General features: G+C 44.0%; 4 protein-coding genes across 7 annotated transcripts; 1 reads left to right on the top strand and 3 right to left on the bottom strand.

The window, feature by feature from the left end:
* Positions 1-135,263: 135,263 nt before the first annotated feature.
* CRPPA (CDP-L-ribitol pyrophosphorylase A) lies at positions 135,264-356,007 on the bottom strand. Of its 3 annotated transcripts, XM_073676465.1 has the most exons (10): positions 355,743-356,005; positions 347,724-348,003; positions 313,083-313,232; positions 290,382-290,486; positions 281,581-281,626; positions 253,393-253,490; positions 234,541-234,633; positions 225,281-225,373; positions 213,837-213,962; positions 135,271-136,535 (listed from the first exon to the last, which is right to left on the bottom strand). In XM_073676465.1, exons 1-10 carry the CDS (start codon positions 355,877-355,879, stop codon positions 136,431-136,433), a joined length of 1,233 nt encoding a protein of 410 aa, XP_073532566.1. In that variant the 5' UTR covers positions 355,880-356,005; the 3' UTR covers positions 135,271-136,430. The 3 variants fall into 3 exon arrangements, with proteins under 3 accessions (XP_073532568.1, XP_073532567.1, XP_073532566.1); XM_073676467.1 differs by lacking the exon at positions 313,083-313,232 and having other exon boundaries at positions 135,264-136,535; positions 355,743-356,007; XM_073676466.1 differs by lacking the exon at positions 225,281-225,373 and having other exon boundaries at positions 135,265-136,535; positions 355,743-356,007.
* A 40,057-nt stretch (positions 356,008-396,064) lies between these two features.
* On the bottom strand, positions 396,065-411,225 carry SOSTDC1 (sclerostin domain containing 1). Its single transcript, XM_073677267.1, has 2 exons — positions 410,964-411,225; positions 396,065-397,953 (listed from the first exon to the last, which is right to left on the bottom strand). The coding sequence occupies exons 1-2, from the start codon at positions 411,163-411,165 to the stop codon at positions 397,514-397,516; spliced, it is 642 nt and encodes a 213-aa protein (XP_073533368.1). The 5' UTR covers positions 411,166-411,225; the 3' UTR covers positions 396,065-397,513.
* Positions 411,226-532,237: 121,012 nt separating this feature from the next.
* Positions 532,238-540,585, bottom strand: SYF2 (SYF2 pre-mRNA splicing factor). The gene is made up of 7 exons (XM_073677264.1): positions 540,448-540,585; positions 539,845-539,946; positions 534,868-534,993; positions 534,648-534,765; positions 534,404-534,494; positions 533,977-534,075; positions 532,238-532,550 (listed from the first exon to the last, which is right to left on the bottom strand). Exons 1-7 carry the CDS (start codon positions 540,478-540,480, stop codon positions 532,385-532,387), a joined length of 735 nt encoding a protein of 244 aa, XP_073533365.1. The 5' UTR covers positions 540,481-540,585; the 3' UTR covers positions 532,238-532,384.
* Positions 540,522-571,829, top strand: LRRC72 (leucine rich repeat containing 72). 2 transcript variants are annotated; one of them, XM_073677261.1, is made up of 9 exons: positions 540,553-540,625; positions 550,338-550,411; positions 554,432-554,501; positions 556,289-556,370; positions 558,671-558,784; positions 562,323-562,412; positions 563,693-563,845; positions 566,282-566,312; positions 571,373-571,829. In XM_073677261.1, the coding sequence occupies exons 1-9, from the start codon at positions 540,614-540,616 to the stop codon at positions 571,536-571,538; spliced, it is 792 nt and encodes a 263-aa protein (XP_073533362.1). In that variant the 5' UTR covers positions 540,553-540,613; the 3' UTR covers positions 571,539-571,829. The 2 variants fall into 2 exon arrangements, with proteins under 2 accessions (XP_073533364.1, XP_073533362.1); XM_073677263.1 differs by lacking the exons at positions 550,338-550,411; positions 554,432-554,501 and having other exon boundaries at positions 540,522-540,625.
* Positions 571,830-576,716: the final 4,887 nt, after the last annotated feature.

The raw sequence follows: 576,716 nt of genomic DNA, 5'->3' as shown, positions 1-576,716 counted from the left end.
ATTTTTTAAAATATCCTAAAGAATTTAGCTCAAAAAATGTATTTTATTTTACAAGATTAGTGTATTTTATTTGACTGCATTCTTTTGGAAAGCAATCTGTATGTCATGCACAATTTACGACAAAACACGAGGGTAGCGCCCAATTCTACAGACCTTAGATCTGCACCAGTCCTAATGGCATGAATTAAAAACTGACCAAAAATGAATCTACTAAAGTATTGTACCCAAAAAGGGATTAACATCTGTAGATAAATTATATAGATAAATGCTAATCATGACTGTCGCATGACTTGTAATCTGCCATCAGGAGCAGCTGTCATCTGTCAGCAGCTCTGCTTCCTATTGTCAAAATGAGCAGCTGTTATTTGAGAGTTCCTTCGATCTGAATGATTAGTAGGAGGTAGTGAGCACTCCTGCTAGTTTGGACGGCTTTACCGCATATCCTCTGCTGCCCACATTATTTTTATCTTGTGGCTAACGTTAATCATCCACTCTAGAAAAAGGAGCAGAAAATCCCTTTAAATATTTAGAATTTTGCAAGTAAGTTTCAAGATCTAAAAATTAAAAACTCAAATAAGACAGAGAAGAAAAGAAGTGAGTGGCGAATATAGGACTGGAAACCAAAGAAGAAGAAAGAGGCTGTTATTAGAAGAGAGCCACATAAGAAGACATCTGTATTTTAAATGACACATGGTAGTGGGAAGTTGCTACAGATTTAAAGGAGTGGTTCAGTGAAAACAAGCTGTCTATCCACAGGAGAAGTGATAGCTTATTGATCAGTGGGAGTCCGAGTGTCATTATGGGGAACTTTTATCCCCGTTAAAATGGAGCTGCAGTGCGCATTCTCAACAGCCATTCCAGGCATTCATTATGCTGCACTCAGCTTTTTGTGGCAGCCTCAACAGGAATGAATGGAGCAGCGGTCAGACATCCAGTGTCACACAAGGTGAGGGAAAGATTAAGTGCACAACGATGGGAAGAGGGGGAGGAAGCCCAAACACTAAGGAAAGGGGGGAGTGGAGACCCCTAGGCAGATCTGACAGTCACCATGACTCCCCTTATGTCCTTAAATAGGTTCCACACCTATCTCTGAGCAGGAAAGCTAATCCCTGACTGCCCCTAGTGATAGGCCCTAGATAGGGAAGGGACGGGGTGAGCACTAGTCAGCCCCAACTGCAACTAAAGACAATTAGGTAAACAGACAAGGGAAACACTTAGCTTGAGAAGACACCAGAGAGATCACGCCAACTATCCTCCAAGGGAACTCCAAGAAGACTCTAGCCGACTACTAGTACTTCAAGCCTGGACAGAGGAACATAGAGCTATCACGGGCAACTCTCTGGAGAGACTGAAGGTATTTAAATATCCAGCAAGGGTGTGTCAATTAGCAGCAGAAGGTGGAGGTCACTGCTAGGTCCTAGAGGGAGAAGGATATCACTATACTACAGAGATGAAAAGATCAAGAAGGTGCCTGCAGAGCCAAGCACAATGACCTTCTACAGCTGGATCCAGAACGACAGTCTGTCACACCTGACACACCCGTGACATCCAGACTGTACAACATTCTGTACTAAGGATAACAGTGCCCCATTGGGGATATAAATTTCTCATTCTGTTAATCGGTGGAGATCCCAGCAGTCGGACCGCCACCGATCAGTAAGTTTTCACCACTCCTTGATTTCACTGGACAAGCCCTTGAATCATGAGTGCTTCAAATTACACAACAATACAAGGATGAGAATAGAGGAGGGAGAAAAAAAGGAGAATAGTGGGAGAGAAGAAAAAAAGAGAGGAGGGAAGAGTGTAGAGCTGATGGAAAAGAAAGAGAGGGGAGAGTAGTAAATTGGAAAGCGAAGTGAAAATGTAGTGAAGCTGGAAAGTTCCCTGACCCACATGAATCCTTTACCCTACAGTTTCTTGATGGGACTCAAGCTAATTTTGGGTTATTTGTGAATATTTGTGATACATTGTGATGGTATCAGTCTACTTTCCTCATGCCAGTGTTTTCCCTTTCCAACTCTCGTCACTGACCCTCACACGATCACCTTTAAAAACAACACATCACTCAACCCTCCTTTAATAAACCTTCCTTACAAATTCCTCATTTCCTTTTCTTTCCCCTGTCTTATCAGATTTCCTTCCTTCAAACTCCCATTAGAAAAATACAGAATTATATAGTAAGTTAGTAACCAATCAGATTCCCTATTATCCTATGAAGAAAAACAACTACAATCTATGATGAGAATATAAAGAAGCAATCTTGATAAAACTGATACATAATGTTACACTGCAGGGTCTGAGGGGATCAGTCAGGAAACAGGGAGTCTATAGGTAAGGTATATATGATAACTGGCTCCAGACTACACATCCAGACGGCTGTTATAGGGGGGCTACAGACTACACATCCAGACTGCTGTTATAGGGGGGGCTCCAGACTACACATCCAGACTGCTGTTATAGGGGGGCTACAGACTACACATCCAGACGGCTGTTATAGGGGGCTCCAAACTATACATCCAGACTGCTGTTATAGGGGGCTCCAGACTACACATCCAGACGGCTGTTATAGGGGGCTCCAGACTATACATCCAGACGGCTGTTATAGGGGGCTCCAGACTACACATCCAGACGGCTGTTATAGGGGGCTCCAAACTATACATCCAGACTGCTGTTATAGGGGGCTCCAGACTACACATCCAGACGGCTGTTATAGGGGGCTCCAAACTATACATCCAGACTGCTGTTATAGGGGGCTCCAGACTACACATCCAGACTGCTGTTATAGGGGGGCTCCAAACTATACATCCAGACTGCTGTTATAGGGGGCTCCAAACTATACATCCAGACTGCTGTTATAGGGGGCTCCAGACTACACATCCAGACTGCTGTTATAGGGGGGCTCCAGACTATACATACAGACTGCTGTTATAGGGGGCTCCAGACTACACATCCAGACTGCTGTTATAGGGGGCTCCAAACTATACATCCAGACTGCTGTTTTAGGGGGGCTCCAGACTGCTGTTATAGGGGGCTCCAGACTACACATCCAGACTGCTGTTTTAGGGGGGCTCCAGACTGCTGTTATAGGGGGCTCCAGACTACACATCCAGACTGCTGTTATAGGGGGGCTCCAGACTACACATCCAGACTGCTGTTATAGGAGGCTCCAGACTATACATCCAGACTGCTGTTATAGGGGGGCTCCAGACTATACATACAGACGGCTGTTATAGATGGGCTTCAGACTACAAATCCAGACTGCTGTTATAGGGGGCTCCAGACTACACATCCAGACTGCTGTTATAGGGGGCTCCAGACTACACATCCAGACTGCTGTTATAGGGGGGCTCCAGACTACACATCCAGACTGCTGCTATAGGGGGCTCCAGACTACACATCCAGACTGCTGTTATAGGGGGCTCCAGACTACACATCCAGACTGATGTTATAGGGGGCTCCAGACTACACATCCAGACTGCTATTATAGGGGGGCTCCAGACTACACATCCAGACTGCTGTTATAGGGGGGCTCCTAACTACACATCCAGGCTGCTGTTATAGGGGGGCTCCATACTACACATCCAGACTGCTGTTATAGGGGGCTCCAGACTATACATCCAGACTGCTGCTATAGGGGGCTCCAGACTACACATCCAAACTGCTGTTATAGGGGGGCTACAGACTAAACATCCATACTGCTGTTGTAGGGGGGCTCCAGACTACACATCCAGACTGCTGTTATAGGGGGCTCCAGACTACACATCAAGACAGCTGTTATAGGGGGGCTCCAGAGTACACATCCAGACTGCTGTTATAGGGGGCTCCAGACTGCTGTTATAGGGGGCTCCAGACTGCTGTTATAGGGGGCTCCAGACTACACATCCAAACTGCTGTTATAGGGGGGCTCCAGACTACACATCCAGACTGCTGTTATAGGGGGGCTCCCGACTACAAATCCAGACTGCTGTTATAGGGAGGCTCATGACTACATATACGGACTGCTGTTATAGGGGGGCTGCAGACTACACATCCAAACTGCTGTTATAGGGGGCTCCAGACTACACATCCAAACTGATGTTATAAGGGGGCTCCAGACTACACATCCAGACTGCTGTTTTAGGGGGCTCCAGAATACACATCCAGACTGCTGTTATAGGGGGTCTACAGACTACACATCCAGACTGCTGTTTTAGGGGGCTCCAGAATACACATCCAGACTGCTGTTATAGGGGGTCTACAGACTACACATCCAAACTGCTGTTATAGGGGGCTCCAGACTACACATCCAAACTGATGTTATAAGGGGGCTCCAGACTACACATCCAAACTGCTGTTATAGGGGGGCTCCCGACTACAAATCCAGACTGCTGTTATAGGGAGGCTCATGACTACATATACGGACTGCTGTTATAGGGGGGCTGCAGACTACACATCCAAACTGCTGTTAAAGGGGGCTCCAGACTACACATCCAGACTGCTGTTTTAGGGGGCTCCAGAATACACATCCAGACTGCTGTTATAGGGGGTCTACAGACTACACATCCAGACTGCTGATATAGGGGACTCCAGACTACACATCCAGACTGCTGTTATAGGGGGCTCCAGACTACACATCCAGACTGCTGTTATAGGGGGCTCCAGACTACACATCCAAACTGATGTTATAAGGGGGCTCCAGACTACACATCCAGACTGCTGTTATAGGGGGGCTCCCGACTACAAATCCAGACTGCTGTTATAGGGAGGCTCATGACTACATATACGGACTGCTGTTATAGGGGGGCTGCAGACTACACATCCAAACTGCTGTTATAGGGGGCTCCAGACTACACATCCAAACTGATGTTATAAGGGGGCTCCAGACTACACATCCAGACTGCTGTTATAGGGGGTCTACAGACTACACATCCAGACTGCTGATATAGGGGACTCCAGACTACACATCCAGACTGCTGTTATAGGGGGCTCCAGACTACACATCCAGACTGCTGTTATAGGGGGCTCCAGACTACACATCCAGACTGCTGTTATAGGGGGTCTACAGACTACACATCCAGACTGCTGTTATAGGGGAGCTCCAGACGACGCATCCAGACTGCTGTTATAGGGGGGCTCCAGACTATACATACAGACTGCTGTTATATGGGGGCTCCAGACTAAACATCCAGACTGCTGTTATAGGGGGGCTCCAGACTACAAATCAAGACTGATGTTATAGGGGGCTCAAGACTACACATCCAGACTGCTGTTATGGGGGGCTCCAGACTACACATCCAGACTGCTGTTATAGAGGGCTCCAGACTACACATCCAGACTGCTGTTATAGGGGGCTCCAGACTACACATCCAGACTGCTGTTATAGGGGGCTCAAGACTACACATCCAGACTGCTGTTATAGGGGGCTCCAGATTACACATCCAGACTGCTGTTATAGGGGGCTCAAGACTACACATCCAGACTGCTGTTATAAAGGGCTCCAAACTATACATCCAGACTGCTGTTATAGGGGTCTCCAGACTATACATACAGGCTGCTGTTATAGGGGGGCTCCAGACTATACATACAGACGGCTGTTATAGATGGGCTCCAGACTACAAATCCAGACTGCTGTTATAGGGGGCTCCAGACTACACATCCAGACTGCTGTTATAGGGGGCTCCAGACTACACATCCAGACTGCTGTTATAGGGGGGCTCCAGACTACACATCCAGACTGCTGTTATAGGGGGCTCCAGACTACACATCCAGACTGCTGTTATAGGGGGCTCCAGACTACACATCCAGACTGATGTTATAGGGGGCTCCAGACTACACATCCAGACTGCTATTATAGGGGGGCTCCAGACTACACATCCAGACTGCTGTTATAGGGGGGCTCCTAACTACACATCCAGGCTGCTGTTATAGGGGGGCTCCATACTACACATCCAGACTGCTGTTATAGGGGGCTCCAGACTATACATCCAGACTGCTGCTATAGGGGGCTCCAGACTACACATCCAAACTGCTGTTATAGGGGGGCTACAGACTACACATCCATACTGCTGTTGTAGGGGGGCTCCAGACTACACATCCAGACTGCTGTTATAGGGGGCTCCAGACTACACATCAAGACAGCTGTTATAGGGGGGCTCCAGAGTACACATCCAGACTGCTGTTATAGGGGGCTCCAGACTGCTGTTATAGGGGGCTCCAGACTGCTGTTATAGGGGGCTCCAGACTACACATCCAAACTGCTGTTATAGGGGGGCTCCAGACTACACATCCAGACTGCTGTTATAGGGGGGCTCCCGACTACAAATCCAGACTGCTGTTATAGGGAGGCTCATGACTACATATACGGACTGCTGTTATAGGGGGGCTGCAGACTACACATCCAAACTGCTGTTATAGGGGGCTCCAGACTACACATCCAAACTGATGTTATAAGGGGGCTCCAGACTACACATCCAGACTGCTGTTTTAGGGGGCTCCAGAATACACATCCAGACTGCTGTTATAGGGGGTCTACAGACTACACATCCAGACTGCTGTTTTAGGGGGCTCCAGAATACACATCCAGACTGCTGTTATAGGGGGTCTACAGACTACACATCCAAACTGCTGTTATAGGGGGCTCCAGACTACACATCCAAACTGATGTTATAAGGGGGCTCCAGACTACACATCCAAACTGCTGTTATAGGGGGGCTCCCGACTACAAATCCAGACTGCTGTTATAGGGAGGCTCATGACTACATATACGGACTGCTGTTATAGGGGGGTTGCAGACTACACATCCAAACTGCTGTTATAGGGGGCTCCAGACTACACATCCAGACTGCTGTTTTAGGGGGCTCCAGAATACACATCCAGACTGCTGTTATAGGGGGTCTACAGACTACACATCCAGACTGCTGATATAGGGGACTCCAGACTACACATCCAGACTGCTGTTATAGGGGGCTCCAGACTACACATCCAGACTGCTGTTATAGGGGGCTCCAGACTACACATCCAAACTGATGTTATAAGGGGGCTCCAGACTACACATCCAGACTGCTGTTATAGGGGGGCTCCCGACTACAAATCCAGACTGCTGTTATAGGGAGGCTCATGACTACATATACGGACTGCTGTTATAGGGGGGCTGCAGACTACACATCCAAACTGCTGTTATAGGGGGCTCCAGACTACACATCCAAACTGATGTTATAAGGGGGCTCCAGACTACACATCCAGACTGCTGTTTTAGGGGGCTCCAGAATACACATCCAGACTGCTGTTATAGGGGGTCTACAGACTACACATCCAGACTGCTGATATAGGGGACTCCAGACTACACATCCAGACTGCTGTTATAGGGGGCTCCAGACTACACATCCAGACTGCTGTTATAGGGGGCTCCAGACTACACATCCAGACTGCTGTTATAGGGGGTCTACAGACTACACATCCAGACTGCTGTTATAGGGGAGCTCCAGACTACATATCCAAACTGCTGTTATAGGAGGGCTCCAGACTACGCATCCAGACTGCTGTTATAGGGGGGCTCCAGACTATACATACAGACTGCTGTTATATGGGGGCTCCAGACTAAACATCCAGACTGCTGTTATAGGGGGGCTCCAGACTACAAATCAAGACTGATGTTATAGGGGGCTCAAGACTACACATCCAGACTGCTGTTATGGGGGGCTCCAGACTACACATCCAGACTGCTGTTATAGGGGGCTCCAGACTACACATCCAGACTGCTGTTATAGAGGGCTCCAGACTACACATCCAGACTGCTGTTATAGAGGGCTCCAGACTAAACATCCAGACTGCTGTTATAGGGGGGCTCCAGACTACAAATCAAGACTGATGTTATAGGGGGCTCAAGACTACACATCCAGACTGCTGTTATGGGGGGCTCCAGACTACACATCCAGACTGCTGTTATAGAGGGCTCCAGACTACACATCCAGACTGCTGTTATAGGGGGCTCCAGACTACACATCCAGACTGCTGTTATAGGGGGCTCAAGACTACACATCCAGACTGCTGTTATAGGGGGCTCCAGATTACACATCCAGACTGCTGTTATAGGGGGCTCAAGACTACACATCCAGACTGCTGTTATGGGGGGCTCCCGACTACACATCCAGACTGCTGTTATAAAGGGCTCCAAACTATACATCCAGACTGCTGTTATAGGGGTCTCCAGACTATACATACAGGCTGCTGTTATAGGGAGGCTCCAGACTGCTGTTATAGGGGGCTCCAGACTATACATCCAGACTGCTGTTATAGGGGGGCTCCAGACTATACTTACAGACTGCTGTTATAGAGGGGCTCCAGACTACAAATCCAGACTTCTGTTATAGGGGGCTCCCGACTACACATCCAGACTGATGTTATAGGGGGCTCAAGACTATACATCCAGACTGCTGTTATAGGGGGCCCCAGACAACACATCCAGACTGCTGTTATAGGGGGCTCCAGACGACACATCCAGACTGCTGTTATAGGGGGCTCCAAACTGCACATCCAGACTGCTGTTATAGGGGGCTCCAGACTACACATCCAGACTGCTCTTATAGGGGGCTCCAGACTACACATCCAGACTGCTCTTATAGGGGGCTCCAGACTATACATCCAGACTGCTACTATAGGGGGCTCCAGACTACACATCCAAACTGCTGTTATAGGGGGGCTACAGACTACATATCCATACTGCTGTTATAGGGGGGCTCCAGACTACACATCCAGACTGCTGTTATAGGGGGGCTCCAGAGTACACATCCAAACTGCTGTTATAGGGGGCTCCCGACTACACATCCAGACTGCTGTTATAGGGGGGGCTCCAGACTACATATCCAGACTGCTGTAATAGGGGGGCTCCAGACTACATATCCAGACTGCTGTAATAGGGGGGCTCCAGACTACGCATCCAGACTGCTGTTATAGGGGGCTCCAGACTACTCATCCAGACTGCTGTTATAGGGGGCTCCAGACTACAAATCCAGACTGCTGTAATACGGGGGCTCCAGACTACACATCCAGACTGCTGTTATAGGGGGGCTGCAGATTATACATCCAGACTGCTGTTATAGGGGGGCTCCAGACTATACATACAGGCTGCTGTTTTATGGGGGCTCCAGACTATACATCCAGATTGCTGTTATAGGGGGGCTCCCGACTTCACATCCAGACTGCTGTTATAGGGGGGCTGCAGACTATACATTCAGACTGCTGTTATAGGGGGACTGTAGACTATACATCCAGACTGCTGTTATAGGGGGCTCCAGACTATACATCCAGACTGCTACTATAGGGGGCTCCAGACTACACATCCAAACTGCTGTTATAGGAGGGCTACAGACTACACATCCATACTGCTGTTATAGGGGGGCTCCAGACTACACATCCAGACTGCTGTTATAGGGGGCTCCAGACTACACATCAAAACTTCTGTTATAGTGGGCTCCAGACTACACATCCAGACTGCTGTTATAGGGGGGCTGCAGACTATACATCCAGACTGCTGTTATAGGGGGGCTACAGACTATACATACAGGCTGCTGTTTTATGGGGGCTCCAGACTATACATCCAGATTGCTGTTTTATATGGGGGCTCCCGACTTCACATCCAGACTGCTGTTATAGGGGGGCTGCAGACTATACATTCTGACTTCTGTTATAGGGGGGCTGTAGACTATACATCCAGACTGCTGTTATAGGGGGCTCCAGACTATACATCCAGACTGCTACTATAGGGGGCTCCAGACTACACATCCAAACTGCTGTTATAGGGGGGCTACAGACTACACATCCATACTGCTGTTATAGGGGGGCTCCAGACTACACATCCAGACGGCTGTTATAGGGGGCTCCAGACTACACATCCAGACTGCTGTTATAGGGGGGCTCCAGAGTACACATCCAGACTGCTGTTATAGGGGGGCTCCAGACTACACATCCAGACTGCTGTTATAGGGGGGCTCCAGACTACACATCCAGACTGCTGTTATATGGGGGCTCCAGACTACACATCCAGACTGCTGTTATAGGGGAGCTCCAGACTACACATCCAAACTGCTGTTATAGGGGGGCTCCAGACTACACATCCAGACTGCTGTTATAGGGGGGCTCCAGACTACATATCCAGACTGCTGTAATAGGGGGGCTCCAGACTACGCATCCAGACTGCTGTTATAGGGAGGCTCCAGATTACACATCCAGACTGCTGTTATAGGGGGCTCAAGACTACACATCCAGACTGCTGTTATGGGGGGCTCCCGACTACACATCCAGACTGCTGTTATAAAGGGCTCCAAACTATACATCCAGACTGCTGTTATAGGGGGGCTCCAGACTATACATACAGGCTGCTGTTATAGGGGGGCTCCAGACTACACATCCAGACTGCTGTTATAGGGGGCTCCAGACTATACATACAGACTGCTGTTATAGGGGGGCTCCAGACTATACTTACAGACTGCTGTTATAGAGGGGCTCCAGACTACAAATCCAGACTGCTGTTATAGGGGGCTCCCGACTACACATCCAGACTGATGTTATAGGGGGCTCAAGACTATACATCCAGACTGCTGTTATAGGGGGCCCCAGACAACACATACAGACTGACGTTATAGGGGGCCCCAGACAACACATCCAGACTGCTGTTATAGGGGGCTCCAGACGACACATCCAGACTGCTGTTATAGGGGGCTCCAAACTGCACATCCAGACTGCTGTTATAGGGGGCTCCAGACTACACATCCAGACTGCTCTTATAGGGGGCTCCAGACTACACATCCAGACTGCTCTTATAGGGGGCTCCAGACTACACATCCAAACTGTTGTTATAGGGGGGCTACAGACTACATATCCATACTGCTGTTATAGGGGTGCTCCAGACTACACATCCAGACTGCTGTTATAGGGGGCTCCAGACTACACATCAAAACTTCTGTTATAGTGGGCTCCAGACTACACATCCAGACTGCTGTTATAGGGGGCTCCCGACTACACATCCAGACTGCTGTTATAGGGGGGGCTCCAGACTACATATCCAGACTGCTGTAATAGGGGGGCTCCAGACTACATATCCAGACTGCTGTAAAAGGGGGGCTCCAGACTACGCATCCAGACTGCTGTTATAGGGGGGCTCCAGACTACACATCCAAACTGCTGTTATAGGGGGCTCCAGACTACTCATCCAGACTGCTGTTATAGGGGGCTCCAAACTACATATCCAGACTGCTGTAATACGGGGGCTCCAGACTACACATCCAGACTGCTGTTATAGGGGGGCTGCAGACTATACATCCAGACTGCTGTTATAGGGGGGCTCCAGACTATACATACAGGCTGCTGTTTTATGGGGGCTCCAGACTATACATCCAGATTGCTGTTATAGGGGGGCTCCCGACTTCACATCCAGACTGCTGTTATAGGGGGGCTGCAGACTATACATTCAGACTGCTGTTATAGGGGGGCTGTAGACTATACATCCAGACTGCTGTTATAGGGGGCTCCAGACTATACATCCAGACTGCTACTATAGGGGGCTCCAGACTACACATCCAAACTGCTGTTATAGGGGGGCTACAGACTACACATCCATACTGCTGTTATAGGGGGGCTCCAGACTACACATCCAGACTGCTATTATAGGGGGCTCCAGACTACACATCCAGACTGCTGTTATAGGGGGGCTGCAGACTATACATCCAGACTGCTGTTATAGGGGGGCTCCAGACTATACATACAGGCTGCTGTTTTATGGGGGCTCCAGACTATACATCCAGATTGCTGTTATAGGGGGGCTCCCGACTTCACATCCAGACTGCTGTTATAGGGGGGCTGCAGACTATACATTCAGACTGCTGTTATAGGGGGGCTGTAGACTATACATCCAGACTGCTGTTATAGGGGGCTCCAGACTATACATCCAGACTGCTACTATAGGGGGCTCCAGACTACACATCCAAACTGCTGTTATAGGGGGGCTACAGACTACACATCCATACTGCTGTTATAGGGGGGCTCCAGACTACACATCCAGACGGCTGTTATAGGGGGCTCCAGACTACACATCCAGACTGCTGTTATAGGGGGGCTCCAGAGTACACATCCAGACTGCTGTTATAGGGGGGCTCCAGACTACACATCCAGACTGCTGTTATAGGGGGGCTCCAGACTACACATCCAGACTGCTGTTTTAGGGGGGCTCCAGACTGCTGTTATAGGGGAGCTCCAGAGTACACATCCAAACTGCTGTTATAGGGGGGCTCCAGACTACACATCCAGACTGCTGTTATAGGGGGGCTCCAGACTACATATCCAGACTGCTGTAATAGGGGGGCTCCAGACTACGCATCCAGACTGCTGTTATAGGGAGGCTCCAGATTACACATCCAGACTGCTGTTATAGGGGGCTCAAGACTACACATCCAGACTGCTGTTATGGGAGGCTCCCGACTATACATCCAGACTGCTGTTATAGGGGGGCTCCAGACTATACATACAGGCTGCTGTTATAGGGGGGCTCCAGACTACACATCCAGACTGCTGTTATAGGGGCCTCCAGACTATACATACAGACTGCTGTTATAGGGGGGCTCCAGACTATACTTACAGACTGCTGTTATAGAGGGGCTCCAGACTACAAATCCAGACTGCTGTTATAGGGGGCTCCCGACTACACATCCAGACTGATGTTATAGGGGGCTCAAGACTATACATCCAGACTGCTGTTATAGGGGGCCCCAGACAACACATACAGACTGCTGTTATAGGGGCCCCAGACAACACATCCAGACTGCTGTTATAGGGGGCTCCAGACGACACATCCAGACTGCTGTTATAGGGGGCCCCAGACAACACATCCAGACTGCTGTTATAGGTTCCCCAGACAACACATCCAGACTGCTGTTATAGGGGGCTCCAGACGACACATCCAGACTGCTGTTATAGGAGGCTCCAAACTGCACATCCAGACTGCTGTTATAGGGGGCTCCAGACTACACATCCAGACTGCTCTTATAGGGGGCCCCAGACAACACATACAGACTGCCGTTATAGGGGGCCCCAGACAACACATCCAGACTGCTGTTATAGGGGCCCCAGACAACACATCCAGACTGCTGTTATAGGGGGGCTCCAGACGACACATCCAGACTGCTGTTATAGGGGGCTCCAAACTGCACATCCAGACTGCCGTTATAGGGGGCCCCAGACAACACATCCAGACTGCTGTTATAGGGGCCCCAGACAACACATCCAGACTGCTGTTATAGGGGGGCTCCAGACGACACATCCAGACTGCTGTTATAGGGGGCTCCAGACTACACATCCAGACTGCTCTTATAGGGGGCTCCAGACTATACATCCAGACTGCTACTATAGGGGGCTCCAGACTACACATCCAAACTGCTGTTATAGGGGGGCTACAGACTACACATCCATACTGCTGTTATAGGGGGGCTCCAGACTACACATCCAGACTGCTGTTATAGGGGGCTCCAGACTACACGTCAAAACTTCTGTTATAGTGGGCTCCAGACTACACATCCAGACTGCTGTTATAGGGGGGCTCCAGAGTACACTTCCAGACTGCTGTTATAGGGGGGCTCCAGACTACACATCCAGACTGCTGTTAAAGGGGGGCTCCAGACTACACATCCAGACTGCTGTTTTGGGGGGGCTCCAGACTGCTGTTATAGGGGGCTCCAGACTACACATCCAGACTGCTGTTATAGGGGAGCTCCAGACTACACATCCAGACTGCTGTTAAAGGGGAGCTCCAGACTACACATCCAAACTGCTGTTATAGGGGGGCTCCAGACTACACATCCAGACTGCTGTTATAGGGGGGCTCCAGACTACATATCCAGACTGCTGTAATAGGGGGGCTCCAGACTACACATCCAGACTGCTGTTATAGGGGGCTCCAGACTACACATCCAGACTGCTGTAATAGGGGGGTTCCAGACTACACATCCAGACTGCTGTTATAGGGAGGCTCCAGACTACACATCCAGACTGCTGTTATAGGGGGCTCCAGACTACACATCCAGACTGCTGTTATAGGGGGCTCCAGACTACACATCCAGACTGCTGATATAGGGGGCTCCAGACTACACATCCAGACTGCTGTTATAGGGGGGCTCCAGACTACACATCCAGACTGCTGTTATAGGGAGGCTCCAGACTACACATCCAGACTGCTGTTATAGGGGGCTCCAGACTACACATCCAGACTGCTGTTATAGGGGGCTCCAGACTACGCATCCAGACGGCTGTTATAGAGGGCTCCAGACTACACATCCAGACTGCTGTTATAGGGGGGCTGCAGACTATACATCCAGACTGCTGTTATAGGGGGGCTCCAGACTACACATCCAGACTGCTGTTATAGGGGGGCTGCAGACTATACATCCAGACTGCTGTTATAGGGGGGCTCCAGACTATACATACAGGCTGCTGTTATATGGGGGCTCCAGACTATACATCCAGATTGCTGTTATAGGGGGGCTCCCGACTACACATCCAGACTGCTGTTATAGGGGGGCTGCAGACTATACATCCAGACTGCTGTTATAGGGGGGCTGCAGACTATACATCCAGACTGCTGTTATAGGGGTCTCCAGACTATACATCCAGACTGCTACTATAGGGGGCTCCAGACTACACATCCAAACTGCTGTTATAGGGGGGCTACAGACTACACATCCATACTGCTGTTATAGGGGGGCTCCAGACTACACATTCAGACTGCTGTTATAGGGGGCTCCAGACTACACATCAAAACTTCTGTTATAGTGGGCTCCAGACTACACATCCAGACTGCTGTTATAGGGGGGCTCCAGACTACACATCCAGACTGCTGTTATAGGGGGGCTCCAGACTACACATCCAGACTGCTGTTTTAGGGGGGCTCCAGACTGCTGTTATAGGGGGCTCCAGACTACACATCCAGACTGCTGTTATAGGGGGCTCCAGACTATACATCCAGACTGCTGTTATAGGGGGGCTCCAGACTATACTTACAGACTGCTGTTATAGAGGGGCTCCAGACTACACATCCAGACTGATGTTATAGGGGGGCTCCCGACTACAAATCCAGACTGCTGTTATAGGGGGCTCCCGACTACACATCCAGACTGCTGTTATAGGGGGCTCCCGACTACACATCCAGACTGATGTTATAGGGGGGCTCCCGACTACAAATCCAGACTGCTGTTATAGGGGGCTCCCGACTACACATCCAGACTGCTGTTATAGGGGGCTCCAGACTACACATCCAGACTGCTCTTATAGGGGGCTCCAGACTACACATCCAGACTGCTCTTATAGGGGGCTCCAGACTATACATCCAGACTGCTACTATAGGGGGCTCCAGACTACACATCCAAACTGCTGTTATAGGGGGGCTACAGACTACACATCCATACTCCTGTTATAGGGGGGCTCCAGACTACACATCCAGACTGCTGTTATAGGGGAGCTCCAGAGTACACATCCAGACTGCTGTTATAGGGGGGCTCCAGAGTACACATCCAGACTGCTGTTATAGTGGGGCTCCAGACTACACATCCAGACTGCTGTTATAGGGGGGCTCCAGACTGCTGTTATAGGGGGCCCCAGACTACACATCCAGACTGCTGTTATAGGGGAGCTCCAGACTACAGATCCAGACTGCTGTTTTAGGGGGGCTCCAGACTGCTGTTATAGGGGGCTCCAGACTACACATCCAGACTGCTGTTATAGGGGAGCTCCAGACTACACATCCAGACTGCTGTTATAGGGGAGCTCCAGACTACACATCCAGACTGCTGTTATAGGGGGGCTCCAGACTACATATCCAGACTGCTGTAATAGGGGGGCTCCAGACTACACATCCAGACTGCTGTTATAGGGGGGCTCCAGACTACACATCCAGACTGCTGTTATAGGGGGCTCCAGACTACACATCCAGACTGCTGTTATAGGGGGCTCCAGACTACATATCCAGACTGCTGTAATAGGGGGGCTCCAGACTACGCATCCAGACTGCTGTTATAGGGGGGCTGCAGACTATACATCTAGACTGCTGTTATAGGGGGGCTCCAGACTATACATACAGGCTGCTGTTATATGGGGGCTCCAGACTATACATCCAGATTGCTGTTATAGGGGGGCTCCCGACTACACATCCAGACTGCTGTTATAGGGGGGCTGCAGACTATACATCCAGACTGCTGTTATAGGGGGGCTGCAGACTATACATCCAGACTGCTGTTATAGGGGGCTCCAGACTATACATCCAGACTGCTACTATAGGGGGCTCCAGACTACACATCCAAACTGCTGTTATAGGGGGGCTACAGACTACACATCCATACTGCTGTTATAGGGGGGCTCCAGACTACACATCCAGACTGCTGTTATAGGGGGCTCCAGACTACACATCAAAACTTCTGTTATAGTGGGCTCCAGACTACACATCCAGACTGCTGTTATAGGGGGGCTCCAGACTACACATCCAGACTGCTGTTATAGGGGAGCTCCAGACTACACATCCAAACTGCTGTTATAGGGGGGCTCCAGACTACACTTCCAGACTGCTGTTATAGGGGGGCTCCAGACTACATATCCAGACTGCTGTAATAGGGGGACTCCAGACTACACATCCAGACTGCTGTTATAGGGGGCTCCAGACTACACATCCAGACTGCTATTATAGGGATCTCCAGACTACACATCCAGACTGCTGTTATAGGGGGGCTGCAGACTATACATCCAGACTGCTGTTATAGGGGGGCTCCAGACTATACATACAGGCTGCTGTTATATGAGGGCTCCAGACTATACATCCAGATTGCTGTTATAGGGGGGCTCCCGACTACACATCCAGACTGCTGTTATAGGGGGGCTGCAGACTATACATCCAGACTGCTGTTATAGGGGGGCTGCAGACTATACATCCAGACTGCTGTTATAGGGGGGCTCCAGACTACACATCCAGACTGCTGTTATAGGGGGCTCCAGACTACACATCCAGACTGCTATTATAGGGGGGCTGCAGACTATACATCCAGACTGCTGTTATAGGGGGGCTCCAGACTATACATACAGGCTGCTGTTATATGGGGGCTCCAGACTATACATCCAGACTGCTGTTATAGGGGGGCTGCAGACTATACATCCAGACTGCTGTTATAGGGGGGCTGCAGACTATACATCCAGACTGCTGTTATATGGGGGCTGCAGACTATACATCCAGACTGCTGTTATAGGGGGACTCCAGACTATACATCCAGACTGCTGTTATAGGGGGGCTCCAGACTATACATACAGGCTGCTGTTATATGGGGGCTCCAGACTATACATCCAGACTGCTGTTATAGGGGGCTCCAGACTACACACCCAGACTGCTGTTATAAAGGGCTCCAAACTATACATCCAGACTGCTGTTATAGAGGGGCTCCAGACTATACATACAGGCTGCTGTTATAGGGGGGCTCCAGACTACACATCCAGACTGCTGTTATAGGGGGCTCCAGACTATACATACAGACTGCTGTTATAGGGGGGCTCCAGACTATACTTACAGACTGCTGTTATAGAGGGGCTCCAGACTACAAATCCAGACTGCTGTTATAGGGGGGCTCCAGACTATACTTACAGACTGCTGTTATAGGGGGGCTCCAGACTACACATCCAGACTGCTGTTATAGGGGGGCTCCAGACTACATATCCAGACTGCTGTAATAGGGGGGCTCCAGACTACACATCCAGACTGCTGTTATAGGGGGCTCCAGACTACACATCCAGACTGCTGTAATAGGGGGGCTCCAGACTACACATCCAGACTGCTGTTATAGGGAGGCTCCAGACTACACATCCAGACTGCTGTTATAGGGGGCTCCAGACTACACATCCAGACTGCTGTTATAGGGGGCTCCAGACTACACATCCAGACTGCTGTTATAGGGGGCTCCAGACTACACATCCAGACTGCTGTTATAGGGGGGCTCCAGACTACACATCCAGACTGCTGTTATAGGGAGGCTCCAGACTACACATCCAGACTGCTGTTATAGGGGGCTCCAGACTACACATCCAGACTGCTGTTATAGGGGGCTCCAGACTACGCATCCAGACGGCTGTTATAGAGGGCTCCAGACTACACATCCAGACTGCTGTTATAGGGGGGCTGCAGACTATACATCCAGACTGCTGTTATAGGGGGGCTCCAGACTACACATCCAGACTGCTGTTATAGGGGGGCTGCAGACTATACATCCAGACTGCTGTTATAGGGGGGCTCCAGACTATACATACAGGCTGCTGTTATATGGGGGCTCCAGACTATACATCCAGATTGCTGTTATAGGGGGGCTCCCGACTACACATCCAGACTGCTGTTATAGGGGGGCTGCAGACTATACATCCAGACTGCTGTTATAGGGGGGCTGCAGACTATACATCCAGACTGCTGTTATATGGGGGCTGCAGACTATACATCCAGACTGCTGTTATAGGGGGGCTCCAGACTACATATCCAGACTGCTGTTATAGGGAGGCTCCAGACTACACATCCAGACTGCTATTATAGGGATCTCCAGACTACACATCCAGACTGCTGTTATAGGGGGGCTGCAGACTATACATCCAGACTGCTGTTATAGGGGGGCTCCAGACTATACATACAGGCTGCTGCTATATGAGGGCTCCAGACTATACATCCAGATTGCTGTTATAGGGGGGCTCCCGACTACACATCCAGACTGCTGTTATAGGGGGGCTGCAGACTATACATCCAGACTGCTGTTATAGGGGGGCTGCAGACTATACATCCAGACTGCTGTTATAGGGGGGCTCCAGACTACACATCCAGACTGCTGTTATAGGGGGCTCCAGACTACACATCCAGACTGCTATTATAGGGGGGCTGCAGACTATACATCCAGACTGCTGTTATAGGGGGGCTCCAGACTATACATACAGGCTGCTGTTATATGGGGGCTCCAGACTATACATCCAGACTGCTGTTATAGGGGGGCTGCAGACTATACATCCAGACTGCTGTTATAGGGGGGCTGCAGACTATACATCCAGACTGCTGTTATATGGGGGCTGCAGACTATACATCCAGACTGCTGTTATAGGGGGACTCCAGACTATACATCCAGACTGCTGTTATAGGGGGGCTCCAGACTATACATACAGGCTGCTGTTATATGGGGGCTCCAGACTATACATCCAGACTGCTGTTATAGGGGGCTCCAGACTACACACCCAGACTGCTGTTATAAAGGGCTCCAAACTATACATCCAGACTGCTGTTATAGGGGGGCTCCAGACTATACATACAGGCTGCTGTTATAGGGGGGCTCCAGACTACACATCCAGACTGCTGTTATAGGGGGCTCCAGACTATACATACAGACTGCTGTTATAGGGGGGCTCCAGACTATACTTACAGACTGCTGTTATAGAGGGGCTCCAGACTACAAATCCAGACTGCTGTTATAGGGGGGCTCCAGACTATACTTACAGACTGCTGTTATAGGGGGGCTCCAGACTACACATCCAGACTGCTGTTATAGGGGGGCTCCAGACTACATATCCAGACTGCTGTAATAGGGGGGCTCCAGACTACACATCCAGACTGCTGTTATAGGGGGCTCCAGACTACACATCCAGACTGCTGTAATAGGGGGGCTCCAGACTACACATCCAGACTGCTGTTATAGGGAGGCTCCAGACTACACATCCAGACTGCTGTTATAGGGGGCTCCAGACTACACATCCAGACTGCTGTTATAGGGGGCTCCAGACTACACATCCAGACTGCTGTTATAGGGGGCTCCAGACTACACATCCAGACTGCTGTTATAGGGGGCTCCAGACTACGCATCCAGACGGCTGTTATAGAGGGCTCCAGACTACACATCCAGACTGCTGTTATAGGGGGGCTGCAGACTATACATCCAGACTGCTGTTATAGGGGGGCTCCAGACTACACATCCAGACTGCTGTTATAGGGGGGCTGCAGACTATACATCCAGACTGCTGTTATAGGGGGGCTCCAGACTATACATACAGGCTGCTGTTATATGGGGGCTCCAGACTATACATCCAGATTGCTGTTATAGGGGGGCTCCCGACTACACATCCAGACTGCTGTTATAGGGGGGCTGCAGACTATACATCCAGACTGCTGTTATAGGGGGGCTGCAGACTATACATCCAGACTGCTGTTATAGGGGTCTCCAGACTATACATCCAGACTGCTACTATAGGGGGCTCCAGACTACACATCCAAACTGCTGTTATAGGGGGGCTACAGACTACACATCCAGACTGCTGTTATAGGGGGGCTCCAGACTACACATTCAGACTGCTGTTATAGGGGGCTCCAGACTACACATCAAAACTTCTGTTATAGTGGGCTCCAGACTACACATCCAGACTGCTGTTATAGGGGGGCTCCAGACTACACATCCAGACTGCTGTTATAGGGGGGCTCCAGACTACACATCCAGACTGCTGTTTTAGGGGGGCTCCAGACTGCTGTTATAGGGGGCTCCAGACTACACATCCAGACTGCTGTTATAGGGGGCTCCAGACTATACATCCAGACTGCTGTTATAGGGGGGCTCCAGACTATACTTACAGACTGCTGTTATAGAGGGGCTCCAGACTACACATCCAGACTGATGTTATAGGGGGGCTCCCGACTACAAATCCAGACTGCTGTTATAGGGGGCTCCCGACTACACATCCAGACTGCTGTTATAGGGGGCTCCCGACTACACATCCAGACTGATGTTATAGGGGGGCTCCCGACTACAAATCCAGACTGCTGTTATAGGGGGCTCCCGACTACACATCCAGACTGCTGTTATAGGGGGCTCCAGACTACACATCCAGACTGCTCTTATAGGGGGCTCCAGACTACACATCCAGACTGCTCTTATAGGGGGCTCCAGACTATACATCCAGACTGCTACTATAGGGGGCTCCAGACTACACATCCAAACTGCTGTTATAGGGGGGCTACAGACTACACATACATACTCCTGTTATAGGGGGGCTCCAGACTACACATCCAGACTGCTGTTATAGGGGAGCTCCAGAGTACACATCCAGACTGCTGTTATAGGGGGGCTCCAGAGTACACATCCAGACTGCTGTTATAGGGGGGCTCCAGACTACACATCCAGACTGCTGTTATAGGGGGGCTCCAGACTGCTGTTATAGGGGGCTCCAGACTACACATCCAGACTGCTGTTATAGGGGAGCTCCAGACTACACATCCAGACTGCTGTTATAGGGGAGCTCCAGACTACACATCCAGACTGCTGTTATAGGGGGGCTCCAGACTACATATCCAGACTGCTGTAATAGGGGGGCTCCAGACTACACATCCAGACTGCTGTTATAGGGGGGTTCCAGACTACACATCCAGACTGCTGTTATAGGGGGCTCCAGACTACACATCCAGACTGCTGTTATAGGGGGCTCCAGACTACATATCCAGACTGCTGTAATAGGGGGGCTCCAGACTACGCATCCAGACTGCTGTTATAGGGGGGGTCTAGACTACACATCCAGACTGCTGTTATATTGGGGCTGCAGACTATACATCCAGACTGCTGTTATAGGGGGGCTCCAGACTATACATACAGGCTGCTGTTATATGGGGGCTCCAGACTATACATCCAGATTGCTGTTATAGGGGGGCTCCCGACTACACATCCAGACTGCTGTTATAGGGGGGCTGCAGACTATACATCCAGACTGCTGTTATAGGGGGGCTGCAGACTATACATCCAGACTGCTGTTATAGGGGGCTCCAGACTATACATCCAGACTGCTACTATAGGGGGCTCCAGACTACACATCCAAACTGCTGTTATAGGGGGGCTACAGACTACACATCCAGACTGCTGTTATAGGGGGGCTCCAGACTACACATCCAGACTGCTGTTATAGGGGGCTCCAGACTACACATCAAAACTTCTGTTATAGTGGGCTCCAGACTACACATCCAGACTGCTGTTATAGGGGGGCTCCAGACTACTCATCCAGACTGCTGTTATAGGGGAGCTCCAGACTACACATCCAAACTGCTGTTATAGGGGGGCTCCAGACTACACTTCCAGACTGCTGTTATAGGGGGGCTCCAGACTACACTTCCAGACTGCTGTTATAGGGGGGCTCCAGACTACACATCCAGACTGCTGTTATAGGGGGGCTCCAGACTACACATCCAGACTGCTGTTATAGGGGAGCTCCAGACTACACATCCAAACTGCTGTTATAGGGGGGCTCCAGACTACACTTCCAGACTGCTATTATAGGGATCTCCAGACTACACATCCAGACTGCTGTTATAGGGGGGCTCCAGACTACACATCCAGACTGCTGTTATAGGGGGGCTCCAGACTACACATCCAGACTGCTGTTATATGGGGACTCCAGACTACACATCCAGACTGCTGTTATAGGGGGCTCCAGACTACACATCCAGACTGCTATTATAGGGATCTCCAGACTACACATCCAGACTGCTGTTATAGGGGGGCTGCAGACTATACATCCAGACTGCTGTTATAGGGGGGCTCCAGACTATACATACAGGCTGCTGTTATATGAGGGCTCCAGACTATACATCCAGATTGCTGTTATAGGGGGGCTCCCGACTACACATCCAGACTGCTGTTATAGGGGGGCTGCAGACTATACATCCAGACTGCTGTTATAGGGGGGCTGCAGACTATACATCCAGACTGCTGTTATATGGGGGCTGCAGACTATACATCCAGACTGCTGTTATAGGGGGGCTCCAGACTACATATCCAGACTGCTGTTATAGGGAGGCTCCAGACTACACATCCAGACTGCTGTTATAGGGATCTCCAGACTACACATCCAGACTGCTGTTATAGGGGGGCTCCAGACTATACATACAGGCTGCTGTTATATGAGGGCTCCAGACTATACATCCAGATTGCTGTTATAGGGGGGCTCCCGACTACACATCCAGACTGCTGTTATAGGGGGGCTGCAGACTATACATCCAGACTGCTGTTATAGGGGGGCTCCAGACTATACATACAGGCTGCTGCTATATGAGGGCTCCAGACTATACATCCAGATTGCTGTTATAGGGGGGCTCCCGACTACACATCCAGACTGCTGTTATAGGGGGGCTGCAGACTATACATCCAGACTGCTGTTATAGGGGGGCTGCAGACTATACATCCAGACTGCTGTTATAGGGGGGCTCCAGACTACACATCCAGACTGCTGTTATAGGGGGCTCCAGACTACACATCCAGACTGCTATTATAGGGGGGCTGCAGACTATACATCCAGACTGCTGTTATAGGGGGGCTCCAGACTATACATACAGGCTGCTGTTATATGGGGGCTCCAGACTATACATCCAGACTGCTGTTATAGGGGGGCTGCAGACTATACATCCAGACTGCTGTTATAGGGGGGCTGCAGACTATACATCCAGACTGCTGTTATATGGGGGCTGCAGACTATACATCCAGACTGCTGTTATAGGGGGACTCCAGACTATACATCCAGACTGCTGTTATAGGGGGGCTCCAGACTATACATACAGGCTGCTGTTATATGGGGGCTCCAGACTATACATCCAGACTGCTGTTATAAAGGGCTCCAAACTATACATCCAGACTGCTGTTATAGGGGGGTTCCAGACTATACATACAGGCTGCTGTTATAGGGGGGCTCCAGACTACACATCCAGACTGCTGTTATAGGGGGCTCCAGACTATACATACAGACTGCTGTTATAGGGGGGCTCCAGACTATACTTACAGACTGCTGTTATAGAGGGGCTCCAGACTACAAATCCACACTGCTGTTATAGGGGGCTCCCGACTACACATCCAGACTGATGTTATAGGGGGCTCAAGACTATACATCCAGACTGCTGTTATAGGGGGCCCCAGACAACACATCCAGACTGCCGTTATAGGGGGCTCCAGACTATACATCCAGACTGCTGTTAAAGGGGGGCTCCAGACTGCAAATCCAGACTGCTGTTATAGGGGGACTCCAGACTACACATCCAGACTGCTGTTATAGGGGGTTCCAAACTGCACATCCAGACTGCTGTTATAGGGGGCTCCAGACTACACATCCAGACTGCTCTTATAGGGGGCTCCAGACTACACATCCAAACTGCTGTTATAGGGGGGCTACAGACTACACATCCATACTGCTGTTATAGGGGGGCTCCAGACTACACATCAAAACTTCTGTTATAGTGGGCTCCAGACTACACATCCAGACTGCTGTTATAGGGGGGCTACAGAGTACACATCCAGACTGCTGTTATAGGGGGGCTCCAGACTACACATCCAGACTGCTGTTAAAGGGGGGCTCCAGACTACACATTCAGACTGCTGTTTTAGGGGGGCTCCAGACTGCTGTTATAGGGGGCTCCAGACTACACATCCAGACTGCTGTTATAGGGCGGCTCCAGACTACACATCCAGACTGCTGTTATAGGGGGGCTCCAGACTACACATCCAGACTGCTGTTATAGGGGAGCTCCAGACTACACATCCAAACTGCTGTTATAGGGGGGCTCCAGACTACACATCCAGACTGCTGTTATAGGGGGGCTCCAGACTACATATCCAGACTGCTGTAATAGGGGGGCTCCAGACTACGCATCCAGACTGCTGTTATAGGGGGCTCCAGACTACACATCCAGACTGCTGTTATAGGGGGCTCCAGACTACGCATCCAGACGGCTGTTATAGAGGGCTCCAGACTACACATCCAGACTGCTGTTATAGGGGGGCTGCAGACTATACATCCAGACTGCTGTTATAGGGGGGCTCCAGACTATACATACAGGCTGCTGTTATATGGGGGCTCCAGACTATACATCCAGATTGCTGTTATAGGGGGGCTCCCGACTACACATCCAGACTGCTGTTATAGGGGGGCTGCAGACTATAAATCCAGACTGCTGTTATAGGGGGGCTGCAGACTATACATCCAGACTGCTGTTATAGGGGGCTCCAGACTATACATCCAGACTGCTGTTATAGGGGGGCTACAGACTACACATCCATACTGCTGTTATAGGGGGGCTCCAGACTACACATCCAGACTGCTGTTTTAGGGGGGCTCCAGACTGCTGTTATAGGGGGCTCCAGACTACACATCAAAACTTCTATTATAGTGGGCTCCAGACTACACATCCAGACTGCTGTTATAGGGGGGCTCCAGACTACACATCCAGACTGCTGTTATAGGGGGGCTCCAGACTACACATCCAGACTGCTGTTTTAGGGGGGCTCCAGACTGCTGTTATAGGGGGCTCCAGACTATACATCCAGACTGCTGTTATAGGGGGGCTCCAGACTATACTTACAGACTGCTGTTATAGAGGGGCTCCAGACTACAAATCCAGACTGCTGTTATAGGGGGCTCCCGACTACACATCCAGACTGATGTTATAGGGGGCTCAAGACTACACATCCAGACTGCTGTTATAGGGGGGCTCCCGACTACACATCCAGACTGCTGTTATAGGGGGCCCCAGACAACACATCCAGACTGCTGTTATAGGGGGCTCCAAACTGCACATCCAAACTGCTGTTATAGGGGGGCTACAGACTACACATCCATACTGCTGTTATAGGGGGGCTCCAGACTACACATCCAGACTGCTGTTATAGGGGGGCTACAGAGTACACATCCAGACTGCTGTTATAGGGGGGCTCCAGACTACACATCCAGACTGCTGTTAAAGGGGGGCTCCAGACTACACATTCAGACTGCTGTTTTAGGGGGGCTCCAGACTGCTGTTATAGGGGGCTCCAGACTACACATCCAGACTGCTGTTATAGGGCGGCTCCAGACTACACATCCAGACTGCTGTTATAGGGGGGCTCCAGACTACACATCCAGACTGCTGTTATAGGGGAGCTCCAGACTACACATCCAAACTGCTGTTATAGGGGGGCTCCAGACTACACATCCAGACTGCTGTTATAGGGGGGCTCCAGACTACATATCCAGACTGCTGTAATAGGGGGGCTCCAGACTACGCATCCAGACTGCTGTTATAGGGGGCTCCAGACTACACATCCAGACTGCTGTTATAGGGGGCTCCAGACTACGCATCCAGACGGCTGTTATAGAGGGCTCCAGACTACACATCCAGACTGCTGTTATAGGGGGCTCCAGACTATACATCCAGACTGCTGTTATAGGGGGACTCCAGACTACGCATCCAGACTGCTGTAATAGGGGGACTCCAGACTACGCATCCAGACTGCTGTTATAGGGGGGCTCCAGACTACACATCCAGACTGCTGTTATAGGGGGCTCCAGACTACGCATCCAGACTGCTGTTATAAGGGGGCTCCAGACTACACATCCAGACTGCTGTTATAGGGGGGCTGCAGACTATACATCCAGACTGCTGTTATAAGGGGGCTCCAGACTATACATACAGGCTGCTGTTATATGGGGGCTCCAGACTATACATCCAGATTGCTGTTATAGGGGGGCTCCCGACTACACATCCAGACTGCTGTTATAGGGGGGCTGCAGACTATACATCCAGACTGCTGTTATAGGGGGGCTGCAGACTATACATCCAGACTGCTGTTATAGGGGGGCTGCAGACTATACATCCAGACTGCTGTTATAGGGGGACTCCAGACTATACATCCAGACTGCTGTTATAGGGGGGCTCCAGACTATACATACAGGCTGCTGTTATATGGGGGCTCCAGACTATACATCCAGACTGCTGTTATAGGGGGCTCCAGACTACATATCCAGACTGCTGTAATAGGGGGGCTCCAGACTACGCATCCAGACTGCTGTTATAGGGGGGCTCCAGACTACACATCCAGACTGCTGTTATAGGGGGCTCCAGACTACACATCCAGACTGCTGTTATAGGGGGCTCCAGACTACATATCCAAACTGCTGTAATAGGGGGGCTCCAGACTACGCATCCAGACTGCTGTTATAGAGGACTCCAGACTACACATCCAAACTGCTGTTATAGGGGGGCTGCAGACTATACATCCAGACTGCTGTTATAGGGGGGCTCCAGACTATACATACAGGCTGCTGTTATATGGGGGCTCCAGACTATACATCCAGATTGCTGTTATAGGGGGGCTCCCGACTACACATCCAGACTGCTGTTATAGGGGGGCTGCAGACTATACATCCAGACTGCTGTTATAGGGGGGCTGCAGACTATACATCCAGACTGCTGTTATAGGGGGCTCCAGACTATACATCCAGACTGCTACTTTAGGGGGCTCCAGACTACACATCCAAACTGCTGTTATAGGGGGGCTACAGACTACACATCCATACTGCTGTTATAGGGGGGCTCCAGACTACACATCCAGACTGCTGTTATAGGGGGGCTCCAGACTATACATCCAGACTGCTGTTATAGGGGGGCTCCAGACTATACATACAGGCTGCTGTTATATGGGAGCTCCAGACTATACATCCAGATTGCTGTTATAGGGGTGCTCCAGACTACACATCCAGACTGCTGTTATAGGGGTGCTCCAGACTGCTGTTATAGGGGGCTCCAGACTACACATCCAGACTGCTGTTATAGGGGAGCTCCAGACTACACATCCAAACTGCTGTTATAGGGGGGCTCCAGACTACACATCCAGACTGCTGTTATAGGGGGGCTCCAGACTACATATCCAGACTGCTGTAATAGGGGGACTCCAGACTACGCATCCAGACTGCTGTTATAGGGAGGCTCCAGACTACACATCCAGACTGCTGTTATAGGGGGCTCCAGACTACACATCCAGACTGCTATTATAGGGATCTCCAGACTACACATCCAGACTGCTGTTATAGGGGGCTACAGACTATACATCCAGACTGCTGTTATAGGGGGGCTCCAGACTATACATACAGGCTGCTGTTATATGGGGGCTCCAGACTATACATCCAGATTGCTGTTATAGGGGGGCTCCCGACTACACATCCAGACTGCTGTTATAGGGGGGCTGCAGACTATACATCCAGACTGCTGTTATAGGGGGGCTGCAGACTATACATCCAGACTGCTGTTATAGGGGGACTCCAGACTATACATCCAGACTGCTGTTATAGGGGGGCTCCAGACTATACATACAGGCTGCTGTTATATGGGGGCTCCAGACTATACATCCAGACTGCTGTTATAGGGGGCTCCAGACTACACACCCAGACTGCTGTTATAGGGGGGCTCCAGACTATACATACAGGCTGCTGTTATAGGGGGCTCCAAACTATACATCCAGACTGCTGTTATAGGGGGGCTCCAGACTATACATACAGGCTGCTGTTATAGGGGGGCTCCAGACTACACATCCAGACTGCTGTTATAGGGGGCTCCAGACTATACATACAGACTGCTGTTATAGGGGGGCTCCAGACTATACTTACAGACTGCTGTTATAGAGGGGCTCCCGACTACACAACCAGACTGATGTTATAGGGGGCTCAAGACTATACATCCAGACTGCTGTTATAGGGGGCCCCAGACAACACATCCAGACTGCCGTTATAGGGGGCTCCAGACGACACATCCAGACTGCTGTTATAGGGGGTTCCAAACTGCACATCCAGACTGCTGTTATAGGGGGCTCCAGACTACACATCCAGACTGCTCTTATAGTGGGCTCCAGACTATACATCCAGACTGCTACTATAGGGGTCTCCAGACTACACATCCATACTGCTGTTATAGGGGGGCTCCAGACTACACATCCAGACTGCTGTTATAGGGGGCTCCAGACTACACATCAAAACTTCTGTTATAGTGGGCTCCAGACTACACATCCAGACTGCTGTTATAGGGGGGCTACAGAGTACACATCCAGACTGCTGTTATAGGGGGGCTCCAGACTACACATCCAGACTGCTGTTAAAGGGGGGCTCCAGACTACACATTCAGACTGCTGTTTTAGGGGGGCTCCAGACTGCTGTTATAGGGGGCTCCAGACTACACATCCAGACTGCTGTTATAGGGAGGCTCCAGACTACACATCCAGACTGCTGTTATAGGGGGGCTCCAGACTACACATCCAAACTGCTGTTATAGGGGGGCTCCAGACTACACATCCAGACGGCTGTTATAGGGGGGCTCCAGACTACGCATCCAGACTGCTGTTATAGGGAGGCTCCAGACTACACATCCAGACTGCTGTTATAGGGGGCTCCAGACTACACATCCAAACTGCTGTTATAGGGGGGCTCCAGACTACACATCCAAACTGCTGTTATAGGGGGGCTCCAGACTACACATCCAGACTGCTGTTATAGGGGGGCTCCAGACTACGCATCCAGACTGCTGTTATAGGGAGGCTCCAGACTACACATCCAGACTGCTGTTATAGGGGGCTCCAGACTACACATCCAGACTGCTGTTATAGGGGGGGGGCTCCAGACTACACATCCAGACTGCTGTTATAGGGGGGCTCCAGACTACGCATCCAGACGGCTGTTATAGAGGGCTCCAGACTACACATCCAGACTGCTGTTATAGGGGGGCTGCAGACTATACATCCAGACTGCTGTTATAGGGGGGCTCCAGACTATACATACAGGCTGCTGTTATATGGGGGCTCCAGACTATACATCCAGATTGCTGTTATAGGGGGGCTCCCGACTACACATCCAGACTGCTGTTATAGGGGGGCTGCAGACTATACATCCAGACTGCTGTTATAGGGGGGCTACAGACTATACATCCAGACTGCTACTATAGGGGGCTCCAGACTACACATCCAAACTGCTGTTATAGGGGGGCTACAGACTACACATCCATACTGCTGTTATAGGGGGCTCCAGACTACACATCCAAACTGCTGTTATAGGGGGGCTACAGACTACACATCCATACTGCTGTTATAGGGTGGCTCCAGACTACACATCAAAACTTCTGTTATAGTGGGCTCCAGACTACACATCCAGACTGCTGTTATAGTGGGGCTCCAGAGTACACATCCAGACTGCTCTTATAGGGGTGCTCCAGACTACACATCCAGACTGCTGTTATAGGGGGGCTCCAGACTACACATCCAGACTGCTGTTTTAGGGGGGCTCCAGACTGCTGTTATAGGGGGCTCCAGACTACACATCCAGACTGCTGTTATAGGGGGCTCCAGACTATACATCCAGACTGCTGTTATAGGGGGGCTCCAGACTATACTTACAGACTGCTGTTATCGAGGGGCTCCAGACTACAAATCCAGACTGCTGTTATAGGGGGCTCCCGACTACACATCCAGACTGATGTTATAGGGGGCTCAAGACTACACATCCAGACTGCTGTTATAGGGGGGCTCCCGACTACACATCCAGACTGCTGTTATAGGGGGCCCCAGACAACACATCCAGACTGCCGTTATAGTGGGCTCAAGACTACACATCCAGACTGCTGTTATAGGGAGGCATCAGGCTAAACATCCGGACTGCTGTTATAGGGGGGCTGCAGACGACACATCCAGACTGCTGTTATAGGGGGCTCCAAACTGCACATCCAGACTGCTGTTATAGGGGGCTCCAGACTACACATCCAGACTGCTCTTATAGGGGACTCCAGACTACACATCCAGACTGCTCTTATAGGGGGCTCCAGACTATACATCCAGACTGCTACTATAGGGGGGCTCCCGACTACACATCCAAACTGCTGTTATAGGGGGCCCCAGACAACACATCCAGACTGCCGTTATAGTGGGCTCAAGACTACACATCCAGACTGCTGTTATAGGGAGGCATCAGGCTAAACATCCGGACTGCTGTTATAGGGGGCTCCAGACGACACATCCAGACTGCTGTTATAGGGGGCTCCAAACTGCACATCCAGACTGCTGTTATAGGGGGCTCCAGACTACACATCCAGACTGCTCTTATAGGGGACTCCAGACTACACATCCAGACTGCTCTTATAGGGGGCTCCAGACTATACATCCAGACTGCTACTATAGGGGGCTACAGACTACACATCCATACTGCTGTTATAGGGGGGCTCCAGACTACACATCCAGACTGCTGTTATAGGGGGGCTCCAAAGTACACATCCAGACTGCTGTTATAGGGGGGCTCCAGAGTACACATCCAGACTGCTGTTATAGGGGGGCTCCAGACTACACATCCAGACTGCTGTTATAGGGGGGCTCCAGACTGCTGTTATAGGGGGCTCCAGACTACACATCCAGACTGCTGTTATAGGGGAGCTCCAGACTACATATCCAGACTGCTGTTTTAGGGGGGCTCCAGACTGCTGTTATAGGGGGCTCCAGACTACACATCCAGACTGCTGTTATAGGGGGGCTCCAGACTACATATCCAGACTGCTGTAATAGGGGGGCTCCAGACTACGCATCCAGACTGCTGTTATAGGGGGGCTCCAGACTAAACATCCAGACTGCTGTTATAGGGGGCTCCAGACTACACATCCAGACTGCAGTTATAGGGGGCTCCAGACTACATATCCAGACTGCTGTAATAGGGGGGCTCCAGACTACGCATCCAGACTGCTGTTATAGAGGACTCTAGACTACACATCCAGACTGCTGTTATAGGGGGGCTCCAGACTATACATACAGGCTGCAAATATATGGGGGCTCCAGACTATACATCCAGACTGCTGTTATAGGGGGCTCCAGACTACACATCCAGACTGCTGTTATAGGGGGGCTGCAGACTATACATCCAGACTGCTGTTATAGGGGGGCTGCAGACTATACATCCAGACTGCTGTTATAGGGGGGCTCCAGACTATACATACAGGCTGCTGTTATATGGGGGCTCCAGACTATACATCCAGATTGCTGTTATAGGGGGGCTCCCGACTACACATCCAGACTGCTGTTATAGGGGGGCTGCAGACTATACATCCAGACTGCTGTTATAGGGGGGCTGCAGACTATACATCCAGACTGCTGTTATAGGGGGCTCCAGACTATACATCCAGACTGCTACTTTAGGGGGCTCCAGACTACACATCCAGACTGCTGTTATAGGGGGGCTGCAGACTATACATCCAGACTGCTGTTATAGGGGGCTCCAGACTACACATCCAGACTGCTGTTATAGGGGGGCTCCAGACTACACATCCAGACTGCTGTTTTAGGGGGGCTCCAGACTGCTGTTATAGGGGGCTCCAGACTACACATCCAGACTGCTGTTATAGGGGAGCTCCAGACTACACATCCAAACTGCTGTTATAGGGGGGCTCCAGACTACACATCCAGACTGCTGTTATAGGGGGGCTCCAGACTACATATCCAGACTGCTGTAATAGGGGGACTCCAGACTACGCATCTGTAGCACCCTGAGGATTCGGCTGCTACAGGGGTATTGCACCTCAACCCAGAGGTGTGATATTCCACTCCCGGGTAAGGATGGAGTGTGGAACTGAGCTAGTAGGCTGCATGCACTACACACATCCCATTTCCGAGGAACAGACCGATGGTACTCCCACTAAAGAAATGTGCAGGTACGACAGTGTCTGTTCCTGGCTGGAGTGGGAGGGGGGTGGAACATCCCAGTAGTGTAGGGGCAGATAGGGGGAGCAGCCTGGGTAAAGTTAGGAGCTCATTGGGTGCTGGTCACCTGAGCTCACACATAGAGGGAGTATTTAAGGTGGGCACCATCTTAGATCAGAGTCAGTCAGCCACAGTCAGTCAGTCAGACAGTCTGTCTGAGAACCTGAGAAGCAGAGCAGAGGAGAAGAGAGAGAGACCCAGAGGCGCAGAGGGGACCCAAAGAGCCCATAAGAGAGCTAATAGGGTGAAGGGTCGGCAACAGGGTACCGGATCCCAAGCTGGCAGAGGCTACAGCACACCTTAGCCAGGAACCGGAGGTCGTGGGCAGGATCTGCCACGATCACCCACTAAATCCACCCGGAAGGCAGACCAAGAATAGGGTCAGGGAGCCCAGAGGAGGCTTGACCAACAAGAGGCCCGAGGGAGCCGGACTTAGGTGGATCCCTGGTGGGAACGGCCAGAAGAAGGGAGAGACAGAAAGGAGCTCAGGACCACACTCCGGAGTTGCCTGGGAGTTGACCGAGTCCAGGACCTGGTGGACGCAGCACGGCTTGGGTGGTCACTGCTGTACACAGTGACCCGAGCAACACCAGTAAGTAAAACCCTGGAACTGCATTTTATGCCTCTGAGTCTCCTTGCTGCACCTTCACAACCACCATCCTCCACGGCTGACCCCCTGAGGCTATACCCCTCCCGTTGGGGGTTATACTACCTAAGCTGCACTCACATCATCAGCCTCAGTGGACTCTGCTGCAGCGGCGGCCGTATTGACCGCAAATCAACGGGTGGCGTAGTCGACACAAAAGAACTCTAATAACATCTGTAGGACTGCCACACACTGAGTTTGACACCCTGGGCACGGACCGGGTCACAGCCACTCGGAGACTACAACCCCCATTTGATCCGGCTCCGGGTATCCCCTAAACAACACTGGCCCAGGGGGCGCGTCAACTTTGGCGTAGTCGGCAGGATCTCGTGCCCGCAACAACCGGGTACTGCGTGCCTGAAGAAAAGTTCACCGTTACCTTAAAAAGAAGTCTCCCGCCGGTTCCGGAGGGTCCCCGCCAACGGACCCCATCACAGGTCGTTTCCCGCCGGTTGTCCGCCATTTGCAGCTTTTTCCCGCCATCCATGGAGTTTCCCGCCACTGGGAGACGATTCCCGCCATTTCCAAAGATTTCCCGCCTTGGAAGAGCGGACGCCATTATGGGCGTGCCAGAGGGTGGCAAGAGGTCACCTCCCATCGTGGGCCAGGTCGAAGAATGGCGCCAAAAGCGGAAACCGCGCCCACCAACAGAGACTGTGATGCTGGAAGTGTCCATCAGCGTAAGAGAACTGCCCCTGGAACTGACAATCACAAAGTTGCCCCGGGACCACCCTCAATGTGGGCGGAGACAGAACAAGAGAACAAAGATGGGTGTCGCCTGGAGCAGTCTGGAGAGAGCGCACCCGGAGACAAGACGTCTGGAAGAGAGTCCAGAGAGAGCCTACCCGGAGATGGAGGGAGAGTCAGGCAGCACCGACCCAGTGGTCAGGAGCCTGTTGCAGGTCGCCACTCCAGAAGGCCTGCTGGAGATCCTAGCACAGCTCCCCCGAGACCGGGAGTGTGCACAGACCGCGTTGGAGGGCCTCGCACGGAGGATGGCCCGAGTGCAGCGGGAGACGTTGGCGGAGTGGAGCCGAGAGATGGCCCAGCAGGCTGGAACCCGCCAGCGAAGCACGCCACCTGAGACGAGGAGACAGACCGCCTCTGAGGATGGCGCAGGAGGAATGAAGGCAGGAGACGGCGCCGAGAAGGGAGCTGAACGGACGGAGGCAGGTAAAGGGGACGTCTCTACCCCGAGCCGGGAAACCGCGTGCCTGCCCCAGCTCCCCGTCGCAGAGCCCGAAATTCCCCCTGCCGTGCCCGTCGCTGCATCGTCACCGCCGCCGACTAGGCCTCAACCGGAAACCGCGGCCGCGACCCCTGTGACGTCACACGCCTCGACCTCGAGCGTGGCCAAGCAGGAAATACCACCGGCCTGGTCGCAAGGCCTAGTACCTCCGGGCGCCGCAATACCAACAGCGCCCCCTACCTCCGCGAAGCCACCGGCCTGGCCGCAGGGCCGAGTAACCACGGGCGCCGCCGTTCTTACGGTGCCCTTTGCCTTTAGGGTGCCCCAAGCCTGGTCGCAAGGCCTGGTCGACCCGGGCGCCGCTACCATCAACGCGCCCTCAACATCTAGAGTGCCGCACCTGGGTGAGGACCTGTTCGCCCAGCATACGTGCCCGGATGGGCAGCCCTTCATATGGCCACCGGAGTTTCACCATCCCCGACTCCGGAAAGAAAGACCCCTAGATGAGCCCCTGATTCCGGTTCCGAAGCCCGTCAGGAGGACCCAGCCCCCGCTAGAGGAGGCACAGTTTGAGTGGGACCCCACCGGAGAAGACCTCATGGGGTTCACTCAGGAGACTCGGGCGGCCGCAGCGGAGCGTGCAGAGTGCTGCCGCCAGCAGCTCGAGGTCTTCGAGAGGGAGCGGAGAGAGAGGCGGGTCCGGAAACAGCAAGCGCCGATAAGGAGCGCGGAGCAGAAGAGCCGGACCAGGAGGAAACCCCGTGCAGCTCATGGTCCCCGTGCCACCGGGACTGTGATAAAATTCAACATGCAGCATGGGTGGGGCTTCATTAGAGACCATCATACCCCCGGCCACGTCTTTGTGACCCGCAGAGACGTAGAAAGCCATCTGCCGGAGGGACACAGAGGTCGTGACCTGTACGTAGGGGACGAGGTCACCTTCACCCGGCACAAGTGTGCCAAAGGACCCTACGCCCTCCATGTGCATCGCCTGACGGAGGAGGAGCTGCGGTGTGAGGAGGAGCAAGAGGACCCGGACGGGTCTGAAACTGAAACCAACCAACAAGAAAGAGCAGGAGGACGCCGTCGTTGAAGTACGGTAGAGAGAGACTGTACATAGTTACCCGTCAGGGTATAAGAACTGTTGTAGTTAAAATATAGTCCCCGTTGGGACCAGCCAATTGAACTGAAACCCGTGTGTCCCTATTCCCACTGACCGAGGACTGAGAGCGGTCATTCCTCCCTAATACCTGGCCGAGGACTGAGAGCGGCCATATTTCCCTTGTATATAGTTGCGCTTCCTAAAGCGCCCCCTACCGGTTTTATAGGGAACTGTTTTATTCCAAGAGAGACTGTCGCACTTTACCCGGTCACAAGTTGCACCGTGACCGGAGGAACCAGAAACAAGAATGTTATATATGAAAAGTTTATTGCTGATGATATCTATATGATGTTTTCTATGTTTATGTTTATGAAAAAAATTGTATGTTTTGGATGTTTATATTTTACAGCCCGAGGACGTGCTGTGATTTACCAGGGGGGAATGTAGCACCCTGAGGATTCGGCTGCTACAGGGGTATTGCACCTCAACCCAGAGGTGTGATATTCCACTCCCGGGTAAGGATGGAGTGTGGAACTGAGCTAGTAGGCTGCATGCACTACACACATCCCATTTCCGAGGAACAGACCGATGGTACTCCCACTAGAGAAATGTGCAGGTACGACAGTGTCTGTTCCTGGCTGGAGTGGGAGGGGGGTGGAACATCCCAGTAGTGTAGGGGCAGATAGGGGGAGCAGCCTGGGTAAAGTTAGGAGCTCATTGGGTGCTGGTCACCTGAGCTCACACATAGAGGGAGTATTTAAGGTGGGCACCATCTTAGATCAGAGTCAGTCAGCCACAGTCAGTCAGTCAGACAGTCTGTCTGAGAACCTGAGAAGCAGAGCAGAGGAGAAGAGAGAGAGACCCAGAGGCGCAGAGGGGACCCCAAGAGCCCATAAGAGAGCTAATAGGGTGAAGGGTCGGCAACAGGGTACAGGATCCCAAGCTGGCAGAGGCTACAGCACACCTTAGCCAGGAACCGGAGGTCGTGGGCAGGATCTGCCACGATCACCCACTAAATCCACCCGGAAGGCAGACCAAGAATAGGGTCAGGGAGCCCAGAGGAGGCTTGACCAACAAGAGGCCCGAGGGAGCCGGACTTAGGTGGATCCCTGGTGGGAACGGCCAGAAGAAGGGAGAGACAGAAAGAAGCTCAGGACCACACTCCGGAGTTGCCTGGGAGTTGACCGAGTCCAGGACCTGGTGGACGCAGCACGGCTTGGGTGGTCACTGCTGTACACAGTGACCCGAGCAACACCAGTAAGTAAAACCCTGGAACTGCATTTTATGCCTCTGAGTCTCCTTGCTACACCTTCACAACCACCATCCTCCACGGCTGACCCCCTGAGGCTATACCCCTCCCGTTGGGGGTTATACTACCTAAGCTGCACTCACATCATCAGCCTCAGTGGACTCTGCTGCAGCGGCGGCCGTATTGACCGCAAATCAACGGGTGGCGTAGTCGACACAAAAGAACTCTAATAACATCTGTAGGACTGCCACACACTGAGTTTGACACCCTGGGCACGGACCGGGTCACAGCCACTCGGAGACTACAACCCCCATTTGATCCAGCTCCGGGTATCCCCTAAACAACACTGGCCCAGGGGGCGCGTCACATCCAGACTGCTGTTATAGGGGGGCTCCAGACTACACATCCAGACTGCTGTTATAGGGGGGGCTCCAGACTACACATCCAGACTGCTGTTATAGAGGGCTCCAGACTACACATCCAGACTGCTGTTATAGGGGGCTCCAGACTACACATCCAGACTGCTGTTATAGGGGGGCTCCAGAGTACACATCCAGACTGCTGTTATAGGGGGGCTCCAGACTACACATCCAGACTGCTGTTATAGGGGGGCTCCAGACTACACATCCAGACTGCTGTTTTAGGGGGGCTCCAGACTGCTGTTTTAGGGGGCTCCAGACTACACATCCAGACTGCTGTAATAGGGGGCTCCAGACTACACATCCAGACTGCTGTTTTAGGGGGCTCCAGACTACACATCCAGACTGCTGTTTTAGGGGGGCTCCAGACTGCTGTTATAGGGGGGCTCCAGACTACATATCCAGACTGCTGTAATAGGGGGCTCCAGACTACACATCCAGACTGCTGTTATAGGGGGGCTCCAGACTACATATCCAGACTGCTGTAATAGGGGGCTCCAGACTACGCATCCAGACTGCTGTTATAGGGGGGCTGCAGACTATACATCCAGACTGCTGTTATAGGGGGACTCCAGACTATACATCCAGACTGCTGTTATAGGGGGGCTCCAGACTATACATACAGGCTGCTGTTATATGGGGGCTCCAGACTATACATCCAGACTGCTGTTATAGGGGGCTCCAGACTACACACCCAGACTGCTGTTATAGGGGGGCTCCAGACTACACATCCAGACTGCTGTTATAGGGGGACTCCAGACTATACATCCAGACTACTGTTATAGGGGGTATCCAGACTACACATCCAGACTGCTGTTATATGGGGGCTCCAGACTATACATCCAGGCTGCTGTTATAGGGGGCTCCAGACTGCTGTTATAGGGGGCTCCAGACTACACATCCAGACTGCTGTTATAGGGGGCTCCAGACTACACATCCAGACTGCTGTTATAGGGGGCTCCCGACTACACATCCAGACTGCTGTTATAGGGGGGCTGCAGACTATACATCCAGACTGCTGTTATAGGGGGGCTGCAGACTATACATCCAGACTGCTGTTATAGGGGGGCTGCAGATTATACATCCAGACTGCTGTTATAGGGGGACTCCAGACTATACATCCAGACTGCTGTTATAGGGGGGCTCCAGACTATACATACAGGCTGCTGTTATATGGGGGCTCCAGACTATACATCCAGACTGCTGTTATAGGGGGCTCCAGACTACATATCCAGACTGCTGTAATAGGGGAGCTCCAGACTACGCATCCAGACTGTTGTTATAGGGGGGCTCCAGACTACACATCCAGACTGCTGTTATAGGGGGCTCCAGACTACACATCCAGACTGCTGTTATAGGGGGCTCCAGACTACATATCCAAACTGCTGTAATAGGGGGGCTCCAGACTACGCATCCAGACTGCTGTTATAGAGGACTCCAGACTACACATCCAGACTGCTGTTATAGGGGGGCTGCAGACTATACATCCAGACTGCAGTTATAGGGGGGCTCCAGACTATACATACAGGCTGCTGTTATATGGGGGCTCCAGACTATACATCCAGATTGCTGTTATAGGGGGGCTCCCGACTACACATCCAGACTGCTGTTATAGGGGGGCTGCAGACTATACATCCAGACTGCTGTTATAGGGGGGCTGCAGACTATACATCCAGACTGCTGTTATAGGGGGCTCCAGACTATACATCCAGACTGCTACTTTAGGGGGCTCCAGACTACACATCCAAACTGCTGTTATAGGGGGGCTACAGACTACACATCCATACTGCTGTTATAGGGGGGCTCCAGACTACACATCCAGACTGCTGTTATAGGGGGCTCCAGACTACACATCAAAACTTCTGTTATAGTGGGCTCCAGACTACACATCCAGACTGCTGTTATAGGGGGGCTCCAGAGTACACATCCAGACTGCTGTTATAGGGGGGCTCCAGACTACACATCCAGACTGCTGTTATAGGGGGGCTCCAGACTACACATCCAGACTGCTGTTTTAGGGGGGCTCCAGACTGCTGTTTTAGGGGGCTCCAGACTACACATCCAGACTGCTGTTATAGGGGGGCTCCAGACTACACATCCAGACTGCTGTTATAGGGGGGCTCCAGACTACACATCCAGACTGCTGTAATAGGGGGACTCCAGACTACGCATCCAGACTGCTGTTATAGGGAGGCTCCAGACTACACATCCAGACTGCTGTTATAGGGGGCTCCAGACTACGCATCCAGACTGCTGTTATAAGGGGGCTCCAGACTACACATCCAGACTGCTATTATAGGGATCTCCAGACTACACATCCAGACTGCTGTTATAGGGGGGCTGCAGACTACATATCCAGACTGCTGTTATAGGGTTCTCCAGACTACACATCCAGACTGCTGTTATAGGGGGGATCCAGACTATACATCCAGATTGCTGTTATAGGGGGGCTCCCGACTACACATCAAAACTTCTGTTATAGTGGGCTCCAGACTACACATCCAGACTGCTGTTATAGGGGGGCTCCAGACTACACATCCAGACTGCTGTTATAGGGGGGCTCCAGACTACACATCCAGACTGCTGTTTTAGGGGGGCTCCAGACTGCTGTTTTAGGGGGCTCTAGACTACACATCCAGACTGCTGTTATAGGGGGGCTCCAGACTACACATCCAGACTGTTGTTATAGGGGGGCTCCAGACTACATATCCAGACTGCTGTAATAGGGGGACTCCAGACTACGCATCCAGACTGCTGTTATAAGGGGGCTCCAGACTACACATCCAGACTGCTATTATAGGGATCTCCAGACTACACATCCAGACTGCTGTTATAGGGGGGCTGCAGACTATACATCCAGACTGCAGTTATAGGGGGGCACCAGACTACACATCCAGACTGCTCTTATAGGGGGGCTGCAGACTATACATCCAGACTGCTGTTATAGGGGGGCTGCAGACTATACATCCAGACTGCTGTTATAGGGGGGCTGCAGACTATACATCCAAACTGCTGTTATAGGGGGACTCCAGACTATACATCCAGACTGCTGTTATAGGGGGGCTCCAGACTATACATACAGGCTGCTGTTATATGGGGGCTCCAGACTATACATCCAGACTGCTGTTATAGGGGGCTCCAGACTACACACCCAGACTGCTGTTATAGGGGGGCTCCAGACTATACATCCAGACTGCTGTTATAGGGGGACCCCAGACTATACATCCAGACTACTGTTATAGGGGGTATCCAGACTACACATCCAGACTGCTGTTATAGGGGGACTCCAGACTATACATCCAGACTACTGTTATAGGGGGTATCCAGACTACACATCCAGACTGCTGTTATATGGGGGCTCCAGACTATACATCCAGGCTGCTGTTATAGGGGGCTCCAGACTCCTGTTATAGGGGGCTCCAGACTACACATCCAGACTGCTGTTATAGGGGGGCTCCAGACTACACATCCAGACTGCTGTTATAGAGGGGCTCCAGACTATACGTACAGGCTGCTGTTATATGGGGGCTCCAGACTATACATCCAGGCTGCTGTTATAGGGGGGCTCCAGACTACACATCCAGACTGCTGTTATAAGGGGGCTCCAGACTACACATCCAGACTGCTGTTATAGGGGGCTCCAGACTACACATCCAGACTGCTGTTATAGGGGGCTTCAGACTGCTGTTATAGGGGGCTCCAGTCTACACATCCAGACTGCTGTAATAGGGGGGCACCAGACTACGCATACAGACTGCTGTTATAGGGGGGCTCCAGAATGCACATCCAGACTGCTGTTATAGGGGGGCTCCAGACTACACATCCAGACTGCTGTTATAGGGGGCTCCAGACTACACATCCAGACTGCTGTTATAGGGGGCTCCAGACTGCTGTTATAGGGGGCTCCAGACTACACATCCAGACTGCTGTAATAGGGGGCACCAGACTACACATCCAGACTGCTGTTATAGGCAGGCTCCAGACTACACATCCAGACTGCTGTTATAGGGGGGCTCCAGACTACATATCCAGACTGCTGTTATAGGGGGGCTCCAGACTACATATCCAGGCTGCTGTTATAGGGGGGCTCCAGACTACACATCCAGACTGCTGTTATAGGGGGGCTCCAGACTACATATCCAGACTGCTGTTATAGGGGGGCTCCAGACTACATATCCAGACTGCTGTTATAGGGGGGCTCCAGACTACATATCCAGACTGCTGTTATAGGGGGGCTCCAGACTACATATCCAGACTGCTGTTATAGGGGGCTCCAGACTGCACATCCAGACTGCTGTTATAGGGGGCTCCAGACTACACATCCAGACTGCTGTTATAGGGGGCTCCAGACTGCTGTTATAGGGGGCTCCAGACTACACATCCAGACTGCTGTTATAGGGGGGCTCCAGACTATACATCCAGACTGCTGTTATAGCGGGCTCCAGACTATACATCCAGACTGCTGTTATAGGGGGCTCCAGACTACACATCCAGACTGCTGTTATAGGGGGGCTCCAGACTACACATCCAGACTGCTGTTATAGGGGGCTCCAGACTACACATCCAGACTGCTGTTATAGGGGGGCTCCAGACTATACATCCAGACTGCTGTTATAGGGGGCTCCAGACTATACATCCAGACTGCTGTTATAGGGGGCTCCAGACTATACATCCAGACTGCTGTTATAGGGGGACTCCAGACTATACATACAGGCTGCTGTTATATGGGGGCTCCAGACTATACATACAGGCTGCTATTATATAGGGGGCTCCAGACTATGCATTCAGACTGCTGTTATATGGGGGCTCCAGACTACATATCCAGACTGCTGTTATAGGGGTCCCCAGACTACACATCCAGAATGCTGTTATAGGGGGCTCCAGACTATAAATCCAGACTGCTGTTATAAGGGGGCTCCAGACTACACATCCAGACTGCTGTTATAGGGGGCTCCAGACTACACATCCAGAATGCTGTTATAGGGGGCTCCAGACTACACATCCAGACTGCTGTTTTAGGGGGCTCCAGACTACACATCCAGACTGCTGTTATAGGGGGCTACAGACTACACATCCAAACTGCTGTTATAGGGGGGCTCCAGACTATACATCCAGACTGCTGTTTTAGGGGGCTCCAGACTACACATCCAGACTGCTGTTATAGGGGGCTCCAGACTACACATCCAGACTGCTGTTATAGGGGGGCTCCAGACTATACATCCAGACTGCTGTTATAGGGGGCTCCAGACTATACATCCAGAATGCTGTTATAGGGGGCTCCAGACTATACATCCAGACTGCTGTTATAGGGGGACTCCAGACTATACATACAGGCTGCTGTTATATGGGGGCTCCAGACTATACATACAGGCTGCTATTATATAGGGGGCTCCAGACTATGCATTCAGACTGCTGTTATATGGGGGCTCCAGACTACATATCCAGACTGCTGTTATAGGGGTCCCCAGACTACACATCCAGAATGCTGTTATAGGGGGCTCCAGACTATAAATCCAGACTGCTGTTATAAGGGGGCTCCAGACTACACATCCAGACTGCTGTTATAGGGGGCTCCAGACTACACATCCAGAATGCTGTTATAGGGGGCTCCAGACTACACATCCAGACTGCTGTTTTAGGGGGCTCCAGACTACACATCCAAACTGCTGTTATAGGGGCTCCAGACTACACATCCAAACTGCTGTAATAGGGGGGCACCAGACTACGCATCCAGACTGCTGTTATAGGGGGGCTCCAGACTGCACATCCAGACTGCTGTTATAGGGGGCTCCAGACTACACATCCAGACTGGTGTTATAGGGGGCTCCAGACTACACATCCAGACTGGTGTTATAGGGGGCACCAGACTACGCATCCAGACTGGTGTTATAGGGGGCTCCAGACTACACATCCAGACTGCTGTTATAGGGGGCTCCAGACTACACATCCAGACTGCTGTTATAGGGGGCTCCAGACTACACATTCAGACTGCTGTTATAGGGGGGGCTCCAGACTGCACATCCAGACTGCTGTTATAGGGGGCTCCAGACTACACATCCAGACTGCTGTTATAGGGGGGGCTCCAGACTACACATCCAGACTGCTGTTATAGAGGGCTCCAGACTACACATCCAGACTGCTGTTATAGGGGGCTCCAGACTACACATCCAGACTGCTGTTATAGGGGGCTCCAGACTACACATCCAGACTGCTGTTATAGGGGGCTCCAGACTATACGTACAGGCTGCTGTTATAGAGGGCTCCAGACTACACATCCAGACTGCTGTTATAGGGGGGCTCCAGACTACATATCCAGGCTGCTGTTATAGGGGGGCTCCAGACTGCACATCCAGACTGCTGTTATAGGGGGCTCCAGACTACACATCCAGACTGCTGTTATAGGGGGCTCCAGACTACACATCCAGACTGCTGTTATAGGGGGCTCCAGACTACACATCCAGACTGCTGTTATAGGGGGGCTCCAGACTATACATCCAGACTGCTGTTATAGGGGGCTCCAGACTATACATCCAGACTGCTGTTATAGGGGGCTCCAGACTACACATCCAGACTGCTGTTATAGGGGGGCTCCAGACTACACACCCAGACTGCTGTTATAGGGGGCTCCAGACTACACATCCAGACTGCTGTTATAGGGGGGCTCCAGACTATACATCCAGACTGCTGTTATAGGGGGCTCCAGACTATACATCCAGACTGCTGTTATAGGGGGCTCCAGACTATACATCCAGACTGCTGTTATAGGGGGACTCCAGACTATACATACAGGCTGCTGTTATATGGGGGCTCCAGACTATACATACAGGCTGCTATTATATAGGGGGCTCCAGACTATGCATTCAGACTGCTGTTATATGGGGGCTCCAGACTACATATCCAGACTGCTGTTATAGGGGTCCCCAGACTACACATCCAGACTGCTGTTATAGGGGGGCTCCAGACTACACATCCAGACTGCTGTTATAGTGGGCTCCAGACTACACATCCAGAATGCTGTTATAGGGGGCTCCAGACTACACATCCAGACTGATGTTATAGGGGGCTCCAGACTACACATCCAGACTGCTGTTATAAAGGGGCTCCAGATTACACATCCAGAATTCTGTTATAGGGGGCTCCAGACTATACATCCAGACTGCTGTTATAGGGGGGCTCCAGACTACACTTCCAGACTGCTGTTATAGGGGGCTCCAGACTACACATCCAGAATGCTGTTATAGGGGGCTCCAGACTATACGTCCAGACTGCTGTTATAGGGGGGCTCCAGACTACACATCCAGAATGCTGTTATAGGGGGCTCCAGACTATACATCCAGACTGCTGTTATAGGGGGGCTCCAGACTACACATCCAGACTGCTGTAATAGGAGGGCTCCAGACTACACATCCAGACTGCTGTAATAGGGGGGCTCCAGACTACACATCCAGAATGCTGTAATAGAATCATAGAATCATAGAATGGTAGAGTTGGAAGGGACCTCCTGGGTCATCTGGTCCAACCCCCTGCTCAAAGCAGGATTCACTAGATCATCTCAGACAGATGTCTGTCCAGCCTCTGTTTGAAGACGTCCATTGAAGGGGAACTCACCACCTCTCGTGGCAGCCTGTTCCACTCATTAATCACCCTAACTGTCAAAAAGTTTTTTCTAATATCTAATCTGTGTCTCCTCCCATTTAGTTTCATCCCATTGCTTCTAGTCTTTCCTTGTGCAAATGAGAATAAAGATGATCCTTCTACAATGTGACAGCCCTTGACATATTTGTAGACAGCTATTAAGTCTCCTCTCAGTCTTCTTTTTTGCAAGCTAAACATTCCCAAATCCTACAACCGTTCCTCATAGGACATGGTTTGCAGACCAGTCACCATTCTGGTCGCTCTTCTCTGAACTTGCTCCAGTTTGTCGATGTCTTTTTTAAAATGTGGTGCCCAAAACTGTACACAGTATTCCAGATGAGGTCTGACCAAAGAGGAGTAAAGACCGATAATGACTTCACGTGATCTAGACTGTATGCTTCTGTTAATACATCCCAGAATTGTATTTGCCTTTTTTGCTGCTGCATCACACTGTTGACTCATGTTCAGTCTATGATCTATTAGTATACCTAAGTCTTTTTCACATGTACTGTTGCTTAGCTCTATTCCTCCCATTCTGTATATGCTTTTTTCATTTTTATTGCCCAGATGTAGTACTTTGCATTTTTCCCGGTTAAAAACCATTCTGTTGGTTGCTGCCCACTGCTCCAGTTTATTTAGGTCTTTTTGAATCCTCTCTCTCTCTTCTCTAGTATTAGCTATCCCTCCTAGCTTTGTGTCATCAGCAAATTTAATCAGTTTACCCTCAATTCCTTCATCTAAATCATTGATAAAGATGTTGAACAATACAGGTCCCAGGACGGAGCCCTGTGGTACCCCACTTGAGACATTCATCCAGCTGGATGTGAAGCCATTTACAACCACCCTTTGAGTCCGATCACTAAGCCAGTTATGAATCCACCTAACAGTTGCCTGGTCCATTGCATACTTGGTCATTTTTTCAATAAGGATGATGTGAGATACTTTGTCAAATGCTTTGCTGAAGTCAAGATATACTATATCTACAGCATTTCCCTGATCCACCCAGTCAGTGATTCTGTCATAGAAGGAAATTAAGTTAGTCTGACATGACTTGTTAGTTACAAACCCATGCTGACTCTGGTTAATCACTTCATTCTTATCCATGTACTTACATACATGTTGTTTAATAATTTGTTCAAAGATCTTTCCTGGTATAGAAGTCAGACTCACCGGCCTATAGTTCCCTGGGTCCACCTTCTTCCCCTTTTTGAAGATAGGAACAACATTTGCTCTTCTCCAGTCTTCTGGGACTTCTCCTGTTCTCCAAGAATTTTCAAAGATTATGGAGAGTGGTTCTAAAATTTCTTCTACAATCTCCTTCAGTACTCTGGGGTGTAATTCATCTGGACCTGGAGACTTGAACTCATTTATGTTAGCTAAATATTCCCTCACAATCTTTCTGTTTACTGATAACTTGGATTCCTCTATTCCTTTAAAAGGACAGTGAAGATCAGTTGATGTTACATTTTCTTTCTGAGAGAAAACAGATGCAAAATAGGAATTAAAAAGTTCGGCCTTCTCAACATCCTCTCTTACCATTTCTCCATTTTCATCCTGTAAAAATCCTATAGCATCTTTGACTTTTCTTTTACTTTTGACATACCCCCAAAATCCTTTTTTATTGCTTTTGACATCTCTTGCAAGCCTTAATTCATTGTCAGCTTTAGCTAACCTGATACGTGCCCTGCAGGATCTGCAGACTGCATTATAATCTTCTTTAGATATGCCTCCCTCTTTCCATTTAATAAACATTTCTTTCTTTCTTTTTAGCATGTGTTTAAGTTCTGTGTTCATCCATCCTGGTTTCCTTAAATGCTTCCCATTCTTCCTACTTTTCGGGATTGTTAACGATTGTGCTTTGAGAATCTCATTTTTAAAAATTTCCCATCCTTCCTGGACATTTTTGTCCTTAAGGACATCCAGCCATTGGATCCCTCCTATTCTCTTTCTGAGTCTCTTAAAATCTGCCTTTCTAAAATCTAACCTTGAAGTTTGAGTCTTCACATGTCTTCCTCCTCTAGTTATCCAAAATTCTATAATAGCATGATCGCTGCCTAGGGGGTTCCAGACTACACATCCAGACTGCTGTTATAGGGGAGCTCCAGACTACTCATCCAAACTGCTGTTATGGGGGGGCTCCAGACTACACATCCAGACTGTTGTTATAGGGGGGCTCCAGACTACATATCCAGACTGCTGTAATAGGGGGACTCCAGACTACGCATCCAGACTGCTGTTATAGGGGGCTCCAGACTACGCATCCAGACTGCTGTTATAAGGGGGCTCCAGACTACACATCCAGACTGCTATTATAGGGATCTCCAGACTACACATCCAGACTGCTGTTATAGGGGGGCTGCAGACTATACATCCAGACTGCAGTTATAGGGGGGCACCAGACTACACATCCAGACTGCTCTTATAGGGGGGCTGCAGACTATACATCCAGACTGCTGTTATAGGGGGGCTGCAGACTATACATCCAGACTGCTGTTATAGGGGGGCTGCAGACTATACATCCAGACTGCTGTTATAGGGGGACTCCAGACTATACATCCAGACTGCTGTTATAGGGGGGCTCCAGACTATACATACAGGCTGCTGTTATATGGGGGCTCCAGACTATACATCCAGACTGCTGTTATAGGGGGCTCCAGACTACACACCCAGACTGCTGTTATAGGGGGGCTCCAGACTATACATCCAGACTGCTGTTATAGGGGGACTCCAGACTATACATCCAGACTACTGTTATAGGGGGTATCCAGACTACACATCCAGACTGCTGTTATAGGGGAACTCCAGACTATACATCCAGACTACTGTTATAGGGGGTATCCAGACTACACATCCAGACTGCTGTTATATGGGGGCTCCAGACTATACATCCAGGCTGCTGTTATAGGGGGCTCCAGACTCCTGTTATAGGGGGCTCCAGACTACACATCCAGACTGCTGTTATAGGGGGGCTCCAGACTACACATCCAGACTGCTGTTATAGAGGGGCTCCAGACTATACGTACAGGCTGCTGTTATATGGGGGCTCCAGACTATACATCCAGGCTGCTGTTATAGGGGGGCTCCAGACTACACATCCAGACTGCTGTTATAAGGGGGCTCCAGACTACACATCCAGACTGCTGTTATAGGGGGCTCCAGACTACACATCCAGACTGCTGTTATAGGGGGCTTCAGACTGCTGTTATAGGGGGCTCCAGACTACACATCCAGACTGCTGTAATAGGGGGGCACCAGACTACGCATACAGACTGCTGTTATAGGGGGGCTCCAGAATGCACATCCAGACTGCTGTTATAGGGGGGCTCCAGACTACACATCCAGACTGCTGTTATAGGGGGCTCCAGACTACACATCCAGACTGCTGTTATAGGGGGCTCCAGACTGCTGTTATAGGGGGCTCCAGACTACACATCCAGACTGCTGTAATAGGGGGGCACCAGACTACACATCCAGACTGCTGTTATATGCAGGCTCCAGACTACACATCCAGACTGCTGTTATAGGGGGGCTCCAGACTACATATCCAGGCTGCTGTTATAGGGGGGCTCCAGACTGTACATCCAGACTGCTGTTATAGGGGGCTCCAGACTACACATCCAGACTGCTGTTATAGGGGGCTCCAGACTACACATCCAGACTGCTGTTATAGGGGGCTCCAGACTACACATCCAGACTGCTGTTATAGGGGGGCTCCAGACTATACATCCAGACTGCTGTTATAGGGGGCTCCAGACTATACATCCAGACTGCTGTTATAGGGGGCTCCAGACTACACATCCAGACTGCTGTTATAGGGGGGCTCCAGACTACACATCCAGACTGCTGTTATAGGGGGCTCCAGACTACACATCCAGACTGCTGTTATAGGGGGGCTCCAGACTATACATCCAGACTGCTGTTATAGGGGGCTCCAGACTATACATCCAGACTGCTGTTATAGGGGGCTCCAGACTATACATCCAGACTGCTGTTATAGGGGGACTCCAGACTATACATACAGGCTGCTGTTATATGGGGGCTCCAGACTATACATACAGGCTGCTATTATATAGGGGGCTCCAGACTATGCATTCAGACTGCTGTTATATGGGGGCTCCAGACTACATATCCAGACTGCTGTTATAGGGGTCCCCAGACTACACATCCAGAATGCTGTTATAGGGGGCTCCAGACTATACATCCAGACTGCTGTTATAAGGGGGCTCCAGACTACACATCCAGACTGCTGTTATAGGGGGCTCCAGACTACACATCCAGAATGCTGTTATAGGGGGCTCCAGACTACACATCCAGACTGCTGTTATAGGGGGCTCCAGACTACACATCCAGACTGCTGTTATAAAGGGGCTCCAGACTACACATCCAGTCTGCTGTTTTAGGGGGCTCCAGACTACACATCCAGACTGCTGTTATAGGGGGCTACAGACTACACATCCAAACTGCTGTTATAGGGGCTCCAGACTACACATCCAAACTGCTGTAATAGGGGGGCACCAGACTACGCATCCAGACTGCTGTTATAGGGGGGCTCCAGACTGCACATCCAGACTGCTGTTATAGGGGGCTCCAGACTACACATCCAGACTGGTGTTATAGGGGGCTCCAGACTACACATCCAGACTGGTGTTATAGGGGGCACCAGACTACGCATCCAGACTGGTGTTATAGGGGGCTCCAGACTACACATCCAGACTGCTGTTATAGGGGGCTCCAGACTACACATCCAGACTGCTGTTATAGGGGGCTCCAGACTACACATTCAGACTGCTGTTATAGGGGGGGCTCCAGACTGCACATCCAGACTGCTGTTATAGGGGGCTCCAGACTACACATCCAGACTGCTGTTATAGGGGGGGCTCCAGACTACACATCCAGACTGCTGTTATAGAGGGCTCCAGACTACACATCCAGACTGCTGTTATAGGGGGCTCCAGACTACACATCCAGACTGCTGTTATAGGGGGCTCCAGACTATACGTACAGGCTGCTGTTATAGAGGGCTCCAGACTACACATCCAGACTGCTGTTATAGGGGGGCTCCAGACTACATATCCAGGCTGCTGTTATAGGGGGGCTCCAGACTGCACATCCAGACTGCTGTTATAGGGGGCTCCAGACTACACATCCAGACTGCTGTTATAGGGGGCTCCAGACTACACATCCAGACTGCTGTTATAGGGGGGCTCCAGACTATACATCCAGACTGCTGTTATAGGGGGCTCCAGACTATACATCCAGACTGCTGTTATAGGGGGCTCCAGACTACACATCCAGACTGCTGTTATAGGGGGGCTCCAGACTACACATCCAGACTGCTGTTATAGGGGGCTCCAGACTACACATCCAGACTGCTGTTATAGGGGGGCTCCAGACTATACATCCAGACTGCTGTTATAGGGGGCTCCAGACTATACATCCAGACTGCTGTTATAGGGGGCTCCAGACTATACATCCAGACTGCTGTTATAGGGGGACTCCAGACTATACATACAGGCTGCTGTTATATGGGGGCTCCAGACTATACATACAGGCTGCTATTATATAGGGGGCTCCAGACTATGCATTCAGACTGCTGTTATATGGGGGCTCCAGACTACATATCCAGACTGCTGTTATAGGGGTCCCCAGACTACACATCCAGACTGCTGTTATAGGGGGGCTCCAGACTACACATCCAGACTGCTGTTATAGGGGGCTCCAGACTACACATCCAGAATGCTGTTATAGGGGGCTCCAGACTACACATCCAGACTGCTGTTATAGGGGGCTCCAGACTACACATCCAGACTGCTGTTATAAAGGGGCTCCAGATTACACATCCAGAATTCTGTTATAGGGGGCTCCAGACTATACATCCAGACTGCTGTTATAGGGGGGCTCCAGACTACACATCCAGACTGCTGTTATAGGGGGCTCCAGACTACACATCCAGAATGCTGTTATAGGGGGCTCCAGACTATACATCCAGACTGCTGTTATAGGGGGGCTCCAGACTACACATCCAGAATGCTGTTATAGGGGGCTCTAGACTATACATCCAGACTGCTGTTATAGGGGGGCTCCAGACTACACATCCAGACTGCTGTAATAGGGGGGCACCAGACTACACATCCAGACTGCTGTAATAGGGGGGCTCCAGACTACACATCCAGAATGCTGTAATAGAATCATAGAATCATAGAATGGTAGAGTTGGAAGGGACCTCCTGGGTCATCTGGTCCAACCCCCTGCTCAAAGCAGGATTCACTAGATCATCTCAGACAGATGTCTGTCCAGCCTCTGTTTGAAGACGTCCATTGAAGGGGAACTCACCACCTCTCGTGGCAGCCTGTTCCACTCATTAATCACCCTAACTGTCAAAAAGTTTTTTCTAATATCTAATCTGTGTCTCCTCCCATTTAGTTTCATCCCATTGCTTCTAGTCTTTCCTTGTGCAAATGAGAATAAAGATGATCCTTCTACAATGTGACAGCCCTTGACATATTTGTAGACAGCTATTAAGTCTCCTCTCAGTCTTCTTTTTTGCAAGCTAAACATTCCCAAATCCTGCAACCGTTCCTCATAGGACATGGTTTGCAGACCAGTCACCATTCTGGTCGCTCTTCTCTGAACTTGCTCCAGTTTGTCGATGTCTTTTTTAAAATGTGGTGCCCAAAACTGGACACAGTATTCCAGATGAGGTCTGACCAAAGAGGAGTAAAGACCGATAATGACTTCACGTGATCTAGACTGTATGCTTCTGTTAATACATCCCAGAATTGTATTTGCCTTTTTTGCTGCTGCATCACACTGTTGACTCATGTTCAGTCTATGATCTATTAGTATACCTAAGTCTTTTTCACATGTACTGTTGCTTAGCTCTATTCCTCCCATTCTGTATATGCTTTTTTCATTTTTATTGCCCAGATGTAGTACTTTGCATTTTTCCCGGTTAAAAACCATTCTGTTGGTTGCTGCCCACTGCTCCAGTTTATTTAGGTCTTTTTGAATCCTCTCTCTCTCTTCTCTAGTATTAGCTATCCCTCCTAGCTTTGTGTCATCAGCAAATTTAATCAGTTTACCCTCAATTCCTTCATCTAAATCATTGATAAAGATGTTGAACAATACAGGTCCCAGGACGGAGCCCTGTGGTACCCCACTTGAGACATTCATCCAGCTGGATGTGAAGCCATTTACAACCACCCTTTGAGTCCGATCACTAAGCCAGTTATGAATCCACCTAACAGTTGCCTGGTCCATTGCATACTTGGTCATTTTTTCAATAAGGATGATGTGAGATACTTTGTCAAATGCTTTGCTGAAGTCAAGATATACTATATCTACAGCATTTCCCTGATCCACCCAGTCAGTGATTCTGTCATAGTAGGAAATTAAGTTAGTCTGACATGACTTGTTAGTTACAAACCCATGCTGACTCTGGTTAATCACTTCATTCTTATCCATGTACTTACATACATGTTGTTTAATAATTTGTTCAAAGATCTTTCCTGGTATAGAAGTCAGACTCACCGGCCTATAGTTCCCTGGGTCCACCTTCTTCCCCTTTTTGAAGATAGGAACAACATTTGCTCTTCTCCAGTCTTCTGGGACTTCTCCTGTTCTCCAAGAATTTTCAAAGATTATGGAGAGTGGTTCTAAAATTTCTTCTACAATCTCCTTCAGTACTCTGGGGTGTAATTCATCTGGACCTGGAGACTTGAACTCATTTATGTTAGCTAAATATTCCCTCACAATCTTTCTGTTTACTGATAACTTGGATTCCTCTATTCCTTTAAAAGGACAGTGAAGATCAGTTGATGTTACATTTTCTTTCTGAGAGAAAACAGATGCAAAATAGGAATTAAAAAGTTCGGCCTTCTCAACATCCTCTCTTACCATTTCTCCATTTTCATCCTGTAAAAATCCTATAGCATCTTTGACTTTTCTTTTACTTTTGACATACCCCCAAAATCCTTTTTTATTGCTTTTGACATCTCTTGCAAGCCTTAATTCATTGTCAGCTTTAGCTAACCTGATACGTGCCCTGCAGGATCTGCAGACTGCATTATAATCTTCTTTAGATATGCCTCCCTCTTTCCATTTAATAAACATTTCTTTCTTTCTTTTTAGCATGTGTTTAAGTTCTGTGTTCATCCATCCTGGTTTCCTTAAATGCTTCCCATTCTTCCTACTTTTCGGGATTGTTAACGATTGTGCTTTGAGAATCTCATTTTTAAAAATTTCCCATCCTTCCTGGACATTTTTGTCCTTAAGGACATCCAGCCATTGGATCCCTCCTATTCTCTTTCTGAGTCACTTAAAATCTGCCTTTCTAAAATCTAACCTTGAAGTTTGAGTCTTCACATGTCTTCCTCCTCTAGTTATCCAAAATTCTATAATAGCATGATCGCTGCCTAGGGGGTTCCAGACTACACATCCAGACTGCTGTTATAGGGGAGCTCCAGACTACTCATCCAAACTGCTGTTATAGGGGGGCTCCAGACTACACATCCAGACTGTTGTTATAGGGGGGCTCCAGACTACATATCCAGACTGCTGTAATAGGGGGACTCCAGACTACGCATCCAGACTGCTGTTATAGGGGGCTCCAGACCACGCATCCAGACTGCTGTTATAAGGGGGCTCCAGACTACACATCCAGACTGCTATTATAGGGATCTCCAGACTACACATCCAGACTGCTGTTATAGGGGGGCTGCAGACTATACATCCAGACTGCAGTTATAGGGGGGCACCAGACTACACATCCAGACTGCTCTTATAGGGGGGCTGCAGACTATACATCCAGACTGCTGTTATAGGGGGGCTGCAGACTATACATCCAGACTGCTGTTATAGGGGGCTGCAGACTATACATCCAGACTGCTGTTATAGGGGGACTCCAGACTATACATCCAGACTGCTGTTATAGGGGGGCTCCAGACTATACATACAGGCTGCTGTTATATGGGGGCTCCAGACTATACATCCAGACTGCTGTTATAGGGGGCTCCAGACTACACACCCAGACTGCTGTTATAGGGGGGCTCCAGACTATACATCCAGACTGCTGTTATAGGGGGACTCCAGACTATACATCCAGACTACTGTTATAGAGGGTATCCAGACTACACATCCAGACTGCTGTTATAGGGGGACTCCAGACTATACATCCAGACTACTGTTATAGGGGGTATCCAGACTACACATCCAGACTGCTGTTATATGGGGGCTCCAGACTATACATCCAGGCTGCTGTTATAGGGGGCTCCAGACTCCTGTTATAGGGGGCTCCAGACTACACATCCAGACTGCTGTTATAGGGGGGCTCCAGACTACACATCCAGACTGCTGTTATAGAGGGGCTCCAGACTATACGTACAGGCTGCTGTTATATGGGGGCTCCAGACTATACATCCAGGCTGCTGTTATAGGGGGGCTCCAGACTACACATCCAGACTGCTGTTATAAGGGGGCTCCAGACTACACATCCAGACTGCTGTTATAGGGGGCTTCAGACTACACATCCAGACTGCTGTTATAGGGGGCTTCAGACTGCTGTTATAGGGGGCTCCAGACTACACATCCAGACTGCTGTAATAGGGGGGCACCAGACTACGCATACAGACTGCTGTTATAGGGGGGCTCCAGAATGCACATCCAGACTGCTGTTATAGGGGGGCTCCAGACTACACATCCAGACTGCTGTTATAGGGGGCTCCAGACTACACATCCAGACTGCTGTTATAGGGGGCTCCAGACTGCTGTTATAGGGGGCTCCAGACTACACATCCAGACTGCTGTAATAGGGGGGCACCAGACTACACATCCAGACTGCTGTTATAGGGGGGCTCCAGACTACATATCCAGGCTGCTGTTATAGGGGGGCTCCAGACTGCACATCCAGACTGCTGTTATAGGGGGCTCCAGACTACACATCCCGACTGCTGTTATAGGGGGCTCCAGACTACACATCCAGACTGCTGTTATAGGGGGCTCCAGACTACACATCCAGACTGCTGTTATAGGGGGGCTCCAGACTATACATCCAGACTGCTGTTATAGGGGGCTCCAGACTATACATCCAGACTGCTGTTATAGAGGGCTCCAGACTACACATCCAGACTGCTGTTATAGGGGGGCTCCAGACTACACATCCGGACTGCTGTTATAGGGGGCTCCAGACTACACATCCAGACTGCTGTTATAGGGGGGCTCCAGACTATACATCCAGACTGCTGTTATAGGGGGCTCCAGACTATACATCCAGACTGCTGTTATAGGGGGCTCCAGACTATACATCCAGACTGCTGTTATAGGGGGACTCCAGACTATACATACAGGCTGCTGTTATATGGGGGCTCCAGACTATACATACAGGCTGCTATTATATAGGGGGCTCCAGACTATGCATTCAGACTGCTGTTATATGGGGGCTCCAGACTACATATCCAGACTGCTGTTATAGGGGTCCCCAGACTACACATCCAGAATGCTGTTATAGGGGGCTCCAGACTATACATCCAGACTGCTGTTATAAGGGGGCTCCAGACTACACATCCAGACTGCTGTTATAGGGGGCTCCAGACTACACATCCAGAATGCTGTTATAGGGGGCTCCAGACTACACATCCAGACTGCTGTTATAGGGGGCTCCAGACTACACATCCAGACTGCTGTTATAAAGGGGCTCCAGACTACACATCCAGTCTGCTGTTTTAGGGGGCTCCAGACTACACATCCAGACTGCTGTTATAGGGGGCTACAGACTACACATCCAAACTGCTGTTATAGGGGCTCCAGACTACACATCCAAACTGCTGTAATAGGGGGGCACCAGACTACGCATCCAGACTGCTGTTATAGGGGGGCTCCAGACTGCACATCCAGACTGCTGTTATAGGGGGCTCCAGACTACACATCCAAACTGGTGTTATAGGGGGCTCCAGACTACACATCCAGACTGGTGTTATAGGGGGCACCAGACTACGCATCCAGACTGGTGTTATAGGGGGCTCCAGACTACACATCCAGACTGCTGTTATAGGGGGCTCCAGACTACACATCCAGACTGCTGTTATAGGGGGCTCCAGACTACACATTCAGACTGCTGTTATAGGGGGGGCTCCAGACTGCACATCCAGACTGCTGTTATAGGGGGCTCCAGACTACACATCCAGACTGCTGTTATAGGGGGGGCTCCAGACTACACATCCAGACTGCTGTTATAGAGGGCTCCAGACTACACATCCAGACTGCTGTTATAGGGGGCTCCAGACTACACATCCAGACTGCTGTTATAGGGGGCTCCAGACTACACATCCAGACTGCTGTTATAGGGGGCTCCAGACTATACGTACAGGCTGCTGTTATAGAGGGCTCCAGACTACACATCCAGACTGCTGTTATAGGGGGGCTCCAGACTACATATCCAGGCTGCTGTTATAGGGGGGCTCCAGACTGCACATCCAGACTGCTGTTATAGGGGGCTCCAGACTACACATCCAGACTGCTGTTATAGGGGGCTCCAGACTACACATCCAGACTGCTGTTATAGGGGGCTCCAGACTACACATCCAGACTGCTGTTATAGGGGGGCTCCAGACTATACATCCAGACTGCTGTTATAGGGGGCTCCAGACTATACATCCAGACTGCTGTTATAGGGGGCTCCAGACTACACATCCAGACTGCTGTTATAGGGGGGCTCCAGACTACACATCCAGACTGCTGTTATAGGGGGCTCCAGACTACACATCCAGACTGCTGTTATAGGGGGGCTCCAGACTATACATCCAGACTGCTGTTATAGGGGGCTCCAGACTATACATCCAGACTGCTGTTATAGGGGGCTCCAGACTATACATCCAGACTGCTGTTATAGGGGGACTCCAGACTATACATACAGGCTGCTGTTATATGGGGGCTCCAGACTATACATACAGGCTGCTATTATATAGGGGGCTCCAGACTATGCATTCAGACTGCTGTTATATGGGGGCTCCAGACTACATATCCAGACTGCTGTTATAGGGGTCCCCAGACTACACATCCAGAATGCTGTTATAGGGGGCTCCAGACTATACATCCAGACTGCTGTTATAGGGGGGCTCCAGACTACACATCCAGACTGCTGTTATAGGGGGCTCCAGACTACACATCCAGAATGCTGTTATAGCGGGCTCCAGACTACACATCCAGACTGCTGTTATAGGGGGCTCCAGACTACACATCCAGACTGCTGTTATAAAGGGGCTCCAGACTACACATCCAGAATTCTGTTATAGGGGGCTCCAGACTATACATCCAGACTGCTGTTATAGGGGGGCTCCAGACTACACATCCAGACTGCTGTTATAGGGGGCTCCAGACTACACATCCAGAATGCTGTTATAGGGGGCTCCAGACTATACATCCAGACTGCTGTTATAGGGGGGCTCCAGACTACACATCCAGAATGCTGTTATAGGGGGCTCCAGACTATACATCCAGACTGCTGTTATAGGGGGGCTCCAGACTACACATCCAGACTGCTGTAATAGGGGGGCACCAGACTACACATCCAGACTGCTGTAATAGGGGGGCTCCAGACTACACATCCAGAATGCTGTAATAGAATCATAGAATCCTAGAATGGTAGAGTTGGAAGGGACCTCCTGGGTCATCTGGTCCAACCCCCTGCTCAAAGCAGGATTCACTAGATCATCTCAGACAGATGTCTGTCCAGCCTCTGTTTGAAGACGTCCATTGAAGGGGAACTCACCACCTCTCGTGGCAGCCTGTTCCACTCATTAATCACCCTAACTGTCAAAAAGTTTTTTCTAATATCTAATCTGTGTCTCCTCCCATTTAGTTTCATCCCATTGCTTCTAGTCTTTCCTTGTGCAAATGAGAATAAAGATGATCCTTCTACAATGTGACAGCCCTTGACATATTTGTAGACAGCTATTAAGTCTCCTCTCAGTCTTCTTTTTTGCAAGCTAAACATTCCCAAATCCTGCAACCGTTCCTCATAGGACATGGTTTGCAGACCAGTCACCATTCTGGTCGCTCTTCTCTGAACTTGCTCCAGTTTGTCGATGTCTTTTTTAAAATGTGGTGCCCAAAACTGGACACAGTATTCCAGATGAGGTCTGACCAAAGAGGAGTAAAGACCGATAATGACTTCACGTGATCTAGACTGTATGCTTCTGTTAATACATCCCAGAATTGTATTTGCCTTTTTTGCTGCTGCATCACACTGTTGACTCATGTTCAGTCTATGATCTATTAGTATACCTAAGTCTTTTTCACATGTACTGTTGCTTAGCTCTATTCCTCCCATTCTGTATATGCTTTTTTCATTTTTATTGCCCAGATGTAGTACTTTGCATTTTTCCCGGTTAAAAACCATTCTGTTGGTTGCTGCCCACTGCTCCAGTTTATTTAGGTCTTTTTGAATCCTCTCTCTCTCTTCTCTAGTATTAGCTATCCCTCCTAGCTTTGTGTCATCAGCAAATTTAATCAGTTTACCCTCAATTCCTTCATCTAAATCATTGATAAAGATGTTGAACAATACAGGTCCCAGGACGGAGCCCTGTGGTACCCCACTTGAGACATTCATCCAGCTGGATGTGAAGCCATTTACAACCACCCTTTGAGTCCGATCACTAAGCCAGTTATGAATCCACCTAACAGTTGCCTGGTCCATTGCATACTTGGTCATTTTTTCAATAAGGATGATGTGAGATACTTTGTCAAATGCTTTGCTGAAGTCAAGATATACTATATCTACAGCATTTCCCTGATCCACCCAGTCAGTGATTCTGTCATAGAAGGAAATTAAGTTAGTCTGACATGACTTGTTAGTTACAAACCCATGCTGACTCTGGTTAATCACTTCATTCTTATCCATGTACTTACATACATGTTGTTTAATAATTTGTTCAAAGATCTTTCCTGGTATAGAAGTCAGACTCACCGGCCTATAGTTCCCTGGGTCCACCTTCTTCCCCTTTTTGAAGATAGGAACAACATTTGCTCTTCTCCAGTCTTCTGGGACTTCTCCTGTTCTCCAAGAATTTTCAAAGATTATGGAGAGTGGTTCTAAAATTTCTTCTACAATCTCCTTCAGTACTCTGGGGTGTAATTCATCTGGACCTGGAGACTTGAACTCATTTATGTTAGCTAAATATTCCCTCACAATCTTTCTGTTTACTGATAACTTGGATTCCTCTATTCCTTTAAAAGGACAGTGAAGATCAGTTGATGTTACATTTTCTTTCTGAGAGAAAACAGATGCAAAATAGGAATTAAAAAGTTCGGCCTTCTCAACATCCTCTCTTACCATTTCTCCATTTTCATCCTGTAAAAATCCTATAGCATCTTTGACTTTTCTTTTACTTTTGACATACTCCCAAAATCCTTTTTTATTGCTTTTGACATCTCTTGCAAGCCTTAATTCATTGTCAGCTTTAGCTAACCTGATACGTGCCCTGCAGGATCTGCAGACTGCATTATAATCTTCTTTAGATATGCCTCCCTCTTTCCATTTAATAAACATTTCTTTCTTTCTTTTTAGCATGTGTTTAAGTTCTGTGTTCATCCATCCTGGTTTCCTTAAATGCTTCCCATTCTTCCTACTTTTCGGGATTGTTAACGATTGTGCTTTGAGAATCTCATTTTTAAAAATTTCCCATCCTTCCTGGACATTTTTGTCCTTAAGGACATCCAGCCATTGGATCCCTCCTATTCTCTTTCTGAGTCTCTTAAAATCTGCCTTTCTAAAATCTAACCTTGAAGTTTGAGTTTTCACATGTCTTCCTCCTCTAGTTATCCAAAATTCTATAATAGCATGATCGCTGCCTAGGGGGTTCCAGACTACACATCCAGACTGCTGTTATAGGGGGCTCCAGACTACACATCCAGACTGCTGTTATAGGGGGCTCCAGACTTCACATCCAGACTGCTGTTATAGAGGGCTCCAGACTACACATCCATACTGCTTTTATAGGGGGGCTCCAGACTACACATCCAGACTGCTGTTATAGGGGGGCTCCAAAGTACACATCCAGACTGCTGTTATAGGGGGGCTCCAGAGTACACATCCAGACTGCTGTTATAGGGGGGCTCCAGACTACACATCCAGACTGCTGTTATAGGGGGGCTCCAGACTGCTGTTATAGGGGGCTCCAGACTACACATCCAGACTGCTGTTATAGGGGAGCTCCAGACTACACATCCAGACTGCTGTTTTAGGGGGGCTCCAGACTGCTGTTATAGGGGGCTCCAGACTACACATCCAGACTGCTGTTATAGGGGAGCTCCAGACTACACTTCCAGACTGCTGTTATAGGGGGGCTCCAGACTACATATCCAGACTGCTGTAATAGGGGGGCTCCAGACTACGCATCCAGACTGCTGTTATAGGGGGGCTCCAGACTAAACATCCAGACTGCTGTTATAGGGGGCTCCAGACTACACATCCAGACTGCTGTTATAGGGGGCTCCAGACTACATATCCAGACTGCTGTAATAGGGGGGCTCCAGACTACGCATCCAGACTGCTGTTATAGGGGGGCTGCAGACTATACATCCAGACTGCTGTTATAGGGGGGCTCCAGACTATACATACAGGCTGCTGTTATATGGGGGCTCCAGACTATACATCCAGATTGCTGTTATAGGGGGGCTCCCGACTACACATCCAGACTGCTGTTATAGGGGGGCTGCAGACTATACATCCAGACTGCTGTTATAGAGGGGCTGCAGACTATACATCCAGACTGCTGTTATAGGGGGCTCCAGACTACACATCCAAACTGCTGTTATAGGGGGGCTACAGACTACACATCCAGACTGCTGTTATAGGGGGCTCCAGATTACACATCCAGACTGCTGTTATAGGGGGGCTCCAGACTACACATCCAGACTGCTGTTTTAGGGGGGCTCCAGACTGCTGTTATAGGGGGCTCCAGACTACACATCCAGACTGCTGTTATAGGGGAGCTCCAGACTACACATCCAAACTGCTGTTATAGGGGGGCTCCAGACTACACATCCAGACTGCTGTTATAGGGGGGCTCCAGACTACATATCCAGACTGCTGTAATAGGGGGACTCCAGACTACGCATCCAGACTGCTGTTATAGGGGGGCTCCAGACTACACATCCAGACTGCTGTTATAGGGGGCTCCAGACTACGCATCCAGACTGCTGTTATAAGGGGGCTCCAGACTACACATCCAGACTGCTATTATAGGGATCTCCAGACTACACATCCAGACTGCTGTTATAGGGGGGCTCCAGACTATACATACAGGCTGCTGTTATATGGGGGCTCCAGACTATACATCCAGATTGCTGTTATAGGGGGGCTCCCGACTACACATCCAGACTGCTGTTATAGGGGGGCTGCAGACTATACATCCAGACTGCTGTTATAGGGGGGCTGCAGACTATACATCCAGACTGCTGTTATAGGGGGGCTGCAGACTATACATCCAGACTGCTGTTATAGGGGGACTCCAGACTATACATCCAGACTGCTGTTATAGGGGGGCTCCAGACTATACATACAGGCTGCTGTTATATGGGGGCTCCAGACTATACATCCAGACTGCTGTTATAGGGGGCTCCAGACTACATATCCAGACTGCTGTAATAGGGGGGCTCCAGACTACGCATCCAGGCTGCTGTTATAGGGGGGCTCCAGACTACACATCCAGACTGCTGTTATAGGGGGCTCCAGACTACACATCCAGACTGCTGTTATAGGGGGCTCCAGACTACATATCCAAACTGCTGTAATTGGGGGGCTGCAGACTATACATCCAGACTGCTGTTATAGGGGGGCTCCAGACTATACATACAGGCTGCTGTTATATGGGGGCTCCAGACTATACATCCAGATTGCTGTTATAGGGGGGCTCCCGACTACACATCCAGACTGCTGTTATAGGGGGGCTGCAGACTATACATCCAGACTGCTGTTATAGGGGGGCTGCAGACTATACATCCAGACTGCTGTTATAGGGGGCTCCAGACTATACATCCAGACTGCTACTTTAGGGGGCTCCAGACTACACATCCAAACTGCTGTTATAGGGGGGCTACAGACTACACATCCATACTGCTGTTATAGGGGGGCTCCAGACTACACATCCAGACTGCTGTTATAGGGGGCTCCAGACTACACATCAAAACTTCTGTTATAGTGGGCTCCAGACTGCTGTTATAGGGGGGCTACAGACTACACATCCAGACTGCTGTTATAGGGGGGATCCAGACTACACATCCAGACTGCTGTTATAGGGGGGCTCCAGAGTACACATTCAGACTGCTGTTATAGGGGGGCTCCAGACTACACATCCAGACTGCTGTTATAGGGGGGCTCCAGACTACACATCCAGACTGCTGTTTTAGGGGGGCTCCAGACTGCTGTTTTAGGGGGCTCTAGACTACACATCCAGACTGCTGTTATAGGGGAGCTCCAGACTACACATCCAAACTGCTGTTATAGGGGGGCTCCAGACTACACATCCAGACTGCTGTTATAGGGGGGCTCCAGACTACATATCCAGACTGCTGTAATAGGGGGACTCCAGACTACGCATCCAGACTGCTGTTATAGGGAGGCTCCAGACTACACATCCAGACTGCTGTTATAGGGGGCTCCAGACTACGCATCCAGACTGCTGTTATAGGGGGGCTCCAGACTATACATCCAGATTGCTGTTATAGGGGGGCTCCCGACTACACATCAAAACTTCTGTTATACGGGGGCTCCAGAGTACACATCCAGACTGCTGTTTTAGGGGGGCTCCAGACTACACATCCAGACTGCTGTTTTAGGGGGGCTCCAGACTACACATCCAGACTGCTGTTTTAGGGGGGCTCCAGACTGCTGTTTTAGGGGGCTCTAGACTACACATCCAGACTGCTGTTATAGGGGGCTCCAGACTACACATCCAGACTGCTGTTATAGGGGGCTCCAGACTACACATCCAGACTGCTGTTATAGGAGGCTCCAGACTACACATCCAGACTGCTGTTATAGGGGGCTCCAGACTACATATCCAGACTGCTGTTATAGGGGGGCTGCAGACTATACATCCAGACTGCTGTTATAGGGGGGCTCCAGACTATATATACAGGCTGCTGTTATATGGGGGCTCCAGACTATACATCCAGATTGCTGTTATAGGGGGGCTCCCGACTACACATCCAGACTGCTGTTATAGGGGGGCTGCAGACTATACATCCAGACTGCTGTTATAGGGGGGCTGCAGACTATACATCCATACTGCTACTATAGGGGGCTCCAGACTACACATCCAGACTGCTGTTATAGGGGGCTCCCGACTACACATCCAGACTGCTGTTATAGGGGGGCTGCAGACTATACATCCAGACTGCTGTTATAGGGGGGCTGCAGACTATACATCCAGACTGCTGTTATAGGGGGCTCCAGACTATACATCCATACTGCTACTATAGGGGGCTCCAGACTACACATCCAAACTGCTGTTATAGGGGGGCTACAGACTACACATCCATACTGCTGTTATAGGGGGCTCCAGACTACACATCCATACTGCTGTTATAGGGGGGCTCCAGACTACACATCCAGACTGCTGTTATAGGGGGCTCCAGACTACACATCAAAACTTCTGTTATAGTGGGCTCCAGACTACACATCCAGACTGCTGTTATAGGGGGGCTCCAGAGTACACATCCAGACTGCTGTTATAGGGGGGCTCCAGACTACACATCCAGACTGCTGTTTTAGGGGGGCTCCAGACTGCTGTTATAGGGGGCTCCAGACTACACATCCAGACTGCTGTTATAGGGGAGCTCCAGACTACACATCCAAACTGCTGTTATAGGGGGGCTCCAGACTACACATCCAGACTGCTGTTATAGGGGGGCTCCAGACTACACATCCAGACTGCTGTTATAGGGGGGCTCCAGACTACATATCCAGACTGCTGTAATAGGGGGACTCCAGACTACACATCCAGACTGCTGTTATAGGGGGGCTCCAGACTATACATCCAGACTGCTGTTATAGGGGGGCTCCAGACTACACATCCAAACTGCTGTTATATTGGGGCTCCAGACTACACATCCAGACTGCTGTTATAGGGGGGCTCCAGACTACACATCCAAACTGCTGTTATAGGGGGGCTCCAGACTACACATCCAGACTGCTGTTATAGGGGGGCTCCAGACTACATATCCAGACTGCTGTAATAGGGGGCTCCAGACTACACATCCAGACTGCTGTTATAGGGGGCTCCAGACTACACATCCAGACTGCTATTATAGGGATCTCCAGACTACACATCCAGACTGCTGTTATAGGGGGACTCCAGACTATACATCCAGATTGCTGTTATAGGGGGGCTCCCGACTACACATCCAGACTGCTGTTATAGGGGGGCTCCAGACTATACATCCAGACTGCTGTTATAGGGGGGCTCCAGACTATACATACAGGCTGCTGTTATATGGGGGCTCCAGACTATACATCCAGATTGCTGTTATAGGGGGGCTCCAGACTACACCTCCAGACTGCTGTTATAGGGGGGCTCCAGACTACACATCCAGACTGCTGTTTTAGGGGGGCTCCAGACTGCTGTTATAGGGGGCTCCAGACTACACATCCAGACTGCTGTTATAGGGGAGCTCCAGACTACACATCCAAACTGCTGTTATAGGGGGGCTCCAGACTACACATCCAGACTGCTGTTATAGGGGGGCTCCAGACTACATATCCAGACTGCTGTAATAGGGGGACTCCAGACTACGCATCCAGACTGCTGTTATAGGGAGGCTCCAGACTACACATCCAGACTGCTGTTATAGGGGGGCTGCAGACTATACATCCAGACTGCTGTTATAGGGGGGCTCCAGACTATACATCCAGACTGCTGTTATTGGGGGGCTGCAGACTATACATCCAGACTGCTGTTATAGGGGGACTCCAGACTATACATCCAGACTGCTGTTATAGGGGGGCTCCAGACTATACATACAGGCTGCTGTTATATGGGGGCTCCAGACTATACATCCAGACTGCTGTTATAGGGGGGCTCCCGACTACACATCCAGACTGCTGTTATAAAGGGCTCCAAACTATACATCCAGACTGCTGTTATAGGGGGGCTCCAGACTATACATACAGGCTGCTGTTATAGGGGGGCTCCAGACTACACATCCAGACTGCTGTTATAGGGGGCTCCAGACTATACATACAGACTGCTGTTATAGGGGGGCTCCAGACTATACTTACAGACTGCTGTTATAGGGGGGCTCCAGACTACACATCCAGACTGATGTTATGGGGGCTCAAGACTATACATCCAGACTGCTGTTATAGGGGGCCCCAGACAACACATCCAGACTGCCGTTATAGGGGGCTCAAGACTACACATCCAGACTGCTGTTATAGGGGGCTCCAGACGACACATCCAGACTGCTGTTATAGGGGGCTCCAGACTACACATCCAGACTGCTGTTATAGTGGGTTCCAAACTGCACATCCAGACAGCTGTTATAGGGGGCTCCAGACTACACATCCAGACTGCTCTTATAGGGGGCTCCAGACTATACATCCAGACTGCTACTATAGGGGGCTACAGACTACACATCCATACTGCTGTTATAGGGGGGCTCCAGACTACACATCCAGACTGCTGTTATAGGGGGCTCCAGACTACACATCAAAACTTCTGTTATAGTGGGCTCCAGACTACACATCCAGACTGCTGTTATAGGGGGGCTACAGAGTACACATCCAGACTGCTGTTATAGGGGGGCTCCAGACTACACATCCAGACTGCTGTTAAAGGGGGGCTCCAGACTACACATTCAGACTGCTGTTTTAGGGGGGCTCCAGACTGCTGTTATAGGGGGCTCCAGACTACACATCCAGACTGCTGTTATAGGGAGGCTCCAGACTACACATCCAGACTGCTGTTATAGGGGGGCTCCAGACTACACATCTAGACTGCTGTTATAGGGGAGCTCCAGACTACACATCCAGACTGCTGTTATAGGGGGGCTCCAGACTACATATCCAGACTGCTGTAATAGGGGGGCTCCAGACTACGCATCCAGACTGCTGTTATAGGGAGGCCCCAGACTACACATCCAGACTGCTGTTATAGGGGGCTCCAGACTACACATCCAGACTGCTGTTATAGGGGGCTCCAGACTACGCATCCAGACGGCTGTTATAGAGGGCTCCAGACTACACATCCAGACTGCTGTTATAGGGGGGCTGCAGACTATACATCCAGACTGCTGTTATAGGGGGGCTCCAGACTATACATACAGGCTGCTGTTATATGGGGGCTCCAGACTATACATCCAGATTGCTGTTATAGGGGGGCTCCCGACTACACATCCAGACTGCTGTTATAGGGGGGCTGCAGACTATACATCCAGACTGCTGTTATAGGGGGGCTGCAGACTATACATCCAGACTGCTGTTATAGGGGGCTCCAGACTATACATCCAGACTGCTACTATAGGGGGCTCCAGACTACACATCCAAACTGCTGTTATAGGGGGGCTACAGACTACACATCCATACTGCTGTTATAGGGGGGCTCCAGACTACACATCCAGACTGCTGTTATAGGGGGCTCCAGACTACACATCCAGACTGCTGTTATAGGGGAGCTCCAGACTACATATCCAGACTGCTGTTATAGGGGGGCTGCAGACTATACATCCAGACTGCTGTTATAGGGGGGCTCCAGACTATACATACAGGCTGCTGTTATATGGGGGCTCCAGACTATACATCCAGATTGCTGTTATAGGGGGGCTCCCGACTACACATCCAGACTGCTGTTATAGGGGGGCTGCAGACTATACATCCAGACTGCTGTTATAGGGGGGCTGCAGACTATACATCCAGACTGCTGTTATAGGGGGGCTCCAGACTATACATCCAGACTGCTACTATAGGGGGCTCCAGACTACACATCCAAACTGCTGTTATAGGGGGGCTACAGACTACACATCCATACTGCTGTTATAGGGGGGCTCCAGACTACACATCCAGACTGCTGTTATAGGGGGCTCCAGACTACACATCCAGACTGCTGTTATAGTGGGGCTCCAGAGTACACATCCAGACTGCTGTTATAGGGGGCTCCAGACTACATATCCAGACTGCTGTTATAGGGGGGCTCCAGACTACATATCCAGACTGCTACTATAGGGGGCTCCAGACTACACATCCAAACTGCTGTTATAGGGGGGCTCCAGACTACACATCCAGACTGCTCTTATAGGGGGCTCCAGACTATACATCCAGACTGCTACTATAGGGAGCTACAGACTACACATCCATACTGCTGTTATAGGGGGGCTCCAGACTACACATCCAGACTGCTGTTATAGGGGGGCTCCAAAGTACACATCCAGACTGCTGTTATAGGGGGGCTCCAGAGTACACATCCAGACTGCTGTTATAGGGGGGCTCCAGACCACACATCCAGACTGCTGTTATAGGGGGGCTCCAGACTGCTGTTATAGGGGGCTCCAGACTACACATCCAGACTGCTGTTATAGGGGAGCTCCAGACTACACATCCAGACTGCTGTTTTAGGGGGGCTCCAGACTGCTGTTATAGGGGGCTCCAGACTACACATCCAGACTGCTGTTATAGGGGAGCTCCAGACTACACATCCAGACTGCTGTTATATGGGGGCTCCAGACTACATATCCAGACTGCTGTAATAGGGGGGCTCCAGACTACGCATCCAGACTGCTGTTATAGGGGGGCTCCAGACTACGCATCCAGACTGCTGTTATAGGGGGGCTCCAGACTACACATCCAGACTGATGTTATAGGGGGCTCAAGACTATACATCCAGACTGCTGTTATAGGGGGCTCCAGACTACACATCCAGACTGCTGTTATAAAGGGGCTCCAGACTACACATCCAGAATTCTGTTATAGGGGGCTCCAGACTATACATCCAGACTGCTGTTATAGGGGGGCTCCAGACTACACATCCAGACTGCTGTTATAGGGGGCTCCAGACTACACATCCAGAATGCTGTTATAGGGGGCTCCAGACTATACATCCAGACTGCTGTTATAGGGGGGCTCCAGACTACACATCCAGAATGCTGTTATAGGGGGCTCCAGACTATACATCCAGACTGCTGTTATAGGGGGGCTCCAGACTACACATCCAGACTGCTGTAATAGGGGGGCACCAGACTACACATCCAGACTGCTGTAATAGGGGGGCTCCAGACTACACATCCAGAATGCTGTAATAGAATCATAGAATCCTAGAATGGTAGAGTTGGAAGGGACCTCCTGGGTCATCTGGTCCAACCCCCTGCTCAAAGCAGGATTCACTAGATCATCTCAGACAGATGTCTGTCCAGCCTCTGTTTGAAGACGTCCATTGAAGGGGAACTCACCACCTCTCGTGGCAGCCTGTTCCACTCATTAATCACCCTAACTGTCAAAAAGTTTTTTCTAATATCTAATCTGTGTCTCCTCCCATTTAGTTTCATCCCATTGCTTCTAGTCTTTCCTTGTGCAAATGAGAATAAAGATGATCCTTCTACAATGTGACAGCCCTTGACATATTTGTAGACAGCTATTAAGTCTCCTCTCAGTCTTCTTTTTTGCAAGCTAAACATTCCCAAATCCTGCAACCGTTCCTCATAGGACATGGTTTGCAGACCAGTCACCATTCTGGTCGCTCTTCTCTGAACTTGCTCCAGTTTGTCGATGTCTTTTTTAAAATGTGGTGCCCAAAACTGGACACAGTATTCCAGATGAGGTCTGACCAAAGAGGAGTAAAGACCGATAATGACTTCACGTGATCTAGACTGTATGCTTCTGTTAATACATCCCAGAATTGTATTTGCCTTTTTTGCTGCTGCATCACACTGTTGACTCATGTTCAGTCTATGATCTATTAGTATACCTAAGTCTTTTTCACATGTACTGTTGCTTAGCTCTATTCCTCCCATTCTGTATATGCTTTTTTCATTTTTATTGCCCAGATGTAGTACTTTGCATTTTTCCCGGTTAAAAACCATTCTGTTGGTTGCTGCCCACTGCTCCAGTTTATTTAGGTCTTTTTGAATCCTCTCTCTCTCTTCTCTAGTATTAGCTATCCCTCCTAGCTTTGTGTCATCAGCAAATTTAATCAGTTTACCCTCAATTCCTTCATCTAAATCATTGATAAAGATGTTGAACAATACAGGTCCCAGGACGGAGCCCTGTGGTACCCCACTTGAGACATTCATCCAGCTGGATGTGAAGCCATTTACAACCACCCTTTGAGTCCGATCACTAAGCCAGTTATGAATCCACCTAACAGTTGCCTGGTCCATTGCATACTTGGTCATTTTTTCAATAAGGATGATGTGAGATACTTTGTCAAATGCTTTGCTGAAGTCAAGATATACTATATCTACAGCATTTCCCTGATCCACCCAGTCAGTGATTCTGTCATAGAAGGAAATTAAGTTAGTCTGACATGACTTGTTAGTTACAAACCCATGCTGACTCTGGTTAATCACTTCATTCTTATCCATGTACTTACATACATGTTGTTTAATAATTTGTTCAAAGATCTTTCCTGGTATAGAAGTCAGACTCACCGGCCTATAGTTCCCTGGGTCCACCTTCTTCCCCTTTTTGAAGATAGGAACAACATTTGCTCTTCTCCAGTCTTCTGGGACTTCTCCTGTTCTCCAAGAATTTTCAAAGATTATGGAGAGTGGTTCTAAAATTTCTTCTACAATCTCCTTCAGTACTCTGGGGTGTAATTCATCTGGACCTGGAGACTTGAACTCATTTATGTTAGCTAAATATTCCCTCACAATCTTTCTGTTTACTGATAACTTGGATTCCTCTATTCCTTTAAAAGGACAGTGAAGATCAGTTGATGTTACATTTTCTTTCTGAGAGAAAACAGATGCAAAATAGGAATTAAAAAGTTCGGCCTTCTCAACATCCTCTCTTACCATTTCTCCATTTTCATCCTGTAAAAATCCTATAGCATCTTTGACTTTTCTTTTACTTTTGACATACTCCCAAAATCCTTTTTTATTGCTTTTGACATCTCTTGCAAGCCTTAATTCATTGTCAGCTTTAGCTAACCTGATACGTGCCCTGCAGGATCTGCAGACTGCATTATAATCTTCTTTAGATATGCCTCCCTCTTTCCATTTAATAAACATTTCTTTCTTTCTTTTTAGCATGTGTTTAAGTTCTGTGTTCATCCATCCTGGTTTCCTTAAATGCTTCCCATTCTTCCTACTTTTCGGGATTGTTAACGATTGTGCTTTGAGAATCTCATTTTTAAAAATTTCCCATCCTTCCTGGACATTTTTGTCCTTAAGGACATCCAGCCATTGGATCCCTCCTATTCTCTTTCTGAGTCTCTTAAAATCTGCCTTTCTAAAATCTAACCTTGAAGTTTGAGTTTTCACATGTCTTCCTCCTCTAGTTATCCAAAATTCTATAATAGCATGATCGCTGCCTAGGGGGTTCCAGACTACACATCCAGACTGCTGTTATAGGGGGCTCCAGACTACACATCCAGACTGCTGTTATAGGGGGCTCCAGACTTCACATCCAGACTGCTGTTATAGAGGGCTCCAGACTACACATCCATACTGCTTTTATAGGGGGGCTCCAGACTACACATCCAGACTGCTGTTATAGGGGGGCTCCAAAGTACACATCCAGACTGCTGTTATAGGGGGGCTCCAGAGTACACATCCAGACTGCTGTTATAGGGGGGCTCCAGACTACACATCCAGACTGCTGTTATAGGGGGGCTCCAGACTGCTGTTATAGGGGGCTCCAGACTACACATCCAGACTGCTGTTATAGGGGAGCTCCAGACTACACATCCAGACTGCTGTTTTAGGGGGGCTCCAGACTGCTGTTATAGGGGGCTCCAGACTACACATCCAGACTGCTGTTAGAGGGGAGCTCCAGACTACACTTCCAGACTGCTGTTATAGGGGGGCTCCAGACTACATATCCAGACTGCTGTAATAGGGGGGCTCCAGACTACGCATCCAGACTGCTGTTATAGGGGGGCTCCAGACTAAACATCCAGACTGCTGTTATAGGGGGCTCCAGACTACACATCCAGACTGCTGTTATAGGGGGCTCCAGACTACATATCCAGACTGCTGTAATAGGGGGGCTCCAGACTACGCATCCAGACTGCTGTTATAGGGGGGCTGCAGACTATACATCCAGACTGCTGTTATAGGGGGGCTCCAGACTATACATACAGGCTGCTGTTATATGGGGGCTCCAGACTATACATCCAGATTGCTGTTATAGGGGGGCTCCCGACTACACATCCAGACTGCTGTTATAGGGGGGCTGCAGACTATACATCCAGACTGCTGTTATAGAGGGGCTGCAGACTATACATCCAGACTGCTGTTATAGGGGGCTCCAGACTACACATCCAAACTGCTGTTATAGGGGGGCTACAGACTACACATCCAGACTGCTGTTATAGGGGGCTCCAGATTACACATCCAGACTGCTGTTATAGGGGGGCTCCAGACTACACATCCAGACTGCTGTTTTAGGGGGGCTCCAGACTGCTGTTATAGGGGGCTCCAGACTACACATCCAGACTGCTGTTATAGGGGAGCTCCAGACTACACATCCAAACTGCTGTTATAGGGGGGCTCCAGACTACACATCCAGACTGCTGTTATAGGGGGGCTCCAGACTACATATCCAGACTGCTGTAATAGGGGGACTCCAGACTACGCATCCAGACTGCTGTTATAGGGGGGCTCCAGACTACACATCCAGACTGCTGTTATAGGGGGCTCCAGACTACGCATCCAGACTGCTGTTATAAGGGGGCTCCAGACTACACATCCAGACTGCTATTATAGGGATCTCCAGACTACACATCCAGACTGCTGTTATAGGGGGGCTGCAGACTATACATCCAGACTGCTGTTATAAGGGGGCTCCAGACTATACATACAGGCTGCTGTTATATGGGGGCTCCAGACTATACATCCAGATTGCTGTTATAGGGGGGCTCCCGACTACACATCCAGACTGCTGTTATAGGGGGGCTGCAGACTATACATCCAGACTGCTGTTATAGGGGGGCTGCAGACTATACATCCAGACTGCTGTTATAGGGGGGCTGCAGACTATACATCCAGACTGCTGTTATAGGGGGACTCCAGACTATACATCCAGACTGCTGTTATAGGGGGGCTCCAGACTATACATACAGGCTGCTGTTATATGGGGGCTCCAGACTATACATCCAGACTGCTGTTATAGGGGGCTCCAGACTACATATCCAGACTGCTGTAATAGGGGGGCTCCAGACTACGCATCCAGACTGCTGTTATAGGGGGGCTCCAGACTACACATCCAGACTGCTGTTATAGGGGGCTCCAGACTACACATCCAGACTGCTGTTATAGGGGGCTCCAGACTACATATCCAAACTGCTGTAATTGGGGGGCTGCAGACTATACATCCAGACTGCTGTTATAGGGGGGCGCCAGACTATACATACAGGCTGCTGTTATATGGGGGCTCCAGACTATACATGCAGATTGCTGTTATAGGGGGGCTCCCGACTACACATCCAGACTGCTGTTATAGGGGGGCTGCAGACTATACATCCAGACTGCTGTTATAGGGGGGCTGCAGACTATACATCCAGACTGCTGTTATAGGGGGCTCCAGACTATACATCCAGACTGCTACTTTAGGGGGCTCCAGACTACACATCCAAACTGCTGTTATAGGGGGGCTACAGACTACACATCCATACTGCTGTTATAGGGGGGCTCCAGACTACACATCCAGACTGCTGTTATAGGGGGCTCCAGACTACACATCAAAACTTCTGTTATAGTGGGCTCCAGACTGCTGTTATAGGGGGGCTACAGACTACACATCCAGACTGCTGTTATAGGGGGGATCCAGACTACACATCCAGACTGCTGTTATAGGGGGGCTCCAGAGTACACATTCAGACTGCTGTTATAGGGGGGCTCCAGACTACACATCCAGACTGCTGTTATAGGGGGGCTCCAGACTACACATCCAGACTGCTGTTTTAGGGGGGCTCCAGACTGCTGTTTTAGGGGGCTCTAGACTACACATCCAGACTGCTGTTATAGGGGAGCTCCAGACTACACATCCAAACTGCTGTTATAGGGGGGCTCCAGACTACACATCCAGACTGCTGTTATAGGGGGGCTCCAGACTACATATCCAGACTGCTGTAATAGGGGGACTCCAGACTACGCATCCAGACTGCTGTTATAGGGAGGCTCCAGACTACACATCCAGACTGCTGTTATAGGGGGCTCCAGACTACGCATCCAGACTGCTGTTATAGGGGGGCTCCAGACTATACATCCAGATTGCTGTTATAGGGGGGCTCCCGACTACACATCAAAACTTCTGTTATAGGGGGGCTCCAGAGTACACATCCAGACTGCTGTTTTAGGGGGGCTCCAGACTACACATCCAGACTGCTGTTTTAGGGGGGCTCCAGACTACACATCCAGACTGCTGTTTTAGGGGGGCTCCAGACTGCTGTTTTAGGGGGCTCTAGACTACACATCCAGACTGCTGTTATAGGGGAGCTCCAGACTACACATCCAAACTGCTGTTATAGGGTGGCTCCAGACTACACATCCAGACTGCTGTTATAGGGGGGCTCCAGACTACATATCCAGACTGCTGTAATAGGGGGACTCCAGACTACGCATCCAGACTGCTGTTATAGGGAGGCTCCAGACTACACATCCAGACTGCTGTTATAGGGGGCTCCAGACTACGCATCCAGACTGCTGTTATAGGGGGCTCCAGACTACACATCCAGACTGCTGTTATAGGGGGCTCCAGACTACACATCCAGACTGCTGTTATAGGGGGGCACCAGACTACACATCCAGACTGCTATTATAGGGATCTCCAGACTACACATCCAGACTGCTGTTATAGGGGGGCTGCAGACTATACATCCAGACTGCTGTTATAGGGGGGCACCAGACTACACATCCAGACTGCTGTTATAGGGGCTCCAGACTACACATCCAGACTGCTGTTATAGGGGGCTCCAGACTACACATCCAGACTGCTGTTATAGGGGGCTCCAGACTACACATCCAGACTGCTGTTATAGGAGGCTCCAGACTACACATCCAGACTGCTGTTATAGGGGGCTCCAGACTACATATCCAGACTGCTGTTATAGGGGGGCTGCAGACTATACATCCAGACTGCTGTTATAGGGGGGCTCCAGACTATATATACAGGCTGCTGTTATATGGGGGCTCCAGACTATACATCCAGATTGCTGTTATAGGGGGGCTCCCGACTACACATCCAGACTGCTGTTATAGGGGGGCTGCAGACTATACATCCAGACTGCTGTTATAGGGGGGCTGCAGACTATACATCCATACTGCTACTATAGGGGGCTCCAGACTACACATCCAGACTGCTGTTATAGGGGGCTCCCGACTACACATCCAGACTGCTGTTATAGGGGGGCTGCAGACTATACATCCAGACTGCTGTTATAGGGGGGCTGCAGACTATACATCCAGACTGCTGTTATAGGGGGCTCCAGACTATACATCCATACTGCTACTATAGGGGGCTCCAGACTACACATCCAAACTGCTGTTATAGGGGGGCTACAGACTACACATCCATACTGCTGTTATAGGGGGCTCCAGACTACACATCCATACTGCTGTTATAGGGGGGCTCCAGACTACACATCCAGACTGCTGTTATAGGGGGCTCCAGACTACACATCAAAACTTCTGTTATAGTGGGCTCCAGACTACACATCCAGACTGCTGTTATAGGGGGGCTCCAGAGTACACATCCAGACTGCTGTTATAGGGGGGCTCCAGACTACACATCCAGACTGCTGTTTTAGGGGGGCTCCAGACTGCTGTTATAGGGGGCTCCAGACTACACATCCAGACTGCTGTTATAGGGGAGCTCCAGACTACACATCCAAACTGCTGTTATAGGGGGGCTCCAGACTACACATCCAGACTGCTGTTATAGGGGGGCTCCAGACTACACATCCAGACTGCTGTTATAGGGGGGCTCCAGACTACATATCCAGACTGCTGTAATAGGGGGACTCCAGACTACACATCCAGACTGCTGTTATAGGGGGGCTCCAGACTATACATCCAGACTGCTGTTATAGGGGGGCTCCAGACTACACATCCAAACTGCTGTTATATTGGGGCTCCAGACTACACATCCAGACTGCTGTTATAGGGGGGCTCCAGACTACACATCCAAACTGCTGTTATAGGGGGGCTCCAGACTACACATCCAGACTGCTGTTATAGGGGGGCTCCAGACTACATATCCAGACTGCTGTAATAGGGGGCTCCAGACTACACATCCAGACTGCTGTTATAGGGGGCTCCAGACTACACATCCAGACTGCTATTATAGGGATCTCCAGACTACACATCCAGACTGCTGTTATAGGGGGACTCCAGACTATACATCCAGATTGCTGTTATAGGGGGGCTCCCGACTACACATCCAGACTGCTGTTATAGGGGGGCTCCAGACTATACATCCAGACTGCTGTTATAGGGGGGCTCCAGACTATACATACAGGCTGCTGTTATATGGGTGCTCCAGACTATACATCCAGATTGCTGTTATAGGGGGGCTCCAGACTACACCTCCAGACTGCTGTTATAGGGGGGCTCCAGACTACACATCCAGACTGCTGTTTTAGGGGGGCTCCAGACTGCTGTTATAGGGGGCTCCAGACTACACATCCAGACTGCTGTTATAGGGGAGCTCCAGACTACACATCCAAACTGCTGTTATAGGGGGGCTCCAGACTACACATCCAGACTGCTGTTATAGGGGGGCTCCAGACTACATATCCAGACTGCTGTAATAGGGGGACTCCAGACTACGCATCCAGACTGCTGTTATAGGGAGGCTCCAGACTACACATCCAGACTGCTGTTATAGGGGGGCTGCAGACTATACATCCAGACTGCTGTTATAGGGGGGCTCCAGACTATACATACAGGCTGCTGTTGTATGGGGGCTCCAGACTATACATCCAGATTGCTGTTATAGGGGGGCTCCCGACTACACATCCAGACTGCTGTTATAGGGGGGCTGCAGACTATACATCCAGACTGCTGTTATTGGGGGGCTGCAGACTATACATCCAGACTGCTGTTATAGGGGGACTCCAGACTATACATCCAGACTGCTGTTATAGGGGGGCTCCAGACTATACATACAGGCTGCTGTTATATGGGGGCTCCAGACTATACATCCAGACTGCTGTTATAGGGGGGCTCCCGACTACACATCCAGACTGCTGTTATAAAGGGCTCCAAACTATACATCCAGACTGCTGTTATAGGGGGGCTCCAGACTATACATACAGGCTGCTGTTATAGGGGGGCTCCAGACTACACATCCAGACTGCTGTTATAGGGGGCTCCAGACTATACATACAGACTGCTGTTATAGGGGGGCTCCAGACTATACTTACAGACTGCTGTTATAGGGGGGCTCCAGACTACACATCCAGACTGATGTTATAGGGGGCTCAAGACTATACATCCAGACTGCTGTTATAGGGGGCCCCAGACAACACATCCAGACTGCCGTTATAGGGGGCTCAAGACTACACATCCAGACTGCTGTTATAGGGGGCTCCAGACGACACATCCAGACTGCTGTTATAGGGGGCTCCAGACTACACATCCAGACTGCTGTTATAGGGGGTTCCAAACTGCACATCCAGACAGCTGTTATAGGGGGCTCCAGACTACACATCCAGACTGCTCTTATAGGGGGCTCCAGACTATACATCCAGACTGCTACTATAGGGGGCTACAGACTACACATCCATACTGCTGTTATAGGGGGGCTCCAGACTACACATCCAGACTGCTGTTATAGGGGGCTCCAGACTACACATCAAAACTTCTGTTATAGTGGGCTCCAGACTACACATCCAGACTGCTGTTATAGGGGGGCTACAGAGTACACATCCAGACTGCTGTTATAGGGGGGCTCCAGACTACACATCCAGACTGCTGTTAAAGGGGGGCTCCAGACTACACATTCAGACTGCTGTTTTAGGGTGGCTCCAGACTGCTGTTATAGGGGGCTCCAGACTACACATCCAGACTGCTGTTATAGGGAGGCTCCAGACTACACATCCAGACTGCTGTTATAGGGGGGCTCCAGACTACACATCTAGACTGCTGTTATAGGGGAGCTCCAGACTACACATCCAGACTGCTGTTATAGGGGGGCTCCAGACTACATATCCAGACTGCTGTAATAGGGGGGCTCCAGACTACGCATCCAGACTGCTGTTATAGGGAGGCCCCAGACTACACATCCAGACTGCTGTTATAGGGGGCTCCAGACTACACATCCAGACTGCTGTTATAGGGGGCTCCAGACTACGCATCCAGACGGCTGTTATAGAGGGCTCCAGACTACACATCCAGACTGCTGTTATAGGGGGGCTGCAGACTATACATCCAGACTGCTGTTATAGGGGGGCTCCAGACTATACATACAGGCTGCTGTTATATGGGGGCTCCAGACTATACATCCAGATTGCTGTTATAGGGGGGCTCCCGACTACACATCCAGACTGCTGTTATAGGGGGGCTGCAGACTATACATCCAGACTGCTGTTATAGGGGGGCTGCAGACTATACATCCAGACTGCTGTTATAGGGGGCTCCAGACTATACATCCAGACTGCTACTATAGGGGGCTCCAGACTACACATCCAAACTGCTGTTATAGGGGGGCTACAGACTACACATCCATACTGCTGTTATAGGGGGGCTCCAGACTACACATCCAGACTGCTGTTATAGGGGGCTCCAGACTACACATCCAGACTGCTGTTATAGGGGAGCTCCAGACTACATATCCAGACTGCTGTTATAGGGGGGCTGCAGACTATACATCCAGACTGCTGTTATAGGGGGGCTCCAGACTATACATACAGGCTGCTGTTATATGGGGGCTCCAGACTATACATCCAGATTGCTGTTATAGGGGGGCTCCCGACTACACATCCAGACTGCTGTTATAGGGGGGCTGCAGACTATACATCCAGACTGCTGTTATAGGGGGGCTGCAGACTATACATCCAGACTGCTGTTATAGGGGGCTCCAGACTATACATCCAGACTGCTACTATAGGGGGCTCCAGACTACACATCCAAACTGCTGTTATAGGGGGGCTACAGACTACACATCCATACTGCTGTTATAGGGGGGCTCCAGACTACACATCCAGACTGCTGTTATAGGGGGCTCCAGACTACACATCCAGACTGCTGTTATAGTGGGGCTCCAGAGTACACATCCAGACTGCTGTTATAGGGGGCTCCAGACTACATATCCAGACTGCTGTTATAGGGGGGCTCCAGACTACATATCCAGACTGCTGTTATAGGGGGGCTCCAGACTATACATCCAGACTGCTACTATAGGGGGCTCCAGACTACACATCCATACTGCTGTTATAGGGGGGCTCCAGACTACACATCCAAACTGCTGTTATAGGGGGGCTCCAGACTACACATCCAGACTGCTGTTTTAGGGGGGCTCCAGACTGCTGTTATAGGGGGCTCCAGACTACACATCCAGACTGCTGTTATAGGGGGCTCCAGACTATACATCCAGACTGCTGTTATAGGGGGGCTCCAGACTATACTTACAGACTGCTGTTATAGAGGGGCTCCAGACTACAAATCCAGACTGCTGTTATAGGGGGCTCCCGACTACACATCCAGACTGATGTTATAGGGGGCTCAAGACTACACATCCAGACTGCTGTTATAGGGGGGCTCCCGACTACACATCCAGACTGCTGTTATAGGGGGCCCCAGACAACACATCCAGACTGCCGTTATAGTGGGCTCAAGACTACACATCCAGACTGCTGTTATAGGGAGGCATCAGGCTAAACATCCGGACTGCTGTTATAGGGGGCTCCAGACGACACATCCAGACTGCTGTTATAGGGGGCTCCAGACTGCTGTTATAGGGGGCTCCAAACTGCACATCCAGACTGCTGTTATAGGGGGCTCCAGACTACACATCCAGACTGCTCTTATAGGGGACTCCAGACTACACATCCAGACTGCTCTTATAGGGGGCTCCAGACTATACATCCAGACTGCTACTATAGGGGGCTCCAGACTACACATCCAAACTGCTGTTATAGGGGGGCTCCAGACTACACATCCAGACTGCTCTTATAGGGGGCTCCAGACTATACATCCAGACTGCTACTATAGGGAGCTACAGACTACACATCCATACTGCTGTTATAGGGGGGCTCCAGACTACACATCCAGACTGCTGTTATAGGGGGGCTCCAAAGTACACATCCAGACTGCTGTTATAGGGGGGCTCCAGAGTACACATCCAGACTGCTGTTATAGGGGGGCTCCAGACTACACATCCAGACTGCTGTTATAGGGGGGCTCCAGACTGCTGTTATAGGGGGCTCCAGACTACACATCCAGACTGCTGTTATAGGGGAGCTCCAGACTACACATCCAGACTGCTGTTTTAGGGGGGCTCCAGACTGCTGTTATAGGGGGCTCCAGACTACACATCCAGACTGCTGTTATAGGGGAGCTCCAGACTACACATCCAGACTGCTGTTATATGGGGGCTCCAGACTACATATCCAGACTGCTGTAATAGGGGGGCTCCAGACTACGCATCCAGACTGCTGTTATAGGGGGGCTCCAGACTACGCATCCAGACTGCTGTTATAGGGGGGCTCCAGACTATACATCCAGACTGTTGTTATAGGGGGACTCCAGACTATACATCCAGACTGCAGTTATAGGGGGGCTCCAGACTATACATACAGGCTGCTGTTATATGGGGGCTCCAGACTATACATCCAGACTGCTGTTAAAGGGGGGCTCCAGACTACAAATCCAGACTGCTGTTATAGGGGGCTCCAGACTACACATCCAGACTGCTGTTATAGGGGGGCTCCAGACTATACATCCAGACTTATGTTATAGGGGTCTCCAGACTATACATCCAGACTGCTGTTATAGGGGGGCTCCAGACTATACGTACAGGCTGCTGTTATATGGGGGCTCCAGACTACACATCCAGACTGCTGTTAAAGGGGGCTCCAGATTACACATCCAGACTGCTGTTATAGGGGGCTCAAGACTACACATCCAGACTGCTGTTATGGGGGGCTCCAGACTATACATCCAGACTGCTGTTATAGGGGGCTCAAGACTATACATCCAGATTGCTGTTATAGGGGGGCTCCAGACTATACATCCAGACTGCTGTTATAGGGGGCTCAAGACTACACATCCAGACTGCTGTTATAGGGGGCTCAAGACTACACATCCAGACTGCTGTTATGGGGGGCTCCAGACTACACATCCAGATTTCTGTTATAATGGGCTCCCGACTACACATCCAGACTGCTGCTATAGGGGGGCTACAGACTACACATCCATACTGCTGTTATAGGGGGCTCCAGACTACACATCAAAACTTCTGTTATAGTGGGCTCTAGACTACACATCCAGACTGCTGTTATAGGGGGGGCTCCAGACTACACATCCAGACTGCTGTTATAGGGGGCTCCAGACTACACATCCAGACTGCTGTTATAGGGGGCTCCAGACTACACATCAAAACTTCTGTTATAGTGGGCTCTAGACTACACATCCAGACTGCTGTTATAGGGGGGGCTCCAGACTACACATCCAGACTGCTGTTTTAGGGGGGCTCCAGACTGCTGTTATAGGGGGCTCCAGACTACACATCCAAACTGCTGTTATAGGGGGGCTCCAGACTACACATCCAGACTGCTGTTATAGGGGGGCTCTAGACTACACATCCATATTCCTGTTATAGGGAGGCTCATGACTACACATACTGACTGCTGTTATAGGGGGCTCCAGACTACACATCCAAACTGCTGTTATAGGGGGCTCCAGACTACACATCCAGACTGCTGTTATAGGGGGGCTCCAGACTACACATCCAGACTACTGTTATAGGGGGGCTCCTAACTACACATCCAGGCTGCTGTTATAGGGGGGGTCTAGACTACACATCCAGACTGCTGTTATAGGGGGCTCCAGACTGCTGTTATAGGGGGCTCCAGACTACACATCCAAACTGCTGTTATAGGGGCTCCAGACTACGCATCCAGACTGCTGTTATAGGGGGGCTACAGACTACACATCCAGACTGCTGTTATAGGGGGGCTCCAGACTACACATCAGACTGCTGTTATAGGGGGCTCCAGACTACGCATCCAGACTGCTGTTATAGGGGGGCTCCAGACTACACATCCAGACTGCTGTTATAGGAGGGCTCCTAACTACACATCCAGGCTGCTGTTATAGGGGGGGTCTAGACTACACATCCAGACTGCTGTTATAGGGGGCTCCAGACTGCTGTTATAGGGGGCTCCAGACTACGCATCCAAACTGCTGTTATAGGGGGCTCCAGACTACGCATCCAGACTGCTGTTATAGGGGGGCTACAGACTACACATCCAGACTGCTGTTATAGGGGGGCTCCAGACTACACATCAGACTGCTGTTATAGGGGGCTCCAGACTACGCATCCAGACTGCTGTTATAGGGGGCTCCAGACTACGCATCCAGACTGCTGTTATAGGGGGCTCCAGACTACACATCAGACTGCTGTTATAGGGGGCTCCAGACTACGCATCCAGACTGTTGTTATAGGGGGACTCCAGACTATACATCCAGACTGCAGTTATAGGGGGGCTCCACACTATACATACAGGCTGCTGTTATATGGGGGCTCCAGACTATACATCCAGACTGCTGTTAAAGGGGGGCTCCAGACTGCAAATCCAGACTGCTGTTATAGGGGGCTCCAGACTACACATCCAGACTGCTGTTATAGGGGGGCTCCAGACTATACATCTAGACTGATGTTATAGGGGGACTCCAGATTATACATCCAGACTGCTGTTATAGGGGGGCTCCAGACTATACGTACAGGCTGCTGTTATATGGGGGCTCCAGACTACACATCCAGACTGCTGTTATAGGGGGCTCCAGACTACACATCCAGACTGCTGTTATAGGGGGCTCCAGACTACACATCAAAACTTCTGTTATAATGGGCTCCCGACTACACATCCAGACTGCTGTTATAGGGGGCTCAAGACTACACATCCAGACTGCTGTTATAGGGGGCTCCAGACTACACATCCAGACTTCTGTTATAATGGGCTCCAGACTACACATCCAGACTGCTGTTATAGGGGGCTCCAGACTACACATCCAGACTGCTGTTATAGGGGGCTCCAGACTACACATCCAGACTGTTGTTATAGGGGGCTCCAGACTACACATCCAGACTGCTGTTATAGGGGGCTCCAGACTACACATCCAGACTGCTGTTATAGGGGGGCTCCAGAGTACACATCCAGACTGCTGTTATAGGGGGCTCCAGACTACACATCCAGACTGCTGTTTTAGAGGGGCTCGAGACTGCTGTTATAGGGGGCTCCAGACTACTTATCCAAACTGCTGTTATAGGGGGGCTCCAGACTACACATACTGACTGCTGTTATAGGGGGCTCCAGACTACACATCCAAACTGCTGTTATAGGGTGCTCCAGACTACACAACCAGACTGCTGTTATAGGGGGCTCCAGACTACACATCCAGACTGCTGTTATAGGGGGGCTCCTAACTACACATCCAGGCTGCTGTTATAGGGGGGCTCTAGACTACACATCCAGACTGCTGTTATAGGGGGCTCCAGACTACACATCCAGACTGCTGTTATAGGGGGCTCCAGACTGCTGTTATAGGGGGCTCCAGACTACACATCCAGACTGCTGTTATAGGGGGCACCAGACTACACATCCAAACTGCTGTTATAGGGGCTCCAGACTACACATCCAGACTGTTGTTATAGGGGGCTCCAGACTACACATCCAGACTGCGGTTATAGGGGGCTCCAGACTTCACATCCAGACTGCTGTTATAGGGGGGCTCCAGACTACACATCCAGACTGCTGTTATAGGGGGCTCCAGACTACACATTCAGACTGCTGTTATAGGGGGGTTCCAGACTACACATCCAGACTGCTGTTATAGGGGGCTCCAGACTACACATCCAGACTGCTGTTATAGGGGGGCTCCAGACTACACATCCAGACTGCTGTTATAGGGGGGCTCCAGACTACACATCCAGACTGCTGTTATAGGGGGGCTCCAGACTACACATCCAGACTGCTGTTATAGGGGGCTACAGACTACACATCCAGACTGCTGTTATAGGGGGGCTCCAGACTATACATCCAGACTGCTGTTATAGTGGTCTCCAGACTACACATCCAGACTGCTTTTATAGGGGGGTTCCAGACTACACATCCAGACTGCTGTTATAGGGGGCTCCAGACTACACATCCAGACTGCTGTTATAGGGGGGCTCCAGACTACACATCCAGACTGCTGTTATAGTGGTCTCCAGACTACACATCCAGACTGCTGGTATAGGGGGGCTCCAGAGTACACATCCAGACTGCTGTTAAAGGGGGCTCCAGACTACACATCCAGACTGCTGTTATAGGGGGGCTCCAGACTACACATCCAGACTGCTGTTATAGTGGTCTCCAGACTACACATCCAGACTGCTGGTATAGGGGGGCTCCAGAGTACACATCCAGACTGCTGTTAAAGGGGAGACCCAGACTATACATCCAGACTATATAGGGGGGTTCCAGACTACACATCCAGACTGCTGTTATAGGGGGCTCCAGACTACACATCCAGACTGCTATTATAGGGGGGCTCCAGACTACACATCCAGACTGCTTTTATAGGGGGGCTCCAGACTACACATCCAGACTGCTTTTATAGGGGGGCTCCAGACTACACATCCAGACTGCTTTTATAGGGGGGCTCCAGACTACACATCCAGACTGCTGATATAGTGGGTACTCCAGACTATATATCCAGACTGATGTTCTAGAGTAAATTCCAGGAAAGGTAAAAAGAAAAATATCAAGGAGAGATGGGCGCCACGTGACATAATGCAAATTCACAATGGATACTTTTCAATATTAGTAGAGCATTTATTTGTTTTAAAGGCAAACTTCCTTCTTTATCAGGCCAGTCCAATCTTGATAAGCATATATACAGGTAGTAAAAGGCAGTATCTTGCTATGTGTCATAATGCCTCAAAATAGCCAAAATAGACAGAGTCACAGCTGGCCCTATTCCTGACTGTGTTTACCACCTTACTGTGAAAAGCTGAGTAGATAAGAGGCACCTCACATCCTGCTGCATGTGACATTGTACTTGAGGGTCCCCAACAGCACTAAGGTGCCAATGAACATGTAGATAATGCAGTTCTTCGTACATCTCTTGTTGCATCATTATGAGTGTTTTTTTCAAAGAGAACTGTGAGGGGATCACATCGTTGACTCCACAGTTGTATTTACTGACAAATTTAGAATCCTCTTCAAAGAACCTCTGTAGGCGATAGGCAACCCCTATCAGCTGCCAAAGGCAAATTTCAAAGCAACAAAAACTCATTTTTACCTGTTGATTGGTATAATCAGTCACCACTTTATGCCGTTCGTACAGATGCTCCAATATATGTAGCATTGAATACAATTGCATTCCAATGTTGAAAATCAGGCGGTGCTCAGGCTGAACATTAGGTCTTTGCAAAGTCTTGAGTGCGTCCTACGCTATGTAAAAATGTATGAAATGCCAAGACACTCTCCTGGCCTTGGCTAACACCCTTTTCAAGTGGGTCGATTTCTTTAAGAAATTTTGCACAGTCAAATATTAGAACCTGTGTAATTCAGGGAGCACTAGTTACTTTTCCCAAAGGTAGTGCAGCCACAATGATTCAGCTATCCAGAGTAAGATTGGCTACTTGAAGCAGAGGAGCAACTCCTCCACTGCATGGCTTTTGTTACCTGAGCTCAAACTGAAAAACAGCTTGGCAGCACTTAAGCTTGCAAAAATGAGAAGACTACAGGCCCCGTCACACATAACGAGATCGCTAGCGAGATCGTTATTACGTCACGGTTTTGGGATCGTTGGAGAGTCGTTTCGTGATTGCTGGGGAGCTGTCAAACATGCTGAACTTCCCAACGATTTCGGCCGCCCCAGCGATCTAACTAACGATCTTGGCGGTCGTTGGGACGCTTTCAAACAGCAGCTATTTCAACGATCCACACCTTGATAGGGACTGTACTGTGTCACAAAGGCGTGCATAAAATCACTTTTCCGCGCCTCCTCACCTCTGCAAAATCAGGACTCAGTCGAATGAACGGATATCAACAGCCCGGAGAATTCTGCTAGGATCTGCAATCCAGCACGAGGTCAGAAACAAAGGATGGAATCGCTATTCTGTTGCCTTCTTTATGCACGGCGGAAAATGAGAACGCTGTAGCGACCACCAATCGGGGACGAGGGGCGCGGAAAAGTCCAATTTATGCACGCCTACGTGTCTCAGTTCTGAATCGCTAACGAGGTCGTTGATAAGGTGTCAAATACAGCGATGCACACTGCCCAGCGGAGCGCAACGACCCAGGAATGGTCCAGGAAGCTTTGTAACGATCAGCGATCTCACAGCAGGGGCCTGATCGTTGCTACCTGTCAGACATAACGAGATCGCTATTGCTTCGCAAAAACCGTGACGTATCAACGATCTCGCTAGCGATCTCGTTATGTGTGACGGGGCCTTAAGGGAGGAAAATGGGTACAATGCTGTGCCCTGTTATTGTTGTGGATGGGGGTCATGTCCATTGAGTAGGACTATGTATAGGAGTAGGAGAAGGTAGATAAGTGCCACTTGACATTCAAACACCACTTATTGTCCAATCATGGAGGCTTCATCACCTGGATGCAGTGGTGCATTGCTGCCACTGGAAACATTGACCCAGTGGGTTTTGAATGACATGTATCTTCCCTGTCCATAATATCTTTTCCACATATAAACAGTGCAGTGTACGTACATTCGAACTCTATGAAAAGTCTAGAGTGTGAGCCACATTGTCCTGCGTGTAAGAGCACAGAGAGAGCATTCCTTTCTGAGAGAAATAATGGTGGCCATATACCTTCCCGTGAGTTTTCAAAAAGCAGCACTAAGTGGTACGACAGTGACCGCACCACCAGCAGCTTGATAGTGAGAGTTAAATTGACAGTTGCCTGGGACTGTATGGTGGTTTCCTGGCCACACAACCAGGTATGGATGTGTGAAGGTACGGAGGAAAAGGAGTATTTGGAGTCCAACAAGCAGTAGAGGATGATGATGCCGACCAGGGAGTATTTGAAGATGCCAGAAACATGACTACAAGCGAAAGGAGTAGGACAGCTTGATCCATGCTCATATTTCTGAATAGATTTCTTTTCTCATAAAAGCACTTGCCACCACCCTGACCAGAGCTTTCAGGACTTTTCTATAAACATTAGTAGGCCCAAAGCTGACCGCAGAAGAAACAGATGTGCCCCAGGAAGATCTTTTGGCTGGATATCAGCTGTGGTCTTTATCACCAATGACATCACCCTCCTCCTTACTCAATCTGACATCACCCCAATATGGTTCCTATGTCTTGTCAACCAAACAATCATCATCTCCATCATCATCCCTGGCAATCGTCTCAGTGGGGAAGCGTCCCGAGCTCCTTGCCCCTCACCCTATTGATTCATACCTCAAGATTTGCCCTGACTCAAATTGCCATTACCACATCAGCAGACACTGTCAATTCCCCTACCAACACAGCTATAGAGGACCAACACAGCTAGGAGCTTGAATCATGTCCTCCATCTCCTCCGTTCCTATCTCAATAAATCAACTGGAAGAAGTTGTTATTCTGAAATATTTTCCCCAGAGTGCTTTGGCTTAGGAGACTAAAGGGCAGAAAAAAAACAACTGCACTCATCTTCACTACTGCAGTTGTACAATACACATTATCTGTAGACATTTTTCAGTTTTATAACTTTCTCTATTTATCTCTAATGCTAAATTATGAGTTGCGACGTCCTCTCACTATCCAGATTCACCCTCAAATGGCTGCTGCATTCCCTGTGTTGGCTTTTATGCAGGCCATGATAGTTCTGTTCTGTTATATTAAATATAATAACTTATATTTATATTCAGCAAAATTATTATGTATTATAGATTTGATTGTTATGTTGTGGCTTAGTCTCGGTTCCTGCTTTGTCAAGAGAAATGGTCACAAATTGACCTGCAGGCTGCTCTATTTTCCAATAATAGATCCCAATATAAGTCAGGTCTGATGGGTGCTGCTGACAGATTCAGAACAGCATTAAAACTTTCAGTATAAACGAAATCCACAATTCAGATGTGAACAGAACCTTATGTTATTATTAGGTTATTTTACCTTATGACGTGTTACATTGTATTATATTACATTTAATTCTATTAGATTAAAATTACATTATTGGGTATTTGATATATTATTTTATTCTGTATTCTAGCATTTTACATTAGATTGGGTCATATTATTTCTTATTGTGCTGTTTTGGTATATTAGGTTATGTCTTACTAAATTGTGTTAAATCATATAATATCGTGTGTTGCATTATGACTTACACTGTGTTATATTATGTTATATTGTATTACTTTATATTGTGTAAAAGTATATATGACATTATGTTATGTTGCATTATATTATATGTGTTATATTACATTAGATGGTGTCACATTATGACAAATACTGTCTCTCTTAATAATATTGTGTTATATTCTAATACTTTATTGCATTATGACTCATGATGTATGTTGTTATGTTGCATTATATTATATTACACTATTTTGTATTGTCTTATGACTTATTACGCTATATCTAGATGTGTTCATGGCCAGTAGTCCGTTTCCGCTGGATCAGAGCCCTGCTGACCTCATTCTATTTGCTGGAATCTCATCACTGAGGAGGACAGACCTCCATTCCAGCCTCCATTGTTCTTGCTCTGCACAATCATTGCCTTTGAGATCGGTGGTGTAAGATCAATGGAGCACCTGTAGCTGGACGTCCGGCTTGTAGCCCAATGTCGTCTTCTGATGGTTTGTGTAAACCATGTTTGAAGCCTTGATATGTGACGTCCAATTTTACTTGCTGTACAAAATGGATCACTCCACTATGCATTATTTTTCGAATGTGCGTAACACTAAGAAGAGTCCTTCAAGAGGGAATGACACACCACTCCTGGGATTATGGTGTGCGGGGGGATAATGTACAGTAGTCAGGCCCCTCTACACTTCAGGTGCACTAACAGAACATTAATTCGGTTATGGAACCAGTGTTACCGCAATTTCTCCAAAGAGTCACAAGAGCCATTTTTCAATCAACGTCATGCTACTGGTGCTGGTGCTACTGTGATCATCCTGAGCGGCATAACCATCCGACAATGACCTGCGGCATCTCCGGACTTGCCTCCCATCGAGCACATCTGGGACGTCATTGGTCGGTGATTACATGGGAGCTGCCAGCAGCGGATTTTGATGATTTGACTAATTGCATTCAGCGGCAGAACCTTCCTCAGATAACCATTAATAATCCCAGTGATAGCAGCCGAGGCCGGAGGTGCTCAGACCCCAGACTGAATAAATCAGGATGTTTTGAAAATTTTGTTTCCATATTTATATCATTTCCAGATCAGTAACGTCTCCATCCTGTGATTTCCATCTATCCACGACTTTTCCTTCTTAGTGCTGTAATTTCAATTTTAAGAAGTATATTATACTAGCTATTGAACCCGTGCTACACCCGGGTGGCGAGCAATTTTATTGGTATATGGTCTCCCATGCTGGTATGTGCTGCCCCCCTCCTGGTATTTGTGCTGCCCCCCTCCTGTCCCCACCATCCCATCCTGGTATGCATGGCACCTCTCATCCCCATTCTGGTATGCATGGCACCCCTCATCCCTATCCTGTAATGCATGGCACCCCTCATCCCCAATCCTGGTATGTGTGGCACCCCTCACCCCCAATCCTGGTATGCGTGGCACCCCTCACCCCCAATTCTGGTATGCGTGGCACCCCTCACCCCCAATCTTGGTATGCATGGCACCCCTCATCCCTATCCTGGTATGCATGGTACCCCATCCCTCACCCCCCAATCCTGGTATGCGTGATACCCACTCACCCCCCTAATCCTGGTATGTGTGATACCCCTCACCCCCCCAACCCTCTTATGTGTGATACCCCTCACCCCCCCAATCCTGGTATGTGTGGTACCCCTCATCCCCCCAATCCTGGTATGTGTGATACCCCTCATCCCCCCAATCCTGGTATGTGTGATACCCCTCACCCCCCCAATCTTGGTATGTGTGATACCCCTCACTCCCCAATCCTGAGATGTGTGGTACCCCTCACCCCCCAATCCTGGGATGTGTGGTACCCCTCACCCCCCCAATCCTGGTATGCATGGTACCCCTCACCCCCAATCCTTGTATGCGTGGTACCCCTCACCCCCAAATCCTGGTATGCGTGGTCCTCTCACCCCCCAATCCTGGTATATGCATGGTACCCCTCGCCCCACAATTGTGGTATATGCATGGTCCCCTCACCCCACAATTGTGGTATATGCATGGTCCCCTCACCCCTTAATCCTGGTATGTATGGTTCCCTCACCCCACAATCCTGGTATGTGTGGTCCCCTCACCCACCAATCCTGGTATATTGATGGTCCCCTCACCCCCCAATCCTGGTATGCATGGTACCCCTCGCCCCACAATTGTGGTATATGCATGGTCCCCTCACCCCTTAATCCTGGTATGTATGGTTCCCTCACCCTACAATCCTGGTATGTCTGGTACGCCTCACCCCCCCAATCCTGGTATGTATGGCCCCCTCACCCTGCAATCCTGGTATGCATAGTCCCCTCACCCCACAATCCTGGTATGTGTGGCCCCCTCATCCCTTTCACACTGTACAGACATACAAAAAAAAATAAACAGTTATACTCACTTTTCTTCCCTGTGCTCCAGCGATGCTACGTCCTGTTCTGCCGGAGGCCGGGGGAGGAGTGCGGCGTCGGAACACAGCGCTGTCTGGCGCCATTTTGCTGAAGACACACTGTAAATGTGTCTTCAGTAAAATGGTGCCGGACAGTGCTATGCGCATGCGCCGATCCGACGCCTCACTCCTGCCCCGGTCTCCGGCAAAGAGAGGCGCAGTGGCAACACTCCTCCCGGTCAGGTAAGTATGTAAGTATGGCGCCGAGATCGCGGTATGTGTTCAGTGCCTACGCATACCGTGATCTCCGGCGCCATACACTCCTCTTACCTGTAACGGCTGGATGCGGTCTTCTGTCTGGAGCCAGACTGTGTGTCACGCATGCGCAGTCTATAGAGGCTTCAGACAGAGATACGCATCCCCGGTTATATTATAGATTATTGTGCTTTGTTTAATTACTTATTTCCAGATTAGGTTACATTATTGTATATTGCATTATGACTTGTGCTGTTGTATGCTACATTGTTATATTACATTTTTGTATACTGCATTATTATGACTTATATTGTATATTACATTATGGCTTATTATGCTGTTATGTGTTTTATTGTTATATTATATTATCGTATATTACATTAAGACTTATTATGCGGTTATGTGTTTTATTGTTATATTCCATTATTGTATATTACTTTATGACTCATTATGATGTATGTTATATTACGTTATCATGTCTTAACATATGAAACGTTACATTGTTATTATCTTCCTTTATTGTGTATTGTTCTGACTTCTACTATATCGCGTTATGTTTTGCCTTATTTTATGTCACATTACATTATTTATTGTTGCTTTTTATACTTTTATAAACCAACTTCCTCCCCCAATGTTTCACTCTGGATTTAATGACCATAATACCGACACCGAAGAAAAAGGGATCCGAAAGCAAAAAAAAACCACAAAACCTTCGGGCCACCCTGACTGCAGATCATATCCCTGTTGTTTTTAAGATGCCGGCTCAGATTGGGATTGACCGCGTTGTCGGCCGCTTAGAAGGAAGTGGTCAATTTCGAGACCCTACTTATCTGTGCTCCTAACGAGAGAAAACACCTCACAAGTGGAACTGTGGCTGCTCCGGCCGAGCAAATGTGGGAAAGATTAATGCGGCATGTAAAACAAATCACTCCTGGAGTCAGCTGAGAGGGCGGCCATTAAAAGCTCGAAAGTCAGAAGGACTTTAGTGAAAGGGATTTGGTAATATACACTCAACACGTGTTCTCCTGCTGCAGGCTGCGGGGTGTTTAGAAATCCTAATGGTCCGTGAACGTAAATTCTTTCAAGACCTTTTAAAGGCGCAGATGTTTCTTAAGAACCCACTTTAAACGAGGATCTGACACGGATTAAAGGCGAGTGCGCCTCTGAAACCGATCGCGCTCGGACCCGCCGTTTAATGACGGTCATGTCGTGGTGTTAATTTTGTTTCACGCGCCGCTAGATCCGTTACATCATTAGGGACTGTCGCTGCCGCGGATTGTACGCCGATACTTCTGAAAAATGGAAACATTTTATCCCATAATGGTGCAATGCATTGTGGGAATAGTAGGCAACAAAGGTCAGTTAAGGTCATAGTTTTTTTTAGCTGCGTGGGACCCTTAAGGTCAACAACTTATTTTGGCTCCATACTAAGAGACTCAGAAATGATCGTATCTGACGTAAAGGGATTGTCCAAAACAGATATGATAAATATATTATCACTGAGGGTCCCACAGTTGGGACCCCCATTTATCTAAAAACTGTATGTATTACTGAGCATGTGCAAACCCTGCACTATTCACTGTCGCACATGCTCAGTACCTCTTTATTTACACAGATTTTGGGCACTCGTTTTCAGGGTCAATGAGGGTCTAAGGAGCTGGATCTCCAACAATTATACACAGATACTTTTTACCCCAATGTATACCCTAATACCGCCATATAGTGCCCAAAGAATACCATATTAAACCGCCATACAGTATCTAAATAATAATACTGCCATATAGTCCCCACATAAGACTTCCTGGAGGAATGGATCACTGAATTATTACCCATTTTGGAGCTACAATGGCGGGTACATTGATTGTCAGATACTTATTTTATGAAATAGGTATAATTAAAAAATAGCTGTAATAAAAAAAAAAAAAGATTTCACCCAAGAAGACGACCAATACATTTACTGGAGATGTTTCTCCTCTTCAATAGAAAATTCTTAAACCCTGAAAATGTTCCCTTTTCTGCTCCATTGCATCCCAGAAGCAAGGCTTTTTTCTATTGCCATTGATCTTCTATTTATATATTTTTAAATCATCTTTTTACTCATAATATAGTCGAGATTTTTAAATATTCTTTTTTATTTTAGATCATTCTCCAAACTCTATAAATTACATGTTATCTTAGGGTACTAAAAGTAACTTTTTTGTCTTGTGTTTTTAGCTCTATCTTTCTTTATCATTGTCTTAATTCTATACTGTTTTACTTGTCAAACTCCAATAATTTAACTTTATTTATTTGGAGGGGGTGGGGGCTTTTTTTATTTATTATTATTATTAGTTTTGAGTGTTTATTTAATTTTTATTTTGACATTTTTTATATTATAATCCATTACAATTCCTATGCATTTCAATCAAGTAAAAATTGTCATTTTATTTTTATTTTTTTCAATAAATAATGAAAATAAGAAACTTTGTAATATAGCTTATTTTTCTCTTCCGCGACTGATCTTTCATTCTCAAAATTCTCAATTCATGGGTAAATCTGACTGCAGTGAATAAAGATTACAAAGATAGTAGTTGATAGTTGGTGCTCATAAAGTTCTATGGAAAACTGTAACTATTGTTTCAGCAGAATGTCTGTGTCTGCCTCTAGCTCCTCCCCAGAATATCTGTGTCTGCCTCTAGCTCCTCCCCAGAATGTCTGTGTCTGCCTCCAGCTACTCCCTACAATGTCTGTGTCTGCCTCTAGCTCCTCCCAAGAATGTCGATGTCTGCCTCTAGTTCCTCCCTAGAATGTCTGTGTCTGCCTCTAGCCCCTCCCTAGAATGTCTGTGTCTGCCTCCAGCTACTCCCTACAATGTCTGTGTCTGCCTCTAGCTCCTCCCCAGAATGTCTGTGTCTGCCTCCAGCTACTCCCTACAATGTCTGTGTCTGCCTCTAGCTCCTCCCAAGAATGTCGATGTCTGCCTCTAGTTCCTCCCTAGAATGTCTGTGTCTGCCTCTAGCTCCTCCCTAGAATGTCTGTGTCTGCCTCTAGCTCCTCCCCAGAATGTAGGTGTCTGCCTCTAGTTCCTCCCTAGAATGTCTGTGTCTGCCTCTAGCTCCTCCCTAGAATGTCTGTGTCTGCCTCTAGCTCCTCCCCAGAATGTAGGTGTCTGCCTCTAGCTCCTCCCAAGAATGTCTGTGTCTGCCTCTAGCTCCACCCTAGAATGTCTGTGTCTGCCTCTAGCTCCTCCCTAGAATGTCTGTGTCTGCCTCTAGCTCCTTCCTAGAATGTCTGTGTCTGCCTCTAGCTCCTCCCCAGAATGTCTGTGTCTGCCTCTAGCTCCTCCCTAGAATGTCTGTATCTGCCCCAGCTCCTCCCTAGAATGCCTGTGTCGGCCTCTAGCTCCTTCCGAGAATGTCTGTGTCTGCCCCAGCTCCTCCCTAGAATGTAGGTGTCTGCCTCTAGCTCCTTCCTAGAATGTCTGTGTCTGCCTCTAGCTCCTCCCCAGAATGTATGTGTCTGCCTCTAGCTCCTCCCTAGAATGTCTGTGTCTGCCTCTAGCTCCTCCCTAGAATGTCTGTGTCTGCCTCTAGCTCCTCCCTAGAATGTCTGCGTCTGCCTGTAGCTCCTCCCTAGAATGCCTGTGTCTGCCTCTAGCTCCTCCCTAGAATGTCTGTGTCTGCCTCTAGCTCCTCCCTAGAATGTCTGTGTCTGCCTCTAGCTCCTCCCTAGAATGTCTGTGTCTGCCTCTAGCTCCTCCCAAGAATGTCTGCGTCTGCCTCTAGCTCCTCCCTAGAATGTCTGTGTCTGCCTCTAGCTTCTCCCTAGAATGTCTGTGCCTGCCTCTAGCTCCTCCCTAGAATGTCTGTGTCTGCCTCTAGCTCCTCCCCAGAATGTATGTTTCTGCCTCTAGCTCCTCCCTAGAATGTCTGTGTCTGCCTCTAGCTCCTCCCTAGAATGTCTGTGTCTGCCTCTAGCTCCTCCCTAGAATGTCTGTGTCTGCCTGTAGCTCCTCCCTAGAATGTCTGTGTCTGCCTCTAGCTCCTCCCCAGAATGTATGTGTCTGCCTCTAGCTCCTCCCTAGAATGTATGTGTCTGCCTCTAGCTCCTCCCTAGAATGTATGTGTCTGCCTCTAGCTCCTCCCTAGAATGTCTGTGTCTGCCTCTAGCTCCTCCCTAGAATGTCTGTGTCTGCCTCTAGCTCCTCCCTACAAAGTCTGTGTCTGCCTCTAGCTCCTCCCTACAATGTCTGTGTCTGCCTCTAGCTCCTCCCTACAAAGTCTGTGTCTGCCTCTAGCTCCTCCCTAGAATGTCTATGTCTGCCTCTAGCTCCTCAGTCTCCATAGAATTTTAAAAGCACCAACTGTCATCTCCTATATCAGTAATGGAAAAATCTCTCTTCACTGTATGCAGATTTTACCCATGAATTTAGAGTAAAATATCAGTCTAGGAGGAGAAAGAAGCAGATTTCTCAGATAAGATACACTACAAAGTTGCTTATTTTTCTTTGATCACGGTCATTGATGAAGTACTGCAGCCCCATCCAGTGGGTGATCATATCAGCCAACGTTTGTCATCACAGTACCATGAACGAACAGCGAAGTAAGTTAATTCACAAACTACAATTGTAATTAATAAAATCGTTACATTTTTAGATTTCAATTAGAATTTGCTAAATGAGAAAAAAAAATCAGAAGGAACGTCAAACATAAAGCGTTAAATCGCACCGGGGACTAAAAGGACTACAAATCTCAGCAGTCTCCTCTCCCTCGGGCACTGAACAGCTGGAACGCCGGGCGTTGTGAAGTCTGCTTCTCGATGACATGAAAAGAATGAAATGTATTTCAGGGGAAAAGGTTTTGAAATTTGAATGGAAAATGAATTCTGCCTGATGTTGTAGCCCGGGGGCAACGCGAGTGAAACAAAGCATTGTTCTGGGGGGCTGGTGATCGTCCCCCTACACCTGCCTAATGCATTTTCCATAGCTACAAATGTCAAAGTGATCAGCGGTGCGTCCCGGGCGGAGTGACGGCCACGCTCGCTGGGTTTTTTCATGACCAAATTGGACCATAAATGATGAAAAAAAGGTCAGGGAGGAAGTATGGTGAACACTGCGAGGTGAAAGAGGAAACTGCTAATAGCCACAAAGAGGGTTAAATCAAAGTACCTGTTTGTCGTATCCACTTACCAGCCCCGTGAATTACACGTCGGCCCCGCGCTAAGAAATAGCACCTCCTAATTCCTTTCATCTCCGCTACCAAACCCAAGGAACAGAGGCAAGAAAAATGTTCCCCCGCCCGGAAAATGAAAAATATGGATTTAAAGGGAATGTATCACCCAGATTGCTAATTAGAAACAGACACTGAAACATGTTTCCTTTTTATTTCCTGATTGTAGATTCTCTTATTCTTTTTTTTGGGACATGATGATTATGGGACGTCCATCTTTCATGTTAACAACAATATTAACAGGTTTACTTTACAGCAGCCTCATGCGAATCTGTAGTCTGGAGAAGGCTTATTGACTTCTATGGGAGAGTGATGTGAGTATGCTTAGTGACCTGCGCAGAGGTCATTGTGCAGAGAGGGGGGAAGAAGTGAGCTGTGACCTACTGCAAAACGCTAAATCCTGAGTTAACTGTATATACTGTAGGTTTTATCCTGTCATTGTCCTGCCTGTGATGATAATCATTTCTAATGGGGGAAGTGTTGTGGGCAATGCTTTGTGATCTATACAGCGAAAACGGTGCAGGGAGGAGGAGGAGGTGAGTTATAAAATCTCCTCTTGTGAATGGTGGGTTCTGTGTTATCTACTGTATGCAGAGGTGTTCTCAGTCATTATACAGGAGGAGGAGGTGAGCTGTGATATCACCTATTGTGAATGGTGGATCCTGTGTTATCTACTGTATATAGAGGTGTTCTCAGTCATTGTACAGGAGGAGGAGGTGAGCTGTGACATCACCTATTGTGAATGGTGGATCCTGTGTTATCTACTGTATATAGAGGTGTTCTCAGTCATTGTACAGGAGGAGGAGGAAGTGAGCTGTGACATCACCTATTGTGAATGGTGGATCATGTGTTATCTACTGTATATAGAGGTGTTCCCAGTCATTGTAAAGGAGGAGGAGGAAGTGAGCTGTGACATCACCTATTGTAAATGGTGGATCCTGTGTTATCTACTGTATATAGAGGTGTTATCAGTCATTGTACAGGAGGAGGAGGAAGTGCGCTGTGACATCATCTACGCTGAATGGTGGATCCCACATTATCTGCTGTATATAGAGGTGTTCTCAGTCATTGTACAGGAGGAGGTGAGCTGTGACATCACCTATTGTGAATGGTGGATCCTGTGTTATTTACTCTATATAGAGGTGTTATCAGTCATTATACAGGAGGAGGTGAGCTGTGACATCACCTATTGTGAATGGTGGATCCTGTGTTATTTACTCTATATAGAGGTGTTATCAGTCATTATACAGGAGGAGGTGAGCTGTGACATCACCTAATGTGAATGGTGGATCCTGTGTTATTTACGGTATATAGAAGTGTTAGTCATTGTACAGGAGGCGGAGGTGAGCTGTGACATCACCTATTTTGAATGGTGGATCCTGTGTTATCTACTGTATATAGAGGTGTTCTCAGTCATTGTACAGGAGGAGGAGGTGAGCTGTGACATCACCTATTGTGAATGGTGGATCCTGTGTTATTTATTGTATATAGAGGTGTTATCAGTCATTGTACAGGAGGAGGAGGTGAGCTGTGATATCACCTATTGTTAATGGTTGATCCTGTGTTATCTACTGTATATAGAGGTGTTATCAGTCATTGTACAGGAGGAGGAGGAGGTGAGCTGTGACATCACCTATTGTGAATGGTGGATCCTGTGTTATCTACTGTATATAGAGGTATTCTCAGTCATTTTACAGGAAGAGGAAGAGGTAAGCTGTGACATCACCTATTGGGAATGGTAGATCCTGTGTTATCTACTGTATATAGAAGTATCAGACATTGTATAGGAGGGGAGGAGGTGAGCTGTGACATCACCTATTGTGATTTACCCCTATTGTGATTTATTGCTCTTACCTCTATATAGGCAATAACTGTCATTGTATCCTGCCTGTAATGATAATGAGATAACTGTGGAGAAATTATCATTACAGAACAGAAAGTGTTAGCTATTATGAGCCTCAGAGTGAAAACTGCATGACTTCAGGATTAATCCCATAGAATCTCCTCATTTTGCTTTTGGAAACACCCCCTTTTCTAATTGATGATCCACTTAACCCTATAACGACTGCTTCTACGGCTGTTAATGACACTATAGAATAAGACCTGTGCGGTGTCCTGTGCAGATGGGTTTACACCCAGTATGTGCAGTATGTTCTCCCCAACTTACTTTAGTCTCCAAATAGAAATAATAGGGAAGTAACAAATAATGATTATTGAGGACTGTCTCCATTGCAGAGATATGAATATTGGGGTGTGTAGCGATCTAATTTTTTGGGGGAAATAGATTTTCGGCGTCTTGGCGAAGGGACAGGTGTGACGCATTCTCTCTCATCTTCATGGGGCAGCTAGAACGCCTCCAACTTAATAACGGTCCAATAGATGATGCGAACCATCTCATGTTTGATCCATATGTAAAATCACAATAAAGAATATGATGCCAATATGCAACACTGGAGACCTTCAGAAGTGAAGATATCTTGTAAGTTGGGGGATCTCATAAAATCCTGAAGTATTGAGAACATCCCACAAACAGCCCCCACATGAGGTCATCAAGAGGAGATGTGTGGGGGTAGCACTGAGCTAATAAAAATGAAAGTTTGGGTCTCTGTCTTTGTCAATCCTTGGAAGACATAGTTCACTGGGAAGGTTCTGTCCATTTTCTCAATCGGAGTGCTTCCCTTTGCTAAGCTCTGAGCCATTTCCGTGACCAGGTTTAGTAATTTTCTTTTGTTATTTATTATTATTTTATGTAATTGTATATCTTGTATTTTTTGTTCCCATTTTTTTTCATCTTGTATATTTTGTTATAAACACTGCCTATCTTTCTGGATTAAATGTAGAATTTAGTAGCTCTGTACCTCTTGCTCTGTAAACCGGATCCCTGAAGCCATACGCTATCTGTAAGAGGTATGTATATATATATATATATATATATATATATATATATTCCATGCTTTGTAATCGGTGGTATTTATACCATACGCTCACTGTGAGTTCCCCAATAACTGGCCTTGTAGTGGAAGCAGCCGTGGCCTCGTCCGATTGCGTAATTGCCCTGATGACTGGAGGAGCGAATTTGCGTTCCGGTGACAAAGTGGTAATATTTATGGGAGTGGCGTGAACCCCCCCGGCTGTGTATCCTTGACAATTAGTGGCAGCGGTGAGATCTGCGTGATTTTCTCCACTGCGTTCTCCTTTCTGATAGGGGTATTCAGAGCCCCATTCTCGAGATTGCCAAAAGTCCCAACTGTCAGACGCACAGTAATCAGTAAGTTATCCTCTATCATGTGGATAAGGGGACAACTTCATATAGTATAACAAACCTTTTAATTGCTGTTTTATTATTTAGGCACTAAAAAAACTGTATTTAATTTATGCACTAAACAGCAGTAAAAACTGTATGGTATTCTATGGCGGCATTACGTGGACACTATAAAGGAACGCATTCAACATAGGAAAGAATTGGGGAACGTGTGCTGCTGCATTGTGCTGTTACTTTATCACAGTGCGGTGTTTGGGCAGTATTACTGTTCATTTCTTTCCATAATCATGCTTTCCATCTGAGCCCATAAAAGCCCTGAGTATATACGTCTCATTGTCAAGAAAGTCCGAATTTCATACTTTGGCTTGATCTCCTGGGCAAGATAAGAAGAAGGATTTCAGATATCCCCTCAAGCAGACAACAGAATGAAAGAAAGAAAGATCTGCGGTTAGATAATTTAAGATTTATAGTTTGTGGCTTACAGAAAATATATTACATGAATGTTTTATGTTTTTGAGATTGATGACAACTCTGATAACGTAAAAAAACTAAACATAGGAGTCAGAGACGTTTCCTCCAAACAGAAGAATCACAAAGTGTCTCCCAGGAATAAAACTAACTTACTGTCAGACTAAGAAGTGCTCAAGTCTATGTTCATCCTACGTACACACAATGATTATGTCTTCACTCCGTATGTCACATAACAGCAACGACAATGTAACTACAGAGCAAAAAGGAGCATACAATGTCTAGGGTCAGAACTGTCAGATACAAGAATATAACTACTATAATACTACCCCCTATGTACAAGAATATAACTACTATAATACTGCCCCCTATGTACAAGAATATAACTACTATAATACTGCCCCCTATGTACAAGAATATAACTACTATAATACTGCCCCCTATGTACAAGAATATAACTACTATAATACTGCTCCTATGTACAAGAATATAACTACTATAATACTGCTCCTATATACAAGAATATAACTACTATAATACTGCCCCTATGTACAAGAATATAACTACTATAATACTGCCCCTATGTACAAGAACATAACTACAATAATACTGCCCCCTATGTACAAGAATATAACTACTATAATACTGCCCCTATGTACAAGAATATAACTACTATAATACTGCCTCCTATGTGCAAGAATATAACTACTATAATACTGCCCCTATGTACAAGAATATAACTACTATAATACTGCCCCTTATGTACAAGAATATAACTATTATAATACTGCCCCTATGTACAAGAATACGACTACTATAATACTGCCCCCTATGTACAAGAATATAACTACTATAATACTGCCCCTATGTACAAGAATATAACTACTATAATACTGCTCCTATGTACAAGAATATAACTACTATAATACTGCCCCCTATGTACAAGAATATAACTACTATAATATTACCCCTATGTAAAAGAATATAACTACTATAATACTGCCTCTATGTACAAGAATATAACTACTATAATACTGTCCCCTATGTACAAGAATATAACTACTATAATACTGCCTCCTATGTACAAGAATATAACTATTATAATACTGTCCACTATGTACAAGAATATAACTACTATAATACTACCCCTATGTACAAGAATATAACTACTATAATACTGCTCCTATGGACAAGAATATCACTACTATAATGCTGCTCCTATGTACAAGAATATCACTACTATAATACTGCCCCCTATGTACAAGAATATAACTACTATAATACTGTCCCCTATGTACAAGAATATAACTACTATAATACTGCTCCCTATGTATAAGAATATAACTACTATAATACTGCCCCCTATGTACAAGAATATAACTACTATAATACTGCTCCTATGTACAAGAATATAACTACTATAATACTGCTCCATGTACAAGAATATAACTACTATAATACTGCCCCCTATGTACAAGAATATAACTACTATAATACTGCCTCCTATTTACAAGAATATAACTACTATAATACTGCTCCTATGTAGAAGAATATAACTACTATAATGCTGCCCCTATGTAGAAGAATATAACTACTTTAATACTGCCCCCTAGGTACAAGAATATAACTACTATAATACTGCCCCTATGTACAAGAATATAACTACTATAATACTGCCCCTATATACAAGAATATAACTACTATAATACTGCCCCTATGTACAAGAATATATCTACTATAATACTGCCCCTATGTACAAGAATAACTACTATAATACTGCCCCCTATGTACAAGAATATAACTACTATAATACTGCCCCCTATGTACAAGAATATAACTACTATAATACTGCCCCCTGTGTACAAGAATATAACTACTATAATACTGCTCCTATGTACAAGAATATAACAACTATAATACTACCCCTATGTACAATAATATAACTACTATAATACTGCTCCTGTGTACAAGAATATAACTACTATAATACTGCCCCCTATGTACAAGAATATAACTACTATAATGCTGCCCCCTATGTACAAGAATATAACTACTATAATACTGCTCCTATGTACAAGAATATAACAACTATAATACTACCCCTATGTACAATAATATAACTACTATAATACTGCCCCTATGTACAAGAATATAACTACTATAATACTGCCCCCTATGTACAAGAATATAACTACTATAATACTGCTCCCTATGTATAAGAATATAACTACTATAATACTGCCACCTATGTACAAGAATATAACTACTATAATACTGCTCCATGTACAAGAATATAACTACTATAATACTGCCCCTATGTACAAGAATATAACTACTATAATACTGCCCCCTATGTACACAAATATAACTAGAATAATACTGCTCCTATGTACAAGAATATAACTACTATAATACTGCTCCTATGTACAAGAATATAACTACTATAATACTGCTCCTATGTACAAGAATAAAACTACTATAATACTGCTCCTATGTACAAGAATATAACTACTATAATACTGCTCCTATGTACAAGAATATAAATACTATAATACTGCTCCTATGTACAAGATTATAACTACTATAATACTGCCCTCTATGTACAAGAGTATAACTACTATAATACTGCCTCCTATGTACAAGAATATAACTACTATAATACTGTCCCTCTTTGATAAGAATATAACTACTATCTGTATTTGTATAGTGAGGGATTCTATACTCTTCTTCTGGTGTGGTCGTATGTCCTCTGGTGTCTTCAGTCATTGACCTGTTAGTAGTAATTTGCTTTATGATCCACATTAATGGGAAATCGTAATTATCTCGGTTCTGTCTTTAGTGACATCAGGAAGCTGCAGTTACAGAAATTGTTTCCTGACACTAATTCTTCAGAAGTTTAATTTCCCAGTGAAGGAAACTCTGACGTCTGTAGGGAAAGTTGTATAATACCAATTACGGTTCTGTATGGAGGATCGTGCCTCTCCGACCGTCACAATAAATGCCTCACTGTAACCTATGCAGATAACACATTGCACTGTACAGACATTCGCTATATCCTCCGTAACTCTCCACCCATCCAATCAAGCAGGTCTTTCGGGGTGTTCCTAGTATGCTGCAGGTCTTGTCAATGTTTCGGGTATACAGCAGGTGTTGGGTGTTCTCGGTATATGGCAGTTCTTGTGAGGTGTTCCTAGTAAATAGCAGGTCTTGTGGGGTGTTCCTGCTATACATCAAGTCTTGTAGGGTGTTCCCAGTATACGAAGGGTCTTGTGGAGTGTTTAAAGCTTACGGCGGGTCTTGTGGGGCATTCCCAGTTAACATCAGGAATTGTGGGGTGTTCCCGGTATATGGCAGCTCTTGTGAGGTGTTCTCGGCATACAGCAGGTCTTGTTGGGTGTTTCATGTATTAGGCAGGTCTTATGGGGTGTTCCAAGTATACAGCAGGTCTTGTGAGTTGTCCATGGTGTACAGCAGGTCCCGAGGAGTGTTTACGGCAAGTCATGTGGTTTACGGCAGGTCTTGTGGGGTGTTTCTGGTATATGGCAGATCTTGTGGGGTGTTCCTGCTATACAGAAAGTCTTGTGAGGTGTTCTTGGTATACAGCAAGTCTTGTGGGGTGTTCCCAGTATATGGCAGGTCTTGTCGGGTGTTTCCAGTATATGGCAGTTCACATGGGGAGTTCCATACATAAAGAAGGTCTTGTGGGGTGATTCTGGTATACGGCATGTATTGTGGGGTGTTCCAGGCATACAGCAGGTCTTGTGGGGTGTTCTCAGTTTACGGCAGGTCTTGTGGAGTGTTCCCAGTATAAGGCAGGTCTTGCAGAGTGTTCCCAATTTATGGCATGCCTTGTGGGGTGTTCCCGGTTCCTGGTATACAGCAGGTGTTGTGAAGTGTTCCCGCTGTAAATTGCAGTTCTTGAGGAACATTTTTAGTATATGGCAGGTGTTGTGGGGTTTTCTCAGTATATGGCAGGACTTGTAGTGTATTCCCAGTACATGGCAGGTTTTGTGGGGTGTTCCTGGTATACGGCAAGTGTTGTGGGGTGTTCCCGGTATACGACAGGTCTTGTGGGGTGTTCCCGGTATACGGCGGGTTTTGTGGGGTGTTCTCAGTATACGGCAGGTCTTGTGGGTTGTTCCCAGTATACGGAAGTTCTTGTGGGATGTTCTCGGTATACAGCAGGTCTTGTGGGGTGTTCTGAGTATATGGCAGGTCTTGTGGGGTGTTATTGGTATACGGCAGGTCTTGTGGGGTGTTCTTGGTATACAGAAGGTCTTGTGGGGTGTTACCGGTATACGGAAGGTCTTGTGGGGTGTTCCCGGTATACGGCAGGTCTTGTGGGGTGTTCCCGGTATACGACAGGTCTTGTGGGGTGTTCCCGCTATATGGCGGGTTTTGTGGGGTGTTCTCAGTATACGGCAGGTCTTGTGGGTTGTTCCCAGTATACGGAAGTTCTTGTGGGATGTTCCCAGTATACGGAAGTTCTTGTGGGATGTTCTCGGTATACAGCAGGCCTTGTGGGGTGTTCCCGGTATACGGAAGGTCTTGTGGGGTGTTCCCGGTATACGGAAGGTCTTGTGGGGTGTTCCCGGTATACAGCAGATGTTGTGGAGTGTTCCCGCTGTAGATTGCAGGCCTTGAGGAGCATTTTCAGTATATGGCAGGTGTTGTGGGGTTTTCTCAGTATATGGCAGGACTTGTAGGGTGTTCCCAGTACATGGCAGGTGTTGCAGGGTGTTCCAAGTATACGCAAGGTCGTGCTTTCCTGAAATATAATAGGTCTTGTGGGGTGTTTCTGGTTTGCAGCAGTAAGTACTTATCAAAAGTGATCCAAAGTAGGAGAACCAGTCAAATGGCAGCGAAGCACATGGAGAGTGAAAGCTAGTGTGTCTGGCTCGATCTCATAGAAATGCGACCACAGGATAAAATGCTGGAAATGTTACTGCTGGCTAAGTCAGAACAGGGTCTGAATACTCAGAGGATCATCGGCCTCGGGAAGAGATGGCAGCACGAAGCACTATAGAAAGAAGATGAGCCGGCAGCCATGTTCTGCTGAAATATTTAGCTCCTTCATGGCAGTGATGTTTCCCCATGGCAATGCCTCTTTCAGACGAATAGCCTATGCGATGCAAATGGTGCCACTGGTTTGGTCTTACTGATGGTGGCATCAGCCATAGTAAAATATGGAGACGATGTTTGTAGAGTTGGGATATTGCCATGTTCAGGGGTGCAGCTATACGTGATGCAATTAGTAGCACCCGAATCCAGGAGCCGTGTATTACGTAAGAGGTCTCCGATAAATGGCTCGTGGTGGGTGAGGAGCCTACTGCAGATTTTGCATTTTATCCTAAGAGCCTGCCTCTGGATATTGCTAAAATAATACTGTCAAGTTCCTTTAAGAAGTTAATATTATGTATAAGAAACAGATATGGAGGACGGCTCCCACACCAATGACGGATCTGCAGTTTAGTCCACATAGAAGATGACGGTATAATCAGACATGAAGTTTCCCACACTTGTCAGATAATTAATCACAGAGCAGAGTTATAAGCTCGGAGCGCAGCTCTCGGGGTCCGCTACAGCGTGAAATTCAGAAGGCCCCATTAACCTGGGGAGACATTGTGGAAAAAGTGAGTTTCCTTGTGCCATCTAGCGGCCATGTGCAGAAAAGCAAATGATCTATTGAGTTTCTAAATTGTCAGATGCAATGTGTTTCTGTCACTCGGCAGCGCACACCTATGATCATCCGGTATCTGGTCATATGTGAGGACGACTCCATGGAGCAGACATGTCCGTAGACTGCAGAGTCTAATAAGGACACAACTCACTGCTAACCCTGTGGGGGAGATATCCCGAAATCCTGACAGGACTCTTACTAAGAAGCTACTGAGTCTGGTGCTGCTTATGGGGTCACTCACTGACTACATGGACAAAAATGTCCCCACCACATCCGCCGCCAGGAGCTTCTCTGACCTCCCATCCTACATCCATAGACATTATTATGGCGTCACCCCTCTACAGGTATAACGGCTCCGCTCTTCTGGGAAGGATTTCTACAAGATTTTGGAGACGTCTGTGGGAATTATTCCCCCTCCATGCAGAAGAGCATTTCTGAAGTCAGACCCTGATGTTGGGGGGTCCGGGCTCACAATCTTCATTATAGGATGGGGCTGAGGTCTGGGTTCTGCACTGGGCTCAATCATGGGGGGCAGATAAGGGTTTTTCCCAAAACTGTTCCCACAAAGCTGAAGCTACAATTGTCCACAATGTCTTGTGCTGAAGTATAAAGATTTCCCATCGCCGAAACTAAGGGTCCAATGCTGACCCCTGATAACAGCCCATAGCATTATCCTCCTCCACCTTCAGCACAGCGGCACAATGCAGTCAGGAGGAAACGTCCTCCTAGAATCACCAATCCCAGACTCCTCCATTAGACGCAGATAGAGAATTGAGATCCGTCACTGCACAGAACACATCTCCTCCAGAGTCCAGTGGTGGTGGCTTTACACCACTCCATCCGACGCTCTGCATTGTGCTTGGTGATGTACGGCTGCATGCAGCTGCTCGGCCATGAAGCTCCCGGCGGGGGTGCAGTGTTTGTACTGATACCAGAAGCGGTCTGGACTCTGCAGTTATGGGGTCAGCAGAGCGGCGGTGACTTTTCTGCCCTCTGTTCCCCGCTCTGTAATGTTACGGGGTCTCCACTTCCTGGCTGAGTCGCTGCGGTTCCTTCCACTCCTCATTAATCTCACTCACAGGTGATGGGGGAAGATCCAGGAGGATAAATGTCATGGACGGACTTGTTACCCCGGTGGCTCCTAGTACAGGACTGCGGAGGTATCAGTGAGCTCCGCACCACCAGCGGTTCCAACACAAATGGTTGTATAGACAGATTTGGGCACTGAATATTGGACACTCCCTGTCTGACACTGTTTATGGAGGTTTTCTGCGGCTGTACAGAGGTGACACTTGTGTTTATAGAGAAACTTTCTAACAGCTGGTGGCCCGCTCCAACAGGCAATGTTAATGGAATAATGGCCAGTATTTCAGGGTGGGATTATGCCCATTATGGGAGGACTATTTTAATAAGCATATTATATTTTTTGTTTGGTTACATTTCTTAACTGAAACAATCAGAACAAAAAAAAATAAATAAAAAGTAATTAAAAGTCTAAATTGGCCACGTCCAGAAGGGTTTACGAGCGAGTCTGTTTTCTCAAAGCTCTTTTATGGGTATTTTTTTTTGGATTTCGAAGCCATATCCTGGATATTGTTTAAGAAAACAGGGAAGACACATTCTCATGGACAAGTTTAGGTCTTTCCATAATAATAAAATGTCGGCTGAGGTCAGAAAGGTCCATTGAGGTCCAAGAAGAAGTGAATAACAAGGATGACTTCATTCCTCGCAATCTATTAATAATCCACAGAAGCCGATTTTCCTTCTTATTTCTGAAACAATATTATGTTTGGCTTCCGTTCATCGATACTTAATATTTGTTTTTGGTATCCAGGAAGATGGAGCCAGCGGGTGTGAATCTGTTTCCCTACCTTCAGAGAATGTAATCTGTTCATCGGGATCGCTGACATGATGAATGAGGTTTTTAACAAGGCTGAGAAGAACTACCGGATTATTAACCTGTGTACTCAGATTAATTACTCACAAATTTACATTATAACGCCTGCTGAAGGCGAGACTGAGCAATGATCCCAAATGCATCGTGTCTTAAGACCCAAAACGCGTCAGTATTGTTGGACGACTTTAGTTTAACTGTACATGGGTGAATGGCAATGCTATCAACCTAAAACGAGCGGTATTATTTTTTATCTTGTTCAACTTTTCCCTCCTTGAGTTACACTGTATTTGGGGGAATCAAAAGAAATGTGAAACCTGAAATGCGTGGTGTCCAAATTTATTTCGTTCAACTTTTACCTTTCCCCTTGAGTCTCACTTCAGTAGAAGTCAATGTTAATTTTTTACCATTCCCTTTGAGTCTCACTTCAGTAGACGTCAATGTCAAATCTACATGCAAGTACATAAAATATTCTTCAACTATATAAACAGTAAGAAAGTCAAAAATGATAGTGTTGGACCCCTCAAAAACCAACGCCTTCTTCTCTACAGTATTTGACAGATAACATGATCAGGGAGACCAGAAATTCTCCATGAATTGTCACCTACTTAACCCAGCAGGAAGTACGTTGCCACCCCCCGAAACACTAAAGTAGACAAATCCCTGGGCCCGGGTGGCAGACACCCCCGAGTACTGCAGGAATTAAGTACCGTGATAGACAGACCATCATTTTTAGTATTCAGATTCCATAATAACAGGGTCTGTACCTCAGGACGGACGCAGAGCAAGTGTGGTGCCAATATTCAAAAAGGGGACAAAATCTCAGTCTGGAAATTATAGGCCGGGAAGTTTAAACTCTACTGTGGGTAAAATCCTTGAGGGTTTCCTAAGAGACGCTATCCTGGAGGATCTCAATACGAATAACATCATCATGACCCAACATCAGCATGGGTTTATGAGGGATCGGTTCTGCCAAACTAATTTGATCAGCTTCTATGAGGAGGTAAGTTCCAGGCTGGATAAGGGAAATGCAGTGGATGTTGTCTATCTAGAATTTCAAATGTGTTTGATACGATGCCACATTGGTACATAAAATGAGAATAATGAGACTAGGGGAAAATAAGTGTAACTGGGTTAACAACTGGATCAGTGACAGGAAACAAAGGGTGGCTATTAATGGAACACAATTGGATTGGGTCACAATTAACAGTGGTTTACATGGGTCAGCATTGGGCCCTCTTCTTTTAACATACTTATTAATGATCTTGTAGAGAAAATACAGAGTAGGAATTCAATATTTGAAGATGATACTAAACTCTGCAGGATAGTCAACATAGAGGAAGATAACCTAATATTACAGAGGAATTCATATAAGCTGCAGGCTTGGGCTGAGAAATGGCAACTGAAGTTTAATGCAGATAAATGTAAGGTTATGCACTTGGGCAGAGGAAATAAAATGTATAATTATATACTAAATAGTAAAACTCTGGGTACAACTGTCACAGAAAAAGACTTGGATGAACTCAACTAAGATGACTAAAATATAAAAAAAAAGTTTAAAAACAAATATAAAGTATAACAAATTGAATCACTACTTTTCACTCTTTAAGAAAATAAACAAAATAATTAAAAAAAAACATATTTGGTATCGCATTGTTCTTTAAAATCCGATCTATCAAAGTATTACATTCTGGAACCTATACAGTAAACACCTTAAAGCAAATAATAAATAGATGGAAATGGAAAAATTGTCATTTTACAGTTACCAAAACTCACACAAAAATGCAAAAAAAATGTATACCAAAATGTTACCAATAAAAACGTCTGGTCATAGGCAAGACCTCACACAGCTCCATTAATAAACAGATAAAAAAAAAAGTTATGGGTCTCAGAAAATGGTGACCCAAATCAAATAGAATTTTTTTCTTTTACAATTTTTTTTTTTATTTTATAACATTTTCATATATATTTTTTTTTTATCATTTAAATAAAAATAAAAACAATATAGTTTGGAATCGGTGTAATTGTACTGACCTGCAAAATTATATTGCCAGGCTATTTTCACCACACAGTGAATGATATAAACCGCTATAAAAAAAAAAAAATAAAAGGCGGGATTGTTTTTTTTTTCATCATTTCACTGCACTCGGAGTTTTTTTTTCGTACATTATATGGTGGTGTAATTCAAAAGTACGGCTTCTGCCGGAATAAAAAAGCCCCTCATATGGCTATATGGTCGGAAGAATAAACACATTACTGCTTTATAAAGAAGGGAAGAAAAAGCAAAAATTAAAATTATTGACCATGGCAGGAAGGGAAGTGTAGAAATTCTAGAAAAAAAAAAAAATTGCCTCTCCTGATAATATTAAGATATTATCATTTTTGCAGTATCATTATTCGACTATCATAGTTATCATTTACAAATACGAAAAAATTAAAAAAAAAAATATTTTAATAGAAAGCTAATAGATTTTTATTACTATGTATAATTAGAATATTAAATTATAACATTATATCAATAATAACAGTCTCATCAATAACTCTTAGAATGATTATAACATTTGCAAGTTTTTACACTTTATAATTGGAGAAATTAGATTACCTCTGGTTTTATTTTGTGGCCGGTATTTTTGGTTCGATTTTTTTTTGCCACTTTTTTTTTCCATCATTATTCCTAAATCTTGACCATTTCGATCCCATCGATCACAAGTGAGGAAACATATAATGACGTCAGCCACGACTTGACAATATTAATTATTTTTGCACTATTTCTTCTTTTTTTTTTTTTTTTATGACCTTTTTGATTTTTCTCAACTTTTTAGAATTTTTTTTACCAGTAACTTGGAAACCAAAAAAAAAAAAAAAAATTTGGACTTTCTACTAAATATTCAACAATAACCGCAACTCGACTGTCTGCGTAAAAACAGGAAGCGGGATTTCCCCAGGCAGCTACTTTTCCTTATGAGAAAACCAGCTGGTACTATCCATTTACACGCAGCTCCTGGAGACGAGCCCGAGAGGATGCACAGTGTGACCTAAAATATGTTCATTTTGTTTTTTGACATTTCTTAATGGGTGTTCCACAAAAGTCGACATATCCCCCATTGTCTTCTAGAAATTTATCATATACTGAACAGCAGCCATAATAACCGCACTCGGCATTTACCTGGGACTTACCCCCCTCTTAATCATCCCCAGGGTCCTGCAGTTACTGGAGGGATTGTAAAAATAGATCTTAAATTTTCCAGAAGTGACTGTCGTTGCCCACCTGGCACAGCCCACAGCAAGAAACCTTACTTAACCCCTTAAAGGGAATGTATCATGATCGTATGTCCCAAGGGGTTTTCTTATATAATAGATGTAACTAGTCTGTTTTGTTTTTTTACTTTTTTTTAATTACTTTTTAAGAAAGATTTGAAAAATGACCATAATTTATAATTTTCCATATTTTCCACTAATGACCACCAGGGGGAGCCAAAGTGGATAAAAAAAAGTAAAAAGCAAGTTGCCTTAAATTTGGCCAGATGGGACATTCTCTAACCCCCCCCCCCGGGTGCCATACATTTTGGGTATATGTACACAGAAATATTAGGTTTAGTGACTGTCCCATTCATCTGAATTGAGGTTGCATAAATCCATGCACCTGCTGCGGAAATAATGGATCATCATAGAACTGATCTTTAATTGCAAAATATTTTTGCAACAAATCAGCCATGTGTGAATTCATCTGTAGAGCGCTGGCGTCTACGTTGTCGGTGCCCAGAATACAGCAAACAATCAAAGGGTCAACAAAAAGTTAAAAAAAAGAGTTCAAAACATAAAACAATCCACAGTAAAAATAATAAGAATCAAATAAAAAAAAAACAACACACAAATGTTTTCCACTCTATAAAAAGCTTTCAATTGGAAAACAAATTATATTAAAGAACATCACTACCAACGAATTATTGGATAGGTCCAACTACAAATTTTCTAGTGAAAGGGAATTACAACAGCGCCATATACTGTGTAGTGGCCAAAAAATGCATTACAAGCACAGAGGGGGGTTTTTTTTTTGTTAGTTTTTGCTTAAAAATATTTTTTCGATCCATTTTCATATCAAATTTTTCACCATTTGCCTCCCGTTGCCTCTGGCTGCAAGAATGAGTTAACTTAGAATCCATCAGTGAGCTCTGACAGTCTGACAACATAGTTTGTAACTCTTATCCATCTTCTTCTGAGCTCTTCTCAGCTGATTTTTGACCGCAGACCACCTCAAAGTTTAATCTGTTGGGAAACAAAAAGGCTATAAAAGCCAAACGGTGCAAAATATTTAATGGAACCCAACTGCAAAAAAAAAAGGTTTTTTTGATCCCCAAATATATTTTAGTAAATAAAATTATACCCAATGCTGGACACCCCTTGAAGAAGCATGCAGTACTATTCACGGCCACAACGCAATGTATTGAATATGCCTTGGTGGTAATGCCAGGAGTCAGATCCTCATATTCTGCTATTGACAAGCTATCGTAAGGATTAAGCGTTATTGGTAAAGTCCTGGGAAAACACTTTAAATAGAGTGAATGTTTCAGTAGGTAAAAAAGCTGGGTGACAATCTACCAACAGCGAGAGCAAGACGGCGGGTCATCCAGTGCTCCCAGCCATGTAATGGCTAAGGAGGGGGGAGGGGTGATCAGATTAGCCTGGGGTGTATCACTAAGGTTTGGGGAGCCCCCCGGCGCTGTGGTTTGCAGACATCTGCTTAACATGTGTTGTCAGGTTTCGTATTTTAACTGCTTGTCTTATAAAATTGACATAAAGTCGTCCCAGAGCGGAGATCCCGCGGCGTGTCACCGGGAGAGATCCTCGAGTGCAAACCCTTGCTGCGCGGTGATCTGGGTCCTGTACAGCCGCACCTCACTACAATCTCCAACAAGAAGGGGGGCCCTGAAGAAAAGCAAAGAAAGACGTGGAAATGACATTAATATGACACTGGCTGCATTACTTATAGGGCACGTCCGCTGTAGAAAACCCATTATTATTAATATCCTGAGAAGGAATTCTGCGTTATCGGAATTTAGAATCTTCGGAATATTTCAAGACACTTTACTCATCTGGAGGACTCAACCTGTCCTTACATTACACTTACAATCCACTGATTTCATTAGGAGCTGTGTAATACCTAATTTTCTCCTGTGGTGGCGCTGCAGTAGAATTTAACACTTGCCGCCATATTTGCATGCTGATCAGTGGTGCAGCTGTCACAGCAGGATATCTCCGAGCTTATTTTTAAGTGATAGATCCTTCTAAGGATGATGGATTGAAAAAGAAAAGAAAAAAATAAACTCAGACAAACGGCAGAAAGTGAAACACCTCCAGCTTTTCATCAATTCGTGCAAAACTAAACCATCCATCAGAATAACATCCAACGCCGATGCATTCATGATGTGTCACAGAAATACGTTTCTGTTAGAGGAGGCAGAGGATAAACAGCGCTGTAAGGGGCCGTCAGGAATCAGCGCGCTCAGTGACACATTGTGGGAAAAGTAGGATCTGGGGTAAAAACTAATACTGAACAAATTAGGATACATAGATAATAGATACAAAGGAAATAAACAAAAGAGAAATCTAAATCCCGTCCCCTCCATCATCAGTATCTGGTGACCGCCCGTCGCCTCCATCATCAGTATCTGGTGACCGCCCGTCGCCTCCATCATCAATATCTGGTGACCGCCCGTCGCCTGCATCATCAGTATCTGGTGACCGCCCGTCACCTCCATCATCAGTATCTGGTGACCGCCAATCCCCTCCATCATCAGTATCTGGTGATAGCTCGTCGCCTCCATCATCAGTATCTGGTGACCGCCCGTCCCCTCCATCATCAGTATCTGGTGACCGCCAATCCCCTCCATCATCAGAATCTGGTGACCACCTGTCGCCTTCATCACTTCTTCTCATCACTTGTACACAGGATTCAAAGGATCTCTGCAGGAGATTGTTCCAAACATTTCATCTTGGAGACCTGACCCCAGATCTTCTGGGTATGAGGCTTGTGCGGATCCTTCTAGTCTCTTCATCTGATCCCAGACAGATGGGATGATGTGAGATCAGGGCTCTGTGGGGCCAGATCATCACCCCCAAATTTGTTTTTCCTTCAAATCACACGTCATTCACCATGGCAAGACAGAGCACAAGCAAAAAGACACAAGGTAGTTATACTGCATCAGCAAGATCTCTCCCAGGCAAAGATTTCACAGCACACATTGGTTTCGGGAAGTACTTTTCAAGGTTTGTAGAAGAAAAAAATTAGCAACATTGAGAACCCTAAACGCAGTGGTCGGCCAAGGAAACTTAGTGTAGCAGATGAAAGACTCATCTTGCTTAACTCCCTTTAAAATTGGAAGATGGCCAGCAGTGCAATCAGCTCAGAACTGGCAGCAAAGAGTGGGACCGGCTACAACCATCTATTGTTCGGAAGAGTAAGGATAGAAATGGTCTTCACAGAAGATCTGCAGACAAAAATCCAGACCTTCCACATAGAAACAAGGCCAAGCAACTCAATTATGCATGAAAACAAAGGAACAAGGGCACCGAAAAATGGCAGCAAGTCTTTGGACTGATGGGTCAAAATGTGAAATATTTGGCTGCAACAGAAGTTTTTTTGCTGATGCACTGGAGAGCGGCACAGTAATGAGGGTCTGCAGGAACCGCATGGTGGAGGGTCCTGCAGGTTTGTGGCTGTACTTCAACAAATGGAGTTGGAGTTTGGTCAGGCCGATACTTATTCATCACGTAATAGCATCAGGGAAGTGTCTTATTGGCTGCAAATTTATTCTGCAGCCGTACAACGACCCCCAACATCCAGTCAGTGTCTGTAGTTACGAGGAGTCCTGGGAGTGATGATCCAGCCCTACAGATCCCTGATCTCACATCATCCCCTCTATCTGGGATCACATGAAGTGACAAAAGGATCCACACAAGCCTCATACACAGAAGATCTGGGGTCAGGTCTCCAAGATGTTTGGAACAAAACTGTGTACAAGTGACAAGAAGAAGTGATGGAGGAGACGGGTAGTCATCAAATTTTGTTGGGATTTACATTACTCTTTTATTCGTTCACTTTGCACTTAGATTTAAATATAAATCATGGGCAGCATGGTGGCTCAGTGGTTACCACTGTACAGTGGCTCAGTGGTTAGCACTGATGCTTTAGAGTTTATATCTTCTCCCTGTGTTTGCGAGGGTTTCCTCCAGGATTACTGTATTTTTGTTATCTAATTTTGGAGTGCTGCCCCTTTCTTTAATTGTTGGTTAGATAAATATAAGTAATGAACACTCAGCCTGGATGCAGATTTGCATTATTAATATCATGTGACCTGTGTCGTTTTTGTCCTCATGTTTCGTGTTCTATATTTCTGCCATGGATTTTACAGCTTCTCCTTATTTACCTGCAAAATTACCGAATTAGCGACCTGAACCTTGTATTATTATAACGAACTCGTGGCCTGTAACTCTCATCACTGCCATCAGGAAAATAACCTCAAATTACCTGCAGATAATAAACCCGCTGTCCCCTGCGAGACAGGGCACACAAAAGAGTTAAATCTTCATGGCTACTCTCCATTATTTGGAAGGTATGTTTCTTCTGCATACATCCTTATGGCTGATGGGAAATCATATTGTTTACCTAGGACATACAGTAGGTCTGACGATCTATGCCTTGGCCAGTGCAGCTGTAAGGAGCAAAAGTGCCACCTAGTGGTGCAGATACAGATTGAACACCACAATTCACAATTGTAGCAAAATGTGTTCCTCAAAACTGTGGGCAATTTGTCCCTTCTATTTTCAATGCATCTGTGTCAGGGGGAACCAAATTAAAATGAGAAAATAGAGCAGTCTAAGTGACTTGGAACGAGGCCTGGGCATCGGTGCTAGACAGGCTGGTATTTTGCAAAGTGCGGACCTTGAGAGCTTTTTTCTGGAGATTGGTTTGATAAAAGAAACACATAAAAAAAAAACAATCCTGTGGATAGAAACAGTTCACTGAAAGGGATCAGAGGGGGACGTGAAAAATCGTCCTGATGAAAGGATCGTAGAAGGAGAAACAGAATCAGAGGAGGAGGTAAAGAATTGTTTAGATGACAGGATCAGAGGAGGAGGTAAAGAATTGTTCTGATGAAAGGATCAGAGAAAAATGTGAAGAAATGTTGTCGTTAAAGGATCCGAGGAGGTTGTAAAGAATCATTCTGAAGAAGTGTGTCACAGGAGGTGTGACGACACAGCATTTATTTTTAATTATGCCAGATGTATTATTCAGTAGGTCAAGAGGCATGAGTCATTGTTCATATCAGTCTACATGTTGACTCTTGTTGTATGTTTACTTGTTGCATGTTGATTTGTTGAATGCCTCCTGATTACCTATTGGATCAGCCCCACGCAGTTTATCATTCTAATAACATTGGAGGACAAAGACACAGGTTAATTGAACAATCAATGTTTGTTAATATGTTGAATGCCTTCTAATTATTCATTGTACCAGCCCTGCAGTTTATTATCCTACCAACCTTGGAAGACAAAATATTCAGGTTAATTGAACACTCAAAAAATGAGAGATTACTTCCTCTTACCTTCTCACAATCATCTGGAAGAATGCCCTGTGGAATATAAAAGGGGAATGGCCCTCTGCTTCCAGTGAGACTCTAGAGGACAGCAGCCAAGGAACCATGGCACCAACTAGTGGAATATAGATCTTTTCCACTGCCCATCACTGAACCCATGAAGACGTTTGGAGTACCGAGGTTGGGACATTCCTCAATGTACTCTGTCAGTTTCCTAAGCTTGCCGCTACCTTCTCTCTTTAGGTGCCCGCCAAAAGCGGGGTGCTACTGGTTGGTGTAGTTGGCCCTGGAAACCCCAAAGTCACAGATGTTCTAATTACTGGCGAGCCATCCGAAGTATGGGGCTCTGTCATTTGCTGTCACGGGTGTGTCCGAGGTGACAGTCGCCCAGCAGTGGCTTGCAGGAGATCTCTACATTTGGCATTGCAGACAGTTTCTTAGATAAGAGGCTGTCTTTAGGACCGAGTGGCTATCTCTCTCTTGCTAATTAGCTCTCTGGCCTGGGTGTATATATACCTGGTGTGTCTGAGAGGGAGTCGCCGGCTATATCCATTTCTACTTGTGAAGCTTAGCAGGAGCAGTACTTCCTTCGTCCTCTCTGGAGCTTGAGGCTGTGTGCTTATTTGGAGTTCATCTAAAGCTAAGCCATTTCCCCTGTTTTGTCCAACCTTGCTGTCTATAGAGTTTAGTGGAGGTTGACTAGTGTTCATCTCCTTCCATCCCTAGCCATAGCCATACGCCAGGGAGAGTAGGGCGAGGTACTCGTGCGGCGATTGCTGAGGAGGCAATATAGGGACGATAGTTGAGACAGGGTGATGCTAGACCAGACTAGGAGGTCTCCACTTCCCCCCTTTCCCTAGTGTCTGGGCTCCCTTTCACTTTTCCCTCTGTGTTGGACTAAGTCTTTCCCACACCTGGCGTGACATTATAGCCGGCCAAGGACGTTTTGAAAAGGAAAAAAAAAGGGAACTGACATTTTGTTTTGTTTTATCTTTGTGTGTTTTTGGGCGTGCAGATTTTTTTTTCCGTTCTCCCTTGGTATGGGTTCAGTTGCAGAGCTCGCAGAGTGGCTGCGCTGTCTGTCTCTGAAGGTGACTGACCTCCGCTGTGAGGTTCAGCGGCAGCATCAGCAGCTACAGGTCGCTAATGAGTGGGTCTCTGCAGGTAGGCCGGCCCAGCCTGAACCCAAGGTTGCCCTTCCGGACAGATTTTCAGGAGGTAGGGACAAGTATTTTGTGTTTAAGGAGGCATGCAAATTGTATTTTAAACTTTGTCCCTATTCCTCCAGTAATGAGGAGCAACGGGTTAGTATTGTGATCTCTCTATTGCAGGGCGATCCTCAGTCATGGGCGTTTTTGTTACCGCATAACTCAGTTTGTCTCCAATCGGTGGAGAGGTTTTTCGGAGCTTTGGCCCTCATCTATGATGACCCTGAATGAGTCGCCTTGGCTGAGTCTAGGCAATGTCGCCTTCAGCAGGGGATTCGGCCAGTGTAAACATACAGTTTGGAATTCCGTAGAGGGGCAACGGATTCCAAATGGAATGACTCAGCCCTTAAAAGTCAATTTTGTGAGGGGCTTACTGAAAGGTTGAAAGCTGCCTTGGCTGTATATGAAACCCCTCAGTCCTTGGAGGCGGCCATGTCTTTGGCCAAATGTCTTGATAGACGCCTTCGGGATAGACGGGTGCGACCACCTTCTTCGGGGCCTTCTTGTGGGGGATTTATACCTCTGCCAGGGGAGCGGTCTGGGGGTGTACCAGTACTGGGGGAGGTGGAGGAACCCATGCAGTTAGGGGGTGTCTCTACATCATACATCTCCCTGGAGATTCGCAAGAAAAAAGGCATTTGTTTTTTTTGTGGGAAAAAGGGACACTTTGTTGGGACTTGTCCTTCAATTGCTAAACAAAAGGAGACTTGTGGCCAAACTGCAGTTCCCGCTTTGTCCTGACAGCAGAGGTGGTGCTAGAGAGAAAAATCGAAAAAAATTCTGTGTTTGTTGACAATGGAGCCGGGGTCAGCATGGTTGATGTTGAATTTGTGAAAACTCATGGTCTTGCTTGCTGTGCTTTAGCTGAACCTATTCCCATCTTTGCCATTGACTCGGCGCCACTTGCACAGAAAGCATTTACTCAGATTGTACATAATGTAAAACTGAGGGTTTGCTATGTTCTGGACAATCATCCTACTCCGATTGTTTTGGGTATACCTCGGCTTCTTAAACATAATTGGTTGGTGAATTGGCAAACAGGGGAGATTATTGAATGGAGAGATTACTGCCATGAGAACTGTCTAGATATTTCCATTGCTGCTGTCTCTATGGAGTTTCTGCCTGCTTTTCTGTCTGGTTTTCAGGACATTTTTTCTGAGAGGGGGTGTCAGGATTTGCCTCCTCATCGTGCTTATGACTGTCCTATTAACCTGACTCCCGGAGCTAAACTACTGAAGTCCAGACTGTATAATCTTTCTGGCCCTGAGAGACAAGCCATGAAGGATTTCATTGTGGAAAGTCTGGAGAAGGGACACATCAGACCCTCATTTTCACACATGGCGGCAGGGTTCTTCTTTGTGAAGAAAAAAGATGGTGGTCTACGTCCCTGTTTAGATTTCCATGAATTAAATCAAATTACCATCCAAGATCCATACCCTCTTCCTCTGATTCCTGATTTTTTCAGCCAGGTTGTGGGAGCTAAGGTATTCTCCAAGTTGGATTTAAGGGGAGCCTACAACCTGGTTAGAATCAGAGAAGGGGACGAATGGAAGACAGCGTTCAATACTCCGGAAGGACATTTCGATAGTCTGGTTATGCCTTTTGGTTTGACCAATGCATTCCAGCATTTCATAAATTATATTTTCCATCATTTGGTGGGGAGGTTTGTGGTGGTCTATCTTTATGATATTTTGGTTTACTCACCTGATTTTGAGACTTCTTGGGGTCTTGTTAAGTAAGTGCTCCAGATATTAAGGGATAACAAATTTTATGCCAAACTAGAAAAATGTGTTTTCGCTGTTCAGGAGGTGCAGTTTTTGGGGTACTTGTTGTCATCTGCAGGTATTCAGATGGATTCGGAGAAGATCCGTGCAGTTCTTGACTGGGAACGTCCTGAGAACCTGAAGGCTCTACAACATTTTCTGGGCTTTACTAATTTTTACAGGAAATTCATCCAAAATTACTCTGTTATAGTGAAACCACTTACTGACATGACTAAAATGGGGTCTGATTTTTCCAAGTGGTCGGATGCTTCCCTCCAGGCTTTTTCTTCCTTAAAGAATCATTTTGCCACTGCACCTATACTCAGTCAACCCGATGTTTCGCAACCCTTTATTGTGGAGGTCGATGCTTCGGATGTTGGGGTTGGGGCTGTGTTGTCTCAGGGTTCGTCCCCCGGTAAATGGCGTCCATGCGCCTTCTTTTCTAAAAAAATTGTCTTCGTCTGAGAGAAATTATGGCGTGGTTAATAGGGAACTTTTGGCTATCAAATTGGCATTCGAGGAATTGCAGCATTGGTTGGAGGGGGTTGTCCATCCTATTACTGTTATTATTGACCATAAGAACCTGTCTTATCTCCAGTCAGCTAAACGTCTCAACCCTAGGCAAGCCAGATGGTCCCTGTTTTTTACTAGGTTCAATTTTGTTGTCACTTTTCGTCCAGGGGTCAAAAATGTCAAGGTTGATGCTTTGTCCCGGAGCTTCCCTGGTGGTGGTGACCATGAGAACCCTTCCCCGATATTACAGAAAGGGGTAGTCATTTCGGCGGCTCTTTATCCTGAACTGGAGGGTGAGGTGTTGGAGGCTCCGGGGGACACTCCTGCCTCCTGCCCTTCAGGAAAGTTATTTGTACCATCTGATCTGCGCCGCAAAGTAATCAAGGAACATCATAACTCTGTGCTTGCTGGGCATCCAGGTGGTAAGGCAACCGCGGACCTCCTCTCTCGTCGTTTTTGGTGGTCGGGGTTGCATCGGGAGGTGATTGAACATGTAGCTGCTTGTAGTATTTGCGTGCGTTCTAAGGTTTCGCATACCCGTCCGTCTTGTACTTTTCTTCCACTACCTATCCCTAGTTTCTGCAAGCAAAATGGTGATTTTGGTGGTAGTAGATAGGTTCAGTAAAATGGTTCACTTTGTCACATTACCTGCACTTCCCAATGCCAAGACACTTGCTCAGGTGTTCATAAATGAGATTATGAAGCTTCATGGGGTTCCCTCTGATGTGGTGTCTGATCGGGGGACCCAGTTTGTTTCCAAGTTCTGGAAGGCATTCTGTTTTCGACTAGGGGTGCAGCTGTCCTTTTCCTCTGCCTTCCACCCTCAGTCGAATGGTCAGACCGAGCGGGTCAATCAGAACTTGGAGACCTACCTCAGGTGTTTCGTCTCCGAAAATCAGGAGGATTGGGCATCCTACTTACCGCTGGCAGAATTTGCCATTAATAATCATTGTCAAGAATCCTCTGGCAGGTCACCGTTCTTCGGTGCATACGGTTATCATCCACAGTTTGGTACCTTCAGTGGGGGAGGAGCTTCAGGAGTTCCTGAGGAGGATCGGTTTGCTTCGTCGCTCTACTCAGTATGGCAGGGCGTTTTGTGTAATTTAAAGACCATGGGAGACAGGTATAAAAGTATGGCTGACAGAAAACGCTTGCCAGGTCTGGACCTGAACGTGAATGATTTTGTGTGGTTGTCTAAAAGGAATATAAGATTAAAGGTTCCTTCTTAGAAGCTGGGACCTAGATTTATTGGTCCCTATAAAATAATCACCATCATTAACCCAGCAGCGTATCGTCTTGAACTTCCTCAGGCCCTTAAGTTCCACAATGTGTTCCACAGGTCCTTACTCAAAAAGGTATGTGGAACCACTTGAGCCCTCACCTCTACCACGGCCCCCAATGATGGTTGATGGTAATCTGGAGTTTCAGATTTTGAGCATTGTAGATTCTCATCTCCAACGTCGTTCTCTACAATACTTGGTGCACTGGAAAGGCTATGGTCCAGAGGAGAGGATGTGGGTTTCAGCGTCAGAGGTGAACACTCCAAGATTGGTTCGCTTATTCCACACCTCTTTTCCTGAGAAACCCAGTCCTGAGTGTCCGGAGGCCACTCGTAGAGGGGGGTACTGTCACGGTGTGTCAGAGGTGACAGTCGGCCTGCAGTGGCTTGCAGGAGATCTCTACGTTTGGCATTGCAGACAGTTTCTTATATAAGAGGCTGTCTTTAGGACCGAGTGGCTACCTCTCTTTGCTAATTAGCTCTCTGGCCTGGGTGTATATATACCTGGTGTGTCTGAGAGGGAGTCGCCGGCTATATGCATTTCTACTTGTGAAGCTTAGCAGGAGCAGTACTTCGTCCTCTCTGGAGCTTGAGGCCGTGTGCTTATTTGGAGTTCATCTAAAGCTAAGCCATTTCCCCTGCTTTGTCCACCCTTTTTGTCTATAGAGTTTAGTGGAGGTTGACTAGTGCTCATCTCCTTCCATCCCTAGCCGTAGCCATATGCCAGGGAGAGTAGGGCGAGGCACACGTGCAGCGATTACTGAAGAGGCAATATAGGGACAATAGTTGAGAAAGGGTGACGCTCGACCAGACTAGGAGGTCTCCACTTCCTCCTTTTCCCTAGAGTCTGGGCTACCTTTCCCTTTTCCCTCTGTGTTGCACTAAGTCTTCCCCACACCTGGTGTGACATTTGTGTACTTGCTGGGACTGTACAATATGTTATTGACTGTTGGTAATCCAATAAAGTATTACCACACTGTGTTACACATACCCTGAGTTGTTGGAGTAGTGTTCTGCCAACGGGGAATGAGTATGGGCGTTCAACCAGGCCAGCGGACGAGAGCACCCAGACTACCGTGTCTCCACACTTGGTGGCAGCGGTGGGATACTACTCAGCCCGGATGTTCTGGGGGAGCTGAAGGGGACTGGTGTTCATAGACAGTCCAAGGGCTCCACAACCAGGGAGGCAGATAGACAGACCCAGAAGATTATTTGTGAGGCATAAACAGCAGGTTTCGGACGCCACCATGTCCATCCCCACCAGTTATACAGCTTCAACAGGAAACGCCAACTACAGGAGCTGTGCCAGCTTCGACAGATCGAATACCGGGCCACCGATATTTGGTTGGATTTAATCCAGGAATTTGACCTTTGGGATGCACAGAACGCCATGGAGCACGATGAGGTTGATCAAGAGAAATTGAACTGCTTTCCAAATCAAGGATCCAGTGGTAATCTGGAATCAAATACCCAGTCCCAAGAAGCACAAATCCAGGAATTGTTGATCGCATTAAGACACCAAGCCTCAAGTGGGGAAAGGTCTTGTGTTAGGGAGTCAGTTTTCGGAGTACCGGTATCCCTGCTGCCAACACCGGACCTTACCTCCATGATGGCCTACGGCCAAGGAAATCATTTCCGTTACAGAGACGTGCCAGTGTTTAATGAGTCAACATAGAGGTTGATGAACATGTGCAAAGCTATGAGACCCTGATGCTGATGCACCAGGTACCCACAGCGGATTGGGCCAAATACCTGTGCACTAGTTTGACTGGCCAGGCACAGGATGCTGTCCAGTCGCTTGGGCCACGAGACTGCCTGGACTATTAAGGACAACCTACTGGCCCTTTTTAAGATCACCTCTGATAGATATTGTACCAAGTTCCTGACTTTGTCTAGACAGGGGGCCAATGTAGAATTTGGCAGTTAACTCCGGCGGCACTGCAACTGCTGGCTCGAAGGTCAGGCTTCCCACTCCGCTGCTGCCCTCCGGGACATAATCATGCTCGAGCAACTAATGGAGAAAATGGCAGCAGAAAAACAAGAGTGGGTAGCCGGCCAGAAGCCCAACACTCCAGAGCAAGCAGCCCGATTGGCCCACAAGTTTACAGCCAATTGACCCCACTGGAGACCCAATATGCCCACCGATCAAAGGAGACCCCTCAAGCCAGTATTCGAGCGGCCACCAACCATTCGAGCAGGACTATCCCGCTGCCCAGCAGCAACCCCACTAGGACAAAAGTTTACAAACAGGACACGTGATTTGCCCACCGCACGGCACTGTTAAATGTGTGGGCCCCTTGGACACACGGCCAAAGATTGTCTACAGGGCCAGGGACTAGTGATGAGCGAGTATGTTCTGTTAACCCTTTCGCCGAGTATGCTCGGGCGAGCACCGAGTAGTTACAGCTGCTCGGTGATATGTTTGAATCACTCCCGTGCGCATGATTTGCGACTGTTTGACAGTTTTAATACATGTGAGGAATGTGTAAGAAATAGACATTCCTCATATGTATTAAAACTGTCAAACAGTCGCAAATCATGCCCACGGGAGTGATTCAAACATAACATCGAGCAGCTGTAACTACTCGGTGCTCGCCCGAGCATACTCGGCGAAAGGGTTAACAGAACATACTCGCTCATCACTACCAGGGACCCATGCCTGGAGCCAGTCTGCCGGCCCAGCTGGTCAACGTCTGCCTAGACGAGCCATCAGGTCCAATGGACGCTACCCATGGGATACACAAGCAGCGGATGAAGTGATGTAGCCTGTCCACACGTGGGAAATATACCATCCAATGTACGGGAGGAGTTGGAGGAGTTGTTCCATCAGTACGGTCGGATCTATATCGAGCTGAAGAATCGCGGGGGAAGCAGTGCAGCACCGTTCATCTTCATCAGCTTCCAGGATCCGTGGGATGCAGAAGACGCCATGTTTGGATGCAATGGAACACAGTTCCCAAATCAGGGATCAGGGGGAAGATATGGAGGACCCTGCAGGAGGAACAGACCGCCATCCCGGCAAACTGAATACAGAGTCTTCGTCTCAGGGCTTCCCCCATCATATGAGAGTAGCTGGAGATGTCTCCTATGCTGATGTACACAAGGATGGAATGAGGATTGTGGAGATTATTTCCAAGGAAGACATGGAATATGCTTTGAGGAAACTGGATGATACAAAGTATCGTTCTCATGAAGGTGAAACCTCTTACATTCGTGTTTGTGCTGAAAGAAATGTCGATCAACTGTCCCCAAGAAGAGGATGATTGGAAGCCTATCATGTCTGGCAGCCCTGTCAACAGTGACCCACTACAGGATCCAGCAGTCTCCGGGGCTAATTAAGAAGAGGGAGGAATGTGACGACACAGCATTTATTCTTAATTATGCCTGATGTATTATTCAGTAGGTCAAGAGACATGAGCCAATGTTCATATGAGCACGCACATTCACATTTTTTTTTGTACGTTAACTTGTATGCTAATATGTTTAATGCCTGCAGATTACCCATGGTACTAGCCCTGCAGTTTATTATCCTACCAACCTTAGAGGACAAAATATGCAGGATAATTGAACAGTCGAACAATGAGGGATTACCTCCTCCCACCTTGCAACAATCCTGTGGAAGAATGCCCTTTAGAAAATAAAAGGTGGATCTGCTTCAGTTTCCAGTGAGACGCAACAGGACAGCAGCCAAGGAACCATGGCACCAACTGGTGGATTACAGATCTGCTCCACTGCCCATCAATGAACCCATGAAGATGTTTGGAGTAACGAGGTTGAGAGAATCAGGTCACCTGGCCACATACCTCAATGTACTCTATCAGCTTCCTAAGCTTGCAGCTACCTCCTCTCAGTAGGTGCCCACCGAAAGTTGGGTGCTACAGGTTGGGGTAGTTGGCCCTGGACGCCCCGAAGTCGCAGATGTTCTAATTCCTGGCGAGCCAGCAGAAGGGTGAAACGGTCATTTGCACCATCTTATGTACTTGCTGGGACTGTATTATATGTTATTGACTGTTGGTGACCCAATAAAGTATTACCACACTGTGTTACCCATACCCTGTGTTGTCGGAGTAGTACTCTGGCCACGGGGAAGGAGTACAGGCATTCAGTGGGATGAGCCCTGGTCCATTCGGTCTTTCTAAAGACAGACAGGCCGGTGGACGAAACACCCACTGACCCTCATGCCTCCACAGGAGGATTCAACAATATTATCATTGTAATGAAAGGACGACCAGTACCAGTGCTATCACTGTGGAATGGAAACAAAAAGTCTAACTCTACAAGATTGTACGTGGAGAGGAGATCCTCGGTCCATGGCTGAGCTGAATATCAGGTTATATACTTGGACATAGGAGCAGTATTATAGTAGTTATATTCTTGTACATAGGGGCAGTATTATAGTAGTTATATTCCTGTACATAGGGGCAGTATTATAGTAGTTATATTCTTGTATAAAGGAGCAGTATTATAGTAGTTATATTCTTGTATATAGGAGCAGTATTATAGTAGTTATATTCTTGTACATAGTAGGCAGTATTATAGTAGTTATATTCTTGTACATAGGGGCAGTATTATAGTAGTTATATTTTTGTACATAGGGAGGAGTATGATAGTAGTTATATTCTTATACATAGGGAGGAGTATGATAGTAGTTATATTCTTGTACATAGGGAGGAGTATGATAGTAGTTATATTCTTGTACATAGGGGCAGTATTATAGTAGTTATATTCTTGTACATAGAGGGCAGTATTATAGTAGTTATATTCTTGTACATAGGAGCAGTATTATAGTAGTTATATTCTTGTACATAGGGGCAGTATTATAGTAGTTATATTCTTGTACCTAGGAGCATTATTATAGTAGTTATATTCTTGTACATAGGAGCAGTATTATAGTAGTTATATTATTGTACATAGGGGCAGTATTACAGTAGCTATATTCTTGTACATAGGGGCAGTATTATAGTAGTTATATTCTTGTACCTAGGAGCATTTTTATAGTAGTTATATTCTTGTACATAGGGGCAGTATTATAGTAGTTATATTCTTGTACATAGGAGCAGTATGATAGTAGTTATATTCTTGTACATAGGGAGGAGTATGATAGTAGTTATATTCTTGTACATAGGGGCAGTATTATAGTAGTTATATTCTTGTACATAAGGGCAGTATTATAGTAGTTATATTCTTGTACATAGGGGCAGTATTATAGTAGTTATATTCTTGTACATAGGGGGCAGTATTATAGTAGTTATATTCTTGTACATAGGGGGCAGTATTATAGTAGTTATATTCTTGTACATAGGGGCAGTATTATAGTAGTTATATTCTTGTACCTAGGAGCAGTATTATAGTAGTTATATTCTTGTACATAGGGGCAGTATTATAGTAGTTATATTCTTGTACATAAGGGCAGTATTATAGTAGTTATATTCTTGTACATAGGGGCAGTATTATAGTAGTTATATTCTTGTACATAGGGGGCAGTATTATAGTAGTTATATTCTTGTACATAGGGGCAGTATTACAGTAGCTATATTCTTGTACATAGGGGCAGTATTATAGTAGTTATATTCTTGTACCTAGGAGCATTTTTATAGTAGTTATATTCTTGTACATAGGGGGCAGTATTATAGTAGTTATATTCTTGTACATAGGGGGCAGTATTATAGTAGTTATATTCTTGTACATAGGAGCAGTATTATAGTAGTTATATTCTTGTACATAGGGGGCAGTATTATAGTAGTTATATTCTTGTACATAGGGGGCAGTATTATAGTAGTTATATTCTTGTACATAGGGGGCAGTATTATAGTAGTTATATTCTTGTACATAGGGGCAGTATTATAGTAGTTATATTCTTGTACCTAGGAGCAGTATTATAGTAGTTATATTCTTGTACATAGGAGGAGTATGATAGTAGTTATATTCTTGTACATAGGAGGAGTATGATAGTAGTTATATTCTTGTACCTAGGAGCAGTATTATAGTAGGTATATTCTTGTACCTAGGAGCATTATTATAGTAGTTATATTCTTGTACCTAGGAGCAGTATTATAGTAGTTATATTCTTGTACATAGGGGAAGTATTATAGTAGTTATATTCTTGTACATAGGAGCAGTATTATAGTAGTGATATTCTTGTACATAGGAGCAGTATGATAGTAGTTATATTCTTGTACATAGGGAGGAGTATGATAGTAGTTATATTCTTGTACATAGGGGCAGTATTATAGTAGTTATATTCTTGTACATACGGGCAGTATTATAGTAGTTATATTCTTGTACCTAGGAGCAGTATTATAGTAGTTATATTCTTGTACCTAGGAGCATTATTATAGTAGTTATATTCTTGTACATAAGAGGAGTATGATAATATTTATATTCTTGTACCTAGGAGCAGTATTATAGTAGGTATATTCTTGTACCTAGGAGCATTATTATAGTAGTTATATTCTTGTACATAGGCGCAGAATTCTAGTAGTTATATTCTTGTACATAGGGAGGAGTATGATAGTAGTTATATTCTTGTACATAGGGGCAGTATTATAGTAGTTATATTCTTGTATATAGGGGGCAGTATTATAGTAGTTATATTCTTGTACATAGGGGGCAGTATTATAGTAGCTATATTCTTGTACATAGGGGGCAGCATTATAGTAGTTATATTCTTGTACATAGGGACAGAATTATAGTAGTTATATTCTTGTACCTAGGAGCAGTATTATAGTAGTTATATTCTTGTACCTAGGAGCATTATTATAGTAGTTATATTCTTGTACATAGGAGCAGTATTATAGTAGTTATATTATTGTACATAGGAGCAGTATTATAGTATTTATATTCTTGTACATAGGAGCAGTATTATAGTAGTTATATTCTTGCACATAGGGGCTATTATAGTAGTTATATTCTTGTATATAGGAGCAGTATTATAGTAGTTATATTCTCGTATATAGGGACAGTATTATAGTAGTTATATTCTTGTATATAGGAGCAGTATAATAGTAGTTATACTCTTGTACATAAGGGCAGTATTATAGTAGTTATATTCTTGTACATAAGGGCAGTATTATAGTAGCTATATTCTTGTACATACGAGCAGTATTATAGTAGTTATATTATTGTACATAGGAGCAGTATTATAGTATTTATATTCTTGTACATAGGAGCAGTATTATAGCAGTTATATTCTTGTACATAGGGGCAGTATTATAGTAGTTATATTCTTGTATATAGGAGCATTATTATAGTAGTTATATTCTTGTACATAGGCGCAGTATTCTAGTAGTTATATTCTTGTACATAGGGAGGAGTATGATAGTAGTTATATTCTTGTACATAGGGGCAGTATTATAGTAGTTATATTCTTGTATATAGGGGGCAGTATTATAGTAGTTAAATTCTTGTATATAGGGGGCAGTATTATAGTAGCTATATTCTTGTACATAGGGGGCAGTATTATAGTAGTTATATTCTTGTACCTATGAGCAGTATTATAGTAGTTATATTCTTATACCTAGGAGCAGTATAATAGTAGTTATATTCTTGTACATAGAGGCAGTATTATAGTAGTTATATTCTTGTACATAGGAGCAGTATAATAGTAGTTATACTCTTGTACAAAGGGGCAGTATTATAGTAGTTATATTCTTGTACATAGGGGGCAGTATTATAGTAGTTATATTCTTGTATATAGGAGCAGTATTATAGTAGTTATATTCTTGTACATAGGGGCAGTATTATAGTAGTTATATTCTTGTACATAGGAGCAGTATAATAGTAGTTATACTCTTGTACAAAGGGGCAGTATTATAGTAGTTATATTCTTGTACATAGGGGGCAGTATTATAGTAGTTATATTCTTGTATATAGGAGCAGTATAATAGTAGTTATACTCTTGTACAAAGGGGCAGTATTATAGTAGTTATATTCTTCTACATAGGGGCAGTATTATAGTAGTTCTATTCTTGTACCTAGGAGCATTATTATAGTAGTTATATTCTTGTACATAGGAGCAGAATTATAGTAGTTATATTATTGTACATAGGGGCAGTATTATAGTAGTTATATTCTTGTACATAGGGGCAGTATTATAGGAGTTATATTCTTGTAACTAGGAGCATTTTTATAGTAGTTATATCCTTGTACATAGGAGCAGTATTATAGTAGTGATATTCTTGTACATAGGAGCAGTATGATAGTAGTTATATTCTTGTACATAGGGAGGAGTATTATAGCAGTTATATTCTTGTACATAGGGGCAGTATTATAGTAATTATATTCTTGTACATAGGGGCAGTATTATAGTAGTTATATTCTTGTACATAGGGGCAGTATTATAGTAGTTATATTCTTGTACATAGGAGCAGTATAATAGTAGTTATACTCTTGTACAAAGGGGCAGTATTATAGTAGTTATATTCTTGTACATAGGGGGCAGTATTATAGTAGTTAGATTCTTGGATATAGGAGCAGTATAATAGTAGTTATACTCTTGTACAAAGGGGCAGTATTATAGTAGTTATATTCTTGTACATAGGAGCAGTATTATAGTAGTTCTATTCTTGTACCTAGGAGCATTATTATAGTAGTTATATTCTTGTATATAGGAGCAGTATAATAGTAGTTATATTATTGTACATAGGAGCAGTATTATAGTAGCTATATTCTTGGACATAGGAGGAGTATGATAGTAGTTATATTCTTGTACCTAGGAGCAGTATTATAGTAGGTATATTCTTGTACCTAGGAGCATTATTATAGTAGTTATATTCTTGTACATAGGCGCAGTATTCTAGTAGTTATATTCTTGTACATAGGGAGGAGTATGATAGTAGTTATATTCTTGTACATAGGGGCAGTATTATAGTAGGTATATTCTTGTACCTAGGAGCATTATTATAGTAGTTATATTCTTGTACATAGGGGGCAGTATTATAGTAGCTATATTCTTGTACATAGGGGCAGTATTATAGTAGCTATATTCTTGTACATAGGGGCAGTATTATAGTAGTTATATTCTTGTACCTAGGAGCAGTATTATAGTAGGTATATTCTTGTACCTAGGAGCATTATTATAGTAGTTATATTCTTGTACATAGGCGCAGTATTCTAGTAGTTATATTCTTGTACATAGGGAGGAGTATGATAGTAGTTATATTCTTGTACATAGGGGCAGTATTATAGTAGTTATATTCTTGCATATAGGGGGCAGTATTATAGTAGTTATATTCTTGTACACAGGGAGCAGTATTATAGTAGTTATATTCTTGTACATAGGAGCAGTATTATAGTAGTTATATTCTTGTACCTAGGAGCAGTATTATAGTAGTTATATTCTTGTACCTAGGAGCAGTATTATATTAGTTATATTCTTATACCTAGGAGCAGTATAATAGTAGTTATATTCTTGTACATAGGCGCAGTATTATAGTAGTTATATTCTTGTACATGGGAGCAGTTTGATAGTAGTTATATTCTTGTACATAGGGGCAGCATTATAGTAGTTATATTCTTGTACATAGGAGCAGTATGATAGTAGTTATATTCTTGTACATAGGGGGCAGTATTATAGTAGTTATATTCTTGTATATAGGAGCAGTATAATAGTAGTTATACTCTTGTACAAAGGGGCAGTATTATAGTAGTTATATTCTTGTACATAGGGGCATTATTATAGTAGTTCTATTCTTGTACCTTGGTGCATTATTATAGTAGTTATATTCTTGTATATAGGAGCAGTATAATAGTAGTTATACTCTTGTACAAAGGGGCAGTATTATAGTAGTTATATTCTTGTACATAGGGGCAGTATTATAGTAGTTCTATTCTTGTACCTAGGAGCATTATTATAGTAGTTATATTCTTGTACATAGGAGCAGAATTATAGTAGTTATATTATTGTACATAGGGGCAGTATTATAGTAGTTATATTCTTGTACATAGGCGCAGTATTATAGGAGTTATATTCTTGTACCTAGGAGCATTTTTATAGTAGTTATATCCTTGTACATAGGAGCAGTATTATAGTAGTGATATTCTTGTACATAGGAGCAGTATGATAGTAGTTATATTCTTGTACATAGGGAGGAGTATTATAGCAGTTATATTCTTGTACATAGGGGCAGTATTATAGTAATTATATTCTTGTACATAGGGGCAGTATTATAGTAGTTATATTCTTGTACATAGGGGACAGTATTATAGTAGTTATATTCTTGTACATAGGGGCAGTATTATAGTGTTATATTCTTGTACATAGGAACAGTATTATAGTAGTTATATTCTTGTACATAGGGGCAGTATTATAGTAGTTATATTCTTGAACATAGGGAGCAGTATTATAGTAGTTATATTCTTGTACATAGGGGCAGTATTATAGTAGTTATATTCTTGCACATAGGGGCAGTATTATAGTAGGTATATTCTTGTACATAGGGGCAGTATTATAGTAGTTATATTCTTGCACATAGGGGCAGTATTATAGTAGGTATATTCTTGTACATAGGGGCAGTATTATAGTAGGTATATTCTTATACATAGGGGCAGTAGTATAGTAGGTATATTCTTGTACATAGGGGCAGTATTATAGTAGGTATATTTTTGTACATAGGGGGCAGTATTATAGTAGTTATATTCTTGTACATAGAGGACAGTATTATAGTAGTTATATTCTTGTACATAGGAGCAGTATAATAGTAGTTATATTCTTGTACATAGGGGGCAGTATTATTGTAGTTATATTCTTGTACATAGGAGCAGTATTATAGTAGTTATATTCTTGTACATAGGGGGCAGTATTATAGTAGTTATATTCTTGTACATAGAGGACAGTATTATAGTAGTTATATTCTTGTACATAGGAGCAGTATAATAGTAGTTACATTATATTGTACATAGAGGCCGTTTATAGTAATTATATTCTTGCACTTACTCAAATCCTTTCTGGTGTACTTCCAGGGGCTTGATGGGAGCAGTAGTTTGCAAAACACAACTTGTCCAATGTCTGAAATCATGTAGGAATTATTACTGATGCTACTATGAAAATATTAATTGTATCCCGAACTGCTGACTAAAGCAAAGAGGACTTCAATCCTGATATTGATGTAACCATCCCCCCAGGGCCGGAATCAGCACCCGGCGCACCTGGGCAAATGCCGGGGCCCTGAACAGGCAGAGGGGCCCACTGGCGGTCGCGCACCCCGCTGGGCTATGGGCGGAGGAGAGCGGTGTCAGCGCCCGCCCTTCCCCCCTGCTTGCTCAGGGCCCCGGCAGCCAGATACTTACCTCTCCCCGTGCCTCCGCAGATCCGCTGTCTTCCTGGTCTGCGCTCCCTGTGACGTCTTTCCACCGGGCGCTCCCCTGAGCCGTCACAGGGAGCGCAGAGCAGGAAGACGCCGGCAACGCTGGAGTCCGGACCCGAGCAGCGGGCAGCAGGTAGCAGGTGAGAAGGAGGGAGGTGAGTATTTGATTTTTTTTTAATTTTTTTTTTAATGTATGGAGGCATGGGGCAGTATAACGAGAAGGGAGGGGGGTGGCATCCTCTATGGAGCATTATAAAGAGAGGGGGGGCATCCTGCATGGGGCATTATAAAGAGAGGGGGAGGGGCATCCTCCATGGAGCATTATAAAGAGAGGGGGGGGCATCCTGCATGGGGCATTATAAAGAGAGGGGGGGACATCCTGCATGGAGCATTTTAAAGAGAGGGGGAGGGGCATCCTCCATGGAGCATTATAAAGAGAGGGGGGGGGGCATCCTGCATGGGGCATTATAAAGAGAGGGGGGGACATCCTGCATGGAGCATTATAAAGAGAGGGGGAGGGGCATCCTCCATGGAGCATTTTAAAGAGAGGGGGAGGGGCATCCTCCATGGGGCATTATAAAGAGAGGGGGAGGGGCATCCTGCATGGAGCATTATAAAGAGAGGGGGGGCATCCTGCATGGGGCATTATAAAGAGAGGGGGGGGGCATCCTGCATGGGGCATTATAAAGAGAGGGGGTGACATCCTGCATGGGGCATTATAAAGAGAGGGGGGGGCATCCTGCATGGGGCATTATAAAGAGAGGGGGTGACATCCTGCATGGGGCATTATAAGGTGGGGAACAGCCTGCATGGGGCATTATAAAGGGGGGGGGGCAGCCTGCATAGTGCATTATGTGGGGGGGGAACAGCCTGCATGGAGCATTATATGGGGGCCAGTATCCTGTATGGAGCGTTATAAGGGGACCGGTATCCTGTATGGAGCATTATAAGGGGACCGGTATCCTGTATGGAGCGTTATATGGGGGCCAGTATCCTGTATGGAGTTTTATAAGGGGACCAGTATCCTGTATGGAGCGTTATATGGGGGCCAGTATCCTGTATGGAGCTTTATAAGGGGACCAGTATCCTGTATGGAACGTTATATGGGGGCCAGTATTCTGTATGGAGCCTTATATGGGGCCAGTATTCCTTATGGAGCCTTATATGGAGGCAAGTATTCCGTATGGAGCCTTATATGGGGGCCAGTATTCCATATGGGGCCTTATATGGGGGCCAGTATTCCGTATGGAGCCTTATATGGGGGCCAGTATTCTGTATGGAGCCTTATATGGGGGCCAGTATTCCGTATGGAGCCTTATATGGGGGCCAGTATTCCGTATGGAGCCTTATATGGGGGCCAGTATTCCGTATGGAGCCTTATATGGGGGCCAGTATTCTGTATGGAGCCTTATATGGGGGCCAGTATTCCGCATGGAGCCTTATATGGGGGTCAGTATTCCGCATGAAGCCTTATATGGGGGCCAGTATTCCGTATGGGGCCTTATATGGGGGCCAGTATTCTGTATGGAGCCTTATATGGGGGCCAGTATTCCGCATGGAGCCTTATATGGGGGTCAGTATTCCGCATGAAGCCTTATATGGGGGCCAGTATTCCGTATGGAGCCTTATATGGGGGCCAGTATTCTGTATGGAGCCTTATATGGGGCCAGTATTCCTTATGGAGCCTTATATGGAGGCAAGTATTCCGTATGGAGCCTTATATGGGGGCCAGTATTCCATATGGGGCCTTATATGGGGGCCAGTATTCCGTATGGAGCCTTATATGGGGGCCAGTATTCTGTATGGAGCCTTATATGGGGGCCAGTATTCCGTATGGAGCCTTATATGGGGGCCAGTATTCCGTATGGAGCCTTATATGGGGGCCAGTATTCCGTATGGAGCCTTATATGGGGGCCAGTATTCTGTATGGAGCCTTATATGGGGGCCAGTATTCCGCATGGAGCCTTATATGGGGGTCAGTATTCCGCATGAAGCCTTATATGGGGGCCAGTATTCCGTATGGGGCCTTATATGGGGGCCAGTATTCTGTATGGAGCCTTATATGGGGGCCAGTATTCCGCATGGAGCCTTATATGGGGGTCAGTATTCCGCATGAAGCCTTATATGGGGGCCAGTATTCCATATGGAGCCTTATATGGGGGCCAGTATTCTGTATGGAGCCTTATATGGGGGCCAGTATTCCGTATGGGGCCTTATATGGGGGCCAGTATTCCGTATGGAGCCTTATATGGGGGCCAGTATTCCGCATGGAGCCTTATATGGGGGTCAGTATTCCGCATGAAGCCTTATATGGGGGCCAGTATTCCGTATGGAGCCTTATATGGGGGCCAGTATTCTGTATGGAGCCTTATATGGGGGCCAGTATTCCGTATGGAGCCTTATATGGGGGCCAGTATTCTGTATGGAGCCTTATATGGGGGCCAGTATTCCGTATGGAGCCTTATATGGGGGCCAGTATTCTGTATGGAGCCTTATATGGGGGCCAGTATTCCGCATGGAGCCTTATATGGGGGTCAGTATTCCGCATGAAGCCTTATATGGGGGCCAGTATTCCGTATGGAGCCTTATATGGGGGCCAGTATTCTGTATGGAGCCTTATATGGGGGCCAGTATTCCGTATGGGGCCTTATATGGGGGCCAGTATTCCTTATGGGGCCTTATATGGGGGCCAGTATTCCATATGGGGCCTTATATGGGGGCCAGTATTCCGTATGAAGCCTTATATGGGGGCCAGTATTCTGTATGAAGCGTTATATGGGGGCCAGTATTCCGTATGGAGCCTTATATGGGGGCCAGTATTCTGTATGGAGTGTTATATGGGGGCCAGTATTCTGTATGGAGTGTTATATGGGGGCCAGTGTCCTGTATGGAGCATTTTATGGGGGCCAGTATTCTGTATGGAGCATTTTATGGGGGCCAGTATTCCGTATGGAGCCTTATATGGGGGCCAGTATTCTGTACGGAGTGTTATATGGGGGCCAGTATTCTGTATGGAGCGTTATATGGGGGCCAGTGTCCTGTATGGAGCATTTTATGGGGGCCAGTATACTGTGTGGAGCGATTCGCCGGTTTCTGAGCTATTGTGGAATTTACAATAGATATCACTCATGTAATGTAAGAAGTGAAATCTTTGCATTGTACTATATATATATATATATATATATTTCTCCGCCGTATCTGTGCATCATGAATCGTGGTATGTGTTAAAGGGGCCACTGAGACTCTTTCGCCCGGGGCCCAGAAAAACCTTGAGCCGGCCCTGCATCCCCCCCTTCAAAGCAGAGAAGAAGTTGCTCTTGCGTGATTCTCCATGTATGTCTATAGGAAGTATATATTGTAGATTAGTAAATGTGTTCAGTAATTTTGACACTTCCCATAGACTATAACAGAAATGTAACCATTTATATTGTGTTCTGGATACTTTACTGTAAATTCAGATGGCTGAAGTTCCAAAACATCCCCCTAGATGGAGCTGTAGCACTATTCTTCCATCACCCCATTCAATGATGGCATCAGTGTAAATCATGCCTGGGCCCTTTAAATACATCCCATAACCATATATATCACTTTTCAGGTTGCTGACACATTTCAGGAGGATCAAAAAAAAAAAGATTTGCACGGCCTTACAAACAAAGAACAATTGGAGGAAAAACGTTTTGGAGCCAAACTCTGGAAGGTAGAATAAAGGGATCATTTACCCACCAATTACAAGGGGATATCTTTGATCTGGTGCTAGGACCAGCCACTCCCAAATCAATTACAGACGGCAGGCGTCCTTCCCACTGCTCCACCTACGGTAATAGACCCACTGACCTTATTTCCATCGTTCCTCTGTTGATCACAGGTTTATGGGCAGACACATTTTAAAGCTCCATAACCTCAAAAGGCACAAGAACAGGAAAGAGGGGGAGGGCATCACGTAAATTTTTACGTTTTTTTTTTTTTATTTCCATACCCCCATTAAAAATGAAGCTTTTATCTGGTCTTATACTCCAGTCACATCCAAAGCTGCATTAAAAAATTCAGTCGATTGCCCTTTGGAATCTGTCAACGACTGTGCTGACGGACACGCCCCTGCACTGCCGAGAACTGCAGATCAGATACATTAATGTCCACAATTGTAGCAAATCTGTGGGTTTTTAGTTTGCAGATTGATTATAAACACAAAAGGATTTAAAGGGGTTGTCCAGAATTAGAAAAAAAAAGGGTTGCTTTCTTTCGCAAACAGCTTCATTGAAATTAATGGTGTTGTGCTGCAATACCACACACAACCCAGTGGTAATATCATCTTCATTGATGGATACCGATGGATAGATCTTGTAAAAACAAACATTTTTGGAATTTACTACTTCTGAAAATTTGCAGCCGTTCTTGAGATATTAGCATTTTTCTTTACAGCTCGTTTCCTAGGAGACCGACCACCACTGCTGCTGTTTTTTGTTGGAGCGGACTGATACCTACGTCCAGTTTGCTTAAAACTGAAGCTTGCCCGGGGGATGAGGAGGTCACAGCGTACTCCAGCGATCCTATCCAGCTTCAAAAAGTCAATAGACAAGCTTGTAAACACTGCACATGTTTTGCGGTCTAGCAAAAGTGGTCGGTCTCCAAGGCAACGAGCTGTAAACAAAAAGAAAAGCGTTGATATCTCAAGAAAGGATGAAAATTTTAACAAACGGTAAATTGCAAAATTGCTTGTGTTTACGAGCTCTATCCAACAATATCTATGAAGATGGGAAATAACCCCTTGACCGTAATTGATGTTGTAAAAACTTAATTTATTTTGCAAATCTTGAACTCTATTCACACCCAGAGCTGCATTCCAAATTCTGCAACATGCAGTTGATCATGCACAAAAACATTCTGCTACATCTGGACTTTATTTGAAGGGTTTATGTCTCTTTTTATAAATTAACCCACATAGCCAATCTTTGTTGATCGGTGGGGAACTGATTGCCGGGAGCGATCCTCAGGATGGAGGGGCCGATATATAAAATATTTGGGCTGTTTATTGGTACCATGTGTGTGTAGGTGATATCAGTAGCTCGGGTTATATCGCTGCACTATTATAAGAGGACAGCGTTAAGGCTCCTCTCACGACATTGTTCCTCCTGTTCCACGAGGTTTTTTTCACGCGACCATTACTTGACCGATGAGCGCCGGGTTCCTGTCCGTGATCAGTGCACTGATGATTGCAGAGGCCTGACGGGCGCCATCTTCAAGCTGCGACTGTTCCTGTGAAGATTAAAAAGGGAAAATATAAGTTTGAAGTTATTTTCTTCTGGAAACAGCGAACCCCCCCCACCACCCCTGTCTGTTGGTTGTGACTGGTATTAATGCTCATCTCCATTACAGTGAATGGAACCTAGCTGCAATACCGCACACCACCTGTGGACAAATGTGGCGCCATCTGTTAGAAACTAACAGCAGCAGCAAAACTGTTTCACTGTAGATCAGACTGGAAAGAAATGTAATAAACCCCCAGCTACAGCATGGTATAAAGGGAAGCCCCTCCAATACTAAACCACCTAGAATACTGTAACCATGAAACCACCTTCATGAGCATTAAATATTAACCTTTAACCAGTCCACAGCTCTGAGCCTATGGAATATTAGCTCATAACAATCCCGCATGGACAATGGATAATAGATGGTAACCCATTAAACGTAGCCATTACTACCCTAGGCCTCCCAAAATATTATATTCTAACCTCTTACCATCCTGGACCTCCAGTGATATTAGAAAGATATTAACCTTTCTCAACCTCAAAGGATGTAACATATCTATAAATATATCAAACCAACTTATTAGATACTAACCCATATCCACCCTAGATCTCCAGGGATATTAGCTACTAACCCATAACCACCTTAAATTTCCAGGAATAGTAGATACTAACTAGTGATGAGCGAGCATGCTCGCTACTGCTCGCCCGAGCATCTCACTGCTCGAGATGTCCCCTCGAACTCGGGTCCCCTCCCTGCATGTTTGCAGCTCTTTAGAGAGCCAATGAACATACAGGGATTGCCTGCCATGCTCTGTAATGCCGCAGCCATGTTGGTTGTGGGCATTACAGTGATTGGCTGGCCACACAGCGTCATCAGGTCTATATCAGACCTGGCGCCGCCATGCTCGTCACAGTCACTCCGGAATCAGACAGTGTAGGGAGAGGTGCTGCTGAGCTAGGGAGAGATTTGATCGTGTATTAGGTAGTGTAGGGAGAAAAACTGTACATTACACATATCCATCTTAACAAACAGTCCTTCTGAGGACTAATCCATCTGCAGAGATATCAGGCAGGCAGTGTATATAGGCAGGCAGGCAGGGTATATAGCAGACTGAAGTGCATATAGCACAAGAGGTTCCATTCCAGTTCTGCCTTCTGCCGCCGTTAGATATTTCTATACAAAGGCCCAGGTCTCAGGGGCCAGGAATACTTTTCTTTGGATCTTAATCCTCATTATTTGCTTAAAAAGCAATCCAGAGAACACCATTTTTCTGCGCCATTTGCTTGTTGGCACTGCAGAATACAGCCAGGTCCTTTCCATATTACAGCGCTAAAAATCGAGCTATTTAAAACTGTGGTTTCTCCGTCACACGGATCACATATACGTTGTCAGAAAATACTGCCATTTCTGGCCTCCATTAAAAATTTCCTTTAGTGTGTCAGTGAAGCAATTCACAGCAGTTTGCTGTTCAAACTACTTACCTACAGGCCAGGTATTTAAAACTGTGTTTTTTCTGTCACACGAATCACATATAAGTTCACTCCAAACTCAGTCATTTGTAGTGAGCGTGGGAGATACTGTCCTCCATTTAAAATGGGGAAGGCACGTGGCAAGGGACCAGGAACCGGACGTGATGGTGATGGTGCATGCAGAGGCCGAGGACAAGGCGGAGGGCAAGCCGAAATTGTGCCACAACAAACACCCACATCTTCTTGCCTGACCTTCCTGTCCCAATTTCTAGGGGACCGCAGCACACCACTATTGAACCCAGAGCTGTGTCAAAAGGTTGTTGGTGGCAGATAATACTTCCAGTCACTTAGCCACCACCACCACCACCCTGTCTTCCACACGGTCAAGTCTCAGTAGCCGTGAGTCTGGACCGCATATTCCTCACCCTGATCCTCCTTTCTCCCACCATGCTGAGTACCCAGAGACAACTGATCCCACACTTGGACACTCTGAAGAGCTGTTCACTTTTCCATTTATAGATTCGGGCCTCTCGCCCGGTCCACTTGAAGCGGGGCAAGAAGAGATCACATGTAGCGATGTCGAAATATTTGAGCAGCCACGGTCACACGAAGGCGGCGGTGGGAAAGTGTCACAAGAGGTGGACGATGATGAGACACAATTGCCAGAAAGTCAGGAGGAGGACCAGGGTGCTGAAGTGGAAGACGAGGTGGTGGATGATATAGTAACTGACCCAACCTGGCAGGAGGACATGCAGAGCGAGGACAGCAGCACACAGGGGAGGGGGAGGAAGAGCACCCCAACAGGCAGGAAGAAGCAGTGTGGTGGCCGCAGACAGAAGGCAGGCAACCATTCCACATTACACCAACACGAAGGAAGTTGCCAGTACAACTGTTAGGTCTTCCCGAGTCTGGTTGTTTTTTAAAGACTCTGCCGATAACTCCAAAAAGGCCATTTGCACCACCTGCCAGGCCAGCATCAGCAGGGGTGGCAAAACGACCAGCCTGACCACCACCAGCATGATCAGGCACAAGGCAGCAAAGTACCCGACTTTGTGGGCTGAACCCCAGGGTCCAGGAACAGTGTCTGCGGGTGGCACCATTGCTTCTTCCGCTGTTGTGCATGCAAGCCAATCCCCTGTCCATGGTGCATGCGAAGACGCCTCCTGCCCTGCACCTGTCGTTGCACACTCTCAAGTAGCAGCATCAGGAAGCATGTCCATGTACTTGTCCCAGCGCAGCTTTCAGTTGTCCATGCCCCAGTCCTTGGAACGCAAGCGCAAATATGCAGCCAACGCCCCACAGGCCACACTACTAAATTCTTACATTTCACGACTGCTTGCGCTCAAAATGTTGCCTTTTAGGCTCGTGGAGACGGAAGCATTCCGCAACCTGATGGCGGCGGCCGTCCCTCGGTACTCGGTCCCCAGCCGCCACTATTTCTCCCGGTGTGCCGTCCCCGCATTACACAAGCACGTGTCCCAAAACATTAGCCGTGCTCTCAACAACGCAGTTACCGGTAAAGTCCACCTAACCACGGACACGTGGACAAGTGCTTGTGGGCAGGGACGGTACATCTCGCTGACGGCACACTGGGTTAACATAGTGGAAGCCGGGACCCAGTAGGACCTTGGGACAGAACACGTCCTCCCGACGCCAAGGATTGCGGGCCCTAGGTCAATCAGGGTTGCCCCCACGGTCTACAGCTCCTGCACCTCATCCTCCTCCTCCGAAATGACCACATCAGTCACAAGCTAGAAGCACTGCAGCACTGCCTCGGCCAAGCGGCAACAGGCTGTGCTGAAGCTAATATGCTGAGCTGAAAAACCGCACAATGCTGAAGAGTTGTGGACAGTTCTGAAAGAGCAGGCAGATCTGTGGCTCACACCACTGAACCTACAGCCAGGCATGGTCATGTGTGACAATGGCCGGAACCTGGTGGCGGCTCTGAGGCAAGGCGAGCTCATACACGTACCATGCATGGCCCATATGCTTAACCTCGTGGTTCAGCGGTTTCTCAAATCCTACCCAGAGCGGCCAGATCTGCTTGTTAAAGTACGCCGCCTGTGTGCCCATTTTAGAAAGTCAGCTACAGCTTCCGCCGCCCTTGCAGTGTTTCAGTAGCGCTTGCAGCTTCCGGCTCACAGACTGGTGTGTGATATCCCCACGCATTGGAACTCTACACTGCAGATGTTGGGAAGGATTTGTGAGCAGAAGAGGGCAGTTGTTGAGTACCAGCATCAACAAGGCCATCGGTATTCAGTTCAGACTCCACACATAAGACCTCAGGAGTGGACATGGATGTCAACATATGTACCATCCTCCAAAACTTTGAGGACTCCACCAAGATGGTGAGCGGCGATGACGCCATAATTAGCATCATCATCCCACTTCTCTGTCTTCTGAAAAGCTCTCTGCTCACAATCAAAGAGGATGCATTGCAGGCGGAGCACGATGAGATGGAGCAAGGAACCATACAGGGTGATTACACACAGCCAAGCCTCATCTCATCCCAACGTGGATTGGGTGACAATGAGGAAGAGGAGGAGGAGGAGGAAGGACAGGAGCTAGTTTCATGCACTATAGATGGTACTACCTGCACAGCTGTCATACCGTCTCTTCAGCGTGGATGGCCAGAGGACAGAGAAGAGGAGGAGAGCATGGTCAGTCATCCTCTTGGTGAGGACACAGAAGTCTTGCCTGTTAGTAGTCTGGCACGCATGGCTGAGTTTATGTTACGCTGCCTTTCCCATGACCCTCGCGTTCTCAAAATTTTGGGTGACAGTCATTACTGGTTGGTGACACTTCTAGACCCACGCTACAAGAAGAACTTTATATCTCTTATTCCTGAGGCGGACAGGTCTACAAAAATGGGGCTGTACCAGAAGGCCCTTGTTGAGGAACTATTAAAAAAATTCTCATCTGAAAACGCTGGCGGCAGAGGGCACACTTCGTTGGACAACCAAGGAGTACAGGCGAGAGAGACACAACTTCAATCCAGCAGAGGCAGGGGAACACTGTCAAAGTTCTGGGAGAGTTTTCTCAGACCCTCCCATCGCACAGGCCCTGAGGTGCGGGGTACTCTCACAAGGAGTGCAACATTTGGGAAGATGCTGAGGGATTACCTTGCCGACCGTACCAACGTCCTCCGTGATTCCTCTGTGCCTTATAATTATTGGGTATCCAAGCTGGATACATGGAATGAACTGGCTCTCTAGGCCTTGGAGGTCCTGGTCTGCCCTGCCATCAGCATTTTATCAGAGATGGTTTTTAGTGCCGCTGGTGGAATTATAACTGATAAGCGCATCCGCCTGTCAACTGAAAACTCTGACAGGCTGACTCTTATAAAAATGAACAAAGGCTGGATTGGGCCAGACTTCTCAACACCACCGAATAATAGCAGCGTAACATAAACTCAAATCCAGTGTCTTTTCTTGGGAGGTGTATTCCCATGCACCTTTTCATACCCACACATGGGTATACGTTTCCTGATTTGGTCTATTTGCTCTTGTCCTCCTCCTTCTCCTCATCCTCCACCACCATATCACCAGGGTGACCGTGGTCCGTGATGCAACACCCACATCATTTTTTTAAAGGGTGTTTATGATGCCCGTGAAATTTTTTTTTTATACAGTATGTTAATGTATACCACCCAGGGGTAAATGTTTGTCAGCCCATACACTTAGTGCATGGGCATTACAAGTATAGGAGGCCAGCTCCTTTCTAATGGGAACATTTTTTTATGAGGCCCTCCTCCACGTCTCTTCCAAGGAGCATTGAACTGCCTCCAAATTTTTGGCAGCCCTTGCATTCACTGCATAGGCCAACACTATGGGAGACTCTCTCCTTTCTAATGGGAATTTGTCGTTACTGTGGCCCTGCTCTGTGTGTCTTTAAATTCTTAGTGGGGTTTTTCCCAAATTTTGGCAGCCCTTGCAGTCACAGCATGGGCATTACCACTTATAGGAGACCCGCTCCTTTATAATGGGAACATTTTTTTTACTGAGACCCTCCTCTATGTCTCTTCAAAGGGGTATTGGGTTGAGTCCAAATTTTTGGCAGCCCTTGCAGTCACTGGATATGCAATAACAGTGTAGGAGACCCACTTGTTAATAATGGGAACAACAAAGCATAACCGGCTGATGGCTCTCTAACAATAGCTAGGGCCGACTGCTGGCCTTTTAAGTATAGTAAGGGCCGTCTGATGTCCCTGTAAAAATAGGCTTTATGACTTTCAGAGTCCCTCCATCATAAATAAAAAAGGATGTGTCTGATGATGTGTCACACACCACATTGCCAGATAAGGTTGTAAAATGTTAAAATGACATTTCCCGGTGAATGCATTTGTCTTAAAAAATAACGTAAAAAAACAAAACAATAGGATCTTTCTTTAGTATAAAAAACAGCGTCACCAATTTAACCTCAATGTAATCACATTGTTCAGCTCATGCACCTCCTCCTCCATCTCCGAAATTACCACATCAGTCACAAGCTGACAGCACTGCAGCACTGCCTTGGCCAAGCGGCAACAGGCTGTGCTGAAGATAACATGCTTAATGCTTAGGTGACAAACCGCCCAGCGCTGCAGAGTTGCTGAAAGCTGTAACACAGCAGCCTGATCTGTGGCTCTCACCGCTGAACATACAGCCAGGCATGGTCGTGTGCGACAATGGGCGGAACCTGGTGACGGAGAAATGACAGCCGGGGTAGATACGGTTTCCCTCTATGCCAGTCCTTTCACCGAGCTAAAGAATATGGCTGTGGTGAAATACAACTCCCACTGAGAAGCGGTTTCAGATTGAAAAACATTGTGCCCACCAGAGGATTTGATTCTGAGGGCTTATCTTTCTCACCCGCTCAAGAGCCCGATAGCAGCTGCAAAGTTAGCGCTATCATGAACTCTCCTGATGGAGAAGCCAGGGCCCACCAGAGGATTCTCTGGTGGGACCGTACAACCCTGCCAAGAAGCAGTCCTGGCTAAGAAAAGTGTGTGGGAAGGTTCCCGGACACTCTATGGCTGCTTTTTTACTGAGGAGGAAACACACGCAAACACGGGGAGAACATACAAAGTCCTTGCAGATGTTGTCCTTGCTGGGATTTGAACCCAGGATCCCAGCGCTGCAAGACTTTAGTGCTAACCACTGATCCAATGTGCTGCCGTTCACCCTCTAATATCTAACAGGCTGGAGAAACTTGCACCTACTGCCACTCTATCTTCAGCTCCTTTGTGAGAAAATGTATTTGGGCAGCCACTCAGTCTACCAAATAAAATTCCTGAGAAGGAAATTGGGGATAGCTTCGCTACTGGTACTGGGGGCAGTGCTAATACCATGGTGTTGTACCATAGTTTGCGGTAAATATTCCAGGCTGGTAGGAGGCAAGCAAATTCCCACAGAAAAGTGCCAGCAGTAATGTTCAGGCCACATTTCAAGTGCAAGCAGCTTTAGAGGACTTCCTGGGAGAAATGACACGCAGGGTAGATACGGTTTCCATCTATGGCAGTCCTTTCACCGAGCTAAATACAACTCTTAGCAAAAAAAAAGCTGTGGACTGGCTCCGTACCGTCCCTGGCCACATTCACCTGTCCACGTGTTTGTGGTTAGGCAGTCCTTCCCAGTAAGTGCACTGGGGAGGGCACGGGTAATGTTGTGGGACCCGTGCTTGTGGAAGGCGGAAGCGATACCGGGAAATATAGTGGCGGCTGGGGACAGAGTATGGACACCAAGCCGCCGCCGGCATGAGGTTGTGAAAAGCTTCCGCTTCCACGAGCTTAAAAGGCCATATTTCAAGTGTAAAAAGCTGCTCAGAAATCTGGCAGTTTAGTGTTGCGGCCTGTGGGTGGGTGGGTGGCTGGCTGCATACTTGCACTTGCATTCCAAGTAACAGAAAACTAAGCAGATGGTGGCCTCTGTCATCATCATGGCCTCACCTCGGCACTATGAACTCTCCTGAAGGAGAAGCCAGGGCCCGTCGGAGGAGTCTCCGGTTCTCTGGTGGGCCCGTCCAACCCTGCCGAAAAGCAGCCCTGGCTAAGAAAAGTGTGGGGGAAGGTTCCCGGACACTCTATGGCTGCTTTTTTAATGTGGATCAGCCATGCTTATGCATGTTATTTCTCAAAACGCATTACAGATCAGGCCATTGTCCAACTCTGTATTCAAGAAATTAAATGCGCAAAGAAAGATGTGTGTGTGTCAAAGCACCACCGACAAGTGCCAGCTGATGTTGGACGGGCTGCCATTGCTTCTGCAACAAGCTCAATTACAGGACTTCCTGGGAGAAATGACACGCAGGGTAGACAGGGTTTCCCTCTATGCCAGTCCTTTCACCGAGCTAAATACAACTCTCAGCAAAAAAAGCTGTGGACTGGCTCCGCACAGTCCCTGGCCACATTCACCTGTCCAGGTGTTTGTGGTTAGGCGGTCCTTCCCAGTAAGTGCACTGGGGAGGGCTCGGGTAATGTTGTGGGACCCGAGCTTGTGGAAGGCGGAGGCGATGCTGGGAAATATAGTGGCGGCTATAGTGGCGGCTGGGGACCGAGTATGGACACCCGGCCGCCGCCGGCATGAGGTTATGAAAAGCTTCCGCCTCCACGAGCCTAAAAGGCCACATTTCAAGTGCAAGCAGCTGTCAAAAATTTGGCAGTATAGTATTGCAGCCTGTGGGTGGGTGGCTGGCTGCATACTTGCACTTGCATTCCAAGGAATGGGGTAGGGACAACTGAACGCTGCAGTGGGACAAGGACGTGGACGGTGATTGTTGCAAGTCTGCAACGACAGGTGCATGGCGGGAGGCATCTTCGCATGCGCCAAGGATCACTTATGATGGGCACACTTTTAGGCAGTGACCTGGCAGTCAGAGATGCTTCCAGAGGTCTTCCCCATGCTGTTCCCATGTCTTTTCAGCACTGTATGCATGTGTCACACACCAGATAAGGTTGTAAAATGTTAAAATGACATTTCCTGGTGAATGCATTTGTCTTGGTTGAAAGCAATTCAAAAGTGCAAAAACGCATCAAAAATGCTACATGTGAACATAGCCCAAGGTGTGGAGGAGTATTTTTGTTTTTGGTTATTTATTTTGCCTTATATACAAGTCATTACCCTGGAAAGGATGTTCCTTAACATATTTCCCAGGAAAATCCATTTTGGTTTCGTCTTTGTATCTTTTGTGAGTCCATAAAAGTGGTGGAATACTCTGACCACGTTGCTGACAACTGTGATATGGGAGTCAGAAATGCTTCCAGGGGTCTTCCCCATGCTGTCCCCATGTCATTTGAGCACTGTTCCCATCGATTTGGTCAATTTTTAGGCCCTCTGCAGACCGCCAGGGGGAGCCACCTGAAAAATGCTCGAGTTTCCCATAGACTTACATTGGGCTCGTTGCTCGGGTCGAGCAACCGAGTATTCCAATTTGCTCGACCCGAGCAACGAGTATCCGAGCATTTTAGTGCTCGCTCATCACTAATACTAACCCATAAGCACCTTAGATCTGCAGGATATTAGAAACTAACCCATAACCACGCTAGATCTTCAGGCATATTAGATACTAACCCATAACCACCCTCGATCTCCAGGATATTTGATACTAACCCATAACCACCCTAGATCTTCAGGGATATTAGATACTAACCCATAACCACCCTAGATCTCCAGGAATATTAGATACTAACCCATAACCACCTTAGACCTCTGGGGATATTAGAAACTAACCCATAACCACCTTAGATCTCCAGAATATTAGTTACTAACCCATAACCACCCTAGATCTCCAGGATATTTGATACTGACCCATAACCACCCTAGATCTTCAGGGATATTAGAAACTAACCCAAAACCACCCTAGATCTTCAGGGATATTAGAAACTAACCCATAACCACCCTAGATCTTCAGGGATATTAGAAACTAACCCATAACCACCCTAGATCTTCAGGGATATTAGATACTAACCCATAACCACCCTAGATCTCCAGGATATTTGATACTAACCCATAACCACCCTAGATCTCCAGGCATATTAGATACTAACCCATAACCACCCTATATCTTCAGGGATATTAGATACTAACTACCCTAATCTCCAAAGAGAAGATATAACCCAGGTTTTCAAGCTTTCTTATCTTCTCTACGAAGAGAATGGAATAGGAGGAGTCGACAAAGAATTTATTTGGCTACAGAGCAAAACGATCAGACCACTGACTTCCGACCCCCCGATTCTCTTCTCCCTGCTGTCCTCTGTTGAGGGAAAGTAAGGAGACCCCTCTTTAACAATACTCACCTGGTCTCATTGAAATTGTGAGGTTTGGAGAACTTTTTTCTAATGAGTATGGAGGCCTCCAGTAACACATATTTCTATCAGCCCCTTGATGTGAGATATTAAACACTCTAGAACAGAGCTCACATCCCAGAATCAGTGACAGAAAATGAAAGGAAACGACCTAACATAAAAAGCTGAAATAATAGTGAAGAATAGGAGACATTTTCCAAAAGTCTCAGGTTTGATGCCTCTTTTCCTTTGTGCAGCCCCTCAGAGCGCACTCATATCTGACCTCCTAAATTGTTTCCACATTTATCTATAAATCCCACAGTCCCGACTACAATCATCCTGTATGAACTGCGCACCATGAGAGTAGTAGTGTTATTGTATATGCTGCTCTATTGACCTTCCTAGCTCCAGACGAGCTGCAGAAGAGATGGCCGTTATTCAGAGGGGACATGTATCTAAGGGCAATGTTCTTCTGGGAGCAAAGAAACAAAGCATAATATTATTGTGTCCACAGTGAAGTCAGACATTGACTGGCGGCTCTGGTGAGGGTTGTACTCCTTCGGCTGGTTACACTGATCCTTGGTAACAAGAGTCCTACACTTATTCTGCTGTACACTTTCATTGCAAGATGAAATCTCTGCAGAATAGAGCGCGAACTTCCACTGACCAACCTTTCTATCCACTGCAGCTTTCTATCAGACAAATGGAGAACTGATTGCTATATAATTGTACTAAAGAATAAATCAGCGTCTGATAAGGATCTATTCATAACCAGAAACATAAACAGATCCCCATCTATTCTTCAATGCAATCATAACATATAACACTCACAGCTCCCATACAAAGTTCTAGTTTTCCCATAGAGATACATAACACATTTCTGGCTACTTGCAGCCACCACTAGGGGGAGCTCCTTGTATACAGAGATATATGAAAAGATTCTGTCTGCAGCCAACACTAAGGGGAGCTCCCTGTATACAGAGATACATGATAAGATTCTATCTGCAGCCACCACTAGGGGGAGCTCCCTGTATACAGAGATACATGATAAGATTCTATCTGCAGCCACCACTAGGGGGAGCTCCCTGTATACAGAGACACATGATAAGATTCTGTCTGCAGCCACCACTAGGGGGGAGCTCCCTGTATGCAGAGATAGAGGATAAGATCCTGTCTGCAGCCACCACTAGGGGGAGCTCCCTGTATACAGAGATACATGATAAGATCCTGTCTGCAGCCACCACTAGAGGGAGCACCCTGTATACAGAGATCCATGATAAGATTCTGTCTGCAGCCACCACTAGGGGGAGCTCCCTGTATATAGAGATACATGATAAGATCCTGTCTGCAGCCACCACTAGGGGGAGCTCCCTGTATACAGAGATACATGATAAGATTCTGTCTGCAGCCACCACTAGGGGGAGCTCCCTGTATACAGAGATACATGATAAGATTCTGTCTGCAGCCACCACTAGAGGGAGCACCCTGTATACAGAGATCCATGATAAGATTCTGTCTGCAGCCACCACTAGGGGGAGCTCCCTGTATACAGAGATACATGATAAGATTCTGTCTGCAGCCACCACTAGGAGGAGCTCCCTGTATACAGAGGTACATAATAAGATTCTGTCTGCAGCCACCACTAGGGGGAGCTCCCTGTATACAGAGATACATGATAAGATTCTGTCTGCAGCCACCACTAGGGGGAGCTTCCTGTATACAGAGATACATAAGATTCTGTCTGCAGCCACCACTAGGGGGAGCTCCCTGTATACAGAGATACATGATAAGATCCTGTCTGTAGCCACCACTAGGTGGAGCTCCCTGTATACAGAGATACATGATAAGATCCTGTCTGTAGTCACTACTAGGGGGAGCTCCATGTATACAGAGATACATGATAAGATCCTGTCTGCAGCCACCACTAGGGGGAGCTCCCTGTATACAGAGATACATAATAAGATTCTGTCTGCAGTCACCACTAGGGGGAGCTCCCTGTATACAGAGATACATGATAAGATTCTGTCTGTAGTCACTACTAGGGGGAGCTCCCTGTATACAGAGATACATGATAAGATCCTGTCTGCAGCCACCACTAGGGGGAGCTCCCTGTATACAGAGATACATAATAAGATCCTGTCTGTAGTCACTACTAGGGGGAGCTCCCTGTATACAGAGATACATGATAAGATCCTGTCTGCAGCCACCACTAGGGGGAGCTCCCTGTATACAGAGATACATAATAAGATTCTGTCTGCAGTCACCACTAGGGGGAGCTCCCTGTATACAGAGATACATGATAAGATTCTGTCTGCAGCCACCACTAGGGGGAGCTCCCTGTATACAGAGATACATGATAAGATGCTGCCTGCAGCCACCACTAGGGGGAGCTCCCAGTATACAGAGATACATGATAAGATTCTGTCTGCAGCCACCACTAGGGGAAGCTCCCTGTATACAGAGATACATGATAAGATGCTGCCTGCAGCCACCACTAGAGAGAGCTCCCTGTATACAGAGATACATGATAAGATTCTGTTTGCAGCCACCACTAGGGGAAACTCCCTATATACAGAGATACATGATAAGATTCTGTCTGCAGCCACCACTAGGGGGAGCTCCCTGTATACAGAGATACATGATAAGATCCTGTCTGTAGCCACCACTAGGGGGAGCTCCCTGTATACAGAGATACATGATAAGATGCTGCCTGCAGCCACCACTAGGAGGAGCTCCCTGTATACAGAGATACATGATAAGATCCTCTCTGCAGCCACCACTAGGGGGACCTCCCTGTATACAGAGATACATGATAAGATCCTGTCTGCAGCCACCACTAGGGGGAGTTCCCTGTATACAGAGATACATCATAAGATGCTGCCTGCAGCCACCACTAGGGGGAGCTCCCTGTATACAGAGATACATGATAAGATCCTGTCTGCAGCCACCACTAGAGAGAGCTCCCTGTATACAGAGATACATGATAAGATCCTCTCTGCAGCCACCACTAGGGGGAGCTCCCTGTATACAGAGATACATGATAAGATCCTGTCTGCAGCCACCACTAGGGGGAGTTCCCTGTATACAGAGATACATGATAAGATTCTGCCTGCAGCCACCACTAGGGGGAGCTCCCTGTATACAGAGATACATGATAAGATTATGTCTGCAGCCACCACTAGGGGGAGTTCCCTGTATACAGAGATACATGATAAGATTCTGTCTGCAGCCACCACTAGGGGGAGTTCCCTGTATACAGAGATACATGATAAGATTCTGCCTGCAGCCACCACTAGGGGGAGCTCCCTATATACATAAATCTGATAAGATTCTGTCATATGATAAATCAGAGGTATATATGCTATATATTACAATTACAGGCCACATGTCGTTTTCCTGTCACTCCTCATGTGTAGCTCTTAATTTTATAGCAATATAATTATGTCCAGGTCGCAGCACTGGCTGCCAGGAGGGGTTGGCGCAGTTTCTCACCATAAATAGTTTACTCATCTGGTGGTGTTATGACTTTACAGGCGGCCGTGTAAAACGGAGAACAGAAACAGACGCCTATTGTGATTTCACATCGAGCCACAAACAATTATCTTGCCTTTACCGACCACCCGCAATCTGGGGGGCCCCACCCCAACCCCTTATAATTGTACCAGGCCTATGTACTGCGCTAGGCGTCTTCTCGCAATATGTAAAGATCTCTCCGAAAATAAACTGACCTTGAAAGTCAACGCTTAGGACGGCAGGAGAAAGTGAAGGTTTAGGTTATAACACCCCCTGCACACTCGGCCCCCCATAACGTACACAGTGTCAGGGTCTGCATCGATTACAGGACGCAGACACAGAGCGGCTTTAATTGAATTTGTTGTTTTTTGTTGTTTTTTTTGCCTGTGAACATAGAAATAATATTTGACATATTAACTGGATACAAAGTTATATCTTCAAGATGTTGGAATGAACAAGAAACATGACAGACCGGCTGGAAATCAAGATGTCTGCGCTGTCTGGAGGGGGAGTGAGCGAGCACCATATTGCGCTGGATTTAACCCCTTAATTGAGAGCTGCAACTTTTTATATTTTTTCTTAATGACATGGTAATTTTATCCTGCAACACTCTGATTGTATGAATATGATATATTGGTTATTTTGGAAGGGGAGGTTTGAAAAATATTAACTTTATTACATCTCGTTTTATAGTCCAATGATTCTTCTTAATAGGGGTTTGTTATACCTGTCAATGGAAGACTGAGAGGTGGCCTATTAGGCCTTGACCTTGGCAGAAGACAGAAGAGTCCTTTCTTGCCGTTTAAGCTCATAATGTTGCAGCAATTGTTCAATCTGAATGTTACACACCTGTACCGGGTCCGGGCTCTGCTCCCTCCACCACAGTCCGCTAAACTGTTACCGGTCTTCCAGGATCTCTGCTACGTGTCCACCTGCGGCTTCCAGGAAGTCTCCTGTCCACTGGCGGCTTCCAGGACCTCTGCTGCCTATCTGCGGTTCCCAAGACCTCTGTGCGTGTTTGCCTGCGGCTTCCAAGACATCTCCTATCTGCTTGCGGCTTCCAAAGCCTCTGAAACCTGATCCCAGCCTTTCAAAACTTCTGGTACATGTCTGACTGTGGTTTCCAGGACGTCCCCTATCTTCTTGCTGCTTCCAGAACCTCTGAAACCTGTTCCCAGTCTTCCAAAACATCTGGTACGTGTTTGACTACACTTTCCAAGACGTCTCCTGGCCGCTTGCAGCTTCCAGGATCTCTGCTACCTGTTACCGGTCTTCTAGGATCTCTGCTACGTGTCCGCCTGCGGCTTCCAGGAAGTCTCCTGTCCACTGGCGGCTTCAAGGACCTCTGCAGCCTATCTGCGGTTCCCAAGACCTCTGTGCGTGTTTGCCTGCGGCTTCCAAGACGTCTCCTATCTGCTTGCGGCTTCCAGAGCCTCTGAAACCTGATCCCAACCTTTCAAAACTTCTGGTACATGTCTGACTGTGGTTTCCAGGACGTCCCCTATCTTCTTGCTGCTTCCAGAACCTCTGAAACCTGTTCCCAGTCTTCCAAAACATCTGGTACGTGTTTGACTACACTTTCCAAGACGTCTCCTGGCCGCTTGCAGCTTCCAGGATCTCTGCTACCTGTTACCGGTCTTCCAGGATCTCTGCTACGTGTCCGCCTGCGGCTTCCAGGAAGTCTCCTGTCCACTGGCGGCTTCAAGGACCTCTGCAGCCTATCTGCGGTTTCCAAGACCTCTGTGCGTGTTTGCCTGCGGCTTCCAAGACGTCTCCTATCTGCTTGCGGCTTCCAGAGCCTCTGAAACCTGCTCCCAGTCTTTCAAAACTTCTGGTACATGTCTGACTGGGGTTTCCAGGACGTCCCCTATCTTCTAGCTGCTTCCAGAATCTCTGAAATCTGTTCCCAGTCTTCCAACACATCTGGTACGTGTTCGACTACAGATTCCAAGACATCTCCTGGCCGCTTGCAGCTTCCAGGACCTCTGCTACCTGTTACCGGTCTTCCAGGATCTCTGCTACATGTCCATCTGTGGCTTCCAGAACATCTCCTGTCCGCTTGCGGCTTCCAGGACCTCGCCTACCTGTCTATGGTTTCAAGGACTTCTGCTACCTGTCTATGGTCTCCAGGACCTCTGCTACCTGTTTCCTGCGTGCCTCAACTGCCTGCTGCACTGATGCCAATGTATCAACTTGGACCTTGGGCTTTGAGGATCCACCTCACTTAGTGAGCCCTATAAAACTGAAGGCTTACATGGACTGATTCAATGACCAGGATTGGAGATAACTCTGAACCCGATCATTGAAGAAGATCTCTGTTGTTTCAAGAACTCTACATCAATACTACAAGTGCATATAAGTAACTTGGTAATAGATCTTATCAGAGAAATCTGCTTCTGTCTCCACTTAAGAGCCTCTTCTTCTTCCGCCTGCCTCCTTAACTTATCATTCACTAAATCAAATCAAATCAATACAACACAAGTAACCGAGGGATCAAATTACAGCTGCATAGTGATGTCCATACTGAGGAGAGGAGCAGAGACAGATAGATACAGATACTTAAATATAACTGCACCGGTCTGTGTGTAAGTGCTTTATCTCAGTCTGAAGCTGGATTCACAGCTACACTGCTCAGTACTGCTGCATAATGTCCTCCATGCTACTGTTAAAGTGTTTTCTCTCACTACAGTGCAGAATTCGCAGCCGAGTCCTCCTGTTGTATGTTCTAAATAGATGTAGAAATTTCTCAAAGGCGTCTTTGGGCCCCCACTAGCACCATGGCCCCTACGTCCCTATAGTCACTTCCCTCCTTTTTCCAAATCACCAGAGGGAATGCATCAATAAAAGCTTTCTACCTAAAAGTCCCGGAAGTTTATTCACTTTCTCCGAGCAGACTAAACATGATGGGAGTGATCCCCGCAGCCGGGCTCTCCACCTGTATCGAGTTTAAATAAAAACTACAAATTAAGAATTGACTAAATATTACAAAGACGAAGAAGAAATTGTGGAGCAGAGACCGTAAACCGTGATGTATACATAAGAAAAGGCTAAAGCCGGTTTCAAAAATTCCGGACATCTCTTATATATTAATCCAATTATCCAGAATATATAATTGTTCATCTCCATTCTGTTCTCACTTAAGCCGGATTAAAGGAATTTTGATATACCGTTGAGACAATGCTATAAAATACAGAGATATATTATCTCAGATTACTGGGAAATAACATAATCCTTAAAGGGATATTTCAGGAAAAATTCAGGAAACTCATGGGGAGGAGCATAACTTCTATGATAACATGCTGTTTATCTGAAGCCACCACCAGGGGGAGCTCACCATTCACTGTGCTATTATTTAATTTATGTATGCACAGTATGCAGTAAGCTCCCCCTATTGGTAGCAACACATTTCCATTAAACATTATTTTGCTTTTTAAAATGCACATATGAGGCGGAGTCAAGTATCTCGCCTGAATATATCTGGTACTGCATTACTATTGCCCCGAATAGCACCACCCAGATGACTAATAGCAGGTAATTTCCATACAGTGCATAGATGTTCATAACTATTTTACTCAATGTGAAATTATGCATGATGTTGAAGCCTATAAATGGTCCATTAATGCAGTAGTTGTGGTTTTGGGGGTAAAAAGCAAATGACAAGTTCCCTTTAAAGAGGCTAGTTTTGGCTCTAATTTATTCCCGCTGCTCGCCTGAGTATTCTGCTTTTTCCTTTTTTAAAATCTGCCATAAGATTCCAGAGATATGGGCAAATATTTATGATCTTTATCAAGGGGGTGGGACACAATAATAATGCAAAACAGCCTAAAGACATGCCCCTGCGGATCTTTGTGATACGCCCATGAGGAACTTTGTGAGCGAGACACACCCCTGAGGATCTTTGAGAGACACACCCCTGAGGATCTTTGTGAGACACGCCCCTGAGGATCTTTGTGAGGCACGCCCCTGGGGATCTTTGTGAGGCACGCCCCTGGGGATCTTTGTGAGGCACGCCCCTGGGGATATTTGTGATACGCCCATGAGGAACTTTGTGAGACACACCCCTGGGGATATTTGTGAGGCACGCCCCTGGGGATATTTGTGAAGCACGCCCCTGGGGATCTTTGTGAGACACACCCCTGAGCATCTTTGTGAGACACACCCCTGAGCATCTTTGTGAGGCACGCCCCTGAGGATCTTTGTGAGGCACGCCCCTGAGGATCTTTGTGAGGCACGCCCCTGAAGATTTTTGTGAGACACGCACCCTTATTAAAGGCCATAAAAATTTGCACTAAGTAAAAAGGTCCATAGCTCTGGCACCGTATGGTGGATTTTAAAACTGAAAAAAAGCTGAAAACTCAAGGAAGCAGCAGGAATTAGATAAGAGCCCCCCAAAAATTAGCCAATTTTCATCTTTAGAGGGGTAACTACAGGGATAGGTGATAACTACTAGATCGACTGAACTCAAAAAGGTATATGGAACCCCTCTTCTTGTGATCGGTAGTGATCAGACCACTCATACTCAAACTTTTTCTCTAACTTGATGAACAGGTGATACATTTTTATTATCGGACAACCCCTATTTCTCTATGTCTAAGCAGAGGATGTGGAGCTCAGTATCAGAACAGGGTTTTGACTGCTATGAAAAAAGTAAGAAATGAATCACAATTCACCAAAACCTAAATGTATAAGGGCAACATTCGCTAGTGTTGGATCTCCCCAGACTTGTTGACATCAGCCCTACTGGATCATGTCAGATTTCTGGAGCCTCGGACATGTGCTTTCTGTTAACCCGTGACAATCTGCATCCAGTTATCCGTTCGTCAGGTCGTTTTTCTTCGTGGCGGGGTCTTCTCTGCTCATAAAGTGTGGAGACGTCTTCACACGGACAACAGAGTCTTGTGTTAATTCACGTGAAAAGGATATGATACATGAAAGAGACCTACAGGCGACTACTATGTGGTTAGATGGGGGGCATCACACACAGATCCGGGGTCCACAGCACTAAATAACCAGGTACCTTTCCTTTAAAGCCAAAGATCTCCAGTAAATCACCAGCTCATATCCGACTATTCCAGACTTCCAAATAGCAAATCTACAAGTTGTTGCAGAAAGCTTTGGGATAGAATAGATATCAGCTACAATCTATGCCACGTTCTAACATGAATTATAATAAATTTGTCAGTAAATAGGTGGCCATGCAGTCTGCTAAGCACCATCGACTTTACAAATAAAGTGACTAAAGCAGATTAAAAATGGAAAAATATGCTAATTTTTGAGCTGCACTCACTGTTCAGCCACGGTGTACATACATTACATTACTGATCCTGAGTTACATCCTGTATTATACTCCAGAGCTGCACTCACTATTCTGCTTGTGCAGTCACTGTGTACATACATTACATTACATTACTGATCCAGAGTTACATCCTGTATTATACTCCAGAGCTGCACTCAATATTCTGCTTGTGCAGTCATTGTGTACATACATTACATTACTGATCCTGAGTTACATCCTGTATTATACTCCAGAGCTGCACTCACTACTCTGCTGGTGCAGTCACTGTGTACATACATTACATTACTGATCCTGAGTTACATCCTGTATTATACTCCAGAGCTGCACTCACTATTCTGCTGGTGCAGTCACTGTGTACATACATTACATTACTGATCCTGAGTTACATCCTGTATTATACTCCAGAGCTGCACTCACTATTCTGCTGGTGCAGTCACTGTGTACATACATTACATTACTGATCCTGAGTTACATCCTGTATTATACTCCAGAGCTGCACTCACTATTCTGCTTGTGCAGTCAGTGTGTACATACATTACATTACTGATCCTGTACTGATCCTGAGTTACCTCCTGTATTATACTCCAGAGCTGCACTCACTATTCTGCTGGTGCAGTCACTGTGTACATACATTACATTACTGATCCTGAGTTACATCCTGTATTATAATCCAGAGCTGCACTCACTATTCTGCTGGTGCAGTCACTGTGTACATACATTACATTACTGATCCTGTACTGATCCTGAGTTACATCCTGTATTATACTCCAGAGCTGCACTCACTATTCCGCTGATGCAGTCACTGTGCACATACATTACATTACTGATCCTGAGTTACATCCTGTATTATACTCCAGAGCTGCACTCACTTTTCTGCTGGTGCTGTCACTGTGTACATACATTACATTACTGATCCTGAGTTACATCCTGTATTATACTCCAGAGCTGCACTCACTATTCTGCTGGTGCAGTCACTGTGTACATACATTACTGATCCTGAGTTACATCCTGTATTATACTCCAGAGCTGCACTCACTATTCTGCTGGTGCAGTCACTGTGTACATACATTACATTACTGATCCTGAGTTACATCCTGTATTATACCCCAGAGCTGCACTCACTATTCTGCTGGTGCAGTCACTGTGTACATACATTACATTACTGATCCTGAGTTACCTCCTGTATTATACTCCAGAGCTGTGCTCACTATTCTGCTGGTACAGTCACTGTGTACATACATTACATTACTGATCCTGAGTTACATCCTGTATTATACCCCAGAGCTGCACTCACTATTCTGCTGGTGCAGTCACTGTGTACATACATTACATTACTGATCCTGAGTTACATCCTGTATTATACTCCAGAGCTGCACTCACTATTCTGCTGGTGCAGTCACTGTGTACATACATTACATTACTGATCCTGAGTTACATCCTGTATTATACTCCAGAGCTGCACTCACTATTCTGCTGGTGCAGTCACTGTGTACATACATTACATTACTGATCCTGAGTTACATCCTGTATTATACCCCAGAGCTGCACTCACTATTCTGCTGGTGCAGTCACTGTGTACATACATTACATTACTGATCCTGAGTTACATCCTGTATTATACTCCAGAGCTGCACTCACTATTCTGCTGGTGCAGTCACTGTGTACATACATTACATTACTGATCCTGAGTTACATCCTGTATTATACTCCAGAGCTGCACTCACTATTCTGCTGGTGCAGTCACTGTGTACATACATTACATTACTGATCCTGAGTTACATCCTGTATTATACTCCAGAGCTGCACTCACTATTCTGCTGGTGCAGTCACTGTCTTCCTTTTCCAGGACTTGATTCCTGTGACTTTTCTCCATGTGGATACAATTTTACAAAACACATGAACAGTTTAATATCTTCTAAATCTCAAACTTGAACTTTACCTGACCCTAAACATCAAACGAAATTTGGAGGTGACGTCAACCCTGAGACAGGACGCAGCCTCACCGCGATCAGACATTCTGGCAATAATGATCGGCCTAGAGCAATCTCATCAGTGCGGGGGCTTCTCGTTATACATCAGTCACTGTTTTCAGCTGTTTCAGGATCCCATGATATCTGCGGTCCCCCACCACTGCCACCAGTGACGCCACCAGTGACATAACTTTATGACGTGTGACATCGCCTTGTTGTACACTGAAGCCCACCCATGCCGTCCCTGAAGTTTTTCAAGATTTGCCCAAAAAATACCGGCCAAACAAAACATATCCTTGGAAGCAAAACTTAATGGAAGCGGCCAAAAAATGCTGAAGAGTTTGTTTTCTTGTCGCTGTTCACGCAACCGTGGGTTAATTGACGACCGTCCCTCGTGAATTTTTTGCATCCGGGGATGGGTTACCGTCCACGCTGGATCCTTTGTGGTTACGCTCGGTCTTAATACGCTCGTCGTACATCTCATTACTAGCAATTATGTGAAGTATTACTTCCTTAGAATTCCAATTTCTCAGGTGGAAGCAATTATATCATTCAAGGACCACCAAAAATGTATCCTGCAGAATCGGGGTTGTGCAGCCCTGGCCGGGAAGGAGCGAGAGCGGAATATTACTGTAAGCGAAAAGGAATGGTTTACCGGCGAGAGTTTATTTTATGGCGGCCGGAGTCGTACGTAAACCGATCGCGGCCCTATGCGTTTAAGTCAACAAAACAAATGATTGCCGTCTGCTGTGGCGACCCGAGATGTTTAAATAGGAAAGTAATAGGCTGTGACGGATATCTGGATTGTTGACATTGGGAATGGCCCTTTTAAAATGAAGAACAGATCTGAAGGTAGCGGAGTATCGGAAAATCTGAAACAGTACAGAAGTTGTGTTTCAGAGTCTACGATAAAAAACACCATATTTTCAGACATTTTTTATACTGCTAGGTCATTAGGTGCATGCGGATATTACAAATAAGGGCATCGAAAGCAGACAGGTGACCAGGAGACCAAAGACAGTGACTACAGGAAAGGTTCCTGAAATCCGACGGGTGACAAGGAGACCAAAGACTGTGACTACAGGAAAGATTCCTGAAAGCAGACGGGTGACCGGGAGACCAAAGACAGTGACTACAGGAAAGATTCCTGAAAGCAGACGGGTGACCGGGAGACCAAAGACAGTGACTACAGGAAAGGTTCCTGAAATCCGACGGGTGACAAGGAGACCAAAGACTGTGACTACAGGAAAGATTCCTGAAAGCAGACGGGTGACAAGGAGACCAAAGACTGTAACTACAGGAAAGATTCCTGAAAGCAGACGGGTGACCGGGAGACCAAAGACAGTGACTACAGGAAAGATTCCTGAAAGCAGACGGGTGACCGGGAGACCAAAGACAGTGACTACAGGAAAGATTCCTGAAAGCAGACGGGTGACCGGGAGACCAAAGACAGTGACTACAGGAAAGGTTCCTGTAAGCAGACGGGTGACCGGAAGACCAAAGACAGTGATTACGGGAAACGTTCCTGAAAGCCGACGGTTGACAGGGATACCAAAGACAGTGACTACAGGAAAGGTTCCCGTAAGCAGACGGGTAACCGGGAGACCAAAGACAGTGACTACGGGAAAGGTTCCTTAAAGCAGACAGGTGACCGGGAGACCAAAGACAGTGACTACAGGAAACGTTCCTGAAAGCAGACGGTTGACAGGGATACCAAAGACAGTGACTACAGGAAAGGTTTCCGTAAGCAGACGGGTAACCGGGAGACCATAGTCAGTGACTATAGGAAAGATTCCCGAAAGCCAATGGGTGACCGGGAGACCAAAGACAGTGACTACAGGAAAGGTTCCTGAAAGCAGACGGGTGACCGGGAGACCAAAGACAGTGACTACAGGAAAGATTCCTGAAAGCGGACGGGTGACCGGGAGACCAAAGACAGTGACTACAGGAAAGATTCCTGAAAGCGGACGGGTGACCGGGAGACCAAAGACTGTGACTACAGGAAAAATTCCTGTAAGCAGACGGGTGACCGGGAGACCAAAGACTGTGACTACAGGAAAGGTTCTTGTAAGCAGACAACTGTCCATAGCCCAAAATGGCTAAAAATAATACCTTCCAGAAAGTACACAATGAAAATTCCCATTCTTAGCAACAAGCAGAAATTTTGAAAAACATAAGGTCTAAGGGGTAGCGCTTCTCCTTATGGAGAGTGAGACCTCAGTCCAGAGCCTCTCACCTTGCCAAATCAGTTCTCATACTTTGCACTGACGAGGGCCAACAGCCCGAAACACCGTGTCTGCAAATTGAGATTCTGATTTGGCTTTTATCCCAAGTCATATTGCACAACTCGTTAAAGGGTCGATTGTGACTTGTAGGATCGCTACTTCCAATAGGTGGCGCTATAGAGTACAAGTCCTCTTTTTCTCTGAAGAGGCAATGCGCATGAAAAACAGAAGGAAATCAGAAACTTATAGAACTTTGCATTAGAAGATGATTCTGGGAAAGTTAGGAATACATTTTATGGTCGCCTGTTTTTTTTTTTGCATTTGATGTTCTTAAAGGGAAACGACGCTACATTCACCTGTATGCATCCAATCCTGCAATGTGTGGGATTATGATTTGCGGCTTTCATGGGAACGCCTTATTACATTGTCATCCCCAGCTGTGTTTATGTGATTCACTAACCATCCAGACCATTTCCATCTGTGGTAGGAGATGCTGCTGATGATGGAGGGCTCCACTCCGTATATTTTTCCTTTAAATCAAATGCAATCATAGATTTATTGACACAAAATTACGTTTTCTTGCCGGACATGTGGATCAATTTATATTTACCCAATAATGACACATAGTCACAGCAGCACAGAGTATTTCAGGAGAGGCGTGTCTTGGTCTTGAGGGCGATAACACATTAACACTTTTATAGTGGGAGGGTCAGCAGCACAGAGTATTTCAGGAGAGGCGTGTCTTGGATAACACATTAACACTTATATAGTGGGAGGGTCAGGGTGCATTGGACTTGGCTGTGGAGTAACATATATTCTTGGGTTATACCACCTATGAATCCCTGAGATACAAGTATTACTGCCCTGCCAGCAGGGGACGCTGACACCCTAGATAGCGAGGTATTGCCACGTCTGTAAAAATCTAATCTATCGAAAAACAGAAATAATTAGCCTCCACAGTAATCCATTTTGGCAGGCAGAGGGTACAGAAAGCCTAGTGGGTCATTTCTATGTCCTCAGGGCTGACTACTCACTGAGAAACCCGGTGCTTTATTCAAAGGGTTACTTTCATGTCGCTATAGAATAAGAGGTTAAAATGAATTAAATTAGTTAATTAAAGAGGGACGCATCACAGTATCAACCGTATATAGAGGTGCTATCAGTCATTGTACAGGAAGAGGAGGAGGTGAGCTGTGACGTCACCTATTGTGAATGGTGGATCCTGTGTTATCTACTGTATATAGAGGTGTTATCAGTCATTGTACAGGAGGAGGAGGTGAGCTGTGACATCACCTATTGTGAATGGTGGATCCTGTGTTATCTACTGTATATAGAGGTGTTATCAGTCACTGTACAGGAGGAGGAGGTGAGCTGTGACATCACCTATTGTGAATGGTGGATCCTGTGTTATCTACTGTATATAGAGGTGCTATCAGTCATTGTACAGGAGGAGGAGGAGGTGAGCTGTGATATCACCTATTGTGAATGGTGGATCCTGTGTTATCTACTGTATACAGAGGTGTTATCAGTCATTGTACAGAAGGAGGAGGTGAGCTGTGACATCACCTATTGTGATTGGTGGATCCTGTGTTACCTACTGTATACAGAGGTGTTATCAGTCATTGTACAGGAGGAGGAGGTGAGCTGTGACATTACCTATTGTGATTGGTGGATCCTGTGTTACCTACTTCCTCATACCCGGTAGATGCTGGTTGTGCTACATTGTTAGCATCTGCAAGGACCAGTTTAACCACTTAAATGATTGGAGAACCAATAGGTGAGAATGACCTGCTGAAGGCCCCTGTAACTGTCTTTATAGTTTGCTCTCAGTGGGAAAAACTAGATAATCCTGTAGTTATGATACATTTTAATGGCTAACAAAAATAAAATAAAATAAATGATGTTACAAGGCAAGCTTTCGGGACAACTTAGGTCCCTTCCTCAGGCACGGTACTCTTTACAGGTTTACAGTAGAACAGTGATTTTACTGAAAGGTACTAAAAAAAAAAAAAAAAGGTTAATATATATATGTTCCTCATATGGCTATAGGGATGGAAAAATAAAAAGGTTATGGCTTTTGGAAGTAGGGGAGGAAAAAACTAAAGTCATCTGATTGATGCTGCTGAGTCCGCAGGCAGGATGAATCAGATCCCGGCGGCGTATCAGAGAAAACATACTTTGAAGGTCCGGCCGCAGGATTACGCATCTTGACTTGTCTGACGCCGGTCCGCTGCGGCTTGATTGTGATTGATACAATTGCGCAATGTTACATGTGATCCCTTTTACTCTTTATGTCCCCGGACAATTTCTGTAGCATATTTGAAAAAAAAAAAAAAGTAAAAAAGTTCCGTATGTTTCCAACTTTACAAGTAAGATCTGGAAATAATTCAGCATAATCAGTTTGCAGCTGTTACTCAAATAATCCGACTGTAAATCCAAACAGCGGGCTTGAATCAATAGACACTTCTGCCACCTCTGAGGCCTCGTCTACAGTGGCTCCGACGTGCTGGGCCCGGGCCAAGAATCGATCTGGACTGAAGAAGTCCGAGGCGGCACCTACATAAATCACCCAGAGGGGGCCGACTCCTCTGATCTCCCCGTGGCTGAGGGGGTTTGGGGTCTTTCAAGTCGTAAGTTAGAACGTGAGGTTTTTTTCGGAGGGGCGACTCAGAACGACTTCTGCAGTTTGTCAACGGGATGAGAAAAATAAACCCAGGTTGAGTATAATTCCATATTTCCTGTGTTATATCCTCCTTTAGTATGTTCCCATATAGGACAGCAGCTTAGAAATGTGTTAGCACGCTCTATACATCTAACATGTGTCAGGAACCATAAGCAAAAGCCTGTAAAGGAGCTTAATTGCTGAGTATTAAATATTTAAGCGACTTTCTAATATACTTTGTGTTTTAGTTCTTCGCCGTCTTCAAGATCTCTGCTTGCTGTGAGAATCGTATACTTGTTCACTTCCAGAAAATTATCTGATGTAGTCCTACAGTCAAATAGCTGAGGAGTTACAGGGGAGGCAATCATCTGTGAGCCGAACACAGCAACAGCAGCAACAACAACAGCGGCAGCAGCAACAATAACAGCGGCAGCAGCAACAACAACAGCGGCAGCAGCAACAACAGCAGCAACAACAGCAGCAGCAACAACAGCAGCAACAACAGCAGCAACAACAGCAGCAACAACAGCAGCAACAACAGCAGCAGCAGCACACAGGGATCAGCTCTGACCTACACTCATACACTGCAGCGAGTTGTACTTGGTCCAGAAATTTTTTCAGCCTCTGCATACAACATGCAGAGATCCTGTAATAGTGAGCAATCAGCTATGGCACCAAACCACAGGACACCAGGGACTGGGGAACTAAACCACCAGACACCAGGAACTGAGGAACTAAACCACCAGACACCAGGAACTGGGGAACTAAACCACCAGACACCAGGAACTGGGGAACTAAACCACCAGACACCAGGAACTGGGACACCAAACCACCAGACACCAGGAACTGGGACACCAAACCACCAGACTCCTGGGACTGGGACACCAAACCACCAGACTCCTGGGACTGGGACACCAAACCACCAGACTCCTGGGACTGGGACACCAAACCACCAGACTCCTGGGACTGGGACACCAAACCACCAGACTCCTGGGACTGGGACACCAAACCACCAGACTCCTGGGACTGGGACACCAAACCACCAGACTCCTGGGACTGGGACACCAAACCACCAGACTCCTGGGACTGGGACACCAAACCACCAGACTCCTGGGACTGGGACACCAAACCACCAGACTCCTGGGACTGGGACACCAAACCACCAGACTCCTGGGACTGGGACACCAAACCACCAGACTCCTGGGACTGGGACACCAAACCACCAGACTCCTGGGACTGGGACACCAAACCACCAGACTCCTGGGACTGGGACACCAAACCACCAGACTCCTGGGACTGGGACACCAAACCACCAGACTCCTGGGACTGGGACACCAAACCACCAGACTCCTGGGACTGGGACACCAAACCACCAGACTCCTGGGACTGGGACACCAAACCACCAGACTCCTGGGACTGGGACACCAAACCACCAGACTCCTGGGACTGGGACACCAAACCACCAGACTCCTGGGACTGGGACACCAAACCACCAGACTCCTGGGACTGGGACACCAAACCACCAGACTCCTGGGACTGGGACACCAAACCACCAGACTCCTGGGACTGGGACACCAAACCACCAGACTCCTGGGACTGGGACACCAAACCACCAGACTCCTGGGACTGGGACACCAAACCACCAGACTCCTGGGACTGGGACACCAAACCACCAGACTCCTGGGACTGGGACACCAAACCACCAGACTCCTGGGACTGGGACACCAAACCACCAGACTCCTGGGTCTGGGACACCAAACCACCAGACTCCTGGGACTGGGACACTAAACCACCAGACTCCTGGGACACTAAACCACCAGACTCCTGGGACTGGGACACTAAACCACCAGACTCCTGGGACTGGGACACTAAACCACAGGACACCAAGGACTGGACAGTAAACCACAGGACACCAAGGACTGGACACTAAACCACAGGACACCAAGGACTGGACACTAAACCACAGGACACCAAGGACTGGACACTAAACCACAGGACACCAAGGACTGGACACTAAACCACAGGACACCAAGGACTGGACACTAAACCACAGGACACCAAGGACTGGACACTAAACCACAGGACACCAAGGACTGGACACTAAACCACAGGACACCAAGGACTGGACACTAAACCATAGGACATCAAGGACTGGACACTAAACTACAGGACATCAAGGACTGGACACTAAACTACAGAACACCAAGGACTGGACACTAAACCATAGGACACCAAGGACTGGACACTAAACCATAGGACACCAAGGACTGGACACTAAACCATAGGACACCAAGGACTGGACACTAAACCATAGGACACCAAGGACTGGACACTAAACTACAGGACACCAGGGACTGGGGCACTAAACCACCAGACACCAGAGACTGGGTCACTGAACACCCGACCATAGACAATGCATGTTTTATGGGCAGAGAAGTCACCGCCATACGTTCCGGCCATTATCAGGACGCGGATACACAATACGCCGATTATTCCCACTTACACATCGCTGTGTCATTTTGCCCCCCGCACACTGACAACCCTGGGGGCTATCACGCCAGCTATTGGTCGTTGTCACCCAGCAGCTGGGAAACGTCTGAAGAGAATATTAGAAGACGTCACATATCCTGAAGACGTTGTCGTGGATCAGTCCCAAGATGAGGAACAAAAGCTTATTATGTGCCGTCGGTGGAGAAGTACCGAACGCTCGGGGGCAGGAAGCAGCGACCGTTCTCCCCAATATATAAAGGAATGTGTGTCGTGTCCCTCAGGGGATGTGCGAACCTCCTAGGATCAGACAATTCTTCTATCTACATTTACTTTGGCACATATATTGTCCACTGTTATCTTGTTTTATACGCCAGTCAGAGCAGCATTCGTAATTCTGCTGATATTTGACAAAAGGAAAGTAACTCCTCTATCCCATCATGCTCTACCCTGCTGGGACTGGGAGGAATGGAGCATTCATCCCAATTTTTCCTGCATTTAGTTTTTGGGACATGAAGTATCTCTCAGGGGTAGTAGGTGGTATTCAGGAGATTCCTCCTCACCCTCTGATAGTAATTCCTGGCAGTCAATCATGCTCTCTATATACAGTAGATAACACAAGATCCACCATTCACAATAGGAGATGTCACAGCTCACCTCCTCCTCCTATACAATGACTGATAACACCTCTATATACAGTAGATGACACAGGATCCACCATTCACAATAGGAGAAGTCACAGCTCACCTCCTCCTCCTATACAATGACTGATAACACCTCTATATACATATGAGAAACAAACTGGCCAAATGCATAATATAAAACGACCCCCGGAGCTGAAAAAATTTATCAGACACCAGGTTCGTATTGCCTACTCGTGGATCAGATACAAAAAAGGAGACCAAGGAGAGCAATATGGCAAAACAGACAGCAATTTTATTCAAAAATAAGTTAACAGAGTGTAAAAAATCATGTGGAGATAACACAGCAATGAGGTAGATAACACAAGATCCACCATTCACAATAGGAGATGTCACAGCTCACCTCCTCCTCCTGTACAATGACTGATAATGTCACGCAAGGTGTGGGAAAGACTTAGTGCAACACAATGGGAAGAAGGAACTGGAGCCCAGACTTTAGGGAAAGGGGGAGTGGAGACCTCCTAGGCTGATCTACCATCACCCTGTCTCCACTAACGTCCCTATATTGGCTCTTCACCAATCGCCGCACACGAACCTCGCCCTGACTTTCCCTGGCGTTTGGCCCTGGCTAGGAAAGGGAGGGGGATGATCGCTAGTCGATCCCCACTGACAACTAAAAACAACAAAGGGGAACAAACAATGGAAGATAGCTTAGCTTTTAGTCTACTTCAAAGAGATAAACACCCGTCCTCATAGCTCCTGAGAGGAAGAAGTAAAGCACTTGCTCCGAGCCTTCACAAAGGGTAATGTGAGTATCGCTCGCACCTCCCTTTAGCAGACAGTAGGTATTTATACACCCAGGCCAGGGTGTTAATTAGCCAGAGGAAGGTAGCCGCTGGGTGCTAGAGAGACAGCTTCTAAGAAGGTGTCTGTAATGCCAAACATAGATTTCTCCTGCAACCAACTGCAGGGCGACTGTCTATCACTTCTGACACCCGTAACAGACAATAAATGTATATGCAGTAGATAACACAGGATTCACCATTCACAATATGTGATGTCACAGCTCACCTCCTCTTCCTGTACAATGACTGGTAACACCTCTATATATAGCTGATAACACAGGATCTACCATTCACATTAGGTGATATCACAGCTCACCTCTTCCTCCTCCTGTATAACGACTGACAACAAAGGATCCACCATTCACAATAGGTGATATCACAGCTCACCTCCTCCTCCTCCTACTGTATAATGACTGATAACACAGGATCCACCATTCACAATAGGTGATATCACTGCCCACCTCCTCCTTTGATGACAGCTTCCCATTGATGAGTCAAAAGAAAAAAAATGTAATTCAGATGTTTTTGAACACAGGTTTAGAATCTCTTATCATAAGCGATGAGCTTCCCATGGTGGGCTTATTATGTGGCTGGGCGTCCCTTGTTGGGCTTACTATGTGGCTGGGCGTCCCTTGTTGGGCTTACTATGTGGCTGGGCGTCCCTTGTTGGGCTTACTATGTGGCTGGGCGTCCCTTGTTGGGCTTACTATGTGGCTGGGCGCACCTTGTTGGGCCTACTATGTGGCTGGGCATCCCTTGTTGGGCTTACTATGTGGCTGGGCGTCCCTTGTTGGGCTTACTATGTGTTTGGGCGTCCCTTGTTGGGCTTACTATGTGGCTGGGCGTCCCTTGTTGGGCTTACTATGTGGCTGGGCTTCCCTTGTTGGGCTTACTATGTGGCTGGGCGTCCCTTGTTGGGCTTACTATGTGGCTGGGCGTCCCTTGTTGGGCTTACTATGTGGCTGGGCGTCCCTTGTTGGGCTTACTATGTGGCTGGGCGTCCCTTGTTGGGCTTACTATGTGGCTGGGCGTCCCTTGTTGGGCTTACTATGAGGCAGGGCGTCCCTTGTTGGGCTTACTATGAGGCTGGGTGTCCCTTGTTGGGCTTACTATGTGGCTTGGAGTACCTTGTTGGGCTTACTATGAGGCTGGGCGTCCCTTGTTGGGCTTACTATGTGGCTGGGCGTCCCTTGTTGGGGTTACTATGTGGCTGAGCGTCCCTTGTTGGGGTTACTATGTGGCTGGGCATCCCTTGTTGGGCTTACTATGTGGCTGGGCGTCCCTTGTTGGGCTTACTATGTGGCTGGGCGTCCCTTGTTGGGCTTACTATGTGGCTGGGCGTCCCTTGTTGGGCTTACTATGTGGCTGGGCGTCCCTTGTTGGGCTTACTATGTGGCTGGGCGTCCCTTGTTGGGCTTACTATGTGGCTGGGCGTCCCTTGTTGGGCTTACTATGTGGCTGGGCGTCCCTTGTTGGGCTTACTATGTGGCTGGGCGTCCCTTGTTGGGCTTACTATGTGGCTTGGCGACCCTTGTTGGGCTTACTATGTGGCTGGGCGTCCCTTCTTGGGCTTACTATGAGGCTGGGCGTCCCATGGTGGGCTTACTATGTGGCTGGGCATCCCTTGTTGGGCTTACTATGTGGCTGGGCGTCCCTTGTTGGGCTTACTATGTGGCTGGGCGTCCCTTGTTGGGCTTACTATGTGCCTGGGCGTCCCTTGTTGGGCTTACTATGTGCCTGAATGTCCCTTGTTGGGTCTACTATGTGGCTGGGCGTCCCTTGCTGGGCTTACTATGTGGCTTGGCGTCCTTTGTTGGGCTTACTATGAGGCTGGGCGTCCCATGGTGGGCTTACTATGTGGCTGGGCGTCCCTTGTTGGGCTTACTATGTGGCTTGGCGTCCCTTGTTGGGCTTACTATGTGGCTGGGCGTCCCTTGTTGGGCTTACTATGAGACTGGGCATCCCATGTTGGGCTTACTATGTGGCTGGGCGTCCCTTGTTGGGCTTACTATGAGACTGGGCATCCCATGTTGGGCTTACTATGTGGCTGGGCGTCCCTTGTTGGGCTTACTATGTGGCTGGGCGTCCCTTGTTGGGCTTACCATGTGGCTGGGCATCCCATGGTGGGCTTACTATGTGGCTGGGCGTCCCATGGTGGGCTTACTATGTGGCAAGGCGTCCCTTGTTGGGCTATGAGGCTGGGTGCCCCTTGTTGGGCTTACTATGTGGCTGGGCGTCCATTGTTGGGCTTACTATGTAGCTCGGCGTCCCTTGTTGGGCTTACTATGTAGCTCGGCGTCCCTTGTTGGGCTTACTATGTGGCTGGGCATCCATTGGTGGGCTTCCTATATGGCTGCCCATCACCCATTCTCAGTCAGACCCCAGGAGCATCATCAGACCTGAATGCCGTGCATTATGTGTGAAGACAGTGAAATTATCCCAAGAAACAAGTGCACAAAAGATCCTCAGAAGTAAAAACTAAAAAACAAAGTGTCTTGCATAAGCCGGTAATAAGACGTCTTCACTGACTACACAGGAGGCCATTGTGCGAGCACCGAGCTGGGAAAGGACTGAAGCAACCAAACGCCTGGAGCACCAGAGATCTTCAAAATTATTAATATCTATAGCATATTTTTTCTACTTTTAACAAGCCCCAAATCACCTGTAATAATATGTAAAGCCAACCTCCCACAGCTGCCTTCCTTTACCCACTGTCGACACCCACAGTTAGGTCTATGGGCTCCACAGTCCCCCCCAAAAGACAAACTATGTGAAGATAATTGTCTGCAAAAACAGAAGATGCTGCCAACTTTTCGAAGTGCCCGGTTAACATTTTTTTTTTTTACAAGACCGTTCGCCCTTTTGAAGGTCCTGTTTTCGGCCTTCCTGACTGTGCCCGTTGGATGCTAAGGCTCTTCTCCTGGCGAGGCATCTTGACGTCATGCACAGACAGGAAAGTCTCCGATTATGCTGTTTTCCAGGAGGTTCCTATAAGGTTTTGGTATTGTATGGGTTACTCTACAGCCATCTCCTTAATGCCTTTGGGCCACTTTTGTCATCATGTTGTAGGGTCAAACATTCGGGGGTAATGGCGGAGAGCGGGGTACCTGGTGGATCTCTCTAGAACAGTGATCCATAGCTCATAAATGTGGTTTATCCCTAACCTAAGAGAATATATGGGGAGGGGACGTCCTGATGAGACACAGTCTTTGAGAAAATGGTTTTACTTAAAGGGAATGTCCAGTGTAGAAAAAACGATTTTCATACAGCCTATTAGTAAATTCTGAGTTAATAAAGGGGGACATTTTCTGGATCCTTCTCTTTTGGCCAAAGTAACGAGCGGCTCCTGAGAGCTTGCCCTGTTCTGCATTACACATACTGTATAATAGAATATAAATGCACGCTGTGTAATATTTCATTCCCCCTGTGGAGGCACTGCAGAGAAATAGAACACTTATTAAAAGGTTTTCAGATAGATTAGGATATCACTGAGGATCCCAGCAGAGGAACACCGCCATCAGCCTATTGTGAAGGAAGCCTTGTAATAGATGGGGGTTGTCCAAAGCATAAAAAAAAAAACTTTAAAAGGCAAATTTAAAGGGCCAGTATTAGAGATGAGAAAATTGATTTGCAAGACCAGTGGCCACTTCAGTTGTCTATGGCCACCAGATGGGAGCCCTGCGAACAGCCCAGTCCCTAATGGAAACACCGGCTCCTCTTGTGAAGCACAAAGATACTGTATCCTGTAATAGGAGCCACCAGGGTAACAAGTCCATCCATGACATTTCTCCTCCTGGATCTTCCCCCATCACTAGTGAGTGATATTACTGAGGAGTGGAAGGAACCGCAGCAACTTAGCCACGAAGTGAAGACCCCATAACGTTACAGAGCGGGGGGTGAGTGCTGAGAAGCAGAGGGCAGAAAAGTCACCACCGCTCTGCTGACCCCATAACTGCAGAGTCCAGACCTCCTCGAGTATCAGCACAAACACTGTGCCCCCGCCGGGAGTTACATGGCCGAGCAGCTGCATGCAGCCGTACATCACCAAGCACAATGCCGAGCGTTGGATGGAGTGGTGTAAAGCCGCCACCACTGGACTCTGGAGGAGACGCGTTATGTGCAGTGACTGATCTCACTTCTCTATCAGCGTCTGTACAGATGGTGGGGGGGGGGGATACTATGAGCAGGGGTCGGCATTGGGCCCTTAGTTCCAGTGATGGGAAATCTTAATCTTCAGCACAAAACATTGTGGACAATTGTAGCTTCAGCTTTGTGGCAACAGTTTGGGGAAGACCCTTATGTGCCCCTCATGACTATGCCCAGAACACAAGCTCCATATAGACATGGAGGGGAGATGATGAGCGGCCGCACAGAGCCCGGACCTCAGCCCCATCCTATAATGGAGATTGTGAGCTCGGCCTCCCCCCAACATCAGGGTCTGACCCCACAAATGCTCTTTTGGATGAAGAGGCAAAAATTCCCACAGAAGTCCTCAAAATCTTGGAGAAATGCTTCCCAGAAGAGCGGGAGCCGTTATATCTGCAGAGGGCGACTCCATATTAATGTTTATGGACGTAGGATGGAAAGTCAGAGAAGCCTCTGGAGGTGGAGGGGGCACATACTTTTCTCTATATAGTGTATAAATATATATATCAGGCAGCAGTAGAAGGCCTGAAGGATGAAGCAATGAATTCCATGTAATCCTGTTATGCATGGATGACATCTTGCCTGTACGTTGAGATGGACAGGTAAACAGAAGGCTACGGTGGTCCTCACAAAGGATTACGCACCATTATGTTTACATTTCTCCGCCATTTAAATGCCAATCGCCTGATGAACGCAAAGAGAGGAAGAAAAGAAAAAAAAAAAAGAATCTGTAAGGAAAGTAAAGCTGTGAACATTTAGCAGAAATGCAGGTTTACACATGTCACTCTGGCACGAGACGTCAATGGCTTTTCAAGGGTTGCCCGCATCCTCCACCACTGTAAAAAGCCATCAGTGAAGGCATTCCAGAAAAAAAAATGCATAAACATTGTATAGATGGTAGAAGGTGGCCATGTCAGTTGTATATACTGCGCAAATAGCTGACAGATGGCAAGATGTCAGGAATATTATGTTAGGGAGTATTTATGTCACCCGTCAAGCGGCCGCAGCTCTGTCAAAGAGGGGGAAAAAAATGTACATTCCATATGGAGTTAGTCTCATGAAGCTGAAAATCATCTTCAAAGCCAAGATCTGCGGCTAATATGTTAGGCAATAGCAATTTCCGTGAATACCGGCACCATAGATGTCACCTATATGCCAAACTAAGAGTGTTACCTCCCGGCTTCCAGAAGTTGTCTTGACTAGCGCAGGCTGGAGACAAACAACTCTGAAAACCAATTTCTACCTTTTATCTTCTTGTCACGTCCAAAATATCTTTATCACTTGCATAGATATAGAAATAAATAAAATTATGTCTGCCTGTAGTGACCACTGTAGGGAGCTCAGGAGGCTTACTGCATACAGAAAGCCCCTCAGCTCCCGCTAGTGGTGGCTGAAGGTAGTAAGCTCTAAATCCACTGAATACACATAGATTAATTCAACTACCTGTAGCCACCACTAGAGGGAGCTCTGGAGCTTACTGTAAATTGTGTTACTATTGATGTTCAATGTATGTAATGAGCTCCAGAGCTCCCTCTAGTGGTGGCTTTAGATAGTAATCTCAAAATCCCCTGAATTCACATGGATTCATTTATCCCCCTGTAGCCACCACTAGAGGGAGCTCTGGAGCTCACTGTAAATTGTGCTACTATTGGTGATCAATGTACAAACTGTATGTAATGAGCTCCAGAGCTCCCTCTAGTGGTGGCTGAAGGAAGTAATCTCCAAATCCCCTGAATTCACATGGATTAATTTATCTACCTGTGGCCACGACTAGAGGGAGCTCTGGAGCTTACTGTATATTGTGCTACTATTGGTGATCAATGCATAAACTGTATGTAATGAGCTCCAGAGCTCCCTCTAGTGGTGACTGAAGGAAGTAATCTCCAAATCCCCTGAATTCACATGGATTAATTTATCTACCTGTGGCCACCACTAGAGGGAGCTCTGGAGCTTACTGTAAATTGTGCTATGATTGATGCTCAATGTATGTAGTGGGCTCCAGAGCTCCCTCTACTGGTGGCTGAAGGTAGTCAGAATGCTATCATTTAATTATATTCCTAATTAAAGCTATGTATTAAGAAAAACAAAAAACATGAGCATGATAATATATTGTGGTCAAATTTTGGATCCTATTAGATCTTAAAAAAAAAATCGAATGAGTGAATAATCCCTTTAAAGGGAATGATTCATGGTAGAGGTAAATTTTAATACAGGAAACCTTCAATTCGGAGCTGAATTTATAGCATAACTATAGCAGCTATAGAGATAATAGGGCCCAATAAACCCCTTATATTATAATGGACTCATGACAAAGTTTGCATTGAGGGCCCAAGAACCTCAACCCAGCTTTCCCAGAAGCAGATCTAAAGAAGATCTAAAAATACAGCTTACATGAAGGGACTTGAAATTCAGAAGGCTCCTGACTATGTGATATTTGTGAAATTTCATTTTACCATAGAATAAAATTAATATCAATATTTTTTGTTTTATTTTTAAACGACCCCCCCTCCCCCACCTCAACTTTCCTTCCTCCTAATTGACCTTCAGAATTGTAAATATCCTAATATCTCGCGGTATAAAGACATCTGGATATGGAAATTATTATAAATACCAGCATTAAAAACATCCGAGACGTCTCCCGGGGGCCCGTGTGTAGTTCTGTGGAGGGTCGGAGGATACGCCGAAGGTCTCCATCAATAAACACCATAATCCCAGGAATGTTGAGATTCGCCGATATCAGGTTTTCACAGCGCAAGTTTAGACTTTACTCATTAATTAAAAGAATGGTAAAAATCACTGCAGATAATGATGGACCGTGAAGATGCTTAGATAAAGGGCTCATATTTATCTGTCTATTCATCCATCTATTATCTATCTATCTACTGTATCTTCTATCTATTATCTATTATCTATCTATCTTCTATATATTATCTATCTATTATCTATCATCTATCTATCATCTATCATCTATCTATTATCTATCTATTATCTATCTATATATCTATCATCTATCTATTATCTATCATCTATCAATCATCTATTATCTATCATCTATTATCTATCTATTATCTATCTATCTATCTATTATCTATCATCTATTATCTATCATCTATTATCTATCATCTATCACCCAACTATTATCTATCCTTCCAACTATCCATTATCTATCTCATTTCTATGTATTTATTATCTATTTATGTATCATATATCTATCCTTTCATGTAGCTATCTTTCCATCTATCTATCTAGAGATAGAGAGATAAAAAATAAAAGCTGAACGTTTCCATGTACAGATGGGTGCAAAATCTCCAATGTTATTACCAAAACAAGCCAAGCCACTGTAGATAGATAGATAATAGAAAGATAGTAGATAAAAGATAGATGATAGATAATAGATAGATAATAGATAGATGATAGATAGATAATAGATAAATAATAGATAATAGATAGATAATAGATAGATAGATGATAGATAATAGATAGATGATAGATAGATAGCAGATAGATAATAGATAGATAATAGATAGATAGCAGATAGATAATAGATAGATAATAGATAGATAATAGATAGATAATAGATAGATGATAGATAGATAATACATAGATAATAGATAGATAGATGATAGATAATAGATAGATAATAGATAGATAGATGATAGATAATAGATAGATAATACATAGATAATAGATAGATAGATGATAGATAATACATAGATAATAGATAGATAGATGATAGATAATAGATAGATAATAGATAGATAGATGATAGATAATAGATAGATAATAGATAGATAATAGATAGATAATAGATAAATAATAGATAAATAATAGATAATAGATAGATAATAGATAGATAGAGGATAGATAATAGATAGATGATAGATAGATAGATGATAGATAATAGATAGATAATATATAGATAATAGATAGATGATAGATAGATAATACATAGATAATAGATAGATAGATGATAGATAATAGATAGATAATAGATAGATAGATAATAGATAGATAATAGATAATATAATAGATGATAGATAGATAGATAATACATAAATATATATAGATAGATAATGGATAGATAGATGATATCTACAGTGGGGAAAAAAAAGTATTTAGTCAGTCACCAATTGTGCCAGTTCTCCCAGTTAACATGAGAGAGGCCTGTAATTGACATCATAGGTCGACCTCAACTATGAGAGATGAACTTTTGTAATTGACCAAATACTTATTTTCCACCAAAATTTGAAAAAAAATGTCTTTCCAAATCAGACAATGTGATTTTCAGGATTTGTTTTCTCATTTTGTCTCTCATAGTTGAGGTCGACCTATGATGTCAATTACATGCCTCTCTCATCTTTTTAAGTGGGAGAACTTGCACAATTGGTGACTGACTAAATACTTTTTTTTCCCCACTGTAGATAGTGTAAGGCGGCGGTGTTCACACCGTGCAGTAACTGAGGCAGTGACCCAAGCAAGTCCAACATAAACAGCTTTTATTTCAGCAACTCACGGGTAAACAGAAAGTCCTCCGGTTCGCAACCGGGTTAACATGAGTCCATACACAACGGTTGCCGGGGACAACGGCTGCGCCAGGCCGCTCAGAGCCTGACAGGTGCAGAGCCTTCCCAGGCGGTGGTTCAGCCACCCTCAGTCCTGCTGAGCTTTCCTGCTGTGCTCCTAGCAGGTCCCAACATAGAACAACACTAATCCTTAGTGCAGGGGTTTTAAAGGACCTGTGGCAAGAGCCACTGGAAAACCCGGGTTGGAGGGAGGAGGCCGCCCCACTGCCTCCTGTGACCTTCTCCAAGAAATGAAGGCCCTGCCGGGTTTTACTAATCTACCTTAGCCAGGTAGCCTGACCAGGTCATTTTATTCCATGATACTTAAAGGTCATCACACTTACTTTAAGAGTTTATGATCCATGCAGAGTTTGTTAGTCTGTTTTTTTTGTTTGCTTGTTTTTTCCCTGCACTTTATGGTCTCCTGTTGTCTTTTAAGCTAGTGATTGATTGCCAACGAGTTAAATCTGTGTAGATCTAAGCAGATACGTCCCTATATATTGAGACTTAGTCTAGGGGCAGCATTTATGCGGGGGCATTTATGCATATAGCATTTATGCATACTTTATCGAAGTGCCATAATTTAGCAAAGTGCCCTGGCAGTTAGAAAATGGCAGTTGGACAGGGCAGGAGACATGCAAGACAAACAAATAAACTTGCTTCCAGGTCATGTTTTTGGAAAACAGTATTCACCATTTGTATCTGTGCCATTTATTTTCTGGTTGCTACAATCATCCACATTCACCGTTCTCCCACAAATGCGGCACACTTCATCCATATTAATCCCTCACTCCTCTCTTCTCCTATGTACAGTTGTCATGCTCTCTTCACAATGTTATACCACGCAGATCCATTCATTCTCACCATACAATGCAGGAAACGCTCTCACAAATCAATCAATCATCTGCTCACTCTCTGTATCTTCCTTCTATTAGTCGCAGGTGATATTTCTCCCAACCCAGGACCCTCCAGTTATAATAACACTAACTCTTTCCCTGTTACATTCAGAAACCCTGCTAATCTCATTAATATTCCCTGCATATCTTCTGTCTCATTCAACTGTGCCCTTTGGAATGCGCGCTCAGTTTGTAATAAACTCTCTTACATCCATGACTTTTTCCTCTCTAATTCCCTCAACCTTCTGGCTCTCACTGAAACCTGGATCCAGCAGTCGGACACCACCGCCGCTGCAGCTCTCTCCTATGGTGGCCTACATTTCTCTCATACCCCGCGACCTGACAACAGATCAGGGGGAGGTGTTGGTCTGCTTCTTTCAACAAAATGTACTTTTCAGGTTATCCCCCCTGTACCCTCCCTTATCTTCCAGTCTTTTGAGGCCCACACAGTCAGACTCTACCGGCCCTTCTCCCTGCGAGTGGCGGTTGTCTATCGCCCTCCAGGTCCCCCCCGTCAATTCCGGGATCACTTTGCTGCCTGGCTTCCAAACCTTCTATCCTGCGACATCCCCACGATAATCATGGGAGACCTTAACATCCCAATTGGCGATCCTCTTTCCCCATCTGCCACGCATCTTTTATCACTAACCTCCTCCTTCGGCCTTTCACAGCTTGCTAATTCTCCTACACATGAGGACGGGAACACATTGGACCTGATCTTCTCCCGGCTTTGCTCAGTACATGACTTTACTAACTCTCCCCTTCCACTCTCTGACCATAATCTTCTTTCATTCTCTGTCAAGAACTGTGACTCTACTCAAGACACTCCCACCGTCCACACTTATAGAAATTTAAGCGCCATTAACACCCAGAAATTTATAAAAAGGTTGCAATCATCATTGGCCCCAATCTCCTCCCTCTCATGTCCCGACTCTGCATTGAAGCATTATAATGAAATAACGCTATGCGCCCTGGATGAAGCCGCACCTCCTACACAAAGAAAAATTAGGCATAGACGGCGACAACCCTGGCACACACCTCAAACACGTCTTCTCCAGCGGTGTTCCAGGTGCGCTGAACGGCTGTGGAGAAAATCAAATCTGCCCGAAGATTTCCTCCATTATAAATTTATGCTGAAAACATATAACTCTGCCCTTCACCTCTCCAAACAAACCTACTTTAACAACCTCATCATCTCACTTTCCAATAATCCTAAACGACTCTTTGACACGTTTCATTCTCTCCTCAATCAAACAACACAGGCCCCGACCACTGACCTCAGCGCTGACGATCTAGCCAATTATTTCAAAGAAAAAATTGACCATATCCGACAGGAAATTTTCTCCCAATCCCCAAATGTTATGCATGCTCTCCCTCGCCACATTGTATCTTGCTCATTTTCTGACTTCGAACCAGTCACGGAAGATGAAGTGATCAGGCTCCTTGCATCTTCTCGCCCTACCACCTGCACCAGTGACCCTATTTCCTCACATCTCCTTCAGTCCCTTGCTCCAGCTGTCACCACTCACCTAACTAAAATTTTCAACCTCTCCCTCTCATCTGTTTCCCTCTTCTTTTAAACACGCCAGCATACAACCATTACTTAAAAAACCATCCCTTGACCACAACTGCACGGCCAACTACAGACCTGTTTCCAATCTTCCCTTTATCTCTAAACTCCTGGAACGCCTGGTCCTTTCCCGTCTAATCCGCTATCTCTCAGACAACTCTCTTCTTGACCCTTTACAATCTGGTTTCCGCTCTTTACATTCTACTGAAACTGCCCTCACTAAAGTCTCTAATGATCTACTAACAGCTAAATCTAATGGTCACTGCTCCCAGCTGATCTCCTGGATCTCTCTGCAGCATTTGACACTGTGGATCACCAGCTCCTCCTCACTATGCTCCGCACTATTGGCCTCAAGGACACTGTTCTCTCCTGGTTCTCCTCCTATCTCTCTGACCGCTCCTTCTCTGTGTCTTTCGCCGGCTCCTCCTCCTCTCTCCTTCCCCTTACTGTCGGGGTTCCTCAAGGATCAGTCCTAGGCCCCCTTCTTTTCTCCTTACACACCGCTCCTATTGGACAAAATCAGTAGATTCGGTTTTCAGTACCATCTCTATGCTGATGACACCCAATTCTACACCTCTGCTCCGGACATCACCCCTGCATTACTACAAAAGACCAGTGATTGTCTTTCTGCTGTGTCTAACATTATGTCCTCCCTCTACCTAAAACTGAATCTGTCAAAAACTGAACTACTCGTCTTTCCTCCCTCCACTAACCTACCTGTGCCTGATATTGCCATTTCCGTTTGTGGCTCAACCATTACTCCCCAGCAACAAGCCCGCTGTCTTGGGGTCATTTTTGACTCAGATCTTTCCTTCACTCCTCACATCAAATCACTCGCTCGTTCATGTCATCTACACCTCAAAAACATCTCAAGAATCAGGACTTTTCTCACCTTTGACTCGGCAAAAACTCTTTCTGTAGCTCTTATTCATTCTCGTCTTGACTATTGCAACGCTCTACTAACCGGTCTCCCTCTTACTAAACTCTCCCCTCTCCAATCCGTCCTGAACGCAGCAGCCAGGATCATATTCCTCACCAACCGCTACTCAGATGCCTCTTCCCTGTGCCAGTCATTGCATTGGTTGCCCATCCAATATAGAGTTCAATTTAAACTTATCACGCTTACCCACAAAGCGCTCCATGCTTCAGTACCCCCCTACATCTCCTCCCTTGTCTCAGTCTACCACCCTACACGTGCCCTCCGTTCTGCAAATGACTTGAAACTAAAATCCTCCATAATCCGAACTTCCCACTCCCGTCTCCAAGATTTCTCGCGTGCTGCGCCAATTCTTTGGAATGCACTACCCAGGACAGTTCGATTAATTCCCAATACCCACAGTTTTAAGCGAACCCTAAAAACCCATTTCTTTAGACTGGCGTATCGCCTAAACACACTCTGTCCATCCCAGCTTTCCCCCATATTAAAATCTTCTTCAACTTCGGGTTCAAACCAACCATGCACATAATAGCCTCGGCCAGGACTGCACACATACTGGCTGGCGACCAGTCCATGTATTATTATTTATCCTATTCAGTATATCAAGGCTGCATTATACAATATATGTACATTCTACCTTTTGTGTCTCCCCCATTTCCTCATAGACTGTAAGCTTGCGAGCAGCAGGTCCCTCACTCCTTTCGATATGAGATATACTTATTCTGCATTGTCTGTATATGTCCCCCCTAAAATTTGTAAAGTGCTGCAGAATATGTTGGCGCTATAAAAATAAACTATTATTATTATTATTGCTCACCTTCATTCCTGCATTGCAGCCGCAGCTGTGTCTGTGACTGCAATGCACTCCAATGGATTTAATAGGTCTCTGTACACATTCTGGGGGAGATATAACGTCCCTCGTATACGATCCCGGTCACTGCCTCACAATAGATAGATTGATAGATATTCTCAATAGCATTATCACATCAGAGGACAGGTTACAGCACACTTCTCTCCTGACATACTCTGTGCTGCTGACAGTGCCATGCATATGACCTTTGTCATGTCTGTCTTTTATTGGAGAGAGTTCCTTAGACTTAGTACAGTCCTGCTCATCGTTATTGGCCGCCATGAAGGTTAAGTACATAATGTGGAATATCTCCTGAATAAAATGAATCAAGTGAAACAGTTTTTTGTATAGAGACTCGTGTTAAATGCAAAAGAGCAAATGAGAAACAATAATTTACAACAAAAAACAATGGGAGGGAAAAACAGAAAAATCTAAAGCTGCTGTGTCTCTGGTATTGGCACCTTTACATTAACTTAGTATGGAAACACATTTTGACTCGCCTGTGGTAAATCACAAAAGAGATTCACCTGTGATTAATTGTCAGTGCCCATGTGACATGAATTAGCCAATGAATGATTACTTCAGTGTTTTAAAAAGCCACATGGTAGGCCCTGTTCCTTTGTCACAATGGTGAAGACAAAGGAGCTGTCTCAGTGAGGACATCAGAACTGATACTATTAGCAAACACAAGACTTCCAAAGGGTATAAGGCTATCTCCAAAGACCTTGGTATTCCAGTTTCAACAGTGCACAATGTTATTAAAGAACTTTACCAAGCATGGAACCATCAAGAATCTCCCTGGACGTGGAGAAAAGAGGTAAATTGACAAGAGATGTCTTTGAAGGTTGGTGCGAATGGTGGAAAAAACACCACATCAAACATCCAAAGACCTGAAGGCCAACCTAGAACAGTCTGGGGTCATGGTTTCGACAAGTACCATATGCCGCACACTAAACCAAGCAGAGCTTTATGGGCAAAGACCAAGGAAGAAACTATTGCTGAAGAAAAGACATAAAAAGGAACGACTGATCTGTGCCAAAGAGTACTTTGACAAACCACAATCCTTATAACAAAATGTTATGTCATTTTTGGCAATGAAAAGCAACAGTTTGTTTACAGACGGTGCAATGAAGCTTATAAGGAAAAGAACACCTTACCAACAGTTAAGCACGGTGGAGGATCCATAATGCTGTGGGGTTGCTTTCCAGTTTCTGGTACTGGAGGCCTTGACCGTATCACAGGAATCATGAAATCAGAGAATTATCAAGAGATTTTAGAGCGAAATGTCCTACCCAGTGTAAGAAAACTTGATTAGAGTCGAAGATCATGGGTCCTCCAGCAAGACAATGACCCAAAGCACACATCCAAAAGTACACAGGAATGGTTGAAAAAGAAAAAATAGACTTTTAATATGGCCAGCAATGAGTCCTGACCTCAATCCCATTGAAAATCTTTGGGGTGAGCTGAAATCTGCTGTTGGGAAAAAGAACCTGCAAACATTCAAGAGCTCGAACAAACTGCAAAGGAAGATGGGAGAAAATCCAGCTGAGAAGTGCAAGAAGCTTATAGATGGCTACAAGAAATGTCTGGAGGCTGTCAGCAATGCCAAAGGGTGGGCAACCAAGTATTAATTAGGGGTGCCTTTATTGCTGCACATGCTGTTTATTCTGTTTCTTCTTTGAAACAATGTTTTATTGTTGTATTACTTTGACCCACTAATTAAAAAATCCTGAGGATATAACTTTGGTGCATTTCCCTTTATTTCTGAAGAGATTGTAAAGTCTATGAAAAAAATGAAGGAGTACCAATAACGATGAACATGGCTGTATGTGCACACATTAAGTATTTGCAACAGAAATTTCTGCATCAAAAACACGCCTCTTGGCAAGAAAAACGCTGTGTAAAATAGGCAAATTTTTGATGCGTTTTTTCCTTATTCATTTGAATGAGTGAAAGACACTACAGAAACGCTGAAATAACTGACCGTCTGCCAATCTGCAAAGAAAATATAAGCAGCGTGTGCACGAGGTTTCAGAAATCTCATTCATTTTGCTAGTTCTGTAAACTGCAGACGTTTCTGCAGCAGATGCTTAATGTGTGCACAGAGCCTTAAAGGAGGGAGATTAAGCATTGGAAACCTGAGAGGCGGAGGGAGATGCTGCTGTAAGAATGGAGCCCCCGTCACATCCCCTTTAAGGGTCGATATATGCACTTGTCTTGGGTACCTGTCTGGTGGTCCACCCGGTATATAGTGAATATCCTGCCCATAGCTTTTGTGGCCGATATTGCCACGCCGTGCGCACGGTTTCATGTTTGGATTCATCCTGCAGGATCTCCCTTTATCTCTTCTTCTGTTTATTAAACATAATCTATAATCCAAGTATTTCCACCTGACGGCGGAGATGATGTAACCACAACCTGGGCCTGCCGCTGCAGCGCATCCTGTCTGTACACATACGCACCCTGACGCCGCGCCAAAGTCCTTGTCTGGTGTAGACAGGTGGCCGCAGAAATCTCCTACATTGGATACCTGACACGAAGATCTAAGATCAGACACAAACCACCAGGGATGGAGAAGGCAGAACAGGCCACTGCCTAGGGCCACAATGCCGAGCCTTCCCCCAAACAATGGATGTGGCCATGAAAAGTTGGACTTTGTAAAAGTCGAAAAATAGCAGCCCCCACCAACCAATCAGCTCAAAAACAAAGTTAAGAGGTCTCTATGGCTCCCCTCACATCTGCATGTGGTGTGAACCCCTGCCCCTGATCACCGGGCCACCTTCCACTGTTCACACATTCTTGGGATGTGGATACAGGTGAAACCTGCGCTTCAGCACGGGCTCCACTCTCTGCTTTATCTCCATACTGTATGTTACAGGCCGCTGGCAAACCAGATGTCAGGAGCACACACAGGGTGCAGGCGTATCGGCACAGGCGGGGTGATGACATCACTATACAGCATCACTGGGACTGATGACCTCACAGGACAGAAGCTCCTAAGGTTCATGCAAGTGTAAGATTTATACAAAGGAGCATTATTACTGTATAGAGGGTACAAAGGGGCATTATTACTACTAGGGGGGATTATTACTGTATAGAGGGTTCAAAGGCTCATTATTACTGCCAGAGGGGATTATTACTGTATAGAGGGTTCAAAGGGGCATTATTACTACTAGGGGGGATTATTACTATATAGAGGGTTCAAAGGTTCATTATTACTGCCAGAGGGGATTATTACTGTATAGAGGGTTCAAAGGTTCATTATTACTACTAGGGGGGATTATTACTGTATAGAGGGTTCAAAGGTTCATTATTACTGCCAGGGGGGATTATTACTGTCTAGAGAGTACAAAGGCTCATAATTACTACTAGGGGGGATTATTACTGTATAGAGGGTACAAAGGGGCATTATTACCACTAGGGGGGATTATTACTGTATAGAGGGTTCAAAGGTTCATTATTACTGCCAGAGGGGATTATTAATGTATAGAGGGTTCAAAGGGGCATTATTACTACTAAGGGGGATTATTACTGTATAGAGGGTTCAAAGGTTCATTATTACTGCCAGAGGGGATTATTACTGTATAGAGGGTTCAAAGGGGCATTATTACTACTAGGGGGGATTATTACTGTATAGAGGGTTCAAAGGTTCATTATTACTGCCAGAGGGGATTATTACTGTATAGAGGGTTCAAAGGGGCATTATTACTACTAGGGGGGATTATTACTGTATAGAGGGTTCGAAGGTTCATTATTACTGCCAGAGGGGATTATTACTGTCTAGAGGGTTCAAAGGTTCATTATTACTACTAGGGGGGATTATTACTGTCTAGAGGGTACAAAGGAGCATTATTACACACCTCCAGGCTGTGTAAGGTCTATTTGACCAAGAAGGAGAGTGATGGGGGGCTACGCCAGATGACCTGGCCTCCACAGTCACCAGACCTGAACCCAATCGAGATGGTTTGGGGTGAGCTGGACCGCAGAGTGAAGGCAAAAGGGCCAACAAGTGCTAAGCATCTCTGGGAACTCCTTCAAGATTGTTGGAAGACCATTTCCGGTGACTACCTCTTGAAGCTCATCAAGAGAATGCCAAGTGTGCGCAAAGCAGTCATCAAAACAAAAGGTGGCTACCATGAAGAACGTAGAATATAAGACATATTTTCAGTTGTTTCACACTTTTTTGGTAACTGTATAATTCCACATGTGTTAATTCATAGTTTTGATGCCTTCAGTGTGAATGTACAATTTTTATAGTCATGAAAATACAGAAAAATCTTTAAATGAGAAGGAGTGTCCAAACTTTTGGTCTGTACTGTATATACATACATATATGAGTATATACATTTTTGAGGATGGGGGACTAATATCTGGGGGACTCCTAGTATGAACTGTATAGGCTTAGATATAATGCTTAGCAAACTGTATCACACATGATTAGATTACATACAGAAGCTTAGCAAACAGATTATGAAAACCCACCGAACTGCTGCCCCTTCCCCGAATCTCCCCTCCAGTGATCACAGGTAACATGATTTCTCTGCTGCTCCAGACACAACATCCACAACACAGGGAAATATTGTTTCCGTCTCCACAGTCAGAGCCTGGGAATAAATCACAGGAAGCGAGAAGCAAGAAAAACACAACCCTGCATTATTATCACCTGACCGAGCTGTCGCTAAAGAGTGCAAGTAATGTAAAGAGCAAATCCAAGAATATTTTCTTACCGCCATTACATCGTACAAGAGTTAAATAAGATCCAAACGTGAGACTGCATTATCAAGTCCAAAAGGGGCAGCATTATAGTAGTTATATTCTTGTACATAGGGGTAGTATTATAGTAGTTATATTCTTGTACATAGGAGCAGTATTATAGTAGTTATATTCTTGTACATAGGGGGCAGTATTATAGTAGTTATATTCTTGTACATAGGTGCAGTATTATAGTAGTTATATTCTTGTACATAGGAGTCAGTATTATAGTAGTTATATTCTTGTATATAGGGGCAGTATTATAGTAGCTATATTCTTGTACATAGGGAGCAGTATTATAGCAGTTATATTCTTGTACATAGGAGCAGTATTATAGTAGTTATATTCTTGTACATAGGGAGCAGTATTATAGTAGCTATATTCCTGTACATAGGAGCAGTATTATAGTAGTTATATTCTTGTACATAGGGGCAGTATTATAGTAGTTATATTCTTGTACATAGGAGTCAGTATTATAGTAGTTATATTCTTGTATATAGGGGCAGTATTATAGTAGTTATATTCTTGTACATAGGAGCAGTATTATAGTAGTTATATTCTTGTACATAGGGGGCAGTATTATAGTAGTTATATTCTTGTGCATAGGGGCAGTATTATAGTAGTTATATTCTTGTACATAGGGAGCAGTATTATAGCAGTTATATTCTTGTACATAGGAGCAGTATTATAGTAGTTATATTCTTGTACATAGGAGTCAGTATTATAGTAGTTATATTCTTGTACATAGGGAGCAGTATTATAGCAGTTATATTCTTGTACATAGGAGCAGTATTATAGCAGTTATATTCTTGTACATAGGGAGCAGTATTATAGCAGTTATATTCTTGTACATAGGAGCAGTATTATAGTAGTTATATTCTTGTACATAGGGAGCAGTATTATAGTAGTTATATTCTTGTACATAGGAGTCAGTATTATAGTAGTTATATTCTTGTATATAGGAGTCAGTATTATAGTAGTTATATTCTTGTACATAGGGGCAGTATTATAGTAGTTATATTCTTGTACATAGGGGGCTGTATTATAGTAGTTATATTCTTGTACATAGGGGGCTGTATTATAGTAGTTATATTCTTGTACATAGGGACAGTATTATAGTAGTTCTATTCTTGTACATAGGAGTCAGTATTATAGTAGTTATATTCTTGTACATAGGAGTCAGTATTATAGTAGTTATATTCTTGTACATAGGGGCAGTATTATAGTAGTTATATTCTTGTACATAGGGGGCAGTATTATAGTAGTTATATTCCTGTACATAGGGACAGTATTATAGTAGTTATATTCCTGTACATAGGGACAGTATTATAGTAGTTATATTCTTGTACATAGGGGGCAGTATTATAGTAGTTATATTCTTGTACATAGGGGCAGTATTATAGTAGGTATATTCTTGTACATAGGAGCAGTATTATAGTAGTTATATTCTTGTACATAGGGGCAGTATTATAGTAGTTATGTTCTTGTACATAGGGGGCAGTATTATAGTAGTTATATTCTTGTACATAGGGGCAGTATTATAGTAGTTATGTTCTTGTACATAGGGGGCAGTATTATAGTAGTTATAATCTTGTACATAGGAACAGTATTATAGTAGTTATATTCTTGTACATAGGGGCAGTATTATAGTAGGTATATTCTTGTACATAGGAGCAGTATTATAGTAGTTATATTCTTGTACATAGGGGCAGTATTATAGTAGTTATATTCTTGTAAATAGGGGGCAGTATTATAGTAGTTATATTCTTGTACATAGGGAGCAGTATTATAGCAGTTATATTCTTGTACATAGGAGCAGTATTATAGCAGTTATATTCTTGTACATAGGGAGCAGTATTATAGCAGTTATATTCTTGTACATAGGAGCAGTATTATAGTAGTTATATTCTTGTACATAGGAGTCAGTATTATAGTAGTTATATTCTTGTACATAGGGAGCAGTATTATAGCAGTTATATTCTTGTACATAGGAGCAGTATTATAGCAGTTATATTCTTGTACATAGGGAGCAGTATTATAGCAGTTATATTCTTGTACATAGGAGCAGTATTATAGTAGTTATATTCTTGTACATAGGGAGCAGTATTATAGTAGTTATATTCTTGTACATAGGAGTCAGTATTATAGTAGTTATATTCTTGTATATAGGAGTCAGTATTATAGTAGTTATATTCTTGTACATAGGGGCAGTATTATAGTAGTTATATTCTTGTACATAGGGGGCTGTATTATAGTAGTTATATTCTTGTACATAGGGGGCTGTATTATAGTAGTTATATTCTTGTACATAGGGGCAGTATTATAGTAGTTCTATTCTTGTACATAGGAGTCAGTATTATAGTAGTTATATTCTTGTACATAGGAGTCAGTATTATAGTAGTTATATTCTTGTACATAGGGGCAGTATTATAGTAGTTATATTCTTGTACATAGGGGGCAGTATTATAGTAGTTATATTCCTGTACATAGGGACAGTATTATAGTAGTTATATTCTTGTTCATAGGAGCAGTATTATAGTAGTTATATTCTTGTACATAGGGAGCAGTATTATAGTAGTTATATTCTTGTACATAGGAGTCAGTATTATAGTAGTTATATTCTTGTACATAGGGAGCAGTATTATAGCAGTTATATTCTTGTACATAGGAGCAGTATTATAGCAGTTATATTCTTGTACATAGGGAGCAGTATTATAGCAGTTATATTCTTGTACATAGGAGCAGTATTATAGTAGTTATATTCTTGTACATAGGGAGCAGTATTATAGTAGTTATATTCTTGTACATAGGAGTCAGTATTATAGTAGTTATATTCTTGTATATAGGAGTCAGTATTATAGTAGTTATATTCTTGTACATAGGGGCAGTATTATAGTAGTTATATTCTTGTACATAGGGGGCTGTATTATAGTAGTTATATTCTTGTACATAGGGGGCTGTATTATAGTAGTTATATTCTTGTACATAGGGGCAGTATTATAGTAGTTCTATTCTTGTACATAGGAGTCAGTATTATAGTAGTTATATTCTTGTACATAGGAGTCAGTATTATAGTAGTTATATTCTTGTATATAGGGGCAGTATTATAGTAGTTATATTCTTGTACATAGGGGGCAGTATTATAGTAGTTATATTCCTGTACATAGGGACAGTATTATAGTAGTTATATTCTTGTACATAGGGGGCAGTATTATAGTAGTTATATTCTTGTACATAGGGGCAGTATTATAGTAGGTATATTCTTGTACATAGGAGCAGTATTATAGTAGTTATATTCTTGTACATAGGGGCAGTATTATAGTAGTTATATTCTTGTACATAGGGGGCAGTATTATAGTAGTTATATTCTTGTACATAGTGGCAGTATTATAGTAGTTATATTCTTGTACATAGGGGCAGTATTATAGTAGTTATTTTCTTGTACATAGGGGGCAGTATTATAGTAGTTATATTCCTGTACATAGGGACAGTATTATAGTAGTTATATTCTTGTACATAGGGGCAGTATTATAGTAGTTATGTTCTTGTACATAGGGGGCAGTATTATAGTAGTTATATTCTTGTACATAGGGGCAGTATTATAGTAGTTATGTTCTTGTACATAGGGGGCAGTATTATAGTAGTTATATTCTTGTACATAGGAACAGTATTATAGTAGTTATATTCTTGTACATAGGGGCAGTATTATAGTAGGTATATTCTTGTACATAGGAGCAGTATTATAGTAGTTATATTCTTGTACATAGGGGCAGTATTATAGTAGTTATATTCTTGTAAATAGGGGGCAGTATTATAATAGTTATATTCTTGTACATAGGAGCAGTATTAGAGTAGTTATATTCTTGCACATAGGAGCAGTATTATAGTAGTTATATTCTTGTACATACGAGCAGTATTATAGTAGTTATGTTCTTGTACATAGGGGCAGTATTACAGTAGTTATATTCTTGTACATAGGGGGCAGTATTATAGTAGTTATATTCCTGTACATAGGGACAGTATTATAGTAGTTAGATTCTTGTACATAGGGGGCAGTATTATAGTAGTTATATTCATGTACATAGGGGCAGTATTATAATAGGTATATTCTTGTACATAGGAGCAGTATTATAGTAGTTATATTCTTGTACACAGGGGCAGTATTATTGTAGTTATATTCTTGTACATAGGGGGCAGTATTATAGCAGTTATATTCCTGTACATAGGAGCAGCATTATAGTAGTTATATTCTTGTATATAGGGGACAGTATTATAGTAGTTATATTCTTGTACATAGGAGCAGTATTATAGTAGTTATATTCTTGTACTTAGGGGGTAGTATTATAGTAGTTATATTCTTGTACATAGGAGCAGTATTATAGTAGTTATATTCTTGTACATAGGAGCAGTATTATAATAGTTATATTCTTGTACATAGGAGCAGTATTATAGTAGTTATATTCTTGTACATAGGGGCAGTATTATAGTAGTTATATTCTTGTACATAGGAGCAGTATTATAATAGTTATATTCTTGTACATAGGGGCAGTATTATAGTAGTAGTATACTTGGACATCAGTACTTATTATTTATCTGATTGATTTACTGTGGTGTGAAAAAAATGTATGCCCCCTTCCTGATTTCTTATTCTTTTGTTTGTCACACTTAAATTTTTCAGATCACAAAACAAATTTAAATATTAGATAACACAAGTAAACACAAAATGCAGTTTTTAAATGAAGGTCTTTATTAGTAAGGGAAAAAGAAATCCAAACCTACAGGGCCCTGTGTGCAACAACTGCAATCAAGCGTTTGCAATAACTGGCAATGAGTGTTTACAACGCTCTGGAGGAATTTTGGCCACTTATCTTTGCAGAATTGTTGTAATTCAGCCACATTGGAGGGTTTCCGAGCATGAACCGCCTTTTTAAAATCATGCCACAGCATCTCAATCAGATTAAGGTCAGGACTTTGACTAGGCCACTGCAAAGTCTTAATTTTGTTTATCCTTAAGCCAGAGGTGGACTTGCTGGTGTGTTTTGAATCATTGTCCTGCTGCATAACCCAAGTGCGCTTCAGCTTGAGGTCACGAACAGATGGCAGGACATTCTACTTCAGGATTTTTTGGTTGACAGCAGAATTCATGGTTCCACTTACCACAGCAAGTCTTCCATATCCTGAAGCAGAAAAACAGCCCCAGACCATCACACTACCACCACCATATTTTACTGTTGGTATGTTGTTCCTTTTCTGAAATGCTGTGTTACTTCTGCACCAGATGTAATGGGACATACACCTTCCAAAAAGTTCAACTTTTGTCTCGTCAGTCCACAGAGTATTCTCCCAAAATTCTTGGCGAATATCAAGTTTTCTGGCAAAACTGAGACAAGCCTTTATGTTCTTTTTGCTCAACAGTGGTTTTCGTATTGGAGCTCTGCCATGCATGCCATTTTTGCTCAGTCTCTTTCACATGGTGGAGTCATGAACACTGACCTTAACTGAGGCAAGTGAAGTCAGCAGTTGTTTGGATGCTGTTGTGGGCTCTTTTGTGACGTCTTTGATGAGTCGTCGCTGTGCTCTTGGGGTAATTTTGGTCGGCCCGCCACTCCTGGGAAGGTTCACCACTGTTCCATGTTTTTGCCATTTGTGGATAATGGCTCTCACTGTGGTTTTGCTGGAGTCCCAAAGCTTTAGAAATGGCTTTATAACCTTTTCCAGACTGATAGATCCCAATTACTTTGTTTCTCATTTGTTCCTGAATTTCTTTGGATCGCAGCATGATGTCTAGCTTTTGAGGATCATTTGCTCTACTTCACTTTGTCAGGCAGGGCCTATTTAAGTGATTTCTTGATTGAGAACAGGGGTGGCAGTAATCAGGCCTGTGTGTGGCTAGGGAAATTAAAATCAGCTTCCCAAAGATGTGATAAACCACAGTTAATTTATGTTTTAGGAGGGGGGGGGGGTAATCACTTTTTCACACAGGTCCCTGTAGGTTTGGATTTCTTTTTCCTTAAAAAAATTGTATTTTGTGATTACTTGTGTTATCTCTGTCTAATATTTTAATTTGTTTAGTGACCCGAAACATTTAAGTGTGACAAACATGCAAAAGAATAAGAAATCAGGAAGGGGGCAAATACTTTTTCACACCACGGTAGCAGCTTTATTAGATGAATACATTGAGTTTCCGCTCTGGTATCTGTAATGAGCGCATTGATATAAATGGTATGTTTCGCTTCTCCAGCTGTTCTGCTTCTGTATAACTAAAGGCTGATGGAGAACACTAGACTATGGCGACGTTCTCAGGTCACATTGGTGGGAGCGCAATCATATCTACAAGCGTCTTGTACAAACACCGGGGAGGCAGACGGAAATACCACGTTTCCTTTGTTTGCCTGGTGATGTTGCCTGCACTAGTCTGGATTAGTTACATATGATAACAGGAGATGTTGTACTCAGGCCAAAATGCAAACAATTATTTTTGTGGACCCATTCATGGTCGCAGCTTTACCTGGGTATTCCTAAAGTTCACTTTCATTGTAACGTGTCTGATCAAATACTGAGTGTTTCAGAAGCCAACAATGGAGCCCATCACTCGGAGTGACGCGGTACTGATCTCTGCACATTCTGAAAAATGTCCAGAGAAAGATACTATTGGTCATTACCATGATAATAAAATAAAAATAAATTCTCAATTTCTACAGCCGTTTTCTATTTATATACTTAAATAATGTCCAATCCTATATACAGTACAGACCAAAAGTTTGGACACACCTTCTCATTTAAAGATTTTTCTGTGTTTTCATGACTATGAAAATTGTACATTCACACTGAAGGCATCAAAACTATGAATTACCACATGTGGAATTATATACTTAACAAAAAAGTGTGAAACAACTGAAAATATGTCTTATATTCTAGGTTCTTCAAAGTAGCCACCTTTTGCTTTGATGACTGCTTTGCACACTCTTGGCATTCTCTTGATGAGCTTCAAGAGGTAGTCACCGGAAATGGTCTTCCAACAATCTTGAAGGAGTTCCCAGAGATGCTTAGCACTTGTTGGCCCTTTTGCCTTCACTCTGCGGGCCAGCTCACCCCAAACCATCTCGATTGGGTTCAGGTCTGGTGACTGTGGAGGCCAGGTCATCTGGCGTAGCACCCCATCACTCTCCCTCTTGGTCAAATAGCCCTTGCACAGCCTGGAGGTGTGTTTGGGGTCATTGTCCTGTTGAAAAATAAATGATGGTCCAACTAAACGCAAACCGGATGGAATAGCATGCCGCTGCAAGATGCTGTGGTAGCCATGCTGGTTCAGTATGCCTTCAATTTTGAATAAATCCCCAACAGTGTCACCAGCAAAGCACCCCCACACCATCACACCTCCTCCTCCATGCTTCACGGAGAAATTGACATGCTGCGACTCGGAAACTCGCACCGCAGGTGATTTTGTGCAGCGCAAAAAAGACTGTACTGTACAACGCAGCGTTTTGGATGCAACGAAACTACGCTAGGTCCAGAACACCAGTGTTACTGATCGGGGGCAGGCAGCCTGAGAGCAGTTCTGGGGAATAGAGGACCATAATTCTCCACGTAGCGGGGGGGTTCCACATATATAGCTTTATGTATAGATACGCTATAATAGTCTGATATCAATTCACCCTATCAAATTTATTCTCAAAAGTGTCTTTATCCCCCAAAATAACAGTGAAAATATTAAAAAAATAATAAATAAATAAAAATTCAAAATAAACCTCCTCTTGACGAAAGCTAAGAAATGGCCACGGTGAAATGTCATCTGTCACCATTTACATGAGCAAATACACAAACACATTCCAGAAAATATGAAGTGATCCTGTGATCGTCAGTAGTAAACACCCGAGAGCCGGCTGTATAGACGAGGCTCCCGCCGAGCACGCCAACTTATCAACTGATACTAATTATGTGTTTGCTTTCTGTCTGTCCCCGCTACCTTGCTGGCATCCAGTTTTCCATTTTAGATTTCGTTTATATACATAAAATTCCAAAGAAAACTGATAAAATCTGTAACTCTATAAACTTCTTCCCGACAGTCTGAAAAGATGAAAAGGTGAATATGGTCCCAATGCTGAATATTGTACAGTTTATATATCAAAGAAATCTACAAAAAACTCCACTTACTTTGTAAATACACCATCTTGTTGATCACAGACACATTTTTTGTTATGTACTCCAGAGCTGCACTCACTATTCTGCAGTCACTGTGCACATAAATTACATTACTGATCCTGTACTGATCCTGAGTTACATCCTGTATTATACTCCAGAGCTGCACTCACTATTCTGCTGGTGCAGTCACTGTGTACATACAATACATTACTGATCCTGTACTGATCCTGAGTTACCTCCTGTATTATACCCCAGAGCTGCACTCACTATTCTGCTGGTGCAGTCACTGTGTACATACATTACATTACTGATCCTGAGTTACATCCTGTATTATACTCCAGAGCTGCACTCACTATTCTGCTGGTGCAGTCACTGTGTACACACATTACATTACTGATCCTGAGTTACATCCTGTATTATACTCCAGAGCTGCAATCACTATTCTGCTGCTGCAGTCACTGTGTACATACATTACATATCCTGTACTGATCCTGAGTTACATTCTGTATTATACCCCAGAGCTGCACTCACTATTCTGCTGGTGCAGTCACTGTGTACATACATTACATTACTGATCCTGAGTTACATCCTGTATTATACTCCAGAGCTGCACTCCCTGTTCTGCTGGTGCAGTCACTGTGTACATACATTACATTACTGATCCTGAGTTACATCCTGTATTATACTCCAGAGCTGCACTCCCTGTTCTGCTGGTGCAGTCACTGTGTACATACATTACATTACTGATCCTGAGTTACATCCTGTATTATACTCCAGAGCTGCACTCCCTGTTCTGCTGGTGAAGTCACTGTGTACATACATTACATTACTGATCCTGAGTTACATCCTGTATTATACTCCAGAGCTGCACTCCCTGTTCTGCTGGTGAAGTCACTGTGTACATACATTACATTACTGATCCTGAGTTACATCCTGTATTATACTCCAGTGCTGCACTCCCTGTTCTGCTGGTGAAGTCACTGTGTACATACATTACATTACTGATCCTGAGTTACATCCTGTATTATACTCCAGAGCTGCACTCCCTGTTCTGCTGGTGAAGTCACTGTGTACATACATTACATTACTGATCCTGAGTTACATCCTGTATTATACTCCAGAGCTGCGCTCACTATTCTGCTGGTGCAGTCACTGTGTACATACATTACATTACTGATCCTGAGTTACATCCTGTATTATACTCCAGAGCTGCACTCACTATTCTGCTGGTGCAGTCACTGTGTACATACATTACATTACTGATCCTGAGTTACATCCTGTATTATACTCCAGAGCTGCACTCACTATTCTGCTGGTGCAGTCACTGTGTACATACATTACATTACTGATCCTGAGTTACATCCTGTATTATACTCCAGAGCTGCACTCCCTGTTCTGCTGGTGAAGTCACTGTGTACATACAGTTTTGTCCAAAAGTTTTGAGACTGACAAAAATGTGGGTTTTCACAAACTCTGCATTATGATCAAAGGAATTGCAAAAAAAATTCAAACTCAGTCTTTGCACTGAGAATTCACTTAGGCTGTGTGCCCACTATGCGTTTTTCAAGCGTTTTTGAGGCGGAATTTCCACAACGAAAACGCTTAAAAAACGCTTGGTAATACGCCCCATGGTCCCCAATGATAATCCGCCTGTGCTGTGCACATGCTGTGGAAATTTCTGCTGTGGATTATCATTGCAGAAAAATCCACAGCGCGTCCATTAATTTTGCGGACACGCAGCGTAATCGCTGCCATTGACTTGCATTGAATCACTTAATATCCGCATCACTACATGTGCACAAGCAGGTATTATGCGATTCTATGTGCGGATGGTACCGGGGTCTGGAGAAGAGGAGACTCTCCACCGGACCCGGGTACCATAGTACCTGTAAAAAAAATTATTTAAAATAAAAAATAAAGATTATACTCACCTTCCGATGGCCCCCGGCCTCCGGTACAATGTGTCCGGTGTGTTGGGCGGCTTGCGGTAGTGTGAGGACCTGACATGACGTCATTGAGTCATGTGACAGGTCACGCAACCGCTGACGTCGGCAGTCGCGTGACCTGTCACATGACTCAATGACGTCATCGCAGGTCCTTCACACCACCGTGAGACACCAGGGAGACCGGAAGCATCGGAGAAGGAGACCGCGGGCCATCGGAAGGGGAGTATAATCTTTAATTTTTTACCATTCTTATTCTTTTTTTTTAACTATTACTTGGTCACACTATATATGCCGTTTGCATGCATTTATATAGTGTGACCAAGTTGTCAAGCACTTTCCAAGTGATCCTAAAATGCTTGGAAAGCGCTTGATAACCAGCATGCGGAAATGCATGTGAAGAACGCTTCACATCCGCATTTCCCTGGCAGGAAAAACGCATGTACAATCCGTATGCACAATCCGCATGCACAATCCGCATGCGTTTTTCCTGCCAGGGAGAAGCGGAAAAAATATGCAGCATTTCTGCATCGTGGAAATATAGCCTTAATCACAAAAAAAAAAAAATTCCACTGAAATTAACTTCTTACATCAATTCAGTGATCTTCTCTTTAGCACAGGAGAAAGTGTTAACGAGGACAAGGCAGCTGATCTCACTCTGTCATTCTGCTTGAATTATATGAAAATTATATGGTTGCTTTTAAAGGGGGTTGGTGCTTGAAATCAATGTATTCGTCTATCAACTATTTTACATCCAAAGAAAGACGTGCAGTCATCATTGATTTAGGGGCAATCTAACAAGCAGCAATGTCCTTGCCTTTAAAGCCTTTTTGATACATAAAAAAAACATTTATTGGATAATCAAGAAATTCAAAGAGAGAGGTTCAATTGCTGTGAAGAAGGATTCAGGGTGCCCAAGAAAGTCCAGCAAGTGCTTGGACCATCTCCCACAGAGGATTCAGCAACGGGATTGATTTATCAGCAGTGCAGAGTTTACTCAGGAATGGCAGCAGGCAAGAATCAATGGATATGCACAAATATAACCACTATAGTACTGATCCCATTATACAAGAATATAGCTACTATAATACTGCTCCTATGTACAAGAATATAACTACTATAATACTGCCCCTATGTACAAGAATATAACTACTATAATACTGCCCCCTATGTACAGGAATATAACTACTATAATACTGCTCCTATGTACAGGAATATAACTACTATAATACTGCTCCTATGTACAAGAATATAACTACTATAATACTGCCCCCTATGTACAAGAATATAACTACTATAATACTGTCCACTATGTACAAGAATATAACTACTATAATACTGCTCCTATATACAAGAATATAACTACTATAATACTGCTCCCTATGTACAAGAATATAACTACTATAATACTGCCCCCTATGTACAGGAATATAACTACTATAATACTGCTCCTATGTACAAGAATATAACTACTATAATACTGCCCCTATGTACAAGAATATAACTACTATAATACTGCTCCTATGTACAAGAATATAACTACTATAATACTGCCCCTATGTACAAGAATATAACTACTATAATACTGCCCCTATGTACAAGAATATAGCTACTATAATACTGCTCCTATGTACAAGAATATAACTACTATAATACTGCCCCTATGTACAAGAATATAACTACTATAATACTGCCCCCTATGTACAGGAATATAACTACTATAATACTGCTCCTATGTACAGGAATATAACTACTATAATACTGCTCCTATGTACAGGAATATAACTATTATAATACTGCTCCCTATGTACAAAAATATAACTACTATAATACTGCCCCCTATGTACAAGAATATAACTACTATAATACTGCCCCCCATGTACAAGAATATAACTACTATAATACTGCTCCTATGTACAAGAATATAACTACTATAAATACTTCTGTTATGTACAAGAATATAACTACTATAATACTGCCCCCTATGTACAAGAATATAACTACTATAATACTGCCCCCCTATGTACAAGAATATAACTACTATAATACTGCCCCCCATGTACAAGAATATAACTACTATAATACTGCTCCTATGTACAAGAATATAACTACTATAAATACTTCTGTTATGTACAAGAATATAACTACTATAATACTGCCCCCTATGTAAAAGAATATAACTACTATAATACTGCCCCCCTATGTACAAGAATATAACTACTATAATACTGCCCCTATGTACAAGAATATAACTACTATAATACTGCCCCTATGTACAAGAATATAACTACTATAATACTGCCCCCCTATGTGCAAGAATATAACTACTATAATACTGCCCCCTATGTACAAGAATATAACTACTATAATACTGCCCCCTATGTACAAGAATATAACTACTATAATACTGCCCCTATGTACAAGAATATAACTACTATAATACTGCCCCTATGTACAAGAATATAACTACTATAATACTGCCCCTATGTACAAGAATATAACTACTATAATACTGCCCCCTATGTACAAGAATATAACTACTATAATACTGCCCCCCTATGTACAAGAATATAACTACTATAATACTGCCCCCCATGTACAAGAATATAACTACTATAATACTGCTCCTATGTACAAGAATATAACTACTATAAATACTTCTGTTATGTACAAGAATATAACTACTATAATACTGCCCCCTATGTAAAAGAATATAACTACTATAATACTGCCCCCCTATGTACAAGAATATAACTACTATAATACTGCCCCTATGTACAAGAATATAACTACTATAATACTGCCCCTATGTACAAGAATATAACTACTATAATACTGCCCCCCTATGTACAAGAATATAACTACTATAAATACTTCTGTTATGTACAAGAATATAACTACTATAATACTGCCCCCTATGTAAAAGAATATAACTACTATAATACTGCCCCCCTATGTACAAGAATATAACTACTATAATACTGCCCCTATGTATAAGAATATAACCACTATAATACTGCCCCTATGTACAAGAATATAACTACTATAATACTGCCCCTATGTACAAGAATATAACTACTATAATACTGCCCCCTATGTACAAGAATATAACTACTATAATACTGCCCCCCTATGTACAAGAATATAACTACTATAATACTGCCCCTATGTACAAGAATATAACTACTATAATACTGCCCCTATGTACAAGAATATAACTACTATAATACTGCCCCCCTATGTGCAAGAATATAACCACTATAATACTGCCCCTATGTACAATAATATAACTACTATAATACTGCCCCTATGTACAAGAATATAACTACTATAATACTGCCCCCCTATGTACAAGAATATAACTACTATAATACTGCTCCTATGTACAAGAATATAACTACTATAATACTGCTCCTATGTACAAGAATATAACTACTATAATACTGCCTCCTATGTACAAGAATATAACTACTATAATACTGCCTCCTATGTACAAGAATATAACTACTATAATACTGCTCCTATGTACAAGAATATAACTACTATAATACTGCCCCTATGTACAAGAATATAACTACTATAATACTGCCCCCTATGTACAAGAACTAGCTATTGAACCCGTTCTACGTTCGGGTGGCGAGCATTTTTATTGGTACATTTTTCATTTTACTAATGGCGCCGGAGTCAGCATGTGCGCATACTGCGCTATCCTGCACCTTTTTTTTTTTAAAGACACTGTATGCCAATTCGCATATACAGTGTCTTCAATAAAATGGCGCCGTAGTGCGGTCTGCACAAGTGCTGACTCTGGCGCCTCACTGCGCAGGCGCCACCCATCCTGGCTTCGGACATAAGGACGCGTCCAGCATATATGAGATGTACTGAGAATACAGAGGGGTGTACTCACTTACGCTGAGTGCTGTATATATTACGTGCTGAGAATAGAGGGGGTGTACTCACTTACATTGAGTGCTGTATGTATAACGTACTGAGAATACAGGGGGGTGTGCTCACTTACACTGAGTGCTGTATATATAACGTACAGAGAATACAGTGGGGTGTACTCATGCTGGGCGCTGTATGCATAGAGTACTGAAAATACAGGGGGTGTACTCACTTACGCTGAGTGCTGTAGATGTACCGTACTGAGAATATGGGGGTGTAATCACTTACGCTGAGCGCTGTATATATAACGTGCTTAAAATACAAGGGGGTGTTCTCACTTACGCAGAGCGCTCTATGTATAACGTACTGAGAATACTGGGGGGTGTACTCACTTACGCTGAGTACTGTATATATAAATGTTAGGTATTCCACGGCGACGATACCGGGGAGATCACGCAATATCTAACCGTGCCTTCACTGTGTCACGGATTTCGTCCGGAATCGCGAGCACACGATCCAGACTACTCACTTCTTAGGTATCGGCAAGAGACCATATGGCGTCACACCTCTGGATTCCAACGCATGGAATATGTGTTTACGCCCTCCGTACGGTCACTGTCAGCTTCACGATAGCCCAATTAATATTATTATTCGCTGCCACCACCGTCCAGATATGAAATATAATACAGGCCTGGGCGGACGCCTGCGTTCTGGTAGCGTATATGGCTTCGGGGGAGGGAATGATTACAGGACAAAAGAAACAGAACTATTAAATTTTATATTTAATCCAAAAGGGAGGCAGTGTTTAGAAAAAATATATACAAGAATTTTACAAAGGAGACATTAAAATACATAAGCAGTTACACAAAATAATAAGGATTAAGGAAGAAACTTACTATACGATCACTGAGACTATTCAATATAGGTGGAGGAGGGGCTCCCCGATGTGATTAGACTGTTGTCAAACAGGATCCGTTGCTTATAGTCCTTATACCCATCTGGCAATGAATATTGATCAATCTTCCCTTGTCTCTTTTATGCCGAAGGGGAAGATCTGCCCACACACCCAGTGTGCTGACATCACAGGGGCTGGACTCCACCCTTCATGTTTGTATTAAAAACCTGTTTTTTGGGATAACTTATCGCTTGTTGATCCCAGAAGCCCAAAAGTGATACCATATTTTCAATTATGATTTTACCTTCATTTAGTTGACATAGTTGACGTGCTATTCTGGTGTTTTTGCGCTACAGCTTCACGGAGGGTTTTTCAGTGACAGAAAATATCCCTATCGTTCCCTAGCTGACCCTGACCCTAAAAATATGGGTCCCATCATTACCGGATGTATGGAACTTTAGTTATTCCATATTTTATATCGGCTCTGAAAATCATGCAGTCTTTGTTTAAACTCTCTTTGAGACTAAAAGAGCCACTTCCTCCTTCCTTCCATCTCTGCCCCTATGCTGGCAGGTGTCAATCTATCCCAGGTCTGTGTTAAGAGGAAATGCATTCATATGTTAAGTAGAGTAGGCTGTTGAGCTTCTTGCCCTGTTACTTGTATGCAGACAGCTGCGTGGATTGTCAGCTCTTGTCTCGTTACAAAAGATGGATAAGGGAGGGGTGAGGGGGGCTTCAGGAGAAGCAAGAAAGAATATGTTCAATTTTTCTCAATATCTTCCTAACAATAATGTACTGAGAATACAGGTGGGTGTATGGACGCTGAGTGCTGTATGAATAACATACTGAGAATACAGGGGGTGTACTCACACTGAGCGCTGTATATATAACGTACTGAGAATGCAGGTGGGTGTACTCACTTACGCTGAGTGCTGTATACATAACGTACTGAGAATACAGGGGGTGTACTCACTTACGCTGAGTGCTGTATACATAGCGTACTGAGAAAACAGAGGGTGTACTCACGATGAGCGCTGTATGTATAAAGTACAAAGAATACAGCAGGTTGTATTCACTTACGCTGGGCGCGGTATGTATAACGTACTGAGAATACAGAGGGGTGTACTCACTTACGCTGAACGCTGTATATATAACGTACTGAGAATACAGAGGGGTGTACTCACTTATGCTGAGCGCTGTATATATAACGTACTGAGAATACAGGGGGTGTACTTACTCTGAGCGCTGTATATATAACATACTGAGAAGACAGGGGAGTGTACTCACTTACGCTGAGCGCTGTAGATATTGTGTACTGATAATATGGGGGGTGTACTCACAAATTTGTCTCTCTCTCTCTCTCTCATCCTGGACATTATGTCGTTATTGCTCCACACTGAGCATGCCCAGTCTATAGAGGCAGATATAGCTATTATAATACTGCTCCTATATACAAAAATATAACTACTATAATACTGCCCCCTATGTACAAGAATATAACTACTATAATACTGCCCCTATGTATAAGAATATAACTACTATAATACTGCCCCCTATGTACAAGAATATAACTACTATAATACTGCCCCCTATGTACAAGAATATAACTACTATAATACTGCTCCTATGTACAAGAATATAACTACTATAATACTGCTCCTATGTACAAGAATATAACTACTATAATACTGCTTCTATGTATACGAATATAACTACTATAATACTGCCCCCTATGTACAAGAATATAACTACTATAATACTGCCCCTATGTACAAGAATATAACTACTATAATACTGCCCCTATGTACAAGAATATAACTACTATAATACTGCTCCTATGTACAAGAATATAACTACTATAATACTGCTTCTATGTATACGAATATAACTACTATAATACTGCCCCCTATGTACAAGAATATAACTACTATAATACTACCCCTATGTACAAGAATATAACTACTATAATACTGCCTCCTATGTACAAGAATATAACTACTATAATACTGCTCCTATGTACAAGAATATAACAACTATAATACTGCCCCTATGTACAGGAATATAACTACTATAATACTGCTCCTATGTACAAGAATATAACTACTATAATACTGCCTCCTATGTACAAGAATATAACTACTATAATACTGCCCCCTATGTACAGGAATATAACTACTATAATACTGCTCCTATGTACAAGAATATAACTACTATAATACTGCCCCTATGTACAAGAATATAACTACTATAATACTGCCCCTATGTACAAGAATATAACTACTATAATACTGCTCCTATGTACAAGAATATAACTACTATAATACTGCTTCTATGTATACGAATATAACTACTATAATACTGCCCCCTATGTACAAGAATATAACTACTATAATACTGCCCCTATGTACAAGAATATAACTACTATAATACTGCTCCTATGTACAAGAATATAACTACTATAATACTGCTTCTATGTATACGAATATAACTACTATAATACTGCCCCCTATGTACAAGAATATAACTACTATAATACTACCCCTATGTACAAGAATATAACTACTATAATACTGACCCCTATGTACAAGAATATAACTACTATAATACTGCCCCTATGTACAAGAATATAACTACTACAATACTGCCCCTATGTACAAGAATATAACTACTATAATTCCACCCCTATATAGAAAAATATAACTTTTTTCTTACTTTCTGTTGTACATTATGTTTTAATTCTCCACCATTTTCAATATATGTGTTTGTTGTCAGTGAATGAGGACTCTCCTCTCCAGTCGGAGGCAGTATCCCTTTTCCTAGCTCGTCCTTCTCTCAGCTGTGAAGTGGATGTAATTGTATCCAGTCTAGACAATCCTCTGTTAGGCCATGTGCACATGAAGCGTTTTTACGGAGTTTCCGCTGCGCTTTTTCCACTGCGAAAACGCTTGTTTACAGGTCTGCCAGCTATAGCAATGGTAATCCTGATGTGCTGTGCACATGATGCGGAAATTTCTGCTCAGGATTACCATTGCGGTAAAAACCGCAGCATGACCGTTTTTCCGCCCCAAACTCGCGCCCATTGAATTTAATTGAACCGCAGCAAATCCGCAGGTATAATCTCTATACCTGCGGATTTGCTGCGCTTCAATTAAAGCCAATAGCCGCGAATTTGCGGCGGAAAAACGGTGCGGGTGGTACCTGGGTCGGGAGAGGAGGACTACTACTCCTCTCATCTGACCGCCGCTCCCGCTGATATCAGCGGTAAATAAAGAATTAAAAAAGTAAAAATTAAAATAAAAAACAGTATACTCACCTGTCCGGTGCCCCCCGGTGTCCTCCTGGTCCTCGATCCCGGCGATGCTCTCCTCCCGGCGGACGGCGGTACACTGAGGGGAGCGTGCTCGCTCCCAGCAGTGTACTGCGCTGCCAGGACCTGAGGTCACGTGAGCGATCAACTGAATGTCCTCATGGTGGTGAGCTCACCGGGGCTGATCAGCTGATCTTCAGCTGATGAACCCCAGTGGCCTCCTGCAGAATGTATACTGATAGGGGTGATTTTACACTCCTGTCAGTATACAGTGCTGTATTCTACAGCAGTGACATCAGTGATTGCTGATGTCACTGCTTTAGAAGTGACCCGAATTGCCGAAGGACAATCGGTGTGATCGTGGACTGCGTCGTTGGCGGCGGACAGGTGAGGGATATGGTTGTTTGTTTTTTTTACTTTTTTTCAGAAGATCGATGGCTTCGAGGATAGAGTGCAATAAAAAAATTATTAAAACCATGTGTTTTTTATTTCATTAAAATACTTTATTCTGACAGTGTCTTTTATTGAAAAAGCGGCGAATACTTTACTACGCAGCTAGTAAAGTGGGCGTCTTATAGACACTTTCCATTACTAACTTGGACTTCACGTCAGCCGCCAATACAAGGCTGACGTGAACCCCAACTCCATTACCCCATTCGCCACCGCTACAGGGCAGTGGGAAGAACGGAGGCTAAGTGCCAGATTTGGCGCATCTTATGGATGCGCCATTTCTGGGACAGCTGAGGGATGATATTGATAGCCGGGTAGGGGGCTAGTATTCATGGCCCCTTCCCTGGCTATTAATATCAGTCCGCAGTTGTCGATTTAGCCTTTTCTGGTTAGATTTTATAGGGGGACCTCATGTCAATCTTTTTCTGGGGTCCCCCTGTAATCTAGCCAGTAAAGGCTAAACAAACAGCTGTGGTTTGATATTAATAGCCAGGGAACATTGTTGGCTAATGGCCCCTTCCCTGTCTACTAATATCAGCCCCCAGCGGTCGGCTTTCCCTCTGCTGGTTATAAAAATGACGCGGGAGCCCACGCCATTTTTTTTTTTTTTTAATTTAGGCTCTGTGCCCATGATCCGGACGTAGCAACGCTTTGGACGTATATTTTTTGCTGCGTCCAAAACATTGCATTCTATTGAACGCAGGTAAATCCACCTGTGTTCACTGAACCATGCGGATTTACCACACTCAATACACTCTGATGGTCAAATTTCTGTTGCGGAGACTAGCGACTCCACAACAGAATTTGACATGCTGCGGTCCTGAAAGACGCGCCCCATGTCAGTGTCCACGGGTGATCCGCAGCCTCATATGCACGCATAGTGAACATGGGATTTCTAGAGATCCCATCCACTATGCTGTAACATCTGGATGCTGCAGGTTTGACGCTGTATAAACACGCAGCGTCAAACCGGCAGCGGCTATTGATCGTGGCGACGTACCCAAACTCACCCGCAGCATGTCCATTTCTGTAGCGGACACGCTAGTCTCCGCTACAGATTTTGACCGATTAAAATGTCATTATATGCGGTGGATTCACATGTACCGACAACAAAAGTGCGGCATTAGAACAACGCGTTTTGGACGCTGCAAAAATACACTGCATCCAAAGCGCTGCTGAGTGCTGATCGGGGGGACGTAGCGGCTAACCAAACAGCTGTGAGCTGTTAATAATGGCTAGGGACCATGTTTGCAAAGGCACCTTCCTAGGCTAAAAATAGCAGCTCACAGCTGTAGTATATATTACATGAATGGAAATGCTAATGAGATTGGGTGAATGGGATTAGCTGACACCCAGCTCTTTTGTTTGGTGATGACAAGGTGTCAATCGGACCTTTTCATCACCAAATCTAATTAAAGTAAAGAGTTAAATAAACACACAGACACAGAGCAAACACTTTATTTGAAATACAACAGACACATTCTTCAATCATTTAAATTAATCAATATACTCACCCCAATTCTGAAGGTAATCCAAGGGTTTAAAAGCATTGTCCCACCAAATAACTTTATTTAGCTCCAAAAAGCATTCATTGATGTACAAAAATGCTTCAAAAACCGCATCAAAAAACAAGTCAAAAACGCCCGTTTTTTCCGCAGCGTTTTTCCTGCCAAGGAGATGCCGAAAAGCTCAGGAAATTTCTGCTTCAAAGCCTGACAGTGAGCACATAGCATAAAGTGAACATACTGGACTCCAGGCTGTTACACTAACAAACTGAAGACCTATGTGGAGCTGCTGCTGATGTATTTAGCTCAGAGCGTTGTCTACATCGTATATAGTTGAGCAGGACTAGCTACGTACAGATTTACTGCTTAGGAATGCAAACACTAGCGTCCTTAATGACTGGCAGAAAGCAGAGTTCTTGAGAAAGAAAAAGTATATTATAAAGTTGCAGAAAGTTTTATTTCTGAATTCATTGAACTTTATGTATTTAAAACTGAGAAATGCTTTGGAGACGATTGCCCCCCATTATACATTCTTCCATGTGGATGTTGGCACTCAGCTCCCGGTGAATTGATAAGGCTGCACCGGTTCAGCTCCCCCATTGTGTGCTGCCGCAGTTGCCCGTCTAATCTCCGCCGTGTCACCTTGCATTGTTCTGGAGCTGAATAAAGACTGGAAGGAAAGTAACGACTTGTGAAATCGAAAAATCTGAAGTTCTGCCAAAGGCAACAGTGAAACAAACGGCGTCACCTTGTGCCAGCGCCACACACGATGCAGAAAGTCTTCTCTATTCTCTGCGGATTTATACTTTGTTGCGCCATACAGTGACTGCGGCCATAAATACTGTAATAATGGGGTGGGTTGAGTCTCCTTTTGGGTCCTTTCCACTTACTGAGCGGCAGGAGAAAATAATTACGGTAAACACTAATTAGAGGGGATTATCCTGTTGCATGCAAACATTACACAGCCAAGAGAACAACACTGCGGGCTCTGTGTGGACCCCACATCTCTGTGTCATGCAGACGGGAAATGTGATGGAAGGTATCTGCAGCGGCCATGAACTAGCAGGACTAAGATATTCATCACCTATTCTTAGGACTGGAGAGCAATATCAGGTCCGCCATGATCACCTGTTAGCAGGTCCACGCTCGCTCTGCACACAGTGTAGTGGCTGTTCTCGGTAATGCAGCGTTCATCACATAAACTCAGCTCAGCAGATGGTATCACGCATAATAAACTTATACACAACTGCAATAAATATTAATCACTCCCTCTCTATTGTACATTCGGTTCATTAGCAAAATTTACAACTTTCCGCTGTTTACAATAAACAAATGAATCAAGAACAATGAGAACATAACGTTTTCTTCTAGGATTTCTTGATACTTTCCTGATTGAATCCATCTTGTCCTCCACATGCTGCAGGTTTCCAGTGTGAGAAGAAGCAAAGCAGCCGCAGAGCATTACCAAGCCCCCCCCGTCATAATTCACTGTATGCATCACCAAGCCACCACCATGCAAAATTGTAGACATCACTGAGTCCCTCTACGATTCACTGCAGGCATCACGGAGACATTACCATGCTTCACTGCATGCATCACTGAGACACCGCCATGCTTCACTGCAGGCATCACCAAGCCTCTACCATGCCTCACTGTAGGAATCACTAAGCAACCATCATGATTCACTGTAGGGAACACAGAGACCCTGCCGTGTTTCACTGTAGACAACACCGAGCCCCCACCATGCTTTATTATAGGGATCACTGAGCCCCTGCCATGCTTTACTATAGGCATCACTGAGCCCAAGTCATGCTTCACTGTAGGGAACACAGTAACCCCGCCGAGCTTCACTGTAGGCATCACCGAGCCCCCCACCATGCTTCACAGTAGACCTCAACAAGCCCCCGCCATGTTTCAGTGTAGGCATCATTGAGCCCCCGCCATGCTTTACTATAGGCATCACTGAACCCCAGGCATGCTTCACTATAGACATCAACAAGCTCTCGCCATGTTTCAGTGCAGGCATCACTGAGCCCCCACCATGCTTTACTATGAGCATCACCGAGGCCCCATCATGCTTCACTGTAGGGAACATATTATTATTAATTATTAGTAGTAGTAGTAGTAGTAGTATAGTGCCATTTATTCCATGGTGCTTTACATCTGAAACATAGAACCCCAGCCATGCTTCACAGTAGACAACAACAAGTCCCCGCCATGTTTCACTGCATGCATCACTGAGCCACCTCCATGCTTCACTGAAGACATCACTGAACCCCTCCAAGCTACACTGTAGGCATCACTGATCCCCAGCCATGTTTCACTGCAGGCATTATCGAGCCCCTGCCATACTTCACTGTAGGGTTCACTGAGCCCCAGCCATGCTTCACTGTAAGCATCACTGACGCCCCACCATGTTTCGGTACAGGCATCATCTAGCCCCTGCCATGCTTCTCTATAGGAATCACCGAGCAACCGCCGTGCTTCACTATAGACATAACTGGGCCCTTGCCATACTTCACAGTAGGAATTATCAAGCCCCCACCATGTGTCACTGTAAGGATCACTGAGCACCTGCCATGCTTCACTATAAGGATCACTGAGTCTTCGCCATGCTTCAGGCTATGTGCCCACGTTGCGGAAATGAAGCAGAAAATTTCTGCTTCATTTCCGCATGTCCTCTCCCGGAAAAACGCATGCGGAATTCCGCAAGCGTTTATCGCGCGTTTTCGACATGCGGAATTGCCTTGCGTTTTTTATTGCATTGCACAAGGCAATTCCGCATGCGGAAACGCAAAATTAATGAACATGCTGCGGATTTTTGAACACAGCATAAACGCTGCGGAAAAATCCGCAGCATGGGCATAGAACTTGCGGATTCTCATTGGGGACCATGGGATGCGGATTACCAAGCGTTTTACAAGCGTTTCCGCTGCGGAAAATCCGCAGCAAAAACGCTTGTAATCCGCAACGTGGGCACGCAGCCTTACTGTAGGAATCACTAAGCCTCCGCCATGCTTCACTGTAGGCATAACCAAGCCCCCACCATGTGTCAATGTAGGGATTACTGAACCTCAACCATGCTTCATGAAGCCGGAAGATGGGGGTTTAAAAAAGTTCTCCATTTTGGACACTTTCTACCTGTAACAAGAGTCCTTTGACAACAAGCAAATTAGAAAGTGATCCCAAGCAATAAACTGCAATCTACAGTATAGGATATCCCTGCACTGCCACCACGGGAGAAAGGAGGTAACGCACAGTGCCCATTTATATCACTGGGATGTCTGAGTAGTGAAGGATAGGACAGGTTCTCCAGGAGGGAGAGACGCTCTTAATATACACTCTCCACTATGGCCAAGAGAGGAGAGTGCTGAACAGGGGGCCCATTAGGGAATTCTGGGTTATCAACATGCATGCCCTTCAACCCATTATACAATGTGGAGTACAAGGAGGATCTGATATCGGATTATCTGCCACCGTAGTGATTCAGATAGAAGCCAAACTGATGTCATCCCGGCCGTCGCTGATGTGGCTGGTAGTTTGGTTTTTTCTTTGAAAGCTGCTGATTGACAATGAAAAACGAGCACTTTATGGCAGTCCGTCACCGCTGTTCACGAGCCGCAGGCTACGGAGCAGCCACAAGAGGAAATGTTATATAACGTACACAGGAGGAGTATATATGGGTACAGTCACCGCACCCCAACCACAGAAATCACCGAGTACCACAAATTAGAAAAAAGAGGATGTGGTAATAGGAGCTTAATATTACAAGTAACAAAACAATAAATGTCTGAATTTATCACATTTACACCAAAAGATCCAAGCTAATCGATTAATTTCTTAATATACTGCTCAAAAAAATAAAGGGAGCACTGAAATAACACATCCTAGATGTGAATGAATGAAATCTTCTCATTGAATACTTTGTTCTGTACAAAGTTGAATGTGCTGACAACAAAATCACACAAAAATCATCAATGGAAATCACATTTATTAACCAATGGAGGCCTGGATTTGGAGTCACCCCCAAAATTAAAGTGGAAAAACACACTACAGGCTGATCCAACTTTGATGTAATGTCCTTAAAACAGTTCAAAATGAGACTCAGTATTGTGTGTGGCCTCCACGTGCCTGTATGACCTCCCTACAACGCCTGGGCATGCTCCTGATGAGGCTGAGTATTGTGTGTGGCCTCCACGTGCCAGTATGACCTCCCTACAACGCCTGGGCATGCTCCTGATGAGGTTGAGTATTGTGTGTGGCCTCCACGTGCCTGTATGACCTCCCTACAACGCCTGGGCATGCTCCTGATGAGGCTGAGTATTGTGTGTGGCCTCCACGTGCCTGTATGACCTCCCTACAACGCCTGGGCATGCTCCTGATGAGGTTGAGTATTGTGTGTGGCCTCCACGTGCCAGTATGACCTCCCTACAACGCCTGGGCATGCTCCTGATGAGGCTGAGTATTGTGTGTGGCCTCCACGTGCCAGTATGACCTCCCTACAACGCCTGGGCATGCTCCTGATGAGGCTGAGTATTGTGTGTGGCCTTCACGTGCCTGTATGACCTCCCTACAACGCCTGGGCATGCTCCTGATGAGGCTGAGTATTGTGTGTGGCCTCCACGTGCCTGTATGACCTCCCTACAACGCCTGGGCATGCTCCTGATGAGGCTGAGTATTGTGTGTGGCCTCCACGTGCCTGTATGACCTCCCTACAACGCCTGGGCATGCTCCTGATGAGGCTGAGTATTGTGTGTGGCCTCCACGTGCCTGTATGACCTCCCTACAAAGCCTGGGCATGCTCCTGATGAGGCTGAGTATTGTGTGTGGCCTCCACATGCCTGTATGACCTCCCTACAACGCCTGGGCATGCTCCTGATGAGGCTGAGTATTGTGTGTGGCCTCCACGTGCCTGTATGACCTCCCTACAAAGCCTGGGCATGCTCCTGATGAGGCTGAGTATTGTGTGTGGCCTCCACATGCCTGTATGACCTCCCTACAACGCCTGGGCATGCTCCTGAGGAGGCTGAGTATTGTGTGTGGCCTCCACGCGCCTGTATGACCTCCCTACAACGCCTGGGCATGCTCCTGATGAGGCTGAGTATTGTGTGTGGCCTCCACATGCCTGTATGACCTCCCTACAACGCCTGGGCATGCTCCTGATGAGGCTCAGTATTGTGTGTGGCCTCCACGTGCCTGTATGACCTCCCTACAACGCCTGGGCATGCTCCTGAGGAGGCTGAGTATTGTGTGTGGCCTCCACGCGCCTGTATGACCTCCCTACAACGCCTGGGCATGCTCCTGATGAGGCTGAGTATTGTGTGTGGCCTCCACGTGCCTGTATGACCTCCCTACAACGCCTGGGCATGCTCCTGATGAGGCTGAGTATTGTGTGTGGCCTCCACATGCCTGTATGACCTCCCTACAACGCCTGGGCATGCTACTGATGAGGCTCAGTATTGTGTGTGGCCTCCACGTGCCTGTATGACCTCCCTACAACGCCTGGGCATGCTCCTGAGGAGGCTGAGTATTGTGTGTGGCCTCCACGCGCCTGTATGACCTCCCTACAACGCCTGGGCATGCTCCTGAGGAGGCTCAGTATTGTGTGTGGCCTCCACGTGCCTGTATGACCTCCCTACAACACCTTGGCATGCTCCTGATGAGGCTGAGTATTGTGTGTGGCCTCCACGTGCCTGTATGACCTCCCTACAACGCCTGGGCATGCTCCTGATGAGGCTCAGTATTGTGTGTGGCCTCCACGTGCCTGTATGACCTCCCTACAATGCCTGGGCATGCTCCTGATGAGGCTGAGTATTGTGTGTGGCCTCCACGTGCCTGTATGACCTCCCTACAACGCCTGGGCATGCTCCTGATGAGGCTGAGAATTGTGTGTGGCCTCCACGTGCCTGTATGACCTCCCTACAACGCCTGGGCATGCTCCTGATGAGGCTGAGTATTGTGTGTGGCCTCCACGCGCCTGTATGACCTCCCTACAACGCCTGGGCATGCTTCTGATGAGGCTCAGTATTGTGTGTGGCCTCCAAGTGCCTGTATGACCTCCCTACAACGCCTGAGCATGCTCCTGATGAGGCTGAGTATTGTGTGTGGCCTCCACGTGCCTGTATGACCTCCCTACAACGCCTGAGCATGCTCCTGATGAGGCTGAGTATTGTGTGTGGCCTCCACGTGCCTGTATGGCCTCCCTACAACGCCTGGGCATGCTCCTGATGAGGCTGAGTATTGTGTGTGGCCTCCACGTGCCTGTATGACCTCCCTACAACGCCTGGGCATGCTCATGATGAGGCTGAGTATTGTGTGTGGCCTCCATGTGCTTGTATGACCTCCCTACAATGCCTGGGCATGCTCCTGGTGAGGCTGCGGATGGTCTCCTGTGGGATCTCCTCCCAGACCTGGACTAAAGCATCCGCCAACTCCTGGACAGTCTGTGGTGCAACGTGACGTTGGTGGATGGAGCGAGACATGATGTCCCAGATGTGCTCAATCGGATTCAGGTCTGGGGAACGGGCAGCCAGTCCATAGCTTCAATGCCTTCATCTTGCAGGAACTGCTGACACACTCCAGCCACATGAGGTCTGGCATTGTCCTGCATTAGGAGGAACTCAGGGCCAACTGCACCAGCATATGGTCTCACAAGGGGTCTGAGGATCTCATCTCGGCACCTAATGGCAGTCAGGCTACCTCTGGCGAGCACATGGAGGGCTGTGCGGCCCCCAAAGAAATGCCACCCCACACCATTACTGACCCACTGCCAAACCGGTCATGCTGAAGGATGTTGCAGGCAGCAGATCGCTCTCCACGGTGTCTCCAGACTCTGTCACGTCTGTCACATGTGCTCAGTGTGAACCTGCTTTCATCTGTGAAGAGCACAGGGCGCCAGTGGCGACTTTGCCAATCCTGGTGTTCTGTGGCAAATGCCAAGCGTCCTGCACGGTGTTGGGCTGTGAGCACAACCCCATCTGTGGACGTTGGGCCCTCATACCACCCTCATGGAGTCGGTTTCTAACCGTTTGTGCAGACACATGCACATTTGTGGTCTGCTGGAGGTCATTTTGCAGGGCTCTGGCGGTGCTCCTCCTGTTCCTCCTTGCACAAAGGCGGAGGTAGAGGTCCCGCTGCTGGGTTGTTGCCCTCCTACGGCCCCCTCCACGTCTCCTGGTGTACTGGCCTGTCTCCTGGTAGCGCCTCCAGCCTCTGGACACTACGCTGACAGACACAGCAAACCTTCTTGCCACAGCTCGCATTAATGTGCCATCCTGGATGAGCTGCAATACCTGAGCAACTTCTGTGGGTTGTAGAGTCCGTCTCATGCTACCACGAGTGTGAAAGCACAACTAACATTCAAAAGTGACCAAAACATCAGCCAGAAAGCATTGGTACTGAGATGTGGTCTGTGGTCCCCACCTGCAGAACCACTCCTTTATTGAGGGTGTCTTGATAATTAACAATAATTTCCATCTATTCTCTATCCCATTTGCATAACAGCATGTGAAATTGATTGTCAATCAGTGTTGCTTCCTAAGTGGACAGTTTGATTTCACAGAAGTTTGATCTACTTGGAGTTATATTCAGTTGTTTAAGTGTTCCCTTTATTTTTTTGAGCAGTGTATATATACAGTACAGACCAAAAGTTTGGACACACCTTCTCATTTAAAGATTTTTCTGTATTTTCAAGACTATGAAAATTGTACATTCACACTGAAGGCATCAAAACTATGAATTAACACACGTGGAATTATATACTTAACAAAAAAGTGTGAAACAACTGAAAATATGTCTTATATTCTAGGTTCATCACAGTAGCCACCTTTTGCTTTGATGACTGCTTTGCACACTCTTGATGAGCTTCAAGAGGTAGTCACCGGAAATGGTTTTCACTTCACAGGTGTGCCCTGTCAGGTTTAATAAGTGGGATTTCTTGCCTTATAAATGGGGTTGGAACCATCAGTTGTGTTGTACAGAAGTCAGGTGGATACACAGCTGATAGTCCTACTGAATAGACTGTTAGAATTTGTATTATGGCAAGAAAAAAGCAGCTAAGTAAAGAAAAACGAGTGGCCATCATTACTTTAAGAAATGAAGGTCAGTCAGTGCGAAAAATTGGGCAAACTTTGAAGGTGTCCCCAAGTGCAGTTGCAAAAACCATCAAGCGCTACAAAGAAACTGGCTCACATGAGGTCCGCCCCAGGAAAGGAAGACCAAGAGTCACCTCTGCTTCTGAGGATAAGTTTATCCGAGTCACCAGCCTCAGAAATCGCAGGTTAACAGCAGCTCAGATTAGAGACCAGGTCAATGCCACACAGAGTTCTAGCAGCAGACACATCTCTACAACAACTGTTAAGAGGAGACTTTGTGCAGCAGGCCTTCATGGTAAAATAGCTGCTAGGAGACCACTGCTAAGGACAGGCAACAAGCAGAAGAGACTTGTTTGGGCTAAAGAACACAAGGAATGGACATTAGACCAGTGGAAATCTGTGCTTTGGTCTGATGAGTCCAAATTTGAGATCCTTGGTTCCAACCACCGTTTTTTTGTGCGACGCAGAAAAGGTGAACGGATGGACTCTACATGCCTGGTTCCCACCGTGAAGCATGGAGGAGGAGGTGTGATGGTGTGGGGGTGCTTTGCTGGTGACACTGTTGGGGATTTATTCAAAATTGAAGGCATACTGAACCAGCATGGCTACCACAGCATCTTGCAGCGGCATGCTATTCCATCCGGTTTGCGTTTAGTTGGACCATCATTTATTTTTCAACAGGACAATGACCCCAAACACACCTCCAGGCTGTGTAAGGGCTATTTGACCAAGAAGGAGAGTGATGGGGGGCTACGCCAGATGACCTGGCCTCCACAGTCACCAGACCTGAACCCAATCGAGATGGTTTGGGGTGAGCTGGACCGCAGAGTGAAGGCAAAAGGACCAACAAGTGCTAAGCAGCTCTGGGAACTCCTTCAAGATTGTTGAAAGACCATTTCCGGTGACTACCTCTTGAAGCTCATCAAGAGAATGCCAAGAGTGTGCAAAGCAGTCATCAAAGCAAAAGGTGGCTACTTTGAAGAACCTAGAATATAAGACATATTTTCAGTTGTTTCACACTTTTTTGTTAAGTATATAATTCCACATGTGGTAATTCATAGTTTTGATGCCTTCAGTGTGAATGTACAATTTTCAAAGTCATGAAAATACAGAAAAATCTTTAAATGAGAAGGTGTGTCCAAACTTTTGTTCTGTACTGTATATTTATAGTGGTCAGAGGGCGATTTATCTGATACAGAGCTTCAGATGCATCAAGATAAAGAATAAAACTCTGCCTGCAGCCACCACTAGGGGGAGCTCCCTGTATACAGAAATACATGATAAGATCATGTCTGCAGCCACCACTAGGGGGAGCTCCCTGTATACAGAGATACATGATAAGATCCTGTCTGCAGCCACGACTAGGGGAAGCTCCCTGAATACAGAGATACATGATAAGACTCTGTCTGCAGCCACCACTAGGGGGAGCTCCCAGTATACAGAGATATGGGATAAGATTCTGTCTGCAGCCACCACTAGGGGGACTTCCTGTATACAGAGATACATGATAAGATTCTGTCTGCAGTCACCACTAGGGGGAGCTCCCTGTATACAGAGATACATGATAAGATTCTGTCTGCAGCCACCACTAGGGGGAGCTCCCTGTATATAGAGATACATGATAAGATCCGGTCTGCAGTCACCACTAGGGGGAGCTCCCTGTATACAGAGATACATGATAAGATCCGGTCTGCAGCCACCACTAGGGGGAGCTCCCTGTATACAGAGATACATGATAAGATGCTGCCTGCAGTCACCACTAGGGGGAGCTCCCTGTATACAGAGATACATGATAAGATGAGAGAAATGTGACATTGTAATATCAGCCAGTAGCGGTTGTCACCCAATAATTATTTCCTGATTATAACACGTATCCTCTAAACATTTGTGGCTGTGAGCTGGATGCTGGTGGTTGTAGTTTTGCAACATCTGAAAAGTCACATGTTGAGGACCAACAAGTTAGAGTACAGGCGGAGCACAGGTGGAGCGGACCTCGGTGCTCTTACCTTGGAGAAGTTTACCAGTAGTCCATACAGTAGTATATCGGACTTTTGGGCTTCCTTTGCCAGTTTGCGCAGTTCACTCAGTTTCTGTATTTCGCTGCCACATTGTTCCGGAAAAGTCAGATGAACCTTATAAAAAAAAAAAAAAAAAAAAGAGAAAATCATACAAAAAATATCACAAAGCACCATGAAAAATCACATAAAATCAGTATAAGAGGATTATACCGCACTTCATACTAAATAAAATACTGCAGAACAAGCGCTGTTCTCCGGACTGATACCTTGTAACAAACTATCAGCTCAGTATAGTATCTGCCATCACTGGGGGTTCGACCTCTGGTCCCCCCACCGATCCTGAAAATGCAAGGTCCGCAGCATTATTTCATGGACACAGCCGACCCAATTCACCTGTATGGAGCCGCAATGTAACAATGGGCCAGGGAAGTCCCATGCGGAAGGTGCAAAATGCATAGGTCACTAAAGGGTCAAGTTTTAGAGGAGACCCCTTTAATTGAAGGTATGTGGTTGCTTCTGTACAGTCAGTCATAATGTATGAGGAATGGAGATTTGTAGGATTTTGGAAACACGGCGCTGGGGATCCGCTCTCAGCATCCGTCAGTCACATCTCTAGTAATTCCAGGCGTCAGGTCCACACTTGTGTGTACGACGGATATTTGTCCTGACACCGGGGAATGACAAGTCGTCATCTTCATAGCTGCGTTCACAAAAGGGAGATTGTTACCTGCTCTGCAGATAACCCCGTCTGTCCCCGGAGATCCCAGGAGGTGAAAATCTGCCCTGTACTCCAGGAAAACACTTCAATTGTGTCTTAGTTTTGTGTTAGTTTAAAACCCTTTAAATATCTTTATAAGTGTCCGAGCTCTGTCTTTCTCCTGCACAGACCTAAAGTTACATGATACCATTCCGCCTGCCTGCTTCCACCACTAGAGGGAGCTTACTGAAGACAGGTTTAATGATAGAAGTGCTCCCTCTAGTGGTGGATCCGGCAGAACATTTGTGACAGTTTTAGGGTATGTTCACACAGGGCGTTTTTTGGTGAAGTTTTTTTTTCTGCTGGAAAACCTGCTCTCTTGGCATAAAAGAAGTAGCGTCAAAACTGCAGGTGCAGAAGCATGAACACAGGTCACTAATGCAAGACATATGTGAAACTATATTAACCAGAATTACAAATGTACAGTGGGGGGAGGTGAATTGTTCAGGAATAGTTTACCTAAGACACTGGCAGTGCATTGAGTTTGTAGGACACTGTTTACTTCCACACTTTGGTATACCATTGAGTTGGTCAGGCATTGATCAATCTCACACCTTCGTCAGTCACAGATATTGTTCAATCTAACACCTTGGTCGGCCACATATATTGTTCAATCTGACACCTTGGTCGGCCACATATATTGTTCAATCTGACACCTTGGTCGGCCACATATATTGTTCAATCTGACACCTTGGTCGGCCACAGATACTGTTCAATCTGACACCTTGGTCGGCCACAGATACTGTTCAATCTCATACCTTGGTCGGCCAATGTTTACTTTGGACTCATTGCAAATGTAATTAAACTGTACTAATCCTAACTGTCATCTCAGGTGACCAAGACAAGATGGTTTAGGCTATGTGCACACGTTGAGTATTTGATTGCAAAAATTTCTGCCATGCTTCTGCATCTCTAGATATTTGTTGGCAGCAAAAACGCAACGGAAAAGACGGATTTTGGTAAGACCTTACCTGTAAAATCCTTTTCAGCGAAGGAAGGAAGGGAGACACAGTCATTACTAGTGGGTAGGCGGAGCCCACATAGGATAGAACACCTCAGATTAAAAAAGAGTGTTTTCCGGCCCCTCCAGCTTGGGCTCCTCCTACTCCAGCTCTCCAGTCCGTACACAAGCTAAGGAAGAGCAAATATCACCAGCGGAGCAACATAACCCCTTCTGAAGAACTTCAGAGAAAAAACAAGAGACAGGTTATGCATATAACAGAAAAACCACACAGTCCCAGGTACTACTCACTGGACCTGACCACTGCGATGAGCTGGCAATGCTGGAACAGAGCCTTAGCGCGCCGACCTCAGCCCAGATAATCGCTATCAGAGAAGGGTCACGCTGCATCTGAAAACACAACAACACACTTCTGCCATGGGAGGGAGCTGTGTCTCCCTTCCTTCCTTCGCTGAAAAGGATTTTACAGGTAAGGTCTTACCAAAATCCGTCTTTCAGCAGCAGATGGAAGGAAGGGAGACACAGTCATTACTAGTGGGACGTCCCAAAGCAGTCCAAAAATTAAGGGTGGAAAAAAAAAAACCAACAGAGGCAGAATCCCAACAACCTAGAAAAATGCGCAACTAGCGCTAAATACAAGTTAACGATAACTTAAACTACAGCCGCCTGCAGGACCCTACGTCCTAAGGCTGCATCAGCGGAAGCACTGACGTCCACCTTATAAAACTTTGTAAAAGTGTGGACGGAACGCCAGGTAGCCGCCCGGCAGAGTTGAGCTGCCGAGGCCCCTTGATGAAAAGCCCACGATGAACCCACAGCTCTTGTGGAGTGAGCTCGAATCTTAATTGGACAAGATTCGCCCTTGAGTCGGTAAGCCTTTAAAATGGCCGACCGAATCCATCGAGCTATAGTGTCCTTGGAAGCTCGTTGACCACGCCGACGACCTGCTGGAATCACAAACAGAGAGTCCGATTTCCGAAAACCTTGAGTAATAGACAAATAGAACTTCAAAGCCCGCACTAAATCCAATGAGTGCAAGGCCCGTTCCTTCGCATTCCTCGGTTCCGGACAGAGCGAGGGCAACACAATATCCTGGTTAACATGAAATTGTGACACCACCTTAGGTAGAAAGTCGCCCCGTGTGCGAAGCACCACACGATCCGGGAGAAACTCCAGAAAAGGAGGCGAGCAAGAAAGAGCCGCCAGTTCAGAAACCCTTCTCAAAGAGGTGACTGCCACTAAAAAGGCAACCTTCCAAGAAAGCAAAGAAAGGCTAACGGAGTCCATAGGCTCAAAAGGCCCATGTTGAAGAGCCTCCAAGACCAGAGTGAGCCGCCAAGGGGACACAAGCGCCTTCCGCGGCGGAAACTGACGGGTTACCCCGCGAAAAAAGGAACGAACGTCCCTACGCGAGGCGACAGCCTTCCGAAACAGCAAGGACAAAGCAGAAACCTGACCCCTCAGAGTGCTAACTGCCAAACCCTTGTCCAGGCCATACTGCAAAAAGGCCAACAAATTGGGAATGGAAAAAATCCTCGGGTTCCTTGAAGAACCCGAACACCATGAAAAGAAGGCCTCCCAAGTCTTGTGATAGATCCTAGAAGTGGCAGGACCCCTGGCAGCTCGCAGAGTGGCAATGACTTCGGCTGAAAAACCTTGACGAGTCAAGATTTCGGTCTCAAGAGCCACGCCGTCAAACGCAGAGACTTCAGGTCCGGATGACGAACGGGCCCTTGGGTTAACAGGTCCGGGCGAAGAGGGAGAGGAAGTGGAGGCGCAGCCAGAAGCGACACCAGCGTCGAGAACCACGTCCTCCTTGGCCAGTCTGGGGCTACTAACATAGCCGGGACTCTTTCCAGTCTGATCCGACGCAACACCAGAGGAAGTAAGGATATCGGCGGGAACACATAGATTAGCTCGAATTGGTCCCACGGAGCCACCAGAGCATCCACCGCCACAGCCTTCGGGTCCTTGTACCTGGACATGAACGTCGGTAACTTGGTGTTGAACTTTGATGCCATTAAATCCACTTGAGGAGTTCCCCAACGGGAGCACAGCTGTGCAAAAATTTCTGGGTGAAGACTCCATTCTCCGGGATCCACCTTCTCGCGACTGAGGAAGTCCGCCGTGATATTCTGAACTCCCGGAATGTGAACCGCAGAGATGGCTGGCACCTTGGCCTCGGCCCATACCAGGATCCGAGACACTTCCATCATGAGCCTGGAGCTCCTCGTGACCGACCACCTCGGAAGGAGGAAGGACTTCCCCAGGGATAATGCTTCCGGACGTAACCACCATTCTAGAGACTCTCGCACCCTGTGGGAGATGATGACACTGCGATCCAGCGAAGCCTGTGATCGATCCCAACGGTTCAGAATAAGCATTTGAAGAGTCCTGGAATGAAATTGGGCAAACGGAAGTGCCTCCATTGACGCCACCATCAAACCCAAAAGGCGCATACACCTTCGAAGGGACATTGCTGTCGAAGACTTCATAACCTGTACATGTCGAAGAAGAGTTGCTTGCTTGTCTGGAGGCAGGGACACCACTGCTCGTACCGTGTCGAAATGCATCCCCAAAAACAGGATTGACTGCGACGGTTCCAGAGACGACTTCTTCCAATTGACCAGCCACCCGAAGTCCTCCAGGAGCTGAAGGGATAAATTGCGAGCCGTCACCGCCTCCTCCTTTGAGGACGCCACAATCAAAAGGTCGTCTAGGTAGGGAAGAACCGTAACCCCCTGTCTTCGAAGGATCGCCATGAGAGGTGCCAGAATTTTCGTAAAAACTCTGGGCGCCGAGGCCAACCCGAATGGTAGGGCCACAAACTGGAAATGGTCCTGACCTATGGCAAAACGAAGGAAGCGTTGGTGGGCCCTTCCGACGGGAACATGCAAATAAGCGTCGCGAATGTCGATTGACACCAAAAAGTCGTTCTGCGACAGGGCCGCCACAACCGAGCGAAGCGACTCCATGCGGAATTTCCGGGTGCGGACATGCCGATTCAATCTTTTGAGATCCAGAATGGGGCGAAATTTGCCCTCCTTTTTGGGGACCACAAAGAGGTTTGAATAAAACCCTCTTCCCCGATCCTCCGGCGGAACCGGTACCACCACACCCTTCAGCAGAAGGGAATCGACCTCCTGCCGTAGAGCGGCAACTAGCTCGGGCTCTGACGGAATGCGAGATCGGCAAAACCTGTCCGGGGGTCGAGAAAGAAACTCTATGAAGTAGCCTGCTGACACAACCCGCGTCACCCAGGCGTCCGAAACGCGGGACGCCCAAGTCGATTCGAATTGGAGCAGGCGACCCCCCACTCGAGAGCCCTCGAGTGAAAACCTGGCGTCAATCCGCCTTAGCGGGCTTTTTGACAGCTTCCCGCTTGTCTTGACGGAAGCTCTGTTTCCAGGGAGTGCGGGATTTCTGAGAAGCCTTTTTTCCTGAAAAAGAGGGACGACCCGATCCCCAAGAGGGCTGACCGGACCGTCCCCTGAACCGAAAGGGCCGCCGACTACTACCGGCACTAGGCCTGCCCGACGCAGAAGCCACAGTTCTTCGCTGTGGTAAGGCCGCTTCTTTTGCCTTTGCCTTGACAATCAGCTCCGTGAGGTCAGATCCAAATAGCTGACCACCCTTGTAAGCTAAAGATAGCAAACCTTGCTTGGAAACCGCGTCCCCGGTCCACTGTCTGAGCCACAGTGCTCTTCTGACTGTGACCGCCGAGGATTGCGCCCTGGACAGCAGTGACGCGGTATCCAAACCTGCATCACTGCCATATCGGGCCGCATCCTCCAACAACTTGAAAAGCCCATCTACCTCGGATAGCGGGGATCCATCCTGCCACGCCGTCCGTAGACGGTCCAACCAGCTTAGGGAAGCTTTACAAGCACACATGGATCCTAGCACCCCTCTGAATCCATGACCCGCGGCCTCGTAGATGGATTTCGCCGCCATCTCCGTTTTTCTGTCCAGCGGATCCTGCAGACTCGCCTTCCCTTTAACAGGCAGTAATGAGGATTTGCTAAGCTGGGACAAAGGGACATCCACTTCAGGAGAAGGAATCCAATTATCAATCAACTCCGTGGAACACGGATACAGCGCCTCAAAAAAACGTGTTCCCTGAAAACGTTTATCTGGACACAGGCGTTCCTTCTCCACTGCCCCATTAAGCTCATCCAGAGATGGTAATGCCAAGCGCGACCTATGCGACTCCTGAAACATCCGGGCCGACTTACCAGGACGTCTAGTTACCTCCTCCGGAAACTGTAACGCCTCCCTCATGGCTCCAATAAAAGCCTCTGCACGGCCCAAAAAAGAGGCAGAGTGCCCCTGCCGATCCTCCTTAACCCAATTGGACATCTCCCCATCTGAGCTTGAAGGGGAACCCTCCATAACAGAGATCTCCGAGTCGCTGCGCGGGGAGGGCAGTACCGGCCTGTGGCGCTTCCTGCCATGAGAGGATCTAGCTGACACCCAATAACCTAGAAGGTCAGACAGGCCATCAATAGAACGAGTGAGGGCCTCCATTTTGACCACTGCCCCATCACCGAAACCCCCGACCGCTGCGCTTGACGCCGTCGAGGACTCCTGCGTGTCAGACACGCGTGACTGATCCTGTAGCGGACCTGGGAGACGGTCCGCACCTCCTGGACCCTGATCTGACATGCCCTCACACAGTATATGGCAGGTTAAGCCTGTCAGTAAGTAGGACAGTGTGGTTTCTTAAAAGAAAGCTGAAGGGTTAAAGCTCTTAAAGAGAGAGCTACCCCAGCTGACCCCCAATTAAGGGATAACCGCCTAATAAGGGGTTAATGTCGCAGACTCCCCACAACCTCTGTGAAATGAAAAGGATGTGCGAGCCCCAGACAAAAAAAGGAACCTCTATATGAGGTAATAGCCGCAGGACAGCACAGTCTGCCACCTTATTGTGCCTCAGAAAGGTGCCCTGCGCTGAGGGGGTGAGGGGTTAAGCTTCTGCCCTGACAGGCAGAAGCGACTCACCCAGCTGGCCGCGGTGCAGTGTTCCTTCGGTCTGTCGGGAGGAGAGGAGAGTGAGGAGCCCGATGGAAGCCGTTCAGTAATGGCCGCCGCGCTGTGAGGAGAGAGAAGCCGGAAGAGGAGGGGCAGGAGAAAACGCGCGCTCAGAGCGCTTCCTGCCCGCGAAAGACCGGGAAGGCGCGAAGCCACGCCCCCCGCCGGCTTCAAAAAAACGCGCGCGACTCCTCCGCTCTCCGCTCCTGCCCCGCTTCCATGTCCTGCAGGCATCCACCTGCGGATAAAAAAACACAAGTCACCACCTGAATACATGTAGCAGCAGCCGCTGAAGCACTCAAAACACATTAACATGCTGAGCACTCACCCAGCTGAGCGCCACAGGGACCCCCAGGGATTTGTGGCGCTGTGCCCAAGCTTCCCCCCAGGGCGGAGAACGCAGTGACCCCAGATGCACGGTTTGCGTCCCCGCCACGGAAGCATCCCTCATCCCCCGGGGCCGGCAGGGTTCTGCAGGGACCTCTCTCAAAGGGTTATGCAGATCCGCCAAGGGAGGGGTGGGGGTCCAGCAGCGCTGAGACCCCTGAGACCTCAAGACCACGGGGGTCCAAGTCTCTGTCCGATAAAAATAAAAAAATTTTCTGAGGAGCTGCTTCCAGCAGCGACCATCCTCTGTGACCTCAAATTTTAGACTGGAGAGCTGGAGTAGGAGGAGCCCAAGCTGGAGGGGCCGGACAACACTCTTTTTTAATCTGAGGTGTTCTATCCTATGTGGGCTCCGCCTACCCACTAGTAATGACTGTGTCTCCCTTCCTTCCATCTGCTGCTGAAATACGCATGTTTTTTGGTGCGTTTTTGCCATGCGTGTCAATAGTGAAAAACACAGGGCAAAACGCACAGAACTGACATGCTGTATATTATTTTCTGCACCAAATCTGCAAGTCACAAATACACAACGTGTGCATGACACTTCAGGTTTCTCATTCACTTTCCTGGCATCAGGTTTTGCCACAAATCCGGGCAGAAAAAAACGCAACAAAAACGAACAAAATCTGCAATGTGTGCACACAGCCTTAAACTTGGAAAAATCACAAGAATAAATGGGTTCCGCATCCTGCTGTACTTGCTTTTTTTCACTAAAATCGCTGCAAAACCTGATACCTGCATTTTTTGCACCACCCATTGCTTTCAAATTGGTGAAAAACTCTGCAAAAACGCTGAAAGAAGTGACGTGCTCTATTGTGCAAAAAAAACATGCAAAGCACAAAATACGGAGGACAAAAAAACCAAGCTGTGAGCATGAGATTTCTGAAATCTCATAGACTTCGCTGGTACTGCAAAACGTAGCTGAAAAACTGCCTTAAAAAACATCTAGTGTGAACATAGTCTTAAAATCATTTTAATAACTATTTTAATTGTGAAAAAGTTTGTAACTTTTTTTTCTTTTTTTTATGCGCCACTTATATGCAGCAGCACAAGATGGGGTCACGTTCTCCTGAGGATGTGGTCTGAGACGGGAGTACCCCATTAATCGTCATTTAACCTCCCACAATGCACTGCTCTCTGGTAGCGGAAAACCTGTAGAAAATTCTGAATTTCGCTTTAGGTGTGAGCAGAAAAGAAAACATCGTCTCATCGAGGATCGGTACAAGATCGGCAAAGTAAAAGATTTACAAACTGACTCATCTATTCGTGTAGGATTCTCCGGCGATTGTTATATCACGTGACGGAAAAAAAGTGAACTTCCCCTTTAAATTCTCACTGGAGTAGACGTTTGAGCCGCATCGCATTTCCATCACTTCCCAAGCGCCCCATCGAATAGCCAGATCACCAACCAATCATATTTGTGGGTCCCCATCTGCCCCACTCTGCATTGTCAGAGCAGTGGGGGTCCCAGTGTCCTAATTGCTTTCTCTGCTGCAAGTCATTAATGATGGCGGTAATGGATAATATTCAGAGGAGACATGTGCACGGACTGAACATCCTCACTGACTGGAGAGGCCGGAGGAGCGCAGGGCATGCAGGCAGGAGAGGGTAAAAGGGGCATCTCGAGCTAAAGCCAATGGGGGCTCTCATATTAGAAAAGGTCTCAAATACTGATCTCCTATCCATAGGTCGGTGTCGGACACCAAGGATCCCCTCCGATCAGTGAATACCCCGTGAATGAGGGGCTGATTAATCCTGCTTTTCTCTTGGGCACCCAACAGTTGCCCAGTCCCGAATATTGGGGGTCCCTTGTCCTCCGCGTGAATGGAGCGATAGCCTGCCTATGTGACCATTGTCCATTCACTTCTACGGGTCTAAAGGACCATTCACTTCTACAGGAGTGGTGGCGTGCGAGCGTGACCCTCCTTCTATCATTCCCACATGCAGATGGTGAATGTAGCGGTGGTCCCGCATGCGCACTACTGCTCCGTTCCCAAAAAGGGACTATTCTCAGGATCAGCGATCTGACCCCCACACTATCCAGGGAATGGCGGTCCCGTGCCCCCCCCCCCCCCCACGTAAAGAGAGCATAACCAACATGCATACTTCTTCGTCCAGACGGGACCCCTTTTTACAGGATCGGTGTGGGACCCTCCACCAATTATATAATATGTATTGTGATGAACAAACAAATCAGTGCCGAATGACGACTTCAGCTCTGCTACATCTGGAATTAAATCCGCGCTTGCTCCAGTAATAGGCAGGAGGTAAGCGAACCTTACACACGGGGTTTTACACTTTTGCAGAATCTCCCGCTGGCCGAGCCCATTGGGGCTGCTGAGGATTATGCGTGTTTTGAGCACAGCACTAAGCCCCTTCTTGCTTTTTTTTTTTTTTTTTTTCTTTTCCCAGACTTACAAGATGCAAAATATTTCTCCGCTCAGGTACAAATTACAGGTCGCCCCGCAGAACAATCGCTGAGATCTGCAGCCAAATTACCGATCAGATTCCTTGAAGACTTTACCAGCTGCCAATCAGGGAAACTCCCAGATACGTGGGAATACGAGGATCCCCGAGGGGCCCAATTAAAGTGAACGCCCCAGACACATGTAGAATTAATATCTATGTCTAGATGGGTCTGCGGGGACAAGCTTCCACAGGCAGCGCTCCGGAGGGATGATTGACAGCTGCAGCCCTCCCTACTTGTCAGCGGTACCCTCAGACGTTGCACAAGAGCTTTCCTGGAGGGGATCTTCGGTGCGAAGTGTCTTATCCCACCACTTTCCCTTGTCATTCCACCATCGCGCTAATGAATGCTCCGAGTAATCCGAAAAAAAGGTTTCCCCATAAAAATTTAATGGGATGAAATTTAAAGGGAAGCTGTCAATACAGAATCCATTGTAACCTGCGGCCCCCGAAAGTCTGACTCCACTACTTTTCTGCCAAAATTTCAGTAATTTTCTACTTAAAGTGATATTCCAACGTCAGTAACCGGCAGGACAGAGGAGATCAGACGGTGACTATATGATATTTCTTTGTTTTCTTTACCACACTGGGGCCATAGGTAAAATATCACTAGGGGTCTAACATCTGGGACCCCCAGAGAGTGTGTGAGTGAAGGGGCCGCAGCGCTGCTTGGCACAAGATGTTCCTGACCACCTGCTGCACTCAAGTGAAGGACACGGTCGGCTGAGTCAGCACTTCACTCTCAGGAGGTCGGACCCCCCTCAGTGATCATTAAATGATTGCCATAAGAAGTGAATAACCCTGTGGTTTAAACATTCTCCCGCCATAAAGTCCATGGACACTTATAAACTATTCATATTCCTGCTGAAACATTTCTATCATCTCTGGATGTTAGCGCTGCCTTTTTCAGGCAATTCTGTGTCCAATACCTCGATGATTAGTTTCAGCCATGTACATCTTAAATGTGGTATGCGTGCCTAAAATGATGCGTTTTCAGGACACACTTAAAACTGTGGATGTTGGGAAGTAATTGCCAAGGGTAGCCCATTCTAGAAAGCCGCTGCAGCACGAGAGGAGTATCACAGCTGAGAGTGGGATGTCTGGATTATAGATGATATAATTAGCAGAATGGAAAAGATAAGTATACGGATAACATAGATGAGAGAGATGTAGGGCGGTGCAGCACTGTGGAGAGGACAGGTAGGGTGGTAGACAGATAAGGAGGAGATGTAGGGCAGTGTAGCACTGTGGAGAGGACAGGTAGGGTGGTAGACAGATGAAGATCAGATGTAGGGTGGTGCAGCAAGGTGAAGAGGACGAATATGGTGATAGAGAGGAGGAGGAGATGCAGGGTGGGGCAGCACGGTGGAGAGGATGGTTAGGGTGGTACACAGAGTTGAGGAGGAGAGGTAGGGTGGTGCAACATTGTGGACAGGATGGGTAGGGTGATAGAGATAAGGAGGAGATGTAGGGAGGTGTCGCACTGTGGACAGGATGGGAAGGGTGGTAGACAGATGAGGAGTAGATGTAGGGCCGTGAAGAACTGTGGAGAGGACAGATAAGGTGGTATACAGAGATGAGGAAGAGGAGATGTAGGGCGGTGCAGAACTGTGGAGAAGATGTGTAGGGTGGTAGACTGAGATGAGGAGGAGATGTAGGACGGTGCAGCACTGTGGAGAGGACAGGCAGGGTGGTAGATAGAGAGGAAGTGGAGATGTAGGGCGGTGCAGCACTGTGGCAGGTTTGTAAGATCGATCTACGATTCCATCATTTTTGCAAGAAGACACAAAATGGTATGAAATATTTCCTGATGGCTTTATAGGTACTTACTGACACCACTACAGACTGATAGTAGGCACCGGCGTGAACTGCTTGAAGTAAATCGATGAGTTTATGAGATTCTGCGAAACCTGAATCCTTCACCTTTAAGTGAAAAATGATAAAATTCACTCAAACGTAAGTAAAAAAAAAAAAAGGAGAAATCACAGAAGAAAAGTTTGTGCCCAGGAGCTTCATACTGCACCTTTGTGAGCAGAACGTCATCAAAATCCAACTCTTCTGTCACACAGGACTTCAAAAAGTGATGTGTGTATGTGAGTAAGTGATGTGTAGGTTCTGCAGTGGATGCAGCAAAGTAATGTATAACACGAGTCTCGGCTGCTACAGATCCGGTCTGTAAGTGACTGAAAAGTAGCTTCACCCCCTATTTGTGGAAGAGGTTCTGCTGCAGCAGGGGCAGGTATTCAAAACTACAAGCGTGCAAGGGAAGCTCCAGCAGAGATAGACACAAGGCATCCATATAGTTTAAGCTGTCCCAATTCCCAATGCCCTAATAGTACTATGCACAAATACAGAGCCATAATGTATCAATAAAGGGCCATAATGCACCAATACAGAGCCATAATGCATCAATACAGGGCCATAATGCATCAATACAGGGCCATAATGTATCAATACAGGGCCATAATGTATCAATAAAGGGCCATAATGCATCAATACAGAGCCATAATGCACCAATACAGAGCCATAATGTATCAATACAGAGCCATAATGTATCAATACAGAGCCATAATGTATCAATAAAGGGCCATAATGCACCAATACAGAGCCATAATGTATCAATACAAAGCCATAATGTATCAATACAGGGCCATAATGTATCAATACAGAGCCATAATGCACCAATACAGGGCCATAATGCATCAATACAGAGCCATAATGCACCAATACAGAGCCATAATGCATCAATACAGAGCCATAATGCATCAATACGGAGCCATAATGTATCAATACAGAGCCATAATGTATCAATACAGAGCCATAATGTATCAATAAAGGGCCATAATGCACCAATACAGAGCCATAATGCATCAATACACAGCCATAATGTATCAATACAGAGCCATAATGTATCAATACAGAGCCATAATGTATCAATACAGAGCCAGAATGCACCAATACAGAGCCAGAATGCACCAATACAGGGCCATAATGCACCAATACAGAGCCATAATGCACCAATACAGAGCCATAATGCACCAATACAGAGCCATAATGCACCAATACAGAGCCATAATGTATCAATACAGAGCCATAATGCACCAATACAGGGCCATAATGCATCAATACAGAGCCATAATGCATCAATACAGAGCCATAATGCACCAATACAGGGCCATAATGCATCAATACAGAGCCATAATGTATCAATACAGAGCCTTAATGCACCAATACAGAGCCATAATGTATCAATACAAAGCCATAATGTATCAATACAGAGCCATAATGTATCAATACAGGGCCATAATGCACCAATACAGAGCCATAATGCACCAATACAGAGCCATAATGCACCAATACAGAGCCATAATGTATCAATACAGAGCCATAATGCACCAATACAGAGCCATAATGCATCAATACAGAGCCATAATGTATCAATACAGAGCCATAATGTATCAATACAGAGCCATAATGTATCAATACAGAGCCAGAATGCACCAATACAGGGCCATAATGCACCAATACAGGGCCATAATACACCAATACAGAGCCATAATGCACCAATACAGAGCCATAATGCACCAATACAGAGCCATAATGTATCAATACAGAGCCATAATGCACCAATACAGGGCCATAATGCATCAATACAGAGCCATAATGCATCAATACAGAGCCATAATGCACCAATACAGGGCCATAATGCATCAATACAGAGCCATAATGTATCAATACAGAGCCTTAATGCACCAATACAGAGCCATAATGCATCAATACAAAGCCATAATGTATCAATACAGAGCCATAATGTATCAATACAGGGCCATAATGCACCAATACAGAGCCATAATGCACCAATACAGAGCCATAATGCACCAATACAGAGCCATAATGTATCAAAACAGAGCCATAATGCACCAATACAGAGCCATAATGCATCAATACAGAGCCATAATGTATCAATACAAAGCCATAATGTATCAATACAGAGCCATAATGTATCAATACAGAGCCATAATGTATCAATACAGAGCCATAATGCATCAATACAAAGCCATAATGCATCAATACAGAGCCATAATGTATCAATACAGAGCCATAATGCACCAATACAGAGCCATAATGCATCAATACAGAGCCATAATGCATCAATACAAAGCCATACTGTATCAATACAAAGCCATAATGTATCAATACAGAGCCATAATGTATCAATACAGAGCCAGAATGTATCAATACAGAGCCATAATGCATCAATACAGAGCCATAATGCACCAATACAGAGCCTTAATGCACCAATACAGAGCCATAATGCACCAATACAGAGCCATAATGTATCAATACAGAGCCATAATGTATCAATACAGGGCCATAATGCACCAATACAGGGCCATAATGCACCAATACAGAGCCATAATGCATCAATACAGAGCCATAATGCATCAATACAGAGCCATAATGCATCAATACAGAGCCATAATGCACCAATACAGAGCCATAATGCATCAATACAGAGCCATAATGTATCAATACAGAGCCATAATGTATCAATACAGAGCCATAATGTATCAATACAGAGCCATAATGCATCAATACAAAGCCATAATGTATCAATACAGAGCCATAATGTATCAATACAGGGCCATAATGCACCAATACAGGGCCATAATGCACCAATACAGAGCCATAATGCATCAATACAGAGCCATAATGCATCAATACAGAGCCATAATGCACCAATACAGAGCCATAATGCATCAATACAGAGCCATAATGCATCAATACAAAGCCATAATGTATCAATACAAAGCCATAATGTATCAATACAGAGCCATAATGCATCAATACAGGGCCATAATGCATCAATACAGGGCCATAATGCATCAATACAGAGCCATAATGTATCAATACAGAGCCATAATGTATCAATAAAGGGCCATAATGCATCAATACAGAGCCAGAATGTATCAATACAGAGCCATAATGCATCAATACAGAGCCATAATGCACCAATACAGAGCCTTAATGCACCAATACAGAGCCATAATGCACCAATACAGAGCCATAATGTATCAATACAGAGCCATAATGCATCAATACAGGGCCATAATGCACCAATACAGGGCCATAATGCACCAATACAGAGCCATAATGCATCAATACAGAGCCATAATGCATCAATACAGAGCCATAATGCATCAATACAGAGCCATAATGCACCAATACAGAGCCATAATGCATCAATACAGAGCCATAATGTATCAATACAGAGCCATAATGTATCAATACAGAGCCATAATGTATCAATACAGAGCCATAATGCATCAATACAAAGCCATAATGTATCAATACAGAGCCATAATGTATCAATACAGGGCCATAATGCACCAATACAGGGCCATAATGCACCAATACAGAGCCATAATGCATCAATACAGAGCCATAATGCATCAATACAGAGCCATAATGCACCAATACAGAGCCATAATGCATCAATACAGAGCCATAATGCATCAATACAAAGCCATAATGTATCAATACAGAGCCATAATGTATCAATACAGAGCCATAATGTATCAATAAAGGGCCATAATGCATCAATACAGAGCCATAATGCATCAATACAGGGCCATAATGCATCAATACAGGGCCATAATGCATCAATACAGGGCCATAATGCATCAATACAGAGCCATAATGTATCAATAAAGGGCCATAATGCACCAATACAGAGCCATAATGCACCAATACAGAGCCATAATGCATCAATACAGAGCCATAATGTATCAATAAAGGGCCATAATGCATCAATACAGAGCCATAATGCATCAATACAGAGCCATAATGCACCAATACAGAGCCACAATGTATCAATACAGAGCCACAATGCATCAATACAGAGCCATAATGCACCAATACAGAGCCATAATGCACCAATACAGAGCCATAATGTATCAATACAGAGCCATAATGCACCAATACAGAGCCATAATGCATCAATATAGAGCCATAGTGTATCAATACAGAGTCATAATGTATCAATACAGAGCCATAATGCATCAATAAAGGGCCATAATGTATCAATACAGAGCCATAATGTATCAATACAGAGCCAAAATGTATCAATAAAGGGCCATAATGCACCAATACAGAGCCATAATGTATCAATACAAAGCCATAATGTATCAATACGGGGCCATAATGTATCAATAAAGGGCCATAATGCACCAATACAGAGCCATAATGTATCAATACGGGGCCATAATGTATCAATACGGGGCCATAATGTATCAATACAGAGCCATAATGCACCAATACAGAGCCATAATGCATCAATACAGAGCCATAATGCATCAATACGGAGCCATAATGTATCAATACAGAGCCATAATGTATCAATACAGAGCCATAATGCACCAATACAGAGCCATAATGCATCAATACGGAGCCATAATGTATCAATACAGAGCCATAATGTATCAATACAGAGCCATAATGTATCAATAAAGGGCCATAATGCACCAATACAGAGCCATAATGCATCAATACAGAGCCATAATGCATCAATACACAGCCATAATGTATCAATACAGAGCCATAATGCATCAATACAGAGCCATAATGCACCAATACAGAGCCATAATGTATCAATACAGAGCCATAATGCACCAATACAGAGCCATAATGCATCAATACAGAGCCATAATGCATCAATACAGAGTCATAATGTATCAATACAGAGCCATAATGCATCAATAAAGGGCCATAATGTATCAATACAGAGCCATAATGTATCAATACAGAGCCATAATGTATCAATACAGAGCCAAAATGTATCAATAAAGGGCCATAATGCACAAATACAGAGCCATAATGTATCAATACAGAGCCATAATGTATCAATACAGGGCCATAATGTATCAATACAGGGCCATAATGTATCAATACAGAGCCATAATGCACCAATACAGGGCCATAATGCACCAATACAGGGCCATAATGCATCAATAAAGAGCCATAATGCACCAATACAGGGCCATAATGTATCAATACAGACCCATAACGTATCAATACAGAGCCATAATGCATCAATACAGAGCCATAATGTATCAATACAGAGCCAGAATGTATCAATACAGAGCCATAATGCACCAATACAGGGCCATAATGCACCAATACAGGGCCATAATGCACCAATACAGGGCCATAATGCACCAATACAGAGCCATAATGCACCAATACAGAGCCATAATGCACCAATACAGAGCCATAATGCACCAATACAGAGCCATAATGTATCAATACAGAGCCATAATGTATCAATAAAGGGCCATAATGCACCAATACAGAGCCATAATGCATCAATACAGAGCCATAATGTATCAATACAGAGCCATAATGTATCAATAAAGGGCCATAATGCATCAATACAGAGCCATAATGTATCAATACAGAGCCATAATGCACCAATACAGGGCCATAATGCATCAATACAGAGCCATAATGCATCAATACAGAGCCATAATGCACCAATACAGAGCCATAATGTATCAATAAAGGGCCATAATGCACCAATACAGAGCCATAATGCATCAATACAGAGCCATAATGTATCAATACAGAGCCATAATGTATCAATAAAGGGCCATAATGCATCAATACAGAGCCATAATGTATCAATACAGAGCCATAATGCACCAATACAGGGCCATAATGTATCAATACAGAGCCATAATGTATCAATAAAGGGCCATAATGCATCAATACAAAGCCATAATGTATCAATACAGAGCCATAATGTATCAATACAGAGCCATAATACATCAATACAGAGCCATATTACATCAATACAAAGCCATAATGTATCAATACAGAGCCATAATGTATCAATACAGGGCCATAATGCACCAATACAGAGCCATAATGCACCAATACAGAGCCATAATGCATCAATACAGAGCCATAATGTATCAATACAGAGCCATAATGCACCAATACAGAGCCATAATGCATCAATACAGAGCCATAATGCATCAATACAGAGCCATAATGCATCAATACAAAGCCATAATGCATCAATACAGAGCCATAATGCACCAATACAGGGCCATAATGCACCAATACAGGGCCATAATGCACCAATACAGAGCCATAATGCACCAATACAGAGCCATAATGCACCAATACAGAGCCATAATGCACCAATACAGAGCCATAATGTATCAATACAGAGCCATAATGTATCAATACAGAGCCATAATGTATCAATAAAGGGCCATAATGCACCAATACAGAGCCATAATGCATCAATACAGAGCCATAATGTATCAATACAGAGCCATAATGTATCAATAAAGGGCCATAATGCATCAATACAGAGCCATAATGTATCAATACAGAGCCATAATGCACCAATACAGGGCCATAATGCATCAATACAGAGCCATAATGCATCAATACAGAGCCATAATGCACCAATACAGAGCCATAATGTATCAATAAAGGGCCATAATGCACCAATACAGAGCCATAATACATCAATACAGAGCCATAATGTATCAATACAGAGCCATAATGTATCAATAAAGGGCCATAATGCATCAATACAGAGCCATAATGTATCAATACAGAGCCATAATGCACCAATACAGGGCCATAATGCATCAATACAGAGCCATAATGCATCAATACAGAGCCATAATGTATCAATACAGAGCCTTAATGCACCAATACAGAGCCATAATGTATCAATACAAAGCCATAATGTATCAATACAGAGCCATAATGTATCAATACAGGGCCATAATGCACCAATACAGAGCCATAATGCACCAATACAGAGCCATAATGCATCAATACAGAGCCATAATGTATCAATACAGAGCCATAATGTATCAATACAGAGCCATAATGCACCAATACAGAGCCATAATGCACCAATACAGAGCCATAATGTATCAATACAAAGCCATAATGTATCAATACAGAGCCATAATGTATCAATACAGAGCCATAATACATCAATACAGAGCCATAATACATCAATACAAAGCCATAATGTATCAATACAGAGCCATAATGTATCAATACAGGGCCATAATGCACCAATACAGAGCCATAATGCACCAATACAGAGCCATAATGCATCAATACAGAGCCATAATGTATCAATACAGAGCCATAATGCACCAATACAGAGCCATAATGCATCAATACAGAGCCATAATGCATCAATACAGAGCCATAATGCATCAATACAAAGCCATAATGCATCAATACAGAGCCATAATGTATCAATACAGAGCCATAATGCAGCAATACAGAGCCAGCTTCAATACTGCCTACTACTGTGCCATCTAGAAAGCCCCAAATATGAGAAAAACAATGTGTGTCTCAAAGAGTGTAAGCCCCTTATACAGTTGTGCTCAAAAGTTTACATACCCCAGCAGAATTTTTCCTTTCTTGGCCTTGTTTCAGAGAATATGAATGATAACAAAAAAAACTTTTTCTCCACTCATGGTTATTGGTTGGGTGAAGCCATTTATTGTCTTTTTAAATCTTAATGACAACCAAAAACATCCAAATGACCCTGATCAAAAGTTCACATACCCCAGTTCTTAATACCATGTATTGCCCCCTCTAACATCAATGACAGCTTGAAGTCTTTTGTGGTAGTTGTGGATGAGGTTCTTTATTTTCTCAAATGGTAAAGCTGCTCATTCTTCTTGGCAAAAAGCCTCCAGTTCCTGTAAATTCCTGGGCTGTCTAGCACGAACTGCGCGCTTAAGATCTCCCCAGAGTGGCTCAATGATATTGAGGTCAGGAGACTGAGATGGCCACTCCAGAACCTTCACTTTGTTCTGCTGTAGCCAAAGACAGGTCGACTTGGCCTTGTGTTTTCGATCGTTTTCATGTTGGAACGTCCAAGTACGTCCCATGCTCAGCTTCCGGGCTGATGAGTGCAAATTTGCCTCCAGTATTTGCTGATAATGTGCTGCATTCAGCTTTCCTTCATCTTTTACCAAGTTTCCTGTGCCTTTGTAGCTTACACATCCCCAAAACATCAGCAGTCCACCTCCGTGCTTTACTGTAGGAATGGTGTTCCTTTCATCATAGGCCTTGTGGACAAAATGTAACGGAAGTTTTGAGGCTTGTCTCTGTGCTGTTTGGCGTATTGTAGGCGAAATACTTTGTGGCATTTGCACAGTAATGGCTTTCTTCTGGCGACTCGACCATGCAGCCCATTTTTCTACAAGTGCCTCCTTATTGTGCATCTTGAAACAGCCACACCGCTAGTTTTCAGAGTGTCCTGAATTTCAGCTGATGTTATTTGTGGGTTTTTCTTTGCATCCCGAACAATATTCCTGGCAATTGTGGCCGAAATTATTGTTGGTCTTCCTGACCGTGGTTTGGTTTTTACAGAGCCCCTGATTTTCCATTTGTTAATCACAGTTTGAACGCTGCTGACTCGCATTATCAATTCCTTGGATATTTTTTTATATCCCTTTCCTGTATTATACAGTTCAACTACCTTTTCCCGCAGATCCGTTGACAATTCATTTGCTTTCCCCATGACTCACAATCCAGAAACGTCAGTGGCTGGATGAAAAATGCAAGAGTCTGTTTGGATCCCAGAAACTCACTCAGCTTTTATGCACACACACTGATTACAAGCAAGCAGGTCACAGGTGAGGATGTTACCTTTAGTAGCCATTCAAACCCATTTTTATCAAATTCTGTGCATGTTATCAGGCCAAAATCACCAAGGTATGTAAACTTTTGATCAGGGTCATTTGGATGTTTTTGGTTGTCATTAAGATTTAAACAGAGAAAACACAGTAGTTTGACAATAAACGGCTTCACCCAACCAATAACCTCGAGTGGAGAAAAAAAGTTTTTTTGTTATCATTCATATTCTCTGAAACAAGGCCAAGAAAGGGAAAATTCTGCCGGGGTATGTGAACTTTTGAGCACAACTGTAACGTGCCAGCCACACCTCAGCAAATTATATTGACATTTAGGGATGATTTTCTTCCTTTCTCTCCCATATATTCACAATCACAGCTGCACCCCCATATCGTGCTCACATTTATAGAGACGAAGTTGTAGCATTGTCCCCGCTGTATGTTCTGGATGTCCTGGACGGTTTTACACATCGATGAAGAAATCGCCTTTACGTGCTACAAAGAGAATAGAAATCGTGTTAATAAAAAAACTGATGAGAAGACAAAGACACAATGTAACAAGAGGCAAAGTAACAATTCATTGTTTTCTGTTATCAGCCATTTCACGCTGAGGGGTGACCGTAGAGTTCTGTAGTTCTTGGTATCACACATCTCCAGATCTGAGACCCTCCGTAGATGCCATTGATCACGGCTCGCTGCAATACGATTAATTGCTCATTTTAGGATTAAAATGTAACTAATTTATGGAAAAGTTTCTTAATATGATGCACTGCTGGTCAATGGAGGTCTCAGAAATAAAGCTGCAGCTGCCATACCGTTCAGAAACCCCTGTGATGTGGGTTTGTTACAATGTACATGGAAATTGGATCAGTCTGAGATACAAAGTGGCTCACAAAAGTAAAACTGTAACAAACGATCAGCTGTGTAAAGTGTCGGTTCAAAATTAATGTTTGCATTCAGCAAGAAGAGATTTGGAGAATAGTGGAGAAATAACCCACAAACTTTATAAGAAAGTTATAAAACTTTTCATCATACGATGAACTCTGGCCGTAGCCATCAATACAGACAGTGAAGACATGACCTTGATGAGCGAATGTCCTGGAGATGATTCCTGTGTGAGGTACAATATCACCGGCAGGGCAGACATCAGCAGGGGGCGCAGACTTAATCACTGAATATTTATAGGAGGCTGAGAGGAGAGGACATTCAGTGACCCAGATCCAAAAGCCCGAAATACTCCTGACAGATATGCAGAGTAATTCATCCATCTCCAACATCACTGACAGCTACTGTACATCTCCAGCAAGATGTATAGAGCGGGATCACAGATACACTGCCGTCATCCTCCCACTGAGAGAATATCAATGTCTCCAACAGATTCATAGAAATCACAGGAGAAGTTTGTAAGGAACAGAAAACTTTATCTGGGATGACATAAGATGCATTGCTAGTCACTAAAAGTATCACTATAATACTGCCTCTATGTACAGGAATATAACAACTATAATACTGCTCCTATGTACAAGAATATAACTACTATAATACTGCCTCTATGTACAGGAATATAACTACTATAATACTGCTCCTATGTACAAGAATATAACTACTATAATACTGCCTCTATGTACAGGAATATAACTACTATACTACTACCCCCTATGTACAAGAATATAACTACTATAATACTGTCCCTATGTACAAGAATAAAACTACTATAATACTGCCTCTATGTACAGGAATATAACTACTATACTACTACCCCCTATGTACAAGAATATAACCACTATAATACTGCCCCTATGTACAAGAATATAACTACTATAATACTGTCCCTATGTACAAGAATAAAACTACTATAATACTGCTCCCTATGTACCAGAATATAACTACTATAATACTGTTCCTATGTACAAGAATATAGCTACTATAATACTGCCCCTATGTACAAGAATATAACTACTATAATACTGCCCCCTATGTACAAGAATATAACTACTATAATACTGCCCCCTATGTACAAGAATATAACTACTATAATACTGCTCCTATGTACAAGAATATAACTACTATAATACTGCCCCCTATGTACAAGAATATAACTACTATAATACTGCCCCCTATGTACAAGAATATAACTACTATAATACTGCCCCTATGTACAAGAATATAACTAGTATAATACTGCCCCTATGTACAAGAATATAACTACTATAATACTGCCCCCTATGTACAAGAATATAGCTACTATAATACTGCCCCTATGTACAAGAATATAACTACTATAATACAGCTCATATGTACAAAAATATAACTACTATAATACTGCCCCCTATGTACAAGAATATAACTACTATATTACTGCCCCTATGTACAAGAATATAGCTACTATAATACTGCTCCTATGTACAAGAATATAACTACTATAATACAGCTCATATGTACAAAAATATAACTACTATAATACTGCCCCTATGTACAAGAATATAACTACTATATTACTGCCCCTATGTACAAGAATATAGCTACTATAATACTGCTCCCTATGTACAGGAATATAACTACTATAATACTGCCCCCTATGTACAAGAATATAACTACTATAATACTGCCCCTATTTACAAGAATATAACTACTATAATACTGCCCCCTATGTACAAGAATATAACTACTATAATACTGCCCCCTATGTACAAGAATATAACTACTATAATACAGCCCCTATGTACAAGAATATAACTACTATAATACTGTCCCTATGTACAAGAATATAACTACTATAATACTGTCCCTATGTACAAGAATATAACTACTATAATACTGCCCCTATGTACAAGAATATAACTACTATAATACTGCCCCCTATGTACAAGAATATCACTACTATAATACTGCCCCTATGTACAAGAATATAACTACTATAATACAGCTCAAATGTACAAAAATATAACTACTATAATACTGCTCATATGTACAAAAATATAACTACTATAATACTGCCCCTATGTACAAGAATATAACTACTATAATACTGCCCCTATGTACAAGAATATAACTACTATATTACTGCCCCTATGTACAAGAATATAGCTACTATAATACTGCCCCCTATGTACAAGAATATAACTACTATAATACTGCTCCCTATGTGCAAGAATATAACTACTATAATACTGCCCCTATGTACAAGAATATAACTACTATTATACTGCTCCTATGTACAAGAATATAACTACTATAATACTGCTCCTATGTACAATAATATAACTACTATAATACTGCCCCCTATGTATAAGAATATATCTACTATTATACTGCTCCTATGTACAGGAATATAACTACTATAATACTGCTCCTATGTACAAGAATATAACTACTATAATACTGCCTCTATGTACAGGAATATAACTACTATACTACTACCCCCTATGTACAAGAATATAACTACTATAATACTGTCCCTATGTACAAGAATATAACTACTATAATACTGTCCCTATGTACAAGAATAAAACTACTATAATACTGCTCCCTATGTACCAGAATATAACTACTATAATACTGCCTCTATGTACAGGAATATAACTACTATACTACTACCCCCTATGTACAAGAATATAACTACTATAATACTGCCTCTATGTACAGGAATATAACTACTATACTACTACCCCCTATGTACAAGAATATAACTACTATAATACTGCCCCTATGTACAAGAATATAACTACTATAATACTGTCCCTATGTACAAGAATAAAACTACTATAATACTGCTCCCTATGTACCAGAATATAACTACTATAATACTGCTCCTATGTACAAGAATATAGCTACTATAATACTGCCCCTATGTACAAGAATATAACTACTATAATACTGCCCCCTATGTACAAGAATATAACTACTATAATACTGCCCCCTATGTACAAGAATATAACTACTATAATACTGCCCCCTATGTACAAGAATATAACTACTATAATACTGCCCCCTATGTACAAGAATATAACTACTATAATACTGCTCCCTATGTACAAGAATATAACTACTATAATACTGCCCCTATGTACAAGAATATAACTAGTATAATACTGCCCCTATGTACAAGAATATAACTACTATAATACTGCCCCCTATGTACAAGAATATAGCTACTATAATACTGCCCCTATGTACAAGAATATAACTACTATAATACAGCTCATATGTACAAAAATATAACTACTATAATACTGCCCCCTATGTACAAGAATATAACTACTATATTACTGCCCCTATGTACAAGAATATAGCTACTATAATACTGCTCCTATGTACAAGAATATAACTACTATAATACAGCTCATATGTACAAAAATATAACTACTATAATACTGCCCCTATGTACAAGAATATAACTACTATATTACTGCCCCTATGTACAAGAATATAGCTACTATAATACTGCTCCCTATGTACAGGAATATAACTACTATAATACTGCTCCTATGTACAAGAATATAACTACTATAATACTGCCCCCTATGTACAAGAATATAACTACTATAATACTGCCCCTATTTACAAGAATATAACTACTATAATACTGCCCCCTATGTACAAGAATATAACTACTATAATACAGCTCATATGTACAAAAATATAACTACTATAATACTGCCCCCATGTACAAGAATATAACTACTATAATACTGCCCCTATGTACAAGAATATAACTACTATAATACTGCCCCTATGTACAAGAATATAACTACTATAATACTGCCCCCTATGTACAAGAATATCACTACTATAATACTGCCCCTATGTACAAGAATATAACTACTATAATACAGCTCAAATGTACAAAAATATAACTACTATAATACTGCTCATATGTACAAAAATATAACTACTATAATACTGCCCCTATGTACAAGAATATAACTACTATAATACTGCCCCTATGTACAAGAATATAACTACTATAATACTGCCCCTATGTACAAGAATATAACTACTATATTACTGCCCCTATGTACAAGAATATAGCTACTATAATACTGCCCCCTATGTACAAGAATATAACTACTATAATACTGCTCCCTATGTGCAAGAATATAACTACTATAATACTGCCCCTATGTACAAGAATATAACTACTATTATACTGCTCCTATGTACAAGAATATAACTACTATAATACTGCTCCTATGTACAATAATATAACTACTATAATACTGCCCCCTATGTATAAGAATATATCTACTATTATACTGCTCCTATGTACAAGAATATAACTACTATAATACTGCTCCTATGTACAAGAATATAACTACTATTATACTGCTACTATGTGCAAGAATATAACTACTATAATACTGCTCCTATGTACAAGAATTTGTTGTTTGTAAGGAACAGAAAACTTTATCTGGGATGACATAAGATGCATTGCTAGTCACTAAAAGTATCACTATAATACTGCCTCTATGCACAGGAATATAACTACTATACTACTACCCCCTATGTACAGGAATATAACTACTATAATACTGTCCCTATGTACAAGAATATAACTACTATAATACTGCTCCCTATGTACCAGAATATAACTACTATAATACTGCCCCCTATGTACAAGAATATAACTACTATAATACTGCCCCTATGTACAAGAATATAACTACTATAATACTGCCCCTATGTACAAGAATATAACTACTATAATACTGCCCCTATGTACAGGAATATAACTACTATAATACTGTCTCTATGTACAGGAATATAACTACTATAATACTGCACCTGTGTACAAGAATATAACTACTATAATACTGCCCCTATGTACAGGAATATAACTACTATAATACTGTCCCTATGTACAAGAATATAACTACTATAATACTGCCCCCTATGTACAAGAATATAACTACTATAATACTGCCCCCTATGTACAAGAATATAACTACTATAATACTGCCCCCATGTACAAGAATATAACTACTATAATACTGCCCCTACGTACAAGAATATAACTACTATAATACTGCCCCTATGTACAAGAATATAACTACTATAATACTGCCCCTATGTACAAGAATATAACTAGTATAATACTGCCCCTATGTACAAGAATATAACTACTATAATACTGCCCCCTATGTACAAGAATATAGCTACTATAATACTGCCCCCTATGTACAAGAATATAGCTACTATAATACTGCCCCTATGTACAAGAATATAACTACTATAATACAGCTCATATGTACAAAAAATATAACTACTATAATACTGCCCCTATGTACAAGAATATAGCTACTATAATACTGCTCCCTATGTACAGGAATATAACTACTATAATACTGCTCCTATGTACAAGAATATAACTACTATAATACTGCTCCTATGTACAAGAATATAACTACTATAATACTGCCCCTATGTACAAGAATATAACTACTATAATACTGCCCCTATTTACAAGAATATAACTACTATAATACTGCCCCCTATGTACAAGAATATAACTACTATAATACTGCTCCTATGTACAAGAATATAACTACTATAATACTGCTCCTATGTACAAGAATATAACTACTATAATACTGCCTCCCTATGTACAAGAATATAACTACTATAATACTGCCTCTATGTACAAGAATATAACTACTATAATACTGCCCCTATGTACAAGAATATAACTACTATAATACTGCCCCTATGTACAGGAATATAACTACTATAATACTGTCCGTATGTACAGGAATATAACTACTATAATACTGCCCCCTATGTACAAGACTATAACTACTATAATACTGCCTCTATGTACAAGAATATAACTACTATAATACTGCCCCTATGTACAAGAATATAACTACTATAATACTGCCCCTATGTACAAGAATATAACTACTATAATACTGCCCCTATGTACAAGAATATAACTACTATAATACTGTCCCCTATGTACAAGAATATAACTACTATAATACTGTCCGTATGTACAGGAATATAACTACTATAATACTGCACCTGTGGAGAAAACTATAGCCAGTATACTGTGGCCGGGATTACGAATACGAGCAGCAGAGAAGGGTAGCATTCCTATGGGTTATTGGTAATTCTGTTCAGTGTTTTTTTATCTTAAAATTTTATCTCCATTTCTGGATTTTGCAGCAGATCTAACACACGAGGATTTGATTTTCATTCTCAGCAACAGAAACGAACACGCTGCAGATATAACGATCACCTCCGCTCTCGTGGACGAGCTTTGTCACAGACACGACCGGCAGTCCACCGTACCAGAGCCCATGGCTTTGTCCCCGCACTCAGGTGTGCACAGGACGGATGTGGCTCGCGGTTGTCAGGCTCATTGTCTGCAGACTATTCTCCCCTGTTTGCCAATACAAGGTCTGTTCCACTTTCACTGTTGCGTGAAGCTGCACTTTAAAGAGGCGCGGTGGAGGATGAGGCAATGTAAGCCAATCCATTCAAGGGGTCACTTACTTTACACACACTGTTATAATCAAGTATAAGTAAGGATTTAGAAGAAAATGACATTGATTGGTTATTGTATTTCACAGCAGGATAGTTTTTCCTCTGGGAATTCTCTTTCCAGCGGGCGGAGTTCAGTTGCGTTGCCCGGAATGACGGTAATTAATGATCATTATGATCCAAGAGCATTTACAAAAATCGCTCCTATTGAGAAGCACCTTAGTAACATTTATGGGAAAGCTGAGTGACGACCAATAAAATGGGGTTCACTAATTTACCTCTGGAAAAATCGGTCCTTTTAAACTGATCAGCTGATTGAGGCGATCACAGCGCACGGGAATTTGCACAGCTCCGCACATTGTGTAGTGGCGGTAAATGCTACTGCAGCTCTCTCCCATATAAATGAATGGAGATACTATGCAGGGCCACAACATAACGTATAGAGCGCTGCACTCCACCCTCCTCCCACAGCGCTGTGATCCCCTCAATCAGATGATCAGTGGTTGTGCCGGGAGTCCGTCATTAATATTCAAGTCTCATTAAACACCTTCTAAGTAAGAAGCAATAAGACTGCGATCACAGCTGACAAGGGTTGTCTCCCAGCTCCAAAAACAACTCTTAAAGGGATAGTCACCTAGTTTTCCCAGACTTCTACAAATCTTATTAACCGAGTCAAATAGGAACAGGACAAGTACAGCTGCTTATCTTGCTATAGTAGGGAATACCCCTGTAAATATCAATAAGAATATAACTTAGGATATGTCATAATGCCAAGTATTGGCATGGCTGTAATTGTCTGGCACAACCCATGACCAGGCCTGTATAACCACCAGATAAGGGGTGGCGACGCTGCTCGAGTGAGGGGCAGCGTAAAATAAATAATTTTAAAAAACAACGTGCAGTGCCCCCTATTTTAATAACCAGCCAAGGAAAAGAAGGCAGCTGTCAGCTGGTCTTATTATGGTGGGAAGAGACCAATATCCATGGCCCTTCCCAACCTCTTAATATCAATCAACAGGTATCTGCTTTACAGTAGCTGGTTACTAAAAATAGGGGGGATTCCATGTCATTTTTTTGAGGGGGACTCCCCATTTTTAATAACCAGCAAAGGTAAAGAAGACAGCTGGGGGCTGATATTAATAGACTGGGAAGGTCCATAGATATTGGCATTCTCCCAGCATACAGCTGTCTGCTTTCCCTTGGCTGGTTTTTAAAAATAGGGGAGACCCCACAAGTACAGTAAAATACACACGCAAGGCACTGCTCTACTCCTTCACTTGGGCCTCCGCCTCCTGATTCAAGATTATTATTTTGAATTCTGTTATTTTAAGCAATTTCCCCATCCACATTTGCTTGCAGGGCAATTGTCCTGCTCATACCCTCATTTTGCTTCCTTTTTTCAGCCTCCTAGCCCTTACTACGACTATTTTACAGCACCAATGTTCGGGTCCCCATTGACTTATATGGGTTCGGGTCCGAGGTAAGTTCTGGTACGCGAACCAAACTTCGGACTAAAGTTAGGCATAACCCGAACTTCCCCAGGTCCGCATTACCTACTTGTAGGAATATCTAGTTATAGGAGTGTGTCACTACTTTTGAAAAGTTGACAGGTAATCAAATAAAGAAGTCATACTAAAATAGTGGAACTTTGCTGTTCACCCCCCCTGTTTTGTCTAGCTTCTTCTGTTTTTCTGTGCCAACCACCCCCTGCTTTGGCTAGCTTTTTCTGCTCTTCTGTGCTGTCCATCCCCTGCTTCAGCTAGCTTCCAGTGCTCTACTTTTCAGTCCACTCCCTGCTTCGATTAGCTTATTCTCCTCTTCAGTGCTGTCTACCACCTGCTTAAGCTAGTTTCTTCTCCTCTTCTGTGCGGTCCACCCCCTACTTCGTCTAGATTCTCCTACTCTTCTGTGCGGTCCACCCTCTGCTTTGGCTAGTTTCTTCTGCTCTGCTGTGCTGTCCACCCCCTGCTTTGGCTACCTTCTTCTGGTCTTCTATGTAATTCAATCAATTCTTTAGCTGGATTCTTCTGCTCTTCTGTGCGGTCCACCCTCTGCTTTGGCTCGCTTCTTCTGCTCTTTTGTGCTGTCCACCCCTGCTTTGGCTCGCTTCTTCTGCTCTTCTGTGCCATCCACCCCATGCTTTGGCTAGTTTCTTCTGCTCTCCTGTGCTGTCCACCCCATGCTTTGGCTCACTTCTTCTGCTCTTTTGTGCTGTCCACCCCTGCTTTGGCTCACTTCTTCTGCTCTTTTGTGCGGTCCACCCCATGCTTTGGCTAGTTTCTTCTGCTCTTCTGTGCCATCCACCCCATGCTTTGGCTAGTTTCTTCTGCTCTGCTGTGCTGTCCACCCCCTGCTTTGGCTACCTTCTTCTGGTCTTCTATGTCGTTCAATCAATTCTTTAGCTGGCTTCTTCTGCTCTTCTGTGCTGTTCACCCCTGCTTCAGGTATTTTATTAATTTTATTCACTTATTTAGCGCCATTAATTCCACAGCGCTTTACGGACATTATGGGCACTGTCCCCATTGGGGCTCACAATCTAAATTCCCTATCATTATGTCTTTGGAGTGTGGGAGGAAACTGAAGAACTCGGAGGAAACCCACGCAAACATGGGGAGAACATACAAACTCCTTGCAGATGTTGTCCTTGGTGGGATTTTAACCCAGGATCCCGCTGCTGCAAGGATACAGTTCTAACCACTGAGCCACCGTGCTGCCACAAGTAGCTTCTTCTGCGCTGATGACCCCCTGCTTTTGCTTGCTCCCTCTGCTCTTTAACGCATCAGGTTGCCATGGCAAACTAGCGCCCCCGTGACATGCTCCCAGACCATTTAGGAAGGCTCTTTATTCAAGTAGTTGGTGTTCACATCGCTACCATGGACCGCTTCATAAATATGACTGTATATTATGTGACAAACACAGCTACTGTATATCCCTTGCTATCTCTGCTACAAAGCTGCACAAGTTCTGTCTGGACTCTGTGGCAAACCAAGCTCAGCGGTATCACTAGGTAACTCTGCCTAACTGCTGAGCCAGTACTACCTTGGACTCTGTGACAAATTCAGCTCTGCTGTTTTGGTAAGTTAACTCTGCTATAAAGTTGGACAAGCTTTACCTTAAGACCTCCACTGTAACTTAGCTCTGCTTTTCTGGTGCTTCATTATTGAGTCGTTTCTTGTACATCAGTTGTTGTTACTTCTACTCTGCTTCATCAGTTCATGTGGTTCCAGCTCTGCTCATCCAGTTGCCATCCAGACTTTTCAGCCTCCGCTGTTCCAGCTGGACCGACCTGCTGCACCAACGTCATCTGTCCGTGCTACATTAAAACTTCTCATCAGGGCTAAGGGCTTCGAGTATCCACCTTACTAGGTGAGACATAACAAACCCTTTTAAGTCTGGAGGAAATACTCGGATACATTTTGTGAAGTTTAAACTAAAAAATGGTTGGATAGAAAAAAAACAACTTATTTACTGGGAATTTTTTTTGTTTTTGGGTGAAAGTTCCTTATTTGAGCCCCCAGGGCGTCCCGCACACAAGCTGTTATACATGTAACCTCACCGTCTTACGACTTCCTTTAGATACGAGCAAAAATCCCGTCTGGAATGTTCAAAAATGAGAGAAGACAAGTTAAGGTGTCACCTGCGCTGCAGAGCTTACGCCGTCACTGCGATCGCTGTCTGCACATAATTGGCGCCGTTGTCGTAATTGTTGAAAAACAAATAGCGGGTGTACGTGAGAGCGGAGGAAATATTAGAAAAAGATTAAGGAGCTGGCATGTTGAGTGGCTTAGGATGTCAATCACTTTTCTGCCAGAGGCACCATGGGTGGTTGAGACAAGGGGTCGGCCATTGTGTCTGCTCCGAACAGGAAGCGCTCGTCAAGGTGAATGAGTGACGCTATGAACTCACACTTAGGTCCTTGTTGCTCCACAATTCCATCCTCCCACTTTAAAGGCTCGGTAATCCAAAAAAAAAAAGTCTACAATTTGTTTTTTATTTTAAAAAAACATCCCTAATTTTCTGTAGACATTAGACCTTATGAAAGCCACCATACCTATATGAGAACACTGTGGGGAAAAACAAGGGTGCCATGACCCTAGGGTGGTATTCCACCTCCTCCCCCCCACCCCCCCGACCTTGTGGAAATGTTAAATTGTTGTTTCATGAGGACAACCCCAAGGCAAAATCAGCCACGCCAGAGGGTGCCGAGAGGCCCAAACATCTACATTTTCGAAGGAGTAGTTTCCAAAAAGAAAACAACCCCATTAAAAAATGGAAACCAAATGAACTGACTTATGCTACGTTTCGGGGCAACGTCCCAAAGGGCGACTTTCCCCCGAAACGTAGCCTAAGTCAGTGCATTTGGAACTGACTGCTTCGGTGTCTGCTACAGGTCCTGGAGTCAGGATCTCATATTGGAGGCATTTGTGCCAAAAGAAAATGTTTACAATTGCCAAACAAGGATTAAGGACATTTCATCTGTACATTGTAATAGATGAAATATGAAATGGTTATTGAAAATTGTACTAAAAGAAATTGCAAACAGTAAAAAGTTTTCTTTATAGCATATTAATGCTGTTACGAGTGCATTTTTTTCCCAATTTGCTACATTTTATGGATAAAAAGAATCCATGTGTGCACTCGTATCATTGACTACAATATATTAGCTTTCAAAAAAAAATTAGGATTTTGAACATTTTGGACTATGGGGTGCATTATACTATATGGAGGACTATGGGAAGTGCATTAATCTGTATGGAGGACTATGGGGAGTACATTATACTATATGGAGGACTATGGGGGTACATTATACTATATGGAGGACTATGGGAAGTGCATTATACTATATAGAGGACTATGGGGGTGCATTACACTATATGGAGAACTACTGGAAGTGCATTATACTGTATGGAGGACTATGGGAAGTGCATTATACTATATGGAGGAGTATGGGGAGTACATTATACTGTATGGAGAACTATGAGGAGTGAATTATACTATATGGAGGACTATGGGGAGTGCATTATACTGTATGGAGGACTATGCGAAGTGCATTACACTGTATGGAGGACTATGGGGACTGCATTATACTATATGGAGGCCTATGAGGAGTGCATTATACTATATAGAGGCCTATGGGGAGTGCATCATACTATATGGATGACTAAATTTTGTGTATTATACTATATGGAGGACTATACGGGTGCATTATATTGTATGGAGGACTATGGGGTGCATTATACTATATGAAGGACTATGAGAAGTGCATTATACTATATGGAGGACTATGAGGAGTGCATTATACTATATGGAGGCCTATTGGGAGTGTATTATACTATATGGAGGACGATGGGGTGCATTATACTATATGGAGGACTATGGGAAGTGCATTATACTGTATGGAGGACTATGGGGTGCATTATACTAGATGGAGAACTATGAGGAGTGAATTATACTATATGGAGGACTATGGGGAGTGCATTATACTGTATGGAGAACTATGAGGAGTGAATTATACTATATGGAGGACTATGGCGAGTGCATTATACTATATGGAGGACTATGGGGAGTGCATTATACTATATGGAGGACTATGGGGAGTGCATTATACTATATGGAGGACTATGGGGAGTGCATTATACTATATGGAGGACTATAAGAAGTGCATTATACTGTATGGAGGACTATGGGGTGCATTATACTATATGGAGAACTATGAGGAGTGAATTATACTATATGGAGGACTATGGGGAATGCCTTATACTATATGGAGGACTATGGGGAATGCATTATACTGTATGGAGGACTATGGGAAGTGCATTATACTGTATGGAGGGCTACGGGTAGCACATTATACTATAGAGAGGCCTATGGGGAGTGCATTTTACTATATGGAGGACTATGGGGGTGCATTATACTGTATGGAGGACTATGGGGGTGCATTATACTGTATGGAGGACTATGGGGGTGCATTATACTAAATGGAGGACTATGTGGAGTATATTATACTGTATGGAGGATTAAGGGAAGTGTATTATACTATATGGAGGACTATGGGAAGTGCACTATACTATATGGAGGACTATGGGGAGTGTATTATACTGTATGGAGGACTATGGGGTGCATTATACTATATGGAGGACTATGGGAAGTGCATTATACTATATGGAGGACTATGAGGAGTGTATTATACTGTATGGAGGACTAAGGGAGGTGCATTATACTGTATGGAGAACTAAGGGAGGTGAATTATACTATATGGATGACTATGGGAAGTGCACTATACTATATGGAGGACTACGGGGAGTGCATTATACTGTTTGGAGGACTATGGGGAGTGCATTATACTGTATGGAGGACTATGAGGAGTGCATTATACTATATAGAGGCCTATGGGAGTGCATTTTACTATATAGATGACTATATGTTGTGCATTGTACTATATGGAGGACTATGGGCTGTGCATTATACTATATGGAGGACTATGAGGAGTGCATTATACCATATACAGGCCTACGGGGAGTGCATTTTACTATATGGATGACTATATGCTGAGCATTGTACTATATGGAGGACTATGGGCTGTGCATTATACTATATGGAGGACTATGGGAAGTGCATTATACTGTATGGAGGACTATGGGAAGTGCATTATACTGTATGGTGGACTATGGGGTGCTTTATACTATATGGAGAACTATGACGAGTGAATTATACTATATGGAGGACTATGGGGAGTGCATTATACTGTATGGAGGACTATGCGAAGTGCATTACACTGTATGGAGGACTATGGGGACTGCATTATACCATTAGAAGGACTATGAGAAGTGCATTATACTATATGGAGGACTATGAGGAGTGCATTATACTATATAGAGGCCTATTGGGAGTGCATTATACTATATGGCGGACTATGGGAAGTGCATTATTCTGTATGGAGGACTATGGGGAGTACATTATACTATATGGAGGACTATGGGGGTGCATTATACTATATGGAGGACTATGGGAAGTGCATTATACTATATGGAGGACAATGGGGGTGCATTACACTATATGGAGAACTACTGGAAGTGCAGTATACTGTATGGAGGACTATGGGAAGTGCATTATACTGTATGGCAGACTATGGGGTGCTTTATACTATATGGAGAACTATGATGAGTGAATTATACTATATGGAGGACTATGGGGAGTACATTATACTGTATGGAGAACTATGAGGAGTGAATTATACTATATGGAGGACTATGGGGAGTGCATTATACTATATGGAGGACTACGCGAAGTGCATTACACTGTATGGAGGACTATGGGGACTGCATTATACTATATGGAGGCCTATGAGGAGTGCATTATACTATATAGAGGCCTATGGGGAGTGCATCATACTATATGGATGACTAAATGTTGTGTATTATACTATATGGAGGACTATACGGGTGCATTATACTATATGGAGGACTATGAGGAGTGCATTATTCCATATAGAGGCCTACGGGGAGTGCATTTTACTATATGGATGACTATATGCCGAGCATTGTACTATATGGAGGACTATGGGCTGTGCATTATACTATATGGAGGACTATGGGAAGTGCATTATACTGTATGGAGGACTATGGGGAGTGCATTATACTATATGGAGGACTATGGGAAGTGCATTATACTATATGGAGGACTATGGGGGTGCATTACACTATATGGATAACTACTGGAAGTGCATTATACTGTATGGAGGACTATGGGAAGTGCATTATACTGTATGGCGGACTATTGGGTGCATTATACTATATGGAGAACTATGAGGAGTGAATTATACTATATGGAGGATTATGGGAAGTGCATTATACTGTATGGAGGACTATTGGGTGCATTATACTATATGGAGAACTATGAGAAGTGAATTATACTATATGGAGGACTATGGGGAGTGCATTATACTGTATGGAGGACTATGAGAAGTGCATTATACTATATGGAGGACTATGAGGAGTGCATTATACTATATAGAGGCCTATTGGGAGTGCATTATACTATATGGCGGACTATGGGAAGTGCATTATACTGTATGGAGGACAATGGGAAATGCATTATACTATATGGAGGACTATGGGGTGCATTATACTATATGGAGAACTATGAGGAGTGAATTATACTATATGGAGGACTACGGGGAGTGCATTATACTATATGGAGGACTACGGGGAGTGCATTATACTATATGGAGGACTATGGGGAGTGCATTATACTATAGGGAGGACTATGGGGAGTGCATTATACTATAGGGAGGACTATGAGGAGTGCATTATACTATATGAAGGACTATGAGAAGTGCATTATACTGTATGGAGGACTATTGGGAGTGCCTTATACTATATGGAGGACTATTGGGAGTGCATTATACTGTATAGAGGACTATGGGAAGTGCATTATACTGTATGGAGGGCTATGGGTAGCGCACTGTACTATATGGAGGACTATGGGGGTGCATTATACTGTATGGAGGACTATGGGGGTGCATTATACTACATGGAGGACTATGGGAAGTGCATTATACTACATGGAGGACTATGGGAAGTGCATTATACTATATGGAGGACTATGGGGAGTGCATTGTACTATATGGAGGACTATGGGGGTGCATTATACTGTATGGAGGACTATGGGGGTGCATTATACTACATGGAGGACTATGGGAAGTGCATTATACTACATGGAGGACTATGGGAAGTGCATTATACTATATGGAGGACTATGGGGAGTATATTATACTGTATGGAGGATTAAGGGAAGTGTATTATACAGTATGGAGGACTATGGGGTGCATTATACTTTATGGAGGACTATGGGAAGTGCACTATACTATATGGAGGACTATGGGGAGTGTATTATACTGTATGGAGGACTATGGGGTGCATTATACTATATGGAGGACTATGGGAAGTGCATTATACTATATGCAGGACTATGAGGAGTGTATTATACTGTATGGAGGACTAAGGGAGGTGCATTATACTGTATGGAGAACTAAGGGAGGTGCATTATACGGTATGGAGGACTATGAGGAGTGCATTATACTATATAGAGGACTATGACGAGTGCATTATACTATATAGAGGCCTATGAGGAGTGCATTTTACTATATGGAGGACTGTATGTTGTGCATTGTACTATATGGAGGACTATGGGCTGTGCATTATACTATATGGAGGACTATGAGGAGTGCATTATACTATATAGAGGCCTACGGGGAGTGCATTTTACTATATGGATGACTACATGCTGTGCATTGTACTATATGGAGGACTACGGGCTATGTATTGTACTATATGGAGGACTACGGGCTATGCATTATACTATATGGAGGACTATGGGGAGTGCAGACTATGGGAAGTGCATTATACTGTATGGAGGACTATGGGGAATGCAATATACTATATACAGGACTATGAGGAGTGCATTATACTATATAGAGGCCTATGGGGAGTGCATTATACAATATGGATGACTATATGCTGTGCATTGTACTATATGGAGGACTACGGGGAGTGCATTATACTATATGGAGGACTATTGGGAGTGCATTATACTATATGGAGGACTATGGGGAGTGCATTATACTATATGGAGGACTATGGGGAGTGCATTATACTATATAGAGGCTTATTGGGAGTGCATTCTACTATATGGGTGACTATGGGGAGTGCATTATACTGTATGGAGGACTATGGGGAGTGCATTATACTGTATAGAGGCTTATGGGGAGTGCATTATACTATATGGAGGACTATGAGCTGTGCAGTATATTATATGGAGGACTATGGAATGCATTATACTATATGGAGGATTATGGGGAGTGCATTATACTTCTATGGGGCCCCATGACTTCTATGTACGCCCCTGGTGAGTATAACGGTTTATTTTTTTATACATTAAAAAACAGCACTAGAATGGGGGACATATATACCAGGATGGGGCTGATGAGAAAGGACATATACCAGGATGGGGCTGAGGAAAAGGGACAAATACCAGGATGGGGCTGATGACACGGGACATATTCCAGGATGGGGCTGAGGAGAAGGGACATATACCAGGATGGGGCTGAGGAGAAGGGACATATACCAGGATGGGGCTGAGGAGAAGGGACATATACCAGGATGGGGCTGATGAGAAGGGACATATACCAGGATGGGGCTGAGGAGAAGGGACATATACCAGGATGGGGCTGAGGAGAAGGGACATATACCAGGATGGGGCTGATGAGAAGGGACATATACCAGGATGGGGCTGAGGAGAAGGGACATATACCAGGATGGGGCTGAGGATAGTGGGACATATACCAGGATGGGGCTGAGGATAGTTGGAAATGAGAACTGAACAACTAAAATTTTCTGATTTGTGTCTTTCTCCAAAAATTTGCTAAAAAATAAATAACAAAACAATTTCACATAAAATGGTCTTTTTTTTTTGGTGGGGGGGGGGGGGGGGGGGGCGACAAGCAGTGTGATCACCGTTACAGCAGATTTAGGAATCTGCCCTTTAAAGTATTCAAGGGAAATGCTCCTAAAACTTGGAGAACGGGGGAAGTATCAGGACCAGTGATGAAATATTTCACATTCCACTCTGATTATCAGCATTAATGAGGGGTATGAGGCCTGCGGGCACAGCTACTCCTCTTTACAAGCGTATGTGAAGTGCAGCCGTCTCCGCCGAGCAGCGAGACCTCTACAAAGCTGATCGGTGAAACAAGTCTGACTTGTTATTTCAGATCAGATCGGCTCTCCAGATGCTGCACGACTACAGCTCCCAGGTTGCCCTGACATCCTGCAGTTGGAACATCCAATTGTTACATGGAGACTGTCAGCAAGCAGGGTATCGGATTTTATAAGGCCAGTGTTTGTCAGTGCATGTGGTGAGCTGTATCTGTGCAAGAGGATGGAGCATCACCCCTATAACGTATGAATGGTTCCAGTACTCGATTTTTCTACTTTCACATTACTGTGAAGATTTCTCTTGTTGCTACACAGAACCCATCAACAAGTAGGTGACATTGGATGCGGAATCTTCTATCATTGTTGGAGCTTTCTCTCTCCAGAAGTTACACAACTACAAGTGCCAGGGTGTCATGACAGCCTGCAGACTGTGTGTACAAAAAAAGAAACTGTCAGCAAGCAGGGTAGCAATGATAACAGATTTTAATAAATCAATGGTTTTCATTGCTTGCAAGTAGTTTTATTTGCAAAAAGTTGGAGTTACCCCTGTAAAGTATAAAGGGATGATACCCATTTTTTTTTATGAAAAATTACATAGAAACCATCAACAAGTAGGGAACACTTCATGTTGAATCCCCACTCCTCATTGCTGCAGACTACCCCTCTACAGATGTTGCAAAACTACAGTTCCCAGGATGCCTTTACACTCTGCAGACTGTGTGCAAAATATTCTACAGTTATATGGAAGCAGTCAACAAGCAGGGTAGCAATGATGATAGATTTGATTAAAGTCTGTGGTTTTCAGTAATTGCAAAGAGTTGTACTTGTACAAGTTTGGAGAATCACCCGTGTAAAGAATGACTGGTTATAGTATACTCTAGTTGCTACAAGGAAACCATCAGTAAGTAGGCATAATTCCTAGATTTAGGAGCCCTAGTTATTTAATACATAATAAACATCTACCACAAGAATATTTTTCGGACATGCTAAGAAAACTTTGACAAAATTTCCCAGAAAATGCAGTGAATGGGATGGGACCCGAGAAGGACCCGTTCACCTTTATGTGGGACTTTAGGTTTTCGTGAAGTCGAAATCCGACCTGCACCGCCTCCTCCTTCATATTAGTGATGATGCAGAGACGGTCAGAGATGCGATCTGCAGAGAACAAAAGAAAAGTAAAAAGTCAGCACACGTAGAAAAAATCCAAACATATAAAGGAATAGGGTGTACTAATATATGAAGCCCCCCTGGGAATAATCAGCAGTGAAAGTCACGGAGACTGGAACAAATCCTCCGACCAGAACGGCAGCAGATCTCCTGCCCGGTCTGAAAGACTCGTGAATAAAGGGGTCTACTCAAATAACACTACTCCATGTGACTTGTGAGGGCGCAGCACACATACAGGGGCTATGGAGAGCAGCTTTATTTAGGGGGCTTGGATTAGTTTGGGGGGTCTGTTCTGAGGCCTGTATTTATATGGGGTACTGGTATGGGGTTTAGTATTTGTATTAGATTAGGGGGGGTCTGGTCTGGGGTCTGTATTAATTTTGAGAGTCTGGTCTTTGGGATCTGTATTAGGTTATGGGGTCTGCTCTGGCATCTGTATTAGTTTGGAGCATCAAGTCTGGGTCCATTTAGCTAAGGGGGTCTGTATTAGTTTAGAGAGTCTGGTTTGGGGTCTGTTTTGTCTATTGGGTCTGGTCTAGGGTCAGTATTAGTTTATGGAGTTTAGTCTGGGGTCTATACTAAATTAGAGAGTCCAATCTGGGATCTGTTAGTTTACGGTGTCAGGTCTGGGGTCTGCACTAGTTTAGGGGGTCTGGTCTAGGGTCTGTATTAGTTTAGAGAGTCTGGTCTGGGGCCTGTATTTATTTAGGGATCTGGTCTGGGGCCTGTATTTATTTAGGGGGTCTGGTCTGGGGCCTGTATTTATTTAGGGGGTCTGGTCTGGGGTCTGTATTTATTTAGGGGGTCTGGTCTGGGGTCTGTATTTATTTAGGGGGTCTGGTCTGGGGTCTGTATTTATTTAGGGGGTCTAGTCTGGGGTCTGTATTTATTTAGGGGTCTGTATTTCTCTATTGGATATGGTCTAGGGTCTCCATTTGTTTAGGGTGTCCGGTTTGGAGTCTGTATTAGTTTACGGGGTCTGGTTTGCAGTCTATATTAATTAATGGGACTAGTCTGGGGTCTTTATTAATTGAGGGGTCTGGTCTGGGGTCTATATTACTTAATGGATCTGGTCTGGGGTGGTTATTAATGTACAAAACCTACAAAAGACAAAAGACAAAAATATATCTCATACCCTACCATCATTATATATAAATGTAAAGCAAAGTTGCATAATAAATATAGGGTACTTAGTGAACTATTTTTGATCAAAAAAAGTATACAAGCCGTCCCACCAGCGACAAGGTGACCCTAAATTGGGACGGTACCTATACTGCCTATATTAAAAACCTTACTGTATATCAAAGTTGAAGCAATGCATATAAAAGGGTAGACAAATAGGACCGGGTCCCAACTCCAGACCACCCAGGCCCGTGGTAAGCTACATATATACCAGTCAGCTCAACAAAGGGGATGCCACACCCTTAAATTGCACAGAATGCAAACAAGACAAAAAAAAAGGCAATGTGAACTGAGGTCTAAGATGGTAGACATGCAAGAAATAGGAGCATGGGTTATTAATGTGTCTGGTCTGGGATCTGTATTAATTGAGGGGTCTGGTCAGGGGGGTGTATTAGTTTAGGGGGGTTCTGGTCTGGGGTCTACATTAATTAATGGGTCAGGTCTGGGTTCTGTATTAATTAAGGGGTCTGGTCTGGGGTTTGCACTAGTTTAGGGGGTCTGGTCTAGGGACTGCATTAGTTTAGAGAATCTGATCTGGGGTCTATATTAAATAATGGGTCTGATCTGGGGTCTGTATTTATTTAGGGGCCTGTATTTCTCTAATGGGTCTGGTCTAGGGTCTGCATTAGTTTAGGGTGCCAGGTCTGGGGTCTGTATTAGTTTAAGGGGTCTGGTCTGCAGTCTATATTACTTAATTGATCTGGTCTGGAGTCTGTATTAGTTTAGGAAGTCTGGTCTGGGGTCTGTATTAATGTGTCTGGTCAGGGATCTGTATTAATTGAGGGGTCTGATCTGGGGTCTGTATTAATTGAGGGGTCTGGTCTGGGGTCTGTATTAATTGAGGGGTCTGGTCTGGGGTATATATTAACGGAGGTGTCTGGTCTGCGGTCTATTAGTTTATGGAGTCTGGTCTGGGGTCTGTATTAATTGAGGGGTCTGGTCTGGGGTCTGTATTAATTGAGGGGTCTGGTCTGGGGTCTGTATTAATTGAGGGGTCCGGTCTGGGGTATTAATTGAGGGGTCTGGTCTGGGGTGTGTATTAATTGAGGGGTCTGGTCTGGGGTCTGTACTAGTATAGGGGTTCATGTCTGGTGTCTACATTAATTAATGGGTTTGGTCTGGGGTCTGTATTAGTTGAGGCTGCTGGTCTGGGGTCTGTATTAGTCGAAGCCCCTGGTCTTGGGTCTGTATTAGTCGAGGCCCCTGGTCTGGGGTCTGTATTAGTCGAGGCCCCTGGTCTGGGGTCTGTATTAGTCGAGGCCCCTGGTCTGGGGTCTGTATTAGTCGAGGCCGCTGGTCTGGGGTCTGTATTAGTCGAGGCCGCTGGTCTGGGGTCTGTATTTGTCTACTGGGTCTGGTCTGGGGTCTGTATTAGTCGAGGCTGCTGGTCTGGGGTCTGTATTAGTCGAGGCCGCTGGTCTGGGGTCCGTATTAGTCGAGGCCGCTGGTCTGGGGTCCGTATTAGTCGAGGCCGCTGGTCTGGGGTCCGTATTAGTCGAGGCCGCTGGTCTGGGGTCCGTATTAGTCGAGGCCGCTGGTCTGGGGTCTGTATTAGGCAAGGCCGCTGGTCTGGGGTCTGTATTAGGCAAGGCCGCTGGTCTGGGGTCTGTATTTGTCTACTGGGTCTGGTCTGGTGTCTGTATTAGTCGAGGCCGCTGGTCTGGGGTCTGTATTAGTCGAGGCCGCTGGTCTGGGGTCCGTATTAGTCGAGGCCGCTGGTCTGGGGTCCGTATTAGTCGAGGCCGCTGGTCTGGGGTCCGTATTAGTCGAGGCCGCTGGTCTGGGGTCTGTATTAGTCGAGGCCGCTGGTCTGGGGTCTGTATTAGGCGAGGCCGCTGGTCTGGGGTCTGTATTTGTCTACTGGGTCTGGTCTGGTGTCTGTATTAGTCGAGGCCGCTGGTCTGGGGTCTGTATTAGTCGAGGCCGCTGGTCTGGGGTCCGTATTAGTCGAGGCCGCTGGTCTGGGGTCCGTATTAGTCGAGGCCGCTGGTCTGGGGTCCGTATTAGTCGAGGCCGCTGGTCTGGGGTCCGTATTTGTCTACTGGGTCTGGTCTGGTGTCTGTATTAGTCGAGGCCGCTGGTCTGGGGTCTGTATTAGTCGAGGCCGCTGGTCTGGGGTCTGTATTAGTCGAGGCCGCTGGTCTGGGGTCTGGTCTGATGAAAGGAATCAGGGTCGGTATTACATCAGGACTCGGCGTTTGTAGAAATCCATAGAAGAATTGTGCGGATTCTATTTTTTTTTTCAGTAACTCGATGGCTTTATTCTTAGATTTGATGGGGAAATGTCCCGTCTTTCCACACTTTTCTTAGGACTACTCTTCTCACCATTGTTGCTGCGTCCTATCACTTACACACATGAAGTGGGAGAAGAGTGAAGCTGTCAGGTACATTCAGCATTGAAGGATCTGTCCAGGAGAACCGCAGCCTACAATCCTGAGCGTATTCTGAATTTTCCCCGCCGAGACAAACCCCACTGATATCAGCAAACAAATATTACTCCTGTATCGCAGGGACTTGTTGAGCCCACCCAATGCCTGACATGCCCGGGCGTACAGCGGGCGAAGGTCCCGGCAATGCCTGCAGTAATATATTTATAAAGCATCAGGCACATTCCCCGTAACTTCCTCGATTAATCCCTGCAAACAATTCCGTGCTGAGCCCAGAGTCAACGTGGCCTCCTGTGACTCATGTCATTGCCTCTCGGCAGGAGAAAAGGCTGTATTTGTCTACTGGGTCTGGTCTGGTGTCTGTATTAGTCGAGGCCGCTGGTCTGGGGTCTGTATTAGTCGAAGCCCCTGGTCTTGGGTCTGTATTAGTCGAGGCCCCTGGTCTGGGGTCTGTATTAGTCGAGGCCCCTGGTCTGGGGTCTGTATTAGTCGAGGCCCCTGGTCTGGGGTCTGTATTAGTCGAGGCCGCTGGTCTGGGGTCTGTATTAGTCGAGGCCGCTGGTCTGGGGTCTGTATTTGTCTACTGGGTCTGGTCTGGGGTCTGTATTAGTCGAGGCTGCTGGTCTGGGGTCTGTATTAGTCGAGGCCGCTGGTCTGGGGTCCGTATTAGTCGAGGCCGCTGGTCTGGGGTCCGTATTAGTCGAGGCCGCTGGTCTGGGGTCCGTATTAGTCGAGGCCGCTGGTCTGGGGTCCGTATTAGTCGAGGCCGCTGGTCTGGGGTCTGTATTAGGCAAGGCCGCTGGTCTGGGGTCTGTATTAGGCAAGGCCGCTGGTCTGGGGTCTGTATTTGTCTACTGGGTCTGGTCTGGTGTCTGTATTAGTCGAGGCCGCTGGTCTGGGGTCTGTATTAGTCGAGGCCGCTGGTCTGGGGTCCGTATTAGTCGAGGCCGCTGGTCTGGGGTCCGTATTAGTCGAGGCCGCTGGTCTGGGGTCCGTATTAGTCGAGGCCGCTGGTCTGGGGTCTGTATTAGTCGAGGCCGCTGGTCTGGGGTCTGTATTAGGCGAGGCCGCTGGTCTGGGGTCTGTATTTGTCTACTGGGTCTGGTCTGGTGTCTGTATTAGTCGAGGCCGCTGGTCTGGGGTCTGTATTAGTCGAGGCCGCTGGTCTGGGGTCCGTATTAGTCGAGGCCGCTGGTCTGGGGTCCGTATTAGTCGAGGCCGCTGGTCTGGGGTCCGTATTAGTCGAGGCCGCTGGTCTGGGGTCCGTATTTGTCTACTGGGTCTGGTCTGGTGTCTGTATTAGTCGAGGCCGCTGGTCTGGGGTCTGTATTAGTCGAGGCCGCTGGTCTGGGGTCTGTATTAGTCGAGGCCGCTGGTCTGGGGTCTGGTCTGATGAAAGGAATCAGGGTCGGTATTACATCAGGACTCGGCGTTTGTAGAAATCCATAGAAGAATTGTGCGGATTCTATTTTTTTTTTCAGTAACTCGATGGCTTTATTCTTAGATTTGATGGGGAAATGTCCCGTCTTTCCACACTTTTCTTAGGACTACTCTTCTCACCATTGTTGCTGCGTCCTATCACTTACACACATGAAGTGGGAGAAGAGTGAAGCTGTCAGGTACATTCAGCATTGAAGGATCTGTCCAGGAGAACCGCAGCCTACAATCCTGAGCGTATTCTGAATTTTCCCCGCCGAGACAAACCCCACTGATATCAGCAAACAAATATTACTCCTGTATCGCAGGGACTTGTTGAGCCCACCCAATGCCTGACATGCCCGGGCGTACAGCGGGCGAAGGTCCCGGCAATGCCTGCAGTAATATATTTATAAAGCATCAGGCACATTCCCCGTAACTTCCTCGATTAATCCCTGCAAACAATTCCGTGCTGAGCCCAGAGTCAACGTGGCCTCCTGTGACTCATGTCATTGCCTCTCGGCAGGAGAAAAGGCAACATTGCAAACAAAGCCCAGCGCTTCCTCTTCTGTCCACACTTGCGGTGGTAGCGGCAGCGCCGTTCAGGACAAGTCACCGTCTGTGAACACAAACTATCTACATCCGCTTGGTGACCTCAAATGTGACTAAAAGAATAAAACCTGCAGAAATAAAGTCTGTAAGGACTAGAAGGCGGCTCTTCTATCATGGAAGTTAATGAAAATGCTCCATATCATCACCATGCAAGCTGCCTCTTCAGAGAGGAAGAGGACAAGAACTCTATAGCGCCACCTGTTGGAAGCAGCAATCCTACAAGTCACTATCGACCCTTTAAAGAGCCTCGCAATATGACTTAGAATAAAAGCCAAATCAGAATCTCAGTTTGCAGACACGGTGTTTCAGGCTATTGCTTCTCATCAGTGCAAAGTATGAGAACCGAGTTGGCTAGGTGAGAGGCTCTGGATTGAGGTCTAAGGGGTAACGTTTCTCCTTGTGGAGAGTGACATACCGGCCCTGGCATGCCAATCTAGGGAGGCTTATTCAGCGTGCCATGCTCCTCTGGGAAATTAAATATGCAAATTGCCTCTTCAGAGAGAGAGAGAAATAGAACTCTATAACGCCACCCATCACCTAGCCGAATCACTGATGAGGGGCAATACCCAGAAACACTGTGTCTGAAAATTGAGATTCTGATTTGGCTTTTATCCCAAGTCATATTGCACGACTCGTTAAAGGGTCGATAGTGACTTGTAGGATTGCTGCTTCCAACAGGTGGCGCTATAGAGTACTACTCCTCTTCCTCTCTGAGGAGGCAATTTCCATATTTAATTTCCCAGAGGAGCATTGCACGGCGAATAAGCCTCCTTACCTTGGCATGCCAGGGCCGGTATGTCAGTCACTCTCCACAAGGAGAAACGTTACCTCTTAGACCATATGATCACCAAAATTGATGTAGGAAAGAAGGAAGCTACATCAATAATGGCCCCCGTACACATTAGATAGAAGTTGGATGAAACTGACGATTTCAACCATATTGTTCGTTTCAACCGATGGCCGACCTACAAAAGTCCACCATCCTTCAAAAGATCGACTCGGACATGTTGGATTTTTTTTCTGGGCGATCACAAATACTGAATGTATCAGCAGTCGAATAAAATCCAACAGGCCCAATGTTGTTTAAGATGTTTTGCTTTTATTCCCGCTGACGAATGACGAATTCGTTGGCCCATTTTTTCTTGTGTGTATGGGGATCTTAACTCTCCCTCTTTGCTGAGATTGCATGCTGTGAGAGGGGAGGAAGAGAAGCTCTAAAGATAACTAAAAGTATCTTAAGGTGCCGATCACACGATTACAAGAGAACAACGCTCGTTAGTCGGGTAAAGTGATTTTTGAGCTTGCCTGAAAATCATCGTCCTCGGCAGCACATCGTCCTTTGGAGACAGGACTCGCGATGCCGATGGCAGTTATAAGGGATCAAACTCTTTGGTAGTTGGTACCGTTCACATAGGCAGGCAATGCAGTCAGGTCCAAAACAGGTGAAGTTTAATATCTCCATAAACTTCCAGAAAAGTCCAAACAAAACAGCCTTTTCTGAGCACAAAAGGTATAACAGAAACAAAACACAAAATAAACAGTCCATTTATAGCACACGCTCACCCATTTAGATGTCAGTCCATCACTCTCAGCCTCTGGAAGACTGAGCCACATAAACAAGGTCTTTCACCTTCCACACACAGACCCTTATGGAGCAGTTCAGCGGCCCTTTTACACCAGCTGCACCTCCTGGATTTGATGATGGGAACAACCTGTCCCGCACAGGTCTTCCAGCCATTCCTAAAACCTGGACCCAAAATCCAGGCCCATTAAAAACCCTGTCAGCACTATTAGTGCTGGAGGTTGTTCTCCAGCTAGGCACCTCAGTGACACAAACTCCTTCCAGGACTCGTCCGGCTGCAACCGTACATAGTCTATGCGCACTGAACAATTATAATAGATCGTATAGGGAGCATAGGTAATCACAGTCCGGCGGTATACACACAGTAAGTCGGCCCTCCTGACCAGAGCATGACAGCTGCATAGAAATACATGAAGCTGTCAAGCTCAGGTCACGAGAGCCGCCGGCCAGTCCAAGCATTGTGATGCGATCGTTGTCCATGTTATATGGCCATCTACCAAGACTTACCTTACGCATTTTCCCTCTACATTTTCTTTTTATCCGACGTTTGTGTATTGATTTAACACTCAAAATATTTGAAGCAGGAAAAGAAAAAAAAAAGAGAATTTGCATTTTTCCCTTAATAGAATAGTATCTCACTATCTACACCTGCAAAATCCAATGGGGCAAAATAATGGAATTCATAAATTGTGCATTTTACAGATCATTACACAACGCAATGTATCACTAATTCCAATAACGATTATTACACAGGAAAGGTGTGTGTCCGCATAATACTTTATTTCCAGCAAGGAGACTTGCTCGAATCCTACACTCTTGGGTGAATAGATACAGATAATCCCATCAGGATGTTCTCTCTATATAAACCTTGTAATTTCTACAGAAAATCCCATGGACAGGAAATAATTTTACTGATTCACAACAGAAATGATGTGATGACACAAGAATGACAAAGCCGCAGATACATCTCTAGTCTTAAATGTTGGATCCTTAATTCTTGCTTCTTTTTTGGGGATTTAGATATAAAAGCCATAGCCAAGATCTTTCTATCCAAGTCTTCTGATTTAAGTTAACAAGTTTAAATCTTCCTTTCAGAGTCTTCTCATTTACATTACTTAGATACAAGCCTTTCAGTCATTTACCTTACCAAGTCTAGATCTTTCTATCAGTTTTCAGATTTACATTTCTTACTCAAAAGCCTTTTATCGCAGTCCTCGGATTTACATTCCCATGTCAAGATCCTTCTAAAGTCTTCTGATTTCCGTTATCAAGTCAAGATCCTTCTAAATCATATGATTCATGGTAGTCCGTGTAAAACCTTCTCTCAATCTTCGAGTCAAGATCCTTCTATCCAAGTGGGATTAAGGTTCCCGAGTTGCAATCCTTTTATCTAAGTTTTCTGAGTTATCTAAACCAAGTGGAGATCTTTCCATTCAAGTCTTCTGAATTATGTTTCTGTGCCAAGGTCTGATTTACATTCCCAAGAGAGATCCAAATCATACCAAACTTGAGATCTTGCTAACTAAGTCTTGTGATTTTAATTTACGAGTTGAGATCCTTCTAGCCGAGTCTTCCATTTTTGTTACAGAGTTCAGATCCTTCTGTCCATGTCCTCTGAATTATGTTCCAAAGTAGAAATCCTTCTATCGATGCTGGATTTATGTTCCAAGTTGAGATGCTTTCTTCGGAATTTTCTGATTTATGTTCCTAAGTTTAGATCTTTCTATCCAAGCCTTACAATTCATGATATAGAGGCTAGATTTTTCCAACAGAGTTTTCTGAATTACGTGACTGAGTTGAGAGCCTTCTGTTCGAGTCTTCTGAATTACATTTTCAAGTCAGGATCCTTCTATTTTAGTCTTCTCATTTATGTTTCAGAGTTGAAATCCTTCTAATCAGAGTATTCTCATGTACATTCCTAAGTCAAGATGTTGCTATCAAAGTTTTCAGAGTTGCATTTCGGAGTTTAGATCTTTCTATCCAAGACCTCAGATTTACGTTACCAATTGAAGGTCCTTCTATCCGAGTTTTCGGAATTGTTTTACCAAGTCAAGGTTCTTCTATCCAAGTCTTTCGAATTGTATTACCAAATCAAGGTCCTTCTATCTGAGATCTCGGAATTGTTTTACCAAGTCAAGGTTCTTCTATCCAAGTCTTTCGAATTGTATTACCAAATCAAGGTCCTTCTATCTGAGTTCTCGGAATTGTATTACTAAGTCAAGGTCCTTCCATCGGAGTTTTTGGAATTGTATTACCAAATCAATGTCCCTCAATCCAAGTTTTCGGAATTGTATTATCAAGTCAAGGTCCTTTTATCCGAGTTTTCGGAACTAAATTACTAAGTCAAGGTTCTTCTATCCCAGTATACTTATTTACTTTACTGAGCAAGGAAAAAATTAAACTATAGGATTTCAGGTTCCTATAAAATGAACATTGGGAGGTATAGACCTGTATATCATCATCATGACAACATGACAAGCGTGCATGTGTTTCCATTAGGCAGAGGATAATAAGTCGTTGTCAGACTCCTCTTAAAATTTTTAACAAAGGTCAATTGTGTTAAATAAATGGAATGTAGACCAAAACAATGGCCGACCTTCGTCTAGTGGTATGATGAGCATAAAGTTTCCATTTCACAAGGGAGAGATCAAGTGAAACTATGTAAGGTGGCACGTTCATCTGGTATACTTCTGCTGGGTCTCTAGTGAGTTAGATACCTAAATATGAGAAGGAAGCTATATAAAATAATCTTTGACCAATACTCACCCTTCACCACTCCAGCATCATTGCCTGTTGTCCATGTCTCTACGCAAACGACATCGGATGAAAAATTTTTCATGGAACTCATCTAGTGCCAACTAGTGTTGAGCGAGCACTAAAATGCTCGGGTGCTCGAAGCTCGGGCCGAGCTCACTGTGATACTCGGGTGCTCGACCCGAGCAACGAGCCCAATGTTAGTGTATGGGAGACCCGAACATTTTTGCGGCGGCTCCCCCGGCAGTCTGTAGAAATCCTAAACAGTGCCCAAAACGATAGTGACAGTGCTCAAATGACATGGGGACAGCATGGGGATCGCCCCTGGAAGCATTTCTGACCCCCAGGTCACTGCTGTCAACAACGTGGTCAGAGGTATTAAGCCACTTTTACAGGCTCACAATAAAACGTTCAAAAACGAAAGTGAAAGTGCTTTCCTGTGAAATATGTTAACCCCTTAACGACCATGGGTCTTTCTGTTTTTGTGTTTTCTTTTTTTGCTCCCCTTCTTCCCAGAGCCAGAACTTTTTTAATTTTCGTTCAATATGGCCATGTGAGGGCTTATTTTTTGCGGGACGAGTTGTACTTTTAAACACCATCACTGGTTTTACCATATCGTGTGCTGGAAAATGGGAAAAAAATTCCAAGTGCAGTGAAACTGCAAAAAAATGCAATTGCACAGTTGTTTTTTGGGTCCTTTTTTTACCACGTTCACAGATTGCTAAAACTGACCTGCCATCATTATTTTCCAGGTCGTTACGAGTTCATAGACACCAAACATGTATAGGTTCTTTTTTATTTAAGTGGTGAAAAAAAAATCCAAAGCTTGCTAAAAAAACAAAAAAAAATGACGCCATTTTCCGAGACCCTTAGCTTCTCCATTTTTCGGGATCTGGGGCCAGGTGAGGGCTTATTTTTTGCGTGCCGGGCTGACGTTTTTATTGATACCATTTTGGGGTAGATCCGATGTTTTGATCGCCCGTTATTGCATTTTATTGCAAAGTTGTAGCGACCAAAAAAACTTAATTATGGCGTTTAAAATTTTTTTCTCGTTACGCCGTTTACTGATTGTATTAATTCTTCTTTTATATTGATAGATCGGGCGATTCTGAACGCGGCGATACCAAATATGTGTATGTGTTTTTTTTTTATATATATATATATATATATATATATTTTATTTTGAATGGGGCGAAAGGGGTGTGACTTAAACTTTTATATTTTTTTTTTTTTTTTTTTTAAACTTCTTTTTTTTTACACTTTCTGCTTCCTTCTATAGTCTCCAGAGGAGACTAGAAGCAGCAGTTGTCTGATTGCTTCTACTGCATATAAGCGATGAGCAGATCGCTTGTATGCAGGAGAAATGCTCACTTGCTATGAGCGCTGACCACTAGGTGGCGCTCATAGCAATTGAGACATGACAACCACAAACGTCTGCTGCAGACCCTGAGTTGTCATGCCCACCCATTGGTGACCTGCAATCACGTGAAGGGGTCACTGATGGGCGGGGCTTAGGACTCCCGGAAGCGCGAGTTAAATGCCACTGTCAGAGATTTAACATGTTAACAGCCGTGGGTGGATTGCGATTCCAATAATCAGCTGACATGTGCTCGCTTCAGTGCGGGCTCACCGCCGGAGCCCCCGCTGGACCGGCCTTCCCGACCTGGTGCGTACTATTACTGACCAGGTCGGAAAGGGGTTAAGGAACATCCTTTCCAGGGTAAAGACTTGTGTATAAGGTAAAATAAATAACCAAAAACAAAAATACTCCTCCACACCTTGGGCTATGTTCACAAGTAGCATTTTTTATGCGTTTTTGCACGTTTGTATTGCTTTCAACCGTGACAAATGCATTCACCGGGAAATGTAATTTTAACATTTTACAACCTTATCTGGCCATGTGTTGTGTGACACATGCATACAGTGCTAAAAAGACATGGGAACAGCATGGGGAAGACCCCTGGAAGCATCTCTGACACCCAGGTCACTGCCTAAAAGTGTGCCCATCAGAAGTGATCCTTGCCGCATCAGAAGATGCAGACTTGCAACTATCCCCGTGCAAGTCCTTGTCCCAGGGCAGTGTTCAATTGTACCTCCCCCATAACTTGCAATACAAGCGCAAGTATGCAGCCTGCCACCCACCCACCCCCAGGCTGCAATACCATACTGCTAGCTTGCTTGCACTTGAAATTGGGCCTTTTAGACATGTGGAGGTGGAATCTGGCCACCACGTCATGGCTGCGTCGGTAGCCTGGTATTCATACTCAGTTCCCAGCCGCCCCGCGACCGGGTGCCCACACACAGTCCCCAGCCGCGTGGGGGTGCCCGGGTGTCCATAAACGGTCCCCAGCCGCCCCTATTTGTCCCGGTGCGCCTTATACACAAGCGTGCATACCAAAACATTACCTGTGCCCTCCCCAAGTGAATGTGGCCAGGAATGGTCCATCTCACTGACGCCTTCACACTGGGTTAATATTGTGGAAGCCGGGACACAGTTGGACACTGGGATGCAACACGTCCTCCAGACATAGAGGATTGCGGGTCCTGGGTCAATCAGGCTTCAACACAAAGTTCAGAAGGTAGACAGCAGCAGTGGTCGGCCTCCTACACAACGAGTAAATTATTCATGATCATGAGGCCATCCACCTCCTTAGCTTTCTGTTCCTTGGAATGCAAGCGCATGTATGTAGTAGCAGCTAGGCCTGAGGTGGTCAGCGTTTTGGCGCATATTCTACCTCCTTCGAGGATTGCTGGATGTTTTCCTGCTACTATCCCAGTTCTATGACTCCCGTTAAAACAAAGCTTCAGGTGATGAATGATGGATGAGGTGGTGGCAAAGGAGAAAGAGCAGGAGGAACAGGGACCATTCACATCAATATCAGGCCAGCCAACCACACATGTCTTGTAGGATATGTTTCTGTACCAAAAGGAGAGGTTCAGCTACACAGTTATAAGGCATACAGTGAATGCAATGCCTACCAAAAATTTCAAGGCACTCCAAAGCCCCTTGGAAGTGACATGGAGGTCAGAGGGCCTTAACTAAACCGTTTTTTCCATTTATAGCAACTGGGTCTCCTGTACACTGTTGGCCTAAGCAGGGAATGGAAGGCTTTCCAAAAATTATTAGGCACTGCAATGCCCCTTGAAACAGACGTGGATTACAGCGTATTAAAAACCTTCTACCCATTATTGGGGAGTGGGTCTCCCTTAGTGTTCGCCTATGCATTGAAAAGCAAAAGCTGACAAAAATTAGGAGGAAATGCAATGCCCGTTGGAAGAGTCGTGGAGGTTAGAGGTAATTAAAAACAACAAGTCAATGCCCCTTGGAAGAGCTGTGGAGTTCAGAGTGGTTTAACAAGACAGTTTTAATGCCCCTTAGAAGAGACGTGGAGTTCAGAGTGGTTTAACAAGACAGTTTTAATGCCCCTTGGAAGAGATGTGGAGGTCACAGTAGCTTAACAAGATGGTTTTAATGCCCCTTGGAAGAGACGTGGAGTTCAGAGTGGTTTAACAAGACCGTTTTAATGCCCCTTGGAAGAGTGGTGGAGGTTACAGTGGAATAAAAAGACAATATCAATGCCCCGTGGAAGAGACGTGGAGGTCACAGTAGCTTAACAAGACGGTTTTAATGCCCCTTGGAAGAGTGGTGGAGGTCGCAGTGGAATAAAAAGACAATATCAATGCCCCTTGGAAGAGTGGTGGAGGTTACAGTGGAATAAAAAGACAATATCAACGCCCTGTGGAAGAGACGTGGAGGTCACAGTAGCTTAACAAGACGCTTTTAATGCCCCTTGGAAGAGTGGTGGAGGTCGCAGTGGAATAAAAAGACAATATTAACAACCCTTGGAAGAGACGTGGAGGTCACAGTAGCTTAACAAGACGATTTTAATGTCCCTTACAAGAGCCATGCAGTACAGCATATTAAAAACATTATTCCCATTATTGGGGAGTGGGTCTCCCATAGTCTTTGCCTATGCCTTCCAAGCAAAAGCTGCCAAAAATTAGGATAGAGGAACTTGCAATGCTGGCAACATGGACTACGGTCACTCTGGTGGTATAGTGGTCGTGGAGGCTGAGGATAAGGAGAAGAGCAAAAAACAGCCGAAATGAGGAAGCGTATACCCATGTGTGGGTGTGAAGCGATGCATGGGAATACACCTCCCGAAATAACACAGTGGATTTGACTTTATGTTACTCTGCTGTCATTTGGTGGTGATGAGAAGTCTGGCCCAATCCAGCCCTTGTTCATTTTGATAAGGGTCAGCTTGTCAGCATTGTCAGTTGACAGGCGAGTGCGCTGATCAGTTATAATTCCCCCAGCGGCACTAAAAACACGCTCCGATAACACGCTAGCGGCAGGGCAGGCCAGGACCTCCAATGCATACAGAGTGAGTTCATTCCAAGTGTCCAGCTTGGATACCCAATAATTAAAAGGCACAGAGGAATCACGGAGGACGCTGGTACGATCGGCAAGGTACTCCCTCACCATCTTTTGAAACTTTCCACTCCTTGTGAGAGTACCCCGCGCCTCAGGGCCTGTAAGCTGGGCGGGTGTCAGAAAACTGTCCCAGAACGTTGACAGTGTTCCCCTGCCTCTGCTGGATTGGAGTTGCATCTCTCTCGCCTGTACGCCTTGGTTGGGCAACGAACTGTGACCTCTGCCGCTAGCGTGTTCAGATGGGAATTCTTTTAAGAGTTCTGCAGCAAGGGCCTTCTGGTATTGCCCCATTTTTGTAGACCTCTCCACCTCAGGAATAAGAGAGTGCAAGTTCTCCTTGTAGCGGGGGTCTACAAGTGTCACCAACCAGTAATGACTGTCACCCAACATTTTGACAACTCGAGGGTCACGGTTAAGGCAGCGTAACATAAAGTCAGCCATGCGTGCCAGACTGGTAACTGGCAAGATTTCCGTGTCCTCACCAAGATGACGACTGACCATGCTCTCCTCCTCCTCCTCCTCTTCCTCCTCCCCCCTGCCCTCAGGCCACCCACGCTGAACCGACGGTATGACACTTGTACAGGTACTACCGTCTACAACGCATGATAGCAGCTCCTGTTCTTCCTCCTCCTCCTCTCCCTCATTGTCCCCCAATGCACGTTGGGATGAGATGAGGCTGGGCTGTGTGTAATCGCCCGCTAAGGCTTCTTGATCCATCTCATCATACTCTGGCTGCAATGCCTCCTCTTTAATTCTCTGCAGAGAGCGTTGCAAAAGACAGACAAGTGGGATGCTGACACTAATGATGGCGTCATCGCCACTCACCATCTTGGTGGCCTCCTCAAAGTTTGTCAGGATGGTACATATGTCAGACATCCAGGTCCACTCCTGAGGTCTTATGTGTGGAGTCTGACCTGAATATCGACGGCCTTGTTGATGCTGGTACTCCACAACTGCTCTCTTCTGCTCACAAATCCTTTGCAACATGTGGAGGGTAGAGTTCCAACGTGTGGGACAATCACACACCAGTCGGTGTGCCGGAAGCTGCAAACGCTGCTGCAACACAGCAAGGGTGGCGGAAGCTGTAGCCGACTTGCGAAAATGAGCTGACAGGTGGCGTACTTTCACGAGCAGATCTGGCAACTCGGGGTACGATTTAAGAAACCGCTGAACCACGAGGTTAAGCACATGAGCCAGGCATGGTACGTGTGTGATCTCACCTCGCCTCAGAGCCGCCACCAGGTTACGGCCATTGTCACACACGACCATGCCGGGATGTAGGCTCAGCTGTCTCAGCCACAGATCTGCCTGCTCTTTCACAGCTGTCCACAACTCACAAGCAGTGTGAGGTTTATCACCTAAGCTTATGAGTTTCAGCACAGCCTGTTGCCGCTTGGCGGAGGCAGTACTGCAATGCTTCCAGCTTGTAACTGATGTGGTGATATCTGAGATGGAGGCTGAACATGAGGAGGAGGAGGAGGAGGAGGATGCGCAGGAGCTGTACACTGTGGGGGCAACTCTGACTGACATAGGGCCCGCAATCCTCGGTGTGGGGAGGATGTGTTCCGTCCCAAGGTCCGACTGGGTCCCGGCTTCCACTATGTTTACCCAGTGTGCCGTCAGAGAGATGTACCGTCCCTGGCCACAAGCACTTGTCCACGTGTCCGTTGTCAGGTGGACTCTCCCAGTAACTGCGTTGTTGAGGGCACGGCAGATGCTTTGGGACACATAGTTACATAGTTTATAAGGCCGAAAAAAGACAAGCGTCCATCCAGTTCAGCCTATTTCTTGTGCACTGCTGCTATTCCGCAGCGTTGATCCAGGGGAAGGCAACAAAAAACCATGCGGTATAGGCCAATTTACATCATTGAGGAAAAATTCACTTCCCGACTCCAATCTGGCAGTCAGATTAAATCCCTGGATTAATTAACTATCACTAAGCATAAGATGTAATTTTATTGTTCTTAAGAAAGGCGTCCAGGCCTCTCTTGAACTCATTAAGTGAGTTGGACATCACCACTTCCTCTCCCAGAGAGTTCCAGAGTCTCACGGCTCTGACCGTAAAGAATCCCCTTCTATGCTGGTGCAGGAACCTCCTTTCCTCCAGACGCATAGTGTGCCCCCTCGTCTTTGTCACCATCCTTGGTATAAACAGGTCTTGGGTGAGATCTCTGTACTGCCCCCTCATGTATTTATACATGTTTATGAGGTCTCCCCTAAGCCTTCTCTTTTCCTACGTAAATAGGCCTAATTTTGACAACCTCTCTGGGTATTTTAGTCCCTCCATTCCCTTTATTACCTTAGTCGCCCTCCTTTGTACCCTCTCTAGGTCCAATATGTCTTTCCTGAGCACCGGAGCCCAGAACTGTGCACAATATTCTAAGTGCGGCCTTACCAGCGCTTTATACATAGGAAGAACAATGTTCTCATCATATGCCCCTATTCCTCTTCTGATGCATGCCATGACTCTATTTGCCTTCGCAGCTGCTGCCTGACATTGGGCACTCCAATTTAATTTGCTATTTACCAAGACGCCCAGGTCCTTCTCCATGTAAGATTTCCCCAACGGTTTCCCATTTAATATGTATGAGTGACTGCTGTTTTTCTTTCCCATGTGCATGACCTTACATTTATCAGCATTGAACCCCATTTGCCATTTTTTGGCCCAACTCCCCAATTTATCTAAATCCTCCTGTAGCTGTGCCCTATCCTCATCTGTATTAACTACTTTACAAAGTTTAGTATCATCTGCAAATATTGCTATTTTACTCTGGAACCCTTCCACTAGATCATTAATAAATATATTACATAATATAGGGCCCAAGACAGACCCTTGAGGCACCCCGCTAGTAACCCTGACACCCCCTGAGCTTACTCCATTGATAACCACCCTCTGCTTTCTATCACTCAGCCAGCTATTTACCCACTTGCACACATTATCCCCCAGACCAAGCATTCTCATTTTATATACCAACCTTTTGTGTGGCACGGTATCAAACGCTTTGGAGAAGTCAAGACACGTGCTTGTGTAGTGCGGGGATGGCACACCGGGCAAAATAGTGTCGGCTGGGGACCGAGTACCGAGGGACGGCCACCGCCATAAGATTGCGGAAGGATTCCGTCTCCACCAGCCTAAAAGGCAGCATTTCCAATGCAAGCAGTCGTGAAATGTGCGAATTTAGGACTGTGGCCTGTGGGGCGTTAGCTGCGAATTTCCGCTTTCGTTCAAAGGTCTGGGATATGGACAATTGAACGCTGCGGTGGGACGTGGACGTGGACGTTGATGCCGTTTCTTGAGAAACTGCCATAACAAGTGAAGACTGAGAGGAGGGGGCATCTTTGCATGCAGTATGGACAGGGGATTGCCTTGCACACACAACAGGGGGTTCTATTGCACGCACAACAGTGGAAGAAGCAGTGGTGACACCCGCTGACACTGGTCGTGGACCCTGGGTTTCGCCCCACAAAGTCGGGTGCTTTGCTGCCATGTGCCTGATCATGCTGGTGGTGGTCAGGCTGGTAGTTTTGTCACCCCTGCTGATGCTGGCATGGCAGGTGGTACATACGGCCTTTTTGGGGTTATCAGCAGAGTCTTTAAAAAAATTCCAGACTCTGGAAGACCTACCGCTTGTACTGCCAACGTCCCTCGTGTTGGTGTTACGGGAAACGGTTGCCCGCCTTCTGTGTGCGGCCACCACACTGCTTCTTCCTGCCTGTTGGGGTACTCTGCCTCCCTCCCCCTGTGTGCTGCTGGCCTCACTCTGCATGTCCTCCTTCCACATTGGGTCAGTTACTAGATCATCCACCACCTCCTCCTCTTCCACTTGCGCACCACGATCCTCCTCCTCACTTCCTGGCAATTGTGTCTCGTCATCGTCCACCTCTTGTGACAGATTGCCAACGTCGACTTCCTGTGGCCGTGGCTGTTCAAATATTTGGGCATCACAACATGGGATCTCCTCTTCCACCACTTCAAGCGTATCAGGCGAGGGGCCAAAATATGGAAATGGACCAGTGAACAGCTCTTCAGAGTGTCCAAGTGTGGGATCACTTGCTGTCTGACGACACTCGGCATGGTGGGAGGAAGGAGCATCAGGGTGAGGAGGAGTATGCGGTCGAGACTCACGGCTACTAAGAGTTGACCGTGTGGAAGACAGACCGGAGGTGGTGGTGCCCAGGTAACTGGAAGTATTGTCTGCTATCCAATTAATAACCTGTTCACACTGATCAGTTCTCAATACTGGTGTTGTTCTGTGCTTCCCTAGTAATTCGGTCAAGAAGTGGGAGCGAGAAGATGTGGCTGTTGGTTGTGGCACATTTTCACCTTGGCCACGGCCCATCCTCTGCACGAACCATTACCAGAACGTCCACTTCCACGTCCCTTGCCACACGCCTTGCCCATTGTAAATGAAGTAAAATAGCTTACACTTGCACTATCAATGGAAAAAGGGTAATAAAGAGTAGATTAGAACCGTGGAAGAGGAAAACCACAGTTATTGTTTACTGGGGTATACCACACTTTTTTAAATAGAGATATTTGCGGCTGAACAGTGAGCGACACACTAGAACTGCTTTTTTTTTTTTAGATACAAATGGCCCAAAATGGATAATACAGAGGTTTGAACCGTGGAAGTGCAAAACAACACTTCTGTTTCTCTAGCCTACACCAGACTATTTTCAACAGTTATATTTGTGTCTGAAAAATCAGAGACACGCTTTTTTTTTGGGGGGGGGGGTGGGGGGGACACACCAAAAGGTTAATAAGACGGGTATTTGTACAGTGTGAAGGAGGAAAAAAAAAGGAGGATTTAGATGGAAAAAAAAGGATTTTTCCTGGCCCCCGACACCTGGTGCTAAGTCCAGCAATTTCAGCAACAGGAGCACACAGGACTGTAATGCAGCGTTTGCTGGTATAACCACTGCGTCTCCTATACAGCCTGCCTGCCTGGTATCTGGGATGGATATTAGTCCTGAGAAGGACTGTTTGTTTGATCTGGCAGCCTTTACAGACCCTACACTAACTATTTCGCAGTTTATATCTCTCCCTAAATCAGCAGCGCTGTCCCTACACTGTCTAATCCGGAGCGACTGTGTCCAAGATGGCGGCGCCCGGTTTTAAATACTCGAGGTGACGCTGTGCGGCCAGCCAATCACTGTAATGCCCACAAACAACATGGCTGCGGCATTACAGTGACTGGCTGGCAATCCCTGCATGTTCATTGGCTCTGTAAAGAGCGCCAAACGTGCAGGGCGGAGAACCGAGCTCCCGCCCGAGTAACCCGGAAATGCTCGGTGCTCGCCGAACATCCCGAGTAGCGTGATGCTCGGGCGAGTACCGAGCAGTGTCGAGCATGTTCGCTCAACACTAGTGCCAACCAGTCTTCCTTATCCTAAATAAGACACCCAGAGATTTTGTGGAATGTCTCCCGAGAGATCAGATATAACAAAAAAAAAGACAGAAAATCCATAACAATGACCATGGTTTTGAAAAGGGATGTCCACAAGGTCATGTAAAGAAGGTGCGATATTCGGTGGTCCACAGACTTTTGGTCATATAATGTAACATTTCTCTACATTCCTATAAAAATTAGAAAAAAACCTTCAACCTTGTCAGGATTTCCACCACTTGAGAGTACATTGAGAGCACCTGGAAAACTTGGCTCTTTTTCAAATGACTATTCGTACACAGAGCGAGAATTGTTGTGTCAGGGGTCCGTCGCATCAATGTGTTCAATGCTTTTGTTTGTACATTTTACTTCTAAAAGCTTTCAGTCCGGGAAATGATACCTCTTGACTTGACTGCCAGGAGACTTGGACACCTGTGCTAAACACTCACTTTCTCTTAACCTTTATTTCCCAGCCTCAAGGATTACAGAGGTGACATAAAGCAACAGATGCCCTAAAGGAGTTCTGTGGTGCAAAAAAACGGGATCTTCTGTCAAATCAACCTTCTCTGCTAAGGGCCTTTCATGGAAATGAGAGAGGGAATCGTAAGAGACTGGTGCAGATGTTGTGTCTTGATTTACTTATTTACAAAAATGTAACAATACCAGCAGCAGAGCAGAGAAAACCAATTATGAAATTCCTCCGATGAAAGATATAAAGAATATGCCTTAGAATTTTAGGCATTTTGGAATAATAAGCTAAGAACTGAGCTTATTGGGTTATACAAATATTCAATTCAAGTGGGGCAAGGTCATTGTCTTCCTACAGGAAGTGGTGCAGAGTCATTGTCTTTTTACCAAAAGTGGTGCAGAGTCATTGTCTTTCTACCGAAAGTGGTGCAGGGTCATTGTCTTTCTAAAGGAAGTAGGGTAGGGTCATTGTCTTTCTTCAGGAAGTGGTTCAGGGTCAGTGTCTTCCTACAGGAAGTGGTGCAGGGTCATTGTCTTTCTACCGAAAGTGGTGCAGGGTCATTGTCTTTCTATAGGAAGTAGGGTAGGGTCATTGTCTTTCTACAGGAAGTAGGGTAGGGTCATTGTCTTTCTACAGGAAGTAGGGTAGGGTCATTGTCTTTCTACAGGAAGTAGGGTAGGGTCATTGTCTTTCTACAGGAAGTAGGGTAGGGTCATTGTCTTTCTACAGGAAGTAGGGTAGGGTCATTGTCTTTCTACAGGAAGTAGGGTAGGGTCATTGTCTTTCTACAGGAAGTAGGGTAGGGTCATTGTCTTTCTACAGGAAGTAGGGTAGGGTCATTGTATTTCTACAGGAAATGGGGCAGGGTCAGTGTCTTCCTACAGAAAGTGGGATGCGGCTTTATCTTCCTACAGAAAAAGGAGTGGATCTTTCTGTTGCTACAGGAAGTGGGGCAGGGTCAGTGTCTTCCTATAGGAAGTGGTGCAGAGTCATTGTCTTTCTACCGAAAGTGGTGCAGGGTCATTGTCTTTCTAAAGGAAGTAGGGTAGGGTCATTGTCTTTCTTCAGGAAGTGGTTCAGGGTCAGTGTCTTCCTACAGGAAGTGGTGCAGGGTCATTGTCTTCCTATAGGAAGTAGGGTAGGGTCATTGTCTTTCTACAGGAAGTAGGGTAGGGTCATGGTCTTTATTCAGGAAGTGGTGCAGGGTTAGTGTCTTCCTACAGGTAGTGGTGCAGGGTCATTGTCTTTCTACTGAAAGTGGTCCAGGGTCATTGTCTTTCTACATGAAGCAAGGTAGGGTCATTGTCTTTCTACAGGAAGTGGGGCAGGGTCAGTGTCTTACTACAGAAAGTGGGATGAGGCTTTATCTTCCTACAGAAAAAGGGGTGGATCTTTCTCTTGCTACAGGAAGTGGAGAGGGTCTTTCTTTTCCTAAAAGAATTGCAGTGGGTCTTTGTCTTTCTGCAGGAATTGGGGCAGATATTTGGGTGTGTGGGTGGGTCTTTCACTTGCTACAAAACGTAAACGTGGAGTGGGTCAATCTTTTCCTACAGGAAGTGGAGTGGATCTTTGTTTTCCTACAGAAAGCAGTTCAGGTATTTCCCTTCTTACAGGAAGTGGGGTGGGTCTTTACCTTGTTACAATGAGTGGGGAGGGTTTTTGTCTTCCTAAGGAAGTGGGGTCAAGTCTTTGCTTTCCTACAGAAAGTGAGGTGTGTCTTTGCCTTTCTACAGGAAGTTGGGCAGGATCTTTGTCTCTCAAGGAACTTAGGGCAGGTCTATGTCTCACAAAAGGAAGTGGGGCAGGTGTTTACCTCTACAGGAATTGGGAGCGGGGAGTTGTATTTCTATAGGAACTGGGAGCAGGTCTTTATCTCTGAGCTCATGCTATCCTACCTGTAAGATTACATACTGCATAACAGAGGTGGGTTTTCCGCTTGATACAGGCAGACAACTGGAGAATGGCATGCACCATGCAAGCGTGGATGTGAGGGAAAGGAAGTTCCAGCACATATAATACTGACAAAATGCTGGTGAAAAGGAACCGTCCACTGAAAAAAGTAAATATCTAGTTACAGAGCATGAGAATAGGACAGTTCCTGGATATATCAGATTGCTATGTGCACCAAAAGACGTTTTTTGGAGATAAGGGACAGTCATCCAGCTTTTTACTGATCCCACAAAAACAATGCGCACTCTTTTTCATTATTTGTACACCCCTGCCAGCTCCCAATGAATATCTTTCTGCTGCCCTCCATGTTACAATATATCACAACAGGAGGTCACTGCCATCTCTACCCTAATGGGAGGAGACCTGCAATGGACAACCATAATTGGGGAGAGCGGCAGTCTACTTTAGGAGCCACCTGTCGATGGTGAAGAGAGGACTGAAATCTTTATCAATGATGTGGGAGAAGCCACCCAATGGTACCAATAATGGTGGCATTTATGGGGAGACTGAACCACCCATACATTGTGAAGAACAATCCCCACACGACAGGGGTGGCTCCTGGTGACATTTAGGCACTTCTGGTGGTGTTGGGGGAGAGGCACATGATTTTGTGCTTCCTCCACTTTTGTGTGTGGTCAGATGGAAAGAGGGACATCACCTTTTGCTGTGGGGGGTGGTAGAGTGATTAAGGCCACTTCTCCCGGAAGCAGCATGGCTCAGCCATGATGAGAGCCGCACAGACATGAACCGATTGATGGCCACCGAAGACACCAAAAGTTGACCATTCAGGGAACCGATGCAACATTTTGAAATAAAACCAAATTGTAAAAATCATTTTAATCCAGAAATACATGTACTAAAATAAAAAAATACAATTACCAAGGGTTATTATTTATTCCCGTGCACTTCATCGGGCAGCAATGCCATCTCTGCGGCTGCGGTCTACGAGACCTCCTGGGAGAAACCTTTACGTGGCGGGACGTTGGCGTATGAAATGTTGATAGAATACAGTTTTTGGTGCTTTACACCCGAGGGGTTAAATTAAAGCCGGCGTGAAAGAGCTCCATGCGCCTAATCTGCTAACCAAATATGAAGGAGAATACCTTCCCCGATTGTATCCAGCTCCTCGCTGCTGTAGGTAAAAAAAATAGAATTATGTCGATCTTTCAAGCTCATAGCGAGTCAAGTAAGCATGAGAAGGAGCTGACGGGCCGATGACAAATGAACTGTCACTGGGCTCAATGCGCCTCTCTGACACCGGCTGTCACTCGGTGAACTCCACGTCTCCTCGCTGACTGTACCGCGTGCAGGGAAAGGTCACCCAACACTTATACAAACTTCCTCCACACTTCACACTCTTCCTCTACTGACATGTACCGACCTGCGCCAAAAACATCACATCTACCAGGAATATCTCAGCAAAAGCTTTAACCCTACAGGGAAATACTGGAAAATGAGGACCGGCAGGAAAAAGAACAGAACTTGGGTCCCTCTCCCCAACATGGGACTGTCACGGGTGTATCTAGTGTAACAGACAGTCGTTCTGGATCCGGCTGTAGAAGGTCACTGCGCTTGGCTTTGCAGACGCCTTCTTGATCCTTTCACTTCTGTAGTGTAGTGATATCCTTCTCCCTCTAGGACCTAGCAGTGACCTCCACCTTCTGCTAATTGACACACCCTTGCTGGATGTTTAAATACCTTCAGTCTCTCCAGAGAGTTGCCGGTGATAGCTCTATTTTTCTCTGTCTGCCTGAAGTATTAGTAGTCGGCTAGTGTCTTCTTGGAGTTCCCTTGGAGAATAGTTGGCGTGATCTCTCTGGTGTATTCTCAAGATAAGTGTATTCCCTTGTCTGTTTACCTGTTTGTCTTTAGTTGCAGTGAAGACTGACTAGTGCTCACCCTGTCCCCTCCCTACCTAGGGCCTATTGCTAGGGGCAGTCAGGGATTAGGTTTCCTGCTCTGCAACAGGTGCGGAACCAATTTAGGGGCATTAGGGGAGTCAGGATGATTGTCAGATCTGCCTAGGGGTCTCCACTCCCCCTTTCCCTAGTGTTTGGGCTTCCTACCCCACTTCCCTTTGTTGTGCAATGGTTCTTTCCTCACCTTGCGTGACAGGGACCCATCAGGAAGCAAGATCACCAACACACAATCTCCAACACCCAGGGGTTATAAGCCTCTTCGCCTACTCGCCTCTCCCCATTGAGAATACATGCCCGCCCGGCCTAAACAAGCATGAATATGTATGGGGAGGACGGGAAGAATAGCGGCTGGCTAAACAAGGAATATGGGCACAGACCTCTGAACCCCTTGTGTAGACAGAGTGTTAAAGGATCAAATTACTGCAGCCTGTCGTCACCACTAGAGGGAGTTGAAGAGCGCTCTGCATACGGCATAGATGGAATTAAAGGGGTAATGGCACAATTACAACATATCCTCTCCACAGAACAGATAAGTGTCCGATCTCTGGGAGTTCCACGGAAGGATACAAACAAGGTAATATCAAAGATTTTAGGTCACATGACAAATAAACCTACCATCTGTTGGCAAGAAGCAGAATTGTGAAGGCAGCTCTGCATGTGACTACACAGGCTGAGTCTCCATAAGGAAAACCAATACGTTCAAAGAAATAATTCAGAGATACCTCACCCGGCCAACAAAAATCATGCTCGGTACCGATGAGGTGAACCAACTCTGAAACAGTGCTGCCTACAGATGGGGTCTCTGGTTTGGTTGATATCCGTAGTCATGTCTCAATGTGTCAAACATTAAATAGCAGGAATCATGTCACAGCAGAATTGTGAATCCAGCTCTGGAGTGACTGGATTAGATAACATGATATATTGGCAGAAATGTGAATACAGCTCTGTAGTGACTTGTCTAGAAGACATAAAGTAATGGCAGAACTGTGCTGACAGCTCTGCGTCTGACTTAGTAAAAGATATGATGTAACAGCAGAACAGTGAATTCAGCTCTGGAGTGACTGGTTTAGAAGCCACCATGTAAGGCAGAATCGTGCTTACAGCTCTGAGTCTGAGTGAGTGCAAGATGTAATGAAACAGCTGAATTGAGAATGCAGCTCTGGGTGCACAGAATTAGAAGATATGATGTAACCGCAGAATTATAAATTTAGCTCTGAATGTAATTGGATTAGAAGATATGATGTGAATTGTGAATGCAGCTCAGAGTCTGAGAAGAAGAGATCCAACAGCAGAATTGTGAATGTAGCTCTGGATGTGACAAGAGAAGAAGATGTAACATGAAATCAGAAAAAAAATTAGTAACTTAAAAGAGATAACGAACCGAATAAAAATGTTATGTAACTGTGTGATGTTAAGTAAAACTAAGTTTGTGATCCATGTTGGCTAAGACTGAAAACCTCAAAAGAATCATGTTAAAAAAAAGCAACATAGAAAAAGCAGACCTACATTGATATTTAGATTAACAGCAAAGTAAAAGCAGGAATCATTCAGTATTCTACTTGTGAGTTGCAGGCAAAGGATAAAATATCAAAGTACAATAATCTCCTCCTTCAAGTAAAGGAAGCATCAAAGCATGAATAAAAAAACAGAGAAATGTAAAAGCACTAAAAGCATAAACCCCCCAGATGCAAAAAATATTTCGGAAGGGTTTAACAAAAAAATTCTAAAGTCTTCACAAATCCGGGAAATAACTGACAAATGTAAAAACAAAAGTCTGTCAAAGTGTAAAAGCGAACAAGACGCAGCCCTAGGACCTGACATTCCAGGTCACGGATTAGATGCACAACACACCAGTCAAAGCCAAACCACTGGAGACCAAGACTATAGGGGGCTGCAGCAGCAAGGAGAAAGCAAGAGCCAGAGGGAAAAGCAAGAGCCAGAGGGAAAAGCAAGAGCCAGAGGGAAAAGCAAGAGCCAGAGGGAAAAGCAAGAGCCAGAGGGAAAAGCAAGAGCCAGAGGGAAAAGGAAGTGCCAGAGGGAAAAGGAAGTGCCAGAGGGAAAAGGAAGTGCCAGAGGGAAAAGCAAGAGCCAGAGGGAAAAGCAAGAGCCAGAGGGAAAAGCAAGAGCCAGAGAGAAAAGGAAGAGCCAGAGAGAAAAGGAAGAGCCAGAGAGAAAAGGAAGAGCCAGAGGGAAAAGCAAGAGCCAGAGGGAAAAGCAAGAGCCAGAGGGAAAAGCAAGAGCCAGAGGGAAAAGCAAGAGCCAGAGGGAAAAGCAAGAGCCAGAGGGAAAAGCAAGAGCCAGAGGGAAAAGCAAGAGCCAGAGGGAAAAGCAAGAGCCAGAGGGAAAAGCAAGAGCCAGAGGGAAAAGCAAGAGCCAGAGGGAAAAGCAAGAGCCAGAGAGAAAAGCAAGGAGCAGAGGGAAAAGCAAGGAGCAGAGAGAAAAGCAAGAAGCAGAGGGAAAAGCAAGAGCCAGAGAGAAAAGCAAGGAGCAGAGGGAAAAGCAAGGAGCAGAGGGAAAAGCAAGGAGCAGAGGGAAAAGCAAGGAGCAGAGAGAAAAGGAAGAGCCAGAGAGAAAAGGAAGAGCCAGAGAGAAAAGGAAGAGCCAGAGAGAAAAGGAAGAGCCAGAGAGAAAAGGAAGAGCCAGAGAGAAAAGGAAGAGCCAGAGAGAAAAGGAAGAGCCAGAGAGAAAAGAAAGAGCCAGAGGGAAAAGCAAGACGCAGAGGGAAAAGCAAGACGCAGAGGGAAAAGCAAGACGCAGAGGGAAAAGCAAGACGCAGAGGGAAAAGCAAGACGCAGAGGGAAAAGCAAGACGCAGAGGGAAAAGCAAGACGCAGAGGGAAAAGCAAGACGCAGAGCGAAAAGCAAGACGCAGAGGGAAAAGCAAGACGCAGAGGGAAAAGCAAGACGCAGAGGGAAAAGCAAGACGCAGAGGGAAAAGCAAGACGCAGAGGGAAAAGCAAGAATACTGCCCCTATGTACAAGAATATAACTACTATAATACTGCTCCTATGTACAAGAATATAACTACTATAATACTGCCCCTATGTACAAGAATATAACTACTATAATACTGCCCCCTATGTACAAGAATATACCTACTATAATACTGCCCCCTATGTACAAGAATATAACTACTATAATACTGCCCCCTATGTACAAGAATATAACTACTATAATACTGCTCCTATGTACAAGAATATAACTACTATAATACTTCCCCCTATGTACAGGAATATAACTACTATAATACTGCCCCTATGTACAAGAATATAACTGCTATAATATTGCCCCTATGTACAAGAATATAACTACTATAATACTGCCCCCTATGTACAAGAATATAACTAGTATAATACTGCTCCTATGTACAAGAATATAACTACTATAATACTGCCCCCTATGTACAAGAATATAACTACTATAATACTGCTCCTATGTACAAGAATATAACTGCTATAATATTGCCCCTACGTACAAGAACTTATCTACTATAATACAGCCCCTATGTACAAGAATATAACTACTATAATACTGCTCCCTATGTACAAGAATATAACTACTATAATACTGCCCCCTATGTATAAGAATATAACTACAATAATACTGCCCCTATGTACAAGAATATAACTACTATAATACTGCCCATATGTACAAGAATATAACTACAATAATACTGCTCCTATGTACAAGAATATAACTACTATAATACTGCCCCTATGTACAAGAATATAACTACTATAATACTGCCCCTATGTACAAGAATATAACTACTATAATATTGCCCCTACGTACAAGAATATAACTACAATAATACTGCCCCTATGTACAAGAATATAACTACTATAATACTGCCCCTATGTACAAGAATATAACTACAATAATACTGCTCCCTATGTATTTATATAGCATATTCTCATGGGTCAGATTGATATATTAGAAGTCTGAAGCCCGTTGATAACCAGCAGTAAGTTACAGACACTTACCCTTAATGATCGATTCTGCCGCGTATAAATCCCGTTTATAGGTCACCTAGGAGACAAATAACCGGCATTAATTAAACGGAACAGGAATTATTAAAGTCAGTATTGCCCCACAGCAGCACCTTCTAATGTCAATGCCTTTTCCCAATGGTTATCTCCATGGGCTGTAAATCATTAAACAATGGAGCGACGAGTTACAATCATTCATTTCCAAAACCTTTTATTTGAGGAGCACTTATAACAGTGATGAAGAAGCAGCCGTGTTGTGGTGACGCGTTTGGTTCATTCTATGTACGAGATTCATAGGAGGCGTTATGTAACATTTCTATATATTATTATTTACTTACAGAATCTTAACAGTTATTTCTCGCTTTTCTAGTTTCACCTCTCGTCGTTACATTGAATGGGGATCTTAAAAATTGTTGCCAATGTAAAAAAAAAAAAGCCAAAAAGGGGTAAAAATTGTTTAAAAAATTAAAGAAAGTCTAGACACTTCACTGATTCCCCAGCAATTTTGTTCTTAGGACTACTGGGTCCCGGCGGGGTGGGCATTTCCTCAGTGTCAAGACAGAGAGCAGCAGGGACACAATGCGCGTCAGACCTGGAAAAGGAGAATTCTCATGTAAATTCTCACTTGTGATCATGATATCAGATATCACTGATGTCTCTTGTATAAGCGGGTGACAACCCCAAGTCTACTTAGCCTTATGTATTCCACTGCTGCCACTGAACCTCCTCCGGAGGAGTGGGCATTTCCTCAGTGTCAAGACAAAGAGCAGCAGGAACCCAGTGTGCGTCAGAACTGGAAAAGGAGAATTCTCACTTGTGATCAAGACATCGGATATCACTGATGTCTCTTGTATCAGGGGGGTGACAACCCCAAATCTTCTTAGTCTATGTATTCCGCTGCTGCCACTGAACCTCCGCCAGGCTGCTTACTGTAGATAATGTAGAGCCTCTAATTATCTAAGCCCCTCTCACTGGAGTTTGCACATTGCTTGTGACAGGCGACATGCTGCTGCGCAGGGCACAGTCTCCAGCCTCTCCTGTGCCTTAGATCTGCATCTGGGTCTGTTCAAAATTTGGAAAATTTGAAATTATCTATATCAATGTAACTCCACCCCTACGCAAAAGGCAAGGCATCATGGGACATCTATTTAACATATTAGATAGAATGTTAATTATTCTCTTTTCAAAAACTTACAAGTTAACATTGGGTAAATAGAAAACACTGTTTTGATGGTTTCAATGCAAATACCTTATCCATGAGGTGTTCATTTTTGTATCCACCCCTCTACCACCCTCTCTATCAGATATAATAACTAATAGACTTTAATTGACGGTGGCTATCAGTACTCCGGCACTTGGCTCTAAGCCCTGGCTAATGTCAAACATCACTTTTTTTGACTACTATAACCCTATGATCTATTTGGGGTTTGGTAAAGCAACCAATTCATGAAGATAAATTTGCATTTCTATTTCCCCAGGGTAAGTGTGGGCTGTCATGTGGACCTTAGAGGGCACTTACTGGGGAGACCCTGAATATACAACCCCCCTGTCTATTTACATTCTATGACGTTGAAGGTGTAAATATTACTGTCTATCACTTACACCCAGAGGTCAAATATCTGTACAGACCTAGTCTCACTCACCGCTGAGGGTTTGTTACTTTGTGCACTATTGACTTTTACAGGTCTCTACCGTACTAGGAGGCCCCTATGGAGTTGTGTACGTTTTGAGCTTTCCGGACACAAATCTCTGTTCAGTCCTAGTTTGTTACATTTTATCAGCAATGATACAATGTATCAGATTACATCAAAGTTGTCTGAATTGAATATAATTGTAACAAACTCTCAGCCGTGAAGTATAAAGGAGGAAATACACATAAATAAGAGTAAATTCTTGGCTGATCTGGGATTATAACCCCTAATCCCCGCTGTATCTCGCTCTGTTACTATGTATCTCTATGTATTACAGTCTGTGTGAGTCACGGCCACAATACACACGGGATCTACACGTAGCTGCACCACTATAAATGGTGGGATGGAAGGAGAACCTGGCAGGAAAAGCGCACTGACTAAGTGGCATGCTGCAGCTTGAGGTGCCATCTGCCATCACCCCAGACAAGAAAACTGGGGCAAATAAAGACACACCCCGTTACACAGCGCCAACCACTGAAGATTTATACTCCAGGACTTGGCAACACGTTGGATATATTCATAGAAATGAACTAAACTCGGTTTCTCTAAAACAGAGGGACAAATCCCCTGCGTAGACAGTCACATTATAATCTTCTGGCTGCCTGCAGTCACCACTAGGGGGAGCTCTCTGTATACTTTTTGTACGTTTTTTTTATAATTTGGCCAGGAAAGTAAAAAAGAGTAAACAGGAAGCAAGAGGTTAAATTACCATCCCCTGATCCACTGCCCGCATGTTTCCTAAGGAGCCTTATTCTGTGGTGCCATTAACACATGGAGCGGCAGAATAACGGCTGATCGGAGGAGCTGGCATCCTTATACCATGTGCTTGAGAAGTTTATGTTTATACACTTCTTTTTACTGTATAGAATAGAAAAGGACAATGTGACATTGCACATGGAGGAATACAGTGTATAATGGCAAATATGAGTGTCTCTCATTACAGGTCCCAACAAATACCTCTAATGGCAGGCTCCTATGTGATAGGAACAATGTCTAGACAGGGAAAATGAAAGAGTTAATGTCAGCATGTCCAGTGGTCTATGGCAGTGAAAAGGGTAATGATAAGATCACTGGTGATCTAGGGAAGTCAATGTCAGAATACCTGGTAACTGGATCTCTAGGGTGGTAAAAGGGTTATGTTAGGATTCCTGGTGAAGTAATCTTGGTAATCATGTAGCTCCCCCTAGTGGTGGATGCAGACAGAATCTTATCATGCACCTTTATATACAGGGAGCTCCCCCTAGTGGTGGCTGCAGACAGAATCTTATCATGTATCTCTGTATACAGGGAGCTCCCCCTAGTGGTGGATGCAGACAGAATCTTATCATGCACCTTTATATACAGGGAGCTCCCCCTAGTGGTGGCTGCAGACAGAATCTTATCATGTATCTCTGTATACAGGGAACTCCCCCTAGTGGTGGCTGCAGACAGAATCTTATCATGCATCTTTATATACAGGGAGCTCCTAATAGTGGTGGCTGCAGACAGGATCTTATCATGTATCTCTGTATACAGGGAGCTCCCCCTAGTGGTGGCTGCAGACAGAATCTTATCATGTATCTCTGTATACAGGGAGCTTCCCCTAGTGGTGGCTGCAGACAGATCTTATCATGTATCTCTGTATACAGGGAGCTCCCCCTAGTGGTGGCTGCAGACAGAATCTTATAATCTATCTCTGTATACAGGAAGCTCCCTCTAGTGGTGGCTGCAGACAGGATCTTATCATGTATCTCTGTATACAGGGAACTCCCTCTAGTGGTGGCTGCAGACAGGATCTTTTCATGTATCTCTGTATACAGGGAGCTCCCCCTAGTGGTGGCTGCAGACAGGATCTTATCATGTATCTCTGTATACAAGGAACTCCCTCTAGTGGTGGCTGCAGACAGAATCTTATCATATATCTCTGTATACAGGAAGCTCCCTCTAGTGGTGGCTGCAGACAGGATCTTATCATGTATCTCTGTATACAGGGAGCTCCCCCTAGTGGTGGCTGCAGACAGAATCTTATCATGTATCTCTGTATACAGGGAGCTCCCCCTAGTGGTGGCTGCAGACAGAATCTTATCATGTATCTCTGTATACAGGGTGATCCCCCTAGTGGTGGCAGATGATCTAGTGTGAATAAGGGCAACCATGAAATCCAACATGCCGATACTTTCTTCATAGAAATTAACTAAACTCGGTTTCTCTAAAACAGAGGGACAAATCCCTTGCGTAGACAGTCACATTATAATCTTCTGGCTGCCTGCAGTCACCACTAGGGGGAGCTCTCTGTATACTTTTTGTACGTTTTTTTTATAATTTGGCCAGGAAAGTAAAACAGAGTAAACAGGAAGCAAGAGGTTAAATTACCATCCCCTGATCCACTGCCCGCATGTTTCCTAAGGAGCCTTATTCTGTGGTGCCATTAACACATGGAGCGGCAGAATAACGGCTGATCGGAGGAGCTGGCATCCTTATACCATGTGCTTGAGAAGTTTATGTTTATACACTTCTTTTTACTGTATAGAATAGAAAAGGACAATGTGACATTGCACATGGAGGAATACAGTGTATAATGGCAAATATGAGTGTCTCTCATTACAGGTCCCAACAAATACCTCTAATGGCAGGCTCCTATGTGATAGGAACAATGTCTAGACAGGGAAAATGAAAGAGTTAATGTCAGCATGTCCAGTGGTCTATGGCAGTGAAAAGGGTAATGATAAGATCACTGGTGATCTAGGGAAGTCAATGTCAGAATACCTGGTAACTGGATCTCTAGGGTGGTAAAAGGGTTATGTTAGGATTCCTGGTGAAGTAATTTTGGTAATCATGTAGCTCCCCCTAGTGGTGGATGCAGACAGAATCTTATCATGCACCTTTATATACAGGGAGCTCCCCCTAGTGGTGGCTGCAGACAGAATCTTATCATGTATCTCTGTATACAGGGAGCTCCCCCTAGTGGTGGATGCAGACAGAATCTTATCATGCACCTTTATATACAGGGAGCTCCCCCTAGTGGTGGCTGCAGACAGAATCTTATCATGTATCTCTGTATACAGGGAACTCCCTCTAGTGGTGGCTGCAGACAGGATCTTTTCATGTGTCTCTGTATACAGGGAGCGCCCCCTAGTGGTGGCTGCAGACAGAATCTTATCATGTATCTCTGTAGACAGGGAGCTCCTCCCAGTGGTGGCTGCAGACAGGATCTTATCATGCATCTCTGTATACAGGGAGCTCCCCCTAGTGGTGTCTGCAGACAGAATCTTATCATGTATCTCTGTATACAAGGAACTCCCTCTAGTGGTGGCTGCAGACAGAATCTTATCATGCATCTTTATAAACAGGGAGCTCCTCCTAGTGGTGGCTGCAGACAGAATCTTATCATGTATCTCTGTATACAGGGAGCTCCCCCTAGTGGTGACTGCAGACAGAATCTTATCATGTATCTCTGTATACAGGGAGCTCCTCCCAGTGGTGGCTGCAGACAGGATCTTATCATGTATCTCTGTATACAGGGAGCTCCCCCTAGTGGTGGCTGCAGACAGAATCTTATCATGTATCTCTGTATACAGGGAGCTCCCCTAGTGGTGGCTGCAGACAGAATCTTATCATGTATCTCTGTATACAGGGAGCTCCCCCTAGTGGTGGCTGCAGACAGAATCTTATCATGTATCTCTGTATACAGGGAGCTCCCCCTAGTGGTGGCTGCAGACCGGATCTTATCATGTATCTCTGTATACAGGGACCCCCCCCTCTAGTGGTGGCTGCAGACAGAATCTTATCATGCATCTCTGTATACAGGGAGCTCCCCCTGGTGGTGACTGTAGACAGGATCTTATCATGTATCTCTGTATACAGGGAGCTCCCCCTAGTGGTGGCTGCAGACAGATCTTATCATGTATCTCTGTATATAGGGAGCTCCCCCTAGTGGTGGCTGCAGACAGAATCTTATCATGTACAGTACAGACCAAAAGTTTGGACACACCTTCTCATTTAAAGATTTTTCTGTATTTTCATGACTATGAAAATTGTACATTCACACTGAAGGCATCAAAACTATGAATTTACACATGTGGAATTCTATACTTAAAAAAGTGTGAAACAACTGAAAATATGTCTTATATTCTAGGTTCTTCAAAGTAGCCACCTTTTGCTTTGATGACTGCTTTGCACACTCTTGGCATTCTCTTGATGAGCTTCAAGAGGTAGTCACCGGAAATGGTTTTCACTTCACAGGTGTGCCCGGTCAGGTTTAATAAGTGGGATTTCTTGCCTTATAAATGGGGTTGGGACCATCAGTTGTGTTGTGCAGAAGTCTGGTGGATACACAGCTGATAGTCCTACTGAATAGACTGTTAGAATTTGTATTATGGCAAGAAAAAAGCAGCTAAGTAAAGAAAAATGGGTGTCCATCATTACTTTAAGAAATGAAGGTCAGTCAGTGCGAAAAATTGGGAAAACTTTGAAAGTGTCCCAAGTGCAGTTGCAAAAACCATCAAGCGCTACAAAGAAACTGGCTCACATGAGGACTGCCCCAGGAAAGGAAGACCAAGAGTCACCTCTGCTTCTGAGGATAAGTTTATCAGAGTTACCAGCCTCAGAAATCGCAGGTTAACCGCAGCTCAGATTAGAGACCAGGTCAATGCCACACAGAGTTCTAGCAGCAGACACATCTCTACAACAACTGTTAAGAGGAGACTTTGTGCAGCAGGCCTTCATGGTAAAATAGCTTCTAGGAAACCACTGCTAAGGACAGGCAACAAGCAGAAGAGACTTGTTTGGGCTAAAGAACACAAGGAATGGACAATTAGACCAGTGGAAGTCTGTGCTTTGGTCTGATGAGTCCAAATTTGAGATCTTTGGTTCCAACCACCGTGTCTTTGTGCGATGCAGAAAAGGTGAACGGATGGACTCTACATGCCTGGTTCCCACCGTGAAGCATGGAGGAGGAGGTGTGATGGTGTGGGGGTGCTTTGCTGGTGACACTGTTGGCAATTTATTCAAAATTGAAGACATACTGAACCAGCATGGCTACCACAGCATCTTGCAGCGGCATGCTATTCCATCCGGTTTGCGTTTAGTTGGACCATCATTTATTTTTCAACAGGACAATGACCCCAAGCACACCTCCAGGCTGTGTAAGGGCTATTTGCCCAAGAAGGAGAGTGCTGGGGGGCTACGCCAGATGACCTGGCCTCCACAGTCACCAGACCTGAACCCAATCGAGATGGTTTGGGGTGAGCTGGACCGCAGAGTGAAGGCAAAAGGGCCAACAAGTGCTAAGCATCTCTGGGAACTCCTTCAAGATTGTTGGAAGACCATTTCTGGTGACTACCTCTTGAAGCTTATCAAGAGAATGCCAAGTGTGCGCAAAGAAGTCATCAAAGCAAAAGGTGGCTAGTTTGAAGAACCTAGAATATAAGACATATTTTCAGTTGTTTCACACTTTTTTGTTAACTATATAATTCCACATAAAAATAACAAAAAAAAACCTGAAGGTCTGAACTGAAACATAAGTAGATGTGCATGCAAAATGTAAATGCATGTCCATAAGGGTTGCCGTGAAGTGGAGGGATGGCTTTCACATTATTTTGATCAAAATTATGTTAACTAAATACCCTTTATTATTTATCATTATTTTTGCACTGTGCGATTTTATACATTTACTTTCAGTTATTTGGGTATTTTTCTTGTCTTTTGTTTCTCTCTATATAATTCCACATGTGTTAATTCATAGGTTTGATGCCGTCAGTGTGAATGTACAATAATCATAGTCATGAAAATACAGAAAAATCTTTAAATGAGATGGTGTGTCCAAACTTTTGGTCTGTACTTTATCTCTGTATACAGGGAGCTTCCCCTAGTGGTGGCTGCAGACAGGATCTTATCATGTATCTCTGTATACAGGGAGTTCCCCCTAGTGGTGACTGCAGACAGAATCTTATCATGTATCTCTGTATACATGGAGCTCCCCCTAGTGGTGGCTGCAGACAGGATCTTATCATGTATCTCTGTATACAGGGAGCTCCCCCTAGTGGTGGCTGCAGACAGGATCTTATCATGTATCTCTGTATACAGGGAGCTCCCCCTAGTGGTGGCTGCAGACAGATCTGATCATGTATCTCTGTATACAGGGAGCGCCCCCTAGTGGTGGCTGCAGACAGATATTATCATGTATCTCTGTATACAGGGAGCTCCCCCTAGTGGTGGCTGCAGACAGGATCTTATCATGTATCTCTGTATACAGGGAGCTCCCCCTAGTGATGGCTGCAGACAGAATCTTATCATGTATCTCTGTATACAGGGAGCTCCCCCTAGTGGTGGCTGCAGACAGAATCTTATCATGTATCTCTGTATACAGGGTGATCCCCCTAGTGGTGGCAGATGATCTAGTGTGAATAAGGGCAACCATGAAATCCAACATGCCGATACTTTCTTTGCCGGTTGATAATCCGCTCCCAAAGTTATCTGGCAGCTGCTTATCTCTTTCCAACCTACATTGAATAATCATTGTGCATATGGTCCAAGTGGACATGTCTATTGGGGACTTGGTAAAGACGCGTAGCCAATATGCATAAAACTTCGGATGGTCTTGAAGGGCCATTGCTCTACATTTTGCAGCCTGATAACAGCACGTTGGTCACATATATGGATGTATCTAAAGTTATCATAAGTAGAGGTATGGGATACACATTAATAGCACACCATCATCAGAAATATTTCCAAATATCCATACTCCATCCCGTCTGTTTCAAAGTTCATTAACCCCATCACCCCCATCAAATAAACCATTTGACGTTGGGCTTCATCTAGTGAAGGAGTAGCTGGACAAAATGCACAGAAAACTTTCCTGAAGCGCTAGTTTCCAGATTCTGGCGGCGCCTCGGAGATTTGGCAAATGTTCCAGGAGTGTGGGAGGTCTTCACTTTTTTCCCCAGAGTGGACCCCCCCACCCCCCACCCCCCCATTACAATGTGTACAACCCTCCAGCCCAGGAGGGTGACACGGAAAGCAAGCTTGGCGGAGTTTGGGGGCCGGGTTACATAGTGTCAATGTCGCGGTCAAAGATTCCAAGTGTTACGTAAACTTTCACTGTCATGTAACGAGCGCCCTATTTACCTTCCACAGGTCGGGGGGTCCTTCCAGAAGTTTAGCCCTCGTCTTACTATAAGCCAAGGCCAAATGCAAGCATTCGGTGCCAAAATCCAGGTCATAGTCGGAGCACTGCAAGGGAGAGCAAACAAGTCAAACAATTAACAGTAATCCGCCCGTCTTCTGAGAACCTGCGCCATTTCTGTCTGGAAACAGTGAGCTGAGCAGACACCCACCCCCCAGGCTACAGAGACGCAGATTTACCTAAAGCTTCAACTTTACGAGGAGGTGAATGCCAGCGAGGTTTGCAGATTTTGGCAGCTTTGAGGCTGGGAGTTCACTGTTATTGATGGGTCGAGGTGAAGGGTTTGGCTGCTGCTTATATAGAGGTGTAAAACAATGAAAAACACCAGCACAATAGAAAACCTGACCTTGGCCCTTTCTCAGCAATCCAGTGATTAGTGAAGACATAGCAGAGCTGAGCTGGTGCAAAACCTCACCACTAATGATAACATCTGGGGCACCATTATCTATAAATCAGAAAATTATCTGTAACTATAAGTAAATGCAAAAAAGTATGTGGAGTGATGGTATCATGACATAGGGGGCAGTATTATAGTAGTTATATTCTTGTACATAGGAGCAGTATTATAGTAGTTATATTCTTGTACATAGGGGGCAGTATTATAGTAGTTATATTCTTGTACATAGGGGGCAGTATTATAGTAGTTATATTCTTGTACATAGGAGCAGTATTATAGTAGTTATATTCTTGTATATAGGAGCAGCATTATAGTAGTTATATTCTTGTACATAGGGGCAGTATTATAGTAGTTATATTCTTGTACATAGGGGGCAGTATTATAGTAGTTATATTCTTGTACATAGGGGGCAGTATTATAGTAGTTATATTCTTGTACATAGGGGCAGTATTATAGTAGTTATATTCTTGTACATAGGGGGCAGTATTATAGTAGTTATATTCTTGTACATAGGAGCAGTATTATAGTAGTTATATTCTTGTATATAGGAGCAGTATTATAGTAGTTATATTCTTGTACATAGGGGGCAGTATTATAGTAGTTATATTCTTGTACATAGGGGCAGTATTATAGTAGTTATATTCTTGTACATAGGAGCAGTCTTATAGTAGTTATATTCTTGTACATAGGGGCAGTATTATAGTAGTTATATTCTTGTACATAGGGGGCAGTATTATAGTAGTTATATTCTTGTACATAGGGGGCAGTATTATAGTAGTTATATTCTTGTACATAGGAGCAATATTATAGTAGTTATATTCTTGTATATAGGAGCAGTATTATAGTAGTTATATTCTTGTACAAAGGAGCAGTATTATAGTAGTTATATTCTTGTATATAGGAGCAGTATTATAGGAGTTATATTCTTGTACATAGGAGCAGTATTATAGTAGTTATATTCCTGTACATAGGGGCTGTATTATAGTAGTTATATTCTTGTACATAGGGAGCAGTATTATAGTAGTTATATTCTTGTACATAGGAGCAGTATTATAGTAGTTATATTCTTGTACATAGGAGCAGTATTATGGTAGTTATATTCTTGTACATAGGGGGCAGTATTATAGTAGTTATATTCTTGTATATAGGGGGCAGTATTATAGTAGTTACATTCTTGTACATAGGAGCAGTATTATAGTAGTTATATTCTTGTACATAGGGGGCAGTATTATAGTAGTTATATTCTTGTACATAGGAGCAGTATTATAGTAGTTATATTCTTGTACATAGGGGCAGTATTATAGTAGTTATATTCTTGTACATAGGGGGCAGTATTATAGTAGTTATATTCTTGTACATAGGAGCAGTATTATAGTAGTTATATTCTTTTACATAGGGGCAGTATTATAGTAGTTATATTCTTGCATTACACATCTAGTGAAATACATTACTGAATAAAGACACGTGTAATATTGATAGTCACCACCAGCAGGTTGAGATCTGAACTGTGACTACCATCCCGCCCATCTTAGAAATGTATAGGATGTTAGTGTTATCATTCCTTAGATAGTTGTATAGCAGGAAGAGTTCTCCAAATTTCTGTGTCTCTAGGACGAGTGATAGTTCCGCTTGTAGACAATTAAAGCCCTCATATTGTAGAAACTTTTCTTTTCATGGATGAGAGGAAGAGTGATCGGAAGCAGCCGGTCAGAGATTGAGGATCTGGGTGACTTGATTACTCCTAGGGTTATGATTTATCAGTAGGACACATTACAGGGACTGTATGACGGCATTTCTTACAATCCTTTGTCATTGATTGGCCTTCGCAGCCAAGTAACCTGAAATCAGTATGAAGGTTGTGGGTCCATCAGAGTTATGGTGACATATTTAAGTACTACGTCATCAAGGAAAACCAATTCAGGTAACAGAGGTACACGAAAATCTCTTTAATCTTGCATGAATAGGTCCTGAACAATGATGGTTGGACTCCGTGGTTTCCACCCATTACGGTCAGCGTGACTCCGCTCTGTGACACATTAGCGCTCTGCGGACTCTTTGTAATCTTGTTTCCGTTGATGAAACATTTCTCCACTTTCAAGCTTTAATGTTGATATGTCAACTCCGAGGTTCTTGTTTATGCTGCTCTGTATAGGAAGGAATTTTTTTTTTTTATCTGACAGCAAATTGCGTAACTGATGGGGGAAGATCATCAACAATGAAGAGGAGGAAGAAGAACGCGGATCGCTGCTCGTATCGAATTCCACATCTCCCAATCCTGCACACCTTCCCGCCCGATATAAAATAACATCCTGCTGGAAAGGGTAAATCAGTGAGCTGCGAACAGGCGCAAGTACAGGGTCCATCAGTAAGGTTTTATAGGCTGTCGTCATATTAGCCTCTTTTAAAGGGAAAGTGACATCAAAAAATGACCTTTTGTTTAAATCTGATTTTTAGGTCACTTTTTTATACATCATTATCTACAGTATATTGGGGAAAACAAATAGAAAATCATACATTTGTTTGTACACTACTCACTGGGCTAAATACTGGACTCATTCATACTTCTTGTACTTTCCACCAATCACATACACATAGACAAAGGCAACAATACAATAGCTCTGACTCACTGACTTCTACAGGACGATCAGGGTAAAGGTCATTGTGCTGGGAGTGGGTGGAGGTGAGCTGTGACATCGCCTATTGTGAATGGTGGATCCTGTGTTATCTACTGTATATAGAGGTGTTATCAGTCATTGTACAGGAGGAGGTGAGCTGTGATATCACCTATTGTGAATGGTGGATCCTGTGTTATCTACTGTATATAGAGGTGTTATCAGTCATTGTACAGGAGGAGGTGAGCTGTGACATCACCTATTGTGAATGGTGGATCCTGTGTTATCTACTGTATATAGAGGTGTTATCAGTCATTGTACAGGAGGAGGTGAGCTGTGATATCACCTATTGTGAATGGTGGATCCTGTGTTATCTACTGTATATAGAGGTGTTATCAGTCATTGTACAGGAGGTGGTGAGCTGTGACATCACCTATTGTGAATGGTGGATCCTGTGTTATCTACTGTATATAGAGGTGCTATCAGTCATTGTACAGGAGGAGGTGAGCTGTATAAAATGAAGCCAGTCATCAGCAGGTGAGATTAAGGGACAGTGCTGCTAATTCACTAAGAGGCGAGTTTCATTTTGTCTTTCAGGCTTCATAGAAATGCAGTGCCGGTTCGCACTGCTCCCACCTACCTTTCTTTATAGTCCCTACTCTACGACAATATGGGAGTCAATCAGCAGAAAAATCAGGTGTCAGGTATTTTTCTTCTGCGCCAAAACCATAATATATTAGTAATTGGTCTGAAGGGACATCTCCATGTTTGGCTCTATTCTGATATCTGGAGATGTACATACAGAACCAGTCAATAGATGTGACCAACTTCCAAACTGTAGGTTGTCCGCAGATCAAGTGATGACCGCCACGTACAATGAGGATTATCAAGATGATAGACCAACTATGCTCCCTCATCTCGGGGCATGAAGCAAGCTGGATTTTATAGCCGAGGGACTAACATTGCACTCTTATTTTGGGCCCTGGAATAAGCTGGATTTTAAAGCTGATGGATTAGCTTTGCCCTCTCTTTTCATGCCATGGGGTAAACTGCATTCTAAAAGTGATGTACCAACAACTGCTCTCTCATCTCAGGTCATGAAGTAAGCTGGATCCTAAAGTCGATGGACCAGCACTGCTCTCTCATCTCAGGTCATGAATTAAGCTGGATCCTAAAGTCAATGCACCAGAACTGCTCTCTCATCTCAGGTCATGAAGTAAGCTGGGTCCTAAAGTCGATGGACCAGCACTGCTCTCTCAGCTCAGGTCATGAAGTAAGCTGAATCCTAAAGTCGATGGACCTGCACTGCTCTTTCATCTCGGGTCATGAAGTAAGCTGGATTCTAAAGCCAATTGGCCAGCTTTGTCCTGACTTCTCAGGCCATGGGGTAAGCTGGATTCTAAGAGCAGATGGACCAGCATTGGTCAGCCATACAAGATATGGAGTAAGCTGTATTCTAAAGCCAATGGACGAGCATTGCTCTCTAATCTCATGCCATGGGTTAAGCTGGATTCAAAGAATGGGTGAACTAGCATTGCTCTCAGGCCATGGAATAAGCTGGATTCTAAAGCTGATGGAACAGCATTGCTCTTTCATTTCAAGTAATGGAGTAAGCTTTATTCTAAAGCCAATGGGCGAGCTTTGCCCTCTCTTATTAGGTCATGGGGTAAACTGGATTCTAAGAGCAGATGGACCAGCATTGCTCGCACATCTCAGGCCGTCGGTTAAGCTGGATTCTAAGAACAGGTGAATTAGCATGGCTGTCGGTCCATGGAATAAGTTGGATTCTAAAGCCGTTGGGTCAGTTTTGTGCTCTCATCTCAAGCAATAGAGACATGTAAAGCTGATGGACCAGAATTGCTCTCACATCTCAGGCCATGGAGTAAGTTGGATTCGAGATGCCGGTGAACTAACATTGCTCTCTCAGCTTGGGTCCTGGAGTAAGCTGGATTCTAAAGCCAATGGACCTGCATTGCTCTCATTACTCAGGCCCTGGAATAAGCTAGATTCTAAATCTAATGGACCAGCATTGATCTCTCATTTAAGCCATGGAGTAAGCTTGATTCTAAGAGCCCCTGGACCAGAATTGCTCTTTCTTATTTTGGGTCCTGGAGTAAGCTGGATTCCAAAGCTGATGGACCAGCATTGCTCTCTCATCTCGGGCCATGTAGCAAGCTGGATTCTAAGTCGATGAACTAGCATTGCTCTCATCTTGGGGCCTGGGTTAAGCTGCATTCTAAACCTGAAGAACCAGCATTGGTCTCCCATTTAAGCCTTGGAGTAAGCTGGATTCTAAAGCCAATGGACCAGCATTTCCCTCTCATCTCGGGCCATGGAATAAGCTGGATTCTAAGTCTATGGACCAACATTGCTCTCACATCTCAGAGCATGGAGTAAGCTGGATTCTAAAGCTGTGGATCCAGCATTACTCTCTCAACTTGGGCCCTGAAATAAACTGGATTCTAAAGCTGATGAACCAGCACTGGTCTCTCGTCTCAGGCCATGTAGCAAGCTAGATTCTAAGAGCCCGTGAACTAGCATTGTTCTCTCATATTGGGGCCTGAAGTAAGTTGCAATCTAAACCTGATGGACCAGCATTAATCTCCCAATTAAGCCATGGAGTAAGTTGGATTCTAAAGCCGATGGATGGCATTGGTCTCTCATCTCGGACCATGGAATAAACTGGATTTTAAGAGGCAGTGAACTACCACTGCCCTCTCATCTTGGGGCTTTGAGTAAGCTGGATTCAAAACATGATGGACCAGCAATGATCTCTCACTTAAGCCATTGAGTAAGCTGAATTCTAAAACCAAAAGGACCAGCATTGATCGCTCATCTTGGACCCTGAAATAAACTGGATTCTAAAGCTGATGGACCAGTATTGATCACTCATCTCAAGCCATGGAGCAAGCTGGATTCTAAGAGCCAGTGAACTAGCATTGTTCTCTCATCTTAGGGCCTGGAGTAAGCTGGATTCCAAACGTGATGGACCAGCATTGGTCTCCCATTTAAGCCATGGAGTAAGCTGGATTCTATTTGCTGTACATTACAGCTTCATTTCCAAATCGAGCTGTTGAAAGCCGACCCACGGAGAGGTCTTGTGAATCTGTGTGCGGTTTGTTTTTGTAGGGTACATTTTAAACTGCTTATGGCAAACATTCTTGAAGGCCGCCCTCCCTCCGCTTTCCCCTCCGCCCAACGACAGGACTTATTTAATATCCTGGATCAAGTCCTAGTGCCAACAAGCTAATCAAATACAGAGCTACTTAACAAGTCAAGTTTATACAACAGACCACCAATCGAGCTGGAAATTTGGTATCCATTATAACAACATTGCGAGGTTTTCGTTGGAGTTGGCAGCCGCTCCCGTGGCACATGTGTTTGCAGAACTAAGTTGTTTTTAAGATTTAGTTCTCCATTATCAAATTTCCAGGTTCTTAATTCTTCGGCGTACACATAGTTGGGGAGAGTATCTTTTTTTTTTTTTCTCCTCCCAAATCTGTCTGTTTATTTGCTGATAAAACCAGATATAACATGTGCGCCACTTGTTACGAGGAATTGAAACGTCTAATGCTGCACGGAAATATAAGCAAATGAATGCCCTGATGGGAAAAGAAGAGAAACAGTTCATTCCCCGGCCAGTAAATGGATATCAGGCTGTGATCCATGTGCAGGTAGAGCAGACTTTGCTGTATCTGTGTGTATATAAGGAACTAATTCCTGGCCATTATAGAACTTCCATCCTGCATTGTGCCAGTTTTCCCCTCTGTACGCGCTGTCTCTGAATTTTTTGCAGTGTCTGAACAGGGGTGAAAACTAGCCACTATTAAGTCTCCCATACACATCACACAGATATGAGGGATTCCTGCTCTGTCGTCTTTGTGTAGCACATGTTCAGAAGCACAGGCAGCATGGAGAACATTATACAGCACTACTTAGGAGGAAAAATGTGAATCCTGCACTAGAAATCAGCAGTATGGTTGTGTGTGTGTCTCTGCTGCTCTACTTCTCCCCGTTCCCTCTATAAAAACATTGTCATTTTATAAAGCAGTACTGAGCTGTGTAGCTGTGATCCAGCTATCGGCTGAAATAAAACACTTACTGAATGCATCATGGAAGAGATTTATACAGTAGTACTGAGCAGTATAGCTGTGAATCCAGCTTTAATGTGATCCCTCAATTGTCATATTATAAAGCAGCTCTGAGCAGCTTATTATACTCACTTACAGGGCGGTCCGGTCCGATGGGAATCGCTGGTCTTGATCCAGCGCCACTGCTCTTCTTGCTTCATGTGGATGTGACGTGCCTCCTGGGCCGTGGGGTACTCGGTAGCCATGCCGGTCGATGCTGGGGATTGTCATGGTGGCAGTGACCCGGTCCGTGACCCAGGGCGGCCAATTAAAGGAAAAGGTAAATAAAGTTTTTATAGATAATGTTTGTGACGCCACCTGTGGTATGCGGCTATATGGAGCCTCCGCTGCGGTGCAGATCCACTGGAGCTGATGATGACGCAACAGAGTTGGTTCAGCTCTCCACAGGCAGAGCTTAGCTCTAGGGCAGTAGATGGTGATTTTATGAGGTAGATGTTGCTGTGCGGTGTAGTGCAGGAGATGGCGCAGATAATGACCAGTCCACAGCTTAATGGCGGTGTCCTCTTATCTTTACTTGCGGTGGTTAGGCAGACCGGGGCACGGGTAATAGCTGGTAGTAGAGGTCCGGGCGGCCTGGGAGCAAGTTGGGGATCCACCTCGCCAGGTGAAGTTGTAGGCCTTCCCTCTGCGCTAATCTCTTTGGTCCTGCTGCTTGAAGCTATGCTGCGGCCCTCGTCCCTGAGTAAAACATCTTTTTCCTCACCCGTAAGGAAGGCCCGAGCTGCCTGCCATAAGTGTTGCTCCCACGTGGCAGTGCTGGGTCCTATGGTACTGCTGTGCCGCCGGGCGTCTGGTGGGGCCTGCAGTCTCCTGCCCTTTGGATTCTGCTGCTGGGCCTTCAGTGCCCCACAACCACGGACTCCGGTGTCCGGTTCCTTTGCGCTTCTCTCGTCTGGGGTGAGCTTATCCACAGCTCCCATCCCCAGGTCCTTCCTTGTCGCTCTCCTGTCTCCAACTCCTCTCAACCCACTCTTACTAACCTCACCTCCAGATTCCAGTTTGAAGGGAGGAGCTCCCCTTGCTGGTCTGGAGCCAGGAAAGTGTTGTATGCTGGTAAACCTGATTAGGGGATCCCTCTTTGCTTCCAGGCATGGCATCACCCCTTGTGAGGGAGGCAATGCCACTGTGGCAACGGGACTCCTGGGGTGCCACAGATGATGCGTTCTTCGTCATCCACACAGTGTCCTCGGCATTACACTCCCATTCAGGCACACTTCTCGGCGTTGCGGAGGGCAGAGCAAACAAGATATTGTAGTGCGCATGCGCCAGCACTCTTTGGCCTTTCCCCCGCACATGCGCATTACAGTACTTTGCACGGTTCTTGGCAGGGCAGAGAGATGCGCCTGCACAGAAGCGCGATGGAGGACACTGTGTGGACGACGTAGAACGCGTCATCTACACAAAGCAAGAAGAGAGGAGATGCTGGCTCAAGACCAGCGATGTCCATCGGACTGGACCGCCCTGTAGGTGAATATAATAAGAGATGTTTCTTGTTCTATGGAGAGCAAATTGGGGACATATAGTCAGTATTGTAGAATGTGGTCACAAGTTTCCTTTAAATCTGCTGCCCACTTGAGTAAATGGCTGCCAGAGCTTAATTCCCAGGATACAAAAGATTGGGGGCCGATTCATCAAGACTGGCGTAGTGCACACTTGCGTTGCGGCAATGTTGATGGAGTAGAAGAGGCTCCAAATTCTTTAGGAGGCAGATGTCATTTACTGTATCTGGTGCTTCTTCTGAGTGGCGTGCGCCTCCGTGCACCGCGTCAGAAGCGCAGAGTCCGTCAGTGACTGGAACAGCATTTTTGGAGTAAGAGAATTGCTGGTACTTTTCATGAATCGGACAGGGGTGGCCATGCCCAGTCCTGGCTCCTCCACAGTGCCAACCATTTCGGAGAAGCTGATCCAAAAGAGGTGTAAAAACACCAAAAGTCGGAAAATTTTTGTGCAACTCAAATTTCGTTGACTCCTCAAAAGCTGTTACTGCACTTTTGCAATGTAAAAGCTTTTATGAATCAGCCTCCCGAGTGTTTAAATAAAAAAATTCTCAAATTTGCGTTCCTCCAAAATCATCTGCTGGGGTAGAGGGAGTCAAGGACATCCATTCCCATCAGATAGTCGTGCACTCCCACCAAAATAATTAAAACAAAATAAAGTAAGGAATTTGCAAAAATACTCAATATATTTTTATCCGATTTAATTAGTTCCATACATCTGAGGGTGTTTCTGCAGCATGTGCATGATTTCTACAAGTTCTATTCAGATATTTGAGGCGGCAGCAGAATGTGAAATTTCTGCAACAAATCTGCCAAGTTTGGACTCTAAGGTTAAGTTGATCCTTGGCGAGAAAGAAAAAAAAAGTCTGATGGATGTGCCGCAAAATGGAATCCATGAAAATAAGTAGCACATTACAGGGAAAAAGAAATGTAGATTCAATACCAAATATAATGCATTAAATGTTTACTTTTTACTTAAGATGCGAGTCTCTTCCTTCACCCTTAGATATATCCCATTGTGTGCAAACATCTCTCTTGGAATTTTTGGAGCTCATTTCAGTCATGTGAAACGAGCCGCTTCCGATGACCTTCAGCCGACTATTGCCAGTTCACTTCCACCTGTCACTCAATTTCCATTTTTATCTCAAAATATGTCCCAAAAGGAATCAAGACGATTAAACTCCGCACCCAAAAGGTCAGAGAGGGAAAACATTTACATTTCAGTCATTTCTAATTTTTCATGTAATTCGTAAATAAGGCATAACATAACATGAAAAAATATAAAAAGCTATGTGTCTTGTCTGTAAGTTTACCCGTTAACAAGATGGGACAAGCAACTCTGCAAGTGACCGGTTATTAAAAATCATCTAATGTTCTCAAGAAAGGAGGGATTTGTTATTTTAGTGAGTACTGTTGGTTTCCTACATTACCGTCCACCTCTGGAGTCTATCAGTGGCAGCCAGTCTCCTAGGCAAGGAGTGCAATGCTTACTCTTTGGTCAGAGTGGCAATTTTTGTGATTGTGCCACTTCAAAAGGACAACATAAAATTTTGGAGAACTATTCTGATCAGAGGTATATATCAACATAATTAAATATGCCATAGTCTAGTGAGTGAGTGATCCATTTCTGGAACTTCTACTATTGTAGACCAACCATGTCCTCTGCTCTACTATTCAGCATTGCAGAAGAAAAGAGTCAAGATGACCATATAAGTGAAGCTATCCCCATAGTTAATGAAAGTTATTCAAACACATAGGAGTGATAGATAAATGGCGGCAACACAAAATGGTATCTTGGGTCACATGCAGCCCGTAGGTTGTGCACCCCTGCTTTACAGCATACAAGCACTGTTCTAATGCTGGCTGGATCACTGCCAGCTTTGGGGCTCGTTCACATCCAAGTCTTAAGTTTGGTTCCAGCTCAGTCCGAATTTCGTCTCAGCTCAGTCAGTTTCGTCCCAGCTCGGTCAGAGTTTCGTCCCAGCTAGGTCAGTTTCGTCCCAGCTTGGTCAGTTTCGTCCCAGCTCGGTCAGTTTCGTCCCAGCTCGGTCAGTTTCGTCCCAGCTTGGTCAGTTTCGTCCCAGCTTGGTCAGTTTCGTCCCAGCTCGGTCAGTTTCGTCCCAGCTCGGTCAGTTTCGTCCCAGCTCGGTCCAAATTTCGTCCTAACTCCGCAGCTCGGTCCAAATTTTGTCCCAGCTCAGTTCCAACTTCGTTCCAACTCCGTTCCAACTCCGTTCCAACTCCGTTCCAACTCCGTTCGAGTGTTATCAGTTTTTCTCACACGAGTAAAAATAAAGTTTCTCCACCTTCTCCTAACAGTTTGTGAAAACTGGACTACACTGGACTATCCTTTTAGTTTTTGGCATAATATATGGCATATATTTACTTTGGGTCCAAATCATCATTTATGGGTTTTGTTTTTTTTATGAAGTCCCTTTTCTTTTTTGACTTGTGGTTTTCTTTGGAGGTTTTCTTTTTGAGCCAAATTCATCAAAATGGCGCAGGTCATTCATGAATTTTGCAAAGCCCAAAATTGTATTTTTTTTTTCTAACACTGATCATTTTTGCGACTTTTTAAAGTTAAAAAGTAGAAAAAGTTTTACAAAATGTTACAAAAAATGCAACATTTTTAGCTGGCACAATGAAAAAATTGTACCGGTGTCATCAGTGTTGTGCTTCCGTGGGTCCATTTTTACCATCATTGTGATCAATGTTTTTCATAGATGGAAAAAGAAGGAAATAAATTACAAAGCTTCTCCAATACTTTGCAATGGTAAACATGGATGGTACACGTGCTTTTCATGGACCCATAGACTGGTATTGGCCCTTGTCGGACATGTGAATAGCGCCCTAGATTATGATGGGTACGTGTAGTATCCGTGAAAAAAAACACATCCGTGCAACACAGACATCTGAATGAGGGTTAAAACATCTGGAAAAGCCACATTGACTTAATAAAAAATTAGAAAACTAACTTAAACCACAAAAAGACAACTTGAGAAAAGGTGCAAATCATTTGATGAATTTGTCGCAAATGACAAGGTCACTGATTGAAAGGTATCCACACCCAAAAAAACTGTTGAAAATGCACTGATGAATCGGGCTCGTAATATTTTTTTTTATTATTTATTGACCTTTTTGAAGGTGGTGAATATTGTGATTGGTGCATGGTCTCTATGACCAGTGGTTATCAAGTGTGCAAGAACCTCGGGGGGGGGGTGGGGGAAAGGGGTTAATGTTTAAGCCGGCTTCCAGGTACACCAGCTGTAGGAAGCCGCAGAAAACCATCAATGAATGGCTGATCGTGCAACAGATGGACTGGCCGGGCCGGCCAAAGCGAATGTTGCACTATGGTAGCAGCAGCTTTCCAAACAGTCAGGGACGATTCAAGGGTTTATCCTCTGCAGATTTACCGGTAACTCACTGCTTTATCTTCTGCCCTTCACTAATTCCCATGATCTGAGCAGAGCAGGAGTTGGCAGAACTTATTTCTGCGTTCCATCATGGGCGGAGGAGCCTTAGAAGTGACGCCTCTCACCCCACAAGCCTCCAAAATAGTCTCCACCTTTGCATTGCGAATGAAGAAACCTCCTGATAAATCGCTGATTTCCTGGAGGTTTCAGGCAGGTAAGGTGGACCCTAGAGATTTTCTGACAATTACGGGATGTCCTCCCTTACTCTAGAAAGTTCCCAAGTATATTGAACAATTTTTATTATTATTATTTAACAGCCGATCTCAAGCCATGGCGACTTGATGGATGAAAGATCTGTAGGAAGATGGCTCGATCTCAAGCCATGGCGACTTGATGGATGAAAGATCTGTAGGAAGATGGCTCGATCTCAAGCCATGGCGACTTGATGGATGAAAGATCTGTAGGAAGATGGCTCGATCTCAAGCCATGGCGACTTGATGGATGAAAGATCTGTAGGAAGATGGCTCGATCTCAAGCCATGGCGACTTGATGGATGAAAGATCTGTAGGAAGATGGCTCGATCTCAAGCCATGGAGACTTGATGGATTAAAGATCTGTAGGAAGATGGCTGGATCTCAAGCCATGGCGACTTGATGGATGAAAGATCTGTAGGAAGATGGCTCGATCTCAAGCCATGGCGACTTGATGGATGAAAGATCTGTAGGAAGATGGCTCGATCTCAAGCCATGGAGACTTGATGGATTAAAGATCTGTAGGAAGATGGCTCGATCTCAAGCCATGGCGACTTGATGGATGAAAGATCTGTAGGAAGATGGCTCGATCTCAAGCCATGGCGACTTGATGGATGAAAGATCTGTAGGAAGATGGATCTGGTGTAAGCCTAGGTAGGTCAACCAGAGTCTTCTCCGCCTTTATCTTGATAATATCAAGAAGCCATCGAGTTGCTGGTCTTCCTCTTTGCCTTATTCCTTCCGACCATGATGTCCTTCTCCAGTGATCGCTCTCTTCATATAAGGTGTCGAAAGTAGACAAGTCGTAGCTTGGTGATCTTTGCTTCCAGTGACATGTCTGGCTTGATTTGAACAATTAGGGCACAATATTTGGTCATGAACTTTTATGGCCGTTCCTACATATACTCCTATCCCAAATAGGGCTGGTAAAGCATCTACCACCTAAGACAACTATACAATTAATATTCCTTTGAAATTTCTACTTCCTGAACCATGATACCAACAGGAAAAAATTAGACTATAATTTACAGTAATTTTTGGATAAATATTTAATTAAAGGATAAGCTATAAATCTTCCTCTTCTTACCGGGACTTTATTATTTTATTTTCCTCCCTAAGAAAAGAGAACACACAAAAAAGTCAAATTTATTTTCTTTTTCCGGCATAATTTTGTTTTAAATCCCTTTGGGTTTACATAAGTACAAGCCTCACGATTCTCCTTTCTATCAGCAAGCCCGGCCTTGTCCCATTCTCATTGCGAGCAGCAGACACTCAAGAGAAAAAAAAGAAAACACGAACCCTATAACATCCAGTGTTCCGGTTTATGTATCTCTCACAATGGAAATACGGAAATGTAGGTTTTGTGGAACAAAATATGATGAGTGATCTGGAAATGATCGAGCCTGATTATTATTGTGCCTCTAAAAAGACAAAAACAGCCAGGACAAAAAAAAAAGTGCCTGTAGTATTAACAAACTTGAATAAATACTAGCGCAAAAATATCAAGAAAAATGGAGGGGAAAGAAATGGTTGAACAATTAAATCACTATTTAAACATAAAAAAAAATTAACATTCTTAAAAAGTATAAGTTATAAATATACTGTAAATATCCTGTATGTCATATTAAAAAAAGTTCTGAAAGTATAGTTTTAATCAAATATGTAAAAAAAAAAAAAAAATGGTGTATAGTTTTATTTTTTAATAAAAAAAATTATTTTCTCCATTTATGAGCCACTTCTCCCCCCCCCCCCGGCCTCCAGAACTCCTCATTCATTAAAAAAAAAAACTAAAATCAGTCCTCATTACAAGACAGATAGGTTACACCTGTCTATTGATGTTTCTGGAAAGGAAAAGGAGGAGGAAGAGCAGAAAGAGAGAGAGGCAGAGAGAGACACACATGGAACGCGCTGCGGTGGCTTCTAGGAAAGGTTATAGTAACAAAAGAGCTGGCACGTAGGGGGGAGACATCAAGTGTGAGAAGCCATTGTTTGACCTCTAGAAGGATCTGATGCCATCGCAGCACATTAAATTGGGCCATATGAAACAATTTGCTTCAAATCTAGATAGGGAGTCAGCAGCCATCAAAGTGCCTTCAAAACTTTACCATTGAGAAGTCACTGGCAACGGTTAAAGAAGGGTTCTACTGACAATAAGAAGAAAGTGAGTTGGAACAGTTTGACCTCCGTGATTTGGGACTTTCTGGCCAATCACTAAGTTGAGACTCTCATGAACACATGTCATGCTTACTGGCTGCTGCTGTATCGGATGGCAATGTTCGCCAACCCATGGGTGGGATAAGTCTCCCTGCTCCCTGACTGCGTTTTAATGAAAGTGGCTTAGTTCCCGTTGGTTTCCTTCTCTTTTCGAGGCTGCTTTCCCTTTTAGGTTATAAAATGTGGCCTCACTCCCTCTGTCTTGAAGAGCCTGCACATGCCAAAATTGCCAATACTGTCCAAAGTTCTGCTGACCCACGACTCCTAAAGGATTCTCCATCATTCCACTAAACTATAGGTTCATAAAGTTTGCGACTCTACAATGACTTGGTTTGTACCCTGAACCTATTTGTTGTCTGCCACCTACTTGACCACCATATTGAACAAACTCCGTCAGCCCTGCTAGTCTGACCACACGTCACATCTCCGCCTCGTAACTGAGAACATATGTACCGTGAGTCAAAGACACCTACGCAAAAGGGTTACACACCAAGTCCGTTACAATCTTAGGGTATGTGCACATGGCATCTTTTAGACGCCATCATACACGCATCATTTTTGAAGCAGAAGACTCTTCAGGAAAATCCCGACAGTGTTTTCCTTGAAGTATCTTCTTTGACAACTTTAGCATCGCTTTTGCGTCATTTTTGTTTTTTTCATATATATAAGATTGTGGAGGCTTCCAAACTGATGCCACCAGAAGGATCGACCGGTCACTTCTTTTAGCCACTTTGCGTCTTTTGAAGACTGAATCGGTTGGTTAAAAGAAGCTACCGAAGGCCGAACATATGGACAGCAATGTTGTTTTGAAATTGAGGCGAATTATGGTCATTCTTTTTACCATATTTTTAGCGCTTTTTTCAGGAGGGTTCCAGGCGGAATCCACCTGAAAGAGACGTCTTTTTGGGATTCACTACTTCCGAGTAGGCCTCGTGTCAAGAAGGAGGAAGGTGGTATTGTACTCGAAGGAGCAACGGGAAAGCTTTTACAAAAATGTACTGAACTTTGAATGCCCCGATCTTTGAAGACTGATTCATGAAAACGTATATTATTTGTGAAACTAGAAGAACTCCTCTTCTCTTAAGTCTATAGTGTCTAACTTTAGTATAAGTAATTACCCATTTTGATTCATAAACAAATTGAATTTTAAAACTATGAAAAGTATCACTTTCCTCCTTGTGGAAGCAAACTTTGTGAAGATGAATTGGAATTTTCTACACCTTTGAGAAGTACCGCAAGTAATTAGGGAAAAAAAAAAAGAAAAAAAAAAAACACTTAATAGTTAGGAACAAAATAAAAAAAAAAAAAATGTTTAAAAAGGGTGGAAAACGAATTATATCCAGTTAAATAATTCAGAGAAGTTAACAAATATGCTACAATTTTTTTGATTCTTGATTTTTTTTTTTTTGTTCACTACTTTTACAATAGAATTAGATTATCCTGAATTTTTATAGGATCCGAACGTTTTGTTTTGTACATTTCTTGGGATAAGATGGGAATGAAAGAATTATTATTAAAACTTTTTTTTTTTTTTTTTTTTTTTTTTTTAAATACCTCTGAAATTAAAATTAAATATAGCATAAAAAAGAAAAAAAAAAAAAGCAACTAAATATCAGATGTTCAGGGTCAATTTATCTCAAGGGACAAATAGGGAGGAAGCTCCCAATTAGCATATCTGAAATGAAAATCAGGTTTTTCAGACACTACTGTTTTTCCGGACTTTATAACCTATGGAATGCAGTCTGTATCCGATTAGACAAAACAAACAGTCTCCTAACATTGTCAGGCAGGAAGACAAGAAAGAGCAAGAGTCTGATGAGGAGAACTTGGAGGTTATTGGGATTGTGGCCGAGGAGTCCAGCTTAAAAAAAAAAAAAACTATGACAATTGTCCATTCATTGAACACACTTAGACGGTCGAGTCCGAGATGAATCGTCTACATGTTACACACTTCAAAGGGTCAATTCCAGACCCGTTTGACATAAAAAGGTCAAACTCGGCCCTATTTTCCAATTCTTCCATCCAGACCAGATATTTTTTAAAAAAAAATTGAATTTGATTTTTTTTATCAATTTTATTGAAATGACTATTTATAAACAATTTTTTTTTTAATTAGAATATATTTTCCAAAGACTGGAGTAAGCAACTTGACATTGGTTAAAGGGGATTGTCCAATCTGGGACATTTATAGGATGTCATCAGGACATTTATAGATGCGAGACATGCTCTCGTGGAATAGATAGGTGGCTCTCGATTTATTTCTACAGGTGCTTCGAAAATGGTCAGTGGTGGGGACCACATCTGTTGCACATTCATGAAATATTCTATTGATTGTTGATAAAGGTCTCAGATGGGACAACCCCTTTAATTTGTATTATTTGTGGACACATACGATATTGTATCGTATCGTATATTACTCCTCTCGACAGACCATAATCATGCATCTATCAAAGACTGACCAAACAGAAAACCAGGAGTATACAGGTGCAAGCTAATAGATCCACTTCCATATTCACGCATCATAGGCTCAATCCATCTTTTTTACCCCAACTTCTGAACTTCCAGCCTCGACTGCTATCACTGAGATCATTAATGGTCGTCTGAGAAAGGTTCTGCCAAAAATCATCAAGATCCGCTGTTGGCAGCTGCTGTGTAATTCGACCAATGATATCTCAGATGTGCTCAATGGGAGACAAGTCCGGAGACGCTGCAGCAATAGGAGCACGTTTATGCTTGCAGGCTGCTCACATGAGCACAAGCAACATGCGGCCTGGCGTTGTTATTTTGGAAGCCAGTTCCTGGGACACATTGGGAAAATCGCTGCACCACCGTTTCCACCACCAAATCAATGCAACACCGAGCTGATAGTGCACTTGGATGAAGACAATAAGGGTCCAGCTACTGTACACACAACATAATCCCGGGAGTAGGACCGGTGTGACGTTGCCTTATGGTCTCCAAACCAATCTCCGACTATCATCACATCTAAGACAAAAGCATCACTCATCGCTGAAGGGGACCAACGTCCACTCCAACCTCCGTTGCCATCTTGCTCTGCGACTTAATTGCCTTTGAGAGCAGTGGAAAGGAACATCTGCAGGAGGGACCATTGTTCTGGCCCTTCGCCACAAGAAATAGTGAATAAATCCAGATGTTTGTAAGAAAAATTCTTTCCCTTTTTTCATCATTCGCAGATCAGTAACAAGACTATCCATCCTGGGATTTCCATAATTCCACAACTTTTCCTTCTTGGTGTTGCAATTTCAATGTTGAGGTTGGGCATGATCGCTGGGGGGTCAGACCACTGGGACTCCTACAGTATGTAAATTCCTAATTAGGGATATTGATCCACAATCCAGGGATCCTTGGAGGCTAAAGAATTGCGCTGAACTTCACACAAACTCTACAAGAAGAAATATTCGGTACCATATTCGAGGTCTACAGAATAGGGACCAGTTGGCGATATGTAGCTTGCTAAGAACTCCAAGAGCAAAAGGAGAGATAAAGGAGAAAAGAAAGCCAAGGTATGGTCCTAAATGGCAAGTTGGACTATTAATATGAGGCAAAATAAAAAGAAGAGTGGGACGAAGGCAGAATCCAGAGATAAGGATAAGGTCCACGTAGGAATAAAACACAAACTATCTGAGCTAGAACGTACCTTTTATGCATGCATAAGTGTATGATAGCTGAGACCTCCACCAATCATGAGAATGGAGGTTCAAAAGTCCTCAGTTTCGATGGAGTGGTAGTGAGCATGTGCGACCACTTCTCCATTCACTGTCTATAGAAGTGATGGTCGCACATGCTCACTAACATATCTTTGAAGCAGGGGAATTTGTGCCTCATTTTATAGATTGGTGTTGGTCTCAGCATTCGGACCTTCATCGATTATACATTTATCATCTATCAATTGGATAAGTTAACCCTTTAAGAGTTCTCAGCTGAATCTTCTGTTTTTAACCTGTCGTGGCAATGTCATCGGAAGCAGAAAGATCTCTGGCAAGATCAAACAGGAGAGAGGAGAAGTGCTGGTGTTCAGAGAGGTGAGAAATACACCCCCATTTGGATTTTCACTCATGGAGGGGGGGCCCAAAAACCACTACAACCTACGATGTCACTGTGCAATGGACTTACATTCTACTTCCTCAGACAGTAGGATTAAAAGACTCATTAAAGTGTTAAAAGTAATTTCTGAAGTTCTCAACCAAAGCAACAAAACTTTTTTCGGTCCAGATTTCGAGTACACGAATGTGACTCATCCCAAGAATAAAAGTTTTCAATTATACCGGGAGATGTCAGAAAACATCAGGATTCGGGAAGATCAAAAAGGAAAGTGACTTTCTTTTTTGTAGACGATGTGGATGTGAGATTTCCCTTTAATACTCCTCATTACAATAATGCCCCCTATTTCCCCCCCTTTGAAGTCAGAAGCCTGCCATTTCTAGCAGACAATTGAATTAGATATTTTCGTTGCGACCTCAGCCATTTCTTAACTGGTTCCGTGTCCCTGTTGGTACAGTGTAAATGGCTTAATGTCACCGTGACCGTTTTCCCTGTACCAGAACCAGATGTATCACGGAGGAGATTATACGGGAGATCGCGCCTGTCCTTAAATAACACTGGAGATTTCGGCAACGGAAAAGAAAAACACTAATCCTTCTCCTAACTTGATGATTGCTGGTGGTCCCATCACTGGCAGTCCCATTGGCAATGGATGGAGAACAGGTGCACATGTTCGACTGCCCCCCCAACAGCACTGTTCTCAGGATGGAACCACCAACAATCAGCAAGTTACTCAACCCATAATCAATTAATAGAGAACGGGGGTCTGTCATTCATGATCTTAAACAATAAGCTAGATCAGAGAACAGCTAAAAAAAAAAAAAAAGGAGCGTCTGTCACTTCTGGAAGACCCGACACTTCCATGCATTTACGTAAACAGCCCATTGATTTTAGAGAAGCTATTTGTCATACTTAATTCCACCAGTGGTGGTGCTATAGAATAATTTATCACTTGCTGCTCGAGTCTCTAGCAGATTACAGCTGATCTCGGCGATCGCCTAATTTGACAGCAGGACAGTTTGCCATCGTGAAATTTTCAGACAGTCCGTTAACAAAAACGGATTATACAAAGTGTGCAACCACTTTAACAGACAAAGTAAATACTCAGGATATATGAGGGCTGTTCTGGTTAAAGAGGAACTCATGGGGCCGTCATAAAAACCCTTTCAAACTCTCATATTTGACATGCACTGATCGCTCGCTGCAGAGATCATTCGGTCTGGTCTTGGCTTCGACATTCAAGCACTGCACCGAAACAAGGACCCAACAAAAAAATCTGAACTTTTTGACAGACACCTTCTATGGGTGACCTCATCTGTCACGCACATTTAGGTCGCGAAAGGGTGCCAAGGGTGGGATTTTTGGTTTCCCTAAATGAACCATAAAAGAACTGAACTTTGCAAACCCTGCTTAAAAGTTAACGTCTTTATTTATTTTTTTTGGGTAGGGGGGGGTGTTACGGCTATGGAGGGGGAGGTATTTTTGCTTGTCTATGGGGTGGAACTTAAATTTCCCATCATGGGAAGATAAAGGGTTATGGATGACCTACCTTCATCAATATTAGATTGGTGGGGGTGTATCATGTGTCCTCCCTCACAGATGGCTGCTGGATGTCCAGGGTGTATGGAGCCAGAGCTCCAGGAAACAGAGCTGCAGTACCTGAGAATGACCACTACATGGTGTACTGAGCTGCGGTGTTCTGGCTCTATGCACCCCGTACATGCGGGCACCATGGGACCTGGTAATGGCTGATCCATGGAGGTGCAGAGTGTCCGACCACCACCGATCTGAGATTAATGACCTGTCCTAAAGCGTAGGTCATCACTATTTTAGGATTGGGCGACCCCTTTAAAATTTTGGTAGGGTATGGTGTACGGATAGCTTTGGCAATATCTGTCACAGGTGTGTCAGATGTAACGGAACAGCTGGTTGCAGAAGGTCACTTCGTTTGGCATTACAGACACCTTCTTAAATCTGTCTTACTTTAGGACCCAGTGACTACCTCCCTCCTGCTCTGTTTGACACCCTGCCCTGGATGTTTAAAAACTTTCAGTTTGTTGCAGGGAGGTGCCAGCGATATTCACATGTTACCTTGTGAAGGCTTGGAGCTATCGCAGCTGGCTTACTTCCACTCTGGTGCTTTGGAGGACGTTTGGTGTTATCTCTCTGGTGTCCGCTCAAGCTAAGTTTCTCCCCCCTGTGTTTGTCTCCCTTGTTGTCTTTAGTTTATAGTGGGGACTGACTAGTGCTCATCTCCCCTTCTCTATCCAGGGCCTAGCTCTAGGGATATACAAGGCTTCGGTATCCTGTTCGGCGATTGGGGAAGAATCAATATAGGGACAATAGTGGAGACAGGGTGATATCAGATCAGCCTAGAGGTCTCCACTCCCCCTTTCCCTAGTGTCTGGGCACTCTTCCCCTCATCCATTCGTGTTGCACTTTGTCTTACCTACACTGTGCGTTGACAATATCACTGGTATTTATCATGCACTGGATCGGGATGGCCGTGAGCAAGTATCATTTACCTCTGGACCACCAGGGATCGGTCTTGGCACTGGACTAGACACTGAGGCAGTAGCACTAGTTCTCTTCTATGGGGTCAAATCACCATCAATATCTACACCTTTCTCTTATCTATTTGTGAACATTGATATAGATGATTATTCCTTTAAAAAAAGGATGTTAAGTGGGTGAGGTCAGGGAAGAGCATGCTCATGTACTCGGCCCCTGTCCCCACTCCAGGGGGTTATTTATTTGCACTCTTTTTAATAGCGCTATGTAAAAGTTCTGTCTCCAAGACTCCTATTCAAAACTGCAGAACGACCCGACACATAAAACGTAAAGTTACATTCCTGGAGTTTACAGGGGCGATCATAAAACCCAACATCTGTATTAACCCCTTCCCGCCGTGGCCAATTTTAGTTTTAGCATTTTCATTTTTTTTGTTCTCTCCCCTTTTTTCAAGAGCCATAAGTTTTTATTCTCCAGGCGACATCGCCGCCGTACGAGGGCTTGTTGTAGTTTTGAATGACACCATTCATTTCACCATTTAATGTACTGAAAAAAAACAAAAAAAAAACAGGGGAATAAAAAATTCCAAATGAGGTGAAATGGTGAAAAAAAAAAGACAAACGCATTTCTGCCATTGTTTTTTAGGTTTTGTTTTTACTGTGTTCGTTATGCGATAAAATTATCTAAACAAAAAGATTCTACAGATCAGGATGATTGCAGCGATACCAAATGTGTTATAATAATATTATTATTATTATTATTAATAATAATAAATAAATTATTATTATTTTAATGCCTTAAAAAAAAATTCAGAACTTTGTTAAACAAAATAATATTTGGTTTCGGTCGCTATTTTCTGAGACCCATAACTTTTTTTTAACTGATGGGTACCTATAAAGGACTTTTTTTATTATTATTATTATATTTTATATTTATAATTATTTTTTTCAATTTTATATATTTTAAATAGATACTATGTTAACGGATGCAGTGATACCAAATATGTATATTACATGTATCAGAAAAGTCTTGATTTTTGAACTGGGGAAAATAGGGGATATTTTATTTAAGGAATTATTTATTTATTTATTTATTTACTTTAAAACTTTTTTTTTTTTTTTTTTTTTTTTTTTTTTTACATCTTACCATCATTTTTTAGTCCCCATAGGGAACTTGAACAAGTGATCATTTGATCGCTTGTTGTATGTCCAGCATTGCCGTAGTATATAGTGAAAATCACGGCCTCCTATGAAGCCCAGCTATGGGCTTCCATCGGCACCTTTCGATCACATCGCACAGCCGTCAACATACAGTTTGCAGCCCTTACAAAAAGTGAATAGTATATCGGTACTCTGCAGACCCGCACGCGACCCACCACTTTATTCTGAACACCCACAATGCAAAGCACTCCGCTAACAGGAAGCCGGTAGAATTATGAATGCAGCTCTGGCTGTGAGCAGAGTATAAGATACCGCAAGATGTCACCCGGAAATATACGGGAAAAGCATTGGCGGAGGTCAGATAATAAGCGCTCACCTGAAGATACGCTTTATAGATGACATCAAACAGAAAGGCTTGCGGCATTTCACTGGCTCTGTGCTTCGCCCGGTCCAGGGAGTGGTCTAAGCAGAAGTCTGCGGAAGGAGCGATAACCGTGGACACCAATGGTCGCACCGCCCCAGCGGCCTGCGGAGGAAGGGAGAACAGCAGTGACATTTATAAATATATTCATCCAACAGAAAGCTGGAAATGTCGCGCAATACGCAAAGGTAGCGGAGTCGAATTATATGCTAACTGCAGCTCATCTCCATTCCAATGAATGAGACTGAGCTGCAATACCGGTCACAGCCTACTGACAAGAGTGGCGTCATTTCTGAATCAGACTTGGTTTTAATTTTATTTATGACAACTCCGTAAGAGCTGTGATCCGGCAGCGTCCGTCTTTTTAGGCGTGCATGAAAGCGCGGTCTGCCACATTTTTGTGCATCTCTGAAAAGAAGGACACTGCTGGACAGAGGCCAGACGGAGTCCAGAGTAACTCAATATAGTGATTGGATACCTCGAGGTTTTCATCACTCGGAGAAAACGCCGATATAAGTGATCAGCGTAAAGCGCAGGATAAATGTGATCCAAAATGTTATATAAAATGCTCCCAATAAAAGCTTCAACTCAATCCACACAAAAAAGCAAATCCCCCACTCAGGTCCGTCAGGCTTCCACGTTACTGGTAGTACAAACGCTCTGGAAAAGCATTATGGCCCTTGCCGCCCAAAACAAATTCAGCAAATTCTGCGCTCCCAAATCCAAATGTCCCCCTCCTTTCTGAGCCCCACAGTGTGACTAAACCGCAGTTAGCGTCCACAAGTTTGACATTTCTGTAGCAATGAGAGCCTGCCTAATTTACAGGTGCATGTCTCCAGAAGCATGAGCTGGGCATAACGTATCGGTCACTACAACGCCCTGGTCACTACAACGCCCTGGTCACTACAACGGCAGTTTGCAATTTTCACTCAGTAACATCTACTGCTGCCTGTTTCTGGAAAACATCCATGGAGTCAAAATCGTCACTACACCAATAGATAAATTCACAAAGGGGTATAATTTCCAAAATGGGGTCCACTTGAGGTGGGATTCTGTTCTTCTAGCATTTAGGGGCTCTGTCTATGGAGTCCGCAAACTATTCTAGGAAAATCTGCGCTCTAGCAGGCCAATAGTGCTCTGTCCCTGCAGAGTCTCGCCATATGGCTAATCAGTACTATACAGCCACATATGGGGTATGTCTACAATCAGCAGAAATTGTGGGACAAATTTTGGTGCCATTTTTACCCATTCCCAGTGTGAAAATGTAAAAGCTGGGGCTAAAACAACATTTTGGTGGTAAAAATGTAATTATTTTTTCTTCACTGCCCAATGGTATAAAATGCTGTAACCCACCTGTGGTGTCAATATGATCACTGCACCCCTAGATGAATTCATTCAGGTGTAGTTTGTAAAATGGGGTCACTTATGGGGGGGGGGGTTCTGCTGTTCTGGCACCTTTGCGGCTCTCATAATGGGTCATGGCACCCTTAAATCAGTCCAGCAAAATCTGAACTCCAAAATGGCACTTATTCCCTCCTGAGCTTTGCACTGTGCATCAAAAGTTGTTTTTGACCAAATATGGGGTATTGGCGTACTCAGGAGAAATTGCACAAGTTTTAAGGTCCATTTTCTCCTGCTATTCTTGTGAAAATGAAAAAATTTGGGGCTAAAACAACATTTTTGTTTGAAAAATATATTTTTTCATTTTCACAGATCAACGTTGTAAAATTCAGTCAAGCACCTGTTCAAGTTGCTCACCAGAAGTCTAGATAAATTCCTTGAGGGGTCTAGTTTCCAAAATGCGGTCACTTGAGTGGGGGTTTCCACTGTTTAGGCACATCAGGGGCTCTCCAAATGGGACATGACACCCGCAGACCATTCCATCAAAGACTGCGTTCCAAAACGACACTCCTTCTCTTCAGAGTCCTCCCATGCACCCAAACAGTAGTTTTCCTTCACATATTGGGTATCGGTGTACTCAGGAGAAATTTCTCAATAAATTTTGGGGTCCATTTTTTCCTGTTACCTTTGTAAAAAATTGTGTCTAAAGTAAATTTTTTGTGAAAAAAAGTTAAATGTTCATTTTTTCCTTCCACATTCTATTAATTCCTGTGTAGGACCTAAAGGGTTAATAAACTTCTTAAATGTGATTTTGAGAACCTTGAGGGGTGCAGATTTTAGAATGGTGTCACTTTTGCATATTTTTTGTCATACAGACCCCCTCAAAGTCACTTCAAATGTGATGTGGTCCATAAAAAAAAAGGTTTTGTAAATTTTATTGTAAAAAAAAACAACAAACAAACAAATAGTCTCAGAATCACCAGGATCCAGAGTTATTACCCCATAAAGTGACACTGGTCAGAATTTAAAAAATTGGCCCGGTCAGGAAGGTGAAAACAGGCTCGGGGGTGAAAGAGTTATAAACTGCATTTTGTGGTTACTTGTATTATCTCTGTCTAATATTTACATTTGTTCTGTGATCTGAAACATTTAAGTGCAACAAACATGCAAAAGAATAAGAAATCAGGAAGGGGGCAAACACTTTTTCACACCATTGTACAGTACAGACCAAAAGTTTGGACACACCTTCTCATTTAAAGATTTTTCTGTATTTTCATGACTATGAAAATTGTACATTCACACTGAAGGCATCAAAACTATGAATTAACACATGTGGAATTATATACTTAACAAAAAAGTGTGAAACAACTGAAAATATGTCTTATATTCTAGGTTCTTCAAAGTAGCCACCTTTTTGCTTTGATGACTGCTTTGCACACTCTTGGCATTCTCTTGATGAGCTTCAAGAGGTAGTCACCGGAAATGGTCTTCCAACAATCTTGAAGGAGTTCCCAGAGATGCTTAGCACTTGTTGGCCCTTTTGCCTTCACTCTGCGGTCCAGCTCACCCCAAACCATCTCGATTGGGTTCAGGTCTGGTGACTGTGGAGGCCAGGTCATCTGGCGTAGCCCCCCATCACTCTATTTCTTGGTCAAATAGCCCTTACACAGCCTGGAGGTGTGTTTGGGGTCATTGTCCTGTTGAAAAATAAATGATGGTCCAAACCGGATGGAATAGCATGTCGCTGCAAGATGCTGTGGTAGCCATGTTGGTTCAGTATGCCTTCAATTTTGAATAAATCCCCAACAGTGTCACCAGCAAAGCACCCCCACACCATCACACCTCCTCCTCCATGCTTCACGGTGGGAACCAGGCATGTAGAGTCCATCCGTTCACCTTTTCTGCGTCGCACAAAGACACGGTGGTTGGAACCAAAGATCTCAAATTTGGACTCATCAGACCAAAGCACAGATTTCCACTGGTCTAATGTCCATTCCTTGTGTTCTTTAGCCCAAACAAGTCTCTTCTGCTTGTTGCCTGTCCTTAGCAGTGGTCTCCTAGCAGCTATTTTACCATGAAGGCCTGCTGCACAAAGTCACCTCTTAACAGTTGTTGTAGAGATGTGTCTGCTGCTAGAACTCTGTGTGGCATTGACCTGGTCTCTAATCTGAGCTGCTGTCAACCTGCGATTTCTGAGGCTGGTGACTCGGATAAACTTATCCTGAGAAGCAGAGGTGACTCTTGGTCTTCCTTTCCTGGGGCGGTCCTCATGTAAGCCAGTTTCTTTGTAGCTCTTGATGGTTTTTGCAAATGCACTTGGGGACACTTTCAAAGTTTGCCCAATTTTTCGGACTGACTGACCTTCATTTCTTAAAGTAATGATGGCCACTCGTTTTTCTTTACTTAGCTGCTTTTTTCTTGCCATAATACAAATTCTAACAGTCTATTCAGTAGGACTATCAGCTGTGTATCCACCTGACTTCTGCACAACACAACTGATGGTCCCAACCCCATTTATAAGGCAAGAAATCCCACTTATTAAACCTGACAGGGCACACCTGTGAAGTGAAAACCATTTCTGGTGACTACCTCTTGAAGCTCATCAAGAGAATGCCAAGAGTGTGCAAAGCAGTCATCAAAGCAAAAGGTGGCTACTTTGAAGAACCTAGAATATAAGACATATTTTCAGTTGTTTCACACTTTTTTGTTAAGTATATAATTCCACATGTGGTAATTCATAGTTTTGATGCCTTCAGTGTGAATGTACAATTTTCATAGTCATGAAAATACAGAAAAATCTTTAAATGAGAAGGTGCGTCCAAACTTTTGCTCTGTACTGTATATATATTTATATTTGGAATTAAGAGTCTCTTCCGATCCCCCATAAAGTGGTCTCGTTACCACTCAGTGTAAATAAGTCCAATACCGAGTGTATATAATTGTACTAATAGGTTTGCATCCCCCATCACGAAATTACTGAAAACTTCCAATCCGGTTATATAAAAATCAGCCAATAGAAATAATCAATGTTGTCATTGCCGCGATGATTGCTATGTTCCCTTCCAACAAATAAGAGTATGGAATCGCTTGTGCCGATGCAAAACAATAATAATTGCATCGTACGCTCAATTAATGCATCGTTACGTGGATTGCCCTTTTATTGAGGGGCTGCGTGTTGGGGGTGGGGAGGGGGGGCTCAGCGGCGCTCACTCATCACATACATTGTCAAGTGTTTATTTTCTTACATGGAATTAAGAACTAATAAGATGTTGGAGCGAATTCTGCACTGATCCGGAAGGCTACATTCCTTATTAGACGGAGAGTAAACAATGGAACTTTTGCTGATTGCTTTTCATCAACTTTTTTTGGGGGGGAAAAAAAGGATTCGTCATTAGATTTTTTTTTTTTTTTTTTAGTAGGGCAGTAACTTTAGCACTAGCGAGGGTGTATACAGCAAAAGTCAAAATTGTGCCACCCTAGGGGTGTAGAGCTAGGGTGGCACGAAGAGTTTATGCGCTCAGGATACTGGACTCGGTAATAAGTAAAATCCATTGGTTCCGGCCACTGATCAGCCTCATGGCAGCGTATGGATGAGGGGCTGTCCTGATGGGTCATTCTTCTATAAAAGATCTTATAGCAGGACCAGACTGTCATATTGGCTCTGTTGTACCCCTTTGAAGTGAAAAGTGGTCTGTAAGCACAAAATGACTAAAAAAACCAAGCACAGGCGCTCGGTGCACCATTGACATAGCCCAACAAATCATTGCTCCTTGCCACTTACTTATTTTGTATCTGCTTTCCGCTTCTTGATTGACCACTTTGGCTTTAGAAGAGCCATAGAAGGATGGAAATAAATATCACTAGATGGGAAAATACAATGAACCGATTGGCCTCATCAATGGTGCACCCAGCGCTTGTGTTTAGTTTGAACAGTCATTTAAGCCCCCGTCTCACATAGCGAGATCGCTAGCGAGATCGCTGCTGTATCACGGTTTTGGTGACGCAACAGCGACCTCACCAGCGATGTCGCTATGTGTGACGCTTTGCAGCAATCAGGCCCCTACTGTGAGGTCGCTTATCGCTGCAGAATGTCCTGGACCATTTTTTGGTCGTTGCCCTCCCGCTGGTCAGCACACATCGCTGTGTGTGACCAGCGGGACCAGCGATCAGGCTGGTAACCATGATAAACATCGGGTTACTAGGGGCACATGCACACTTAGTAACCCGCTGTTTATCATGGTTACCACTCTGCTATGGTGAGCGGTAACCTCCCGCTCACCGTAGCAGGCTCGTAACCATGATAAACAGAGGGTTACTAGGTGCGCGTGTGCCCCTAGTAACCCGATGTTTATCATGGTTACCAGCCTGCTCCTGCTTCAGCAGGCTGGTAACCAGGAGCAGGACATCGTGGAAAGATTCTTTCCACGATGTCGCTGCTCCCCTGATCGCTGGTGAGCCTGCCTGTTTGACAGCTCACCAGCGACCACATAGCGACACAGCAACGATCCCTGACAGGTCGTATCGGTGTCGTGATCGCTGTAGCGTCGCTAAGTGTGACGGGGCCTTTAGTTCTTCTGATAGACAGACTTTAAGCCCTTCACCTCTGAGCCTGTTTTCACCTTCATCATCAGGCCAAATTTTACAGTTCTGACCAGCGTCACTTTATGAGGTAATAACTCTGGAGCTTCAACGGATCCCACTGATTTGGAGATTGTTTTTTTTGTGACACAGTATGCTTTATGGTAGTGGTAAACTGAGGTTGATATTTTTTGCCTTTAATTTGTGAAAATATCGGAATTTCGTCAAAACTTCTGAAAAATTCCCAATTTTCTAACTTTTAATTCTTAGACGCTTAAAAGAGAGAGTTCTATCTCACAAAACAGTTAATAAATAACATTTCCCAAAATGTCTACTTTACATCAGTGCCATTTTTGAAAAACACATTTTTTGGGGGGTTAGGAAGTTAGAAGGGTTAAAAAATTTATCAGCAATTTCTCTTTCCAACAAAAAAAAAAAAAATTTACAAAACCAATTATTTTAGAGACCACATCACATTTGAAGTGACTTTGAGGGGTTTAGTTTTTAAAATGTCGCCTTTGGGTATTTTCTGCATTATAGGCCCTTCAAAGAGTTCAAAACCACATTCAAGAAGTTTATTCACCCACCAGGTGTTTCACGGGAATTAAAGCAATGTAGAAGAAAAACAATGAAAATTTTACTTCTTCTCACAAAAATGTTGTTTTAGCCAAAATTTGGCATTTTTACAAGGGTAACAGGAGAAAATGGACCATACAGTTTGTTCTGCAATTTCTCCCGAGTACGCCAATACCCCATATGTGAGGGAAAACTACTGTTTGGGCGCATGGCAGGGCTCAGAAAGGAAGAAGCGACAATTCAATTCTGAGGCACAATTTTGGCTGAAATAAACAGAGGACACCATGTCGCGTTCGGAGAGACCCAGACATGTCAAAACAGCTGAAACCCCCACCAATGATCCCATTTTGGTTGCTACACCTCTTCAGTTATGAAAAATTACCATAGTTTTCCACTAAAATGTTGCTTTGCCCCCTAGGTTTTTAATTTTCAAAATGGGATAATAGGAGAAATTCAACTGTACAATTTGTTACACAATTTCTCTTGTGTACACCGATACCCCATATGTGGTCAAAAAATACTTATAAAGGCACAGTGCAAAGCTCAGAAGGGAAGAGGCGCCATATTGAAGTTCAGCTTCGCTGGAATGGTTTGAGGGTGCCATGTCACATTGGCAGAGCCCCTGAAGTGCCAGAACAGCGGAACACCTCCATAAGTCACCCCATTTTACAAACTACACCTCTCCAATGAATTACTCTAGGGATGTAGTAAGCATGTTGGCACCAAATGTGCCTCACAGAATTTTCTACCATTGAGCGGTGAAGAAAGAATAATTACATTTTTACAAATAAAATTTTTTTTTAGCCCCAAGTTTTACATTTTTCTAAGAGCTAATATGAGAAATTGCACAACAAACTGTGAGGTTCATTTTTTCCTGAGAGCGCCAATACCCTGGATGTAATCGGAAATACTTTTCAGGCACAGTGCAAAGCTCAGAAGGGAAGGAGCGCCATATTATAGTGCAGATTTTACGGTGATGGTTTGAGGGAGCTATGACCCACTGGGAGAGCCCCTGAGGTGCCAGAACAGCAGAACAGAATCTCCCATAAGTGACCCTATTTTACAGACTACACCTCCCAATAAATTCATCTAGGGGTGCAGTGATCATATTGACACCGCGGGTGTGTCACAGAATTTTATACCATTGGGCAGTGAAGAAAAAATTATTATTTTTTTACCCAAAAATTTTTTTAGCCCCAGATTTAACATTCTCAGGGGGAAATGGGTAAAAATTGAGCAAATATTTGTCACACAAATAAACTCTGGGAGGTCGTGATGACTCATCGTGTGGGGAGAAGTCACGCAACAGAGGGGACCACAAGCCTCCCATGTGGCAACCCTTCCCCCGGCAAGCCAGGCATTTTATCTGACTGGTATGGCACCCAATTTTCCAACTCTGTGATAAACCTTACCATTCCTTTCTGCATTAACCTGGTATGTTTGTAAGCTGACCCTGCATGACCCCCGTTCACCACTTTTCTTTTCTTTATCATCAGCCTGTTTTACTTTGCCTGTCTTGGCCAGTCCCTACAGTGACATCTAGGAAGGCTGTCTTGGCCAGTCCCTACAGTGACATCTAGGAAGGCTGTCTTGGCCAGTCCCTAGAGTGACATCTAGGAAGGCTGTCTTGGCCAGTCCCTAGAGTGACATCTAGGAAGGCTGTCTTGGCCAGTCCCTAGAGTGACATCTAGGAAGGCTGTCTTGGCCAGTCCCTACAGTGACATCTAGGAAGGCTGTCTTGGCCAGTCCCTACAGTGACATCTAGGAAGGCTGTCTTGGCCAGACACTACTGAGACCCTTGGGAGGGCAGTCCTGGATAATAATTAGAGAGACCCTTGGGAAAGCTGTCTTGGACAGACACTACATACACCTTTGGGAAGGCTATCCTGGACAGTAATTACAGAGATATTTGGGAAGGCTGTCTTCGACAGGCATAAAATAGTTTTGAATGATGGCCTTTGACAGTCACACTACAGACATTGGTGAAGGCCATCTTCCACCATTACCATAAGAATGCGGACAGTGACCCAGATAGGAGACTCCCCAGGACTCTGGATGGAAAGCAGAGGAATCTCACTAAGGTAGCAGATCATGGAAGTACCTGCTCCATAATCTGTAGCACATTAAAGCTTTTCTTGCAAAAACACAATTAGTATTTGTTTCCACAGTGTCTTAAAGCCCAGAGGGAACGATAGTCTATTTGGCTATGTTTACCCCATGGGGGCTTTCTTCTCCTGCATGCTGATGGACGACTCTCCATGAGTCGGGGTTTTTATGTTACTGGTGCTTTTTGGGCCTTATCATATTTTCAATAAAAATTATGTTAAAATAGAGTAAATGTCTGCTTCAGTTGTTACAACTCTTATATAAGGTTAGCTTCATTTATCTTCCAAATTATTAATACTGCCATAAACAACTGTAGAAAACACTTGCAGCTTTGCTTGTCCTTCTCGGCAGCTCTCATGGACTTCAGAGGAGAGGGCGCCTCTCAAGAACGGACATTTCTCCCACTTACATTCCATGAGGGTCAGAGATGAGACTCGCACTTATCAGTAACTTCTGGAATATTCTGTAGAAATTCCATAAACGCCTAAGTGGCCTCCGTGGTTGCAATAAACTTTGCATAAATCATCAGTACACGTGAATGTAATAAACTTTTTAGTATATCACAGAGAAATCTCCTTCTTTCTCCACTTAGGAGCCTCTTCAGCCCACCCCCACTTTTATAATCAGAATTTATTCTAAAAAACTGTTTTGTTTCGATCAAACTAAGGTGGATTTCCAGCTCATTTAGGGATCACATTACAGCAACCTGGTGAAGTTTATGGAAAGGGAAGACAGTAGAAAAATAGAGAAGCAGAGACACAGACTGTTGTGTGCTGCAGCTCTTTCCTATTTTTCATCAATATTAATCTTATTTTCTATGGTCACAATGTTTGCCCAGGATATGTCCTATGGATAGAGATATATATATATATATATATATATATATATATATATATATATATATATATATATATATATATATATATATATATTATATATATATATATATATATATATATATATATATATATATATATATATATATATATATATATATATATATATATATATATATATATATATATATATATATATATACACACACATACACATACAGGCTCGGACTGGCCTGGCGGGGTGCCGGGAAATTTCCCGTTGGGCCCCGGGCCCCCTGCAGAGAAGACAGAAGAGAATAAAAAAAAATTTAAAAAGTGGTCGCGGGCCCTTTAAGGACGCGCGCACGCACTCTCACTGCCGCGATGCCCAGGACAGTAGCGGGAGGGGCCTGGGAGCAGGAGAGCCGAAGAGCAGAGCAGGGGCTGCACTGCAGCGTCACACTCAGCAGACAGCACGTCTGCTAAAAGTGACGTCACATCACGCCCTGCACTGCAGTCTCCCACATTAGGAGCGTGTCTGTACTGTACAGGTAGTGTAATATTTGTGGGTGTTTGTATGAATTTGATGAATTTGTGTGTATATGCCTGTGTGTGTGTGTGTGTGTATATATGTGTGTATGTATATGTGTGTGTGTGTGTGTGTGTGTGTGTGTGTGTGTGTGTGTGTGTGTGTGTGTGTGTGTGTGTGTGTATATGACGCGCCCCTGGGCCTGTGTCGCGCTGCGTTGCGCACGCGGGAGCTTACCCGGAGCCGGATCTGTTGAGGGTTGTAGTCTCGTGGCGGTGACCCGGTCCGTGCCCAGGGAGTCAAACTGAGCGGCGATATATCAGCGGTAGATGTTGGACGACTACGCCACCCGTTGAGTACAGCTAAGGAGCTGCTGCTGCAGGGCAGACCGCTGAGGCCGGTGGTAGGATTGTGCAGCGTGATAGTATAACCCCCAACGGGAGGGGTATGGCCTCAGGGCAGCCGACGTGGATGATGGAGGTAGCAGGAACCACTCGGAGACGGTACGGTGTAGTTCAGGGTCTTTACTGGTGACAAAGATAGACCCTCCCGGAGTACTGGCTAGCGATTGGGGCCTGGTCAGTCCTTGAGCAGATGGGATCTCCCCTGGCCAGGCGGAGTTGTAGGCCTCCCAAACTAACTGTACTCTTCTGGCTACCTTGCTAGAGGCGGGTATAAGTAGCCCACGTCCCTCAGTGTACCGTGTGGTGCTCACCCGTATGGCCGGTGACTCGGGGGCCGTCGGGTTTCTTGGCCAGAGGACCTGGAATCCCCTGCCTGACGGATTCTGCTGCTGGGTAGGAGTTAGTCCCCACAGCCTCGGACTCCGGGTCCGGTAAGAAATCTTCTCAGTCAGGGCGAGCTCTGCAGCTGCCAGCCCCTGACTCCTTGTAACACTGCTCCCACAGAGCTCCTGATGTTCTGTTCCTATCTTTGCTTCTTTTCTCTGTCTCTACTTCTTCTCTACTCACTAACCCTGCCTCAGCCCTAGGTTTATATAGGGGAAGTCCTTCCCCTCCCAGGACTGGGCAGGAGGTGTGGCATGCATAGGATCCCTGACCAAGAGACCTCCCACCTGCTCTCAGACGTAATATCTCTATCACTGTGGCAACCAGACCCCTGGGGTGTCACATTCCCCCCTAGTGAAATTTAGTACTCCGGGACTAAACATATTTTTAGAAAAACATAACAAGGTATAAACAAAAACAGTACAATAAAGAAAGACATTAGGATGGTCACGGCATGTCCGCAACCGGGTGCAGTCTTTGAAGAAAACAAAGGTGTCCATTTCACCAAAACAGGGAGACGTAACCAGGTAGGGGTCTGTCCTGCCCCGAGTCCTTAACAGTCTTTTAGTCCATCCTGGGTTACGCTCCAACTAATTGTACAAGGATTCCCAGTAAATCCACCAAGGACTCCTAAAAATAACTAGAAACACATAATTATTTACAAGTAACAGACAGGTGACCACAAATAAAACAATTTAAACACTTCAAATCCTCCAACGTGCGGGTAACTGGCCTCTAGTGGCCCTAGTGGACCTACGGAGCTGACTGTCTGGCCCTGAACTACAGGGTGTAGGAGCTGTCAAGGGTAAACTGGGCAGCTGTTTACGGGCTCTTTGGCTCACTAGGGATATGGCAGGCTCACTGCAAGCAGAGGGTTGATCCTCCTGATCTGCTGGTGTGGGGTCTTCTGCCTCCTGGACCGGCTGTTCTTCCAGCTCTACCTGTTGCTCCGTAGGTGCTTGGGATGCTGGTTGGAGGAAGGTGAGTACGGGTACCACAACTGCACCATTGACTTGAGTCCAAGACCGAGGGAAGTCTCCGAGCACAGTACTAACCATATCTTCCCTTTCCTCTACGGGTCGATGGTCTTCTTGTTCCTCTTCAGGGTTCCGTAGCTGTTCAGGACACTTCTTCAGGTGATCCCGGGATACAATGGCTGTGGTCTCCCCTCCGTCTTTACTGATGGTACAGACCTTCGGGTTCTCGTGGCTTGAGGGCAGTATGGTGTACGGGTCCTTCTCCCACTGGTCGTCCAACTTGTGGAGCCGTCTTTTACTCTTCAAGACCTGCTCTCCGGGCACCAGGGGAACAGCGGGAGCATACTGGTTGTAAGTTTTCTCTTGTCTCTCCCTAGCCTGACAGAGACTTCGCTCCACGCTCTCCTGTACTTTCCGGTACTGCTGCTGCCTCTCTGTGTCCCAGTCTGCTTCTGGTGAAGTGTCCTCGGGTGTCAGGACTCCCATTTCCAGGTCAACAGGTAACTTACCAGGTCTCGCCCTCATTAGGTAAGCCGGGGTACAGTTGGTGGAACCTACCGGGATGTGGTTGTATAGGTCCACCAGATCGGGCAGCTTCTCAGGCCACAGACTGCGTTCTTCCAGGGGCAAGGTTTTCAGAAGATCCATTACCACCTGGTTCATTTTCTCACAAAGTCCATTAGTTTGCGGATGATAGGGTGTCGTCCTTATCTTCCGGCAGCCATACAGATTGCAGAATTCCTGGAAGACCTCCGCTTCAAAGGCAGGTCCCTGGTCCGTCAGCACTTGGTCCGGGTACCCGTGTGGACGGCAGAAGTGCTGCTGGAAGGCTCTAGCTGCTGTTTGAGCCGTTAAGTCCTTGACGGGGACGACAACCAAGAACCGGGAGTAATGATCCACGATGGTTAACGCGTAGACGTAGCCACTTCTGCTTGGGGTCAGTTTTACATGATCCAAGGCTACCAGTTCCAACGGCTGCCGGGTGACGATGGACTGCAGGGGAGTCTTCTGGCTGGCACGGGCCTTCCTTCTTAGGTTGCACGGGCCACAGTCTCTGCACCACCTCTCGATAGTTCCCCTCATGCCTACCCAGTGGAACCGCCCGCGCAGCAGGAACTCCAACTTCTTCCATCCGAAGTGTCCAGCCCCGTCGTGGTATGCCTCCATCACCATGGCTGCGTCTCTTCGTGGCACCACTACTTGCCAGAATAGTTCATGCGTCCGGGAGTTAACCATTCTGCGGCACAACTTCCCCTTGTAAAGGAACAGTCGACTCTTCTCAGCCCACAGTTGTTTGGCTTCCTCCGGAGCGTCTGGGTCAAGGCGAGCCTCTGGCCGAGTCAGCATCTCCTTCACCAGTCGGACGGCAGGGTCACTGTCTTGCGTTTCCTCCCAGTTGTAGTGAGGCAAGGGGTTAAACGTAGCGGCTTGCTTACTCCTTACCCGATGGGAATACTGGATAGTCCCATGACGGTGGAACGCGGGGAGTTCGACTTCTTCCAGTCCCTCTGGATCTTCTCCTACGTCCGGTAGGTTTGGCATCCTGGACAGGGCGTCCGCGTTGGTATTGGAGCGTCCTGCCCGGTATTTGATTGTGAACTCGTAGTTGGACAGACGGGCCATCCATCTCTGCTCTAGGGCACCGAGTCTTGCCGTGTCCAGGTGTGTCAACGGGTTGTTATCCGTGTACACGACGAACCGGGAAGAAGCGAGGTAGTGCTTAAAGCGTTCGGTGACTGCCCACACCACTGCCAGGAACTCTAGCTTAAATGAGCTGTAATTCTCAGGGTTTCTTTCGGTGGGTCGCAGTTTTCGGCTGGCGTAAGCGATTACTCGCTCTTTCCCCTGCTGGATCTGGGACAGCACGGCTCCTAGCCCGATGTTACTTGCGTCGGTGTAGAGGATAAAGGGCTGGCTGTAATCCGGGTACGCCAGGATTTCATCCCCCGTGAGGGCCATCTTCAGCTGGCGGAAGGACTCTTCTTCCAACTTCTCCCATCTGAAGGGCGGCTTCTGGTTCTTGACCTTCCGGGACTGGCCTATCAGGAGGTCCTGCATAGGAGCTGCCTTTTTGGTGAAACCGGGGATGAACCTGCGGTAGTAGCCTACCAACCCGAGGAACTGCCGCACTTCCTTTACACTGGAGGGACTTGGCCATTCCTTAATTGCGGTGATCTTATCAGGGTCGGGAGCCACTCCGTCAGCGCTCACCACGTGTCCCAGGTACTGCACCTTTGGTTTCAGGAGGTGACACTTGGAGGGTTTCACCTTTAGGCCGTAGCTTGCCAGAGCTTCGAACACTTCCGCCAGGTGTTTCAGGTGGTCCTCATAAGTCTTAGAATATACGATGACATCGTCCAGGTACAACAGGACCGTCTCGAAGTTTCTGTGGCCCAGACAGCACTCCATTAATCGTTGGAAGGTTCCCGGTGCGTTGCAGAGTCCGAACGGCATACAGGTAAACTCGCTAAGTCCCATCGGGGTGGTGAATGCGGTCTTCTCCCGGTCCGCCTCTGCTACAGGAACCTGCCAGTACCCACTAGTGAGATCCAAGGTAGAGAAGAAGTTAGCAGATCTTAAAGCAGCCAAAGACTCCTCTATCCTTGGTAAGGGGTACGCATCCTTGTGTGTGATACGGTTGATTTTCCGGTAATCTACACACATCCTCATGGTGTTGTCTTTCTTTTTGACTAAGACTAGTGGAGCTGCCCAGGGGCTACAGCTATCCCTGATCACCCCAGCCTCCTTCATGTCTCTAAGCATCCCCTTGGCGTGTTGGTAGTGTGCAGGGGGTACGGGTCGGTATCTCTCCTTTATGGGAGGATGGTCTCCCGTGGGGATGTGGTGTTCTACCCCCTTGACTCGCCCGAAGTCTAACGGGTGTTTACTAAACACTCTCTCGTACTCTTGAACCACCCGATAGACTCCCTGTTTCTGGTGTGAGGGAGTGGAGTCAGTACCCAAATGTAGTTGCTGACACCAGTCCTCCATTGTTTTCTTAGAGCCGTTACCTTCCTCCGGGTGAGATGGAGGCAAGGGTTCCACAGATTGTATAGCATTTTGGTTAATGGTATATAATTTGGCTAGCGTGGCATACCGGGGCAGGTACACTTCCCTCTTCCCGATATTGATTATGCGAACGGGCACCCTCCCATGGCGTACATTAACCACCCCCCGTGCTGTCAAGATGGTGGGCCTACTGTCTGAGTAAACTGGTTCTACCATTGCCTGGTAATCTCTACCTCTCAGACCAATAGCTGCCCGGCACCAAATCATCATTTCACTTTTTGGGGGTATGGCAATAGGGAAAGGGTCACACATTCTCACGCTACCAATCTCACCGCCGGAGAGTTCCACCTGTTGCCGTCGCATCAGTGACCGGATCTCTTTTTGGAGCACTCGCTGCTCGCCGGAGCTGGCGTTCTTGGCAACCTGCTGTAAAAGGAAAATCACCTCTGCAAGACAATTTTCAATTACATTAGTTCCTAGAGTTATCTTTGGGTGACTCTCGTGTTTGTCAATGTCTACAATGATCAGTCCCTGTGCTGCCAGTTCGACTCTACCGATTTTAATGGTCACCTCTTTAAATCCAATCTGTGGCACGGGCTGACCATTGCTGGCGATGATACTCAAGTCGTCGTCAGGGTAGCGGGTGATATCCGAGTCATTCCAGTACTGCTTGAAGAGCACGTACGGGATGGTGGTGACCTGTGACCCGGTGCCCAGTAGGGCACTCATAGGAATGCCATCCAGTACCACGGGTAAGACTGGACGTCCTCCCACATATTTGTCGCGCCAGTTCGATGGGCCTGGTGATCTTTTTCCTGGGGGTTGGCCCTCTACCCCAGGTTGTGCCAGTTTAAAGGACAGTACCTTGCCATATGTCCGGGTTGATTGCAGCGGCGGCAGATGGGTCGTCCGTCCTCGTTGTATCGGTCGCTGGGTCTTCCTCTGGCCGGTGGGGTCCTCCTTGGTCGACGCCACGGGATGTCCTCCGGTCCGGATGCCAGCTGGATCTTCCCTGGAGTGGAAACCTGTAAAGACTGCACAGTTCGGGTTAGCGCAGCAACGCTTTTAGCTAGCTCTTGGACCTGATGGTGCAGGTCTGGAGCCGGGTCATTGTTCAAAGCCTGCGCATCAGCTCCCACAGGCCCTGCCGACAAGGGTGCCGCCTCCTGGTGGTAAGTGGTAGTGGGGCGTCTGTGGGTCACAACGCCACCTCGTGCCGGTTCTCGGAGCACCCGGATGGCTCTGTCCTTGAACTGTGCAAATCCCAGATGAGGGTCCTGTAAGGCCATTGCCCGCAACTGGGTTTGGTGGGCATTACAATATAAACCCTCTATAAATTGTTCAGTCAACAGCCTGTCCTCGTCTCCCACGCCGTCAGGGTCGGTCTGCTTAATGGCTCTCAGGGCCTCTTGTAGGTTCAGGGCATAGTCCCTTATACTCTCGTGTGCTCGCTGCTTGCACCCGTAGAATCTAAGCTTGATCTCGGCTGAGGTGCGGGTATCAAAGGTGTCCCTCAGCCGGGTTAGTATCCCTGCGACAGTCCTCCCCCCAGGTGGCCAGGACTTTACCTCCCTTCGGGCTGCCCCAGTTAATTGGGCCACCAGGATGCTCACTTTTTGCTCTTCTGTGAGGGGGTACACCTGGAAGAGGCTATCCAGCTTTTCTCTAAAGTCATGCAGGGTATGTGACTCCCCTGAGTACTGGGGTAGCCAGGCCGCTCCCGGGATATAGGGCATGGTGAAAGGCATGACTGCAGCAGCGGTGGCGCTGGCGGGGGTTGAGGCAGTGAAGCTCTCCTCCGTATCCGACATCCTCCTCCCCCCTAGTGGACCGTGGCCTACCTTGCGATGATCCTCTTCCGTAGGCCGCGGCTCCGCAGTAGATCGTCAGGGTTGAGGACCTTCCGTCGCGCTCCTGTGACGTCGGCGTCTGCTGGGCTCCTTCCAGGACCTTACGCGACGTCCGGACGTGAGGCGGGGCTTCAGTTCTCGCGCGCTTTCGGAGTCCACGCCCCTCTTCTTCCCGCGCGACGTCTTCAAGATGGCGTCCAACGGCGGGAAAACTCCACGGAAGGCGGGAAGAAGGCTGAAAATGGCGCCGGATGGCGGGAATCTTCACCGATGGCGGGAAGAAGGCTGAAGATGGCGGGAATCTTCACCACAGGTAAGTTTGAACAGTCTTTTTCAGGCACGCAGTACCCGGTGGTTGCGGGCACGATATCCTGCCGACTACGCCAAAAGTTGACGCGCCCCTGGGCCTGTGTCGCGCTGCGTTGCTCACGCGGGAGCTTACCCGGAGCCGGATCTGTTGAGGGTTGTAGTCTCGTGGCGGTGACCCGGTCCGTGCCCAGGGAGTCAAACTGAGCGGCGATGTATCAGCGGTAGATGTTGGACGACTACGCCACCCGTTGAGTACAGCTAAGGAGCTGCTGCTGCAGGGCAGACCGCTGAGGCCGGTGGTAGGATTGTGCAGCGTGATAGTATAACCCCCAACGGGAGGGGTATGGCCTCAGGGCAGCCGACGTGGATGATGGGGGTAGCAGGAACCACTCGGAGACGGTACGGTGTAGTTCAGGGTCTTTACTGGTGACAAAGATAGACCCTCCCGGAGTACTGGCTAGCGATTGGGGCCTGGTCAGTCCTTGAGCAGATGGGATCTCCCCTGGCCAGGCGGAGTTGTAGGCCTCCCAAACTAACTGTACTCTTCTGGCTACCTTGCTAGAGGCGGGTATAAGTAGCCCACGTCCCTCAGTGTACCGTGTGGTGCTCACCCGTATGGCCGGTGACTCGGGGCCGTCGGGTTTCTTGGCCAGAGGACCTGGAATCCCCTGCCTGACGGATTCTGCTGCTGGGTAGGAGTTAGTCCCCACAGCCTCGGACTCCGGGTCCGGTAAGAAATCTTCTCAGTCAGGGCGAGCTCTGCAGCTGCCAGCCCCTGACTCCTTGTAACACTGCTCCCACAGAGCTCCTGATGTTCTGTTCCTATCTTTGCTTCTTTTCTCTGTCTCTACTTCTTCTCTACTCACTAACCCTGCCTCAGCCCTAGGTTTATATAGGGGAAGTCCTTCCCCTCCCAGGACTGGGCAGGAGGTGTGGCATGCATAGGATCCCTGACCAAGAGACCTCCCACCTGCTCTCAGACGTAATATCTCTATCACTGTGGCAACCAGACCCCTGGGGTGTCACATATATATGCCTGTGTGTGTATATGCCTGTGTGTGTGTGTGAATTACCTAACAAACAGGCAATTCCTGCATGTGTTGCGTTGTCTACCGCCGCAAAACATGCTACCCCGGGGACTCGAGCATATTAGCAGAGCACTACAAGATACTCAGACAACACCCGAGCATGCTGGGATCACACCTTATCCGAAAACGCTCGCTCAGCACTAGTTGCCAGGTGCTGTTGCCATGTTAGTCATTCAATGAAGCTCAGCCTGAGGTTGGGCTCCATAGAAGTGTCACAATCAAGGTGCCGGACGTTATTGCAGCACCCTCACTTTGTAGTTAGCGGTGACTGTAAAGTCTCCCTCCTTGCACCGATCCTATGACAGGAAGCGAGTGGCGGCAGGGAGAATAAAACGTAATTTTCTCCGTGTAGCCAATGCTTTTCCAATAAGCCGTCTAACCAGGCTTTAAACCCTATTTACCTGCAGATTACCCCTATATCTGCAGATAAATAGCGTTTTTCAAGGTGACAAGTTACAATTAAAGGGACTCTGGCAGTACGGAATGACTGTTCGAACAAAGTCCTGCCGCTCAGTGCTTCACAGCGCGGCCAATCATGTAATTATAGTACATTATAGAAAAGCATAACAAGTAATAAAACAGTTTATGGTGGGCTGTAGTGTGGGCCCCTAGGGTCAGCTCCCCTGGTGGGCCCTAGGCACCCCAGTCCGACCCTGTATATATTATAATATATATATATATATATATATATATATATATATATATATATATATATATATATATATATATATATATATATATATATATATATATATATATATATATATATATATATATATATATATATATATATATATATATATATCTATATATCCATGGAGTAAGAAAAAGATGCCAACTTACCATTTGGAATTTATTTTAGCCCATTCTGCCCCAATTTTTTATTTTATTTTTACGACTATAGGACGATCTTGGTGTCAGTATTCCTGTTGCCTTTCTACAGTTTGACCACTAGTGGCTGCTATTGTTCACCTTAATAATTATGCTGGAATCCCACTCCTTACCACTGGAGGCTGCTGTTGTGTTCTGCAATTGCCCTTTACTAAGATGGCAGATTCTGAACCTTGGAATCCATCTTGTTTCCTGTTTGGGCCTACTTAAAGCCACATGGATTTCTCACTCACTGCTTGAGTATTGTGTCTAGCTGTTAGCTTAGTTCCAGTCTCAGCTCCTGAACATTCTTTTCCCAGACTGTTCTCATTCATCTACGGATTGTTCCCTACAACTCCTTTGCTATATCCAAGTACATCTATAACCGCTTGCTGTTCCTGCTCGTGCTCCTTCGGCAATTGCCCTTTACTAAGATGGCAGATTCTGAACCTTGGAATCCATCTTGTTTCCTGTTTGGGCCTACTTAAAGCCACATGGATTTCTCACTCACGGCTTGAGTATTGTGTCTAGCTATTAGTTTAGTTCCAGTTTCAGTTCCTGAACATTCTTTCCCAGACTGTTCCCTACAACTCCTGTTATATCCAAAGTACATCTATAAATCGCTTGCTGTTCCTGCTCATGCTCCTTTGGCCACTGGTTTCCAGCTGTACTACACCAGTATCGGAACATCTTGATGCCCAAAATCATCCCAAAAGGCATCTACACTTCTTCCTTAGCCGATGCAACCATGTCTCTAAATTTCAGAACTTCCTTCGTAATTTAATCTCCCATCTGTTATGCAATGTCCCCATCCCCCCAGTTTCCTCTTCTAAGCCCCCTTTAAATCCAGGTGTGCGAGGACGGACCATCTGCACCAGCAACTCGGCCCACGCCAAAAAAAAAAAAAAAAAAAAAGGATTATTCGGATGTGACAATGGGACTCATTGAGATGTGTTGCTTTATTGCACTTGCATCCTGTGAATCAACACTGATAGAGTGCGACGCTATCCTCGCAGCGACCTGCAGCTAAGTAAACTGTTGTGAGCACGCTCCATAGACGAGATTAACTTTATTTATTGTGAGAGCTGCGCCGGCCCCGACGGGTTATTTGTCACCGCTGGCACATTGCTGGGAGAAGTTTTGGGATCGTCAGCGTTCCTTCCTCTGACCTGTGTGGCGCTAATGATGGGTGTATTGTCTCCATTGTTGCTCCGGGGATGGCCGTATATACTGGTAGGTATTGACACAACCAGGGGAGGCATTCTCCACGCTCTGCATCATTAGCAATGATTTTCGGAGGAGATTACCTGTTTCTAAAAAGCCCCAACATCGCTGCGCTCTGTTATTAGAAGCTGTTGTGCAGGCCGGAGTCTCCTGCAAGAACCGACACGTTCCCCCCCTGCGCCCCGTCTAAGTACGATACCTCCGGCGCGCTGTAATTAAGACCTCGCTTTTCTACAAGACTCCAAAGTTTATAGTTTGGCCGTGTCAAAAATCCAATTTTATTTTTTTTCCCCCTCAATTTATAAGATTACAACTGTTTTTTTTTTTATGACTGATAATTTGCCATATATTGATATTTTAAGGCTTCATTTCATGTTGGAGGGCGTAAATCTGGGGATTTTGTGATGAACCATTGGTAGTTTTAAGATGAAAAAAATAAATATATTTTTTATTTTATTACATATATTTTTTAATTTCTTGGCCTATGTACATTTAAAATTTTTTTTTTTTTTTTTGGAGGAGAGATTTTTTTTTTTTTTTTTTTTTTTTTTTGAGTTTTATACAATAAAACTTCTATTGATCTGCTCCGCAAGAAATACCAGAACTGCTCCGAAAACTGGAGGTTCCTTAGACAGCTGCAGGCATTGGTGACATTTGTGCCTAAAATTGCTGAAAAAAGTCCTAAAAAAAAAAAGAAAACACGTACACATGGAACATGGTTTACTCCATTAAACAACCTGCAAGAGGCTTAGTTTCCGGTTTTTGGTCTCGTAAAATTCACAGTCAGATTATCAGACTCTCTAGATTATCTGCTGTTGGGATTAAATTAATTGTAACACTATAATAATACTAATAATGAAAATAATAAAAATATATTATATTATATATATATATATATATATATATATATATATATATAAAAATCCCTTTGTTATTTCCCTTGGTCCTATAAGTGCAATTCGAGCACAAAATTGCATATTGAATGGGACTGTCCGGGAGTTTGATATCGATGGCTTATTATTAAAAGTGTTAGCCCTGAACACAAAAATAATAAAAGTCCTGGATAAGAACTAACAGGCAGGTAGGTATTAAGTAAGCTGCACCTTCTCTTCCGTTCAGGGACATCACTGCAGACATCATGCTGATTGACATCTGGCTCCCCGCAGTTAGGTAACGGGGAGCTGGCTGTCAATCAGCACGACATCGGCAGAGGCGCCCCCTTGACATTGCAGAAGAGAAGACCACTCTGAGCCGGCAGAAAATGGCAATGTGCAGAACAGGCAAGAAGTTAGCAACTATCTGCTTTTTAGTTCTTAGCCCCATAAACAAAAATAATAAAAGTCCTGGATAACCCCTTTAAGGCAGGTCATCAATTCCAGGCCTGACACTCAGCATTCCCACCGATCAGCTGTTTGCAGGTCCTGCTGCAGCTGGATATACACATTGTACAGAGCCAGAACAGCTCAGCTAGTCGTTTCGGGACCGCAACTCAGCGCCTATTGAAGTGAATGTGATGTGAGCAGCAGTACCAAGAACGGCCACTACGCAGAGTGAGGAGCTGTGCTGTTTTGGTTCTACGCACTATGTACAATAAGCCGCCATGAGACCTGCAAACAGCTGATCAGTGGAGGTGCCCGACCACTACTCATCTGATATTGATAAACTATCCATAAGATAGATCCTTATCAAAGTCATGGACAACCCCTTTAACTCTGCTAATAACAGGAAGAAAAAAAATTCCAGGGTGGCAAAAAGCACTATGGATTTCATTCCCGAACAAGGAATTGCAATTCTGTAAAAATGCACACACCCTACCCAAGTATGGCGGTTGCACCCATCGGGTGATATTGCTCCTTTGCTGTTAGAAGCTTTTTTGTCCCTATTGATGGCAAAAGTGAAGAATACAAGAAAAAAAAAAGTGTCCTGAATGGGTTTTCTTTATTTTTACAATTTTTTTTATTTTTATTTTAATTTTATTTATTTTTTAATTTAGATCCCTACATTTGAAAGAATGAAAGAGATGGAAGTCATAGTTAGAGCTGCTAATGTCACCATCTTCAAGAAACTCTTTTTTTTTTTTTCCCCCTCCTTCGGTCGCCCCGATGGCCACGTGAAAAATCTAACCTACATCTGTCCCGTATGGACTCCAGCTGTCAGGCTACAAAAAATTCTCAGTCTAAAAAGGGGACATCCTGGAAGTGGATAATTAATTAAAAAAAAAAGAAGAGTCTTCCTGCAGTCTCACATATCCGGGGACTTGAGAAAATCCTAATATTTCCTTTTCTCTAGTGAACAGCAGACGCGGTTTGGTGGCCGTCTGGCTCTCACACCCGGATGCTCCATTCTGTTTCTTACAACTCTGCCCCGTTACTGGGCTGGAAATCCTACATTTTTCTCCTCTGCCTTCTTGGAATTCCACATTGTCAATTACCGAGGCAGGAAGTTTGTAGGTAATTATGTTTTGTTTGACTTGCAGAACGGTCCGCTCTACGCTTGCTTGCTCCCCTACACGGCGGGGCGGCTGGTGAAAGGGGGGAGATATTGTGCTCCATTGACACTGAACGCCATCTAACAGTCCTCATAATAATGGCGGCTGCTGCTGCTCAATTACGTTTCTCTATGGGGAAAAAAAAAAAAAAAAAAAGAGAAAACGACAAACAAAATGATCGTACTGCAGCGGAAAATCCGTCCTGTTTATCGGCACCGGAGCATGGCCAGAACAGCTGGATCTCCGCACATTGTTCATCAGCATTCCACAACAGGCGCGGGCCGTCAACGCCAATATTTACAGGGGTGGTCGACACGAGCAGCCCCTTCATATTTACCCCGAGTCCCCCCCACTAACGACCCTCCAATAATAAAATTGGGTTGAAAACTTACCTGATCAAACAAAAAAAAAACAAAACAGAGCCATCAAATGGTATCATAGAAAAAACAACACAACCTCGTTCCCTACTTTGGCAAATAAAAACAGAAGGAAAGCAAGCACGGTCTTGGTGCCCTCATCTTCCGCGAGCAAAGAAATCATCCATAGATGTCCATAAAGTAGTGTTTAAAATAATAGCAGTGTGTTCAAAAACATGAGTTCAGCACAAAATCTTTATCCTAGTTTTTATTTCCATCATTGGGGACATTGCACACTGTTTTCTAATTCAAAACATGGAGAAATGTAGATACTTTTTAATTACTTTACAGAAAATAGTAAAAAAAATGAACATCGGGCTGTTCTAAAAAAAATAGCAGCGTTTGCATTTGTCTTTACAAACTCACAATATGTATCTTTATTGAGGATTTAGCATTCCTGTGAATCACTAACCTAATATTTAGTTTTAGACCCAGTTTTTTAGAACTGCTTCACATCTATGTTGCATAGAGTCAACCAACTTCTGGCACCTGTCAATTGTCATTCCAGCCCAGGATGATTTGACTACATCCTACAATTTTTTGGCATTTGTCGGCTTTGTCTCAGAAACTGCATTTTCGATGTCACCCCACAAGTGTTCTATGAGATTAAGGTCCGGGGATTGGGCTGGCCACTCCATAACCTTAATTTTGTTGGACTAGAACCAAGATTTTGCTTGTTTACTGGTGCGTTTAGGGTCATTGTCTTGTTGAAACACCCATTTCAAGGGCATATGCTCTTCAGCGTAAGGCAAAATGACCTCTTGAAGTATTTTAATATATGCAAACTGGTCCATGATCCCTGGTATGCGGTAAATAGGTCCGGCACCATAGTAAGTGAAACATGCCCATTTCATGATGCTTCCACCATGATTCACTGTCTTCAGACTGTACTGTGGCTGAATGCAGAGTTTGGGGGTCGTCTGAAGAACTGTCTGCGGTCCTTGGACCCAAAAAGAACAATTTTTCTTTCATCAGTCCACAAAATGTTTCTCCATTTCTCTTTAGGCCAGTTGATGTGTTCTTTGACAAATTGTATCCACTTCAGTACATGTCTTTTTTTTTTTGTTTAACAGTGGAACTTTGCAGGAACTTCTTGCTAAGAGATTAGCTTCACACAGGCGTCTTCTAACTGTCACAGTACTCATAGGTAATGTGAGACTGTCTTTGATCATCCTGGAGCTGATCATTGGCTGAGCCTTTGCCATTCTGGCTATTCTTCCATCCATTTGAATGGTAGTCTTCTGTTTTCTTCCACGTCTCTCTGGTTTTGCTTTCCATTTTAAAGTATTTAAGATCATTTTAGCTGAACATCCTATCATTGTCTGCACTTCTTTATAAGTTTTACCTTCTCCAATCAACTTTTAAATCAAAGCACGCTGTTCTGAACAATGTCTTGAACGACCCATATTTCTCAGGCTTTCAAGGAGAAATACATGTACAACATGTGCTGGCTCCACCCTTAAATAAGGGCCACCTGATTCACGCCTGTTTCTTCACAGAATGATTGACCTCACTAACTGACCTCCACACTGCTATTATTTTGAACACTCCCACGTACAATTAATTATTCAAATACAAAGACTCAAAAACCTGCAGATCATGAATGCGGAGTCTGGTGGTTTTCTTAGAATCTACTGCACCAACTGGTAAATTGTTTGACATGTAGTAATATAATTTATACCAAAAAGAATGATTAATCTGGTTAGTCATATTGGACTGCTATTATTTTGAGCACTACTGTAAATTATGTGTAATAATGAGAAATGACACAGGGATAAAGTATTGAACACATGAAGAAAGAGAGGTGCAAAAATCCCTGGAAAGTCCGGACACCGGCTAAGATCATTATTTTTCACTAAGTGGCAGGATTGCTTTCTAATTACTATCAGCTCGTTCAATTGATGACCTATAAAAAAGGTGTCTCATTACCAAGGTGCCACACAAGAAACAACATGATGGTTAAGGGTATGTGCCCACGATCAGGCTATAGGAGCTCTTGGGACGCAGCATATGAATACGCTGCGTTCAAAGGGTTGCGTCCGATCACGCAGGTAAATTCGCATGTCTTCATTGAACGCATGCGGAGTTAACGCACCGAATACATTCTATTGGGGAAATTTCTGTTGCGGGGACCAGCATCTCCGCAAAACAGAAATTGACATCCTGTGGCTTGTAAATCCGCGCTGCCGGTGAGTTTATGCGGCGTCAAATAGAAGCACAGTGGGCATGGGATTTCTATAAATCCCATCCACTGTGCTTCTACTGTAAGAAGCAGCGCAGGTGAGCTGCATCCAAAAAGCTGCTACTACGGCTCGTGGACACACAGCATAAAACAGTGAGCCGTCTCAAGACCTTCACAACCTTATTGTTGCAAAACATACTGATGGCATTGGTTAACTCAACCTGCATGGCCCGTATGCACGCTCACCACGCAACCTGCATGGCCCGTATGCACCCTCACCACGCAACCTGCATGGCCCGTATGCACCCTCACCACGCAACCTGCATGGCCCGTATGCACCCTCACCACGCAACCTGCATGGCCCGTATGCACCCTCACCACGCAACCTGCATGGCCCGTATGCACCCTCACCACGCAACCTGCATGGCCCGTATGCACCCTCACCACGCAACCTGCATGGCCCGTATGCACCCTCACCACGCAACCTGCATGGCCCGTATGCACCCTCACCACGCAACCTGCATGGCCCGTATGCACCCTCACCACGCAACCTGCATGGCCCGTATGCACCCTCACCACGCAACCTGCATGGCCCGTATGCACCCTCACCACGCAACCTGCATGGCCCGTATGCACCCTCACCACGCAACCTGCATGGCCCGTATGCACCCTCACCACGCAACCTGCATGGCCCGTATGCACCCTCACCACGCAACCTGCATGGCCCGTATGCACCCTCACCACGCAACCTGCATGGCCCTTATGCACCCTCACCACGCAACCTGCATGGCCCTTATGCACCCTCACCACGCAACCTGCATGGCCCGTATGCACCCTCACCACGCAACCTGCATGGCCCGTATGCACCCTCACCACGCAACCTGCATGGCCCGTATGCACCCTCACCACACAACCTGCATGGCCCGTATGCACGCTCACCACGCAAGACTTCATTGCTGAACAAAAAGCATGTTCAAGCGACTTTAAAGTGTGCTCAACAACATTTAGACAAGTCTGTGAGATACTAAGAGAATATAGTCTGGTCAGATAAGAATAAAATTGAACTCTTTGGATGCCATAATACACACAATGTTTGGAGGCCAAAATGCACGACAAGAACAGTGAAGTTTGGAGGTGAGAACATCATGGTGTGGGGCTGTTTTTCAGCATATGGTACTGGGAAACATCATATAATTGAAGGAAGGATGCATGGACAAATGTACCGAGACATTCTTCATAAAAATCTGCTGCCTTCTACCAGTAAGATGAAGATGAAATGAGGGTGGACATTTCAGCAAGAAAATGATCCCAAACAATCAGCTAAGGAAACTCCCAATTGGTTTCCAAGAAAGAAAATAAAGTTGCTAGAATGGCCGAGCTGATCACCGGATCCGAATCCAATAGAAAATGTATGGAAGGAACTAAAGCTAAGAGGTCATAGAAGGAGCCACAGAAGCTTCAGGATTTGGAGAGTGTTTGTGTGGAAGAATGGGCCAAAATCACACCTGAGCAATGCATGCGACTAGTTTCTCTATACAGGAGGCATCTTCAAGCTTCATTGCCAACAAAGGCTTTTGTACGAAGTATTAATTAGAGGTCAGTAAGCGTGTACAATAGTTTTTCCCTGCGTAATTTCTAATTATTAAACATAACTTATTTTATGGAAATCTATGAAGATTGGATTGGAAGGGTTGTTACCGACATCTGGTGAGAATTTCATATCAACAGCACCTTTAGAAATAGATTTACTTAGAAAATTTATGACGTGTTCAATAATTATTGCACCCGCTGTATGTGCTGCAGCTTTCTTTCACTCACTTTCCAGAATGCATTATGCTTGACACCATCGCATTGGTTGGCCTGCCCTGAACTAAATATGCCTGTATGCAAACAAGTGAGCAGGAGCAGAGAGACAAAGACCCGCCCCCACTTCCTGTGCAGAGATAACAACCCACTGCCACTTCATGTACAGGCACATAGAACCATACCAACTTCCTGTGCAAGGACAAAGACACACCGCCACTTCCTGCACAGGCACAGAAGTCCACCGCCACTTCCTGCACAGGCACAGAAGTCCACCGCCACTTCCTGCACAGGCACAGAAGTCGACCGCCACTTCCTGCACAGGCACAGAAGTCGACCGCCACTTCCTGCACAGGCACAGAAGTCGACCGCCACTTCCTGCACAGGCACAGAGATCCACCCCACTTCCTGCACAGGCACAGAGATCTACCCCACTTCCTGCACAGGCACAGAGATCTACCCCACTTCCTGCACAGGCACAGAGATCTACCCCACTTCCTGCACAGGCACAGAGATCTACCCCACTTTCTGTACAGGCACAGAGATCTACCCCACTTCCTGCACAGGCACAGAGCTCCACCCCACTTCCTGCACAAGAACAGAAGTCCACTGCCACTTCCTGCACAGGCACAGAAATCCACCGCCACTTCCTGCACAGACACAGAAGTCCACCACCACCTGTACAGACACAGAAGTCCACCCCACTTCCTGTACAGACACAGAAGTCCACCCCACTTCCTGTACAGACACAGAAGTCCACCCCACTTCCTGTACAGACACAGAAGTCCACCCCACTTCCTGTACAGACACAGAAGTCCACCCCACTTCCTGTACAGACACAGAAGTCCACCCCACTTCCTGTACAGACACAGAAGTCCACCGCCACTTCCTGTACAGACACAGAGGTCCACCCCACTTCCAGTGCAGACACAGAGACTTACATTTAGCGTAGATTCACAAAGACACAACCCCTGTGCAAAGACAAATCACTGCCCCCATCTCTGCTGCGTGATATGGATTACACTTGACAACAAAGAGCGGACAGCAAGTTACACAGAAGGAAGACGGTGACCAACATGTTTTTTGGGGTAGTGAAGGGTTTAAGAACATGATTTCTAAATAAAACAATTTTATTAAAAAAAAAAAAATTATATTAATTATATCAAATATCATATTAATCAAGTTACCCTATCTGATTATCTATTGAATGAGATCAAGATGTCTAGAAATACAAGGAGCATATAAAAGGGTTAAATCTGTTAAAAGCAAGTCCTAAAATGCACAGTACTGGGAAGGCTGACGCATTTCGTGCCGTCCCAAGTTCTTATTTAAACTTGACCGGAATTGGGACCCAGTAGATGAATATCATCAATTGTTCTCTGCTATCAGCCATTTCAGGATAGCTCTTTTGTCATTTATTGGTATTGAAAATTCTCTACCCCCATTACTATATTACATTAAATGGAGAGGCGTGTGACGCACGTTATTCTGGAGCTGGACGGCCGACGTCCACAAAAGGTGTTCATTAAAGCCAGGTACAATGACTCCGTCTATCCGGGACATGAATAGCGCGGACGTCTGAAAGTGACTGCATGTGACGGCTCTGCCAGACTTAATATCAGAAAATCGCTCACACGGAGACGGGGGCAGGAAATAATTACTTTCTGTAGTCTGACATTAAAGGAGAAGCAGACATTTGCTGCACTTTTCAGGACTGGTGCCGGCTATAGCAGCCAGATAAAAGGAAGATGTGTCTACCGGGAGGAAACCAGTAATACCCTCCCAGGTAATATTATATACCATCACCATCATCATCCCCGCTCAACGCACAAAACAAATCTCACTCGCCCCAGAAGTCTACAATACCAAAATCACTAAAAAATATGGAGATGCCCTTTAAAAATGTTTCGAAACATAAATGCAACTTTAATTAAAAGGGTATGTATACTTTTGTAAACTATTTTTCCTTTTCCAGCGCATTAAAAAACAAAAATTCTGCAAATAATCTGCATTAAAAAAAAATCTCCAACCGCTTTGTATCTGCAGCTCCAAACTTGAACTCTAGGTCTACGTGGTTACAAACTGCAAATAAGCCCTGTGTAGTCTGATCTTATACATGTGTTACTTTTCCATGTCTATCTCTTCTTTTTGTTTAAAGGGGTTATTCGGGACTTTTTTTTCCCCCCTATTGGGCTAAGAATTTACTAACAGGTAGTGCCTGTTCTGTCCTGCGAGAATTTCCCTTGCTTCCATTGACCTCACTACAACAGAGCAACTCCTTCTCTTCCGCTCTCTCTGTCCTGTCGGCAGGGAATCACTGCTGACTTCATTATGATTGACAGCCGGCTCCCCGCAGTGAGGTAGCGGGGAGCCGGCTGTCAAATCAGCATGACAACAGCAGTGATGCCCCGTTGACAGAGCAGAGCAGAAGAGGAGGAGCTGCTCTATCATCGGGACGCTGAATCGCCGGCAGGTGCGGTCCGTGATCACTCGTAGCTGGAAAAGATCGTCGCAGTGCAGTACAGGCAGGTAGTTAGCCTCATAGGGAAAGACAAAAAAAAAGTCCCGGATAACAACTTTAACAGATGCCTCCATTGTATAACTGTCACGGGTGTGTCAGGTGTAACAGACAGTCGCTCTGAAACCGGCTGCAGAAGGTCACTGCGCTTGGCATTGCAGACGTCTTCTTGATCCTCTCATCTCTTTAGTATTGTTATATCCTTCTTCCTTTTGGACCCACCTTCTGCTGCTGATTGACGCACCCTTGCTTGGTAGTTAAAAACTCTCAGTATCTCCAGAGAGTCGCTGGTGATAGTTCACAGTAGCTCTGTATTGGCTTGGAGTACTAGTAGTCGGCTAGTTTCATCTCTGGTGCCCTTGGAGGACAGTTGGCGTTATCTATCTGGGGTCTGCTCAAGCTAATTGTATCCCCTTTGTTTGTCTACCTTGTTGTCTTTAGTTTGTAGTGGGGCCTGACTAATGCTCACCCTGTCCCCTCCCTATCTAGGGCCAAGCTCTAGGGACATTTAGGGCTTAGGTTCCTGCTCGGCGAAAGGTGCAGAACCAATATAGGGACGATAAGCAGATCTAATATCACCCTGACTACCCTATGGGTCTCCACTCCCCCCTTTCCCCGAATGGTTGGACTTTCTTCCCCTCTTCCCTTCATGTGTCACATAGTCTTTCCCTCACCTTGCGTGACAATGACATGGCAAAGACTGACAGTGGCATACATGGACCATAGCTTCCCATGTTAAAAAGTTAAGCATCCGGACCCGTGCGAGATGCATTTTTATGTGGGAAGCACCTGGTGGACTGCACTCCTGATGGAGGCAAAAAAACAATACCACAACCTTTGTTGTGTGAACAGAGGCCTATGGATAGGTTTGATATACTGTACGCATCAATGGGCACTACATGACTACAGGATCAGACTACACAAATGGTTTGTAGTCTGTAACAGTAGGAGATCACCGGCCTCATCGGTGACATGTCGACTGTGCTACCATCACTGTCGAAGCCAACGAGGACGCAGAGGTCACGTGTCCACGGTCGGAGAAACATCTCAATTCATAAGGCTAGTCGGGACCACCAGAGTATTGGGAGAACTAGCAGGAGAGTATACGATACTCTACTTTGTGCCTCCTTTAAAAAAAAAACAAAGATAGACAACCCTTCAATAGCTAAAAAAAAAAAGAGTCTACTTTTTTGGGGGAATCGGTGCGAGGCTCAGAGGACAACCTCCCTGACATGAAACCTAAAATTAGAGGATCCCTTTACATTTCATTGTAAAACTTAAATGTAGCACAAATCCATATGCCTTAGATAATTGGGACCCCCCATCCCCACATCTGTTAGCGAGAATGGCGAGCCTCCCTTCCCGCATGTAGGACCATTACTTGGCCAACTTAAGAGTTGGAGTTTGGTTCCTTCAGCTGATAATAGTTATGTCCTTGGTCAAAGGAGTAAAAAAAAAACGTTGGTCATCACAAGTCTAGACCTGCAATAAAAAGCCATCGAAGAGTCACCGGTATCCGTTAAGGATCAGTACCTTATATGATTACACCATCTACAAATCTCAAACATTCGCACCCAGTAAACAAAATAGTCTCTCGGTCGTCCTCTTCCTCCACTCCAAAATTTGTAGTTATATCTGTGGGGCGACACCTTAGAAAGACAGCGTTACAGATCTAGCAGGGGTCGATGCTCCGTTTTCCCAAAATTAATGCAATGAGAGCGGCCTTATCGGATGATACCGAAAAATTCCAGATGAAATCTCTGTTCACCGCTTTGTATCAAAGCCAAACTTTGGATGAATTTTCAGCTCCCGCGTGAGGCCACTAAATACGCTGCGGAAAAAATCTTCAGCAAAACCCACCGCTGCTGCGGAGCGTATCCCTGAGGATTTACACAAAAGGTGAAATTTGCAACTGAGGATTTCCAGTTGTGGAAACTTCTCTTGGGAGAATACCCTAATTACCCAAGAAGGGTAATAGTACTGGGGTCACATTTCTTAAAAGAACATAAAGTGCAACCCCAAACCAAACCGGCCACAAAAATGCCCCAAGTGAGAAGTAATGAGTACAGTAAGGTACAGTCTACGGACAGGCGAACAGGACACCATTTATACAAGGTTAAATGATAAAGAAAGTAATACCAGCCGGGCGGTGATGACACCGGCGAAAACCCGCATTCATTCGAGTAAATAAGCGTCACTGAAAGCCATTGTGTGACCCGGGCAGGAATCACAACAAGCACTCATGTGGTTATGTCTGGAGAAGAAAGTTGTAGGCACTGCTGACTGATAAAGTACAATGCATGCCCACAGAACGAGAAAAATCCCTATAATTCCCAAATAATACACCGCGCCATGTGAATGATGGTAAATGACTGTGTGCAACACAGGAGATTAACACCTTCTCTGCTGGGCACAATACACCGACACACAACGGGGGTTTATACTACTACAACTATGTAAAATCAGGGCAGTATTATATAAGCTATATTCTTGTACATCGGGGCAGTATTATAGTAGTTATATTCTTGTACATAAGAGCAGTATTATAGAAGCTATATTCTTGTACATAGGGGCAGTATTATAGTAGTTATATTCTTCTACATAGGAGCAGTATTATAGTAGTTATATTCTTGTACATGGGAGCAGTATTATAGTAGTTATATTCTTGTACATGGGAGCAGTATTATAGTAGTTATATTCTTCTACATAGGAGCAGTATTATAGTAGTTATATTCTTCTACATAGGAGCAGTATTATAGTAGTTATATTCTTCTACATAGGAGCAGTATTATAGTAGTTATATTCTTGTACATAGGGGCAGTATTATAGTAGTTATATTCTTCTACATAGGAGCAGTATTATAGTAGTTATATTCTTCTACATAGGAGCAGTATTATAGTAGTTATATTCTTGTACATAAGGGCAGTATTATAGTAGTTATATTCTTGTACATAGGAGCAGTATTATAGTAGTTATATTCTTGTACATAGGAGCAGTATTATAGTAGTTATATTCTTGTACATAGGAGCAGTATTATAGTAGTTATATTCTTGTACATAGGAGCAGTATTATAGTAGTTATATTCTTGTACATAGGAGGCAGTATTATAGTAGTTATATTCTTGTACATAGGAGGCAGTATTATAGTAGTTATATTCTTGTACATAGGAGGCAGTATTATAGTAGTTATATTCTTGTACATAGGGGGCAGTATTATAGTAGTTATATTCTTGTACATAGGGGGCAGTATTATAGTAGTTATATTCTTCTACATAGGAGCAGTATTATAGCAGTTATATTCTTGTACTTAGGGTGCAGTATTATAGTAGTTATATTCTTGTACATAGGAGCAGTATTATAGTAGTTATATTCTTATACAGAACAGGCCAAAAGTTTGGACACACCTTCTCATTTAAAGATTTTTCGGTATTTTCATGACTATGAAAATTGTACATTCACACTGAAGGCATCAAAACTATGAATCAACACATGTGGAATTATATACTTAACAAAAAAGTGTGAAACAACTGAAAATATTCTTATATTCTAGGTTCTTCAAAGTAGCCACCTTTTGCTTTGATGACTGCTTTGCACACTCTTGCATTCTCTTGATGAGCTTCAAGAGGTAGTCACCGGAAATGGTTTTCACTTCACAGGTGTGCCCTGTCAGGTTTAATAAGTGGGATGTCTTGCCTTATAAATGGGGTTGGGACCCTCAGTTGTGTTGTACAGAAGTCTGGTGGATACACAGCTGATAGTCCTACTGAATAGACTGTTAGAATTTGTATTATGGCAAGAAAAAAGCAGCTAAATAAAGAAAAACGAGTGGCCATCATTACTATAAGAAATGAAGGTCAGTCAGTCCCAAAGATTGTGAAAACTTTGAAAGTGTCCCCAAGTGCAGTTGCAAAAACCATCAAGCGCTACAAAGAAACTGACTCACATGAGGACCGCCCCAGGAAAGGAAGACCAAGAGTCACCTCTGCTTCTGAGGATAAGTTTATCTGAGTCACCAGCTTCAGAAATCACAGGTTAACAGCAGCTCAGATTAGAGACCAGGTCAATGCCACACAGAGTTCTAGCAGCACACACATCTCTACAACAATTGTTAAGAAGAGACTTTGTGCAGCAGGCCTTCATGGTAAAATAGATGCTAGGAAACCACTGCTAAGGACAGGCAACAAGCAGAAGAGACTTGTTTGGGCTAAAGAACACAAGGAATGGACATTAGACCAGTGGAAATCTGTGCTTTGGTCTGATGAGTCCAAATTTGAGATCTTTGGTTCCAACCAACGTGTCTTTGAGCGACGCAGAAAAGGTGAACGGATGGACTCTACATGCCTGGTTCCCACCGTGAAGCATGGAGGAGGAGGTGTGATGGTGTGGGGGGGCTTTGCTGGTGACACTGTTGGGGATTTATACAAAATTGAAGGCATACTGAACCAGCATGGCTACCACAGCATCTTGCAGCGGCATGCTATTCCATCTGGTTTGCGTTTAGTTGGACCATCATTTATTTTTCACCAGGACAATGACCCCAAACACACCTCCAGGCTGTGTAAGGGCTATTTGACCAAGGAGGAGAGTGATGGGGGGCTACGCCAGATGACCTGGCCTCCACAGTCACCAGACCTGAACCCAATCGAGATGGTTTGGGGTGAGCTGGACCGCAGAGTGAAGGCAAAAGGGCCAACAAGGGCTAAGCATCTCTGGGAACTCCTTCAAGATTGTTGGAAGACCATTTCCGGTGACTACCTCTTGAAGCTCATCAAGAGAATGCCAAGAGTGTGCAAAGCAGTCATCAAAGAAAAAAGGTGGCTACTTTGAAGAACCTAGAATATAAGACATATTTTCAGTTGTTTCACACTTTTTTGTTAAGTATATAATTCCACATGTGGTAATTCATAGTTTTGATGCCTTCAGTGTGAATGTACAATTTTCATAGTCATGAAAATACAGAAAAATCTTTAAATGAGAAGGTGTGTCCAAACTTTTGGTCTGTACTGTACATAGGGGGCAGTATTATAGTAGTTATATTCTTGTACATAGAGAGCAGTATTATAGTAGTTATATTCTTATACATAGGAGCGGTATTATAGCAGTTATATTCTTGCTTCTCCAGTTACTTACACCATATTGTCTGGCTGCAGTTGTAACTTGTGTCAGAGTCTCCTCGTCCACGAATGGTCGCACAGCATCATGGATTATCACCACCTCGGGTTTCTGCAGCGCTGACCCCAGAGTGTGATCTTCTATAAATGCTCTCAGCCCATTGAAGATGGACCGATGTCTCGTCACTCCACCTTCCACCAGGGTCACGCACTTATGTCCATAGCGGTGAACGATGTTTTTCATTAGGTCAATACTCTCAGTGGCCACAACCACTACAACATCCGATATCCACCCAACCCTGCAAGATAAGATGCTGCAGATTAGAAAATGAGTAAACGTTTAAGAAATTGCTCTCACTAGTGCTACGAGGGGGCGCGCTCTCACAGGCGCCGTCTACCAGGGGGCGCGCTCTCACAGGCGCCGTCTACCAGGGGGCAAGCTCTCACAGGCGCCGTCTACCAGGGGGCAAGCTCTCACAGGCCCCGTCTACCAGGGGGCGCGCTCTCACAGGCCCCGTCTACCAGGGGGCGCGCTCTCACAGGCCCCGTCTACCAGGGGGCGCGCTCTCACAGGCCCCGTCTACCAGGGGGCGCGCTCTCACAGGCCCCGTCTACCAGGGGGCGCGCTCTCACAGGCCCCGTCTACCAGGGGGCGCGCTCTCACAGGCCCCGTCTACCAGGGGGCGCGCTCTCACAGGCCCCGTCTACCAGGGGGCGCGCTCTCACAGGCCCCGTCTACCAGGGGGCGCGCTCTCACAGGCCCCGTCTACCAGGGGGCGCGCTCTCACAGGCGCCGTCTACCACGGGGTGCGCTCTCACAGGCGCCGTCTACCAGGGGGCGCGCTCTCCCAGGCAGGGTCGGACTGGGGCACCGGTGGGCCCGGGTCCTCAGCGGGCCCCCTAGCAGGACGCACAGGGCCCCTGGTTAACATGGCCGCCAGTGCTCTGCACTCCAAGGGCCCAGAGGGTCAGGAGGGCCCTTGCAATGTGGCTGATGAGGGCAATCTAGCCTGCTTCTAGGACCCCCAGGCTCCGGGGGGCCCATGGCCAGATTGCTCTCATCCTGTGAGGCGGTCAGGGAGCGATCCCTCCAGCTCCGCTGCTAACAGGAGGAAAATGTTTGAGGAGCTGGCAGGATCTGTCCTCACCTGTTTCCTAACCCGTCGCTTCCTCCCCGACACAGGCTCGCGCTGCTTGATGACGTCACCATGCAGCATGAGCCTGTGTCAGGGAGAAAGATGCCGGGCAGGAAGAAGAGGACGATGCTGCAGGGGAGCGTGCTGAGAGGTAAGTGTTTTGGGATTTTTTAACTAATACACTGGACTGGAAATGGGGGGAAATGGGGACAGCAATGGTAATGGAGGAGGTGGGGGGAGATGACGGAGAGCAATGGTGATGGTGGGGGAAGATGAGGGAGAGCAAGGGTGATGGTGGGGGAAGATGAAGGAGAGCAAGGGTGATGGAGGGGGGAGAGGAGGGAGAGCAATGGTGATGGTGGGGGGGAGAGGAGGGAGAGCAATGGTGATGGTGGGGGGGAGAGGAGGGAGAGCAATGGTGATGGTGGGGGGGAGAGGAGGGAGAGCAATGGTGATGGTGGGGGGGAGAGGAGGGAGAGCAATGGTGATGGTGGGGGGGAGAGGAGGGAGAGCAATGGTGATGGTGGGGGGGAGAGGAGGGAGAGCAATGGTGATGGTGGGGGGAGAGGAGGGAGAGCAATGGTGATGGTGGGGGGAGAGGAGGGAGAGCAATGGTGATGGAGGGGGGAGAGGAGGGAGAGCAATGGTGATGGTGGGGGGGAGAGGAGGGAGAGCAATGGTGATGGTGGGGGGGAGAGGAGGGAGAGCAATGGTGATGGTGGGGGGAGAGGAGGGAGAGCAATGGTGATAGTGGGGGGGGATGAGGGAGAGCAATGGTGATAGTGGGGGGGGATGAGGGAGAGCAATGGTGACGGAAGCGGCGGGGGGGAGATCAATGGTGACGAAGGAAGTGGGGGGAGATGAGGGAGATCTATGGTGATGGAGGAGGTGGGGGGGAGATATGGCAATGATGACAGAGCAGGTGGGGTGAGATATGGCAATGATGACAGAGCAGGTGGGGTGAGATATGGCAATGATGACAGAGCAGGTGGGGTGAGATATGGCAATGATGACGGAGCAGGTGGGGGGAGATATGGCAATGATGACGGAGCAGGTGGGGGGAGATATGGCAATGATGACGGAGGAGGTGGGGGAGATATGGCAATGATGACGGAGGAGGTGGGGGAGATATGGCAATGATGACGGAGGAGGTGGGGGAGATATGGCAATGATGACGGAGGAGGTGGGGGAGATATGGCAATGATGACGGAGGAGGTGGGGGAGATATGGCAATGATGACGGAGGAGGTGGGGGAGATATGGCAATGATGACGGAGGAGGTGGGGGAGATATGGCAATGATGACGGAGGAGGTGGGGGAGATATGGCAATGATGATGGAGGAGGTGGGGGAGATATGGCAATGATGATGGAGGAGATATGGCAATGATGATGGAGGAGATATGGCAATGATGATGGAGGAGATATGGCAATGATGATGGAGGAGATATGGCAATGATGATGGAGGAGATATGGCAATGATGATGGAGGAGATATGGCAATGATGATGGAGGAGATATGGCAATGATGATGGAGGAGATATGGCAATGATGATGGAGGAGATATGGCAATGATGATGGAGGAGATATGGCAATGATGATGGAGGAGATATGGCAATGATGATGGAGGAGATATGGCAATGATGGAGGAGGAGATATGGCAATGATGGAGGAGGAGATATGGCAATGATGGAGGAGGAGATATGGCAATGATGGAGGAGGAGATATGGCAATGATGGAGGAGGAGATATGGCAATGATGGAGGAGGAGATATGGCAATGATGGAGGAGGAGATATGGCAATGATGGAGGAGGAGATATGGCAATGATGGAGGAGGAGATATGGCAATGATGGAGGAGATATGGCAATGATGGAGGAGATATGGCAATGATGGAGGAGATATGGCAATGATGGAGGAGATATGGCAATGATGGAGAAGGTGGGGGAGATATGACAATGTTGGAGAAGGTGGGGGAGAGCAATAATGGAGAAGGTGGGGAGAGAGCAATGATGGAGAATTATTTGGACTCTATATGCTGTTAATATCTGGTCTGGTCACGGTATGGTGGTATTTCTCCCTTGTATGTGGTATTATTCGGTCACTATATGGTGGTAATATCTGGTCTGGTCACGGTGCGATGGTATTTCTCCCTTGTATGTAGTATTATTCGGTCACTATGTGGTGGCAATATGTAGTCCAGTCATGGTGTGGCAGTATTTCTCCCTTGTATGTGGTACTATTTGTGTTGGTACAGTGGATTGTGTTGTGTGTGACGGTCATTTGTTCTCTCTGATATTAATTAGGAGAAGATTCTTTATTTTCATTAGTGATTAAATACTTGGAACAACATGCACTTACAGGGGTTCTCTGGGGAAAACAAGTAATCACCTCTCCACAGGATAAGTGATACATTATTGATTAGTGGGGGTCTTACTGCTGGGACCCGCACTGATCGGCAGAATGTGGAGCATTTATCCCCATTAGACTGGAGCTCATGTGCGACTTGACCACTGATCCATTCATTCCCTCAGTGGCTGTTCTTGTTTTTTTTCTGGAAGCCCCAAAGAGAATGAATGGAGCTGCGGTCAGACGTCTCACCTGCTGCTGCATTATAAAATGGGGATAAAAGTGTCCTGTCAGGGATAAAATGTCTCCATTCTTCCGATAGGAGCGTGTTCCAATGTTTGGACACAAATGATCAATCAGTGATCACCGATCCTGTGGAGCCCATGGATCGGTGATAATTTGTTTTAACCAAAGAACCCCTTTACTGCAAACTACCGTAATTGTACATCCCAGTTATAGCGTGTGCACAGTAGATGTGCAGGAGCCGCCTGTGATTTACAGCAGACGCTCCACTATAACAGGGATAACAGCTAACGGGTATTTGCATATAGCTGTAGGGTGGGCCCCGAGGATCAATTCCTCCTGTGGGCCCCAGACACCCCAGTCCGACACTGCTCACAAGTGCTGTCTATCAGGGGGCGCGCTCTCACTGGCGCCATCTACATGGGGGCGCTCTCTCACAGGTGCTGTCTATCAGGGGGCGCGCTCTCACTGGCGCCATCTACAGGGGGGCGCACTCTCACAGATGCCGTCTATGAGGGGGCGCGCTCTCACTGGCGCCATCTACAGGGGGGCGCACTCTCACAGATGCCGTCTATGAGGGGGCGCGCTCTCACTGGCGCCATCTACAGGGGGGCGCACTCTCACAGGTGCTGTCTTTCAGGGGGCACGCTCTCACTGGCGCCATCTACAGGGGGGCGCACTCTCACAGGTGCTGTCTATCAGGGGGCGCGCTCTCACTGGCGCCATCTACATGGGGGCGCACTCTCACAGGTGCCGTCTATGAGGGGGCGTGCTCTCACTGGCGCCGTCTATGAGGGGGCGCACTCTCACAGGTGCCGTCTATGAGGGGGCGCGCTCTCACTGGCGATATCTACATGGGGGGCGAACTCTCACAGATGCCGTCTATGAGGGGGCGCACTCTCACAGGTGCCGTCTATGAGGGGGCGCACTCTCACTGGCGCCATCTACATGGGGGCGCACTCTCACAGGTGCCATCTACGAGGGAGCGCGCTCTCACTGGCGCCATCTACATGGGAGCGCGCTCTCACTGGCGCCATCTACATGGGAGCGCGCTCTCACAGGTGCCGTCTATGAGGGGGCGCACTCTCACTGGCGCCATCTACATGGGGACGCACTTTCACAGGTGCCGTCTATCAGGGGGCGCGCTCTCACTGGCGCCATCTACATGGGGGGCGCACTCACAGATGCTGTGTATCAGGGGGCGCGCTCTCACTGGCGCCATCTACATGGGGGTGCACTCTCACAGGTGCTGTCTATCAGGAGGTGCGCTCTCACTGGCGCCATCTACATGGGGGCACTCTCTCACAGGTGCTGTCTATGAGGGGGCGCGCTCTCACTGGCGCCATCTACATGGGGGGCGCACTCTCACAGATGCCGTCTATGAGGGGGCGCGCTCTCACCGGTGCCGTCTATGAGGGGGCGCACTCTCACAGGTGCCGTCTATGAGGGGGCGCGCTCTAACTGGCGCCATCTACATGGGGGCGCACTCTCACAGGTGCCGTCTATGAGAGAGCGCGCTCTCACTGGCGCCATCTACATGGGGGCGCACTCTCACTGGCGCCATCTACATGGGGGCGCACTCTCACAGGTGCCGTCTACATGGGGGCGCACTCTCACTGGCGCCATCTACATGGGGGCGCACTCTCACTGGCGCCATCTACATGGGGGCGCACTCTCACTGGCGCCATCTACATGGGGGCGCACTCTCACAGGTGCCGTCTATGAGGGGGCGCACTCTCACAGGCGCCATCTACATGGGGGCGCACTCTCACAGGTGCTATCTATGAGGGGGCACGCTCTCACTGGCACCATCTACATGGGGGCGCGCTCTCACAGATGCCATCTACATGGGGGTGCACTCTCACAGGTGCTGTCTATCAGGAGGTGCGCTCTCACAGGCGCCATCTACATGGGGGGCGCGCTCTCACAGGTGCCATCTACATGGGGGGCGCGCTCTCACAGATGCCGTCTATGAGGGGGCGCGCTCTCACCGGTGCCGTCTATGAGGGGGCGCACTCTCACAGGTGCCGTCTATGAGGGGGCGCACTCTCACAGGTGCCGTCTACGAGGGGGCGCACTCTCACAGGTGCCGTCTATGAGAGAGCGCGCTCTCACTGGCGCCATCTACATGGGGGCGCACTCTCACTGGCGCCATCTACATGGGGGCGCACTCTCACAGGTGCCGCCTATGAGGGGGCGCCATCTACATGGGGGCGCACTCTCACAGGTGCTATCTATGAGGGGGCACGCTCTCACTGGCACCATCTACATGGGGGCGCGCTCTCACAGGTGCCATCTACATGGGGGCGCACTCTCACAGGTGCCGTCTACATGGGGGCGCACTCTCACAGGTGCCGTCTATGAGGGGGCGCCATCTACATGGGGGCGCACTCTCACAGGTGCTATCTATGAGGGGGCACGCTCTCACTGGCACCATCTACATGGGGGCGCGCTCTCACAGGTGCCATCTACATGGGGGCGCACTCTCACAGGTGCCGTCTACATGGGGGCGCACTCTCACTGGCGCCATCTACATGGGGGCGCACTCTCACTGGCGCCATCTACATGGGGGCGCACTCTCACTGGCGCCATCTACATGGGGGCGCACTCTCACAGGTGCCGTCTATGAGGGGGCGCACTCTCACAGGCGCCATCTACATGGGGGCGCACTCTCACAGGTGCTATCTATGAGGGGGCACGCTCTCACTGGCACCATCTACATGGGGGCGCGCTCTCACAGATGCCATCTACATGGGGGTGCACTCTCACAGGTGCTGTCTATCAGGAGGTGCGCTCTCACAGGCGCCATCTACATGGGGGGCGCGCTCTCACAGGTGCCATCTACATGGGGGGCGCACTCTCACAGATGCCGTCTATGAGGGGGCGCGCTCTCACCGGTGCCGTCTATGAGGGGGCGCACTCTCACAGGTGCCGTCTATGAGGGGGCGCACTCTCACAGGTGCCGTCTACGAGGGGGCGCACTCTCACAGGTGCCGTCTATGAGAGAGCGCGCTCTCACTGGCGCCATCTACATGGGGGCGCACTCTCACTGGCGCCATCTACATGGGGGCGCACTCTCACAGGTGCCGTCTACATGGGGGCGCACTCTCACTGGCGCCATCTACATGGGGGCGCACTCTCACAGGTGCCGTCTATGAGGGGGCGCCATCTACATGGGGGCGCACTCTCACAGGTGCTATCTATGAGGGGGCACGCTCTCACTGGCACCATCTACATGGGGGCGCGCTCTCACAGGTGCCGTCTACATGGGGGTGCACTCTCACAGGTGCTGTCTATCAGGAGGTGCGCTCTCACAGGCGCCATCTACATGGGGGGCGCGCTCTCACCGGTGCCGTCCACGAGGGGGCGCGCTCTCACCGGTGCCGTCCACGAGGGGGCGCGCTCTCACCGGTGCCGTCCACGAGGGGGCGCGCTCTCACCGGTGCCGTCCACGAGGGGGCGCGCTCTCACCGGTGCCGTCCACGAGGGGGCGCGCTCTCACCGGTGCCGTCTACGAGGGGGCGCGCTCTCACCGGTGCCGTCTACGAGGGGGCGCGCTCTCACCGGTGAAGTCTACGAGGGGGCGCGCTCTCACAGGTGAAGTCTACGAGGGGGCGCGCTCTCACAGGTGCCGTCTGTGAGGGGGCGCGCTCTCACAGGTGCCGTCTGTGAGGGGGCGCGCTCTCACAGGTGCCGTCTGTGAGGGGGCGCGCTCTCACAGGTGCCGTCTGTGAGGGGGCGCGCTCTCACAGGTGCCGTCTGTGAGGGGGCGCGCTCTCACAGGTGCCGTCTGTGAGGGGGCGCGCTCTCACAGGTGCCGTCTGTGAGGGGGCGCGCTCTCACAGGTGCCGTCTGTGAGGGGGCGCGCTCTCACAGGTGCCGTCTGTGAGGGGGCGCGCTCTCACATTTTCAAAATGAACTTTATACACAGCGCCTAAAAATTCATGCAAACCAACAGAAATTGTCCAACCAATCATATCACAGCTTTCATTTTCTATGCCAATCTGGAGGGAAAAAAAAAAAAAAAACTTATTGGCTGATCAGCAATGCCTCCACCAGTAAACATCCTGTGTGAAAACTAAAGCAAACCAATCAAATATCAGCTTCCACTGGCCTAAATTAAAAGCAACATTCTGGTTGGTCGCTATCGGCAATCTACCAGTGAAGAAGGCGTTGCTTATACCGACCAGTCAGACTTCATGTAATATTTTCCTCGCTAATAATGGGACATATAAGCGATGCGGTGATTGGTTGCTATGCGCGGCCGGTAGTTGAGGCCTAGCAGTGAGTGCGCACAGTGCAGCCTGCCTGCTCACCTCTCCAAGGCTTCCAGGGTGCGGCTGATCAGCGGTCTCCCCAGCACCGGGCAGTACTGCTTAGGCGTGCAGCCCCCCAGCCGCTCCCCGCAGCCCCCCGCCGGCAGCACGGCAGCCACACGCCGCGGCCCCTCCATCCTCCTGTCCCGCCGCCTCCAGCCAATGACAGCTGAGCTGTGCCGGGGCCGCTCTCCCACCCGGCAGCCGGTGTATCGTGTCAGGGTGAGAGGGGACTCTGTGCGAGGAGCTCATTAACCCTTTAATCAGGCACCGGTTACCGTGTGTTCTCTTTTAACTCCTTCCCTCCTCCTCGGTGATTTATTTATATATTTATTTAAATATATTTATAATTTTTTTTTTTGTGCACTAAAAATGACCAGAAAACCCGATTCTGCAGGTCGGTGTAATTATAGAGGAAAGAAACGAGTGTTTTGGTGTTTTTTTTTTTTTTATTATTATTATTATTATTAGTGGCTAAAAAAAAAATAAGCAACTTTTGTAAAATAAAAATGTTTTCTGTCGCCATTTTCTGAGCCCCGTAATTATTTTTTTCCATCCATTTGAGCTGTGTCACAACTTGGTCTTAATAGTTTGAGAAAAGCGCAGGTCCGGTCAGAAACGCGTTGGTATTAAGGTTGTCTTCTCGTCTAGACGCTCGTTATACAGTATAGATATATATATATATTTTATGCTATTTTTGCAATTTTTTTTTTTTCTGGGAAAACTATTTTTGGGATGCGGTTATTTCCGATATATTTACACGTGTTTGAAGCACGCTTACAAATTTTTATATCATGAAAAGAGTATAAATAAGAACTGTAAAAATGCAAGTGGGCAAAGAAAACAATACGGTGGTGAACCGTGGCCACAATCCCTCCCCCCCCCAAAAAAAATATATTGTTAATTAGGGCTCATACCCATATGTGTGAAAAAAAACGTTCCAATATCAGGACCGAGAAAACGGACATGCGATTTTCATGAGAGGACAATGCAATTTTTCACACCTAGCATCCGTATGACATCTGCATGCCGTCCAATTTTTTTTCCGCACCCATTGACTTGCATTGGCGAGACTCGTCCTAGATACGTGGCAAGTCGCGATTTTTTTTCTCAGTCCGATTTCAGCTGAGAAAAAAATCGCAGATGAGATGTCACTCATAGAATAACATTGGTCAGAGTGCAATCCGATTTTTTTATCGGATTGCACTCGTCCATTTTTCTTGCAGATGACTATGAGCCCTTACTATGATTGTTGCTATCTCTGGTAGAAGAATTTAAAAAAAAATTGAAATAAAAAAAAATGTCCTCGTTCTGAAAATTGAGTATCGATTTCTGGCACGATTGGAGGCCTGTCACAATTAGAAAAAAAAAAAAAAATTCAACTTGGTTCTGGTACAGGAGATAAGACACTTATATAGTGAAAATGTGTGCACAAGCCCGACTCAATTGACCAATTGGTTCTGGAGATATCGTGGCCACCGATAAAAAATTGGTTTAGAGAAAAACAAATTAAAGTTTACTGATTCCACAGAGACAAGTTTGCTTACTATCAATCAGCTATTCCAGGACCATAGAGTGATCCTTCCTCCAGCTCATATAGTTCCTGCATAGCTGATCTCTTTTCTGCAATGACAATTGTCGTCTTGAACGGAGTCAGACAAATGCCGCTCCGAGAGACTTAAAGAAGTTGTCCACTACTTTTACATTGATGCCCCATCCATAGGATAGAGCATCAATGTCTGATCGGCTAGGGTCCTGCACCCAGCACCCCCGCCGATCAGCTGTTATCGGTGTTGGCCAGAAGTGCTTACTTGCGGAACTTGGCCGTCAAGTTGTAGCGGCCGCCGCAGGGTTCTACACATCCACCTCCCGTTGAATTGAATAGGTGGCGGATGTGCTGTACCCCGCTGTGGCAACTACAACTAGACGGTCAAGCGCCACAAGTAAGCACTTATAGTCAGCGGCTACCGGCACCAATAACAGCTGATCGGCGGGGGTACTGGGTGCAGGACCCTGGCCAATCAGACATTGATGACCTATCCTATGGGTGGGGCATCAATTTAGTGGACAACTTATTTAAACGAGCCTTGTCCTGAGTGTGCGCGTCCATCTCCACTTGTTGTCCAATAGTCGTTCCCTTCACGTCCATTACTTTAAGAATTGTCATAAATCCCTTGTTAAAGATAATTATTGCCAAAAAAGAAGCTACGTTCACAATCTTTCCACCCGAATGAAGATGTCCAAATGAATGAGCTGAGCGATTCATTGTTATGTTGCGTTTCTGCTCCAACGTAACGTTCCAGCAAATCATCATCCTATTAGATCTCTGATCAGTGTGAGGTGATTACTAAGGCGCATAATACTAAGGACTGGTTTTTAAAATGGCTCCCAAAAAATGAACAACCAGTGGGAAAGTTAATCCAAAAGCTAAGAAATCGTACACACAAGGCCGCCGGAATGCTCCATTGTGCACCTCGCGGTCCGAGCGCGTGCCAGATACCGCTCCCTATAAGGTGCTAGAACTTTTTTAATATTGCGAATCGAGCTAAATCGTTTTGCAGATATATTCTCCACACTAAATCCATGAAAAATATGAACAAAAAATTAAATAGATTTTTCCAATCCACTAGACTAGAAGACCCCCCTTAATAAAACCCCATTTGGAATCTCAAGGCTCTACATTCCCACAGTACAGATGGCCGAAATGTGCCAGTTTCCATTTCTGTCAATCTACATTAGGCTGCTCTAAGATCATGGTGACTGATTCCCTTTATGGCTGCATTCCCACCATGAGTTTATATCGCTTTTTTTTGACTCTGCGCAGTTTTGCTGCAGCAGAGACGGCAGCTTCTTACAGTTCCAGCAAAGTGGATGAGATTTATAGAGATCTTACGCCTTAGTGACGGAGCCAATTTTGACCTTATGACCAGGCCAAATTTTACAATTCTGACCACTGTCACTTCATGTGATAATAACTCTGGAACACTTCAACGGATCCCACTGATTCTGAGACTGTTTTTTTGCGACATATTGTACTTCATAGTAGTGGTGAAATTTCTTCTATATACCTTGCGTTTATTTGTGAAAAAAAACAAACTGATATTTGGTGAAAATTTCACAATTTTCAAACTTTTAATCTTTATGCCCTTGAATCAGAGAGATATGTCACATAAAATAGTTAATAAATAACATTTCCCACATGTCTACTTTACATCAGCACAATTTTTGAAACATAATTTTTTTTGTCAGGAAGTTATAAAGGTTAAAAGTTGACCAGCGATTTCTAATTTTTCCAACAAAATTTACGAAACCATTTTTTTTAGGGACCACATCACATTTGAAGTCACTTTGAGGGGTCTATATGACAGAAAATACCCAAAAGTGACACCATTCTAAAAACTGAACCCCTCAAGGTGCCCAAAACCACATTCAAGAAGTTTATTAACCCTTCAGGTGCTTCTCAAGAACTGAAGCAATGTGGAAGGAAAAAATTAACATTAAACTTTATTTCACAAAAATTTTACTTTAGACCCAATTTGTTTTCATTTTCACAAGGGTTACAGAAGAAAATGGACCCCAAAATTTGTTGCACAATTTCTCATGAGCACGCCGATACCCAATATGTAGGGGAAAACATGGGTAAGTTTTGCATTATGCTGCAGACTTGCATTGATTTTCTATTGGCACATGATAACTGGACATATATGTACATGATATATATAAATATGTACATGAAAACTGGACATATTTGTGACATGCAGAAGTAGTGCTGTTGCTTTAAATGCATTCAGCAACTGTTAGAAGTAACACAAGCACAGGAGACAGGAAGTGTTGTGCTCCAGAAGCATCCAGCAGCTGGAGGGGTTAACACAGTCACTGGAGAAGGGAAGTGTTTTAGCAGAGCCCCTGGGGGATTGTGGGGAAGTTGTTTACTGTCTGGCTGGAGCCGAAGAGAAAGGTGGTGTGTGTGTTCTGTATCTCACAGAAGCACCCCTGAATGTGAAAAGGATTGAAGTCAGGAGTGAAGCTAAGCATCGGTCATGTAGAGTTCCTGAACTAACAGTGCAGAGTATTGTCAGGCAGAAAGATAAGGACTGGAAAAATGGTGTCACAGGGATCATCTCCCTCAGCAAACCCTCCCCCTCCTCCATCTCACTGTGCTGTAAAGAATGCTGTGTTCATTAATGTGCCTTTGCATTAGAACTCAGCTGTCCTGTACTACTGGGAAGACTGTGAACTGCTGTGCTGCTAAGGGAACTGTACAGTTTGTCACTGGAACCGGTTCCTCATAAAACTTAACTTGCATTGGCTGTGTGGCTTCTTATTAAATGCTACTGTTCTACTGTTTATGTGACGCGCCCCCTGGGCCATATTCTTTAGGGGGAATATCCGGAGCCGGATCAGATGGGAGTTGTAGTCTTCCGAGTGGCTGTGACCCGGTCCGTGCCCAGGGTGTCAAACTGAGTTGTATGTGGCAGTCCTACAGATGTTGCTAAGTTCTTAATGTCGACTACGCCACCCGTTGTGTTGCGGTCACTGTGGCCGCCGCTGCAGCAGGGTCCGCTGAGGCTGATGGTGTAGGTGCAGCTTTGATGATATAACCCCCAACGGGTGGGGTATAGCCTCAGGGGGATCAGGTGCAGAGGATGGGGGTTGTGGTGATGCAGTGTAGACGGTAATCAGAGACAGAGTCGGGTTATGCAGTTTAGGATGTTTACTCACTGCTGATGTTCTGGTCACTCCAGCTTCGAGTGACCTCCCGAGCCGTGCTGCGTCCACCAGGTTCTGGATCCAGCCAACCCCCAAATAAGTCCGGAGCGTGACCCTGAGCTCTCCTTCTGTCCGTTCTCTGGCCGTCCCCACTAGTGATCCACCTAGGTCCAGCTCCCTCGGGCCTTCTGTTGGGAGACCCTTGGCCTTGGGTTCCCTGACCCTCCACGTGGTATGCCTTCGTGGTGGATGTGGTGGGTGGCCGTGGCAAACGCTGCCCACGGCCTCCGGTCTCTGGCTGGGGTGTGTTTTTGCCCCCACCAGCTTGGGTTCCGGTACCCTGTGCCGACTCTTCACCCGGGGATTTAAGTTGGGTTCTTGGAGTCCTTTTCTGCTGTTTCCCCCTCTGGGTCTCTCTCTCTCTCTTCTCCTCTCTCACTCTGGGTCTTTCTTCTCCTCTGCTCGCTGACTTCCTCTCTGCAACTGACCCTGTTCTTAGTTGGTGCCCACCTTATATACACCCTCTATGTGTGAGCTCAGGTGACCAGCACCCAATGAGCTCCTATCTTTACCCAGGCTGCTCCCCCTATCTGCCCCTACACTACTTGGGATGTACCACCCCCCTCCCACTCCAGCCAGGAACAGACTCGGTCGTACCTGCACATTTCTAAGTGGGAGTACCGTCGGTCTGCTCCTCGGAAATGAGATGTATGTAGTGCATGCAGCCTACCGAGCTCAGTTCCACACTCCTTCCTTACTCGGGAGTGGAATATCACACCTCTGGGTTGAGGTGCAATACCCCTGTAGCAGCCGAATCCTCAGGGTGCTACATTCCCCCCTGGTAAACCACAGCACGTCCTCGGGCTGTAAGACATAACACCAAAAACATACAAAATTTTTCATAAACATATAAAATATATAAAACATTATATATATAAAACTTTCTCGTCGCCTCTGGCTCCTCCTCCGGTCACTGTGCAACGTGTGACCGGGTACAGTGCGACAGTCTTTCTAGAAAACATGGTTTTCCTATAAAACCGGTAGGGGGCGCTTTAGGAAGCGCAACTATGTACAAGGGTATGGCCGCTCTCAGTCCTCGGCCAGTTAAGGAGGGAAAGGGAATGGCTGCTCACAGTCCTCAGCCTGTGGAATTAAGGGTAAACGGGTAAACAGTTCACTCAGCTGGTCCCAACGGGGACTATATTTGCAGTAACAGTTTCTTTATACCCCGATCGGGTAACTATTTACAGCACCTGCTCCGCTGTACCCAACAACGTCTTCCTCCTGCTCCTTCTTTGGGGATCTCAGCTTCAGACCCGTCCGGATCCTCTTGCTCTTCCTCCTCACATCGCAGCTCCTCCTCTGTCAGGCGATGCACATGGAGGGCGTAAGGTCCTTTGGCACACTTGTGCCGGGTAAAGGTGACCTCGTCCCCGATGTAAAGGTCACGACCTCTGTGCCCCTCCGGCAGATGGGACTCCACGTCTCTGCGCGTGACAAAGACGTCGCCGGGGGTGTTGTTGTCTCTGATGAAGCCCCACCCATGCTGCAGGTTAAACTTTATTACAGTCCCGGTGGTGCGGGGACTGTGCGCTGCACGGGGGTCCCTCCTGGTTCGGCTCTTCTGCTCGGCGCTCCTTATTTGGGCCTGTTGTTCCCGGACCCGCCTCTCTCTCCGCTCCCTCGCAAACTCCTCGAGCTGCTGTCGGCAACACTCAGCACGCTCCGCTGCAGCTGCCCTGGTTTCCTGAGTGAACCCCATTAGGTCTTCTCCGGTGGGGTCCCACTCAAATTGGGCCTCTTCAAGCGGGGGCGAGATCCTTATCACGGGCTTCGGAGCCGGAATCAGGGGTGCACACATGGCCCCAACTCTCCTCTGGTGCTCCAGTTCATAATACCTCTGGGGCCAGATGAAAGGCTGCCCGTCCGGCCACGTGTGCTGGGCAAACAAGTCCTCTCCCAGACGCGGCACCCTTGGTTTTACGGGTGCGGGCGCGGTGGTGGTGGCGCCCGGGTTGCCCAGGCCTTGCGGCCAGGCCTGGGGCACCTGGAAGGTGAAGGGCACCGTTAGGACGGCGGCGCCCTGGGCTACCTGGCCTTGCGGCCAGGCCGGAGGCTCCGCGGAGGTAGGGGGCGCTGTTGGTGATGCGACGCCCGGGAATTCTAGGCCCTGCGACCAGGCTGGTGTTACTTCCTGTTTTGCCACGCTCGGGGTCGGTGCGCATGACGTCACAGGGGTCGCGGCGGCGGCTTCCGGTTGGGGCCTAGTCTGCGTCGGTGACATGGCGTTTTCGGGCACAGCAGGGGGACTTTCGGGCTCTGCGACGGGGAGCTGGGGCAGGCAAGCGGTGTCCTGATTTGGGGTATAGACGTCCCCTTTACCTGCCTCCATGCGTTCGGCTCCCTTCTCGGCGCCGTCTCCGGCCTTGGGTCCTCCCGCGCCGTCCTCAGAGGCGGTCTGTCTCCTCATCTTGGCTGGCGTGCTCCGGGTCTTGGTTTGCTGGGCCATCTCTCGGCTCCACTCCGCCAATGTCTCTCGCTGTACCCGGGCCATCCTCCGTGCGAGGCCCTCCAGGGCAGTCTGTGCACACTCCCGGTCTCGGGGGAGCTGTGCAAGGACCTCCACTAGGCCTAGTGGGGTCGTGGTTTCTAGCAGGCTCCTGACCAACGGGTCGGTGCTGCTCTGCTCTTCTTCCAGCAGGCTCCTGGCCAGCGGGCCGGTGCTGCTCTGCTCTCTCGCCATCTCCGGGTGAGCTTCTCTGCTACTCCTTTCCAGGCTTCCTGCCTCCGGGTGCGCTCGCTCCAGACTGCTCCAGGCGGCACCCATCTTCGTTCTTTTCTTTCGTCTCCTCCCACTTCGAGGGCGGTCCCGGGGCCACTGGGTGACTGTCAGCTCCAGGGGCGGTTGTTTCACGCTGACAGACACCTCAAGCATCACAGTCTCTGTTGGTGGGGGCGGTTTCCACTTTTGGCGCCATTTTCGGTCCTGGCCCACGATGGGAGGTGGCCTCTCGCCACCCTCTGGCACGCCCATAATGGCGTCCGCTCTTCCAAGGCGGGAAACCTTTGGAAATGGCGGGAATCGCTTCCCAGTGGCGGGAAACTCTGCAGATGGCGGGAAAAAGTTGTTAATGGCGGACACCCGGCGGGAATCGATCTGTGATGGAGTCCGATGGCGGGGACCCTCCGGAACCGGCAGGAGACTTCTTTTTGAGGTAAATGCGATCTTTTCTTCAGGCACGCAGTACCCGGGTGTTGCGGGCACGTAATCCTGCCGACTACGCCAAAGTTGACGCGCCCCCTGGGCCATATTCTTTAGGGGGAATATCCGGAGCCGGATCAGATGGGAGTTGTAGTCTTCCGAGTGGCTGTGACCCGGTCCGTGCCCAGGGTGTCAAACTGAGTTGTATGTGGCAGTCCTACAGATGTTGCTAAGTTCTTAATGTCGACTACGCCACCCGTTGTGTTGCGGTCACTGTGGCCGCCGCTGCAGCAGGGTCCGCTGAGGCTGATGGTGTAGGTGCAGCTTTGATGATATAACCCCCAACGGGTGGGGTATAGCCTCAGGGGGATCAGGTGCAGAGGATGGGGGTTGTGGTGATGCAGTGTAGACGGTAATCAGAGACAGAGTCGGGTTATGCAGTTTAGGATGTTTACTCACTGCTGATGTTCTGGTCACTCCAGCTTCGAGTGACCTCCCGAGCCGTGCTGCGTCCACCAGGTTCTGGATCCAGCCAACCCCCAAATAAGTCCGGAGCGTGACCCTGAGCTCTCCTTCTGTCCGTTCTCTGGCCGTCCCCACTAGTGATCCACCTAGGTCCAGCTCCCTCGGGCCTTCTGTTGGGAGACCCTTGGCCTTGGGTTCCCTGACCCTCCACGTGGTATGCCTTCGTGGTGGATGTGGTGGGTGGCCGTGGCAAACGCTGCCCACGGCCTCCGGTCTCTGGCTGGGGTGTGTTTTTGCCCCCACCAGCTTGGGTTCCGGTACCCTGTGCCGACTCTTCACCCGGGGATTTAAGTTGGGTTCTTGGAGTCCTTTTCTGCTGTTTCCCCCTCTGGGTCTCTCTCTCTCTCTTCTCCTCTCTCACTCTGGGTCTTTCTTCTCCTCTGCTCGCTGACTTCCTCTCTGCAACTGACCCTGTTCTTAGTTGGTGCCCACCTTATATACACCCTCTATGTGTGAGCTCAGGTGACCAGCACCCAATGAGCTCCTATCTTTACCCAGGCTGCTCCCCCTATCTGCCCCTACACTACTTGGGATGTACCACCCCCCTCCCACTCCAGCCAGGAACAGACTCGGTCGTACCTGCACATTTCTAAGTGGGAGTACCGTCGGTCTGCTCCTCGGAAATGGGATGTATGTAGTGCATGCAGCCTACCGAGCTCAGTTCCACACTCCTTCCTTACTCGGGAGTGGAATATCACACCTCTGGGTTGAGGTGCAATACCCCTGTAGCAGCCGAATCCTCAGGGTGCTACATTTGCTCCTATGTTTATGCTGTTGGTGCTCCTCTGCTCCATCTGTTCTGGTGATCGGTGAGGGACACAGCGACAGATGATAATTTGTTCTAATAGGAATAGGAATACCCCTTTAAAGAGCTTGTCCACTACTCGGACAACCGTCTGAATCACCATGTTTGCACCAGTAAGATAATCAGACATCAAGAGGAAGTCATAACTGTGGCTAGCCACTCATTTCCGCTTTATGTCTGAAGGGGGCGAGAGGGAAGCCAGTTCTGATTGGGCGTAAGGTTCACGTGACATAACAATCTCTCGAGAGTGTCGACACCACTGGAACGGCGCCAGCACCGGAAGTGAGTATAAGTGTTTTATTACTGGTGCAAACATGCTGATTGAAACAGAGTTATCCGAGTAGTGACAACTCCTTTAAGTCCTCGAATAGCTCTATTAATTAACAAAAAACATTTCAGCAATTAAAAGCTTTATAAAATAATGAAAGCTACATTACTCAACTGCCGCCATTCCATCGCTGTTGCTCCAGCGCTCCGCACCATATCGATCTGACCTGCAGCATTAATACCATATGGGTATAGAGACTTTGTTCACCAAGTATGCACGTAGCCAAACTGATCACGTGGGTAGACGCAGCTTTTGCGCTAGAATTTTGCCGTATTATGTCATAATATTGAGCGAAGTCCTTATTTTATACAACTACCACCCTCGACCCCGATCTTTGGATTGGTCGGTAAATCCCCCTCTCATTATGGGGTTATTCACACAACTGTGCAGCTCTGGTAATTTTGCAAATGTTAGTAAATAGTTAACAGTCCTGTGAGCGGAAATAAGATCCCACTTTTAGGTATTATGAGAAACATATACACTTGGAAAAAAAAGTCCACGGCTGGGTCCGGTGCACATTAACGAACTTATTGAGTTACTAATGGAGACTTTTTAATGCTTGTAAAACAATACAAGTTATGTTTCACATCTCAGCAAATGGGAAAGTCATCAAGGCCGCCATCTCCTCCGCAGTTCATCATGGCTTTATGACTATTGTAATAATGTGGGACCGTGACATTTCCTATTATTACATCCATGCACTCAATTATTGTATCGCTAATAACTGCAGGATGTGTAAAATGATATAGATCCACTGGCGGCACTGCAGCTGTTGCTCCAACACGTGCATTTTCCCTTGTACTTAAAGGGATTTTCCACCACTAGTGATAAGCGAGCGTACTCGATCGTGCATCGGTGGGCTCGTCTACTCATAGAGTATCGCGGGTGCTCGATTCCATGCCCCCCGCTGTTAGACCGCCAAAAAAACATGCAAGGATTTCCTGTGTATGGCAAGCAATCCCCTCATGTCTAACATGTGGGGTGGGGAATCAAGCATGGCGCTCGAGCACCCGCGATACTCAATGTGTACCCGAGCACCCTTTTGCGCGATTGAGTAGCGAGCACGATCGCTCATCACTACAACTCAATTTTATTTCAAAATTCGACCATGGTGGTCCTAAAATTAAAAAAAGGAGCATCTATCAGACCCCAGCCAAACCTCCTCCCTAATGCTGCCTGTGTTCCCCACTGGTCAACTTGCTTCTGGCGGGGTTGATCATGCGAACATCCAATTATGAGAGTACTAAAAACAGTAGCGTATAACAACAATATTTGTAAAAGTTCGCTCTCCTACCACAGTGGCGGTGCTCAGTCTTCACAAGTTCAGTAGCGGTAGTGACCAAACGATGAGGTTAAGTCCACGGTACTCACCAGAAATCTAGAGATTCTCTTTTATTCGAGTATATAATGCAAAGTAGGAATTGCCAAATACAACAATGCCATGGATTTATCTTTACCTTTTGGGCATTATTTGACCGCTGCAGCCAATCAAGTATTGGCTGCAGCCGTAATGTTATAACTGAGCCAGAAGACAATGTCTCCTAGCTCTTCTGGCTCAGAGAGAGCGGACACCACTGCATCCAGTCATTGACTGCAGCATGTCGAAAGAGGAATGGAGGAAACCAGCGGGAGGACACAGGCAGGGTATTGCAAAGGAACGGAGGGCGTCCAGTTGAGTGGGTGCTTTTCTTTTATCTGAGGACTACCATTGGCCCATTTGTAAATTATATTTGTAGTGGACTACTCCTTTTAGTAAAAAACAATTTTTAAATTTTTTAAATAATATATTTTATCAACTATTTACACTGCTCGTATTCTAACTAAGCGGAAGGAAAATAGCAAAAAATGTCATGATTATATGGGGCTCCTCCTTTCATTGTTATCCCTGACAATTATTGATGTGTATTGAAGTGTCACACTGCACACAGAAACCATCCATACTGGTGGTCCGTCGCTGTCTTCCAGCTTGTCGTCTATTACTATCCGCAGGCTGAGGACTAGAAAAGAATCAGCTGTACATTACTATTGATTTATTCCTATCACCCCCAAAAAATGGGATTTTTTTTTTGTTTTTTGATAATGTTAAATTAGGAAGCCACAAATGCACAATTCAATACAATGTTGGGGACACAAAGAAAGCCAATTAGGTCCCCAGAGAAAGGGGAGACCATTTTTTTTTAAATAAAGTAACATCACTTTGGCAAAAATAAGTTTAGTAATAATGCTCAATGAGGACGTTTTGGATCACTAATCCCTCTACCGAGAGGTCATTTCACAACTGAAGTTTCTGAATATGTGCCCAAGTATTTGTGAAGAAGAGCAAAAAAATAGCAAGATTAGGGACCCGAAATGCAGCGATTGTCCATTACGACATATTGTATGTCTTCTTGTCTCTTGTGAAGGCTGTGAAGTTAATGAAAAACGGGAAGAAGTCTTCGTAGAAGAGAAAAGAAAAATAAAACATTTCTCCAAAAGTGAAGAAAGCCAATACTCAGAAGAAAACACGAAGACTGAGTTACTAAGGAAAGGCAGCAAGTGAATAATGACTCCTCAGAACGTAAAACACAAGAGGCTGACCCAAGAGGCTGACCCAAGAAGTGCATGGATTCAGCCAAAAGTGAAGGTTCCCTGCAGATTTGTGACTTCACTTTGGAAATGGAATTTCGATGAAAAGTAAAGGAATCTCTAGTGATAAGAAAGAAATATGATCATTTTCTCATACAGTATGTTATGAAAGTCCATACTAATCATTCTCAACTTCTCTGAGCAGCAGAAAATCACCTCAACTCTACAACCTCAGTTATAAAGTCTCTGTTCGGCAACCAGTTGTACCAGGAGTTTAGAAGCAGATTATGTTGACTAGGAAACTTGCAGACACAGAAGCGATAAAGACCGCCAAGTCTTCAGAAGAATTGTGCCAAGTTCTTCAAGATGTTTCAAACAACCTAATAGTTGAATTGACTTAAATTCTGCCAATGATAATTCATTTTAGAAAATTTGTGCGATATAAAAGCAGTCACACCAAATTTTGGTTCGGTTGTCATCTACCATTTCATATTTAATATCTTGAAACTTTTCATATTCCTATTTCTTGTGCATACCTTTACTTTAGTTTCAACCACTTCAGGAATCAATTTAAATGTTTAGTCCTTGTTTCTGAAGTTAGATTCCTGCAGATCATCCTTCTAAGATCACTGGCCATCGGACTCTCGTTGTGATTATCATAAATGCTTCACTTTTGGAATTCTGGATAGACAGCAATACATAAGGACAGAGAGAGATGAAAAGTGAAGATTTAATTACCCTTAACCTCGTGATTTGCTGCTTCATGGTCTAAATTGGTGTGATGTTGACCCAAGAGGACATCCCACACTATGTCCTAGACCCCTGACGTTACACAGACACCAACTTACAACCCCCTTTTTGGATCTCACTCATGCAATAGATACTGCACAAACAGTCATGACTGAAAGTATTGACACCCTTGAAATTGTTCCAGAAAATGAAGTATTTCTCCCAGAAAATGATTGTAATTACACATGCCACAGTTTTTTTTTGTGTTGTTCCAATACACACAAAGGAAATAAACATGTGTAAAACAACAAATATGTAATTGTAATAATTTTCTGGGGGAAATACTTCATTTTCTGCAACAATTTCAAGGGTGCCAACACTTTCGGCCATGACTGTATGTTAGAGAATACCAGACTGTCAGTTGAAGTCCTTCCATTATAGAGTTACGCACCTGTCTCGGACCCCTGCTTTGCTTTGCTTCGCTCACCCTGGTCCGCTAGATTTGCTTGTGCTCCATGTTGGGCTTTGCAAGTAGCCCGGCATGCTCCCATATGTTGAACTTCCAAGGCCTATATAAGGGCTCCCAAGACACACACCTGTGTCTTGGTATTGTATTAAGACTTGCTAGTAACTCTTAGTTGTCTGTGCACAGTTCCTGCCTATAGGCTCCACTACATCTGCTGGTTGCCTGTGGTTTTCAGTCCCTGAGTTACTTGTTTGCAACTTCCAGTAACCCTGACACCTGCCAGTGGTCTTCAGGACTTAACCTGTTTGTCTGCGGTCTCCAGTAACCCTGTTGCCTGTCATTGGAGGACTTTACCTGTTTGTCTGTGGTTTCCAGTATCCCTGCTACCTGATAGTGGTCTTCAGAACTTCACCTGTTTGTCTGCAGTTTCCAGTAACCCTGCTGCCTGTCAGTGGTCTTCAGGACTTAACCTGTTTGTCTGCGGTTTCCAGTAACCCTGCTGCCTGTCATTGGAGGACTTTACCTGCTTGTCTGCAGTTTCCAGTAACCCTGCTGCCTGTCAGTGGTCTTCAGGACTTAACCTGTTTGTCTGCGGTTTCCAGTAACCCTGCTGCCTGTCAGTGGTCTTCAGGACTTGATCTGTTTGTCTGCGGTTTCCAGTAACCCTGCTGCCTGTCATTGGAGGACTTTACCTGCTTGTCTGTGGTTTCCAGTATCCCTGCTACCTGTTAGTGGTCTTCAGGACTTCACCTGTTTGTCTGCAGTTTCCAGTAACCCTGCTGCCTGTCAGTGGTCTTCAGGACTTCACCTTTTTGTTTGCGGTTTCCAGTATCCCTGCTACCTGTCAGTGGTCTTCAGAACTTCACCTGTTTGTCTGCAGTTTCCAGTAACCCTGCTGCCTGTCAGTGGTCTTCAGGACTTCACCTTTTTGTCTGCAGTTTCCAGTAACCCTGCTGCCTGTCAGTGATCTTCAGGACTTCACCTGTTTGTCTGCAGTTTCCAGTAACCCTGCTACCTGTCAGTGGTCTTCATAACTTCACCTGTTTGTCTGCAGTTTCCAATAACCCTGGTGCCTGTCAGTGGTCTTCAGGACTTCACCTGTTTGCAGTTTCCAGTAAACTTGCTACATGTCATTGGTCTACAGGACCCTTTTAAGAGTTACAGTCTGTCTCTACGTGTCCACATGTGGCTTCCATGGCGTCTCCTGTCTGCTTCCGGCTTCCAGTACCCCTTTAAGACTTTCAGTTTGCCTCCACGTGTCCGCCTGCGGCTTCCAAGACGTGTCCTATCCTCTTGAGGCTTCCAGTACCCCTTTAAGACTTTAAGTTTGCCTCTGTGTGTTCACCTGCAGCTTTCAGGACATTTCCCATCCTCTTGCAGCTTCCAGTACCCTTTAAGACTTTCAGTTTGCCTCCGCGTGTCCGCCTGCAGCTTTCAGGACATCTCCCATCCTCTTGCAGCTTCCAGTACCCTTTTAAGACTTTCAGTTTGCCTCTACGTGTCCGCCTGCGGCTTTCAGAATGTCTCCTGTCCTCTTGCAGCTTCCAGTTCCCGTTTAAGACTTTCAGTTTGCTTCTACATGTCCGCCTGTGACTTCCAGTAAATCTTCTACCTGTTTCCCGCGAGCTACACCCGCATGCTGCAACGACTCCCGTGTGCCCATCCAGTCTTGGATTTAGAAGATCCACGTCATCTAGTGACCCCGCTATGTGTAACATATGAGACTTTTTTTGTTGCTGGTTTTCTGATGGATTCCTGTAGTGTCCCCTTTAAAAAAAATCAAAAAAAAACTGCCATTAATACATCCATAATAGGTTTATAATGAGCTGTATAACCTTAATATGAGGATACATTTACATGGAACTGTTTTGTGAATAATCAGCTCTAATTCTCCAGCCTTGACCTGGAATGTGTACACAAATCATCACCATTCCATCTCCCCTCCTCGGAAAAAGAATAACATTTATTCAGGAATGGCCCTTCCATCCTGTGATTAATGGCCACAAGCCTGAAAGCTTCAGGTTACAAAGTAGGTGAAGAGATTGAAAATCCTAGCAGAGCCGCAGCGACCTCTGTCTAGTCACGTGCCGTCATTGTAGAATACAGCCCTGGTCTATGTTCTAGACACTTTTTGGCAGAGATTTAGCAGGAGGTATTAATGTCAAATTCAGATATTCTGCAATCCCAGCTGCGAGCCTACAGGATATCTGTCTTGTCTCCGCTCTTGTCACCTCTTTCTAAATCCTCCGAGTATTTCTCCTTCTTGTTCGGGACCCTATCTAGAGGCAAAATACGTGTGACCGATGGAGTCAGACAAATTTTAGTCTTGTAGTTACAGCAGATGCGGAGGTTATAGTCTTAGGCTGCCGTGCCAGAAGAGGCCCAAAGGCCACATAAGAGGACAGCGATATTTTATATGACAATTCACCCCTACGTATAATTAAACCATAGAAACAGGCCTGCTTGTGGTGACCACTTTCCTGCAATAATATTATTAATAGGAGGTGGGAATTCATAGTTAGAGCAATGTTAATGGAGACCCCCCAGGCAACACAGTATATAGAAAAACCACACTACATATTTAATGTACTAAAAGATTGGAAACGTCAGCTCAAACACCGTAATCTTTTATGGATACCCCAAGCAGTAATTGTACTAACCAAACTGGTGGAGGCTCCAGGGAATTTGCATTTTTTTATCCTTCATTTCTAATCCAGCTCTAGTGGATTAGGGGAACAGTCCAGCCCAAGCTGCCAGAGTATCAGCCCAAGCTGTCGGACTACCATCCCAAGCTGTAGGACTACCATCCCAAGCTGTAGGACTACCATCCCAAGCTGTCGGAGTAGCAGCCTAAGCTGTTGGAGTACCAGCCTAAGCTGCCAGAGTATCAGCCCAAACTGTCGGAGTATCAGCCCAAGCTGCCAGAGTATCAGCCCAAGTTGTCGGAGTATCAGCCCAAGCTGCCAGAGTATCAGCCCAAGCTGTCGGAGTACCAACCCAAGCTGCTGGAGTATCAGCCCAAGCTGTCGGAGTATCAGCCCAAGCTGCCGGAGTACCAGCCCAAACTGTCGGAGTACCAGCCCAAGTTGTCGGACTTCCATCCCAAGCTATCGGAGCACCAACCCAAGCTGTCAAAGTACTAGCCCAAGCTGCCGGAGTATTAGCCAAAGCCATCGGAGTAGCAGCCCAAGCTGTTGGACTAGCAGTCCAAGCTGTTAGAGTACCAGCCCAAGCTGCCAGAGTATCAGCCCAAACTGTCGGAGTAACAACCCAAGCTGTCGAAGTACTAGCCCAAGCTGCCGGAGTAGTAGCCCAAGCTGCCGGAGTATCAGCCCAAGCTGTCGGAGTATCAGCCCAAGCTGTCAGAGTACCAGCCCAAGCTGCTGGAGTATCAGCCCAAGCTGTCGGAGTAGCAGCCCAAGCTGTCAGAGTATCAGCCCAAGTTGTCGGACTTCCATCCCAAGCTGTCGCAGTACCAGCCCAAGCTGTCGAAGTACTAGCCCAAGCTGCCGGAGTGTTAGCTCAAGCCATCGGAGTAGCAGCCCAAGCTGTTAGACTAGCAGTCCAAGCTGTCGGAGTACCAGCCTAAGCTGCCAGAGTATCAGCCCAAGCTGTTGGAGTATCAGCCCAAGCTGCCGGAGTACCAGCCCAAGCTGTCGGAGTACCAGCCCAAGTTGTCGGACTTCCATCTCAAGCTGTCGGAGTACCAGCCCAAGCTGTCGAAGTACTAGCCCAAGCTGCCGGAGTATTAGCCCAAGCCATCGGAGTAGCAGCCCAAGCTGTTGGACTAGCAGTCCAAGCTGTCGGAGTACCAGCCCAAGCTGCCGGAGTATCAGCCCAAGCTGCTGGAGTATCAGCACAAGCTGTCGGAGTATCAGCCCAAGCTGCCGGAGTATCAGCCCAAGCTTCCGGAGTATCAGCCCAAGCTGTCGGAGTAGCAGCCCAAGCTATTGGGAGTACCAGCCCAAGCTGTCGGAGTAGTAGAACTGTCTTTTATGAAGTGACTAGAAAAAGTTACGAAACAAACTGGGATGTGGTGGCTCGTAGAGCAACACTTGTATATGCACAATCTAATCTTACAGGAGAGTTTTGCTTGCTCTTTGAGTGAAAGAAGACATTGATGGAGATTTACAAAGCTAAATTTTCAAAAAAAAGTTTATTGCAACTTTTTTTTACGTTTTCAAGACTCTTAAGACGTGACTTAAGTGTGACACAGTCTGCAAAAAAAATGAAAGAAGTAATCCAGCTCACCGTTGCATGTGAGTGTGTAAGGGTGGGGGGTGTGGACCCACAGCGCCACGGGCCGGGCTTACCCTCGAGGTGCATGACTAGGTGTCTACGGGGCCTTCACTAGAGCCTCTAGTGGTGAGAATAGGCTGGGCCACCGGTAGACACCAGGTACCACTCCAGGGCTGTCCCCGGGATTGCAGCCGCTGACCGGATGGTCAGAGGCATGGGTATAAGGTACAGAAGGGTGAAGACAAAAATGTGTTCATACGGTCCAAGGTGTGGGCAGGCATCACAAGACCAGAATGCGTAGGTGAGGTCAGGAGTGGAGAGGTGGGACAGGACGGGTATACGAACTAGGTTAATAAGGTGAGAAAGAAGAATGCACACATGCACAAACAAGACACTAGCAGGCAAACTGACAAGAAACCAACGTTCAGGCCAGTGGTGGGAGGTGCTGCCTAATAAAGAGCCTGCATGCACAGGATAGTCTGGGGAACCTAATCTCTGTAGGACACAGCAGGGTTAAATTCCTGCAGAGACCGGCGGGCCCGCTTGAAGCGAGGAGAAATCGTGTGGTGACCACGGTGAGTAGGGCGGCGCTGAAGAGGCATGCGAGTTACCGCTGTCACACAGTGCTATGATCTGGAGCACGGATAGCGTATCCGCCTGTATGCCTAGAGCACCAGAAACCCGTAGATGTTCGTATTTTAACGTATGTATACTAAATAAAAGAAGCTCACTCTTCCGTTAAGCTGGACTACCTCCTTCTGCAAAATAAAAAATGCTCAAAAATTTTGAAGCACATTTCTTGAACAAATTAAACGATGATGGAAACTTACAACAAACAGTCTAAAGATGCACCGCATTTATCAAGCATGAACCACTAGGAAGAATCTGACGTATTTTACAACTGTCAAGTCTAACTTCACACCATCTAAAAGTTAGGAAGTCTTGAAAAGTTTGCCCGATTGTACTTGAAACCTCAACTTAACTTTTTTTTTTTATATTGATTGAAGTTAGATTCTCCAAGTAGTGAAACATTTCTGGGGAATGATAAAATACGTTGGTCCATGACCGAGGGCCCTTCATATACAGAGGGCCCTTCACAGTGGTGTAATTTGAAGCTCATGGGTCCAACAGGGCCCCAAACTATCACACATCTTCTCATATGGGCCAAAGGAACTTGTTGAACCCCGGTATGATTGCAACCCGCGTACCCACTTATTCCCCCGGCCCCTCATAAACAACGCAAGGAGCGAACCTTGCCTTGGCCCCTAAAGTTGCCCATATTCACTTGTTTTACATCTGAAGATGTAGGTGGAACTAACTGACCGTATTGTTGACTTTTCTCAGCAGATATTAAGGGAAAGAATCATCAGGTATGTTGGATTTCAACATGGATGATCCCTTGTTCTTATGGGTGATAGGCCATCGCTGTAGGTGTCTGGAAGCAATTTGTTCACCTTTCCCCGTTGAGAACACATGCACGCTGAGCCAAGAGTAGCCTGAATATGTATGGGGGGTGCTCGTTCCACCAGCAGCTATGTAAGGTGTATGACTATTCTTATGTGGCGGCATTTTGTGGTTATTGAAGTTCATCTGGAAAAAACCTTGAGAATATTTCAAGTTTAAAAAGACTAAATATTGGATACAGCTCTTCTTCTCTGCGGTTGCACACACGGGTGCTTCTCACTAAATTAGAATATCATCAAAAAGTTAATTTATTTCAGTTCTTCAATATAAAAAGTGAAACTCATATATTATATAGAGTCATTACAAATAGAATGATCTATTTCAGGACTTGGCCCCTGTCCACACTGCCAAAAGTACCAATACCTGGTTTACACACAACAGTATCACTGTGCTTGATTGGCAGCAAACTCGCCTGACCTTAACCCCATAGAGAATCTATTATAGAGAATCTATGGGGTATTGTCAAGAGGAAGATGAGAGACCCCAGACCCAACAATGCAGACGAGCTGAAGGCTGATATCAAAGCCACCTGGGCTTCCATAACCCCTCAGCAGGTCCACTGGCTGATCCCTCCATGCCACATTGCCGCATTGATGCAGTAATTGATGCAAAAGGAGCCCCGACCAAGTACTCAGGGCCGGCGTCAGCATCCGGCGCACGCGGGCAAGTGCAGGGGCCCTGAGCAGGCGGGGGGCCACTCGCGGTCGGGCACCCCACCGGGCTATGGGCGGAGGAGAGCGGTGCCAGCGCCCACCCTTACCCCCCGCTTGCTCAGGGCCCCGACAGCCGGATACTTACCTCTCCCCGTGCCTCCCAGATCCGCTGTCTTCCTGCTCTGAGCTCCCTGTGACGTCTCAGGTCAGAGGGTGCGGTGACATCTTTCCACCGCGCCCTCCCCTGAGTGATCACAGGCAGCGCAGAGCGGGAAGACGCCGGTGACGCTGGAGTCCGGACCTGAGCAGCGGCAGCAGGTGAGGAGGAGTGAGGTGAGTATTGGATTTTTTTTTAATGTATGGAGGCATGGGGCATTATATGGGGGGGTGACATCCTGCATGGGGCATTATATGGGGGGTGACATCCTGCATGGGGCACTATAAGGGGTGGTGACATCCTGCATGGGGCATTTTAAAGAGAGGGGGTGATATCCTGCATGGGACATTATATGGTGGGGGAAAGGTACATCCTGCATGGGGCATTATATGGGGGGGAAGTGACATCCTGCATGGGGCATTATATGGGGGGGAAAGGGACATCCTGCATGGGGCATTATATGGGGTGAAGGGACATCCTGCATGGGGCATTATATGGTGGGGAAAAGTGACATCCTGCATGGGGCATTATATGGGGGGGGCAAGTGACATCCTGCATGGGGCATTATATGGGGGGGGCAAGTGACATCCTGCATGGGGCATTATATGGGGGGGGACAAGTGACATCCTTCATGAGGCATTATATGGGGGGTGACATCCTGCATGGGGCATTAACAGGGAGGGAACAGCCTGCATGAGGCATTATAAGGGGGAACAACCTGCAAAGGGCATTATGTGGGGGGAACAGCCTGCATGGAGCATTATATAGGGGCCAGTATTCTGTATGGAGCGTTATATGGGGGCCAGTATTCTGTATGGAGCGTTATATAGGGACCAGTATTCCGTGTGGAGCGTTATATGGAGGCCAGTATTACGTATGGAGCATTTTATGGGGCCAGTATTCTGTATGGAGCGTTATATGGGGGCCAGTATCCTGTATGGAGCGTTATATGGGGGCCAGTATCCTGTATGGAGCATTTTATGGGGGCCAGTATCCTGTACGGAGCGCTTTATGGTGGCCAGTATTTTGTATGGAGCGTTATATGGGGGCCAGTATTCTGTATGGAGCGTTATATGGGGGCCAGTATTCCGTATGGAGCGTTATATGGGGGCTAGTATTCCGTATGGAGCATTTTACGCGGGCCAGTATTCTGTATGGAGCGTTATATGGTGGCCAGTATCCTGTATGGATCGTTATATGGGGGCCAGTATCCTGTATGGAGCGTTATATGGGGGCCAGTATTCCGTATGGAGCTTTATAAGGGGGCTAGTATTCCGTATGGAGCATTTTATGCGGGCCAGTATTCGGTATGGAGCGTTATATGGTGGCCAGTATCCTGTATGGATCGTTATATGGGGGCCAGTATCCTGTATGGAGCGTTATATGGGGGCCAGTATTCTGTATGGAGCGTTATATGGGGGCCAGTATTCCGTATGGAGCGTTATATGGGGGCTAGTATTCCGTATGGAGCATTTTATGCAGGCCAGTATTCTGTATGGAGCGTTATATGGAGGCCAGTATTCTGTATGGAGCGTTATATGGTGGCCAGTATCCTGTATGGATCGTTATATGGGGGCCAGTGTCCTGTATGGAGCATTTTATGGGGGCCAAGTATACTGTGTGGAGCGATTTGCCGGTTTCTGAGCTATTGTGGAATTTACAATAGATATCACTCATGTAATGTAAGAAGTGAAATCTTTACATTGTACTATATTCTGTATGGAGCATTATATGGGGGCCAGTATTCCGTATGGAGCGTTATATGGGGGCCAGTATTCCCTATGGAGCATTATATAGGGGCCAGTATTCTGTATGGAGCATTATATGGGGACCAGTATCCTGTACAGAGCGTTGTATAGGGGCCAGTATCCTGTATGGTGCGTTATATGGGGGCCAGTATCCTGTATGGAGCATTATATGGGGGCCAGTATCCTGTATGAAGCGTTATATGGGGGCCAGTGTCCTGTATGGAACATTTTATGGGGGCCAAGTATACTGTGTGGAGCGATTCGCCGGTTTCTGAGCTATTGTGGAATTTAAAATAGATATCACTCATGTAATGCAAGAAGTGAAATCTTTACATCGATAATATAACCAGGGATTATTATTATTATTATTATTATTTATTATTATAGCGCCATTTATTCCATGGCGCTTTACATGTGAAAAAGGGGGTATAATACAAGAACAATTTCAATAATCTTGAACACAATGTGACAGCGACTGGTACAGGCGGAGCGAGGACCCTGCCCGCGAGGGCTCACAATCTACGAGGGATGGGTGAGGATACAGTAGGTGAGGGTAGAGCTGGTCGTGCAGCGGTATGGTGGAGCGGTGGTTACTGCAGGTTGTAGGCTTGTCGGAAGAGGTGGGTCTTCAGGTTCCTTTTGAAGGTTTCAACGGTAGGCGAGAGTCTGATACGTTGGGGTAGAGAGTTCCAGAGTAGGGCGGAAGCACGGGAGAAATCTTGTATACAGTTGTGGGAGGAGGAGATAAGAGGGGAGTAGAGCAGGAGATCTTGTGAGGATCGGAGGTTGCGTGCAGGTATGTAACGGGAGACTAGGTCGGAGATATATGGAGGAGACAGGTTGTGAATGGCTTTGTATGTCATGGTTAGGGTTTTGAACTGGAGTCTCTGAGCAATGGGGAGCCAGTGAAGAGATTGACAGAGAGGAGAGGCCGGGGAATAGCGGGGGGACAGGTTGATTAGTCGAGCATTAGAGTTTATGATAGATTGGAGGGGTGCGAGAGTGTTAGAGGGGAGGCCACAGAGCAGGAGGTTGCAGTAGTCAAGGCGGGAGATGATGAGGGCGTGCACTAGTGTTTTTGCAGATTCATGGTTTAGGAATGTGCGGATCCGGGAGATATTTTTAAGTTGGAGTCGGCAGGAAGTGGAAAGGGCTTGGATATGTGGTTTGAAGGAGAGTTCCGAGTCCAGGGTTACCCCGAGGCAGCGAGCTTGAGGGACTGGGGAGAGTGGGCAGCCATTGACTATGATGGATAGGTCAGTTGGGAGGGTTGAATGAGATGGCGGAAAGATGATGAATTCTGTTTTGTCCATGTTAAGTTTTAGAAATCTGGCAGAGAAGAAGGATGAGATAGCGTACAGACATTTGTGGGATTCTGGTTAGTAGGGAGGTGATATCGGGTCCAGAGAGGTAGATCTGTGTGTCATCAGCATAGAGGTGATAATGAAAGCCATGAGACTCTATGAGCTGTCCCAGGCCTAAGGTGTAGATGGAGAAGAGCAGGGGTCCTAGAACTGAACCTTGGGGGACACCGACAGATAGGGGGCGAGATGAAGAGGTGGTGTGTGAGTGGGAGACACTGAATGTCCGGTCTGTTAGGTATGAGGAGATCCAGGATAGGGCCAAGTCTGTGATGCCGAGAGATGAGAGAGTCTGTAGTAAAAGGGAATGGTCCACTGTGTCAAGGCAGATGACAGGTCTAGGAGGAGGAGGACAGAGTAGTGTCGCTTAGATTTGGCGGTTAGTAGGTCGTTTGTGACTTTAGTCAGTGCAGTTTCAGTAGAATGGTGCGGTCGGAAACCAGATTGTAGGCGGTCAAAGAGGGAGCAGGAGGAGAGGTGGGAGGACAGTTCAGAATGGACATGTTGTTCCAGTAGTTTTGAGGCATAGGGGAGAAGTGATATGGGGCGATAGCTAGACACAGAGGATGGGTCAAGGGAGGGCTTTTTGAGGATGGGTGTGATTGAGGCATGTTTGAAACATGAGGGGAAGACACCAGTTGTTAGTGACAGGTTGAAGAGGTGGGCTAGGGCTGGGATGAAGATAGTGGTAAGGTTTGGGATGAGGTGAGACGGGATTGGGTCAAGTTTACAGGTGGTGAGGTGTGATTTGGAGAGTAAGGAGGAAAGTTGATCTTCAGAAATGGTGGAGAATGTAGTTTTGGAGGAGGAGGGTTGAGTAGGTGTGGGGAGGGGCTGTGGGGGCTTTAGGCAAAAACTTTGTCTGATGGTGTCAATCTTCTGCTTGAAGAATGAGGCAAAGTCTTCGGCTGAAATAAGAGGAGAGGGAGGAGGCACTGGGGGACGGAGGAGAGAATTGAAGGTGTTGAATAGTTGTTTGGGGTTGTGGGACAGGGAGGATATGAGAGATGTGAAGTATGTTTGTTTTGCTGCAGTGAGTGTGGACTTGAAGGTAGTGAGGGACTGTTTGAATGCGATGAAGTGCTCATGGGAGTGGGACCTTTTCCATCTACGTTCAGCAACCCTGGAGGCCCGTCGCAGTTCTTTAGTTAGGCTGGTGTGCCAGGGTTGTCTGTTGATTGTGCGAGTCTTGGTATGCGTGAGGGGGGCGACCGAATCGAGAGCTGCAGCTGTTGTGGTGTTGTATAAAGTGGCAGCAGCATCTGCATCATGTAAGGAACTAATGTCTGTAAGAGGGAGGAGGGATTCAGAGAGAGAGTGTAGGTCAAGGTGTTTGAGATTTCTACGAGGGTATTCAAGTTTGTGGAGTGGGGATTGTTGCCCCGGGGAGGAGAGAGAAGAGAATGTGAGTAGGTTGTGGTCAGAGAGAGGGAGAGGTGAGTTAGAGAGGTTAGATAGGGAACAGAGGCGGGTGAAGATGAGGTCCAGCGTGTGGCCGTCTTTGTGGGTGGGTGTGGAAGACCACTGGGTAAGACCAAAGGAGGAAGTGAGGGATAGAAGCTTAGAGGCAGCTGAGAGGGAAGTATCAATGGGGATGTTAAAGTCGCCCATGAGGATAGTGGGGATGTCAACAGAGAGGAAATGAAGTAGCCAGGTGGTGAAGTGGTCAAAGAAAGTGGTGGCTGATCCTGGGGGGCGGTAGATGACAGCCAGTTGGAGGTTGGAGGGGGAGTAGATGCGCACACAGTGCACTTCAAAAGACGGGAGAGTAATTGCGGGCGGCAGTGGGATCTGGGTGAAGGAGCAGTTTTCTGAGAGGAGGAAACCTATTCCTCCACCATGCTTGCCGTTGGGGCGGGGGGTATGGGAGAGGTGGAATCCGCCATACGAAAGTGCAGCAGGAGAGGTTGTGTCGGAGGGGGTGAGCCAGGTTTCAGTGATTCCGAGGAAGGAAAGCTTGTTAGTGATGAAGAGATCGTGAATGTAGGAAAGTTTATTGCAGACAGAGCGAGCGTTCCATAGAGCTCCTGTTAGTGGAACTGGGGAAGCGGGGGCTGGGCGGATGGGTGTAAGGTTAGAAGGGTTACGAGAGTTTGGGATAGATCGGGGGTAGGAGGTGGAAGTGAATGTAGGGATGTGGTGAGGAGGGCCAGGATTTGGAGAGATGTCGCCGGCAGTAAGGAGGAGCAGAGAAAGCGTTATTAGGTGGGAGCAGGAGAGGGCATGAGGTGGCTGTCTGTGTTTGGAGACAAAGGATTGTATGTTGTGGAATAGCTCTGAGGAAGAGGTGAGATGGGTGGGGAGAATGGAGGGAGAGATGAAGAGTTCCTTTCCAGGTGTAGGGATTAGGGGTGGTTGAAAGAAGTGAAGGATTAAGGGGGTGAGAGTGAAAACAAAAACAAACATTGTTTACTGTGACTTAGTATCCAGGTACCTTCAGTTCACTTCAGGTTCAATTCAGGATTAATTCAAATTTCAGACACTTCAGCTCATGGACACTTAAGCTGAGGGACACAGACTTCAGTCTGACACAGACTCCTAGTTCTCAATATATGGCCTACAGAATGCATTCAGCTGTGAACCAGAGGGGAGTGGTCTGTGCTCATCTTGATCAGCTGATTAAGGCTGAACCAGATGTAGGATACTCAAAGGTTCAGTAAACAAGGTCATAAATGAAAGTGGGGGGTGGGTAGTGTAACTTGGGTCACGTACCATTAGTATATAGTAGGAGCAGAGAGACATAGGGAAGGCTGCATGGAAATCAGGATGGAAAAGTTGGGTCACGTACCTGTAAGAGGAATGGATAAACAGAGATGCTGATTAGAGTGCGGTGGTGGCCGGTAAGGTACAGTCTGCATGCATCATATTATTCAGGATTAATTCAAATTTCAGACACTTCAGCTCATGGACACTTAAGCTGAGGGACACAGACTTCAGTCTGACACAGACTCCAGGGATGCGTGTCTCTGTCTGAAGCCTCTATAGATTGCACATGTGTAGCACCCTGAGGGCTCGGCTGCTACAGGGGTATTGCACCTCAAACCAGAGGTGTGGTATTCCACTCCCGGGTAAGGATGGAGTGTGGAACTGAGCTTAGTAGGCTGCATGCACTACATACATCCCATTTCCGGGGGACAGAACAACGGTACTCCCACCAGTATATGTGCAGGTACGACAGCGTCTGTCCCTGGCTGGAGTGGGAGGGGGGTGGAACATCCCAGTAGTGTAGGGGCAGATAGGGGGAGTAGTCTGGGTAAATGTAGGAGCTCATTGGGTGCTGGTCACCTGATCTCACACATAGAGGGAGTATATAAGGTGGGCACCATCTTAGGACAGTGTCAGTCAGTCAGTCAGTCAGTGAGTCAGCAGTAACTCCAGGAGAGGAGAAGGAAGAGGGACCCAGAGGCGCAGGACGAGAGGGGACCCCAAGATCCCAGAATAAGGACAAAAGGGTGAAGGGTCGGCAAAAGGGTACCGGATCCCAAGCTGGCAGAGGCCAAAAGCACACCTTAGCCAGGAACCGGAGGTCGTGGTCAGGATCTGCCACGACCCTCACCAAATCCACCAGAATGGCACACCGAGCATAGGGTCAGGGAAGCCAGAGAAGGTTCAACCACCAAGAGACCCGAGGGAGCCGGACATAGGTGGATCCCTGGTGAGAACGGCCAGAGAGAGAGAGAGAAGAAGGGAGCTCAGGACCATACTCAGGAATTGCCCGGGAGTTGACCGAGTCCCGCACCTGGTGGACGCAGCACGGCTTGGGTGGTCACTGCTGTACAGAGTGACCCGAGCAACACCAGTGAGTAAAAACCCTGAAACTGCATTTCATGCCTCTGAGTCTCCTTGCTGCACCTTCACAACCACCATCCTCCACGTCTGACCCCCTGAGGCTATACCCCTCCCGTTGGGGGTTATACTACCACAGCTGCACACACACCACCAGCCTCAGCGGACCATCCTGCAGCGGCGGCTTTTGACCGCAAATCAACGGGTGGCGTAGTCGACACTAAGAACATCTACAAGGACTGCCGCACACTGAGTTTGACACCATGGGCACGGACCGGGTCACAGCCACTCGGAGACTACAACCCCCATCTGATCCGGCTCCGGGTATCCCCTACAACATGGCCCAGGGGGCGCGTCACATGCACGACACGCAGTCTGGCTCCAGACAGAAGACCGCATCCAGCCGTTACAGGTAAGAGAAGTGTATGGCGCCGGAGATCACGGTATGCGTAGGCACTGAACGCATACCGCGACCTTCGGCGCCATACTTACATACTTACCTGACCAGGAGGAGCGTTGCCACGGCGCCTCTCTTCGCCGGAGACCGGGGCAGGAGTGAGGCGTGGGATCGGCGCATGCGCATAGCGCTATCCGGCGCCATTTTACTGAAGACACATTTGCAGTGTGTCTTCAGCAAAATGGTGCCGGACAGCGCGGTGCTCCGGCGCCGCACTCCTCCCCCGGCCTCTGTCAGAACAGGACACAGCAGCGCTGGAGCACAGAGAAGAAAGGTGAGTATAACTGTTTATTTTTTTTATGTGTTGTTGTGCAGCGAATTGCGGCGTTACTGTAATGGTCCAGGGTGTGTTTTGGCTGACCATGTACCTATCCCTCAGGTGACTGATCACATGACTGTGACATCAGCACAGGTCCTGTATGCACAGAAGGATATATAAATCCTGGTAGTTTTGAAACAGTGTGGGACACCGTGAGAGTGTGAAGCCTGGTGAAGCCTGAAAGGCAGAGGCTGGATCCCTGTGTGTGGGGGATGCCAGTAGCCCTGGACGGCAAGAGTCCTGGAAGGCAGTGGCTGGATCCTTGTGTGTAAGAGATGCCAGTAGCCTTGGAGGGCTAGAGGCTTGGAAGACAAGAGTCCTGAAAGGCAGATGCTGGATCCCTGTGTGTGTAAGAGATGCCAGTAGCCTTGGAAGGTACGAGGGCTGGAGACCCCCATCTGGGAAGCCATAAAGCCACAGCAGTGGCAGAACAAATCTGATGGAAATCGCTAGACCCGGCAAAAGGTAAAAGCGGTGCGTTATATGGACATTGATATAGTTACTTTGCTGAAGGCTGTAACTGGAGCCAAGTGCGCCTGTCTGACACTTGAAAGGCTCTTGGATGTTATGTGTGTAAACATGCCGGTGAGCCACTGATACGGACTATGTTATAAGCAGTTATGAAGTGTAATAAACTGCTGGATTTCATGTTACTGGAAAACGTTGCATGTGTGCTTTAATTGACCCGGTGAAGCGAGTGTCCCCCAGCATGATGACTAGCGCTGCCTTACAGTGTGTACAGCGTGAAAGGGATGAGGGGGCAACACATACCAGGATTGTGGGGTGAGGGGTACCACACATACCAGGATTGGGTGGTGAGGGGTACCATGCATACCAGGATTGGGGGATGAGGGGTACCACACATACCAGGATTGGGGGGTGAGGGGACCATGCATACTAGAATAGGGATGAGGGGTACCATACATACCAGGATAGGAATGCGGGGTACCATGCATACTAGGATGAGGGATGGGGTGCCATGCATACCAGGATGAGGGGTACCATGCATACCAGGATGAGGGGTATCATGCATACCAGAGTGAGGGGTATCATGCATACCAGAATAGGGATGAGGGGTACCATGCATACTAGGATGAGGGATTGTGTGCCATGCATACCAGGTTTCTGGGATGAGCAGGCCATACATACCAGAATTGGGATGAGGGGTGCCATGCATACCAGGATGAGGGGTGCCATACATACCAGAATAGGGATGAGGGGTGCCATGCATACCAGGATGGGGGTGAGGGAGCCATGCATACCAGGATTGGGGATGACGGAGCTATGCATACCAGGATAGGGATGAGGGGTGCCATGCATATCAGGATTGGGGATGTGGGGTGCCATGCATACCAGGATTGGGGATGAGGAGTACCATGCATACCAAGATTGGGGATGAGGGGTACCATGCATACCAAGATTGGGGATGAGGGAGCCATGCATACCAGGATTGGGGATCAGGGGTGCCATGCATGCCAGGATTGGGGATGAGGGGTGCCATGCATACCAGGATTGGGGATGAGGGGTGCCATGCATAACGGGATTGGGGATGAGGGAGCCATGCATACCAGAATTGGGGATGAGGGAGCCATGCATACCAGGATTGGGGATGAGGGGTGCCATGCATACCAGGATTGGGGATGAGTAGTGCCATGCATACCAGGACTGGGGATGAGGGAGCCATGCATACCAGGATTGGGGATGAGAGAGCCATGCATACCAGGATTGGGGATGAGGGGTGCCATGCATACCAGGATTGGGGATTAGGGGTGCCATGCATACCAGAATTGGGGATGAGGGGTGCCATGCATACCAGGATTGTGTATGAGGGAGCCATGCATACCAGGATTGTGTATGAGGGAGCCATGCATACCGGGATTGGGGATGAGGGGTGTCATGCATACCAGGATTGGAGGTGAGGGGTGCCATGCATACCAGGATTGGGTATGAGGGGTGCCATGCATGCCAGGATTGGGGATGAAGGGTGCCATGCATACCAGGATTGTCGATGAGGGGTGCCATGCATACCAGGATTGGGGATGAGGGGTGCCATACATACCTGGATTGGGGATGAGGGGTGCCATGCATACCGGAATTGGGGATGAGGGGTGCCATGCATACCAGGAATGGGTATGAGGGAGCTATGCATACCGGGATTGGGGATGAGGGGTGCAATGCATACCAGGATTGGGGATGAGGGGTGCAATGCATACCAGGATTGGGGATGAGGGGTGCCATGCATACTAGGATAGGGATCAGGGATGGGGTACTATGCATACCAGGATAGGGATGAGGAGTACCACACATACCAGGATTGGGGATGAGGGGTGCCACGCATACAAGGATTGGGGGTGAGGGGTGCCATGCATACCAAGATTGGGGATGGGGGGTGCCATGCATACCAGGATTGGGGGTGAGGGGTGCCATGCCTTCCAGGATTGGGGATGAGGAGTGCCATGCCTTCCAAGATTGTGGATGAGGGGTGCCATGCTTACCAGGATTGGGGATGAGGGCTGCCATGCATACCAGGATTGGGGATGAGGGGTGCCATGTTTACCAGGATTGGAGATGAGTGGTGCCATGCATACCAGGAATGGGGATGAGGGGTGCCATACATACCGGGATTGGGGAAGAGGGGTGCCATGCATAACAGCATTGGGGATGAGGGGTGCCATGCATGCCAGGATTGGGGATGAGGGAGCCATGCATACCAGGATTGGGGATGAGGGAGCCATCCATACCAGGATTGGGGACGAGGGGTGCCATGCATACCGGGATTGGGGATGAGGGGTGCCATGCATACCAGGATTTTGGATGAGGGGTACCATGCATACCAGGATTGGGGATGAGGAGTGCCATGCATACCAGGATTGGGGATGAGGGAGCCATGCATACCAGGATTGGGGATGAGGGAGCCATGCATACCAGGATTGGGGATGAGGGGTGCCATGCATACCAGGATTGAGGATGAGGGGTGCCATGTATACCAGGATTGCGGATGAGGGGTGCCATGCATACCAGGATTGGGGATGAGCGGTACCATGCATACCAGGATTGGGGATTGGGGATGAGGGAGCCATGCATACCAGGATTGGGGATGAGGGGTGCCATGCATACCAGGATTGGGGATGAGGGGTGCCATGCATACCAGGATTGGGGATGAGGGGTGCCATGCATACCAGGATTGGGGATTGGGGATGAGGGAGCCATGCATACCACGATTGGGGATGAGGGGTGCCATGCATACCAGGATTGGGGATGAGGGGTGCCATACATACCAGGATTGGGGATGAGGGGTGCCATGAATACCAGGATTGGGGATGAGGGGTGCCATGCATACCAGGATTGGGGATGAGGGGTGCCATGCATACCAGGATTGTCGATGAGGAGTGCCATGAATACCAGGATTGGGGATGAGGGCTGCCATACATACCGGGATTGGGGGTGAGGGGAGCCATGCATACCCGGATTGGGGATGAAGGGTGCCATGCATACCGGGATTCGGATGAGGGGCCATGCATACCAGGATAGGGATGAGGGGTGCCATGCATACCAGGATGAGGGATACCATACATACAAGGATAGGGATGAGGGATGGGGTACAATGCTTACCATGATAGGGATGAGGAGTACCACACATACCAGGATTGGGGATGAGGGGTGCCATGCATACCAGGATTGGGGGTGAGGGGTGCCATGCATACCAGGATTGGGGGTGAGGGGTGCCATGCATACCAGGATTGGGGGTGAGGGGTGCCATGCATACCAGGATTGGGGATAAGGGGTGCCATGCATACCAGGATTGGGGGTGAGGGGTGCCATGCATACTAGGATTGTGGGTGAGGGGTGCCATGCATACCAGGATTGGGGGTGAGGGGTGCCATGCATACCAGGACAGGGATGAGGGGTGCCATGCATACCAGGATTGGGGGTGAGGGGTGCCATACATACCAGGATGGGGATGAGGGTTGCCATACATACCAGGATTGGGGGTGAGGGGTGCTATGCATACCAGGATAGGGATGAGGGGTGCCATGCATACCAGGATGGGGATGAGGGGTGCCATGCATACCAGTATAGGATGGTGGGGACAGGATGGGGGAAGCACAAATACCAGGAGGGGGGCAGCACATACCAGCATGGGAGACCATATACCAATAAAAATGCTCGCCACCCGGGCGTAGAACGGGTTCAATAGCTAGTTGTACTATATATATATTTCTCCGCCGTATCTGTGCATCATGAATGGTGGTATGTGTTAAAGGGGCCCACTGAGACTCTTTCGCCCGGGGCCCAGAAAAACCTGGAGCCGGCTCTGCAAGTACTGAGTGCTTTTACTGAACAGACATTTCAGTAGGACATTTCCGATTTTAAAAATATTTTTCAAGCTGTTGTTATAACGTATTCTAATTTACTGAGATAATGACTGTTGTGTTTTCATTGGCTGTAAGCCATAATCATCAACATTAACAGAAATAAACACGTGAAATAGATCCCTCTGTGTGTAATGACTCTATATAATAGATCCCTCTGCGTGTAATGACTCTATATAATAGATCCCTCTGTCTGTAATGACTCTATATAATAGATCCCTCTGTGTGTAATGACTCTATATAATAGATCCCTCTGTGTGTAATGACTCCATATAATAGATCCCTCTGTGTGTAATGACTCTATATAATAGATCCGTCTGTGTGTAATGACTCTATATAATAGATCACTGTGTGTAATGACTCTATATAATAGATCCCTCTGTGTGTAATGACTCTATATAATAGATCACTCTGTGTGTAATGACTCTATATAATAGATCACTCTGTGTGTAATGACTCTATATAATAGATCCCTCTGTGTGTAATGACTCTATATAATAGATCCCTCTGTGTGTAATGACTCTATATAATAGATCCCTCTGTGTGTAATGACTCTATATAATAGATCCCTCTGTGTGTAATGACTCTATATAATAGATCCCTCTGTGTGTAATGACTCGATATAATAGATCACTCTGTGTGTAATGACTATATAATAGATCCCTCTGTGTGTAATGACTATATAATAGATCCCTCTGTGTGTAATGACTCTATATAATAGATCCCTCTGTGTGTAATGACTCTATATAATAGATCCCTCTGTGTGTAATGACTCTATATAATAGATCCCTCTGTGTGTAATGACTCGATATAATAGATCCCTCTGTGTAATGACTCTATATAATATAGGAGTTTCACTTTTTGTATTGAAGAACTGAAATAAATTAACTTTTTGATGATATTCTAATTTAGTGAGATACACCTGTAGGTCCTCAGTTTCAAAATACACACAATTGTGCCTAGCTCCATAATCCTAATGGAAACTCTCAATCCATTCCTCATCTGTCAGCGAATTTGGGTAGAAAAAATACACAGTTTACCCCAGTACCATACGGTAAGTGTTACAGTAATGCCTGTGACCAATTGATTGTAAATGCTAATGAGAAACACTCAATTCCTTCAAGCTGCGCCCATCTACCGGATAGCATTGAAACAGCTATCTGACATATCGCATTTCCCTTGATGCACTGGTGTACCAGACCCGAATCTCTTAATTTTCTGCCTCTTAACCTCCATTCTTTTCAGCTACTTCAAAAATGATTGTGCCATCTGGCTCCACCAAGACAATTAATATATACTATGATTATAGATAGTTTTCTTTTCAGTTTTATTTGCATATTAAGGGCTGTGAACATCTTCACACTGAATTTTGTCTTATTGTTGATTTATCTCCTAGATGCAAAGGTAAGCAACTTTCTAAATCGTCTTCTATAAAAAGACTCTGCTGCAAAACTGTCTTTAAGTTCTTTATCCAGCTGCGTGATCTGCAAAAATGTTACAAATCTGTCATTTCCTGGTTATGATTTTGAAGGCACCCTGATCTCTATGTCCCTTTTCTCAGTGTTAGAGATAGCAGTTTGGACACAGGTCTCAAGAGACGAGGGAAGGGAATGCATCACATCCATATCCTATATTACTGGAAAGGAAACACAGACCTCACATCCAGTCAGTATTACTAGAGGGATGACACACAGACCTCACATCCAGCCTATATTACTGGGAGAGACACACAGACCTCACATCCAGCCTATATTACTGGGAGAGACACATAGACCTCACATCCAGCCTATATTACTGGGAGAGACACATAGACCTCACATCCAGCCTATATTACTGGGAGAGACACATAGACCTCACATCCAGCTTATATTACTCGGAGAGACACACATACCTCACATCCAACCTTTATTACTGGGAGAGACACAAAGACCTCACATGCATCCTATATTACTGGGAGAGACACACAAACTTCGCAATCAGCCTAACATACCGTAGGTTGATTGTGAGGTTTGTGTGTCTCTCCCACAGTAATATACTGGGTGAGATGTGGAGACCTCACATCCAGCCTATACTACTGGGAAAGACTCACATACCTCACATCCAGCCTATATTACTGGGAGAGACACACAGTCCTCACGTCCAGTCTATATTACTGGAGGACACACAGACCTCATATCCAGCCTATATTACTGGAAGAGATATAGCCCTCACATCCAGCCTATATTACTGGGAGAGACACACAGACCTCACATCCAGCCTATATTACTGGGAGAGACATGCAAACCTCACATCCAGCCTATATTACTGGAAGAGATATAGCCCTCACATCCAGCCTATATTACTGGGAGAGATACACACACCTCATACCCAGCCTATATTACTGGGAGAGACACACAGAGCTCACATCCAGCCTATATGACTGGGAGAGACACACAGAGCTCACATACAGCCTATATTACTGTGAGTCACACAGACCTCACATCCAGCCTATATGACTGGGAGAGACACACAGAGCTCACATACAGCCTATATTACTGGGAGAGACACACAGAGCTCACATACAGTCTATATTACTGGGAGAGACACACAGACCTCACATACAGCCTATATTACTGGAAGAGATATAGCCCTCACATCCAGCCTATATTACTGGGAGAGACACACAGACCTCACATCCAGCCTATATTACTGGGAGAGATACACACACCTCATATCCAGCCTATATTACTGGGAGAGACACACAGAGCTCACATCCAGCCTATATTACTGGGAGAGACACACAGACCTCACATCCATCCTATATTGCTGGGAGAGACACACAGACCTCATATCCAGCCTATATTACTGGAGGACACACATACCTCACATCCAGTCTATATTACTGGGAGAGGCACACAGACCTCACATACAGCCTATATTACTGGGAGAGATACAGCCCTCACATCCAGCATATATTACTGGAGGACACACAGATCTCACATCCAGCCTATATTACTGGAAGAGATACACAGACCTCACATCCAGTCTATATTACTGGGAGACACACAGACCTCACATCCAGCCTATATTACTGGAGGACACACAGAGCTCACATCCAGCCTATATTACTGGAAGACACATACCTCTCATCCAGTTAATAATGGTGACCAATATATTTTTGCCTGATGAAGAGGCTTGAACAGCTTCGAAATGCGTAGCAACTAAATACATTTTAAGATGAATCCTTTGGTGATATTGGTATACCTGGGCAGCGCTATTGATCACCCATCCCCACTATCCATTGATGCAATTACGATGTGAATACCCTCAAATTAAAGCTGCGAGTCGGCACTTTAAGCCCATATTGATTATATAACTTTATCTTGAATATGTTTTGGTAAACAGCTAAAATGCCAAAAGTTGAGTCACTGTCCAAATATTTCTGGACCTAGCTGTATATTACAAAAACGGGATCCACAAGTGGCAAATAGACTCCTGTCAATAAAGAATTTTCATTTTGCTTGAAAAGTTCCTCTAATATGATACACGAGCTGCAAAAATGTAGACGCCTATTAGCTTTGGATGTGATTCCGGCTGTTCCAGGAAATATCTGTCAGCTTCATAAATACATTAAGAATGTTATCTCCATGAGTGATATTCGGTCAGACCCTCCTAGTTTAAACCCTGCTAAGTTCATTATTTTACACTCCCCTAATACCCTCAATGGGAAGTCTCAACAGATTTCCAAATACCAACCATCAAGATACAACCACTAACAGTTCATTCATCTCAAAGATAAAAAAAATAAATAAAAATTCTATTCTATTGTTCTTGGTTTTTATTGGGGGCACAGAAAAGTTCACGTGACGTAGACAGGCATTTTTTTTTTTAAAGCGACGATATACAATATCCTCCCTTTCATCTCCGAGGCTCGTGTTTATGTATCTGGAATGTAGGTTCCAAGACCTCATAAATGTACAGATGAAATACAAAGAGCAGAGGAAGACTTCTGTCTCCAGGAATTCTGAAAATTAATGTTTAGCCAGGACTGAACCTGTGCGGAGATATCAGTTTTCCCCTTAACTAAAAACACTGGGGTCATTAAGAAGAGCAACATTAGATTATATTGTAGAAGTCCTTCCTAATGGGTCTGAGGGGAAAAAATTCTACAAAAAATGTAAAAACTTAGATATCTGTTCAAACTCATGAGAGAAGGTCAACAACTACCAGCACTGCCGGACCCATTGGAGACCAGTCTGCCACCAAAGACATCCACCATAGTACTTAAACTACATAGCCAATATACTACTGCATATTTTCAGGTTTGAGGTACAATATGGAAAACTCAAAATGTCCATCATGCCTACATACGATTGCGGAAACACCAACCTCAAACTTCTTGGTCCATTAGCAATGATGCTCTCCATCTCTGTGTCAACTCTGATAGTCTTCTAGAACTTTTGGGCCTCGCTCAGTGCATTTTCTGTCCTTGTCTGAAACCAGCCCTACAAATTAAGGACATGAATATCTTAGGGGCAACCCCTATGATTGCTATGAAGCTCCTAGGGGAAGGCCAGATCCTCTGGATAGTGTGTGCTATGTTCAGTAGAGGATGGAAATGTTGCTTCTCAACAGCAATGAATCATAAGGAAAAGTGGAAACAAGTGGAGATGTGATATAGATTATTCGGGGCACCTCTACTTTTTGTTCATCTCTTCCACTAATAATCTTTATTTTTATCCTGCCAGCATTTTCCACAGCACTTTACATTCAAGGTGTATAAAATCAGACATTGGGGTGTAAGGAGTGTACTGGTTGCTGTTGGGTTACGAAATCAGTTTCTGTGAAATAATGTAAAAGAATCAAATTAGTAACTGTCTAATAGGGCTGCCTAATAAGGTGTTTTAGGGCATGCTTAAAACTGTAGAATTAATAAAATTGTCTGGGGTAGTGCATTCCAGAGACCTGGTTCATCATGAGAAAAAGCGGGTGGTAGACAAGATGTAGGGAAGTGCAGCAATGGGGAGAGGATGGATAGGGTAGTAGACACAGAAGAGGAGATGTAGGGTGGTGCAGCACTGTGGAGAAGACGGATAGGATGGTAGAGATGAGTAGGAGTTGTAGGGCAGGGCGACACTATAGAGAAGATGAGTACGGTGGTAGAGATGAGGAGGAGATGTAGCGCAGTGCGACACTATAGAGAAGACGAGTACGGTGGTAGAGATGAGGAGGAGATGTAGGGCGGTGCAGCTCTGTGGAGAGGACAGGTAGGTGGTAGACAGAGAAGAGGAGGAGATTTAAGGCAGTACATCACAGTGGAGAGGACAGTTAGGGTGGTAAATATGAAGAGATATAGGGCAGTGCAGCACTATAGAGAAGTCAGGGTGGTAGATATGAGGAGGAGATGTAGGGCAGTGCAGCACTATGGAGAAGACAGTGGTAGAGATGAGAAGGAGATGTAGGGCAATGCAGCACTGTGGAGAAGAAGGATAGGGTAGCAGAGATGAGGAGATCTAGGGCAGTGCAGCACTATGGAGATAGCAGGTAGTGTGGTAGAGATGAGGAGGAGATGTAGGGCAATGCAGCACTGTGGAAAGTACAGCAAGGGTGGTAGACAGGCAAGAAAGACATAGGGTGAGTGTAATAAGTTTATGTTGCTTTCTGTAGTGCATGGGCAACCAGTGCAATGACTGGCACTGGGTGGAGGTATCAGTGTAGTGGCTGGACAGAAATATGGGCCTGGCTGCTGCATTTGGGATTAATTGGAGAAGGGGGAGTGGAAAGAGGAATGCCAATTAGTATTGAGTTGCTATAATCAAGACTAGAATGAATCAATTTTTGCTTAAAAAAATGTGGGTTCTAGAGATGATTTTGAGGTGAATGTGACATGTGTGAACAAGTGATTTAATAGCGAGTGTAGAAAAGACGAAAGTCAAACATAAATCCAAGATAGTGGCTGCGATGCCTGGGAGTTATGGTAGTACTATACAATTAGATGGAAATATCAAGTTTAGGTTAGTAGAAGGCGAATATCGAAAGAAGAAATGTAACTGTTTAAATATTTATCTTCAGATACACTTTATAAAGGCAATGGACAGACAATCACTGTTGTGAATATATACTGTATTGTCTAATAGTAAAAAAAAATCATTTTGCCGATATTTTAAAAATAAAATAAATAAAACGAAATGACAGAAAGCAGAAAAAAAACTATAAAGAAATACAAAAATAAAAAAAAAAACAAGTAAAATGGCTACTAATATATTACTGAAAATATTATGCAAAAATTGGTTTCATAAGGTATGGATATATTCAATGATTTCTCCATTTACAGCCTTTTGAGGAAATTCTGCAAGTAGTTACTTCACTGACGCATAAAAGACGGAGGCAGAAGACAAAGGAAGGAATGTGATAGAGCAGAGAGATGTCAAGTGAGTATATGTGGAAGGACACGTGCGACTTTGCATTGGCCCTTCTTCTAGGTTGATTCTCCAGGGTGTGCGGCCACTTGACATAACATTGCATCAGGAGGTTTAAAAGTAATGGCCTTTGTGTTAAGATTGATAAACATTGGAGCCCAATTATACTTTTTTTTATGCAGATATATGCAAGTTTGTTATCAGTACCATTATTGGATGCTCACTGAAACCTTTGTCAAGGCAGCTTTCTGAGGTTAGCTGGCAGCACATTATGCCCAAGTGCTGGAAATAAGCATGTCCCCAACTAGCTAATCAACCTTCACCAGGATATTAGATATTGGCCAAGAAAAGTGAATTGAAACTGAAAGAAGCCTAACTTTGCTGAGGTATCGGTATACATCTGAACTGTTACTAGACGCAGAGATTATTCTGATGGTCGTAGACGACCAAGCAGAACTACACATTTTATAAAAGACCTTTTAGTGTATTTTAATAATGCGAAAACTGATTCCTAAAATCTTATTTCTACACTGAGATAGTACAAATGGAAGATCGGAACTGTCCGAATCAACACTCACATATATACACACATACACAATCCAGGCAGTATGTAGATATTGATGTAGATGTATCTCAGCACAGGAGTAAGATAATAAATAATAGTGTTCATATTTTTAACCAAAGGACCATTTATAAAAAAAAATCTTCTACTGGGTCTCCCCAAAAGCCTATTAATACGTAGTAATTATTGACACAAATGGAATGAATGCGATTATGTAACGATTGTTGCAAATAAAAAATGAATTCCTACTAGTTAAAATAATGTTTCATTCTAGAATAAGATATTTAATAGCAAACTGTATATACTGTAGTGAGGTATAGGTAATTGTTTAGCAATTAAAACGGTACCTATATTGTCCCAATCTGTTGCTTCTTTGCAAAGAAATCTGTACTTTTATTCATATATAAATTAGACTGCAAGTTCACTGGGTGTTGCAGGTGCACTTGCAGTCCTTGGCTTCTCTTCAATTTTCCAGTTTGATTGACGGCACAAACAGAGGCTGCTGTTTGTAGATAATGTCACACACAACAGCTTCGGTCTCCGCCGCCAACCAAGCAGTAAGGAACAGCGTCGGGTGGGGAGAACTGCACTGGAGCCACAGACTGCAAGTGCACTTGTTACAGTCAGTGCACTTGCAGTCTTATTTTCTTATGGATACAATTTCAGATTTTCTGCACTGGAACAATGGATCGGGACGATATAGGTATCGTTTTTATTGTTGAACAGTGACCTATACATCACTACCTCTGATTGCTCCCTAACAATGCTGCTGGCAAGGTTGACTTTGAAGCGGCCTTCCTATCTAGACCATCTCAATATTTTATGCCATAAATGACTGATAAGTAGGGAGTCCACACGTGGGATCTATCACTTACCAGCAGAATGGGCTCCTGCTCAAGAGAAGAGGAGTTGAGGTGGCTCAAGCATTAGCGCACCTCTCTCCATTGTAGCTTATCGGAGTTTACATAACAGAACAGTAACCCAAACATAAGAAGAAATAAACACAAACACAGATGTAAAATATCAATTGCACATTATAGCTTTTTAATAAACATTCAGACACGTGTCCTGTACTAATAAAATACAACAATAAAAATATACCACAAATACTACAGAATTATTTTACAATATCTACACAAACGTGGAATGCGCTCTACTTACAAGGCGTAAGAAAATACTTTGATACATAAAAAAATGCTGTATGACATATAATGTACTGTACAATGTAAAAAAATACACATTCAAAAGCTACAGGAACCTCTCCGAGGACGAAGGCCACCGACCACGAAAACCCGTGACCGTCCCGAGACGGGACATGACACGCATGAAACAAACAGAGAATAATAAATATTTGAATTAAATTTTCATTTATATTTGCCAATATTTAACCCTGGTAATACACAACAGGTTGCTTAGGTATTCAACGACAATTCTGTTAAAAAAAAAAAATAAGGGAATAAATTAAAATAAAGGAAACTTTTCAAAGTTTCATTGTTGGCAACATTCTTTTTAGAAATATATATTTATGAATTACTTAATTATTTTTAATGATTTCAAGTAAAATAAATCAGATTTTAATTATTGTAGGTTATCTGAAAATTACAATGTTGTGTATTTGAAACTGAATTTCAAATATTTATTGTTAAATGTAAAATTAAAAAATATATATATTTTTAATGATTTCATGAATTATTTTACTTAATTCAGATTAAACAATTTTATATATATATATATATTTTTTGTTCTAAATTAAATATCATTCATGAAATTATTACATTTATATTTTTAAATAATACATTTAAAATGAAATAAAAAATATATACATTTATTTTTAAATGTGTAAGTAAAAAAAAAAATAGTTCATGAATTATTTTAGTTAATTCAGATTTTTTTACATTTCTGAATTATCTAAAATAATGAATGATATAATTCATTTTTTTTTAATTTATACATTTAAAAATATTTAGAAATATTTTAAATTCAGTATATATATATATATATATATATATATATATATATACAAATATACAGTTTCAAATACGATACTTACTTCTAAATATATTTGAAAAAATATTTTTTTACTTATTTCATTATATATACACACATACATACATACATATATATATATATATATATGTGTTTATATAGAGAAATAAGTAAAAAAAAAATCATTATATATGTACATACCGATATATATATATATATATATAATGTGTGTGTGTGTGGTGTGTATATATATATATATATATATATATATATATATATTATATAATTCCTTTTTTTTAAAGGAGAAAGTGAGATTATTGCCATCTACTTTTCATTTAGTAATACTTTTTAAACTTATTTTAATTTTCTTTCACATATTTTCATAATTTCATGCTGTCTAAAAATTACAAATTATTATTTTTTTTAATCTTGTGAATGAAGAAGATATTGATGACTGGAGTATCCGGATATGTCATGACACCTGTTGGTTACAATTTGTAACATATTGACTATTTTCCTTATTTATTTATTTTTTTAAATAAGGTTATATTAATTAAAAAAAAAATAACAACATACTTTAGCTTGGCTATTCCTCAGGATATAAAAGAAGGGATTTATAAATAATTGTAACTTTTTTTTATTGTCTTTTTAAATCTATCCAAAGCACATTGGACCCTGTCCACAATAGCAATTAAAGATAAAACTTCTGCAATTTTTTCCCAAATATTTATAATTTTCTCTTAAAAATTTTTTCAGTCCTTCAAAAAACTTAGGGTATTAAAAACAAATTGAAAAAAAAAAATAAATCACGGTGCGTTGAAGGATGTTTTGTAGCTTTTCAACCAACGGACCTCTGGAATTGGGGTTCACAGAATGGAAATGTTTTTTTTGCAAGTCTTAGGGGACAAAGTCATGAGCTGTGTTCCAGCGTCCCGGGTCTAGCTGGATATGAATTTGCTGATCTTACTTAGTCTTTTCTTATCTCGGTTGCTGTGGGAATGATGATGTTGGTGAGCATGGGAAGGTTTTAGAGGGGACACCCCTTCGTAGTTGTGGCTGGACTCGTTGTGTTGCCTCGTGTATCGCTTGCACTTGCAAGAAGTGACCACGGTGACTTTGTAGGTTCTGGTGGTGCCATCCGCACATTGGAGCTGGATGCGTTGAGTGCGCGTCTTATCGTTGACACATCTCCATTCCTGGGTGCTTCGGCGACTCCAATATTTCAAGCCATAACCTCCTCCAATCCAGTTGGGAAGAATAGGTAGAGGAAGACATTCTCCGGCACAGACAAGCTCCTTTAAGGGTCTTAGGCTGGTACACTGGCCATCGGAAATATACTTGGTGGATCTCAGCTCTCGACACCCAACTTGATGATGACCTACAAAAAGAGCAATGAAAGTAATGGTTAATTACCGGATCAAGGATGGTTTATATGTTGACCTAATGAACAATTCCATTAATGCCTTGGAAAACGTCCTTAAATTGCCCTTCCATGGACCGATGTTCCAGCCCAAAGAACGATCGTGAGCCAATTATGGGAAGGTAAGGAGGACTTTTCATCAGATAGGATCCCTACAGCACAGATTGACTATTCTAAAAAAAATTTTTGGCCTGAAGACCGGTGGCCAATGGCCAATTAGAATTTGTGTCAACATGGCATCTACACCTCTATGGTCTCTTCTACCTCTGTATGTATGAACAGAGAATGGGGCAAATAAAGGGCAATCATCTCATGGATCTGGGCAACTACAGAAGTTGACTTTTTTTGCCGTAGACCCTTGGAAAACAGTATTGAATTACCCTTCCATGGACCGATGTTCCAGCCGTAAAAACAATCATGAGTCAATTATGGGTGGGTAAGGAGGACTTCTCATCAGAAAGGATCCCTACTGTACAGACTGACTATTCGAGAAAAAGGTTTGCCCTGAAGACCAGCGGCCATTGGCCAATGAGTATTGCTGTCAACAAGGCATCTACCCCTCTATGGTGTCTTCTACCTCCGTATGGATGAACAGGGAATGGGGCAAATAAAGGGCAATCATCTCATGGATTTGTGCAACTATAGATGTTGATGACCTTTTTCCCGTAGACAGTAACATTGTTGCAACAATGTAATTTGAGACATACAATAATCAGTGTAACGTAAAGAGAAAATAGATTCTAGAAAATTGTTGGATGCAGCTATTTCCTTTAAATTCATCGCTCTATCATTTGGAGAGTCCTATCAGCTGGAGTTTCCCAAACCCAGAAACAGATTAGGGAGCAGGGATTATACAATTTAGCAGATTTTTCACTTTTCAAATGAATTTTCTACATTTTTCTAGGACTTTTTTTTTGTATTCTTAAATGAAACTCAAGGTGTAAAGTCCATGGCGGTAGGATGTAACACAGCTAGCCGTGCCCTGGGCATGTATCTGCAGGTCTCGGTGGATGTGATGACCAATTACCTCCCACTGACAGACCTCCGAAATCCAGACTTAATTATGTTTGCATGAAACCTGAGACGCAGGTAAAGACGACAACGGGGAAAACGGGCAAGTTGGGAACTGACACGGTCCTTTAAGTGATGAAAGTGATGGCGAGTCCCCGCTGTATAGGGAGCAATCCGCTAAGGACAATAGGTCGCCCCCGCACCTCTCTCCCACTCGTTCGCGCTGTTCCTCGCCACCATCTATACATTTCATAACTCAGGTGAGAAGATGCCAAAACCTTTTTAATTTTTCTTGTTGATGATTAATGATCCATGGAAAGAAGCCAAATTTCATTTGTGTTCATTGCGATCCCAATTCTCCCCTCCCCCTCGTCAGACAGATTCAGGTTGGTGGTAGGCCCCTGGGGGGCGAGCGCTGGGTGCCAGAAAACTCAATAAAACCTCTATATGTTTATATCTGCCAAAGGCCCCGGGGCCCGGGAATAGTCAGCCAGGAAGTGCAAAGAAACGCTGGAGCCAAATCAAAGCCTTTCACGTCTCCAATCATTCCTGACATTTCAGAAGTGTCACAGACAGGTGAGAGTGGAAACAGCTATTACCGCAGCTCCTGACATACACATGTAGCAGAGCCCAGTCTGACACATGTAGCAGAGCCCAGTCTAACAGAGGTAGCAGAGCCCAGTCTGACAGAGGTAGCAGAGCCCAGTCTGACAGAGGTAGCAGAACCCAGTCTGACAGAGGTAGCAGAGCCCAGTCTGACACATGTAGCAGAGCCCAGTCTGACAGAGGTAGCAGAGCCCAGTCTGACAGAGGTAGCAGAGCCCAGTCTGACAGAGGTAGCAGAACCCAGTCTGACAGAGGTAGCAGAACCCAGTCTGACAGAGGTAGCAGAGCCCAGTCTGACAGAGGTAGCAGAACCCAGTCTGACACATGTAGCAGAACCCATTCTGACACAGGTAGCAGAGCCTAGTCTGACAGAGGTAGCAGAACCCAGTCTGACACATGTAGCAGAGCCCAGTCTGACAGAGGTAGCAGAGCCCAGTCTGACAGAGGTAGCAGAACCCAGTCTGACAGAGGTAGCAGAGCCCAGTCTGACAGAGGTAGCAGAGCCCAGTCTGACAGAGGTAGCAGAGCCCAGTCTGACACATGTAGCAGAGCCCAGTCTGACACATGTAGCAGAACCCATTCTGACACATGTAGCAGAGCCCATTCTGACACATGTAGCAGAGCCCAGTCTGACAGAGGTAGCAGAGCCCAGTCTGACAGAGGTAGCAGAGCCCAGTCTGACAGAGGTAGCAGAACCCAGTCTGACATATGTAGCAGAGCCCAGTCTGACAGAGGTAGCAGAACCCAGTCTGACATATGTAGCAGAGCCCAGTCTGACAGAGGTAGCAGAGCCCAGTCTGACAGAGGTAGCAGAGCCCAGTCTGACAGAGGTAGCAGAGCCCAGTCTGACAGAGGTAGCAGAGCCCAGTCTGACAGAGGTAGCAGAGCCCAGTCTGACAGAGGTAGCAGAGCCCAGTCTGACAGAGGTAGCAGAACCCAGTCTGACACATGTAGCAGAGCCCAGTCTGACAGAGGTAGCAGAGCCCAGTCTGACACATGTAGCAGAACCCATTCTGACAGAGGTAGCAGAGCCCAGTCTGACACATGTAGCAGAGCCCAGTCTGACAGAGGTAGCAGAGCCCAGTCTGACAGAGGTAGCAGAGCCCAGTCTGACAGAGGTAGCAGAACCCAGTCTGACACATGTAGCAGAGCCCAGTCTGACAGAGGTAGCAGAACCCAGTCTGACACATGTAGCAGAGCCCAGTCTGACAGAGGTAGCAGAGCCCAGTCTGACACATGTAGCAGAGCCCAGTCTGACAGAGGTAGCAGAGCCCAGTCTGACAGAGGTAGCAGAGCCTAGTCTGACAGAGGTAGCAGAACCCAGTCTGACACATGTAGCAGAGCCCAGTCTGACAGAGGTAGCAGAGCCCAGTCTGACACATGTAGCAGAGCCCAGTCTGACAGAGGTAGCAGAGCCCAGTCTGACAGAGGTAGCAGAACCCAGTCTGACACATGTAGCAGAACCCATTCTGACACAGGTAGCAGAGCCTAGTCTGACAGAGGTAGCAGAACCCAGTCTGACACATGTAGCAGAGCCCAGTCTGACACATGTAGCAGAACCCAGTCTGACAGAGGTAGCAGAACCCAGTCTGACAGAGGTAGCAGAGCCCAGTCTGACAGAGGTAGCAGAACCCAGTCTGACACATGTAGCAGAGCCCAGTCTGACAGAGGTAGCAGAGCCCAGTCTGACAGAGGTAGCAGAGCCCAGTCTGACAGAGGTAGCAGAGCCCAGTCTGACAGAGGTAGCAGAACCCAGTCTGACACATGTAGCAGAGCCCAGTCTGACAGAGGTAGCAGAGCCCAGTCTGACAGAGGTAGCAGAGCCCAGTCTGACAGAGGTAGCAGAGCCCAGTCTGACAGAGGTAGCAGAACCCAGTCTGACAGAGGTAGCAGAACCCAGTCTGACAGAGGTAGCAGAGCCCAGTCTGACAGAGGTAGCAGAACCCAGTCTGACACATGTAGCAGAGCCCAGTCTGACAGAGGTAGCAGAACCCAGTCTGACACATGTAGCAGAGCCCAGTCTGACAGAGGTAGCAGAGCCCAGTCTGACAGAGGTAGCAGAGCCCAGTCTGACAGAGGTAGCAGAACCCAGTCTGACAGAGGTAGCAGAACCCAGTCTGACACATGTAGCAGAGCCCAGTCTGACAGAGGTAGCAGAGCCCAGTCTGACAGAGGTAGCAGAGCCCAGTCTGACAGAGGTAGCAGAGCCCAGTCTGACAGAGGTAGCAGAGCCCAGTCTGACAGAGGTAGCAGAGCCCAGTCTGACAGAGGTAGCAGAGCCCAGTCTGACAGAGGTAGCAGAGCCCAGTCTGACAGAGGTAGCAGAGCCCAGTCTGACACATGTAGCAGAGCCCAGTCTGACACATGTAGCAGAACCCATTCTGACACATGTAGCAGAGCCCATTCTGACACATGTAGCAGAGCCCAGTCTGACAGAGGTAGCAGAGCCCAGTCTGACAGAGGTAGCAGAGCCCAGTCTGACAGAGGTAGCAGAACCCAGTCTGACATATGTAGCAGAGCCCAGTCTGACAGAGGTAGCAGAACCCAGTCTGACATATGTAGCAGAGCCCAGTCTGACAGAGGTAGCAGAGCCCAGTCTGACAGAGGTAGCAGAGCCCAGTCTGACAGAGGTAGCAGAGCCCAGTCTGACAGAGGTAGCAGAACCCAGTCTGACAGAGGTAGCAGAGCCCAGTCTGACAGAGGTAGCAGAGCCCAGTCTGACAGAGGTAGCAGAACCCAGTCTGACACATGTAGCAGAGCCCAGTCTGACAGAGGTAGCAGAGCCCAGTCTGACACATGTAGCAGAACCCATTCTGACACATGTAGCAGAGCCCAGTCTGACAGAGGTAGCAGAGCCCAGTCTGACAGAGGTAGCAGAGCCTAGTCTGACACATGTAGCAGAGCCCAGTCTGACAGAGGTAGCAGAGCCCAGTCTGACACATGTAGCAGAGCCCAGTCTGACAGAGGTAGCAGAGCCCAGTCTGACAGAGGTAGCAGAGCCCAGTCTGACAGAGGTAGCAGAACCCAGTCTGACAGAGGTAGCAGAACCCAGTCTGACATATGTAGCAGAACCCATTCTGACACAGGTAGCAGAGCCTAGTCTGACAGAGGTAGCAGAACCCAGTCTGACACATGTAGCAGAACCCAGTCTGACAGAGGTAGCAGAACCCAGTCTGACAGAGGTAGCAGAACCCAGTCTGACAGAGGTAGCAGAGCCCAGTCTGACAGAGGTAGCAGAACCCAGTCTGACACATGTAGCAGAGCCCAGTCTGACAGAGGTAGCAGAGCCCAGTCTGACAGAGGTAGCAGAGCCCAGTCTGACAGAGGTAGCAGAGCCCAGTCTGACAGAGGTAGCAGAACCCAGTCTGACACATGTAGCAGAGCCCAGTCTGACAGAGGTAGCAGAGCCCAGTCTGACAGAGGTAGCAGAGCCCAGTCTGACAGAGGTAGCAGAGCCCAGTCTGACACATGTAGCAGAGCCCAGTCTGACACATGTAGCAGAGCCCAGTCTGACACATGTAGCAGAACCCATTCTGACACATGTAGCAGAGCCCAGTCTGACACATGTAGCAGAGCCCAGTCTGACAGAGGTAGCAGAGCCCAGTCTGACAGAGGTAGCAGAGCCCAGTCTGACAGAGGTAGCAGAACCCAGTCTGACATATGTAGCAGAGCCCAGTCTGACAGAGGTAGCAGAACCCAGTCTGACATATGTAGCAGAGCCCAGTCTGACAGAGGTAGCAGAGCCCAGTCTGACAGAGGTAGCAGAGCCCAGTCTGACAGAGGTAGCAGAGCCCAGTCTGACAGAGGTAGCAGAACCCAGTCTGACATATGTAGCAGAGCCCAGTCTGACAGAGGTAGCAGAACCCAGTCTGACATATGTAGCAGAGCCCAGTCTGACAGAGGTAGCAGAGCCCAGTCTGACAGAGGTAGCAGAGCCCAGTCTGACAGAGGTAGCAGAACCCAGTCTGACAGAGGTAGCAGAGCCCAGTCTGACAGAGGTAGCAGAGCCCAGTCTGACAGAGGTAGCAGAACCCAGTCTGACAGAGGTAGCAGAACCCAGTCTGACACATGTAGCAGAGCCCAGTCTGACAGAGGTAGCAGAGCCCAGTCTGACACATGTAGCAGAACCCATTCTGACACATGTAGCAGAACCCATTCTGACACATGTAGCAGAGTCCAGTCTGACAGAGGTAGCAGAGCCCAGTCTGACAGAGGTAGCAGAGCCTAGTCTGACAGAGGTAGCAGAACCCAGTCTGACACATGTAGCAGAGCCCAGTCTGACAGAGGTAGCAGAGCCCAGTCTGACACATGTAGCAGAGCCCAGTCTGACACATGTAGCAGAGCCCAGTCTGACAGAGGTAGCAGAGCCCAGTCTGACAGAGGTAGCAGAACCCAGTCTGACAGAGGTAGCAGAACCCAGTCTGACAGAGGTAGCAGAACCCAGTCTGACACATGTAGCAGAACCCATTCTGAGACAGGTAGCAGAGCCTAGTCTGACAGAGGTAGCAGAACCCAGTCTGACACATGTAGCAGAGCCCAGTCTGACAGAGGTAGCAGAACCCAGTCTGACACATGTAGCAGAACCCATTCTGACACAGGTAGCAGAGCCCAGTCTGACAGAGGTAGCAGAACCCAGTCTGACACATGTAGCAGAGCCCAGTCTGACACAGGTAGCAGAATCCAGTCTGACAGAGGTAGCAGAACCCAGTCTGACACATGTAGCAGAGCCCAGTCTGACACATGTAGCAGAACCCAGTCTGACAGAGGTAGCAGAACCCAGTCTGACAGAGGTAGCAGAGCCCAGTCTGACAGAGGTAGCAGAGCCCAGTCTGACACAGGTAGCAGAGCCCAGTCTGACACATGTAGCAGAACCCAGTCTGACAGAGGTAGCAGAACCCAGTCTGACAGAGGTAGCAGAACCCAGTCTGACAGAGGTAGCAGAATCCAGTCTGACAGAGGTAGCAGAATCCAGTCTGACAGAGGTAGCAGAGCCCAGTCTGACACAGGTAGCAGAGCCCAGTCTGACACAGGTAGCAGAGTTCAGTCTGACACAGGAAGCAGAACCCAGTCTGACAGAGGTAGCAGAGCCCAGTCTGACAGAGGTAGCAGAGCCCAGTCTGACAAATGTAGCAGAGCCCAGTCTGACAGAGGTAGCAGAGCCCAGTCTGACAGAGGTAGCAGAGCCCAGTCTGACAGAGGTAGCAGAGCCCAGTCTGTCTGACAGAAGAAGCAGAGCTGGGTCAGATTTAATAGTGCTTAATATATAGTATTGTTAAGTAACACTGATTTAGCAGAGCTGAATTACAGATGTGGCAGAACCAAGTACAACAGATATAGCAGAGCCATGTTTGACAGATGTAGCAGAGCCAGGCCAGGTAGATGTAGCCAGGGCGGTGGAGTAAGTAAGAGAAACCTCGACTCCGACTCCCTCATACACGGCTCATGTTTAAGTGATACATTTACTGCAGCACTGATTCATCTCAGCTAAAAGTCTAGACCCTGAAATCAGGAATAGGACAGACATTTATAGAACATTTCATAACTTTACCAAATACTTATGAAAAAATATTACCCACAAACTGCATTGAACTACTGCACCCAATTTATTATATATTTTAGGAGTTTGAGCCGGTCCATTTTATACCGACTCCAACTCCACCAAAATGGACACTGACTCCGACTCCACAGCCCTGGATGTAGCAGAGCCAAATCAGATTTAACAACGCTTAGTATAAATTTGCTGAGTCTGACATATGTAGCAGAGCGAAATCTGACAAGTCATATTTAACAGAGCTTACTATAGCAGTCCAGTCTGATGTAGCAAGGCTGAATTTGTCAGATGTTTCAGAGTCCAGACCCACAGATATGACAGTACAGAGTCTCAGATCAAGTAACTGGAATCTGAGCAGAGCCGGGTTTTACATGTGTAGCAAAGCTGAGTCTGTCCAGTGTTCTGATTCAGACAGATGTAGCAGAGCCAAGTCAGATTTAAAGGTATTGTCAGGTTAGAACAAGCTAACCAATGGAATTATACATGGTTGCACCAATGGAATTATACATGGTTGCTTCCAGAGTGTTATATGGCCGGACTTTATGGGTCAACAGCACGGACTTTCTCAAAAGTGGGACATTAGGGAGGTATCAAGAAACCTAAAGCATCACTGATAATTAGAAAACTTTCCTCCCAGTGCAGCCCCAGGTAAATAAAATAATGACTGTGCTCTAACTTTATTACTATGGTCTGTATCTCCAGTCTTCACCATATTAAAGATCTCTGATTGCTGCAATGAATTAAAAAAAAGAATATATAATGTGCTAGACCAGGTGCAGAGCTTGGGACAGCGCTCTCCTAATGAGCTCTGCTGCTATATTTTCATTCATTGACAACAAGCAGACATCTTGACATCTATGAGGAAATGAACCACAAAGTATATTACAAAGTAGTAGAACTTTTTTTATACAGTAATTTCGTTTCACAATGGAAAATGTCTGAAAAAAGTCAGCTCTGCTACATGGAGGATGAGTGGAGACAAGCATGACTTCCAGACATGGAGCGCATGTAACAAGAGACATGAACCTTTCCTCTGTCATCTGTTACATTGTAACATCTTTTGATAACATTATATTTATTGTGTCCATGTAAAGAAAGATTTACATAGGACTGCAATTATCAATTAAAGAGTCCCTTGACAAGAGGATTTCTAGTTTATGTAAATCTTTCTCACAGACTTGGTGTTTTAATTCATCTACAAGTTCACAATCTATGCTTCTAAAGAGCCTGGACACATGCTGTCTGCACTGAAACATTGTAACGAACAAGACAGAAGAGAACATTGAGCTTCTGACGGAGGATTGTCCGGACTGGATTGTGTTGGATACATTATATCTGGCTGTAAATGAGACTATTCATATTTACTAACAACAAGCAGAGATCTATTATAAGAAGGTAGTTAAACACTCAGCACATTGGAACATTGCAGAACTTTTTATGATACTTTTTATTATAGCCCTTTAACTACTTGGTTCTGCATAGTGCATCATGACAGCGCCACAGGTCCGGCGCAATCCGGCTCTGCCACCTGGTACTATACCATTATACTGATGGTAAAGGTGTTAGACACATGGCCCGCGCTTCCATCCCATGCAGATGATGGAGCACATGGGATATTCTTATATTACTTTATACTGAAAGGTAGTTGGTGAACTAAATATATCACTTCCAGTGATGTCACTGCACCACAAGATGATATCACTAGTCCCACTGCACCAGGTGATGACATCATTAGTCCCACTGAACCAGGCAATGCACTAGTCCCACTGAACAAGGCAATGCACTAGTCCCACTGAAGCAGACGATGACATCACTAGTCCCACTGAACCAGGCGATGACATCACTAGTCCCATTGCACCAGGGAATGACATCACTAGTCCCACTACTCCAGGTAATGACATCACTAGTCCCACTGCACGAGGCAATGCACTAGTCCCACTGACCCAGGCGATGACATCACTAGTCCCACTGAACCAGGCGATGACATCACTAGTCCCACTGAACCAGGGAATGACATCACTAGTCCCACTACTCTAGGTAATGACATCACTAGTCCCACTGACCCAGGCAATGCACTAGTCTAACTGACCCAGGCGATGACATCACTAGTCCCACTGACCCAGGCGATGACATCACTAGTCCCACTGACCCAGGCGATGACATCACTAGTCCCATTGCACCAGGTGATGACATCACTAGTCTCACTACTCCAGGTTAATGACATCACTAGTTCCACTACATTTCTAAAGACATTATATTAAGCTATAAATGCCAAATTCAAGATTTCTTGTTTGTAATTATTTGGGCCCCTCAGATCCCGACCTCTTAATATCCATCCCGATGTTACAGTTAATGGCTGATAACATAGAACACTAGCATAGCCTGTTTGACAAAACAAAAAGAAATACCATTTTGAGAAGGCTCCATCCTGCCCTTTACTACCATCATAGAAGACACAATACTTGTTCCTCGTCTGTCTCTTTCTATATCCGACCTCTGGTCTGTGCTCAGATGGAAATATACAGAGTAATAACCTGCAGTTCTGTGTGTGATCACTGAGAGACATGCAATGACAGACAGCTCTGTTGTAGCTGGTACCATAGGCATGTACAGGAGCAAACTCAGCCCTGCTACATCAGGCCATTTCAGCACTGCTGAATCTGTAAAGCGCCTTTCTGTGAGTCTGGGAGGCTCAGTACTGCAGTACCCTGCTATCCAGGCTCTGCTACATCTAGCAAGTTCAGCTCTGCTGCATCTGGCATTGTCAGCTCTGCTGCACGGGTTCAGCTCTGCTGCATCTGGCATTGTCAGCTCTGCTGCATGGGTTCAGCTCTGCTGCATCTGGCATTGTCAGCTCTGCTGCATGGGTTCAGCTCTGCTGCATCTGGCATTGTCAGCTCTGCTGCACGGGTTCAGCTCTGCTGCATGGGTTCAGCTCTGCTGCATGGGTTCAGCTCTGCTGCATCTGGCATTGTCAGCTCTGCAGCATGGGTTCATCTCTGCTGCATCTGGCATTGTCAGCTCTGCTGCACGGGTTCAGCTCTGCTGCATGGGTTCAGCTCTGCTGCATCTGGCATTGTCAGCTCTGCAGCATGGGTTCAGCTCTGCTGCATCTGGCATTGTCAGCTCTGCTGCACGGGTTCAGCTCTGCTGCATCTGGCATTGTCAGCTCTGCTGCGTGGGTTCAGCTCTGCTGCATCTGGCATTGTTAGCTCTGCTGCACGGGTTCAGCTCTGCTGCATGGGTTCAGGTCTGCTGCGTCTGACATTGTCAGCTCTGCTGCATTGGTTGAGCTCAGCTGCATCTGCATTTGGAAAGCTCTGCTTTTCTGCATTTGGAAAACTATTTTTTTTTTGCAGAAAAGCAGAGCTGAACACATGTAGCTGAGCTGATAATGCCAGATGAAACATAGCTGAACTTGCTAGATGTAGCAGAGCTACCCACTTCTATTCTGCTGCACTATGTGGTTCTGCTTGGCACAAACTCAGTTCTTTTACACTTTTGTAACTTAGCTCTGCTACATCTACAAAGCTCAAACCTGCTGCACATGGCAAACTCCACTGCTCTGCTGTGTTGCTCCTGAGAAGTTTAACTCTTCATGTGACAAACTTAGCTCTTCTAAATATAGGAAGGCATCATCTGCTCTGCTTCATCCAGATAGTTGTAAAAGGCTCAATGCCACAAACTGAGTTTTACAGTCCTTGGGTAATTTAGCTCTGCTACATCTGGAAAGCTCTGACACATTGCTTCTGGCAACTCATCTAAAGTGCATCAGGTCATGTTACAAACTCAGTTCTGCTACATATGCACAGCTCAGAATCTGCATTTAATTATATTTACTGAGCTTTATGTATAACAAACTCAGGAGTATTGCGCCTGGGTAATTTGCCTCTGCTACATCGGGGAAGCTCTGATCTGCTGCATTTGACAAACTCATCTCTACAACATCCGGCTGATTCTGCTCAGCTGCATCTGAGGAATACAACTCTTTGCATGCGACAAACTCAGTTTTGCTGCCTCTGGCCATCTCAGCTCTGCTGTACATAGAAATCTTAGCCTTGTCCCATCTAACAGACTCGGCTCTGCTACATCGGTGCAGGTTTTACAGCCCTTAGTACCTGCAACATGATCCACACCAGCAGTTTTCCCATATCCTGGGACCGGGGTGTCAGGGTTATGTTCCTATTGTGTGATTTTTCTATGGGCCGGAGAAGTCAGTGGGAAATCTCTGCTCATTGTCATATAAATGTGTGCGGAGGGTAATATTATATAGTGCATGGGGGGAGGGGAGACATTGTGTGGGGGGATATGACTGGAGGGTACAATGCACTCACATGACAGCCCAATCATAGGATCAACCCTGCAATCACTACATCTCCATATAGGCAATGCAGCAGGATAAAAAGTAATTAATCGCATATAGATGTAGCAGAGCTGAATTTGTCATCAGGCTGTATGGTCTTTGAATTGTGCAGTCCTATGTAAAAACATGTATATCACATTATCACCATGTGTCGTGCCCGTGGCAAACTCAACTCTCTTATTTTTTGCATAGGACTGCAGGTAAACCTACTACAAGAAGAGTTCTTACAAATTCAGCTCTGCTACATATGCACTGTTTTGCTATGATATTTCCACATGATATAACAGGGTCGTCCCGTTGTGAACTGCTATTTAAGCAGTTGTATCATGCAACAATAAATGGAATTGCTCCTTTAGGTGGGAGCTTACATGTGCTAGATTTACCCTTCCAAAGTAGATCTCTCCCTTCCAAATTAATGGCTGATGCTAATAATATATATATATATATATATATATATATATATATATATATATATAGTAGGGAATTGCAATTTATGCAGTTTTCTTACATATTCTTCAAAAATTGGGCAACTCCCTTCCCTATGGGAATTGGACCCTTAGGTGGGAACGTACTTGTACTAGGTTTATCCATCCCACTGTAGAGGACCCCTCCTCAGAGCTAATTCTGGCACTATATATATTAGGGGATTGCTATTTAAGCAGTTGTATCATGCTAAAAAAATGGAATTGCTCCGTTAGGCGGGAGCTTACCTCTGCTAGATTTACCCATCCCCAAAGTAGAGGACCCTCCTTCTCAATTAACGGGCGATTCCAATAATACATGTATATATTAGGGGATTGCTATTTATGCACTTTTCTTATATATTCTGCTATCATTGGGCAGCCCCCTCCCTATGGGTACTGGAATTGCTCCTTCCATCCCCAAAGTAGAGGACCCCCTCCTTATTCCCAATTAATGGGCAATTCTAATACATTATATATATATATAAGAGATTGCTATTCATGCAGTTTCCTCATATATTCTGCAGCCATTGCGCAGCCCCCTTCCTATGGGTATTGGAATTATTCCTTTAGGTGGGATCTCCTCTGTACTAGGTTTATCCATCCCACAGTAGAGGACCCCCCTCCTCCTCAGAGCTAATCCTGATCATAGATATGTATTAGGGAATTGCTATTCATGCAGTTTTCTCATATATTCTGCAGCCATTGCGCAGCCCCCTTCCTATGGGTATTGGAATTATTCCTTTAGGTGGGGTCTTCTCTGTACTAGGTTTATCCATCCCACAGTAGAGGACCCCCCTCCTCCTCAGAGTTAATCCTGTTCATGTATTTTAGGGAATTGCTATTCATGCACTTTCCATTTTTTTCTATGGAAAGGAGGCAAATATTAAGCAGAGTTGTTCCCCCTTTCCGGCTAATGTGAAATACCCCCTGAGAATGTCTGGCATGCTGGGAGTTGCAGTCCCCCGTGACTTACTTGTCCTGTCCAGGGTGGGGGTCGCAGGGTGGCGGCCCCCGTTCCTCGCCTGGTTGATGGCGCTGCTGTTGGCGCCGGGCACCAGCCGCTTATCCACATGGGAGTACAGGATCTCCGTGGCGTCGTTCTTAAAGGACTGGCAGCTCTTAAAGAGGCAGCAGAGCAGGTAGAGGAGGCAGCAGTGGAGGCTGGGGAGGACCATGGTGAGGCTGCTGCTTGCGCTGTGAACCGCTCCTGTGTGGACGAGGCCTTATATACCTTCTGCAGGGCTGGAGACTGGGAGGGATCACAAGGAAATGGGAGGAAGCTGCAGAGTCACAGCCCAGACAGGACCGATGTAGCAGAGCTGAGGCTGGATGGGGGCCAGGACTCTGAGGGTTAATGTGCAGCTTCATCTGCAGTCCCATGTCACCTCTCCCAGGAGATGTCCCCAACTCTGCAAATGTTTGGTCCCAGGTATTAGAGGGTCCCTGCGCCTGTGAGAGCATGGGGCTAAGAGATGAAGAAGAAAAGAAGTTCAAAATAGTTCTGTTGCTTTAAGAAAAATGTAAGAGTGTATTGCTCTCTGTTATCAGCCACTTCTCATAAGGCTTTTGCAATAAAGAAGAGGGGGGGGGGGGTCAGTGCAGATCTATGGATCCTGGTGACATGGATCAGGGACATAACTGGCTGATACCAGAAGGAAATAGCGCACAGGGACAAAACTAGAGGAGCTTGTGTGCTCTGCCGGGCTCAAAATGGCCAAAATGGTGCAGCCTGTGTATACAGCATAGGCACAGATAACTGTAGGGTCTATATACACAGGGCACATATAGGGTACAGCTATCTATAGGGCACATACCCTGCATATATGGTATAGTTATATATAGGGCATACAGTGGGGGAAATAAGTATTTGATACACTGCTGATTTTGCAAGTTTTCCCACCTACAAAGAATGGAGAGGTCTGTAATTTTTATCGTAGGTCACTTCACCTGTGAGAGGCAGAATCTAAAAAAAATCCAGAAAATCACATTGTAGGATTTTTACATAATTAATTAGCATTTTCTTGCATGAAATAAGTATTTGATACAATAGAAAAATATAACTTAATATTTGTTGCAGAAACCTTTGTTACAATTCCAGAGGTCAGACGTTTCCTGTAGTTCTTGACCAGGTTTGCACACACTACAGCAGGGATTTTGGCCCCCTCCTTCTCCTCCATACAGATCTTCTCCAGATCTTTCAGGCTTCGGGGCTGTCGCTGAGCAACATTGAGTTTCAGCTCCCTCCAAAGATTTTCTATTGGGTTTATGTCTAGAGACTGGCTAGGCCACTCCAGGACCTTGAAATGCTTCTTACGGAGCCACTCCTTAGTTGCCTTGGCTGTGTGTTTCGGGTCATTGTCATGCTGGAAGACCCAGCCACCATCCATCTTCAATGGGCCAAAAATCTCCCGATTCATGACCCCATCCATCCTCCTTTCAAAATGGTGCAGTTGTCCTGTCCCCTTTGCAGAAAAGTAACCCCAAAGTATGATCTTCCCCCACCATGCTTCACTGTTGGGATGGTGTTCTTGGGGTTGTACTCATCCTTCTTCTTCATCCAAACACAGCAAGTGGAGTTGATACCAAAAAGTTCTATTTTGGTCTTCTCTGACCACATGACCTTCTCCCATGTCTCCTCTGGATCATTCAGATGGTCGTTAGCAAACTTAAAACGGGCCTGGACATGTGCTGGCATGTGCAGGGGGACCTTGCGTGCCCTGCAGGATTTTAATCCATGAAGGCGTAGTGTGTTACTAACGGTAATGTTTGAGACTGTGGTCCCAGCTCTCTTCAGTTCAGTGACCAGGTCCTCCCGTGTAGTTCTGAGCTGATTCCTTGCCTTTCTCAGAATCATCCTTACCTCACAAGGCGAGATCTTGCATGGAGCCCCAGACCGAGGAAGATTGACCGTCATTTGTGTTTTTTTCCATCTTCTAATAATTGCGCCAACAGTTGTTACCTTCTCACCAAGATGAGACTATCACCAGCAGGAAACACCAGCAGGGGGAAAGTATATAAAGCTGCACCCAGAAGGTGATAAGGCAGACAAATGAGTAAATGAAAACACCTGTGTTATGCTAAACAGATTGCATCCAGAATAACAGAACCTAAACACCTGGTGTATCTGCTGTGGCTCGGCGGACAGAGAAGCCGACCACAAAACACAGGTTCAACAGTACAAACCCAGGAGTATGACATAGGGTATAGCTGTCTATAGGGCACATACATATAGGGTATAGCTATCTATAGGCAGGGCCGGCTCCAGGTTTTTCTGGGCCCCGGGCGAAAGAGTCTCAGTGGGCCCCTTTAACACATACCACGATTCATGATGCAGAGATAAAGCGGAGAAATATATATATATATATATATATATATATATATATATATATATATATATATATATAGTACAATGCAAAGATTTAACTTCTTACATTACATGAGTGATATCTATTGTAAATTCCACAATAGCTCAGAAACCGGTGAATCGCTACACACAGAATACTGGCCCCCATATAAGGCTCCATACGGAATACTGGCCCCCATATAAGGCCCCATGCGGAATACTGGCCCCCATATAAGGCTCCATACGGAATACTGGCCCCCATATAAGGCTCCATACGGAATACTGGCCCCCATATAAGGCTCCATACGGAATACTGGCCCCCATATAAGGCTCCATACGGAATACTGGCCCCCATATAAGGCTCCATACGGAATACTGGCCCCCATATAACGCTTCATACGGAATACTGGCCCCCATATAAGGCTCCATACGGAATACTGGCCCCCATATAAGGCTCCGTACGGAATACTGGCCCCCATATAAGGCTCCATACGGAATACTGGCCCCCATGTAAGGCCCCATATGGAATACTGGCCCCCATGTAAGGCTCCATACGGAATACTGGCCCCCATATAAGGCCCCATACGGAATACTGGCCCCCATATAAGGCCCCATACGGAATACTGGCCTCCATATAAGGCTCCATACGGAATACTGGCCCCCCATATAAGGCTCCATACGGAATACTGGCCCCCATATAAGGCTCCATACGGAATACTGGCCCCCATATAAGGCTCCATACGGAATACTGGCCCCCATATTATGCCCCATACGGAATACTGGCCCCCATATTATGCCCCATACGGAATACTGGCCCCCATATAAGGCTCCATACGGAATACTGGCCCCCATATAAGGCTCCATACGGAATACTGGCCTCCATATAAGGCTCCATACGGAATACTGGCACCCATATAAGGCTCCATACGGAATACTGGCCCCCATATAACGCTCCATACAGGATACTGGTCCCCTTATAAAGCTCCATACAGGATACTGGCCCCCATATAACGCTCCATACAGGATACCGGTCCCCTTATAACGCTCCATACAGGATACCGGTCCCCTTATAACTCTCCATACAGGATACTGGCCCCCATATAATGCTGCATGCAGGCTGTTACCCCCCACATAATGCCCCATACAGGCTGTCCCCCCCTTATAATGCTCCATGCAGGCTGTTACCCCCGACATAATGCCCCATACAGGCTCCCCCCTTTTAATGCTCCATGCAGGCTGTTACCCCCCACATAATGCCCCATACAGGTTGCCCCCCCTTATAATGCTCCATGCAGGCTGTTCCCCCCCACATAATGCACTATGCAGGCTGCCCCCCCTTTATAATGCCCCATGCAGGCTGTTCCCCACCTTATAATGCCCCATGCAGGATGTCACCCCCCCCTCTATATAATGCCCCATGCAGGATGCCCCCCCCTCTTTATAATGCCCCATGCAGGATGCCCCCCCCCTTATAATGCTCCATGCAGGCTGTTCCCCCCCACATAATGCCCCATACAGGCCCCCCCCCTTTTAATGCTCCATGCAGGCTGTTACCCCCCCCACATAATGCCCCATACAGGCTGCCCCCCCTTATAATGCCCCATGCAGGCTGTTCCCCACCTTATAATGCCCCATGCAGGATGTCACCCCCTCCTCTATATAATGCCCCATGCAGGATGTCCCCCCCCTCTTTATAATGCCCCATGCAGGATGCCCCCCCCTCTTTATAATGCCCCATGCAGGATGCCCCCCCCTTATAATGCTCCATGCAGGCTGCCCCCCCTTATAATGCCCCATGCAGGCTGTTCCCCACCTTATAATGCCCCATGCAGGATGTCACCCCCTCCTCTATATAATGCCCCATGCAGGATGTCCCCCCCCTCTTTATAATGCCCCATGCAGGATGCCCCCCCCTCTTTATAATGCCCCATGCAGGATGCCCCCCCCTCCTTATAATGCTCCATGCAGGCTGTTCCCCCCCACATAATGCCCCATACAGGCCCCCCCCCCCCTTTTAATGCTCCATGCAGGCTGTTACCCCCCCCCACATAATGCCCCATACAGGCTGCCCCCCCCCTTATAATGCTCCATGCAGGCTGTTCCCCACCTTATAATGCCCCATGCAGGATGTCCCCCCCTTCTCTTTATACTGCCCCATGCCTCCATACATTAAAAAAAAAAAAATCAAATACTCACCTCCCTTCTCCTCACCTGCTACCTGCTGCCCGCTGCCTGCTGCCCGCTGCTGCAGCGTTGTCGGTGTCTTCCCGCTCAGCGCTCCCTGTGACGGCTCAGGGGAGGGCGCGGTGTAAAGACGTCACCGCGCCCTCTGACCTGAGACGTCACAGGGAGCGCGCACCAGGAAGACAGCTGATCTGCGGAGGCACGGGGAGAGGTAAGTATCCGGCTGCCGGGGCCCTGAGCAAGCGGCGGAGAAGGGCGGGCGCTGACACCGCTCTCCTCCGCCCATAGCCCAGCGCGGTGCGCGACCGCCAGTGGGCCCCTCTGCCTGCTCAGGGCCCCGGCATTTGCCCGGGTGCGCCGGGTGCTGACGCCGGCCCTGTCTATAGGACACATACAGTACAGACCAAAAGTTTGGACACACCTTTTCATTTAAAGATTTCTCTGTATTTTCATGACTATGAAAATTGTACATTCACACTGAAGGCATCAAAACTATGAATTAACACATGTGGAATTATATACTTAACAAAAAAGTGTGAAACAACTGAAAATATGTCTTATATTCTAGGTTCTTCAAAGTAGCCACCTTTTGCTTTGATGACTGCTTTGCACACTCTTGGCATTCTCTTGATGAGCTTCAAGAGGTAGTCACCGGAAATGGTTTTCACTCCACAGGTGTGCCCTGTCAGGTTTAATAAGTGGGATTTCTTGCCTTATAAATGGGGTTGGGACCATCAGTTGTGTTGTGCAGAAGTCAGGTGGATACACAGCTGATAGTCCTACTGAATAGACTGTCAGAATTTGTATTATGGCAAGAAAAAAGCAGCTAAGTAAAGAAAAACGAGTGGCCATCATTACTTTAAGAAATGAAGGTCAGTCAGTCCGAAAAATTGGGCAAACTTTGAAAGTGTCCCCAACTGCAGTTGCAAAAACCATCAAGTGCTACAAAGGAACTGTCTCACATGAGGACCGCCCCAGGAAAGGAAGACCAAGAGTCACCTCTGCTTCTGAGGATAAGTTTATCCAAGTCACCAGCCTCAGAAATCACAGGTTAACAGCAGCTCAGATTAGAGACCAGGTCAATGCCACACATGAGTCCAAATGAGTCCAAATTTGAGATCTTTGGTTCCAACCACCGTGTCTTTGTGTGACGCAGAAAAGGTGAACGGATGGACTCTACATGCCTGGTTCCCACCGTGAAGCATGGAGGAGGAGGTGTGATGGTGTGGGGGGGCTTTGCTGGTGACACTGTTGGGGATTTATTCAAAATTGAAGGCATACTGAACCAGCATGGCTACCACAGCATCTTGCAGCGGCATGCTATTCCATCCAGTTTGCGTTTAGTTGGACCATCATTTATTTTTCAACAGGACAATGACCCCAAACACACCTCCAGGCTGTGTAAGGGCTATTTGACCAAGAAGGACAGTGATGGGGTGCTACGCCAGATGACCTGGCCTCCACAGTCACCAGACCTGAACCCAATCGAGATGGTTTGGGGTGAGCTGGACCGCAGAGTGAAGGCAAAAGGGCCAACAAGTGCTAAGCATCTCTGGGAACTCCTTCAAGATTGTTGGAAGACCATTTCCGGTGACTACCTCTTGAAGCTCATCAAGAGAATGCCAAGAGTGTGCAAAGCAGTCATCAAAGCAAAAGGTGGCTACTTTGAAGAACCTAGAATTTAAGACATATTTTCAGTTGTTTCACACTTTTTTGTTAAGTATATAATTCCACATGTGTTAATTCATAGTTTTGATGCCTTCAGTGTGAATGTACAATTTTCATAGTCATGAAAATACAGAATAATCTTTAAATGAGAAGGTATGTGCCCTATAGCTATCTATAGGGCACATACATATAGGGTATAGCTATATATAGGGCACATACATATAGGGTATAGCTATCTATAGGGCACATACATATAGGGTATAGCTATCTGTTGGGCACAGTTATTTATTGGGCACAGGTATCGATAGGGTACAGTTTTCTATAATCTACTATTATTTATAGGGCACAGTTATTTATAGGGTACTGTTATTTATAGGGCACAGTTATTTATAGGGCACAGTTATTTATAGGGTACTGTTATTTATAGGGCACAGTTATTTATAGGGTACTGTTATTTATAGGGCACAGTTATTTATAGGGCACAGATATCTACGAGGTACAGTTTTCTATAAGGTACAGTTATTTATTGGGCACAGTTATTTATAGGGTACAGTTTTCTATAATGTACTATAATTTATAGGGCACAGTTATTTATAGGGTATAGTTTTCTTTAATGTACTGTTATATATAGGTTACCGTTTTCTATAAGGTACAGTTATTTATAGGGTACTGTCTTCTATTATGTACTGTTATTTATAGGGCACAGTATTTATAGGGCACAGTTATTTATAGGGTATAGTTATTTATAGGGCACAGTTATTTATAGGGTACAGTTTTCTGTAATGTACTGTTATTTATAAGGTATAGTTATTTATAGGGTATGGTTATTTATAGGGCACAGTTATTTATAGGGTACAGTTTTCTGTAATGTACTCTTACTTATAGGGCACAGTTTGTCCATTTCTCTGGGTGCAGTAGATTTATATGGGCACAATACAGGTGCAGTGGGGAGGCAATATGGGTGGCAGAGGTTCCCCGGTTCCCCGCCCATGTGGTGGAGAGCTGCCGCAGTACAATATGACTAGATGGCAGTGCAGGCCACAGTGCCCAGGGGTAGGGAATAAGCAGCGCCCCTCCACCATGACCCTCTGGAAGAGCATCAGACCCTGGAGGAAAGTCTGAAGAGGAGCAGTCTGGTATTACCATTCACTCACTGAACATAACCTGATGCCTCAGTCCCGAAATGAACGAGTAAGGACAGATCCCTATTAGACTAAGTTCACACAAGTGAATAGAAAAATAATCTTTTTTTTTTTTTGGCCAGAAAAAACTTTCAGTTTTTATCATTATTGTCATCCCTGTGGAATAACCTTTTTATACATCGGCAGTTATTAAAATTTACATGACCAAATACATTTCTTATGTTAATGTTAAAGAATTGCAATGTATCCGCAAAAATCAGATGTTTTACGGTTGGTCATTATGGAATCTGATTTTTTTGGGTTTCACCCAAATGCTTGAATGGGCGAATCTCACCCAAAATATGGAAGAGACTTGTGCACGCTGCAATTTTTTTTCACTAGGACACTTGGTTTGCGTGAAAATAAAACAGTCACCTGAACAGCCCCATTCAATAACATTGGTCCTAGTGCACTTAGGCTTTCTCATGGAAAGCAGTCGGACTGGAAGTCGCCCGTGTGAACGTAGAATTACTATGGTGGGCACAGACAGAGATGTACCCCGAGCCAATGACAGCTCCCATATCTTACTGAAACAAGTTTGCAATAATGGAAATGACTGGATATTGGATAAACATCAGTAATGTAACACTGCAATAATGTAACCATTATATCCCCAGTGTCACATACTGTACATGTAGTGCAAGGTGGGGAAAAGACCCTGGTGTATACACAGAGAAGGGAGTGTATGGACCCCAAAGATGAGGAGCCCCAGCTCAGGATCCCATCTGTCTATCATCCATCTATCTATCTACAGTCCTGCTCCTCGTTATTGGACGCCATGAAGGTTAAGTACATAATGTGGAATATCTCCTGAATAAAATGAATCAAGTGAAACAGTTTTTTGTATAGAGACTCGTGTTAAATGCAAAAGAGCAAATGAGAAACAATAATTTACAACAAAAAACAACGGGAGGGAAAAACAGAAAAACCTAAAGCTGCTGTGTCTCTGGTATTGGCACCTTTACATTAACTTAGTATGGAAACACATTTTGACTCACCTGTGGTAAATCACAAAAGAGATTCACCTGTGATTAATTGTCGGTGCCCATGTGACCTGAATTAGCCAATGAATGATGACTTCAGTGTTTTAAAAAGCCTCATGGTAGGCCCTGTTCCTTTGTCACAATGGTGAAGACAAAGGAGCTGTCTGAGGACATCAGAACTGATACTATTAGCAAACACAAGACTTCCAAAGGGTATAAGGCTATCTCCAAAGACCTTGCTATTCCAGTTTCAACAGTACACAATATAATTAAGAAGTTTGCCAAGCATGGAACCGTCAAGAACCTCCCTGGACACAGGGAAAAGAGGTAAATTGACAAGAGATGTCTTTGAAGGTTGGTGTGATTGATAGAAAAAACACCATGTCAAACATCTAAAGACCTGAAGGCCAACCTAGAACAGTCTGGGGTCATGGTTTCAACAATTACCATACGCCACACACTAAACCAAGCAGAGCTTTATGGGCGAAGGCCAAGGAAGAAACCATTGCTGAAGAAAAGACATAAAAAGGAATGACTGATCTTTGCCAAAGAGAACCTTGACAAACCACAATCCTTCTGGGAAAATGTTCTGTGGACAGATGAAACAAAAATAGAGCTTTTTGGCAAAGCAACAGTTTGTTTACAGACGGCGCAATGAAGCTTACAAGGAAAAGAACACCTTACCAACAGTTAAGCATGGTGGAGGATCCATAATGCTGTGGGGTTGATTTGCTGCGTCTGGTACTGGAGGCCTTGGCCATATCACAGGAATCATGAAATCAGAGAATTATCAAGAGATTTTTGAGTGAAATGTCCTACCCAGTGTAAGAAAACTTGGTTTGAATCGAAGATCATGGGTCCTCCAGCAAGACAATGATCCAAAGCGCACATCCAAAAGTACACAGAAATGGTTGAAAAAGAAAAAATGGACTGTTTTAAAATGGCCAGCGATGAGTCCTGACCTCAATCTTATTGAAAATCTTTGGGGTGAGCTGAAATCTGCCATTGAGAAAAAGAACCTGCAAACATTCAAGAGCTCGAACAAACTGCAAAGGAAGATGGGAGAAAATCCACCTGAGAAGAGCAAGAAGCTTATAGATGGCTACAAGAAATGTCTGGAGGCTGTCAGCAATGCCAAAGGGTGGGCAACCAAGTATTAATTAGGGGGGCAACCAAGTATTAATTAGGGGGGCCTTTATTGCTGTTTATTCTGTTTTTTTCTTTGAAATTGCAACATGGAGGTTTAAAAACAATGTTTTATTGTTGTCAATGAAAAAAATGAAGGGGTGCCGATAATGGTGAGCAGCACTGTATCTGTCTATCAATCTATCTAGAAAATTTGAAAAAACAGACAGCACTCCAAAAATTAAAGTGAAAAAAACGTGGCTTTACTGATCCATTAGAAGCAACCTTTTGGCAGATTTCTCTGCCTTTCTCAAGCCAAGTGGTAGTGCTGCCAAATATTATCTATCTATCTATCTATCTATCTATCTATCTATCTATCTATCTATTATCTATCATCTATTATCTATCATCTATCTATCTATTATCTATCTATTATCTATCATCTATCAATTATCTATCTATCATCTATCTATTATCTATCTATTATCTATCTATTATCTATCTATTATCTATCATCTATCTATTATCTATCTATCATCTATCTATCATCTATCTATCATCTATCTATTATCTATCTATTATCTATTCTCTATCTATTATCTATCTATCATCTATCTATTATCTATCATCTATCTATTATCTATCTATTATCTATCTATTATCTGTCTGTTATCTATCTATTATCTATTATCTATCTATTATCTATATATCTATCTATTATCTATCTATTATCTATCTATTATCTATCTATTATCTATTATCTATCTATTATCTATCTATCATCTATCTATTACCTATCTATTATCTATCTATTATCTATTATCTATCTATTATCTATATATCTATCTATTATCTATCTATTATCTATCTATTATCTATTATCTATCTATTATCTATCTATCATCTATCTATTATCTATCTATTATCTATCTATTATCTATCATCTATCTATTATCTATAATCTATCTATTATCTATCTATTATCTATCATCTATTATCTATTATTTATCTATCTATTATCTATCTATCTATCTACAGTACAGACCAAAAGTTTGTACACACCTCATTTAAAGATTTTTCTGTATTTTCATGACTATGAAAGTTGTACATTCATACATTGTGTATCCACCAGACTTCTGCACAACACAACTGATGGTCCCAACCTCATTTATAAGGCAAGAAACTTATTAAACCTGACAGGGCACACCTGTGGAGTGAAGACCATTTCCGGTGACTACCTCTTGAAGCTCATCAAGAGAATGCCAAGAGTGTGCGAAGCAGTCATCAAAACAAAAGGTGGCTACTTTGAAGAACCTAGAATATAAGACATATTTTCAGTTGTTTCACACTTTTTTGTTAAGTATATAATTCCACATGTGGTAATTCATAGTTTTGATGCCTTCAGTGTGAATGTACAATTTTCATAGTCAAGAAAATACAGAAAAATCTTTAAATGAGAAGGTGTGTCCAAACTTTTGGTCTGTACTGTATCTATTCTCTATCTATTATCTATCTATTATCTATCATCTATTATCTATCTATCATCTATCTATCTATTATCTATCTATTATCTATCATCTATCTATTATCTATCTATCATCTATCTATTATCTATCTATCATCTATCTATTATCTATTATCTATCTATATATTATCTATCTATTATCTATTATCTATCATCTATCTATTATCTATCTATTATCTATCATCTATCTATTATCTATCTATCATCTATCTATTATCTATCATCTATCTATTATCTATCTATTATCTATCTATATATTATCTATCTATCTATCTGTCTATCTATTATCTATTATCTCTCTATTATCTATTATCTATCTATCTGTCTATCTATTATCTATCTATTATCTATCTATTATCTATTATTTATCTATTATCTATCATCTATCTATTCTGTAGCTATTATCTATATATTATCTATTATCTATCTCTTATCTATCTATTATCTATCATCTATCTATCATCTATCTATCTATTATCTATATATCTATTATCTATCTCATCTATTATCTATTATCTATCTATCTATATATCTATCTATTATCTATCATCTATCTATTATCTATCATCTATCTATTATCTATCTATTATCTATCATCTATCTATTATCTATTATCTATCTATTATCTATCTATTATCTATATTATCTATCATCTATCTATTATCTGTCTATTATCTATCATCTATCTATTATCTATCATCTATCTATCATCTATCTATTATCTATCTATTATCTATCTATTATCTATCATCTATCTATCATCTATCTATTATCTATCTATTATCTATTATCTATCTATTATCTGTCTATTATCTATCTATCTATTATCTATATATATATCTATTATCTATTATCTATCTATTATCTATCTATTATCTATCATCTATCTATTATCTATCTATTATCTATCTATTATCTATCATCTATCTATTATCTATCATCTATCTGTCTATTATCTATCTATCATCTATCTATTATCTATCATCTATCTATTATCTATCTATTATCTATCATCTATCTATTATCTATTATCTATCTATTATCTATCTATTATCTATCTATTATCTATCTATCTATTATCTATTATCTATCTATCATCTATCTATCTATCTATCTATTATCTATCTATCTATTATGTATTATCTATCTATTATCTATATATCTATCTATTATCTATCTATTATCTATCTATTATCTATCTATTATCTATCATCTATCTATTATCTATTATCTATCATCTATCTATTCTGTAGCTATTATCTATCTATCTATCATCTATCTATTATCTATCTATTATCTATCTATCTATTATGTATTATCTATCTATTATCTATATATCTATCTATTATCTATCTATTATCTATCTATTATCTATCTATTATCTATCTATTATCTATCTATTATCTATCATCTATCTATTATCTATTATCTATCATCTATCTATTCTGTAGCTATTATCTATCTATCTATCATCTATCTATTATCTATCTATTATCTATCATCTATCTATTCTGTAGCTATTATCTATCTATCTATCTATCTATCTATCTATCTATCTATCTATCTATCTATCTATCTATCGTGGGAGCTGCTGATATATGAAGCCATTGTCTCATGTTTGTAAATAGCAGCAACTTAGCAATTTACTTGTTCTACTTGTTATAAAAAATCTTCTACAAGAACGGAGGGATTTTTAATAAATAGTTTACAGCTCGTTGCCTAAGTTACTGGCCACCTCTGGACATCTACCAGAGGTGGGCAGTTTCCGAAGCAAGGAGCACGCACTAATTGCTATAGAGCTTGGAAGTGCTGTACATCTCTGGTCTCCCTGCGCTCGTCCAATGGTGAATATAGCACCATGGAAGAGCGCAGGGATCGGGGCAGCGGTGCATCCATGATGCTGGTCCCGACTATCAATCTTCAGGAGCGCATAGATCACTAGTAAGCAGGAAGACGGGAGGCGGAGGAGCAGTGCGGGGACCACGATTTTGGACTAATCGGACACATGGAAAGTTCTGAATATGAGACAAATATAAACTTTCTCTGTTCCGTGACCATCATAGGGCGACGGCCCCACACTTACACCCCGGACAGCCCAGAGCAGCGGCATCTGGTCTCCGATACCTCATGGATCACATGATCGGTCACAACGTATCTTATTCTAGAACCTTCTTATCTGGATAATTCCGACATGACCTACAGCAGAGACCGTCATCCGCCAACACAACTGACGGAGTCCAGACACCAAAAACCTCACGATGATGGAAGAATATTCCGCCTTGTTACCTCTCCCTCACTTCATTTATATTAGCACAAAAAATGAAAGCGCAATTGCAAAGTATATTTACTGTACAAACAATCCCGGTACGCCGTCCGCTCCCTCTACTACAGAAATATTTCCAGGCGACCGCTGCTTATGCTTTTCTGAAAGTTTCTTTGCAAAAAGTTGTCATACAAAATTATTCCTGACCTACTTTATGTCACTTCTCATTTCCCATCACTGCCTGCTGACCTGGATGCCTGCGGCGCCATCTAGTGGCCAAGCTGAATAATGCTAGAGCTTAAACATTATTAGTGACTACGGATGTAGCAGAGCTGAGGGAGTCAGTCTCTTTCAAAACTCAGATTTTCTTCTAGTGAAGCCGTTCTTTTGGTGATTTGGAGGTCGCTTTAGGCAGTTGTTGTGCTGAAAGGTGAAATTCATCTTCAGCTTTTTAGCAGAGGCCAGAAGGTTTTGATGCAAATTGACTCATATTTGGAACTGTTCAAAATTCCCTCCACTGACAAAAGCCCCAGTTCCAGCTGCCGAAAAATAGACTCAAAGCACAGTGCTGCCTTCACCATGCCTCACTGTGGGTTTGGTGATCTTATGATGCTGCACAGTGTTGGATTTTCACCAAACGTACCTTGTGGAATTATGGACAAAAATATTCACCTTATCAACATCAGACCAGAACACATTCCCCACATGCTTTTGGCAGACTTGATGAAGGTTTTGGAAAAACATAGCCAGGCTTGGATGTTTTTCTTTATAAGAAAAGGCTTCCATCAGGAGATTGTTGTCACATGCAGGACAAAACCAGGACTGGCCAGAAATTCCTGCAGCCCCTTTAATGTTGCTGTCAGTCTCTTGGCAGCCTTTGGACCTATTTTTTTTTAATATTTTCATCAATTTTTTTGGAATGTCCTGTTCTAGGTAATGTCACTGTTGTGTCAAATTTCAGCCACTTCTTGATGATGTCCTCACATGGTAGATCTAATGCCTTGGAAATGTTTATGTCTCCTTCTCCTTACTGATAACTTTCCACAATGAGATCCCTTTGCTGTGTTGTCAGCTGTTTACAGACCATGGATTTTACTATAAAATTCAACCAAGAAAATGTCAGGAAAATCTTCCTAGAACAGCAAAACTTTTTATGGGGTTAATCAGAATCCTGGTAAATGACAGCGGCCATGCATCGACTTATATATAACATGAGGATAAATGCGATTGACTGATTCTGAACAAAGCCACATCCCCAATTGTAAGAGGGTGTTCACACTTATGCAACCACATTATTTTAGTTTCCTTATTTTTATTTCCCCCACTCAAAAAGATTTCAGTTTGTTTCTCAATATGTTTATACCGATTATGGATGACATTAAAGGTGTAAAAAGTTCTGAAATTATTCTTAATTTATCAGGAGTGTGTAGACTTTTTATATCCACTTTATCTATCTATTATATATTATCTATCTATTATCTATCATCTATCTATTATCTATCATCTATCTATCATCTATTATCTATCTATCATCTATCTATTATCTATTATCTATCTATTATCTATATATTATCTATCTATTATCTATTATGTATCTATTATTTATCTATTATCTATTATCTATCTATCATCTATCTATCATCTATCTATTATCTATCTATTATGTATCTATTATCTATCTATTATCTATTATCTATCTATCTATTATCTATCATCTATCTATTATCTATCTATCATCTATCTATTATATATCATCTATCATCTATCTATCATCTATCTATTATCTATCTATCTATCTACCTATCATCTATCTATATGTCTGTTTTCACATATTTGGATGACCAGACATTTGGAGAGATTACATCAGAGCGGATTTTTCCACTGACATCATTAATCAAGGAGCAGATCCATATAAACGTGTGATTGCGTCTTATATTCCTTGGTAAAGAATTCGCATGAATGACTTAGGTGCTCGGCGTAACTAGAAACAAAGTAACATATGGCTAATGGTCCATTAGTGTCCATCCTCATTACAACTACTAGACCATCAGTCATTATGTCTCCATTTAAAGGGCCGAGAGAAAATGGTCTGAAGTTGCCCTAATCTCATTATTTTCATGCTCTGGTGGAATCGCCTCTTACTTTAAAGGAGATTGTTGCAGTGATGGGCACATAGGGCACAGCCCGAGGCTGCGAGATCCAGGGAAGCCCATTGTCATGAATGTTTTGTATATTACCATCCCAGTAATGCCAGTAGTTATGGCTCCAAGCTTGTTTAGTCTCCATCATCTGCTCATTTTTACTTTCCTGCTTTAGGATATAGTTACTGGTATTGTAATGGAAACATAAAGTCATCATATATACAAATGTTATCAATTATTCCACAGCTGATCGAAGCCAGACACAGATTTACTAACAGACTGACAAACTAAATAGAATATTTAAACTAAAACAACGACACTGCCCCCTATGTACAAGAATATAACTACTATAATACTGCCCCCTAGGTACAAGAATATAACTACTATAATACTGCTTCCTATGTACAAGAATATAACTAGTATAATACTGCCCCCTATGTACAAGAATATAACTACTATAATACTGCCTCCTATGTACAAGAATATAACTACTATAATACTGCCCCCTATGTACAAGAATATAACTACTATAATACTGCTTCCTATGTACAAGAATATAACTACTATAATACTGCCCCTATGTACAAGAATATAACTACAATAATACTGCTTCCTATGTACAAGAATATAACTACTATAATACTGCCTCCTATGTACAAGAATATAACTACTATAATACTGCCCCCTATGTACAAGAATATAACTACTATAATACTGCTTCCTATGTACAAGAATATAACTACTATAATACTGCTCCTATGTACAAGAATATAACTACTATAATACTGCCCCTATGTACAAGAATATAACTACTATAATACTGCTCCCTATGTACATGAATATAAGTACTATAATACTGCTCCTATGTACAAGAATATAACTAGTATAATACTGCCCCCTATGTACAAGAATATAACTACTATAATACTGCCCCCTATGTACAAGAATATAACTACTATAATACTGCCTCCTATGTACAAGAATATAACTACTATAATACTGCCCCCTATGTACAAGAATATAACTACTATAATACTGCCCCCTATGTACAAGAATATAACTACTATAATACTGCCCCCTATGTACATGAATATAAGTACTATAATACTGCTCCTATGTACAAGAATATAACTACTATAATACTGCCCCCTATGTACATGAATATAAGTACTATAATACTGCTCCTATGTACAAGAATATAACTACTATAATACTGCTCCTATGTACAAGAATATAACTACTATAATACTGCCCCTATGTACAAGAATATAACTACTATAATACTGCTCCTATGTACAAGAATATAACTACTATAATACTGCCCCTATGTACAAGAATATAACTACTATAATACTGCCCCCTATGTACAAGAATATAACTACTATAATACTACCTCCTATGTACAAGAATATAACTACTATAATACTGCCCCCTATGTACAAGAATATAACTACTATAATACTGCTCCTATGTGCAAGAATATAACTACTATAATACTGCCCCTATGTACAAGAATATAACTACTATAATACTGCCCCCTATGTACAAGAATATAACTACTATAATACTGCCTCCTATGTACAAGAATATAACTACTATAATACTGCCCCTATGTACAAAAATATAACTACTATAATACTGCCCCCTATGTACAAGAATATAACTACTATAATACTGCCCCCTATGTACAAGAATATAACTACTATAATACTGCTTCCTATGTACAAGAATATAACTACTATAATACTGCCCCCTATGTACAAGAATATAACTAGTATAATACTGCCCCCTATGTACAAGAATATAACTACTATAATACTGCCCCCTATGTACAAGAATATAACTACTATAATACTGCCCCCTATGTACAAGAATATAACTACTATAATACTGCTTCCTATGTACAAGAATATAACTACTATAATACTGCCTCCTATGTACAAGAATATAACTACTATAATACTGCCCCCTATGTACAAGAATATAACTACTATAATACTGCCCCCTATGTACAAGAATATAACTACTATAATACTGCCCCCTATGTACATGAATATAAGTACTATAATACTGCTCCTATGTACAAGAATATAACTACTATAATACTGCCCCCTATGTACATGAATATAAGTACTATAATACTGCTCCTATGTACAAGAATATAACTACTATAATACTGCTCCTACGTACAAGAATATAACTACTATAATACTGCCCCTATGTACAAGAATATAACTACTATAATACTGCTCCTATGTACAAGAATATAACTACTATAATACTGCCCCTATGTACAAGAATATAACTACTATAATACTGCCCCCTATGTACAAGAATATAACTACTATAATACTGCCTCCTATGTACAAGAATATAACTACTATAATACTGCCCCCTATGTACAAGAATATAACTACTATAATACTGCCCCCTATGTACAAGAATATAACTACTATAATACTGCCCCCTATGTACAAGAATATAACTACTATAATACTGCTCCTATGTACAAGAATATAACTACTATAATACTGCTCCCTATGTGCAAGAATATAACTACTATAATACTGCTCCCTATGTACAGGAATATAACTACTATAATACTGCTCCTATGTACAAGAATATAACTACTATAATACTGCTCATATGTACAAGAATATAACTACTATAATACTGCCTCCTATGTACAAGAATATAACTACTATAATACTGCCCCTATGTACAAGAATATAACTACTATAATACTGCCCCCTATGTACAAGAATATAACTACTATAATACTGCCTCCTATGTACAAGAATATAACTACTATAATACTGCCCCCTATGTACAAGAATATAACTACTATAATACTGCTCCTATGTGCAAGAATATAACTACTATAATACTGCCCCTATGTACAAGAATATAACTACTATAATACTGCCCCCTATGTACAAGAATATAACTACTATAATACTGCCTCCTATGTACAAGAATATAACTACTATAATACTGCCCCCTATGTACAAGAATATAACTACTATAATACTGCCCCCTATGTACAAGAATATAACTACTATAATACTGCCCCCTATGTACAAGAATATAACTACTATAATACTGCTTCCTATGTAAAAGAATATAACTACTATAATACTGCCCCTATGTACAAGAATATAACTAGTATAATACTGCCCCCTATGTACAAGAATATAACTACTATAATACTGCCCCCTATGTACAAGAATATAACTACTATAATACTGCCCCCTATGTACAAGAATATAACTACTATAATACTGCTCCTATGTACAAGAATATAACTACTATAATACTGCTCCCTATGTGCAAGAATATAACTACTATAATACTGCTCCCTATGTACAGGAATATAACTACTATAATACTGCTCCTATGTACAAGAATATAACTACTATAATACTGCTCCTATGTACAAGAATATAACTACTATAATACTGCCCCTATGTACAAGAATATAACTACTATAATACTGCCCCCTATGTACTAGAATATAACTACTATAATACTGCCTCCTATGTACAAGAATATAACTACTATAATACTGCCCCTATGTACAAGAATATAACTACTATAATACTGCTCATATGTACAAGAATATAACTACTATAATACTGCCTCCTATGTACAAGAATATAACTACTATAATACTGCCCCTATGTACAAGAATATAACTACTATAATACTGCCCCCTATGTACTAGAATATAACTACTATAATACTGCCTCCTATGTACAAGAATATAACTACTATAATACTGCCCCCTATGTACAAGAATATAACTACTATAATACTGCTCCTATGTGCAAGAATATAACTACTATAATACTGCCCCTATGTACAAGAATATAACTACTATAATACTGCCCCCTATGTACAAGAATATAACTACTATAATACTGCCTCCTATGTACAAGAATATAACTACTATAATACTGCCCCCTATGTACAAGAATATAACTACTATAATACTGCCCCCTATGTACAAGAATATAACTACTATAATACTGCCCCCTATGTACAAGAATATAACTACTATAATACTGCTTCCTATGTAAAAGAATATAACTACTATAATACTGCCCCTATGTACAAGAATATAACTAGTATAATACTGCCCCCTATGTACAAGAATATAACTACTATAATACTGCCCCCTATGTACAAGAATATAACTACTATAATACTGCTTCCTATGTACAAGAATATAACTACTATAATACTGCCTCCTATGTACAAGAATATAACTACTATAATACTGCCCCCTATGTACAAGAATATAACTACTATAATACTGCTTCCTATGTACAAGAATATAACTAGTATAATACTGCCCCCTATGTACAAGAATATAACTACTATAATACTGCCCCCTATGTACAAGAATATAACTACTATAATACTGCCCCCTATGTACAAGAATATAACTACTATAATACTGCTTCCTATGTACAAGAATATAACTACTATAATACTGCCTCCTATGTACAAGAATATAACTACTATAATACTGCCCCCTATGTACAAGAATATAACTACTATAATACTGCTTCCTATGTACAAGAATATAACTAGTATAATACTGCCCCCTATGTACAAGAATATAACTACTATAATACTGCCCCCTATGTACAAGAATATAACTACTATAATACTGCTTCCTATGTACAAGAATATAACTACTATAATACTGCCTCCTATGTACAAGAATATAACTACTATAATACTGCCCCCTATGTACAAGAATATAACTACTATAATACTGCCCCCTATGTACAAGAATATAACTACTATAATACTGCCCCCTATGTACATGAATATAAGTACTATAATACTGCTCCTATGTACAAGAATATAACTACTATAATACTGCCCCCTATGTACATGAATATAAGTACTATAATACTGCTCCTATGTACAAGAATATAACTACTATAATACTGCTCCTATGTACAAGAATATAACTACTATAATACTGCCCCTATGTACAAGAATATAACTACTATAATACTGCTCCTATGTACAAGAATATAACTACTATAATACTGCCCCTATGTACAAGAATATAACTACTATAATACTGCCCCCTATGTACAAGAATATAACTACTATAATACTGCCTCCTATGTACAAGAATATAACTACTATAATACTGCCCCCTATGTACAAGAATATAACTACTATAATACTGCTCCTATGTGCAAGAATATAACTACTATAATACTGCCCCTATATACAAGAATATAACTACTATAATACTGCCCCCTATGTACAAGAATGTAACTACTATAATACTGCCTCCTATGTACAAGAATATAACTACTATAATACTGCCCCCTATGTACAAGAATATAACTACTATAATACTGCCCCCTATGTACAAGAATATAACTACTATAATACTGCCCCCTATGTACAAGAATATAACTACTATAATACTGCTCCTATGTACAAGAATATAACTACTATAATACTGCTCCCTATGTGCAAGAATATAACTACTATAATACTGCTCCCTATGTACAGGAATATAACTACTATAATACTGCTCCTATGTACAAGAATATAACTACTATAATACTGCTCATATGTACAAGAATATAACTATTATAATACTGCCTCCTATGTACAAGAATATAACTACTATAATACTGCCCCTATGTACAAGAATATAACTACTATAATACTGCCCCCTATGTACAAGAATATAACTACTATAATACTGCCTCCTATGTACAAGAATATAACTACTATAATACTGCCCCCTATGTACAAGAATATAACTACTATAATACTGCTCCTATGTGCAAGAATATAACTACTATAATACTGCCCCTATGTACAAGAATATAACTACTATAATACTGCCCCCTATGTACAAGAATATAACTACTATAATACTGCCTCTTATGTACAAGAATATAACTACTATAATACTGCCCCCTATGTACAAGAATATAACTACTATAATACTGCCCCCTATGTACAAGAATATAACTACTATAATACTGCCCCCTATGTACAAGAATATAACTACTATAATACTGCTTCCTATGTACAAGAATATAACTACTATAATACTGCCCCTATGTACAAGAATATAACTACTATAATACTGCCCCCTATGTACAAGAATATAACTACTATAATACTGCTTCCTATGTACAAGAATATAACTAGTATAATACTGCCCCCTATGTACAAGAATATAACTACTATAATACTGCCCCCTAGGTACAAGAATATAACTACTATAATACTGCTTCCTATGTACAAGAATATAACTACTATAATACTGCCTCCTATGTACAAGAATATAACTACTATAATACTGCCCCCTATGTACAAGAATATAACTACTATAATACTGCCCCCTATGTACAAGAATATAACTACTATAATACTGCCCCCTATGTACATGAATATAAGTACTATAATACTGCTCCTATGTACAAGAATATAACTACTATAATACTGCCCCCTATGTACATGAATATAAGTACTATAATACTGCTCCTATGTACAAGAATATAACTACTATAATACTGCTCCTATGTACAAGAATATAACTACTATAATACTGCCCCTATGTACAAGAATATAACTACTATAATACTGCTCCCTATGTGCAAGAATATAACTACTATAATACTGCTCCCTATGTACAGGAATATAACTACTATAATACTGCTCCTATGTACAAGAATATAACTACTATAATACTGCTCCTATGTACAAGAATATAACTACTATAATACTGCCCCTATGTACAAGAATATAACTACTATAATACTGCTCCTATGTACAAGAATATAACTACTATAATACTGCCCCTATGTACAAGAATATAACTACTATAATACTGCCCCCTATGTACAAGAATATAACTACTATAATACTGCCTCCTATGTACAAGAATATAACTACTATAATACTGCCCCCTATGTACAAGAATATAACTACTATAATACTGCTCCTATGTGCAAGAATATAACTACTATAATACTGCCCCTATATACAAGAATATAACTACTATAATACTGCCCCCTATGTACAAGAATATAACTACTATAATACTGCCCCCTATGTACAAGAATATAACTACTATAATACTGCCTCCTATGTACAAGAATATAACTAGTATAATACTGCCCCCTATGTACAAGAATATAACTACTATAATACTGCCCCCTATGTACAAGAATATAACTACTATAATACTGCTTCCTATGTACAAGAATATAACTACTATAATACTGCCTCCTATGTACAAGAATATAACTACTATAATACTGCCCCCTATGTACAAGAATATAACTACTATAATACTGCCCCCTATGTACAAGAATATAACTACTATAATACTGCCCCCTATGTACATGAATATAAGTACTATAATACTGCTCCTATGTACAAGAATATAACTACTATAATACTGCCCCCTATGTACATGAATATAAGTACTATAATACTGCTCCTATGTACAAGAATATAACTACTATAATACTGCTCCTATGTACAAGAATATAACTACTATAATACTGCCCCTATGTACAAGAATATAACTACTATAATACTGCTCCTATGTACAAGAATATAACTACTATAATACTGCCCCTATGTACAAGAATATAACTACTATAATACTGCCCCCTATGTACAAGAATATAACTACTATAATACTGCCTCCTATGTACAAGAATATAACTACTATAATACTGCCCCCTATGTACAAGAATATAACTACTATAATACTGCTCCTATGTGCAAGAATATAACTACTATAATACTGCCCCTATATACAAGAATATAACTACTATAATACTGCCCCCTATGTACAAGAATATAACTACTATAATACTGCCTCCTATGTACAAGAATATAACTACTATAATACTGCCCCCTATGTACAAGAATATAACTACTATAATACTGCCCCCTATGTACAAGAATATAACTACTATAATACTGCCCCCTATGTACAAGAATATAACTACTATAATACTGCTCCTATGTACAAGAATATAACTACTATAATACTGCTCCCTATGTGCAAGAATATAACTACTATAATACTGCTCCCTATGTACAGGAATATAACTACTATAATACTGCTCCTATGTACAAGAATATAACTACTATAATACTGCTCATATGTACAAGAATATAACTATTATAATACTGCCTCCTATGTACAAGAATATAACTACTATAATACTGCCCCTATGTACAAGAATATAACTACTATAATACTGCTCCTATGTGCAAGAATATAACTACTATAATACTGCCCCTATGTACAAGAATATAACTACTATAATACTGCCCCCTATGTACAAGAATATAACTACTATAATACTGCCTCTTATGTACAAGAATATAACTACTATAATACTGCCCCCTATGTACAAGAATATAACTACTATAATACTGCCCCCTATGTACAAGAATATAACTACTATAATACTGCCCCCTATGTACAAGAATATAACTACTATAATACTGCTTCCTATGTACAAGAATATAACTACTATAATACTGCCCCTATGTACAAGAATATAACTACTATAATACTGCCCCCTATGTACAAGAATATAACTACTATAATACTGCTTCCTATGTACAAGAATATAACTAGTATAATACTGCCCCCTATGTACAAGAATATAACTACTATAATACTGCCCCCTATGTACAAGAATATAACTACTATAATACTGCTTCCTATGTACAAGAATATAACTACTATAATACTGCCTCCTATGTACAAGAATATAACTACTATAATACTGCCCCCTATGTACAAGAATATAACTACTATAATACTGCCCCCTATGTACAAGAATATAACTACTATAATACTGCCCCCTATGTACATGAATATAAGTACTATAATACTGCTCCTATGTACAAGAATATAACTACTATAATACTGCCCCCTATGTACATGAATATAAGTACTATAATACTGCTCCTATGTACAAGAATATAACTACTATAATACTGCTCCTATGTACAAGAATATAACTACTATAATACTGCCCCTATGTACAAGAATATAACTACTATAATACTGCTCCTATGTACAAGAATATAACTACTATAATACTGCCCCTATGTACAAGAATATAACTACTATAATACTGCCCCCTATGTACAAGAATATAACTACTATAATACTGCCTCCTATGTACAAGAATATAACTACTATAATACTGCCCCCTATGTACAAGAATATAACTACTATAATACTGCTCCTATGTGCAAGAATATAACTACTATAATACTGCCCCTATATACAAGAATATAACTACTATAATACTGCCCCCTATGTACAAGAATATAACTACTATAATACTGCCTCCTATGTACAAGAATATAACTACTATAATACTGCCCCCTATGTACAAGAATATAACTACTATAATACTGCCCCCTATGTACAAGAATATAACTACTATAATACTGCCCCCTATGTACAAGAATATAACTACTATAATACTGCTCCTATGTACAAGAATATAACTACTATAATACTGCTCCCTATGTGCAAGAATATAACTACTATAATACTGCTCCCTATGTACAGGAATATAACTACTATAATACTGCTCCTATGTACAAGAATATAACTACTATAATACTGCTCATATGTACAAGAATATAACTATTATAATACTGCCTCCTATGTACAAGAATATAACTACTATAATACTGCCCCTATGTACAAGAATATAACTACTATAATACTGCCCCCTATGTACAAGAATATAACTACTATAATACTGCCTCCTATGTACAAGAATATAACTACTATAATACTGCCCCTATGTACAAGAATATAACTACTATAATACTGCTCCTATGTGCAAGAATATAACTACTATAATACTGCCCCTATGTACAAGAATATAACTACTATAATACTGCCCCCTATGTACAAGAATATAACTACTATAATACTGCCTCTTATGTACAAGAATATAACTACTATAATACTGCCCCCTATGTACAAGAATATAACTACTATAATACTGCCCCCTATGTACAAGAATATAACTACTATAATACTGCCCCCTATGTACAAGAATATAACTACTATAATACTGCTTCCTATGTACAAGAATATAACTACTATAATACTGCCCCTATGTACAAGAATATAACTAGTATAATACTGCCCCCTATGTACAAGAATATAACTACTATAATACTGCCCCCTATGTACAAGAATATAACTACTATAATACTGCCCCCTATGTACAAGAATATAACTACTATAATACTGCTTCCTATGTACAAGAATATAACTACTATAATACTGCCTCCTATGTACAAGAATATAACTACTATAATACTGCCCCCTATGTACAAGAATATAACTACTATAATACTGCCCCCTATGTACAAGAATATAACTACTATAATACTGCCCCCTATGTACATGAATATAAGTACTATAATACTGCTCCTATGTACAAGAATATAACTACTATAATACTGCCCCCTATGTACATGAATATAAGTACTATAATACTGCTCCTATGTACAAGAATATAACTACTATAATACTGCTCCTATGTACAAGAATATAACTACTATAATACTGCCCCTATGTACAAGAATATAACTACTATAATACTGCTCCTATGTACAAGAATATAACTACTATAATACTGCCCCTATGTACAAGAATATAACTACTATAATACTGCCCCCTATGTACAAGAATATAACTACTATAATACTGCCTCCTATGTACAAGAATATAACTACTATAATACTGCCACCTATGTACAAGAATATAACTACTATAATACTGCTCCTATGTGCAAGAATATAACTACTATAATACTGCCCCTATGTACAAGAATATAACTACTATAATACTGCCCCCTATGTACAAGAATATAACTACTATAATACTGCCTCCTATGTACAAGAATATAACTACTATAATACTGCCCCCTATGTACAAGAATATAACTACTATAATACTGCGCCCTATGTACAAGAATATAACTACTATAATACTGCCCCCTATGTACAAGAATATAACTACTATAATACTGCTCCTATGTACAAGAATATAACTACTATAATACTGCTCCCTATGTGCAAGAATATAACTACTATAATACTGCTCCCTATGTACAGGAATATAACTACTATAATACTGCTCCTATGTACAAGAATATAACTGCTATAATACTGCTCATATGTACAAGAATATAACTACTATAATACTGCCTCCTATGTACAAGAATATAACTACTATAATACTGCCCCTATGTACAAGAATATAACTACTATAATACTGCCCCCTATGTACAAGAATATAACTACTATAATACTGCTCCTATGTACAAGAATATAACTACTAAAATACTGCCCCTATGTACAAGAATATAACTACTATAATACTGCACCTATGTACAAAAATATAACTTCTATAATACTGCCCCCTATGTACAAGAATATAACTACTATAATACTGCCCCCTATGTACAAGAATATAACTACTATAATACTGCCTCCTATGTACAAGAATATAACTACTATTATACTGCTACTATGTACAGGAATATAACTACTATAATACTGCTCCTATGTACAAGAATATAACTACTATAATACTGCTCCTATGTACAAGAATATAACTACTATAATACTGCCCCTATGTACAAGAATATAACTACTATAATACTGCCCCCTATGTACAAGAATATAACTACTATAATACTGCCTCCTATGTACAAGAATATGACTACTATCATACTGCCCCCTATGTACAAGAATATAACTACTATAATACTGCTCCTATGTACAAGAATATAACTACTATAATACTGCCCCTATGTACAAGAATATAACTACTATAATACTGCCCCTATGTAGAAGAATATAACTACTATAATACTGCCCCCTATGTACAAGAATATAACTACTATAATACTGCTCCTATGTACAAGAATATAACTACTATAATACTGCCCCTATGTACAAGAATATAACTACTATAATACTGCCTCTATGTAGAAGAATATAACTACTATAATACTGCCCCCTATGTACAAGAATATAACTACTATAATACTGCCTCCTATGTACAAGAATATGACTACTATAATACTGCCCCCTATGTACAAGAATATAACTACTATAATACTGCTCCTATATACAAGAATATAACTACTATAATACTACCCCCTATGTACAAGAATATAACTACTATAATACTGCCCCTATGTACAAGAATATAACTACTATAATACTGCCCCTATGTACAAGAATATAACTACTATAATACTGCCCCTATGTACAAGAATATAACTACTATAATACTGCCCCCTATGTACAAGAATATAACTACTATAATACTGCCCCTATGTACAAGAATATAACTACTATAATACTGCCCCTATGTACAAGAATATAACTACTATAATACTATCCCCTATGTACAAGAATATAACTACTATAATACTATCCCCTATGTACAAGAATATAACTACTGTAATACTGCTCCTATGTACAAGAATATAGCTACTATAATACTGCCCCCTATGTACAAGAATATAACTACTATAATACAGCCCCTATGTTCGAGAATATAACTACTATAATACTGCCCCTATGTACAAGAATATAACTACTATAATTCTGCCCCTATGTACAAGAATATAACTACTATAATACTGCCCCCTATGTACAAGAATATAACTACTATAATACTGCCCCTATGTACAAGAATATAACTATGATAATACTGCTCCTATGTACAAGAATATAGCTACTATAATACTGCCCCCTATGTACAAGAATATAACTACTATAATACTGCCCCTATGTTCGAGAATATAACTACTATAATACTGCCCCTATGTACAAGAATATAACTATGATAATACTGCTCCTATGTACAAGAATATAACTACTATAATACTGCTCCTATGTACAAGAATATAACTACTATAATACTGCTCCTATGTACAAGAATATAACTACTATAATACTGCCCCTATGTTCGAGAATATAACTACTATAATACTGCCCCTATGTACAAGAATATAACTACTATAATACTGTCCCCTATGTACAAGAATATAACTACTATAATACTGCTCCTATGTGCAAGAATATAACTACTATAATACTGCCTCCTATGTGCAAGAAAATAACTATTATAATACTGCTCCTATGTACAAGAATATAACTACTATAATACTGCCCCCTATGTACAAAAATATAACTACTATAATACTGCTCCCTATGTACAAAAATATAACTACTATAATACTGCCCCCTATGTACAAGAATATAACTATTATAATACTACCCCCTATGTACAAGAATATAACTACTATAATACTGCTCCCTATGTACAAGAATATAACTACTATAATACTGCTGTTATGTACAAGAATATAACTACTATAATACTGCGCCTATGTACAAAAATATAACTACTATAATACTGTCCCCTGTGTACAAGAATATAACTACTTTAATAATGCTCCTATGTACAAGAATATAGCTGCTATAATACTGCCCCTATGTACAAGAATATAACTACTATAATACTGCACTCTATGTACCAGAATATAACTACTATAATACTGCCCCTATGTACAAGAATATAACTACTATAATACTGATCCTATATACAAGAATATAACTACTATAATACTGCCTCTATGTACAAGAATATAACTACTATAATACTGCTCCTATGTACAAGAAAATAACTACTATAATACTGCCCCCTATGTGCAAGAATATAACTACTATAATACTGTCACCTGTGTACAAGAATATAACTAAATAATACTGCTCCTATGTACAAGAATATACATACTATAATACTGCTCCTATGTACAAGAATATAACTACTATAATACTGCCCCCTATGTACAAGAATATAACTACTATAATACTGCCCCCTATGTGCAAGAATATAACTACTATAATACTGTCCCCTGTGTACAAGAATATAACTACTATAATACTGCTCCTATGTACAAGAATATACATACTATAATACTGCTTCTATGTACAAGAATATAACTACTATAATACTGTCCCCTGAGTACAAGAATATAACTACTATAATAATGCTCCTATGTACAAGAATATAGCTACTATAATATTGCCCCTATGCACAAGAATATAACTACTATAATACTGCTCCTATGTACAAGAATAGAACTACTATAATACTGCTCCTATGTACAAGAATATAACTACTATAATACTGCTCCTATGTACAAGAATATAACTACTATAATACTGCTCCTATGTACAAGAATATAACTACTATAATACTGTCCCCTATGTTCGAGAATATAACTACTATAATACTGCCCCTATGTACAAGAATATAACTACTATAATACTGCTCCTATGTGGAAGAATATAACTACTATAATACTGTCCCCTATGTACAAGAATATAACTACTATAATACTGCCCCTATGTAGAAGAATATAACTACTATAATACTGCCCCCTATGTACAAGAATATAACTACTATAATACTGCCTCCTATGTACAAGAATATGACTACTATAATACTGCCCCCTATGTACAAGAATATAACTACTATAATACTGCTCCTATATACAAGAATATAACTACTATAATACTACCCCCTATGTACAAGAATATAACTACTATAATACTGCCCCTATGTACAAGAATATAACTACTATAATACTGCCCCTATGTACAAGAATATAACTACTATAATACTGCCCCTATGTACAAGAATATAACTACTATAATGCTGCCCCCTATGTACAAGAATATAACTACTATAATACTGCCCCTATGTACAAGAATATAACTACTATAATACTGCCCCTATGTACAAGAATATAACTACTATAATACTATCCCCTATGTACAAGAATATAACTACTATAATACTATCCCCTATGTACAAGAATATAGCTACTATAATACTGCCCCCTATGTACAAGAATATAACTACTATAATACAGCCCCTATGTTCGAGAATATAACTACTATAATACTGCCCCTATGTACAAGAATATAACTACTATAATTCTGCCCCTATGTACAAGAATATAACTACTATAATACTGCCCCCTATGTACAAGAATATAACTACTATAATACTGCCCCTATGTACAAGAATATAACTACTATAATACTGCTCCTATGTACAAGAATATAGCTACTATAATACTGCCCCCTATGTACAAGAATATAACTACTATAATACTGCCCCTATGTTCGAGAATATAACTACTATAATACTGCCCCTATGTACAACAATATAACTACTATAATACTGCTCCTATGTACAAGAATATAACTACTATAATACTGCTCCTATGTACAAGAATATAACTACTATAATACTGCCCCTATGTACAAGAATATAACTACTATAATACTGCCCCCTATGTACAAGAATATAACTACTATAATACTGCCTCCTATGTACAAGAATATAACTACTATAATACTGCCCCCTATGTACAAGAATATAACTACTATAATACTGCTCCTATGTGCAAGAATATAACTACTATAATACTGCCCCTATATACAAGAATATAACTACTATAATACTGCCCCCTATGTACAAGAATATAACTACTATAATACTGCCTCCTATGTACAAGAATATAACTACTATAATACTGCCCCCTATGTACAAGAATATAACTACTATAATACTGCCCCCTATGTACAAGAATATAACTACTATAATACTGCCCCCTATGTACAAGAATATAACTACTATAATACTGCTCCTATGTACAAGAATATAACTACTATAATACTGCTCCCTATGTGCAAGAATATAACTACTATAATACTGCTCCCTATGTACAGGAATATAACTACTATAATACTGCTCCTATGTACAAGAATATAACTACTATAATACTGCTCATATGTACAAGAATATAACTATTATAATACTGCCTCCTATGTACAAGAATATAACTACTATAATACTGCCCCTATGTACAAGAATATAACTACTATAATACTGCCCCCTATGTACAAGAATATAACTACTATAATACTGCCTCCTATGTACAAGAATATAACTACTATAATACTGCCCCCTATGTACAAGAATATAACTACTATAATACTGCTCCTATGTGCAAGAATATAACTACTATAATACTGCCCCTATGTACAAGAATATAACTACTATAATACTGCCCCCTATGTACAAGAATATAACTACTATAATACTGCCTCCTATGTACAAGAATATAACTACTATAATACTGCCCCCTATGTACAAGAATATAACTACTATAATACTGCCCCCTATGTACAAGAATATATCTACTATAATACTGCCCCCTATGTACAAGAATATAACTACTATAATACTGCTTCCTATGTACAAGAATATAACTACTATAATACTGCCCCTATGTACAAGAATATAACTAGTATAATACTGCCCCCTATGTACAAGAATATAACTACTATAATACTGCCCCCTATGTACAAGAATATAACTACTATAATACTGCCCCCTATGTACAAGAATATAACTACTATAATACTGCTTCCTATGTACAAGAATATAACTACTATAATACTGCCTCCTATGTACAAGAATATAACTACTATAATACTGCCCCCTATGTACAAGAATATAACTACTATAATACTGCCCCTATGTACAAGAATATAACTACTATAATACTGCCCCCTATGTACATGAATATAAGTACTATAATACTGCTCCTATGTACAAGAATATAACTACTATAATACTGCCCCCTATGTACATGAATATAAGTACTATAATACTGCTCCTATGTACAAGAATATAACTACTATAATACTGCTCCTATGTACAAGAATATAACTACTATAATACTGCCCCTATGTACAAGAATATAACTACTATAATACTGCTCCTATGTACAAGAATATAACTACTATAATACTGCCCCTATGTACAAGAATATAACTACTATAATACTGCCCCCTATGTACAAGAATATAACTACTATAATACTGCCTCCTATGTACAAGAATATAACTACTATAATACTGCCACCTATGTACAAGAATATAACTACTATAATACTGCTCCTATGTGCAAGAATATAACTACTATAATACTGCCCCTATGTACAAGAATATAACTACTATAATACTGCCCCCTATGTACAAGAATATAACTACTATAATACTGCCTCCTATGTACAAGAATATAACTACTATAATACTGCCCCCTATGTACAAGAATATAACTACTATAATACTGCCCCCTATGTACAAGAATATAACTACTATAATACTGCCCCCTATGTACAAGAATATAACTACTATAATACTGCTCCTATGTACAAGAATATAACTACTATAATACTGCTCCCTATGTGCAAGAATATAACTACTATAATACTGCTCCCTATGTACAGGAATATAACTACTATAATACTGCTCCTATGTACAAGAATATAACTACTATAATACTGCTCATATGTACAAGAATATAACTACTATAATACTGCCTCCTATGTACAAGAATATAACTACTATAATACTGCCCCTATGTTCAAGAATATAACTACTATAATACTGCCCCCTATGTACAAGAATATAACTACTATAATACTGCTCCTATGTACAAGAATATAACTACTAAAATACTGCCCCTATGTACAAGAATATAACTACTATAATACTGCCCCTATGTACAAAAATATAACTTCTATAATACTGCCCCCTATGTACAAGAATATAACTACTATAATACTGCCCCCTATGTACAAGAATATAACTACTATAATACTGCCTCCTATGTACAAGAATATAACTACTATAATACTGCTACTATGTACAGGAATATAACTACTATAATACTGCTCCTATGTACAAGAATATAACTACTATAATACTGCTCCTATGTACAAGAATATAACTACTATAATACTGCCCCTATGTACAAGAATATAACTACTATAATACTGCCCCCTATGTACAAGAATATAACTACTATAATACTGCCTCCTATGTACAAGAATATGACTACTATCATACTGCCCCCTATGTACAAGAATATAACTACTATAATACTGCTCCTATGTACAAGAATATAACTACTATAATACTGCCCCTATGTACAAGAATATAACTACTATAATACTGCCCCTATGTAGAAGAATATAACTACTATAATACTGCCCCCTATGTACAAGAATATAACTACTATAATACTGCTCCTATGTACAAGAATATAACTACTATAATACTGCCCCTATGTACAAGAATATAACTACTATAATACTGCCCCTATGTAGAAGAATATAACTACTATAATACTGCCCCCTATGTACAAGAATATAACTACTATAATACTGCCTCCTATGTACAAGAATATGACTACTATAATACTGCCCCCTATGTACAAGAATATAACTACTATAATACTGCTCCTATATACAAGAATATAACTACTATAATACTACCCCCTATGTACAAGAATATAACTACTATAATACTGCCCCTATGTACAAGAATATAACTACTATAATACTGCCCCTATGTACAAGAATATAACTACTATAATACTGCCCCTATGTACAAGAATATAACTACTATAATACTGCCCCCTATGTACAAGAATATAACTACTATAATACTGCCCCTATGTACAAGAATATAACTACTATAATACTGCCCCTATGTACAAGAATATAACTACTATAATACTATCCCCTATGTACAAGAATATAACTACTATAATACTATCCCCTATGTACAAGAATATAACTACTGTAATACTGCTCCTATGTACAAGAATATAGCTACTATAATACTGCCCCCTATGTACAAGAATATAACTACTATAATACAGCCCCTATGTTCGAGAATATAACTACTATAATACTGCCCCTATGTACAAGAATATAACTACTATAATACTGCCCCTATGTACAAGAATATAACTATGATAATACTGCTCCTATGTACAAGAATATAGCTACTATAATACTGCCCCCTATGTACAAGAATATAACTACTATAATACTGCCCCTATGTTCGAGAATATAACTACTATAATACTGCCCCTATGTACAAGAATATAACTATGATAATACTGCTCCTATGTACAAGAATATAACTACTATAATACTGCTCCTATGTACAAGAATATAACTACTATAATACTGCCCCTATGTTCGAGAATATAACTACTATAATACTGCCCCTATGTACAAGAATATAACTACTATAATACTGCTCCTATGTGGAAGAATATAACTACTATAATACTGTCCCCTATGTACAAGAATATAACTACTATAATACTGCTCCTATGTGCAAGAATATAACTACTATAATACTGCCTCCTATGTGCAAGAAAATAACTATTATAATACTGCTCCTATGTACAAGAATATAACTACTATAATACTGCCCCCTATGTACAAGAATATAACTACTATAATACTGCTCCCTATGTACAAAAATATAACTACTATAATACTGCCCCCTATGTACAAGAATATAACTATTATAATACTACCCCCTATGTACAAGAATATAACTACTATAATACTGCTCCCTATGTACAAGAATATAACTACTATAATACTGCTCTTATGTACAAGAATATAACTACTATAATACTGCGCCTATGTACAAAAATATAACTACTATAATACTGTCCCCTGTGTACAAGAATATAACTACTTTAATAATGCTCCTATGTACAAGAATATAGCTGCTATAATACTGCCCCTATGTACAAGAATATAACTACTATAATACTGCACTCTATGTACCAGAATATAACTACTATAATACTGCCCCTATGTACAAGAATATAACTACTATAATACTGATCCTATATACAAGAATATAACTACTATAATACTGCCTCTATGTACAAGAATATAACTACTATAATACTGCTCCTATGTACAAGAAAATAACTACTATAATACTGCCCCCTATGTGCAAGAATATAACTACTATAATACTGTCACCTGTGTACAAGAATATAACTAAATAATACTGCTCCTATGTACAAGAATATACATACTATAATACTGCTCCTATGTACAAGAATATAACTACTATAATACTGCCCCCTATGTACAAGAATATAACTACTATAATACTGCCCCCTATGTGCAAGAATATAACTACTATAATACTGTCCCCTGTGTACAAGAATATAACTACTATAATACTGCTCCTATGTACAAGAATATACATACTATAATACTGCTTCTATGTACAAGAATATAACTACTATAATACTGTCCCCTGAGTACAAGAATATAACTACTATAATAATGCTCCTATGTACAAGAATATAGCTACTATAATATTGCCCCTATGCACAAGAATATAACTACTATAATACTGCTCCTATGTACAAGAATAGAACTACTATAATACTGCTCCTATGTACAAGAATATAACTACTATAATACTGCTCCTATGTACAAGAATATAACTACTATAATACTGCTCCTATGTACAAGAATATAACTACTATAATACTGTCCCCTATGTTCGAGAATATAACTACTATAATACTGCCCCTATGTACAAGAATATAACTACTATAATACTGCTCCTATGTGGAAGAATATAACTACTATAATACTGTCCCCTATGTACAAGAATATAACTACTATAATACTGCCCCTATGTAGAAGAATATAACTACTATAATACTGCCCCCTATGTACAAGAATATAACTACTATAATACTGCCTCCTATGTACAAGAATATGACTACTATAATACTGCCCCCTATGTACAAGAATATAACTACTATAATACTGCTCCTATATACAAGAATATAACTACTATAATACTACCCCCTATGTACAAGAATATAACTACTATAATACTGCCCCTATGTACAAGAATATAACTACTATAATACTGCCCCTATGTACAAGAATATAACTACTATAATACTGCCCCTATGTACAAGAATATAACTACTATAATGCTGCCCCCTATGTACAAGAATATAACTACTATAATACTGCCCCTATGTACAAGAATATAACTACTATAATACTGCCCCTATGTACAAGAATATAACTACTATAATACTATCCCCTATGTACAAGAATATAACTACTATAATACTATCCCCTATGTACAAGAATATAGCTACTATAATACTGCCCCCTATGTACAAGAATATAACTACTATAATACAGCCCCTATGTTCGAGAATATAACTACTATAATACTGCCCCTATGTACAAGAATATAACTACTATAATTCTGCCCCTATGTACAAGAATATAACTACTATAATACTGCCCCCTATGTACAAGAATATAACTACTATAATACTGCCCCTATGTACAAGAATATAACTACTATAATACTGCTCCTATGTACAAGAATATAGCTACTATAATACTGCCCCCTATGTACAAGAATATAACTACTATAATACTGCCCCTATGTTCGAGAATATAACTACTATAATACTGCCCCTATGTACAACAATATAACTACTATAATACTGCTCCTATGTACAAGAATATAACTACTATAATACTGCTCCTATGTACAAGAATATAACTACTATAATACTGCCCCTATGTACAAGAATATAACTACTATAATACTGCCCCCTATGTACAAGAATATAACTACTATAATACTGCCTCCTATGTACAAGAATATAACTACTATAATACTGCCCCCTATGTACAAGAATATAACTACTATAATACTGCTCCTATGTGCAAGAATATAACTACTATAATACTGCCCCTATATACAAGAATATAACTACTATAATACTGCCCCCTATGTACAAGAATATAACTACTATAATACTGCCTCCTATGTACAAGAATATAACTACTATAATACTGCCCCCTATGTACAAGAATATAACTACTATAATACTGCCCCCTATGTACAAGAATATAACTACTATAATACTGCCCCCTATGTACAAGAATATAACTACTATAATACTGCTCCTATGTACAAGAATATAACTACTATAATACTGCTCCCTATGTGCAAGAATATAACTACTATAATACTGCTCCCTATGTACAGGAATATAACTACTATAATACTGCTCCTATGTACAAGAATATAACTACTATAATACTGCTCATATGTACAAGAATATAACTATTATAATACTGCCTCCTATGTACAAGAATATAACTACTATAATACTGCCCCTATGTACAAGAATATAACTACTATAATACTGCCCCCTATGTACAAGAATATAACTACTATAATACTGCCTCCTATGTACAAGAATATAACTACTATAATACTGCCCCCTATGTACAAGAATATAACTACTATAATACTGCTCCTATGTGCAAGAATATAACTACTATAATACTGCCCCTATGTACAAGAATATAACTACTATAATACTGCCCCCTATGTACAAGAATATAACTACTATAATACTGCCTCCTATGTACAAGAATATAACTACTATAATACTGCCCCCTATGTACAAGAATATAACTACTATAATACTGCCCCCTATGTACAAGAATATAACTACTATAATACTGCCCCCTATGTACAAGAATATAACTACTTTAATACTGCTTCCTATGTACAAGAATATAACTACTATAATACTGCCCCTATGTACAAGAATATAACTAGTATAATACTGCCCCCTATGTACAAGAATATAACTACTATAATACTGCCCCCTATGTACAAGAATATAACTACTATAATACTGCCCCCTATGTACAAGAATATAACTACTATAATACTGCTTCCTATGTACAAGAATATAACTACTATAATACTGCCTCCTATGTACAAGAATATAACTACTATAATACTGCCCCCTATGTACAAGAATATAACTACTATAATACTGCCCCCTATGTACAAGAATATAACTACTATAATACTGCCCCCTATGTACATGAATATAAGTACTATAATACTGCTCCTATGTACAAGAATATAACTACTATAATACTGCCCCCTATGTACATGAATATAAGTACTATAATACTGCTCCTATGTACAAGAATATAACTACTATAATACTGCTCCTATGTACAAGAATATAACTACTATAATACTGCCCCTATGTACAAGAATATAACTACTATAATACTGCTCCTATGTACAAGAATATAACTACTATAATACTGCCCCTATGTACAAGAATATAACTACTATAATACTGCCCCCTATGTACAAGAATATAACTACTATAATACTGCCTCCTATGTACAAGAATATAACTACTATAATACTGCCACCTATGTACAAGAATATAACTACTATAATACTGCTCCTATGTGCAAGAATATAACTACTATAATACTGCCCCTATGTACAAGAATATAACTACTATAATACTGCCCCCTATGTACAAGAATATAACTACTATAATACTGCCTCCTATGTACAAGAATATAACTACTATAATACTGCCCCCTATGTACAAGAATATAACTACTATAATACTGCCCCCTATGTACAAGAATATAACTACTATAATACTGCCCCCTATGTACAAGAATATAACTACTATAATACTGCTCCTATGTACAAGAATATAACTACTATAATACTGCTCCCTATGTGCAAGAATATAACTACTATAATACTGCTCCCTATGTACAGGAATATAACTACTATAATACTGCTCCTATGTACAAGAATATAACTACTATAATACTGCTCATATGTACAAGAATATAACTACTATAATACTGCCTCCTATGTACAAGAATATAACTACTATAATACTGCCCCTATGTACAAGAATATAACTACTATAATACTGCCCCCTATGTACAAGAATATAACTACTATAATACTGCTCCTATGTACAAGAATATAACTACTAAAATACTGCCCCTATGTACAAGAATATAACTACTATAATACTGCCCCTATGTACAAAAATATAACTTCTATAATACTGCCCCCTATGTAAAAGAATATAACTACTATAATACTGCCCCCTATGTACAAGAATATAACTACTATAATACTGCCTCCTATGTACAAGAATATAACTACTATAATACTGCTACTATGTACAGGAATATAACTACTATAATACTGCTCCTATGTACAAGAATATAACTACTATAATACTGCTCCTATGTACAAGAATATAACTACTATAATACTGCCCCTATGTACAAGAATATAACTACTATAATACTGCCCCCTATGTACAAGAATATAACTACTATAATACTGCCTCCTATGTACAAGAATATGACTACTATCATACTGCCCCCTATGTACAAGAATATAACTACTATAATACTGCTCCTATGTACAAGAATATAACTACTATAATACTGCCCCTATGTACAAGAATATAACTACTATAATACTGCCCCTATGTAGAAGAATATAACTACTATAATACTGCCCCCTATGTACAAGAATATAACTACTATAATACTGCTCCTATGTACAAGAATATAACTACTATAATACTGCCCCTATGTACAAGAATATAACTACTATAATACTGCCCCTATGTAGAAGAATATAACTACTATAATACTGCCCCCTATGTACAAGAATATAACTACTATAATACTGCCTCCTATGTACAAGAATATGACTACTATAATACTGCCCCCTATGTACAAGAATATAACTACTATAATACTGCTCCTATATACAAGAATATAACTACTATAATACTACCCCCTATGTACAAGAATATAACTACTATAATACTGCCCCTATGTACAAGAATATAACTACTATAATACTGCCCCTATGTACAAGAATATAACTACTATAATACTGCCCCTATGTACAAGAATATAACTACTATAATACTGCCCCCTATGTACAAGAATATAACTACTATAATACTGCCCCTATGTACAAGAATATAACTACTATAATACTGCCCCTATGTACAAGAATATAACTACTATAATACTATCCCCTATGTACAAGAATATAACTACTATAATACTATCCCCTATGTACAAGAATATAACTACTGTAATACTGCTCCTATGTACAAGAATATAGCTACTATAATACTGCCCCCTATGTACAAGAATATAACTACTATAATACAGCCCCTATGTTCGAGAATATAACTACTATAATAGTGCCCCTATGTACAAGAATATAACTACTATAATTCTGCCCCTATGTACAAGAATATAACTACTATAATACTGCCCCCTATGTACAAGAATATAACTACTATAATACTGCCCCTATGTACAAGAATATAACTATGATAATACTGCTCCTATGTAGAAGAATATAGCTACTATAATACTGCCCCCTATGTACAAGAATATAACTACTATAATACTGCCCCTATGTTCGAGAATATAACTACTATAATACTGCCCCTATGTACAAGAATATAACTATGATAATACTGCTCCTATGTACAAGAATATAACTACTATAATACTGCTCCTATGTACAAGAATATAACTACTATAATACTGCCCCTATGTTCGAGAATATAACTACTATAATACTGCCCCTATGTACAAGAATATAACTACTATAATACTGCTCCTATGTGGAAGAATATAACTACTATAATACTGTCCCCTATGTACAAGAATATAACTACTATAATACTGCCCCCTATGTACAAGAATATAACTACTATAATACTGCTCCTATGTACAAGAATATAACTACTATAATACTGCTCCCTATGTGCAAGAATATAACTACTATAATACTGCTCCCTATGTACAGGAATATAACTACTATAATACTGCTCCTATGTACAAGAATATAACTACTATAATACTGCTCATATGTACAAGAATATAACTACTATAATACTGCCTCCTATGTACAAGAATATAACTACTATAATACTGCCCCTATGTACAAGAATATAACTACTATAATACTGCCCCCTATGTACAAGAATATAACTACTATAATACTGCTCCTATGTACAAGAATATAACTACTAAAATACTGCCCCTATGTACAAGAATATAACTACTATAATACTGCCCCTATGTACAAAAATATAACTTCTATAATACTGCCCCCTATGTAAAAGAATATAACTACTATAATACTGCCCCCTATGTACAAGAATATAACTACTATAATAGTGCCTCCTATGTACAAGAATATAACTACTATAATACTGCTACTATGTACAGGAATATAACTACTATAATACTGCTCCTATGTACAAGAATATAACTACTATAATACTGCTCCTATGTACAATAATATAACTACTATAATACTGCCCCTATGTACAAGAATATAACTACTATAATACTGCCCCCTATGTACAAGAATATAACTACTATAATACTGCCTCCTATGTACAAGAATATGACTACTATCATACTGCCCCCTATGTACAAGAATATAACTACTATAATACTGCTCCTATGTACAAGAATATAACTACTATAATACTGCCCCTATGTACAAGAATATAACTACTATAATACTGCCCCTATGTAGAAGAATATAACTACTATAATACTGCCCCCTATGTACAAGAATATAACTACTATAATACTGCTCCTATGTACAAGAATATAACTACTATAATACTGCCCCTATGTACAAGAATATAACTACTATAATACTGCCCCTATGTAGAAGAATATAACTACTATAATACTGCCCCCTATGTACAAGAATATAACTACTATAATACTGCCTCCTATGTACAAGAATATGACTACTATAATACTGCCCCCTATGTACAAGAATATAACTACTATAATACTGCTCCTATATACAAGAATATAACTACTATAATACTACCCCCTATGTACAAGAATATAACTACTATAATACTGCCCCTATGTACAAGAATATAACTACTATAATACTGCCCCTATGTACAAGAATATAACTACTATAATACTGCCCCTATGTACAAGAATATAACTACTATAATACTGCCCCCTATGTACAAGAATATAACTACTATAATACTGCCCCTATGTACAAGAATATAACTACTATAATACTGCCCCTATGTACAAGAATATAACTACTATAATACTATCCCCTATGTACAAGAATATAACTACTATAATACTATCCCCTATGTACAAGAATATAACTACTGTAATACTGCTCCTATGTACAAGAATATAGCTACTATAATACTGCCCCCTATGTACAAGAATATAACTACTATAATACAGCCCCTATGTTCGAGAATATAACTACTATAATAGTGCCCCTATGTACAAGAATATAACTACTATAATTCTGCCCCTATGTACAAGAATATAACTACTATAATACTGCCCCCTATGTACAAGAATATAACTACTATAATACTGCCCCTATGTACAAGAATATAACTATGATAATACTGCTCCTATGTAGAAGAATATAGCTACTATAATACTGCCCCCTATGTACAAGAATATAACTACTATAATACTGCCCCTATGTTCGAGAATATAACTACTATAATACTGCCCCTATGTACAAGAATATAACTATGATAATACTGCTCCTATGTACAAGAATATAACTACTATAATACTGCTCCTATGTACAAGAATATAACTACTATAATACTGCCCCTATGTTCGAGAATATAACTACTATAATACTGCCCCTATGTACAAGAATATAACTACTATAATACTGCTCCTATGTGGAAGAATATAACTACTATAATACTGTCCCCTATGTACAAGAATATAACTACTATAATACTGCTCCTATGTGCAAGAATATAACTACTATAATACTGCCTCCTATGTGCAAGAAAATAACTATTATAATACTGCTCCTATGTACAAGAATATAACTACTATAATACTGCCCCCTATGTACCAGAATATAACTACTATAATACTGCTCCCTATGTACAAAAATATAACTACTATAATACTGCCCCCTATGTACAAGAATATAACTACTATAATACTACCCCCTATGTACAAGAATATAACTACTATAATACTGCTCCCTATGTACAAGAATATAACTACTATAATACTGCTCTTATGTACAAGAATATAACTACTATAATACTGCGCCTATGTTCAAAAATATAACTACTATAATACTGTCCCCTGTGTACAAGAATATAACTACTTTAATAATGCTCCTATGTACAAGAATATAGCTGCTATAATACTGCCCCTATGTACAAGAATATAACTACTATAATACTGCACTCTATGTACCAGAATATAACTACTATAATACTGCCCCTATGTACAAGAATATAACTACTATAATACTGATCCTATATACAAGAATATAACTACTATAATACTGCCTCTATGTACAAGAATATAACTACTATAATACTGCTCCTATGTACAAGAAAATAACTACTATAATACTGCCCCCTATGTGCAAGAATATAACTACTATAATACTGTCACCTGTGTACAAGAATATAACTAAATAATACTGCTCCTATGTACAAGAATATACATACTATAATACTGCTCCTATGTACAAGAATATAACTACTATAATACTGCCCCCTATGTACAAGAATATAACTACTATAATACTGCCCCCTATGTGCAAGAATATAACTACTATAATACTGTCCCCTGTGTACAAGAATATAACTACTATAATACTGCTCCTATGTACAAGAATATACATACTATAATACTGCTTCTATGTACAAGAATATAACTACTATAATACTGTCCCCTGAGTACAAGAATATAACTACTATAATAATGCTCCTATGTACAAGAATATAGCTACTATAATATTGCCCCTATGCACAAGAATATAACTACTATAATACTGCTCCTATGTACAAGAATAGAACTACTATAATACTGCTCCTATGTACAAGAATATAACTACTATAATACTGCTCCTATGTACAAGAATATAACTACTATAATACTGCTCCTATGTACAAGAATATAACTACTATAATACTGTCCCCTATGTTCGAGAATATAACTACTATAATACTGCCCCTATGTACAAGAATATAACTACTATAATACTGCTCCTATGTGGAAGAATATAACTACTATAATACTGTCCCCTATGTACAAGAATATAACTACTATAATACTGCCCCTATGTAGAAGAATATAACTACTATAATACTGCCCCCTATGTACAAGAATATAACTACTATAATACTGCCTCCTATGTACAAGAATATGACTACTATAATACTGCCCCCTATGTGCAAGAATATAACTACTATAATACTGTCCCCTGTGTACAAGAATATAACTACTATAATACTGCTCCTATGTACAAGAATATACATACTATAATACTGCTTCTATGTACAAGAATATAACTACTATAATACTGTCCCCTGAGTACAAGAATATAACTACTATAATAATGCTCCTATGTACAAGAATATAGCTACTATAATATTGCCCCTATGCACAAGAATATAACTACTATAATACTGCTCCTATGTACAAGAATAGAACTACTATAATACTGCTCCTATGTACAAGAATATAACTACTATAATACTGCTCCTATGTACAAGAATATAACTACTATAATACTGCTCCTATGTACAAGAATATAACTACTATAATACTGTCCCCTATGTTCGAGAATATAACTACTATAATACTGCCCCTATGTACAAGAATATAACTACTATAATACTGCTCCTATGTGGAAGAATATAACTACTATAATACTGTCCCCTATGTACAAGAATATAACTACTATAATACTGCCCCTATGTAGAAGAATATAACTACTATAATACTGCCCCCTATGTACAAGAATATAACTACTATAATACTGCCTCCTATGTACAAGAATATGACTACTATAATACTGCCCCCTATGTACAAGAATATAACTATTATAATACTGCTCCTATATACAAGAATATAACTACTATAATACTACCCCCTATGTACAAGAATATAACTACTATAATACTGCCCCTATGTACAAGAATATAACTACTATAATACTGCCCCTATGTACAAGAATATAACTACTATAATACTGCCCCTATGTACAAGAATATAACTACTATAATGCTGCCCCCTATGTACAAGAATATAACTACTATAATACTGCCCCTATGTACAAGAATATAACTACTATAATACTGCCCCTATGTACAAGAATATAACTACTATAATACTATCCCCTATGTACAAGAATATAACTACTATAATACTATCCCCTATGTACAAGAATATAGCTACTATAATACTGCCCCCTATGTACAAGAATATAACTACTATAATACAGCCCCTATGTTCGAGAATATAACTACTATAATACTGCCCCTATGTACAAGAATATAACTACTATAATTCTGCCCCTATGTACAAGAATATAACTACTATAATACTGCCCCCTATGTACAAGAATATAACTACTATAATACTGCCCCTATGTACAAGAATATAACTACTATAATACTGATCCTATGTACAAGAATATAGCTACTATAATACTGCCCCCTATGTACAAGAATATAACTACTATAATACTGCCCCTATGTTCGAGAATATAACTACTATAATACTGCCCCTATGTACAACAATATAACTACTATAATACTGCTCCTATGTACAAGAATATAACTACTATAATACTGCTCCTATGTACAAGAATATAACTACTATAATACTGCCCCTATGTTCGAGAATATAACTACTATAATACTGCCCCTATGTACAAGAATATAACTACTATAATACTGCTCCTATGTGGAAGAATATAACTACTATAATACTGTCCCCTATGTACAAGAATATAACTACTATAATACTGCTCCTATGTGCAAGAATATAACTACTATAATACTGCCTCCTATGTGCAAGAAAATAACTGCTATAATACTGCCCCCTATGTACAAGAATATAACTACTATAATACCGCCCCTATGTACAGGAATATAACTACTATAATACTGCTCCTATGTACAAGAATATAACTACTATAATACTGCTCCTATGTACAAGAATATAACTACTATAATACTGCTCCCTATGTACAAGAATATAACTACTATAATACTGCTCCCTATGTACAAGAATATAACTACTATAATACTGCTCTTATGTACAAGAATATAACTACTATAATACTGCGCCTATGTACAAAAATATAACTACTATAATACTGTCCCCTGTGTACAAGAATATAACTACTTTAATAATGCTCCTATGTACAAGAATATAGCTACTATAATACTGCCCCTATGTACAAGAATATAACTACTATAATACTGCACTCTATGTACTAGAATATAACTACTATAATACTGCCCCTATGTACAAGAATATAACTACTATAATACTGCTCCTATATACAAGAATATAACTACGATAATACTGCCCCTATGTACAAGAATATAACTGCTACAATACTGCTCCTATGTACAAGAATATAACTACTATAATACTGCTCCTATGTACAAGAATATAACTACTATAATACTGCCCCCTATGTGCAAGAATATAACTACTATAATACTGTCCCCTGTGTACAAGAATATAACTACTATAATACTGCTCCTATGTACAAGAATATAACTACTATAATACTGCCCCCTATGTACAAGAATATAACTACTATAATACTGCCCCCTATGTGCAAGAATATAACTACTATAATACTGTCCCCTATGTACAAGAATATAACTACTATAATACTGCTCCTATGTACAAGAATATACATACTATAATACTGCTCCTATGTACAAGAATATAACTACTATAATACTGTCCCCTGTGTACAAGAATATAACTACTATAATAATTCTCCTATGTACAAGAATATAGCTACTATAATACTGCCCCTATGCACAAGAATATAACTACTATAATACTGCTCCTATGTACAAGAATAGAACTACTATAATACTGCTCCTATGTACAAGAATATAACTACTATAATACTGCTCCTATGTACAAGAATATAACTACTATAATACTGCACTCTATGTACAAGAATATAACTACTATAATACTGCCCCTATGTACAATAATATAACTACTATAATACTGCCCCTATGTACAAGAATATAACTACTATAATACTGCTCCTATGTACAATAATATAACTACTATAATACTGCCTCTATGTACAAGAATATAACTACTATAATACTGCCCCTATGTACAATAATATAACTACTATAATACTGCCTCTATGTACAAGAATATAACTACTATAATACTGCCTCTGTGTACAAGAATATAATTACTATAATACTGTCCCCTGTGTACAAGAATATAACTACTATAATAATGCTCCTATGTACAAGAATATAGCTACTATAATATTGCCCCTATGCACAAGAATATAACTACTATAATACTGCTCCTATGTACAAGAATAGAACTACTATAATACTGCTCCTAAGTACAAGAATATAACTACTATAATACTGCTCCTATGTACAAGAATATAACTACTATAATACTGCTCCTATGTACAAGAATATAACTACTATAATACTGCCCCTATGTTCGAGAATATAACTACTATAATACTGCCCCTATGTACAAGAATATAACTACTATAATACTGCTCCTATGTGGAAGAATATAACTACTATAATACTGTCCCCTATGTACAAGAATATAACTACTATAATACTGCCCCTATGTAGAAGAATATAACTACTATAATACTGCCCCCTATGTACAAGAATATAACTACTATAATACTGCCTCCTATGTACAAGAATATGACTACTATAATACTGCCCTCTATGTACAAGAATATAACTACTATAATACTGCTCCTATATACAAGAATATAACTACTATAATACTACCCCCTATGTACAAGAATATAACTACTATAATACTGCCCCTATGTACAAGAATATAACTACTATAATACTGCCCCTATGTACAAGAATATAACTACTATAATACTGCCCCTATTTACAAGAATATAACTACTATAATGCTGCCCCCTATGTACAAGAATATAACTACTATAATACTGCCCCTATGTACAAGAATATAACTACTATAATACTGCTCCTATGTACAAGAATATAACTACTATAATACTATCCCCTATGTACAAGAATATAACTACTATAATACTATCCCCTATGTACAAGAATATAACTACTATAATACTGCTCCTATGTACAAGAATATAGCTACTATAATACTGCCCCCTATGTACAAGAATATAACTACTATAATACAGCCCCTATGTTCGAGAATATAACTACTATAATACAGTCCCTATGTACAAGAATATAACTACTATAATTCTGACCCTATGTACAAGAATATAACTACTATAATACTGCCCCCTATGTACAAGAATATAACTACTATAATACTGCCCCTATGTACAAGAATATAACTACTATAATACTGCCCCCTATGTACAAGAATATAACTACTATAATACTGCCCCTATGTTCGAGAATATAACTACTATAATACTGCCCCTATGTACAAGAATATAACTACTATAATACTGCTCCTATGTACAAGAATATAGCTGCTATAATACTGCTCCTATGTACAAGAATATAACTACTATAATACTGCCCCTATGTTCGAGAATATAACTACTATAATACTGCCCCTATGTTCGAGAATATAACTACTATAATACTGCCCCTATGTACAAGAATATAACTACTATAATACTGCTCCTATGTGGAAGAATATAACTACTATAATACTGTCCCCTATGTACAAGAATATAACTACTATAATACTGCTCCTATGTACAAGAATATAACTACTATAATACTGCTCCTATGTACAAGAATATAACTACTATAATACTGCCCCTATGTTCGAGAATATAACTACTATAATACTGCTCCTATGTACAAGAATATAACTACTATAATACTGCTCCTATGTGGAAGAATATAACTACTATAATACTGTCCCCTATGTACAAGAATATAACTACTATAATACTGCCCCTATGTAGAAGAATATAACTACTATAATACTGCCCCCTATGTACAAGAATATAACTACTATAATACTGCCTCCTATGTACAAGAATATGACTACTATAATACTGCCCTCTATGTACAAGAATATAACTACTATAATACTGCTCCTATATACAAGAATATAACTACTATAATACTACCCCCTATGTACAAGAATATAACTACTATAATACTGCCCCTATGTACAAGAATATAACTACTATAATACTGCCCCTATGTACAAGAATATAACTACTATAATATTGCCCCTATTTACAAGAATATAACTACTATAATGCTGCCCCCTATGTACAAGAATATAACTACTATAATACTGCCCCTATGTACAAGAATATAACTACTATAATACTGCTCCTATGTACAAGAATATAACTACTATAATACTATCCCCTATGTACAAGAATATAACTACTATAATACTATCCCCTATGTACAAGAATATAACTACTATAATACTGCTCCTATGTACAAGAATATAGCTACTATAATACTGCCCCCTATGTACAAGAATATAACTACTATAATACAGCCCCTATGTTCGAGAATATAACTACTATAATACAGCCCCTATGTACAAGAATATAACTACTATAATTCTGACCCTATGTACAAGAATATAACTACTATAATACTGCCCCCTATGTACAAGAATATAACTACTATAATACTGCCCCTATGTACAAGAATATAACTACTATAATACTGCCCCCTATGTACAAGAATATAACTACTATAATACTGCCCCTATGTTCGAGAATATAACTACTATAATACTGCCCCTATGTACAAGAATATAACTACAATAATACTGCTCCTATGTACAAGAATATAGCTACTATAATACTGCTCCTATGTACAAGAATATAACTACTATAATACTGCCCCTATGTTCGAGAATATAACTACTATAATACTGCCCCTATGTTCGAGAATATAACTACTATAATACTGCCCCTATGTACAAGAATATAACTACTATAATACTGCTCCTATGTGCAAGAATATAACTACTATAATACTGCCTCCTATGTGCAAGAAAATAACTACTATAATACTGCCCCCTATGTACAAGAATATAACTACTATAATACCGCCCCTATGTACAGGAATATAACTACTATAATACTGCTCCTATGTACAAGAATATAACTACTATAATACTGCTCCTATGTACAAGAATATAACTACTATAATACTGCTCCCTATGTACAAGAATATAACTACTATAATACTGCTCCCTATGTACAAGAATATAACTACTATAATACTGCTCTTATGTACAAAAATATAACTACTATAATACTGCGCCTATGTACAAAAATATAACTACTATAATACTGTCCCCTGTGTACAAGAATATAACTACTTTAATAATGCTCCTATGTACAAGAATATAGCTACTATAATACTGCCCCTATGTACAAGAATATAACTACTATAATACTGCACTCTATGTACCAGAATATAACTACTATAATACTGCCCCTATGTACAAGAATATAACTACTATAATACTGCTCCTATATACAAGAATATAACTACTATAATACTGCCCCTATGTACAAGAATATAACTGCTATAATACTGCTCCTATGTACAAGAATATAACTACTATAATACTGCTCCTATGTACAAGAATATAACTACTATAATACTGCCCCCTATGTGCAAGAATATAACTACTATAATACTGTCCCCTGTGTACAAGAATATAACTACTATAATACTGCTCCTATGTACAAGAATATAACTACTATAATACTGCCCCCTATGTACAAGATTATAACTACTATAATACTGCTCCTATGTACAAGAATATAACTACTATCTTACTGCTCCTATGTACAAGAATATAACTAATATAATACTGCTCCTATGTACAAAAATATAACTACTATCTTACTCCTCCTATGTACAAGAATATAACTACTATAATACTGCTCCCTATGTACAAGAATATAACTACTATAATACTGCTCCCTATGTACAAGAATATAACTACTATATTACTGCACTCTATGTACAAGAATAAACTACTATCTTACTGCTCCTATGTACAAGAATATAACTACTATAATACTGCTCCTATGTACAAGAATATAACTAATATAATACTGCCCCTATGTACAAGAATATAACTACTATAATACTGCTCCTATGTACAAGAATATAACTACTATAATACTGCCCCTATGTACAAGAATATAACTACTATAATACTGCCTCTATGTACAAGATTATAACTACTATAATACTGCTCCTATGTACAAGATTATAACTACTATAATACTGCCCCTATGTACAATAATATAACTACTATAATACTGCCTCTATGTACAAGAATATAATTACTATAATACTGCTCCTATGTACAAGAATATATCTACTATAATACTGCCCCCTATGTACAAGAATATAACTACTATAATACTGCCCCTATGTACAAGAATATAACTACTATAATACTGCTCCTATGTACAAGAATATAACTACTATAATACTGCTCCTATGTACAAGAATATAACTACTATAATACTACTCCCATGTTCAAGAATATAACTACTATAATACTGCTCCTATGTACAAGATTATAGCTACTATAATACTGCTCCTATGTACAAGAATATAACTACTATAATACTGCCCCTATTTACAAGAATATAACTACTATAATACTGCTCCTATGTACAAGAATATAACTACTATAATACTGCCTCTATGTACAAGAATATAACTACTATAATACTGCTCCTATGTACAAGAATATAACTACTATAATACTGCTCCTATGTACAGGAATATAACTAATATAATACTGCTCCCTATGTACAAGAATATAACTACTATAATACTGCTCCTATGTACAAGAATATAACTACGATAATACTGCTCCTATGTACAAGAATATAACTACTATAATACTGCTCCCTATGTACAAGAATATAACTACTATAATACTGCTCCTATGTACAAGAATATAACTACTATAATACTGCTCCTATGTACAAGAATATAACTACTATAATACTGCCCCTATGTACAAGAATATAACTACTATAATACTGCTCCAATGTACAAGAATATAACTACTATAATACTGCCCCCTATGTACAAGAATATAACTACTATAATACTGCCCCTATGTACAAGAATATAACTACTATAATACTGCTCCCTATGTACAAGAATATAACTACTATAATACTGCTCCCTATGTACAAGAATATAACTACTATAATACTGCTCCTATGTACAAGAATATAACTACTATAATACTGCCTCTTTGTACAAGAATATAACTACTATAATACTGCTCCTATATACAAGAATATAACTACTATCTTACTGCTCCTATGTACAAGAATATAACTAATATAATACTGCTCCTATGTACAAGAATATAACTACTATCTTACTGCTCCTATGTACAAGAATATAACTACTATAATACTGCTCCCTATGTACAAGAATATAACTACTATAATACTGCTCCCTATGTTCAAGAATATAACTACTATATTACTGCACTCTATGTACAAGAATAAACTACTATCTTACTGCTCCTATGTACAAGAATATAACTACTATAATACTGCTCCTATGTACAAGAATATAACTAATATAATACTGCCCCTATGTGCAAGAATATAACTACTATAATACTGCTCCTATGTACAAGAATATTACTACTATAATACTGCCCCTATGTACAAGAATATAACTACTATAATACTGCCTCTATGTAGAAGATTATAACTACTATAATACTATCCCCTATGTACAAGAATATAACTACTATAATACTGCTCCTATGTACAAGAATATAGCTACTATAATACTGCCCCCTATGTACAAGAATATAACTACTATAATACAGCCCCTATGTTCGAGAATATAACTACTATAATACAGCCCCTATGTACAAGAATATAACTACTATAATTCTGACCCTATGTACAAGAATATAACTACTATAATACTGCCCCCTATGTACAAGAATATAACTACTATAATACTGCCCCTATGTACAAGAATATAACTACTATAATACTGCCCCCTATGTACAAGAATATAACTACTATAATACTGCCCCTATGTTCGAGAATATAACTACTATAATACTGCCCCTATGTACAAGAATATAACTACTATAATACTGCTCCTATGTACAAGAATATAGCTACTATAATACTGCTCCTATGTACAAGAATATAACTACTATAATACTGCCCCTATGTTCGAGAATATAACTACTATAATACTGCCCCTATGTTCGAGAATATAACTACTATAATACTGCCCCTATGTACAAGAATATAACTACTATAATACTGCTCCTATGTGGAAGAATATAACTACTATAATACTGTCCCCTATGTACAAGAATATAACTACTATAATACTGCTCCTATGTGCAAGAATATAACTACTATAATACTGCCTCCTATGTGCAAGAAAATAACTACTATAATACTGCCCCCTATGTACAAGAATATAACTACTATAATACCGCCCCTATGTACAGGAATATAACTACTATAATACTGCTCCTATGTACAAGAATATAACTACTATAATACTGCTCCTATGTACAAGAATATAACTACTATAATACTGCTCCCTATGTACAAGAATATAACTACTATAATACTGCTCCCTATGTACAAGAATATAACTACTATAATACCGCTCTTATGTACAAAAATATAACTACTATAATACTGCGCCTATGTACAAAAATATAACTACTATAATACTGTCCCCTGTGTACAAGAATATAACTACTTTAATAATGCTCCTATGTACAAGAATATAGCTACTATAATACTGCCCCTATGTACAAGAATATAACTACTATAATACTGCACTCTATGTACCAGAATATAACTACTATAATACTGCCCCTATGTACAAGAATATAACTACTATAATACTGCTCCTATATACAAGAATATAACTACTATAATACTGCCCCTATGTACAAGAATATAACTGCTATAATACTGCTCCTATGTACAAGAATATAACTACTATAATACTGCTCCTATGTACAAGAATATAACTACTATAATACTGCCCCCTATGTGCAAGAATATAACTACTATAATACTGTCCCCTGTGTACAAGAATATAACTACTATAATACTGCTCCTATGTACAAGAATATAACTACTATAATACTGCCCCCTATGTACAAGATTATAACTACTATAATACTGCTCTTATGTACAAGAATATAACTACTATCTTACTGCTCCTATGTACAAGAATATAACTAATATAATACTGCTCCTATGTACAAAAATATAACTACTATCTTACTGCTCCTATGTACAAGAATATAACTACTATAATACTGCTCCCTATGTACAAGAATATAACTACTATAATACTGCTCCCTATGTACAAGAATATAACTACTATATTACTGCACTCTATGTACAAGAATAAACTACTATCTTACTGCTCCTATGTACAAGAATATAACTACTATAATACTGCTCCTATGTCCAAGAATATAACTACTATAATACTGCTCCTATGTACAAGAATATAACTACTATAATACTGCCCCTATGTACAAGAATATAACTACTATAATACTGCTCCAATGTACAAGAATATAACTACTATAATACTGCCCCCTATGTACAAGAATATAACTACTATAATACTGCCCCTATGTACAAGAATATAACTACTATAATACTGCTCCCTATGTACAAGAATATAACTACTATAATACTGCTCCCTATGTACAAGAATATAACTACTATAATACTGCTCCTATGTACAAGAATATAACTACTATAATACTGCCTCTATGTACAAGAATATAACTACTATAATACTGCTCCTATATACAAGAATATAACTACTATCTTACTGCTCCTATGTACAAGAATATAACTAATATAATACTGCTCCTATGTACAAGAATATAACTACTATCTTACTGCTCCTATGTACAAGAATATAACTACTATAATACTGCTCCCTATGTACAAGAATATAACTACTATAATACTGCTCCCTATGTACAAGAATATAACTACTATATTACTGCACTCTATGTACAAGAATAAACTACTATCTTACTGCTCCTATGTACAAGAATATAACTACTATAATACTGCTCCTATGTACAAGAATATAACTAATATAATACTGCCCCTATGTGCAAGAATATAACTACTATAATACTGCTCCTATGTACAAGAATATTACTACTATAATACTGCCCCTATGTACAAGAATATAACTACTATAATACTGCCTCTATGTAGAAGATTATAACTACTATAATACTATCCCCTATGTACAAGAATATAACTACTATAATACTGCTCCTATGTACAAGAATATAGCTACTATAATACTGCCCCCTATGTACAAGAATATAACTACTATAATACAGCCCCTATGTTCGAGAATATAACTACTATAATACAGCCCCTATGTACAAGAATATAACTACTATAATTCTGACCCTATGTACAAGAATATAACTACTATAATACTGCCCCCTATGTACAAGAATATAACTACTATAATACTGCCCCTATGTACAAGAATATAACTACTATAATACTGCCCCCTATGTACAAGAATATAACTACTATAATACTGCCCCTATGTTCGAGAATATAACTACTATAATACTGCCCCTATGTACAAGAATATAACTACTATAATACTGCTCCTATGTACAAGAATATAGCTACTATAATACTGCTCCTATGTACAAGAATATAACTACTATAATACTGCCCCTATGTTCGAGAATATAACTACTATAATACTGCCCCTATGTTCGAGAATATAACTACTATAATACTGCCCCTATGTACAAGAATATAACTACTATAATACTGCTCCTATGTGGAAGAATATAACTACTATAATACTGTCCCCTATGTACAAGAATATAACTACTATAATACTGCTCCTATGTGCAAGAATATAACTACTATAATACTGCCTCCTATGTGCAAGAAAATAACTACTATAATACTGCCCCCTATGTACAAGAATATAACTACTATAATACCGCCCCTATGTACAGGAATATAACTACTATAATACTGCTCCTATGTACAAGAATATAACTACTATAATACTGCTCCTATGTACAAGAATATAACTACTATAATACTGCTCCCTATGTACAAGAATATAACTACTATAATACTGCTCCCTATGTACAAGAATATAACTACTATAATACCGCTCTTATGTACAAAAATATAACTACTATAATACTGCGCCTATGTACAAAAATATAACTACTATAATACTGTCCCCTGTGTACAAGAATATAACTACTTTAATAATGCTCCTATGTACAAGAATATAGCTACTATAATACTGCCCCTATGTACAAGAATATAACTACTATAATACTGCACTCTATGTACCAGAATATAACTACTATAATACTGCCCCTATGTACAAGAATATAACTACTATAATACTGCTCCTATATACAAGAATATAACTACTATAATACTGCCCCTATGTACAAGAATATAACTGCTATAATACTGCTCCTATGTACAAGAATATAACTACTATAATACTGCTCCTATGTACAAGAATATAACTACTATAATACTGCCCCCTATGTGCAAGAATATAACTACTATAATACTGTCCCCTGTGTACAAGAATATAACTACTATAATACTGCTCCTATGTACAAGAATATAACTACTATAATACTGCCCCCTATGTACAAGATTATAACTACTATAATACTGCTCTTATGTACAAGAATATAACTACTATCTTACTGCTCCTATGTACAAGAATATAACTAATATAATACTGCTCCTATGTACAAAAATATAACTACTATCTTACTGCTCCTATGTACAAGAATATAACTACTATAATACTGCTCCCTATGTACAAGAATATAACTACTATAATACTGCTCCCTATGTACAAGAATATAACTACTATATTACTGCACTCTATGTACAAGAATAAACTACTATCTTACTGCTCCTATGTACAAGAATATAACTACTATAATACTGCTCCTATGTACAAGAATATAACTAATATAATACTGCCCCTATGTACAAGAATATAACTACTATAATACTGCTCCTATGTACAAGAATATAACTACTATAATACTGCCCCTATGTACAAGAATATAACTACTATAATACTGCCTCTATGTACAAGATTATAACTACTATAATACTGCTCCTATGTACAAGATTATAACTACTATAATACTGCCCCTATGTACAATAATATAACTACTATAATACTGCCTCTATGTACAAGAATATAATTACTATAATACTGCTCCTATGTACAAGAATATATCTACTATAATACTGCCCCCTATGTACAAGAATATAACTACTATAATACTGCCCCTATGTACAAGAATATAACTACTATAATACTGCTCCTATGTACAAGAATATAACTACTATAATACTGCTCCTATGTACAAGAATATAACTACTATAATACTGCTCCCATGTTCAAGAATATAACTACTATAATACTGCTCCTATGTACAAGATTATAGCTACTATAATACTGCTCCTATGTACAAGAATATAACTACTATAATACTGCCCCTATTTACAAGAATATAACTACTATAATACTGCTCCTATGTACAAGAATATAACTACTATAATACTGCCTCTATGTACAAGAATATAACTACTATAATACTGCTCCTATGTACAAGAATATAACTACTATAATACTGCTCCTATGTACAGGAATATAACTAATATAATACTGCTCCCTATGTACAAGAATATAACTACTATAATACTGCTCCTATGTACAAGAATATAACTACGATAATACTGCTCCTATGTACAAGAATATAACTACTATAATACTGCTCCCTATGTACAAGAATATAACTACTATAATACTGCTCCTATGTACAAGAATATAACTACTATAATACTGCTCCTATGTACAAGAATATAACTACTATAATACTGCCCCTATGTACAAGAATATAACTACTATAATACTGCTCCAATGTACAAGAATATAACTACTATAATACTGCCCCCTATGTACAAGAATATAACTACTATAATACTGCCCCTATGTACAAGAATATAACTACTATAATACTGCTCCCTATGTACAAGAATATAACTACTATAATACTGCTCCCTATGTACAAGAATATAACTACTATAATACTGCTCCTATGTACAAGAATATAACTACTATAATACTGCCCCTATGTACAAGAATATAACTACTATAATACTGCCTCTATGTATAAGAATATAACTACTATAATACTGCCTCTATGTATAAGAATATAACTACTATAATACTGCTCCTATGTACAAGAATATAACTACTATAATACTGCCTCTATGTACAAGAATATAACTACTATAATACTGCTCCTATATACAAGAATATAACTACTATCTTACTGCTCCTATGTACAAGAATATAACTAATATAATACTGCTCCTATGTACAAGAATATAACTACTATCTTACTGCTCCTATGTACAAGAATATAACTACTATAATACTGCTCCCTATGTACAAGAATATAACTACTATAATACTGCTCCCTATGTACAAGAATATAACTACTATATTACTGCACTCTATGTACAAGAATAAACTACTATCTTACTGCTCCTATGTACAAGAATATAACTACTATAATACTGCTCCTATGTACAAGAATATAACTAATATAATACTGCCCCTATGTGCAAGAATATAACTACTATAATACTGCTCCTATGTACAAGAATATTACTACTATAATACTGCCCCTATGTACAAGAATATAACTACTATAATACTGCCTCTATGTAGAAGATTATAACTACTATAATACTGCTCCTATGTACAAGAATATAACTACTATAATACTGCTCCTATGTACAAGAATATAACTACTATAATCCTGCCCCCTATGTACAAGACTATAACTACTATAATACTGTCCCCTGTGTACAAGAATATAACTACTTTAATACTGGTCCTATGTACAAGAATATACATACTATAATACTGCTCATATGTACAAGAATATAACTACTATAAAACTGTCCTCTGTGTACAAGAATATAACTACTATAATACTGCCCCTATGTACAAGAATATAACTACTATAATACTGCCTCTATGTACAAGATTATAACTACTATAATACTGCTCCTATGTACAAGAATATAACTACTATAATACTGCCCCTATGTACAATAATATAACTACTATAATACTGCCTCTATGTACAAGAATATAATTACTATAATACTGCTCCTATGTACAAGAATATAACTACTATAATACTGCCCCCTATGTACAAGAATATAACTACTATAATACTGCCCCTATGTACAAGAATATAACTACTATAATACTGCTCCTATGTACAAGAATATAACTACTATAATACTGCTCCTATGTACAAGAATATAACTACTATAATACTGCACTCTATGTACAAGAATAAACTACTATCTTACTGCTCCTATGTACAAGAATATAACTACTATAATACTGCTCCTATGTACAAGAATATAACTAATATAATACTGCCCCTATGTACAAGAATATAACTACTATAATACTGCTCCTATGTACAAGAATATAACTACTATAATACTGCCCCTATGTACAAGAATATAACTACTATAATACTGCCTCTATGTACAAGATTATAACTACTATAATACTGCTCCTATGTACAAGATTATAACTACTATAATACTGCCCCTATGTACAATAATATAACTACTATAATACTGCCTCTATGTACAAGAATATAATTACTATAATACTGCTCCTATGTACAAGAATATATCTACTATAATACTGCCCCCTATGTACAAGAATATAACTACTATAATACTGCCCCTATGTACAAGAATATAACTACTATAATACTGCTCCTATGTACAAGAATATAACTACTATAATACTGCTCCTATGTACAAGCATATAACTACTATAATACTGCTCCCATGTTCAAGAATATAACTACTATAATACTGCTCCTATGTACAAGATTATAGCTACTATAATACTGCTCCTATGTACAAGAATATAACTACTATAATACTGCCCCTATTTACAAGAATATAACTACTATAATACTGCTCCTATGTACAAGAATATAACTACTATAATACTGCCTCTATGTACAAGAATATAACTACTATAATACTGCTCCTATGTACAAGAATATAACTACTATAATACTGCTCCTATGTACAGGAATATAACTAATATAATACTGCTCCCTATGTACAAGAATATAACTACTATAATACTGCTCCTATGTACAAGAATATAACTACGATAATACTGCTCCTATGTACAAGAATATAACTACTATAATACTGCTCCCTATGTACAAGAATATAACTACTATAATACTGCTCCTATGTACAAGAATATAACTACTATAATACTGCTCCTATGTACAAGAATATAACTACTATAATACTGCCCCTATGTACAAGAATATAACTACTATAATACTGCTCCAATGTACAAGAATATAACTACTATAATACTGCCCCCTATGTACAAGAATATAACTACTATAATACTGCCCCTATGTACAAGAATATAACTACTATAATACTGCTCCCTATGTACAAGAATATAACTACTATAATACTGCTCCCTATGTACAAGAATATAACTACTATAATACTGCTCCTATGTACAAGAATATAACTACTATAATACTGCCTCTATGTACAAGAATATAACTACTATAATACTGCTCCTATATACAAGAATATAACTACTATCTTACTGCTCCTATGTACAAGAATATAACTAATATAATACTGCTCCTATGTACAAGAATATAACTACTATCTTACTGCTCCTATGTACAAGAATATAACTACTATAATACTGCTCCCTATGTACAAGAATATAACTACTATAATACTGCTCCCTATGTACAAGAATATAACTACTATATTACTGCACTCTATGTACAAGAATAAACTACTATCTTACTGCTCCTATGTACAAGAATATAACTACTATAATACTGCTCCTATGTACAAGAATATAACTAATATAATACTGCCCCTATGTGCAAGAATATAACTACTATAATACTGCTCCTATGTACAAGAATATTACTACTATAATACTGCCCCTATGTACAAGAATATAACTACTATAATACTGCCTCTATGTACAAGATTATAACTACTATAATACTGCTCCTATGTACAAGAATATAACTACTATAATACTGCCCCTATGTACAATAATATAACTACTATAATACTGCCTCTATGTACAAGAATATAATTACTATAATACTGCTCCTATGTACAAGAATATAACTACTATAATACTGCCCCCTATGTGCAAGAATATAACTACTATAATACTGCCCCTATGTACAAGAATATAACTACTATAATACTGCTCCTATGTACAAGAATATAACTACTATAATACTGCTCCTATGTACAAGAATATAACTACTATAATACTGCTCCCATGTTCAAGAATATAACTACTATAATACTGCTCCTATGTACAAGATTATAGCTACTATAATACTGCTCCTATGTACAAGAATATAACTACTATAATACTGCCCCTATGTACAAGAATATAACTACTATAATACTGCTCCTATGTACAAGAATATAACTACTATAATACTGCCTCTATGTACAAGAATATAACTACTGTAATACTGCTCCTATGTACAAGAATATAACTACTATAATACTGCTCCTATGTACAGGAATATAACTACTATAATACTGCTCCCTATGTACAAGAATATAACTACTATAATACTGCTCCTATGTACAAGAATATAACTACGATAATACTGCTCCTATGTACAAGAATATAACTACTATAATACTGCTCCCTATGTACAAGAATATAACTACTATAATACTGCTCCTATGTACAAGAATATAACTACTATAATACTGCTCCTATGTACAAGAATATAACTACTATAATACTGCCCCCTATGTACAAGAATATAACTACTATAATACTGCCCCTATGTACAAGAATATAACTACTATAATACTGCTCCCTATGTACAAGAATATAACTACTATAATACTGCCACTATGTACAAGAATATAACTACTATAATACTGCCTCTATGTACAAGAATATAACTACTATAATACTGCTCCTATATACAAGAATATAACTACTATCTTACTGCTCCAATGTACAAGAATATAACTAATATAATACTGCTCCTATGTACAAGAATATAACTACTATCTTACTGCTCCTATGTACAAGAATATAACTACTAAAATACTGCTCCCTATGTACAAGAATATAACTACTATAATACTGCTCCCTATGTACAAGAATATAACTACTATATTACTGCACTCTATGTACAAGAATAAATTACTATCTTACTGCTCCTATGTACAAGAATATAACTACTATAATACTGCTCCTATGTACAAGAATATAACTAATATAATACTGCCCCTATGTACAAGAATATAACTACTATAATACTGCTCCTATGTACAAGAATATTACTACTATAATACTGCCCCTATGTACAAGAATATAACTACTATAATACTGCCTCTATGTACAAGATTATAACTACTATAATACTGCTCCTATGTACAAGAATATAACTACTATAATACTGCTCCTATGTACAAGAATATAACTACTATAATCCTGCCCCCTATGTACAAGACTATAACTACTATAATACTGTCCCCTGTGTACAAGAATATAACTACTATAATACTGGTCCTATGTACAAGAATATACATACTATAATACTGCTCCTATGTACAAGAATATAACTACTATAAAACTGTCCTTTGTGGACAAGAATATAACTACTATAATAATGCTCCTGTGTACAAGAATATAACTACTATAATACTGCACTCTATGTACAAGAATATAACTACTATCTTACTGCTCCTATGTACAAGAATATAACTACTATAATACTGCCCCTATGTACAAGAATATAACTACTATAATACTGCCCCTATGTGCAAGAATATAACTACTATAATATTGCACTCTATGTACAAGAATATAACTACTATAATACTGCTCCTATGTAAAAGAATATAACCACTATAATACTGCCCCTATGTACAAGAATATAACTGGTATAATACTGCACCCTATGTACAAGAATATAACTACTATAATACTGCCCCCTATGTACAAGGATATATCTGCTATAATACTGCCCCTATGTACAAGAATATAACTACTATAATACTGCCCCTATGTAAAAGAATATAACTACTATAACACTGCTCCTATGTATAAGAATATAACTACTATAATACTGCCCCTATGTACAAGAATATAACTACTATAATACTGCCCCAATTACAAGAATATAACTACTATAATACTGCCCCTATGTACAAGAATATAACTACTATAATACTGCCCCTATGTAAAAGAATATAACTACTATAATGCTGCCCCCTATGTACAAGAATATAAGTACTTTAATACTGCTTCAATGTACAAGAATATAGCTACTATAATACTGTTCCTGTGTACAAGAATATAACTACTATAATACTGCCCCCTATGTGCAAGAATATAACTAATATAATACTGCCCCCTATGTGCAAGAATATAACTACTATAATACTGCTCCCTATGTACAAGAATATAACTACTATAATACTGCTCCTATGTTCAAGAATATAACTACTATAATACTGCCCCCTATGTACAAGAATATAACTACTATAATACTGCCCCCTATGTACAAGAATATAACTACTATCTTACTGCTCCTATGTACAAGAATATAACTACTATAATACTGCCCCTATGTACAAGAATATACCTACTATAATACTGCTCCTATGTACAAGAATATAACTACTATAATACTGCTCCTATGTACAAGAATATAACTACTATAATACTGCTCATATGTACAAGAATATAACTACTATAATACTGCCCCCTATGTACAAGAATATAACTACTATAATACTGCCCCTATGTACAAGAATATAACTACTATAATACTGCTCCCTATGTACAAGAATATAACTACTATAATACTGCCACTATGTACAAGAATATAACTACTATAATACTGCCTCTATGTACAAGAATATAACTACTATAATACTGCTCCTATATACAAGAATATAACTACTATCTTACTGCTCCAATGTACAAGAATATAACTAATATAATACTGCTCCTATGTACAAGAATATAACTACTATCTTACTGCTCCTATGTACAAGAATATAACTACTATAATACTGCTCCCTATGTACAAGAATATAACTACTATAATACTGCTCCCTATGTACAAGAATATAACTACTATATTACTGCACTCTATGTACAAGAATAAACTACTATCTTACTGCTCCTATGTACAAGAATATAACTACTATAATACTGCTCCTATGTACAAGAATATAACTAATATAATACTGCCCCTATGTGCAAGAATATAACTACTATAATACTGCTCCTATGTACAAGAATATTACTACTATAATACTGCCCCTATGTACAAGAATATAACTACTATAATACTGCCTCTATGTACAAGATTATAACTACTATAATACTGCTCCTATGTACAAGAATATAACTACTATAATACTGCCCCTATGTACAATAATATAACTACTATAATACTGCCTCTATGTACAAGAATATAATTACTATAATACTGCTCCTATGTACAAGAATATAACTACTATAATACTGCCCCCTATGTGCAAGAATATAACTACTATAATACTGCCCCTATGTACAAGAATATAACTACTATAATACTGCTCCTATGTACAAGAATATAACTACTATAATACTGCTCCTATGTACAAGAATATAACTACTATAATACTGCTCCCATGTTCAAGAATATAACTACTATAATACTGCTCCTATGTACAAGATTATAGCTACTATAATACTGCTCCTATGTACAAGAATATAACTACTATAATACTGCCCCTATGTACAAGAATATAACTACTATAATACTGCTCCTATGTACAAGAATATAACTACTATAATACTGCCTCTATGTACAAGAATATAACTACTGTAATACTGCTCCTATGTACAAGAATATAACTACTATAATACTGCTCCTATGTACAGGAATATAACTACTATAATACTGCTCCCTATGTACAAGAATATAACTACTATAATACTGCTCCTATGTACAAGAATATAACTACGATAATACTGCTCCTATGTACAAGAATATAACTACTATAATACTGCTCCCTATGTACAAGAATATAACTACTATAATACTGCTCCTATGTACAAGAATATAACTACTATAATACTGCTCCTATGTACAAGAATATAACTACTATAATACTGCCCCCTATGTACAAGAATATAACTACTATAATACTGCCCCTATGTACAAGAATATAACTACTATAATACTGCTCCCTATGTACAAGAATATAACTACTATAATACTGCCACTATGTACAAGAATATAACTACTATAATACTGCCTCTATGTACAAGAATATAACTACTATAATACTGCTCCTATATACAAGAATATAACTACTATCTTACTGCTCCAATGTACAAGAATATAACTAATATAATACTGCTCCTATGTACAAGAATATAACTACTATCTTACTGCTCCTATGTACAAGAATATAACTACTAAAATACTGCTCCCTATGTACAAGAATATAACTACTATAATACTGCTCCCTATGTACAAGAATATAACTACTATATTACTGCACTCTATGTACAAGAATAAATTACTATCTTACTGCTCCTATGTACAAGAATATAACTACTATAATACTGCTCCTATGTACAAGAATATAACTAATATAATACTGCCCCTATGTACAAGAATATAACTACTATAATACTGCTCCTATGTACAAGAATATTACTACTATAATACTGCCCCTATGTACAAGAATATAACTACTATAATACTGCCTCTATGTACAAGATTATAACTACTATAATACTGCTCCTATGTACAAGAATATAACTACTATAATACTGCTCCTATGTACAAGAATATAACTACTATAATCCTGCCCCCTATGTACAAGACTATAACTACTATAATACTGTCCCCTGTGTACAAGAATATAACTACTATAATACTGGTCCTATGTACAAGAATATACATACTATAATACTGCTCCTATGTACAAGAATATAACTACTATAAAACTGTCCTTTGTGGACAAGAATATAACTACTATAATAATGCTCCTGTGTACAAGAATATAACTACTATAATACTGCACTCTATGTACAAGAATATAACTACTATCTTACTGCTCCTATGTACAAGAATATAACTACTATAATACTGCCCCTATGTACAAGAATATAACTACTATAATACTGCCCCTATGTGCAAGAATATAACTACTATAATATTGCACTCTATGTACAAGAATATAACTACTATAATACTGCTCCTATGTAAAAGAATATAACCACTATAATACTGCCCCTATGTACAAGAATATAACTGGTATAATACTGCACCCTATGTACAAGAATATAACTACTATAATACTGCCCCCTATGTACAAGGATATATCTGCTATAATACTGCCCCTATGTACAAGAATATAACTACTATAATACTGCCCCTATGTAAAAGAATATAACTACTATAACACTGCTCCTATGTATAAGAATATAACTACTATAATACTGCCCCTATGTACAAGAATATAACTACTATAATACTGCCCCAATTACAAGAATATAACTACTATAATACTGCCCCTATGTACAAGAATATAACTACTATAATACTGCCCCTATGTAAAAGAATATAACTACTATAATGCTGCCCCCTATGTACAAGAATATAAGTACTTTAATACTGCTTCAATGTACAAGAATATAGCTACTATAATACTGTTCCTGTGTACAAGAATATAACTACTATAATACTGCCCCCTATGTGCAAGAATATAACTAATATAATACTGCCCCCTATGTGCAAGAATATAACTACTATAATACTGCTCCCTATGTACAAGAATATAACTACTATAATACTGCTCCTATGTTCAAGAATATAACTACTATAATACTGCCCCCTATGTACAAGAATATAACTACTATAATACTGCCCCCTATGTACAAGAATATAACTACTATCTTACTGCTCCTATGTACAAGAATATAACTACTATAATACTGCCCCTATGTACAAGAATATACCTACTATAATACTGCTCCTATGTACAAGAATATAACTACTATAATACTGCTCCTATGTACAAGAATATAACTACTATAATACTGCTCATATGTACAAGAATATAACTACTATAATACTGCCCCCTATGTACAAGAATATAACTACTATAATACTGCCCCTATGTACAAGAATATAACTACTATAATACTGCTCCCTATGTACAAGAATATAACTACTATAATACTGCCACTATGTACAAGAATATAACTACTATAATACTGCCTCTATGTACAAGAATATAACTACTATAATACTGCTCCTATATACAAGAATATAACTACTATCTTACTGCTCCAATGTACAAGAATATAACTAATATAATACTGCTCCTATGTACAAGAATATAACTACTATCTTACTGCTCCTATGTACAAGAATATAACTACTAAAATACTGCTCCCTATGTACAAGAATATAACTACTATAATACTGCTCCCTATGTACAAGAATATAACTACTATATTACTGCATTCTATGTACAAGAATAAACTACTATCTTACTGCTCCTATGTACAAGAATATAACTACTATAATACTGCTCCTATGTACAAGAATATAACTAATATAATACTGCCCCTATGTACAAGAATATAACTACTATAATACTGCTCCTATGTACAAGAATATTACTACTATAATACTGCCCCTATGTACAAGAATATAACTACTATAATACTGCCTCTATGTACAAGATTATAACTACTATAATACTGCTCCTATGTACAAGAATATAACTACTATAATACTGCTCCTATGTACAAGAATATAACTACTATAATTCTGTCCCCTATGTACAAGACTATAACTACTATAATACTGTCCCCTGTGTACAAGAATATAACTACTATAATACTGGTCCTATTTACAAGAATATACATACTATAATACTGCTCCTATGTACAAGAATATAACTACTATAAAACTGTCCTCTGTGGACAAGAATATAACTACTATAATAATGCTCCTGTGTACAAGAATATAACTACTATAATACTGCACTCTATGTACAAGAATATAACTACTATCTTACTGCTCCTATGGACAAGAATATAACTACTATAATACTGCCCCTATGTACAAGAATATAACTACTATAATACTGCCCCTATGTATAAGAATATAACTACTATAATATTGCACTCTATGTACAAGAATATAACTACTATAATACTGCTCCTATGTAAAAGAATATAACCACTATAATACTGCCCCTATGTACAAGAATATAACTGGTATAATACTGCACCCTATGTACAAGAATATAACTACTATAATACTGCCCCCTATGTACAAGGATATATCTGCTATAATACTGCCCCTATGTACAAGAATATAACTACTATAATACTGCCCCTATGTAAAAGAATATAACTACTATAACACTGCTCCTATGTATAAGAATATAACTACTATAATACTGCCCCTATGTACAAGAATATAACTACTATAATACTGCCCCTATGTACAAGAATATAACTACTATAATACTGCCCCTATGTACAAGAATATAACTACTATAATACTGCCCCTATGTAAAAGAATATAACTACTATAATGCTGCCCCCTATGTACAAGAATATAAGTACTTTAATACTGCTTCAATGTACAAGAATATAGCTACTATAATACTGTTCCTGTGTACAAGAATATAACTACTATAATACTGCCCCCTATGTGCAAGAATATAACTAATATAATACTGCCCCCTATGTGCAAGAATATAACTACTATAATACTGCTCCCTATGTACAAGAATATAACTACTATAATACTGCTCCTATGTTCAAGAATATAACTACTATAATACTGCCCCCTATGTACAAGAATATAACTACTATAATACTGCCCCCTATGTACAAGAATATAACTACTATCTTACTGCTCCTATGTACAAGAATATAACTACTATAATACTGCCCCTATGTACAAGAATATACCTACTATAATACTGCTCCTATGTACAAGAATATAACTAATATAATACTGCCCCTATGTACAAGAATATAACTACTATAATACTGCTCCTATGTACAAGAATATAACTAATATAATACTGCTCCTATGTACAAGAATATAACTACTATCTTACTGCTCCTATGTACAAGAATATAACTACTATAATACTGCTCCCTATGTACAAGAATATAACTACTATAATACTGCTCCCTATGTACAAGAATATAACTACTATATTACTGCACTCTATGTACAAGAATAAACTACTATCTTACTGCTCCTATGTACAAGAATATAACTACTATAATACTGCTCCTATGTACAAGAATATAACTAATATAATACTGCCCCTATGTGCAAGAATATAACTACTATAATACTGCTCCTATGTACAAGAATATTACTACTATAATACTGCCCCTATGTACAAGAATATAACTACTATAATACTGCCTCTATGTAGAAGATTATAACTACTATAATACTGCTCCTATGTACAAGAATATAACTACTATAATACTGCTCCTATGTACAAGAATATAACTACTATAATCCTGCCCCCTATGTACAAGACTATAACTACTATAATACTGTCCCCTGTGTACAAGAATATAACTACTATAATACTTTTCCTATGTACAAGAATATACATACTATAATACTGCTCCTATGTACAAGAATATAACTACTATAAAACTGTCCTCTGTGTACAAGAATATAACTACTATAATACTGCCCCTATGTACAAGAATATAACTACTATAATACTGCCTCTATGTACAAGATTATAACTACTATAATACTGCTCCTATGTACAAGAATATAACTACTATAATACTGCCCCTATGTACAATAATATAACTACTATAATACTGCCTCTATGTACAAGAATATAATTACTATAATACTGCTCCTATGTACAAGAATATAACTACTATAATACTGCCCCCTATGTACAAGAATATAACTACTATAATACTGCCCCTATGTACAAGAATATAACTACTATAATACTGCTCCTATGTACAAGAATATAACTACTATAATACTGCTCCTATGTACAAGAATATAACTACTATAATACTGCTCCCATGTTCAAGAATATAACTACTATAATACTGCTCCTATGTACAAGATTATAGCTACTATAATACTGCTCCTATGTACAAGAATATAACTACTATAATACTGCCCCTATGTACAAGAATATAACTACTATAAAACTGCTCCTATGTACAAGAATATAACTACTATAATACTGCCTCTATGTACAAGAATATAACTACTGTAATACTGCTCCTATGTACAAGAATATAACTACTATAATACTGCTCCTATGTACAGGAATATAACTACTATAATACTGCTCCCTATGTACAAGAATATAACTACTATAATACTGCTCCTATGTAGAAGAATATAACTACGATAATACTGCTCCTATGTACAAGAATATAACTACTATAATACTGCTCCCTATGTACAAGAATATAACTACTATAATACTGCTCCTATGTAGAAGAATATAACTACTATAATACTGCTCCTATGTACAAGAATATAACTACTATAATACTGCCCCCTATGTACAAGAATATAACTACTATAATACTGCCCCTATGTACAAGAATATAACTACTATAATACTGCTCCCTATGTACAAGAATATAACTACTATAATACTGCCACTATGTACAAGAATATAACTACTATAATACTGCCTCTATGTACAAGAATATAACTACTATAATACTGCTCCTATATACAAGAATATAACTACTATCTTACTGCTCCAATGTACAAGAATATAACTAATATAATACTGCTCCTATGTACAAGAATATAACTACTATCTTACTGCTCCTATGTACAAGAATATAACTACTAAAATACTGCTCCCTATGTACAAGAATATAACTACTATAATACTGCTCCCTATGTACAAGAATATAACTACTATATTACTGCACTCTATGTACAAGAATAAATTACTATCTTACTGCTCCTATGTACAAGAATATAACTACTATAATACTGCTCCTATGTACAAGAATATAACTAATATAATACTGCCCCTATGTACAAGAATATAACTACTATAATACTGCTCCTATGTACAAGAATATTACTACTATAATACTGCCCCTATGTACAAGAATATAACTACTATAATACTGCCTCTATGTACAAGATTATAACTACTATAATACTGCTCCTATGTACAAGAATATAACTACTATAATACTGCTCCTATGTACAAGAATATAACTACTATAATCCTGCCCCCTATGTACAAGACTATAACTACTATAATACTGTCCCCTGTGTACAAGAATATAACTACTATAATACTGGTCCTATGTACAAGAATATACATACTATAATACTGCTCCTATGTACAAGAATATAACTACTATAAAACTGTCCTCTGTGGACAAGAATATAACTACTATAATAATGCTCCTGTGTACAAGAATATAACTACTATAATGCTGCACTCTATGTACAAGAATATAACTACTATCTTACTGCTCCTATGTACAAGAATATAACTACTATAATACTGCCCCTATGTACAAGAATATAACTACTATAATACTGCCCCTATGTACAAGAATATAACTACTATAATATTGCACTCTATGTACAAGAATATAACTACTATAATACTGCTCCTATGTAAAAGAATATAACCACTATAATACTGCCCCTATGTACAAGAATATAACTGGTATAATACTGCACCCTATGTACAAGAATATAACTACTATAATACTGCCCCCTATGTACAAGGATATATCTGCTATAATACTGCCCCTATGTACAAGAATATAACTACTATAATACTGCCCCTATGTAAAAGAATATAACTACTATAACACTGCTCCTATGTATAAGAATATAACTACTATAATACTGCCCCTATGTACAAGAATATAACTACTATAATACTGCCCCTATGTACAAGAATATAACTACTATAATACTGCCCCTATGTACAAGAATATAACTACTATAATACTGCCCCTATGTAAAAGAATATAACTACTATAATGCTGCCCCCTATGTACAAGAATATAAGTACTTTAATACTGCTTCAATGTACAAGAATATAGCTACTATAATACTGTTCCTGTGTACAAGAATATAACTACTATAATACTGCCCCCTATGTGCAAGAATATAACTAATATAATACTGCCCCCTATGTGCAAGAATATAACTACTATAATACTGCTCCCTATGTACAAGAATATAACTACTATAATACTGCTCCTATGTTCAAGAATATAACTACTATAATACTGCCCCCTATGTACAAGAATATAACTACTATAATACTGCCCCCTATGTACAAGAATATAACTACTATCTTACTGCTCCTATGTACAAGAATATAACTACTATAATACTGCCCCTATGTACAAGAATATACCTACTATAATACTGCTCCTATGTACAAGAATATAACTACTATAATACTGCTCCTATGTACAAGAATATAACTACTATAATACTGCTCATATGTACAAGAATATAACTACTATAATACTGCCCCCTATGTACAAGAATATAACTACTATAATACTGCCCCTATGTACAAGAATATAACTACTATAATACTGCTCCCTATGTACAATAATATAACTACTATAATACTGCCACTATGTACAAGAATATAACTACTATAATACTGCCTCTATGTACAAGAATATAACTACTATAATACTGCTCCTATATACAAGAATATAACTACTATCTTACTGCTCCAATGTACAAGAATATAACTAATATAATACTGCTCCTATGTACAAGAATATAACTACTATCTTACTGCTCCTATGTACAAGAATATAACTACTAAAATACTGCTCCCTATGTACAAGAATATAACTACTATAATACTGCTCCCTATGTACAAGAATATAACTACTATATTACTGCATTCTATGTACAAGAATAAACTACTATCTTACTGCTCCTATGTACAAGAATATAACTACTATAATACTGCTCCTATGTACAAGAATATAACTAATATAATACTGCCCCTATGTACAAGAATATAACTACTATAATACTGCTCCTATGTACAAGAATATTACTACTATAATACTGCCCCTATGTACAAGAATATAACTACTATAATACTGCCTCTATGTACAAGATTATAACTACTATAATACTGCTCCTATGTACAAGAATATAACTACTATAATACTGCTCCTATGTACAAGAATATAACTACTATAATCCTGCCCCCTATGTACAAGACTATAACTACTATAATACTGTCCCCTGTGTACAAGAATATAACTACTATAATACTGGTCCTATTTACAAGAATATACATACTATAATACTGCTCCTATGTACAAGAATATAACTACTATAAAACTGTCCTCTGTGGACAAGAATATAACTACTATAATAATGCTCCTGTGTACAAGAATATAACTACTATAATACTGCACTCTATGTACAAGAATATAACTACTATCTTACTGCTCCTATGGACAAGAATATAACTACTATAATACTGCCCCTATGTACAAGAATATAACTACTATAATACTGCCCCTATGTACAAGAATATAACTACTATAATATTGCACTCTATGTACAAGAATATAACTACTATAATACTGCTCCTATGTAAAAGAATATAACCACTATAATACTGCCCCTATGTACAAGAATATAACTGGTATAATACTGCACCCTATGTACAAGAATATAACTACTATAATACTGCCCCCTATGTACAAGGATATATCTGCTATAATACTGCCCCTATGTACAAGAATATAACTACTATAATACTGCCCCTATGTAAAAGAATATAACTACTATAACACTGCTCCTATGTATAAGAATATAACTACTATAATACTGCCCCTATGTACAAGAATATAACTACTATAATACTGCCCCTATGTACAAGAATATAACTACTATAATACTGCCCCTATGTACAAGAATATAACTTCTATAATACTGCCCCTATGTAAAAGAATATAACTACTATAATGCTGCCCCCTATGTACAAGAATATAAGTACTTTAATACTGCTTCAATGTACAAGAATATAGCTACTATAATACTGTTCCTGTGTACAAGAATATAACTACTATAATACTGCCCCCTATGTGCAAGAATATAACTAATATAATACTGCCCCCTATGTGCAAGAATATAACTACTATAATACTGCTCCCTATGTACAAGAATATAACTACTATAATACTGCTCCTATGTTCAAGAATATAACTACTATAATACTGCCCCCTATGTACAAGAATATAACTACTATAATACTGCCCCCTATGTACAAGAATATAACTACTATCTTACTGCTCCTATGTACAAGAATATAACTACTATAATACTGCCCCTATGTACAAGAATATACCTACTATAATACTGCTCCTATGTACAAGAATATAACTAATATAATACTGCCCCTATGTACAAGAATATAACTACTATAATACTGCTCCTATGTACAAGAATATAACTACTATAATACTGCCCCTATGTACAAGAATATAACTACTATAATACTGCCTCTATGTACAAGATTATAACTACTATAATACTACTCCTATGTACAAGAATATAACTACTATAATACTGCTCCTATGTACAAGAATATAACTACTATAATCCTGCCCCCTATGTACAAGAATATAACTACTATAATACTGTCCCCTGTGTACAAGAATATAACTACTATAATACTGGTCCTATGTACAAGAATATACATACTATAATACTGCTCCTATGTACAAGAATATAACTACTATAAAACTGTCCTCTGTGTACAAGAATATAACTACTATAATAATGCTCCTGTGTACAAGAATATAACTACTATCATACTGCACTCTATGTACAAGAATATAACTACTATCTTACTGCTCCTATGTACAAGAATATAACTACTATAATACTGCCCCTATGTACAAGAATATAACTACTATAATACTGCCCCTATGTACAAGAATATAACTACTGTAATACTGCACTCTATGTACAAGAATATAACTACTATCTTACTGCTCCTATGTACAAGAATATAACTACTATAATACTGCTCCTAGGTAAAAGAATATAACTACTATAATACTGCCCCTATGTACAAGAATATAACTGCTATAATACTGCACCCTATGTACAAGAATATAACTACTATAATACTGCCCCCTATGTACAAGGATATATCTGCTATAATACTGCCCCTATGTAAAAGAATATAACTACTATAATACTGCCCCCTATGTACAAGAATATAAGTACTATAATACTGCTTCTATGTACAAGAATATAGCTACTATAATACTGTTCCTATGTAAAAGAATATAACTACTATAATACTGCCCCCTATGTACAAGAATATAACTAATATAATACTGCCCCCTATGTACAAGAATATAACTACTATAATACTGCTCCATATGTACAAGAATATAACTACTATAATACTGCTCCCTATGTACAAGAATATAACTACTATAATACTGCCCCTATGTACAAGAATATAGCTACTATAATACTGTTCCTATGTACAAGAATATAAATACTATAATACTGCTCCTATGTACAAGAATATAACTACTATAATACTGCTCCTATGTACAAGAATATAACTACTATAATACTGCCTCCTATGTACAAGAATATAACTACTATAATACTGCTCCTATGCACAAGAACATAACTACTATAACACTGCTCCTATGTATAAGAATATAACTACTATAATACTGCCCCTATGTTCAAGAATATAACTACTATAATACTGCCCCCTATGTACAAGAATATAACTACTATAATACTGCCCCCTATGTACAAGAATATAACTACTATCTTACTGCTCCTATGTACAAGAATATAACTACTATAATACTGCCCCTATGTACAAGAATATACCTACTATAATACTGCTCCTATGTACAAGAATATAACTAATATAATACTGCCCCTATGTACAAGAATATAACTACTATAATACTGCTCCTATGTACAAGAATATAACTACTATAATACTGCCCCTATGTACAAGAATATAACTACTATAATACTGCCTCTATGTACAAGATTATAACTACTATAATACTGCTCCTATGTACAAGAATATAACTACTATAATACTGCTCCTATGTACAAGAATATAACTACTATAATCCTGCCCCCTATGTACAAGAATATAACTACTATAATACTGTCCCCTGTGTACAAGAATATAACTACTATAATACTGGTCCTATGTACAAGAATATACATACTATAATACTGCTCCTATGTACAAGAATATAACTACTATAAAACTGTCCTCTGTGTACAAGAATATAACTACTATAATAATGCTCCTGTGTACAAGAATATAACTACTATCATACTGCACTCTATGTACAAGAATATAACTACTATCTTACTGCTCCTATGTACAAGAATATAACTACTATAATACTGCCCCTATGTACAAGAATATAACTACTATAATACTGCCCCTATGTACAAGAATATAACTACTGTAATACTGCACTCTATGTACAAGAATATAACTACTATCTTACTGCTCCTATGTACAAGAATATAACTACTATAATACTGCTCCTAGGTAAAAGAATATAACTACTATAATACTGCCCCTATGTACAAGAATATAACTGCTATAATACTGCACCCTATGTACAAGAATATAACTACTATAATACTGCCCCCTATGTACAAGGATATATCTGCTATAATACTGCCCCTATGTAAAAGAATATAACTACTATAATACTGCCCCCTATGTACAAGAATATAAGTACTATAATACTGCTTCTATGTACAAGAATATAGCTACTATAATACTGTTCCTATGTAAAAGAATATAACTACTATAATACTGCCCCCTATGTACAAGAATATAACTAATATAATACTGCCCCCTATGTACAAGAATATAACTACTATAATACTGCTCCATATGTACAAGAATATAACTACTATAATGCTGCCCCTATGTACAAGAATATAACTACTATAATACTGCCTCCTATGTACAAGAATATAACTACTATAACACTGCTCCTATGTATAAGAATATAGCTACTATAATACTGCCCCTATGTACAAGAATATAACTACTATAATACTGCCCCCTATGTACAAGGATATATCTGCTATAATACTGCCCCTATGTACAAGAATATAACTACTATAATACTGCCCCTATGTAAAAGAATATAACTACTATAATACTGCCCCCTATGTACAAGAATATAAGTACTATAATACTGCTTCTATGTTCAAGAATATAGCTACTATAATACTGTTCCTATGTACAAGAATATAACTACTATAATACTGCCCCCTATGTACAAGAATATAACTAATATAATACTGCCCCCTATGTACAAGAATATAACTACTATAATACTGCTCCATATGTACAAGAATATAACTACTATAATACTGCTCCCTATGTACAAGAATATAACTACTATAATTCTGCCCCCTATGTACAAGAATATAGCTACTATAATACTGTTCCTATGTACAAGAATATAACTACTATAATACTGCTCCTATGTACAAGAATATAACTACTATAATACTGCTCCTATGTACAAGAATATAACTACTTTAATACTGCCTCCTATGCACAAGAATATAACTACTATAATACTGTTCCTATGTACAAGAATATAACTACTATAATACTGCCTCCTATGTAGAAGAATATAACTACTATAATACTGCTCCTATGCACAAGAATATAACTACTATAACACTGCTCCTATGTATAAGAATATAACTACTATAATACTGCTCCTATGTACAAGAATATAACTACTATAATACTGCCTCCTATGTACAAGAATATAACTACTATAATACTGCCCCTATCTACAAGATTATAACTACTATAATACTGCACTCTATGTACAAGAATATAACTACTATAATACTGCCCTCTATGTACAAGAATATAACTACTATAATACTGCCCCTATGTACAGGAATATAACTACTATAATACTGCCCCCTATGTACAAGAATATAACTGCTATAATACTGCCCCTATGTACAAGAATATAACTACTATAATACTGCCCCTATGTACAAGAATATAGCTACTATAATACTGCCCCTATGTACAAGAATATAACTACTATAATACTGCCCCTATGTAAAAGAATATAACTACTATAATGCTGCCTCCTATGTACAAGAATATAAGTACTTTAATACTGCTTCTATGTACAAGAATATAGCTACTATAATACTGCTCCTGTGTACAAGAATATAACTACTATAATACTGCCCCCTATGTACAAGAATATAACTACTATAATACTGCCCCCTATGTACAAGAATATAACTAATATAATACTGCCCCCTATGTACAAGAATATAACTACTATAATACTGCTCCCTATGTACAAGATTATAACTACTATAATACTGCTCCCTATGTACAAGAATATAACTACTATAATACTGCCCCCTATGTACAAGAATATAGCTACTATAATACTGTTCCTATGTACAAGAATATAACTACTATAATACTGCCCCCTATGTACAAGAATATAACTAATATAATACTGCCCCCTATGTACAAGAATATAACTACTATAATACTGCTCCTATGTACCAGAATATAACTACTATCTTACTGCTCCTATGTACAAGAATATAACTACTATGTTACTGCTTCTATGTACAAGAATATAACTACTATAATACTGCCACCTATGTACAAGAATATAACTACTATAATACTGCTCCCTATGTACACGAATATAACTACTATAATACTGCTCCCATGTACAAGAATATAACCACTATAACACTGCCCCTATGTACAAGAATATAACTACTATAATACTGCTCCCATGTACAAGAATATAAGTACTATAATACTGCTCCCTATGTAGAAGACTATAACTACTATAATACTGCTCCCATGTACAAGAATATAACTACTATAATGCTGCACTCTATGTACAAGAATATAACTACTATAATACTGCCCCCTATGTGCAAGAATATAACTACTATAATACTGCTGCCTATGTACAAGAATATAACTACTATAATACTGCTCCCAGGTACAAGAATATAACTACTATAACACTGCCCCTATGTACAAGAATATAACTACTATAATACTGCTCCCTATGTACAAGAATATAACTACTATAATACTGCTCCCTATGTACAAGAATATAACTACTATAATACTGCTCCCTATGTACAAGAATATAACTACTATAATACTGCTCCCATGTACAAGAATACAACTACTATAATACTGTCCCTATGTACAAGAATATAACTACTATAATACTGCCCCTATGTGCAATAATATAACTACTATAATACTGCTCCTATGTACAAGAATATAACTACTATAATACTGCTCCCTATGTACAAGAATATAACTACTATAGTACTGCTCCAATGTACAAGAATATAACTACTATAACACTGCCCCTATGTACAAGAATATAACTACTATAATACTGCTCCCTATGTACAAGAATATAACTACTATAATACTGCTCCCTATGTACAAGAATATAACTACTATAATACTGCTCCCTATGTACAAGAATATAACTACTATAATACTGCCCCTATGTACAAGAATATAACTACTATAATACTGCCCCCTATGTACAAGAATATAACTACTATAATACTGCTCCCATGTACAAGAATATAACTACTATAATACTGCTCCTATGTACAAGAATATAACTATTATAATACTGCCCCCTATGTACAAGAATATAACTACTATAATACTGCTCCCTATGTACAAGAATATAACTACTATAATACTGCTCCCTATGTACAAGAATATAACTACTATAATACTGCCCCCTATGTACAAGAATATAACTACTATAATACTGCCCCTATGTACAAGAATATAACTACTATAATACAGTTCCTATATACAAGAATATAACTACTATAATACTGCCCCTATGTACAAGAATATAACTACTATAATACAGTTCCTATGTACAAGAATATAACTACTATAATACTGCCCCTATGTACAAGAATATAACTACTATAATAATGCCCCTATGTACAAGAATATAACTACTATAATACTGCCCCCTATGTACAAGAATATAACTAATATAATACTGCCCCCTATGTACAAGAATATAACTACTATAATACTGCTCCCTATGTACAAGAATATAACTACTATAATACTGCTTCCTATGTACAAGAATATAACTACTATAATACTGCCCCCTATGTACAAGAATATAGCTACTATAATACTGTTCCTATGTACAAGAATATAACTACTATAATACTGCCCCCTATGTACAAGAATATAACTAATATAATACTGCCCCCTATGTACAAGAATATAACTACTATAATACTGCTCCTATGTACCAGAATATAACTACTATCTTACTGCTCCTATGTACAAGAATATAACTACTATGTTACTGCTCCTATGTACAAGAATATAACTACTATAATACTGCCTCCTATGTACAAGAATATAACTACTATAATACTGCTCCCTATGTACAAGAATATAACTACTATAATACTGCTCCCATGTACAATAATATAACCACTATAACACTGCTCCTATGTACAAGAATATAACTACTATAATACTGCTCCCTATGTACAAGAATATAACTACTATAATACTGCTCCCTATGTACAAGAATATAACTACTATAATACTGCTCCTATGTACAAGAATATAACTACTATAATACTGCTCCCTATGTACAAGAATATAACTACTATAATACTGCTCCCATGTACAAGAATATAACTGCTATAATACTGCTCCTATGTACAAGAATATAACTACTATAATACTGCTCCCTATGTACAAGACTATAACTGCTATAATACTGCTCCCATGTACAAGAGTATAACTACTATAATACTGCACTCTATGTACAAGAATACAACTACTATAATACAGCCCCTATGTACAAGACTATAACTACTATAATACTGCTCCCATGTACAAGAATATAACTACTATAATACTGCTCCCTATGTAGAAGACTATAACTACTATAATACTGCTCCCATGTACAAGAATATAACTACTATAATGCTGCACTCTATGTACAAGAATATAACTACTATAATACTGCCCCCTATGTACAAGAATATAACTACTATAATACTGCTCCCTATGTACAAGAATATAACTACTATAATACTGCTCCCAGGTACAAGAATATAACTACTATAATACTGCTCCCTATGTACAAGAATATAACTACTATAATACTGCTCCCATGTACAAGAATATAACTACTATAATACTGTCCCTATGTACAAGAATATAACTACTATAATACTGCCCCTATGTGCAATAATATAACTACTATAATACTGCTCCTATGTACAAGAATATAACTACTATAATACTGCTCCCTATGTACAAGAATATAACTACTATAATACTGCTCCCATGTACAAGAATATAACTACTATAACACTGCCCCTATGTACAAGAATATAACTACTATAATACTGCTCCCTATGTACAAGAATATAACTACTATAATACTGCTCCCTATGTACAAGAATATAACTACTATAATACTGCTCCCTATGTACAAGAATATAACTACTATAATACTGCCCCTATGTACAAGAATATAACTACTATAATACTGCCCCCTATGTACAAGAATATAACTACTATAATACTGCTCCCATGTACAAGAATATAACTACTATAATACTGCTCCTATGTACAAGAATATAACTATTATAATACTGCCCCCTATGTACAAGAATATAACTACTATAATACAGCTCCCTATGTACAAGAATATAACTACTATAATACTGCTCCCTATGTACAAGAATATAACTACTATAATACTGCCCCCTATGTACAAGAATATAACTACTATTATACTGCCTCCTATGTACAAGAATATAACTACTATAATACTGCCCCTATGTACAAGAATATAACTACTATAATACAGTTCCTATGTACAAGAATATAACTACTATAATACTGCCTCCTATGTACAAGAATATAACTACTATAATACTGCTCCTATGTACAAGAATATAACTACTATAATACTGCTCCTATGTACAAGAATATAACTACTATAATACTGCCCCCTATGTACAAGAATATAACTACTATAATACTGCCCCCTATGTACAAGAATATAATTACTATAATACTGCTCCTATGTACAAGAATATAAGTACTATAATACTGCTCCTATGTACAAGAATATAACTACTATAATACTGCTCCTATGTACAAGAATATAAGTACTATAATACTGCTCCTATGTACAAGAATATAACTACTATAATACTGCCCCCTATGTACAAGAATATAACTACTATAATACTGCCCCCTATGTACAAGAATATAATTACTATAATACTGCTCCTATGTACAAGAATATAACTACTATAATACTGCCCCCTATGTACAAGAATATAACTACTATAATACTGCCCCCTATGTACAAGAATATAACTACTATAATACTGCTCCTATGTACAAGAATATAATTACTATAATACTGCTCCTATGTACAAGAATATAAGTACTATAATACTGCCCCTATGTACAAGAATATAAGTACTATAATACTGTTCCTATGTATAAGAATATAAGTACTATAATACTGCCCCCTAAGTGTAAGAGTTTAGCTGTGAGTATGTAGGATTATGTTATGTGACTTGTTGATATTTGCTGACATTTATCCGTCCCTCGTGTGTTATCTACATGGATATAGATCAGATTCGGTGACTTCTCGGGGTCGGTGTTGTGGTCCTGGTGGTGGCCGCTCTTTCACCACAGGTTTTATATACAAGAAGAAGTTGATTCCCATTATAGTATTTGTCAGGCAGCTAAAAAGCAGTTAACGTACAATCAATGCTCGGGGTTAAACTATGTGACCCCCATCTGTGGGCAGAGCCCTGGGGCAGATAGTGGAGGAGATGAAGTTACTGATTGAAGCGGCACATATAGGTATATATATATATATATATATAGATAGGTGTGTGAATATAAGGATGGAGTTGCGTTTTTTACTTCTGCTTCTCTTTTAGTAAATTTGCAGATTTTTTTCTTCTTTTATTCTTCAGTCACATCCAAAGCTGCAGTTCTTTTTTTTCTGATATCTTTCCCTCATCTAACAGGAGGGATTCCCATAATGAGAATATAATATATACAATGTAACATTTTATCATCATGTGCATATGTACAGCATTCTGGGCTGATTGATATTTTTGTAGTGTACAGGGGGTCTTTTTTTCTTCATGCATAGACTGTTACAATATAACATTATGTCGGCCTGCAGCCACCAGTAGGGGGAGCTCGAGAGATGCTCCATACAGGTTATACATTGAACTTAATGATAAGCCTGTATGCAGTGAGCTCCGGAGTTCCCTCTAGTGGCGACAGCTGGGATCCATAAGTTTGTCATGTATCTCTATTGCTATGCTGAGGACTTGGAGTTCTGCGGCAGAAAATGAATCTGTGATTGATACAGAGGTACAGTAGGACATTAGATGCATTCCTGGATACATTGTGCCCTGTGTCTCTGGGTCAGAGTCTCATTTCCAGACCTATGAATTGTACTAACTGCTTACAATGTGCTTCTAAACAGCCAGCCCTTATTAGCCGGACCACCCAAGCAGCCGTCTGACTGTCGGAACGTCAGCTCTGGAGCATTATGGGAAAGATGTGGAGGGGTTTGGATGGACATTTTGTCCCATCACAGATGGGTATTGGTAACACATACAGACGCCCCCTCCCTGCCCCCATCGCTGGATTCTCCCAGAATAAATTCTGGTGCATTGTGCAGGAAAAGTCCCAAAAAATATTAAGAATTCAGTTCCCTTTATGATAGAAGCTGTTCTGGTCTCTGTTATTTAGCTCTTCTCCTGGGAAAGCTGGGTGACTATTATAGTGGCTGATAGAGAGTCCTACAGTCATGGGATGGGACATGTATAGGGGTGGTGGGGGTCTCAATAGGACCCTTGTAATAGGGTGGGGATTACCTGTGCCGCCCAACAGGGCACATCAGTAACCTCTAGTTTAGAGGGATCACAACCGACCTGACAGCAAATCCTGCAAACATCATTGTTGTATGTAAGAGCGCTGTTATTTGGTCCTTTATGTTTCTATTATTCGAGCACTGTATGGTGGTATTATTTCTTTCTCTATGTTTGTATTATCTAAGCACTGTATGTCCGTTTTACTTACACCATATCGTATTATTTGGTCACAGAATGTTATCACTATTGGGCACTGCGTAGCAACATTATTTAGTTATTGATAATATTTGAGCACTGTATGTTATGTTTTATCTGTGCACTATATGATGGTATTATTTGGCCACAGCACATTGTTATTATACGGGTACTGTATGGTGGTATTATTTGACCACGGTATGGTGGTTTTCTTTGATCATCTTCTAAGAGTATTATTTAGACGCATTTTGTGTTATCTGAGCACTGTATGGTGATATGTTTGCTCATTGTTTAAAAGTATTATTTGGTCAATGTATGCTGGTATTTTTTGAGCATGTATTTTGTTATTATATGGTCGTTATGTTGTTATTTGAGTCCTCTATGGTGGTATTTTTATTCATACTATGTTGGTATTTATCTAGAACTGTATGGTGGTATTATTTGCTCATTATGTTGTTATTTGAGCCATCACGTGTTGTATTTTAGCTCATAGTATGTTGGTATTATTTAAGCACTGTATGGTGATATTTTTGCTTATTGCACTTTGGTATTATTTAAGCACTGTATGATGGTATTATTTGTTCATTATGTTGCTATTTGAACCCTATATGGTGGTATTTTTACTCATAGTTTGCTGATATTATTTGCTCACTATATGTTGGTATTTCAGCACTGTATGATGATATTTTGCTCATTGCGTTTTGGTATTGTTTAAGCACTGTATCTTGGTATTATTTGAGCACTGTCTGTTGGTATTATTTAAGCACTGTATGTTGGTATTATTTAAGCACTGTATGTTGGTATTATTTGGTCATTATGTTGCTATTTGAGCCCTTTACAATGATATTTTGCTCATAGTATGTTGTTATTATTTGAGCACTGTATGGTGGTATTATTTGCTCACTATATTCTTTAACTGGAGTAATGTATGATGATATTTTTGCTCATTGCATTTTGGCATTGTTTAAGCATTGTATGGTGGTATTACATAGGCATCACACACAATAGTATATTTTCAGTACGTAGTTTCAGTATATTGTGTGCGTTTAGGCAACTCTATAGAAGTGTTTTATGTATAGTAGTATAATTTATGTGTGGCGGTTATAATCAGGTAATGAATGCTTATCTGTAAACTTCACACTTTGCAGTGTTGGGAGATAACTGATGAGCCCTTGTCATGAGGCACCATGATATTAGGCTGTACAGTGGAGCTCAGTGGGTCGCTCTGCTGTCCCGTGCCTCGTGCCTCGCATCATGTGAACGTGCTGGGCCTGGTGTGTAATTTGTTTGTTTTTTACATGCTCACATACATATTCATTGTTTTTGGGAAGTTTGACAGGTTCTATTTGTGGCTTTGGATTAGCATTCTTTGCTTACATGACGTTATGAGCAGCGTCCTCACACATCTGTGTTTAAAGACAAGGGGACAGCTGCGGAACGGTGCAGCTGTGTGCGCGGTGCGTCAGTAAATGTAGTTACAACACAACCTTGGTGCCTGTGGGATCCTAAACAATTTTTCTCTAGTAGGAGTGTCTCTCCCAGTAATATAGGCTGGATGTGAGGTCTGTGTGTCTCTCCCAGTAATATAGGCTGGATGTGAGGTCTGTTTGTCCTCCAGTAATATAGGCTGGATGTGAGATCTGTGTGTCTCTCCCAGTAATATAGGCTGGATGTGAGCTCTGTGTGTCCTCCAGTAATATAGGCTGGATGTGAGGTCTGTGTGTCTCTCCCAGTAATATAGGCTGGATGTGAGCTCTGTGTGTCCTCCAGTAATATAGGCTGGATGTGAGGTCTGCGTGTCTCTCCCAGTAATATAGGCTGGATGTGAGGTCTGCGTGTCTCTCCCAGTAATATAGGCTGGATGTGAGGTCTGCGTGTCTCTCCCAGTAATATAGGCTGGATGTGAGCTCTGTGTGTCCTCCAGTAATATAGGCTGGATGTGAGGTCTGCGTGTCTCTCCCAGTAATATAGGTTGGACGTGAGGTCTGCGTGTCTCTCCGAATAATAAAGGCTGGATGTGAGGTCTGTGTGTCTCTCCCAGTAATATAGGCTGGATGTGAGTTCTGTGTGTCTCTTCCAGTAATATAGGTTGGATGTGAGGTCTGTGTGCCATCCCCCCAGTAATATAGGCTGGATGTGAGGTCTGTGTGTCTCTCCCAGTAATATATGCTGGATGTGAGGTCTGTGTGTCCTCCAGTAATATAGGCTGGATGTGAGATCTGTGTGTCCTCCAGTAATATAGGCTGGATGTGAGGTCTGCGTGTCTCTCCCAGTAATATAGGTTGGATGTGAGGTCTGCGTGTCTCTCTGAATAATAAAGGCTGGATGTGAGGTCTGTGTGTCCTCCAGTAATATAGGCTGGATGTGAGATCTGTGTGTCTCTCCCAGTAATATAGGCTGGATGTGAGCTCTGTGTGCCATCCCCCCAGTAATATAGGCTGGATGTGAGGTCTGTGTGTCTCTCCCAGTAATGTATGCTGGATGTGAGGTCTATGTGTCCTCCAGTAATATAGGCTGGATGTGAGATCTGTGTGTCCTCCAGTAATATAGGCTGGATGTGAGGTCTGCGTGTCTCTCCCAGTAATATAGGTTGGATGTGAGGTCTGCGTGTCTCTCTGAATAATAAAGGCTGGATGTGAGGTCTGTGTGTCTCTCCCAGTAATATAGGCTGGATGTGAGTTCTGTGTGTCTCTTCCAGTAATATAGGTTGGATGTGACGTCTGTGTGCCATCCCCCCAGTAATATAGGCTGGATGTGAGGTCTGTGTGTCTCTCCCAGTAATATATGCTGGATGTGAGGTCTGTGTGTCTCTCCCTGTAATATAGACTGGATGTGAAGTCTGCATGTCTATCCCAGTAATATAGGCTGGATGTGAGATCTGTGTGTCTCTCCCAGTAATATAGGCTGGATGTGAGGTCTGTGTCTCTCCCCCAGTAATACAGGCTGGATGTGAGGTCAGCGTGTCTCCTCCAGTAATATAGGCTGGATGTGAGGTCTGTGTGTCTCTCCCAGTAATATAAGCTGGATGTGAGGTTTGTGTGTCTCTCCCAGTAATATAGGCTGGATGTGAGGTCTGCGTGTCTCCTCCAGTAATATAGGCTGGATGTGAGGTCTGTGTGTCTCTCCCAGTAATATAGTCTGGATCAGTAGCATAGCTACCGGGGGGACAGAGGGTACGGGTGGGCGCTCTGAGGGGGCCCACCCGGAGCTACGTCAGTGTAACTGTATCGGCGTGCTCAGCATGCCAATACAATTACACTCCGGGGCAGAGCAGGCAGACTTAATGTCCCTACACTGCCCGGCGGCCGCTATGGAGCCCTCAAGAAGGAGGGGGGGCCCCGATGACAGCATCAAGCCCCCCTCTCATCACCGCAAGTTAAGTGCTGAGAGAGGGAGCGTGATGCTCCCTCTCCCATTAGTTCCCCTCTGCATCTGGCGTCACTGACGTCATCACTTGGCGCCCGGCCGCTGTTCTGAAGATGTGTGGGCACTCGGAGCAGTGGGGGAATCAGGAGAAGAGGTGAGTATTGTTTATTTTTTGCCTATGGGGGGGAGCTTTATACTACAGACTCTGCCTATGGGGGGGGAGCATTATACTACAGACTCTGCCTATGGGGGGGGAGCATTATACTACAGACTCTGCCTATGGGGGTGGAGCATTATACTACAGACTCTGCCTATGGGGGTGGAGCATTATACTACAGACTCTGCCAATGGGGGGGACTCGGGGAGCATTATACTACAGACTCTGCCTATGGGGGGAGCATTATACTACAGACTCTGCCTATGGGGGTGGAGCATTATACTACAGACTCTGCCTATGGGGGGGAGCATTATACTACAGACTCTGCCAATGGGGGGGAGCATTATACTACAGACTCTGCCTATGGGGGGGAGCATTATACTACAGACTCTGCCAATGGGGGGGAGCATTATACTGCAGACTCTGCCAATGGGGTGGAGAATTATACTACAGACTCTGCCTATGGGGGGGAGCATTATACTACAGACTCTGCCTATGGGGGGGAGCATTATACTACAGACTCTGCCTATGGGGGTGGAGCATTATACTACAGACTCTGCCTATGGGGGGGAGCATTATACTACAGACTCTGCCAATGGGGGGGAGCATTATACTACAGACTCTGCCTATGGGGGGGAGCATTATACTACAGACTCTGCCAATGGGGGGGAGCATTATACTGCAGACTCTGCCAATGGGGTGGAGAATTATACTACAGACTCTGCCTATGGGGGGGAGCATTATACTACATACTCTGCCAATGGGGTGGAGCATTATACTACAGACTCTGCCAATGGGGGGGAGCATTATACTGCAGACTCTGCCTATGGGGGTGGAGCATTATACTACAGACTCTGCCAATGGGGGGGAGCATTATACTACAGACTCTGCCAATGGGGTGGAGAATTATACTACAGACTCTGCCTATGGGGGGGAGCATTATACTACATACTCTGCCTATGGGGGGGGCATTATACTACAGATTCTGCCTATGGGGGGGAGCATTATACTACATACTCTGCCTATGGGGGGGGGCATTATACTACAGACTCTGCCGAATGGGGGCTTATACTATAGACTCTGCCTATGGGGGTGTATTATACTACAGACTCTGCCTATGGGGGCGCATTATATTATAGACTCTGCCTATGGGGGCGCATTATACTATAGACTCTGCCTATGGGGGTGCATTATACTACAGACTCTGCCTATGGGGGCGCATTATATTATAGACTCTGCCTATGGGGGCGCATTATACTATAGACTCTGCCTATGGGGGTGCATTATACTATAGACTCTGCCTATGGGGGCGCATTATACTATAGACTCTGCCTATGGGGGTGCATTATACTACAGACTCTGCCTAGGGGGGCGCATTATAATATAGACTCTGCCTATGGGGGTGCATTATACTATAGACTCTGCCTATGGGGGTGCATTATACTACAGACTCTGCCTATGGGGGCGCATTATGCTATAGATTCTGCCTATGGGGGTGCATTATACTACAGACTCTGCCTATGGGGGCACATTATACTATAGACTCTGCCTATGGGGGGTGCATAATACTACAGGCTCTGCCTATGGGGGTGCATTATACTACAGACTCTGCCAATGGGGGGGAGCATTATACTACATACTCTGCCTATGGTGGGGAGCATTATACTACAGACCCTGCCAATGGGGGGGAGCATTATACTACAGACCCTGCCAATGGGAGGAGCATTATACTACAGACTCTGCCAATGGGGAGAGCATTATACTACAGACTCTGCCAATCGGGGAGGAGCATTATACTACAGACTCTGCCAATGGGGGAGAGCATTATACTACAGACTCTGCCTATGGGGGTGAATTATACTATATGAAGACTATCTGGTGCATTAGACTATATGTAGGCTATTTATACAGTGTGGGGATTACAGTTAGGGTCATACAGTGTGGGAGATAATGTGGGGTCTTTGCACAGTGTGGGGGCCTTCATACAGTGTGGGAGATAATGTGGGGTCTTTGCATAGTGTGGGGGCCATCATACAGTGTGGGAGATAATGTGGGGTCTTTGGACAGTGTGGGGGCCATCATACAGTGTAGGATATAATGTGGGGTCTTTGCACAGTGTGGGGGCCTTCATACAATGTGGGAGATAATATGGGGTCTTTGCACAGTGTGGGGGCCTTCATACAGTGTGGGAGATAATGTGGGGTCTTTGCACAGTGTGTGGTCCATCATACAGTGTTGGAGGCATCAGTTTGGAGGCTACTAAGGGGTCAGTATACTGTGTGGAGGTACTATACAGTGACGGGGAATTATACTATGTATAGGAGAGCATCATACTGTGTAGAGGGGAGCTGTACATGGGGAGAGACTCAGGACATTATTAAATCTTAAGTGGGCTTATCGTTATAGGGGAACTCAGGTTATCGTGACTATCAGAGGGTCACACAGAGGGCATTATTACTTTCTAGGGGGCACAATGTGGGCACTGTTTTTTAAGGCACTTGTACACGGCATTACTATATTCTAGAGGGTTGTTTTACCATCGAGCGGGCGCACAGCAGGTGCAATAATAGGGACACATACAGCAACAGCGGCTCAGTATTGGGGTATCAGCAGGATGAGGGATTTGTGCAGGTTGGGAATAGATGGGGACAGGGCTTGAAACGTAAGGAGTCTTTGTTATGATCTCTGCAGACCTGAGACTCTGAGCTTTGGCTGGAGAAGTTGTCGTGTCGGTCTGGGCCAGATGGAAATGACGGGACAAGTGAACAATTTAATCAGAAAGAATGTCAGCTGTAAGTTACTATATATAAATGTGCTGTGATCTCTTATATATTCTGCAGGACTGGTATCTAGCAATATGTCACCATATGGCGGTAGTATCTGTTACAACTCTCCTGTTAGTTTTTTTTTTAGTTTGCTGGTCACATGACCAGTTTTGACTATTTAATCCGGCTCCGCCCTCCTGGCATTGCTGGACTTCATTTGTATTTACTACTGTTGAGCTAGCTTGGTGCTCTGTTGCCGTTCTCTGTTAGTTTTGCTAGGTCTTCTGACCTCTTTACTTTTTGTTGTGTGTTTGTCTTTGACTGCTACGATTTCTGCTAGGAGGTGTCCAACTTTTCCCAGTCCCTAGATCTTGTAGGGATCCCTCCCTCACATCTATAGGTCTTCGTACAGACTAGCCGAGGACTTTAGCGGGTCTGATTGCAGGATCAGGTTCCCCGTTACATCGTAGGGATCTAGTTTAGTTCTATTGCAGGGACAGATCTCCTGCCTTTCCTTAGTCTCTGTAGCAGATCATAACAGTAAGTCCAGCCAGAAAAAAAAAAAAAAAATTTCTCTAAGGAAAGACCTCCAGTTTTCCATCATGGTCTCGGTGCAAGATTTGGCTCAACGCTTGCAGGGACTCTCTCTGGAGGTGGTCAGGCTCCAACAACACGTGAGTAGCTGTTCTGGAGCGCATTTTGTGGAACCAAAGGTACGTCTGCCTGATCTATTTTTTGGCGAACAACAAGATTTTTTTTCTTTTAAAAATGCTTATCTATTATATTTTCGTTTGAGACCCGGATCCTCTGGTGATGAATCACAGCGCATAGGGTTCATAATGTCACTTTTGCGCAAAGATCCTCAGGGATGGGCCTTCTCTCTCCAACCTAGTGATCCGTGCTTTAGATCAGTGGATAGTTTTTTTTCTGCTTTGGGTTTGTTGTACGATGATCCTGATCGTGTCTCATCTGCTGAGTCTGAATTAAGACGTTTGAGGCAGGGATCAGGTAATGTGGAAAAATATTGTTCTCACTTCCGTCGGTGGTCTGCCCAGGTGGGGTGGAACTATTCAGCTTTGAAAAGCTTGTTTCTTGCAGGGCTAGGTGAAAGGGTTAAGGATTTACTGATTGCTTATCCCACACCTGGAAACTTGCAGGAGGCAATGCAATTAGCTATACGGGTGGACAGGAGACTGCGTGAAAGGGTTAATGAGAGCAAATCCTCTGCTATGTCAGCTTCGAGTCCTGAGAGGTTCAGTGCTGACAATGGTGAGCCGATGGAAATTGGGGCGATGACACCCCGCTCTCAGGAAAAAGACCGCCGACTTTCTGAAGGCTTGTGTTTCTATTGCGGAAATTCTGGTCATTTGATTAAGAGCTGTGTGCTTCGTAAGAAGAAAGAAAAAAAATGGTCAGTCATGCTCGTATTGCCTGTTTAAATTCTAAGGGAGTATTCCTATCTGCCACTACTACTGCTCAGGATGAATTAATTGAATTTCGGGTATTTGTGGATTGTGGATCTACTCTGAATGTGATTGATGGGGGATTCTTGGAAAAACTTAGATTAGAACCTAAAACTTTGTCATCCCCTATTGCTGTGGTTTCTGTCGATGGCTCTCCCTTGAAGAGTGTTACTCACAAGGTCTGTGAATTTCCCCTCACTATTAATGGTATTCATCAAGAGAATTTGGATTTGGTGGTATTGGATAATTTGCCTTCTCCAGTAATATTGGGGTTACCCTGGTTAAAATTGCACAATCCTGTACTGGATTGGTCTACCAATGAAATTAAGTCCTGGAGCCCTAAGTGTTATGACAAGTGTTGTAACGGACGTATTGCTGCTGTGGATAAAGGGGAATTACCTGTACCTATTCAGGATTTTTGGAGAGTTTTTTCTGAGGAGGAGTCGCAAATTTTGCCTCCCCATAGAGACTATGATTGTACCATTGAATTTGTCCCTGGAGCGACTCTTCCTAAAAGTCGTTTATTTAACCTTACTATCCCTGAGAGAAAGGCTTTGGAGGAATACATACAGACAAGCTTGGCCGCTGGTCACATTAGGCCTTCCAAGTCTCCTGTGGCTGTTGGATTTTTTTTTGTAAAAAAAAAAAAGATGGCGGTTTACCTCCTTGTCTGGACTTTCGTGAGATTAATAAAATTACTGTACGCAATCCTTACCCACTGCCATTAATTCCTGATTTATTTAATCAGTTAGTGGGGGCCAAGTGGTTCTCTAAAATTGATCTCCGGGGGGCATACAATTTGTTGCGCATGAAGGAGGGTGACGAATGGAAGACTGCTTTTAACACTCCTGTGGGTCATTTTGAGAATCTGGTTATGCCTTTTGGTCTTACCAATGCTCCAGCATTTTTTCAGAATCTTATTAATGACATCCTTAGACCTTTAATCGGCAAAAATGTGGTTGTGTATTTGGATGACATTTTGATTTATTCACCGGATCTGGAGTCTCATTGGCGGAGCGTACGTGAGGTATTACAGTTATTAATGGACAATTTGCTTTTTGCTAAGCTGGAGAAATGTGAGTTCGCTGTACAGAGAATTAGTTTTTTGGGCTACATTATCTCCAGCGAGGGCTTTGAGATGGACCCTGTGAAGGTTCAGGCGGTTCAGGAATGGCCTAGGCCTATTGGTTTGAAATCGATACAGAGGTTTTTGGGTTTCGCCAATTATTATAGAAAATTCATAAAAAAATTTTCTATTATTGTCAAACCTCTGACTGATCTCACCAGGAAAGGTGCTAATGCGGTTCAGTGGTCTTCTGAGGCCATTGAAGCTTTTGTGTTTCTAAAGGAGAGGTTCACCTCTGCTCCCATCCTTATGCAGCCTGATGTGACTAAGCCGTTTTTGGTTGAGGTTGATGCTTCTTCTGTGGGGGTCAGTGCGGTGTTGTCTCAGGAAAACAAGGATGGAGTACATCCCTGTGCCTTTTTTTCAAAAAAAAATTCTGAGACTGAACTTAATTACGATATTGGTAATCGGGAATTGCTGGCTATTAAACTCGCATTTGAACACTGGCGTCATCTCTTGGAAGGTGCGGAATTTCCCATTCAGGTTTTCACTGATCATAAAAATCTGATCTATCTTGATGCTGCCAAGCGCTTGAATGCCCGTCAGGCTAGGTGGGCACTTTTTTTCTCGCGGTTTAATTTTTCCGTTACTTACATCCCGGGTACCAAGAATGTTAAAGTGGATGCATGGTCTCGCAGCTTTTCTCCCATGGTCGGTGTTGAGGAGGAAGAGGAGAGCATTTTACAAGAAGGTGTTGTGATTGCTGCTTTGGACTCCGTTTTGGAGGATGAGATTCTTAAAGCACAGGAGAATGCCCCATCTAACACTCCCCATGGGAGGTTGTTTGTGCCTAGGACCTTTAGGAGAGATTTGTTTGTTGAGTGTCATGAGTCTCGGTTGGCAGGTCATCCTGGAATTTCTGAGACCAAGAGACTTGTGGGTCGCAGTTTTTGGTGGCCTGGATGGCAGAAGGAAGTCATTAAGTGGGTGCGTCAATGTACTGTGTGTGCTAGATCCAAGTCTTCGCATGCTCCTGCTGCGGGGTTGCTTTGCCCTCTGGAGGTTCCTAGTGCACCTTGGACACATCTGGCTATGGACTTTATTACTGACCTTCCTCCCTCTGAAGGTTTCACGGTCATCTGGGTGGTCGTGGACCGTTTTAGCAAGATGTGTCACTTGGTTCCCTTTATCAAACTGCCTTGCGCTAAGACACTCGCTAAGGCCTTTGTCAAGGAGATTGTCAGACTACATGGTGTTCCTACTGACATTGTTTCTGATAGGGGACCTCAGTTCGTGGCTCGTTTTTGGCGTGCCTTTTGTGACAGGTTGGAAGTCCATTTGTCGTTTTCATCCGGATATCATCCTGAGTCTAATGGCCAGGCAGAAAGGAAGAACCAGGATGTTGAGCAGTTCTTGCGTTGTTTTGTGGCAGACAATCAAGAGGGGTGGTCTGAGTTTCTGCCACTTGCTGAATTTGCTCTTAACAACCATACATCCTCTTCTGCTGGGTGTTCGCCTTTTTTTTGTTGTTCTGGGAGACATCCGTCTTTTGGGTCATTCTCCAAATTGGTTTCGGCTGTGCCTGAGGAGGAGAGTTTTTCCGGTGATTTGGAGAGAGTTTGGACGGATGTGCGTGGTAATCTTCAGGAGGCTAACAAAAAATCTAAGAGGTACTTTGATAGGAAACGGCAAGAGGTTTTGTTTGCTGTTGGTGACATGGTTTGATTGTCCTCTAAGAATCTGCGATTGAGGATTCCTTCTAAAAAATTGGGTCCCAAGTTTGTAGGGCCCTTTAAGGTGCTTCAGATAGTTAACCAATCTGCTGTTAGGCTGGAGGTTCCTACGTCCTGGAGGATTAATCCGGTGTTTCATGTTTCTCTGTTGAAAAAAGCTGATGTGTCGGATGGTGACGCCTCTGCCACTGTTCCTCCGGTGGTGGAGGACGGGGAATATGAAATTTCCCGCATCCTAAATTCTAGACGGTATAGAGGGAGTTTGCAGTATCTCGTCGCTTGGAAGGGTTTCGGACCTGAGGATAACTCATGGGTGAGGGCGGATGATGTTTCTTCTTCCAGACTTGTCCGAGCATTTCACAGGAGGTTTCCTGGTAAGCCTGGGCCTAGGGGATCCGGAGGATCCTCTTAGAAGAGGGGGTACTGTTACAACTCTCCTGTTAGTTTTTTTTTAGTTTGCTGGTCACATGACCAGTTTTGCCTATTTAATCCGGCTCCGCCCTCCTGGCATTGCTGGACTTCATTTGTATTTACTACTGTTGAGCTAGCTTGGTGCTCTGTTGCCGTTCTCTGTTAGTTTTGCTAGGTCTTCTGACCTCTTTACTTTTTGTTGTGTGTTTGTCTTTGACTGCTACGATTTCTGCTAGGAGGTGTCCAACTTTTCCCAGTCCCTAGTTCTTGTAGGGATTCCTCCCTCACATCTATAGGTCTTCGTACAGACTAGCCGAGGACTTTAGCGGGTCTGATCGCAGGATCAGGTTCCCCGTTACATCGTAGGGATCTAGTTTAGTTCTATTGTAGGGACAGATCTCCTGTCTTTCCTTAGTCTCTGTAGCAGATCATAACAGTATCAGTGCTGGTCTTTGTAGAGAGATTATTTTCAGTAACAGCGCGGCCATCTGCTGAGGTTCTCCTACATTCACTACTAGGGTGCGCCACCATAGGTGTAATCAGGGTTACCTGGTTAGGGGCCCACTCAGAAGTTTCACCCCCCTGAACCAAAACCCTAGCTACGCCTCTGGGCTGGATGTTAGGTCTGCATGTCTCTCCCAGTAATATAAGCTGGATGTGAGGTCTGTGTGTCTCTTTCCCAGTAATATAGGTTGGATGTGAGATCTGTGTGTCTCTTTCCCAGTAATATAGGCTGGATAGGAGATCTGTGTGTCTCTTTCTCAGTAATATAGGCTGGATGTGAGGTCTGTGTGTCCTCCAGTAATATAGGCTGGATGTGAGGTCTGGGTGTCTCTTTCCCAGTTATATAGGCTGGATGTGAGATCTGTGTGTCTCTTTCCCAGTAATATAAGCTGGATGTGAGGTCTGTGTGCTCTCCCAGTAATATAGGCAGGATTTGAGGACTGTGTGTCTCTTTCCCAGTAATATAGGCTGGATGTGAGGTCTGTGAGTCTCTTTCCCAGTAATATAGGCAGGATGTAAGGTCTGTGTGTCTCTCCCAGTAATATAGGCTGGATGTGAGGTCTGGGTGTCTCTACCAGTAATATAGGCTGGATGTGAGGTCTGTGTGTCTCTTTCCCAGTAATATAGGCTGGATGTGAGGTCTGTGTGTCTCTCTCAGTAATATAGGCTGGATGTGAGGTCTGGGTGTCTCTACCAGTAATATAGGCTGGATGTGAGGTCTGTGTGTCTCTTTCCCGGTAATATAGGCCGGATGTAAGGTCTGTGTGTCTCTTTCCCAGTAATAAAGGCTTGATGTGAGGTCTGTGTGTCTCTCCCAGTAATATAGGCTGGATGTGAGCTCTGTATGTCTCTTTCCCAGTAATATAGGCCGGATTTGAGGTCTGTGTGTCTCTCCCAGTAATATAGGCTGGATGTGAGGTCTGTGTGTCCTCCAGTAATATTGGCTGGATGTGAGGTCTGAGTGTGTCTCCCAGTAATATAGGCTGGATGTGAGGGCTGTGTGTCTCTCCCTGTAATATAGGCTGGATGTGAGGTATGTGTGTCTCTCCCAGTAATATAGGCTGGATGTGAGGTCTGAGTGTGTCTCCCAGTAATATAGGCTGGATGTGAGGTATGCGTGTCTCTCCCAGTAATATAGGCTGGATGTGAGGTCTGAGTGTGTCTCCCAGTAATACAGGCTGGATGTGAGGGCTGTGTGTCTCTCCCAGTAATACAGGCTGGATGTGAGGTCTTTATGTCCCCCAGTATTACAGGCTGGATGTGAGGTCTTTATGTCCCCCAGTAATATAGGCTAGATGTGAGGTCTGCATGTCTTTCCCAACAATATAGGCTCGATGTGAGGTCTGCGTGTCTCTCCCAGTAATATAGGCTAGATGTGAGGTCTGCATGTCTTTCCCAATAATATAGGCTGGATGTGAGGGCTGTGTGTCTCTCCCAGTAATACAGGCTGGATGTGAGGTCTTTATGTCCCCCAGTAATACAGGCTGGATGTGAGGTCTTTATGTCCTCCAGTAATATAGGCTAGATGTGAGGTCTGCATGTCTTTACCAAAAATATAGGCTAGATGTGAGGTCTGTGTCTCTCTCCCTGTAATATAGGCTGGATGTGAACTCTCTATGTCTCTCTCAGTAATATAGCTTATATGTGACGTCTATGTGTCCTCCAGTAATATAGGCTGGATGTGAGAGCCTATGTTTTCCATAAAACTTTCAATATTTTTCCCACTCTGCAATGCATTGTTATTTATGACCCCTCCTTGCTGCTGTTCTAACTCTGATGGAAGGGAACAGAGAGAGCTGTCAGAACCACGGATCCCAGCTCTGATGGATTTATATACTTTTTGCTGCGCACTCAGCTACATAAAGAACTTACAGACACTCCTCAGCAGCAAAATGGTAAAAGAAGGATTAGAAAGTTATTTAACTTTAGAAAGCAAATTCAAATCCTTTAAGGATTGATAAGACATTTTCACTATAAGTCTAAGTGAATCCAAAGTATTCATTAGCAAAGAGAGAAGGGCACAACCTGATTTTTCCGTGAGGTCCTCCTCCCCTAACGTTGGCTCCTTAATTATAATAGTTAGTCTAAAAAAAATGAAGGTTTAAAATCATTAGTTTTTTTTTACTAATATTCTGAATGTTTATCATATTATTGTATATTTCTATTATTATTGGACTTTATTATTCACTATATTATTTTGTTACAATATTGTATTTTATGCAATATTTTTTTTTACTGCTTTCACATTATTATATCGATATTAATTTAGAATCGTTTATGTCTTTTTAGATTATTCTTCAGAGAGATTAGATATACAACAGCTGCAACACGAGGACTTTCTCCTGACGCAACCTGTAGAGTCATTGACCGATAAAGAGAAATCAAATTACGGGACAAACTGTCAATCGGAAGCGCAATTGTTGCCTGATCGCTGGGCTCGTATGACATATCATGGATACAGTGTTGCTAATTCTGAATACATTTTAGCCTCCGAAGGAATAACGTCCTGAGGGCCTGTGTGAGAGAACACCATATATGAGTGTCAGTGGGAACCTACCATCCCGAGAGATACCGCTACACACAATAGGGGAGCGGAGAACATGACACTGGGAATCACCAATTTGTAAACCTCGAGGATCGGATTAATGGGTCTGTCCTCATCTGACAGCTCTGCAGGAAACAAAGCCCTGAATATAGAAAGTAACAAAACCAGGAGAATGCGGGATGCCGGATACATGACAGGAGGGGCCCGATTACCTGGGTGGGACCGAGGATACGGACAATACAACAAGAATGGTGATACCGCAGGTCAAAGGAGACTGGAAGAAACTGAAAATGTATTTAATACCTATAATACCTTACCTTCTCCCCGAGACAAGAGCAGAAGAAAAACCGTATGGAACAGTATTATAGTAGTTATATTCTTGTACATAGGAGGCAGTATTATAGTAGTTACATTCTTGTACATAGGAGCAGTATTATAGTAATTATATTCTTGTACATAGGGGGCAGTATTATAGTAGTTATATTCTTGTACATAGGAGCAGTATTATAGTAGTTATATTCTTGTACATAGGAGGTAGTATTATAGTAGTTATATTCTTGTACATAGGAGGCAGTATTATAGTAATTATATTCTTGTACATAGGGGGCAGTATTATAGTAATTATATTCTTGTACATAGGAGGCAGTATTATAGTAATTATATTCTTGTACATAGGAGGTAGTATTATAGTAGTTATATTCTTGTACATAGGAGCAGTATTATAGTAATTATATTCTTGTACATAGGGGGCAGTATTATAGTAGTTATATTCTTGTACATAGGAGCAGTATTATAGTAGTTATATTCTTGTACATAGGAGCAGTATTATAGTAATTATATTCTTGTACATAGGGGGCAGTATTATAGTAGTTATATTCTTGTACATAGGAGCAGTATTATAGTAGTTATATTCTTGTACATAGGAGCAGTATTATAGTAATTATATTCTTGTACATAGGAGCAGTATTATAGTAGTTATATTCTTGTACATAGGAGCAGTATTATAGTAATTATATTCTTGTACATAGGGGGCAGTATTATAGTAGTTACATTCTTGTACATAGGAGCAGTATTATAGTAATTATATTCTTGTACATAGGGGGCAGTATTATAGTAGTTATATTCTTGTACATAGGAGCAGTATTATAGTAGTTATATTCTTGTACATAGGAGGTAGTATTATAGTAGTTATATTCTTGTACATAGGAGGCAGTATTATAGTAGTTACATTCTTGTACATAGGAGCAGTATTATAGTAGTTATATTCTTGTACATAGGAGGTAGTATTATAGTAGTTATATTCTTGTACATAGGAGCAGTATTATAGTAGTTATATTCTTGTACATAGGGGCAGTATTATAGTAGTTATATTCTTGTACATAGGAGCAGTATTATAGTAGTTATATTCTTGTACATAGGAGCAGTATTATAGTAGTTATATTATTGTACATAGGAGCAGTATTATAGTAGTTATATTCTTGTACATAGGGGCAGTATTATAGTAGTTATATTCTTGTACATAGGAGCAGTATTATAGTAGTTATATTCTTGTACATAGGATATGTATTATAGTAGTTATATTCTTGTACATAGGAGCAGTGTTATAGTAGTTATATTCTTGTACATAGGGGGCAGTATTATAGTAGTGATATTCTTGTACATAGGGGGCAGTATTATAGTAGTTATATTCTTATACATAGGGAGCAGTATTATAGTAGTTATATTCTTGTACATAGGAGCAGTATTATAGTAGTTATATTCTTATACATAGGAGCAGTATTATAGTAGTTATATTCTTGTACATAGGATATGTATTATAGTAGTTATATTCTTGTACATAGGAGCAGTGTTATAGTAGTTATATTCTTGTACATAGGGGGCAGTATTATAGTAGTGATATTCTTGTACATAGGGGGCAGTATTATAGTAGTTATATTCTTATACATAGGGAGCAGTATTATAGTAGTTATATTCTTGTACATAGGGAGCAGTATTATAGTAGTTATATTCTTGTACATAGGAGCAGTATTATAGTAGTTATATTCTTGTACATAGGAGCAGTATTATAGTAGTTATATTCTTGTACATAGGGGCAGTATTATAGTAGTTATATTCTTGTACATAGGAGCAGTATTATAGTAGTTATATTCTTGTACATAGGAGCAGTATTATAGTAGTTATATTATTGTACATAGGAGCAGTATTATAGTAGTTATATTCTTGTACATAGGGGCAGTATTATAGTAGTTATATTCTTGTACATAGGAGCAGTATTATAGTAGTTATATTCTTGTAAATAGGATATGTATTATAGTAGTTATATTCTTGTACATAGGAGCAGTGTTATAGTAGTTATATTCTTGTACATAGGGGGCAGTATTATAGTAGTGATACTCTTGTACATAGGGGGCAGTATTATAGTAGTTATATTCTTATACATAGGGAGCAGTATTATAGTAGTTATATTCTTGTACATAGGAGCAGTATTATAGTAGTTATATTCTTATACATAGGAGCAGTATTATAGTAGTTATATTCTTGTACATAGGATATGTATTATAGTAGTTATATTCTTGTACATAGGAGCAGTGTTATAGTAGTTATATTCTTGTACATAGGGGGCAGTATTATAGTAGTGATATTCTTGTACATAGGGGGCAGTATTATAGTAGTTATATTCTTATACATAGGGAGCAGTATTATAGTAGTTATATTCTTGTACATAGGGAGCAGTATTATAGTAGTTATATTCTTGTACATAGGAGCAGTATTATAGTAGTTATATTCTTGTACATAGGAGCAGTATTATAGTAGTTATATTCTTGTACATAGGGGCAGTATTATAGTAGTTATATTCTTGTACATAGGGGGCAGCTGTAATGCACACACCCGGGCTGAGCGGCGTGTGCGTGTGATTGTAGTGATTCCACTGGACCGTGCCGGAGAGTGAATGCCTGGAGGGGCGTAACTAGGTATTCACTCGATCCGACCAGGGTCGCACGACGGCATACGACGCCAGTGCACCAAGGAGGAACCGAGCAGAGGGACCAGGTGCTACTCCAGGACAGACCCCGGACACGGCTGTTGACCCACACAGGGGAATACAGGAACAGACTGGTAGGCTGGCACACAGACTGGTGGGTATAGGCAGGCACGACTGGTATGCAGGCAGGGGGGTATGCAGGCAGGGGGGTACAGGCAAGCACAGCTAGAGTGCAGACAGGGAGGCACTAGCAGGTAGGAACACAGGCGGGATAGGACCCAGTACACACTGGGACTCAGGAACAATACAGGCAGAGGGGTACAGGCAAGCACAGCTAGAGTGCAGACAGGGAGGCACTAGCAGGTAGGGACACTGGCGGGATAGGACCCAGTACACACTGGGACTCAGGAACAGAACCACAGATGTGGCGGACAAACACAGCAGAGTGAGGCCGCCCAGAGAGGTGAGCGAGAACAGGGCAGGACAAGGCCGCCTGGAGCGGTGAGCAAGAGTAGAGCAGGACAAGGCCGCCAGGAGCGGTGAGCAAAGGGTCAGAGCTGAGCGAGACTGCCGGAGCAGTGAGCAAGAGTAAAGCAGGACGAGACCGCCTGGAGCGGTGAGCAAAAGTGGAGCAAGACTGCCGGAGCAGTGGGCAAAAGGATAAGAGCGGAGCGAGACTGCCGGAGCAGTGAGCAAAAGGGTCAGAGCGGAGCAAGGCTGCCGGAGCAGCGAGCAAAGGAGTCAGAGCAGGCTAGAACCGCCGGAGCGGTAAGCAAAGGAGTCAGAGCAGGCTAGAACCGCCGGAGCGGTGAGCAAAGGAGTCAGAGCAGGCTAGACTGAGCAGGGGGAACAGGGCTCTGTTCACACGGAACAGACAGGAAGGGAAAGGCAGAGCCAGATACCCACAGGGTACTTGCAGTGAAGTAGCGAGAGGACCAGAAGCTCACAAACGGGAGTACAGAGACATCAAGCAGGAGTTAGGTACGAGTTCAGACTGCAGAAAAAGGAAGGGAACGGACATAGAGGCAAAACAGGTAAAGGATAGGAGAGAGTTCAGACTGGAACTGAGTGTACGGAGGAGACCGACACTGCAGTGGAATACAGGAGCGGGTCTGGGAATACGGCCCCCAGAGAGGCAGGATGAACAGGCAAGGAGCGTGTTCAGACAGGACAGACAAGATACAGGAGCGGGTCTAGGTAATCGGCCCCTAGAAGGCGGGAGGAACAGGCTAGGAGCGTGTTCAGACAGGACAGACAAGATACCGGAGCGGGTCTAGATAATCAGCCCCTAGAAGGCGGGAGGAACAGGCTAGGAGCGTGTTCAGACAGGACAGACAAGATACAGGAACGGATCTAGGTAATCGGCCCCTAGAAGGCGGAAGGAACAGGCTAGGAGCGTGTTCAGACAGGCCTGGAAATACAGCCTCCAGGATAGGCAGACAAGAGAACACAGACAGGACTCAGTTCAGACACGGGAACTGATACCGAAAGGCAGGAGACATAGACAGGACTCAGTTCAGACACGGGAACTGATACCGCAAGGCAGGAGACATAGACAGGACTCAGCTCAGACACGGGAACTGATACCGCAAGGCAGGAGACATAGACAGGACTCAGTTCAGACACGGGAACTGATACCGCAAAGCAGGAGACAAAGAACGGGACCTGGCACCTTCAGAGTGCAAGCACACACTGAATGAAACACTATGCTCAGGCAGGGATAGATGGGAGCAGCTGAGCTATATACCAGGTGACAGACAGCAATAGGCTGAGGACGCACAAGGGGTGTGACCCACAGCAGGTACAAAAAGCAGGAAGTGATCGGGCGCCGCCCTTAAGCAGCAGAAACAGACACAAACAGACAGCATGGAGGGAAGCCAGAGAGACATTCTGGACTGGAGATCAAGTGCGCGCTCTTGCACAGTGGGAGATGGACCACCATGCAAGGACGCCGCCAGGTATGTTACAGTACCCCCCCCCCTTACGCCCCCTCTTCTTCAGGCCTGCCAGAATCTTCCACAGGGAATTTGAGGACCAGTTGTTCACTTCAAGGAGATCACTTCCACTGTCCACAGGAAAAACTGATCTCATCTGGTTAGCTAGGATGCTACCTCCTATCCAGCCATCCTCAGCAACAGACGAAACGGGTGGAGTACCAGGAACAGCACACAAGGAAGTCTCTCTCCACATATTTTCAGGTGGCACCCCAGAGGGTACAGGAGACAACTGGAAGTCCTTCACCGGGTTGGAGGGGGACAGAGACTTGAGGGTAATCTCTGCTTCGAGGTACATCTTGTCAAGCTCACAGGAAGAAATAGACGGGTTATCAGGTACATAATGAGGAAAAGTCACTGTCTCTTTGTTATCTGGATGTACCCCGGAGGATTCAGGAAACAACTGGAGGTCCCCCGCCGGGTCAGAAGAGTGCAGAGGCTCAGAGAAAACATCTGCTTCAGAGTACACTAGGTCGGACTCACTGGACGAAGCAGGCGAGGTATCGGGTACCGAGTATAGGAAAGTCTCTGTCCATTCACCACCAGGTGGCACCCAGAAGGGTTCTGGAGACAACTGGAGGTCCTCCGCCTGGTCGGAGGGGTGTAGAGACTCGGGAGTAACCACTGCTTCGGAGTACACTAGGTTGGACTCACTGGACGAAGCGAGCGAGGTATCAGGTACAGAGTATAGGAGAGTCTCTGTCCTTTCGCTACCAGGTAGCACCCCGAAGGGTTCAGGAGACAACTGGAGGTCCTCCGCCTGGTCGGAGGGGTGTAGAGACTCGGGGGTAACTACCACTTTGGGGTACCCATTGTCAGGCTCACAGGACGAAGCGGACAAAGTATCGAGTACCGGGTGTAGAGAAGTCTCTCTCCATTTGTCATCGAGTGGTATCCCGGAGGATTCAGGAGGCAACAGGGGGTCCTCCACCAGGTAGTAGAGGTGCACAGACTCTGAGGTAACCACAGCTTTGGAGCATCCTTGGACATGCACACCGGTAAAAGTGGGTGAAGCATCTGATGCCGGGTGCAGGAAGTTCTCCTGTGTGGAGTCTGGATGGGCAGAAGTCTCTTCGGGCAGGAGAACTGGTGCACTACCCACGCACATTACCCGTTGGGGCTTCTCCAGGATACAGGGAGATGAAGCTTCAGTAGGGACTTCAAGGTTGGGGTCAGGAGGTCTCAGGGAGGACAGACCCTGGCGTGACGGCTTGCCTCTACGTCTAGCACGTCTGGACTGCCTCTTGAGGTTGGGAGAAGTATTCCGGAAAGCGTAGTCACCCTGTGAGGATTCTGGGTGGCCAGTAGTCTCATTGGGCTGGAGGACTATTGCGCTACCCACACACATTACCCGTCGGGGCTGCTCCAGGATATTGGGAAGTGAAGCTTCAGCAGGGGCTTCAGGGTTAGGGTCCTCGAAGACCATACGAAAGGCCACCAGGAAGGCCTGCAGGTCAAGGACGACAGGATCCCATGCTTCCCATAGGGGGGTGACCCATTTCAAGGCATCACCCGCTAGGTAGTCAATCATAAAGGCCACTTTAGCCCAATCGGAAGGAAAATAGAGAGGGTAGGCCTTAAAGTGTAGCATGCATTGCTCCACAAATGCACGACACTGTCTTGGATCCCCATAGTAACGTGGCGGATCCGCAGGAACGAGAGCTGATAGATCCATCTGGACGGTGCGTAATTCGCCTGGAACTCAGCTAAGGAAAAAAAAATAATTATTTATTTATTTTAATGCATGTATTCACTGGAAAACTTCTCAGAGAGCGAAGGCCGTGGGGCTCAACGGGAACCATGGCCTGAGCATGCTGTAATGCACACGCCCGGGCTGAGCGGCGTGTGCGTGTGATTGTAGTGATTCCACTGGACCGTGCCGGAGAGTGAATGCCTGGAGGGGCGTAACTAGGTATTCACCCGATCCGACCAGGGTCGCACGACGGCATACGACGCCAGTGCACCAAGGAGGAACCGAGCAGAGGGACCAGGTGCTACTCCAGGACAGACCCCGGACACGGCTGTTGACCCACACAGGGGAATACAGGAACAGACTGGTAGGCTGGCACACAGACTGGTGGGTATAGGCAGGCACGACTGGTATGCAGGCAGGCGGGTATGCAGGCAGGGGGGTACAGGCAAGCACAGCTAGAGTGCAGACAGGGAGGCACTAGCAGGTAGGAACACAGGCGGGATAGGACCCAGTACACACTGGGACTCAGGAACAATACAGGCAGAGGGGTACAGGCAAGCACAGCTAGAGTGCAGACAGGGAGGCACTAGCAGGTAGGGACACTGGCGGGATAGGACCCAGTACACACTGGGACTCAGGAACAGAACCACAGATGTGGCGGACAAACACAGCAGAGTGAGGCCGCCCAGAGAGGTGAGCGAGAACAGGGCAGGACAAGGCCGCCTGGAGCGGTGAGCAAGAGTAGAGCAGGACAAGGCCGCCAGGAGCGGTGAGCAAAGGGTCAGAGCTGAGCGAGACTGCCGGAGCAGTGAGCAAGAGTAAAGCAGGACGAGACCGCCTGGAGCGGTGAGCAAGAGTGGAGCAAGACTGCCGGAGCAGTGAGCAAAAGGATAAGAGCGGAGCGAGACTGCCGGAGCAGTGAGCAAAAGGGTCAGAGCGGAGCAAGGCTGCCGGAGCAGCGAGCAAAGGAGTCAGAGCAGGCTAGAACCGCCGGAGCGGTAAGCAAAGGAGTCAGAGCAGGCTAGAACCGCCGGAGCGGTGAGCAAAGGAGTCAGAGCAGGCTAGACTGAGCAGGGGGAACAGGGCTCTGTTCACACGGAACAGACAGGAAGGGAAAGGCAGAGCCAGATACCCACAGGGTACTTGCAGTGAAGTAGCGAGAGGACCAGAAACTCACAAACGGGAGTACAGAGACATCAAGCAGGAGTTAGGTACGAGTTCAGACTCTGCAGAAAAAGGAAGGGAACGGACATAGAGGCAAAACAGGTAAAGGATAGGAGAGAGTTCAGACTGGAACTGAGTGTACGGAGGAGACCGACACTGCAGCGGAATACAGGAGCGGGTCTGGGAATACGGCCCCCAGAGAGGCAGGATGAACAGGCAAGGAGCGTGTTCAGACAGGACAGACAAGATACAGGAGCGGGTCTAGGTAATCGGCCCCTAGAAGGCGGGAGGAACAGGCTAGGAGCGTGTTCAGACAGTACAGACAAGATACCGGAGCGGGTCTAGATAATCAGCCCCTAGAAGGCGGGAGGAACAGGCTAGGAGCGTGTTCAGACAGGACAGACAAGATACAGGAACGGATCTAGGTAATCGGCCCCTAGAAGGCGGAAGGAACAGGCTAGGAGCGTGTTCAGACAGGCCTGGAAATACAGCCTCCAGGATAGGCAGACAAGAGAACACAGACAGGACTCAGTTCAGACACGGGAACTGATACCGAAAGGCAGGAGACATAGACAGGACTCAGTTCAGACACGGGAACTGATACCGCAAGGCAGGAGACATAGACAGGACTCAGCTCAGACACGGGAGCTGATACCGCAAGGCAGGAGACATAGACAGGACTCAGTTCAGACACGGGAACTGATACCGCAAAGCAGGAGACAAAGAACGGGACCTGGCACCTTCAGAGTGCAAACACACACTGAATGAAACACTATGCTCAGGCAGGGATAGATGGGAGCAGCTGAGCTATATACCAGGTGACAGACAGCAATAGGCTGAGGACGCACAAGGGGTGTGACCCACAGCAGGTACAAAAAGCAGGAAGTGATCGGGCGCCGCCCTTAAGCAGCAGAAACAGACACAAACAGACAGCATGGAGGGAAGCCAGAGAGACATTCTGGACTGGAGATCAAGTGCGCGCTCTTGCACAGTGGGAGATGGACCACCATGCAAGGACGCCGCCAGGTATGTTACAGCAGTATTATAGTAGATATATTCTTGTACATAGGAGCAGTAGTATAGTAGTTATATTCTTGTACATAGGAGCAGTATTATAGTAGTTATATTCTTGTACATAGGGGCAGTATTATAGTAGATATATTCTTGTACATAGGAGCAGTATTATAGTAGTTATATTCTTGTACATAGGGGACAGTATTATAGTAGATATATTCTTGTACATAGGAGCAGTAGTATAGTAGTTATATTCTTGTACATAGGAGCAGTATGATAGTAGTTATATTCTTGTACATAGGGGCAGTATTATAGTAGATATATTCTTGTACATAGGAGCAGTATTATAGTAGTTATATTCTTGTACATAGGAGCAGCATTATAGTAGTTATATTCTTGTACATAGGAGCAGTAGTATAGTAGTTATATTCTTGTACATAGGGGCAGTATTATAGTAGATATATTCTTGTACATTGGAGCAGTATTATAGTAGTTATATTCTTGTATATAGGAGCAGTATTATAGTAGTTATATTCTTGTTCATAGGAGCAGTATTATACTAGTTATATTCTTGTACTTAGGAGCAGTATTATAGTAGTTATATTCTTGTACATAGGGGGCAGTATTATAGTAGTTATATTCTTGTACATAGAGGCAGTATTATAGTAGTTATATTCTTGTACATAGGAGCAGTATTATAATAGTTATATTCTTGTACATAGGAGCAGTATTATAGTAGTTATATTCTTGTACATAGGGGGCAGTATTATAGTAGTTATATTCTTGTACATAGAGGCAGTATTATAGTAGTTATATTCTTGTACATAGGGGCAGTATTATAGTAGTTATATTCTTGTACATAGGAGCAGTATTATAGTAGTTATATTCTTGTACATGGAGCAGTATTATAGTAGATATATTCTTGTACATTGGAGCAGTATTATAGTAGTTATATTCTTGTTCATAGGAGCAGTATTATAGTAGTTATATTCTTGTACATAGGGGCAGTATTATAGTAGTTATATTCTTGTACATAGGAGCAGTATTATAGTAGTTATATTCTTGTACATAGGGGCAGTATTATAGTAGTTATATTCCTGTACATAGGGGCAGTATTATAGTAGTTATATTCTTGTACATAGGAGCAGTATTATAGTAGTTATATTCTTGTACTTAGGAGCAGTATTATAGTAGTTATATTCTTGTACATAGGGGGCAGTATGATAGTAGTTATATTCATGTACATAAGAGCAGTATTATAGTAGTTATATTCTTGTACATAGGAGCAGTATTATAGTAGTTATATTCTTGAACATAGGGGCAGTATTATAGTAGTTATATTCTTGTACATAGGAGTAGTATTAAAGTAGTTATATTCTTGTACATAGGAGCAGTATTATAGTAGTTATATTCTTGTACATAGGGGCAGTATTAAAGTAGTTATATTCTTGTACATAGAGGCAGTATTATAGTAGTTATATTCTTGTACATAAGGGGCAGTATTATAGTAGTTATATTCTTGTACATAGGAGCAGTATTATAGTAGTTATATTCTTGTACATAGGATATGTATTATAGTAGTTATATTCTTGTACATAGGAGCAGTGTTATAGTAGTTATATTCTTGTACATAGGGGGCAGTATTATAGTAGTGATATTCTTGTACATAGGGGGCAGTATTATAGTAGTTATATTCTTATACATAGGGAGCAGTATTATAGTAGTTATATTCTTGTACATAGGAGCAGTATTATAGTAGTTATATTCTTATACATAGGAGCAGTATTATAGTAGTTATATTCTTGTACATAGGATATGTATTATAGTAGTTATATTCTTGTACATAGGAGCAGTGTTATAGTAGTTATATTCTTGTACATAGGGGGCAGTATTATAGTAGTGATATTCTTGTACATAGGGGGCAGTATTATAGTAGTTATATTCTTATACATAGGGAGCAGTATTATAGTAGTTATATTCTTGTACATAGGGAGCAGTATTATAGTAGTTATATTCTTGTACATAGGAGCAGTATTATAGTAGTTATATTCTTGTACATAGGAGCAGTATTATAGTAGTTATATTCTTGTACATAGGGGCAGTATTATAGTAGTTATATTCTTGTACATAGGGGGCAGTATTATAGTAGACATATTCTTGTACATAGGAGCAGTAGTATAGTAGTTATATTCTTGTACATAGGGGCAGTATTATAGTAGATATATTCTTGTACATAGGAGCAGTATTATAGTAGTTATATTCTTGTACATAGGGGACAGTATTATAGTAGATATATTCTTGTACATAGGAGCAGTATTATAGTAGTTATATTCTTGTACATAGGGGACAGTATTATAGTAGATATATTCTTGTACATAGGAGCAGTATTCTAGTAGTTATATTCTTGTACATAGGAGCAGTATTCTAGTAGTTATATTCTTGTACATAGGAGCAGTATGATAGTAGTTATATTCTTGTACATAGGGGCAGTATTATAGTAGATATATTCTTGTACATAGGAGCAGTATTATAGTAGTTATATTCTTGTACATAGGGGGCAGTATTATAGTAGTTATATTCTTGTACATAGGAGCAGCATTATAGTAGTTATATTCTTGTACATAGGAGCAGTAGTATAGTAGTTATATTCTTGTACATAGGGGCAGTATTATAGTAGATATATTCTTGTACATTGGAGCAGTATTATAGTAGTTATATTCTTGTATATAGGAGCAGTATTATAGTAGTTATATTCTTGTTCATAGGAGCAGTATTATACTAGTTATATTCTTGTACTTAGGAGCAGTATTATAGTAGTTATATTCTTGTACATAGGGGGCAGTATTATAGTAGTTATATTCTTGTACATAGAGGCAGTATTATAGTAGTTATATTCTTGTACATAGGAGCAGTATTATAATAGTTATATTCTTGTACATAGGAGCAGTATTATAGTAGTTATATTCTTGTACATAGGGGGCAGTATTATAGTAGTTATATTCTTGTACATAGAGGCAGTATTATAGTAGTTATATTCTTGTACATAGGGGCAGTATTATAGTAGTTATATTCTTGTACATAGGAGCAGTATTATAGTAGTTATATTCTTGTACATGGAGCAGTATTATAGTACATATATTCTTGTACATTGGAGCAGTATTATAGTAGTTATATTCTTGTTCATAGGAGCAGTATTATAGTAGTTATATTCTTGTACATAGGGGCAGTATTATAGTAGTTATATTCTTGTACATAGGAGCAGTATTATAGTAGTTATATTCTTGTACATAGGGGGCAGTATTATAGTAGTTATATTCTTGTACATAGAGGCAGTATTATAGTAGTTATATTCTTGTACATAGGAGCAGTATTATAATAGTTATATTCTTGTACATAGGAGCAGTATTATAGTAGTTATATTCTTGTACATAGGGGGCAGTATTATAGTAGTTATATTCTTGTACATAGAGGCAGTATTATAGTAGTTATATTCTTGTACATAGGGGCAGTATTATAGTAGTTATATTCTTGTACATAGGGGCAGTATTATAGTAGTTATATTCTTGTACATAGGGGCAGTATTATAGTAGTTATATTCTTGTACATAGGAGCAGTATTATAGTAGTTATATTCTTGTATATAGGGGCAGTATTATAGTAGTTATATTCCTGTACATAGGGGCAGTATTATAGTAGTTATATTCTTGTACATAGGAGCAGTATTATAGTAGTTATATTCTTGTACATAGGAGCAGTATTATAGTAGTTATATTCTTGTACATAGGGGGCAGTATGATAGTAGTTGTATTCTTGTATATAGGGGCAGTATTATAGTAGTTATATTCTTGTACACAGACGTCTAATTTCTGCCCTTGAAAAAAGGGGAACTCTAACTATGTCTCCAAAATTGCCTATAAAATTAGTAATCCAAAAGAAAAAACTCCGGAGGGCAGAAGATCACTTACAATCTGATGTGAAACTTCTCTCTAGCTGCCCTTTTTTCCTGGATTGCTCTCACTCTTCCCTCTGCAGCAGGCACCAGATTGGATCATTTCCTCAGATTATCACATAAGACTTATTTTCCGGCCTTAGCTCATGTTCTTATATCTACAGTGTTCACGGCCGAGCTACTAACAATAAACCTCCATCACATTAACACTAATATTAATGGCCGCAAATGTCCACGCTCGATATCACATTAGTCAGTGGCAAAAGTTTGTAACCCCTTTGCGCTCAGTATCTGGTGGGCCGCATTGTTCAGCAATAACTGCATCTAAACGTTTCCGGTAATTGCTGATTATTCCTGCACATCGGATGGAGGAAATTTAGCCCATTCTTCGCTATAAAACAGCTTCTACATCGGTGGTTTGCTCCCATGAACTGCTCGCTACAGGTCGAAGTTTTATGGCTTTTCCAGATGATGTTGAGCAAACTATAGAGGGGCAGCAATGTTATTTTTGGAGAGCAGTGACCTCCTTGCAAATCCTGCCATGTACATCATAGCTGTTCAGGATCCTCCTGATGGTGGGGAGAGAAGCCATTAGCTGTTTAGAGGTTACCTTGGGTTCCTTTGTGTCCTTGAGGAGTATTATATACCTTGCTCTTGGAGTGACCCATGTCGGTAGACCGCTCTTGTGGAGGGTAGAAATGGTGCTGAATAGTGTTGAGCGGGCATGCTCGACACTGCTCAGTACTCGGCCGAGCATCTCACTACTCGGAATGTTCGGCGAGCACCGAGCATTTCCGGGTTACTCGGGCGGGAGCTCGGGTCTCCGCCCTGCACGTTTGGCGCTCTTTACAGAGCCAATGAACATGCAGGGATTGCCAGCCAGTCACTGTAATGCCGCAGCCATGTTGTTTGTGGGAATTACAGTGATTGGCTGGCCGCACAGCGTCACCTCGAGTATTTAAAACCGGGCGCCGCCATCTTGGACACAGTCGCCCGGGATCAGACAGTGTAGGGAGAGTGCTGCTGAGTTAGGGAGAGATTTATGCTGCAAAATAGGTAGTGTAGGGTCTGTAAAGGCTGCCAAATCAAACAAACAGTCCTTGTGAGGACTAATATCCATCCCAGATATCAGGCAGGCAGGCAGGCTGTATAGGAGACACAGTGGTTATACCAACAAATGCTGCATTACAGCCCTGTGTGCTCCTGCTGGTAAAATTGCTAGACTTATCCTCCGGTCTCAGGGGCCAGGAAAAATCCTTTTTATTTCATCTAAATCCTGTATTTTTTTTTCCTCAGTCAGACTGTACAAATACGCGTCTTATTAACCTTTTGGTATCCCCCCCCCCCCAAAAAAAAAAAAAAAATTGAGTGTCTCACTGACTGTTCATTCACCAACATATCTGTTTAAAACAGTCTGGTGTAGGTCAGATAACTAGAACTGTGGGTTTCCTCTTCCACGGTTCTAATCTACTCTTTATTACCCTTTTCCCATTAATAGTGTGAGTGTAAGCTATTATACTTCATTTACAATGGGCAAGGCGCGTGGCAAGGGACGTGGAAGTGGACGTTCTGGTGATGGTGCGTGCAGAGGACGGGGCCGTGGCCAAGGTGAAAATGTGCCACAACCAACAGCCACATCTTCTCGCTCCCACTTCTTGACCGAATTACTAGGGAAGCACAGAACAACACCAGTATTGCGAACTGATCAGTGTTAACAGGTTATTAATTGGATAGCAGATAATATTTCCAGTTACCTGGGCACCACCACCTCCGGTCTGTCTTCCACACGGTCAAGTTTTAGTAGGTATGAGTCTCGACCGCATACTCCTCCTCACCCTGATGGTCCTTTCTCCCACCATGCCGAGTGTGGTCAGACAGCAACTGATCCCACAGTTGGACACTCTGAAGAGCTGTTCACTGGTCCATTTCCATATTTGGGCCCCTCGCCTGATACGCTTGAAGTGGTGGAACAGGAGATCCCATGTAGCGATGCCCAAATATTTGAACAGCCACGGCCAGAGGAAGGCGATGCTGGCAATTTGTCACAAGAGGTGGATGATGACGAGACACAATTGCCAGGAAGTGAGGAGGAGGATCGTGGTGCGCAAGTGGAAGAGGAGGAGGTGGTGGATGATCTAGTAACTGACCCAACATGGCAGGAGGACACGCAGAGCGAGGCCAGCAGCACACAGGGGGAGGGAGGCAGAGTATCCCAACAGGCAGGAAGAAGCAGTGTGGTGGCCGCACACAGAAGGCAGGCAACAGTTCCCCATAACACCAACACGAGGGACGTTGCCAGTACAACCTGTAGGTCTTCCAGAGTCTGGAATTTTTTTAAAGACTCTGCTGATAACCCCAAAAAGGCCATTTGTACCACCTGCCATGCCAGCATCAGCAGGGGTGACAAAACTACTAGCCTGACCACCAACAGCATGATCAGGCACATGTCAGCAAAGAACCCGACTTTGTGGGGTGAACCCCAGGGTCCACGACCAGTGTCAGCGGGTGTCACCACTGCTTCTTCCACTGTTGTGTGTGTAAGAAAACCCCCTGTTGAGCATGCAAGGCAATCCCCTGTCCATACTGAATGTAAAGATGCCCCCTCCTCTCAGTCTTCACTTGTTATGGCAGTTTCTCAAGAAACAGCATCAACGTCCACGTCCACGTCCCACCGCAGCATTCAATTGTCCATATCCCAGACCTTTGAACGAAAGCGCAAATTTGCAGCCAACACCCCACAGGCCACAGTCCTAAATTTGCACATTTCACGACTGCTTGCATTGGAAATGCTGCCTTTTAGGCTGGTGGAGACGGAATCCTTCCGCAACCTTATGGCGGTGGCTGTCCCTCGGTACTCGGTCCCCAGCTGACACTTTTTTGCCCGGTGTGCCATCCCCACACTACACAAGCACGTGTCCCAAAACATCTGCCGTGCCCTCAACAACGCAGTTACTGGGAGAGTCCACCTGACAACGGACACGTGGACAAGTGCTTGTGGCCAGGGACGGTACTTCTCCCTTACGGCACACTGGGTAAACATAGTGGAAGCCGGGACCCAGTCGGACCTTGGGACTGAACACATCCTCCCCACACCAAGGATTGCGGGCCCTATGTCAGTCAGAGTTGCCCCCACAGTGTACAGCTCCTGCGCATCATCCTCCTCCTCCTCATGTTCAGCCTCCATCTCAGATATCACCACATCAGTTACAAGCTGGAAGCACTGCAGTACTGCCTCCACCAAGCGGCAACAGGCTGTGCTGAAACTCATAAGCTTAGGTGATAAACCTCACACTGCTTGTGAGTTGTGGACAGCTGTGAAAGAGCAGGCAGATCTGTGGCTGAGACCGCTGAACCTACATCCAGGCATGGTCGTGTGTGACAATGGCCGTAACCTGGTGGCGGCTCTGAGGCGAGGCGAGATCACACACGTACCATGCCTGGCTCATGTGCTTAACCTCGTGGTTCAGCGGTTTCTTAAATCGTACCCCGAGTTGCCAGATCTGCTCGTGAAAGTATGCCGCCTGTCAGCTCATTTTCGCAAGTTGGCTACAGCTTCCGCCGCCCTTGCTGTGTTGCAGCAGCGTTTGAAGCTTCCGGCACACCGACTGGTGTGTGATGTCCCCACATATTGGAACTCTACCCTCCACATATTGCTAAGGATTTGTGAGCAGAAGAGAGCAGTTGTGGAGTACCAGCTGCAACAAGACCATCGATATTCAGGTCAGACTCCACACATAAGACCTCAGGAGTGGACCTGGATGTCTGACATACAGTTAGGTCCATATATATTTGGACAGAGACAACATTTTTCTAATTTTGGTTCTAGACATTACCACAATGAATTTTAAACAAAACAATTCAGATGCAGTTGAAGTTCAGACTTTCAGCTTTCATTTGAGGGTATCCACATTAAAATTGGATGAGGGGTTTAGGAGTTTCAGCTCCTTAACATGTGCCACCCTGTTTTTAAAGGGACCAAAAGTAATTGGACAATTGACTCCAAGGCTATTTCATGGACAGGTGTGGGCAATCCCTTCGTTAGGTCATTCTCAATTAAGCAGATAAAAGGCCTGGAGTTGATTTGAGGTGTGGTGCTTGCATTTGGAAGGTTTTGCTGTGAAGTAAACATGCGGTCAAAGGAGCTCTCCATGCAGGTGAAACAAGCCATCCTTAAGCTGCAAAAACAGAAAAAACCCATCCGAGAAATTGCTACAATATTAGGAGTGGCAAAATCTACAGTTTGGTACATCCTGAGAAAGAAAGAAAGCACTGGTGAACTCATCAATGCAAAAAGACCTGGGTGCCCATGGAAGACAACAGTGGTGGATGATCGCAGAATAATCTCCATGGTGAAGAGAAACCCCTTCACAACAGCCAACCAAGTGAACAACACTCTCCAGGAGGTAGGCGTATCAATATCCAAATCTACCATAAAGAGAAGACTGCATGAAAGTAAATACAGAGGGTTCACTGCACGGTGCAAGCCACTCATAAGCATCAAGAATAAAAAGGCTAGACTGGACTTTGCTAAAAAAAACATCTAAAAAAGCCAGCACAGTTCTGGAAGAACATTCTTTGGACAGATGAAACCAAGATCAACCTCTACCAGAATGATGGAAAGAGAAAAGTATGGCGAAGGCGTGGCGCAGCTCATGATCCAAAGCATACCACATCATCTGTAAAACACGGCGGAGGCAGTGTGATGGCGCGGGCATGCATGGCTGCCAGTGGCACTGGGTCACTAATGTTTATTGATGATGTGACACAGGACAGAAGCAGCCAAATGAATTCTGATGTATTCAGAGCCATACTGTGTGCTCAGATCCAGCCAAATGCAGCCAAACTGATTGGTCGTCGTTTCATACTACAGATGGACAATGACCCAAAACTTAAAGCCAAAGCAACCCAGGAGTTTATTAAAGCAAAGAAGTGGAATATTCTTGAATGGCCAAGTCAGTCACCTGATCTCAACCCAATTGAGCAGCATTTCACTTGTTAAAGACTAAACTTCAGACAGAAAGGCCCACAAACAAACAGCAACTGAAAACCACCGCAGTGAAGGCCTGGCAGAGCATCAAAAAGGAGGAAACACAGCGTCTGGTGATGTCCATGAGTTCAAGACTTCAGGCAGTGATTGCCAACAAAGGGTTTTCAACCAAGTACTAGAAATGAACATTTTATTTACAATTATTTAATCTGTCCAATTACTTTTGGTCCCTTTAAAAACAGGGTCGCACATGTTAAGGAGCTGAAACCCCTAAACCCTTCATCCAATTTTAATGTGGATACCCTCAAATGAAAGCTGAAAGTCTGAACTTCAACTGCATCTGAATTGTTTTGTTTAAAATTCATTGTGGTAATGTCTAGAACCAAAATTAGAAAAATGTTGTCTCTGTCCAAATATATATGGACCTAACGGTATGTACCTTCCTGACAAACTTTGAGGAGTCCACCAAGATGGTGAGTGGCGATGACGCCATCATTAGCGTCAGTATCCCACTTGTCTGTCTTTTGCAACGCTCTCTGCAGAGAATTAAAGAGGAGGCATTGCAGCCAGAGTATGATGAGATGGATCAAGAAGCCGTAGCGGGCGATTACACACAGCCCAGCCTCATCTCATCCCAACGTGCATTGGGGGACAATGAGGGAGAGGAGGAGGAGGAGGAAGAACAGGAGCTGTTATCATGCGCTGTAGAGGGTATTACCTGTACAACTGTTATACCGTCGGTTCAGCGTGGGTGGCCTGAGGACAGGGGGTGGAGGAGGATAGCATGGTCAGTCGTCATCTTGGTGAGGACACGGAAGTCTTGCCCGTTACCAGTCTGGCAAGCATGGCTGACTTTATGTTACGCTGCCTTAACTGTGACCCTCGCGTTGTCAAAATGTTGGGTGACAGTCATTACTGGTTGGTGACACTTTTAGACCCCCGCTACAAGGAGAACTTTCACTCTTATTCCTGAGGTGGAGAGGACTACAAAAATGGGGCAGTACCAGAAGGCCCTTGCTGCAGAACTCTTAAAAAATTTCCCATCTGAACATTCTAGCGGCAGAGGTCACAGTTCGTTGCCCAACCAAGGCGTACAGACGAGAGAGACGCAACTCCAATCCAGCAGAGGCAGGGGAGCACCGTCAACGTTCTGGGACAGTTTTCTGACACCCGCCCAGCTTACAGGCCCTGAGTCGCGGGGTACTCTCACAAGGAGTGGAAAGTTTCAAAAGGTGGTACCAGTGTCCTCCGTGATTCCTCTGTGCCTTTTAATTATTGGGTATCCAAGCTGGACACTTGGAATGAACTCGCTCTGTACGCCTTGGAGGTCCTGGCCTGCCCTGCCGCTAGCGTGTTATCGGAGCGTGTTTTTAGTGCTGCTGGGGGAATTATAACTGATAAGCGCACTCGCCTGTCAACTGACAATGCTGACAAGCTGACCCTCATCAAAATGAACAAGGGCTGGATTGGGCCAGACTTCTCATCACCACCAAATGACAGCAGAGTAACATAAAGTCAAATCCACTGTGTTATTTCGGGAGGTGTATTCCCATGCACCGCTTCACACCCACACATGGGTATACGCTTCCTCATTTCGGCTGTTTTTTGCTCTTCTCCTTATCCTCAGCCTCCACCACCACTATACCACCAGGGTGATGGTGGTCCGTGTTTCCAGCATTGCAAGTTCCTCTGTCCTAATTTTTGGCAACTTTTGCTTGGAAGGCATAGGCAAAGACTATGGGAGACCCACTCCCCAATAATGGGAATAATGTTTTTAATATGCTGTACTGCATGGCTCTTGTAAGGGGCATTGCAAGTTCCTCCATCCTAATTTTTGGCAGCTTTTGCTTGGAAGGCATAGGCAAAGACTATGGGAGACCCACTCCCCAATAATGGGAATAATGTTTTTAATATGCTGTACTGCAACGCTCTTGTAAGGGGCATTAAAATCGTCTTGTTAAGCTACTGTGACCTCCACGTCTCTTCCAAGGGGCATTAAAACCGTCTTGTTAAGCTACTGTGACCTCCACATCTCTTCCAAGGGGCATTGATATTGTCTTTTTATTCCACTGCGACCTCCACCACTCTTCCAAGGGGCATTAAAACAGTCTTGTTAAGCTACTGTGACCTCCACGTCTCTTCCAAGGGGCATTAAAACCGTCTTGTTAAGCTACTTTGACCTCCACGTCTCTTCCAAGGGGCATTGATATTGTCTTTTTATTCCAATGCGACCTCCACCACTCTTCCAAGGGGCATTAAAACCGTCTTGTTAAGCTACTGTGACCTCCACGTCTCTTCCAAGGGGCATTAAAATCGTCTTGCTAAACCATTCTGAACTCCACGTCTTTTTCAAGGGGCATTAAAACCGTCTTGTTAAACCACTCTGAACTCCACAGCTCTTCCAAGGGGCATTGAAATGTTGTTTTTAATTAACTCTAACCTCCACGACTCTTCCAACGGGCATTGCATTTCCTCCTAATTTTAGTCAGCTTTTGCTTTTCAATGCAAAGGCGAACACTAAGGGAGACCCACTCCCCAATAATGGGTAGAAGGTTTTTAGTACGCTGTAATCCACGTCTGTTTCAAGGGGCATTGCAGTTCCTCATAGTTTTTGGAAAGCCTTCCATTCACTGCTTAGGCCAACAGTGTACAGGAGACCCAGTTGCTATAAATGGAAAAAACGGTTTAGTTAAGGCCCTCTGACCTCCATGTCACTTCCAAGGGGCATTGGAGTGCCTCGAAATTTTTGGTAGGCATTGCACTCACTGTATACCCTATAACTGTGTAGCCGAACCGCTCCTTTTGGTACAGAAACATATCCTACAAGACGTGTGGTTGACTGGCCTGATATTGATGTGAATGGTCCCTGTTCCTCCTGCTCTTTCTCCTTTGCCCCCACCTCATCCATCATTCATCACCTGAAGCTTTGTTTTAACGGGAGTCATAGAACTGGGATAGTAGCAGGAAAACATCCAGCAATCCGCGAAGGAGGTAGGATATGCGCCAAAACGCTGACCACCTCAGGCCTAGCCGCTACTACATACATGCGCTTGCATTCCAAGGAACAGAAAGCTAAGGAGGTGGATGGCCTCATGATCATGAATAATTTACTCGTTGTGTAGGAGGCCGACCACTGCTGCTGTCTACCTTCTGAACTTTGTGTTGAAGCCTGATTGACCCAGGACCCGCAATCCTCTATGTCTGGAGGACGTGTTGCATCCCAGTGTCCAACTGTGTCCCGGCTTCCACAATATTAACCCAGTGTGAAGGCGTCAGTGAGATGGACCATTCCTGGCCACATTCACTTGTCCATGTGTTTGTGGTTAGGCTGTCCTTCAAATAGGGGCGGCTGGGGACCGTTTATGGACACCCGTCCATCCCCAGGCGGCTGGGGACCGTGTGTGGGCACCCGGCCGCGGGGCAGCTGGGGACCGAGTATGGACACCCGGCCGCCCCCTGGTGGCTGGGGACCAAGCGTGGACACCCGGCCGCCGGGGGACTGAGTATGGGTACCAGGCCGCCAACGCAGCCATGACGTGGTGGCCAGATTCCGCCTCCACATGCCTAAAAGGCCCAATTTCAAGTGCAAGCAAGCAGTATGTTATTGCAGCCTGGGTGTGAGTGGGTGGCAGGCTGCATACTTGCGCTTGCATTGCAAGGAATGGGGGAGGTACAATTGAACACTGCCCTGGAACAAGGATTTGCATGGGGATAGCTGCAAGTCTGCATCTTCTGATGCGGCAAGGATCACTTCTGATGGGCACACTTTTAGGCAGTGACCTGGGAGTCAGAGATGCTTCCAGGGGTCTTCCCCATGCTGTTTCCATGTCTTTTTAGCACTGTATGCATGTGTCACACAGCACATGGCCAGATAAGGATGTAAAATGTTAAAATGACATTTCCCGGTGAATGCATTTGTCACAGTTGAAAGCAATACAAAAGTGCAAAAACGCATAAAAAATGCTACTTGTGAACATAGCCCAAGGTGTGGAGGAGTATTTTTGTTTTTGGTTATTTGTTTTACCTTATACACAAGTCTTTACCCTGGAAAGGATGTTCCTTAACATATTTCACAGGAAAACCGTTTCAGTTTCGTTTTTGAACGTTTTATTGTGAGCCCGTAAAAGTGGCTTAATACCTCTGACCACGTTGTTGACAGCAGTGACCTGGGGGTCAGAAATGCTTCCTGGGGCGATCCCCATGTCATTTGAGCACTGTCACTATCGTTATTGGCACTTGTTAGGCTTTTAAAAGACTGCCGGGGGTGCCACCGCAAAAATGCTCGGGTCTCCCATAGACTAACATTGGGCTTGTTGCTCGGGTCGAGCACCCGAGTATCACAGTGAGCTCGGCCCGAGCTTCGAGCACCCCAGCATTTTAGTGCTCGCTCAACACTAGTGCTGAACCATTTGTAAACAATCTGTTTTGACTGTGGACTGGTGACGTTCAAACTCCTGTGCAAGTGCTGCACAGCTTACGTAAGTCTTTACATGTCATATTATCACCAATGCGACACACCCGCTATGGTGTGGTCACCGCCATGGCTAAGTCTATAAGGTGGCACTCGTCTCTAATATGCGGAAGAGCCATGGACTTTCTAGTCCTGGTTTCTCAGCGATACATTTATTATAGTCATTTATGGATGTACAAAGCAGAACAGTATAGAAAATACCCAAAAACACAAGACAGAAATCCCAAAACATCTTAAAAGGGAACACAGGAAAGCTGCGCCTGCAGGACAGCGCCCGGAGCGTCTACACGGCGGTGCCCCTCTCCAGGTTCTGTTTGATCTCGGCCGTGTACTTCCCATAAAACCTCTCCGCCTTCTTGTTGAATTTGGCGTTCCTCTCGTTGATGTAATCGATATCGGCATCATCGTTGTAAGCGCGCCGACGGCTGTATTTCTCGCGTTTCGCGATCCTGCAACACGATGAGAAAGGGAATAAAATTATACATCATACAGTTTTAATGATGGTAACATCTTCCTTAGTTTAGGATTATCCAGTCTTGAGATGAGACATATCAGTTTGTAAATCTCTTCTCTAAACTCCACGGACCACATCAAAAGTGAACTCCGGTGATAAATAAGCTGAGCTAGAAGCTCAGAGAAAGACAGAAAAGGGTTAAGAACATTGCCAAAAGAAGCTCACTGACTGATTCCTGGGTAACTCATTCTGCAGCCAACAATGTGCAGTGTGACAAAAACAACATCGCTGTACGAGGGATTGTTTTTTGTGGGAAGATTTGTTGTTTTTTTTAATGACAATTACATGCACTGAAATAAGAGTTTATTATCTTTGATAACCAGCCAAGGTAAAGCAGACAGCTGCAGGCAGATATTATCAGGCTGGGAAGGTCCCTGGTTATTGGGCCCTTCCCAGCCTAAAAATACCAGCCCACAGCACACCAGGGTATCAAGAAAAGTTAAAGGCAGAGAGCCACAATTGGAGCATCTCATGTGATGTGCAACTTCTAGGGCCACTGAGGGCTGGTATGTTTAGGCTGGGAAGGACCCAATAACCAGGAACCTTCCCAGACTGATAATATCAGCCCGCAGCTGTCTGCTTTACCTTGGCTGGGGACCCCCACATAATTTTTTCATAAAAAGCTGTCCAATATCGTCTCAGGGGGTTGTGCAATTATATGTCTGTCTCTATAGCATACACTGTTGTCTAAAAATGCTACAAAAGTGCAGTAAAACAGCAATTATTTTTAGACCTGCGTTTTTATTGTGCTGTGTGAACACTGCCAAAGACTTGCCAAACTGGAGCCATGTACTGATCCGTGTAGAATATACAGCTGTTTGGTTCTACAATGCACCCTGGGCTTTCTACCTATGGGTATAGCGCAAGCCACAGAGCAAGGAGATCCCTCCTGTACTTTACCCCTATAGCATATGATCCGCTATAATCTCAAGAAAAGGGTTAATCAAAGAAAATCATGGGAATCTGTCGTTTCAGCAAGATCATTACTACGTGTTACTGATCGCACTTTACCGATGCGAATCAATCAGTTCAATGGGATGTGTATAAATGTGCATGCAGGGAGCTCCCCCTAGTGGTGACTGCAGGATGGAAGAAACTAATCAATTCACATTATCTGTAGAAATGATGGGGATATTAAATGTGTGAGTTTCTTATAGTAATGGTGATTGATGTGATGCCCCAACTACAGGCAATACAATCAGGGACACCACATGGTCACAGGGTGCTCTCATTGGGATTCCCTCATGCTTTTCACGGTGTGGTGTTTCTACAATTACAGACGGCGGAGATGGCCGTTGTAGCTCCTCGGTGTCCGCAGAATCTACAGGAGAGCAAATTCTAAGACGTAGACAAGAGCTTACTGTTTCTCAAGATCAGTGACCATTCTGTCCACACCTTCCTTGGACGGGACGTGTGTTCCATGATACAGACTGTCAGACGTGGGGTAGAAGAGGTCACCTCTGGAATAAATGAGCACAAAATACAATGTGAAATCTATTAATATAATGTATAACATATTACATTGTGCATAATAAATATAGACTTATCCTGAGTTACATCCTGTATTATACTCCAGAGCTGCACTCACTATTCTGCAGGTGCAGTCACTGTGTACATACATTACATTACTGATCATGAGTTACATCCGGCATTATACTCCAGAGCTGCACTCACTATTCTGCAGGTGCAGTCACTGTGTACATACATTACATTACTGATCCTGAGTTACATCCTGTATTATACCCCAGAGCTGCACTCACTATTCTGCTGGTGTATAGTCACACTTACTGTTTGTCCCGCTCCCTCTCGTACTCCTCCATGTCCGGTTTGATCTGTCGTGTCAGTCTCTGGTACTGGCGCAGTTGTGCTGCTGCGTAATCTGTGAAGCACAATAAGTCATGAAGGACGGGTGAAGACCCCAGTACATGAGGCAGCAGACAATGTTTCAGCCAATCCAATACTCTGATCCCTCCAACCCCGTCTCAGACTTGTGAGACCATCAGTAAGCAGCACAGAACGTGACGTAACTCACCGGAGAATCCCATATCCGGGTTCCTCTTCCTCTTCTTCCTCTCCCATCTCTCGGCGTCGTCTGCGCTGATCTCCAGCAGTTTTGCCCTCTGGTAATCCACCCCGTTAGCCGCACATTCCTAGGTTACAGCAGAGTCAGAGGTGAGGATATTTATGGGCTTTCTTGTTCCCGGATGAGGCACAGGATCTCCCGGGCTCCGCCGGACCGGAGTCACATTTACCTTCTTCTTTTCCTCCTCCTTCAGCTCCCACTCCAGCCGAGCTTTCCGAGCCTCCCAGTTGCTGGGTAACTTCTGCCTCTTGTCCTCCTCCACCACCTCCTGGTGGTTCAGCTTCCGCGCTTCATTCTGTAAAATGAGCAAAGTCTTTCATTTCCACCCCCTGCGCAGAGGAATGACTGACAGGTCGCAGAGTTAGGACAGTTTACAATTTACTGATCTTTTCCTAGGCACATTAGGGTCAGCAGGTTTAACCCCTTCCCGACATCCACCTTTTGCACAATGGATGGGTGCCGGCTGCGTTATACTGCCGGCACCTGCCTCCAAGAACAGCGATTGGAGCTAGATCTAATCCCTGCTGCTTAACTACTTAAATGCCGCTGTCAATCTCTGATCGCAGCTTATAAGAGTGCGGTGCAATCCCGAGAGAGTGTCAGTTGCAATGCCTTTCAGCCCCAACAATGTGATCGTTGGGTGCCAATGGCTCGCCATGGTAGAGGAGGTCCTGCTGAGGGTCCCCACAGCCGCCATCTTTCTGCCATCAGTTGTAGTCCCTACATGGGAAAAATGTAGTTTTTAAATGAAGGTCTTTATTATTAAGGGGGAAAAAAATCCAAACCTACAGGGTCCTGTGTGAAAAAGTGATTGTCCCCCACCTCTGCTTAAAAAGTAAAGTAACTGTGTTTTATCACATCTTTGGGAAGCGGAGTTCAATTTCCCTAGCCACACACAGGCCTGATTGAGAACAGGTGTGGCAGTAATCAAGAAATCATTTAAATAGGACCTGCCTGACAAGGTGAAGTAGATCAAAAGATCCTCAAAAGCAAGACAGCATGCTGCAATCCTAAGAAATTCAGGAACAAATGAGAAAGTAATTGAGATTTATCAGTCTGGAAAAGGTTATAAAGCCATTTCTAAAGCTTTGGGATTCCAGCGAACCACAGTGAGAGCCATTATCCACAAATGGCAAAAACATAGAACAGTGGTGAACCTTCCCATGAGTGGTCAGACGACCAAAATTACTCCAAGAGCGCAGCAATGACTCATCCAAGAGGTCACAAAAGACCCCACAGCAACATCCAAAGAACTGCAGGCCTCACTTGCCTCAGTTAAGGTCAGTGTTCATGACTGCACCATAAGAAAGAGACTGGGTAGAAATGGCCTACATGGCAGTTTCCCCAGACGAAAACCACTGCTGAGCAAAAAAAAAAACATAAAGGCTCATCTCACTTTTGTAAGAAAAGTTTTTGGAAGGTGTATGTCCCATTACATCTGGGGTAGAAGTGGCACAGCATTTCAGAAAAGGAACATCATACCAACAGTAAAATATGGTGGTGGTAGTGTGATGTCTGGGGCTATTTTGCTGCTTCAGGACCTGGAAGACTTGCTGTGGTAAATGGAACCATGAATTCTGTTGTCTACCAAAAAATCCTGAAGGAGAATGTCCGGCCATGTGTTTGTGACCTCAAGCTGAAGTGCACTTGGGTTATGCAGCAGGACAATGATCCAAAACCCACCAGCAAGTCCACCTCTGAATGGCTTACAAAAAACAAAATTTAGACTCTGGAGTGGCCTCGTCAAAGACCTGTCCTTAATCTGATGGAGATGCTGCGGACGGACCTTAAAAAGGTGATTCATGCTCGGAAACCCTCCAATGTGGCCGAATTACAACAATTCTGCAAAGATGAGCGGCCAAAATTCCTCCAGAGCGTTGTAAAGACTCATTGCCGGTTATCGCAAAAGCTGGATTGCAGTTGTTGCTGCTAAGGGCCCAACCAGTTATTAGGTTTAGGGACAATAATTTTTTCACACAGGGCTCTGTAGGTTGGGAATTCTTTTTCTCTTAATAATAAAGACCTTCATTTAAAAAATTCATTTTGTGTTCCCTTGTGTTATCTTTGCCTAATTTTTACAATTGTTTTCTGATCGGAAACATTTAAGTTTGGACACACCTAATTTAAAGATTTTTCTGTATTTTCATGACTTTGAAAATTGTACATTCACACTGAAGGCATCAAAACTATGAATTAACACATGTGGAATTATATACTTAACAAAAAAGTGTGAAACAACTGAAAATATGTCTTCTATTCTAGGTTCTTCAAAGTAGCCACCTTTTGCTTTGATGACTGCTTCGCACACTCTTGGCATTCTCTTGATGAGCTTCAAGAGGTAGTCACCAGAAATGGTTTTCACTTCACAGGTGTGCCCTGTCAGGTTTAATAAGTGGGATTTCTTGCCTTATAAATGGGGTTGGGACCATCAGTTGTGTTGTGCAGAAGGCAGGTGGATACACAGCTGATAGTCCTACTGAATAGACTGTTAGCTGCTTTTTTCTTGCCATAATACAAATTCTAAGTAAAGAAAAACGAGTGGCAATCATTACTTTAAGAAATGAAGGTCAGTCAGTCCCAAAAATTGGGCAAACTTTGAAAGTGTCCCCAAGTGCAGTTGCAAAAACCATCAAGCGCTACAAAGAAACTGGCTCACATGAGGACCGCCCCAGGAAAGGAAGACCAAGAGTCACCTCTGCTTCTGAGGATAAGTTTATCCGAGACACCAGCCTCAGAAATCGCAGGTTAACAGCAGCTCAGATTAGAGACCAGGTCAATGCCACACAGAGTTCTAGCAGCAGACACATCTCTACAACAACTGTTAAGAGGAGACTTTGTGCAGCAGGCCTTCATGGTAAAATAGCTGCTAGGAAACCACTGCTAAGGACAGGCAACAAGCAGAAGAGACTTGTTTGGGCTAAAGAACACAAGGAATGGACATTAGACCAGTGGAAATCTGTGCTTTGGTCTGAGGAGTCCAAATTTGAGATCTTTGGTTCCAACCACCGTGTCTTTGTGCGACGTAGAAAAGGTGAACGGATGGACTCTACATGCCTGGTTCCCACCGTGAAGCATGGAGGAGGAGGTATGATGGTGTGGGGGTGGCTTTGCTGGTGACACTGTTGGGGATTTATTCAAAATTGAAGGCATACTGAACCAGCATGGCTACCACAGCATCTTGCAGCGGCATGCTATTCCATCCGGTTTGCGTTTAGTTGGACCATCATTTATTTTTCAACAGGACAATGACCCCAAACACACCTCCAGGCTGTGTAAGGGCTATTTGACCAAGAGGGAGAGTGATGGGGTGCTACGCCAGATGACCTGGCCTCCACAGTCACCAGACCTGAACCCAATCGAGATAGTTTGGGGTGAGCTGGACCGCAGAGTGAAGGCAAAAGAGCCAACAAGGGCTAAGCATCTCTGGGAACTCCTTCAAGATTGTTGGAAGACCATTTCCGGTGACTACCTCTTGAAGCTCATCAAGAGAATGCCAAGAGTGTGCAAAGCAGTCATCAAAGCAAAAGGTGGCTACTTTGAAGAACCTAGAATATAAGACATATTTTCAGTTGTTTCACACTTTTTTGTTAAGTATATAATTCCACATGTGTTAATTCATAGTTTTGATGCCTTCAGTGTGAATGTACAATTTTCATAGTCATGAAAACACAGAAAAATCTTTAAATGAGAAGGTGTGTCCCAACTTTTGGTCTGTCCTGTATATACACACACACACATTATTTTGGTATTGGCATAATCGTACAGAGCGGGATAATCAGATCACCGTGAAGGGGGTCGTTCTACAAAATTACAGCAAAAAAACAAGTCCTCATACAGATATGAGGGATGGGAAAAATAAAGTTCTGGCTCTTGGATGAAGGGGAAGGAAAAAACAAAAACAGAAAATTGGACAAGTCAGAAAGGGTTAATAGGGTGGTCTCATAAAGGCAGACTTAGTCCATGTGTCCTATAAGGGGCGCTCCGCTCATCCTCCTCCTGCCATCATTATACTTCATGGACGGCCGGGGTGAAGTCTTCAACTTTCTAATATACTTTTTGTCTCGTTTTATAATCTCTACGTGCTGTCAGAAAATAAACATTCTGCTCCACATCCACAACATTTGTCTCTCCTGGATGTCAGACCCTCAACTGTGACAATTCTCTGGTCTCCGGGATGATGCAGTTTACCTGCACTGATACATTGGAACAGACTAAGAGGACAGAGATAAATTATAAAGTTTCTGTCATCCACTCAGTGTTCATTATACCTAGAAATCAGGGTTGAGGAGTCTGTAAGCCAAACCTCCGACTCCACGACTCCCTCATACACGGCTCATGTTTAAGTGATAAATTTACTGTAGCACAGATTCATCTCAGCTACAAGTCTAGACCCTGAGATCAGGAATAGGACAGATTCCCAAATTCTTATGAAAAAATATTCCCCCACAAACTGCATTGAAGTACTGTACCCCATTTTATTATATATTTTAGGAGTCGGTCCATTTTATACAGATTCCGACTCCACCAAAATGGGCTCCGACTCCATAGCCCTGCTAGAAATGAAAACTTGAGTGATGTGGGACAGACTTGTTCCCTGGCAACCAGAGCATCCTACAGGCCCAGACTCCCGGCTCAGAGATGGACGGTTCCTGTCCCTCCCGGGCTCCCGGCTCAGAGATGGACGGTCCCTCTCCCCCCCGGGCTCCCGGCTCAGAGATGGACGGTCCCTGTCCCTCCCGGGCTCCCGGCTCAGAGTTGGACGGTCCCTGCCCCCCCCCCCTGGGCTCCTGGCTCAGAGTTGGACGGTCCCTGTCCCCCCCCCTAGGCTCCCGGCTCAGAGTTGGACGGTCCCTGTCCCCTCCCCCGGGCTCCCGGCTCAGAGATGGACGGCCCCTGTCCCTCCCCCCAGGCTCCCGGCTCAGAGATGGACGGTCCCTGTCCCTCCCCCCAGGCTCCCGGCTCAGAGATGGACGGTCCCTGTCCCTCCCCCCAGGCTCCCGGCTCAGAGATGGACGGTCCCTGTCCCGTCCCCCCCCCCCCCAGGCTCCCGGCTCAGAGCTGGAAGGTCCCTATCCCTCCCGGGCTCCCGGCTCAGAGCTGGAAGGTCCCTGTCCCTCCCCGCTCATTGTCGCACACGACCTCTCACCCTCTTCAGGTGCAGCTCACGGAACTTTCTCAGCCGTTCCTCTCGTTTCTGTGCAGCCGGATCTTCCGCTGATGTCGTTGGTTCCTCGTCCTCCGAAGACGACTGCGAATTAAAAAGAAGGTTATTAATCGCGATAACACCAAGTGCAGGAGACGACTACTGCTCCCTGTTATCAGCCAGAACACACCAGGGAGGGGAAACAGAGGAAATGCAAAAAATGTGTGACCCCAGCCCCAAACCAAGAGACGCCTGTGATCCGCAGAAGAACTACAAGACCCAGCAGAGCCGAGCAACAGAGATGATGATACACAGATCCCTGCTGAACTGTACAGATGAACTACAAGTCCCAGCAGATCCCCAGACAGCACACTGACGAGCTACAAGTCCCAGCAGATCCCCAGACAGCACACTGACGAGCTACAAGTCCCAGCAGATCCCCAGACAGCACACTGACGAGCTACAAGTCCCAGCACGCCTTCCAGACCGTGGACCATCTACTACAGAGACGTCATACATCAGTCTGTAGGAGGCATCAGCTCAGGACCAGCTGGGCGTTGTAGTCCCCCGGGTCTCCGTGCAGTGACGTCGCCCCCCTATTCTCACCCGCTCTATCTCTTCCGCAGCCGCAGTCGCCATCTTGATTTTAAGAAATGTAAACTTCCGCCCTCAGTACGTTTTAGCTGCCGCGACGGACGAGCGTATGACGTACTTCCGCCGCATCGCCGAGTCCCCGCCTCTCTGGCGTTTCCTAGCAACAGGAGAAGCGAACATGGCGGCCAGGGTGAGTGAGAGCACAAGTGATGTGGAGAGGAGAGTCTGACAGTCCGGACACTCAGGGATAATCCGGCTGCTCCAGGGGAATCTCCCACTGATATCAAACTGTGCAGCATACCAGACCCCAAACTAATACCGACCCCAGACCAGACCCCAAACTAATACAGACCCCAAACTAATACAGACCCCAGACCTGACCCCCAACCCCAATATAGACCCCAGACCAGAACCCCTAAACTAATACAGACCTCAGACCAGACCCCCTAAATGAATACAGACCCCAGACCTGACCCCCAGCACTGATTCAGACACCAGACCTGACCCCCAACACTGATACAGACCCCAGACCAGACCCCAAACTAATACAGACCCCAGACCAGACCCCAAACTAATACAGACCCCAGACCAGACCCCAAAACTAATACAGACCCTAAACCAGACCCCAGACTAATACAGACCCGAAACTAATACAGACCTCAGACCAGACCCCAAACTAATATAGACCCCAGACCAGACCCCAAATTAATACAGACCCAAGACCAGACCCCCCAGCACTGATACAGACCCCAGACCAGACCTCCCAGCACTGATACAGACCCCACAACAGACCCCCAACACTGATACAGACCCCAGACCAGACCCCCAACACTGATACAGACCCCAGACCAGACCCCCAACACTGATACAGACCCCAGACCAGACCCCCAACACTGATACAGACCCCAGACCCCCAACACTGATACAGATCCCAGACCAGACCCCAGCACTGATACAGACCCCAGACCAGACCTCCCAGCACTGATACAGACCCCACAACAGACCCCCAACACTGATACAGACCCCAGACCAGACCTCCCAGCACTGATACAGACCCCACAACAGACCCCCAACACTGATACAGACCCCAGACCAGACCCCCAACCCTGATACAGACCCCAGACCAGACCCCCAACACTGATACAGATCCCAGACCAGACCCCAGCACTGATACAGACCCTAGACCACACCCCCAACACTGATACAGACCCCAGACCAGACCCCCAACACTGATACAGACCCCAGACCAGACCCTCAACATTAATACAGACCCCAGACCCACAACACTGATACAGATCCCAAACCAGACATCCAACACTGATACAGACCCAGACTAGACCCCCAATACTAATATAGAGACCAGACCAGACCCCCTAAACTAATACAGACCCCAGACCAGACCCCCTAAACTAATACAGGCCCCAGACCTGACCCCCAACACTGATACAGACCCCATACCAGACCCCTAAGACTGATAAAAAGCCTAGACCAGACCCCCAACACTGATAGAGACCCCAGACCTGACCCACTAAACTAATACAGACCCCAGACCTGACCCCCTAAACTAATACAGACCCCAGACCAGACCCCCAAGACTGATACAGACCCCAGACCAGACCCCAAACATTAATATAGACCCCCTAAACTAATACCCCAGACCAGACCCCCAAGACTGATACAGACCCCAGACCAGACCCCCAAGACTGATACAGACCCCAGACCTGACCCCCTAAACTAATACAAACACCAGACTCCCAATACTTATACAGACCCCCTAAACTAATGCAGACCCCAAACAAGACCCCATAAACTAATACAGACCACACTACCAGTACTGTTACAGACACCAGACCTCCCTAAACTAATACAGACCCCAGACTGGCCCCCAACACTGATACAGACCCCAGACCAGACCCAAAACACTAATACAGACCGAAGACCAAACTAATATAGACCCCAAAATCAGACCCCCCAGCGCTGACACAGACCCCAGACCAGACCCCTAACACTGATACAGACACCAGACCTGAGCCCCAGCACTGATACAGACCTCTAACATCGATATAGATCCCCCAACACTGATTCAGACCCCAGACCAGACCCCGATTAATGATACAGACTCAGACCTCCCACACATTATTGCAAACCTGAGACCAGGACCCTAAACTAATACAGACCCCAGACCAGACCCCCAACATTAACACAAAAAACGAACCAAACCCTCCCCTCAGAAAAAATCTAGACCCCCAAACTAATACAACTAACAAGTTAAAGCTGCACTCTGAAACGTTATGTTATGTACATCGAATATATGAAATTGAAATTGCATTACTGTGGTAGAAAATAAGATTAAAAATATAGGTACTTAATGCACAAATTGCCCAATTCTTGTGAGCCCAACAGCCAGCAATACAGCGTACCCTTTTGTTGGGACCCTAAACCTAACATGATGCCTCTCCCGGGCTAAAGGCCTAGAACTATAAGAACAGGTAGGATCAAGCTGTATTTAAAACTGCCCTAGGCTGATGGAAAGAGGGCTCAGTAATAAGGTGTGTACTACAAATATCAGAAAACTGACCGGCACTTCAAAACAGAAAAAGACAAGTGTGAACAGGTGCGAGCTAAGAGAGCCACGCTATAGATCTCCAGACCAGGCCCCCAACACGAATACAGACCCCTAAACTAATTCCGATTTCAATACCAGGCCCCCAACACGAATACAGACCCCTAAACTAATACAGACCCTAGACCTGCCCCCCCCCCCAACACGAATACAATCCCCTAAACTAATTCAAACCTCAGATCCCCAGATCGGGCCCCCAAGACTAATACAGACCCCTAAAGTTAATACTATTTTCAGACTTGATGCCATAAGCTAATACTGACCGGAGCCCCCGCAGAGCCGGGACTTATGTACAGTGGGGGAAATAAGTATTTGATCCGCGGCCGATTTTGCAAGTTTTCCCACCTACAAAGAATGGAGAGGTCTGTAATTTTTATCGTAGGTCACTTCACCTGTGAGAGACAGAATCTAAAAATAAAATCCAGAAAATCACATTGTATGGTTTTTACATAATTGATTTGCATTTTATTGCATGAAATAAGTATTTGATACAATAGAAAAACAGAATTTAATATTTGGTGCAGAAACCTTTGTTACAATTACAGAGGTCAGAGGTTTCCTGTAGTTCTTGACCAGGTTTGCACACACTACAGCAGGGATTTTGGCCCCCTCCTCCATACAGATCTTCCCCAGATCTTTCAGGTTTCGGGGCTGTCGCTGAGCAACATAAAGTTTCCGCTCCCTCCAAAGATTTCCTATGGAGTTCAAGTCTGGAGACTGGCTAGGACACTCCAGGACCTTGAAATGCTTCTTACGGAGCCACTCCTTAGTTGCCCTGGCTGTGTGTTTCAGGTCATTGTCATGCTGGAAGTCCCAGCCACCACCCATCTTCAATGCTCTTACTGAGGGAAGGAGGTTGTTGGCCAAAATCTCGCGATACATGACCCCATTTATCCTCCCTTCAGTGCAGTCATCCTGTCCCCTTTGCAGAAAAGCACTCCCGAAGTATGTTGATTTCCCCACCATGCTTCATGGTTGGGACAGTGTTCTTGGGGTTCTACTCATCCTTTTTCTTCCTCAAAACACGTCAAGTGGAGTTGATACCAAAAACTTCTAATTTGGTCTCATCTGACCACATGACCTTCTCCCATGCCTCCTCTGGATCATCCAGATGGTCATTGGCAAACTTCAAACTGGCCTGGACATGTGTTGACATTACAGGGGGACCTTGCGTGTTCTGCTGGATTTTAATCCATGATAATGTTTGAGACTCTGATCCCAGCTCTCTTGAGGTCATTGACCAGGTCCTCCCGTGTAGTTCTGGGCTGATTCCTGACCTTTATCAGAATCATCCTTACCCCACGAGGCGAAATGTTGCATGGAGCCCCAGACCGAGGAAGATTGACCGTCATCTTGTGTTTCTTCCAGTTTCTAATAATTGCACCAACAGTTGTTGCCTTTTCACCAAGCTGCTGCCTATTGTCCTGTAGCCCATCCCAGCCTTGTGCAGGTCTACAATTTTCTCCCTGGTGTCCTTAGGCAGCTCTTTGGTCTTGGCCATGGTGGAGAGGTTGGACTGTGATTGATTAAGTGTGTGGACAGGTGTTTTTTATACAGGTAACGGGTTCAAACAAGTGCAGTTAATACAGGTAACGAGTGCAGAGTAGGAGGGCTTCTTAAAGAAAAACTAACAGGTTTGTGAAAAGCAGAATTCTTGCTGGTTGGTCAGTGATGAAATACTTATTTCATGCAAGAAAATGCAAATTAATTATGTAAAAATCCTACTATGTGATTTTTCTGGATTTTATTTTTAGACTGTGTCTCTCACAGGTGAAGTGACCTACAATAAAAATTACAGACCTCTCCATTCTTTGTAGGGGGGAAAACTTGCAAAATCGTCAGTGAATCAAATACCGTATTTTTCGGACTATAAGACGCACCGGACCATAAGTCGCACCTCGGTTTTAGAGAAGAAAAATAGAAAAAAAAATTAAGCAAAATATGTGGTCACGATGCACTGTTAAGGGGGAGGGGGTCTGCTGCTGACACTGGTATATGGGTAATGTCCCTCATTTCTGATAATATCCCCCATCCTGGTATCTATGCCCCCCCTTCCTATTATATGTGGCTCCCATCCCCATCCTGGTATTCATGGCACACCTCCATCCTGGTATGCATGGCACCCATCATCCTTATCCTGGTATGCATGGTACAGCAATCCCCATCCTGGTATGCATGGCACCCCTCATCCCTATCCTGGTATGTATGGCACCCCTCATCCCCAATCCTGGTATGTATGGCACCCCTCATCCCTATCCTGGTATGCATGGCACCGCTCATCCCCATCCTGGTATGCATGGCACCCCTCCATCCTGATATGCATGGCACCCCTCCATCCTGGTATGCATGGCACCCCTCCATCCTTATCTTGGTTTACATGGCACCCCTCATCCCTGTCCTGGGATGCATGGTACCCCTAATCCCTATCCTGGTATGCATGGCACCCCTAATCCCTATCCTGGTATGTATGATCCCCTCATCCTTATCCTGGTATGTAAGGCCCCCTCATCCTTATCCTAGTATGTATGGCCCCTTCATCCGTATAATGGTATGTATGATCCACCTCATCCTTATCATGGTATGCATGACATCCCTCATCCTTATCCTGGTATACATGGCCCCCCCATCCTTATCCTGGTATGTATGGCCCCTCATCCTTATCCTCTTATGTGTAGCCCCTCACCCTTATCCTGGTATGTACGGCCCCCTCATCCTTATCCTGGTATGTATGCCCCCCTCAACCTTATCCTGGTATGTATGGCCCCCTCATCCTTATCCTGGTATGTATAGCCCCTCACCCTTATCCTGGTATGTATGGCCCCCTCATCCTTATCCTGGTATGTATGCCCCCATCATCCTTATCCTGGTATGTATGGCCCCCTCATCCTTATCCTGGTATGTATGGTCCCTCATCCTTAGTGTAGCGTCGGCGTCCCGGCCTCCTGCTAGGCAGGGATGCTGTTCCCCTCACCTCTCCGCTCCGTGCCCGGCGTCTTCCTCCCGCTCTGCTGGCAGCGCGCGCTCCTTCCCGGCCACTGTGCTTAGGGCACGCGCGCGCTCCCCCTCTCTTAAAGGGGCCGCGCGCGCCATCCTAAGGAGTCCCCGGCCAATGGCCGGAGGATCTCTCCATATATAAGGCACCTCCTCCAAAATGGAGGTGCCCGAGCAATGTTGTAGCATAGTTCATCACTCTGCTTCAGCCCTCAGGTCCCGTTACCAGTTACCTGCCAGTTTCCTGCCAGTTACCTGCCAGTTTCCTGTCTGATACCTGCCTGACTCTTGTCTATCTGCTGTTATTCCTACGGTCCGACAGTCTGCCTACCAGCCCTGCCAGTCTGTCTATGGATCCGTCTGCCCGCTCACCTGGGAGCGCTCACCGGCTACCTGCCTGCTAGCCTACCTGGAGGCTCTGCCGTCACGTGCTGTGACCACCTGCCCGTCCAGAGACTCTTGCCCGCTCACCTGGGAGCGCTCACCTGCTACCTGCCCGCTAGCCGGAGCGGTACTTACCCAAAAGTCGTCTTCCGGAAGAATGGTAACTTGCGGCTTCTTCTCCAAACTCTTCTCCTCTTCTGAGCGCAACTATTCTATAGGAGACCGAGAGTTATTGGCTATTAAACTGGCATTGGAGGAGTGGCGTTACCTGCTCGAGGGGGCTCTTCACCCGGTAATAATTTACACGGACCACAAGAACTTGGCTTACCTCCAGAGTGCCCAGAGACTTAACCCGCGCCAAGCCCGGTGGTCCTTGTTTTTTGCTCGCTTTGATTTCGCTCTTCATTTTCGTCCGGCTGACAAAAACATCAAAGCTGATGCCTTGTCCCGATCCTTCCTGGTGTCTTATCTCGAGGAGGAACCTAAACACATCATCGATCCCGCCAGAGTAATGCAGGTGGCTCCCGTGAATCTAAATCGTCTCCCTCCCGGTAAGACCCTCCAGCTTATTACCCGGCACTACTGGTGGCCTACCCTGCACAAGGACGTAATAGACTTTGTTTCTGCCTGTGTGTCCTGCGCCCGCAACAAGGTTCCGAGACACCTGCCAGCCGGTCGCCTTCTTCCTCTTCCAGTACCTGCTGCCCCCTGGCAGCATATAGCTATGGACTTTATAACGGATCTCCCTGTCTCTGCCGGTTGTACGGTCATTTGGGTGGTCGCTGACCGCTTTTCCAAGATGGCTCACTTCATTCCCCTGCCGGGCCTCCCGTCTGCACCCGAGCTGGCTAAAGACTTTATCCGCCACATCTCCCGTCTCCATGGCCTGCCCCTCCACATCGTGTCGGATCGTGGGGTTCAGTTCACCTCACGCTTCTGGAGAGCCACATGTAAGCTGCTAGACGTCACCCTGGACTTCTCCTCCGCTTACCACCCACAGTCCAATGGTCAAGTGGAGCGGATCAATCAGATCCTGACCAGTTACCTCCGGTACTTCGTTAATGCCCACCATTCGGACTGGGTGGATCTCCTACCATGGGCCGAATTCTCTTACAATAACCACGAGAGCGAATCCTCCTCCAAATCCCCGTTTTTTGTAGTCTTCGGTCAGCATCCTCGGATCCCATTTCCCGTCTCCACCTCGGTGGACAATCCGGCTGCGGAATCCCTCGTTAGCAAATTTTCCTCCATTTGGGAGAGTACCCGATCCGCACTCCTTCAGTCGTCCGAGCGGATGAGAAAACACGCTGACAAAAGACGCCTGGATCCTCCACAATTCCATCCTGGAGATAAAGTTTGGCTCTCGTCCAAGTATGTCCGGCTCAAGGTTCCTTCCTACAAGTTAGGGCCTCGGTTCATCGGCCCACTGGAGGTTATCAAACAGATCAACCCGGTGGCCTATAAATTGAAACTCCCGGCCAATTTGCGGATCCCTAACTCCTTCCATGTATCTCTCCTCAAACCCGTGGTACTTAACTCTTTTTCCAAGTCTACAGGTACGCCTCCTGCTCCGGTTTCTGCTGAAGACGAGTTTGAGGTAGAGAACATTCTGGCCACCAAAAGGGTAAGAGGAAAGACCTTTTTTCTAGTACATTGGAAGGGGTTTGGTCCTGAGGAGAGAATGTGGGAGCCTCGGGAGAACATCCATGCCCCTCTCATCCTTGATAAATTTCTGTCTGGCCTAAAAAAGGGGGGGCCTAAAGGGGGGGTACTGTAGCGTCTGCGTCCCTGCCTCCTGCTAGGCAGGGACGCTGTTCCCCTCACCTCTCCGCTCCGTGCCAGGCGTCTTCCTCCCGCTCTGCTGGCAGCGCGCGCTCCTTCCCGGCCACTGTGCTTAGGGCGCGCGCGCTCCCCCTCTCTTAAAGGGGCCGCGCACGCCGTCCTAAGGAGTCCCCGGCCAATGGCCGGAGGATCTCTCCATATATAAGGCACCTCCTCCAAAATGGAGGTGCCCGAGCAATGTTGTAGCATAGTTCATCACTCTGCTTCAGCCCTCAGGTCCCGTTACCAGTTTCCTGCCAGTTACCTGCCAGTTTCCTGTCTGATACCTGCCTGTCTCGTGTCTACCTGCTACTATTCCTGCGGTCCGACAGTCTGCCTACCAGCCCTGCCAGTCTGTCTATGGATCCGTCTGCCCGCTCACCTGGGAGCGCTCACCTACTACCTGCCCTCTAGCCTACCTGGAGGCTCTGCCGTCACGTGCTGTGACCACCTGCCCGTCCAGAGACTCTTGCCCCCTCACCTGGGAGCGCTCACCGGCTACCTGCCTGCTAGCCTACCTGGAGGCTCTGCCGTCACGTGCTGTGACCACCTGCCCGTCCAGAGACTCTTGCCCGCTCACCTGGGAGCGCTCACCTGCTACCTGCCCGCTAGCCTACCTGGAGGCTCTGCCGTCATGTGCTGTGACCACCTGCCCGTCCAGAGACTCTTGCCCGCTCACCTGGGAGCTTCCACCTGTTACCTGCCTGTTAGCCTACCTGGAGGCTCAGCCGTCACTTGCTGTGACCACCCGCTTGTCCAGAGACTCTCGCCCGCCCACCAGGGAGCGTCCACCCGCTACCTGCCTGCTTGCCTACCTGGAGGCTCAGCCGTCACTTGCTGTGACCACCCGCTTGTCCAGAGACTCTCGCCCGCTCACCTGGGAGCATCCACCCGCTACCTGCCTGCTTGCCTACCTGGAGGCTCAGCCGTCACTTGCCGTGACCACCCGCCTGTCAAGAGACTGTCCCCGTCACTTGCCGTGTCCTCCTGCCCTCTTACCCAGAGACTGTCCCCGTCACTAGCCGTGACTGCCTGCCCGCCTTCCCTGGGTGTCACCCGCTTCCTTACAAGGACTGCCCCTTTGTATAGTCGCTCAGTGGTTCCACCTCCCAGACCCGTTACACTTAGCCTGGTATGTATGCCCCCCTCATCCTTATCCTGGTATGCATGGCCCTCATCATCCTTATTCTGGTATGTATGATCCCCCTCATCCTTATCCTGGTATGTATGGCCCCCTCATCGTTATCCTGGTATGTATGGCCCCCTCATCGTTATCCTGGTATGTATAGCCACCTCATCCTTATCCTGGTATGTATGGCCCCCTCATCCTTATCCTGGTATGTATGCCCCCCTCATCCTTAATCCTGGTATGCATGATCCCCCTAATCCCCATCATGCTGCACATAAAAAAAAAATAAACACTCCTACTCACCTTTCTTTTCTCCTCCTGTCTGCCCGCACTGATCTCGCCATGTGAGCCGCGCATGGCGTCACTGCCATTTGCCCTCACAAGGAGAGATCAGCTGCCGGAAGTCACTGCTCCCCACGCCGGGACTGTGTGCGCGGGGAGCAGTGACTTCATGCTCCTTAATAGCCGGCACACAGTGTAGCTGCTGCGCTGCTCCTGCTGCTGCCGGGCGATCGCGTGTGCCCGCTATTAAAGGGCATGAATATTCATGCCCTTTAACAGCGGCCACACGCGATCACCCGGCGGAAGCAGGAGCCGCACTGCGGATATTCTGTGTGCCGCTATTAAGGAGCATGAATATTCATTTTCTTTAGCAGCAGGGACAGTGTAGGCTGCTACCCTCACACCCCACACAGTATATATATATATATATATATATATATATATATATATATATATATATACATACACCCCCAAACATATATAAGACACACCCCCCATTTTCCTCCAAAGTTTTGGAGCAAAAAAGTGCGTCTTATAGTCCGAAAAATACGGTACTTATTTTCCCTACTGTTGGTATCGTACTTTTATTCTGTGGCTGCAGCGTCACTGCTCGTGTTGTGAATATTTTTGGAATTTGTGTAAGGAGAATAATGGCCGGATGTGATTATATAGATCATACAGGAGCAAATCCACAAGTGCGGCTACAAGACAGACGGAGATGTGTGTGAGCTGTACCTGGGGAGGCGGTACGTACCCCGACATGTGTATACAGGACATACCTCCAATATATGTATTTATATATATTTGTATCTATTTATTCTATAGCCATACACAGGTAGGTCCACAAATATTTGGGCAGCGACTGAATCTTCATGATTTCAGCTCTGCAGGCCGCAATTTTGCTATTTTGGATTTACAATGAAACAACTGAGATACGATTGAAGTGGAGACTTTCAGGTTTGATTAAAGGGGTTGAAAAGAAATATCCTGTGAAACGTTTAGGAATTGCAGCCATTATTCTACAAAGTCTCCTCATTTCAGTGGCTCCAAAGTAATTGGACAAATTCACTTCACATTAATTCAAATGTTCATGTTTAGTACTTTATAGAGAATCCTCTGCAGCAATGACGGCCTGAAGTCTGGAGGCCATGGACGTCACCATCGCTGGTCTCCTCTGGTGTGAGGCTTGGCAGCAATCATGGTTTGAGGTCTGGAGGCAATGGACGTCACCATCACTGGTCTCCGGTGTGAGGCTTTGCAGCAATGACGGCCTGAGGTCTGGAGGCTATGGACGTCACCATTGCTGGTCTCCTCTGGTGTGAGGCTTTGCAGCAATCATGGTTTGAGGTCTGGAAGCCATGGACATCACCATCACTGGTCTCCGGTGTGAGGCTTTGCAGCAATGATGGCCTGAGGTCTGGAGGCTATGGATGTCACCATCGCTGGTCTCCTCCGGTGTGAGTCTTTGCAGCAATCATGGTTTGAGGTCTGGAAGCCATGGACGTCACCATCACTGGTCTCCGGTGTGAGGATTTGCAGCAATGATGGCCTGAGGTTTGGAGGCCATGGACGTCACCATCGCTGGTCTCCTCCGGTGTGAGACTTTGCTGCAATGACGGCCTGAGGTCTGGAGGCTATGGACGTCACCATTGCTGGTCTCCTCTGGTGTGAGGCTTTGCTGCAATGAAGGCCTGAGGTCTGGAGTCCATGGACATCACCATCACTGGTCTCCTCCGGTGTGAGGCTTTGCAGCAATGATGGCCTGAGGTCTACAGGCCATGGACGTCACCATAACTGGTCTCCTCAGGTGTGAGGCTTTGCAGCAATGACGACCTGAGGTTTGGAGGCCATGGACGTCACCATCGCTGGTCTCCTCTGGTGTGAGGCTTTGCAGCAATGACGGGCTGAGGTCTGGAGGCCATGGACGTCACCATCACTGGTCTCTGGTGTGAGGCTTTGTAGCAATGACGGCCTGAGGTCTGGAGGCCATGAACATCACCATCGCTGGTCTCCTCTGGTGTGAGGCTTTGCAGCAGTGACGGCATGAGGTCTGGAGGCCATGGACGTCACCATCACTGGTCTCTGGTGTGAGGCTTTGTAGCAATGACGGCCTGAGGTCTGGAGGCCATGAATATCACCATCGCTGGTCTTCTCTGGTGTGAGGCTCTGCAGCAATGACAGCCTGAAGTCTACAGGCCGTGGACTTCACCATCGCTGTTCCCCTCTGGTGTGAGGCTTTGCTGCCTTTGCTGCAGTGACTTCAGTTCTCGCTTGTTTGTGGCTCTTTCTGCCTTCAGTTTTGTCTGTAAAATGCGGCTCGTTGGTGCTGAGATCTGGTGATGACTCGGCCATTGCAGAATATTCCACTTCTTTGCTTTCGCAGGATGTTTTGGGTCATCGTCCGTCTGTCCTGTGAAGCGCCGTCCAATCATCCTTGCTGCATACGATTAAATCTGAGCAGAAAGTTTTGCCCTGTACACTCAAGATTCATCCGGCTGCTTCTGTCTTCAGTCACATCATCAATAAACACTAGTGACTCGCTGCCATTAGAAGCCATGCATGTCCGCGCCATCACACCACCTCCACAATGTGTTACAGAGGATGTGCCGAGGATCAGGAGCAGTTCCAAGCCTTCTCCAGACTTTCTTCTTCCCATCATTCTGGTACAGATTGATCTTAGTTTTGCTTTTCCAGACCTGGGTGACATCTTTAGATGTTTTTTTTTGACAAAGTCTAACCTGGCCTTTCTATTTTCAGGCTTATTAATGCTTGCACCTTGTGGTGAACCCTCTGGATTTGCTCTCATGATACATTCTCTTTATGGAAGACTTAGATACTGAGACACCAACTTCCCAGGGAGTGTTCTTCACTTGGGTGGATGTTGTGGAGGGGTTTTTCTTCAGCAGGAGAAAGACTCTGCGATCATCCACCACTGTTGTCTTCTGTGGACGTTCAGGCCTTTTTGAGTTCCCGAGCTCACCAGTGAGCTTTTTTTCTGCAGAATTTACCAAACTGTTGATTTGGCAGCACCTAACATTTCTGCTATCGCCTCTCTGATGGATTTCTTCTTTTTTTTTTTCAGCCTAATCATGGTCTGTTTCTCTTCCATTGAGAGCTCCTTTGACCGCATGTTGTGGGTTCACAGCACCAGCTTTCAAATGCAAATGCCACACCTGGAATCAGCTGTAGACATTTTACCTGCTTAATTGATGACAGATTAACGAGGAAAAAACACATGCAGCCCATTACAGAGCTTTTCAGATAATTGTCCAATAACTTTTGGTCCCCTGAAAAAAAGGCAGCTACATATAAAGGAGCTGTAATTCCTAAACCCTTCCTTCAATTAGGATGTGAATCGCCTCAAATTAAAGCTGAGAGTCGGCACTATAAGACCAGAATAATTATATAACTGGATCTTCAATATGTTTTGGTAAACAGCTAAACTGCCGAAACTTGTGTCACCGTTCAAATATTTTTGGACCTAACTGTATCTATTATCTATCTATCATCTATCTATTATCTATCTATCTATTATCTATCTATTATCTATCATCTATCTATTATTTATATATTATCTATCATCTATCTATTATTTATATATTATCTATCATCTATCTATTATCTATCATCTATCTATTATCTATCTATTATCTATCATCTATCCATTATCTGTCATCTATCTATTATCTATCTATTATCTATCATCTATCTATTATCTATCTATTATCCATCTACTATCTATCATCTATCTATTATCTATCTATTATCCATCTACTATCTATCATCTATCTATTATGTATCTATTTATCATCTATCTATTATCTATCATCTATCATTTATCATCTATCTATTATCTATATATTATTTATCTATCTATCATCTATCTGTTATCTATCTATCATCTATTATCTATCTATCATCTATCTATTATCTATTTATCATCTATCTATCATCTATCTATTATCTATCTATTATCTATCTATTATCTATCTATCATCTATCTATTATCTATCTATCATCTATCTGTTATCTATCTATCATCTATTATCTATCTATCATCTATCTATTATCTATTTATCATCTATCTATCATCTATCTATTATCTATTATCTATCATCTATCTATTATCTATTTATCATCTATCTATCATCTATCTATTATCTATCTATTATCTATCTATTATCTATCATCTATCTATTATCTGTCTATCATCTATCTATTATCTATCTATTATCTATCTATCTATCATCTATCTATTATCTATCTATCATCTATCTATTATCTATCTATTATCTATCTATCTATCATCTATCTATTATCTATCATCTATCTATTATCTATCTATTATCTATCATCTATTATCTATCATCTATTATCTATCTATTATCTATCTATCATCTATCTATTATCTATCTATTATCTATCATCTATCTATTATCTATCTATTATCTATCTATCTATTATCTATATATTATCTATCATCTATCTATCATCTATCTATCATCTATCTATCTATTATCTATCTATCATCTATTATCTATCATCTATTATCTATCTATCATCTATCTATCTATTATCTATCTATCATCTATTATCTATCATCTATTATCTATCTATCATCTATCTATCTATCTATCTATCTATTGTACAGGATGCAGTAGACAGGCTGCGGCTCCTGCTTGGGGGTCCGTGTCTTAGTGATGTCTTTATTCTGTAGTGTTATGTATCAGTTACGTTCTAGTTAATGATATTTTTTCTCTGTACAGGGGGCTGCGGGACGTCTGCGAATTGTCGCGGTTTCGCTTACTAAAATACTTGTGGCTTAACCATAACAAGGTAATGAAATAGCAGGATTTTCCGAAAGAGTTAAGCCAAAGTTTTTTCAGAACCCTGGTCATTAGTCCGTGGTCACCGGCCCAAAGCCTTGCGAGCCTCCTCCTACCTGCCGGCATCTATAGGTCATTGTGCAGTAATAATGACCTGTCAGCATGATTTTCTGGGTCAGTCCTATTACAGCGATACCAAACTTGTCCAGTTATTTTTCATTATTAAGGAGGTGAAATAAAAAATTCACAAATGGAAAAAAAAACAGTTTGTGTCGCCATTTTCTAAGATTTGTGACTTCTTTATTTTTTTGTCAATGACCTGATTTTTTCGGTGTCGAGCTGTAATCTTTTACTAACACCGTTCCGGGTTATATACTTTTTGATCACTTTTCGTTGCATTTTTGTAGGGAAGTGCGGAGACTGAAAAACCTCAATTCTGACGTTTCGGGGTTAAAACGAGGGGATTTTAATTTTTTTATAATTTTTAATTTTATACTTATATATTGTTTTTTTGTATTTTTTTATTTATTTTTTTGTTATATTTTTTAAAACCTTTTTTTTACTTTTCACTTTTTTAATTAGTCCCCTATGAAGCTTGAACATGGCAACCTATTGGTTCTCCATTATTGCATCATGGGGTTGGGGCGATGGGCTCCACGAATGACATGCTACCGGGATTGCACGCTGTAGCTGCTGCTGTCAGTGATTGACAGCAGCATTTAAGGGGTTGACAGCAGTGATCGGATTTGGATTTATAGACAGAACAGGCACCATAAATGTATAATTGCTTTTGCAGCTGCTTCCTGGCATTGAGTGTATATTTCTGTCCATGTTCCCAGTATACCAAGACCCTTGAAGACAAAGCAAAAATGATTTGGGCTCATTACAAATCCATCGCCTCTCAAACTGATAGAGGGGCTTCTGTTGTATAAAGATGATCACCTGTAGCTCATAGATAGGGGGTCCCAGCAGTCGGAAGGGCAGAATGTGAGAGTGTGAGTCAGTTGTCACGCCAGGTGTGGGAAAGACTAAGTGCAACACGAAGGGAAGAGGGGGAGGAAACCCAAACAATAGGGAAAGGGGGAGTGGAGACCCCATAGGCAGATTTAATATCACCCTGCCTACACTTCCGTCCCTATATAGGTTCCATAGCCGAGCGAGACCCTAAACCTTGGATGACCCTAGAGCTTAGCCCTAGATAGGGAGGGGGAGGGGTGAGCAGTGGTCAGGCCCCACTACAAACTAAAGACAACAAGTTAGACAAACAAAGGGGATAAACTTAGCTTGAGCAGACACCAGAGAGATAACACCAACTGTCCTCCAAGAGCACCAGAGAAGACACTAGCCGACTGCTAGTGCTCTAAGCCTGTACATAGAAGTATCACCAGCGATTCCCTGGAGCAAACTGAGTGTTTTTAACTCCCAGGCAAGGGTGTGTCAATCAGCAGCAGGAGGGAGGTCGCCGCTGGGTCATAAAAGCAGAAGGATTAAGAAGGCGTCTGTAATGCCAAACGCAGTGACCTTCTACAGCCGGTTCCAGAGCGACTGTCTATTACACCTGACACACCCGTGACAACAGTGTGCATGTCCGACCGCCGCTCGGTTCATTCTCTGGGGAATCCTGGGCATTGTCACTTCACTCTAATGGGGGTGTAAAGGGGCCCATTTTGCCGAACGGTGGAGGCCCCAACAGACGAACCCTCCCCAATCCTTAATTTATACCCTGGATAGGTGTAACGTTTTTTCAATCAATTTTGTGTATGTGCATCTCTTCAAAAGTTTTCATCTTTATTTCAGATATCAAAGGTGAACTTTCTAGGCAGCAATTTCCGACTGACGGAGTTATATTTGAACAGCAATGAACTGTGTGACATCACAGGTACGAAGGAGAGATCCCCAAATACTGGTACAGGATGTACCCCCGGATCAGTGCAGGATCAGTAATGTATGTACACAGGGACTGCACCAGCAGAATAGTGAGTGCAGCTCTGGAGTATAATACAGGATGTAACTCAGGATCAGTAATGTAATGTATGTACACAGTGACTGCACCAGCAGAATAGTGAGTGCAGCTCTGGAGTATAATACAGGAGGTAACTCAGAATCAGTAATATAATGTATGTACACAGTGACTGCACCAGCAGAATAGTGAGTGCAGCTCTGGAGTATAATACAGGATGTAACTCAGGATCAGTAATGTAATGTATGTACACAGTGACTGCACCAGCAGAATAGTGAGTGCAGCTCTGGAGTATAATACAGGATGTAACTCAGGATCAGTAATGTAATGTATGTACATAGTGACTGCACCAGTAGAATAGTGAGTGCAGCTCTGGAGTATAATACAGGATGTAACTCAGGATCAGTAATGTAATGTATGTACATAGTGACTGCACCAGCAGAATAGTGAGTGCAGCTCTGGAGTATAATACAGGATGTAACTCAGGATCAGTAATGTAATGTATGTACACAGTGACTGCACCAGCAGAATAGTGAGTGCAGCTCTGGAGTATAATACAGGATGTAACTCAGGATCAGTAATGTAATGTATGTACACAGTGACTGCACCAGCAGAATAGTAAGTGCAGCTCTGGAGTATAATACAGGATGTAACTCAGGATCAGTAATGTAATGTATGTACACAGTGACTGCACCAGCAGAATAGTGAGTACAGCTCTGGAGTATAATACAGGATGTAACTCAGGAACAGTAATGTAATGTATGTACACAGTGACTGCACCAGCAGAATAGTGAGTGCAGCTCTGGGGTATAATACAGGATGTGAATATGTAATTCTATGAGTGTTACATATGATCCATTTTCTGTGATTCTGGTTCCCTTTGATACGTTGGTGAAGGCTTTTCCGCTGACCTCTCGTCGGGCTGTTATGATCAGACACTTGCGTCGTCTCTTTTCCATTACGGCAGACCCTCTCCCTGCGGTGAGAGCAGAGACAGACGGCGGCTGCAGATGATTTGGTTGCGTATGGCAGCGTGTACAGGGCTGTGGATAATCCTCCTTTCAGCTCCATTTTCATTCATCGTCTGCGGATTTCCCTTTGATTTCTCACACTCTTCATTTGGGGGGATCAGAGAGGGATCGGGGCCAGGTGGGAGATCAGCGGTGACCTGTCCTTTGCCTGCATTGTGTAGTCTGGGCAGAATAATATTTTCATAATGGAAGTGTCAGGGTTGCTGCAGCACAGAGTATTTCAGGTGAGGAGGGTCCAGATCATGGGGCAAGTGACAGTCTTATATTTCCACAGTGGAAGGTTTGGATTCTTGCAGCAGCACAGAGCATTTCAGCAGCAGAGTGTGCTAACTTTGGGGGAGGTCGCAGACTGAAGCCTACTTATGGCATGTAGCAGGGTCCCTCAGCAGCACAGAGTATTTCAGGAGAGAAGTGTGATGATCTTGTGGCAGGACACAGTTACATCGTTTAAAGAACAAGGCCCCATCAGCACAGAGTGTAAGGGAATGAGCAAAGTTCCCTAGCAGCACAGAGTGTTTCAGGAGAGGACTGCACTCAACTTGAAGGCCATAGACCAATAGTTACCTAGTAGAAGAATCAAAGTGGCCAGCTGCGCAGAGTATTTAAGTGTAATTACCTTATTGGAGGAGACAGTGACATAGTGGAAGCGACAGGGTCCCACAGTGGCACAGAGTATTTCAGGAAAGGACTTGCTAACTATGTACGAGGTTATAGACTGAAAGTTATCTATTGGGAGGAGTAAAGTTGGCCAGCAGCACAGAGCATTTCAGGAGAGTAAAAGGTCACAGACTGGAAGTTAGATAGTTTATGGACCAGGTTCCTCAGCAGCACAGAGTATTTTATTAGATGAATATGTGTTAGGTCACAGTTACATAGTATGATATAGTGGGAGAAGCAGTGTCCCTCAGCAGCACAGAGTATTTCAGGAGAAATGTGTTTATCCTGGGGGGAAATCACAGATTGGACCTCCCCGGGATCAGCACAGGGATCCTCAGTAGTGCAGAGTATTTCAGGAGAACAAAGATCCTGATTCTGGTGGAGGTCACAGACTGAGTGTATAGGGGAAGGAGCAGGTAACCTCAGTAGCGCAGAGTATTTCAGGAGAGTTGCATGGAGGGTGGAGTAGATTCACATGGGTCGCCTTCTAGACGTCACCATCGTTAGTAATGTCTTCTTCCTCTGTTTCAGGGTCTCTGAAGCATTTATCCTCTTTACAGACCCTGATGTTACACGACAACCACCTGACAGATCTGCAGGGAACAGTGAAGGAGCTGAGAGGAATGACAGATCTCCGCGTCCTGAGTAATCACCGTCCACATGAGGGCGCTCTGCGTCATCACATCAGCGCCGGCAGCCGGGGGTCACCTGATAGTCTGCATAAGTAACAGCGGGCGCCATTCATTCTGCAAAAGGGTGCACAGTACACACTTTGCCGCTCACACCCCGCAGCTCACACACCACAGCTCAGACCCCACGGCTCTCACCTCGCGGCTCACACCCCACGGCTCGCACCCCGCGACTCACACCCCACAGCTCACATCCCGCAGCTCACACACCACAGCTCGGACTCCACGGCTCTCACCTCGCAGCTCTCATCCCGCAGCTCTCATCCCGCGGCCCACACATCGCGGCTCGCACCCCGCGACTCAGACCCCACGGCTCTCACCTCGCAGCTCTCATCCCGCGGCTCACACCCCACGGCTCACACCCCACAGCTCACACCCCTCAGCTCACACACCACAGCTCGGACCCTATGGCTCTTACCCCGCAGCTCTCATCCCGCAGCTGACACACTGCAGCTCACACCCTGCGGCTCACACCCCGCGGCTCCCACCCCGCGGCTCACACCCCGCGGCTCAGACCCCATGGCTCATACCCCGCAGCTCTCATCCCGCAGCTCTCATCCCGCAGCTCACACACTGTGGCTCACACCCCAAGGCTCACAAAACGCTGCTCACACACCGCAGCTCACACGCCCCAGCTCAGACCCAGCAGCACACACCCCGCAGCTCACACCCCTCAGTTAACACCTCACAGCTTACACTCTGCAGCTCACAACCTTCAGCTCACACCCCGCAGCTCAAACCCCACAGCTCACACCCCCCTGCTCAGACCCCGCAGTTCACACCCCGCAGCTCACACGCCGCAGCTCACACCCCGCAGCTCACACCCCGCAGCTCACACCCCGCAGCTCACACCCCGCAGCTCACACCCCGCAGTTCACACCCCGCAGTTCACACCCCGCAGCTCACACTTACACTCTGCAGCTCATACCCCGCATCTCACACTTACACTCTGCAGCTCACACCCCGCGGCTCTCACACCACGGCTCTCACCCCGCAGCTCTCACCCCGCAGCTCTCATCCCGCAGCTCTCACCCCGCAGCTCTCACCCCGCAGCTCACACTTACACTCCGCAGCTCACACACTGCAGCTCACACTCCGCAGCTCACACTTACACCCCGTGGCTCACACCCCGCGGCTCACACCCCGCGGCTCTCACCCCGCAGCTCACACTCTGCAGCTCACACCCCACAGCTCACACCCCACAGCATTGTGTATTGGTTGTGTCATAACTGGAGTACAGTGATCCCAGGACAGATCATCTAGACCAAGATCCCTGAGTGATCACTTTACTGCAGCTCCAAGTAGTACACGCCATCAGTGCTGCTCCCTCCCCTCTCTCTGAGGTTGTCTTAGTACATGGAAGTAAGCAAATGTAAATTTCATACTTCCCTGGTGGTCCAAAGTAGTGGAGGGATTAATGCCATCTTCCTTGGTGGTCTAGGGAAGTGGAGGGATTAATACCAGCCTCCCTGGTGCTCTAGGGTTGTGAAGGGTTTAATGCCAGCTTTCTTGGTGGTCTATGGCAGTGAAGGACTTAAACCCATCTTTCCTGGTGGTCTAGAGTAGAAGAGGAATTATTGCCAATATTCCTGGTGGTCTAGGGTAGTGAACAGATTAATATCGGCTTCACTGATGGTCCAGAGTAGTAAAGTCAATGCTAACTTCCCTGGGGGTCTAGGGCCATGGAAAGATTAATGCCAATTTCCCTAGTAGTCTCTAGGGTATTGAACGGATTAATATCAGCTTCACTGGTGGTCCATGGTAGTAAAGTCAGTGCTACGTTCCATGGAGGTCTAGGGTAATGATGGGCTTAATTCCAATATCCCTGGTGGTGTAGGGTGGAGGAGCGATTAATGCCAATGTCATTGGCGGTGTAGGGTAACTAGTGGATGGATTAGCTTCTGTTCACACACTCTCTCTACCGCCATGATATCTTATATTCCCTTTCATGAATATTCTTCTTATTATTATTATAGCGCCATTTATTCCATGGCGCTTTACATGTGATAGGGATATACATAGCAAAAACAATTACAATAATCTTAACAAAACGAGTCACTGACTGGTACAGGAGGAGCGAGGACCCTGCCCGCGAGGGCTCACAATCTACAGGGGATGGTTGAGGATACAGTAGGTGAGGGTAGAGCTGGTCGTGCAGCGGTATGGTGGGGCGAGGACCCTGCCCGCGAGGGCTCACAGTCTACAAGGGATGGGTGAGGATACAGTAGGTGAGGGTAGAGCTGGTCGTGCAGCGGTATGGTGGAGCGGTGGTTACTGCAGGTTGTAGGCTTGTAGGAAGAGGTAGGTCTTCAGGCTCCTTTTGAAGGTTTCCACGGTAGACGAGAGTCTGATATGTTGGGGTAGAGAGTTCCAGAGTAGGGGGGGATGCAGGGAAGAAATCTTGTATGCGATTGTGGGAGGAGGAGATAAGAGGGGAGTAGAGAAGGAGATCTTGTGAGGACCGGAGGTTGCGTGCAGGTATGTACTGGGAGACTAGGCCAGAGATGTATGGAGGAGACAGGTTGTGAATGGCTTTGTATGTCATGGTTAGGGTTTTGAACTTGAGTCTCTGGGCAATGGGGAGCCAATGAAGAGATTGACAGAGGGGAGAGGCCGGGGAATAGCGGGGGGACAGGTGGATTAGTCGAGCAGCAGAGTTTATGATAGATTGGAGGGGTGCGAGAGTGTTAGAGGGGAGGCCACAGAGGAGGAGGTTGCAGTAGTCAAGGCGGGAGATGATGAGGGCATGCACTAGTGTTTTTGCAGATTCATGGTTGATGATTGTGCAGATCCGGGAGATATTCTTGAGTTGGAGTCGGCAGGAAGTGGAAAGGGCTTGGATATGTGGTTTGAAGGAGAGATTAGAGTCCAGGGTTACCCCGAGGCTGCGAGCTTGAGGGACTGGGGAGAGTGAGCAGCCATTGACATTGATAGATAGGTCAGTTGGGAGGGTTGAATGAGATGGTGGAAAGATGATGAATTCTGTTTTATCCATGTTAAGTTTTAGAAATCTGTCAGAGAAGAAGGATGAGATAGCGTACAGACATTTGTGGGATTCTGGTTAGTAGGGAGGAGATATCGGGTCCAGAGAGGTAGATCTGTGTGTCATCAGCATAGAGGTGATAGTGAAAGCCATCAGACTATGAGCTGTCCCAGGCAGAAGGTGTAGATGGAGAAGAGCAGGGGTCCTAGTACTGAGCCTTGGGGGACACCGACAGATAGGGGGCGAGATGAAGAGGTGGAGTGTGAGTGGGAGACACTGAATGTCCGGTCTGTTAGGTATGAAGAGATCCAGGATAGGGCCAAGTCAGAGTAGTAAGAGGGAATGGTCTACTGTGTCAAAGGCAGATGACAGGTCCAGGAGGAGGAGGATGGAGTAGTGTCGCTTGAATATAAGTCCAGAGTGACAGTGAGTACTGACACAGGGGTAGCACTATGAGCAGTGTTATGTAGCTGTGATATTGAGCTTGTAACCGTCTTGTATCTCTGTGTAGATCTCTTCCATAACCCGCTGGGACAAGACCCCTGTTACCGCCACACCGTCATCCACCACCTTCCTTCCGTGCAGCTGCTGGATCGTGAGTGTAAGCGCCTCCACGTCTGCTTCTCATTCCCGCCGCAATGGTTTTCTCCTAGATGTAAATTGGCCGCACGTGTCTAAGTGGAAGCAGATCCACGGCCACAACTCACATATCTCCCGCCGTCTTCTGAAGAAAGTGACAAAGTGCAGCCACAGATTACCGCAGAAAATCTGCACAATGCCAGGCGGCTGCTCAGCGTCGTGTAATCTCACGTGTCTGCAGTAGGCGACGGGCCTGACATGGGGGGATACAGCTGTATACCCCAGACAGGTTCTGAGAATTACACTAAGGAATTAAAGATCTAAAGGGTAAAGTTTCTCCTTGTGGAGAGTGACAAGCCAGGTCTGGCATGCCAGTATGAGGAGACTTAAACGCCTTGCATGCTCCTCTGGGAAATTAAATATGCAAATTGCCTCAACAGAGAGGAAGAGGACTAGAACTCTAGCGCCACCTATTGGAAGCAGCAATCCTACAAGTCAATATCCACCCTTTAACGAGCCTTGTAATATGATTTAGAATAAAAGCCAAACCAGAATCCTAATTTGCAGACACATGTTTCGGGGTTTTGCTGCTCATCAGTTCAAAGTATGAGATCTGATTTGGCTGGGTAAGAGGCTAAGATTGGAATCTAAGGGATAATGTTTCTCTTTATGGAGAGTGAAAAGCCAAGCCTGGCATGTCAGAGTGAGGAGACTTAAACGCCTGCCAATAGGTGGCCATAGAGTTCAAGTTCTCTTCCTCTCTGAAGAGAATATTTGCATATTTAATTTCCCAGAGGAGCATGCAAGGCATTTAAGTCTCCTCATACTGGCTTGTCACTCTCCATAAGGAGAAACCTTGCCCCTTAGATCCCAGTTTTAGCCTCTCACCCACCCAAATCAGATCTCATACTTTGCACTGATGAGCAGCAACACCCTGAAACATGTGTCTGCAAATTGGGATTCTGGTTTGGCTTTTATCCTAAGTCATGTGGCAAGGCTTGTTAGGGGGTTGATATCGACTTGTAGGATCACTGCTTCCAATAGGTGGCGCTAGAGTTCAAGTCGCCTTCCTCTCTGAAGAGGCAATTTGCATACTAATGAATTAACAAAGTGTTGAGCGATTCTTGTATGAAGGGAAAAGGGGAAAAACCAGTGAGTGGACAGGAAAAGAGAAGAAACACGAAAGTAGCAAACTGTGTCAGTCTCAAGACTTTATCCAACCAGTGTAGATCATAGCTCAGAAGATATGTGATAGGTAAGAGATAGATGACACCAATGGAGGCTGATTGTCTTTTCTTCCAGACGTGACACAGAAGGAAAGAGAAGAAGCTTTCCGGCTCTTTAATCCGCAGCGGACGGCCGTCATTCAGTCTCTGGGGTTTGGGAGAAGAACAGACTCCGTCATCAGCAGCAGAGCGGCCGCAGCTCGCGCCTCCACCGGCCCCAGATCGTACAGTGAGTGCCCACATGGAATAGACACCAAGGGCCCAAGCCCGTCATCTGCACGACCACCTGTCTATGCCCAGGCAATGGCGGAAAGGAGCATGGCTCGCAATGTGCCACTTGGCACCAAACTTTTAGTTGTGCCTAATTATAAACTCGCCCCCTATTTACAGGCGTTGGTTACATAAGTCAGAACGGAAACATCACCCTCTTTTATATCTGAAAGGTGACTTAGTCTCTGGGTATTTTTATTAAAAAGTTTAAAAATAAAGAAAGTGGTGACATAAGTGATGGTGGAAGGAGCAAGTGTCTCCTGCCGGGGCTTATTAGAGGCTGATACTGCAGTCTGAGACATTACTGTAGGGAAAGAAGTGACATTTTGTTAACTGTTACGCTCGCGCCCGGACTGACTAGCGTGAGCGTGATTAGTGATCCCACTGTACCATGAACCGAGGAGTGCCTGGAGGGGTGTAACTAAGTATCAACCCGGTCCGACCAAGGTCGCACGGCGGCTCAGTCGACTCAGTGAACCAGGGAGGAACCGAGCAGAGGGACCAGGTGCTACTCCAGGTCAGACCCCGGTCACAGCTGTTGACCCACACCGGGGAATGCAGGAACAGGCAGGTTAGCTGGTATGCAGACAGGTGGGTACTGGCAGGCACGGCTGGTATGACGGCAGGTGGGTACTTAGCAGGCACGGCTGGTATGTAGGCAGGTGGGTACTGGCAGGCGCGGCTGGTATGCAGACAGGCGGGTGCTGACAGGCACGGCTGGAATGCAGGCTGGCAGGTAGGAACGCAGGCTGGATAGGGACCAGTACAGACTGAGATGCAGGAACAGAGCCGCAGGTGCGGTGGACTAGCAGAGCAAAACCACAGGAGCGGTAAACAAGCAGAGCGGAGCAAAACCGCAAGTGCGGTGAACAAGCAGAGCGGAGCAAAACAGCAGGAGCAGTGAACAAGCAGAGCGGAGCAAAACCGCAGGTGCGGTGAACAAGCAGAGCAGAGCAAAACCGCAGGTGCGGTGAACAAGCAGAGCGGAGCAAAAACACAGGTGCGGTGAACAAGCAGAGCGGAGCAAAACCGCAGGTGCGGTGAACAAGCAGAGCGGAGCAAAACCGCAGGTGCGGTAAACTAGCGAAGCAGAGCGGAACCGCCGGAGTGGTGAACGAGCAGAACAGAACTGCAGGTGCGGTAAACAAGCGGAACTGCCGGAGCGGTGAACAAGCAGAACAGAACCGCAGGTGCGGTAAACAAGCGGAACAGAGCGGAACCGCCGGAGCGGTGAACAAGCAGAGCAGAACAGAACCGCAGGTGCGGTAAACTAGCGAAGTAGAGTGGAACCGCCGGAGCAGTGAACAAGCAGAACAGAACCGCAGGTGCGGTAAACAAGCGGAACAGAGCGGAACCGCCGAAGCGGTGAACAAGCAGAGCAGAACAGAACCGCAGGTGCGGTAAACAAGCGGAGCAGAGCTGGACCGCCGGAGCGGTGAACAAGCGGAGCAGAACAGAACCGCAGGTGCGGTAAACAAGCGGAGCAGAGCGGAACCGCCGGAGCGGTGAACAAGCAGAGCAGAACAGAGCAGAAGGTGAAGGCAGACAGGACAGGGCTCTGTTCACATGGAACAGACTGGAAAATACAGGAAGATGGTTTGAACGCAGGAGGTAGATACGGAGGCAGGGAAAGGGGACAAGCAGAACCAGATACACACAAGGTACTTACAATGAAGTAGCGAGTGGACAGAAAACTCACAAACAAAAGTACAGAGACAACGAGTTGGAGTTAGGTGCGGGTTCAGACACTGCAGGCAAAGGGAAAGTACGGACATAGAGAGAAACAAGTAACGGGCTAGGACACTGTTCAGACAGGAATTGAACTGGGAACAAGATACAGGAACGAGCCTGGGAACTCAGCCCCCAGAGTGGCGGAAACAGACTAGAAGTCAGAGATACTGGTAGCGGCCCTGGGTACTCGGCCCCTAGGGTGGCGGAAACAGACTAGAAGTCGCAGGTACAGGAAAAGGCCCTGGGTACTCAGCCCCCAGGGTGGCAGACAGACTAGAGTCAGGACATGACCTGGCGCCTCAGTTGCAAAAGACAAACTGAGTGAAAGTGTTGCTCAGGCACCTCCTACTGGGTGGAGGGGGTTTAAGTATCCAGTGACTCACAACAATAGGCTGGGGATGCATTAGGACTGTGCACACAGTAGCTATAAGAAACAAGCAGAAAGCCGCACCGACGCCCTAAGCAATCAGACAAGAGACATGGACAGAGCAGGTACTGGAGCATAGAGTGCAGCATAGCCTGACAGGTAAGATTGCGGTCTTGCATGGTGGGAGGTGGTGCACCATGCAAGCACGCCGCCAGGGATGTTACACATTTACTGTCTTGCAGTCACAACTGCTACCAAATATCTTGAGTTACCATTTCCTGTTTTATGTCTTTGCAGGAAATCGTGTCTTTACAAGTAATACCCACAGGTGAGGAAGAAGAAGGCATCAGGAATCAGAATGTCAGACTCTGTATACAGAGAGCTCCCCCTAGTGGTGACTGCAGACAGAATCTTATCATGTATCTCTGTAGACAGGGAGCTCCCCCTAGTGGTGACTGCAGACAAGAGTATACAGAAGCTCACCCTAGTGGTGACTGCATGCAGAATCTTATCATGTATCTCTATAGACTGGGAGCTCCCCCTAGTGGTGGCTGCAGACAGGATCTTATCATGTATCTTTGCATACTGGGAGCAACACCTAGTGGTGGCTACAGACAAAATCTTATGTATCTCTGTATACAGGGAGCTCCCCCTAGTGGTGGCTGCAGACAGAATCAGATCATGTTTCTCTTTATACAGGGAGCTCCCCCTAGTGGTGACTGCAGACATAATCTTATCATGTATCTCTGTATATAAGGAGTTCTCCCTAGTGGTGGCTGCAGACAGATCTTATCATGTATCTCTGTATACAGGGAGCTCCCCTAGTGGTGGCTGCAGACAGAATCTTATGTATCTCTGTATACAGGGACATCCCTCTAGTGGTGGCTGCAGACAGAATCTTATCCTGTATCTCTGTATACAGGGAGCTCCCCCTAGTGGTGGCTGCAGACAGAATCGTATCATCTCTGTATAGAGGGAGCTCCCTCTAGTGGTGACTGCAGACAGAATCTTATCACGTATCTTTGTATACAGGAAACTCCCCCTAGTGGTGACTGCAGACAGATCTTATCCTGTATCTCTGTATACAGGGAGCTCCCCCTAGTGGTTGCTGCAGACAGAATTGTATCATCTCTGTATAGAGGGAGCTCCCTCTAGTGGTGACTGCAGACAGAATCTTATCCTGTATCTCTGTATACAGGGAGCTCCCCCTAATGGTGACTGCTGACAGAATGTTATCATGCATCTCTATACAGGGAGCGCCCCCTTGTGGTGGCTGCAGACAGGATCTTATCATGCATCTCTATACAGGGAGCGCCCCCTAGTGGTGACTGCAGACAGGATCTTATTGTGTACAGTACAGACCAAAAGTTTGGACACACCTTCTCATTTAAAGATTTTGCTGTATTTTCATGACTATGAAAATTGTACATTCACACTGAAGGCATCAAAACTATGAATTAACACATGTGGAATTATATACTTAACAAAAAAGTGTGAAACAACTGAAAATATGTCTTATATTCTAGGTTCTTCAAAGTAGCCACCTTTTGCTTTGATGACTGCTTAGCACACTCTTGGCATTCTCTTGATGAGCTTCAAGAGGTAGTCACCGGAAATGGTCTTCCAACAATCTTGAAGGAGTTCCCAGAGATGCTTAGCACTTGTTGGCCCTTTTGCCTTCACTCTGCGGTCCAGCTCACCCCAAACCATCTCGATTGGGTTCAGGTCTGGTGACTGTGGAGGCCAGGTCATCTGGTGTAGCACCCCATCACTCTCCTTCTTGGTCAAATAGCCCTTACACAGCCTGGAGGTGTGTTTGGGGTCATTGTCCTGTTGAAAAATAAATGATGGTCCAACTAAACGCAAACCGGATGGAATAGCATGCCGCTGCAAGATGCTGTGGTAGCCATGCTGGTTCAGTATGCCTTCAATTTTGAATAAATCCCCAACAGTGTCACCAGCAAAGCACCCCCACACCATCACACCTCCTCCTCCATGCTTCACGGTGGGAACCAGGCATGTAGAGTCCATCCGTTCACCTTTTCTGCGTCGCACAAAGACACGGTGGTTGGAACCAAAGATCTCAAATTTGGACTCATCAGACCAAAGCACAGATTTCCACTGGTCTAATGTCCATTCCTTCTGTTCTTTAGCCCAAACAAGTCTCTTCTGCTTGTTGCCTGTCCTTAGCAGTGGTTTCCTAGCAGCTATTTTACCATGAAGGCCGGCTGCACAAAGTCTCCTCTTAACAGTTGTAGAGATGTGTCTGCTGCTAGAACTCTGTGTGGCATTGACCCGGTCTCTAATCTGAGCTGCTGTTAACCTGCGATTTCTGAGGCTGGTGACTCGGATAAACTTAACCTCAGAAGCAGAGGTGACTCTTGGTGTTCCTTTCCTGGGGCGGTCCTCATGTGAGCCAGTTTCTTTGTAGCGCTTGATGGTTTTTACAACTGCACTTGGGGACACTTTCAAAGTTTGCCCAATTTTTCGGACTGACTGACCTTCATTTCTTAAAGTAATGATGGCCACTCGTTTTTCTTTACTTAGAATTTGTATTATGGCAAGAAAAAAGCAGCTAATGAAGGTCAGTCAGTCCGAAACCTGCAGCCTCAGATATCGCAGGTTAACAGCAGCTCAGATTAGAGACCGGGTCAATGCCACACAGAGTTCTAGCAGCAGACACATCTCTACAACAACTGTTAAGAGGAGACTTTGTGCAGCAGGCCTTCATGGTAAAATAGCTGCTAGGAAACCACTGCTAAGGACAGGCAACAAGCAGAAGAGACAAGTTTGGGCCAAAGAACACAAGGAATGGACATTAGACCAGTGGAAATCTGTGCTTTGGTCTGATGAGTCCAAATTTGAGATCTTTGGTTCCAACCACCGTGTCTTTGTGCGACGCAGAAAAGGTGAACGGATGGACTCTACATGCCTGGTTCCCACCGTGAAGCATGGAGGAGGAGGTGTGATGGTGTGGGGGGGCTTTGCTGGTGACACTGTTGGGGATTTATTCAAAATTGAAGGCTTACTGAACCCTCATGGCTACCACAGCATCTTGCAGCGGCATGCTATTCCATCCGGTTTGCGTTTAGTTGGACCATCATTTATTTTTCAACAGGACAATGACCCCAAACACACCTCCAGGCTGTGTAAGGGCTATTTGACGAAGAAGGAGAGTGATGGGGTGCTACGCCAGATGACCTGGCCTCCACAGTCACCAGACCTGAACCCAATCGAGATGGTTTGGGGTGAGCTGGACCGCAGAGTGAAGGCAAAAGGGCCAACAAGTGCTAAGCATCTCTGGGAACTCCTTCAAGATTGTTGGAAGACCATTTCCGGTGACTACCTCTTGAAGCTCATCAAGAGAATGCCAAGAGTGTGCTAAGCAGTCATCAAAGCAAAAGGTGGCTACTTTGAAGAACCTAGAATATAAGACATATTTTCAGTTGTTTCACACTTTTTTGTTAAGTATATAATTCCACATGTGTTAATTCATAGTTTTGATGCCTTCAGTGTGAATGTACAATTTTCATAGGAAAATACAGAAAAATCTTTAAATGAGAAGGTGTGTCCAAACTTTTGGTCTGTACTGTATCTCTGTATACAGGAGGCTCCCCCTAGTGGTGGCTGTAGACAGAATCTTTTCATGTATCTCTGTATACAGGGAGCTCCCCCTAGTGGTGGCTGCAGACAGAATCTTATCCTGTATCTCTGTATACAGGGAGCTCCCCCTAGTGGTGGCTACAGACAGAATTTTATCATGTGCAGAGGATATAAAAAGTCTACACACTCCTGTTAAAATGTCAGATTTTTGTCATGTAAAAATTCATACTAATAAGAACAATTTTAGAACTTTTTCCACCTTTAATGTCTCCCATAATCTGTACAAATCCATTGAGAAACAAACTGAAATAATTTTGAGTAGGAGAATAAAAACAACAAAACTAAAATAATGTGGTTGCATAAGTGTGAACACCCTCTTACATTTGAGGATGTGGTTGTGTTCAGAATTAGCTAAATCACATTCACCCTCATGTTATATAGTAGTCAGTGCACGGCCGCTGTCATTCACAGCAATTGTGATTAACCCCATATAATGTGTCGCTGTTCTAGGAGGATTTTCCTGACATTTTCGTATTTGTAAACAACTGACAACACAGCAAAGGGATCTGATTGTTGAAAGATATTTAGGAGAATGGTAAAAAAATATAGCCAAGGCATTAGATCTACTATGGAGCACTGTGAAGATTCCATAAAGAAATGGTTGAAATTTGGCACAACATTGACATTACCTACAACTGGACATCCTTCAAAAATTTATAAAAAGGCAAGAAGAAATTTGGTCTGGGAGGCTGCTAAGAGCCATACAGTAACATTAAAGGAGCTGCAGGAATTTCTGACAATTCCTGGTTGTGTCCTGTATTTTTCATGTGTGGCTGGGGGGTAAGACAGAAGCCATTTCTTACAAAGAAAAACATGCAAGCCCGGATATGTTTTGCCAAAGCTTACAAAAAGTCTGCCAAAAGCCCGTGGGAAACGTGTTATATGAAATCAGATTGGGGTTGAACTTTTCGGACATAATTCCAAATGGTATGTTTGTTATAAAGCCGACAACGCATATCACCAAAAGATCACCATACCCACAGTGAGACATGGTGGAAGCAACAGTGTGCTTTGGGGCCGTTGTTTGGGAGCCTAAACTGGGGCTTTAGTCAAGGTGGAGGGAATCACAAACAGTTCGAAATATCAGTCAATTTTACAGCAGAACCTTCACGCCTCTGCTAAAAAGCTGAAGATTAAGAAGAATTTCTCCTTTCAGTACAATGACCCTAAGCGACCTCCAAATCACCAAAAATAATGGCTTCACCACGAGAAGATTATAGTTTTAAAAAATCCAAGCCCAAGCCCAGACCTGAGTTCAATAGACAACCTGTGGTGACCCGAAGAGGGCGCTGAACACAGGAGATGGCCCCGCAATCCGACATATGTGGAGCTGCAGCAAGGAAGAGCGGGCAAAGATCGCCAATTCTACATGTAGACTCTGACAAAAAAGACTGAATGCTGTCAGAAATTCAACAAATTATTAGTGTAAGGGTGTGAATATTTATGCAACCACATTATTTTAGGGTTTTATTGTTCTTATTCCACCCGAAAAGATTTCAGTTTGTTTCTCAATTGATTTGTACAGATTATGGCAGATATTAAAGGTGGAAAAAGTTCTGACATTATTCTTCTTGGAACTATTTTCTTATATGACCAATATATATAATCGCTTATTATGCGGCTTTTCTTTCTTGGTGCGGTTATTTCAGTGTTTCAGAGTGTAGATTGTAATTTACACTTTATTTTGGAGGCAATTGTACAATCTTTCTTCTTCTTCTTCTTTAGTAATGATGGTTTTACCCTTGACGACAAAATTCTACTAAGAGGATATCAGCGATCTATTATGCAATTTACTCTCTTCGATTGGAATAAGATCCCCGTTTCCAAACTTGTACGCTTGGAGGAGAAGCCCATGGACGCGCCGCAGTTGATCACTGTCACGTTTCGATGATGACAAATTAATAAGGTGCAAGAAGATGGTAATCACTAGTGATGAGCGAGCACTAAAATGCTCGGGTGCTCGAAACTCGGGCCGAGCACATCGTGATACTCTTGGGCTCGACCCGAGCAACTAGCCCAATGTAAGTCTATGGGAAACTCGAGCATTTTTCTGGCGGTCCCCCCCGGCAGTCTGCAGAAGGTCAAAAATTGCCCAAATCGATGGGAACAGTGCTCAATGAAACATGTCAGGCAGGCAGGCAGAATAATCTATAAGACACCCCCATTACTAACCCCATAGTGAAAGTGAAAAAAAACACCAACACCCAGAATAAAATCTTTTAATTGAAATAAACACACAATACTTTAATATTCTAAATTAAACTCTACTTACCGTATTGACCATTCCAGCTGAATTCCATGTCTCCTGCAATAAAAGTAAAATAATAAACCAACCTCATCCTTACCTTTCCATGGTTCCCACGACGGCTCCAGCTCTGCTACATTGAGATGGTAGGCTGAATCGTAGAAGAACGCTGCCATCTAGCTTGCCATGCCGCAGACACTGAGAAGCCTTGCGCTCCTCAGTGCCTGCCTGTGACCGGCGTCCAGATGAACTCGGCTCACCTCATGGACGTCACTGACAGCGCGGGAGAATTCTACTGCGCATGCGGTGCAGGCAAATTACGTCACCGCGTGAGCAGGAGAATTTTCCCACTCTGGGATGGCATTGAGATGGCAGGCTGGATCATAGCAGAATGCTGCCATGCAACTTGTCATCCTTCAGAGACACTGTAGAGCGCAGGCATGCTTGCGCTCATCAGTGTCTCGCGACGGCATCCAGATGAGCCGAGTTCATGTCAAATGAACACGGCTCACCTCATGCACGTTACTGACAGCGTGGGAGAATTCTCCTGCTGACGCAAGGCTTCTCAGTGTCTCTGCGGCATGGCAAGCTGGATGACAGCGTTCTGCTACGATTCAGCCTGCCATCTCAATGTAGCAGAGCTGGAGCTGTCGTGGGAACAATGGAAAGGTAAGTATGAGGTATGTTTATTATTTTACATTTATTGCAGGAGACATTGGCTTCAGCTGGAATGGGCGATATGGTAAGTAGAGTTTAATTTAGAACAATAAAGAATTGTGTGTTTATTAAATTAAAAGATTTTATTCTGGGTGTTTGTGTTTTTTTTCACTTTCACTATGGGGTTAGTAATAGGGGTGTCTTATAGACGCCTCTCCATTACTAACCTGGGCTTGATGTCAGCTGGCATTATAAGCTGACATGAACCCCAGCCCCATTACCCCCTGCCACCGCTACAGGGCAGTGGGAAGAGCGAGGCTAAGTGCCAGAATTGGCGCATCCTATGGATGCGCCATTTCTGGGGCGGCTGACGGCTGGTGTTTCTAGCCTGGGAGAGGGCCAATATTCATGACACCCTTCCTGGGCTATTAATATCAGCCCCCAGCTGTCTGCCTAGCCTTTGCTAGCTATTAAAATAGGGGGGACCCCACGTCATTTTTTTTGGGGGGGTCCCCCATTTTAATAGCTAGTAAAGGCTAGGTATTCAGCTGGGGTCTGATATTAGTAGCCTGGGAAGCTCCGTGGGTATTACCCCCTTCCCAGGCTTCAAACATCTGCCCCAGCCGTCTGCTTAACCTCCGCTAGAGACTAAAATTACGGGGAACCCCACGCCAATTTTTTTTTAATAAATCCTTTATTTTAACACTAAATGACAAGTACAGTAAGCAACACTGTCACTGTACTTATTATATATGTGACTGACATGTTTCTATCTATCTAATCTATGTGTGATGCTCTATTCTTTCTATTCTACATTGTCGGGTACCGGTGTATGCCGCTGATGAATTGCCGGCTTTTCATGTTTCACTGTGAGCACTGTTCCCATCGATTTGGGCAATCACTGTAATGCCACAACCACCATGGCTGCAGCATTACAGTGTGTGGCAGACAATCCCTGCATGTTGATTGGCCCTGTAAAGAGCGCCAAACATGCAGGGAGGAGACCTGAGCATCCGCCCGAGCATCACACAAGTACTCGGGCGAGTACCGAGTACTTGCGAGTATGCTCGCTCATCAGTAATTAACACTTCCCAGGCTGCAGAGGCTTCATATCTGCCTGTAGTGTCAGCCCAACCCCAATATTACCAGAAAGCCAGTAACCTGCCCATAACGTCAGTCACACCGAGAGTCAGTACTACACTATTAATGGGACAGATGTATGAATTAAAGGGCAACTCCGACTGACGATGCTATTATAATCCATTGTGGAGAAATGTTCCCTGGATAATAAAAGAAAAAAAGTCTGTGTTGCTTTTGCTGTGTGTAATGCCTTATAAAACCTCAAAAAACCTCAAGAATATTTAACTTGAACACTGGACACCTTTGTACCCGAAATAACAGAACACAATACACACACATTATAATATTATATATATATTTATATTACAGACCAAAAGTTTGGACACACCTTCTCATTTAAAGATTTTTCTGTATTTTCATGACTATGAAAATTGTACATTCACACTGAAGGCATCAAAACTATGAATTACCACATGTGGAATTATATACTTAACAAGAAAGTGTGAAACAACTGAAAATATGTCTTATATTCTAGGTTCTTCACAGTAGCCACCTTTTGCTTTGATGACTGCTTTGCACACTGTCAGGCAAAAGGTATTTTTGCCCGAGTTTTAAAAATGAGAGATGTCACGCTTAATGGAGGCCCTATGTAAGAAAATGCAGGTGCAGCATCTGGTATCGAGTGCGTATCACCCACAGACCAATGGTTTGTGTGAGCGATTCAACGGTACCCTCAAACAGATGTTAAAAATGCTGGTTGAGACCCAGGGTCGCGACTGGGAGCGTTACCTCCCACACCTGCTATTTGCTTACAGAGAGGTTCCACAGGCCTCGACGGGGTTCTCCCCCTTTGAGCTCCTGTATGGCAGGCGTGTCCGAGGACCCCTTGGGTTGATAAGGGAATTCTGGGAAGAAGAGCCGAGCTCCCCAGGAGTGTCCATCGTGGAGTATGTCATGCGCTTCCATGACAAGATGCAGACCTTGACGCAGTTGGTGCATGACAACATGGCGCAAGCCCAGGCTGACCAGAAGCATTGGTATGACCAGAACGCCCGAGAACGGACCTACCAGGTGGGTCAGAAGGTGTGGGTGCTGGTCCCCGTACCAAAGGACAAGCTTCAGGCGGCCTGGGAAGGCCCGTACGTCATTCACCAACAGCTCAACCCGGTCACCTACGTGATCACACTTGACCACGAGCGGGGTAGGCGGAAGGCGTTTCACGTTAATATGATGAAGGCTCATCAAGAATGTGGAACCTGCGTCCTACCGGTCTGCAACCTGCCCGAGGATGGGGAGGATGACCCCCTCTTGGACATGCTCGCCCAAGCGAAGGCCAGCGGGTCCCTAGAGGATGTAGAGCTAAGCGACTTGCTATCCGCAGACCAGAGGTCTCAGATGCAAGCAGTGCTGAAACGCTTCCAAGCAGTGTTCACCAACCTGCCTGGCAGGACTGAAGTGGCGGTCCATGAAGTGGACACCGGGAATCATGCCCCACTCCGGCGGACAGCCTATCGAATCTCCGACGAGGTGCAGCATGTCATGCGCCAGGAGGTCGAGGAGATGCTGCAGTTGGGGGTGATTAAGCGGTCCAAGAGCGCGTGGGCCTCACCTGTAGTCCTGGTGCCTAAGAAGGACCGGACCACCCGGTTCTGTGTGGACTACAGGGGGCTCAACGCTATCACCGCCTCTGACGCACAACCAATGCCACGCATGGAGGAGCTGCTGCAGCGGTTAGCCAGCGCGAGCTATCTCTCCATTATGGATTTGAGTCGGGGATATTGGCAGATTCCCTTGAGCCCCGGGGCCCAGGAGAAGTCCGCCTTTATCACCCCCTTCGGATTGTATGAATCCACGGTCATGCCCTTCGGCATGAAAAATGCCCCTGCCACGTTCCAGCGAATGGTCAACCACCTGCTCCAGGGACTGGAGAGGTACGCAGTAGCGTACCTGGATGACATTGCCATCTTCAGTCCCACCTGGGAGGATCACCTCGAGCATCTGCAGCAGGTGCTTGGGCGCATTCACCAGGCGGGCTTGACCATCAAGCCGGGAAAGTGCCAGATGGGCATGAACGAGGTCCACTACCTGGGGCACCGGGTAGGTGGGGGTACTCTGAAGCCAGAGCCTGGGAAGGTGGACGCTATCGTGTCCTGGCCCACCCCCAGGACCAAGAAGCAGGTGCAGTCCTTCTTGGGCACCGCAGGGTACTATAGACGCTTTGTGCAGGACTATAGTAGCCTTGCGAAGCCCTTGACAGACCTCACCAGGAAGAGCCTACCCCATTCCGTCAAATGGACGGATGAATGCGAGGTGGCCTTTAGGGCTTTGAAGACTGCCCTGAGCAGCTCTCCTGTACTAAAGGCGGTCGACGGCACACGGACACTCTTAGTACAGACCGACGCCAGTGAGTTTGGCCTCGGTGCTGTACTCAGCCAGGTCGACTCGGGGAACCAAGAACACCCCGTGTTGTACCTAAGCCGGAAACTGCTGCCGAGGGAAGTGGCCTATTCCACCATAGAGAAGGAGTGCCTGGCCATTGTATGGGCCCTCAACCGCTTACAGCCTTACTTGTACGGGCGCCCCTTCACTGTCGTGACTGACCACAACCCCCTGAGTTGGCTGCACACCATGTCAGGTGCCAACGGAAGGTTGTTACGCTGGAGCCTCACCCTCCAGCAGTACGACTTTACCGTTCAACACCGCAGGGGCAGCGAGCATGGCAATGCCGATGGGTTGTCCCGGCGAGGGGAGCCTCCAGACATACGCTTGGAGGAGTACCAGAAGGTCCTACCTCCATAGCGCAGTCAAAAAGGGGGAGGTGTCAGGCAAAAGGTATTTTTGCCCGAGTTTTAAAAATGAGAGATGTTTTTAAAAAAGAAAAACCCCCCACCCCCTATCCGTTTGTAAGAAGACATAGAGAACTGCAGTGCTGACCCCCACCCTAAGAATTTTTATTAGCGTCGTAAACTCTCAGTGTAGCACAGCTTCTAGCTCAAACTAGATTATTCCCTCCAAAATTACCATTGTTTAAAAGCTTGTACAGTTAATGTAGAATTTAAAAAACGCACATGACGGTTACTAATCCAG

Source organism: Phyllobates terribilis, unplaced genomic scaffold, assembly GCF_046119375.1.
Source record: "Phyllobates terribilis strain yellow unplaced genomic scaffold, ASM4611937v1 Scaffold_4__5_contigs__length_816908805, whole genome shotgun sequence".
Classification (NCBI taxonomy): Eukaryota; Metazoa; Chordata; class Amphibia; order Anura; family Dendrobatidae; genus Phyllobates; species Phyllobates terribilis.
This window is presented reverse-complemented; position numbering and strand designations above follow the sequence as displayed.

Bases quoted from the DNA above. Each gene is read 5' to 3' on its own strand.
- CRPPA (XM_073676465.1), bottom strand. From the start codon at position 355,879: ATGGAGGGGCCGCGGCGTGTGGCTGCCGTGCTGCCGGCGGGGGGCTGC. The intron at 313,233-347,723 runs GTAAGTAACTGG...CTTCCTCCGCAG, and splicing joins CTGCAGCCAGACAATATGGT to GCCGCTGGGGCGGTGCGACC. The intron at 281,627-290,381 runs GTAAATAGGGCG...TTTGTCTCCTAG, and splicing joins GACCCCCCGACCTGTGGAAG to GTGACCTATAAACGGGATTT.
- SOSTDC1 (XM_073677267.1), bottom strand. From the start codon at position 411,165: ATGGTCCTCCCCAGCCTCCACTGCTGCCTCCTCTACCTGCTCTGCTGC. The intron at 397,954-410,963 runs GTAAGTCACGGG...CTCTTTTTGTAG, and splicing joins CCCCACCCTGGACAGGACAA to GTCATCATCAAGTTGGGTGT.
- SYF2 (XM_073677264.1), bottom strand. From the start codon at position 540,480: ATGGCGACTGCGGCTGCGGAAGAGATAGAGCGG. The intron at 534,766-534,867 runs GTAAATGTGACT...GCTGTAACCTAG, and splicing joins AGGAGGAGGAAAAGAAGAAG to GAATGTGCGGCTAACGGGGT. The intron at 532,551-533,976 runs GTAAGCTCTTGT...ATCGTGTTGCAG, and splicing joins GTCACTGATCTTGAGAAACA to GATCGCGAAACGCGAGAAAT.
- LRRC72 (XM_073677261.1), top strand. The intron at 562,413-563,692 runs GTAAGCGCCTCC...CTTTTCTTCCAG, and splicing joins GCAGCTGCTGGATCGTGAGT to ACGTGACACAGAAGGAAAGA. The intron at 566,313-571,372 runs GTGAGGAAGAAG...CTTCTTCTTTAG, and splicing joins TTTACAAGTAATACCCACAG to TAATGATGGTTTTACCCTTG.